The 576716-nt window shown below is 39.1% G+C and overlaps 4 protein-coding genes, 2 long non-coding RNA genes, 1 other non-coding gene and 3 pseudogenes across 23 annotated transcripts; 4 read left to right on the top strand and 6 right to left on the bottom strand.

Annotated features, from left to right (window-relative positions):
• Window positions 1-1356: 1356 nt before the first annotated feature.
• Window positions 1357-1424, bottom strand: LOC112921269 (U4 spliceosomal RNA; annotated as a pseudogene).
• A 35998-nt stretch (window positions 1425-37422) lies between these two features.
• Window positions 37423-72846, bottom strand: SINHCAF (SIN3-HDAC complex associated factor). 8 transcript variants are annotated; one of them, XM_072765641.1, is made up of 7 exons: window positions 71473-71753; window positions 65141-65282; window positions 56883-57030; window positions 54818-54917; window positions 52932-53058; window positions 43652-43802; window positions 37423-39542 (listed from the first exon to the last, which is right to left on the bottom strand). In XM_072765641.1, the coding sequence occupies exons 3-7, from the start codon at window positions 57008-57010 to the stop codon at window positions 39383-39385; spliced, it is 666 nt and encodes a 221-aa protein (XP_072621742.1). In that variant the 5' UTR covers window positions 57011-57030; window positions 65141-65282; window positions 71473-71753; the 3' UTR covers window positions 37423-39382. The 8 variants fall into 8 exon arrangements, with proteins under 8 accessions (XP_072621742.1, XP_025855860.1, XP_072621741.1 ...); XM_026000075.2 differs by lacking the exons at window positions 65141-65282; window positions 71473-71753 and adding an exon at window positions 72566-72846; XM_072765640.1 differs by lacking the exons at window positions 65141-65282; window positions 71473-71753 and adding an exon at window positions 72210-72431.
• A 15067-nt stretch (window positions 72847-87913) lies between these two features.
• LOC112921270 (U6 spliceosomal RNA) lies at window positions 87914-88020 on the top strand. The gene has a single exon (XR_003235210.2). It is a non-coding gene; the product is annotated as a U6 spliceosomal RNA (small nuclear RNA).
• A 21550-nt stretch (window positions 88021-109570) lies between these two features.
• Window positions 109571-111929, top strand: LOC140599894 (uncharacterized). Its single transcript, XR_012002912.1, has 2 exons — window positions 109571-109854; window positions 110166-111929. It is a non-coding gene; the product is annotated as an uncharacterized lncRNA (long non-coding RNA).
• Window positions 111930-128974: 17045 nt separating this feature from the next.
• DENND5B (DENN domain containing 5B) lies at window positions 128975-318511 on the bottom strand. 3 transcript variants are annotated; one of them, XM_072765635.1, is made up of 22 exons: window positions 318063-318511; window positions 240254-240319; window positions 236960-237069; window positions 226499-227165; window positions 203547-203734; window positions 197515-198051; window positions 194781-195012; window positions 189511-189661; window positions 181288-181381; window positions 177280-177411; window positions 174720-174872; window positions 173530-173608; window positions 166117-166198; window positions 153757-153885; window positions 151873-151994; window positions 148254-148399; window positions 146286-146404; window positions 144542-144729; window positions 138699-138781; window positions 138353-138479; window positions 136049-136223; window positions 128975-133536 (listed from the first exon to the last, which is right to left on the bottom strand). In XM_072765635.1, the coding sequence occupies exons 1-22, from the start codon at window positions 318199-318201 to the stop codon at window positions 133353-133355; spliced, it is 3903 nt and encodes a 1300-aa protein (XP_072621736.1). In that variant the 5' UTR covers window positions 318202-318511; the 3' UTR covers window positions 128975-133352. The 3 variants fall into 3 exon arrangements, with proteins under 3 accessions (XP_072621736.1, XP_072621735.1, XP_025855862.1); XM_072765634.1 differs by lacking the exon at window positions 240254-240319 and having other exon boundaries at window positions 318063-318382; XM_026000077.2 differs by lacking the exons at window positions 240254-240319; window positions 318063-318511 and adding an exon at window positions 238527-240123.
• Window positions 318512-341917: 23406 nt separating this feature from the next.
• LOC140599893 (uncharacterized) lies at window positions 341918-375364 on the bottom strand. The gene is made up of 2 exons (XR_012002911.1): window positions 374910-375364; window positions 341918-344053 (listed from the first exon to the last, which is right to left on the bottom strand). It is a non-coding gene; the product is annotated as an uncharacterized lncRNA (long non-coding RNA).
• Window positions 374942-383702, top strand: ETFBKMT (electron transfer flavoprotein subunit beta lysine methyltransferase). 5 transcript variants are annotated; one of them, XM_072765628.1, is made up of 6 exons: window positions 375449-375682; window positions 377290-377397; window positions 377959-378055; window positions 378267-378619; window positions 381130-381260; window positions 382401-383702. In XM_072765628.1, the coding sequence occupies exons 4-6, from the start codon at window positions 378294-378296 to the stop codon at window positions 382742-382744; spliced, it is 801 nt and encodes a 266-aa protein (XP_072621729.1). In that variant the 5' UTR covers window positions 375449-375682; window positions 377290-377397; window positions 377959-378055; window positions 378267-378293; the 3' UTR covers window positions 382745-383702. The 5 variants fall into 5 exon arrangements, with proteins under 5 accessions (XP_072621732.1, XP_072621728.1, XP_072621729.1 ...); XM_072765627.1 differs by lacking the exon at window positions 377290-377397 and having other exon boundaries at window positions 375442-375682; XM_072765629.1 differs by lacking the exon at window positions 377959-378055 and having other exon boundaries at window positions 375543-375682; window positions 378123-378619.
• Window positions 383703-387409: 3707 nt separating this feature from the next.
• On the bottom strand, window positions 387410-445655 carry AMN1 (antagonist of mitotic exit network 1 homolog). Of its 4 annotated transcripts, XM_026000083.2 has the most exons (8): window positions 445475-445585; window positions 426386-426432; window positions 419094-419226; window positions 413251-413395; window positions 410493-410710; window positions 410111-410167; window positions 402704-402815; window positions 387410-387619 (listed from the first exon to the last, which is right to left on the bottom strand). In XM_026000083.2, the coding sequence occupies exons 3-8, from the start codon at window positions 419208-419210 to the stop codon at window positions 387546-387548; spliced, it is 723 nt and encodes a 240-aa protein (XP_025855868.1). In that variant the 5' UTR covers window positions 419211-419226; window positions 426386-426432; window positions 445475-445585; the 3' UTR covers window positions 387410-387545. The 4 variants fall into 4 exon arrangements, with proteins under 4 accessions (XP_025855868.1, XP_025855867.1, XP_025855869.1 ...); XM_026000082.2 differs by lacking the exon at window positions 426386-426432 and having other exon boundaries at window positions 445475-445655; XM_026000084.2 differs by lacking the exon at window positions 426386-426432 and having other exon boundaries at window positions 445495-445619.
• Window positions 445656-476367: 30712 nt separating this feature from the next.
• LOC112921268 (U4 spliceosomal RNA) lies at window positions 476368-476450 on the top strand (annotated as a pseudogene).
• A 99831-nt stretch (window positions 476451-576281) lies between these two features.
• Window positions 576282-576716, bottom strand: part of LOC112920968 (elongation factor 1-alpha 1 pseudogene) — a 1578-nt pseudogene continuing 1143 nt past the window's right edge.

Below are 576716 nucleotides of genomic sequence, written 5' to 3'. Positions count from 1 at the left end.
GCTAAAAAATACATTCCCCAGGATCTAGTCCTTTCCCTGGCATGTAGTTGGCAGTCTGTAAGTATTTGTGGAAGGAAGAAAGGAAGGGAGGAAGAGAGGGGAGAAAGTGAGGAGAGAAGAAATAAATACCAGGGGAAAAGCTTTAAATCTCTTTTATCTCCTGGGCACCAGAGAAGTCTGGGTGCTAGAGAGAAACAATCTGGGAATCAACTGTGACTCTTATCCTAGAATTAATTAATTCCATCTTTCATATCCCTTTTCCTACCCCAATCCTCTCCCAAGACTCCAGACTTCAGCTCTTACTTGATACCTCCAGGTCAGGTATCAAAGCTGATATTATCTACAGAGGCTCAAATTATCTACAGAGAGTGTTGTTGAGCTCAGAGCCATCCTCAAGCCCTGGGCTACCCCAAAACATAGGGATCTAGCAGAAGGGGAGGGCAGGCAAAGGAGGCTGAGAAGTGGGACCAGAGAAACCAGAGGAGCGATGGTCAACCAGGGAACTCTGCAAAACTATCTTAATTTGAATAAACCCAGGGGATCCCTGGGTGGCGCAGTGGTTTAGCGCCTGCCTTTGGCCCAGGGTGCGGTCCTGGGGTGCCGGGATCAAATCCCACGTTGGGCTCCCCGCGCATGGAGCCTGTTTCTCCCTCTGCCTGTGTCTCTGCCCCTCTCTCTCTCTCTCTGTGTGACTATCATAAATAAATAAAAATTTAAAAAAAAATTTGAATAAACCCTAGGGGTTGGGGCCAGTAGAGAACCCTAGAAAGGACAGATTAGGCTTCATACCTGGGCTGAAGGAGAGCTTCAAGTCAGAAATTTTCCTGTTACAGAGAAATTTTTAAGCTATACTTTTTGCGTATCTGAGTTTAGGGAGTGAGATTCCCACTCACTACTAATAAACTGATTACATGCAATATTATATTTACATAATTAATTATTTATATGTGTCTATATAAATGTTACAAAATACTGGGCAGCCCGGGTGGCTCAGCGGTTTAGCGCCACCTTGGGTCCATGGCGTGATCCTGGATACTCGGGATCGAGTCCCGCATTGGGCTCCCTGCGTGGAGCCTGCTTCTCCCTCTGCCTGTGTCTCTGCCTCTCTCTGTATCTCTCATGAATAAATAAGTAAAATCTTTAAAAAAAAAAAAAATAAAATAAATGTTACAAAATACTTAGTGTCCCGAAGGCAAAGGAAGGTCTAGGAAAGAGGAGAGGAACTCCCTTGAGATAGCGCCTTCACTAAGAGAAAGCAATTCAAAAGCTTGAGTTCTAATGATCCCAAAGGGATGAGGAATTTGGGGCTGAAGGGTGAGAGAACAGACGTGAAAGCTATTGAAAGTTTGGCAGCCCAATTCAATTAGCAATAATTGCACCTTGGATAAGCCTCATTGGCTACCATACTGCCACTGCGCAAAGCTTAACAGCCCAATTCAAAGCTTGAGAAACACAGGTATGTTGAGAATGCCCCAAAAAGAATTTCTGCAAAGGCGGGAGTGGGGGGTGGGGGAGTTGTGTGTGCAGATGAGTCTTTTAGAGTAAAAAAGTCAATAACTCGCTGTTGGAAAACGTTAAGAGAAAGTTAAGGATATAGGTAGACTGCAGATTTTCTCAGTGGAAGTTCCTCATCTGAACCCCTAACACAATTGGAGCGACTTTTCCTGATTCTCACAAGAGTGGTAAGTCTAGAATCTGAGACAGGTGGCCCTCTTCTGACACAACAGGAAGAAGCTGCAGTTGAAGAACCTGATCCAGCAGATCCATAGGGCACTGGGGCTTAATTGTTGAGAAAGGCTCAAAAGCTAGTAAGAGTAACAGAAAACAAACGTTAGAGCCTAACACTTACAAATGGAAATCTCACCTCGTGGAGGTTCAAGCCTCACCGAGCCAAAGTGGTATGATTCTGGACGTGGGAGGAAGCCGTTCTCGACTCTGATATCCTGTGATTCTGTGTTCAGGGCCAGTGTGCTCTCAGCGGTTCATTACAGTGACTACACTCACTCACCTGAGCTGGGGCACCTGGCTGCCATTACTTCAGGATCCCACCACCCCGTTACTATCAGTGAGCCCAGTTCTGGAACAGCATCTCCTACCATCAACCCTGGCCCTCAGAGTTCTAGAGAGGAGCTACAAGAGATATTTGGTGAGGGAAAGGATGAGATTGCTGGTATTTAAGGGTACAAATGTGTAAGGAGTAGTGAAGAGGCCATAGGGATCTAAAGCACAGTATATGAATATAGGTAATAGGACCTAACTAGAATTACATCAATATGACAAATACTGCTACAACAGCAATCATATAACAACATATAAGTGCATCAGAGTAACATGCTGTACACCTTAAACTTACACAAGTTACATGTCAAATTTACTCAATAAAAAATAAAAATTTCAAAAATAAGTAAATAATTTTTTTAAACAATTTTATTTACTCATGAGAGAGCCAGAGGGAGAAGCAGGCTCCATGCAGGGAGTCCAATGCAGGATTTGATCCTGGGACTCCAGGATCACACCCTGGGTTGAAGGCAGGCACTAAACTTCTGAGCCACCCAGGGATACTCCTTTTTTTGTTTTGTTGTAAAGGAGTTTCTCAAGCAGCCCTGGTGGCTCAGCGGTTTAGCGCCTGCCTTTGGCTTAGGGCGTGATCCTGGAGACCCAGGATGGAATCCCACGTCGGGCTCCTGCTTCTCCCTCTGCCTGTGTCTCTGCCTCTCTCTCTCTCTCTCTCTCTCATGAATAAATAAATAAAATTTAAAAACTTTAAAAAGGAGTTTCTCAGTGATGCTGTTACCTTCTTACCAGGCCATGCTTTATCCCAGGGTAAATGGAGCATCCTCTGGACCCCACAGAACACAGTGACTGGATGGTTTTCTAGTCTATATAGTATATGCAATCTAGCAACCCCACTTCTCTGGGGGTGCTAGAACATTATGGTTCCATCTGCCATGGCAGTTCTAGTTCTACCTCACTGAATGTGGGCTAATACTCGCCCCCCCCCCCCCCCCCCCCGTTCTGAGGCAAACTTACAGTATATTAGCGCCATCTCCTGGAGTCCTTGTCAAAGTGTAAATCCTGTACCAGGAGAGCATGCTCTCCTATAAACCAACTCTCCCTCTTCCAAAGTTATATTCTCTGCACCCTCAGGATCCAGTCCCATACATATACTCCCACTTCTTTTTTTTTTTTTTTTAAGATTTTATTTATTTATTTATTCATGAGAGACACAGGGAGAGAGAGAGAGGCACAGACACAGGCAGAGGGAGAGGCAGGTTCCATGCAGGGAGCCCGATGTGGGACTCCAGGATCACGGCCTGAGCAGGAGGCGGCGCTAAACCGCTGAGCCACCCCAGGATCAAGAGTCAGACCCTTAATTTACTGAGCTACCCAGACATCCCGATACTAGTCTTTTTTTTTTTTTTTTTTTTTAAGATTTTATTTATTTATTTAAGAGAGTGCACAAGTAGGCGGAGAGGAGAGGGAGAAGCAGCCTCCCAGGGAACCTGATGTGGGGCTCAATCCCAGGATTCTGGGATCATCATGTAAGCTGAAGGCAGATGCCCAACCAACTAAGCCACCAGGAGCCACTAGTACCACTAGTACTAGCCCCTGGTACTAGTCTTTAAAGAAGAAGGAGTGCAGGGCATCTGGGTGGCTCAGTTGGTTAAGTGTGGGACTCTTGGTTTCAGCTCAGATCATGATCTAGGGTCATGGGATCCAGCAACATTGTTGGGCTCTGTGCTCAGCAGGGAGTCTGCTTGAGATTCTCTCTTTGCCCCTCCCCCCGGCACCCCACCCCCACTCACAAGTTCTCTTTCTCTCAAATAAATAAATGTTTAAAAAATAGAAGGAGAAAAAAGGAGGAAGGAATGGGTCCTGTCTGCAGGCCCAGAGGGTCCCAGGGAATCTTAGGATCCAAGATTTTGTAGTGCATCGACCCAGATGTCGCCATCCAATTTCTCACTTCTTCCGAACCAGGGCCTTGGCCTGGAAACAGCATTCTGTAGAATGCTGAGAATTCAACATTCTGTAGAACTTTGCTACTTTTATTTCTAAGTCTCCAGCTTTACTGCTCCCAGGCTGCAGGAGCTGGAATCTATTTGTATACAATCAAAGCAGCACTCTGGCTTCACATTTCTCATTATATTGGCGAGTAATCATCCTAGCCTTTCATTGTCCCTCTCCAACACATCGATGGCTCCAAGTAACCATCATCTAACTCCAAAATTCTTAATTTTCCTCTGAACCCCTCAAATCCCTGGGACATTGCACCTTTTGTGTCCCATCAAAAGCCTATCCCAGTTCTCACCCGTACAAGTTTTAACACCTGCCCTGGAACTGCATGTCTGTGTCGTCCCTACTACCAGTAAGGGAAACTATTACATTCAGCTGGGTCCTGAAACAAAATCCCATTTTAGAGACAGGTCCTTAGGATCAGCTGTCACAGGCTGGATTTTTTTCCGGGAAACAGACTCTAAGACACTGAGGTTTCCATGCAGAGGTTATCAGAGAGATCTTGCAGAAATAGCACCTATGAGCAGTAAAGGAAGAAAAACCCAGCAGACAAAAGAGTTAAACTGTAGCAAGGCTCAGGGGAGGTCTCAGCGGATCCCATGCGGAGCTGTGAAGCTGGCATAGCTCTAACAAGATACCCACACTGAGGCAGGGTGGACAAGTCGTTGTCGGCCCTGCCACACAAAGACTTGTCCGCCCATGAACCAATCATCAGATCTGCATGGTCCCAGGGTGGGGTTGGGGGGCAGTGGGCAGGTATCGCATAACCTTGGGTGAAGTGTCTTTCTTTGGCTGAGGACAATTCCAGAAAGCAATCCAGCTGATCAATCATCAGCCAATGACCAATGACCACACCCCGCCAAACCCTGGAACTGGAGGAGTGAGTACCTCAGTCCTAAAGGGAATCAGCATCCACAACGCTCTGCAACACTGGACATGTCACTTACTTTGCTGAGACTGCTCCCTGGCCTGCACAATAAGAGAATAATACCAACCTCACAAGATAACCTAAAGAGGGCAGCCCGGGGGGCTCAGTGGTTTAGCGACGCCTTCAGCCTAGGGTGTGATCCTGCAGACCCGGGATCAAATCCCATGTCAGGCTCCCTGCATGGCGCCTGCTTCTCCCTCTGCCTGTGTATCCGCCTCTCTCTCTCTCTCTCTCTGTGTCTCTCATGAATAATAATAAAAAAAAAGATATCCAAAAGAGCAAATGAAAAAAACAAGTGCAAGCAATTTGTAAACTGTTAAGGTTATGCTCCTAAGCCTGGATTGTGTGGCAATCTCATCAGCATCTTGCTGTTACACCCCACACTCAATTCTCATCACAAGACCAGTTGGAATTTTACTTTTGTGCCAAGATTTATCTTTCAAGTCAATTTTATTCTCTAAAAAGTTGCAGTTATGGTGTTGACATATAGCTAATTTATTACATGTGTCTTTAGATTGTTTTTCACTGTAAATTACTTCCAAAATAGGTCCTATAATAAGAAAAAAATTTATTAGTCTACTATCTGGGTCTCTATAAAGAATAAAATTCAAGAATTTGTAGTTGTTAAAAATTGAAAGCTACTCTTTAAAAACTTACCAGTTTTTAACTTACCCTCTGCCTTTGGCTCAGGGAGTGATCCTGGAGTCCCGGGATTGAATCCCACATCGAGCTCCCTGTGTAGAGCCTGCTTCTCCCTCTGCCTGTGCCTCTGCCTCTCTCTCTCTCTCTGTCTCTCATGAATAAATAGATAAAAGTAAATAAGTAAGTAAGTAAATAAATAAATAAATAAATAAATAAAATTTCAAAGAAGATTCAGAAACGAACCATTCAATTTTAAATAATTCTCACTAGAGGGAGCTAGTTACAAATAAATACTTTCACACATTGCCTCAATTTCTGAGCTTAAACATATTTCGGACATGTGTATCCTAATTTTAGACATGCATACACTAAATTTGCTCAATGTGAGCATATTTTTAAAATTCAAAGATTATTTCAATTGAAGATAGATTAGACCTTACACAAAATTCTAACTGAACTTAACAGATCTCCTTTTACCTTTTACTTCTTTCCTAACATTTTATTTTATTATTATTTTTTAAAACTTTTATTTATTTGTGAAAGACAGAAGCAGAGACACAGGCAGAGGGAGAAGCAGGCTCCATGCAGGGAGCCCGACGTGGGACTCAATCCCAGTACTCCAGGATCACACCCTGGGCCAAAGGCAGGTGCTAAACTGCTGAGCCACCTGGGGATTCCCTAATCTTTGAATTTTAAAAACATGCTCACATTGAGCACATTGGGATCCCCTGGATCCTGTTTTGAGATGGTTAACAACAAGGCCTTCAGGTCCATGTTAAATGTTTGCTTTGTAGAAAAAGCCAATTGACCCTAGCCTCTAACTCATTATGAAAAGTGGAAAGTACTTGCTGGGGTACAAGTAGATTCTGAAAATGACATGGCAAAGTGAAACAGGTCCTCCTCACCAACAACTGCCCGTGTTGGCCAAGACTGGTGTCCACACTACAGTGGCAATAATACTGAATTGGGCACAGCATGTGGGAAGCACTACAGAGGATGCACACTGACTATTAAGGATCCAGGTGATTCTGATCTCATTAGAAGCATGCCAGAACAGACCGGTGAAAAGTAAATCTCAGGGGATCCCTGGGTGGCGCAGCGGTTTGGCGCCTGCCTTTGGCCCAGGGCGCGATCCTGGAGACCCGGGATCGAATCCCACATCGGGCTCCCGGTGCATGGAGCCTGCTTCTCCCTCTGCCTATGTCTCTGCCTCTCTCTCTCTCTCTCTGTGACTATCATAAATAAATAAAGATTTAAAAAAAAAAAAGAAAAGTAAATCTCACAAAACTTTTTAATAAATTGACCAGAGCTTGTTTAAAAAAAAAAAAAAAAGTTCTCACAATCATCTGTCCACAAGACAGCCAGTGATAGATCCAAGGTCCTCACTCCTGGTTTCATTGCTCTGTCGGGGGCTCCAAGTCCATGACCCAAACCTCTACTAAGAGGGGGTAGGCTGGGGCTCAGAAATACACGGACCACCAGAAGAGGTGGGACTTTTCCCTGGAGACTGCAAAGAAGTTAGACACACTCTCCCGCTTGTGAATGAGGCTAGCCCATCACTCTTTTTTCCATGGTGATTTCTTTGGGACTCATCTCCCTTTGGATTTATATCAAGGACTCAGTGGGGTCAGGACTCAGGGGACATGATACAGGAACTAAGCATGTAAGGGTTGAGCTATTTTGTCGATTTTGCTAGCTTTTCCCTCAGTAGAACAGTAATCTTTCCCAGTCCTAAAACCATGATTCAGCCTTACAGAAAAAGAAGCAAAGCACAGATTAATGCCCTAGGCTGTGGCCTTAATCTCAAGGAGCCCAGTTCCTGTGATTCCCCCCTCGCTCCCCCCCCCTCACTCCCAACCCCACCCCCGCGACTTCACAGGTTGCTACAGTAACTGGCTGCAGTGGATCAAGAAGAAAAGCCCAGAGCAGCAATAAGCCCTGGATGTTCATCATCCAGGATGGCCACTGTGAAGGCCTGAGGGCTCAGCAACTGGGGTCATAGCTGCTTTTCTCCCAGATGATGATAATTATCTGGCTCCTCCTTCCCACCTGTATCTTTCTATCATTTGTGTGCCCTGGACAAATGAAACTGCTGTTTCAGTTACATTTCTGCCTTTGAGCCACAGATCCAAGATATTAGCTGTGGCACAAATTGGCTGATGTCAAAGATTCCTTTTCCTGAATCTTTTACTTTACACAATGTTTGGTTTTTTTTAAATTTTATTTATTTATTCATGAGAGACACACACAGAGAGAGGCAGAGACACAGGCAGACGTAGAAGCAGGCTGGCTCCGTGCCAGGGAGCCCGACGCGGGACTCGATCCCAGATTCCCAGGACCATACCCCAGACCAAAGGCGGCGCTAAAAGGCTTAGCCACCTGGGCTGCCCTGCCCAAAGTTAAATAGCATAAAACAGATATCCTCAAAATCATTTGGTTTAGTCTGGGACATACGGAAGTAGCATCAAATATGTGAACTAAACGACTCAAAAACAATGGCTTCTATTGGTTTTCCCAAAATTCTTCTCTGGCATAATTTTGAAACTATCTTTGAGAGAAGAATAGAACAAAAAGAGTTGTGCCACTTTTTAAAAGTGAAAAGAGAGAGAAGTGATTTGCTTAGTTGGGACTTCATTTTTTTTTTAAGTAAAATAATATTGAGTCAAAGAAAAGGATAAATATAATATTAAGCTATTTGCAAAATAATAAAAGTGAGAATAATACATAGAAAACTTAGTTTAGGAGTTGTAACTGAGCTATCCTCAGTGGTAAATGACCTTAAACTTGAAATGCTTTCTTTCTTAAAAAAAAAAAAAAAAATGTAAAACAAAACAAAACAAAACAAAAATGTATTCAACTCCTAAAATTAGAGTAGTTAATGTAAAGAAAATAGAATTAGGGGATCCCTGGGTGGCTCAGCAGTTTAGTGCCTGCCTTTGGCCCAGGGGGCGATCCTGGAGTCCCGGGATCAAGTCCCACGTCGGGCTCCCGGCGTGGAGCCTACTTCTCCCTCCTCCTATGTCTCTGCCTCTCTCTCTCTCTCTCTCTCTCTCTCTATGTCTATCATAAATGAATAAATAAATCTTTAAAAAAATAAAGAAAATAGAATTAAAAGAAAATAAAACCAGTAAAATGGACATATCCAGTAGGTTTTGGGGAGGAAAGAAAACAAACAAAATAAACATTTCCTGCCAAATTCAATATGCACACACAAAGGAGAGAAAAACATAAATAAATTAATAAATGAGCAATATACTAGAAATATTTAATTACGAAATAATGAACATCAGTATATGCAGATAAACATCAATCTCAGTATTGATCGAATACTGATGGAATGATTAATAGAAAAATTGCAACGCCCAGAATTGACTCAAAAGTTGACAACCTGAAACATAACTGAGATATTATTTAAGTTATCCGAGGAATGGCAACAGGAGCTTTCCAAGCTCAGTTAGTTTTGCAGTGGTATTTTACTTTCCATAGTTTGACAAACTGGCACAAAAATATGAAAGCTAATTTACTGGCCAAACTTTGTTTATGCAGCAGAAGTCATTTACATCCCTAGGTTTGAATCATATCATGACCCCTTTCTTCCATTTACTCATGGAAGTCTGGGACGCTTAACCAGGCTGCTAAAACACTTCATTGCACTTTTCATTTCTGTTACTCTTAGAATGTTAAAATGTTTTTTCTGGCCAGCTCCACAGACTTCTGATCTTTATGAAATTTTGCCTTCTTTCATTCTCTCAGGTGAGGGGCCACCCAACTCTTCAACATTTTTTTTTTTAAGATTTTATTTATTTATTCATGAGAAAGAGAGGCAGAGACACAGGCAGAGAGAAGCAGGCTCCATGCAGGGACTCCAGTTTCACGCCCTGGGCCGAAGGGAGGTGCTCAACCGGTGAGCCACCCAGATATCCTCAAGACAAGAAGAGTTTTTCACTTAAACAAAATAGTACAGAAACAGGCACTAGACTTTGATACAAAATTATAAATTTCAACGAATTGAAGATCCAAGTATAAAAAAAAACAAAAACTCGGGATGCCTGGATGGCTCAGCGGTTGATCATCTGCCCTTGGCTCAGGTCTTGATCCCGGAATCCGGGATTGAGTCCCCCATCAGGCCTGCTTCTCCATCTGCCTGTGTCTCTGCTTCTCTCTCTCTCTCTCTTTCTGTGTGTCTCTCATGAATAAATAAATTAAATCTTAAAAAAAAAAACCAAAACTATAACATGAACTCTTTTACTCTTTACTTTAAATAGGAAAGGACTTTCTAAACTTAAACACAAAAGAAAATATTACATTCCGTTTGACTGCATAATAATTTTAAACATCTGTGGATCATTTAATATAAAACCAAAGAGCAGGGCAGCCCGGGTGGCTCAGCGGTTTAGTGCCAACTTTAGCCAAGGGTGTGATCCTGGAGACCGGGGATCGAGTCCCACATCAGGCTCCCTGCATGGAGCCTGCTTCTCACTCTGCCTGTGTCTCTGCCTTTCTCTCTGTGTCTCTCATGAATAAATAAATAAAATATTTTTAAATAAAAATAAAACCAAAGAGCAACAGTTGAAAAATGTAACAATTTAAATGATTAATGTCCTGGGACACTTGAGTGGCTCAGCGGTTAAGTATCTGCCTTCGACTCAGGATGTGATCCCGGAGTCCTGGGATCAAGTCCTGTATCAGGTTCCTTGCATGGAGCCTGCTTCTCCCTCTGCCTGTGTCTCTCTGCCTCTCTCTCTCTCTCTGTGTGTCTCTTGTGAATAAATAAATAAAATATTTTTTAAAATGATTAATACCCTTTATATATAAAGAGTTCATACAAATTACTAAGAAAAACATTAAGATCCCAATAAGAGATTAAACAAATTATATATTAAAGAGAATTCCCAGAAAATACAAGTGGAAAAGAAATATGAAAAATTAACATAGCACACCACCAAGAGTGAATTCTAATGTAAACTATAGACTTTGAGTGATCATGATTTATCAATGTAGATTCACCAGTTGTAAAAAATGTACCACTCTGTTGAGAGATGCTGATAGTGGGGGAAGCTGTGTATTTGTGGGGATCTCTGTATCTCCCTCTGTTTTGCTGTGAACCTAAAACTGCTCCAAAAAATAGGCCAAAGAAAGACTATAAGAAAAAAATATTAACCTCACTAGAGATCAAATAAAAGCAAAAACTTTAAGTGGCAAAATGCCCACTTTTTCCTCTGAAATTACAAAGATTACAAAATTGAACAGTCAATGGTGATGAAGGTATAATAATACAAGCACCCTTACATAGTTCTTTTTTTTTTTTTTCCCTCATAGTTCTGATGAGAATTAATCAATATAACATTTCTGGAAAGCCATGTAACACTATTAAGCATGTTTAAATGTTCTACCTTTTAATCCAGTTTGTCTATATATTACTGCTGAATATATATATGTCTATATATCACTGCTGAATTATATGTCATTATATCACTGCTGAATAACAAAGTACCCCCAAATTTAGCATCTTATAGCACATTTTTATTGAGATATATTTGACATATAATATTGCATAAATTTAAGATGTACAACATGTAAATTTGATACATTTATACATTGTAATGTGATTACCATTGTAGTAATAATTAGCACCTGTATCACGTTCCATAATTATTTCTTTTTAGTGGTTGAAATAACTAAATTCTAGTCTCTTAGCAGGTTTGAGGATTCTAACATAGTATTGCTATCTATATTCACTATAGACAATAACGTTTATCTTACATAGTTTCTGCAGGTCAGGAATCTGGGAGTAACTTGGGCTAGATGGTTCTGGCTGAGGGTTTTCCAAGCTGTTGGTCAAGGCTTCAGTTACCTGAAGGCTTGACTGAGGCCGAAAGATCTTCCCCCAGGACACTTCATTCACATAGCAGTTGGCAAGTGCCTCAATTCCTTACCACATGGACCTCTCCATGGAGATACTAAAGCATTTTCACATGTCAGCTTTCTGCTTCCAGTGTGAGTGATCCCATAGAGAAAGAAAAAAGAATCCACAGTGATTTTTGTGACCGAGCCTCAGAAGTCACCTTTCACTCACTGTGTTTGCAGTATCCTATTGCTTAAACAAAAAAAACCCTCTATTTAGTATGGGGTTGGAGGTGGGGAAGATTTAGACAAGGGCAAGAATACCAGAAGGGGATTGTTGGGGGCCATATTGGAGGCTAGTCTACTTATAGAAATCTACTTAATTGACTTTAGTCAAATAATCTAAAATGCAGAAAAGACTTTAGACATCAAGATATTCATCAAAATAATATTGATAATAGTAACAATTTGAAGTCACAGGGCAGCCTGGGTGGCTCAGCGGTTTAGGACTGCCTTCAGCCCAAGGCCTGATCCTAGAGACCAAGGATGGAGTCCCATGTCAGGCTCCCTGCATGGAGCCTGCTTCTCCCTCTGCCTGTGTCTCTGCCTCTCTCTTTGTGTCTCTCATGATTAAATAAATAAAATATTTTTTTAAAAATTTGAAATCACAATATTCAAAGACAGAGCTGGTCAAGTAACTTATGGCATAGCTATCCAGTGGAATATGATATTCGGTCATATGTTCATTTAAATAAATGTTTTAAATTATTTTGGAAAATGCTTATGTCCTGGTGTTATGTGATAAAAATTATTTAACCTTAAATATAATACCAAGTATTGATAATGTGCTAGGAACTATTCTAAGTGTTAACATGAATTAATTAACTTAATCTTCACTATATAGCCTTACAAAATAGATCACTATTATTATTCCATATTGTAGCTAAGGAAACTTAGTTATAACTGATAATAAGCAAATTGTTTAGATTACCATAATCAGAAAGTGGACAAGCCAGAATTCAAACCTAAATTATCTCATAATGTTAACCACTATACTATACTGCCTTATATAAAGTATCATAGTATCATGTAATATATATAATTTTCATATTTCTATATATACTAACATGCATAGAGAAAGGACAAGAAAAACACACCAAAATATTAATGACTACGACCTCTGGATGATGGGATTGTGAGTGACTATTTGCTTTTTTTTTTTTTTTTAAGATTTTTTTTTATTTATTCATGAGAGGCAGAGACACAGGCAGAGGGAGAAGCAGGCTCCATGCAGGGAGCCCAACTTAGGACTCCATCCTGGGACTCCAGGATCATGCCCTGGGCCGAAGGCAGGCGCTCAACCACTGTCAGGTGTCCCTATTTGCTTTATTTTTTGTACTTTCCTTCATTTTTAAAATTTTGTAATGTGTGTATACAATGCAGGTAATCAAAATAATACTCCAAAACTGCTGGAACAGTTTGCCTAGATTTTAGAAGCAAGAAAGTACAATTTTTAAAAACTCATTGATCTTGGAAGGGCATTACCAAATGATTTCATTTTCAATCCAAACACTGCAAAATCATTTTGTGGAAGGTGGACTGTATTAGTCTATGTGCATGTATTTGTACACAAATACAAAAAGAATGACAACAAATATTTTTAGAGTGTTTTGTGGAGTTTACAAGCTCATTCTCATATTCACTTGATAAACCAGCTTACTTCTGCAGTTAACACCCTTCTCAACTGTTTATACCACTGTTGCGGTGTTTGAAAAATGCTCCTTGTTAATTGGAACTGAACACAGCCAAATCCTTCTAGGGCATGTGGTTGTACATCATTGAGGAAAGCAACCAACTCTATGTTGCACACCCCAGGTAGAATTTAAGAGAACTGAAATATATTTGAGTTGAATCTTTTCCTTGTCTGGCTTAGTGGTTATTTTAACTGTGTTCTTTTCAAAGTTTTATTACACAACCATGAAAATACTGAGCTTTTTAAGCCTGTTGATGGGAAGCAGGTAATCTCATTCTTTAAAGATGCATTCATTCGGGCAGCCCAGGTGGCTCAGTGGTTTAGCGCCGCCTTCAGTCCAGGTCATGATCCTGGAGACCTGGGATCGAGTCCCATGTCGGGCTTCCTGCGTGAAGCCTGCTTCTCCCTCTCTCTGTCTGTGTCTCTGCCTCTCTCTCCCTCTCTCTGTGTGTGTCTCTCATAAATAAATAAATAAAATCTTGAAAAAAAAAAAAGATGCATTCATTCTTTCAGGTCAATAGGGTCATATTGCAAGATCCTGATCATTAGTGCACAGTTGAATCAGAAAGTTTATGGCTGAATTTGCCTAGCTAAGAATCTTAACTACTACTACTCAGGTGTCCCCAACTACTACTACTCAGGTGTCCCCAGCGGAACTTTGTTGAAAGGTATATTTTCATTATTTCATGCCAAATTTTAAAGCATGGCATGTTTTATTGCAGAAACTAAGTAATTCTCCATGGGGCAGTGTGTGTGTGTGTGGGGGGGGGGGGGTTGGACTACTATAGCACATATTATATATCTTTCAGTTTACTTATATAAGAAAACATAAAAAGGTAGTGCCAGGTGAGTAGAATGTTTTACTCTGAATCTAAATAAAGCAATTTTTTTGAGGGTGTATAATCAAAGAAAAGAAGGAAATTTGGGTATTTTTCCAACAGTTAATGGAATAGTTACATGCATAGGGATAAAGGAAGAGGCAGTATTTAAATTGTAGATCTAAGATCTCAAAACAAGGGCACAGTTGACAAGGTGTCTGGTTAATGTAATGGGAAAACCAATAATTCCGGTTTCAAAGATTTTTTTTTTACTTGAATTAGTCGGTTTGTCTGATTTAACTACATAATCACCAGCTTTTCCCTTTATGTTTTTTTTTAAATATTATATTTCTTTATTCATAGAGACGCAGAGAGAGACAGAGAGGCAGAGACAGAAGCAGGCACCATGCAGAGAGCCTGACGTGGGACTCGATCCAGGGTCTCCAGGATCATGCTCTGGGCTGCAGGCGGCGCTAAACCGCTGCGCCACCGGGGCTGCCCCTCCCTTTATGTTAAAAAATGACCAGGTATCATAGAATGTCAAGGAAAGCCCATATAACTGGAATATGTCCAGTTGGTTTCCACTGGTGTGATCTGCTAACTGGCTGCAAACTGTTATATGCTGCACATTATGTTCAAAACTTTGTAGTATATGAGAAAAGAAACAAAAATAACTACAAATTCTCTGCAGCAACTTCTAAAAAGATGTTGATTCCATTTCCCCACCTCTTGAAATTGGACTGGCCTTAGAGTTGGGCAATGATGAGACATTAGCAACTCTGATGCAAGAAGTAGCTTGAAAAGTATTTATGCAATGAGGCTGGTCCTTTCTGGTTTTGGAAGTAAGCTGCTAAATTGGGCCAAATTTCTCTTTCTGTCTCTCTCCCTCTCTCTCTCTCTTTTAAGATTTATTCACTTGAGAGAGACAGAAAGTATGAGCATGTGCACACACATAGGGGAGAGGCAGAGGGAGGAGAGAGAATCTTAAGCAGACTCTGCACTGAGCATTGAAGCCCTAGGCAGGGCTTGATCCCAGGACCTTGAGGTCACAGTCTGAGCTGACCAAGAGTCCAACACTCAACCCCTCAATTGTGCCATCCAGGTGCTCCTGTTCTTTTTCATTTTTTTTTATTTATTTTTTTTATTATTATTTTTTTTGTTCACCATAGTAACTCAGTCATTGTATCCCCAGGATGCAACATGGTGCTAGCACTGAGTATCACTCAGATATATATTTTTTCATTTTTTTTTAAGGGGGGAGAGGGAGAGAGAGAATCTTTTTTTTTTTAATTATTTTTATTTTTATTTATTTATGATAGTCACAGAGAGAGAGAGAGAGAGGCAGAGACACAGGCAGAGGGAGAAGCAGGCTCCATGCACCGGGAGCCTGACGTGGGACTCCATCCCGGGTCTCCAGGATCACGCCCTGGGCCAAAGGCAGGCGCTAAACCGCTGCGCCACCCAGGGATCCCTCCTGTTCTTTTTCAATAACCATTGAGTTCAATCATTTTGGTGAAACCATTGATTTAACCTAAATATTGGTTTTATAAAAAATAAGGCAATAGCCCTAAAAATATACAATAGGGTCCTAACTAACAAATAGGTTGTATTCTAAGAGTCATTTATAAATCAGTTATCTGAACCTTAGAATATATATCCATGCATCATCACAGTGTCTGGTAAATGGCTGGTGCTCAAGATATAGTTCTTGACAAACTGAGAGTTGATGGAGGGAGGTGGGTAGGGGATGAGCTAAATGGGTGATGGGTATTAAGGAGGCACTTGTAATAATGAGCAATGGGTATTGTGAGTGCTGAATCACTGAACTATACTCCTGAAGCCAATGTTGCACTGTATGTTAACTAACTAGAATTTATTTTTATTTTTTTAAGATTTTATTTATCTATTCATGAGAGGCACACAGAGATAGGCAGAGACATAGGCAAAGGGAGAAGCAGGCTCCAAGCAGGGAGCCTGCGTAGGACTTGATCCCAGGACTCCAGGATCACACCCTGAGCTGAAGGCAGTGCTAAACCTCTGAGCCACCAGGGCTGCCCACTAACTAGAATTTAAATAAAACTTTGGGCTCCATGCAGGAAGCCCAATGTGGGACTCCATCCCGGCACCCCAGGATCATGCCCTGAGCCAAAGGCAGATGCCCAACCACTGAGTCACCCAGGTGTCTCCAGTTAGTTGATTTTAAGTTAAAGAGATTGTCCTGAGAATCTGGGTGGGCTTCATACAATTAGGTGAAAGGCCTTAAGAGCAAAGAAAAAGACGGATAAGAGAGAGGGAGAGAAATGGCAACATTTGGTGAATCTATGTGAAGTTAATTGCACTGTTACTGGAACTTTTTGAAGGTGTAAAATTTTTTCAGCATCAAAAATTTTTGTAAAGGAAGGAGGAAGGTGAGTAAAGTAAAAGTATTCAAAATCCTCACACTGCACTGGAAGTGGTAAAAGCACATATTTACCTTAAAGTTTTAGGGGCACCTGGGTGGCTCAGTCAGTTAAGTGTCCAACTCTTGGTTTCAGCTCAGGTCATAATCTCAGGATCATGAGATCAAGCTCTGCATTGGGCTCTGTGCTCAGTACAGAGTCTGCTAGAGATTATTTCTCCCTCCCTCTCTGCTCTTCCCCTTACTCGCATGCACACGTATGCTCTTTCTCTGTCCCTCTCAAATAAATAAATAAATTCTTTTAAAAAAATAAGTAATTAGGGGTGCCCGTGTGGCTCAGTTGGTTAAGTGCCTGCCTATGACTCAGGTCATGATCTCAGGGTTCTGAGATTGAGCCCTATGTCGGTCTCTCTGCTCAGTGGGGAGTCTGCTTCTCCCTCTCCCTCTGTGTTCTCCCTCTCTTTCTCTCTCAAATAACTAAATAAATTTTAAAAAATAATTAGTTAAGATTTAATCAATCAAGGATTTCATGTTATAATGTCTTAGGTAACCACTAAAACAAAGTAAAAAAAATAACAAACAAATTAATGGGAAAGGAGTGAGAGAATGGAAGAATAAAAGATAATGACTGCAAAAGAAAGCAAGATGTGAGGGAAAGGGGAACACAGAACACATTGAATAAAATAGAAAACAAACTGTAAGATATTTTTAAGTCTAACTATATTAGTAATTACATAAATTGTAAACAGACTAAGAATGGTTGTCAGACTGGATTAAAAAATGATTCTGTTTTTATAATAAAAGTAAGACATTAATTGCCTTTTTCACTCTGTTGACACTTGAACTGTTGGTGGAAACGCAGTGGTGGAAAAACGGCTGTCACCTTAGCCCAAGTCAAGGCAGTAACACCAAACTGTATTTACTAATAGCAGTTGTGCTCTTCACTGCCAGGCACTCGCCAAAACAAAAAGTCCATCTCACTTAAGAATGCCCTTGATGGGCAGTCCCCGTGGTGCAGCAGTTTAGCGCCGCCTGCAGCCTGGGGTGTGATCTTGGAGACAGGGGATAGAGTCCCACGTCGGGCTCCCTGCATGGAGCCTGCTTCTCCCTCTGCCTCGCTCTCTCTCTCTCTATGAATAAATAAAATCTTTTTAAAAAATTAAAAAAAAAGAATGCTCTTGATGAAGCATTATTAATTTTATGAATCCAATTCTCAAGTACAGTTCTTTTGAATACAGAAGGGATCTTAGCAGTCCTTTCCTCTGGTCCTATTCTGATATACAAATTACCTCTTCAGGATTCTGCTAAATGGTCGATTGGTTTTGGCTTAAATGCTGCAAGGATAGCAAATGTGTTCCCTATAATACAGTTTATTGAGCAATCATCTATTCCTACTGTCATACCCCTGACCAGCCTCTTAGTATCCCCAGGGACCAGGTGCTCACTTCTCTGCAAAATAAATGGTGCCATCTTTAATGATGCTAGTTGCCAAAGGCAACGTTCTAATAGCTTGGAAAACACTTGGTTAACAAGGCTGGAGATTTCATGAAAATTATGAACCACATAATACCAAAAGAGCCAAGAGTTTACCATGTCTAAGATCATGGAGGGGTGCCTGGGTTGCTCAAGTCAGCTGAGCGCCCAACTCTTGATTTTGGCTCAGGTGGTAATCTCAGGGTCATGGGATCGAGCCTTGCACCAAGCTCCGTGCTCCGTGGGGAGTCTCCTTGAGATTCTTTCTTTCTCCCTCATGCTCACATGTACACACTCTCAAATAAATAAATCTTCAACAAATTCACATTTTGTGGGTGTATACATTTTGTTTAACCTTATAATAAACACATACAAGTTAATAAGCTACTATGGCTCACCCCACGATTTACAAACACACATATATCTTAACACACTCCCTAAATTTGTTTTCAGAAATCTATTGTGCAGGGCACCTGTGTGGCTCAGTGGTTGACCGTCTGCCTTCAGCTCAGGTCATGATCTTGTGATCCTGGGATCGAGTCCCACATTAGGCTCCTCGCATGGAGCCTGCTTCTTTCTCCCTCTATGTCTCTGCCTTTCTCTGGGTCTGATGAATAAAAAATAAAATAGGAATCTAATGTGTATGTCACTAATGCTAAGAATCACAGGAAATACAATTAGACATACAACAACTACCTTACATTTATTTTTTTAAAAAGATTTTATTTATTCATGAGAGACACAGAGAGAGAGAGATAGGCAGAGACAGAGGCAGAGGGAGAAGTAGACTCCCCACTGGGAGTCCGATGTGGGACTTGATCCCCGGACTCCAGTATCACGCTCTGGGTGGCTCAACTGCCAAGCCACCCAGGCACGCCAACTAGCTTACATTTAAACTCAGAGTGCTGAGCCTTTCCTATAGACTCATAGTAACTTTCACTCTGCCCTGTTTGACTAAGAAGTAACCTGTTCGACTAAGAAGAAAACTGACAGTGCCTTTCTGACCAGTAAACATGGTGAAGAAGAAACAGCATCTTATAGAAAAAAAATAAACAAAAAAGAGCCAAGAATAAAACAGTCAACACTCTGTTTAGATTGACAAATAATGTGAGAATGCCAGCCATGTTTAGTATTGGTCACAAAGATTCAAGGAGCCAAAATTGTATCTGATGGTCTTTTCAGTTATAGTTTTGGAGGGAGTATTTCTAACAAAGGTACATTTCTTTCTTTCTTTTTTTTTTTCTTCAAAGGTACATTTCTGACATTCCAACTAATCACCAAGGATGTTCAGGGCAAAAACCTGCCTAACCAACTTCTACCAACTTCTGTGGTAGATCTTATTCATAAAGTATGTACTACTCTGATGCACACATTCATGGCAAACAAGCAGTGGGTATTTGCCTTGTTTAGATGTTAGATTTACATGTTGGATTTACCAAAAAGTACACAATATTTCTAAAATTTCTGATGACTAGCTCCATTCATCAGTATCTAGTAGGGGCTTCCAATATGGAAAGTGATGGAAATTATGTCACAGAAGATATCCTCAAATTGACTTCAGGGACACCTGTGTGGCTCAGCGGTTGGGCACCTGCCTTCAGCTCAGATGGTGATCCTGGAGTCCCAGGATCGAGTCCTACATTGGGCTCCCTGCATGGAGCCTGCTTCTTGCTCTGCCTGTGTTCCTGCCTCTCTCTCTCTCTGTCTGTCTCATGAATAAATAAATAAAATATTTTTTAAAAAATAAAATAAAAAATAAAAACGATTTCAAATAAATGGTCAATAAGCTTGGGAATGACATAGAAAAATCTAACCAATATAATCTACTAGAAAAGAATAAAAGCTGAGGAAGCCTGAATTTGAATTGGACAAACTAATGAAGGCAATAGTTCTGGAAAATCTCTTGGGAAATAAAAATGCCTAGCTTATCAAAAGCCTAGCTCAAACCCAAGAATCTTTTTAAAAGCAGAACTTTTAAATGATGACAAAGAATAATTCTTATGGAGAGCAGGGATCCCTGGGTGGCGCAGCGGTTTAGCGCCTGCCTTTGGCCCAGGGTGCGATCCTGGAGACCCGGGATTGAATCCCATGTCAGGCTCCCGGTGCATGGAGCCTGCTTCTCCCTCTGCCTCTCTCTGTGATGACTATCATAAATAAATAAATAAAAATTAAAAAAAAATTCTTATGGAGAGCAGAGGAAGCCAGGTGAGTGGTTAAGAGAATATAACATATAACATTTTAAAAATATTAAATAAAATGTTCTACCCTCACAGAATCTAATATGTTCACTTCATGCACAATTTATTCTCCTCTTTTTGTTCTATTATCTATAACTTCTTTGTCAAATGCTGGCCAGTATTAAAATTTTTTCCTTCATAGAAGGGAACCACAGTAAAATTGACATTTAAAAAAAAACCTAGGACACCTAGGTGGCTCAGTGGTTGAGCATCTGCCTTAGGCTCAGGTCATGATCCAGGAGTCCTGGGATCGAGTCCCACATTGGGCTCCCCGTGGGGAGCCTGGTTCTCCTTTTGCCCGTGTCTCTGCCTCTTTCTTTCTGTGTCTCTCATGAATAAATAAGTAAATAAAATCTTAGAAAAATATCAGTGTATAATGCAATCATATTTATGCGCCAGTAGAAAAGGATGGTGAAAACCAAATTGGGAATGAGAAAACAGTGGTGACCAAAATAAAAACTTTTTAAAAATCAGTAACATAGTGCCAGTAATATCAAACATTTACTGAGATGGCTTACTGTGTGCCAGGCATCATCTACCATTTGTCATGCACAATCCCACTTGAGGCTTACAACCATTCGAATTGTGTCAGCCGGAACCTCTGGGAAGCAGATGGAGCTTTACTGGGGGAATGCCTGTGAAAGAGAAAAGGTGGAAAAAGTAGAACTGGGCAGGTAGTCTTCAGACCACACTGCAGAGTTGACACTTATTAAACATCAGGCTGGATGGGGAGAGCCTCACTGAGATCTCGCTGCAGTCTGAGAAATCCTTGGCCATCAGGAACTCTGGAGCAACATTTGCCCACTGGAAGAGTCTCATCTTGGGCTGAAGTGACTATGCTCCTTCCCCACAGAGCTCAGTCACTGGTGCGGGGTGTTAGGGGGGTGGCTACCCAGGAAGATCATGATCTCCCCTCAAAATCCAAGTTAGCTCCAAAAGGTTCTAAGAGCTAAAGCACTCCTCAGAGCTGAACAGCAAGTTCCTTCCTGCAGGCAGATCTAAGCCGTGTACCTCAGGGCTGCCACAGTGAGGTAGGTTTTATTATGATCCGATTTTCGGAAAGTAAAATGAAGCATAGAGGTTATGTAAATTTCCTGAAGTTACACAACGAGCAAAGAGCTAATAAATCTCTCCTCTGTTCCTTGTGTGGTTGATAGTAAAAACTATCTTATGATTTATTGGAGTTTTTAGAAATGTTCAATGTTTATCAATGTCATTTAAATATGCCTTTTAAAAATATTAAGTGTTTTATTGCTAAGTATACAAAAAGACTATCATACAAAAAAAAAAGACTACGGTGTTAAAGTTTTCATTTTAAAAAAGCAAAAAGGATGTGAGATAATATATTCCAAGCTCTAGAGATGTTTAGTCCTATTTTTCTTTGCTCCCCAGCCAAAAGGTGGTGTTGTTTTTAACAATTAAATCTCTGGGCCTCAGTCAAAGGTGCTAAGTTTCAGTGTGGATGAAGAGTTTACAACATAGTTCTAAACATCTGAAAACTGGAATTGCAGGAAAGTGCTCAGAGACCCGTAATTACAGTAGCACTCCCAGGTGCTGCTATAACAATTTTATTGCCAACACACTGGTCTCTTTTACCTCCTACACTAGGGAGGTATGAAGGGCCAGAGGAAATAGTCAAGCAGCAGGCAGTCTAGTGGTTATAGGCATCATTTGCCTAATGACATTTTCTAAATCGATTTCTTTATTACCTAGAGACCCTACTCCTTCCCCTTTAATTGTCATGTTTTCCTGACTCTGAGGAAAACACTGCTTTGGGCAAGCTGGAGAGCCCAGGTGGCTGGGGCCTTCAGAATTCTAGACTCCTCCATCCTTGCCAATTCTTTCACCATAATCTGTCATGGGAAAGAAGTAGGGTAGAAGAAACCAAGGGGAGCTGGAGTTGGGATCACCTTTGTATGAAAAATAATCCTCTGGCTCTTTGGCTTTGCTTTTAACATAACTTTTAAAGAACACAGTCTAAGTTTATTGTGGAAAAATCAGAAAACAGGAGGGAAGGAAGGGAAGGAAGGGAAAGAAGGGAAGGAAGGAAGGAGGAAGGAAGGAAGTAAATCACCAGCTAGGGAGGAAGGAAGGAAGGAAGGAAGAAGGGAGGGACAGAGAGGAAAGGAAACCACCACCCAGAGCTATCTGATATGTCAGTTAGTGCATACCTTTCCAGTCTCTCACTCCTGCGTATTTGTTGTTATTCCTTAACTATTATTTTGTAACTAGTTCTTCTTTATTCAGTATCAGGAATGTCTTTTTACGTCAATAAATCAATTTCTACAAATTTGTACATATATCTGTAATACAAAGAATATCCCATTAGGGAACACTTAAATTTTTTTTTGTTCCTTTTTTATTTTTTATTTTTATTTTTTAAAGATTTTATTTATTTATTCCTGAGAGAGACAGAGAGAAGCAGAGACATAGACAGAGGGAGAAGCAGGCTCCATGCAGGGAGCCCAATGTGGGACTCAATCCCAGGACCCCAGGATCACGCCCTGAGCTGAAGGCAGACGCTCAATCGCTGAGCCACCCAGGCAACCTCATTCCTTTTTTATATTAAAAATGACAACTTAAGGGCACCTGGGTGGCTCAGTGGATTAAGTGTCTGACTTTTGGTTTCGGCTCCAGTCATGATCTCAGGATTGTGAAATCAGCTCCATGTTGGGCTCCTCATTCAGCAGGGAGTCTATGTGAAAGGTCCTCTCTCCCTGCCCCTCCCTTCACTCATGCATGCTTGCACATGCATGTGGCCCACTCTCTCTCTCTCTCTAAAAAATAAGTAAATAAATCTTTTTAAAATTTTTTAAAAAACCAAATTAGTGAACATTCCTGTAGCCAAATTTCTTGGTAAAGTTTTTGAGATAAAATTCTCAAAACAAAATTTAACATTTAACAATGTTAAAATGTACAATTCAGAGGTTGTTAGTATGTTCACAAGATTGGGCAATCATCACCAACCAGTCTGGTTCCAGAGCATTTCCATCACCCCCAAAAGAATCCCTATACTCTTAGCAATGACACTCTCAATACCCCTCTTCCCCCATCCCCTGGCAACCACTAATCTATTTTCTGTCCTATGGGTTTACCTATCCTGGACATGTCATATAAATAGGATTATACTACATGTAGCCTTTTGTGTCTGGCTTCTTAGCAACATGTTTCAAGATTCATCCATGTTGTGGCCCTTTAGTGCCATAGGAATCAGCGTTTCATTGCTTTTTATGGCTGAATATTTGGCTGACATTTGGGTTGTGCCAATAAAACTAGGGAAACGGAGATGCCTGGGTGGCCCAGTTGGTTAAGCATCTGCCTTTGCCTCAGGTCATGATCCCAGGGGTCCTGGGATTAAGCCCCTCATTGGGCTCCCTGTTCAGTGGGGAGTCTGCTTTTCCTACTTCCCCTGCTTGTGCTCTCTCTTTATCACTCTCTGTCTCAAATAAATAGATAAAATCTTTTTTTTTTTTTAAGATTTTATTTATTTATTCATGAGAGACACAGAGAGGCAGAGACACAGGCAGAGGGAGAAGCAGGCTCCATGCAGGGAACCCGACGTGGGACTTGATCCCTGGTCTCCAGGATCACATCCTGGGCTGAAGGTGGCGCTAAACTGCTGAGCCATCCGAGCTGCCCCAATAAATAAAATCTTAAACAAAAACAAAAACCCACTAGGGAACAGTCTCCATGACTCTTCTGCCATATGCTAATGTGGAAACGTGCTTATGTGGCAGTGGCACATGGACAGTCAACTGGGAAAGAGTAGGACAAGACACTGAGGTCCGCAGCCAAGGACAAAGACAAGACTATTATTAGTACACTAGGGTTGGGAATGGAAAGTTGGATTTACAAGTGATTTTTTTTAGTTTGTTCTTAAAAATATTCCATTATCTTAACAATGAGAATACATTTTTTTAAAGCCAGACAGCTTGGCTTCATGGCTATGGTTATTTGTTCTGGTCCAAGGCAGGTCATGTTTAATGCACCCATTGTACCCTACGTAACATGAGGATAACATCTGCAGCCAAGGAAAACTACGTGAACTTATTCACCTAATATAAACATACATATATATATAGTTTTTAATATTTTATTTATTTATTCATGAGAGATACAGAGAGAGGCAGAGACACAGGCAGAGGGAGAAGCAGGCTCCCTACAAGGAGCCCGGTGCAGGACTCGATCCCAAACCCTAGGATCACGCTCTGAGCCGAAGGCAGACGCTGAACCACTGAGCTACTCAGGCGTCCCTACATATGTATTTTTATTTTTAAGATTTTATTTATTTATGCATGAGAGACATATATAGGGAGAGGCAAACACAGGCAGAAGCAGGCTCCATGCAGGGAGCCTGATGTGGGACTCGATCCCTGGTCTCCAGGATCCCACCCTGGGCTGAAGGCGGCGCTAAACCACTGAGCCACCGGGGGCTGCCCCCTACATATGTATTTTTAAATCAATAAGAGAAAAGGCCTATATCCAACCAAGTAGTGAGTTCTCTCACAGTGTGGAAAAATAAATAACTAATATGTGGGCTTTAAACAAACTTTAAGGTCTAAAAGCTCTATCCCTCATATGAGTAAAAAATCAGGCAGCTTGGTTCTCTAAGCTGTCTGGCACAGCTGATACAGGGAATATATACCACAATAGGGATCAAGTTTGCAGTATTTTCTGTAGAGAGCACACTTTGCAGCTTCACTTCAGACCCTATAAATCCCAAGTAATGCTGCTTTTTGAGCTCCTTTGATTGGAGAGACCATTTCATATGATAATATTTTTCCTGTACTTCCTATCAATGGCAAGCCTCCTTTTCCATTACATATAAATCCATTTCATAGGATACCTTGTAGCTAAGATTTCTTAAAGAAGACATAAAAACATAACCAGGGGGGCACCTGGGTGGCTCAGTCAGTTAAGCTTCCAACTCTTGATTTGGTCTCATGTTCTGAGTCATGGGATTGAACCCTATGTTGGGCTCTGCGCTCTACTGCTTGTCCCTTTCCCTCTGCTCTCCCCCCCCCCCCATAAATAAATAAACAAACAAACAAATAAATAAATAAATAAATAAATAAATAAAATCTTAAAAAAAAAAAAACCAATGAAAGAAAAAGGTGATCAGTTTGTCTGCCGTAAAATGAAGACCATCAGGGATGCCTGGGTCGCTCGTTGGTTGAGTGTCTGCCTTTGGCTCAGGGTGTGATCCCAGGTCCGGGGATCAAGTCCCACATCAGGCTGAGAGGAGCCCACTTCTCTTTTTTGCTTATGTCTCTGCCTCTCTCTCTCTCTCTCTCTCATGAATAAATAAATCTTTAAAAACAAAAAATGAAAAGCATCAGGGGCATCCGGTTGGCTCAGTGGGTTGAGCATATGCCTTCAGCTCAGGTCACAATCCCAGGGTCCTGGGATAGAGCCCTGCATCAGGCTCCCTACTCAACAGGAATCTGCTTCTCCCTCTCCCTCTGCCCCTCTCCTGCTCTTACTCTCACACATGCGCTCTCTCTCTCAAATAAATACATTAAAATTAAAAATAATAAAATGAAAAGCATCCATGTTAATCAATTAGGGAATACTTTCACTATATATATGTGTGTATATACATATATAAAATAACATTGTTTACTTTAAAGATCTTACAATGTTACTTGTCAATTATACCTCAATAAAGCTGGAGGAAAAAACCCAATAATTCCCATTCTAGTTATCTATTTGAAAGTATTTGGAATTGCTATAAAAAACAGTTCTCCGAAAAAAAACAAAAAACAAAAAACAAAACAAAACAAAACAGTTCTCCGGCCTTAGTTCTTCCAAACCTGGAATTGACCAAACCAGACACACCTCCCTACACAAATTAAATTAAATTAAGAACATTAGAAAGAAACCATTAAGAGATCTAAAAGGCAACCTACAGTGTGGGAGAAGGTATTTGCAATACATATATGTACACACACACAAAAAAAATATATCCTTCAAAGGATTCATATCCAGAATGTTTAAAACTCTAACAACAACAACAACAAAAAACTCTTACAAATCAGTAAGAAAAAGTCAAATAGAAAAAGACAAAAGGCAGTGCAGATATTTCATAAAAGGATATATGAATGACAAACATCAGAAAATGTGCTCAACATCAGTCATCAAGGATATGTAGATTAAAGCAAAAATGTGACCAGAATGACTAAATTGAAAAGATGCTAAATACCAATTGTTGGCAAGGAGATGGAACAAATGGAACTCTCAAACACTGCTGGTAGAGTACAAAATGGTACGAACACTTAGGAAAATCATTTGCCAATATCTCTGAAGAGTGAACATATGCATATCCTAGGGTACAATAATTCCACTCCGACTATATACCCAACAAAAATGCATCCATATGTTCACCAGAAGACATGTACCACAGTGTTCATCAAAGTTACCAAAATATCTATGAAAAAACTATGGTTCATTCAAATGATGAAATATTACACTGTAAGGAAAATGAGTGATCTAAAACTATACACAATACAGATGAACCTTAAAGTTTAAGATAGAAAAGAATACGTGCTATCCAATTCCATTTCTATAAAGTAAAAACACAAGCAAAATTAATCTAATTGTCAGAAGTCAAGGGAAGGTAGTGACTGGAAAGGAGCATGGGCAGGGTGCGGGAGGGTTTCTGAAGAAACTGGTCATGTTTCGTTTCTTAAACTGGATGCAAGTTACATGGGTATGCTTGGTTAGCAAAAGTCCTTGAGCTATATACATTTATGATAGTGCCCTTTTCTTTATTTTTTTTTTTAAGATTTATTTATTTATTCACAACAGACAGAGAGAGAGAGGCAGAGACACAGGCAGAGGGAGAAGCAGACCTCATGCAGGGAGCCTGACGTGGGACTTGATCCTGGGTCTCCAGGATCATACCCTGGGCCAAAGGCAGCGCCAAACCACTGGGCCATCGGGGCTGCCCGTGCCCTTTTCTTTAAAGTAGGCTCCATGCCCAACGGGGTGCTTGAACTCATGACTCTGAGATCAAGAGTCACATCCTCTACAGACTGAGCCAGCCAAGTGCCCCAGTAGTGCCCTTCCTTATATATATATATTTCACTCTGATGAAGTTTGAAAATAAATGTACCCAGGGAAACCTAAATTTTTAGTGGCTAAAATGTTTATCTGCAAATACTTTTCAAATTATTTTTTAGTTTTTCGGATTTCTACTTACAGAATTTTTGGTATTGGCATCAAAATTGTTTCTTACCAGTTGGCCCTTCTGAACCTCTGTTTTCTTACCTGTAAAATGAGGATAGTAGAATTTAAAAGCCAGGGTGATTTTTAGGGGTGCCTAGCTGGCTCAGTCAGAAGAGGATACAATTCTTGATCTCAGGATTGTAAATACAAGCTGCACGTTGGATGTAGAGATTATTAAAGAAGATAAACTCTAAAAAGTAAATAAAAGCCGGTGTGATTTTTAAAGTGCTTAGCACAGTGCTTGGCACAAAATGTTCAATGGTTAACTTAATACTTTTCTCTAAACCAGTGGGACTTCCCAGGTGGCTAATATAGCATCCTGTACTAACCTCTGTTTTAGCATTTCTTAGTGTCTATTTTCCAAGACTGTGAGGCCCTTGAGAGCCAGGTATAGTGTGTAGCATACAATATTCCCAAAGCCTAGTTTAGCATCTGGCATAGAATTCAGTATTTATTAAATAAATGATTAAATACATTTCAGATACTTTGCAACATCTATTTTATTGCTAAATCATGACATCACATTCATATTCTCTGAAACAAGTTTTCTTGGTTTCTATCCTCCACTAATAATTTTTCCCAAAATATTCTGATTTGATTCTGTTCCAAGAGAACCTCTTCCTGCTATTCCCTCATATTCTTCATTACCTGTCATATTAGGGCAGCAGAATTTTGATCTGCTAAATCTAAATAACTTCATTGCTACCCTCCAAAATTTCTTTAAAAAGCCTTGCGAGTAATAATTTCTTCTGCTCTGGCCCAAATATACAGAGAGAGGCAGAGACACAGGCAGAGGGAGAAGCAGGCTCACGAGCCTGTGGGGAGCCTGATGTGGGACTCGATCCCGGAACTGCAGGATCATGCCCTGAGCCAAAGGCAGATGCTCAACCACTGAGCCACTCAGGCTTCCGTAGAGACTATCTTTGATGAATAAAACAGTGTGGTCATTCGCACTAATTTCTACATTTTAACATGATTAAGAAAAAATAATTTGGGACTAATTGTGGGTATCCAATCAAATGAGAGGCAAAGAAAGAAACTAGAAGTCCCCAGGTAAAGCCAGATTTTTGTTTCCTTTCCACTGATGACATGGTATGCTTAATAACTTTATTCCTGAGGGAGGATATCCCATTCTGAAAAACACACTACTCTAGGTGCTTCCATCAAAATAATCTCTTGGACTTGAAAATAAAGTCTTTACCCCCAACCTTCCATGGCTCTATAGTTTCCTTCAAATGCTTTTCATCTTATTGGCATGTAATACACAGACAGAAGTACACAGCTCTCCAAACCTTTCTCATCTCTACTTTTCATTAGTAAAAAAAAAAAACGAGTACATACTTAATGCACATATAGCACTGTGCTGATATTATACTATAAAACATTAAACAATACAAAAATAGATCTTAAAATTTATCATAAGAAAAAATAGGGGGGAGGACAATTGGGTGGCTCGGTGGTTGAGTGTCTGCCTTCAGCTCAGATCGTGATCCCAGGGTCCCGGGATAGAGTCCTGCATCGAGCTCGCTGAGGGAAACCTGCTTCTCCCTCTGCGTATGACTCTACCTCTCTCTGTATCTCATGACTAAATAAATGAAATCTTAAAAAAAAAATTTTTTTTAACTATGTATGGTGACAGATGTTACCTAGATGTTACTGTGGTGATCATTTTGCAATATATACAAATATCGAATCACTTTGTTGTACACCTGGAACTAATACATCACATGTCAATTATACCTCAATAAAAAAAAAAAAAAAGGAGAAAAAAGAATGAAAAAAATAGAAATAGCAGTCTTGTGGGACAAGGACATTTAGATAAGAACATTTTCTTTCTCCTTTGTAATAATTTCAAATTAATTGCAAAAAATACTAAGGGCTAGCTTTTAGCGGTTTTTTTCTTTCTTTCTTTCTTCTTTCTTTTAAATATTTTATTTATTTATTCATGAGAAACAGAGAGAGAGAGACAGAGGCAGAGACAGAAGCAGGCTCCATGCAGGGAGCCCGACGCGGGACTCGATCTGGGGTCTCCAGGATCACACCCTGGGCTGAAGGCGGCGCTAAACCGCTGAGCCACCCAGGCTGCCCAGTTGTTTTTCTTTTTTAAGATTTTGTTTATATCAGAGAAAGAGGGAGAGAGCACATGCATAAGCAGGGAGAGGGGCAGAGGGAGCAGCAGACTCCATGCTGAGTGGGGAGCCTGATGTGGCTTGATCCCCAAACCCTGGGATCATGACCTGAGCTGAAGGCAGACACTTAACTGAGCCACTCAGGTGCACCTGCTTTTAGTTCTTATTAAGGAGTATATATATATATATATATATATATATATATATATATATATATATATTTTTTTTAAAGATTTTATTTAAGGGCAGCCCTGGTGGCTCTGCGGTTTAGTGCCACCTTCGGTCTGGGGTGTGATCCTGGGGTCTCGGGATCGAGTCCCATGTCAGGCTCCCTGCATGGAGCCTGCTTCTCCCTCTGTGTGTCTCTCTCTTGAATAAATAAATAAATCTTTGAAAACTTTTTATTTAATTGTTCACGAGACACAGAGAAAGGCAGAGGGAGAATCAGGCTCCCTGTGAGGAGCCTGATGCAGGACTCGATCCCAGGGCTCTGGGATCATGACCTGAGCTAAAGGCAGATGCTCAACCACTGAGCTACTCAGGTGCACTGTAAAATTGTCTTTTTCAAAAGGAACTGGAAATAGATTCACCCAAACATTTTAAATATTTCTAAGGCTTACATTTAAGCTAAATGACTACTTAGCTATGGATGAAGCAATGGACTAGCTCCAATTTTAGTTCTACAACTACCTACCTAGGTGACCACTAGGTAAACTTCATTTGTAAAAGGAGCAGAGCTAAATTGGATGATCCTAAAATCTTCTGAGTATCATGTGGGACTAGCACCACCTCGTGGACATTCATATAGAAATACATGATAAGGTAAGTTACATGGCCAAGGTAGAAAAGCTGATGGTTAAAATAGCAGTAAAGGCCTTATTCTTCCTGGCAGCTTCCTCAATAATTTAGTTTACTGAGAATATATGAAACGGCTTTAATTCTTCAGAAAAAAAATTAAAATTGTAACTTTTAACTGACAGATTTCTTCTTAACAATTAATAGACTGACATCCCCAGGATGCTCAAAAACAAACATATGCCTACTGCACTCCTCCCTCATCACTGGCTTATGTGGAAAAGAAAAAAAAAGTACAAAGAAATCTGAAATCTAATGGAGAGTTTAAGAAGCGGAGTCTTAAGCCACATGAGCCAAAAGCACCCCTGAAATTCTGCACTCGAGTGCCGTGGTCTTTGGCACCAGCATAACTGGGAAAAGGGGGCAGCATTTCGGTTCCAATGTGAATGGTGCTTCCTTGGAGGTTTTCCAGGAGGCTAGGCTGGTGGAAACAGGCAACTGGCCTGGCTTAAACTGTTTAGATTTGGGCCTTGAGGCTAAAAGGTAATCTGTACTATTTCAGCATGTTTTATGAATTGGTTCCACTGTAACACAGCCAAAATTTGCCCTTCAAAAATCATCCCAAGAGCCTATCTTGGCCACTCCCTGCATTTCAGCACACTTTTGTACAGCTTAATTACTGTATATCTGGCACCACTTCATGCCCTTTATACACTTTCCCAATCCTGGGATTCATGTGCTGCCAAAGCATAATAATCTTGTAGTGAATACATTTTCTCCTTTAAGCACTGAAACTTAAAGCCTTTTTACAGCTTTTTTCTGAGGTGTTTTGATGTGCAATATTTAAGACCTTACCTGTGTTCACCATAATTGTAGATAATAAAAGTTTTCATCTCTTTTATCCACTTAGACCTCATAAAGACGAAAAGAACAAATGATGCCACACACCTTTCACTGTGCATCTATTTTAGGCCAGGACCTTTATGATGCAGTCTCTCAATTTATTCTTACTATAGCTCTGCTATATTTCCTCCCATTTACAGAGGAGGAAATGAGATCATAAAGCCAGAAAGTACCAAAACCAAGATTTGAATTCATGTCTTCTGATTCTAAATCCATTGTTTATTCATCTATGCCCTGGTGATACTAACAAGCTTGTGTGCTAAATATAATACCTACACCCTACCACATCTTTACTTGGGAATAAAAACCATAGAGAAATCAAGAAAGTAGGAGTCAAGTGCAATATAAGGACAAGAATAAGCACAACACCCTAAGTGAGCCAAGATCCTCAAAGGACTTAGGGATGACATGATTTCTCAAGTTTAAAGGACTACTCGGGACATTTAATAGGGTCTTGGATAATGAATACTTGAAAGTTTAAGAAGTCTCACAGTACTTATCATCCCACAGGTTGTTCATTTACAAAAGAAAAGTGCATTAAAATGGAAAAAAAAAAAAAAAGGAAAGGTCTGGCAGTCACCATCTTAACCAAATGATCAATCTTAGCATCCCCAGTGGAACAACTTGACACTGTGTGCAGCTTGATGTGATACAGTAAGAGATGAACCACAGAGCCTGTTACATTCTTACCAAAAAGTATAAAATCTACTAAGAAAAACAGAAAAAATCCAGAATATTGGACATTGTACAATGGACTTAAGACACCAAAAAGTTCAATGTCATGGGGGAAAGGCAGGGAGGGCTATTCCAGACTAAATGTATGCAAAAACCCTAATGAGGAAGTTTTAAAGATTTTTATTTATTTATTTGAGTACATGGGCGGTGGCAGGCAGAGGGAGGAGAGAAAATCTCAAGCAGACTCTGCAGTGAGCAGAGCCCAACCCTGAGATTGTGACCTGAGCTGAAATCAAGAGCGCTTAACCAACTGAGCCACAAGGAAAAGGTTTTAAAAGGCCCTTTGGGATAATAGGGGCAACTTATTTCATACAGATTATATTAGCTGTTAACTATCTCAGGTATGGCAATGGCATTGTGATTTTATGTAGGAAATCCTTATTCCAAGATGAATGCTTTTCAGGGACGAAGTGCCATTTTGTCACAACTTACTTTCAAATGATTCAGCAAAAACAATTAGATACAGTACATAACAATTAGATACAGTACATGTGGCAAAATGTTAACAGCTGGTGGATCTAAGAGGAAGTTATACTGTTGTACTGCCCTTTAAACTTTTATATTCCTTTCAACTTTTTTTTTCAACTTTTAAATTCTTGATATTCATCAAGACCATTAGCATAAGTTCAACTCTTCTATGAACTTCTGAAAATACAAAATTATAATCAATATATACTATGCTTCTATTCACATATCAGTAATCACTGTACCAGACTCTCGGCATCATAGTGGTGAGAAAAGACATTTCCAGCTTTTATGGAACCTACTCAGCATGTAATTGTGTAATGGAGGGTACAGTGGCTGCTCTGGAAGGCTTCCCCAAGTGGTACCTGAGAGGAAACCTGAAGGGTGAGTAGGGGATGTCTAGCTAGAAGATGGTGGGGAAATGGGTCAAAGGGGACCAAGAGTACATGTGAAGGTACTAATGATAGAGGTGGTCAATCTGGAAAGTGACAGGTATGTATTTCCTGCTGCTTCCCACAGTCTTCCACCCTTTCTACAGAGCTGGTCTCCTGGTTCCATTAACCACTCCCTATCAACCCTCAGATCTAAAGGTGGGAACAGCATCCTGTTACTAGTCCCAGTGTTACCAGGCCTGAGAAGTGCATTCTTTGTATATAGCTTAGTTTATTTCTGTTTTCCTTATTAGCCTTGGCCATAGATTGGAGTTTTTTATTGGTTGAGTGATTGAAGTCACTTATTCTGTTCTTTAAAAGTGTTCTAATTCTCATAGTTCTATCTTTATTCTTTCCTTAGTTCAATTTTGTTGTACTTTTCTTAGATTCTTATATTGAATCTTAAGTTATCAAAAAGATTTAGTTTCATTCTGTAATTGTTATCGACTTACACAGTTTAAAATTGTAGTTTTGTTTCCTCCACGCTAAATATTATAGTGATAAAGATGATGTGCATCCTGTGCACAGCTTTGTAAAATACCTTTAATCAACTTTCCTTGGGGATCCCTGGGTGGCTCAGCGGTTAAGCGCCTGCCTTTGGCCCAGGGCGTGATCCTGGAGTCCCAGTATTGAGTCCCACATCGGGCTCCCTGCATGGAGCCTGCTTCTTCCTCTGCCTGTGTCTCTGCCTCTCTCTCTCTCATGAATAAATAATCTTCAGTTATCTATTCCCTGCTAGCACCTTGTAGAAAACAGTTGAGCACCTTGATAAAAAGCTCTGTAGACTTGAAAGATGCCAGCATAATCTAGGTGGTATCTGGGCTGGTGGGAATCAGAGATGGTTGAGAAAGAGGACTGAAGAGGACTCTGGCCAGGGAGCATCTGAGGAAGGAAGCTTAGAAGCTGCAGTGTTATCAGACAAAAATTCTTGAAGAAAGATACTATCCATTTATATCAAGTGCTGTTGAAAGGCTGGATGAAAAAACTGAGGGCTTTGGAATTCCCCATGAGAAAGCCACCAGTGATCCCTGGAGTGGTGGGGACAGAATCAACAACACTGGAGTGGACTGTAAAGGTGGCTGGAGGCAAAGAATACACTTGCTACCTTAAAAACATGTTTGGGTACACATGTACCCAAACATGTGTGTATTGGGGGGGGGGAACATAATTATTCAAGTTCCTATTTTAATCCTGATAACTTACTGAATAATCTTGAGATTTTGGAGTCTTAATTGTTGAGATTTGAAACAATGACTCTTTACTATAATTACAAAAAAACCCAAACCCAAAAACCCCAGACCATGTTAAAGCTAATATAAGCTGAATATAGAGAACTGAAGTCCTAAAATGGAGCTAATTATTTTTCCCCCTTTCTAGCAAAGAAAGGACAGGCTTTGACAAAATCTTTTCAGTTCTCTAAACTGAAAGATTGAGCTCTTTTAACTGAAGCCTGAAACTAAGTATGTCCAAGACCCCCTAACTCAATATATAATAACGAACAGTTTCTAATCAGGGTGTTAAGATATCTGAAACCCAAAGCATTCTCATGATCACAATGAGTAACCAAACTCCACAGCTCGAGAGAAATTGTTAGAACCTTCAGATCCCTTTCTTTGAGAACATAAGCCTGTGAAACTATCTTTGATCCAATTTGGCTTTTTCCCTGCTTCCCAGTTCACTGAACATCACACAAGAATGGTTGCCAGAGTACCACAATGCTAAATCTGGAGCATTAGGAAACTGTTACAGGGACACTGAATTAGGAGACTCCCTGGGCATCTTCCATCCTTCACTGCAGAGCAGTGAGTCTGGCTCAGTGAGTCTGGCTACCTTTGTCTATTTTTAGAATATCCAGTTATTTCACTAACCCTCCTGAAGACTGTTTTCTACAAAAAAGACAGTATATTAGTAGGCACATCTAAATTAAGAAACAAAACTTGATAACTAATTTAGACAAAGTAACAGTCAACCTCTCAGCAAGGCTTTAACACTTGCCTCTCATTTTCAGCCTTCAAACCAGAGCAAGGTAACCATCTCCAAATGCAGGTGAAGACAACACCACTGCTATGGCAGGGACAGGGGCCAATTCAAAGAGCAAAGGCTTTTGAAAAATTGATTTCAAAGTTACAAATGACCTTGCACATCTACTTACCTGAGAACAGTTTTTTTTTCTTTTTTTGCAAAGTTGTTTAAACAATGTGTTTTTTTTTTTTTTTTTTAAATTTATGATAGTCACAGAGAGAGAGAGAGAGGCAGAGACACAGGCAGAGGGAGAAGCAGGCTCCATGCACCGGGAGCCTGATGTGGGACTCGATCCGGGGTCTCCAGGATCGCGCCCTGGGCCAAAGGCAGGCGCCAAACCGCTGCGCCACCCAGGGATCCCAACAATGTTTATTTATTTTTTTTATTATTTATGATAGTCATACAGAGAGAGAGAGAGAGGCAGAGACACAGGCAGAGGGAGAAGCAGGCTCCATGCACCGGGAGCCTGACGTGGGATTTGATCCCAGGTCTCCAGGATCGCGCCCTGGGCCAAAGGCAGGCGCCAAACCGCTGCGCCACCCAGGGAGCCCTTAAACAATGTTTAAAAGCGCCTGACCCACAGTAGGGTAATTTTTTTTTTTTTTGCTACAGAAAGCAAAAGCACTTGTAATGTAGGGCAAAGAGGCCCAATTTCAAGTGATTCAGTCAGAAAAAATGAGATGCTATGGCAGACAACACTCTTAAGATGTCCTTCATGAGCCCCACACCCCACCTCATGGTTTTTTCACTGTATAATCCTCTCCATTTGAATGTGGGCAGGACCTGAGAAGCTACATTTGAATGTGGGCAGGACTTGAAGCTTCAGAGTCCTACCTCGCAAACTGGCTCTGGAGACCTGTTGGCTTGATGCAGGAGGCAGCCACATCAGAAGTACCCACGTGGCAAGGAACCCAGGGGCCCTACAGCCAGTTAAGGAATCTGGGGTGTCCATGCTAAAGCCACAGGAAATGAGTTCTGCCAACAACCTGAGTTTAACTTCAGATTAACTTGATAACTTCACAGTAACTAGATTAGGTGTTGGCAAATCATCTGGACTATACCAAAACCAAATTTAAACCCAACATTAAGAAAGTCTGGCTTAGGGCAGCCCAGTGACTGAGCAGTTTAGCACCGCTTTCAGTCCAGGGCCTGATCCTGGAGACCCGGGATCAAGTCCCACGTCGACTCCCTGCATGGAGCCTCCATGGAAAAAAAAAAGAAAAAAAAGAAAGTTTGGCCTACAGGATCCACCTTTCCCACCTAATCATCTGTTTTTAAAACTTTGATATGAGGGGGTACCTGGGTGGTTTATTCTGTTAAGCCCGCCTTGGGCTCAGGTCATGATCCCAGGGTCTTGGGACAGAGTCCCACATTGGGCTCCCTCCTCAGTTTGCTTCTCCTTCTCTCTCTCTCTCCTCCCTGCTTGCGCCTGCTCGCTCTCTCTCTCAACTAAATAAAATCCTAAAAACAAACAAAAAACTTTGATATGGGAGCACCTGGGTGGCTCAGTCAGTTAAATGTCTGCCTTCAGCTCAGGTCATGACTTTAGGATCCTGGGATCCAGTCCCATGGTGGGATCCCTGTTCACAGGGAATCTCTGCTTCTCCCTCTGCCCCTACTCGCTTTTTTTCTCTATTAAAATCTTTTTTTTTTTTTTTTTAAGATTTATTTATTCATGGGAGACACAGAGAGAGACACAAGCAGGCTCCATCCAGGGAGCCTGATGTGGGCCTCGATCCCGGTTCTCCAGGATCATGCCCTGGGCTGAAGGCGGCGCTAAACCGCTAAGTCACCCAGAGATCCCTCTCAAAATCTTAAGAAATTTAAAAAAAAAAAAAATTGATACGGATTACATCCCTTTATAGATTCCTCATAATTTTAAGAAGTAAATAATTCGGTAAAGTATATCATTTTACATAAGTTTGGAGGCTCACAAAGGCCAAGCGACTCAAACGGCTAATAAAGGAGCAGAGCCAGATATCAGAGACCATGTGTGACTCCAATGCTGAAATCCACCTGTCCCTATAAACCAGTTTTTATAATTTCTTTAGAGTCTCAATTATGATTCCCACTATGCCGCCAATAGACAGTAATAATAAAACCGTGTCAGAGACATTAAAACCCTAGACTTTAAATAATAAAATAAAATTTAAAAAGCAGAAGAACAGAAAAGAAAAAAGGAAGAGAAAAAAGAAATCAACCAACTACTCGAGAATTTGTCCTTCAGTAATAAAATCATGTTATCTACTAGGTTAATTACTGGGTATTATCAGCTAAAATATCTTTTTTTTTTCATTCATGAGAGACACAGAAAGAGAGAGGCGAGACACAGGCAGAGGGAGAAGCAGGCTCCATGCAGGGAGCCTGACGTGGGACTCAATCCCAGGACTCCAGGATCACACCCGGAGCCGAAGGCAGACACTAAACTGCTGAGCCACCCAGGGATCCCCAAAATGTCTTTATTTTAAAGCATCTCTTGATAAAGAGGACTTTTTCCCTTCATGGCTTGTTATAACACTAAGGGCATTAAACTGAGTATCTGTGAAGCCAAAAACATTAGTCATTCTTACCTAGGAACACCTTTTAAACAAAGCCACAGAACAGCTTCTTTTATTTTCTAGTAAGACTAAATTTATTCAATACCCTAAGTAAAAGTTTTGATTATAAGTATCCAACAGTATAAAAAGTACAAAACAGATTTGTAGATTTCTAATATATTAATACAAAGTGCATGACTACATACAGTACATCCTACAGGCAAAGAGGTGGAAGGGGATGAAGAAGACTGTGGTTGAGGTCTAGCAATAAATAAATAAATACAGAAGTAGAGATGATCCATATTATAGTATATTCTACCACCAATACTGTAGCCAAAATGTACAAAAACAAAAAGCAAAAAAACAAAAAAACAAACCATTTCAAAATGACAGGAGGAAGATGATCATGGCCGGGACTCTTGTAACACACCTCAACGGCTGTGGGAGAGCCAACCCAACTCACTGTGTAGTCTGTGCATATATGGTGGCTTGTAGTTTTTGCCATAAAGAAGAAATATAAAATTTTAAGTTTAGATTAAGAACTATAAAACTATAGGGTTCCCATAAAAAGTGGCTCACTCCTTATTGTTATTTATACTATCCAATTTTAAAAATCCAGTTTTAAAAATAAGTACTGAGTCATGTTATTATAAGGTAGGCAAATGATCCTCCCTTATTATGAAAAGTCTGATCTGGTGATACGTTTTTTCTGAACGTTTAGAAAAGAGGCAATGAGAGTACTTTGGTTTGGGTTCAAGTAAAAGGCTTTCAAATGAAGATTTTAGAACTGAAGAGCTCCACGTTCAGGATGTATCATCTAATATCTCAAGGTTCACAAAGCCTGACTAGAAGAAACCAAACCTAAGCCAACCCACTCAGCATTAACACACACCTCTTTTCTTTTAGTAGAATTTTACTTTAATATGTGGGAAAAAAAAAACAAAAACAAAAAAAACCACCCAAAACCCTAATAGGTTAAAACAAGTCAAACAACCACTCTACACAGATAAAACCTTCACAAAGGTCAACTGAAGTAATCCAGAGCTAAAACTGAATTGTGCAGATTTTCGATGAAGTCACCAGTCATGTAACACAAACAAAAGTCAATTATTTACACACTAGGCAAGCCCTCTAAGAAATGTGCCCCAAGAAGCATTAACCTTTGTTTTTTTTGTGTGTGCCATCCTGAAGACTTGCACATTTTTTTTAAGATAATTTAGCCTTTTTAACAGAATGTGATCTCTACCAGGTGGTAATGCTTTGGTACTATTCATCTAGGACTGCTCATCCTAAAACTTGACATTTCCCCAAAGATTTGACTCTGCTTTAGAAGTTTCAATATAGATAAAAATCTTTTATCAAATATCAATATGGAGGTGACACAGGATGCAACATATACAGTCAGGTTACCTCTCTGTATATTTAGAGATTACTCCTTCAAGGTATTTGCACCAGAGCTTAGTCTGTCCTGCTTCATATTCAGTAGTACAGGTTTGAATCATCAGAACCTTGGCAAGACCTTATTTTTTCAGAATTATTAACAACTACCTCTAGGGGCAAGTCCATGTTACTGAGTTATGACAAATTTATTATCATGAAGGAAAACAAGGATAGCCGTCTTAAAAAATGCCCCAACCACTGCTTCTCAATATAGAAAGACTAAAACTACATACGTTTATCATACAACAAATCCCATCTCTGTCCCCTGAAATTCCCCTAATTTCATTCATTAGAAGGGGATTTAAAAAAAAAAAAAAAAGACTTAAAGAGCACTTTACAGCAGCATTCAGCTTTCCTATGAAATACTCAGCATCTTAAATATTATGTACACTTCTTTTTTTCTTTCAGTAAGCTAGACACTGGCTTCAGAGTTTGTGGAACTGGAGAAGAAATAACCCATTCAAAACTATTCTAGAAATTGTCTTTTGGCAGAATAGCATGTATCCAAGTTAAAAATAGAGGAGGGTTTTGTTGCTTTGTTTTCTTTCCAAAATTTAAATCATTTTTGTTCCCCTTCTACCTAAACCTCAGTCACCACTCCTGAGTGGAGATGGGCAGAGGCTCTGGCCCCTGCTCCTCCGGCTTCTCAGCAGCTGCTTTCTTGTTGCTGCAGCAAGGCTTGAATAGATGTGTGTCAATGAGGACTTCCCCAAAACGGCCTTTATAGATAATTCCACAACATATTTTCTGTCTAAAAGAAAAAAAAGGGGGTGGGGGAGAAATATATTAATAAGGTAGAAAACTAGTAATACAAGAAAACAAAAAAAGGGGGGAGAAATCTATAACACTGTAACAATACAACATGATCAAAGGGTTCACTTCTCTGGTCTCACCACATTTCAAATGAAAGGCTCCTAGAAAGGCCCCCAATTAGCCAAGTTATAGGAATTACCCAGGTCCCTTAAATCCCACACTGGAATCTTACCAAGTATTAAAGGGGACAGGGGTCATTCTGAGATAACAGTTTCAGAAACGGCTCCTAAAGTTATAAACTGTTTCCTCTAAAAATCAGTAACTCTTTTTTTTTAAAAAAAGATTTTATTTATTTATTCATGAGAATACACAGAGAGGAGAGAGAGAGGCAGAGACACAGGCAGAGGGAGAAGCAGGCTCCATGCACCGGGAGCCCGACGTGGGATTCGATCCCGGATCTCCAGGATCGCGCCCTGGGCCAAAGGCAGGCGCCAAACCGCTGCGCCACCCAGGGATCCCTCATTCTCTCCTCTTAATTTTAAGCCTATCATTACGTTTTTCTTTACACTTCATGGTTCTACCACGTCTGCATCTCTACATATATTGCTCGGTTACGTCCAATTAATTAAAAAAACAACACATATATGGAGTTACACTCTATCCGGCAATTTTTTTTGCTCAACATTAACTGAGGTTCATACCTATTGTTAGGGCTTTTATTTCATTTTATGTATCATATTCTATCAAGTGAATATACCATAATTTATTTATCCACTCTCCTTTGGATGGGACAACTTCTGCTATTATAAACATGCCATACACGTTAATGCATGCCTAAAGGTTTTTTATAGGTTCTGTTGCTGGGATATAAAACGGAAACATGTTTGTGTTTACCCAAAAATGCCAGTTATTTATCAATGTGGTTCCTTTCTATTCCTATTTACTAATAAGGGTTTTATCTTAAACCCTGATGAACATTCAGATTTGTCAAACATCTTTAAAGTACTGCTAAGATAGTAGGCATTTGGGGGCGTCTGGGTGGCTCAGTAGGTTAAGTGCCTTCAGCACAGGTCATGATCCCAAGGTCCTGGGTTCAAGTCCTAAATTGGGTTCCCTGCTCAGTGGGGAGCCTAACTTCTCCCTTTCCCTCTGCTGCTCCTGCTTGTGCTTTCTGTGTCAAATAAATAAAAATTAAATCCTAAAAAAAAAAAAAAAAAGATCATAGGCATTTCCCCCTTTCTTTACAAACTGTCAACATGGCAACTTTATTATCAGTTTATTTTTAATTAGTTTAATCCAATCTTACATCACTAGAATAAATCTAATCTGGTCATGATATACTCTTTTAGTATCAAAGTTATGTTAGCCTCATAGAATGCTTGGGGCCTCTGCTCTTTTACTCATAATCTGAAAAAGCCAATGCAAGATCAGAATCATTTGTTTCTGGAATGTTTGGCAGAACTTGCCTAAATGGGTTTTTAGAGGGAAGACTGACCAGTGAATAAACTTATTATAAGACTGCAGATTTTCTATTTTTTCTTGAGACAGTTTTGATAAAATATCTTTTTCTACTAATGTATCCATTCCACCTATATGTCCAGATCTGTTGGTATATGGTTGTTTATAATGTACTACTGTCTTTTAAATTTATTTAGAGCTAAATCTCCCTATTGTTATCTGAGATATTTTATGTGTACTATCTCTTGATTTCTGCTTCATCTCTAGTAGTCTTTTTGATCAGGTCTTTTTCAAGATCCAACTCTTATCTTTACTGATCGTATTCACTGCATACTGGTTTTCTACTCCATTGGTTTCTACTCAGATCCTTAAGATTTCCTTGCTTTTATTTTTCTTTGTATTAAGCTTCACTAATTTTTAAATTGGATACATATCACTTCATTTTTTAGTCTTTCTTTTCTAAGCATTAAAGGCATTAACTTTTCCTCCAACTCTTTTAAACTTCATACCATATGTTCTCTTTTTTAAGGGTTTATTTATTATTTATTTGAGAGTGAGCGAGCAAGAGAGAGCATGAGCTGGGAGCCTGACATGGGGCTTGATCCCAGGACTCTGGGATCACGACCCAGGCCAAAAGCAGAAGCTTAAATGACTGAGCCATCCAGGCACCCCTTGACTGTATGTTTTGTTCTTTTTTTTTTTCTTTAATTTTGATTTATTTATGATAGTCACACAGACAGAGAGGCAGAGACATAGGCAGAGGGAGAAGCAGCCTCCATGCACCAGGAGCCTGACGTGGGATTCAATCCCGGGTCTCCAGGATTACACCCTGGGCCAAAGGCAGGCGCTAAACCGCTGCGCCACCCAGGGATCCCCGACTGTATGTTTTGATTTGTGGTATTTTTCAGTTAGTTATAAAGATCTTCTCATTTATATTATACTTTCTTCTTAGACTCATGGTTTCTTAATTTATAAATGTATAGAGATTTTCTATTTTCATCTTGTTTTGCTAGATACATTTAGTACATTTAGGTATATTTAAACTTTTTCTGCCCTCCTCTTCTTGACTCTGGAGATTTTTCACTTTTTTAATCCTTTTAGTGGTGACATAGTTAATCAAGTCCCACCCAAAGTTATTCAATCTAGGGACGCCTGGGTGGCTCAGTGGTTGAGTGCCTGCCTTGGGCCCAGGGCATGATCCTGGAGTCCCAAGATCAAATTCCACATCGGGCTCCCTACATGGAGCCTGCTTCTCTCTCTCTCTCTGTGTCTCTCATGAATAAATAAAATCTTAAAAAAAAAAAAGTTATTCAATCTATTTATTCTTTTTTTTTTTTTTAATTTATGATAGTCACACACACACACACACACACAGAGGCAGAGACACAGGCAGAGGGAGAAGCAGGCTCCATGCACCGGGAGCCCGACATGGGATTCGATCCCGGGTCTCCAGGATCGCGCCCTGGGCCAAAGGCAGGCGCCAAACCGCTGCACCACCCACGGATCCCTCAATCTATTTATTCTTAATGCAAAGAATGTTAGGGTATCTTAACTCTCATCACTTTTATTGCTTTGACTTATATGTTATTGTCTTCTAATTCTTTTACTCCCATAACTATTGTTATCTCAAGCAGCGTTTGTTTAAATTTACCTAAATGTTTGCTACTTTATCTATTCTCAGAATTTTAAAGTAGGATCTCTTTTTCTGCCTGTAGAACTTTTTTATTTAGGGTCAAGTTGGCAACAAATTCTCAAAATTTTTCCTCGTCAAAATGCCCTTGTTCATAAAAGACAATTTTTAAAGGTTTATTTATTTTAAATAATCTCTACACCCAAAATGGGGCTCAAACTCACAACCTCAACATCGAGTCACATGCTCTTCCAACTGATTCAGCCAGGGGCCCCACACGAAGGATAATTCTGCTACATATATATAATTCTAGGTTGAACGTTATTATCTCTTGGCCCACTGAAGATATTAACCTATTGTACTTTGGCTTCCTTTGTTCATGCTGAGAAGTCAGCTTTGTATGTTTGTTGTTCCTTTGAAAAAACTGTATTTTCTCACTGCTTTATGATCTATGTTGTTTTTCATGTTCCACAGTTTCATTCTATAAGGAGTCATCTATGGGTGAATTTTCTCTACCATAAGATAAATGCTTATTATCTCGCTTTTGTTAGTCTTCCCAAGTCTGTCAAATAGAAGATCCTTAACCACTTTCTCTTTGAATATTATCCTTGCTAGTCTATTCTCTTTTTTGACATTGGGATCCTACATTTACTTACCATTTTGGCCTCTGATTATTCCTCCTTATTAATTTACTCACTGATTTAACAATGCTATTTTTTAAAGACTTAAAAATACATATTTCTAGCTTTTACTTTTTTTCAGCGCGAGAGTTGGTCAGAATAGTATAACTCTGTTACAGGAAAATTTAGGTTCCCTAACATGATTTTTATTTTAAACAAATTTTAATAGGAAAAGCACACAAAATCCCAACTCTCAGCTCAATTCTTGCTTAATCCACCTCCAACCATGTGTGCTACCAGCTGTTTGCCAAATGCCATTTAGTTGCTAAGGAAGTGGAAAACCATTGCCTGTAATTAAGAAGGTTTGCTGGTTAGAGAGAGATTTTTTGTTGCTTTTACCTTTTCCAGTATGTGAGATCTAAAAAGGAAAAAACCGGCGTTCTGTTAGAGCCAGAGGCCATCTCTGTGTCTGAGCCATCATCTGACTGGTTACTATAACAAGGAGATTGAGCTGGGGAGGCACTTGAGGTGGTACTATGAGCATCAGAATCTGCAAGAAAGAGGAAAAAAAAAAGTGTAATTTCATTATATACAACTAAGGCTCAGCATAAAAAAACTGTGAATGAATTAGTAAAAAGAAAAAAGAATGTATTTTCTATTTACTACTAGTATTTGAAGACATTTGTACTCCACCGTTCCTAAAAGAAAATGAGGACATAAGCTTTCAGGAACTTAAGAGTGGAAATACCTTTTCCCATTCCTCCTACTAATAAATAAGTACAACTAAAAACCCTGGCTATCACATATAAAACAAATCTGAAGACTCTGAAAGTTGGCAAAAGCCAGAGAGCTCGACCCAAAGAAAGACACAGTGGGTTCCCTAGTTTTTATGGGTTTTCTTTTTCTCATAAATCCTAGTCTTGGAGCTAGAGAAGCCAGCAACCCAGAAATGCCAATGGGTATAGACAAAAAAACAAAAGAAAGAAAAAGAAAAGGCAAGCCAATAGAACCTTGCTCTCTAAACAACAGGCCAGGAGGAAAGTGGCAGCCTAACAAGACAGGAAACTTTTTTTTTTTTTAAGATTTTTATTTATTTACTCATGAGAGACAGACAGAGGCAGAGACACATGCAGAGAGAAGCAAAGCAGGCTCCATGCAGGGAGCCTACACAAGACTTGGTCCCAGGTCTCCAGGATCACGCCTTCAGCCCACGTGATCAGGCATGTGATCCTGCCCTGGGCTGAAGGCGGTGCTAAACTGCTGAGCCACCCAGGCTGCCCGGAGACTTTTTTTATTAGACAATAATCACTCTATTCAAACACCAGAGGAAAAGAGGCCCCAACACCACTAACTACTCCAGCAAAGGTCAAGTGGGGAGCCTAAGGTTTCCATTCTCATAAGATTGGTAGGAAACCCCCAACAATCCACCAGGATATCAAGAGGAAGGCTATTGAAGAGTCGGGACTTTCACCATGGCCCACTAGAAATGAATAGTCCCACCTTGTGGGAGCTTTAACTCCCATCCCCATCCCACAGCAGTGAGGAGCTCCTCCCACGGTCAGAGGAAATGGATATTAGGGAATGGGGGAGGGCACCTGACTTAACACCACTGGACATTAACTTTTAACACTTCTGCTAGAGAGGTAGCTGAAACAGTCAGTAAAATCAAAGGTTTATTTTTTTTAAAGATTTATTTATTTATTTAAGACCAGAGAGAGAGAAAGAGAGAGGGGCAGAGACACTGGCAGAGGGAGAAGCAGGCTCCATGCAGAGAGCCCAACATGGGACTTGATCCCGAGTCTCCAGTATCACACCCTGGGCTGAAGGTGGTGCTAAACCGCTGAGCCACCTGGGCTGTCCCAAAGGTTTAAATAAGATCCACAACATAAAAAAATTAAAAAAATTAAAAAAAAGATCCATAACATAATTTTTAAATGTCCAGGTTTCAATTTATTTATTTAAATTTAGCCACTTACCATATATTTTTTTCACTTAACATATATTGTATTATTAATTTCAGAGCCAGAGTTTAGTGATTCATCAGTTGCACATAATACCCAGTGCTCATTACTTCAAGTATCCTCCTTAATGCCCATCACCCAGTTATCCCACCTCCCAGTAACCTCCCCTCCTATAAACCTTGATTTGTTTCCCATAGTTAAGAGTCTCTTGGGACACCTGGGTGGCTCAGCAGTTGGGTGGCTGCTTTCGGCTCAGGGAGTCCTGCATCCAGGGAGTCCCACATCGGGCTCTTTGCAAGGAGCCTGCTTCTCCAGACTCTGCCTATGTGTCTGCACCTCTCTCTATAAATAAATCTTTTTTTTTAAAGATTTATTATTTATTTATTTATTTAATTTATTTTAGACAGAGAGAGAGAGAGAGACAGAGAGAGAGGCAGAGACACAGGAGGAGGGAGAAGCAGGCTCCATGCTGGGAGCCTGCCATGGGACTTGATCCCGGGGCCTCCAGGATTGCACCCTGGGCCAAAGGCAGGCACTAAATCGCTGAGCTACCCAGGGATCCCCACCGAATAAATAAATCTTAAAAAAAAAAAAAAAAAAAAAAGAGGGGTACCAGGGTGGCTCAGTCAGTTAAGCATCTAAGTCTTGATGTCAACTCAGGTCATGATCGCAGCCCCATGTTGGGGCTCTGTGCTCAGCAGGGAGTCTGCATGAGGATTTTTCTCCCCTCCCCTTCCCTGTACCCTTTGCCTGCTTATGCTCTAAAATAAATAAATCTTTTTAAAAAAAAATCCCTCATGGGCTGCCTATGGTAGAGCTCAGTTGGTAGAGTGTTTGACTCTTGATCTTGGGGTCATGAGTTTGAGTCCCACACCCAGGGTAGAGTTTATGAAATGCTAAGTAGACATTAAGATGACAGATGTTAAAATAATCTGGCCAAGACTTTAACATAAGCATGACAAAAATGTTTTGGTGACCCATCATGAACATGACTAAAACAAATAAAAGAGGGGATCCCTGGGTGGCACAGCGGTTTGGCCCCTGCCTTTGGCCCAGGGTGCGATCCTGGAGACCCGGGATCGAATCCCACATCGGGCTCCCGGTGCATGGAGCCTGCTTCTCCCTCTGCCTGTGTCTCTGCCTCTCTCTCTCTCTCTGTGACTATCATTAAAAAAAAAAAAAAAAAAGCTAACAAATAAAAAGAATCTCCATGGATAGATCTCAGGTTATTTATTTTTATTTTTTTTTTGTTAAGATTTTATTTATTTATGCATGAGAGATACACAGAGAGAGGCAGAGACACAGGCAGAGGGAAGAGAAGCAGGCTCCATGCAGGAGCCCAATGTGGGACTCGATCCTGGAACTCTCGGATCACATCCTGAGCCGAAAGCAGACACTCAACTGCTGAGCCACCCAGGGATCCCCAGATCTCAGTTTAATAAATAACTAAAAGCTATAAAGAAGAACCAAGTGAGGGACATATGGGTGGCTCAGCAGCTGAGCAGCTGCCTTAGGTTCGGGGGGGGGGGGTCCCAGGGTCCTAGGATAGGGTCCCTGCATTGGACTCCCTGCAGGAGGCCTGCTTCTCCCTCTGTGTCTCTCATGAATAAATAAATAAAACCTTAAAAAAAAAAAACCCAAGTGGAAAAAAAGAAAAACAACCAAGTGGAACTGAAATTTGAACTGGAAAAAAAAATGAAATAAAAAGCTCATGCATGTGCTTAAGAGCAGAATGGAGGGGACAGAGGAGACAATCAATGAACTGGAAGAAAGAGTAAGAGAAATTACCCAATCTGAACAACACAAAGAAAACAACTGAATAGAGACGAAGAGACCTCTGGGACTGTAACAAAAATCTGCATTTGTGTCACTGCAGTCCTGGAAAGAGGGAGAGGGTGGAGATGAAAATGTACTCAAAGAAATATAATGGCTGAAAACTTGTCAAAATTGGCAAGAGACATAAACCTATAGACTCAACAAGCCGAGCAAACCCCAAACAGGATATACTCAAAAGAAATCACTACCATTATCATTAATTAAATTCTTAAAACTAAAGACAGGGGAAAAGCCTTAAAAGCAACCAAATAAAAACAATACTTTACCTACAAAGGGAAAATAGATCCAGACTTAAAAAGGATTAAAGGCAATTCATCAGATACAAGTTTTTTTGTTTTTTTCTAAGATTTTATTTTATTTATTCATGAGAGACACAGAGCGAGAGCGAAAGGCAGAGAGACACAGGCAGAGGAGAAGCAGGCTCCATGTAGAGAGCCCGACGTGGGACTCAACCCTGGGTCTCCAGGATCACGGCCTGGGCTGTAGGCGGAGCAAAACCGCTGAGCCACTGGGGCTGCCCCATCAGATACAAGTTAAATGTGACTTAGTATTTTTGCCCTTAAAAGACAAGTCAAATTTACAAGCCAGAAAATTAATCTTTTGGTTGATGATCACCATGCTCTAAGGCTTTCCTACTGCTATTCTATGGTGACAACATCACAAATAGAGGTTGAGCTTATCACACTCCTCCCTCCCAGGATAGGCAGATATAGCAATCCTCCAATTCAAAGAACCAATTAAGTATTTTTTTTAAAGATTTATTCCAAAAAAAGGGAGGGGGGGCAGCCCGGGGTGGCTCAGAAGTTTAGCGCTGCCTTCAGTCCAGGGTGTGATCCTGGAGACCCAAGGTCAAGTCCCATGACTGGCTCCCTGCATGGAGCCTGCTTCTCCCTCTGCCTGTGTCTCTGCCTTTTCTCTCTCTCTCTCTCTCTCTCTGTGTCTCTCATGAATAAATACAATCTTAAAAAAAAAAAAAAAAGGTTTATTCATTCATTTGAGAGAGCGTTCTCGAGTGGGGGGAGGGGAGCACAGGAAAGGGGAGAAAGGGTCTCAAGCAGATTCTATAATGAGCATGGAGCCCAAGTGGGGACTCCATCTCCTGACCCTGAGATCACAACCCAAGGGGGAAAACAGGAATCCAACATATAACCCACTGCACCATCCAGGTGCCCCTGGATATTTATTAAGGACATATATGTCATATCCTACATGACACTAAAGAAAACCTATGAATAGAGCTTATAGTGCTTTGTATTAACAAAAGTTTACCCACAAAATCCTCAAGAATAGCAGACTTTATGAAATAAGTCTATTGGAATGTTTAAAAGGCTTGCCCAACAATTAGTAGCAGCAGTAATCAGCTCTATGCTTGTGAAGAAAACTCACTATCCTAGGGAGTGCTTAATATCCAAGAAATATTTGAAGCTACAGTTTACTAGACCATTTTCTACTTATAAAATGGCAATTTCATATGGTTTAATCTAACACTTGGGACACTAAATACAAACCATATAAAAATGCAGTTAGGAAGAAGATTCTCTTCTAGAATGTGGGCCTGGAAATTCTTCAAAGAACTAGTTTTTAAAATCTTAAATATTGTGGGATTTGAAAAGGCATGAAGGAGTAATTAGCTAGCACATGGTAGATAGGAGATGAGGAGCAAAGTAGTGGAAGCAGAACACACTATGCATAGGAAAGAAACTGACTCAGCCCAAATATTCTTTACCTAAAATAGGACTTCCAAAAGACGCACTAGGGATTTGCAACTTTATTCCATAGCAACCAGAATTCACTGTAGATTTTTAAGAAAGATTACAAAAAGAATAACTAACATATATATAGGAATTTGTTTTGTTTTGCAAAACCCTTTTTACTTGATTATTCCCATTTCTCAGATCTGTCCCTCCCCTTCTCCCTCTGCCTCACCCCCAGCTTGTGCTTGCTTTCTCTCTCAAATAAACAATCTTTTTTTAAAAAATATTTTATTTATTTATTCATAAGAGACACAAAAAGAGGTAGAGACACAGGCAGAGGGAGTAGCAGGCTCCTTGCGGGGAGCCTGATGTGGGACTTGATCCTGGAACTCCAGGATCACGTCCTGAATGGAAGGCAGACACTCAACCATTGAGCCACTGAGGAATCCCTCAAATAAACAATCTTAAAAAAAAAAAAAAAAAAAGTATGGTTCAATGTTAAGTGGCACTAAGGCCACATTTCGTTGAGTTTCAAGAACTGTAACTCAAATCCAGATCTTCAGGCTGTAGGTCTAATGCCTTTCCAGTACACCACACAAAGGAAAGAATATCTCAGAAATAAAAGTAGGTACACACAGGACCCATGGAAGCAAATATATAATCAGACGTGAGGACACCATTTAGTGGGTGAGGTACAAAAATTCAAGTCATCTCAGAACTGTTGCGATGCACATAGGTGTTAGCAATTCACAATGCACATGGGAAAACCCGATTTCAGCCTAAGCCTACAAAGCCCACACACCTTTTTCAAAAGGACTTATTTTCACTCTCCAATCCCTCCCTCCACAACACAGCTTTATAATAAAAATCTAAAATTACACCAGACATATTCCCTTAGGTAAGGCAAAACTGAGTCAGGTATCACTTTCCCCATAATTAAAGGGAGGAGCTAAGAAGATACATATGAATAATCAATTCCTACAACCTTCAAGTAGTAGAAAATTACTATTTCCCAAATGTTCATTAAAACACTTGGTAAGAATGGAGGGTAGGGCCCTCTTTTTCTCTTCCCCTGGTAATAGCTAATCGGGAAGGGAACATGTATAAACAGATAATCCAGTTACAAAATGGGCAGAGGAACTTAATAGACATTCTTACAAAAAAAAGAAGAAAAAAAAGGACAAGAAATAACAAGTGTTGGCAAGGATGTGGAGAAAAAGGAATCCTTGTGCACTGTTGGGAATGCAAAGTGCTGCAAACCACTGTAGAAAACAGTATGGGAAAAACAAAAAAGAAAACAGTATGGAGGTCCCTTAAAAAATTAAAAATAGAAATATCATGTAATCCAGTAATTCCACTACTGAGTATTTACCCAAAGAAAATGAAAACACTAATTTGAAAAGATGTGTGCACCCTTATGTTTATTATTATTATTATTTAAAGATTTCGGGCAACCCAGGTGGCTCAGTGATTTGGCGCCGCCTTCGGCCTAGGGTGTGATCCTGGAGACCCAGGATCAAGTCCCACATTGGGCTCCCTGCATGGAGCCTGCTTCTCCCTCTGCCTGTGTCTCTGCCTCTGTGTCTCTCATGAATAAATAAATAAAATCTTTAAAAAAAAAAGGATTTCATTTATTTATTCATGAGAGACACAGAGAGAGGGGAGGGGGGCAGAGACACAGGCAGACGAAGAAGCAGGCTCCATGCACAGCTCAATGTGGGATTCAATTCTGGGACTCCAGGATCACGTTCTGAGCCAAAGGCTGACACTCAACCGCTGAGCCACCCAGGCATCCCACCCCCTATGTTTATTTTATTTTTTTTTAACTTTTATTTATTTATGATAGTCACACACACACAGAGAGAGAGAGAGAGAGAGAGAGAGAGGCAGAGACATAGGCAGAGGGAGAAGCAGGCTCCATGCACCGGGAGCCTGACGTGGGATTCGATCCAGGGTCTCCAGGATCGCGCCCTGGGCCAAAGGCAGGCACCAAACCGCTGCGCCACCCAGGGATCCCATCCCCTATGTTTATTAAAGCACTATTTACAATAGCCAAGATATGGAAGCAAGCCAAGTGTCCATCTACATAGATAAACGAATAAAGATGGGGGGTGAGGGGTATGCATGTGTGTTCATACACACATATGCAAGAATTCTATACAGCCATAAAGAAGAATGATTTTTTTTTTTTAAGATTTATTTGTTTGGAACAAAAAAAAAAGATTTGTTTGAGAGAGAGAGACAATTCGTGGTGGGGAGGGGCAGGAGGGAGGGGGTGAGAAGGAGGGAGAAAGAGGAGAGGGGGAGACAGAGAAAGAAGCAGACTCCCTGCTGAGCAGGAAGCTTGATTTGGAGCTTGATCCAGGGACCTAGAGATCAAGCCAAAGGCAGACACTTAACCAACTGAGCCACCCAGGCAGCCCAAGAACAAGATTTTATTTTATTTTTTTGTAAATTTATTTTTTATTGGTGTTCAATTTGCCAACATATAGAATAACATCCAGTGCTCATCCCATCAAGTGCCCCCCTCAGTGCCCGTCACCCAGTCAACCCCACCCCCACCCACCCACCTCCCCTTCCCCCACCCCTAGCTAGTTTCCCAGAGTTAGGAGTCTCTCATAAGAACAAGATTTTAAAAAGGTTTGCACTGATATGGATGGAGCTAGAAAGTATTCTGCTAAGTAAATAAACTCAGTCACAGCAAGACAAATATCGTATGATTTCACTCACATGTGGAACTTGAGAAATAAAAAAAAAATAAAAAAAAAAGAACATGGAAGGGGGTAGAGAAAGGCAAACCAGAAAAGACTCACCCACCTATGGAGATCTAAGGATGAAGAGGTAGGGGGAGAATGGGCTAAATGGGTGATAGGTATTAAGGTGGGCACTTGTGAGGAGCACTAGGTGTTTTATGTAACTGATGAAACACTAAATTCTTCTCCTGAAACTAAAGTTACACTGTACGTTAACTGAATTTAAATAAAAACTTGAAAAAAATACATTTCTTTAAATAAAAAAGAACCTGTATAATCAAAATACGCACATATTTGTTACCTAAATATTTTACTATAAAATATCACGATATTTTAGCAAAAGATTAAGTGTATCATCAGAATAACTATAGATTAGGAACACCTTAAAAGAATAGAAAGTTAGCAGGAGATATGCAAAGACTTCAGAGTTGTGGTTATTGTTCTTTTAATTCTGAAAACTCCATTACCGGTCCACAATTCATATCTATAATTTTGAAAAAACCCTGAAAACAGAAAGGTTATTCCTAACCCATTCAGCCACAAAATCTGGCCTGATATGAACTATAAAATTAGAGTAAATGAACCTAACCCATACAAGTTTTATTTATCCACCTATGTTAATACTCTTAAATTTTTGCTACAGAAATACTAATGTGTTTGATTCAGTAGTGCTGCCTTAGAAATCCTCCCCTCTTGGACTGCCTGGGTGGCTCAGCAGTTGAGCATCTGCCTTTAGCTCAGGGCGTGATCCCAGAGTCTCAGAATCGAATCCCACATTGGGCTTCTGCATGGAGCCTGCTTCTCTCTGCCTGTGTCTCTGCCTCTCTCTGTGTGTCTCTCATGAATAAATAAAATCTTGAAAAAAAAAAAAAGAGTATATGAACCCGATATTAATTTGTCATTCCTTCTTCCATTCCATCACTCCACACAACACACACTGCCCTAGAAACCTGAAAGTCCTGAGGTTAGCTTTACAGCAACATGTGAGTTATTATTTCTAAAGTTACTTTCAAGAAAACCTGGGCTTTGGTCTCAGATTGTCCACTAATTATTTAAATACCTTTTCTGCATATCTCAGACATCAATTTCCTTATGCATAAATATCAAGTAAACAAGCCTGATAAATACACCTTCTAGAAAATTTAAGATGATGATAGCCTGTGTCTCTGCCTCTCTCTCTGTGTTTGTCTCCCATGAATAAATAAATAAAATCTTAAAAAACAAAAGAAAAAAAAAGAAATGGCTAATCAGAGAACTTTGATGACATCAAAATTAATTTCAAGACCCCAAAGAACTATCTCTACTAACTCGACAATACCTTTGTACACTTTTTAAAAGAAATTTTAAAAATCTATACATACCATATGCCAGCCCCAGACAAAAATAAAGACCAAACAACTATTCTTGAGTACTCATATTTCACTATCAAACTTACTGTGACGTTTAAATTCCTTCTGTAGTTTACTGATCTGGTTGCTTTTTATCCTGTTTCCAGATAGAGTTTTCACTTTCTTTGGTTTCAAAGTAGTCTTCAGACTGGGTCCTGCCCTTGCATCTACCACCTGGAAGAAAATACTGAATATTTAATACCATTTAAAAAATGACACCTCTGGTATTCCTTTGGTTCAGACAAATGCCTATCTGAAGAAGCCAAAACTGAGAACCTGTTTTCGACTCAGGAGTGTTTGAGAGCACATGTGTACTTTTAATCATCACACAGTACTATTAAACAGTTCATCTACTATTTTTTTTCTTTGAAGCAGGCAATAGTAACAGTGTGCTGAACAAAAAAAATTAGATTTAGACTGGCCCAAGAGGTTAAAGAAAATCAAGCCTAACAACAACTAACATTTCTAAAAGACAGTATGGTTTACAAAAAGCTTTCATACACTTTGATTTTACCTTCACTAAGTAAGGGGACTATTTTTGTTACTCCAATTTAGGATGAAGGAAAACAAGAGAAATTATCTTTTGTCTTATTTCACTAAGCTAGTAAATGGGCAAGAATGGGTAGAGAAGAGTACAAGACTCAAATCAAGGTTTTCACACCTATGCTTTATGCTCTTTTCTCTACACTACACATTTTATTTATTTATTTTTTTTACACTACACATTTTAATCCCTGAAATCATTTACATGATGACAATGGTATGATCTCTCACATCTAGCTTTGCCATTGGTCCAGGCCTGCATGGTATCATTTCTCACGATTCTTTCACATTCATTATCTGCAGATTTCTATCCTTAAAAAAGGTTGCCCTCACCTTCAAAATCACAATTTGGATCTTCTCCAGCTAAGTTATTAAAGAAAATTCACTTTTTTGTAACTTTTTTTAGAAGTCGTAAGTAACATAGTCACCAAAGGACACTGAAAGGCTAGTGTTAGGAAAAGATAGCTAAAGAATAAATATCTGCCTGCTTAAATACAAATATTTTGTATAAATGCCAAAAAATGTTCTAAAAGCTAACATACAAAAGAATTAAATAAGGCTTAATAGTGTTATTCTGGTCCTTGAAAATAAGTGACAATGGCAAACAGAACATACATTTACATACACCAGTATGACCGCAACTAGATTTAAATAGAGAATAAGCATGGCTTCCATATACTTGAACACTGTGTTAGACTTTAACACATATAATCTCATTCGGTTCTTAAAAGAGCTGTGAGATAGCTATCATCCTTGCGCTTTGTAAGTAAACGTAAATTGCCCAAAGTTCACAACCAGTTAAGTGGTAACGACAGGATTCAAATTCAGTTAATTTTAAACCCTACATGCTCATGATAGTACTACCAAGAGTTAAGATAAATGTTATCCTAGAGATGAAAAAAGGATCCACGTCTAAATAACTCAAGGATTTTCTGTGTTAAATCTAAAAATAGGGACACCTGGGTGGCTCAGCAGTTGAGCATCTGCCTTTGGTTCAGGAAGTGATTCCGGAGTCCCGGGATCAAATCCCACATTGGGCTTCCAGCACGGAGACTGCTTCTCCCTCTGTCTATGTCTCTGCCACTCTCTGTGTCTCTCATAAATAAATTTAAAAAATCTTAAAAAAAAAAAAAAACTAAAAATATGTGAATGTACACTGTGGATCTCCAAAATGAGGATATTGGATACAGCCTTAGGGAAACGCTACACCAAGCTATTTTGCTTCTAAACATGCCAAAATGTTTAGTAATTATATACGAACAGTAACCAGTGTTTTACTTTATTCTTTCACTTTTCCATCTGAGAGACAACGACTTCTAAATTTTGGGGAAACTAATGTTACTTTAAATGTAATAGAGGTATAACTGAGAAAGACAAAAGGTGAACTAACATGATTCCAGTTTTTTTTTGATCCTGCTGGCAACTTCTTCCATCTTTTCACGAGCAGGACACAGGCATTACAGATGTCTCCTGAACGAGTTTCATGCAACCTGATAAGAAAACAACCAAACCTTTATTAGTCTCATTTACATTAAAGAATTCATGCAGGAGCACCTGGCTGGCTCAGTTGGTAGACCATGCAACTTTTGTTCTGAGGGTTTTAAGTTTAACGTCCACATTGGGTGTAGCGATTACTTAAAAACAAAATGTTAGGGGACGCCTGGGTGGCTCAGTGGTTGACCATCTGCCTTTGGCTCAGAAGTGATCCGGGAGTCCCGGGATCAAACCCTACATTGGGCTTCCTGATGGAGCCTGCTTCTCCCTCTGCCTGTGTCTCTGCCTCTTTCTCTTTCTCTGTGTCTCTCATGAATAAATAAATCTTTCAAAAAAAGGTAAAAAAAAAAAAAAAAAGGAGTTTTTTAGTTCATGCAAGCACATTTCTTTTAGAAAAAATATACCTGATTATAGTCTATAGATGCTATTTCTAATTGTCCTAGGTGATCCAGTTCCATGGTTTCTGTAGTACATTTTGTACATATAATAAACTCCTCGATCCAATGAACAAATTCTATGTACTGCAATGTGGTCATTCTAAAATAATGTTTTTAAAATTAAATAATAGTAAAATTTAACACCTAGAGGAGATCCTGGTCACCATGGTTTCAAACAATGTTGTTCAATTAATCTTTCAGAAGTATGCAGATACTTCCATAGGCAACAAAATGCCACCCTGTAAGTAAAAAAATGTTATCATGGGGCACCTGGGTGGCTCAGTGGTTGGTTGAGTGTCTGCCTTCCGCTCAGGATGTGATCCCAAGTCCGGGGATTGAGTCCCACATTGGGCTCCCTGTTTCTCCCTCTGCCTCTCATGAATAAATAAATAAAATCTTTATTTTTATTATTATTTTTTAATAAAATCTTTAAAACAAAAATGTTATCATAATATTCTAGTTTTATAAGACACATAACTGGAGAGGCACTGTAATTTTTTTTTACATGACTGGATCTGCATAGGGGGAAAATCTCTACCAAGCTCTTTTTAAATTATATCTTTGAAGAACTTTCATTTGATACATTTTCCCTGTATTATAAATACATAAAGAAAAATACTGGTAACTTTTATCATGTAAAACACTGGAAACATTAACAGAAAAATGTAATTTGAAATGGCAAGGTCAAAAGAAACTCTCTGACAACCTTCAAGACAACTATAAAATCCAAGACTAACAAATAAATAATCAACAAATATTTTTATCAAAAAAGAACAAAGTGGTAAAAAATAACTTCTACCCCGGGAAATGGTTCAACAGTAAATATTTATCCAAGTATTTGTTGGAAAGTAAAATCCATTTTACTAAGCAGAGGTTCACTGTCAAAAGATAAAGTGAGGGGCACCTGGATGGCACAGTCAGTTAAGCGTCCAGCCTAGATCATGATCTCAAGGTTCTGGGATGGAGCCCAGCATAAGGCCTGCAATCAGGAGAGAGTCTGCTTGAGAGATTCTCTCTTCCTCCCCCTGTCTCCCTCACCTTAATAAAGAAATCTTTAATTAATTAATTAATTAATTAACAAAATTATAAAATGAAATGCATGTACCCTGATAGATTTTGAGGCAGAACATTAAGTCTTGTTATTGTCCTCAGGAGGTGGAGTTAAACTTCCATAATGTGGAAAAACAATGCAAATAGACAACTATCAGAGGATAACTACTATTAAGAGAGAATGAGTATTTTTTTTTAAAGTTTCTATATATCTTTAAGTTAAAAACCAAAGAGTTTGTTTGGCATAATTAAGAGGCTTCCAAATTTGGTAGTTCCTTATAATTTGGAAAAGTGCAGGTTGTCAGTATTGTTTGATTCGTTTTCAAAGCGAGAGCCTTAAAATAGCCTAGATGAGACTGTAAATGATTTAAATTTATTAGCACATTACTCCAACTGCCTGCCTTGCTTGGAAATATTTCCGTAAGCTGTGATGTTTTTCACTCTAAGGACGGTAAAAACATCAGATGATCTTACCCAAAACAGCTCTGGAAGTCCTTTTCATAGCGTTTACTGTCAGTGAATCGAGAACTGGAGGACTTCGCTCTGCAAATACAGCAGCCCTCTATACTTCGGTACATCTTTGGCTTGTGAAAACCAAACATCTTTTCTTCTGGGCAATAGTCTGTAAAGCCAAGGGAAGTGACACAGCTTTGTTGAGGGTTGTAACAAGGAACCATTAAAAGAGAATTCTCTGTTCCACCCCACCCCCAGTAACTTGATATTACATGACCATGCCAGACAGGAGGGCTCCGGGGAAGACCTCCCGTATCTACCTCCATTCTTGGCACTAGCATGGCAAGTATATAAAACATACAGAATAGCTCAGTTATTTAAAAAGGCCTCTACCCTTCTGGCAACACTCATTCCAAAAATGAGGGGAGGCAGGCATATTTTAAAAATCAACTTAAGTAGAAAATCTAACAAACTCTCCCCACTATAAAATGATTCAATCATACACAATGAAGGATGCATCCTAAAATTTAAGGAAAGGCACCCCCCTTCTATTTTGCACCTTTGTATTGATGTGACTCCCCACTGGGGAAGTTCTGAGCATTTATCATGGCCACTATTTGATACTAAGAACATAACTAGCTCAATATACATCAACCCATAATACTTCGCCCTATGGGAAGTTAGAGGGGATTTCTTCTGTGATAATGTAAAGTTCAAAGCTGGCAAGTTGACTCTACTACTGAAAGGAGGATGTAAAATTCACAAAAATCCAAGGTCAGGATTTAACAATTTTATACATCATTAGGGACGCCTGGGTGGTTCAGTGGTTGAGTGTTTGCCTTCGGCTCAGGGCGTGATCCTGGGATCCAGGATCGAGTCCCCCAAGTCCGCCATCAGGCTTCCTTCATGGAGACTGCTTCTCTCTCTGCCTGTGTCTCTGCCTCTCTGTGTCTCTCGTGAATAAGTGAATAAAATCTTTAAAAAAAAAATTTTTTTATGCATCATTAAGATGAATTAAAAACCAGTTCATGGGGCACATAGGTGGCTCAACAAGGTAAGCGGCTGCCTCTGGCTTAGATCATGACCCCGAGGAGGTTCTGGGATTGAGCCCCACATGGGACTACCTGCTCCTACCTGCTCCATGGAGAGTCTGCTTCTCCCTCTCCCTCCCCTTACTCTCTCTCAAAATCTTTAAAAAAAGAAAAAACAAGTTCATATTTCCTAACCATTGGTCTGATTCAGTTTTATAGAAGTTTTTGGAGCTCTTCTTCTATGGAGTCCTGTGACTGCGAGCAGTAATAAATAGTGAGAAGCAGATGTCCAAGAAATACAAGGTATGATAAATTGTGAGTCTCATGATCAAAAAAACCCCTCAACATCAAGCAAGAAATGAAGAAGCAGCTCTAGAGCTAGATGTAGCAAAAATGTAGCTGGCAGTAAACACCCACCATAGAAGAAATTTAGAATTTCCAAACCAACGGCCAGTTTCACGAGAACATCTGAACTAAGAGAAGGAGTAAAAAGGCAATGAATATAGAAACTAAACCCCAAAGGAGGGTCGCCTGGGTGGCTCAGCAGCTGAGTGTCTGCCTTTGGCTCAGGGCCTGATCCCACCATATCAGAATCGAGTCCCGTATGGGGCTCTCTGCATGGAACCTGTTTCTCCCTCTGCCTGTGTGTCTCTGCCTCTCTCTCGGTCTCTCATGAATAAATAAATAAAATCCCTTAAAAAAGTTTCAAAAATAGGGGATCCCTGGGTGGCGCAGCGGTTTGGCGCCTGCCTTTGGCCCAGGGCGCGATCCTGGAGACCCGGGATCGAATCCCACGTCGGGCTCCCGGTGCATGGAGCCTGCTTCTCCCTCTGCCTGTGTCTCTGCCTCTCTCTCTCTCACTGTGTGCCTATCATAAATAAATAAAAAATTAAAAAAAAAAAGTTTCAAAAATAAATAAATAAACCCCAATGGACACTTGTGTGTAGGAGTCCAAATCTTACAAATCACCACAAAAGTATCATATACAGCATCAATAAGAAAAAATCATTAATACCAATTAGATTAGTACCTATAGTTTTAGGAGTTATAACCAAGAACATTATCTCTTTTAAAGTTCTTTTAGGGGATCCCTGGGTGGCGCAGCGGTTTGGCGCCTGCCTTTGGCCCAGGGCGCGATCCTGGAGACCCGGGATCGAATCCCACGTCAGGCTCCCGGTGCATGGAGCCTGCTTCTCCCTCTGCCTGTGTCTCTGCCTCTCTCTCTCTCTCTCTGTGACTATCATAAATAAATAAAAATTAAAAAATAAAAATTAAAAAATTAAAAAATTAAAAAATAAAAAAATAAAATAATAAAGTTCTTTTAGAGGGACACCTGGGTGGCTCAGCGGCTGAGTGCCCGCCTTTGGCCCAAGGCATGATCCTGGAGTCCTGGGATCAAGTCCCACATCGGGCTCCTTAAATGGAGCCTACTTCTCTCTCTGCCTCTCTCTGTGTGTCTCTCATGAATAAATAAATAAAGTATTTTTTTTAAAGATTTTATTTATTTATTAATAGAGACACACAGAGAGAGAGGGGGGGGCAGAGACACAGGCAGAGGGAGAACCAGGCTCCCCGCACAGAGACGGACATGGGACTTGATCCTGGTTCTCCAGGATCACACCTCAGGCTGCAGGCAGCACCAAACCACTGCGCCACGGGGGCTGCCCAGAGAAAGTTGTTGTTGTTTTTTTTTTGTTTTTTTTTTTTTAAAGAGATCTTATTGGGATCCCTGGGTGGCGCAGCGGTTTAGCACCTGTCTTTGGCCCAGGGCGCGATCCTAGAGACCCGGGATCGAATCCCACATCGGGCTCCCAGTGCATGGAGCCTGCTTCTCCCTCTGCCTATGTCTCTGCCTCTCTCTCTCTCTCTCTCTCTGTGTGTGACTATCATAAATTAAAAAAAGAGAGATCTTATTTATTCATGATAGACATAGAGAGAGGCACAAAGACACAGGCAGAGGGAGAAGCAGGCACCATACAGGGAGCCCGTCGTGGGACGCGATCCTGGGACTCCAAGATCAGGCCCAGGGCCGAGGGCAGGCGCTAAACCACTGAGCCACCCAGGGATCTCTTAAATAAAGTCTTTAAAAATTAAATAAAGTTCTTTTAGAGGGCACCTGGGTGGCTCAGCGGTTGAGTGCCTGCCTTTGGCCCAAGGCATGATCCTGGAGTCCTGGGATGGAGTCCCACATCGGGCTCCTTGCATGGAGCCTACTTCTCTCTCTGCCGGTGTCTCTGCCTCTCTCTGTGTGTCTCTCATGAATAAATAAATAAAGTCTTTAAAAAATAAATAAATAAAGTTATTTTAGAGGGCGCGCCTGGGTGGCTCAGTGGTTGAGCATCTGCCTTCAGGTCAGGTCGTGATCCCAGGGTCCTGGGGTTAAGTCCCACATCAGACCTCACGCAGGGAGCCTCTTCTCCCTCTGCCTCTGCCTCTGTCCACCCCCCCCAAGAATAAATAAAATCTTTAAATAAAATTATTTTAGAAATACACTGAAATATATGAGTAAAACAAAAAGTTTGGTATGTCTTTGGATGACCTATCTGATCCCATTCCATCTCAATTCTGGTTAGTATACCAGAGCAAGTATTTACAAAAGCAATTCACAGAAATAATCAAATATCCAGGCTGTGTGGGTAGGTCTGAGATTGAGGGATTCTGAAATATGGACAAAGGATTTATTATTTATTTCTAAGAAAATATTTTATTAGCAAGCAATTAACTAAACACTGAAGCTTTCCTTTTAAAGGGGCTATTGTTTATCAAGTGTTCTTTAATGTTTTTGTAGGTGAGGAGGGCAGGCAAAGAAGGGAGATAGGGCAGGGCAGAAGGCATTTCAATAATTAAGTCTAATAATAACTGACGCATTTCAATAATTGAGTCTAAACAATCACTTCAAGAACAGAAGTTGTTAAAACATGAAAACAAAATATGCTTAGTTGATTATTCTTGTTAAATGGAGTATTTAGGAATTTGATTTTTTTGAGGAAAAAAAAGAAGATACTCAAAGGTGTGATAAGGCCTGTGAAATGAGATATCGATTTTCCCCCCCAAACAAACCCAAATGATAAATGAAAAGAAAATGTCCTGAAGAAAATGATTGTGTATTCCCGTTAAAGCAAAAATGTTACAGCTCTTTCTATCCTCGAAACTAACCTGTGGGCTCTCCAAACTCCCCTAACATTCTCCATTACCATCAAGAAGGTCAAAAGTCCACACTTCCTCTTACAGTCGCCAACTTCATCAATAGCTCTAGGAAACTTCAGCCTCCCTTCTCAGCAAGGACAAAGGAAGTACAGCAAGAAAGGCCAGTTCATTCCATTAATACACAGACCAAATCCTATTACAACAGATAGATTCCTATCTCTCCCCTCACAATCCCCTTCCCTCTCCACAAATAAACATGCCATCAAAACCATACAGCATTCGGATCATCTCCCAAGACAGGAAACTACCTTCACTGAGGCTGGATTTGACCAAGAAACACAGGTTGCACCAGCTATTACACTGGCAAGCTTTTAAGGAATGCTAGGGTTATAGCTAAATGCTAAGGCCTTCCTTTTTATAAGCAGCTATTGTGAATCAAGTGTTCAATAGGATTTTTTTGTTGGTGGGGATCTCCACAAAACTTACCCAACAGTCCCCACAAGACATCCCATTCTTCAGATTAATATTCTTTTTTAAGTATCAGGGAAAATAAAATAGCCTGATATCTTCTAATTAACAACCCTTTATGCAGCTCTGAGACTTTATGTTCATCCTGATAAAATTTTGCTGCAATGTCTGAGAGGGGTCTAAACCCAGGGTCCACAGTCTTGTAGGCAGTGCTACAGGGAGTAAGATGCAAGGCACTTGCTCTGACACAACACACAAGTAGTGTATGAACCTTTTAATGGATGATTACTTAAACCTATTAAACCTTTTCTGAGCTTATTCCTGAACTTGAGAGGCACCTGGGAATCTGCAGCAAATACACAGGGGTTTCATTTTGGGCTTTGTTTACAGCAACCCAGTTGTTGGTGTTTAACCATTTTGAGCTTTGGGGAGCCCAGAAATTAATGAAATTATTTTCACAGAATCTACAGACTCGCTAATGTTTAAACAAGATAAAATAAAATAAAACAAACAAAAACAACCCTAAAAAACCTACCCACTATCCAGAGGAAAACTAAGGTCACAGCATGGCTCTGAAATCAGCTTACTTTTTATACTTGATAAGGTGGTAGGTAGGTTTGACACAACTAGATTTTAAACCTGGAATTTCTGGTATTTCAACAAACCTGGTGGTTCTTTAGAATACTTCTTTCCTAGTTCCATATTTGTGGAATATTAAACAATTCCTCCAGAACAATTTATTTGTTCAAATGACACTGTAAGCTCTTAAACTATTTGTGACTTTTGCATCTATTCTCACAGGTATCACATCATTCAGCACTGTTTTCACAGACGGAAGCTAGTATCATCTGCTTCCTAATTGATGAATAATTACAGAAGAGAGTGGACACCATACAATCTTGCTCTTAAGTGTGTGGGGGAAAGCAAAAGAAAATTAAGCTTTGAGATAAAGCCAAAAATCAGGAAGACTTAAAATGCTCATTAAAAAGTGCCATTTGTCTTCCAAAATTAGAACAGTGGTGATGGTTGCAAAACTCTGTAAATATACTAAAAACCACTGAATTGTATGCTTTAAAAGAGTGAATTTTATGGTGTGTGAATTCAAAAAGCTTGTTTTTAAAAATGAAAATAGACTAGGTTAGGAATTCTCCTGTCTTTATATATCTTTGTAACATCAGCAGCTAGAATAATCCCTATCACTTAGTAAGTACTCAATAAATGTGCTGATTAAACTCTTTTAAATAAGTTGGGTTTTTTTTTAAAAGTTATGTTTATATGGGCACCTGGGTGGCTCAGTCGGTTAAGCATCTGCTTTCGGCTCAGGTCATGATCCCAGGGTCCTTGGACTGAGCCCCATGCAGGGCTCCCTGCCTGCTTCTCCCTATCCAGCTCACGTTCCCCCTGCTTGTGCTCTGTCAAATAGAATCTTTTAAAAAGTTGTTTATATAGCATCTCATGTTTTAAGCCACTCTCGTTAACATTATTTCTTTGGCCACTATTAGCCAAATAGCCACAAATTTTTACTGTTCTGTCCAACTTAATCCAATCTCCCAAAGTTAAAAAGATTTTATAGTTAAGTCAGCAAAAACCATAAAAGAAATAACTGTGCTTATATGAGCAAAATATCATACACAGACAACAAAAAGTGATTTTTAAAAAACTGCAACAATTAATTCTAAACATTTGATTAATTTATTGGTTTTTCCTCCCACTTTAAAGCTGCACACTTCATATAAACCTCATGATCAAATTAATGAATAGACGGGGACTGCAACCTTAGTGTTAACACAAGGAAACAGTGGGGTCAATGCTGTATATCAAAGATACAAAAGGACCAATTCTATCCTTTATTTATTCATCAAGTACTCTCTGTGCCCTATGTGGGGCTCAAACTCACAACCCCGAGATCAAGAGTCCAATGCTCTACCAATTGTCTAAGCAAGTCAGGAACCCCATCAAAAGGACCAATTATAATCCTTTTTTTTTTTTTGGACGAATTCTAATCTAACCTAATGAGATTATGAAGCCAAACAGCAGAAATGGTATCTATTTTACACTTAATTCAACTTGCAGAAGGTTGGTTAAGTTTACTGAGTGCAATAAAATATAAATGGGAAAGAAAAGGAATCTTCACAATAGCTAATATGAAAGGATGCTATTTAAGAAAAGTTTTGTTAAATAATTCTAGCCTTAAAGAGGGTCTTTTAACAATACTAAATTCATTTTAAGCTTGACTTTAATCAGGAAACAGTATGAAGAACAGTGAAATGCAAACTCTAAAGCTTTTAGTACCCTTTTAATATGGGATTGGAGACAGTGAGGTAAAGAACTTAATTCCAGGGTATTCTTGTCTTTTAAATCTTACAAGGGTATTAATTTAACATTTAGGAAAATAGAGGTTTATCTTACTATGATAAATTCAAAATCTAATAGGATCGCCTTTTTGGGTGCACTTTGAAGAACACCAATAGTTCCTTCTAAATATAACTTCCCCAATTCCACTTTCTAGATTCCTTTCAGGAAGTAAAGGGTTTTTTGTTTTTTTTTTTTTTAATTTTCAAAAATACCTTTCAAAAAACTCAAAATGCCACTGGATGGACTGGATAGAAAAAAACTGAAAGAGAAGTATGTATGCCAAGGATGATAAATCAACTTTATAGTTAGTATTGCAATTTATCCATGCCACTTTGGGAAATGAAATTCTGATAACAAGTAAGAGTGTAACCTCCCCAAAAAAGTATTCTGAAAGTGGGTCTTTTTTTTTTTTTTTTTGGTCATTTTCAATATATCAAAATCCCACAGCTTCTAATCCTCAGTTTTTCTAAAAACCAACTGACACAGACCTTTAAAACAAACCAACAAACAAACCCACAATATACTGGAAGCATCCTAAATGTCCATGAATTCTTAGGCTGGTTAAATTATGATGCCTCCATACTAGAGAATACAGTTTCACACCCTAATTGCAGAGATCTGTGACATATATACAGCGTGGGAACTATCCAAGATATCTTGTTCTACTCCCGAGTAATAGCTATACAGTACAATCTCATAGTGTTTTTAAAATGGGACCTTAAATACATAAACTGGCTTTTTAAAAATAGGTTTTTAAAAACTAGTAACTAGTGGTTGCCTCTGAGGGGAGCAAGAATGAAGGAAGTTTACTTTCACTTTCCTCCTTTCTAGCACCACGCCCCCAAACCTTAGTTACCATCGCACACCTTGACTTAACTAAAGACGGATCTGAAAGAGCCCAGAGAGCTTAAACAAACTTCCTCAGACATACAGATGGAGAGATACACATTAGGAAATATACTCCACGGCAGAGAGAGTAGAGTGGACATCGAGCATGATGGGAAGGAAGCTGCAGAGAAGAGACATGCAAAAGATTTGTAAAGTGGGAAGGAAGCAGTGAACAGACAAAAGGAACCAAGCAACCAAAGACAACTCTGAAGTGAAAGAGATGGCATTTCTTTAGAGCTGAATTTTAAAGAACAAGATGATGGGAAAAGAAGAGATAGAAGCATCGAAAAACACCCATGATCAAAAGTTATGAGCAACCTTTAGTTGCTGTGATTGTTAAAAGTCACCCTTGACATCACTTTTAGTCAGTGGCATGCTATCTTTAATTACCTGTAAGCACAGGATCCAGTAAACGCTAACAGTGTAACTGGAGCAACACTTCACAAGGAGTCAAAGACGACTGTTTTGTGTTCTCATGCTGCTAGGCCACTTGGCTGCAATGTTCCCAATAATGAGACCGGTTTCATCAGAGCTTAAGGAAAGCCAAAGCGCAACTGAACATGATTATTCCCTCTTATATCCTTCAGACCAGTCCACATCCCAACATCAAAACTTCTGAATTTACTTTACTTGCTCACTTTTAAGGAACAAATTTTAACCTGCCTGGAGAAAAACTAAGAAAGGGTTGTGGACACCAACCCCACTCGTTTGCCAAAGGCTCTCCACACGTGCACCCAGTCTCTGAGAAATTACATGGTAAAGTATTAATTATGGCTGCCTATGGAATCCACACTCAGAAGAACCTAGAATTCATCCTACAGGAAAGAGGTCAAACTCAGAAATAAAGACTTCAACTGAAATAGCATAGGTTAAAAATAAAAATAAAAAATCCAGGTCTCTGAGTTTTAGACAGTGTAAAAATAAAATAAAATACTAGGTCTTCCCATTTTTAATAGAGTGAAAAAAAAAAAAAACAAACACTGGGTATCTCAATTCTAGATTAAAAGTGATTCCAGTGCATGAGAAAACTGTAAAGGTTGGGAAGATAGTATTTATTTACTTTGAATGGATGATTATTAAGAAATGTAACTACTGTTGAGTCTGGTGAAAAAGGCATTGTAATGAGTCAAGTTGAAGTCTATTTCTGCTTTCGTCTTTACAATTCAATAGGAAGTCACTTCTAATTTTATTTGCCCTCTCTGCAATATTAGGGTGAAATCTCACTTCTACTTTCCAGGGACGCTGTGAAGCAAGAGTATGAAAATACTAGAATCTGTATCCCACTTATTTCCTTAAATTATAAGACTTGTACATCATAGAAATAAAAACTATCTTTCCCAGGGCATCTCCAACAAATTAAACTGAGGTTGGAATCCTGATTACTGAAGGTTTTCTTTTAAGCCAGATTTGTGAGAAAAGGGAAACTTGTTTTTTTCAGGGAGATTTTAAGGTATGGAGCCATTCTGTTTCCGAACTTGAGGAAAATGTTAAGAAAGGAGATATGGTAGCATGTACCTGGTCTGACCCAAACCTCAGAAAAATTTAAGCACTCTGATTCTTCCATTTCTGAATAGTACCTATTAGGCATCAACACAAGGACTGGCCAAGTCCTAACCTTTAAATACTCTAAATTAATTACGTAATCTTCTCTCCAAAACATGTTGTTCTAGTGTTCACCTATCTTAGTTGTCACCTATACAGTCACACAAAAAAATCTGGAATTCAACTGGTCTCTCTCCCTTCTCATCCTCTGCATGGCCCCCAACATGTCCACTATGAAGTTCTTAAAGATTCTGCTCTTCCTTCACTTCTCTGGTTCATGTCCCTTCTGTCCCTATTGCCTACTGGTCCCCTCATCACGGTGCTGAAGCCTCATAACTGACATTCTCAGAACCTTCAAACAGGTGGTACCTTCCTAAAGCTCAAATATCAATCATCTCTTCCAAGGTGTCAATAAGTGTTTTAGAATAATATCTAAACTCCCTGGCAAGAAATGCAAAGCTTTTCAGGATCTGGTCCTGCCTACCAGCTGCTCCCAACTTGGAATCCTGATATTCCAGGAGTGTCAAACCAGCTTTAACAACTAGCCACATCTCTGCTCAAGTTATCTCTGTTTGGGATGGTTTTACCTCTATCCCCTTAACTCAGAAATTAGGATTTTTCTTTTTTAAACAAAAGCTGTCAATACCTGTATAATACCTAACAGGATTTTCACATACTTGTTTGATATATTATCTCCTTCCTCTCAATGGTAAAGTGTTGCAGGGCAGGAACTAAGTCTTATATTACAACCAGGTGTTGTCTGTACATGGTACACAGATACAGGCAGAATTTGCTAATACCTGAAGAGTGGGATGGGCAAAACAGATCTGAAGGGTATATTTAAGGGCACCAAATGGGAAATGGTGTTCACAATAAAGTGCATTAAAAAAACGAATATTTTGGAGTCATTTTTAAGAGTCAGTAAGTACACAGACTTTCGTAGGAAAAAAAATTTGTGAGGTTCAAAGATTTCCAGGAAATGTAAACCAAGTGAATTACTTTAATTACAGAAAATTAATAGTAAATAATTCAATGCTTTCATAACAATCGGCAGAAAAATATTTCTTGCTTATTTGAAGCAGGCATATGGGGAAGGGAAGATTAGAATAGTGTGGGGCAAAATGCATTTCAAAATGAGAGCTATTTAAACTCAGCATACATTAACACGAACCAAATTAAAATTACATTAAGACAAATCAAACTTCTAATAGGTGGAAACAACTCAATACAAAGCTAGAAATGAATTATTTGATTTTAGTTCAATTGCAACTTTCATACTTCTGGTGCAAAAAGAAAACCTTCCTTGAAAACAAAGTGCCTTCTTTTGGACTAAATGCATTTCCAGATCATTTCCATAATACAGAAAACCTTAGTTGCAGACTCAATTAAAAGAGAAACTGAAAAGCCAAAAGACAATGAAATGTTTTCAATTTGTAACCTCCCAGAGTCAAAACTAAGTGTGGGAAATCCAGGACTCTTGCGGACAAGAGAAACCAGGAACAAAGAAAACAGCATTTTCTCAATTTCCACAAGAGTCTGATGTAAAACGGTTCAATCAGAATTGGATAGGCAACCTGGTGTAGAAGACAATGTCTTCCCAGAACCAGTTTCTGGAGGTGGGAGAGTGGGCTAAAGACACTCATTCTTTCCACCCAATATTTACTGAATGTAACCGGCCCCAGGCCTCAGTTTTGTCTCCTGTAAAATGTCTATTTCCCAAAGTTGTGAGAACAGCCAGTATTTACTAAGCACATTACTTGCTTGCTTATTTACAACCTTATGAGGTAGGTATTATTACAGCGGTTCTGCAGAGGAGAAAACTGGACCACAGAGTGACTTATTTAACATGATCACAGCTTTGGAACCTAGGCATTTTAACCTGAGATTTCCAAACAACTAACCTAGTACCTCAACAAATGACTCCCCTTCTTTCTCAGCCAACTAAATTCCCCTTAATGGGGGAAAAAAGTCGTTCTTAAAGCAACCTACTATGTGTTAACATGGTAAATAATTTGTACTCATAACTGCTTATGAAATTGGTTCAGATTTCAAATAAGCTTAAGCTTTCTCCAGTGAAAAACTAATTTTACATGGAAACCATTCTCAAATCGCTTTTCTTACATAAATCTGCTGAGAGTCTGAGCTTCATGAGCCAGGTTTTTCCAGGGCCTGATTACAATTGGGAAAATAAACCGACCATCCAGGTTCCAGACCTACAGAGTAAAGAACACTGCGCAATAGCAGTCTTGAGGCCTGCTGCCCACCAAGGTTCTAGAATACACTAACTGTTGAACTCCTCATCTCCAAACTCCAGCAAAAAGTAACGCAAAAGGCAGGCAGCAGACTTTGTGGGGCTTTCCCACTCTGGATTCATTCATCTTGATAAAACAAATCTCTATTGCACATATTACGTGATATTTAAAACAAAAACTACTAAGCTCTATTGTATTTGAAATTTCCCAGAACATTGAAATTCTAGCTGTATCCCAGATATAAAATACTAATTAAGAAAAACAAATCAAAGAATTAACTTAATTAACAAGGCATCTCTTACGCATTTTAAATAGTAACTCAGAGAAATACTTGGCCCAAAGAAAGTCATAAAGTTAGTTTTTCAAAAAACAAAGTTTTTCATTTCATTTTCTTAACATGTTCCTTCTATCTACTTCAGAAATGTACTGTCACTAGTATTGGCTGCCTTAAGTATTTGTACTTTGGTCAGCCAAAACTTGAGAAAAATAGGTCTTTAATAACAGAACAATGAAAAGCAGAATTTGTACAGTTTTTTTGTTTGGGTGTGGCACCTACGGATATTATTTTTTGGTAACGATCACTTTTAGATTCTAAAACATGATCCAAATGCATCAGAAATCAGGAAAGAAGCAGCAGAGACGGTGCTGCTTATCGGTTGTCTAGACTGCAGGCAAACCCCAAATACCAAAGAAGCATCCATGTGTCAAACCAGCATAATTTTTGAGCTATGCCTGGGGCCACATAACAAAAAAAAAAAAAAGATTGGCTTGAAAAGAAAATCTAAGAGGGGTAACCAGAAGGTCAACCCCAGTTCACAGGAACTAGGAAGAAGCTAGCAGATAGCCGGCCTTTTACCGTGTCATCCCCCCTGAGCAGCTTCCTCCCCAACCCCCCATATAAAATCTCCAAGAAAGGCCCAACTCCCGGCGTGCTAGCTTCTTCAAGGTCATCCTAAGATAACGCTGTGAGCAATCACCAAACACTGAGCCAGGCATACCTTTAGGGTTAAGAGAGATTTCCCCCCCTTCCCAAATCATTATATAAATACTTTAAATGCCATCAGGCTTTTCTCCCAACTCCACCAGAAACAAACTCCCAGGCTTTCATTTAATTTAGGTCGACCAACTTAAATAAACGTGTTCGGTTTTGCGACATACATTATTAAGAGGCTTTTCGAGTCTGGCCAACTCCAGTTCAAAAAACAGGTGCTTTCAGTGTACTTTTAACGACAAGGTCAAATTCAGAATTTTAATTATTGAAAGAAAAAAAAGAAAAAAAAAAGTTTTTTGTTTTTTGCTTTTTAACCTTCCTCAGGACGACGTGATGGGTGGGGACTGGGGGGGGGGGGGGTTGTCGCCGGGGTGAAACCGTCTCGCACAGGGTCCCTATTGGTCTCATCAGTCGTTCCTGAGTCCGTCCAGCGCCAGTAAGTCACCCAAGGTTAGACGGAGAAAATAAAAACAAAGAAGCCCTACTGGGTCGAGTTCCCCGAACCAACCGCACCGCCCCGCCACCCCAAGAAACCAACCCCACCCGCAGCCTAAACAAACCTCCCGGATCCCCCTCCCACACGTAAACACACAAAGAAAACAGCGGCACGCACAACTCGCCACAGTCCTCACTTCCCTTTGTAGGACAACGGGGAGCCCCGAAACTTCCCCACGGTGAGTGGTGGTTGTTGTTTTTTCGGGTGTCGTCGGGGCTGCGTCCCCCCGACGCGCGGGCCACGGGCCGGGGGCGCTCGCCGCACGCACCGGCTTCCCCGAAAGCAGCCGAGATGCTCCCGGGTCCTCGCCCCCCCCCGCCCCACCCCCACCCCCATCCCTCAAACGCGCTTTCCCCTCAGGCACGCGGTGACGGCCGGGAGGGAGAGAGAGAGGGAGAGGGAGAGAGGGGCACGGCGGCAGCAAATAGAAACGCTCCCCGGTGGGTTTGTTGGTAAATACAACTTGGGTCGGGCAGAAAGTTCCTGTGGAAGCTGCTCGCCCGGGCGAGGGCGGCAGGAGGTGGCCCGCGTCCCTCGCCGCCGCCTCCCTCACCTGCGCCGGAACAACGGGCCCCCGCGCCCGCCCGCCCGCCCGCCCGGCGCCTCCCGCAGGCCGCGCCTCCCGCACGCCGCGCTGCCGGGGCTTGTTCCTCCTCATGGCTTTGCCCTGACGTAATTCAAACATGGCAACAGTTCGACTTCAAAGGCGAATCCACAGACCTCCCAGACGCAGGCTCCGGGCCGCGGGTAACGGGCCAAGGACTCGGGGCCACGCTCCTCCCGGCCCCTCGGCCGCCGGCGCCCGCGCCTCAGCGCCTCAGCGCCGGGGCCCGGAGCCCGCCGCCCGCCCGGAGCCCGCCGCCCGCCGCCCCGCCGCGCACCAGCATGGCACCTCACACGCGCGGCGCCGCCAAAGTTTCCCCGCGAGGGGCCGAGGGACAAAAGCCCCTCTCGAAAGTCGCCCGAAGTTCGGGGCGGGGGGGGGGGGGGGCCGGCCCGCACGGCCCCCGGCCCGGCGGCCGCCCCCGAGCGCCGGCGGGGCCCGCACGGGCACATGCAGCTCTTTGTTTTCTGTCCAGCCGGGCGCTGCCTACGTGCAGCATCAGGGACGTGGGGCTGTTTCTCCGGGGCCAGACGCCGGACGATCCCCCGAGGGGAGGGTCCGGGCCCCGCGCCCCGACCGCGCGGAGCCTGCGCCCCCCCGCCCGCCACCGTCCTTCCCTCAGCAGCCAACCCATTTAATCAAAGTTTCCCAGTGTCCTTGAGGAGAAACGCCCGCCGGCCCGCCCCGCACCGGCGGAGAGTTGGCGACTTTCACTCTGCTTTTTAAACTGGCAGGACGCCATCATCAGCAAACCACATTGTCCTGCCGGCCGGCGGCCCGACAGCCCCCGCAGCCCCCGCAGCCCCCGGCCGGCCCGAGCCCGGCGCCCGCGCGGACCTCCGGCGATCACCGGGGTCGCAGCCCCAAGCACGTGGTCTGTCATGTTCCGCACAAAAAAAGCGGTGCCCCGCGGAGTTCCCTCACTCCCTCGGCGCCGCCGCCGCCGCCGCCTCCATCCCCAAGTCAACTTGGCTCCGACTGGCCATCTTCCGCCGCACACGGCCGCCCCGGAAAGCCCTCGCCGGGGCGCCCCCGTCTACGCTACAGGTGACTAAATTGCGAGCACAACTTGAGGCTCCGCAGACGCCGCGGCCCCCCGCGCCGCCTGGGCGCGGTCCGGGGTGGGGGGGGCGGGGGAGCGGCGTCGGGGAGCCCGGCGGCTTCCGAGCGGCCGCGTGTTGCTCTCATTGTCGCCTCCGCATCCCTCCGGAGTTCGGCAAACAACGCCACGCCGCGTGCGCTGCGGCCACCCCGGCGCCGAGCCAGAGGCCGATTTAAAGCCCCTCACGCCCGCCAGCTCGCAGAGCGGACGGCCGCTTAAGTTTCCGAGAGCGATGGCGTTTATTGTCCACCCTCCTCCGACACGCGCGGGGGGGGGGGGGCGGCCCGCAACGAAACTAAACCACGCGGCTCAGCCGCGGCGCCCGGGCCACTCCGGGGCGCGCGCCCACGCGGATGCACCAGCCCCCGGGGGCCCCTCCGCAATTGCCAGCAAGTCGTTTTCCTCTCGGGCCTTCCCACCACCCAGCTCCTCTCCGCCCGAGAACGCTACGGCTGAGAAAAGTCATTGTCACCTTCAACGTGGATCCCTCAACTCCGGCGACTCCTCACGCGCCTGCAGCCTCCACTCACTTCCCCCACCCCGAGACTTTCGGTTTGCCTCCAGGTCCCTCCCCAATTAAAAAAGAGACGCTGCACATGTGTGTACAAAAGAACCCGGGGGTCTGTGCGGATCACGAGAACACCGCTCCCAGCAATGCCATCTCCAAGACAAAACTTCCTGTGCGTGCGTGTGTGTGTGGAAGGACTGGGGGAGGTGGGGGAGGTGAAAAGAGAAGGGGAAGAAGAAGAAGGAAAAAAAAAAGCCCCACTCTGAAATCAAAGCCTCGTGAGACAGTTTTGCACCAGAGTAATGGTCAGAGTCACTCACCTCCCCAAGGCAGCCGTTCCACGCGCAATAACGTCCCCGAGGTGCGGAGTGCACGCCAAGCCAACCCCCCCCTCCAATCGCTCCCTCCTCCTCAACTGCCTTGTCTAGAAAGATTGTCTCCTGCAGTTCTGCAGTTGCTACCGCTGGCCGGGAAGGTGTAGATTCCGCTTTCCCTCTGCGCACGCGCGTCTCCCGGTACAAAATTCTCCTGAATCGAACTTATTTGCATACGGGCGCGCGCGCGTCGAGGGCTGGGAGGGGAGAAGGCCCGGCGGCCGCGCGCGCTCCCGGGGCCTCTATTGTCCTTTTAAGGGGAGAAGCGCCGCGGCGCGGGAAACGAGGCGGCCGGAGGGAAACGGGGCGGGGCCTGCTTACTACGGCTGACGTCACGTAAACAAACGCCCCCTGGCTGGAGGCTGCGGCGGAGGGGGCGTGGCGTGGCGGGGCGGGCGAGGCGGAAAGGTTAGCGGCGGAGGGACGACGTGGGGCTGCGTGACGTGCTTTCCCTCCTGAGGTTCTCGGGGCGCCCCATTTCTCGTTGCAGGATGGTTTCGGAAGCTGGGTTTGCCGGATTGTCACACCTGTGCCCGGTTTCAGGCTTGAGGCGACAGGGGAGGTGGCGGTCCAAGCACCCACACTGAAGTTACGCCTCTTAGGTTTCTTAAATTTTAAAGTTGGGGTTTTTTGAAGCTTTTTTTTTTTTTTTTTTTTTTTTTTTTTGTCCTCCGGGACAAGGAGAGGTTCGTTTTTCGTGCAGTTTTAATGAGTCGTTTAATAAAGTCCCATTTTGACACTCTATCCAGTCACTCACCCCCCCCCCCCCCCGCCCTCCTCTTGCAGTAACCCAACCCGTAACGATCCAATTTTTACCACCACCACCAACCCCCACTTTGGCCTTAGGAGTTCAAGCCTGTCCGAGTTGAATGGTTGTTAATTTCCGTGGGAACAGCGTAGCTTTCCTAAAAGACCAGTCGGTGGAAAGCCAGTAATCTAGGAACATGCATACCCCCTCCAGCTGCTTGTAAAGAGTGTTCCACTCACCCAGAAATAATACCACTAACTGGTGGTCCTGGGAATGGAAAAAGTAGCCAGTCAAGTGCAAACTTTCCCTCATGGAATATATAATAAACCAACAACTTAAAAGCTTCCTGTCTCAGAAGGAAAGGGGGAAAAAGAAAAAAGAGAAAAGAAAAATCGAAGTAACTCTTCTCATGTTAAGTGAAAAATGAAAAAGAATAATCGTGATACACCTTTATTTGGAGAACACACCTAACAGCAACAAGGCTGAGCCCCTGATGAAATGATAGAGGGCGAGTGGGGAGAGAGAAAGGATGTTTTTCCCAGAAACTTGATATTGTTCCCAAGCTACAAAAGTGTGGACATCAACCATAAAACTTAATCATCTGCTGACAAGTTTCACTGCTTTCACTGTAATGTCAACAATATGGATTTAAATAGATACTTCTGAAACGCTAATTTAATTCAACAACCAATTCCTAGTACAGTCAAGACAAACCCACTTTCAACATCTTTCAAAACTAGTGCTTCCTTTTTTCTTTGGGTCCTGTTTCTGTAACTGTATGTGAAAACCACATATTAAATACCTGCAGAAAAGAGAGAGAGAGAAAAAAAAAAAAAGACACCTCTCACTAAACTGTAAACTCCTTTAGGGGAAGAATTTTATATTGTATTCATTTTTGTACTTCAGTGCCTAAAACAGTGCCTAACAGATAATGGACTCTGAATAATTGCTTGTAATATAGTAAATTAATGGGCATTTTCAAAGTTGTTTATTAGATTTATCTCAAGCCAAAACAGCTTTACTTTGGTGTAAAATTTTTTGTATTCAATCTAAAATTAGTTTGGAGGGGCTTCTGGGTGGCTCAGTAGGTTAAGCATCTGCCTTCTGCTCAGGTCATGATCTTGGGGTCCTGGGATGGAGCCCGCATCCGGCTCTTTGCTCAGTGGGGAATCTGCTTCTCTCTCTCCCTCTGCCCCTCCTCCCCCTCATGCTTGTACTCCTTCTGTCCTTCTTTCTCTCTCAAATAAATAAAATCTTTTAAAAAATAAAATGAGCTTGGAAGTTCACCTTGATTAATATGATGCCTATGATGCTGGAACTGTTCTTATCATAATAAATAAAATGGAGTAGCCTTACCCGCTCTTTCTGGGCTTTCACTGACAACAAATTGGACCCTGAGCATAAACACCTAACTTATTTTTGAAGAAAATTTTTATAAGTTGTCCTGGGTTGTCTCACGTACTTATTTGGTTGATAACAGATCTTCCAAAAATAATTTCAAATTAGTATATGCTTTTGCAAGTATGAAGTTGCAAGTGTGAGAATATTTTTCAAATGTCCATTATTTCTTACAGGATATATTGATATATATTATCTATGTATATAAAATATAAAAATGTACCTTGAATGCCTTTTCTCTTGAAAGTTTATGTAAGAATATATCCTGTATTCCAGGGATGGAATAGGCTCAAATGTGCAAGCAATGCAGGAATTACACACAGTATTTAGGAGATACTGTTCAAATAAAAAAAAGTACCTGTAAGCTTCAGAGCTACTGAGTTATCTAATATTGTACAGCAAGTCTTCCTGTGCTCTCAAAGTAGAGGTCAAAAAACAATCTGGGTAATTTTTGTAGGAAAGGTAGCAACAAAATCCTTAAAGACGAATTTGAGTTTCTTAGAGTCTTAAAAAAAAAAAAAAAAAAAAAAAGAATCTGCTATTTTTGAAAAACCAGATGCATTCCAAAGGTTCTTTTGTTCATTTTGTTGTTTGAACATGTTGTTATGGCTGTCTCTATCCAGAGCCAATAGCTCATTTATGGGCTGCTTCAAAATACTATTACCTAAATATCCCAAGTGAATTTTTTACCAAGAAGGAAGAAAAGGAAGGCAGAAAGGAAAGAAGGGAGGAAGGAAGAGAAAAAAATAAAAGTAGTTTATAATACATAAATTTGGATATTAGGAGATTGAATTACACAATGTTAAAAATATTTGAGTATTTGTAATGACTAGTGCTATGTTGAACTTATACTGAGTTCTCAAAAATAGTCAAATTAAAAATACAGTAAAAATTGAAATTGAAAATAAGGTACAATATATTTCGATTAATATGTTGTCTCCACTGTAGAATTATCTCTACTGCTTGAACATTTTTATTCATTTAGTAAACATCTAATAATCATAACTATGTGCCAGATAATAAAACCATTTCAGAAGTAGGGGAGCTCAAGTCCTCCTTACCTCTTCTAACTTATTTCTATATAATTCTGTTTTATTTGCTATTTTTTTTTTCTTCTGCAGCATTCATTGCCTTCTTTTGAGACTTAACTATTAAGCAACTTAACAATTTCTTTTTTTTTTTTAACTTTCCAATTTCTTATAATATTCTCGGCATGGATGATAAATTATACGTAAAGAACTGAAAAGGACAATTCTTGCCTGGTAATGAAGGATATTATCAGCAATTTAGTAATGTTTGTAATGCCAACTCAAACTAATGATCGTTTTTAAATGAAGGCTAATACCCTCATCAGAGGCTGGTACCAACCACATCAAAACATTTTGTTGAGCTCAGGAAAGAGCTGATTATTATTATTAAACATTGGGTTTGGTTCCTTAGCTGGTAACAGCCATAGGACTAAACTTTTTCCTCACACCAAAACAAGCACAGTATTTTGTTACTTATTTGTTTAAATCCTTTTGAAGTTCAGCTAGCAAGTGGTCAGAGCAAGTCAGATAATTTTAAACTATAAGGAATAGAATTGGTTATGTGATCTAAGCAATCCTCCAACAACGGTTTGACAGCTGCAGAAAAAAAAAAAGATATCTGTTACTTAATTAAAGTTACCTTTTCAAATTTTTGCACTTAAAGACTTAAGGATTTGTCACAAATTTAGTCTTAGGGGAACTTCTAAATTTATAGAAATTTTAAGTCTTATACTACTATCTTAATGACATTTGAATAGCATACTTTAAAAAAATAAAATTAAAAAAAATAAAAAAATAAAATTATTTTGTTTCCACTAATATATATCGATAAATATATATATATCGATATATCCTATAATTACTGGTAATAAAGTAATTTTATTTTAAGAAGGACATTGACAAACTAGAATGAGTTCGCAGGAAAATAAATCAGGGTGATGAAAGAGCTGAAAACCATAGCATAAAAGCAGTAATTGAAGGAGGGGCTGTGTTTTGATTGTGCAAGAGAGCAATCTCTGGCTATCTGGAGGACCATCATTAGAAGAACGAATGGGCTCGTTCTTTTATGCCTAAGAACCAAATTTGTTCTGAAAATCACAAGAATATAGATTTGTGCTAAACTTCAGAAAAATCTTGACACACACAAATAGTCCAGAGATTGTTCAAAATACTTCATAGGTCAACTCATTACTAACAAGGTATTTAAAAAAAAAAAAAAAAAAAAGCAAAAATTTTATTTCAATGAATTACATTCGTTATGTACAATATAGAGCTTGCTGCCACTAAAACTCCTATAGAATTCTATGGATCTACGATTCCATGGGATAAACGAGTGGTACCACCAATAAGTGCCTCACGTTCAGGAGAGGGATTTATCACTGGGGCTGAAGAAGTTAGAAATATCTTTTGGGGACGCCTGGGTGGCTCAGTGGTTGGGTGTGTCTGTCTTCGGTTCAGGGCATGATTCTGGAGTCCCGGGGTTGAGTCCCACATCAGACTCCCTGCATTGAGCTTGCTCCTCCCTCTCCCTCTGCCTATGTGTCTGCCCCTCTCTTTCTGTGTGTCTCATGAGTAAGTAAATAAAATCTTAAAAAAAAAAAAAAAAAGGGAATGTGTTTTGGGAAAGGATGGGATTTGAACTCCATTCATTCATTCATTCATTCATTCATAGATTCAACAAATACTGAGTTTCTACTAATTTCCAGTCTCTGACAATAAAATGATAAATGCAGAAATGGTCTCTCATGGAATGTGGGACACAGGCATTCCAGATAACCACCCAAATATAATGATGAACTGTGAGAAATAAAAGAAAAAAAGTTCCAGATAACCACCCAAATATAACCACCAGATATAAGATAACCACCCAAATATAATGATGAACTGTGAGAAATAAAAGAAAAAAAAGTACTGTGAACCTAATCATGTATGCCAAGGGAATCGGACCTAAACTGGAAGGAAGAAAAAGTATCTTTGAGGAAGTTAAGTTGAACTACTAGCAGGATTAAGATGGTGAATTGGAGTGGCAACATCAAGAACAAGTTCTTAGACACAGCAGTTGGGGTGGTGGGAAATACATGACTAGGAGAAGACTCGTGTTTTTGATTGAATAAAAGTCATTACATGAATTCTGTTTGAGGGAAAAGTAGGTGTTAGGTGTTAGAGACCAAGAGAAATCAGGATTTAAACCCTATGCATTCAGAAGTACCTACATTGAATCAGAAGTAGTTAACGAGTCAAAAGCATTCCAGAGACAAAACCTATATGATTGGATTACAATTAGTTTCATCAATATATTTCTCTTCTATGAAAATGTATTTTTCTAAATGTCAATAAGAAATTGATCAGTCCACTTCCCAGAAGAACCCCTGTTCTATTATTCAAATCATTACTGAAGGTAAGCATGCCACATCATCAGCAGATAAACAAGTGAACAAGCAGACACGGGTGCAGAAAGTCAAAGAAACATTCTGGGTTGCCATTTCTAATAGCTTTGGGAATAAAATATCTAGGAATCTAGGAGAATTTAATATTTCTATACCCAATTTTAAAACTTTTTAATAAGGCAGCCGCGGTGGCGCAGTGGTTTAGCGCTGCCTGCAGCCCGGGATGTGATCCTGGAAACTCGGGATCGGTTCCCACATCGGGCTCCCTGTGTGGAGCCTGCTTTTCTCCCTCTGCCTGTATCTCTGCCTCTGTGTGTGTGTGTGTGTGTGTGTGTGTCGTGAAAAAAATAAATAAAATCTTTAAAAATAAAATAAAACTTTTTAATATATATTTTTAAGAATTTGAATTCTTGGGATCCCTGGGTGATGCAGCGGTTTAGCGCCTGCCTTTGGCCCAGGGCGTGATCCTGGAGACCCAGGATCGAATCCCACGTCGGGCTCCTGGTGCGTGGAGCCTGCTTCTCCCTCTGCCTATGTTTCTGCCTCTCTCTCTCTCTCTCTCTGTGACTATCATAAATAAATAAAAATTTTTAAAAAAATTAAAAAAAAAGAATTTGAATTCTTATATATTAATTTTTAAAATATTTTTATTTATTTATTCACGAGAGACACAGAAAGAGAGGCAGAAACATAGGCAGAGGGAGGAGCAAGCTCCATGCAAGGAGCCGGAAGTGGGACTCGATCCCAGAACCCCAGGATCACCACCTGAGCCAAAGGCAGACACTCAACTGCTGAGCCACCCAGGCATTCCAAATGTTACAAACATTAATAATTTATCTAGAAGCTCCTGGTTGGCTTAGTGTGGGGAGCATGTGACTCTTGATCTCAGGGTTGTGAGTTTGAGCCCCATGTTGGGTATAGAGATTACAGAAAAAAAAAAAAACTTAAAAAATAGTTAATCTAGATATATTGTTAATTAAGCAATGTTGCAGTGTTCCAGAAATGGAAATACAACATAAAGCAGATGAAACAGAGGTAATTAATGTACCATACCGCATTTATGGCCGTGATTAAAGAAGATGGTATCATCAGAGGGTAAAACATATTGCATACTATCTTCTTAGCAGGCAAAATTTAGCATATGAATATAATTTAAATTTTTTTACAGGAATAGAATTAGGAGACAGCCTCGGATTTGTTGCAAATAGGGAAGGATATTGCCACTTGGTTTGTTAACTAAAATGCTAATGTAATGCCAATAATAAAATTTAAACTTAATAATTTGGGATGCCTGGTTGGCTCAGTGGTTGAGCTTCTGCCTTCGGCTCAGGTCCTGATCCTGAAATTTTAGGGTTGAGTCCCGCATCAGGCTTCTCAAGGGGAGCCTGCTTCTCTCTCTGCCTATGTCTCTGCCTCTCTCTGTGTCTGCCATGAATTAATTTTTTAAAAATTTTAACCAATAATTTATAAAATAAGATTTTGTGGAAGAGTATAGAGGAGTCCATAATCTTTAAAGGGCATCTGGATGGCTCAGTCAGTTAAGTGTACAACTTTTTTGTTTTTTTTTAAGATTCTATTTATTCATGAGAGACACAGAGAGAGAAAGAGAGAGGCAGAGACACAGGCAGAGGGAGAAGCACGCTCCATGCAGGGAGCCCGATGTGGGATTCAATCCCAGACTCCAAGACCATGCCCTGGGCTAAAGACAGGCACTAAACCACTGAGCCACCCAGTGTCCCTAAGTGTACTACTCTTAATCCCAGTCCAGGTCTTGATCTCGTGGTTGAGAGTTTGTTTTTTTTAAGATGTTATTTATTTTATTCGTAAGAGACACAGAGAGAGGGAGAGACATAAGCAGAGGGAGAAGCAGGCTCCATTCAGGAAGCCTGATGTGGGACTCGATCCTGGGACCACTGGATATGCCCTGAGCCAAAGGCAGGCGCTCAACCGCTGAGCCATCCTGGCATTCCTCGAGGTTGTAAGTTCAAGCCCAGTGTTGAGGGAGCCCACTTAAAAAAATTAGGGACGCCTGGGTGGCTCACTGGTTGAGCATCTGCCTTCGGCTCAGGGTGTGATCCTAGAGTACTGGGTTCGAGTCCCACATCGGGCTCGCAGCATGGAGGCTGCTTCTCCCTCTGCCTCTCTCTCTCATGAATAAATCTCATGTGTCTCTCGTGAATAAATACATAAAATCTTTTAAAAAGTATTTCTGAAAAGATGCTTTATTTAAAATTTTATTGTCTCTCATTTCTTCAAATAAGAACAATTGCCAGTCATGCTGGAATGAATTTCAGACACTAAGTAATTATTTTTTTGTCCAAATTCCTGATTTGGAAAACTGAATTATAAACAAAACATATTCCTATGAACTCTTTTTTTTTTAGTTTTTTATTTAAATTCCAGTGAGTTAACATGTAGTGTAATATTAATTTCAGTAGTAGAATTTTGTGATTCATCACTTACATAACACACTCAGGGCTCATCACAACTATTCCTATTAACTTTTACAGTAACTGATATAATATAATCAAAAGATAATTTATAAATATTTTCCTCTTTTTGGCATGTCATAAATATTACTTAAAGAGAATGTTGCAATTAAAAATGGAATTAAAAATTTATATCAAATAATTTTTTAAATTCTGGAGTGAGGGAACTCAAATGACTTAAAAGATTAATAAGTTTAGCTACATAAAATTAAAAATGTGTACATTAGGAAAAATACCATATAATCAAAGAAAAAAAGCCAAACTGAAAAGATCTTTTTTTTTCAAACTGAAAAGATCTTACAAAATAAAAGGATAATTTCTTTTTTTTAAGTTTCTTTTTTATTTTTAATATTTCATTATTTATTCATGAGAGACAGAGAGAGAGAGAGGCAGAGACACAGGCAGAGGGAGAAGCAGGCTCCATGCAGGGAGCCCAACGTGGGACTCCATCCCAGGTCTCCAGGATCACGCCCTGAGCCAAAGGCAGGCACCAAACCGCTGAGCCACTCAGGCATCCCTCTTTTTTTATTTTTAAGTAACCTCAACACCCAACATGTGGCTCAAACTCACAACCCTGAGATCAAGAGTTGAAAACTCTTCCAAATGAGCCAGCTACATTGCTCCTAAAAGGATAATTTCTTAATGTAAGTAAAGAATATGAAAAGCTAATTTACCCAAGAGCATATGAATTTTTTTAAAGATTTTATTTATTTATTTGAAAGAGCATGAGTGGAGTGAGGGTCAGAGGGAGAAGTTGACTCTTCGCTGAGCAGGGAGCACACTGGGGTACCCTATCCCAGGACTCCAAGATCATGACCTGAGCCAAAGGCAGATGCTTAACCAACTGAGTCACCCAGGCACCCCTACCTAAAATATGTAAATGGAAATAAGCGTATAGAAAGATCTGAGCTTTGAGGTGCTTGAGTGGCTCAGTTGGTTAAGCATCTGTCTTTGGCTCAGGTCATGATCCCACGGTGCTAGGATGCGCCCCGCAGCCTACTTCTCCCTCTCCCTCTGTCTGCTACTCCCCGCTGCTTGTGCTCCCTCTCTGTCAAATAAATAAATAAAATTATATATAAAAAAGAAAGATCTGAACTGTATTCCTACTTTATAATAAGATTATTTATACATTTTATATTAACTTTATTAATAATTTTTATGTAGGGGGTGTCTGGGTGGCTCAGTCAGTTTAAGTGTCTGCCTTTGGCTCAGATTATGATCCCAGGGTTCTGGAATCAAGCCCTGAGCCAAGCTCCCTGCTCAGAGGGGAGCTTGCTTTCCCTCTTCTTCTATTCATCCCCCTGCTCCTTCTGTCTCACTCACTTTTTCTCTCTCAAATAAAGTCTTAAAAAAAATTTAATGTAAATGGAATCAACATTTTTTTTTTTGAATCAACAATTTTTTATCTAGATTTGACTTAAATAAATTTGTTTGATAATATCTGGGGTTGATGACCACATAGGAAAAAGAGGAAGTTTCATACTCTATTATTGGGAGTATAAACTATTCATTCTATTAAGACACCAGTTTAACATTATCTATTGAAATGTAAAACCTTTTGTTTGGTTCTAGGAATTTTATAAGACATATTCACACAGGACACACAGGTATGTGTATAAGAATATTACTCAGCCATTAGAAACGACAAATACCCACCATTTGCTTCAACGTGGATGGAACTGGAGGGTATTATGCTGAGTGAAGTAAGTCAATCGGAGAAGGACAAACAGTGTATGTTCTCATTCATTTGGGGAATATAAATAATAGTGAAAGGGAATATAAGGGAAGGGAGAAGAAGTGTGTGGGAAATATCAGAAAGGGAGACAGAACATAAAGACTCCTAACTCTGGGAAACGAACTAGGGGTGGTGAAAGGGGAGGAGGGCAGGGGGTGGGGGTGGTGGAAGGGGAGGAGGGCAGGGGGTGGGGGTGAATGGGTGACAGGCCCTGAGGGAGGCACTTGACAGGATGAGCACTGGGTGTTATTCTGTATGTTGGCAAATTGAACACAAATAAAAAATAAATTTATTATTAAAAAAAAAGAATACTCATTCCAGCATTATTTGTGATGGAAATAATACAAATGCCCATCAATAGGGGACTAGTTAAATAAATGATGGAACATTCATAAAATGAAAAACCACGCTGCTATTACAAAGAATGAAATTGCCTTACGCATACTGACATAGAAAGATATTAACACTCTTTTCTGTGGATAAAAAGAAATTTCCAAAACAGTACATGTGCATGTTTTATATCTCTTCATTGTTTAAGATCTTGATGATAATCCTGTGGCATAGATGGGAGTCCTTCTCATTTATGTATGAAAAAAATGGGCCTTAACAATTATGAGGCTTAATCAGTGTTCCGTGTCATAATAAGTGGTGGAGGTGCAAGGAAATCAGGTCTCTTGAGTTCGAATTCCAGATTCATGCTCCTGTACTCCTCTATGGACTTTGCCCTGACTTCTCAAACAGAAAGTACTATTTTCCTCCTCTCAATCCTTCTAACATGTTGTCAGTGCATTGTAAGCCACACATCAGTTTCTGCTTTATTTCAACTTACTTGAGTCATTCATGTGCAGCCTTGTAACTCTATATGACAAGATCTAAATCTAATAGTTTCAATCCTTAGAGGGCATGAATATCTGTGAACTTTTTTCCCAATTTTTTTATTGTGGAAAATATAAATAACATAAATGTATCATCTTAATGATTTTAAGTGTACAACTTAGTGATTTTAAATACATTTATAATGTTATACAAATCATCACCATCTATCTCCATATCTCTTTCCATCTTGTAAAACTGAAACTCTACCCATTAAAAAATAACTTTCCATTCTCTCCTCCTCCCAGCCATTGGCAACCCTGTTTTCTATTTCATGATTTTGACTCCTCTAACTACCTCATGTAAGTGGAATCATACAGTATTTGTCTTTTTTTTTTTTTAATTTATTTATTCACAAGAGACACACACAGAGAGAGAGAGAGAGAGAGAGAGGCAGAGACACAAGCAGAGGGAGAAGCAGGCTCCACGCAGGGAGCCCCACACGCCCGGGACTCGATCCCAGGTCCCCAGAATCAGGCCCTGGGCAGAAGGCGGCGCTAAACCGCTGAGCCACCCGGGCTGCCCGACAGCATTTGTCTTTTCATGACTGGCTTATCTCACATGCATAAGGTCTGCAAGGTTCATTCACGTTGTAGAATACGTGAAATTTTTCTTCCTTTTCAAGGCTGAATAATATTCCATTGTATGTATATACCACATTTAGCTTATCAATAAACACTCAATTTACTTCCATGTTTTACCAATTATGAATAATGCTGCTATGAACAAGGTAAACGGATGTCTCTTCAAGACTGTTTTCAATTTTGGGAGGTATATACTCAGAAGTAGAATTGCTAAATCATATAATTCTATTTTTTAAGTTTTTTGAGGAACCACCATATTATTATCCATAGGAACTATATTATTTTAGATTTTCACCAACAGTGCACAAGGGTTCCAATTTCTCCACATCCTCACCAACATTTGTTATAACAAATAACAACATTTGTCTTTTTGATAGTAGCTGTAGTAATGAGTATGAATTGGTATCTCATTGTAGTCATTTCCCTAAAAATTATTGAGGCCGAGCATCTTTTCATGTGCTTATCATCCACCTGTATGTCTTCTTTGGAAAAATATCTATTTAAGTCCTATACCCATTTTTGAATCATGTTATTTGGTTTTTGTTACTGAGTTTCTTTATATATTAATCCTTTATCAGATATATGATTTGAAAATATTTTCTCCCATTCTTTTTTTTATACTCTTTTTTAAAGATTTTATTTATTTACTCATAAGACACACACACACACACACAGAGAGAGAGAGAGAGAGAGAGAGAGAGAGAGAAGCAGAGACACAGGAAGAGGGAGAAGCAGGCTACACGCAGGGAGCCTGATGCAGGACTTGATCCTGGAACTCCAGGATCACAGCCAGAGCTGAAGGCAGTGCTAAACTGCTGAGCCACCTGGGCTGCCCATTTTCTCCCATTCTTTAGGTTGCCTTTTACTGTTGATATTGCCTTTTGAAACAGAAAATTTTTTAATTTTTATGAACTCCAATTTGTCTGTCTTCTTTTTTGTTACCTATGCCTTTGTTATAACCAAGAAATCATTGTTAAACCCAATGTCATGAAGATTTGTCCTTGGTTTTATTTTTAGAGTTTTATAAGTTTAGGTCTTATATTTAAGTCCTTGATTCATTTTGAGTTAGTTTTTGCAGTTGGAAAATAAGGAGTACCCTTATTTCTAAAGATAAAGAGATAAAAAAATAAAAAATAAAAATAAAATAAAATAAAGATAAAGAGATGCTAAGAAGACTAAACAAGCAGACCTTGCTAAGTTTCCCTCAGTTTACTACACTTACCACGTACTCTTTGACCTACCATATTTCTTCATGACTGTCCACTCTTTTTAGCATAAAAATACTCAGACTTAATTGTTTATTCGAGCCTTCTTATGAAAGCTCTCATGTTACATAATAAATTTGTATGCTTTTCTTCTCTTAATTTTTGTCCTTTTAATTTTCAGATGCAGCTAGGGACCCTAAGAGGGCCAAGGGAAATCTTTTTCTCCCCTGTATCTGCAAATAGAGATAATTATACTTCTTCCTTTACAATTCGGATGCTTTTTATTTCCTTTTCTTTCCTATTTGCTCTGGCTAGACCTTCCAGTGCTATGTTAAATGGAAATGGCAAAGTAGCCATCCTTGCCTTGTTCCTGATCTTAAAGGAAAAACTTTGAGTCTTTCACCATTGAGTATGATGTTCACTGTGGGTTTTTCAGATATGGCTATTATGTTGAGGTAGTTTCCTTCTATTCCTAGTTTGTTGAGTGTTTTATCATTAAAAAAGTGTTGAATTTTATCAGAAACTTTTTTTTGCAGTAATTGAAATAATCATGTACTTTGTTTTGTTTTTTAAAAAAAAATTGAACCAGGGCACCTGGGTAGCTCAGTTGGTTAAGCATCTGCCTTCAGCTCAGGTCGTGAACCACCCTTGAATTCCAGGAATAAACCCCACTAGGTCATGGTATATAATACTTTTTAATATGCTGCTGAATGTGGTGTTCTAAAATTTGGTGAGGATTTTTGCATCAATGTTCATAAGGAATTTGGTCTGTAGTTTACTTATAGTATCTTTTTCTGACTTTGGTATCAACATACCTGTGAACTGTTAAAAAATGTTCATACCACAAACTGATGGAATCAGAATTTCTACAGTTGATGCCTGATTAACTACACATTTAAAAACCTGCATCAGCCATTCTGTTTCACACCAAGGGTTGAGCACTGCTCAGATTATCCACACCTGATTCATCTTTGAATGTTCATGGTGCCTTCTGTGAAAAACAGATGTCCAATAAATATTTGTCAAAGTACGAATAATCATCAATGATTTTTTAAACGCAAATGTAGAATCAGGGGTCACTTTACAGGAAGAAAAGTCCAAGAGGTTGGGTGATGGGGGGGGGACCCTGTAAGGATCAGCTGGGCATAAGCTCAAGGAAGTAGTGTATTTTGAGGATAACAGGTAGAACAATTGGGACAGAGGTGTGCTCAAACACATTTTAGATGTTAACATAAAAACAGCCAGAAGCAGTGAGGAGAACAGGCTTTTTAAATCATTCCCTCGGGTTATATATTGCCCTTTATGATGGTTCTGCTCTTCCTTTTCCTTTGAAAGACATCCCTAGTTTATGCATATCACACTTGAATAAGAATGATTGTGTTATAACGGAAAAATAAAGAGTTTGCCTTGGCTCCCCTAAATTCTCTTGAATTTGTAAGAATTTGTAGTGCTAGAAATGCTTTGAAAAAGGATGAATTTATCTGGGATGAGGAAGAGGACTAAAAGGGACTACAGCAGGAATGTGGTTGAACAGGACTGACTACATATGTCTCATAAAATATGGTGTTCCTTACCTGAGGAATTGCCTAGTAAAGGAAACTATTTTTGTTAATATATCTGCCTGTTAGTCAGATGCTTAACAATAACAACAACAACAAAAATTTGTGTGTATTATATTAACTATCAGTATAAGAATTTAGAAATCTCGTTGTAATTTGTTGTGATTAGATTTGATCAGAAATGAACTACTGTTATTACACAGGGGTGAGAGAGCTGACCCACGATTGATAAAGTATATGCTTGAGTTGTTCTTCATAATGTTCACAATAATAATTATTAATAAATATCTTTATATCAGCCATCAAAAAGGACGAATATCTACCATTTGCTTTGACGTGGTTGGAACTGGAGGGTATTATGCTGAATGAAATAACTCAATCAGAAGGACAATCATCATATGGTTTCACTCATATGCAGAATATAAGAAATAGTGAAAAGAACTATAAGGGAAAGGAGGGAAACTGAGGGGGGGAAAATTAGAGAGGAAGACGAACCCTGAGAGACTCCTAACTCCAGGAAACAAAGGGTTGCAGAAGTTTTAGGAGGGTGGGGGGGATGGGGTGACTGGGTGATGGGCAGTAAGGAGGGCACTTGATGGGATGAACACTTGGTGTTATACTATATGCTGGTAAATGGAATTTAAATTTTAAAAAAATCAAAAAAAAAAAAAAAGAAAGAAACAGAAATAGACCTAAACTGGAAAATAAAAACAAATTTGCTATTGATTCTCTGTAAAATAATAATAATAATAATAATAATAATAATAATAATAATAATAAGGATGCCTGGATGGCTCAGTGGTTGAGGGTCTGCCTTTTGCTCAGGGCATGATCCTGGAATCCCAGGATCGAGTCCCATATTGGGCTTTCTGCATGGAGCCTGCTTTTCCTCCTCTGTCTGTGTCTCTGCCTCTCTCTCTCTCTCTGTCTCTAATGAATAAATAAATAAAATCTTTAAAAATAATAGTAATAAATAAATATCTTTAAGTACATTATCTGCTATATGATAAGGATGTTGTTATAAAACATACTTCCTACTCTTTTTTTAAAGATTTTATTTATTTATTTGGGAGAGAGGGGAAAAAGCACAAGCAAGAGGAGTAGCAGAGGAGAAGCAGGCTTTCCATCCAGGACTCTGGGATCATGACCGGAGACAAAGGCAGACACTTAATCAACTGAGCCATGCAAGCACCCCTACTTCCTACCCCTTATGGGTTTCTAGCCCCATGAGGGGGACAAAACAGTGACATAAAAGTAAATACCCAAATACTCAAAAATAATGTAAATAGTGCTCAATTCGGCAGCACATATACTAAAATTGGAACGATACAGAGAAGATTAGCATGGCCCCTGCGCAAGGATGACACGCAAATTCGTGAAGCATTCCATACTTTAAAAAAAATAATAATGTAAATAAAACAAGCTCTGTATTAAATGAAATATATACACCATTATTACTAATATGAGTTCAGATGGTCTGTGCCCTTAAGTTAAGGACTTTGTAAGAAAACCAGATAGGTAAATAGATAATTTCAGCAGAAGATAATAAAATATATCCAAGGTACTAAGGGTACACAAAACTGTAGTATTTAGTCCAGTCTGGTGTTCAGAGAAGGTTTGGAGAAAATGTTGCTTGAGTGGATCTGGAAGGATGGATATGAGGTTGACAGGTGAGCAAACATGGGCAGGGCTTTGCATGCTGCAGAAATAGCACAAGCAAGAGCTCATAAGTGGAAAAAGCATGCCATGTTGAAGGGACATGCAGAATCATTACAGTGTCAAGTGCATGATTGGGATTTATAGGGAATAAGTCTGGTCAGGTTATGGAGGGCCTGTAAGCCATGTTAATAAAGAGTTTGAATTTAGGCTGTAGGCAATGGGAACCATTAAAAGCATTTAAACAGGGGAGTGACATGATTAGATTTATGCTTTTAAGTATCCAATTCTAGGTGTAGTGTGGAGAATGAATTAAAAGAAATAAGACTGAAGGCAGGCTGATTACTTCAGATTATGATGCTATAGTTTAGGCAAAATGTCAGTAAGGACCAAAATTGGACAAGAATGAACAAAAGAGGACAGACTGGGGAGATTTCAAGGAGGGAAAACAACAAGTACTTGGTTATTGACTGAATATAAATGAAAGAGAGGGCAAAGTCTAGAATAAGACCTCTGTTTCTAATTTGGATGGTGATCACAAGAATTGAGATTAAGAAAACTGGAAAGCAAACAGGTCTAGAGCAGAAGATAATCAGATCTAATCTGAGAAGGGGAAGGAGAAAGAGTAGAAGCTAGAGGGGGTGAAAGGTCGAGGGAAGTTTTTTTGTTTATATGTTTTGTTTTGTTTTCTTGTGTAAATAACTTGATCATGCTCATGGGCTAAGACTCAAGGATGAGTGAGTTAGGGAACCCCAGGTGCCTCAGTGGTTTATCACTGCCTTCAGCCCAGGGCGTGATCCTGGAGACCTGGAATCGAGACCCACATTGGGCTCCCTGCATGGAGCCTGCTTCTCCCTCTGCCTGTGTCTCTGCCTCTCTCTCTCTCTCTCTCTGTGTGTGTGTGTGTCTCTCATGAATAAATAAATAAAATCTTAAAAAAAAAAAAAAGGGATGAGTGAGTTGAGAAGAAGAAATTGGAGATAAAGAGAAAACATATCTGATAAAGTAAGGTCCTGGGGAAAACAATGCAGAAGAGAATCAGGAGCAAAGGTGGATGAGTGAGTCTGGAGCAGTAGAATGATTATCTCATCCTCTAAGACTTACGGGAAGGTTGGAACCATGGTGGAAAATAAAGCCACATTTTTAGGAATGGGAGAGATCAGATATCTGTTGCTTAATGACCTGGATTTTTCTCCATGAAGTGGAAGCCAGTTAGTCTGTTTAAGAGTCAAAGTCCCACGCTTGAGTAGATTGAGAATTGTGAGGGAACCATTACTTTTTTTTTTTTTTTTTGGAACCATTACTGAGTAGTGGGAGAGAGAGCTTTCAAAGGATTGTTGAGGAGGTTGAGGATTCAGCTGAGACTGGACATCATAAATTTGTAGTGGTGATCATCTGTAGTTGCCTAATTTTTCCTGCCTAGGAGGACTCAGCAGTTCTAGAAACAATAAGTTACTGGGCTAGGTGGGAGAGAAGATATGGATACAAAGAAGTGGGGAGGACTTTGGAGAGTGGTTTAAACAATCAACCATGCTGGTTGGAGTTAAGTAAGTAGAAAAAATCGACAATGTACTAAGCTGAATAATCGCCTTCAAAGATATCCTAACCCACAGAACCCATGAATGTTACCTTATATAGCAAAAGGGACTCTGTAGATGAGACTAAATTAAGGGCTTTAAGATGGGAGTTTAGGGATCCCTGGGGGGCTCAGCGGTTTGGCGCCTGCCTTTGGCCCAGGGCTCTATTCTGGAGTCCTGGGATCGAGTCCCGCATCGGGCTCCCTGCATGGAGCCTGCTTCTCCCTCTGCCTGTGTCTCTGTCTCTCTCTGTCTCTCTATGTCTATCATAAATAAATAAATAAATCTTTAAAAATAAAAAAAGATGGGAGTTTAGGAGTGCCTGACTGGCTCAGTCGGTACAGCGTGTGCCTCTTGATCTTGGAGGCGTGAGTTCAAAGTCCCATGTTGGGCATAGAACTTACTTTAAGAAAAAAAAAAAAGAGAGATTATTCTGATAATCTTGGTGGACCCACCTATCATCAAAAGTGTCCTTAGGAGCAGGAGGCAGAGGGAGATTTACCATAGGAGGGAGAAAGCCATTTGACAAAAACAGAAGCAGAGCATGGAGTGATGACTTTGAAGATGGAAGAAGGGGCTACAAGCCAAGGAATATAAGTGTTCATTAAAAGCTGAAAAAGACAAGTTAATAGATTTCCTTTCAGCATCCAGAAACAATAAGCCACGCTGACCAACAACTCAATCTAGCCCAGTGCAACTGATTTTTGACTTCTGACCTCCAGATTTGTAAGAGAATAAATTTGTGTTCTTTTAAGTCACTATGTTTGTGGTAATTTGTTACAGTAGCAATTGGAAACTCATATAAGGGATGAAAGAAGATTTGTCAGAAAATTTGGACCTTGGGAGAGTGGTAGGACATGTATAAGCAAAGATGAAGGCATGGGAAAACGGGTGATAAAAAAAAAAAGCAGCTAAGGAGAAGGTGACAATGTCCACAGCATACTTGAGAACCAGGAAACCAGCTTTCAAGAACAAAAAATGGTGCTTCTCCCTCTGCCTGTGTCTCTGCCTCTGTGTGTGTGTGTGTGTCTCATGAATAAATAAATCAATTCTTTAAAAAAAAAGATTGTATTTATTTATTCACGAGAGACACAGAAAGAGAGAGAGGCAGAGACACAGGCAGAGGGAGAAGCAGGCTCCATGCAGGGAACCCGACGTGGGACTCGATCCTGGGACTTCAGATTCACACCCTGGGCTGAAGGCAGGCACTAGACCACTAAGCCACCCAGGGATCCCATAAATAAATCAAATCTTAAAAAAAAAAAAAAAAGTACAAAAAATGGTGCTGGGAAATGAGGCTGGATTGGTAGGGTATGCCAAGTTGCTGAGGGCCTAGATTGCCTCCTTAAATGAGCTGGGCTGTGTCCTGTAGGCTTTGGTGGGGAGCCAAAGGAAGATGAACTTAAAATTGATTTAAATATTTGGAGCTGAGTCACACTTCAAATACAAAGACTAGTTAAGTTTCCAATGATCTTTGACTAGGCTAGTGGCAATGTGTATCTTTCAGGGTTCTCCATAGAAACAGAAGCAATAGGAGATGGAGATAGATGATAGCTAGCTAGCTAACTAGATGATAGATAAATAGATGATAGATAGATGATAGACAAGCTAGAGACCTATCGATCAATCAATCTATCTCTTACCTATGTAACTACAGAGACATGTATTTAGGAAACTGGCTCAGGCGCTTGTGGAGGCTGACAAGTCTAGAGTTTGTAGGATAGGCTGGAAACTCGGAACTGAAGCAAAAGTTGACACTGCAGTCTTGAGGGAGAATTACTTCTGCCATCAGTTTTTGCTCTTACAGTCTTTTTGGGGGACCCATTTGGACCCCCAGAGCTGGTGTAAAGACGATCATGAGCTGAAGATATTTGAGATTCAACAAATAGAGAAAAAGGCTTCCACAGAGTTCCCCTTATCTGACTAACAACAGCAACTTCTGGGAAACGCAGCTGCCAACAATTCCTCTTCAGGGCAGAGCTATTCCCAGAAGGGAGAAAGTGAATAAAAACCTACCCTAAACCCCTTGTACAGGGTTTTTTTTCTTTTTTATAGCCCTGAAGGAAACAGAAAGACTACTCATACCTGTGGAGACAAACATTATCACAAACTTTCTTATCTCTTGTTTTTTCTCCTGAAAACCCATTTACCTTTCCAAAAGTCTTTGGTTTCCCATAAATGCCTTTCTTCTCTTCCCCTTCACTCATTAAGATGGTATATAAGCCCCAAATTCTAACCACTGCTATGGTTACTCATCACTGAGGTCTCCTGCTATACACACAGTGTGTAATAAATAAGCACCATTTTCCCCCTTCCTGTTAATCTGCCTTTTGTCAGTTTAATTTGCAGCTCCCATGCCCTCGACCTAAGAGGATAGGGAAAAATTTTTTCCTCTCCTACACTCTAAATTGATTGGATGAGCTCCACCAACATTATCAAAGATAGCCTTCTTTACTTAAAGTCAACTGATTGTAGATGTTAACCACATCTACAAAATATCTTCATAGCAGTACACACTTAATCAAACACTAATTAATCTAACTGGGTACTATAGCCTAGCCAAGTTGACACATCAAACAAAGGAAGGATGGATAATGTAAAATAAGAATAATAATTAAGAAAATCTTAGCAGGATTTGGTGGTTGGCTAGGGTATGTGGGGAAAAGAGAAAAGGCTTGAAGTCAGTGGTTTACAACTATCCTTCTCACGTCTGTCCTACCCTTCACAATGGCACGTGGATTTCCAACAACTGGTTGAGGTTAGGGATGCAGCGTGTGGCAATGTAACAGAGGTTTACATAGGAATGGTCAATGGCCTTGGCCCCATAAGTGCTATGCTTTAGGTAAAAGTAATCCCAATAGAAATATTAACCTTTATAGAAAAAACAGCCTGTTACTTAAGAACTGAGTAATCATTTAGACAGAAGAAGAAAAAAGAGCAAGAAATGACATGAAAAAAATTTTCTGAAACATGAAAAAAACTGTCACTTTCCCCTGGGCATTGACATGCTGACTGGTTAATGCACTTGTTTCAAACCATTGAAATTTTAAACAATTGGTGTAACCTTGAGCACCAGTTTATGAGCTTTCTACATTTGACATAAGATTTATTCATCTGGGTTGGTGTTTTCCTGAGTTTCGTTTCTATTTTTAGGTTAGGGTTTCTTTCCCAGTGACACATGGGTACTACTTGTAAATTATAAGCTTGGCGTTTTGGCAACGGTAATAATGAAAACCTGAAGTATGAAGATTAAAAATCCTGCCTGGCCAGGTTTTCATGTGAGCCTGGATGCACTTCACTTACTCTGTTAGACTGGTAACTTGTTGCCAACAGAAACCTAAAGAAGCACTTTCTGCAATTAATATGTTAACTATCATTAATGGCTTTGTTTTCTCCAGACAAGTTAACAGCACAGGAATTAGTCTTCAGTCTCGATAAACTGGTTCTGAGAAATGAAAAGCACATGAGTTCAGGAAAGAGACTACAACCAAGCAGTGAATCTAGCTGCAAAATGCTTTGCCCTCCAAGGTGAATTAAAACCTTGAACTTAGAAGTCAATATGACAGACTTTATTTAATGTGCCAGAAATGATTGGTGGCACAAGCTTCATAGCTTCCGGTCCAAATCTTTCTACATCAGCATATGGCTTTCTACAGCCCCAAGGACACCAAGCCCCCAGTACGCAGCCCAGGACTCTCCAGTTCTCCATATCCGGCACTTCATTCACTCTCGGAAAAGCCATTTTCAACACCTCACTCGATTCCTCATACTTCTCAAGGTATCTAAATTGCACCTGCAGACCAATGGCTAAGCTAGGGGTGGAGGAGGGAGGAAATTAATATTTGATATTGTCCCCTGCAATGGAAGGCACCATGCACCTCTTATCTACATTATCCCTTTTATCTGCTTTATCTCTTTACCTATTCCTGTGAGTGAAGCATTATTATTCTCATAGCCTTTCTTATCACCGAGCAAAATAAACTTAAGAGAAATGAAGTAAAGTCTCACAGCTAGTAAATGATAGAAATGGGATTGTACCCCGGCCCTTTTGAATCCAAATACTGGTATTTTACTCAAACTGCATTATGAACTGTCATTTTTGCCTACTTAGTTTATCAGGACAATTTCCCAAGGAAGGGATACCTCTTCTCAGTTTGTCTATCACTGAGGGTATGTGGAGTCTTCCTACAGCTTACCTACACAGTCACATTTCCCAAAACATTTGTTTAGTTAGTACAAATAAGAACAAATCAACTTGGGTCTCTGAACTGTTTTTACAGCTTCCAAAGGACGCTGTCTTTGTCCATCTTCTGTCTGAATCTTGGTGTGATGGAAGAGCAATGGGCCATTCAGCAATTGGAGTGCTGCAGCTGGGTGACATGGGAGCCACGAGTTCTGCCCCCCCCCCCCACCGCTGTAGGGGGGTCCTGAGCTCTGAGATGATGCAGTGAGCTGCCACTGTTCTTCCAACACCACAGGAATACATCACGCAGCAACGGGGCAGTACTATTCTCAAGGGGGTTTCATATCCACTATCTCATCCCAACTTCGAACATCATTCTCAGAAAATTAAGTTGCGGGAAACTCTTATTCGACCCTCCACTCTCTGTGCTGGAACAAGAAGAGGAATAATATAACCTTTTTCCTGGTTAATTGTAGTTGATAAATGCATGATTTCAATCTGATTGTCCACAGGAACCAGGTTGTTTCGCAGTCTTATTTTGACTTGTGAGGACATGAGCTGAATTATGTGAAATGACAGTTGATCTATGAAAGATCCCCAAGTGATGAATTCAGGGCACTCAGAAGTGTCTTTCAGAATTGAACTTTTTTTTTTTTTTTTTAATATTTACTTGTTTAAGTAATCTCTATATCTAACATGGGGCTTTGACTCATGACCCCAAGATCAAGAGTTGTGTGCTCTTCCAGCTGAGCCAGCCAGACACCCCCAGAGCCGAACTTTATTTAGGTGCTTCTGTGCTTCCATTCTCCCTCCCTCTCCTGTTCCTAGGACTCACAGCTGAGGAGTGTGGTCAGAACGTCTGTGATTATCTCATCTTCTACATCAATCTCAAGGTCCATGAAACTATACATGAAAAGATCCAACTACAGCTTTGTTTGAGTTTTTCTTGAAACTACCCAAGATCTGCCATTTATTAACTATGAAACCTTGCAAATCAATTAACAGTTCCTGGTGTCACATTTTTTAAATATTTTATTTATTTATTCATGAGAGACACAGAGAGAGGAGGCAGAGACATAGGCAGAGGGAGAAGCAGGCTCCATGCAGGGAGCCTGATGTGGGACTTGATCCAGGGATTCCAGGATCACTCCCTGAGCCAAAAGCAGCAGCCCAACCATTGAGCCACCCAGGTGTCCCGTGGCGTCACTTTCTTCATTTCTAAGTGAAGATAATAACAAGGGGTGCCTGGGTTGAGCATCAGTAGGTTGAGAATCTGACTCTTGGTTTCTGCTCAGGGTCATGAGATCTGCCCTGCATCTTGCTGCAGCTCCCTACTTAGCTTGGGATTCTCTCTCCCTCTCCATCTGTCCCTCTTGCTCGTGTTCTCTCTCTCTCAAATAAATAAATTCTTTTTTAAAATAAATAAATTCTTTAAAAAATGTAGATAACAAAACCTACCTTACAGAACTCTTATGGAGGTTAAATGAGGTAATATCTGTGAAATTAAGATGCACATTAAAGGTAACTCCTATACTTTAGTTATTATTATTTCTTACTAAATGATACTTTGGGGCAAGGATAAATTTTACTAGGTTACTCCAATCATGCCACTTAGGCAGTCGCCTATGGAATAGAGTTGGTACATTCGGACAGAACATTTCTCATTGTAAGAAAGATGGACATACTTTCCAAAGAGCTAAACTGTAAAATCAAAATGCAGTGGAATGAAGAACGCAGAGGTACGCTATCCCCTTTAAAGATCCTGGCTCAGAGTTTAAATGAAGAAAATGAAAAATTTTAACATAAGTGAAGCATTCTTATGTCAATCTGAGGGAGTCCATGAGTAGAAAAGGCTGTGGATCAGCAAGAAAAGCTTCACAAAAGTGAAGCTGGAGGTGGATTTTGCCCACCTCAGCCCTGTCCAAGGGAGAGTGTTTCCTCCTTAGTCTCTCCTATCTTTATCCCCTTGCTTAGTTGAAATGATTCCCTTTTACAATCACACATGCATTGGCATCTCCCCTCTTTAAATTGTGCCATTGTTGGGACGCTGGCTCAGTGGTTGGGCATCTGCCTTTGGCTCAGGGCGTGGTTCTCGCATCCGGCTCCCTGTATGGAGCCTGCTTCTCCCTCTGCCTGTATCTCTGCCTCTCTCTGTGTGTGTCTCTCATGAATAAATAAATAAAATCTTTTTAAAAAATTAAAAAATTAAATTAAATCTTTAAAAATAAATAAATAAATAAAGCCCTTGTTGACCTCACATTCCCTTTGAGTTACTGTCCCATTGCTCTGCTCCCCATAGTAAATATAGATTTTGAAAGCCTTGTCCGTACATCCTTACTCCTTTGCCCACCTCCCACTCACTCTTCAACCCATCCAGTCTAGCTTATGCCCTCAAAGTTCCATTGGGGAAACTCTTGATGAGGTCCTCAAAAGCCCTTCTGTTTGCCAAATCCAGTAAACATTTCCATCCTCATCCTACTGGACTTCTCACCCACTGATATACATGATTAGTGGCTGCTTCTAACTCTCTTTTTGGAATCTGTGACACTGCACTCTTGGTTTTTCTGCCAATGCCTGGTAGCACCTTTTCAGTTTCCACTGTTAACACGTTTGGCTTATACCCAGCAACTAAGTGTAAGGAGTTCCTCTGATCTCGGTCCTCAAGTTCCTTTCTTAGGCAGTCTCATCCATTCCTATTGTTTTTGTCAGGTGGTTCACACATTTGTACTACCAGCTCAGATCTTTCATAGAGCATAGGAGACTTACATACCCAATAGGTATTTAATATCTCCACTTGGAAGGGCTACAGGCACCTTCTACCTAACGTGTTAAAACCAAAATCACTCTTTGATCCTCCTTGCCCTTCTCCTTGCAACATCTTTCTTCATTATTTCTCAATTCAGTTAATGGCAGTACCAACTGCCAGAAGCTCAAGCCAGGAACCTGAAAGTTATTCTTGATGGCCCCCTCTCCATCACCTACCTACCGTACCCACACCAGGGCTGGCGCCATCAGGTCTGCCTCCCACCTGTAGCTCAAAGCCAGGCTTCTCTGCCACCACCTAGTCCAAGCGGCCATACTCTCTCCTCTGAACTGTTGCAAATTACCTCCTAACAGGTCTCTTTTTGCTCTCTTGTCCATCCTCAATTAATTATTTTTCTTTTTAAGGTAATTTGGAACATTAATTAAAGTCCTTCAGTGGCTTTCTATTGTGGAAATTTCTATATGGCAATTAGGATAGAATCTGGAATCCTTACATAGGGCTGTTGTCTATCTCTCTAGGCTCCTTTCAAGCCTCTCTTTTCCCTCCTTTATTATAGTTCAGCCATGCTTTGCCTTCATTTCTAATCAAGCTCTTTCTAGCCTTAGGACCTTTGCATACACTATTTCCCTTGCATGGTATACTCTTTCCTTGTCTTGCCTTGCCTTTCATTTCTCCCCCTTACGTTTGTTGCCTGGGTAATTTCTACTCACCTGCAAGCCTCAATACTCCTTCCTCGGAGAGGCCTTTCTAAATCTTCTGATCTAAAGCAGATCTCTGGGGGCAGCTGGCTGGCTCAGTCAGTAGAGCATGTGACTCTTGATCTCAGGATTGTCAGTTTGAGCCACACTGGGTGTAGAGGTTACTGAAAAATAAAGTCTTAAAAAAATAAAGTAGATCTCTCATAATTTCTTCTCACAACCTTCCTTCATAATACTATAATTTGTAATCATACATTTACTAGTATATTTATTTGTTGATTATCTTTCCCCTCATGGACTGAAAGCTCCATGGGAGCAAAAATCACGTGTCTTTTGTGTACCACTGTATACACATCCTTACCAGTGTGCCCGAGACATAATAGGTCTTTAATAAATATTTGTTGAAAGATGAATAAATTAATATCCTCCTGATAGGCATATTACACTGTGAAAACAGACATCAGAGCCTGATACCAGTAAATATTTACATCATATAGCTTGTGTAGATCCAGACTCACCAACCTGTCTTTTGATAGTCCTTCTCATTTCTAATTCAAAAATCTTCAGGTCCCATGGGGGCACAATAAAGTCCAGCTGAGCTTTAACACCAAAATTCCTGATTCGGTGGCTCCCCTGTAGAGACATACGCCTCAGCCACACGAAGTGTCACCAAGTGTTTCTCAGAGTCCACCTCTCTTTTCCACTCAGCCCCTCTGTTCCTCTGGGAGGACGTCCTCCTCCTTGGGGGCTCTCCTCAGGAGGTTCCCTTATGGGAAAGCCTCAAGGGCTTAAAGCTCTGTCTCTTGTCTTTGTTCTGCTACTTGTATCTCCCAGGACTTCATTCCTTCCAAGTCATAGAACTGAACTTAAACTTGTTGGAACATAAAGGGGCTGGATTCATTCTGTGAGCCTGGAAGAGTCGGGGCTGAGCTATGGGGAGAGCTGGAAGCAGGAACCCCTAAGCTATCTGGCTCTGGCTCTCTGCCTCTGTCACAGCTCCTCTCCTGTCAGCTTCATTTTCTCTTTCTACAGACAAGTTCTCTCCATGTATTTGGGGACATAGCTGCAGCAGGTCTAGGGTTCTGTGCCCAAGCCCCACATCCCAGTGTGGGAGGGCTTTCCCCATTAGCTCTCTTCAGAAAAATCTGAGGGAAGGGTATTGGTTGACCAGCCACATGCCCTGCTTGAGTGACATCTCAGTCCTCTGTGGCCAGGGTTATGGAATCCTGGGTTTGGAGTGCTGGGGAATACTCTCTATAGAAGGAAAAGGAGGGATCCCTGGGTGGCGCAGCGGTTTGGCGCCTGCCTTTGGCCCAGGGCGCGATCCTGCGGACCCAGGATCGAATCCTACGTCGGGCTCCCGGTGCATGGAGCCTGCTTCTCCCTCTGCCTGTGTCTCTGCCTCTCTCTCTCTCTCTGTGTGTGACTATCATAAGTAAATAAAAATTAAAAAAAAAAAAAGAAGGAAAAGGAGGAACACTACTAGAAAAGGGGATAAAAGTGGATGAGGTGACATTAGAATGTCTACTACAGGGACACCTGGGTGGCTCAGTTGTTGAGCATCTGCCTTTGGCTCAGGTCGTGATCCTGGGGTCCTGGGATTGAGTCCTGCATTGGAGCTCCCTGGAGGGAGCCTTCTTCTGCCTGTGTCTCTGCCTCTCTGTGTGTGTCTCTCATGAATAAATTAAAAAAAAAAAAAAAAAGAATGTCTACTACACTATGTTTTATGTGCAGCAGTGAGCCTGACCTTTATGAGTTGAATTGAAAAAGAGATGTTGAGGTCTTCACCTCCCAGTACCTCAGAATGCAATCTTATTTGGGAATAAGGGCACTGTAGGTGTTATTCATTAAGATGGGGGTCACCGTGGAGTAGTATGAGCCATTCATCTAATATAACTTATCTTTTTAAAATTTTATTTTATTTATTCATGGGGGACACTGAGGGAGCCAGAGACATAGGCAGAGGGAGGACCAGGCTCCTCATGTGGAATCAGAATCTTAAATCCCAAGACCCCAGGATCACGACCTGAGCTAAAGGCAGATGCTCAACCGCTGAACCACCTAGGTGTCCCAGCTTTTTCCTATAAGAAAATATTATTCATGATACTTGTTAAACAATAGTAAGGCAGATTTTTAAGGGGTACTATTGCAATAGCTGTAGAGACCACTGCAATGGGATTTTTTTTTGGGGGGGGAGAGATAAACCTTGACCCCAAACACACAGTAAAGGAAATTGGGAATTTATAGCCAGGGAGCAGGGTGGGTGTCCGTAGATGGAAAATCAGTAAGAGGGAACATCAGAGGTAAGAGGGGATTTTTTTTGCCAAGCTAACCTAACGAGATCCTTGCCACAGGCAGGCCAGGGTGAGCAGACCTTACCTGGAGTTGGGGTTGGGGGTGGTGGAGGATGATGAACTCAATGATATATTAAGGGTAGGGAATTCTGGCTAAAATTGGGTGATGCATGGAAGGAGATGGAACTCAGAAAGTCTATGCCTAGTTGAGAAGAGAGTTCAGGCTTGACTAGTTGAGCCTGACTAGAGTGTGGGCAACAGGAAAATCCTTACCAGGGAGAACACCTTGTGAAGAAGGAGGCAGAGACTGATTAGAGTGACACATCTATAAGCCAAGGGATGCCAAGGATTGCCAGTTGTCACCAGCAGCGAGGAGAGAGGCAAGGAACAAGTTGTCCCCGCCCTGCTCTGGGAAGGAACCAACCCTGCTGATGCCTTGAGTTTGAACCTTTAGCCTCCAGAATAATGAAAGAAATATCTGGGGGGATCCCTAGGTGGCTCAGCGGTTTAGCGCCTGCCTTCAGCTCATGGCATGATCCTGGAGTCCCGGGATCAAGTCCCGCATCAGGTCCCCTGCATGGAGCCTGTTTCTCCCTGTGTCTCTGCCTCTCTCTGTGTGTCTCTCATGAATAAATAAATAAAATCTTAAAAAAAAAAGAAGAAGAAGAAATTTCTGTTATTTTAAGCCAACCAGTTGGGGGTACTCTGTTGCACCAGCCCCAGGAAAGTAGCACAGGGACCCTTATCCGAACTCTGCATGGCCTTTTGTCATAAAACCTCCCTAAACCTTTTGACCTGCTTCAGGCTATGGCTGACTCCCTGTGGGGTTTCAAAATCTAGTCCAGGACTTTGGAAGGAGAAAGCGATGCCACTGCACCTGCTCCGCTGTGCCCACTTCCCTGCTCTCTACCTGGCAAGCACAGTCCTCCACGGAACTTACCCAGTGTGGGCTTTGGCTCACACTGTGGGCCTCTCTTACTGGCGGGGGGGACAGTTCTTTGATTAGGCTGACTCAGTACCCTTGAAGTTGGGCAGTTCTGTTTTTCATGGGAAATGGATAATTTGGCATTCTATTTTTTTTTTTTTTTTTTTTTGGCATTCTATTTTTTTACATTCCCGTCTTTGAGCTTTGTTAGTGAGCTAGTATTTGAGTCCTGTTTGGGCTGCTGACTAATTTAAGATTCTGATTCTGCAAAGTTAAGACCCAAACTTCCTGGCCCCATTTGACAGAAGGCCAGGTGACACTGGTCCCCATGACATCGCATTGTTCCTTTCCATTGAAATGCCCTCATGGATAAAATGGGACTCGGGTTGTAGAACTCTTCCTTGCCCCTGGATGACGCCCCTCAGTTCTAATTGAGGATTAGAGCTAAATGGGGTTGTTTTTCTACTTTATCCTTGAAAGCGGCTCTGATTTTATTTTATCTCCAATTTATTTGTATCCTATGGAAAGCAATATACTCCCAACCGATCAACTCGACTATTACTTAGGGGTTGCTTCAAATCCCCAAGAATACTTGTCCTTGGGCATAATGTTTTTAGACCACTAAGTAGTTATGAGCGTCTGTGTGTGTGCATGGATGTTTGGCTTCAAATGAGTTGCTTTTACAACGTGATAACCTTGTGCCATATGTTGGGCAAATATCTTGGCCATAATTCACAGGCAACTGACACATTAATAGATCCTCTGCCGTTCTCATTGCGGAGACTTTGTGTTAGTGGCCTTTGTCTACCATGCATCTGACAGAGCGGCAGGATTAGCTCCCTGACGCTGGGAACACAGTTGACAAGGGATTTCGTGAAAACAAAGCCAAACAAATGAGGCAGCTTCCGTAGGCACCTGGCTGAAAAACTAAACCTGATTGAATCCTCTATTATGATGATGATAGGAAAGGAGGTAAAATATGCCTTTGCTAATGAGGCTCCTTAAAATCATTTACTATTTAAAACTTGCAAGTCCAGGAAAGCAGAAACTTAGCAAGACACCTTCAGCTGAACCTGGGCCCCCAGAGGTACTGTGCATACTTCCTGAGAGCACAGTCACTGGAAGTCTTTGCTTCAAAACCGGTGCAGCAAATGAACCCAACGCTCTCCCCTTGGCCTGCCCTGGCTTCCAAGTGGCCGCATGGGGATGGGCTCAACGGAAGAGAAATTAAATGTGCCCAGAAGGGAAAAGAATGAATTGAAGTAATAGTCTAAAAAGGACTTCAAAAATAGAGACAAAATAAGTCTAGATGCTACAAGAAAGAAGACAAAAAATAGCACCAAGGTTTACTAATAAACTGGGTGTAAATAAACACTGAACCATTGAATTTCACATTATCTATGGGTCTTTTATTTGCTACAAATTGACATTATCGGCCAGCATGAGGCCCCCAAATGCAAGGGTACAAAGGAAGAAACATTTTTCATTTTGTAAAAATGAACAGTTGCGTGATTACACAAGTGCCCTGTGAAAAGGTGAAAGTCTGCACAGTGTGATTTTAATAGAGTCACACCTGTCCAAATAGAAATTCCCATCAACCTGCCATTGTGCTCTCTTCCCAGAGAGAATGTCCACAAACAGAGACCCTCAACAAAAGACAACAATGTAGGTTCCAGAAGAACAGTGTTGCAATATACTGGGATTAAAATGTTACCAAGGAGCGGAAGGAGTCACTGAGGTGAGCTTTTACCCTTTGGTGAATTGTAGTTGGCCGGAGAATTAGCCATTCATCTTGGTAGATGTAAAACTGATGTTTGATTTCTGTGTGGGATTGGGGTGCACGCCCCAAACAGGAAGTGACCAAGGGTCATATAGAGTAGAATAAACAAAGCAAGAGAGGCAGTGTGTACGGAGAGATTACTCACTGAACCTGCTTCGGAGAACTGTTATTACTGCCACTTCCAAAACTATAGGATTTTCTGCAAGTTACCTAAATTTTATAGGCCTTGGTTTCCTCATCTGTAAAACTAGGACCATAATACCACTGTCATAGGACTGCTGCGGAAATTAAATAAGATATATGTAAACCTGAACATACGAGACACAGTCTGCACTTGAACATACAAACTTCATACCTGCTTTGCCACGGTCTAAGCTACAATTGTGAAGGTTAATGGTTAGGAGGGGCAATGGGGCGCCTAAGGAAGGTTCTGAGGGTGGCTAGAGTTGGAGACTGCTGTGTTAACCGATTAATAAATGGCTTTCTTCATATAACTATTATATCACTGCTGGGCCTCAACTGGCGCTTTTGGCAAACTTTTTCTGTCAAAGGTCAGAAAGTAAATATTTTAAGCTTTGTAGTTCATACCTTGTTGCAACTACTCATCACAGAAAAGCACAAAGGTATCCATGGGCAATGAGTACAAGCTTAATGAATGAGCTTGACTGTGTCTCAATAAAACTTTTTTTGGACACTTAGATTTGAATTTCATATAATTTTCAGATGTCATACAATATAATTCTTTCAAAAATTTTTAAAAATATTTCTATTTATTTATTTATTTATTTATTTATTTATGAGAGGTCACTTGTTGAGGGGGGAATGGAGGGGAAGAGGGAGGAAGGGGGAAAGAACCTCAAGCAGACTCTGAGGAGCTGAGTGCAGAACCCTACTTGGGCTCCATCCCATGACCCTGAGATCATGACTTGAGCCAAAAACCAAGAGTCTGACATTTACCAACTAAGCCACCCAGGTGTCCCTCCTTTCAAATTTTTTAGAACTATTTAAAAGTGTGAAAACATTTCTTAGCTCATGGGTCACACAAAAACAGGTGGCAGGGGAAGGCCGGTGTGAAACCAATAAAGGGGATTAAGAGTACACATACTGTGATGAGCACTGAGTAATGTATAGAATTGTTGAATCATGCTATTGTACACCTGAAATTAATATAACACTGAACGTTAATTATACTTCAATTAGGGATCCCTGGGTGGCTCAGCGGTTGAGCATCTGCCTTTGGCTCAGAGTGTGATCCTGAAATCTCCGGATCGAGTCCCACATCAGGCTCCCTACATGGAGCCTGCTTCTCCCTCTGCCTGTGTCTCTGCCCCCTCTGTGTGTGTGTGTGTGTGTGTCGTGAATAAATAAATATTTTTTAAAAAATCATACTTCAATTAAAAAAATAATTTAAAAAAAAAAAAAGGTCGCAGGGCTGGATTTGGCCTGGGGGCCAAATGGAAGTTTGCTGGCCTCTGTTCTGGACTCTAGATTTTTTTCTTTATATTCATTTTCTCCTTTAATTCACATATCAACCTGATGAGATAATGTCAGGAAGGGAACTCATTTTACAGAAAATGAAACTGACCTTGGATCCAGTCGTGTGACCTTGGGCGAGTTTTTTAAACGTTTCTCCACCTCAGGTTTCTCACCTATCATGCAGGCTCAGTACAAGATTAAGATAATTCAGACACAGAAAACACTTAGAATGGTGCTTCACACACAGTAGGCACCTCATAAATATTAACTGTTCTTTCCCTAAGCATTAAAAACTTTTGTATAACATAGTTTTAATGAGGGCATACCATTCCATATGGACTATCATGATTTATTTAACAAAGTTTCTAATAGAGGATATTTAATTCATCCTTTATTTTATTTCCTCAAAAGGAACTCGTAATTATTTTGTGGAAAATGTTAAAGTGGAAAAAAAAGAAAAAGAAAAATTGTCCATAACAGCATGCATGACCCAGAGATTATAACTGCTGGCATCATTATCATACATGCTTTTACCAGGTTTAATTTTATCTTTAAACAAAGCTGGGTTTTTACTGTACATACTGTTTTGTAACCTGAATTTTCACTTCATCACAATAATGAAGGGCTTCTCAACCTCTCAGATCCTGACCTCAGAAATCCTGGTCTCTGTGTTCCATTACCCTTGTTTACCTTGTGCTTCCCACCACTTCACAGCTATTGCCCTGAGGGAGACCATGCTGACCACCTGGTCTTGGCGTTATATTCTCACTGAAACACTACAGATTGGCAGCTGGCTATCACATCAGTCTTTTAGGAGTTTGGTTACCAGTAGCTCCCACCGTGAGTCTGAGCAATCACTCACAAAATAGCAAAACAGGGCCTGGGGATCTTCAAAACTGAGAACGTTGGACTTAATGACCTCAATAAATTATCACAGTCCTGTCTGAACAAGCAAACCCTGTCAGCCTCTTTCCTTAACGTCTTTATTTTTATTTTTATTTTTTAAGATTTTATTTATTTTTAAAAAAAGATTTTATTTATTTATTCATGAGAGAGAGAGAGAGAGAGGCAGAGACCCAAGCAGAGGAAGAAACAGGCTCCATGCAGGGAGCCTGACGTGGGACTTGATCCAGGGTCTCCAGGATCAGGCCCTGGGCTGAAGGCGGTGCTAAACCGCTGAGCCACCCAGGCTGCCCAACGTCTTTATTCTTCTTTCTTTCTTTTTCTTTCTTTCTTTCTTTCTTTCTTTCTTTCTTTCTTTCTTTCTTTCTTTCTTTCTTTCTTTCTTTCTTTCTTTCTTTCTTTCTTCTTTCTTTCTTTTTCTTTCTTCTTTCTTTCTTTCTTTCTTTCTTCTTTTCTTCTTTTTCTTCTTTTTCTTCTTCTTCCTTCCTTCCTTTCAATTTATTTAAGTAATCTCTACTCCCAATATGGAGCTCCAACTCATGACCCTGAGATCAAGAGTCACACACTCTTTGGACTGAGCCACCCAGGTGCCTCTGGGTGCCCCTATTTTTTTTTTTTAATTTTTATTTATTTATGATAGTCACAGAGAGAGAGAGAGAGAGAGAGAGAGGCAGAGACATAGGCAGAGGGAGAAGCAGGCTCCATGCACCGGGAGCCTGATGTGCGATTCGATCTCGGGTCTCCAGGATCGCGCCCTGGGCCAAAGGCAGGTGCTAAACCGCTGTGCCACCCAGGGATCCCTGGGCACCCCTATTTTTGCTTTCTTTAAGCCCCTTACCAAATTATTATACTTGATGAGTAGTATTTATCATTTAAAATAACAAACAGGGCAGCCCGGGTGGCTCAGTGGTTTAGTTCTGCCTTCAGCCCAGGGCATGATCCTGGAGACCCGGGATTGAGTCCCGCTTTGGGCTCCCTGCATGAAGCCTGCTTCTCCCTCTGCCTGTGTCTCTGCCTCTCTCTCTCTCTCTTACTCTCTCTCTCATGAATAAATAAATAAGATCTTAAAAAACAAAACAACAACAACAACAACAAAAAACAAGACACCTGGATGGCTCAGGGAATGATCCAGGGGTCCTGGGATCAAGCCCTGTGTTGTTGGGCTTCCTGCTCAGTGGGGAGTTTGCTTCTCCTTCTCCCTCTGTCTGCCACTCCCCCTGCATGTGCTCTCTCTCTGTCAAATAAATAAATAAAATATTTTAAAAAATAATTTTAAAAAATCAACAACTCTAAGTGGCTCTGGTGGAGGGCAAGTTCGGATATCTTTGCTAGAAGAAACAGGCTGAGGGGCGCCTGGACGGCTCAGTCGGTTAAGCCTTCAGCTTGGGTCGTGATCTCAGGGTCCTGGGATCCTGAGCCCCTCAGGCTTCCAGCTAAGTGGGGAGTTTACTTCTCCGTCTCTGTGCTTGCTCTCTCTCTCTCTCTCTCTCTGTCTCTCTCATCTTTCAAATAAATACATAAGATCTTTTTAAAAAAATATTTTATTTATTCATGAGGGGCAGAGACATAGGCAGAGGGAGAAGCAGGCTCCCTGTGGGGAGCCCAATGTGGGACTCAATACTGGGACCATGCCCTGAGCCTAAGGCAGACACTCAATCACTGAGCCATGCAGGTGTCCCAAGAAAATAAAATATTTAAAAAAAGAAAAAAGAAAGAAAAAGAAAGAAAGAAAGAAAGAAAAGAAACTGACTAAAAGTAAATGTCCCTTTGGAGTAGTATTTGAAGTGCTGACTTCAATTATAAAAAATGCTGAGTGGCAGACACTCAAACACTGAGCCACCCAGGTGCCCCTCAAACTACCTTTTTTTTTTTTTTTTAAGATTTTGTTTATTGGGGATTCCTGGGTGGCTCAGCAGTGTAGCAATTTGGGACTCGATCCCGGGACCCCAGGGTCATGCCCTGGGCCGAAGGGAGGCGCTCAACCTATGAGCCACTTAGGCGTCCCTCAAACTACCTTTTTATACTTCTTTTTCCTACTCATCTTATCAAGGAGATTATATGTAAACTTCAGAATTCAAATTTTGATTTGCTCTTGACTACCTTGGTTTACCAAATGATAGTAATTTTTCATTGTGAGAAAAAGTTGAAATGTTACAATAATGCATGTTCTGTGGGTATAGAAACTTCTATTATTGGGGCACCTGGCTGGCTCACTCTGTGGAGCATGTGACTCTTGATCTCAGGGTTATGAGTTTGAGCCCCATATTGAGTGTAGAGATTACTTAAAAATAAAATCTTGAAAAGAAAAAAAACTTCTAGGGACTCCTGGGTGGCTCAGCAGTTGGGCGCCTGCCTTTGGCTCAGGGCATTATCCTGGAGTCCCAGGATTGAGTCCCACATTGGGCTCCCCACAGGGAGCCTGCCTCTCTCTCTGCTTGTGTCTCTGCCTCTCTCTCTGTGTCTCTCATGAATAAATAAATAAATAAAATTAAAAAAAAACACACAAACTTCTACTGTTGACTTAAATATGTAAATATCTCAACACAATGTGGTTTTTAAAATTTTTTATTTATTTGAGAGAGGGAGAGCATGAGCAAGGGAGAGGAATAGAGTGAGAATTAAGACTCCCTGCTGAGCAGGGAGCCTGATGTGGGACACAATCCCAGGACCCTGGGATCATGACCTGAGCTGAAGGCAGATGCTTAGATGACACATAAGTATGCAAAGCTTCTTTCAGGTCTACAAAAAGTGACAAATAAATGCCCCATAAATGATAGTACAATTTAACTGTCAAAGTTTTATAATTTATTATGAGTGGTTGTTTTAATGTTTTCAATTAAAACTCAATAAGTCTAAAAAAAAAAAATGACTAAGCCACCCAGTGCCCCTCAACACAATGTGTTTGACTCCTTTTCTGATACCACATAAAGTCATGCAGTAGTGTGTAATCCATCATAAACTGGATTGATTTGAAAAGCTCACTGAGGGGATGCCTGGGTGGCTCAGCAGTTGAACATCTGCCTTCAGCTCAGGTCATGATCCCAGGGTTCCAGGATCAAGTCCCTCTGGGGAGCCTGCTTCTCCCTCTGCCCATGTCTCTGCCTCTTTCTCTGTGTCTCTCATGAATAAAGAAATAAAATATTAAAAAAAAAATGAAAAGAGCACTGAAATCCATTACTTGATATCCTAGCCACTGTGTCCCCTCTGGGCAGTGGAAAGAAAGTTGGATACATTTGATTTTTGGAGGCAAGTGCTTGTGGATCTGGAAATTGAATGGGATTGGTGGATCCTCAGAGTCTGTACACGTGCTAATACGGCAGCAAGTGTGCAGCGTGCCAGCCTCTGATTTGGTGTGCTCTCAGCGGCAGGGGCCCTTCCTCTCAACTGTGACAGGGTGAAGCCGAGGCACAGAGACTGGAACGCAAGCATGATAAACACCTTCCCACCTGGGAGGCTGTGGCAGGTTCAGGCACATCCATTCCCCGGGCATCTGAGCAGCTGGTTTCCACAGCATTATTCCAGAACAGCAGAAGTAAAAGAGTCAGATTAAAAACCAGTAAATCAGCAGTCCCCTAACATCACCCTCAACCTTCTCCTGCTCCATCTCTTGCCAAAAAAACAAAACTGATGGAGCACCTTTCTCAACTAGACATCAACAATCTTTTGCTTTCTGTGCTTCCAAGGAAAACTTACAAAGATTATTAAGGTCTTTTTAAAACACACAGGAACAATTATTGAATACTTACTACTACTACTACTAGTACTACATACTATGCATTGTCCTGTTTGTAGTTTATTTAATTTAATCTCAGAATGGGGGAAAAGGCTTATGAGCAGACCCGACCAGAGGACGAGGCCTAGGATGGCCAGGTAACACAACCAGGATCCAACCTGGTGAAAGGCAGATCTGCTGCCCCCCAACCCACGTCCGTCCCGTTATCACACGACTACAAGTCTAGAGCACAGCCGACGGGCATAACCTTCTTAGCAACAGCGCGCAGCTGAGCTGAAAGCAATCACAAAAGGAAGGCCAAGAGGAAGCCTGCCCCTGAGTGCTGGAGGAGGGCCGACAGGACAGAAGCACGCACCATAGGTGCAATGTTATTAGAAGCTTTTTTTTTTTTTTTTTAACCTAGACAGAGGCGTGTTCATAGCCAGGCATGCCTCTCAAACATTCATTCATCCTGCTTGGACACAATAGACATGTTGGCAGACTGGCCGAGGCGATGGGGGTGGTGGTGGAGGGAGGTAGGAAGTGTGTTGGGGTGGGGGTGGCGGGGAGACTGGGGAAGTTGCCGCCCTGGTAGTGTGGGGCCGTTGCAGGATGACAGAAGGGCCATCAGGAGGCCAAGGGCACTGCTCTCCGTCTGCCAAAGGGCAGGAGAGTGAACCTGAGTCTGAGGGCAGAGCTGCTGTCAGCCCTAAGTGGGGGGCCACCAAGCGATCTGGGATCTGAGGTGGCACCTCATTCAGATCTCAGGGTTAGGTCATAGTTAGTGAGTGGCCTGTGGGTTGAGACACCAGAAAATGAAAGCAGCAAGAAGTACTCGGCCACTTTTTCCTCCTTCTTTTTTTTTTTTTTTTGTCTCCGCAGGGGAGTCACAACCACGACCTCCTGGAACAGTTCAGTTGGCTGCAAATAAAGGTGGAGGAACCGGGCAGTTCAAAGGCAGAAGGCGGCTCTCCCTCCCACCTTTCATTCAGAAAACCCACAAAGTGTAGCCAGAGGGTGGGTGGAAGGAGCAGGCAGTGGCTCCACCCACTCTCCTCCTGACTAAAGGGCAATGCGCCCAAAGTGTGAGTGTGCATGCTTCTTTTTGCGGCGTGTGTGTGTGTGTGTGTGTGTGTGTGTGTGTGCGTGTGTCAGGGAGGTGAGGACAGCTGCCAGAGCCTCTGCCTCGGGTTGCAGCCGCACTTCGCGGAGATCACCGTGGACACTGCAGTTGGACAAAGGCATGGCCAAACCAGAGCAGGTATTCAGAGTCTTGAGAAGGCAAATGGTGACTTTCTTCCCTATCTTCCTCCTTTTCCTTATAGAGTCCATAACCTAGGGGTAGAGATACAGACACATCCTGGATTAATTAGTACTGGATTAATTAGTACTAAGGGCTAAGTACTGGGGGTGACAGGTGGAAAAATACCATGGGCTCTACCACTCAGAAGGGCACTGAATTTGGGGTGGAGGAGGGGCAGGGGTCCAGAGGTGGTATTTGTTATCTAGGTCTGTGTAACAAATTAACAAAACCTTAGCTGCTTAAAACAACAAACATTTATTATCTCACAGTTTCTTTGGGTCATGAATCCAGGCGTGGCTTAACCGGCTGCCTCAGGGCTGAAGGTCTTCCAGGAGGAGGCAGGAAACGCTGACCTGACTGCTGGGGCTGCCAACTCATCTGAAGGCTCAGCTGGGGGAGGATCCGATGCCAAGCTCACTGACATGGTTGCTGACAGGATTCAGTTCTTCACAGGCTTCTGGCTGGAGGCCTCCCTCTGTTCCTGGTCACACGGCCCTCATCGCAGGCCAGTTCAAAACATGGCTGCTTCTGCCACGTTCTGTTCTTCCAAATCCCAAGAGCATTAATGGTAGGAGGCAGGGTTCAGTGGGGGCCAGCTTAGAGGCTGCCTGTTGTAGTATCTGAGCCAAGATCTGCAAAGCGAACGGGAGTCAGCTAGGCAGGAGGGGAGGGAGAGAGTCGGGAGTGGCAGGTGGGGTGGCCTGCAGCTGGAATTCAGTGTGGCCGGGCGCAGAGTGGCCACGTGGGTGGAGATATGTGATGGAGAGGCCAGCAGGGCCCAGGAGCTGTAAAATTTAGAATTAGAAAGATTACATTGCTATGGGGAGAATGGACTAGAGGGAGTAAGAGAATGAAGGAGGCCATCAGGGGTTTGAAATAAGGTGATGCCTGGAGAGACAGAGTAGATGCTAGAGATATTAGAAGTTGGAGTCTGTTAGATTTGGGGACTGATTGTTTGCTGCCTGTCTTCCTCTTCTAGAATACAAGTTTTTGGAGGGCAGGGATTTTTGTAGTCTCTGGTAACCCCAGTGCCTAGAACAGTGGCTTTAAATGGATGAAAGGGATTACCTCCATGTTTCTGGCTAGACTGTCATAGTAGAGCCTTCCTCTGATATACAAAACAGAAGGAACAGGGGATCCTGGCTGGCTCAGTAGGAAGAGCATGCAACTCTTGGTCTTGGGGTCATGAGTTTGAGCCCCATGCTGGGTGTAGAGGTTGCTAAAAGTAAACAACAACAACAACAAAAAAAACCCCACAAAGAACAAAGATTGCTAGGAATGTAATGTTCGAGAAATACCGAGTCTGAGGTGCTTTGTGAAATACTGAAGAGTAAAGCTCGGTAGGCAGTCGAAATGTGGGCATCTGGAGATTGCCCAGAGAAACAGTGAGCATTGATGATCCGAGAATCACAGCACCCAATGCCACCTGTGGGAGTGGCCCTGGGGCCAGGACCTCAAGTTTCCAGGGCCCTAAACAGCATCAGGGCTTTGAAAGATAGGATAGGAAGAAAGCCCCAAACACCTGCCAATGGGAGAAAGCAGGAGTTTTGGGAAATGAGAGAGGGTGGTGACGGCAATGGCATCTTCCAGTGTCTGCAGAGAGTGTTGGGTAAGGAAGGACTGAAGAGTTCAGGAAGGTCAAGCCCTTGGACTTTGGGGTAGATGGAGAGGGAGGTGAAAATAACGGTTTCCAGATGTGCAAAGCCTTATTGAATGTTTTAGAAGTTAAAACTGCCATTTCCAAATTTCATTAAGACAAACAAAATAGATAAGCAGTTGGACATCAGTTCTCCAAAGCTAGTCTTTGCAGCAGCAACTCCAGAATCACCGAGGAGGCTTTTCAAAAATATCAGCTTCAGGGCATCTGGGTGGCTCAGTGGTTGAGCTTCTGCCTTCAGCTCAGGTCATGGTCCTAGGGTTTTGGGACTGAGTTCCGCATTGGGCTCCCCACATGGAGCCTGCATCTCCCTCTGCCTATGTCTCTGCCTCTCTCTCTTCAATTTTAAATAAAAAAAACCAACCAAACAAAAAAACCCCACAAAAAACAGCTTCAGGTATGTACCAGCCCTACACATTTAGTCTCCCTCTAAGAGGGAGGGAGTGAAAACTCATTTTTTTAAAGCTGCCAAGTGATTTTTGAAGTGTGACAAGGTTTGGAAATCATTCATTGAAACCTCTAAGAACTTCTGGTTTAGGGGATCCCGGGGTGGCTCAGTGGTTTAGCGCCTGCCTTCCACCCAGGGCTTGATCCTGGAGTTCCAGGATCAGGATCGAGTCCCACCTCAGGCTCCCTGCAAGGAGCTTGCTTCTCCCTCTGTGTCTCTGCCTCTCTTTCATTTTAATAGAAAATAAAGGGGGAGGGGCACCTGCGTGGCTCAGTTAAGCAACTGACTCTTTATTTTGGTCCAGGTCATGATCTCAGAGTCGTGAGTTCGAGCCCCACATCGGGCTCTGTACCGGGTGTGGAGCCTGCTTAAAATTCCTCTCTGTCCACCCCCTTACTTCTTAAAAAAAAAAAAGACTTTCATAGGAAATTTAAAGTAGTCAGGAAAAAAATCCCCCACAAAGTTAAAAAAAACAAAAAACAACCATAAAACACATCCTGTATGTTTATTATCAGGAAAATGCTGATGACTGTAATTAGAACTATAAATTTAGTTGAGAGTAAATGAGAGCTAGATTAGTAAATAAAATTGCCTGTAAACATTGGTAAATCAGTTATCCTCTTGGGTGTGGTTTGCAAAAGAACCCAGGGGATATCTGAAGGGCTGGGGGGCAGCCCCGGGCTCTGACCCGGCAAGAAGTCTCCATTGTTTCACAGCCCACAAAGCTCTGCAAACCACCATCAACTCTTCTTCTGAAAATGCCAGTTCCCTCTTCCCCCTTCCCCAGCACAGCCTGAGTTGCACCAGGGCCTCCGCTTCCTTACCCCTTCCTTTGTCCCTGGCAGTTTAAGTTTGAGCCTCAGAAGTCCAGTAAAAGCCAGTTCCGGGTCCCCAGGGATCCTAGGCCTTGTAAGTGCCACAAACACACAGCAGCAGCCTTTCCAGTAGGAAGTCTCCAGGGCCGTGGGAGGCCTCTTGCTCACTCCCTACAAGCCAGGCCGCCAGGGACTTTCAGAGACTTACCTCCCACCTCAGCCACAGCCTTCAAAGGGCCTTCCAACTTGACCTCTCACCCCTAGCTCTTGCCCACCAGATTAAGCTGAAATAGGTTTCCCATTTCTACTTTTCCTTGCCATTCTTTTTTTTTTTTTTTTTAAGATTTATTTATTTATTTGTGATAGACATAGAGAGAGAGAGGGAGGCAGAGACACAGGCAGAGGGAGAAGCAGGCTCCATGCAGGGAGCCCGATATGGGACTCGATCTCCGGTCTCCAGAATCATGCTCTGGGCCAAAGGCAGGCGCTAAACCATCGAGTCACCCAGGGATCCCCTTCCTTGCCATTCTTAAAGATCAGTGTACAGATTTTTCATCTGTTTTATAACATTCATTCCTCATCAGGAAATGAAAATAACAACCAACCTTAGGGAAGCTCGTGAGTCACAGCTCCCCCTCCCTTGCTCAGGGGAAGCCTCTGGAACCTGGCTCAAAGTTCACATTTTCAGGTCAAATAGTACCAGACAACCCTTTGGTTTTTCACCTTGTTGGGCACAACGTGCCTGGGGTCGATGGTCTCCTTTCCCACACAGGGTTTCTCCGGGCTTCTTAGCGTATTTCTTTAAAATTAGTCCAATCTCCACCTAATTAATCCGCAAAGAGATGCAAACAAAACGGGGTATCATTTTCACTCTATTAAGATGGCAAAAGAAAAAAAAAAAAAGGAAGCCTGATGATCCCGAGTTTGGCCAGCTTTCTGGCAAGCTGACTCATTGGGGCGCTGCTGCAGGGACTCTGAATCAAGAGACTTAACTATGCGCATACCCTCAACCCAGTAATCCCATTTCGAGGAAAATATCCTTAGGAAATAATCAGGAGATGCAGTGAAGGATTTACCCCCAGGGGATACTGGTTGCGGAGCCCTAATTGAGACATCCTGGCCAGGACTTAGGTGCCTCCCAGGTGGGGCTCGGCTCGCCCTCGGCATCCCTCCGAGGAACGGGGGCTCCTCTAGGGGCGCAGTCCCCCCGCCGGGGGCAGAGACCTACTGGGTACCTGCTGGGCATTGGGCGCTGGGGATGGGGTGCACACCGGGGTCGCCCCCGGAGCCCTGGAAGATGCACCCACGGAAACTGAGGATCTCGGAGAGCGATTTGAAACTGCAGGCACCGTGTTGGGGGGGGGGAGCCGGGTGCACGGCGCACCCCCCCCCCCCCCAGGCAGTCAGCTCTCCTCCGGGGCGCCCGGCCCACCCCTCTCCTGGCCTTTTCCAGAGCAGGCCCGCGGCGCCGGGCAGCCCTCGGAGCGGTAAGAGCCCCCGCGAGGTCCGCCTCGGCTTCCAGCTCCGGGAAGTGGGCGACTGCGGGCAAATGACGTCGCCGCGGGGGCTGTTTGAGGCAGAAGCGCGAAGGAAGGGGAGCGAGCGACCTGCCAGGCGCCCGGGGCCCTGGGCCCGCCTCGGTGGGGGGGGGGGGGGGCTGCGGACTCCCCAGGGTCCGTGTGGGTCCGTGGGGGGCGGTTCTAGGACACCCGGGGCAGGGCCTGGGGGGGGGGGGTCGGGGGGCCGCAGCTCGGGCCACCGGGGCTCCCGCCCGCCTCGCCCCGAGCTGCTCCTCCGCGGACACCGAACCGCCCGCGGGCACGCGCAGCACACGGGGCGGGCCGCCTGCCTTGGGCCCAGGGCGTGACCCTGCAGACCCGGGTTCGAGTCCCGCGTCGGGCTCCCGGCTTGGCGCCTGCTTCTCCCTCTGCTTCTCCCTCCTGTCTGTGTCTCTGCCTTTCTCTGTGTCTCTCAGGAATAAATAAATAAAATCTTTTATTAAAAAAAGGATTCTAGAAGAGGAGCTGAGCCCTTCCCCCCTCCCCCCGCTGCCCCCCGCCCCGCCCCCGCCGGTGAGGGCCCAGCCCTGCGGGGCGCAGGGGAAGGAACACGGACGCCCCAGCCCGACCACAGGAGAGCCCTTTGCATCTCAGAGGAGCTCGGAGGCGGCCTCGGGGTCTGGACTCCGGCCCTTTCGCTAAAGGTCTGCCTGGGAAGCTCCTGTGACCTGTTAGCGGGGGCTGCTCGGGAGCAGTCGGGAGTCTGGGCCCTCCACGGCCTGCGCGAGCTCCGTGGCGTTGCGCAGGGCAGGCCGCGTGCACAGCTGCATTCTCCCGAGGAGCGGGCTGCTGACTTTTCTTTGTATCTCAGAGGGGCTCACAGCTGCCCTAAGGGTTAAGGACTTCCAGGAGGGGCCCCCTGGGGGCTGAGCACCTGCCTTCGGCCCAGGGCCTGGCCCCCGGGTCCCCGATCAGTCCGGCTCCCTGCGTGGGGCCTGCTTCTCCCTCTGCCTCTGCCTCCGTGTCTCTCATTAATAAATAAAATCTTTTAAAAAGGGGATCCCCGGGTTGCTCAGTAGTTTAGCTCCTGCCTTCAGCCCGGGGTGTGATCCTGGAGTCCCCGGATCGAGTCCCACATCAGGCTCCCTGCATGGAGCCTGCTTCTCCCTCTGCCTGTGTCTCTGCCTCTCTCTCTCTCTGTGTCTCATGAATAAATAAAATCTTTAAAAAAAAAAATCTTAAAAAATGCCCTTCCATGACCAGTGAGCCACTCTGAAGGGGAAGGGGAGCAGGAAAGGGAAAGACTTAACTGAGGGGAGGTGGGGGGCAGGAGGGAAGACTTTAGGTGGAACTTCTCTGAGACCCAGGATTGGGGGTTGGGGGCAGAGGTAACCGGTCCTGTGCTCTACTGTGTGCCAGGCACTGTTCTAGACTAAAATTCATGAGGCTTAATGAATTCTTATAACAATCCCATGAGGTAAATAAGATTGTTCTGGTTTTGTAGATTCATCCATTTAATAAATATTTACTGAGTATTTATTATGTATCCGGTACAGTCCCCAGAGCTGGGGATACAGCAGTGAACAAAACAGCCAAAAATGCCTCCTTTCATGGAGCTTAGGGTCTTATGGGAGGCAGATGGGAACCTGGGTTCCCAGAGAGTTGCACAGAGGTCCTTAGCTAGTAGATTTTTTTTTTTTTTAAAGATTTTATTTATTCATTCATGAGAAAGAGAGAGGGGAAGGGGGGCAGGCAGAGACACAGGCAGAGGGAGAAGCAGGCTCCATGCAGGGAGCCCGATGTGGGACTCGATCCCAGGTCTCCAGGTCAGGCCCTGGGCTGAAGGCGGCGCTAAACCGCTGAGCCACTGGGGCTGCTCGGTTGTAGATATTTGAACCCAGGCAATATAGCACCAGAAGCTGTTTTATTTGTTGTTGTATAATGACTTTAAACATTTGAAAACTTAACATTTCCGTGCAACAACCACCAAAAAGAAGGAAAGTGAGAAGATATTTACATTAGATTGTGCAAGGATTGGCTTTAAAGGGTTTTCAAACTAGGGATCCCTGGTGGCTCAGCACCTGCCTTCAGCCCAGGGTGTGAATCTGAAGTCCCGGGATCGAGTCCCACATCGGGCTCCCTGCATGGAACCCACTTCTCCCTCTACCTGTCTCTGCCTCTCTCTCTCTCCATGTCTCTCATGAATGGATAAATAAAATCTTAAAAAAAAAAAAAAGTTTCAAACTACAAATCAAAACCAAAAATATACGTTCAAAATGAAGAAATGGGCAAAGTAATTTAGTAATTATTACTAAAATAATTCAGAAGAGAAAATATGATCAATAATATCGAATCCTGGCTTCCTGAATTATCAAAACAATCCGTTTATTTGCTTGCACAGCGAGGAAGAGTTTTACCTTGACAGCCTGAGCCACCTATCAGAAGGCAGAGGGTAGAGGGCAAAGTCTGCATATTGACTGAGCTTTTTTTTTTTTTTTTTTTTTGGACTGAGGTTTTTGAAAACCCGTCTAAGGTGGGTCTTTCAGGAGGGGTGTGGGATCATGATAAAATACATTAGGATTGTTGGACATAAATGGGCAAGAATATTAAGGGGAGGCGTTTAAAGAGTCATAACAGCTTGCTGTGTGGGGATCCTAAAAGCTAAAATGCCAGTGTCCTGGGCTCCTGGGTGGCTTGGTCCTTCGGTTAAGTGTCTGCCTTCAGCTCAGGTCAGGATCCCTGGGTCCTGGGGTCAAGCCCCCTGTTGGGCTCCCTGCTCAGCAGAAAGTCTCCTTCTCCCTCTTCCTCTGCTCCCCCCGCCCCCCATGCTCTCTCTCACATAAAATCTTTATTTAAAAAAATGCCAGCTGGCCTTCTTTGAAGGAGTGTGTAACTGTGATTGCAGTCATGTGTGTCTCTTCACACTGGGCACTTGTTGAGTTTGTCCAGATTTACCTGACCTGCTTCTGGCTTTTAGCATAGAGTGTACAACATCTTCAAGATGCCTGAAGGCTGTGGAGAACCAAATGATGTACTAAGAAGCCCATTGGATGAAGTAGAAGGGAATGATGGGTAAATCAAATTATAGTGATTCCCCCCTTTTTTTCCATTTTAATTTCAATGTCTGTATTTTCAACTTTTTTTCTCTTAAGATTTTATTTATTTATTTGACAGAGAAAGAGAGCACAAGCAAGGAGAGTGGCAGAGGGAGAGGCTGAAGCAGGCTCCCCAGGGAGCAGGGAGCCAGATGTGGGGCTCCATCCTCGGACCCCAGGATCATGACCTGAGCTGATGGCACACGTGTAACTGACTCAGGGATCCCTCAACTTTTCAATTAGATTAGAAAAGCCTTTATTGAGCTTTATTGAGGTATCATTGAAATTCAACAAATTTCACATACTGAAAGAGCGTACTTCTGTTAAGTTTTGATACATGTATATACCTGTGAAATCATCACGATCCAGATTATGAATGTTATCTGTCACCCCCAAAGTTTCCTTGTGTCTCTTTATCATCCCATCCACTCAGCAGCCCCTGTCCCCGAGCAACAACCCATTTGTCTTCTGTCACTGCAAATTCTTTGCTTTTTGTTTGATTTTATACAAATGTAATCCTGTAGTATGTATTCATTTTTTGCCTTTTTTAAAACTCAGAATAATTATTCTGAGATTCATCTGTGTAGTAGCATATATCTGTAGTATATTCCTTTTTATTGCTGGTAGTATTCCATTGTGTGGCTATATTACAAATTGTTCAATTGTTATCCACTCATTTGTTGATACAAATTGGGTTAATACCAGTTTTTGGCTATTACAAATGTGATGAACATTCATGTACAAGTATGTGTATAGGTATATGTTTTTACTTCTCTTTGGTAACTAATTAGGAATAGAATGGCTTAGTAATATAATAGGTGTATGTTAGGTTTGTTTTTAAAATATTTTATTTTTTAAATTAATTTTTATTAATTTTTATTTTTAAAAAGATTTTATTTATTTATTCATGAGAGACACACACAGAGAGAGAGAGAGAGGCAGAGACACAGGCAGAGAGAGAAGCAGGCTCCATGCAGGGAGCCCGACATGGGACTCGATCCCAGGTCTCTAGGATCACACCCTGGGCTGAGGGCAGCACTAAACCGCTGAGCCACCCAGGCTGCCCCAGATTTTTTAAGAAACTGCTAAACTGTTTTCCAAAGTGGTTGTCCCATTTTACAGTCCCATCAGCAGATGAGACTTCCATCTCACCAACATTTGTTATAATCAGTCCTTTCAATTTTAGCCATTCTCAGAGGTGTGTAGTAGTATCTCATTTTAGTTATAATTTGCATTTATGAGATAACTTAATGATGACAAGCATTTTTTTGTGTGCTTTTTAAAAAAATATTTTATTTATTTATTTATAAGAGACACAGAGAGAAATGCAGAGACATAGGCAGAGGGAGAAGCAGGCTCCCTGTGGGAAGCCTGATGCAGGACTTGATCCCCTGATCCTGGGATCACACCCTGAGCCAAAAGCAGATGCTCAACTACTGAGCCACCCAGGTGCCCCATATCTATATATCTTGTTTGTTATAAAGCGTCCACTCAAATTATTTGCCCCTTTTTGTTGTTGTTGGGCTGTTTATCTTTTTTTTTTTTTTTTTTAAGTTTTATTTATTTATTCATGAGAGACACACAGAAGAGAGGCAGAGAAAGAGGCAGGCTCCATGCAGAGAGCCCGACGCGGGACTCAATCCCAGGACTCCAGGATCACACGCTGTGCCGAAGACAGACACTCAACTGCTGAGCCACCCAGGTGTCCCTGGGCTGTTTATCTTATTGCTTTTTGAGTTTTATATATATACTGCATACAAGTTCTTTATCAGATATATGATTTGCTAATATTTTCTTCCAGTCTGTGGCTTATCTTGCATTCTCCTAATAGTATCTTTCTTTTGTTTGTTTTTTAAAAAAGATTTTATTCATTTATTCATGAGAAACACAGAGAGAGAGGCAGAGACATAGGCAGAAGGAGAAGCAGGCTCCTCATGGGGAGCCCAATGAGGGACTTGATCCCAGGACCCCATGATCATACCCTGAGTTGAAGGCAGATGCTCAACTGCTGAGCTACCCAGGAGCCCCCTAATAGTGTCCTTCAAAGAGTGTGCTTTTTGGCAGAGACTACTTAGTCCTAGGCCTGGCCTAGGGCCTAGGTCTCCTTTCCTTTTGCACCAGAGGACTTTGCCACAAATATGCTCCCCTAGGTCCTTGGTTAGACCACAAAAACATTCAAGCTTGATTTCTCTTTTCTTATTTATTGGAGCTGGAGGTACTGGAGCAGCAGTGTATGTCTTGTGTATGGCATTGTTCAATCCAGCTATCTATTGGGATGGAGAGAGTAACCCAGAACTCAGAATAAAGTGTGTCCTAATGATCAATGCAATAGATTACAGCAAACTGAAGAAAGAGAGTTCAGACTTCTAAATGAAGTGTTTCACTGTAAAACTGCTTAGGATGAAGGTTTTCCAGAAGTCATTTGTACAATTTTCTGCTTAGCCAAGAACTATTTCCCCTCTAAATGCTCAAAATCATATTTATGTATTATTTTAGAGTTTTACACTGATTAATAAATATCTCAAACTTGAAAAAAAAAAGAGGAGCATATATTCATAATTTTTCTGAAGTCCAGTTTATCAGTTTTGTCTTTTATGGACTATATCTTTTGTTGTCATATCTAAGAAATCTTTGCCTTCCCTAAGGCCATTTACCTTTATTTTCTTTTAAAGTTTTACAGTTTTAGGATTTTTTTTAAAGATTTAATTTATTTATTCATGAAAGACACAGAGAGAGAGAGACGGAGACATAGGCAGAGGGAGCACAGGCTCCCCACAGGGAGCCTGATGTAGGACTAGATCCCAGGACCCCAGGATCATGACTTGAGCCAAAGGCAGATGCTCAACCGCTGAGCCACTCAGGTGTCCCTATAGTTTTAGGATTTACATATATATCTATGATGCATTTTGAGTTAATTTTTGTATATGGTATAAGGTGTGGATTGAACATCATTTCTTTTGCATATGAACATTCACTGAAAAGTCTATTCTTTTTCCTTTTTTTTTTTTAAGATTTTATTTATTTATTCATGACATACACAGAGAGAGAGAGAGGCAGAGACAGAGGCAGAGGGAGAAGCAGGCTCCATGCAAGGAGCCTGATGTGGGACTCATCCCGGGTCTCCAGGATCACACCCCAGGCTGAAGGCAGTGCTAAACTGCTGAGCCACCTGGGCTGCCCAAGGCTATTCTTTTTGATGCTTAATTGCCCTTGCAACTTCATTGAAGCAATTGACCATGTATGCGTGGGTCTATTACCAGACTTTCTGCTCTGTTGAATTGATCTATTGTCCACCTCAGTTTTTGCCCACACTGAATTAATTACTGTAGTTTTATTATAACTATTGAAATCGGTTATATTGTCTTTCAAATTTGTCTTTTTTTTCTCAAAGTAATTTAGGCTCTTTTAGGTCCTTTGCATTTTCATTATAAATTTTATAAGTAGTTTGTTAATTTCTACAAAAAAAGACTTAGAATTTTGGGTGGGATTCCTTTGACTCTATAGATCAATTTGGGGAGAATTGACTTCTTCATAATATTGACTATTCTAACCTATGAACATACCATATCTTCTTTTTTCTCCACACCATATCTTTCCATGTATTTAAGGCCTCTTTTATTTCTCTTAGTAGTTTTCAGTGAGCAAGTCTTGCACATGTTTGGTCAGACTTATTCTCAAGTATTTCAGATTTGTAATGCTATTGGATACAGAAGTACAATTGATTTTTGTACATTGTGTCCTGTAACCTTGATGAACTCATTTAGTTTTAGTAACATTTTAGTAAATTCTATAGGATTTTCTACATGGATAATCATATCATCTGTAAACGGATAGTTTTACTTCTCCCCTTCCAATCTCAATGCCTTTACTTTTCTTTTTTAAATATTTTATTTATTGGGGCACCTCGGTATCTCAGTGGTTGAGTGTCTGCCTTTGGCTCAGGTTGTGGTCCTGGGGTCCTGGGATCAAGTCCTGCATTGGGCTCCCTGTGAGGAGCATGTTCCTCTCTCTGCCTATGTCTCTGCCCCTCTGTGTCTCTCATGAATAAATAAAATATTTTTAAAAATATATTTTGTTTATTTGACAGAAAGAGAGCAAGCACAAGCTCGTGGGGGAAGGGCAGTGGAAGGGAGGGAAAGGAGAAGCAGGGTCTCTGCTGAGCAGGAAGCCCAATGTGGGGCTTGATCCCAGGACCCTGGGATCATGACCTGAGCTGAAAGCAAATGCTTAACCCACTGAACCACCCAGGCCCTTCCTTGATGTCTTTTCTTTTTCTTGTCTTATTGCATTGGTTAGAAACTAGTACAATGTTGAATAGAAGTGTTAAGACTGGATACTTTTACCTAGTTTTTTATCCTCAGGGGAAAGTGTTTAGCCTCTCTCCATTAAAGTATAATATTTAGCTATAGGTCTTTTAGAGATGCCCATTAGCATTTTCTGACCTATGAACATAGCATATCTGATGTGAGGAAATTTGCTGAATTAATTTTTTCCCTAAATCATGAATAAATGCTAGAATTTGTCAATAAATTTTTCACATCTACTGAGATGAGCATAAAACTTGCTTTTATGTTTTGGGCTGTAAATGTGGTGAATTATATTGCTTGTTTTTTAATTTTTGAATATTAAATGCCTTACTTTCCCTGATAAGGCCCAATTAGTCATGCCGTATTTTTATCACCAGATTTGAATTGATTACATTTTGTTTAGAATTTTTACATCTATGTTCTTGATGGTTGTTGGTCTATATTTTTATTTTCTTTTAATTTCTTTGGTAATTGGTATCAGGATAATGCTGGCTTGTGGAATGAGTTGGGAAGTATTACCTTGTTATGGGCTGAATTGTGCCCTCTTAAATTTTACATATTGAAGCCCTGACCCCTAGTAACTAGGAATGTGACTATATTTGGATATAAGGTCTTTAAAGAGGTAATTAAGTTAAAATTTAGGTCCTTAGGGTGGTAATTCAATATGACTGGTATCTTAATAAGAGGAAATTAGGACATAGGCATGCACAGAGGAAAGACACAGAGAGAAGATGACCATCTACAAGCCAAGGAGAGAGGCCTCAGAAGAAACCACTGTTGACACTTTGATCTCAGACCTGTTGCCTCCAGAATTATGAGAAAATAAATTTCTGTTGTTTAAGCCACCTAGTCTGTGGTATTTTGTTATAGAAGCTTTAACAAATTAACACATACTTCAGAGTTTGTGTAGTATTTTCATTATTTTTTTCTTGAATTTTAAATAGAATTCACCTGTGAAGTTATCTAGGCCTAGAATTTTCTTTGTGAGAAAGTTAACTATTCAATTCAGATGGAATAACAAATTCAATTTGTTTAATAGACATAGGTGATTCCAGTTATCACTTCTTAAATGATCTTTGGTAGTTGATGTCTTTAAGAAACTTATCCATTTCATCCATTTCATATAAGTTAGAGACTTTATTGCCAAAAAGTTGCCCATGTTATTCCTGCATTATCCTTTTAATATCTGTAAGATCTGTATTTATGCCAATTCTAGCATTTCTGATATTGGTATTTTGTGTCTTTTTTTTTTTCTTTAATAGTCTGGCTACAGGTTTATCAACTTTATTGATTTCTCAAAGAATTACCTTCTGGTTTCATTGATTTTCTTTTTTTCTTTTTCTGTTTTCTAATTTATTGATATCTGCTCTAATCTTTAGTATTTTCTTTTTTGTTAGTTTTTTAGTTTTTTTTTAAGATTTTTTTAAAGATTTTATTTATTTATTCATGAGAGACACACACACACACACACACAGAGAGAGAGAGAGAGAGAGAGAGAGAGAGGCAGAGACACAGGCAGAGGGAGAAGCAGGCTTCTTGCTAACAGGCTGATGTGGGACTGGATCCTGGATCCCAGGACCATGCCTTTAGCTGAAGGCAGATGTTCAACTGCTGAGCCACTCAGGTGTCCCAGTTTTTTTAGTTTCTAAACAGAGTTTCAAATTACATATGTTAGTTAACATATATTGCATGGAACATAATAACATCTGTTACATATATAACATAGAAAAGCTTTTCTTTTGAGAGAGAGAGAGAGAAATGGAGAAGGAAGAGCCAGACAGAGAGGGAGAAAATCCCAAGCAGGCTCCAATGCCCAGTGCAGAGCCCAACTTGGGGCTCGATCTCATGAATCTCTAATCATGACCTGAGCTGAAATCAAGAGTCGGATGCTTAACCAACTGAGACACCCCAGTGCCCCCAAAATCTTTTTCTAATGTAAGTGTTCAGTGCTATTAATCTTTAAGAGCTGCTTCAGATGCTCATTTTGCTTTCACTTTTGATTTATTTTTTTGACCCTTGTCTCCAGAGAACATATTTTATACAACTTGAATCTTGTTAAATTTATTGATATATATTCTATAGCCTCAAATATAGTCTGTCTTGGTCAGTATTCTTTGTGTACTTGGAAAGAATTTGTATCTGCTGTTAGTGAAAATATTCTATAAATATCAATCTGGTCAAGTTGGTTGACAGTGTTGTCCAAGTCCTCTATGTTTCTACTGACTTCCTTATCTATTTACTCAGTTATTGAGAAAGGAGTGCTTTTCCTACTATACTTGAGTCTTTGTCTCTTTCTCATTGATTCCACCAGTTTTTATTTCATATGTTCTGAAGCTCTGCTATTTTTGATTAGGATGTTAATGAAAAATCCAGGAGAAGTTTTGGGGTCATTTAAGAACACAAGTTATGAGTAGGTAAATAATAGACCTAAGAATTATGTTTTACTGGAGTTTAGGAAACATGTGGCCCCACATGGTAGCTCTATCTAGAGTGATTTATTTTTAGGCTTTGCAGACCAGAGATTAATTGCTCCATCTAGGTTACAGTGTCTATTTTAATCAAATTATAACACATCAGGATAAAGAACCAAAAGAAGCAATCACAAATACTAGGTTGAACCATGTAAAGTCGTCATTTGCCTCTGACCTACAAAAATGGTAAGTTCTCACAAAGCAAGGATTTTTGTTCATTATTGTATTTTTCAGAATAGTGAAAGGATTGGGAGCTATGTAGATGTTTTTCATCATAGCATTTTTCAGAATGGTGAAAAAATTGAGAGGTAAATCTAATAAATGTTACACAAGTCTTGCCGTATCCATATCATGGAATTAAGATGAATGTTTTGGGAGATTACTTAATAACCTAGTCCCTTTATATTGTCATCCAATTTTAAGACATTAGATTCCATCTATACATGCTGGCAACTCCCAAATTTATATCTGAAGTCCAATTGCTCACAAAATCCAGACTTAGACATTCAATTTCCTGTTCACCATTTCCACTTGGATATCTAATTAATATTTGAAATTTAATATGTCCAAACTTGAACTTCTGGTCTGTCTCCAAAGCCAGTTCTCCCCACATCCTTTTTTTTTTTTTTTAAGATTTTATTTATATATTCATGAGACACAGAGAGAGGCAGAGACATAGGGAAAAACAGGCTCCCTGCGGGGAGACCAATGTGGGACTCCATCCAGGACCCCGGGGACCATGCCCTGAGCAAAAGGCAGATGCTCAACCGCTGAGCCACCCAAGGCATCCCTCTCCCCACATCCTTAACTCATCTCGGTTAACAGAAATTCTAGCTTCATCCTTCCAGTTGTTGAGGCCAGATCCTTAGTCATTCCTGACTTTTCTTTCGCTCATCTCCCACATTTAAACCATCAGGAAACCATCTTTGGCTTTAGTTTTAAAATATACGCAGTACCCAACACTTCTATCACCTTCATTGTTACCCATGTGGTCTTCTTTCTCTTAGTCTGCAAAAGCCTCCTACCTTAACGGCAGTTAATATTTTTAAATTAAAGTTAATATTTTATTTTTAAACATTTTAGTTATTCATGAGAGGGGGAGGGGAGAGAGAGAGAGAGAGAGAGGCAGAGACAGGCAGAGGGAGGAGCAGGCTCCACGTAGGGAACCCAACGTGGGACTCGATCCGGGTCTCCAGGATCACGCCCTGGGCTGAAGGCGGTGCTAAACCGCTGAGCCACCCGGGCTGCCCTAAAGTTATATATATATATATATATATATATATATATATATATATATATATATATATATATTAAAGATTTTATTTATTTATTCATGAGAGACAGAGATAGAGGCAGAGGGAGAAGCAGGCTCCATGCAGGGAGCCCTATGTGGGACTCAATCGCTGGTCTCCAGGATCACACCCTGGGCCGAAGGCAGGTGCTCAACCGCTAAGCCACCCAGGGATCCCCGAAAGTTAATATTTTAAAGGGTAGTTATGAAAACTGCGTAGATAGCTCTGGACCAAGTTCAAATGGACATGGAAGACAGGTCTGTAAAGCATTGCACCATAAAGTTTGGAGATATTTGCTTTAATCGTCTCATCTTTTCCTTCTGCATCTTCGTGCCCCCCTCCTTTGTTTCTTCTGTAACTGAATATCAGGAACTGGGGCAGTTATCAGTTTACTGCAGCTCAGCTCCAAATCTACCCTTTATTGCCTGTTCTGCAACAATGAAGCTAGGCCCTCTTTAAGCATTTCTCCTTTGCCAGATGGCCCAATGTGAACCTTTGCCAGTGGAATGCACTGGAGAGGCACTGAAGAGGGAACCCTCCCCCACCTTCTGCTGTGCTCCGCTCTGTGAGCTCCTGCGAGCTCCTGCGGCAGGAAGCTCCTGGCCCTTGTGGTGCTCAGCAGCCACCCTTGTTTGGCACTCCCTTGGGTGGCTCTCCAGTGAGTCTTACTGGCACAGTACCTTTCCATGGATGGCCTCCCAGCAAGTTCTGGGATATGGTACCTCCCTACGGATACCCTGCTGGCACCTCACGGCAGATTCACAAGTGCCACTAGTGCAGCATTTCAGTTAACTTTTTTGACATCTAATGGACCATGGTTTGGCCTAACAAAATCTGGCCCTCAGCCTGAGGGAAAGGGGGCATTTTAGGTTTGGGTTGGCCTCAGGCCTAGGGTTAGTAGCTACTCATATAGATACTATTCTTGTGTTTTTTGTTTTTTTTAATTCTTGTATTCTTGAGTTTTTTATTGCTTGGTAGCAAATCATTATTATTTCTTGTTATAGTTTGTGATGGTTAAAAGTTATGTATCCATTTGGCTGGACCATGGTGGTCAGATATTTAATCAAAATCATTCTGGGGATGGCTACGTGGCTCAGTTGGTTAAGCATCTGTCTTCAGCTTGGGTCATGATCCCAGGGACCTAGGATTGTGTCCCGCTTTGGGCTCCCTGCCCAGTGGGGAGTCTGCTTCTCCCTCTGCCTCTGCCCCTCCTGCTATTCATGCTCGCTCTCTTGCAAATAAATAAATAAAATATTAAAAAACAAATATTATTCTGAATGTTTCTATGAAAAAAAAATTTTTTTTTGGTGAAATTAATATTTACATTGGCGGCCTTCAAATAAAGCAGATTACCCTTCCATAGCTTGGGGGGGCCTGAACAAATCATTTGAGGGCCTAACAGAACACTGACCTCTGAGCAAGAAAGAATTCTGCTAGAGGACTGCCTTTGGACTTGAACTGCAAGTCTTCTCTGAATGCCCGACCTGCCAGCCTACCCTGCAGAGTTTGGATTTACCGAGTCTCTACAATTGCATGAGCCAATTCCTTAAAGTCTCTACATACACACACGATCTCTTGGTTCTGTTTCTGGGGAGAACTCTCATACATAGTTTTTTACATTATTATTATTATTATTATTATTATTATTATTATTATTATTATTATAAGGTTTTATTTATTCAAGAGAGACACACAAAGAGAGAGGCAGAGACACAGGCAGAGGGAGAAGCAGGCTCCATGCAGGGAGCCCAACGTGGGACTGATCCTAGGACCCCAGGATCACACCCTGAGCCGAAGGGAGGGGCCAAACTGCTGAGCCACCAGGGATCCCAGTTTTTACATTAAAACACCCCTTTTGGGGCACCTGGCTGGCTCAGCAGGTAGAGAATGCAACTTGATTTCAAGGTCATTAGTTCAAGCCCCACAGTGAGCATAGAGCTTACTTTAAGAAATAAAAATATAAAAATTTTAAAAACACCTCTCTTCAAATAGCTGTGTGGTTTCTGTCTCTTGATTGGACACTGACAAATCCTCATCCACATATGCAAATGCCTACTAAGCTTTTCTTTTTTTTTTTTTTCTACTAAGCTTTTCTACTGGGATATCTAACAGGTATTCTAAACTTAGGTCCAATAGTAAGCTTTTTTTTTTTTTTTTTTTTATCTTTTAAAGATTTATTTATGAGAGAGAGGGAGGAGAGAGAGACAGCACGTGGGGAGGTGGGGAGGAGCCAAGGTGAGGGAATGAAGTAGACTCCGTTAAGCGCTAAGCCCAGGGCCTGATTCGAGGCTTGATCTCACCACCTGAGATCATGATGTGAGCTCCTATCAGTAGTTGGATGCTTAATCAACTGAGCCACCAGGTGCCCCCAAAACGTAAGCTTTTGATATTGATACTAACTTGTTTCTCCTGCACCTTCCCAATTTCTGTAATGCCTGGAACCATTTTCAGTGAGGAGGCCTTCTCTGGCTAACCCACTTATAATTGCAGTCCCCCTCCAGGTAGCCCTAATCACACTTTCTTTTTATTTTATTTTATTTTTTTTTATTTACTTATGATAGTCACACACACAGAGAGAGAGAGAGGCAGAGACACAGGCAGAGGGAGAAGCAGGCTCCATGCACCGGGAACCCGACGTGGGATTCGATCCCGGGTCTCCAGGATCGCGCCCTGGGCCAAAGGCAGGCGCCAAACCGCTGCGCCACCCAGGGATCCCCCCTAATCACACTTTCAATCTCTTCTTTGCTTGTTACCTTATTGTTAACTACAATGTGTATTACTTCTCATGTTTATTGTGTAACTCTTCCATTAGAATATAAATTCCAAAAAAAAAAAAAAAATTCTGTAACAGCAGGAATTTGATGTTTAAAATGCCATGTGTGAAAATAAAAATAAAATGCCATGTGTCGGGATCCCTGGGTGGCGCAGCGGTTTGGCGCCTGCCTTTGGCCCAGGGCGCGATCCTGGAGATCCGGGATCGAATCCCACGTCGGGCTCCCGGTGCATGGAGCCTGCTTCTCCCTCTGCCTGTGTCTCTGCCTCTCTCTCTCTCTCTCTCTGTGACTATCATAAATAAATAAAAATTAAAAAAAAATTAAAAAAAAAATGCCATGTGTCCATAACTTAATGCAACGATTTAAGTAATGCTTACAGTGAGTAGCCAATGAATATTTGCTTTCTATTTTTATCGTAGACTATAATGGTAGTTTGAGTGTTTTGTTTAAGAAATCCTTCCCTTTTCCAGGTTCATAAATACATTCTGTATTTTCTTCTAAAACGTTTGTTTTTCCTTTTTAATTTAGGTTATTAGGTCAAGAATTGATTTTTCTGTATGGTGTGAAGTAGTTTCAAAAAAATTTTTTAAAACCATTTCTGGATAACCAGTTGCACAGCAAGCTGTATGCTTACTATATAATGGTTTCAGTTTATTTCTCTACTTTTGAAGTCCCTTGCCGCTCAGTATTAAGATTGTATAATAACAAAGCAAAACAAAGTATCAACCCCACAGTTTTATTTGTAAAGAACAAAGCATGAAAAGTCATATTTAAATGTACTCCAAAACCTGAAAAACCCACGTCAGTTTCTCTGATATGTATGTTAAAGTGCTTGATATCACAATACTCTTTAAATTTTATATTATGTTCAGATGAGGAAAAAAAAAAATCCAGTTCTGATGCATTGTTAACAATACAAAGAAACACAATATAATTTAAATGCAGAAATGTTCATTTTTTAAAAAGATACACAGGGTACATTTATACAGGGTTCAAGTGTAACACAGAGAGTTTTTTCTATGTTTAACACCCTCATTTGATGGACAACAGAACTCCTTACCGTACCTCTCTACTGTCAACAAGATTTGGTTTGGATTAGTCCAGAGCCACATACATATACATTCAGGAAAATGGATGAAGTGAGATTCTCTCCTACCATAACCCAAGGATGCCCTGGGTTCCTCAAATGAGGAGAATCTTTTTGATACATATTTTTTCTCACTCTGGTGTCAACTGCTCAATGTGATACATTCCTGGAGCTAAGCTTTACTCTGTCCTTGAGAGGATGATCAGTTCAAGGAAGATCTGGGAGTAGGAGTTTCTTGGATTCCTCTGATCACATCATCAGCACTCTCTTCGAAAAGGCTTGGAAATCCAAGAGATTTATCAATGTGTTTTAATAGGAATAAGGGACCTAGAAGCTTATTATTTGTTTCCATCTCCTTATAAGCTAAATGGTGGTGTAACAAACACTTATGTAAGGAACAGGGAGGGGCTTCAAAAGAAACTGATGACTTTGGGAACAGGATTCACTTTATAAAAGTAGAGAGGAGCTCGAGACCATTCTCAATGAAGGTGTGTTAATACTGAAATATAAATAGCTAAGGTTCAGATTGTCCTTTCAACATAGTGAAAAGGATAGCTTCTGCAAACTTCACAGAGAAAATACTCACAATTCTCAAAATGAAAATCTACTGAAAGATCATAAATCTTAGCAGAAAGAAGATATTTCAATTAAGCGCTATACTCTCAATGCTGCCAAATAAATACTTCCCTGGGGATCTGAGGTCCTCGTCTGTTGCCTCATGTTTCAAAATATCTTAGAGGTGTCAACATAGACTACACATAAACTGTTAAGTATAGTCTCTACCCCTCTTTCACTTAAATTTACATACCACAGTGCTTTATTTCAAAAAAAGGAAAAACAAACAATTCAGTATTTCCCCTGTATCATTCACGTAGTGTGACAGTTCATTACAATTCTTTTTTAAAAACGCAGGTTAAAGTAAATACCACAGAGTCACAAAGGTTCAAAAACGTGTGAGATGTTTAAAATAAATTTTAGAGGCAACTGCAAACTTTTGCACCTTTCAGGTTTCTTGTATCATATTCTTGATCCCAGTGGGAAAGAGGACGAACTTTTGTTCCCTGTAGGCCAACCAGAACCCCACTTTATGCCACTCCACACTGAGCCTCGGTCATCTTTAAGGTGCTCGTGAGCCCCAACCAGGGCACTGCTTTCCAGTGTCACACATAATATACCAACAACAGTGTTGTGCCACTGTCGGAAAGCTTCCCATCAGGAGGTTTGGGACATTTGGAAAACACTTAGAAATCAGATGTTTCAAGAGGTAACATTTTTGGCAATTATTTCATTTTATTTTATTATTATTATTTTTTAATCGGTTATTTCATTTTAAAACAATTTCCTCTCAAGCTATTATTATGTGAAAATACTAATTATGGTTCCAGGCATTACTTTACTCTGCATAAGCATTCTTTTTATTCATTAGCTTGGATCCTAAGGACTATTTGTTTCCAAATATGAAATTTCTTCTGAAAGACTGAGATTTACCATAACTGGCAATATTCAGAAGAATGGGCTGTAGGCCATTCAAGCAGCTCACAAGGAGGTCCCCACCTGTTTGGAGCCCTGGCTGTATCACTGGAATAAGTATATGGGCTTCCAAGGGGACCAATTTAAAGGGCCCAGCATTCTAGAGGATGTGTCAATTCTGGTGTGACTATTTCTTTTGAAATTGGTCATTTCCACTGTTATGGTCATACTACACAAAGTGGGATAAGGCTTTAGGTATAACTTTTTTTGGGGTACTACTTTTTAATGTAATGTTTTTATTCACAGGCCCCAAATCCAATTTTGCTCCCAGTTTTTATAACAGCTATAATTCTCAACCACTTGAGAACAATCTGTTAAAATGAATGTTAATTCTTATAAATGACTATTATAAATGAATATTAACACGTATTTACTAGCTGTTTGGGTGGATCCAGGGGTAGAAAGACTATTAACATGAATGCCTCTGAGCTTTGGTGTAATAAAAGACATGAGTTCTAGACTCTTGCGTTGTCACTGATCAGCTGTGGGGCTAAGTATTTAACCTCTCTGATCCTCAAGTGTACCCATCTATAAAATGATGACTCAATGCTAGCATGCTAACCTAGGTCATCTCTCAGCTGCCCAGAGTGTGCCAGAAATACGGCCTTATGAGAAAAGTAGTAAGAATAAAACTCTGCACTGATCATTCTATGGTTTCTGATGACTGCAACACAAGAACCCTGTGGGAAATAGGTCTGGATGCCTCCCATGACAGACTTTCCACGTCTCTGGAAGAGCTACACCAATGCAGATACCCTTTAGCCCCAGGAGAACAAATCTCCAGTCTACCCAGGTCACCCAGAATCATCTTCTTAAACCCTTTCCATGGGTTTCTAAATGCTGCCTTCAACTACCACACTGCTCTGCAAGTACTAAGTCACATATTAAAAGGGGATGCGCCTTGGTTACCCCGGCCGAATACAGTGTTTGATAAAGGGAGTGAGGCACTTGTTTCATTACCTTCTTCCTCAAGGAAATAAGGGAAACAACACTGCTGGCTAAAGCCCAGGACCCTCAAGTTTGTACAAAGGTCCTGAGAGGCCATGGCTTTGCTTCTCAGCCACAACTGGGAATAAAACCCAGAGCTCTGCTGAGGCAATTTCACTGCTAACAACGTGTGAATGCCTAATTAGTTACAGGACCTGCCATAAATGAAGACTTAAGGTAATGAGCTAACACCACATTTATTTAACTTCCTTATAAAATACCAAGCTGGAAAGGTACAATGTTTAGTCTTTCAAAACTGTTGCCTCTTGTTCTGCTTCCATTTTTGTCCATCTATGCTTTCCTAGCTGTTACCTTCTCTGGGCCAGTGGTTTTATATTATTACCCCTTCTTAAAAAGGAACACAAAACTTGCCCTGAAACACCCAGAAAGGGTTCATTCTTTCTCTTTCCCAGTTATTTGCATTATCATGGTCAACAAATACTTTCACAAAAACATTCCAAACTGCACAGAGCCCTCCTCCTTCTTAGACATTCCTTCCATTTCCTGAGAGGGGGATGGGCTCAGGAAGGGGGGCTGCTGGAGCCTAACAAAGACAGGGTTGGAGATTATCCTGGAGGTAGGGAACTGCTGCAGGGTTTAGATGGCCAAATTAGCAGTCCAGAATCAAACTGCCGATTGCAGTTCTTATAACTAGGAGATCAACACTTTGAAATTCACATCTCTTCAAAGTACCTCACATAACAAGAATAAAAATGCCAAGAATGAAGCTAGTCTAGGCTAATCTCTCCAAAGTGTAAAGAAGTTATAATCCTACAATTTAACATACTTCTTGGGGCTTTGTGTTCTCTTTCCAGTTCAGCCAAGCTCCTGGGGTCCAGTATTTAAAATATTTGAATTGTATCATTATCTTGTGCCGGTGGAAAATTTTTCCCAAAAGACTGGAAAAATGACTCAATTCAAATGTATGAAACCATGTGTAACTTAAAAATAGAAGTGAGGACTATCACATACAGTAGGTAAAGCTGTTTACATTCACAAAACAAAGGATTGGACTCGCCAGGATGGATGGCGATGACATAACAATGCATTCTGGGTTCCTTTGTGATACCTGGAGGGAAAAAAAAAGCCCAACTGGGTTGCACTGTAATTACATGTTTACTGGCTTCTTCCTGGCTAGCACCACTCTTCCCCTCCCCAACTCCCAATGCGGTTGAGCTACTTATTTTAAGTCACAGGAATATTCAATCTAAGAAAAGTATCTTATTAGAGTAATATAATTTCTTAAAGAAGATAGCATATTTACACACATCTAACACATGAAAATACTCTATTTTATACTAAATTCCAGGTTCAAATGAACTACAATACAGCATTTTGCCTTGTCTGCAGTGTGAGGATTATTCAGATTGGGGAATACTGCATGGATGCCCCTGCAGTGACTCACTACCTTGTCAGACAAGTCCAAATCAGTCCCCATAGTTGGGGAAGGTTCAGGAACAAGGGGTCTGGACTGAGAGTTTCTAGTCATTTGGGTTACACATCCACTCCTTTGATGAGTGATCCTTCCAAGACTATGGTGAAGTCCTGAATGGTCTGCAGAATGCGGATGAGAGAGTTGACAGTCATGCGGTCTCGCAGGAGGGCACTTTCCTCGTACATTCGGGTAATGGCAGGACACTCAGCCAAGAGTGGGATCCACTGTGGGAGCAGGCGATCCCTACAGATTCAAAGAAAAAGAAGTCCTGAGCCCTGCTGACCTTGCTGCAGAACAACACACATATGAAAGATTTCAATGGGAAGGAGTAGGACTGGAGGGAGCAAAATCTAGGCAAGTTCTGAGGTCAGCAGAGAGGAAACCAAAGTCAAGAATTTGGAAATTGCTGGTTAAATGTCATTTTGTGTTTCTTTTTTACTAGGGTGATACTCAGACATCTGTGACAAGGTATGCCAAAATATACTGACTCTTTGGGAAGAAAGACTGACTACATTAAACAGTTGGGATTAGCATTTTAAAAAAAAACTGACACAACGAACGTAACAAGGAACAAAATCAAAGCAGAAAAATACTAAGTGGATTTTACAAACCAAAATATGGGTTGCACTGGTCTAAGAAGTCAGATCAGTAAAGAGATAAAAGAAGATAAGGATCATGTTCAAAAGGAATTTTATTTTTAATTTTTAAAAAATGTTTTATTTATTTGAGAAAGTGCACAAGTGAGCATGAGTGGGCAGGTGGAAAGGGGGGAGAGGCAGAGGGAGAGGGAGCAGCAGATTCCCAGTTGAGCAGGGAGCCCAATGTGGGGATCCATCCTAGTACCCTGGGATCATGAGCCGAAGGCAGATGCTTAACCATCTGAGACACCCAGGCGTCCCTCCAAAGAAATATTTTTCTTTTCTTTTTTTCTTTCTTTCTTTCCTTCCTTCCTCTCTCTCTCTCTTTCCTTCCTTCCTTCCTTCTTCCTTCCTTTTTCTTTCTTTCTCTTTCTTTCTTTCTTTCTTTCTTTCTTTCTTTCTTTCTTTCTTTCTTTCTTTCTTTCATTCACTCACGAGAGACACACAGAGAGAAGCAGAGACATAGGCAGAGGGAGAAGCAGTTTCCCTGTGGGAAGCCTGATGTGGGACTTGATCCTGGACCCAGGATCACACCGAGTTGAAGGCAGACGCTCAACCACTGAGCTACCCAGGTGCCCCTCAAAAGGAATTTTAAAAGCATAGCTGAAATTGGCCCCTTTTATTATGAAGAAATACAGAACTTAGTTCTGTAAACCAGTTGTTCCAGGAGGATAACATCTCAACCTCTGGTGTGTCTTGATGTTAATTATCTGTCACTAAGTATCTAAGACATCTTTACTGAGCATCTCTCAATATGCCTTTCCCCATCCCCCTCCCCTTTTTAAAAGTTTGTTTTTTGTATAGTCTCTACACCCAACGTGGGGCTTGAACTCATGACCCTGAGTTTAAAAGTCACATACTCTTCTGACTAAGCCAGCCAGGCACCTTACAACATGCCTTTCATGACAAGAGCAGCCATAACCAGGCCATCCTGAATCTCTTGTTGGGGCGCTAGGGCTGCAGAAAGAAACAAACACGCAAAGATAACTTAAGAATCTTTTTCTTGGGGTGCCTGGGTGGCTCAGTCCGTTGAACGTCTGGCTCTTGATTTTGGCTCAGGTCGTGATCTCAGGGTTGAGATCGAGTCCTGTGTCAGGTTCCACACTCAGCTGCTAGTCTGCTTGAGATTCTCTTTCTCCCTTGCCTTCTGCCCCTCCCTTGTACTTTCTGTCTCCAAATAGATAAATCAATCTTAAAAAAAAAAATAAAACAAGCTTATTCTAAAGGTCTATGTGTTTCATTTCTTACAACTGTGATAGTTGTTTTAAAATGAATGGAATTTACAGCTCCTGTGCATCATTTAAAAAAAATAAATGGGTAGGAAATTGTCTTAAAGAGAAGACTTTATACAGTTAAGAATTATTTATACAGTACAAATTCTAGAATGTTACTAAATTTATTTATTTTTAATTTATTTATTTTTAAAAAGATTTTATTTATTTATTCATGAGAGAGAGAGAGAGAGAGAGAGAGAGAGAGAGGTAGAGGTAGAGAACCAAGCAGAGGAAGAAACAGGCTTCATGCAGGGAGCCTGACATGGGACTTGATCCTCGGTCTCCAGGATCAGGCCATGGGCTGAAGGTGGCGCTAAACAGCTGAGCCACCCGGGCTGCCCTAGAATGTTACTAAATTTAAAGCAACATGGTGGTATACTGTAAATATATATGTGTGTATCTGCTGGTGTGTCAAATTCCTTACCAAACTACCTATTGCCTATCTACCTACCTTTGGAGCTAGTGTAGTAGAATGGTTCAGAGCCTCAAATGAGACTGGGTATAAATCTTGGCCCTGCCTCTTTCTGGCTGTATAACCTTGGGAAAGTTTGTAACTTAGTTGTGCCACATCTATTTTCTGTGTTCTCATCTACACAATGAGGTTACCAGTTGCTACTTCAGGTAGTGTGGTAGTGAACTGATAGGAGGATTAAATGAGAGAATGAATGTAACATATTTAGCAAAGGGCCAGCATGTAGCAAGGACCCAATAAACAGTAGTGTCATAATAAAACTAGGAATGAAAGAAGCCCATGGGAGAGCTTTGGAAGGAGCATGATACACCCTTCTAGATTCTTGTCCAACACATAACAAAGATAGGGAAAGTCAAGAACTGGCTTCATACCGTGTTCCAAGGCAAACTAAAATCTGGAATTTGCCGTCCTTTCCAATGTTCCTGGGTGCAGTATTAATAGCATTTACATAGTGGCAGAAGGTCTTGCAGGATGATTTCTGAATAAGGACATCATCTTCATTGTCTAGAATCTGGTCAGTGGTTTCAAAATAAGCAACCGCTTTCTCTGGGGAAGGAAGTCAGAATGATATCACAATACACATTAGTACTTCATGTACAGAAAGAGTAATCACTTAGTTTATTTTGGAAATAGTAATGATGCTTTGCATTATAGTCCAGAAACCAAAATCATTACTTTATCATTGGTTTCACAAGGAATTATAGAGATCCATGTTTCCCAGTGGAACAATATGGTCCCAGAAGTTTATTTTCTAATCTAGACCACATTCCAAAAGGATAGAAAGTGGGGATCCCTGGGTGGCGCAGCGGTTTAGTGCCTGCCTTTGGCCCAGGGCGCGATCCTAGAGACCCAGGATCGAATCCCACGTCGGGCTCCCGGTGCATGGAGCCTGCTTCTCCCTCTGCCTGTGTCTCTGCCTCTCTTTCTCTCTCTCTGTGTGACTATCATAAATAAATAAAAATTAAAAAAAAAAATAAAAAACAAAAAAACAAAAGGATAGAAAGTTTACTCTCCTTAGAATACCTTCAAGCAATGGAAATTGCCAAAAAAGAAAAAAAATGGACTCCTCTATCAAGAATCTTCTAGGAGTAACCAGCCAATACACAGTAGCCATTAAGATGGTGCCCTCTGTTGTGGTTATAAAATGGCTAATACTTTGCAACAAAATCCTTGAAATGGAACTGATTATTGGGGGATGGGGGTGACTGTGTGACGGGCACTGAGGTGGGCACTTGACGGGATGAGCACTGGGTGTTATTCTATATGTTGGCAAATTGAACACCAATAAAAAAATAAATTTATAAAAAACAAAAAACAAAAAACAAAGAAATGGAATTGATTAGGAAATCTGAGGAAGAGATACGTATGCATATCAGAAACAGGAGCAGTAAGATTCTAGGCATTCCAAAAGAAAAAAAAAAATCACTCCTGGAGGCCTAGCTCTGTCAACCTTTTCTTTGTCTAAAAATTCTAAGTTGGATAAAATCAACTACTTCATCTAGACCATATTTACAAGACACAAAATGATTAATCACCCCTCTAAAAAAACTGGGAATTCTAGAAGAACTGCATACCAAAATAAAGATTACAAAGCTTATTTAGCATGCTGGAGCAGCACACTCCAACAGAACTTTGTGTGATGAATGAAATGTTCTATAACTGCAAGGTTCAATTTAATAGCTCCTAGGTAAGGCAGGTGTGACTAAAGAAGTGAATTTTAAATTTAATTTAAATTAAATCAGTTTAAATTTAAATAGCCACATGTAGCTAGTGGTTACCATACTGAACAGTATTAAGCTAGAATAATCCTTCTAAAACCTAAGTTATATTATGTCACTCACTCCTGACTCAAAGCCTTCTAATGATTTCCTATTTCAATCATGATAAAGACCAAAGTCCTTCCAACGGCCTAGAAATTCCTCAAGCACCTGGCTCTGGCAGTAAACAGCCTTCTCTCCCAATATCCTCTAACTCTGTCTCCCTCACTCTGCCCCAGTCACGCTAGTCTTGCTATTCCGTGAAAAGGCCAAGCACACTTTCACCTTGGGACCTCTGCCCTAGCAGTTCTCCCAGCCTGCAGTGCTCTTCTCTGATATCCACATGGCTTGATTCCTCAATTCCCTAAAAATCTGTGTTCAAATGTCACCTTGTCCACAAAGCATGTAACTGCCCCACTTAAGAGCACTCTCCACTCCATGTCCTGTCACTCTGCTCTATTTTTTTTCAGATCAACCATCGCCTTCTAACATACTAGATGAATCACATACTTGTGTCTTTGTGTATTGTCTGGGTTCCTGCCCCCACTAGAATATAAGTTTGTCAACCATAGGAATTTCTGTGTTTTACTTATCTCTAGATGTGTTATCTTTCTTTTTAAAGTAAGCTCTATACTCAATGGAGGGCTTGAACTCATGACCCCGAGATTAAGAGTCCCATGCTCTACCAACTGAGCCAGCCAGGTGCCCCCTGATGTATATCTCGAGCATCCAGAATAGTGTCTGGAATATTATGGACACTATAAATACTTGCTGACTGAATGAAAAGCTAATTTGATATTTATTTCAAAAAATGTACTCCATTGTCACTAACCTTTATTTGCTTTAACTCCTGGATCTTTGAGTTTTCTAAGAAACGTTTCAGTGACCTTATAACAACACACATCTGCTTTGATTTACCTATGAAGTCCCAGATGAAGACATTCTTGTGAAAGATGCGGGCAGATTTGAACCCATGATGGAAGACTTGTTCAAGTGCCACAACCAGTCCATTTTCTCCACACAGCAACACCGTGAGGCTTCCTCTCTGTAAAGCGAAATATGCAGTGCCAAAGAATAATCTGCTGCATTTATGTTTAAGAAGACACTAGAGAAACAGGTGCTGAGTGAGGGCAGCGATGAAGCATGTTTTGTAGCTATTACAAAGCTTACAAATAAAAATTAACATGCCCTCTCTACTGCCTTATGTATTATGTATAAAAATGGCTTTAAAATCCTTTATATTAAGTGTTATAGACTATCATACCTCTTTTTCAGGTTTGTGAAAATGTTTCACAATATTGTTCACAGCTTCTCCGATTCCCTCTTGGATCTGTCCAGCATTGGGTTCTGAAAAAATAATGAACAGTGGCTGAATTCTCATGCAAGGGAAATAAACCAAAGTACTATGGGGTATCACCCGTGTCCACCCATGCAGGAAACACTTCACCACAGCAAGCTGGCTTCTCAGGGGCTCTGTGAAACTTGCCTCAGGCCAGTTCGGCCAAGTGGGAGGCATCTTGGCACAAAGGAAAAGAATCCAAGAGACCCTTAGATTCAAATCCCAATCTTGCCACTTGCAATCTATAACTTTGGTTAAATGTCTAACTTCTTCTGAGTCTGAATTGCCTTAATATACATTATGTGTATATTAAAATAGGGAAATAGGGAAAATAGGGAAATATACATCTCATGTGTCACTGGATAAAGTGAATGAGATATGACAGATGTCGTCAATCCCTGGCATGGTACCTGTCACACAATGCTAGCAAGCCCCTGGATCTGAGGAGTGAGATGGGAAAGACACATAGCATCTTTCCTTAGGTATCTCCTTAGCCTATCTACCTGAGTCCCTTATTGGGCAAAGAAAGGTTTGTGAAGCTCTGAATGGCTAATCTGAAATCTGTGTGTGTGTGTGTTTTTTTAAAGATTTTATTAATTTATTCATGAGACACACAGAGAGTGAGAGACACAGACACAGGCAGAGGGAGAAGCAGGCTCCATGCAGGGAGCCTGATGCGAGACTCGATCCCAGGTCTCCAGGATCACACCCTGGGGTGAAGGCGGTGCTAAACCACTGAGCCACCCGGGCTACCCTGAAATCTGTGTTTTTGCTATTGTGCTTAAAGTAAAGGGAAGGGGTGCCTGGTTGGCTCAGTTGGTTAAGTGTCTGCCTTCAGGTCAGGTCATAATCCAAGAATCCCAGGATCGAGCTCCACATTGGGCTCCCTGCTTGGCAGGGGAGTCTGCTTCTCTCTCTACCCCACCCCCTGCTCATGTTCTCTCACTTTCTTTCTCTCTCAAATAAATAATTAAAATCTTTAAAAAATAATAAAATAAAGGGAAGAGGAAAGCCAGGTATACTGAGGAACCTAAAGCCCAGAACTGCTTCCCTTTCTGGCTACTCAGTCCATCTGGGCACTGCTTCATTTGCCCTGCCTGCACACTCTCAGGCCCTGTTCTTTTTTTTTTTTTAAGATTTATTTATTCATGAGAGACACAGACTGAGAGAGGGGCAGAGACATAGGCAGAGGGAGAAGCAGGCTCCCTGCAGGGAGCCCAGTGTGGGGCTCGATCCTGGATCCCGGGGTCACGAGCTGAGCAGAAGGCAGGTGCCCAACCGCTGAGCCACCTAGGCATCCCTCAGGCCCTGTTCTTGAGGGAGGTGTGCTGGGCTGCTTGAATGGGACCTAAATTGCCTTTGCCTCCCTAACCCCAAGAATGGTTAAGAAGAAAAAGGATTTTAGGGACAAAGTAGGTAACGAGAAAAATTAAATATTTGATAATTTCTTGTGGTGATTAACTACTAAATTTAATACATGTCATACCATAAAGGACAAGCTACACATTCTAGTGTTTAAGAATCTTTGTCATACTGCTGGAGGATTTCTCACATAAAACACTCTTCAGGTAAAGCTCAAGTTAAGTTTTTTCTATGCCAATAATGATTGAAGGACTGATACTGTGGCCTCTTCAGCTGCTAGTTATTTTTTTTTCCTTTTTCTGAATATATATATTTTTAATTTTTTAAAGTAATCTCTTTGCACAGGATGGAGCTTAAACTCATGGCTCCATGATCAAGAATCATATATGATCTGACTAAGCCAGTCAGGTGTCCCTGTTTCTCTTTTAAACATGCAAATTTATTTTGAAAACTTTTATTCATTCTAAAACAGCACTGTACTAATCAGTAGTATTTTATTTTATTTGTTTTTAAAGATTTTTTATTTTTTTATTTATTTTTATTTTTTTTAAATTTCATTTTTTAAATTAATCTCTACACCCAACATGGGGCTCAAACTTACAACCCCAAGATCAAGGTATTATGCTCTACTGATTGAGCCAGCCAGGTGCCTCTAATCAATAGTATTTTAAAACTCATTTATTTAAAATTTTCTACTCATTGGAGGCACCTGGGTGGCTCAGTGAGTTACACGTCTGCCTTCGACTTGGGTCATAATCTCTGGGTCCTAGGATCCGGCCCAGCATCGGGCTCCCTGCTTGGCCAGGAGTCTGTTTCTCTCTCTGCCCTCCCCCTGATAAATTCTATCTGCCCCCTCAGATAAATTAATAGAATCTTAAAAAAAAAAAAGAATTTTCTACTTATTGAGTAAGGAAAGGAAATATGACAAAAAGTGGGAGATAAGGCCTCTCAAAACAGTAATGTCCCACTTAAACTGGGACTGTTTTAGAAGTTGTAATAATTTGGATGGCCTGGGTTGAAATCTCTCAACTCACTCTTTTAAGTAAATTTAGGATTACATACAATAAATTCACCAATTTTAAGTGCAATTTGATGAACTTTGATGGATGTATAGTCATGCAAGCACCATAATCATAATGTAGAAAATTTTCACCAACCCCAAAAAACTCCCCATGCTCCTTTTTAGTCAATCCTCTTCCCTAACTCTCAACTCCTGGCAACTGCTGCTCATGCTTTCTATCATTATTATATTGCCTTTTCTAGAATTTAGTGTAAATGGAACTGTATAGCACCTTGTTCTTTGTGTCTGTTCTCTTTCACATACAGTAATGCTTCTGAGATTCACCCATGTGTTGTTAGATGTATCAACAGTTTGTTCATTTTTATATGTTGCAGAGTGGCATGCCACTGAGTAGATACAGCACACTCTGCTTATCCACCATTCCCCAGCTGGTGGATACTGGGTTGTTTCCATTTTTGACTAGTATGAATGAAGCTCCTATGAACATTGGACTACAAACCTTAGTGTAGCTACATGTATTAATTTCTCTTGAGTCAATGTTTAGGAGTGGGATTCTGTGTCAAGTGTATGCTACGGGTCCACATGTCTTTATAAGAAACTGCCAGACTATTTTTCCTCTTGCATTCCCACTAGCAATGTCTGAGCATTCTGCTGCTCTCCATCCTTACCAGTATTTGGTGTTACCAGTCTTTGTAATTTTAGTTTTTCTAATTAGTGTGTGGTGTCAAGTTTACTTTTGAAGGCAACAAGGAATTAGGAATCAGGGGAATAATTGGAGAAAGAAGAGGGGGGATTTTTAGACTCTATCATTCTAATAGTTAATATATCACCATATGCTAATATATGGATAGGGACGGAAAATACCCAAGGAAACCTCTTTGTTGGTAAACTAAGGAACTCTCAGGTACTGCTGTTGTTCTACCTATGGCTTTACTGTCCATGCCTGAAATAAAACCACTTCACTGATGAACTTCTATCATTTTTCACTAAATCCTACTTGCCTCTTTTAGTTTTCTGTGGCTCCTGTAATAGATTACCACCAATGTGTTGTCTTAAAACAACAAATCTATTCTGTCATAGTCCTGGAGTGCCACAAGTCGGAAATTATCACCAGGCAGAAATCAAGGCAGGGCCACACTCCCTCTGCAGGCTTCACAGAAGCACACGCTCCCCACCTCTTTAAGCTTCTGGTGGCTGCTGGCATTCCCTGGCTGGTGGTTGGATCACTCCAATTTCGGCCTCCCTAATAATATGCGTGACTGCATTTAGGGCCCACCTACACAATCCAGGATAATCTCCCCATCCCAAGGCCCTTAACTTAATCACATTTACAAAGATCTTTTTTCGAAATAAAGTAACATTTACTGATTTTGGGGATTAGGATCTAATACCCTTGGGAGACATTATTCACCCTACTAACGCCCACATAAGCATAAATTGGAAGTTTATGGTAGTATTAAAAATGGCATATGTGGGCAGCCCAGGTGGCTCAGTGGTTTAGTGCTGCTTTCTGCCCAGGGTGTGATCCTGGAGACCCAGGATCAAGTCCCACGTCGGGCTCCCTGCATAGAGCCTGCTTCTCCCTCTGCCTGCCTGTGTCTCTGCCTCTCTCTCTCTCTCTCATTAAAAAAAAAAAAAAAAAAAGGCATATGTGTACAGCATCTTATCTACAGAAGTCACTACATTATAGATTTTTTTTTTTAAATTTTTATTTATTTATGATAGTCACACAGAAAGAGAGAGAGAGAGAGAGGCAGAGACACAGGCAGAGGGAGAAGCAGGCTCCATGCACCAGGAGCCTGACATGGGATTCGATCCCGGGTCTCCAGGATCGCGCCCTGGGCCAAAGGCAGGCGCCAAACCGCTGCGCCACCCAGGGATCCCTAGATTTTTTTTTTAAAGATTTATTTATTTATTCATTCAGAGAGAGCGAGAGAGAGGCAGAGACACAGGCAGAGGGAAAAGCAGGCTCCATGCAGGAAGCCCGATGTGGGACTCGATCCCGGGTCTCCAGGATCACACCCCAGGCCGCAGGCGGCGCTAAACCGCTGCGCCACCAGGGCTACCCAAGTCACTCCTTTATAGTATTTTATTACTTCTGTAGGAAGATAGGGGTGGGGAGAGGAATTTTTAGGTTTTCGCTTAGAAAAAGGGGCTCTGAATAGCTAGATATGGCTCTTTGGGAGTATTGTAATATCAACTGTCTTTATTCCTTAAGGTTCTTGTTTTTAAAGTACAATCTACTGTACAAGGTGGGACTTGAACTTACAACCCCAAGATCAAGAGTTGAATGCTTTACTGCCAGGAGCCCTTCCTCCTTTAGGTTTCAGTCAAAATATTACTTATCCACATTTTCATAGCTTAATCAAAACAGCATACAGTTTTTATTTGATTTTATTTTTTATTTAAAAGTTATGATTTTTGGGCAGCCCCCGTGGCGCAGTGGTTTAGCGCCGCCTGCAGCCCCAGGGCGTGATCCTGGAGACCCCGGATCGAGTCCCACCTCAGGCTCTCTGTATGGTGCCTGCTTCTCCCTCTGCCTGTGTCTCTGCCTCTCTCTCTCCGTCTCTATGAATAAATAGATAATAAAATCTTAAAAAACAAAACAAAATAAAAGTTATGATTTTTTAAAAAATGTTATTTATTTATTCATGAGACACACACACAGAGAGAGGCAGAGACATGGGCAGATGGAAAAGCAGGCTCCACACAGGGAGCCCAATGTGGGATTGGATCCCAGGACCCTAGATCACACCCTGAGCCAAAGGCAGATGCTCAACCTCTGAGCCACCCAGGTATCCCTTATTTGATTTTAAAATCTAAATTCTTCAGGCTTTTTTTCGGAGAGGGGATTGTGAATCTTTTATTTTAAAAAATATTTTATTTAAATTCAATTTGCCAACATACAACACCTAATGCTCATCTCATCAAGTGCCCTCCTTAGAATTCTTCAGGCTTTCAATTATTTAATTCTTGCCCCATTTTTTCCCGTTCCTCTCTCCTCCCTTTTCTTTTAAAGATTTTATTTATTTATTCATGAGAGACAGAGAGAGAGAGAGAGAGAGAGAGAGAGAGAGAGTCAGAGACACAGGTAGAGGCAGAAGCAGGCTCCATGCAGGGAGCCCGACGTGGGACTGGATCCTGGAACGGGGATCACGCCTTGCGCCAAAGGAAGACGTTCAACCACTGAGCCATTCAGGAGTCCCTCTGGAGTCCTTCTCCCTCCCTTTCTCAAACTGTTTGCTCAAATTAATTTTCCTTAGCTTTCTTCTTTTTAATCTATCTTACTGCGATTCATTAATGCAACAGTTTCCTGTGAAATGGCTGCATGATGCCAGCAACATCTGAGGTACACTGAAAATTTAACAATTATGATGGTACTTACTAGTAGTTTTTCCTGTCAGTGAAGTGATGCTCAGTCTCCGAGCTGAGGTGGGGGATTTCTGCTGGGGTGGAGTCCGACACTGCTTTACCAGGTCCTCATCTGCCACTGAGGTCATCAGTTCCCCAATAAGGATCCTCTCCAGGCTTCCATCATCAACGCCTTTCCCCAGCCACCGCCCACATGGGAACCTTGTAGGTCAGAAAAACAACTCCTCCATCACCAACCAGTATTTTACTAGTTTTAGTCCCAATTTTAAAAATATTTTATTTATTTATTTATAAGAGAGAGAAAGAGAGAGAGAGAGAGAGAGAGGGGCAGAGACACAGGCAGAGGGAGAAGCAGGCTCCATGCAGGGAGCCAGACGTGGGACTTGATCCCGGGTCTCCAGGATCACGCCCTGGGCTGAAGGTGGCACTAAACCGCTGAGCCACCCAAGGTTGTCCTAGTCAGAATTTTTTAAATGACACCATGGATGAAGCCCATCATTTTAGTGCCTATGGGTTGTTTTCTAAATTTTAATTTTACAATTTCAGACACAGAAAAGTAGAGAGTATTGTATAAGACACTCATATTCTTATCACCTGACTTAATGTTTTGCCATATGCTTTGTTTTTATTTTGTGCTGAAGTATTTTATTTCTTTTTTAAAGACTTTACTTTTTGAGAGAGAGAGCACAAGCAGCCTGAGGGGCATAAGGGGAAGCAGGCTCTCTGCCAAGCAGGGAGCCCAATGCAGGGCTCGATCTTGGGACTCCTGGATCATGACACAACCTAAGGGCAGTGGCCCAACTGATGAGCTACCCAGGCATCCCATATGTTCAAACATTTAAAGTCCACTCCACACATCAGGGTATTTCACCCCTAAAGCCACTTCAGTATGAATCTCTGAAAAATACATTCTTATACAGCCAGAAATTGTTATTACATTCTGCCAAATTAAAATGACTCAGTATTTTCTATATCTAACCTATATTAAAATTCTGTGGTTAGTTCTTCTGACAAGAATATTTTCAAACTAGAAGTTAATGTGGGAGTTGAGTTACAGGAGAAAACAGAGTATTTGCAAAGAGGAGTGCCAGCTAGTAGAGTCCAAAAGACCCTTTCTTCTTACTTAAATTAGTAACCTCAAACTTCCCCCCTCCTCCCTTTTTAAATCAGAGTTATATCAATCTTTCTTTTCCAACACTTGTGGACTAGGCATTCAGAGCAAACACAATCGATTTTTTGAAAGTTTTTTTGGGGCAATTTTGTATTACATAAAAAGTAAAACTAAACAACCCCAAAACCTAAACTAAAATTATGAGGGCAGTGAGAAAGCTTTAGAAAGAAAACAATTCTTTTTTTAAAGTTTATTATTATTTTTTTTAGTAATCTTTTTTTCTTTTTTTAAGTTTTTAATTTATTTATGATAGTCACACAGAGAGAGAGAGAGAGAGAGGCAGAGACACAGGCAGAGGGAAAAGCAGGCTCCATGCACTGGGAGCCCGACGTGGGATTTGATCCCGGGTCTCCAGGATCGCGCCCTGGGCCAAAGGCAGGCGCCAAACCTCTGCACCACCCAGGGATCCCCTTTTTTAGTAATCTCTACACCCAACAGGGGGCTGAAACTCACGACTCTGAGATTGAGTCACACGTTCTTCTGACTGAACCAGCCAGGCACCACAGAAATAAAACAATTCTTCAACCTTTTCTTGTCTAAAGTGTCTAAAAGAAAGAATTCTGAGTTCTCAAGGACATTTACTTACCTGTATGTATGTCCTGTGATCTCATTTCTGACCATGACACAATCTACTAGCCATTTGGCTAACAGTCCTGAGTTATCGTGACCAATCTGAACGGTGGTCAGCTTCCCCAAGTTCTGGCACTGTAGGGACAGGACCAGAAGTTATTCAGAGCCTGATTCCACATCCACTACCATATAATTTCATAATTGCAGAGGACCATCCTGCATAATGTGCTCTTCTTTCCACTAGAGAGATATATTCACATCTAATATATCCCATCTAATGAGACAAGTAGGACACATAGGGACATTATCAAATGAGAAGACTGTACAAGGTGCTAGATTAGAGATGTAAATAAGTACTAGAAAAACAATGGAAAAGGAAAAATTATTTCTAACTGGGGAACCCAGACTATGTGCCTTTAGGATGAGAAGAATTCCAAGAAGTGGCAAAAGAATGCTATTTAGATTCAGTTACAGTGAGGTCAGGAAAACGACTACAGATATTAAAAAAAAAAATTACTGACATGGCTATTTTTCTGTTTCTAATAAAATGCCAAGGCAGAACTGACCTTAAACCTCATCTACAAGAAGTCTTGAAGCTATCATAAAAAAAAGTATAGTTATCAATGTTTCCTGGCTGTTGGTGGACAAGTACAAAAGAAAGCAATGATAATAGTTAAAAATAAATGTCAATTAAATTCTGACTTTATTTTTTAAAAAGATTTTACTTATTTATTCATGAGAGACACAAAGAGAGGCAGAGACACAGGCAGAGGGAGCAGCACGATGTAGGAGCCCGATGCAGGACTTGATCCTCAGACTCTGGGATCATGTCCTGTGCTGAAGGCAGATACTCAACCACTGAGCCAACCAGGAGTCCCAAATTCTGACTTTTATTTTTTTATTTTTTTAAAAATTTTATTTATTTATTCATGAGAGACACAGAGAGAGAGAGGCAGAGACATAGGCAGAGGGGAAAGCAGGCTCCATATAGGAAGCCGGATGTGGGACTCGATCTCAGGTCTCCAGGATCACACCCCAGGCTGCAGGCGGCGCTAAACCGCTGCGCCACTGGGGCTGCCCCCTGAATTCTGACTTTTAAATTCTGATAAAATATCACAAATCACCCAACTGACTATGTATGGTTGGGAACATCAGAGCTATGAGCTCTTAAAGCCCTTGACTTCTTCGTATCAAGGTGAGAAGACAGCTATCCAGGTGAGGGAGGATGGAAACAGAATGATGGGACTTACAGAGTTTATGTTCCATTCTTGCTAGTCAAAGAGAAGTCAAGGATTTTAATCTTTTATATGCTAAAAAAGGCTCCTGGATGTGTTATGACTGAGTGGAAACTGCTATTCCTAGACCCCCAAGGAACATGAGAACAGGACATTCAGTTAGTACTCCTTCCCTCGTGAAACAAGAGCAGGTATTTGTCTTCTTCCTGCATGCCAGGATCAACACACATGTGGGTTCAAAGACAGGAGAATACTTCGCCAGGTGGGACCTGAAAACTGACTATAATATTATATACCTAAAATGGAGGTATTTTTATAGAACCATGGGGTTTACAAGCCATAAGCATGGATGTCAGCTCTCCTGTCTTTTTGTCCTTTTGTGCAGGTTCAGGCAGGGAGCATTTTACAGTAAGGAAGAGAACCACTGTGGGAAAGGCATTTACTTGAATGTTCCCTAGCTTCCCACTTCTGTGCTAGGCACCAGCAATCATGAAATGGGACCTAGCAACGCCAAAAGTATTCCACTGCAAGTAGAAAAATAGAGCTTAATAATTAAAATTATAGCAATAAAAATACAAAACAAATTATTGTGTTTAAGACCACTTTAGTTGTATACTCACAAAAGTTATCCTGCATGCTTGAGTACTCCTTTATATTATTTGACGTGAGGAAAAATGAAAAAGCAAAACTGGAATCCTTGTGTAGAACTATGTATATTTTCTGCTAAGAAAAGTATTAGCTGAACCCACCTCAAAAGTCATTTCGAGGAGGTTTTTGGGAATCTGCATTACTCCTGTGTCTCCTAGCTCTCCTGATACACAGATCCAAGGGTTCGATGTGATGATCGCATTGCTCAGTTTTTTGATGGGGATGATCACTGACCTATATGGAATCACTGAAAGAACAATACTGAAGTTAATTAAATATTACAATAAAATACTCCTGATAATAAAGCAAGTATATATATTAATGACTTTGTTGCCTTTCACAGATAGTTTGCTCTTTATGATCTATCAATATGTACTTAAACAAAAAGCAGAGATCACCTCTTCCAGTCTAAAAAGATGAGGTCCAGTTTAAAAACCACAAATCCCAATACTTGTGTTGGTTTCTGTGCCATATATATATATCTCACCAGGTATGTATGGCATGCAGAGTATCACCATGGTGATATGCATAACCTATACATTTATAAAAAAAAATCTCAGGCACTAAAACCAGAACTGACGGCTATACAGAATTTTCATTAACATTTTAAATGTTGTTCTAAAATCAAGTATACAAATGAACATGGTTACTGATATGGTTCATATGTAAAAGGGGGTGAATGACTTCTTGGGACAGTATCCCCTTGTTGCTAATTTTCTTGCACAATGTTTCAGAACGTTCCCATTCCAATTTTACAGCACAATACGCAAAGCCAAGAGTAGTAAAAACAATGCCATTCTGGACAAAACATAAAGTCTATAAACCACAATTTGGAAGGCTATTAAGGCCACTAAGGTACAAGAGGAGTCCTGGGGAAAGAAAGATGTGTGAAACTTTTTCCTTAGGGTCTTCAAAAGGCACACCACTAGATGTCACTGTCCTATCACTGTCTTTTGCTCAAACAGAGTAGCAAGATAAAGTTAGAAACTGCACATTCCTTTCATCCTCTTTTAAAAATGGGGATGGCTCAAACACACTGGAGCATTTTTATCCCTCAGAGTCATACTTGTGTTTGTTTTTTTTTTAAAGCAGGGTAGAATCAATTTTTGTTGGTATCTTTGGGATTTCTGCTCATTTAGTCAGAAGAAGAGGTATTAGAAGCACTCCTTCAATGATCTACACATAGGATGATACATATCTATTGGACAAGGTGCCCAGATACAGCCTCAGAAAAATGAGATCATGGTTGAGTGCACTCTTAGATGAGGAAACTGAATGGGATAAATGGTTCATTTCCCTAATTTTACACAGACGACTTTCTTTATGTTGGGTGAATAAACTCCCTTTCGCCTTTTTATTTTGACCAAAGGAAAGGAAAATGTCAGAGGAAAGGCCGTACTTTCACGGTTTAGTAATCATCAGAATCAAATGGGTTTTGAAACTGAAAGAAGAAGAGGTTAGTACAAGACTTTATTTTAGGTGCCAGAGGCTTCTCTCATTCCTTTCACGGAGAGGATCAGAAAAGCTACGAAAAAAAAAAAAAAAAGGTTTAAGGTCAACAGTTCTGTGGCTGCAAAGGGACCACAGATGCACAACAGTGATTACATAAAGTATAAAAGGACTAATATTATTAAACTTAAAATATTTCTTTCATGAAGATCTTAATTCCTTGAAGAGTTACTTATATGAAATCTACAGATATGAGTAGGGTCTTAGGAGTCCTACCTACCTCTGCTATTTCTTCTGTTTTAAAACTGTACATAACATCTTAGCTTTTTTGTTTAAAGATGTATTATTTGGAAGGATTAGAGGGGGTAGAAGAAGAGAGAGAGAATCTCAAGCAGACTCCCCACTGAATGGGGAGCTGGACATGGGGCTCAATCTCACAACCCTGAGATCACAACCTGAGCTGAAATCAAGAGTCAGGTGCTTAACCAACTATGCCACGCAGGTGCTCCTAACATCTTAGCTTCTTATACCAGCAGTAATGTATTAAACTGATTGATGGTTTAGGTACTAATGGATAGTTGACAGATATTACTGGTTGGCCCAATACTCCAGTTCAGCTCCATTTTTCCTTGTCTGCCTCTATCAGAGACTAGAAAGCCAAAACCTACAAAGTTTTGGCCAGTGAAATGTTATATTTAGTGGGATCTCTTAGAAAATCCTGTTTTTCTAGCACAAGTGCTGCTTTTTCCTCCTTGACATTCCTTCCTTCTTCCTGCTAGAAGATGGATTGAGAATAGCCATCTTGTGGCCATGAGGTGATGAGCACTCACTGAGGACTGTGTAGGAAGAGAGGAACAAAGACCCTGGTTCCGTGAACATACTGCAGACTATCTTGAAACTTATTATATAAGAAATATGAAACTACCAATTTGTTTAAAGCACCATTTTCCAAGTTTCTGATTCTTGTAGCTAAACACAATTCCTAACTCATACAAGTAAAATTTCTCCAAAGTGGGGAAGGGGAGCCACTGAACATAATAATTAGTATTGGTGAACAGAATAAATGCCCTAATTTGATTTTCTTTTTTTTTTTTTAAAGATTTATTTATTTATGATAGACATAGAGAGAGAGAGAGGCAGAGACACAGGCAGAGGGAGAAACAGGCTCCATGCCGGGAGCCCAATGCGGGACTCGATCCAGGGACCCCAGGATCGCGCCCTGGGCCAAAGGCAGGCGTGAAACCGCTGACCCACCCAGGGATCCCCTGATTTTCTATTAAACACACATCTCCAGTCAGCATTTCCTCCCTCTACAGACCTACATTATTCAGTAAGGTCTTTCTGAATCATCCAAGTTTAATTATGTTCACAGTTCTATACATTTATTACTATATGCTGATTTAAAAAATTTTATGTGTTTTATGTAAGATATTGGACCATTTAATAAAATATTCCTTCTTCTTCTTTTCTTTTTTTAAAGTAAGCTTTAGGCCCAGCATGGGGCTTGAACTCATGACCTTGAGATCAAGAGTACCATGCTCCACTGACTGAACCAGTCAGGTATCCCTAATCAAACATTCCTTTTTAATATTCATCCCAGGGATCCCTGGGTGGCACAGCAGTTTGGCGCCTGCCTTTGGCCCAGGGCGCAATCCTGGAGACCCAGGATCGAATCCCATGTCGGGCTCCTGGTGCATGGAGCCTGCTTCTCCCTCTGCCTGTGTCTCTGCCTCTCTCTCTCTCTCTCTCTGTGTGACTATCATAAATAAATAAAAATTAAAAAAATAAAATCTTTAATATTCATTCTATTTCCTACTGGAGACTAGGCTTCCTGGGAAGCAGGGAGAGTCAGAAATCAGCATAAGGGATGTTGTTCCTGGGAAGACCATATGCCTGGGAGAGAAGTTGAGCTTGTTGCAGTCCCAGTGAAGTCCTCAGTTGATCCCAAGGTTAAGTTCTCAAAAGCGCTTGGCAGTCCTAGGATGCTGGCTCGCCTTGCTAGGAGGGATCATCTTGGGCAGGGGTTGGGGGTGGTGGATAGTTTGTTCTGGTGAGGCACTCCCCACAGGGGCTGACAGCTGATGGCTGCCTTCCCACAGCACTCCCAGCTGCTGGGGCACAACCTTCATTCCTAAATGGAGGTCTGGAGCCTGCCTCACTCACAGTGTCTATCTCACTGTATTATCATATATCTCACTTTTAAAAACATAAACTCTATTCCATTAGTCGTCTGAGCAACTCTTCACTTAGTAGCCAGTTCTCCAGACTTACTGATAGTGGTGAACACACTGGTGAAGCAGAAGTAGTCAACAGCATTGAGGGAAAGAAGATGGTAAAGAAACTGCTCTCTTTCTTCTTCACAACGTAGAAAAGCATAACGCTTATAAAGCTTCCTAGGAATGAGTACAAAATAATAGTATATTTTTCTTGCTTTTCATTATGTCTTGCACTAAAAACAAATACTTAGTAAAAGCCAAATACATTAATTTTACTTTTGGGACTCAGTCCTAAGAATATAATATGAAATATGGGCAAGGTTTACTCATAGATATCCACTAAAATGTTATTTATAAATGGAAAAATATATCATGATACACGCATACACTGGAATACTGTATGAGCATTAAAAATAAAGGTTAGGAAAAGTTTTAATAACAAAACTATTAAAAATAGTAATTTTTATTAAGCACTTACATTTAAGCACTTTCCAAGTGTTTTATAGTTATCCATACATTTAATTCTCATGATTACCCTATGAAGTATAAGTCTATTAGCATTTTCATTTTATAAATTAGGAAAACAGAGATACAAAAAAGTTAAGTATCTTGTCCAAAGTCATTCAAATAGTAAATAACAAAGGCAGTATTTGAACAAAGGCATTCAGTCTTCAGAGCTTGAACTCTTATGATATGATATAATGAAATGTTTATAATACACTAAGCTAAAAAAACGGATGATACTTGGGAGCCCAGCTGGCTCAGTCAGTGGAGCATGCAACTCTCAATCTCAGGGTTATGAGTTCAAGCCCCATGTTGGGTATAGAGATTACTTATAAATAAAATCTTAAAAAATAATAAAGTGTGATACTGAATTGTAAATACAATATAATCTTAACTAAGAGAGCATGCATAGAAGAAAGTACAGAAGAAAATATCTGAGATATTTACTATTTACCTTTATGTAACAGGATTTTTTTCTTATGCATATATATCTGTAAACTCTGTGCCACACATGGGGCTTGAACTCATGACTTCTAGATTAAGAGTCACATGGCTCTGCCTACGAAGCCAGCCAGGCACCTACAGGTGCCCAACAATTATGTAGAAGGATTTTAAGTGATTATTATAATTTTCTTCTACTTTGGCCACAGTGGCCATGAATGGCTTATAATAGGCAGGGATGGGTAAGGGGAGTAACCAGTTTCAGAGAACAAGATCAGGTTCATAGGCTATATTTCACTTTGCATTTTTTATCAAACTCTTTGGACATTAAAATGCTTTGGGGGTAAGCAACCCAATGTGTTATGATGATGAGGCTGCAACACACTGTCAAGTTTGAGATCTTTGCTCAATTTTTTGCATAGCTTTGCTCTAAAGACCTAAGTCTTCAGCCTTCAAACTAGCTCTTATATATTATGTAGATGATGCATTTCATCAAAGAGCATTTCTTGATGGAGTAGAGAGAAACCTATCAAACAGTTAACAATGAACTAACATGCACTTGGATTGCTTTCCTGGCTCTGACCTATTGAATGTAAACATTGATAAGACTCTCAGAAGAAACATATTAAGGCGGACTTTTTCTTTTCTTTTTTTTTCTACTTAAAGTTTTGTTGTGATCTTTACAATATTATATGAGGTTTACATATATTCAAACTATCTTTTGGATGTTACTGTCAGCCTGTGTTAGTTTTTTTTCTGGTTGAGAACAGAGCAATCTGGCCTTCGGATGTCAAGTTCGGTGTGTCCTCACAGGTAAAATCAAATACTATGTCAAACAACGGATGTTCCAAAGCACATGCCTGTTAGAAACGAAGAATGCACATGCACAGGAATCAGCAATTTGTGCTGAAGAAGCCAGTTTGCCAGCTTATGCAATTTACTTTGCAGACACACAAGTCACAGAAGAAAAAATTTCTAAGAGGCTATCTCTTACTTGGTGAGTAGCTGGTTGGAGAGCAACTGCTTGAGATGCTGTGACAAGAGCTTCTTTTCTAGAGATAGTCTTATCCATGCTCGAGCTCGTCCGACGTCAGTCTTGATCTCACTCATGTTCTGAATATGCCTACAGAACAGTAGCAACAGCAGAGATGTAGATCCTAAGATCTTGGGCTGGAAAAGAACTAAAGCATTACAGCACTTTGTGCAGAACACTTCTTTCATACTTAGCAGAAGTGTGAACGGGTGATTCACACTTTATGCTGATTAAACCCTTCAAAGGGTCCATCTGAATCATGAATTCAGTTCCACATCAGAATCACCATTATAACACAAGTACAGAGGCAACACCCTCAGATAAAGCATTTAACACTTGTTTCTTCTTTCAGATTTTATAATGGTCTTGTTTCAGCCTCATGGATACCTGAATCTGGCAGCTGGTTATTCCTGACCCTCAGGAAAATAAAAGTAACAAAACACCTAATATTTAAGTTTTTATTCACAATAATGGTCTAGGTTTGATTAAGTATCTGTCACAACTTTAATACACTATATTAGAGAGATAAGCTTTACTCCACTTATAAAATTCAAAATTCTTTTTTTTTTTTTTTTAAGATTTTATTTGACAGAGAAAGAGAGCACATGAGTGAGGGCACAAGTAGGAGGAGGGGCAGAGGAAGAAGGAGGTTCTCCACAGAGCAGGGGGATGCAGATGTGGTGCTCATCTCAGGACCCTGGGGCCATGACCTGAGCTGAAGGCAGATGCTTAATTGCCTGAGCCACATAGGTGCCCCAAATATTTTATTTTTAAGTAATTTCTACACCTAACATGGGACTCAAACTCATAACCCTGAGATCAAGAATTGCATGCTTGATCAACCAACCGAGCCAGCCAGGCATCCCTCTTTCTTTCTTTTATCCTTTCCCTTTTTCCTTCCCTTTTTTTCTCTTAATCCCTGGATCTGAAGATTTAGGTCCTTAAGCTTCAGGGCTGATACATGATCAAAGACTTGATAAAGAAGATATAAAGCATTATATCACATTACACAGACACATTGAAGAGGTGGCTTAAAAATAAGTCAGAATGACGAGTTAAAAGCCATTTTTGTAGGGCTTAGCTAACCTCACCTTATTCTAAGAATTTTTTCAGAATTTTTGACACACTTATTTTATCTTTAAAGGACTAATACCAGTATACATGGTCATGAATGGAGAAAGCTGTCAGGAGGCAAGCTCCCCCTCTTAGACTCTAGTTCTTACTGATGGTGCTGGCAGTGGTGGGACACTTGACAACCCAATCTGGCACCCCCAGTAGAGCCTATGAAGTAGCACTGGCTCTTCTGCTACCCTGTTAACATTTCCCAAATGACGACACAGTTGACTAAAAGCAACAAAGGGAAAATGGTCAGGCATTTACCACTTAGAGTTCAACAGTATTTAAAAGGTACCCTGTGAGTGCAGTGCCAAGTCAGAGCTCACATAATTGAGGAATACCAAATTGATTCAAAGTGTATTCACTGAAAATGAATCTATAATTGGTCTGATAAGCACTTATGTTGTATAATCTTTTCTTCAGTATTCTTTTACTCTAAAACAGTAAAATCAGGGTACCTGTGTGGCTTAGTTGGTTGAGCATCTGACTCTTTGGCTCGGGTTGTGATCTCAGAGTCCTGAGATCGAGCCCCAGGTCTGCTCTGCACTGGGTGTGGAGCCTGTTTAACAATCTATCTCTGCCACTACCTTCACCTCTCTTTCAAAAACAACAAAAACCCAGTAAAATCTACTGAAGTAAGTTTTATGTTTGCCTTAAACAACTATCTGGAGACATGACAGGTAAGAATGACAAAGTGAAAAATAATTATAATTTGAAGAAACAATCTGTCTATGGTTAAGGAAAATGAGAAAGACTGGAATACATAATGTACAGTCTATTTTAGATGGCAATCAGCATCCCCATCATAAAATTATTTGTGCTAGTTGTTTTTTTTTTTTTTTTTTGCAAAGAGGCATGAGAATTGGGAGATGAAGCCTCCAGACTCTTCTCCTCAAACCCATCTTATTTACTGGTACCAGGGAAGTAACTGTCTAAAATATTGTCTCCTCAATATAATTCCTTTGTTCCAGAACCTTCAAAAACTCACAAGATACACCACCTGCACTATGCAGGATCAACACTCAAGACTTACTACCCCTCAGCCTCAACATATCTCCCCCCCCCCCTTTTTTTTAAGATTTTATTTATTTATTCATGAGAGACACACAGAGAAGCAGGCTCCATGCAGGGAGCCTGACACGGGACTTGATCCTGGGATCCCAGGATCAAGTGCGGAGCCGAAGGTGGCCGTTCAACCCCTGAGCCACCCAGGCGTCCCTCAACAATCTTCCTATTCAAAAAAATTCCATTCCAGACAGCTGACTCATAAGATTGCATTCCACTACCTGAAGTATTTTCTTGTTTCCCTATTTGATTCTATTGGTGTTTCAGATCTGTTTCTTCTAGATACTTTTCCATGACCATGACAGAATTCAATGACCTCTTCAATTTATGAAATTCTGTAGTCTAATTTACATTTGCCATGTACTGTTTATTTCTTTTACTATTTTTCTCTTGGAATACACTTTTCTCATCTTGTAAAAGCTCCCTGGGAAAAGGAGCCCATTATTCCTTAGCAGCCTTGCAGCCTTATTTGTAAGAGGGCCTAGCACATAATAGGAGCTCAAAAACTGTAGCTTTGTAAATCTGTATCTAACTTTATGCTTTAAAACAATTTATATGTGTTATTAAATTGTAACCCAAATCTATTAAAAACTTGCTGTGCAGTTATACCATCTGAATCTGCCTTTAACTAGAATAATTTATTATAGATAACTATAATCGAGTTCAATATAATAGTATACAAGTATTAACTTCCTGTTAATTCACAGAAAAGCATATATGGTATGGCTTAAATAACTTATTTACTTGATTTATTTCTTTTTAAAAATTATTATTTTTTAAAGATTTTATTTATTTATTCATGAGACAGAGAGAGAGAGAAGCACAGACACAGGCAGAAGGAGAAGCAGGCTCCACATAGGAAGCCCGATGCGGAACTTGATCCCAGGACTCCAGGATCACGCCCTGGGCCAAAGGCAGGCACTTAACTGCTGAGCCACCCAGGGATCCCTACATGATTTATTTCTAACCCTGCTACAAAACTTTCTAATTAAAAATAGTTTCTAGGTACTTTGTCTTATCTGATTATCACAAAAACTAGTAAGAGGGAGATCATCATTATTTCACTTTAAGAATGAGAAAACAGAGTAATTGAGACTAAGTGATCCACTCAAGGTCACAGAAATAATACGTATTATTCTAGAGATGTCATCCATCTTCTACCAGTTACTTTTTCCTCACACTTACATTCTTGGAGAAGTTCCCCTTCCATACCCAGAAGACACAACTCTATTTACCACCATGACCTATGGCCCCATGATCTTAATCCTTTAGCTAGAATAGACTGAATAAGAGGATCTGATCTGAACTGAGCCCACTAGATTTTCTCTCAGAAACTAGGAATTAGTATACTGGAAGAAAACCAAGTTAGTTTTTGTTAAGTGCTAAAAATAAGAAATGATGTTAGAGCCAGGGCTTGGACAAGCATATGCACAATAAAACAGAAAGAAAGGGGAAGGGAGGGGAAGAACAGATGTGAAGGGATAAATAGTGACAATTTGCTTCCAGTGAGACAATGAGAGTAATCTGTGACAAGACTGTTAGGAGCTACAGTTCCTGTTCCTGGATTCTGGAAGACACGCCCATGTATCTTCAATAAATTCATCCTTTTTTACTGAAGTGGGTTTGAATGGGCTGTTCCCTAAAACCAAAAGGTTTCTAAGAGTTGTAGCACCTCTAAATTTGGAGTTACATTTCCTGAATCCAAAACCAATGCTTACCTCACTGTATCATTAACAAAACCCAATATTATTCATTCATTCATCCACTTAAACAAGTATTATTTATTAGAGAAATCTAGTAAATTAGATTAGCCAATTTTAGTTTAAGTTCATATTCTGTACAGACAAAAATTCCTCAAAATATTTCTTCCCAGGGTAACAAAATCAATCATAATAACTTAATTTTACTGTAGAATAAAGCCAGATGCTCATAAGCACAGGTGCACACATTATTAGTAAACAGGTAAAGGAACTAGCTACTTTACCCTTAGGTAATTGATTCCCATCTTTATAAAAGGAATTTTTCTAGGATTTACTTAGCATCCTGTTCATTTGTTTACATAGAATACCTAGACTTGGATTACAGTATTCAGTCTCCTTGGTCATGTGATGTTCTACTGTGCCCCTCAACCTGAATTACATTGCCATTAAGAATAAAAGTTCTGTTTGATGACATGTATGTACATGGCTACTCTGGAAAGAAACTGTAATATTGGCAACATCATGATAATCTCCTTTAAATGTAGATAATCTTTACAATTATTTACTATCCCCAGCCTTTCTCTATGGAACAAAAAATTATTCTATAACTGACAGTTTTGTGAGAGTTGGCATCTAAAAAGGTCTTGGGAAGTTGTCTAAGATTCTAATACAAAGGGGACAGCCTTTATGTATATCTGTCCTAGACTCAAAGCTAAGTGAGCAATCTGGTGCCGAGACTCTTGACAACTATGAGGACTCAAAGTGCCAGTGCATTTTTGCCTCAAGAGATAAACCTAGAAAGATAGGAGGTACCAACAGAGACATATGCTCAAAAGACAACACTGACTCAGAAAGGTACAATAATCTTGGAAAGTTTTTTCTTAAATTGTCTGGACTGAAAAAAATCGACGTTTAGGATATATCACTTGGGTGTTTTCTTGAAGGAAAAACATATATATCAGTATCCAGGTAACGATTAAGGACTAAAATGAAGCACATGTCAAAAACCTGGTAATAGGAAAATAATCCTGTCCACTGGGAGTTAAAACTCTGAAGTAAACAGATCCTGAATAAGAAAAACAATATATAAAATGTCATCTTAAATAGAATGGAAGCAGAGAAAAGGGAGAAACAACCACGGACAGTGTTTTCTTCACGGCTTCTTCAGGTTATCAGTCCCATGAACATGAGGATCACTAGTGCAGAGCTGGGTGATTAGGCTTTCACATCTCTGCTTCTGAAGATAGCAGTCTTCTGATTTTTATCTAGCTTCCAGGTAGAGAACATCCATATCAGTGAAAGAATATCAAGTCACCTGGTTAGGGAAATAATGTTTTGGTTTCATTGGCTTCCTGTGATTCTCTCTTACCTGGTCATAGATGTGACCAGAGTTGACAGATGACTGAACTCTAGCCCCTTACTTTTAAATCTCTTTTAGGTATTTGAAGGAAATGTCTTAGTAGGATTCAGTATCTTAGAGTCTGACTATTTTGACTTACTAATTATTTGGTTTCTGAGCTCAGAAAGCTGAAGAGACTCTACCATATGGTCTATGAAGACCTGGAAAGAGTGCTGCTATGTATACCAAAAGAAACTGGAAGTCACACCCATCAGAATGGCTACTGTCAAAAAAATCCAGAAAATAACAAGTGCAGGTGAGGAGGTGGAAAAATTGAACCCTTGTGCATTGCTGGTAGGAATGTAAAGTGGTACAGCTGCTGTGGAAAAGAGTATGGTGGTTCTTCAAAAAATTAAACATGGAATTACTACATGACCAGGTAATTCCACTTCTGGGTATTTACCCAAAAAAACTAAAAGCAGGGACTTGAACAGATACGTGTATACTCATATTCACAGTATTCACGATAGCCAAAAGATAGAAACAACCCAAATGTCTACTGATAGATAATGGATTACACACACACACACACACACACACACACACACACACACACACATATATATATATGATGGAATTCTTACCCAAAAAAGGAAATTCTGACACATACTACATCATGGATAAACATTACAAACATCTGATAACAAACATTTAAAAAAGTATGATACTAAGTGAAACAAACCAGATACAAAAAGCATGGCTCCACTTAAATGAGCTATCTAAAATAGTCAAATTCACAGAGACAGAAAACCAAACAGTAGGTACTAGTGGCTGGGGGAGAAGGGAGAAAGGGGAATTATTGTTTAATGGACACGGAATTTCAGTTTGGGATGACATAAGAGTTCTGGAGATGGGCAGCCCTGGTGGCTCAGTGGTTTAGCGCTGCTTCAGCCCAGGGCCTAATCCTGGAGACCCAGTATCAAGTCCCATGTCAGGCTCCCTGTGTGGAACCTGCTTCTCCTCCCTCTGCCTGTGTGTGTGTCTCTCTCTCTCTGTGTGTCTCTCATGAATAAATAAAATCTTAAAAAAAAAAACAAAAACAAAAAAAACCCAAAAGAGTTCTGGAGATGGACAGTGGTGATAGTTACACAATAATGTGAATGTACTTAATGGTAAGTTTTATTTTTATACATATATAATTATTATATATGTATTTTTTCTTACAATTCAAAGCTAATATACAGTGTTTTATCAGTTTCAGGTGTACCCTATGATGATTCAGCAATTCTATACATTTCTTAGTGCTCATCATGATCAGTGTCCTCTTAATCCCCTTCACCTGTTTCACCCATCCTCTCATCCATCTCCCTTTGTTAACCATCTGTTCTCCATAGTTGAGTCTAGTTTTTTTTGGCTTGTCTCTTTTTTCCCCTTTTGTTCATGTTTTGTTTCTTAAATTTAACATATGAGTGAAATCCTATGGTATTTTTGTCTTTCTCTGACTGCCTTATTTTGCTTAGCATTGTACTCTTCTCCCGTACTTGTTACAACTGGAAAAGTTTAATTCTTTTTTTTTTTTTTTTTTTTTACCATTACCACAGTTTTTAAAAAAGGAGTGCCTGGGTGGCTCAGTCGGTCAAGTGTCCGCCTCTTGATTTCGGCTCTTCTCACGATCTCTGGGTCCTAGGATGGAGGCCTGTATCAGGCTCCCCACTCAGCAAGGAGTCTGCTTGTCTCCCTCTCCCTCTGCCTCTCTCCTGCTCACATATGTGCTTGTTCTTACTCTCTCAAATAAATAAATCTTAAAAAAAAAAAAAAAGCCACAGAAAGACGGTAGAATCTAAGTGGTGGGTATACTGTATTCATTATAAAAATCTGTTCTTTGTTGGATGGTTAAAATTGTTTTTGATAAAACGTTAGGGAAAAACCACGAGAAGTCTTTTCTTGGCAATGTCTTTCACCTTACTAAACACTTTTTGAAAGCAAATCAAACAATTTTTTTCTTTTTATTTATTTATTTATTTATTTTTAATTTTTTTTTTTTTTTAATTTATTCATGATAGTCACAGAGAGAGAGAGAGAGGCAGAGACACAGGCGGAGGGAGAAGCAGGCTCCATGCACCGGGAGCCTGATGTGGGATTCGATCCCGGGTCTCCAGGATCGCACCCTGGGCCAAAGGCAGGCGCCAAACTGCTGCGCCACCCAGGGATCCCCAATTTTTTTCTTTTTAAAGTAAACTCTATGCCCAACATGGGGCTCAAAGTCAGGACTAAGATCAAGAGTTGAATGTTCTACTGAGTGAGCCACCCAGGTACCCTGCTAACCAATCAAGTTTTATTAAAAACATCTAACATTTAGTCAAAACATCACTTGAGGATACTCAGGGGTCTTCAGATTTTTTTTATAAGACAAAGACTGAAAACTGAAAGCCAAAGTAACCCTTAAGTGTTAAGTTCCACTGGACATCAATTTTTACATCTAGTTAGAAGGAGATCTGAGCTATGTTCAGGAAATCTTAGTTCTAGTTCCATTTCTGCTATAAATTGGCAATATGGTCTTAGACTTAACCTGCCTGGGCCTGAGCTTTATATCCGTAAAAATAAGCTAAGAAGCAATATGACTTCTTCTATATTCTAAAATTTTAATTGGTTAGTAAAATGTTTCTCAGCAATCAACCACCTTTCTAAAGCTTTGAAACTGTAACCAAAATAATTTAACAGCAATTTGGCCAGTTGAATCAGGTAAAGATATAAAGATATATGCAAAAATGTTAGATAAGTGCATGCGCAAGTGCACATGCACGCGTGTGCGTGCACCCACACCCACACCCGTCATGAACATTCACGGAGCTTAAAATAGGTGAATCCTTCATTTAACAATTAATGGAGCACCAATTATGTGTTGGACTCCATTAACACTAGCAATTCAACAGTTTTACATGTCTGATAAATTGCCCTTGCTCGTGAAATTTACAAATCATGTCAGAAAAGCAAACTCAGGGGATCCCTGGGTGGCTCAGTGGTTTAGTGCCTGCCTTTGGCCCAGGGCATCATCCTGGAGTCCCGGGATCGAGTCCCACGTCAGGCTCCCTTCATGGGGCCTGCGTCTCCCTCTGCTTGTATCTCTGCCTCTCTCTCTCTTTCTGTGTGTCTCCCATGAATAAATAAATAAAAAGTCTTAAAAAACAAAAAACCAAACTCAACTCAACTGTTATGGGGCGTGGGGCGATTAAAATAGTGGTGTGAAAGAGAGAGACTGGGTAGCTGCTTCATAACAAATGTTCTGGGCTGGCTTCTTGGAGGAAGCAACATTTCAACTAAGATGCAAATGCCAAGAAGGAGGTTTGGCCTGTGGAAATTCTTTTGGGGCAGGTATTAGAGGAAAGCTATCAGGTGAAGGGAACAAGTAGAAAAAGGCTCCAGGCCAGGAAGCAAGGAAGGCATGCTGGAGGAACCAAAGAAGTGGTAGGAGGTAGAAGAGTAGAAGATAACGCTGTGAGATCAAGTAGGCTCTGCCAAACAGAGCAAGGGATTTGGATTTTATTCTCTAAGATCACCATATTACCTATGGGGAGGGTGAATTACAGTAGGGCAAGCAATGAAAGATTGGAACCGTGATGTAATCCAGGTGAGAAATTATTGGGCTTAGACTAGAGAGGTGACAGTTCATTGATCAAACATTCAGTGGGAACAGGTGAGCAGCAGTGTACCAAGAATTGTACCCTCGAGGTACAATAAGCTATCTATGCCTGTCTGTTTGTGTAACAGTTCCTATACATTTCCTTTTTACCAGACCTGGTTTAAAACACACATTAAACACAGTATATGTTTTATTTTTAAATAATTAGCCTCACAAAAATATTGTAAAAGTATAGAGTGTTCCTGTATTCCCAGCTTCCCCTAATGTTAACATCGTACATAACCAAACTAGGATATGAATGTTTGTACAATACTATTAGCTGAACTACAGACTAATTCACCAGCTTTCCCTCTTACGTCCTTTTCTGTTCCAGAATCCAATCCAGGATCCCATATTGCATTTGCTTGTCATTTTAGTCTTCTCCAGTCTGTGATAGTTCCTTAGTCTTTCCCCATTTTTCATGATATTGACATTTTTTAAGAGTATTGGTCAATTATTTTGTAGAATGCCCCTTGGTTTGGATATTTCTGATGTAGTCTCATGGTTAGATTGAAGTTATGACTAGAATTTATGACAAGAATACTGCAGAAGTGATTTATTCTTTTTGGTGTATCATATCTGGGAGTACATGGTGTCATGTCTTATTACGTTAACTTTGATCACTTGGGTTTTTTTATTGTTGTTTTGTTTTGAAGATTTTATTTATTTATTCATGAGACACACACACACACACACACACACACACACACACACACACACACAGGCAGAGACACAGGCAGAAGGGGAGAAGCAGACTCTATGAAGGGAGCCCAATGTGGGACTCAATCCTGGAACTCCAGGATCATGCCCTGGGCCAAAGGCAGGTGCCAAACTGCTGAGCCACGCAGGTGTCCCTGATCACTTGGTTAAGGTGGTGTCTGCTGCTGGGTTTCTCTACTGTAAGATTATTTTTTCCCTTATAATTAATAAATTCTTGTGGGAAATATTTTGAGACCACACAAATGTCCTGGTTTCACTTTAAACCTTCATCCATAAATTTTTCTTTGTTCTACATTTATTAACTGGAAGGCTTCTGTACAAAAGAGCTATCCTGTTACTCCCATTTATTTACTTAGTTCTTTATATCATAACAGACTGATGGATATTTATTTTACTATATGCGATATACTCCAGTACTACTGTTATTCTGTTGTTCAAACTGCTTCAGCTTTGGCCACTGGGAGCTCTTTTAGGCTGGCTCTTGTGTCTTTATTGCATCATGTCCCTTTCTGAGTACTTCCTGACTTTTTTTGACACTAAAGATTCACTAGCTTCATCCTGTATTTTCCATTCCCCAGGCCTGGAATAAATCACTTCTCTAAGGATCTCCAATTTCTTTCACTGAAGGAAAGTATTTAGGAACCACTATGTGGGTGCTAGGTGAGCTCACTGCTATTTTGGGGTATTACTACTTTTAGGCCCTCTCAGTGGGAAGAGCTTGGAAATATATCAGTGAATGACAGGGGCAGGAAACTGGGGGAGAAGAAATGACTCAAAAGAAGTAGCACAAGGGAATTTTGGGGTGATGGAACTGTTCTGTATCATGAGTGTGTGTTTGTGAAAATGCAAAACTACTGGTTTCTAGAATTTAGAAGTATTCTTTTTTCCTTCACTCCCTTCAGTGTGGTTATATTATTCATTTGTAATACAGTTAGGTTCATTTATGTTAGTCTGTATTCCATTTTTGGCTCTCCTTATATTCTGGTTGTTTTGTTTTGTTTTTTGTTTTTAATATATATGCAATAAAATTCATACTTTCTTGGTTGTAGTTCTATCCATTTTCATTGGAGGAAGGTATTTAGTAACCAATATGCATAGAAATACACAAACACTGTGCCTATTTAGTAAACTTGCTTCTGTTTCTTATAGGGATATAGGTTAGTAATTCTGAAACTCTTATGGGTATACTAGGGTTGCACATATAAGTAAATATATTATAGATAATAAAAGCCAAGTTTTTTATGATTGAAGAGAGAAATTACAAATAAGAGAACAGATCCCTGTAGTATTGAATTGGAATCCTAAATATCCTTATGAATTCATGGTTTAAAAATAAATGCCTGTGTAGTATGTAAAAATATATATACACATATAAAGTCAGAAGCAGAAATAAATATATATGTATGCACGTGCTTGAGTAATAATACACATTTGTTTCTAGGCCTATTTTGGGTTCTTTTTACTTATTTATTCATGAGAGACACAGAGAGAGAGAGAGGAGAGAGAGAGAGAGAGAGAGAGAGAGAGGCAGAGACATAGGCAGAGGGAGAAACAGGCTGCATGCAGGGAGCCTGATGTGGGACTCGATCCCAGGTCTCCAGGATCAGGTCCTGGGCTGAAGGCGGCACTAAACCACTGAGACACCCGGGCTGCCCTATTTTAGGTTCTTTACATTACCTCATTTTATTTTTCAAAAGATTTATGTACTTGAAAGAGAGAGAAAGAAAAAGAGAGAGAGTGCATGTGCACAGATGGGGGAGGAAGAGAGGGGAGGGAGAGGGACAAGCAGACTCTGCACTGGGCCCCCACATGGGGCTCAATCTCATGACCCTGAGATCATGATCTGAGCTGAAACCAAGAGTCAGACGCTTAAACAACTGTGCCACCCAGGTGCCCCTCACTAAATATTTATACCAACATTTTGAAAGACTATTATTATCCCATTTTACAAGTGAGAAAACTGGGAGTATAAGTAATTGCCTGGGGCCATAGTTAGTGCATGGCAGAGCTGAAACAGCAACCTCTGTAGGCAGCTATACCAAGCTGCCACTCTTAAAAGCTATGCTTTTCAGTTGCAAGTATCTAACAAACCAAATAAACTTCGATAATTAATATTACAAAAGCAATAAACCATAAAAGGAAAGTTAAGAGTTCTGAGGTTTAACATTGACTTTAAATCTACGTATTTTAAGAGCTAAGTATTGTACCTAAAATATTTAAAAGACAGAAAGCCTGTCTTCCTCATTCAGTAAATCTATTTTATATATCTCGATGCTTTCTAATAATTTCTAAGACCAAAAATTGCAAATGGTAATTCTCAGATTTGCATTTGCTTAAAATTAAACCTACCTGACAGCAATCTTTCTGCCAAGTAACCTGTCATCATTTGCAGTTTTTTTTTTTTTTTTGGTCTGTGTCTGTGGGCAGCAGGTATTTAAGGAGGTTTTAAAAAACTGAACAAAAGAAATTATAAAATAATTTAGCTACTTTAAAACTCTTCTCAGTTCCATTTTCCCTTTGAATTTAATGTCAGGGAAAAAATAATAGTATAAAAACAAAATAAGCAAGATTACAAAAAATGTTTTCTTCAGAATATGTAAGCAAAAAATACACATAGCCATAATTAATTGAGCAATGTAAGTGAAAGCCATAAATATTTGACAATTATCTTCAAGTGCATATATATATATATATATATATACCTCATGTCTTGGATAAGAGAGACCCTGAGTGTTGGCAACATAACTCCTGAGTCAGATTTTCTTCTTTCTGGTCCAAGGGCAACTATGTAAAAAAATATCAGCAAAGTATTAGAAAAATAATAGCAAGGACAAAAAAAATATCTACATGGTTCACATTCTATAAATAAATACTTTAAAATTACCTTGAAAAGAACAAATTTTAAAGACAACAGAAAAGCTCAAACTTTTCCCCCTGAATGTTGTTACTTTATTAATACAGTAAAACAGCTATTTTCTTTCTACTTAATCAGGGGCTGCATTTGGAAATTTAAAATGAATCATAAAAGCCCATTTAGCAAATAAGGCAATGTGTGCAAATTTTGGCCATGAGGACCAGTCATTTTCTAAAGTTATTCATTCTAATAATCTCTGGGTAACTGCAAGAAAGCAATAATTTCCTTATATTGTGAAAGAGTGTTTAAAATGGAAAATCTGAGTCTGGGCTCTCCAGCCTGGTAAATTTCTACTCCAAAGTTCAGAATCCAAAGTATAGAATAAACATCATGCAAAGTGAGTAATCTAAGTGGACATTCAGAAGTATAATGTCTATGAGTCATTTTCTTTGGACCTTGAATGGTTAACATCTGTAAAAGGGAAGATTGTTCCCTTATATAGCAAAAACTAAGCAATCAATTGTTAGCTAACGTATAAAGTTGGAGTGCTCAATCTCATTTTAAATGAGATGCTGTGGAGTTCTGTATCTCTGTACTTTATCTCCATTTTCCTATCTGTAAATGAAAACTAAATTGCAACATCACACTTAACAAATACACTGATAGCATCAGAATTTAAGATGTAGGTTTTACTGTATATTAAACCCACATTTTCTCAGTTTTTATTTTTTTTAAAGATTTTATTTATTTATTCAAGAGAGACACACAGAGAGAATCAGAGGGAGAAGCAAAGCTCCCCACAAGGGGCCTGATGCAGGACTCAATCCTGGACCCCGGGATCACGCCAAAGGCAGACACTCAACTGCTGAGCCACCCAGGTATCCTACTTTCTCCCTCTACTTTAGAGGGGCTAGGGTATAGTGTGGAAACACACAGGTATGTGTAAAGCTGGCACTGTACATTCTGTTGTACTAGGATCTGCACGTTTCTGCAGCTGGTGAAAAAGGCTAGGCTAATACTTGGCAGGTATGAATGAGCATGGACAGGGCTGCCCAGACAAAGAGACTGTGGCCAGGCCAACCTAAAGGCAGATCTTTTGAGGGCCTTCCACACCAGGTGGGTGATAAATAGGCCATTTCTCATGGCAGTTTCAGATGGAGTTTTCAATGGGTCATTAAAAGCACTGCTTTATCTTGATACCTAGGAGGTAACAGGCACCAAGGAAACTGTTCCAGAGATTTGCAGGGAATATGCTAGATTAATCTTCCTGTCTGAGACTTTCACCATTTAAAAAAAATATTTTTATTAATGAGAGACACACACAGAGAGAGAAAGGCAGAGACATAGGCAGAGGGAGAAGCAAGCTCCTTGCAGGGAGACCGATGCAGGACTCGATCCCAGGACTCCAGGATCATGCCCTGGGCCAAGGCAGATGCTCAACTGCTGAGCCAGCCAGGTGTCCCAAGACTCTCACTATTTAAGTGTGTTGTTAATGAAAGTACATCTCTCTGTTTGGAGGAGAAAGTGAAATAGTTCAGAGAACACTTCTACACTCCAGATGATTAGATGGCATGAAAGAGGGCCATATCAGTGATAATAGGTTGAAAGAGGGAAAAGAGAAAAAAAGATTATGAGGCAGGAGAAAGGAAGTGAAACCATAATCAGCAACTTGGCTAGAGGGAGACAAAACAACGAGAAGGAGTCGTGCCTCTGGAAGCAGCAGAGAGCAGGCAAGACACTTAACTGATAAAAGAGGAGCCTGACATTTGAAGAGTGGCAGCATCCATAAGAAGAGCATTCATAGACCTAAGCATTTTCTGGGAATTCTTTTTTTTTTTTTTTTTAAGATTTTATTTATTTATTCATGAGAAAGAGAGAAGAGAGAGGAAGAGACACACACAGGCAGAGGGAGAAGCAGGCTCCATGCAGGGAGCCTGACATGGGACTTGATCCCAGGTCTCCAGGATCATGCCCTGGCCGAAGGTGGTGCTAAACCGCTGGGCCACCCAGGTTGCCCTGGGAATTTTATTTTGGAACCCTATTTCCCCCATTCTTCCCTGATCAATGTCTCTTAAACATGTGATGTACTTTTTTCATGTCTCCTGCAACCTGTTAAAGGTCTTTAGCTCACTCTTTAACACTCCTCTTTCTCCTTGTTTATAGCCTATTTATTAGCATTTTAGATTGGGAGCACTCTAGCCAGTAGTTAAGAACATGGCTTTCTCAAACTCTACAGATAACTTAGCAGCTCATTGACTTTGGTGAGCTGTTTAACCTCTTCATGGTCTATTTTCTCATCTGCAAATTGGAATCAGAATTAATACGTGCCTTATTCAAATAGATGCAAAAGCACTTAGAAAATAGTGCCTGGCACAAAGTTAAGTTCTCAGTAAATAAAATGAAACTCAGTTTGCTTGCTTGCTTTATTTATTTATTTAAGATTTTATTTATTTATTCATGAGAGAGAGAGAGAGAGAGAGAGAAACAGAGACACAGGCAGAGGGAAAAGCAGGCTCCATGCAAGGAGCCCGATGTGGGACTCGATCCTGGGACTCCAGGATCACGCCCTAGGCCAAAGGCAGGGTCCAAACCGCTGAGCCATCCAGGGATCCCCAAAACTCAGCTTTAATTTTGTCTCTTTGTGAAATCTTTCCTGAATATTCTCTCTTTCCAAGGTACACTGTTAGAGGTTATTCTAACAGGACCTGTGAAACTGAACATCTAATATAAACTTAGCATAATTTAACCTTTCTCCTGCTATTAAACTATATGCCTCTTGAGGCTCAGTCACATCCTTTTTTTAGAATACCCACAGGGCCTGGTGGAGGCTCCATACCACATATGTGTCAACAAATATTCATGGAGGAAGATGAGACTATTTAGGGCCAGATGGCGGCAGAGCCTCAAATGACAATTGAGAAATCTGTAGAATTCCTAGGAAGGGGGAGAGGATTCTGAAAAGAATGCTATGCTCCTGAGTGCTTTTTAGTTAAGTTATCAAACAGTGACAGTAAGATGGTATAAGAGAAATAAGGGAGATGAGCTAGAAGTTATTTCAAAAGGCCAGTTTATGGATGAACTAAGACTGTGCCAGCCAGGGAGAGCAAAGAGGATAAATATGTAGTGGCAAAAGACACAGAACTTCATGACTTGATTTAGAAAGTGAGCAAGACTCAAGAGTCAAAAAAATTAAGTATAAATATAAAATGATTTAATAAAAATAATCTCATTCAGTTATTACTTTCCTTTGGATTTGTTAATCTTAATGTTGCCAATGAAGAAAGTAAGGCTCAAAGAAGTCAAGAAACCTGTTCAATTGTATATACTCATCAAAAGGGGCAGAGTATTCTGATGTCATGTCCAGTGGGCTGTTAATATTATAAATGACTTTCTAGCTTCTAAACTTGAGAGAAGAGTCTGATGACATTAAATAACATGGAGAGAAGGGAGAAAGCCTAATAGGGACAGAGGGAGAGTTGTTGAGACAATTAGTTTGTTTTCAGATGTGCTGAATTTGAGGTCCCTCTGGGCCATTAGGATGGATGCATAGGAACTAGGGCCAGAGAAAGAGATTTGTGAATAATCTGCTAATCCAATACCTCGAGTTTGACAGGGGAGTAGGCAATAGTAGTTATTATGATTTGAATTATGTCCCCCAAGAAGATGTAGAAGTTCTATCTCCCAGGACCTGTAAAACTTGACCTTATTTGGAAATAGGATCTTTGTAGATGATCAAGTTAAGATGAGGTCATGAGGGTGTACCTTAATCCAAAGTGATTGATGACTGTGACTGATAAAAGGGAAATTTGGGTACAAAGATAGACATGAGTAGAGAAAAGATGATGTGAAGACATGTGGAATATGCCACTTAAAGCCCAAGACATTTCTGAGATGACCAGAAGCTAGGAGGGGGAGCAGAGGACAGGTTTTTCTTCACAACCCTCAGAAGAAATCACCCCTGCTGACACCTTGATTTTGGATTTCTAGCCTCCAGAACTGTGAAACAATAAATTTCTGTTGTGTAAGGCACCTAGTTTGTGGTACTTTAATACGATAGCCAGGAAAGCAATACAGTAGTTTATTAGTGACTTTGGAGGGAACAGTTCAGAAGCCTGTGAGCAGAAAGTATTAAATGTGTGAAGCCATACATTTCACCTAGAGATCTAAACTCTGAGAAGGTTTCCATGAAATCTACTCCAGAAGAGAAATTTATACACCACTTAAATGCAAGCATATATTACTATTTATTTCAACACACTCAAATATAATAGGCCACTTTCTCCTTCAACATAAACACTTGTAGACTTAATATTTAGCTGCAGAAACTCCTTTTGTGTATCTGCCTGAATCAAAGCTGCTACACAGCCAGTAAGTTTGCAGAGCAGAGACTGTATATATTGTTTTTATAGAATCATCTAGAGTCTACAGGCAAGTAAGTGATTAATAGAAAACTTTTTTTTTAAAGTGAGTTCTATACCCAATGTGGGGCTTCAACTCACAACCCTGAGATCAAGAGCTGCATACTCTCTACCAACTGCCTGGTGCCCCTAACAGAAAAAATGTTTTAAAGATTTATTTGAGATGGAGAGAGAGAGAGTGAGAGATAGTGCATGCATGTGTGTGCCTGAGCCTATGAACAGGGGAAGGGCAGAGTGTGAGGGAGAAGTAAATTCTCTGCTGAGGAAGGAGCCCAAAGCAAGACTCTATCCCAGGACCCTGGGACCAAGACCTGAGCTGATGGCAGATGCTTAACTGACTGAGCCACACAAGCACCTCTTTAATAGAAAAATCTTGATGAAGATCATTGAAGAGTATCTCAAAATTCTCGAGCTAGACCCAGAATAACCATTTAAAAGCAGTATTTCCACTCTCTCCTGCATCTTCCTCCACTCCTTGCCAACTGATTTAAAAATCCACTTAAAATTTAGTGGATTTAATTGAAGTTAAATAAAATATAAAAATAATAATAAAATAGATAAAGTCTATTTTAAAAAATTAAGATAATCTACCCTGCTATGGTCTTCTTGCTAAGAAAGACTTTTTCCATTTGTCTACAACCCTTAAAATGTCACTGACTCCTGTTTAGTGTTGCTTCTGAAGTAACAGTAATGATCTTATCATCGAGTCTCATCCTGGTTCAATGTTAGTAACAGCCGTGTGTTCAAACCTACTGTGAATTTCTAAGTACATAGAGGATCTCCCCTTAATATGAGAATACAGACTGTTTACTGTCATTAATTAGGATGCTTAACAGTTGGTAAACAAGAGTATTTTTTGGAAAAAAAAATCCACCCAGATTTAAAAGCAGAAAAGTCAGTAACTGCTAATTTCCATATAATTAGAACACACTGCTTCTCGATAATGAAATATTTTATTTTCAAGTTAGTGTTTTTATATATATTTCACACTGTCATATTTTAAAATCCTAACTTCGTGGGCTGAATCATCAGAAGTGTTGCAGCAATATTTATAATAAAACCCACCCTTCCTAACAGAGAGTAAATTTGATTCCAAAAGCTTCATGGCTTACATTAATCCTACTTAGGACCAGTAAAATATTTAGCCTGTGTTCATACTTTGTGTGTGTTCACTGTTTTGTCACTAGCCTTTCATCAACACTTGACAGTGCAGCATAAATAGTGACTACATGAGGCTCTAACACATTTGATACTTCTTAGCCTTGACTTCAGAGTTTTGCTGGTCCTACTACTGACCAATAAAAGGCCACTGCAAACAGCTGAGTCTCTGGTCGCTACCTCAACCACCCACCACTTGACCAGCCAAAGCCATGAAACTGCTGGTGTTGCCTGGCAGCTGCTCACTCTAACAGGTGGAGACATTCTCGCATGCTTCATTTGGCAAAAGAGCCAAATGCTTCCATCTCCCTGCCTTAACTAGGCTCAGTTTTCCAAAATTTCATCCTACAAATGGCTATTACTTCCTAGGACTTTATTTTTTCTAATTAGGGTAGGCTACCTTGGTTACGGTTTTATGATCAGAACAGCTAAATTTTCTATAAACGTAAGTAAATGACAGAGATAGGGCATACACCAATGCATTTTTACTTTTTGCAACAGAAAATGGGGCAAAGAGATGGATATTAGAAAAAGCTTTTAAACTTAATCTCAATCTTTACAAATATAATTATATCTTAGGACATTAGGACCTTGATATTCTCTTTAGTGGAGCTCCAGGATAATCTAGTATCAAATTCACATTCGTAGTTGTCTCAGCAAATACATTTAAAAACGAGGTTTCCAACAATAAATACCATATTTAGGGTAGTATTGCAATGAGGGGAATGGAAATAGGGTATGCTTCAATCATATTTGCAATACTTAAGCTGGTGGTTGGCTTATGAGTTTTTAAAAATATTTTAAAAAATATTTAAATATTTCTGAATATCTAAAATAACCCATTATTTTAGAAAAGGTTTCCAAATAGCTGATTCACTATAAAACATTTTATCTCTTATTAGCTTTCCACCATTACTACTGCTTTTTGTGAACTAGATGGTTATTTTATATACTTGATTTTATATACTAGATTTTATATACTTGAGAGAGTGAGTGAGCGATCAAGAGAGCACAAGCTATGGAAAGGGAGAAGCAGGCTGCTCATCAAGCAGGGAACCCAAGGTGGGGCTCGATCCCAGGTGCCAAAAGCAGTTGCTTAACCAACTGAGCCACCCAGGCAACCCTAGATAGTTATTTTATATAAAGAAAAATACATAGAAGGCAGCACATCTAGAAACTCTATGTAACTCTAATTAGTAAAAGTATACTAACACTTCTAACATGTGATGTCTTACGATAAACTGAAATCTGACTCCTGAAGACTTTTGAGACATATACATACATGTTTTTTTCTGTGAAAGATTATTAATGATGGTTATAAAACCTCTTTAAGAAAAAAAATCCAGTATATACTACACCTTAACACTGGTGAGAGTTAAGGTATACTTGTATGATCCTTTACAATTCATTATGGGTTTCCACATGTTATCTTAACATCATAGTTTTACATAGCTTAATATTATTTTCTCTATCCTGTGGATAAGGAAGCTGAAGATCAGAAAGGTCAAGAGACTTTCCCCTGGTCTCACAGCTAGTAAGTAATATTGCTTCTTCTACTTTATCCCACTACTGGCAAGATGGGTAAGTTTCAGCCTGAGAGAGAGGTAAAGACAAAGCCAAATGGTATTGATTCTTCATATGTTCTACTGCTGCCAGTTCTGTAGAAACAATCAATGAACTCTCACCTGGCGATTCTGCAAGGTGCTCTTGCTTCTCTTCTCTGTCCTGAAACTGAATTAAATGTGACCACAAAGCTGATTTCCCCTGAAATTATAAGGTATAAAAAGATTTTCATTTTATAATATATAATTAATCAAAAAATAATTTCTCATCAAAACCATTCACACTGAAATGGTCATTTTGAAGTCTGGAGATCCAAGCTCATCCATTCTTATCTGTGTGATATTCTGAGCAACTCACTTCATGTGAAATGGGTGTCATCCTTTGCCTCACTGGAAAGATTAGCAGCAGCCTAGGGAAAGGCAGCTAAACAAAAGGCCAGAGTACAGGCACGGAGCTTTCTGACTTCAGCTAAGCTGGTACTTAGTTGTATATAATTAGGACGATCTACACTGGCCACACTAGTAACCACAGAATGAAAAGGCTCTAGCAGCACAGAATTTAATTGTGTACATCCATATGCAAAATATATTTGGATGTACAGAATAGCAACTAGGGAAGAAAACTGGAGCCAGAGGAGAAGGAGCAAAGGGGAGGAAGAAAGAACATGCCCACAACAGAAGAAAAAAATCAGAATAGGAGATAAGAGAAACAAAAGCAAAGAAACTATCTGAATTTTTCTACCCTGAATAACTACATAACTTAAAATGGTAAAGAACTGTTAATTCTGGCTAACAGATTTTTTTCCTGAACAGTGACAAAGGCAGACACTTAATGGAATCAAGAGGATATAACCTCTGCAGTAAATGTGCTGTTTTATCCTTTCCTGTTTACCATGAAAGAGCCCCAAACCACCTCTTAATCATGGGTTTTATTTTCTTTTTCTGGAATTAAAAAGCCTGTGGTGCATTTCTAGTCATCCTGTGACAAAGAACCATAACCTTTAATTTTTATATCATTTTCTCCTTGTTCTTTTCCTTTTTTTTTTTTTTTTAAAGATTTACTTATTTATTTTAGAGAGAGAAAGAAAGAGCATGGGAGAGAGGGGCAGAGGCAGAGCGAGAGAAAAACTCAAGCAGACTATGTACTGAGTATGAAGCCCAACTTGGGGCTCAATCTCATGACCCTGAGATCATGACCTGAGCTGAAATCAAGTCGGAAGCTCAACCAACTGAGCTACCAAGTGCCTATCCTTGTACATTTCTTGGCAGCGTTCCTAATCAGCCATGTCACCAGGACCTCCTGAGATTATTACCTGCTTGATCTGTAAGCCGTGGCTCCATATTCTTTCCAGTAGGTCACAGAGGCTGGCAATTAAGGTGTTCTCTTCTAAGCCAGTTATGTTTGCTTCTCCATGGCCCAGTTCCACTGCTTCATGTCCCATTTTCTCCACCAACATGCGTTTTGTCTGAAAGCATCATGTGTGAGCACAAGTGTTAACCCAGCAGTGAAGCCAAAATCCAACAAGTCAACCAACCACTAGATCAGAGACCTGGATTCCCTTCATTATACTACTTTTTTAAACATTTTATTTTTTAAATTTTAAAATTTTTTTCTAAGATTTTATTTATTTGACAGAGAGAGAGAGCAAGAGAAAGTGAGAGAGCGAGTGAGCACAAGCAGGGGGAGTGGTAGGCAGGAAGAAGCAGGCTGCCCACAGAGCAGGGAGCCTGATGTCCATCCCAGGACCCTGGGGTCACAACCCGAGCTGAAGGCAGATGCCCAGCTGACTGAGCCACTCAGGTACCCTAAACATTTTATTTTTAAGTAATCTCTACACTCAACGTGGGGCTTGAACCTACAATCCCAAGACCAAGCACTGCATGCTCCATCAACTGAGCCAGCCAGGCATCCCTTTCATCATACTTCTAATTGTAGAATTTAATCACTCTGGGAAAAGTATCTTAATTTCCGTGGTCAACTAACTACAGTAATATCATATACTTTTAGTATTTTGTTAGATAAACAGGGGGTCCACCAGAGGGAGATTATGATACTATTTTTATCTATCTACCCATCTTTCTATCTATCCATCCATCATCTATCTATCTATCTATCTATCGATTGATCATCTATCTTTTTGCCTCCCACAATACTATTTTAAAGTATCCCATGTAAACCCTTAGGATCGATTATCTTCAGATTACTATCTACAGTAACACTGGGGAATTACACTAGACCCATAAAATGTACTGTCAGAATCTGAAACCCATCCTGTTACAACTAACCCTCCACTGCCCCTGCATCTTGGCATACTGAAGATATCTGCAGTTAGTTTTGATTGCACTTATGCAAAAACCATAACACATAGAGGCAGCTCCAAATTTTTTTTTAGAACTCCCTAATTGGTGAACCAGGACTCTTTTTCCTTCCTGTTTTCCTCTTTTATCTTGTCTCTGCTCATGAGTATGTACCAGAAAATGGAAGGGAAGTGGAAATCAGCTTCAAGTAAATAATTCACAGCAGTCTTAGATGTACTTATAAAATGTAAAGTGAGAAAGAATCTAGTTGCTTTAGGTGGGACCTTGTCTCTGATTCAACACTGTATGCTGATGTTGAAAATAGTGCATTTATTGAATATACACAGAAGGTACTCAAGAAATGACTCAAATAAAAGGATGGAATTGGGATCCCTGGGTGGCTCAGTGGTTTAGCGCCTGCCTTCAGCCCAGGGCATGGTCCTGGAGTCCCAGGATCGAGTCCCACATCGGGCTCCCTGCATGGAGCCTGCTTCTCCCTCTGCCTGTGTCTCTGCCTGTCTCTCTCTGTGTCTCTCATGAATAAATAAATAAATCTTAAAAAAAAAAAAGGGATGAAATTACTGGCTAAAATGATGTCCTGAATCTTGTTAATTTGTATTACTACCTTTGATAAACATGGTTATTTAAGAAGAGACTAGTGTGTAATATACACAAAACTAACAACACAGCTAAGGTCTTCTTCCTTATGGGTATACGTACGTGTATGGACATGGACAATGTCTATACAAAAAAATGTGTTGCCTTTCTATAAAATGACCACATTCCTGATGCAAGTTACTTTTTTTAAGGAGGCTCTACACACCCAATGTGAGGCTCAAACTCTTGAGATTAAGAGTCACATGTTCTGGGCACCTGGGTGGCTCAGTCAGTTAAGTGTCTGACTGTTGGGATCTCTGGGTGGCGCAGTGGTTTGGCGCCTGCCTTTGGCCCAGGGCGCGATCCTAGAGACCCGGGATCGAATCCCACGTCGGGCTCCCGGTGCATGGAGCCTGCTTCTCCCTCTGCCTGTGTCTCTGCCTCTCTCTCTCTCTCTCTCTCTGTGACTATCATAAATAAATAAAAAAAATTAAAAAAAAAATTGTAAAAGTGTCTGACTGTTGATTTCAGCTTAGGTCATGATCTCAGTGTAGTGAGATCTAGCCCCAAGTCAGGCTCTGTGTTCAGTGAGAAGTCAGCTTGAAGTTTCTCTCCACCTGTGCAGCATGCGCCCTCCATCCCCCCGCCCAAACTTTCTCTCTAAAAAACAAAATAAAATGAACAAAACCAGAGTCACATGCTCTACTGAATGAGCCAGCCAGGCATCCCACAGCTTCTGACTTACTTACTATCTATTCATGCTAAAGAGGAAGACAGCAATGAAAAGTCTGAAAAGGCGAGAAAAACTGCAGGGCTCCCATGTCACTGATTCTATGGGCAACATAGAACCTATAAAGGTTCATGAGCTCAGTAAAGAACTTATGAGGTTTATCCTCAGTTAAAGTTTTCCTCTAGGAAAGCTACAAGCTCAAATGGGAGTTGAGTGCACACTGTCTCACATCTGTGAGTAATACGTACCTTCATTCTACATTCTTTTAATAAGCCTTCTACAAATTTGCAGTTGGTTTGTGCAATCACTGCAGGCGAGAGGTCTGACAATTTGGGTTGCCTCAGGTTTTTTCCTAAACTTCGTGCCTCTTGCATATATTTCTAAAAATTAAAGAGTACTTTTAATACACAAATCTCAGATATTCTCCTGACTTTTAACATTACACAAACAAGTGAGAAAAAACAAGATGCAAAAAAGGCTGTAAGTGTATTCATGCGCTAGCAATTCAAGTTTTAGCACTACCAACAGGCAGAGGACAGTTTGTATTTCCCCCACTCCCCAGTTGTTAACTCCTGTGAAAATGAGGGCACTTGAAATCGTGTCAGGTTAAAACACATTCATAATAAGATGGAGCTCACCTCGTTTAATCTTTTTATTGGGAATACCCAAGGTTGTGATTAGTCAGGATCATGACAGGGATGAAAAAAATTTGGGTTTCTAAATTACGAATCAAAGGTTCTCCAAGAACTCAGATCACTGGTTTCTTCCTGTCCCACAGATCAAGATACTCAACATACTTCTACTCTTGGACAATGCTCTTCAAACCAACCCTTTGTTCTAATCAAGTCACAACAGTAAAATCAGGAGCTCTAGAATCTGGTTGCAACTAACTTTATAACCTCAGGCATATTTGCTTATTTGTAAAATAGGCATAAAACACACTCTCCCACCTCACAAGAAAGACTATGAACTCACTCTGAACATGTTTGCTACATTCCCTCCCTTGCCTTGTTCCATAATCAAGAGAAAGCAGAGACATTATATTACTTTCAGAGATAGTGATGGCTCAGAGAGAAACCCAGAAACTCAGAGACCCAGTCCACTGCTCTTGAGCTTTAGTTAGTGAATGTCCAGGGGGAAAAAAATCACTACAGGTTATTATCACCGTACATCTGTTGTCTCTCTTCTTCCTGTGCCACATGCAAAAGCTCATCTAGATACTTATGTTTGCATCAGGAACACAAAGCAGAATCTCCAAAATGTCCAAGTGTCTTAGGGCCATATTTAGAGAATGACTACTCTAAGTTATATAGTAAAACTAGCAGTTTGTTGAGGGGAGAGAGATTGTGAGCCAGCACATCCTCCCACACACACATATGTGAAATCTATCTTTACTATCTCAAGGGAAGAATTTTATATTATAAGGGAAAATGTGTAAACTCCTTTACATTCTCTAAATAAATGGGAGTTTGTACATTTACAGTATTTCCCCTTTGGAAGAAAACTGATCTGCTAAATCTTGTACAAATTTCTAAAAAATCCCCACTGATTAGGGATTCAACTAATGTTTCCTGCTGTTGCATAAACAAAATAATCCATTTCCTTTCCAGTGCAATCATTTTAAGGACAGATTTTTTAAAAATGAGTGCTGTAAGAATTTAATTCCTATAATACTTGTGTATGCATCTTTCTGCTTCAAATCTCTTTTGGGAGGGTCAAAGAAACAGGGAAAATTGAGAATGAAAGATAACTATCACCTCTGGTATAAACAAATATTAACTGCCATGTGTTAAAGGGGTTGTTTCTCCTCAGCCTCAATTCCTCTACTTTAGGACTTATGCAAAGGCAGAGAGAACTACTAGGACTTAGTTCTCAGGAAAAGGTAAGGATCAAATTTAGCTTAGAAAGAAACATACTGGCTAGAAGAAAAGGAGTAAGAAACACAGGCAAGAGGCTAGGAACAGGTCCTGGCATTTCTCTTTCTTCTGATATATATCAACAATTAGATTTTAAGTCCATATTAGATTAAGAATTTAAGCACTGTTAATTAAAGTTTACATTCTATTTTACAAATGAAAATAAGCTAGAATGGGGCTATCCTTCGGCCATATTTACCAAACACACAGCACATACGGGGCAGTAAAATTATTAGCTAACGGCAAACTCCATAGGGCCAAGTCTCCTCTTGAGCAGCTCTGCTGAAGCCACGGAATGAGCAACATCCCTTGGATGTGCACATAAAGGACACAGGGTGTGTGTGCATGTGCGTGTGGTGGGCATGAGGCCTTTCCTCACATCAAGAAGTGATGTTGCCTCTGCATATTGCAAAAATAGAGTACTTGCCTTAATGGTAAACAAGTGATGATAAAGATGTAATTTTCTTTGGGGCAGCTGGAGGAAAAGGTATACTTTAAGGTGAAAAATGGAGAAGAAAGAGAAACCTTTCACAAGGAATGTTTTTGTAAGAAAGCCTATCTCACTACTAAAAGGAAGTGACCCTAGATTTCTATTATGTCTTTTTTCATTTCTGTCAAAGCTTCAAACTACAAAATCAGGAGTCCTATGATACTCTTGCTCTCAGATAGCTGCTGATTGGAACCTGGTATACTGGGTTACTGGGAAGAGTATCAGTCAGTTTGGCTTTCAGCAGTCCTAGGCTATAGGCCCAGCTCTACCTTTGGGTGTTCATTTAACTTTTGGCAAGTCTCTTGGACTTCATGTCATGTTGGACAAGGTGACCTCAAAGGTTCCTTTTAGAACTAAGATTCTATATTGATGACCTGATTTTCTAACCACATAAAATACAATGAATAAAAGAAGTAAATTTCAAACTAAAAAAAACAGTAATAACCCCCCCCAAATACAACCACAAAAAACCCAAAAAACATATCAGGAAGGGTTCACTAAAATACTGTGGAGATAAAACCCAGCCAAAAAAGAAAAGCTGTTCAAAAACGAATTATTTCTGTATTTCTGCAGATGTGCAAATAAAAGGAAGTTTGAGCATTTATTTCTCCTTTGGAAGAACAACAACATGCTAGTCTGGCCCCTCTACAACTTCTCTCCCTTCATTTGCCAAAATACCACAAATTAAGAATTCAAATGATCAGTTTTACCTGTCAACAGTATAGAATTACTCATGTTAGCATACACCACCGTGAAAAGGTACCAAACACAGGAGGAAGTGGAGAGCAAAACAGAGAGGCTGACAGTTCACGTCACAAGGTGATGTGAGGCATTCTAGAGCTATGTGCGCACACACACGTGGATAATTCAAGGAACACCAAAGAGAACTCAGGAACATCTGCAAAGCACTTTCAGGCAAAGAACATACCAGGCAGCACTCAGAGAAGGATTTTTTAGGAAGTCGTGCAGGAGGAGGTGGACCCTGATCCCACTCCCAGAATGCCATGGAGTTCTGACAGACCAAAAGTTCCCCGGAAGGCTAAGAGGATGGAGAAGTGCCAATGACAGAAAAGCAAAAAAGAAAAGGACAGGGAGAAAGAGACAAGCAAAACATGCATGCACATGATAAAGTCACAGCAAAAGGGGAGAGAAGAAAATATGGTAGCACAAAGAAAAGCACTGGACAGATTACACTTCAGTTTTTAAGAAAATGCTTAAAATCATAAATGTATGAACATTTCAACAAAAAAGCAATATATATTTGGAATTATGTTTTCTGCTTTATTTCTACACATCTGAGTTTAGAAAACAGTTAACAGATGTTCTGACTGCAATTTTCTTTGATCACAATAATCAAACCTTATATAATTATTCAAATGTATAAATATGGTTTTATTTTCAAGTAGTACAAATAAAGCATAAGGATTTTAATTAAAAAATAATTTCTAACACTTTAAAAATGGGTGTCAGCAAGCTTAGGATAAAGCACAAGCAAATACATTTTTACTAAGTATAAATTATGTTTGAAACTTTAAAAAAATCTGTTTCTCGTATATATTTTTTTCCCATAGGAGACATATTGACCAAAACTTTATTGAAAACTTAACCTTTACTTGATGCACTATACAGGGAGATTTGCTTTAGAGCCTTATTTTAGGTATATTAAAATTACAAAAATGGGGAAAATGGTGTTTTCTGCTGTAAGTCAGTACAAAAATATTACTACTTTAAAATGAAACTGAACCATTTGTAAAAGAATGAGGAAGAACCTGCACAAGGACAACTGCTGGGCTGAGTTAGCTGAGTTGTGGCTCTTGTATGGAGGCATCCCAGAAAGGCAGCCCACATACCTCCCTCAGGTCGTTGTCCAATCCAATGTGCTCAGAATGTTGGCGAAGGCGGTCTTTCCTGCGCTGCGCCGTGGCACTCCGACTTACCCAGCGACTGGAAAGATAGCCATACCCAAGAAGGTGCAGGTTAAAACAAACAACTAAACCAAAAAAAAAAAAAAAAAAAAAAAGTGACAACTTATCTTTAAACTAGAAAAAATGTACTGTTTAAAACAAAAGACTAACAATACTTCCTTTTCAATCAATTCTTTAAATATAGAACAGCTTTACTGTGATATAATTAAATACCAAGCAATTCATCCACTTGAAGCATGTCAGTGGTTTTTATTATATTCAGACATGCAACCATCACTACAATCAATACTTTTTCAAAAATGAGGTTAAAAAAATACACAGTATCTCCTCATAATGATCACTTCTGGGACACCTGGGTGGCTCAGCGGTTGAGCGTCTGCCTTCGGCTCTGGGCATGATCCCGGGGTCCAGGATCAAGTCCCACATCAGGCTCCTTGCAGGGAGACTGCTCCTCTCTCTGCCTCTATCTTTCATGAATGAATAAAATCTTAAAAAAAATTATTTTCTTTCCACTTTAGTGTCCAACAGAGCCCCAAATCTGAATGAATACCATCCTCTTTTCTGTTCTATTTATGCAGATTAGTTATTTCTTTCAGGACTCCCCAAGAATCACTTTACCTGCCCTTGATCAACTCTCTCACATTCCCCTCAAAAAATGTTTCAAACCTTTCGCTTCATCAAGTGACTCCCCTCAACTGATGGCCCACCCTTGACTCCTTCCTGCCCTCTACTTAATGTATACAAATAGATACCTCTCATCTTTCTTTTAATCAATCACAAAGTATAAAATGTATTGGTCATGGCTCAAAACTAATTCTGCCACCTAGAAGAAACTCCGTGACGCATTCTCTCTTGACTTCTTCAACCTGCTGCATTAATCATCTTTTTCTGTATCTTCAATTTTTCTTTCTCATCTGAATATTTCTCTTCAGCTGATAAGCAGGTTGATCTCTCTCTTGGCTCTTGAAAGTTATACTTAGTTTCTTTCTTCACTCTTCTTATGAAAAAATTCTTAGCCTCAACTTTTTACCTTTGGATCTTCGGTTTATCCAAATCAGCTTCCCCTGCCAATGCTCTTGAAGCCATTTACACCTCTAGCTGCCATATTCAGAGCAATCACTCAATTCTTTGCCGACCCAAACTCTCTGCTATACTTAGCACTACCTTACACCTCCAGCTACTTTCAACTATGTCTGTATTTCCAATGGGGTCAGTTCGGTCACATGTGAGCCTTTGTCCTGGTTTCCTCCCACTTCTGTGCTTCTTTCAGATAGCTTCAATGCACAAGAAAGTGTTTATTCCTCCAAATCTAAACTGTCTACCCCTCTTACACTCCCCATTTGTATTAGCTTTGTGTTGTAAGTATTTATCTCTATTTCCCACAAAATCCTCTCTACTATAAACTCTTGAAGGGCTGGTATCATGTCTGTCAGCTGTTTTTTTTTTTTTTTTAAACAATTTATTTATTTTAGAGAGGCAGAGAGAGCATAAGCAGGAGGGGCAGAGAAGGAAAGGGAGACTCTCAAGCCAACTCCTCACTGAGCACAGAGCCCCATACAGGGCTAGATCATGAATCTAAGATTAGGACCTGAACTGAAATCAAGAGTCGGGTACATAACTGACCGCACCGTCCAGGTGCCCCTGTCAGCTGTTTCGCTGGCAGTCTGTAGATCATCTGGCCCTTCTATGAATATACTCTAAATAAATAATCAGAGATTTAGTTCAATATTTAGGTTTATAGATGTTCCTCACAGCATGAATATAACAAAATTTACTTCCTTTATTCCAAGACTCACATTTTGGCTTCTAAATGTTCCTGAATTAGGATGTGTCTCTTTTTCCATATGCATGTTTAATGTATAATAGTTCCAAAAAGTTTTTGAGTTCATAGCAGGTCTTACAACCAAGTTACTCAAAATCAAGTAATTGTGTTCAAAACAATCTATATGTTCAACAGTAGAGGGTGCTATATAATGAAAGATACAGTCACAAAAAAAATCAAATTGCTAGGAATATTAATATGGGAGACTGTTGATGGTATAATAATGAGTGAAAAATCAAGATAAGGCAGCCTGGGTGGCTCAGCGGTTTAGTGCCGCCTTCAGTCCAGGTCGTGATCCTGGAGACCAGGGATCGAGTCCCATGTCGGGCTTCCTGCATTAAGCCTGTTTCTCCCTCTGCCTGTGTCTCTGCCTCTCTCTCTCTCTCTGTGTCTCTCATGAATAAACAAATAAAATAAAAAATAAATAAAAATAATCAAATCAAATAATCAAAAATAAATAAAATAAAAAAAAAAGAAAAGAAGAACCAAGATAAAACACTGTATAAGTAATATGCTAATTTTGTTTTAAAAAGTGTGGACATGCACATCAGGATCCATGCAAAGGAAGAGCCTAATAGCAAATCTTAACATCTCGTGGTGATAGCATTATGGGTGTTTTAAAATTTACCCTATCACTTTCAATTTTCTAATAAGCATATGTTATTTTATACCAAACTATTTTAAAAATTCCTCAGATTTGACTTATTATCCTCATGATTACGTAGTCATCACACTTAGTTTTAAGAATATCTACTCTTGAATATATTCTTGCCAGCACAGAGCTGTACACAATGTAAAAAATGAATTTATACTTTTGCCATTCAGGAAAAGTCATATTGTATTACTGGCAGTTCATTACTTTTAATTTTTTATTTTTTTTTAATTTTTTATTTTTTTTTATTTATTTATGACAGTCACACACAGAGAGAGAGAGAGAAGCAGAGACACAGGCAGAGGGAGAAGCAGGCTCCATGCACCGGGAGCCCGACGTGGGATTCGATCCCGGGTCTCCAGGATCGCGCCCTGGGCCAAAGGCAGGTGCTAAACCGCTGCGCCACCCAGGGATCCCCTTAATTTTTTATTTAATAAAGTATGCAATTTACAAAAAGCTTAAAATGAGAATGCAGGTTCTTTCTTGCTTTTAAAATAATTTATGCATGCCTTTGGTTTCAAGTTTCTGAATCATCTCAGGCTGCTATTTAGAGAACACTGAATAATCAAATTATGATAAAAATGATAACGAGAAAGGTAGTCCCCTCTTTAAATAGTTAAGAAAAACAGGCTTATACTGGGACAACAAATACAAAGTCCTAGTGATAGATCTTTGAAGTGGAATCCTTGGAACTGTCCCTATAGCAAAGGATCAAAGTTAGACTATAAAACGATACAAAGAGAACTGTAGTGACTGAGAAAGATCCAGAAAAAAACATATTAATACACTGACAAAGATTCTTTACTTTTTTTAAAAAATATTTTATTTATTTATTCATGAGAGACATAAAGAGAGAGAGCAGAGACATGGGCAGAGGGAGGAGAAGGCTCCCTGTGGGGAGCCCGATGTGGGACTCATCCCCAGACCCAGGATCACACCCTGAGCTGAAGGCAGACGCTCAACTGTTGAGCCACCTAGGTGTCCCAAGATTCTTTGTTTGATCTAACTTTAGCTAGGCTCTTGAACTTTCTCCCAGGTCCATCTTTGCACTCCCTTATAAAATCCCGTTTAATGGCCTTGCTAAGTCCATCCCCCCTCCCCGCCCCAGTATATGATCATTCTCCATATCTGATCAGCTTCTACATCATTCATCACCTTCCACATGATGTCTGATCACTCAGGCCTACCTTCAGCAAGAATCCTGTTTGGGTGGTTTAGTCAAAATCCCCGCCCCTCCCCCTTACCTCTGATGTTTCCTCTTAGTAATTTTCTCTCTATTCTGCTACTTGTTTATAAATTCCTACTTATCCACATTATATTTGGAATAGAGTTCAATCTCAATCCCTTGCCCACTGCAATGGTCCCTACATGGCCTCCCTCGAATAAAGTCTGTGTTACCGTCTTCAACAAGTGTCATGAATATTTTTTTCTTTAACAACTTTGGGTTTTTTTTTTTCTTCTTTAATCACTTTGAAGTAGAATATAAACACAGGACGATAAATTTTCATGATAAACAAAGGGGAAATATAGGTTAACAAACAAAATGTCCTTTAGAAATAGCCCTGTAGAAAAACATCAGTGAAAGACAGCAAAATTTGTTCAAGAATTTAAAAAACTAGGGTTCAAATAAATAGTAAAAATAGGAAACAGACTATAAGCACCAGCTAATGAACTTAAATAATAATTAAAGAGAAGGAATAGAATATAAGTGGCAGAACAGTTCCCTTGGCAGGCAAAAGTGGAAAAGGCTTTAGGTAAAGAAAAGGATAAATATTAACTTACATGATAAAACTAGCATCTTACTATACACTCTGTGGCACAAAATGTCCTATTTTATTTTCAAAACAGGGATGTAATCATCTGCTTAAGAAAATTACTATGAGGGATCCCTGGGTGGCGCAGCGGTTTGGTGCCTGCCTTTGGCCCAGGGCGCGATCCTGGAGACCCGGGATCGAATCCCACGTCAGGCTCCCGGTGCATGGAGCCTGCTTCTCCCTCTGCCTGTGTCTCTGCCTCTCTCTCTCTCTCTCTGTGACTATCATAAATCAATAAAAATAAAAAAAAAAAAAAGAAAAAAAAAAGAAAATTACTATGAAATCTATACACTCTTGGTCTTATTAAGGAATTGCTTTTTTCATTATTAAGTCTCAATTACTAAGCATATTTTTACCAAAGATCATCACATTTGCTAAAATACTAATGACTGCTTATTTGCTCTTGTTTCATAAGCAGCATATGAAATTCTAAGACTTGATCAACCATTTGCAGAGGCATGATTATATATCTCTTTATCCTGCAATGAGTTCTTAGGTTTTTTCCCTTTCAGACTACAATCTACCTGAAAATGTAATACTTGGGACTTAGTCTGGAATTAAGAGACCTTTGGATTGTATAGAAGATTAAAAGCAAGATTAAAAGCCTGGGTGGCTCAGCAGTTTAGTGCCGCCTTCAGCCCAGGGCCTGATCCTGGAGACCCAGGATCGAGTCCCACGTCAGGCTCCCTGCATGGGGCCTGCTTCTCCCTCTGCCTGTGTCTCTGCCTCTCTCCCTATCTCATTAATAAATAAATAAAATCTTTAAAAAAAAATAAAAGCAAGAAAACACAGCAGTAAAAATTGAAGTTGGACTCTTCCCTCCTTAAAACTCCCTACTTCCCTTTTCTGCTTTATTTTTCTTCACAAATCTTATCAGTGATAGGTTACTTGTTTTACATATTAAGTTTCTTTGTTTGTTTCCTCTTCCTTAAAAGCAGGGATTTTTGTTGTTATGTTCATTGTTCAACTCCCAGTGAACAGGGCACTGCCTCACATACAGTAGAGGTTCTATCAATATTTGCCAAAATGAACAAACGTACAATCTAATGTTATTAAAAGGAAATAAAACTCAATTTAAATTAATAGTCTACTAATATGAAAGTAATTCAAACAATTAGGATATTTTACAAACAAAAAATAAGTAAATGGATGATTAGTTTGTTCTGATGGAAAATTCTCATTCATTTCTGAAAAACAGAACATTTTATATCTAGTACAATCATCTGGGAAGTTTGAACCTCCTAATGTTCAACATCTTTTAGCACACGTTTAAGGTCACAGTTTAAAAAAGCAGGAATAGGGGGTCCCTGGGTGGCTCAGCGGTTTAGGGCCTGCCTTCAGCCCAGGGTGTGTTCCTGGAGTCCCAGGATCGAGTCCTGCATCGGGCTCCCTGCATGGAGCCTGCTTCTTCCTCTGCCTGTGTACTCTGTCCCTCTCTGTGTCTCTCATGAATAAATAAATAAAATCTTAAAAAAAAAAGGCAAGTATCAAGAATTTGCAACACAGAAGTTAAATAGTTCATCTGAAAAACAAACATCACACTTTTAAACCATCTTTCGAGAATCTTCACATTACTTATTTAGTTTGGGCGATTTAGGTCAAAAGACATAATTCTACCTCTTTTTTATTCCCCTCACTGATTCTCTACTTAGCTTCTAAAAATTTAGGTGGCTCAATGCCATTTCCATCTTGTGTATCCAATCTTTACCTCAGTCTTCTCTCCCATTTCTTTGCCACAGCATGGCTTTTTCCATTCCTCCTCTAGCCACTTTGGTAAGATGATAGGTGTTGTAGAATGTTAAAAGAATACTTTCAGGTGAGGGACGCGTGGGTGGCTCAGTGGTTCAGCGTCTGCCTTTGGCTCAGGGTGTGAACCCTGGATCGGGGATCGAATCCCACATTAGGCTCCCTGTGGGGAGCCTGCTTCTTTCTCTTCCTGCCTATGTGTCTGTCTGCCTCTCTGTGTCTCTCACGAATAAATAAATAAAATCTTTAAAAAAATTCTTTTTCAGGTGAGAAAGGGGCAAATGATTCCAACTTGTCTAAGGTTCCTAAGCTGGTTAGTGGTTAAGAGTAAATTCCAGAATTACTTATTTCTGATTCCAAGTTCTTTCTTTGAAACTTACAGTATTTCTCCTTTAATACCTTTGTGACTTTACTTTTTCTTAAAGATATATATATTTATTTATTTTTGCGAGAGTGAGTGAGTGCAGGAGAGAGCACACAGACGGAGAAGAGGAAGGAGAAGCAGACTCCATGCTGATCAGGGAGCCCAACATGGGCTTTCATTCCAGTATCCTGGGATCATGACCTGAGCTGAAGGCAGATGCTTAACCAACTGAGCCACCCAGACACCCCTCTTTGTGTCCTTTCTTGGAAAACCCTCCTTTATTTCTATTTCTCACTTGCTAGTTTTTTTTTTTTAATGGTGAAAAAAAATATCTATATTTAGATTTAGCCAGCTGAACTCAGTTTAGATGATCCCAATTTTGTTGGCAACATCCAAAGCATCAGAGTCAGGAGCCAGTAGAACATATGCCTTCTCTTCTCCTGATCAGGGTGTTGATCTTGGCCTGTCAATGTTGTAGAGCTTCTTCACAGCCTGTTTGATCTGGTGCTGTTGGCCTCGACATCCACAATGAACACAAGTGTATAGCTGGCTTCTGTTTTCTTCACGGCTGACTCTGTAGTCAGGGGGAACTTGATGATGCCATGGTGATCAAGCTTGTTTCTCCCGGAGCACTCTTTAGAGGGTATTTGGGCTGCCTCTGGAGATGCAATGTCTTGGTCATAGGAATGTAAGTGACATACGGATCTTTTTGTAAATGTGGATGCCTTTCAGCATCACTTTCTTGGCCTTGAAAGCCTTAGCTTTGTTTTTGCTTTGGGAAGGGCAGGGCTTCCTTCTTCACCTTCAGCGCCATCTTTGCATAAAAATATTACTCACTTGTTAATTAAACACTATATTCACCTAAAGTTAAGAATTCCCCTAACCCAAATAATTCTTTCAATTCTAATCACATTTAGATATTTTCTAAATGGAATCATCTGCCATAAAAAATAACAGGGTTTATCTTTATTTTTTGGTAATTTTTGCACTTGATTCTTAAAAAAAGGTGGTGTTCTAGGTTGAACTATGCCTACCTCCCACTTCCCTCCATGACATGTTGAAGTCTTAAACTCAATACCTATGACCATGAGACCTTATTCGGTCTTTGGAAATGTCATCAAGTTAAGATGAGGTCATTAATATGGGGCCTAATCCAACAGGACTGGTGTCCTCATAAGAGGAGGAAACTTGGACTCAGACATAGAGGGACATGAAGACAGAGATAGAGACTAGAGTTAGCACTGTTAGAAGTCAAGAATGCCTGAGGCCAGCAGAAGTTGAAGAAGCAAAGAAGGCTTCTCCCTTAGAGTTCTTGGAGGGAGAACGGCCCTGCCAATACCTTGATTTTGAATTTCCAGTTTCCAGAACTGTGAAAGAATAAATTTCTGTTATTTTAAAAGCTACTAAATTTGTAGTACTTTGTTACAGCAGTTCCAGGAAACTAATACAACAATGAAAGTATACATTTTCTAATTCCATTAGACAGTATTAACATTATATTTAAAGTGAAACTATTCCCAAGTGCACATTACTTTAAAAAAGAAAAAAATCTCTAGTCTTTGGATTTTTCACATGATGGAATTAAAGTCAAATACTCACAGAATGCCAATCCATATTCCAAATGGATTGATTTGAAGAAAGTGATCCAGATCGATAAGATATTTAATGACTTCAGTGCCCCATTAGAGCTGCACAGCATTGCACCCTTCTTATCCCTTCAACTCACTGCTCAAATGGAGAACATGCTTACTTGTTATTAGTTGGTCCTGTTGCCAAGACATCAGACTGTAACTTTGGAAAAAACCCTTGCTCATATTTGCCTTGACCGATTTTCATATCAAGCAGATGTGGATGGATTGCAGTGTGATCCATTTTCATTAGTCGCTGCTCAATTGATTGGGCTAAAAATTAAATTTATAACAAATTAGAGACATTTCATTGGCTAAACCTTAAAACAATGTTTCCTCCACTCATGCACCAACAAAGAACTCAATCTTTCTTACATTCTAAGATAGATTTTCATAAAAGCTCTTGAGAAATCAGTGTGATGTAAGTATAAAGAGGTTAATTTCAAGTGAATAGTAGATGACTAATTTTCATGGTATTTTCTGCCTCTGTCAAAAGTATGGCAGCAGGGTTGAAAATCTACAGTACTGAAACAAGTTTCCCTTAAGTGGAATAATCAGTATTTTAATACTTCAATATTAAATATTTAAGAAAAATACTTTCTTAATGAAAATATGGTTCTAAGTACAACTTTTAAGAAAATGATGGCAAATAAAATATTGACTTTGAACTGAAAGACAGGGAAGGAAAAGCAAGCACAGCAGCCTTATATTACTTTATTTCTTCATATTGTACTAAGATTCATTAAATATTTCTAGTTCTCCATTTGTGAAAATAAGAAACTATAAAGTTTATTACTTCACTTTTAGCAACACATTCTCGTTAGTAGGAGTCACTTAGGAGTGTTTATTAGATCAAGAGGGGCAATGCAGAGAACAATAAAATAAGCAGGCATTTAGAAAATGTCCAGAGGATAAGCAACTGACCTTCTGAAGAATAAAATAAGTCAATGTTAAAAGATAGGAACCATTCAATATTTCTATTTAAAACAACTTAAAGTAAGGAGGATATCTCAAAGACCCAAAAAATAGCAAACTATTTCTCTGGTAGAAAAATCAGTTCTTAAATGTTTTTATGAACTGAATTTTCAAGAGAAAAATGTATTTGTGAAGCAAGACTAGGTCTTTAATCCTTTGCCTACAGATTATTAAAAGGAAAGAACAAGCAGTAATTGTGGTGGTATGATAAACAGAACGCACTCTGGGAACTGCTAATCTTGAGATTTAAGAGAAGTAAAAGGTATTTTTATAAGTATTTCATGGAATAGTTTATTTTGCCCATTTCAATTATCAGCAGATTGAGTACTGCTGGTTATTCCTCATACATAGTTTTACAAACTTTCTTTTTGAGCAGAGAGGGGTCTGTCCATGACATATTCCACCCTTGTCAAAATAACATGTTTAATACCATCTTGTGTGACATAAATGCTTCACCTAAGCCAGTTGCTTGTGCTTGATGACAGCATTTAGGGATGCTCTGCAGAAGTCCTTATTAGCTTCAATGACTTAAAATTCACAATATTAGATACCTACTTCAAATTTCCCTCATTTTTCCTTTATAATTCATATGAGCTTATCTAAAACTTCATGAATTTCATTTTATTTTTAATATGTAACTTGTAACTTTTCTTAAAACACAGTCCATATGTTCTATGTTGGGCGAAAGAATGCCATGTTTTAACGTGAAATGGTATTTAATTTACAATGATGCCCTCTGGCTCTCCACAACCCTATCTATACTCTGAGCGCTTCCTAATATTTATAAAACACTTAATTAACAGATGGCTTAGGCAAAATAAAGCTTACATTCATGGCATGGAATCCTCTGAAGTCCCTGCCAATTTTATGTTCCATGAAATACTACAAAATTCCATCTCTGCCAATGAATGGTTCTGTTCTCATGAAAGGAAGAAAAAAAGTAGCTTCAGTTTTTCCGCTGGATTTAAAATGACAGAGAAATCCATCTGATATGGAGTTATTCTCCTTTAGTAGGAAGATATTTAAAAACAAGAAACATGATTCACAATGAGTTATTTTGGGGTTTATACTGAAGATTGCCATAGGGAGCATAATGCAATGTTACTTTTCAGTAATTATACCACCAGTGAATACTGAACTTTCAGAAATTATTAAATGCCTGCTTTAAGAGGTCATGGGTCTGTTAGATCTTCAAGGGTTTGTGCCAATACTCATTTTCTGTGATTGGTAAGAGAAAAGAAAAACTCTGTATTACTATCAACTTGTCTTTCTGCACAGAAATCATGAGGTTCTGGTGCCACAATATCAACAGCAGATAGCCTCTGCCTAAAGTGTTCACCTGCAAATTAAAATTCTTTTTAGTTAGAGGCAAAACAAAAATAAAAGCAAAATAACAAAGGATGAACCCTCCCCCAAATCAATAAAAAACAACAAAAAGCCCATCTCTATAGTTTTTGTTGGGGGGTGGGAGGAGGATAATTTTATCTGATGAAAGAAGTAACTGCACCATTTATAGGGGATAGACACAGAGCCAGCTGTCTCCTTTTACTTAAAAAAAAAAAAAAAAGTCTTTGATAAATTAGGTTCCTGGGAGACTACTGCTTTTGCCTAATCTCATTTCCATACGTTAAACCTATAATGGTATATCTTCAAGAGTATTACATAATTTCTGTGATGACAGTGGGAATGTCAAACTTTTTGAGAAGCTGACAGAAAATATATTTTAATTGAAAAGATTTTCTGGAGGCACACAAATAAAGGAATCAGTGCTTAGCTCCATTAAAAAAATTCTGTCAGGAAGAGAGGAATGAAATTTTCTCAACAAGGCATTATATTATTCACATGGCTATTAAATCACTGAAAGTCATACAGTTCTCTGAACAGGCACAGACAATCTCATTCATTCCACTCCTTCAATTTCCAGAAACACAGAGGTAACTGCTACTTCCTGAAGGGGCTCCAAGGATCTACTCTACTAAGTGGGAATACACCAGAATGATGTTTCAGCTTATCAAAGAGACCTCTTAAGATTATATAAAGACATCATTTACATACTTCTTTCCTTAAATATGCTATAACTACAGCATCACTACTCCTGTGACTTTGATCTATTTAAATAAAGTAAGGAAGGCAAGCAAGGAGACAAAGCAAAGAAATTCTTTCTTGGGACGCCAGGGTGGCTCGGCGGTTGAGCGTCTGCCCTCGGCTCAGGGTGTGATCCTTGGAGTCCTGGGATAAAGCGCCACATTGGGCTCCCTGCATGGAGCCTGCTTCTCCCTCTGCCTGTGTGTCTCTGCCTCTCTCTCTCTCTCTGTGTCTTTCATGAATAAATAAATACAATCTTTAAAAAACAAAACAAAACTCTTTCTTGCCTCTTTTTGCACCAGAGGAAAGCTTGCTCTCTAATAGCTTCTATATTAGAAGGGGGAAAAAAGTTTAAAAAAGGGGGGTGGCACTCAGGTAATAGTTATCAGTTTATTTGGCAAAGACAGTGCTAGGAACAATGTACAAACGTCTAAAATTGTGTGGATTGGTACACTTCATATGTTTCTTTACTAAATAAAAATCTAATATAGTACTAATGCTTCAAGTGATAGAATTAGTCAAATCTGAGTTCAAATCATGCTCCACCAGCCTCTAGCTATGCAATCGTAAGCAAGTTACTTAATCTTTCAGCTTTCTCAACTGTAAAATAAGGATAGTAATAAAACAGAAGTAACTCTGTCCATGCACACCCCCACTGTTAAGATCAAATGCAAAAATGCATGTAAAACATGTGGTATGATGTTTGGCTCAGTAAATACTGGCTATTAATAGGCTTATTTATTTAACGGACTTTATTATTGCCAGAGAAGACTACTCAAGACTTTTGATTCTCTAAGGAGAAAACTGGTGTCAAGGTTGGGAAAGCTCTAATTTGAATACAAGAATCCAGAGATTGGGACACCTGGATGGCTCAGTGGTTAAGCATCTGCCTTCTGCTCAGAGCATGATCCTGGGGTCCCAGGATTGAGTCCCACATTGGGCTCCCTGCATGGAGCCTCCTTCTCCCTCTGCCTATGTCTCTGCCTCTCTCATGATTAATAAAAAAAAAAAAAAAAACCCACAAGAATCCAGAGATTTAATTTCAATAAATGAAACTATTACAATTATTGGCACCATTAAAAAATAAATATACTGTAATAGTTATATAAATTAGGCAGCATCTCAGATTTACTATTTTATTTATTTATTTATTTATTTATTTATTTTTAATTTTTTACTTATTTATGATAGTCACAGAGAGAGAGAGAGAGAGAGAGGCAGAGACACAGGCGGAGGGAGAAGCAGGCTCCATGCACCGGGAGCCTGATGTGGGATTCGATCCCGGGTCTCCAGGATCGCGCCCTGGGCCAAAGGCAGGCGCCAAACCGATGCGCCACCCAGGGATCCCCTTTATTTATTATTTTTTAAAATATTTTATTTTTATTTTGAGAGAGGGAGAGAGGGAGAAAGAGCACAGAGATAGAGGGAGAAGCAGACTCCTGTTGAGCAGGGAGCCCATAGCAGGGCTTGATCCCAGGACCCCAAGATCATGACCTGAACTGAAGGCAGATGCTTAACCGACTGAGCCACCCAGGCATCCTATCAGATTTATAATTTTAAATTAATACTTATCTTTTCTTTAATGAAGACAAAAGAAGTGAGAAATAAAAAGGCAACATGAGTAGCATGAAAGAAACGTACATTTTTCAATTAAGGCAATGAAAGAGAGTAAGACAAAAACCATAGCAACCTTATGGTTATATTCCATTCAATTTATTACTGTTTTTCCTCTTCTTACGCTTTCTTTCTTTTCTTTCTGGAGGGGGTGAGGGGCAAAGGGAGTAGGAGAGAGAGAAAATCTAAAGCAGGCTCCATGCCCAGCACAGAACTGGATGAGGGACTTGATTTCACAAACCTGAGATCATAACCTGAGCTAAAATCAAGAGTTGCTTAACAGAGCAACCCAGGTGCCCCTGTTTCTCCTCTTCTAAGGAAGGGAAATGTTAAGTAGGAATGGAATGGACATTAACTCATGGAAACAGAAAGAAACAAACCTAGAAAGCACTTGATACAGTACAAAGAATTAACCATTAAGTCTAAAACTGAAAGCTAACTTTTGGTTTATTTTATTTTTTAAATATTTTATTTATTTATTCATGAGAGACACAGAGAGAAAGAGGAAGAGACACAGCCAGAGGGAGAAGCAGGCTCCACGCAGGGAGCCCGACACGGGACTCAATCCCGGGACCCCAGGATCATGCCCTGAGCTGAAGGTGACGCTCAACCATTGGGCCACCGGGGCTGCCCTAATTTTTGGTTTATAAGGCCAACAATGTGTAAAGAGAAATGATCATGGATTTTAAGTTAATTTTAAAAGGCATGACAAATGTACCTGCTTCTTTTAAAGTGCTGCATTTCTGATAGATAGATGTCCTCAAGGTGGGTGCCCTTACATTATACAGTCTTATTTTCTCAATCCGAGAGTCAAAGACCCGAAGCAAAGAATCTTTCTCTTCCCACTGAGACATAATTTTATTATCAATGAAGGTGGCAAACATCTGTGTTTCAATGAAGCGTGAAAGAAATGGCAGGTAAGGTTCAGGCTGGTCAGACAGAAAGGAAGCCTGTAATGAGAATAATTAGAAATTATTAGTGCAAAGAGACCATCTTAGTACTACATAATAAATCTGAAAATTTGTTGGTGAGGTCACTTTTAAAAAATTGTATAACATGCAAATCTGATGCTTGAAATTAAAAAATCTCAAAAAAAATCACTTTTCCTTCTAAATTCATGGAATTTAGGACACTTAGGCCTTTAGCACTGTTTCTACCTTTCAAAATTGATTTACATTCTGGTACTCATGATCATTAGGTAGAAAAGAGGGCATCACTAATTAAAGAGGGTGGATGAGTTGCTGCAATACCATCAATCATCCTCTTTACTTACCAATAATTTTTGAGCCCTTTTCCAGTGAGCTGTGATTTTTTTTTTCCTGCTTGCTATTCCTAGCCTATGCAGTATACCTCTGAGTCATAAGGCACTGACGTGATCAATGGATACGATTGAGATATACGTAATAATCTTAAAAAAACTTTGTGCTTTGTGGTGGTCCAAACTTTGGACTTTGTGCTTATGGGTGAAATCTTTCTGTCTGTCAAGTGGATGTTTTGCTAGGCCCCAATACTGTTTGAGACTGACGAAGGAGTGTTACTTTGAGATCATACTTCTTTCTGATTTGTGCTGATTTAAAAAAGTCTAGGCCTTAACAACTAAAATATATATATATATATATTTTATATACACACACATATATATATATTGCCTGAAAAACCACCCGAATCAACCAAGCCTTTGGAAAACATGCATAACCTGCTGCATGTTCCTGTTACCAGTCTGTATGGTGCATGGAATGGTTCTGTAAATTGTAATCAGTTCCTAATACAAAGTGTTTCTTTTTTTGTGGTTCTTCAGGTTCATGAGTTTGCAGGAATTATAGTCAGAGTTTGATATTAGCTGACATTTGGAGGCGATTTACTATTTCAGCTGCTGAATTGGTTTTGCTTTTCATTCTACTGAGTAAGTGCAGTGTGGCAGAAGCTAGAAGGTGAAAGTTCTGACATAAGATTAGTCTCCTTAATTCTCATTGGCTTCTTCCTAGAATATTTATATTTCATTCTAAAATTTAGGAAACCTTTAAAAAAGTTCCATATAGAAAACCACTTACTCAAAAAAAAAAAGAAAGAAAGAAAGAAAGAAAGAAAGAAAGAAAGAGAAAATCACTTACTCAATTTAAGTGCCTCCATAGTTTAGATGCATTTACATAAATCCAGTTAGCTAGTAAAAGATTCACAGTAGTCTCTAAAAATCAATTCACCTCTTTAAAAGATATTTTATACATAAATATCAATTTTACTTTTTCTACAGCAAACAGCTTTTCTTCTCCCTCCTAACGAGCCAAATATTTGGCTTTTGGTATTCAGACCCTCATGGACTACATTTAAGTCAGCAAAGACTTGGCTTGGAGGACTAGCATGTGATAGTCCTGTACATTTTCCTAGTGAAAAATGAAATGATTACAGGCCTTCTGGAAGCTACATGAAACTTTCATTTCTCTAGTGGTTATATAAAAAGAATTCCATTTATAGTCTGAAGCTACATAAAGATTAAGAAGGAAGAAAGTACCAGTGCTCCATTTAGATAAGAATTTGAATTGCCCCAAGGATAAATCATGAGTGTACACAGATTACTTCCAAGTCAGATAGGAAAAAATGGTTAAGCTTAATAAGAAAGGAACCTAAAAGCAGGAATACATTTGGAGAAGTGAAGGCTTAATTTATTAAAGAAGTTTTCTCAAACAAAAAATGCATCAAAACTTACTGCTCAATGTAGTTTATAAGCTCCAACTGAAAAAAAAATGTCTGAAAATAATTTTTTATACTACCCACCACCTTAACAAAAAATGTTTATTAATATTTACTTGTCAGAGACTCCATGATTGTAGATTAGCCTCTTAGAATACATTAGCCCCTCTGAGAGGTCTTTCATGACACAAAGCTACCATTTAGCAAAAAGCCATAATGCATTCTATTAGCAGTATGATGCCTTGGCAATCAGAGGCAGAGGACTGCACTACACTCTAATGACCTGAAAGAGTTAATGCACACCCCCCTAAGTGCTTTTGTCTGGAAAATGAAAACAAAAGAAACACAAAAAGTGGTGGATGCGTCCAGAAAATCTGCCAGAAGAATACTTTCTAGGAAACCTGAGAAAGAAGCTTCGATTTCAGCAGGACAATTGAAAGTCAGTGTCATTTTCTGTCTTCCTTTCCTACAAACTTTGGAATGGAACTTTAGACTTACAGTCATAAAACCTAATTTATTCACTTTCTCTCTTTTGATCCTAAGATGAGGTAAAACTTTGTCTTCTGAAACTAAACTGTTATTTTTACATGGACAAGTTGAGATGTCATTATAGGATGAAGGCCAAATAGAAGAATAAGTTCTTAATGGGAAAGGAGAGAGGAAAAATCTGTGGTGAAAAAAGTTAACAAAATTAGTAAAACAGCCTACTAAGAGCCATAGAAAGGGAAACTCTTGGGGTTTTTTGTTTTGTTTTGTTTTTTTACTTTGTCAAAGTTCTGCATCTGTTCTCGGTTGGTCAGCCAGGATTCCATGTCCTGGGCAGTCTGAATCACAAATGCTTCATAATCTGCGAACATCTGTGTAAAGCGGTTAGCAAAGACCTCGCGGAGCTGCACGTTGAGCTGGTAGTCCCTTAGTTCTGCCTCTTCACACTGCAGTTTTAAATCCTTTTCTTTTTCACTCAATGTGGCAGAAAGGTCCATTTTTTCCACAGTCACACCGGTCCGCTTGGCCAGAGCTTGGAGGCGGGCTATGGTTTCGTTGCCCTTCAGCAACTCATACATGCTGATGTTGTTAGTGGAGACGTTGCCATTCTTCTTGTCATTAACCAAGTCCTTCAGGACCAGGTTCTTCAGTTTGGTGGCACTCTCACTGCCATGTAGGCTGCCCTCAGGAGGGATCCCAAATTGAAGAAGCACTTCAGAGAGTTCCTGGATAAAATCCACCTTATTGGGGAATTGTGGAAATTCTTCAGGCAATTCAATAAAATGGTTGTCAATGTCCACAAAACACAAATTAGCCTGCAAAAAAAAAGTAATACAAAGGGTTTGATAACAAAATTTTTATATTCTAAAATATTCTCACCAACTATTATAAATAAAACCATAGATTACAAATTGCCTTTTTAAAAACTGAGATATAACTGATATATAACATTTTGTTTTATGTGTGCGATTCGATATATATTATAAATGATTACCACAGTAAGTCTGGTTAAAATCCATCACCACACATAATTATAATTATTTTCTTGTGATGTGAACTTTGAAGACCTTACACTGCCTTTTATGTTAACCTTCTGAAGGTTAAGTATTTTTATTCTTTAAAATTTTTTTTCCCATACGTATTTTATACCGTTTTTAATATAAATGGATATTTTCTCTGGGTCTTGGCAATTTATTAGAATCTGGACATGATTCTGTAATATATGACATCTCTTAGGCATTCCAAAATGAGTAAAGGTGGACAGAGTTGTACCTTACAAATAGAAAGCACTGGGTAAAATGCTCACTGGATGAATTCAGTCTGAACTTTCTTTGCCATTCTACTGCTTTGACACTATTTGTAATTTAGAATTAACAATAATTGCTAAATTTTAGCAGCTGTAGTCCCTCCAAATGGGATGAAATTGGCAAAGAACAATCCAATTCACAGAAAACCCACAAATTTTCACTTTATCCAAAATTAGCTTCAACCTCTTAGCAAAACCATTTCAGGAGTTATTAGACAAACAGCAGGAGGCAGAGAGCAGTAGAGGCAAGTGCTTAGACAATTACAAATGATTATTCCTTGAATAATTAAGAGCTGATTCAGGAGATATTTTTGAGTTGAAAAAAGAGGAAATAGAGATCAGAGGAGAAAAATTTTTGAGTTTGCTTACACTATAGATTTTGAATTTATATTGAATAAAAAGACTTTTAAATATTTTCCAAGGAGTTATGGATAATTTGAGGGGCCAAGTACATGCATGAAATTCTCATTATCCCTCATGTATGTGATTACAGTAGACTCCATAACAGTATTTTACTTTTATTGTTCATACTCTCTTATTAATCAGAACGAGGTTGTCAGTGTAAAGGAAGATTATGCTCATGGACTGTGGAAGGGTGGGAAGCCAAAGATATAGCCCATTACATAAAACTGATCCTGACTATGTTAGTGGCTCAACATAGGGCATAGGCTGGAAGTCAATCAACAGAATAGAAAGTTTCATTTTGAGTTTCCCTCTCTCTCCTACAGCCCTCCACCCAGGTCAGCAAGGAGACAATTCGTACTGCCCTTTGATCCTATAGGGTGAAAGGTGCAAAGAAGAGAGCAAAGAGTTGGGTTTTTACTTTTCTCTTGATCCCTGCTCTATGTCAGGTGATGGTGCACAAAAAGCACAGCAAATTTCTATATTTAGCTCAATCAAAATTCAAGATTACCTTCCACCTAAAAACAGAGAATCAACAATCATTACTCTCAAGCCTGAAATGACCTGTGAATCCCTCTCTTTAATTCTGCAGATGCAGAAACTGAGGCCTAAGAAGTTAGGCAACATCCTGACACCTGTTCCAGATAAGCATCCTCAAACAGCCTGGTGGCTTTAAAGATTTTTTTTCCTCCAATTTTCCTTATCTCCAATATCAGTAGTTTCCTCTAAAGAAAATAAGAGATGAAGGCAAATCTTGAAGACAGTATTGCTGCCTACAGCTTTCTCCAAATCCACATCTTTATATACGTATCTATAGTCTCTAGAAAGCAGGATGTGTTGAAAGGCTTAGGGAGAGAAAGTAGGTCACTATAATTCAGATGGATGATTCAGAGTCTTTAAAAATGGAAGAAAAAAATTCACTAACATGCTAATCTAAATGTTAGCTAGCAACCTCCCACCTCTTACATTTTGTACTGTCTCCTTCATTAATGTCTTCCTGCTATCCTTTTCTATCCTTCTTCTATGAAAAGAGAAAATGATACATCTGGGAAATTTTAAAGCTTGTTATGCTCATACAATCACTGCTGAATTGAAAGGATAGGGCAAGGTGGCTGTTCCAGCACCACATTACTGGCCTATCTTCATGTTCCCATAAGTCTCTCATACCTTCCCTATGATTGCTTAGATGGGCCCAAGCTGGGGTTTTGATTATCACAAAATGAAAACAGGATTATTAACTTGTGTTAGGAAGACTTACTGGAGAAAAACTAAAAAGCCTTTTTTTCTAAAACAACTCCATACAATAGGGCATTCTGATGATCATTTTTTTTTCACTTTTAATACCATTAAACTAAAAAATTCTATCAGAAGAGCTCAAGAAATATATACACAATAAAAATACACTTGACATCTCAATTTAACATTGTTTTAGGACTAAATATTTCTGTATCTTTACTGACCAATGCTGCTCACACATTCATGGTAGGTTATCACTTTTAGTTAAAAATGAAAGACATTCCTTCAAAAGAAAGGGAACAAAGACTTGAAGTTTAATCATTTCTTCTGCCATGAAGCCATCTTACATCCCTACCCTAAAGGAGTTCTGATTTCTTCTGCATATATGCTTACTTAGTTCATTCATTCCTCTTACTTTTTTTTAACCTGTTTGTAATATTTGTAAATGACTCATTTTGAAAAGTAAAAGTTATATCTTACTTCTCTCAAGGTCTCCTAATCTAGCCTACACTGGTAGTGTATGAGACAACTGTTTGGTGAATGACTGAATAAAGCTCAAGGAGATAGTCATTTTGTGGTACTCCAAAAATGTACATAGGAGGAGGAAATATCCAGGAATGTAAAGTCAGGGCAGCTTTCTCTATTCTTAGTGAAGGATACAGTTTCTCAATGGCTGAAGTTAAGCTGGCATAGGGGTAAACCAGAGGAGAATATTTAAAATATTCCCATAGAAAATAAAATATTCCCATAGAACCTCAGGCAAGATACAATAAAAAAGTAATTCTAATTCTAATTTAGTTTTTTTTTTTTTGCCTACCATTTACTATAAAGATAAGCGAGAATGGGAGAAAGTGAGGTGCCATTCTCTGCAATTCATCCTCCTCAGTGCTATATCCTTCTACCAACACTCTCCTCACCCCAACCCCCAAAAAACAATATAACAAAATGGTTACCTGTGCCTATCATTTTAGAACTATGGGAAAAGTAAGTGGGTGGTTAATTATAAGTCTATGTAGTTACATTAGTTAGCTAACAACTAAAATCATACCTTCCTAAAATAATCATTTTGTAAACTTATCATTTTCATAACTATTCTAAGAAACCCCTCACTATTTTTTTCTTTCTCTCTCTCTCTCTCTCTCTCTCTTTTTTTTTTTTTTTTGCCCTGTCACTATTTTTAACTATTATTTTATTTTACAGTTTTCAGGGAAAAGAAGGAGGAGATGAATATTATGAGTGAGTGTATTTATTTTATTTTTTTAAAAGAATTTATTTACTTATTCATGAGAGACACAGAGAGAGAGAGGCAGAGACACAGGAGAAGCACGCTCCTTGCAGGGAGCCTGACATGGGACTCCACCCCAGGTCTCTAGGATCAGGTCCTGGGCTGAAGGCGGCACTAAACCGCTGAGCCACCCACGCTGCCCGAGTGAGTGTATTTAAATCACTCTTTAAAATGGCTTTTTTTTTTTTTTTACTTACTTCTCCAAAATTATGTAAAGTAGATTTTTTCATATCATCATAAAATGTTATAAACACAAAGTGATCTGTAGGTATTCTAAAGATAAACTTAAAAATTCTGAAAGTTCTTGCAGTAATATCTGTGATTTTCTAATTTTTTACTCATTAAATCAAGACTCTAATAAATGTACATGCCCATCCACTCAGAGAATATAACAACAGGAAATAACGTGGGTCAGTTATTAGCATATTCTTCTAAAATATGGGTATACTAACATACATTTTCTATACAGAAGCACTGCTATTTCCACAGCTGACCCAGGGTATTTCCTGTTATTCTACTCTCTGAATAGATGGGCATATATATTTATTAAAGAGTGTTGACTTAATGAGTAAAAAATTAGAAAATCACAGACACTGTTGCAAGAGCTTTCAGGATTTTTAAGTTTATCTTTAGAGCCAGAGAATACATGCAGATATGGAGACAGACAGATTTCCCCACTACAAAAATATTTAGGTGCCATTTAAAAACTCTCAACAATTATAACTCATGTAAAAATGGAAAGAATATTTATACACCTAAACATATTGCCTTATAAAATATAATTTAATTAATATACAAATAGACCAGATACTCAACAGGAAACTAAAAACATGTCACTATTAAAGTCTTCAAACTTAAACTGCATCTAAAATATGTTTGGTTAGTCTATTTCTTTTTCCTTGAAAATTTAAAGGATTACTTCTTTGAACCAACAAGATACTTAGATTAATCTAATAAAAGAGAAAACAAGAGAGTTCAGATAAAAGAGATATAATGTGAAGGCAAAAGCAGAACATGCATAAGCTCAAAAGAGCAAGAAAGCTCACATATACATTTTGTATGATCTGAATCAAGCTATTTTCCCCTGAAAAAAAAAAATGTTAATTTTGGTAGGGAAACATTCATTGGAATAAAGTGAGCAACAGATGATTACAGGAATCATTACTGGGTACAATGGCTGTGGCTTAGTGTGGTATTTTAAATTCACTTATTAAAATGAGAATCTCCATGGGAAATACTAACAAATAAAAGCAAAGCACAGCATGAAAGATTTTATTAAGAAAGGTGCTAATTAAATAGCTAATAATACAACGTAGTTAACTATTTAATGTTTTTAATAGGCCATGGCACTCTCATCAATATTTCATTTCAAAGGTTTTACATTCCAATTCTGAGTACCATTAATGATGGTCAAAAACTATATTCAAAATGCTTCCAGAATTCCTATCTTCTTCTTAAACAACATCTGAAAATACAATATTCAGAAAGCCTAAAAACCTTAAGGTGGTCTAAAGATGGGGTTAGAATTCTTATCTCAACCACCTAGTCAAGCTGACATTTAGAAAAACTTGGTAACTGGCTTTAGGTCTGAAAACAAAGAATACTAAAATATTTGGTATTTCCATTGTCTATAGCTTGCTGAGAGATGCTACTTTTCATTTGACGGAAGTCAAGAATCAAATTCACCTCAATTAATACAATGACTTTAAAGATTTTAATGATATGAAAACCTGGGCTATACTGTTTAAAAGCAGAATTTACAACATGAATGTGGAAAAAATAATTAAATGTTATTAGAATAACAAAGCAATTAGACCATGCTGTTGCTCTATCTTCACAAATTTATAGCTGTGAAAATTTGTCACTGTCCTGTTTGCACCATGCTTAATTATTAACTAGTCATGGTAACCATCAAAAGTCAGGATCTGCACTCTACGGCTCAGGCTCTACCCTAACCCTACTTGGGAGATTCAGGACAGTCATAGACACAGTTTGGACAAAGACCACACTGTCTAACAATAAAGTGGCCTTGACCTAAATCAACAAACAGCAAATGCTTCATCACTCATTAGAAGTTTTACCTCTTGAGGAAGTTCTAGTTTAGAACGGTCAGTTCCTTCTTTTGACTGAAGGCCCATCAGATAAGGGACAGGAGCATCAAGAAAATGTAGTAGAGAAGCAGGGAGGATGGGTACATAAACATGTTGCCACTGAAATGGGAACAAAAGTGTGGTGATGCCTTCCGCCACAGTCATCAAGCGCTGATAATCTGTACAGAACAAGGAAAAAAGGAGAGGAAGATTCCAAATAAAAACATAATCACTGCATTAAGCTTAAAAATATTACTTTCCAGAAAAAAATCTTGTTTTAATAAATAAAATGTTTATGATTATGTAGAAAATACATCAGTTCTACCCCAGGAGAGAATTAAATGATTTCACTTGAATGGTATTAAGGGGGTATGAGTAGGTGGGAAACATCATCTTATTCTTGCTTCTGAAATCACCAGTATGTAAGTTTACATTCCATTCCCTTAAAACGTGGAGGAAACAAGACCAATTAAATTGCTCTTGGCAGGTCCCCAATGAAAATGTACAAGGATATTGCTATTGATCACTTTTTGTATACAGGCATATCACTATAATCCCCAATTCAGAGGCTTTTTCTTGTATATATATATATGTATATATATATATATACGATCAGAATTATGACCTATGGTTATCCTGATTATATTTATTTTAGCCTTCATTTTGTGGGCAAAAGAAATCCAACACACACACACACACACAAACATATATATATATATACACACATTTATAATCATACTTCCTATATTTAACCCCCAACTATGTAACTACCAAATCCAGAAACAATGTGAAAGTTACCAGAAAATTAAAGGGTAATTTTTGCTTGTGTTTTCTCCTCATGAATTAATTTATCAAAACTAAAAACTGTTTGCAATATTAAAGTGCCCTCCCCATTTTATTGAGATATAATTGACATATAATACTGTATTAGTTTTAGGTGTTATGATATAATGATCTGACATATGTATGTACTGCAAAATGATTGCCACAGCTGTTAACATCCGTTACCTCACATAGCTACAAATAAAGAACTCTCTTAAACTACTATGCCATGGGGGTGATTTATACATCCATTGTCTATAATCCTCATTTAAATCTTTGGAGACAGATGTATTTAGAATTCCATTTTTTTAATAAAGGAGTATTATGCATATATCATATACATGAAATATCTAGGGCAGCACCCTGTAATAAAACACATTAATATTTCTGCAGCAAACTTTAGGAGTGTCCCTGTAGGACAGATAAATAACTTAAATAGGGTCACTTTGGTTCAGGTTTGCTTTTTCAGAATTAAGTTATAAAAAGAAACTTTGATTTTCTGAATTTTTTTGGATTTGAGAATTGAAGAGAAAGGATATTAATGGACTTGTAATTTTGCTCACAGAATTCACTGTTCCCAAAAACAGTAATATCTGGGGGGAGTAAGATCCTGGGGAAGTCTTTCAAAAAGGTTAAAGAAAATGATCATGAGCACTAGGTGTTATTCTGTATGTTGGTAAATTGAACACCAATAAAAATAAATTTATTAAAAAAAAAAAGAAAATGATCAGATGCTATTTGGTTCACATCAATTCAAAGAACACCTGACCAAGCATAAACAGGATGTTTTCTCCTTAAAAATCTTTCTTGTGCTGCTTTATAATTTGTATACGACTACCTTTAATAGACTACAGTGGGATTTTGGTAAATGAATCATCAGCTATCCACAGCCAAGTATACTTAGAAGTTTCCTTATGTGATTCATGATTAAGCCTTCAATTTTATGGGGCGCTTGGCTGGCTCAGTTGGTAGAACATGTGATTCTTGATCTTGGGTTTGTAGATTTGAGTCCCATGTTGGGTGTAGAGATTTAAAAAATTTCTTTAAAAAAAAAAAGACTTAGGGCAGCCCCGGTGGCTCAGCGGTTTAGCGCCACCTTCAGTCCGGGGAGTAATCCTGAAGATCCGGGATAGAGTCCCATGTCAGGCTCCCTGCATGGAGCCTGCTTCTCCCTCTGCCTATGTCTCTGCCTCTCTCCCTCTCATGAATAAATAAATAAAATCTTTAAAAAATATTAAAAAAATATTCCCATAAACAGGTTTTCACCTAAAATTTAAGTCTTTTTTTATTTTTTATTTTTTTAAGGATTTTATTTATTTATTCATGAGAGGCACAAACACAGGCAGAGGGAGAAGCAGGCTCCATGCAGGGACCGCCCGACGTGGGAGTTGATCCTGGGTCTCCAGCATCACACCCTGGGCTAAAGGCGGCACTAAACCTCTGAGCCACGTGGGCCACCCTATTTTTTTTATTTTTTAAAATATTTTATTTATTTGAGAGAGAGAGAGTACATAAGCAGGGGGAGTGGCAGAGGGAGAGGGAGAAGCAGGCTCCCCATTGAGCAGGGAGCCCAATGTCCCAGGACCCTGGGATCCTGACCTGAGCTGAAAGGCAGACACTTAACCGACAGAACCACCCAGGTGCCCCAATAGGAATACTTTTAAAACACAAACACCAGGTGGCCCAAGGGGCAGGGGGTCAGTTATATGAAAACGAATAGCTGACCCAATTACTCAGGTGGGACATGGACACATATGAACACACATACACGTGTGCGCACCAGCCAAGGCCCAGAGGAGCCAAGGCTGAGACTGCTGGTACTCTGTGGAGATGGGGTGGTCAAAGGAGATCAGGTAACAGCCACTGACCACTTTGCTCGTGATTGGGTAGATGTATGAGCTGTAGGACATGGGAGTCCTTCACAGGGGCAGGGGTTGGCAGGTGACCTGAACCCCCTGAAATCTGTTGAAAGTCCCTAGTAACTGTAGCTCTGAAGTATGACAGGACTCCATAATGGCACTTGCCCTATGGGCTTTTTTTCTCTGCTGTGGGCTCAGTAAGGGCAGAGAGGTACAAATGTTATCTTAGTCTGCCTATAAGGCACAGTGCCTAATTTATAGCACTGCTGATCAAATTTTACTGACCAAAAAACATTTATCTATCTATCTATCTATCTATCTATCTATCTATCTATCTAATCTATCTTAGAAAGAGAGAGTACATGCATGTGTGCACAGGGGGAGAGGTAGAGAGAATCTCAAGCAGACTCCACACTAAGCACAGATCCCAACCTGGAGCTTGATCTCATGATGATAAGCTCAAATCAAAAGTTGGATGCTAAACCAAATGAGCCACTCAAGTGCCCCTACTGACCAAATTTAATGATGCTATGGAATGTTAACAATTTTCTTCTCCTATTGCAAAAGTCCTAACAAAACACAAAATAAGGAGTAGGAAGGCATGCAGACAAACTATGAGACCAAATTCAGAGAAATATCTTTAAGATTCTCTTTTATTGGTCACCCATTTCAACCGAGGATTGGAGTCCTTAGAAAAAGGATCTCAGGAAGCCTCCACAGCTTTTTGGAAGTGACTAGGGAATGAAAGCACAATGTTGCTCAACCAGGAAGATTTATTCTACATGTCATTCCTGAGGTTTGAGAAAAACAGAGCTCATTTAAAAATTAAAAGAAAGGAGAAAGAAGAAGAAAAAGAAAAAATAGGGATCCCTGGGTGGCGCAGCGGTTTGGCGCCTGCCTTTGGCCCAGGGCGCGATCCTGGAGACCCGGGATCGAATCCCACATCAGGCTCCCGGTGCATGGAGCCTGCTTCTCCCTCTGCCTGTGTCTCTGCCTCTCTCTCTCTCTCTGTATGACTATCATAAATAAAAAAAAAAAAAAAAAAAAAAAAAAGGGAAGAAAAAGTTTATTTTATAGCTTCCTCTTTTATATATTTTATGATTTGACTGTATTCAAAACGTACATTATGTATTATGTAGATGGGCTATTAGAAAAATAACTTGATTGTTCTGGTGCATATCGGCTAACTTTTAAAAATTGCTATTATTTGGGGTGCCTGGCTGGCTTAGTCAGAAGAGCATGTGACTCTTGACCTTAGGGTCATGAGTCTGAGCCACATGTTGGGTATAGAGATTACTTAACAAAAACTTAAAAAAAAAACCAAATAAATAAAAATTGCTATCAGTTTTACTGTCTATAGAGTTTTATTGTCGAAAAAAGTATAGGGACGCCTGGGTGGCTCAGTGGTTTAGCACCTGCCTTCAGCCCAGGGTATGATCCTGCAGTCCTGGGATCAAGTCCCACATCGGGCTCCCTGCATGGAGCCTACTTCTCTCTCTGCCTACATTTCTGCATCTCTCTCTCTCTCTTTGTGTCTCTCATGAATAAAAAAAGAAAATCTTAAAAAAAGAAAAGTTATAAAATAAGCTATTACCAGGGTTTTTTGGTATTATTAAAGATTAGTTTTCTAAGACAATCAATTCCTTAAAAAAGTTCAATGTTTCTAATTTAGTCAGTTTCTTTAAAAAAGAAAAAGCAGTAACACAAAAATCTCGGTTTTAAAAAATTGCAGTTTTACACATTATATAGGAGAAAAAAACTACTTAAATGTCCTTAAGTAATTTAAAGTAGGAGGGATATTCTTCCTCTAATCCCTTACCCACTTCCAATTTACAAATACCTTACCTAAGAATAATGTTTGTTTTTAAAAGATTTTATCTATTTATTAGAAAGAGAGAGAAAGAGAGAGAGAGAGAGAGAGAGAGAGCAAGCACACAAATGGGGGGGTGGAGCAGAAGGAGAGGCAGACACCTCACTGAGTAGGAAGTCTAATCAGTGGCTCGGCTGGATCCCAGGACCTTGAGATCATGACCTGAGCTTAAAGTAGCCACTTAACCAAATGAGCCACCCAGGCACCCCTAAAAATAATGTCAGATTATTGGTTTTGGCTCAGGTCATGATCTCATGGCTGGGGGACAACTTGCTCAAAGGGAGTCTGCTTGAAATATTCTCTCCCTTTGCCCATTGCCCCCTGTCCGGTGCTCACATGCATGTGTGTACACATGTGCTCTCTCTCTAAAAATAAATCTTTAAAAAAAAAGAATAATGTTTTTAAGGAAAAGGAGGAGTGAGAAGATTCATTTGGTTATACAGAATACATCAACAAAAATTTGTCTAGCAATGGCTTATATGCAGACCCTTAGAGAGCCCTGCCTCTGCTATCTCAGCCCCTGTCTAATCAGCATCATTGTGAAGACCATGGTTGGACATTTGACAGGCCTGCAGCTAGACCTGAGGTAGGGGGCACAGGATGGGTAGTGGCACAGGCAACTCCAGCATTGGCTTCTGGCTCACTGTCCAAGGAGGCCACGTCTATTGGGATTTGTATACTGCAAAGTGCTGCCAATGGAGTCATGAGGCTGGTGGTGGCCAGCACACCTTCGGTGATCATGATACGGCTACAAGATTACACACCTACAATCCTGGGTGCAGAGATTGGTCACCACCTAATGCTGGCCTCTAGTGCATGCGTAATTTACCTCATTTCTCTGGCTCCAGAAATTCATCTCTGATACTGCCAACAATGCCTTACAGTACTTCAAAATGAAGGGCACAGCCTCTGGAAGCTCCCAGAGCAAGAGCTAGGATTACAAGTTTTCTAATGATATAACTTGACCCTTGACCTCCATGTATGGATGGCATTGATGTGAAGAAGCTGCACTACACTTCATTTGAGCTAACTAATATACTTTTTGTCCTTGTCCCCACACAGACCTGTTTTTATAAAACTATTTTAACAGCAACAAAAACTGCCTAAAACTCACAAAGACATCACAAAAGACAGAATACAAATCCAAATAACCATAAAAAATTTCAATGTGTGAATAATGAGTCACATTTTGCTTACCATGTTCACAAAGATTTAAAAAGAAAATCACAGCAAAGGTGTGGAGGAAAATGTATTTTCACAAGTTGCTAGAGCTATTTGGCAATAGTTATCAAAAGCTTAAAAATCCACAGATCATTTGATCCAGCAATTCCAATTCTAGGAATTTATCATATAAGTATCAAAAAACATATGTATGTGATGTTTTATGTATAAAGTGTCATTTATAACAGTAAATTATTTGTAATGCCCTAAATATCTAACAAGAAGGATCTGATTATAACAGTTGTGGTCAGTTATATAATGGGATATACTGGCGCAATTAAAAGCACATCTATACTATTAACATAGAAAACGAAAGTGTCCTTGGCAGCAGCTAAGTATTAAGAACTTGCTGAAATTTCACTTCTGGGTATAGGTCCAAAAGAACTGAAAGAAGAAACTTGAAAAGATATTTGAGCATCAATGTTTTTAGTAGCATTATTTACAGTAGCTAAGAGGTGAAAGCAACTCAAGTGTCCATCAATGGATGAATGGATAAACAAAATGTGGTATATACACATACTGGAATAATTTCAACCTTAAAAAGGAAGGAAATTCTGACACATGATATAACATGGATGAACCCTGAGGGTCACTTAAGTGAAGTAATAATAAGTCAGTCACAGAAAGACAAATATTGTGTTTCTATTTATATGAGGCACCTAAAGTAGTCAATTCACAGAAATCAAAAGTAGAATGGTAGTTACCAGGGCCTGGAAGGGGAGGGATGTGGGGAAGTGTCCAAAAGGTACAGTTTCAGTGTTATAAGATGAAAATTCTAGAGACTGCATAACAATGTGAATATACTTAATCCTACTGAATTGTTCACTAAGTAGTAAGATAATGAATGGTATATATATATATATATTTTTTAAGTTTTATTGATTTATTTTAGAGAGAGTACAGAAGGGGCAGAGGGAGAGAAAGAATCTCAAGCAGACTTCCTGCTGAGTGCAGAGCCTGACATGGGCTGAGCTGAAATTAAAAGTTGGATGCTTAGAGGCACCTGAGTGGCTTAGTTGGTTAACTGTCTGCCTTCAGCTCAGGTCATGATCCCAGGGTCCTGAGATGGAGCCCCACATTGGGCTCTCTGCTCTGCAGGGAGTCTGCTTCTCCCTCTCCCTCTGCCTGCAGCTCCCCCTGCTTGTACTCACTCTGTCAAATAAATAAAATCTTAAACAATAAATAAACAAGAATCAGATGCTCAACCAACTAAGCCACACAGGTGCTCCAGTATGTACCTCTTTAAACACAATTTTTTAAAAACTTGCTAAATCAGGGGTGCCTCAGCCAGTTAAGCATTCTGACTCTTGATTTCAGTTCAGGTCAGGATCCCAGGGTCTGTGATCAAGCCCCATGTGGGGCTCATCGGGGAGTGTCTGAGATTCTCTTTCTGCTTCTCCCTCCCACACATGCTTTCTCTCTCTCAAATAAACAAATCTTTATTATTTTTTAAAGATTTTATTTATTTATTAACGAGACACACAAAGAGAGAGACAGAGACACAGGCAGAGAGAGAAGCAGGCTCCTTATGGGGAGCCTGATGAGGAACTTGATCCCAGGACCCTGGGATGACCTGAGCCAAAGGCAGATGATCAACCACTGAGCCACCCAGGTGTCCCAATGAACAAATCTTTAAAAAACTTGCTAAACCTAATCTATATGAAAATAATCTGTGGGCAACAGAATCCACAAAAAATGGATAATTTATGAGAATAAATAATTTGAATTTAACTTGAAAAGAAGGTTTTATTTGATGTTAGATGACTTTTTAAAACATATATATATATATGTGTGTGTGTGTGTTTCAAAGTCAAACAGGGTTTGCAAAACAGGTAATGAACCAAATGTTGAGAATTATTTTTTTATTAAAAATTCTTATTTAATTCACAATTTTAAGTGTAAAAAGTACATTAATCACAAGTTACCCGTGACACTGTATAGTGCCTCTAAAATTCATTGGCAATGGATTGACATCAGGCATTTTTTTAAGCAAATTATTATTATAATTATTTAAAGATTTATTTATTTGACACAGAGAGAGTGCGCCCAAGCAAGGGAGCAGGCAGAGGGAGAAGCAGGCTCCCTCATGAGCAGGGCTCGATCCCAGGACCTTGGGATCATGACCTGAGCCGAAGGCAGATGTTCAACCAACTGAGCCACTGAGGCGCCTCTAAGGCAAATTATTTAAAATAAAAATGTGCCCCTCTATATCTCTTCATTCATAAGAATATAATTTTCTAGTACCCAGACTACCTGTATAAAGTGGTATCTCTTATTGTTTCATCAACAGACGTTAAGAGAAAAAATTTAAAAAAGAATTAAAAATAAATAAAGAGAAAAAATTAAGTATCTATGTATATAATTAAGTACTTACGTTGTTTAAAGTAGATTGAATATAATTGTTGGCAAGAGGGAAAACAGACATGGATTATTTTCCTATTTTATATTATTATTAGTTAGTTAAATTATGCCTAGCAGCTGTTAAATTCTGTAATAGCTGACACAATCAATATGTTCATTTTAAATTTAGTTCAGTAATCTTTTTCAAATACTTCTATTTATGATAGTATGATAGACTAGAGCTCCTGTTCTAAACTAAAAATGCTAAAGAAGGGATCCCTGGGTGGCTCAGCCGTTAAGTGCCTGCCTTCAGCCCAGGATGTGATCCTGGAGACCCTGGATCAAATCCCACGTCAGGCTCCCTGCATGGAGCCTGCTTCTCCCTCTGCCTGTGTCTCTGCCTCTCTCTCTCTCTCTCCCTCTCTCTCATAAAATATTACAAAAAATAATAAAAATGCTAAAGAAAATAATTTTAAAACACCAAATTCACGAATATATATGGATTTGCAAAAGTAAGGGAAGAAGTTATTAGAGGTCAGGAACAAAATGGGAACAAGGGTTCAGAGTGGCAAGGCTGAAGTGTCTCGCTTTCTTCAAGGCATTTACTGATCCAAAGTGGCCCAGAGCTTCAGTTTTATTTCTGTGCATGTTGAGGTACGAAGTCTAAGAAGGGCTGGGATTCACACAGTAGATCCTCTTGCATAAAAGCTAGGACCCAAAATGGTAGAAATCTCAGGGAAAAGGGATCCAGAAAGGAAAAGGAGGGCACCAGGGTAGGTGATGGGGTCACTGGGTGATGTAATGAGCACTAGGTATTATGTAAGTCTGTGGAATGAATCACTGAACTCTACCTCTGAAACGAATAATACACTTTATGTTAATTAATTGAATTTAAATTAAAATACTTAAAAACAAACAAAAAAAAGTAGGTCTTTGTTAAGCTCCACGCTGGGTGTGGAGCATACTTAAAAAGAAAAGAAAAAAAGTAGTCCTGTATTGCCAGTGAACTCAGATGCTTTGTGAAAGTAAATACAAATCATTCCTGCAGGAAGAAATCCTCAATCTTTAACCCATCAGATACTGAATTTATCTGATAAATAATATAAAATACATTTGTTTAATATGTTTAAGGAAATCAAAGAAAGAATTAAGGAGTAAACTGTTTTAGGGCCACTGAAAGCAAAATGTCAAAGGAAAGATTAACTACAGATTAAACACAGGTAAAAAGAGAATAAACTGGGAGACAGATGTGAAAAAATCACCCAAAATGCAACAAAAAGACAAAGAGATACAAAAAGAGGTTGAGAGATATGGAAGATGGAGCAAGACAGATTAACAGGTTTAATTAAAGTTTCAGGAGGAAAAATAGAAATCTTCCCAAAACTTGAAACACATTAACCCTAGATTTCACAACAAACCACAAGCAGAACAAATAAACTCTTACTGAGATAAATTACAGTCAAAATAAAGGTCATGAAAGGCAACCGAAAATCTCATATACAGCCAGAGTGAAAAGACAGATTTCTGGCCAAGGAATGACAATTAGGGTGACTTTGACAGACACTTCTCAACAGCTATTCTAGAAACCAGCAGACAGTAGAATCTTATTCTCAAAATGCTAAAAGAAAAGAAAAGAAAAACCAAAACCCAAAAAAACCCACAACTTTTTTTTAAACCCACAATTTTTAACCTAGAGTTTAATATCCAATAAAATCATCTTTCTTTTTTTTTAAAGATAGATTTATTTATTTATTTATTTATTTATTTATTTATTTATTTATTTATTTATTTATGATAGACACACAGAGAGAGAGAGAGAGACAGAGAGGCAGAGACACAGGCAGAGGGAGAAGTAGGCTCCATGCCAGGAGACCGACGTGGGACTCGACCCCGGGACTCCAGGATAGCGCCCTGGGCCAAAGGCAGGCGCTAAACTGCTGAGCCACCCAGGGATCCCCTAAAATCATCTTTCAAAAACACAGGCAAAAAGAAAACAGTTTCAGGGAATCCCTGGGTGGCTTAGTGGTTTAGCACCACCTTCAGCCCAGGGTGTGATCCTGGACACCAGGGATCCAGTCCCGTGTTGGGCTCCCTGCACGGAGCCTGCTTCTCCCTCTGTCTCGGCTCTCTCTCTCTCTCTCTCTCTCTCTCTCTCTCTCTGTGTCTCTCATGAATAAACAAAATCTTTAAGAAAAAAAAAAAAAAGAAATGAAAACAGTTTCAGATGAACAAAATCTCATTTAAAATGCCACCTCATTTGGGGAATGTCTAAGGATACACTTTAGGAAGGAGACAGATCCCAGAAGAACCACCTAAGATACAAAATGGAATGTAAAATTTTAAGAAATGGCAGTTGTGGTATTAAAAAGAAAATCACAGATCTAAAATGGGGTTACTTATACTAGGTAGGCCATGTCACCAACCTGGGGCTTACTATCTAATCTACTTACAGTTTCAACCTCCTCCAGAAATGCAGTCCTAACTGGTCAGTCTGGAATTTCCTAGTCAGCACTCGTGAGGTAATCCACCTAATAAGACCCTTTTGTCCCCATAGGAAGGTGGGGGGACCTCTCTTAAAATAATCCTTTTATCTTTTTATGACCTGCTTGTCCTGCCTTTAAAAACTTTTCCCTTTCTATAGACCTTTGGAGCACCCCTGTAGTTGCTAGATGGGATACTGCTCAATTCATGAATTGATTAATAAAGCCAATTATATCTTTATAATTTACTTGGTTTAATTTTTGTTATTTAACGGTGGGTAAATTTAAACAAAATCAAGTGTATAAAGTAAAAATGACTTACATGAAGGATTATCAAAATTCTGAACAACTATATCAAGTAAGCTATGATGGGGGTGGCTAGAATTAAAGCACTTTACAGTATTAGTATTTTATTTTATTATTATTTTTTAAAAGATTTTATTTATTTATTCATGAGGGAGACAGAAAGAGAGAGAGGGGCAGAGACACAGGTAGAGGGAGAAGCAGGCTCCACGCAGGGAGCCCGACGTGGGACTTGATCCCGGGACGCTAGGATCACGCCCTAGGCCGAAGGCAGGTGCCAAACCGCTGAGCCACCCAGGGATCCCCTCAGTATTAGTATTTAAAAGATTCTGATTGACACAAGACTAAGTGTTCATGTTAAAATTCCAAAATTAACCCATTAAGAGAGGGAAAGCGCTGGGACGCCTGGGTGGCTCAGTGGTTGAGCATCTGCCCCAGGATCAAGTCCCCCATTCGGCTCCCTGTGGGGAGCCTGCTCCTCCCTTTGCCTACGTCTGTGTCTCTCATGAGTAAATAAATAAAATCTTAAAATAGAAAGGGAGAGTTTATATATCTACATTAAAAAAATGGGAAAAAACTGCAACAAGAAAAAAAGGCATTCCAATTATTCCCCCCCCCCCCCAGAAAAAGGCAAAAAAGACGGAGAAAAGCAAGACAAATGGTCAAAATAAATAAGAACTAAAAAATTTTTGAATTAAATAATGGAAATGCCAGATACTAATACTTGTGGGATATAGCTAACACAAGACTCAACTGTTTACAATGACTTCAAAGACTCAAAATTTGGGGAGATTTAAGTAGATTTAAAGTAATTTTAAGGAGATTTAAAGTAATTAAGTCCAAAGGAAATAGTAGAAAGAAGAGAACAATTAACAAAACTAGAAATCAAATAGAAGAAAAGATATAAGAGAGAATATTAACAAAGGTAAAAGTTATTTAAAGACAGTAATATTTAGAGGTGCCTGGGTGGCTCAGTTGTTTAAGTGTCTGCCTTTGGCTCAGGTCATAATCTCAGGGTCCTGGGATAGAGCCCCACACTGGGCTCCCAGGTCAGCAGGGAGTCCCCTACTTCCCTCTCCCTCTGCCTCTCTCCCTGCTTGTGCTCTCTCTTTCTCTCTCTTAAATGAATACATAAAAAACCTGAAAAGAAAAGAAAGGAAAGGAAAATAAAAAGAAAAAAAGCTCTTGTTTAGTGTCAGGAAACACTATCATTTGGTATCAGAAAAATGTGAGATTGACTAGAATGGTCCAGATTCACAGAAGCTTGTGATTTGGGAAGATAAAGGATGGAAGTGTGGGGGATGAGGAAACTGATTCCTGTGTGGCCACATGGCCAAAGGTACATGGAACAGCAGATGAGGTAAGTTATTGAAGGTAAAAGTTACCAATGGAATTTATAGATGGATTTGACTTCCTGGGAGCTGATTCATGGGATGCCTGAGGAAATGCAAATCACTAAAAAAAAAAAAAAAAAAAAGTGAATTATATAATCCCTTCATTATTGTTATCTATAATAACGAAAATAAAATTAAGAGTGCTGGGTCACTTTTGACATGACACCAAGCTGAGCTTCTGCCAAGTGGCTTCAAGGCTATTCCAAAAGAGAAAAATTATGTGAGGACAACAAAAGGTACTTCTAAGACCTCTGGCCACCCAAGGCTATATTGTAGGGCAGGTCAAAACCAAGAAACTAGTGGGATGTCTGGGTGGCTCGGTGGTTGGGCATCTGCCTTCAGCTCAGGGCATGATTCTGGAGTCCCAGGATCGAGTCCCGCATCGGGCTCCCTGCATGGAGCCTGCTTCTTCCTCTGCCTTTGTTTCTGTCTCTGTCTCTATCTCTCTCTCTCATAAATAAATAAATAAAATCTTAAAAAAAAAAAAAAAAAAAGAAACTACTGAAACTGGGGGGTAAGGGTGGAATTTGGTGGGAAGGAGCCATCTCATTTTGTAGATCAGTATCAACTTCTTCAAGAATCCTTTCTAAAATGGATTGAGAGTAATTCATAAGCAGTATCTTTGTTTTGAAATACTGTAGAGTAGAAAAGCATGTGTAGGTTGATACAAGACCCACAGCTAACTATGAGACGATCACAGGTGGCTATTCACGATCCACACACACACACACAGCAAGTTATTCCTAAGGGAACAGTCTGGTAGACTGGACAAAAGTCACTGTAAATTCGGTTTATCTTGAGGAATGGAGACTGCCTAACTCCTTCTATAAATGCCAAGTGGAACATTCCAGATGAAGTAGTTAATATGCTTCATATGCAAGCCATGTAGGACTGGCTTTATAGTAACTGGGATATTCATCCACTGAATATGCCCATTACCTAGTTCATAGTAAATGCAGGGGGCTCCTTTTGCCCAAGTACCTGCTGTAACCTTACTGTCATAAAATCCATCAGAGAAGCCTTATCAAATTCGCTATCTCAGCTGCTCCTCATGGATCGTATAGATGCTAATAAAAACATTAAATTAATTAAAAAGAATATGTGGAAAGGCAGAGGGGGAGAGCCATGGGACTTTTCCTAGCAGGGTGGAAAATTTTTTAAGTTATTAAGAGATAGGGTCAATAAAGCAAATATTGATAGGAATGAAACAAAGAGGAAAAGGAAAAGGAGTGTTAAGGGACTCATTCCAGCAGGGTAGAATTCTTTAGATGGTTATTGAAAAATGGGATAAAAGACACTGATGAGGCTGAAACAAGGTCTTAATAACAGCACTCTAAGGCTAGATAGACCAAAGGAACCCCTTCTTGGTACTCCTACATTAAAAGACGCCAAACAAGTTGGGTCTATTTACCCCAGTTTCGAGAAATTTAAAATGTGGGAAAGGCAAAGATTATAAGGAGAAATCAGACCTGGGATCCTCTAGGGCAACAGTCGGGCAGAATAATCAAGATAAATATTAACAGGGGTGCTTGAGTGGCTTAGTTACTTGAGTGGCTGACTCTTGGTTGTGGCTCAGGTCATGATCTCAAGGGTCCTGGCACCAGGACCTCCCTGCACTCAGCTGGGGAGTCTGCTTATGGGTTCTCTCTCATTCTTCCTCTGCCCCTCCCCACACTCGCATGTACATTCTTGATCTCATTCTCTATTGCTAAAATAAACAAACAAATCTTTAAAGAAAACATAAATATTGACAAAAGGACCAAGGTCTGGCTCACGCCCTTGTGGAGACCCAAAATCTATAAGTAAGGTACAAGAGTGGGGAAAATGGTCAGTGGGTGAAGAGAAGTTTCTGAGACTCCTTTACATAGAAGTCTCACGTACTGTAGTATTGAAACCTTTTAGTGAAGTCTTAATGTGGGCTACAAATTAGATAGAATATAAAAAAGTTTGAAGGTTGAAAGCATTAAGGTTGAAGTTTGGGTAAAAATTACAGTGTTTAAATATGCTTTACCTCAAACTACATATTCAATGCAATCACTATCAAACACCAACGACATTTTTCACAGAGCTAGAACAAATAATCCTAAAATTTTTATGGAACCACAAAAGACCCCAAATAGCCAAAGCAATTTTTAAAAAAAGCAATATTTTTAAAAAGCAATATTAAAAAAATTTTTAATAAATTTTATTTATTTATTCATGAGCGACAGAGAGAGAGAGAGAGAGAGAGAGAGAGAGAGAGAGAGAGGCAGAGACTACAGACAGAAAGAGAAGCAGGCTCCACGCAGGGAGCCCAATGTGGGACTCGATCCCGGGACTCCAGGACCACGCCCTAGCAGGCGCTAAACTGCTGAGCCATCCAGGGATCCCTGCCAAAGCAATTTAGAAAAAGAAAACTGGAGGCATCATGATTCCAGATTTTAAGCTCTATTACAAAGCTGGAGTCATCAAGGCAGTATGGTACTGGCACAAAAACAGACACACAGATCAATGGAACAGAACAGAAAACCCAGAGGTGAGCCCACAACTATTTGGCCAACGAATCTTCGATACAGTAGGAAAGAATATCCAAAGGAAAAAAGTCTCTTCAACAAATGGTGTTGGGAAAACCGGACAACAACATGCAGAAGACTGAAACTGGACCACTTTTTTTTGCACCATACACAAAAATAAATTCAAAATGAATGAAACACCTAAATGAAAGACAGGAATCCATCAAAAATCCTAGAAAAGAACACAGGCAGCAACCTCTCTGACCTCGGCCATAGCAACTTCACCAGACATGTATGTCACTGGAAGCAAGGGAAATAAGTAAAAATGAACTACTGGGATTTTATCAAGATAAAAAGCAATGAGAGAAGATATTTGCAAATGACACATCTTATAGAAAGTTACTATCCAAAATCTATAAAGAACTCAACCACCAAAAACAAAACAAAACAAAACAAAACCAAAAGAAAAACAAAACAAAAGCAAAAGCAAAAACAAAAACAAAAATCAATCCACACCAAAACAAAACCCAGTTAAGAAATGGGCAGAAGACATGAATAGACACTTTCCAAAGACGACCTCCAGATGGCTCACAGAAACATGAAAAGATGTTCGACTTCACTCATCATCAGCGAAATACAAATCAAAACCACGAGGAGATACCACCTCGCACCTGTCAGAATAGCTCAAATTAACAACAAAAAAACAACAGGTGTTGGTGAGGATGTGGAGAAATGGGAACCCTCCTGCACTGTTGGTGGGACTACAAACTGGTGCAGCCACCCTGGAGAAGTGTGGAGGTGCTTCAAAAAGTTAAAAATAAAACTACCCTACAACCCAGCAATTGCACTACTAGGTATTTACCCAAAGGATAAAAAAATACAGATTTGAAGTGGTACATACATACACCACGATGTTTAGAGCATCATTATCAACAACAGCCAAACTATGGAGAGACCCCAAATGTCCATTTTAAAGAAGATGGAATACACACACACACACACACACACACACATAATGGAATATTAGTCAGCCATCAAAAACACTGAAATTTGCCATTTGCAACAACATGGAGCTAGAGTGTATTATGCCAACTGAACTAAGTCAGTCAGAGAAATACAAATACCATATAATCTCTCTCATATGCAGAACTTAAGAAAGAAAACAGATAAACATATGGCAAGGAGGGGAAAAACAAAGACGGAAACAAACCCTATGAGATTCTTAACAACAGAGAACACACTGAGGGGTGATGGAGGGAGTTGGGTGGGGATGGGCTGAATGGGTGATGGGGATTAAAGAGGGCATTTGTGATGAGCACTGGATGTTGTATGTAAGCAATGAATCACTGAATTCTACTCCAGAAGCCAATATTGCACTGTATGTTACCTAACTAAAAATTTAAATGAAAAATAATAAACAGGCTTACCTGAATGTTTTATGGCAACAGATACTAGTATGACTGCAGAACACTTTCCCCAAAAGTAAAAGAGAAAGCCTATAAATTGCCCTTCAAGCAATATTAACTGGACAAGCTACATGGGAATAAAACTGTCTGAGCCTACAGAGTAAAGCAACAGGAATCCTGGTATGGACAAAGTCTGCACCACAGCCCTATGTGCAAAGCACAGACTGGGGTATGGCAAAAATCTGTGAGCATGTCCCAGTATTGAGTATTGGGATGCTGGACTAGAGAATTTCCATGAGAAGCAATTACCAGCTTGCTACTGAACATTAATTTAAACTGTTCCTGTGCATGAAAGACATAAAATAGGGCAGCCCGGGTGGCTGAGCGGTTCAGTGCCTGCCTTTGGCCCAGGGGGTGATCCTGGAGACTGGGGATCGAGTCCTGCATCCGGCTCCCTGCATGGAGCCTGCTTCTCCCTCTGCTTGTGTCTCTGCCTCTCTCTCTCATGAATAAATAAATAACATCTTTAAAAAAGAAAAAAAAGGAAAGACATAATCTTGAAACCTGAAATACTAATGATGTCTTAGGTAATGCTGGAAAAACACTCTAATGGAGAAGGCAATGTTTGATGAATTCCAAAATAAAATGGAAACTATTTATACAGGATCTTGTTACAAAGAGAATGCAAGGAGGAGATAAACAACCAGGAGCCTCTTTTCCTACAGGACTGACTCTGGAAATGTACAAAGAGTTGCCGGATTCTGTCACTTGTAGAAGCCGGAAATCTACTTGTATGTAGCTGAACCTAAACTGGAACCTAAGGCATGCTATTCCAAAGGTAGAAGCATCTGGGTTTAAATAAAAAGGAGGAATAGCAGCTGAGGGTAAAGGAAAGAATAAATGAATTATGTAGTAAAGGAAATCCAATATACATTAACACCTCAAAAGAGGCGTAGAGCAAGAGATAATATTATCTCTATCTACAATTATCTACTATTGAATTCATTAGTTCAATTATACCACATGCCTTGAAAGGGTGAAACGTGTATTGTTTAGACCACTACTGCTTCTGGAACCTGACAAGAATGAATGGAAGTCTGCAAACCTGAGCAACCTCAGCCTGTGAGACATTTCATACAATAAAGATGATGGACTGAACTGTTAATGAGTGAACGGGACTAGTAAGAACTAGTAATCTGCCAGCATCTTTTAACTATCAGGATTCTTTTGCTATATGGGATCCTTGGTCAAATACCAGCGGGTAGCCTGTGGTATTATAAAACATATTTGGTGTTTGTTCATAGTTGATGATGATGATGGTGATGATGAAGGAGGAGGAGGAGAAAGGCAGAAGGAGGGGGCAGGAAGAGGAGAAATAAAAAAAAAAACTAAGTAAACTATTAGACTGATCTGGTAACTTACATCTTCCCAACAAGAACAAACAGATTGTAGACAAGTTCTCTCAGTCATGGAACAAATAATTACAACCTTAAATAAAGTCTTCTCTATCTTCCAGAAAAAAATAGAACACTTTCCAACTCAATCTATAAAGCTAGAATAGCCTTAATACAAAAAACTAGACAAGATAGTACATGAAATGAACACTAGAGTGAAGACATAGATGCAAAAATTCTAATAAAAATATGAACCAACTAAATCAAACCATATTTAAAAAGTAATGATACATCATCATAACCAAGTACGGTGGGGATCCCTGGGTGGCTCAGCGGTTTGGCGCCACCTTCGGCCCATGGTGTGGTCCTGGAGACCCAGGATCAAGTCCCGCATCGGGCTCCCTGCATGGAGCCTGCTTCTCCCTCTGCCTGTGTCTCTGCCTCTCTCTCTCTCTCTCTATCATAAATAAATAAAATCTTAAAAAAAAAAAAAAACAAGTAAGGTGTATCTCAGGAATAGAGGGATGGATTTTTCACCTTATTAAGTGATTAAAAGGAGAAAAATATGATCATCTTATTTGATGTAGAAGGAGCATTCAATAAAATACTACATGAATTCATGATTTTTAAAAACTTGAACTAGGAATAAAGGGAACTTCTTTAACCTGGTACAAGGCAGTCACCAAAAAAAACACTACAGCAAAATATTATACTTTATAATAAGTGAAACAGTAAGTGTTCTTTTTTTTTTTTAGTAGCGCCTGGGTGGTTCAGTTGGTTAAGCATCCAACTCTTGGTTTCAGCTCAAGTCATGATATCAGGGTTGTGAGATGGAGTCCCACCACCTTGTGTTCCACACTGGGTGTGTGGAGCCAAATAGAGATTCTTTCTCCCTCTTCCTCTGCCCCACCCCCACTCATTCTCTCATAAATAAATAAAGAAATAAATGTGTATTTTAAAAAAATAAATAAATGTGTAATAAAAAGACAAAGATGCCTGCTACTATCAATTCTATTCTATATTATACTGGAGAGCTAATGTAGTAAGGCAAGAAAAAGAAATAAAGGTGAGAAATACGGGAATAGAAGAAACACAATTGTCATTATTTGCAATTGTTTACTATTGTAAAACTTCACTGAGAGACATTAAACAAGACCCTTAGAAGTGGAGAGCTATAGCATTTTCGTGGAAGGGGAAACTCAAAATTTTAAATATGTCAATTGTCCTCAAATCAGATTCAATGCAATTCCAATAAAAAAGAAGGTGTAGTATTGTCTGTAACATAGCATTATCTTTGTTACAAAGTGCTAATGATGGTATGGCTTCAAAGGATTAATGATTTTGAAAGCTCTTTCAGCTTTACGTGTTAAAATGATGCCATTATTTTATATTGTAATGTACCTATAGACACATGTGAAAAATGCATATTGAATAAATTAGTCTATTTCTTGGGGAAAAAAAAAATAAAGTAGTGAGGGAAGCTCCCTACCAGATACCAAGACTTACTTTAAAGCTATAGTAAAAATTTAGTACAGCAACAGAAAGATTGGCAGAATAAACTGAAATATAGGAACTTACCTAAGACAGAATAGGCTCCCTGCATGGGGCCTGCTTTTCCCTCTGCCTGTGTCTCTGCCTCTCTCTCTCTCATGAATAAGTAAATAAAACCTTAAAAAAAAAAATCCTATGACCAAATCAGCTATGGTGTTCAGCTGAGCACAACTAGCAGTTTGTGATTAGAAGGCTTCCAACTTTTTCAAGAGAACTTTAAGTAGCTTCTACTTTTTGACCGGGTTACTTCATGCACAATTTACAAGAGGAAAGAGAAGAAAGGTGGGGAGGAGGCATTGTGAAGGAATCACAGGCTGGGATGGCAGTTCAGTGTGAGCTGTGGGTAACTGCTTATCTCCATTGTAAAGAGTCAAAGAAGGTAAGCAAGGCTCCAAAGTGTTCCTGCGACTTTAATTATGGACATGAAAACCAGACACTAGTGTTTAAGCTCTCCTTTTATTCCTCCCTCCATTATTCCTCTGAAAAGAGGATCATATTCCAGTCTTCCCAGTGTCTTGTTCCAGGTATTTCCAGGGTGCAGAAGAAAGTTACCTTTTCTGATTTGAGGTCCTGGAAAAGAGCCTCTATCTCTTGGGTGCATTCTCTACTTAAAACTTCTAGCTAGTTACCATCATAAAGTGTAATAATACACACTTTGGGAGTGTAATATACACACTCTGTAAATGGCAGATTGAATCTGTTTAAATGGGCTGTGGACCAGAATTTCAAATCAGTCTAGAAGGACAGTTTCATCATTAAAATCCATCTACTTTGATTCATTTTGGGTTTTCATGGTTATTGTTTAGCCCTTGCAATGTTTTTAAATTTTATGGCATAGCTTTATTAGTGAATAAAACAAGAAGTATTAGATGTTATTAAGATCCCCTTAACACAGGAAGAATGAAGGAGGGCACCAGAGTACAAATCAACATAATCACTTTTATTGCATTCATTTAAATTGAATCTCTTTCTCTAATGGGAGAGACATTGTCAATATTAAAATGTGCATTTATGCAGAGCTTTCATTTTATACTCTACAGTTATTTAGCATGATATCATTAAAACAGATTAGCAGAGTGAGCTAATAATTTAAAAATAAATATTAAGACAGATAAGGAAAGGTTAAGTGTAGTGCCTGATACAGTTAATATGGTGGTTAAGTACTCTGGAGAAAGACAGATCCAAGTCCCATTCTTAGCCTCTACAACATTACCTAATCGCTGTGTGATCTCAGGAAGGTTACTTAGCTTCCCTGAGCCTCAACTTTCTTTTGATAAAACATGGATAAGAGCAGTAGCTCATTGTTGAACAGAAAAGTAACCCCAAAACGTACAAGGCATTTTTATAGTATAATTCCTAACATAGAGTGATTTCGGTGAATGGTTATAAAATTAACATATGAGACTTTCTGGGGATCCCTGGGTGGCTCAGCGGTTTGGGGCCTGCCTTTGGCCCAGGGCACGATCCTGGAGTCCCGGGATCAAGTCCCACGTCAGGCTCCTGGCATATGGAGCCTGCTTCTCCCTCTGCCTCTGTCTCTGCTTCTCTCTCTCTCTCTCTATATATATATCTATCGTGAATAAATAAATAAAATCTTAAAAAAAAAACAACATATGAGACTTTCTTTTGTAGGACACTTAAAGTGTGTGTGTGTAGAGGGAAAGAAGAGGGAGACAGAGAGAGTGAGGAGAGTATGTGGGTCCTATAATCTCAGGATTCATAAAACCAAATTACCACAAAACCTTACAAAAAAAACCAAAAAATAAATCTCATTTATGCTCATAAACACTCATGTTTCTTCATCTGAAACTGAATTGGCAGATATTAATCAATTATAACTTTTCAACAGCTTCCATGAACCAGCTGGGATAAGCTAATCAAACAGCGGAAAGATGACAGCTCAGGACAGACCACACACGGTGAGACATACAGTGCCTTTTAATAGAGAAAGTGTGATAATGAAAGGTTTTTTTTGTTTTGTTTTGTTTTTGGCTTAAAAAAAAAAAAGTCCTAACATTCAATATAAGAGAACATTTATTAGGTCCTCAACCCTGAAACAAATGCCTTGACTATTTAATTTAACAAAGCTATACTTTAAATGCAATAATATGTTGGACCCATGCAACTTAAAATATACATAATTTATAGGGGATTATGTTGGACTGATAAATCAATAATAATTACAATAATATCAGCTATCATTTAGCGTCAAGTATCATGTACAGGTTTTCTTATTTAGCCTTCACAATAAATCAGTGAGAGAGAAGGGAAAAAAACCCTGTTATCTTCATAAAGATGAATTAATTGACACGAAGATTATGTAACTTGTCTGTGGTTACAGTTAGTATGTGACAGAGCAGAGATCCGAACCTAGGATTGTTATGTCTTCAAAAACCAATATTCTTTCTGGCCCAAAGCTGAACCAAGTCAGAACTAAAGCTGAACCAAACGACCTTCAAGATCTCTTGTCAATCCAGGATCTAAATTATCCAGTTCCAAGCCCCTGCTCTCTCCCAGCAACTCTCTAACCCCTACCCTGGCTTCAGGGAAAAAAGCAAGAAGGGAAGAAATTGAAAGAGAAAATTACTTAAAGTTACATGTTTTAGATACAAACACGTGATCTGCAGGTAATGATCAGCCCTAAGAAAGTGAGAGCAAGAGGAAAGGAAAGAATTTAGATTGGTCATTAGAGAACTTCCTGACAACAAAAATTGAGACATCAGAACACATTATCAAAGAACATTATGTAGGATAAACTGAAGAAAACACAACCTCGTGAAGGGCTGTCAACACACAAATAGTGTCAACATACACACAAGATGGGGAAGTACAAATATAGCCTACTTGGCTCAGCTTCACTTATAATTTAAAATAGAAAAGAAAAAAAAGGAAAGTGGTAAAATAAGCTTGACGGCAGCAGTCAGGAGATTGCACTACAATCCTGCTAGCCTAAATACAAGTTAGCAAAAAGCTAACCCAAATATTTGTGCCACATTTTTCAAAGGACACATCGATGTAGCAACCATTTTGTATTTTCCTTCAACTCACTATTCATTAAGACAGAGCATCTTTATTTCCTCTGCAAAATCATGTTCAGATTGGAACAAGTACTCTAGTTTAGACTCAACATTAGTCATCATAAATGCACTCATAATATAAAACTCAAATTTTGTTAGGTTTCTTAAGTATATGCTGGGAGAACTTTGAATGGAAAACATCACAAAGGTAACTTCCTTTTGGGAATAAAAGCAAAATAAAACAAAAGCACTCCATACAACTCCAGTAGAACCGTTAACCCAGGAGAGTCACAGCTAGTGAGATCTCCCATAGGCAAAGTTCCAAAGATGAATGCCTTAGGAAACTTCAGAGTCAACAATCTCATTTATCCCTGTCCAATGTCAACAGAGTTTTGATGTGAACCTTTACTGATCTGCAAAAAATGAGATGGCTGGCTACATGTTCTTGGTACTAACATCATTCTCACTTTCAATATGAAAAGAAATGTATTTCTTTTATGATGATTATGTACTATCTAGAAAAAAGGGCCTATTTCTATTAAAAAATAAATATATTCAAGTCAATCAGATTAATGCTTCTGTAGGCTTTCCTGTTTTTGTCCACAGCCACTGATGCCTCAAAGAGATGTAATATCTTAGCCTCTGGTCCCACCTAAAATAGGTGCTCCTTTTACACAAAACAGAAGGCTTCTGACCATTAATAATTTGGTTTTAATAAATACCCCATGGAGGTGCAGCAGTTTGGATTTATAAGTACTTTTTGGGGGAAGTTTTAGAACCCAAGGAAGACTTACCTTGCGAGTAGAGAAGGATCTGCATCTCTAAAAGAACACAGGTAAACACCTGTACCAGGTTCTCCAACCCCAGAAGCTCGAAGGCCTCTCGAAGAGGATAATCGGAGAGGGGGAGTTCATTGGGCCCAGGTCTCTGGCAGATGACAGGTTCATAAACACCATAAAATTTCAGTGATCTCCCTGGAGGTGGGAGGGGTACCTCATAAAGAATGTTATGGATGTAGCTCTCCAGCGGCAAGGGCGGTGGCTGCTGTGAGGTAACCGCCCTGTAAAGCTGGATAAGGAATTTCTTGCAGGCCTGCATGAATGGCAGTGGTGTGATCAAACATATACTTTTTGAAACATACAGGGTGTCTCTGCTGATGTCATAGGAGTTGTATCGCTGGAGTTTCAAAAGGGAAGTTGTATCTCCCTCATCAATACTGCTTGCCAGAGAGTCCATGCTGCAGGAGGATGAAGCATACACGCTGCTATAATGCTCTGCATTGTGCATCTGGTAGAGCGTCTGCATTGCTGTGCAGATCTGCTTACTTGTAACTTCTTCATAAAAAGTGAGAACAAAACCATAGGTACGAGAGCCATCTTCCCGGGTAATTATAAATGAGTGAAACTGAGGGTCTTTATTGTCAGTCTGAGTTCTGAAAGACAGCCCTTTAGGCATGCACAACTGTGGAGGAAAGGGGAAAAAGTATGAGAATGCTATACACAAATAACTTCAAACTAGAGAAAATGTTAGTTGTTTATAACCTAACAAGACTCAAAAGGACACAAGTTTTATCCATATTTAATATTATTAGTAGTAGCCTTAGAGATACACTGTAAGTTCATTTACACATTGATAAAATTATTTTTAAAAGAAATCTATATATACATACATATATATACATACAAACATACATACATACATATATATAAATATATAGAGATGGAAAAAACATCTTTACTGTATATTACGTGCAGGAGGTTTGACTAAGAATGAGATCTTTGACTTGCTCCCAGTAAACTTCTTATCCAAGCCTGTGACCTTCAACACTGCATGTGACTTCTCCAAGTCTCACTTTCTTTATCTACATTTGCTAGTCAATGACTTGAAGGCAAAATATTCAATGGTACTTTACAAACATTTAATATTTAAGTATTAATCACTATTTCTGAAGTGATGATGGTAATGTTTCAGAGGACTAGAGAAGTAGGTGAAGGCTCATTTGATAAATTGAAAAAAAAATAAAAACAATAGTATCACTTTGTTACTATTTTGAACAATATGATACTTGATCTTAGAAACAGAAACTATAAAAATGGAAGGTTTTTTTTTATTTACTGAAGCAGAAGAGTAGAAACAATGACATCTTAGATCCGTTCCAGTAAGTATTATGCTTTAGGTCTTGGTAACTACCCAGGATTGAGTCAAATTTGGGAACAAAACGACCTGAAAGTTAAAGATGCCTAATTTAAAATTCTTAAAATGCAATTTGAATTCATTCTTTAAAACATTTTAAACAAAATAAAAATTACAAAAAATTTGAAAAGAACTTTGTAATTTAACTACCTTAACATAATGATCATTCTTATGTATTTCTGTTTTTGTATTGCAATATGCTTTCTGCATATAAATAATTTTACCATAGCTATTATATTTTTCTTTTTTCAGACTTAACAATTGATCTGATGTGAAATTTGGAAGTTCTCCCCATGTTACTTAAGAAAATGCAATTCACCTTAAAAGTTACGTGTCCTTCATTCAAATTATCAACAAACACTTATTAAGTGTCTTTATGAGCCAGGCCCTGTGGGGGTGATTCAGCTGAAAAAGACATAAGACATGCTCCTGCTCCTATGGAACTTCCAGTCCAGTAAGGATGACAAATGACTAAAAAATAAATGGTAAAGTATGGGAAGTACTGTGATGGAGTAAATACAGATTGCCATGGAAAAAACATAGCAGGAGGACCTAAATTAGAAAAGAAGGAGCTAGCAAAACAAAAACAAAAACAGGAAGTCTAAGTGGGAGCCTAAAGATGAGCATAGCTGTTAGTGAGATGGAGAGAAGGCAGAGAGGACACATGTGCAAAAGCCCAGAAGACAGAATATGCGGGTTTGAGGAAGTGACATGTGTTTTTTGTGGGTGGGAAACAGAAAGCAAGATAGGGGGAAGTTAAAAAGAACCCAAGAAAAAAAGAAAAGAAAAAAAAAGAAAAAAAAAAAAGAACCCAAGAGAAATAATTAGAAGCTACATTGCAAAGGTGTTTGGTGAGTCATGTTAGAAATCTGAAGAGGACAATGGGAAGAAGCCTCTGCAGGGTTTTAGCAGGAGGGGTATGGAACTGTTTGTGCCACCTAGCATGTCAATCTTCCTGTACTGAAACGCAGTGTTTTTCAGAGGGGGTCCAAGGAGGTAGCAAGAATGCCTCAGGGCTTTGGAGTCATCTTGACTTCTTTCTCTCTCACTCCATTAATCCAATCCATCGATAAAGACCATCAGTTCTACCTTCAAAACTATATTCAGAAACAAATTCCTCCATCTTTACTCTTACTACTCTAATTAGCCATCTTCCTTTCTTAGCTAGAAGACTATTTAATATTCTGCTCAACAGTCTTCCTGCCTTTGTCCTTATCCCCATACTGTAGTCCCTACAGAGTAGCCACAGTGATCCTTAGAAAATATAAGCTAGATCTTGTTCCTCTTCTTGAAACCTGCAATGGCCTCTTACCTCACTAAACCTGAACTCTTTACAATATAAGGCCCTTATAAGGCCCCACACGAACTTGGCCCTGGCAACTTCTCTGCCTTCATCTCCTACTACTCACCTACTCTGTTCCAGCAACACTAGCCATACTGTTGTTCTGTGAAAACACCTCGCAGGCACTTGCCAAAATTTGTTGTTCCCTCTGGCTAGAACGATCTTCCTTTAAGTTTCCATGTGGTTCATTCCCTATGGCAGACTGTACTTTCTAAAAATGACTCCAACGGTATTTCTAGTTCTACAATGCTGTTCTAGAACCTTGTCATTCTCCCATCAAGGTCATGGGTGGCTCACTGAGAGTGCCTACACCCAGGAACTGAAAACCTGTTCTGTAAAAAGCCAGATAGCTCTACAATGCTGTTCTAGAACCTTGCCATTCTCCCATCAAGGTCATGGGTGGCTCACTGAGAGTGCCTACACCCAGGAACTGAAAGCCTGTTCTGTAAAAAGCCAGATAATAAATATTTTAGGCTCTGCAGCCCTTATAAACTTTGTCACAACTACTCAGCACTAACATTGTAGTGTAGTCCAAAAGCAGCCACTGACAACACATAAGGAATGGTTATGACTTTATTTATAAATAGGAAGCCAGTTGGATTTGCCCAGAGGGCCGGTCTGCCTACCCCTCACCCAGTCAAGTAAAATGTAACGGAGGTGAGAAGTGACAAATTAATGACTTTTCAGGGTAGGCTTAAAAATGCAATACAACTTCCATATCTCCGGTCATATACACTCCAACATATAAAAAATTTGACCAATGTGAAGTTGCCATGCTAGAGATCACACAAAGAGATGGCACAGAGATTGAGGATTCCCCAGCAATGTTTCCAGCCCAGGAGATATCACCTGTGAGTGGGTGAACCTTCAGATGATTCTAGTCTTTAGCCTTCGAAACAATCTAACTGACACCCCGTAGTGCAGAGAGGTTACCTTGCTAATAAACCATACCCAAATTGCAGATTTGTAAGCAAAGTAACAGTTTTGTTGTTTTAAATCAAGAGTCAACAAACCATAGTCCTTAGGTCAAATCCAATCTGCCACCTGTTTTTGTAAATGAAATTTTATTAGAACACAATACCACTCATCCATTTAAGCATTGTCTATGTCTACTTTTGCACTACAACAGCAGAAATGAATAACTGACAGAAACTAAACGGCCTATAATGCTTCAACTATTTACTATCTAGCCCTATATAAAAACAAAAACAAAAACAAAAAAACGGCCAGATTATGAAAAACCCACAATCCATGTTTTAAGCCACTTAAGTAGTATACTGGGGTGGTCTGTTATACAGCAGTAGCTAATGGAAACACTCCCTTAACTTTCTTTAAGTCTCTACATAAATACTATCTTAAAGAACTTTCCTTTATCATTCCATAAAAAATACTGCTTTCATCCTATAAATGCCATTAAAATGTCACTTTTCCTCTAGAAAGTCTTTAGTGAATGGGGAAGTATACTGCTGTATACACATGTACATTGTATACTGACACATTACTAGTTTCTCTATTTTGTTTGGCTCTCTAGATTGCAAGTGACTCTAGGAATGGTGCTATATTTTTACAACTGTAAACATACAAGAGTACCATGCACAGAACAATATACTATTTGGGGCCATAAATGGTAATTGATAATAAATACTAAAAGCAAAATCATGAAGCTTAGTATTATTAGGTCAGTGAAAATGTCTTTATCTTTATATTTCAAAACACTGAATATGAGACCTAGAAATAACTAAGGTAGCTTTATGTAATTATTTTTATAAATGTTGGTAAGAATTAAATTACTATGTATATTTGGGAAGAATAAGACAATTAGGTAAAACACAAATACCTGAATTTGTTAGACGAAAATTGGTTTATTCCCAATCTTGGGAATAGCTGTGTAAGGAAAGGCCATGACAAGGCCTTTTTATAGTTATGTCTTCACATTAAAATTGCTTTCATCTTTATAAGAAGAGGAGATTCTCTGCTGTTTTATGAATAAAAACCCATGTGACACATCTATTATTATCCGTAAAGATTATGGGAAGGAAGATTTGAATCCCTCTTTTTCCAGGTTATGTTCAAACTTATTTGGGATAGTGCATGCCATGTATGTATTTGTTGAAAGAATAAAACAAGTGAATAAGAAAACAAAACAACAGCTAGGGGCACAGGATCAGATTTAGTTCCTCTCTTGATTAAGTCTATAGTTCTCTTTTTACATGTAGTAGACAATACAGAAACACAGGTGACCTCCAAAGTCGAAATAAAGATTTAGTTTGATAGGCTTTCCTGACATCATAAACCACAAAATTACAGCTCTAACTGTTTTTGAACAGCTGCCAAATATTCCCCTAAGGTTTTGTAGCTTTCTGGAGCATGCATCAAACATTTACAGGAAAAGCTTGCCAAAAGTTGTGCTCAAAGTAAAGAATGACTTTCTACACTACAGATAACAGATGTAAGAACTCTCAAATTCTCTTCCTACGAATCAAAAAAAGTAAGAATTATATTTCTAATTTGGGAACCATGACTTGGAAAATGCTACTGCCTTTTCATTTTTTTAAAAAGTGAGAATTCTTGTAGGAATTATGAGGTTCAGTTTTCAGAAAACCTGAGACATAAATCAAGATTTGTTCACTAGGGCATTCAACAATCTCTTTTTCCCTAATACTGCTCCTTACTAACAGTATCCCCTTTCCAACCCACACTCCCACAATAAAACAACTAAACATTTAGGGTTGTCAATGTTTACCGGATTACCATTGGTAATCAGATTACTTTAGTCAAAAGTGGGCTCACAATGCTGTGTATCGCTCCTGGTTTGAGCTGACTACATGTCCTTATTATCTCTCTGGGCTATTTCAGGCAGTCTGGCTAGAATTTTAACAATTTCTTTTTCCATTTTCTATAGTTCTATGACTTCTATGCCCTCTCTTATTACACAAAAATAAATTATTCAAAGTTGGTCTGTTTGCCTTTCCTTTCTCTGATGTTCATTCCCTCTCTCCCACCTTTTTCCTTTAATAAATATTAATTTTATGTCATGTATTACATTAGATCTTGGTAATTCAAAAGACAAATATGAAAATAATCTCTTCAGGGAGTTCACAGTCTGGTAAAAAAGGCAAGCACACAAACCAATGGTTATAAAATAATAGGATCAGTGCTGTTGCAGAGTATGTTCAAGACATTATAGAAACAGAGAAGAGAGAGCACCTAAATACTCCTGCTTAAGATGATTTTGCAGGGGAGGTAACAATACTTCTCTGTAAGGGAAGGGAAGTATTATAAGTATGCAAACATTCCTTCATTTAGTCAATTATTTCAGCCTCTACTGTATGTAAAACTAGGGATACAGCAATGAATAAGGGAGAGTATGCCTGTCTTCGTGGTGCTTACATTATGACAAGAGACACAGAGCTGATAACTAGCTACATAATCAATTATTTAATTACAATTGTGATAGGTACTACAAAAGGATACAAGGTGCTAAAACGTCCTAAGAGAACCTGAAGGGACCTGACTGAATGGTGGAAGGGTGGTCAGGGATGGCTTCTCTGAAAAATTGTTTAAAATGAAACCTGCAGGGTCACTAAGAATTCACCAGGGGAAGGAGAAGCGGAAGAGCCTTCCCGAGAAAAGCAGAAGCAGAAGTTTTAGTGTAAAGAATAAAAAGGATAGGAACAGAAGTCCACATAAGTTTGGGGGTTTGGATTAAGGTGAGTGTGTAGAAACAGAGAGAAGTAGATAGATATCTGATTGCACATGGGAGAGGGTAAGAAAGTGGGAACCTTCAAGGATAATGCCAGATTTTCAGCTAAGACAACCAGGTGGATGGTTGTACCATTACTGACCAAAGCTAGTGGGAAGATCATAAATCCAGTTTTGGACATGTTAAATTTGAGACACCAGTGAATATTCCAGCTGCAAAGTTAAGAAAACAAGTGGCTCCTCCAGTAACAGCTGGATTAAAGCCCCATTCCTAGAATTTTATTGTGAGACATGAACTTAAACCTGGATGAAAATGAGGGCTTAGTTTCATTCTAATGTCAACCCTATTAATCTAACTAAGGGTTCTCCATCTCAAATTCAAGCACTTGCTGAGTCTCTAAAAAGTATATATAGTTCTTTATCCTTTGAATCTTATAAGATAGGCATCTGAAATAGATTTTTCTCAGTCAGCCCTTTATCCTTTACTCTTTGCTCATCATTCCACGCTACCTTTCTTTGTGATCAAAGTAAAAAAGAAATTGTAAACTTAGAGCTTTATAGATTATAAAAAGCTTTATAAGTTATGACTCTTTTAGTTACTTAAAATATATATATCAGATGTTTCATTTAGAACAGTTATACAAAACAGAATCTTCATACTTCATATAAGTTGCTTAAAAAGGTACTGATCATATTTTCTTAACAATCCCTAGGTTCTCTACATTCTTAAGGGTAAGTTCTACTGACCAGAATATTATATAGTCATGGATGCCAATATGCAGAGATCTGAAACAGGGGTAGGGGGAGGCAGGGGAACTTCAGTTCCATTTGCAATGCTTTGCTTCATTTAAAAGAAAAAGTACAAATCTGAAGTAAATTTGTCAATGTTGAAATATGTTAGTTCTAAGGTATATGACTGTTGGTATTGTTTTGTTTTCTGATACTTCCCTTTTGCCTTTTTTTCATGAAAATCTCTCAATCAGCAACCGAGACATAGAAAGCAATTAATTCAGAAATAATTTCACCTGTCCCTTACATTCATTTTCTATTTCATTTGCATGGCACTCATGGAATTTTTTTTATTTAAAAACGTTCACTGCTTTGGAGTATTTAATTTCTGTATGAAATTAATCATCCTTCTTCAAAGCACTACTGTTGCTTGTTAAAGAAATGACTGATATTACAGAAGGTGATGACTCATTGGAGTGAGATTTTGCTAAAGGCAAGAAGAAAGCTTTATACCTCTAGGTGGGAATAAATTATAGCTTCATACAAATGCACTTACTAATAAATCAGAGGAAATTAAGGGCAGTAAATCTATGACCCAAATGCAGACTAGTTTAATGGGATGCTTTTCAGAGATTTTCAAGGAATGCCAGCAAATCCTTTTAGATTTGCAGCAATAAACAAATGCTATGTGGTGTTTAACCATCAAAACACAAGCCTATGTGTTTATTTTTCATAGAAGACTTTGGTTGCTTACATAAAATAACCCCAGAGGCAAGGGTAAAGAAAATATCAAAAACAGATTAAGGAAGCTGATCGCTGCTTTAAAGATGAATGCTTTACAGACCAAGGCTAAAGTTATCATGGATATCTCATTATTAATGCATTCAAATGACTAACAGAAAGAAAAAGTGGCATTTTGTTCCAAATGACTATGGATTCATATTGTAGTAAGAACCATTCTAATTTCTCACAGATAAATTTATACTTTGAAATATCTTACTAATTTAAGAAGTCAAGTGTTGTAGTCTATTTACATTCTTATCTAGGTTTCCATTGCTTCATTTAGACACTCTTTTCTTTAATACTTTTCTATTAATTTGCTGGCACAGCAGCTGATAAATTATTTTTTGTCATTGTTGTTTGTTGGCTATTTTAGTTAGAAGCTTGCCTGTGCTCCCTCCAAATATCATAAATATAACAAACAGTTGTGTTCTACTTAATATCTATGATGCTGTCTTCACCAAAGATGAGGCTAGGCCTCACAGTATTAACTTGCAGCAAAATGGCATCTCTGGTTAGAGAAATAACTATACTGTGTTCTGTGAAGAATCAAAGTCAAAGTGCCAAGTGCCTTAGGCATTTGTACTTAGAAAAAGTACCATGTTACTCCCTCTTTGCAGCAAACTGAGACTGGAATGAATTTACTGTGATACAGAAATATCACAAAAGGTCCAATGTGACCCACATCATTTTAAGGTGCAGCTCAAAACTAAGTGACATCATTTTTCTTTGGAGGAGGCAGCATGTAGATAGGGAAAAAGTCAGCTAGAGAGTAAGAATGATCTGGATTTAACCGTTGAGACTCTTTGCATAACTATGGGTTAGTAACCTCTATAAAATATGAATAAGAACTCTCAATGGGCACATGTAAGCATGTATGCAAAAGTAACTTACATAACTATTTAGCAGGTATCTACTGTATATTAATTTCTTTCCCTTATAGTATCATAGCATAATGGGATCTGTTGGCTCTACCTTTAAAATACTCAAAACACTCTACAGCTATCAATGTCTCAGTCCACTGTTAATTATTTCTGTGCCTATGATGCCTGATATCTGATTTGCTCACTTTAGGGCACTCTGATTTTTATAATCAAAGAATTCCATTCATGGAATCCCAAAATATTACCCAGGCTTTTAATTAGGACCCTTCCTAAATAATCTGAAAACTATGACTATTTCTAAGACCCTCTAAAGGTACTTATAATCACCAATGGTAGTTCACTGCATTAATTCAGAGTCCTTATAAATAAATTTCTACTAATGTGTAAATGACGAATTGAAGTTCCTTTTCCTCTTTACTTTGTGAATATGATAAATTACAGGCCCATCATACAACATTCCTTGAAATATGAAAACTGTAATCACGCTTCTTCTATCAGGCTCCTTTCCAGGCAAACAAATATTACTGTTTATCAAAGCATCTATGTATAATTAATACAAACCCACAACACAGCTTAATAGTAGGAAAAGAAAATGGGCTTTGAAGAATACATGCATTCCAATGTTCACAGCAGCATTATCTAGAATAGCCAAATTATGGAAATAGCCCAAGTGTTCATCAACTGATGAATGGATAAAGAAGAGGTAGTAATCACACAATGGAATATTATTCAGCCATTAAAAAGAATGAGATCTTGGGCAGCCCTGGTGGCGCAGCGGTTTAGCGCCGCCTGCAGCCCAGGGCATGATCCTGGAGACCCTGGATCGAGTCCCACGTCAGGCTCTCTGTATGATGCCTGCTTCTCCCTCTGCCTGTGTCTCTGCCTCTCTCTCTCTCTCCCTGAATAAATAAATAAAATCTTAAAAAAAAAAAAAAAAAAAAAGAATGAGATCTTGCCATTTGCAACAACATGGATGGAGCTAGAGAGTATTATGTTATTAAGTGAAAAAAGTCAGAGAAAGATAAATATCATATGATTTCACTCATATGTGGTCTTTAAGAAACAAAATAAATGAGCATAGGGGAAAAAAAAGAGAGAGACAAACAAACAAAAAAAAAGACTCTTAACTATAGAGAACAAACCAATGGTTACCAGACGGTAGATGGGTGGGATATTGGGGAAATAGGTGATGGGGAGTAAGGAGGGCACTTGCTGTGATGAGCACCAGATGATGTATGTAAGTATTGAATCACTATATATACACCTGAAACTAATACCACACTGTATGTTAATTAACCGGAATTTAAATAAAAACTTAAAAAAAAAAAAAAAAGAAAATGAACTTTGAGAGTCTGTTGTATACACTTATTAGCTGTGGAAACTATAGGGAAGTAACTTAACTTCTCAGAGCTTCATTTTCCATGTCTATAAAATGAGAACAATATTATCCACCTTACAGAACTGTTTATTTAAAACATTCAATTAAATAAAATAATGTAAAAAAAATAATAAAATAAATAAATAAATAATGTAGACATTCAAAATATACTTACTATTGTCATTTTTTTTTTACTATTGTCATCTTAATGAAACAAAAAGGCTCAAGATGGAAAAAACATACATACCATGTTCACTGCATCTTGATCAAAAGGGTTCCATTCTATATTCTCAGGATAGTGTGCCAGCACTTTAGATTTGAATGTTCTTCTCAAAGGACTCTGGTCAAAATTTTCACCTATAATAAATAATTAATAATTAGTTAATATCTAAATTTTTTTCAAACATGTCATAGTTTTATTTTTTATTTTATAGATATATTGACTAATAATGTTGAAATCTGATTCAATTTCTACCTCTAATAGTCTGAACTGTAAAATCCTCAATGGACAACTGAAAGGAACTGTTAATAAAAGGATCTGCATTTAAAACTTCAGAATCTGGGATCCCTGGGTGGCGCAGCGGTTTGGCGCCTGCCTTTGGCCCAGGGCGCGATCCTGGAGACCCGGGATCGAATCCCACGTCGGGCTCCCGGTGCATGGAGCCTGCTTCGCTCTCTGCCTCTCTCTCTCTCTCTCTCTCTCTCTCTCTCTGTGACTATCATTAAATAAATAAAAAATTAAAAAAAAAAAAAAAAACAAAAAAAAAACTTCAGAATCTGAATTTCAGCATCCTGGCCAGATAACAATACTAAAAATCAAGATCTACCAAAATGATCTTTGCTGTAACCTAATTATTGTTCTTATTTCAATATATAGTGATAAAATATCTACTTGGAAACATCTAATTTATTAAAGAAACATCCCAAATTGAGCATCCTGAATCATACTTCTTCTGATCCTGAGATTTTGTACATGGATATACAATGCTGCCATGCTCAAAGGAGGCAATCTTGCTTGTGCTTCCACAGAAATCTGACAAAGGTGACTGTACCCAGGCTTTTACAAGTAACAGAATGAACAGAATTAGAAACATCATTACTAAGTTGTCTAGTTTAGTAGACAGAACATTTTAAACACCCTAAACCTATGAAAAGAAACCAGCTATTCTAAGCCAAATTTATTACCTGCCAAAATTCTGGAAAAAATTAAGGGAGGCTATACTTTGATTATTACATATTTTTAAAAAACTTCAATTATAGCTGTCACCTCAGTTCTTTATCTCCTTGACCAAATTAATTCCCGGGAGACCGGTTTCTCCCAAATGCCTTAGTTCCATAAAGAGCACTGGGTGTTATACTATATGTTGGCAAATCGAACTCCAATAAAAAAATATACAAAAAAAAAAAAAGTTAGGATGGATGGCTCTTCAATTCTCAATGTCAAAAAGTTGAGAATGAAGAATTAGAAGACCTTGGAATATCATTCTGTCTCCTGGGTTTTTTCCACTTAAGTTTTAATTAAGCGTAAAACACAAACTGTCATATCAAAAGATAAATGCCACTTACCAGTATTTGTATGAGTAAAGATATCAAAGTAATTTATAAATCATAATTGGGCATTTAGACTCAGTTTTCATTTTTGGTAAAAGTATGAAAAGATGGATACCAAAACATCTTTTAGTGCAAAACTTAACAGATCACAAAGGAGGGAAATGTCACACTCTAAAATCTTGTTGGAAACTGTGATATAAAATACACAGAAGCTTTTCTGAATAAAGGCACATAGTTTAAACAGATATGCTGCAGCAACTAACCTACTGTTTGTAATTTCAGCCCTTGGCCAATGATTATTTTCCTTTGGATTCTTCTTACTTATCTAGGCAAATGCTTCATCTCTATCTTTCTACTCCACATTTCCATCTTCTAAGAGATAGATAGCTTTCACAGCTAGAAGAAAAACTGTTAAAAGCATCCCTGAGGATAGTTTATGAGTTTTTGCAACATGCCTCTAGAGCATGCTTATAAAATCAATGGAAAAATGTGGAAGTGTCCACAAGTTAGCGTGCCTGAAGAAGAGTTAGGGTTCAGAATGTCTGATTTCAGGAAGGGTAAATGACATCTTTAAGCTGATACTAGATTTTCATGCAAACACTAAGAATTTTTAGATTACTTCTTCATGAAAAAAAAGAAGAAAAATACTACTTTCCCTTCACTTTAAATCACAGAAAACACAAAACAAAAATTCTCTTTTGGTCCTAAAGGTCTATGCTTCTGACTCTGCTATCGACTCAGGAACAGGATATCCTCAGATAATATACAGCAACCAAGAATTCCTCTCCTTCACCCACCCACAGAAATGTTTATTTTTATCATAAGAGTCAATAAAATGTGAAACACTTTGTGAACAGAATAAGCGGCACATAATGTAAGATATAACTCCTTGCAACACTTACCTTTTAATGAATTCCTGCCTGAGTCTGGTAAAATACTAACATTATCTTCACTCATATATCAAGTTATTAATGGGCAGAGGATAACTCAGAAAAGTCATGAGAGTGCCATTTTCAATATAATTGTTCTATTAACTAAGGAACACCACACCCTCTTGAAGCACAATGGAATCACCAGAAGAGAGAGAAGGAAAATCACCTTTTTCAGAGAGAAAAAATTTCACAAAAGCAAAAAAAATGGAAACACTCACTAAAAAGAAACACAAATCTAAGAAAAGAAAAAATAGAACCACCACCACCATTGCCACCACCACCACTTACTAGACGGCCAGGAAAAAGGGGGCAATAGGAAAGATCGTTGCTGTATATATATAGCTGTCTTGGCAAATATCATCTTGAAGTAAATTAAGGGAAGAACCAACTATGTAGAAATTCTGATAACACTGTTCAGGATTTAGACATGAGTGGATGTAGTTATCATTACTATTAATAGGCAAAGAAGAGAATCTTCAAGAAGCCTTCTGAAGATGGGAGATGGGTAAACAACCTAGTCTTTTCATTTTGAACCCATATTAAAAATGAATTTCTAATTTAGAATTTACTTCTAAGACTTAGCAGGAGAAATGAATCAGTCTAAGAATTTGGGTTCCCAGGCAATTGAAATTATACACAAACATCCTTAACTTAAAATCTACCTTTTTTTTTTTTAACACTATCCTGAAATGATCAAGGATTGTAAATTTGTGCAAATATTAATATCCCCCACTACAAACACATATAAACTTAATTCCAAGTAATACTGTTAAGTAACTTGCTACTAAATTTAAGCTGCAATTCATTCAGCCTTTCCTCCTCAGAAAATAGTATATATCTGCCAAGAGAGCTTAAGACTAGTGAATAATTTTTTCAAGGCATGAAGCAAATGAGGTCTTTATAAAAATTAAGATGCAGATGAGAGAACAAAAATACAAAATAATACCTATTTTTTACCCAAGCAATAATGAAAACAAAAAACCAATTATTATGGGCTTGGGGTGAATTAAAATAAGGATTTCTAACACCTCAATTTTTATTTTTACTTTTATTTTTACCTGAAGTCGTATTTGCAGCATCTTGGCTCTTGCCATGACGATCTGCTTCTAGCCATTGGTACAAAACTACATAATGTAACAGAAACAAAAAACTTTATAAACAAAGAAACACAAACACAAAAGCAAAATGACTCTGAAGAATGGAAAATGAGAATAACAGATTAAACAAAAGCAATTAAACATGAGACATTAACATCAATGGAATGTAGCTTAACACTAATAGTATGTAGCTTATAAGCTACTTTTAATAAGAAAGCACAAAGAATAGGTAATTTTATCTTAATGTATTATGCGAAATACTATTTAAACATCTGTTAACAATTATTCATATGGGAAAAAAGCACATATATTCTTCTCAATGCTGATTTGAAGAGAAATATCAGGAGAAAGCTAAGGCTTCCAAAGTCAGATAAAATATGATAGCAAGACTAAATGACCAACCTTAAAAATTACATCTCAACTTCTGCACAACCTATCAGAATGGCTGAAGTCCAAAAAAATGACTATACCAAATCCTGACAAACACATGAAGTGACAGTAACTCTCATTCATTGCTCGGTGGGAATGCAAAAATGATACAGCCACTTTGGAAGACAGCATGGCCATTTCTTACAAAGCTAAACAGTCTTACCAAAGGATTTCACAGCTCTAGTCTAATCAGGAGAAAAACATCAGATAAATCCCAAGAGAAGCAATCGACAATATATACCTGATGATTACTTGCGCCAAACTACCAAGGACATCAAAATGCAAAGTCAGAGAAGCAGTCACACCCACGAGGAGTGTAGGGAGACAAGATAACTGAATATAATGTGATATATATGATGAGATCCCCCAAGAGAAAAAAGGGCTTTAAGTAAACACTAAAGAAATCTGAATAGAGTACATACGACTTTAGTTAATAATCATATATCAATTGACTTGTTAATTGTAACAAATATACTACTGTAAGATGTTAATGATAGGGAAAAATGTGTGTGATTGGGGTGATATGGGCTATATGGGAACTCTATTATCATCTCAATTTTTCTAAAACCTGAAACTGCTCTAAAAATCAAGTCTGTTTTAAAAAAGCATTCCATTATGTAAGGACAAAATCATACAGTATGCAATCTTATAAGTAACCTACCTTTTGGAAATCACTCTATGCAAAAAAGAATTGAAGTATGCTCTGTACTGAGGTTCCATTTAATCAATCATCCCTTTATGTGCTATTAACCGCAAGTGTCAACTCTTGGAGGAAAATTACTACAGTAAGGACATAGGCAGTTAAGAAACTCACATTAGACCTCTGTAACTTGGCAGCTTTGAAGAGTGTAAAAACTTCTGAATAGGTTATCCAGATGTCTACAAATTTTAGATCTCCAGTCCTCCCTTTAAAGAGCTAAATAATAATAATGTAGGGTCCTAATTGCCAGGGAATCTTTCTATCTATACCTTAAAGGTCTGAATGGTCTTAGGACAAAGGCTACACTTCTACTCTGGGAGGGTATTTGCCCACATATATTGTGAGAGTGGATACAGAAATATCCCAATCAAGGTTTGCAGAAACTCTGTGCACTCTCCCTTCACAAAACAACAACAAAAACAAAGAACTAGGGAAGGAAGCCTTTGGAACTCATGAACTGAAGGAATAAAGGAACTGATCCATTATAAAAGGCCAAAGACACCCTGAAATCACCAAGGAGGTTATCTGCATCTTTCCAGTCAGATGGCATGTTGACATTTATCATCAGGGAAAGATGGCCCAAAACAGACCTCTGAATAGCCCCCACACATACACCCAGGCAGTGTACAAGGTCACTGGCTGAGGGTGCCCCAGTGGGCGCACAAGTCAGTATACTCCCTCCAGGATACTGCACACTTCTGGGAGACAAACAATTCTTTTGATTGGGACTAGCAAGGAAGAATTCAAGAAGCAGGCCTCACTTATTAAATACATACAATAGGGTTTTTTGTTTTTCCTTTCTGGTTTACAAGAACTACTACTCATTAATGAGTACAGATGTAGCAGAGTAGGGAAGTATTAGGCCATGACACAAAAATCTCCCCACTTGGAAGAAAGCGAGTATGAACTTTACAACTGAAAATATTACTCTCACAAAAATGAGATGCAAAGTAGGGAGACTAATCCATTAACTGGTCTCACAATTCTGGCCTATCTCATCTAAAGGCTATTCTGTCCTAATTAAGACAGAAACTCTTGGGTGCTGAGAATATCACTAGGAATATTTACCAATAGTTCAATTACTTCATATAGCTCCTGTTTCTGGTTTTACCAAAGGGGAAAAAAAAGGAAAAATATGAAAGTTATTCTAGGTCAACTTAGAGAATTATATATAAGCAAAAATCTTTTTAGTAGATTTAGATATTCAATTATTTTATCCTCACCTCCAGATTACTAAAATCCAATAAACCATGGTCTAAATATTTTAGAAAATTTCCAATGAAATAAGTGCATCTGCTTCATGCAAAGCTATAATGTGAATCACTGTTAGATCAAATTTGGACTTGAAAGCTTACTTTATAGTACATATATGTAAAAAGATAATGTATAACTAAAAAAAGAGGTCCCTAGGTGGCTCAGTCACTTAAGCATCTGTCTTCGACTCAGGTCATAGTCTCAGGGTCCTAGGGTCAAGCCCCGCACTGGGTTCCCTGCTCAGTGGGGAGTCTGCCTCCCTTTCCCTCTGCTCCTCCCCGCCTAGTTCATGCTCACTCTCTCCCTCTCTGTAAAATAAAATAAAAAATAAAATAAAATCGAAATGTGACAAATATACTAGAGTGTAAATGTGTAGTTCTAGAAGGACTGAGCTCCAAAAATTTAACTTCCATAAAGCATCTCAAATATGTCATAATATAAAGAGCCTGCTACTATGTTTGTAGATGATGTTAGAATACCGAGAACACACCTCTTCTCACTGTGGCTGGGAGCATTAGATCTAGATTTTCAGTGGCTTCATACTTCCTCTCAGTGCACTGAAAGTAGGTACTCCCAGTTCCAAGCCACTGGGTAAGAATTTCTACCACTTGTATATAGGGTTGCAAGTGGAGAAGGGTTTGTGATATGCGTCAACCTTGGAGCCTTCTCAGCCTGAGTGGTCCCATTACCCTCTTTCTCTAAACCTACCTGCTTCGAGGGCCCCAGTGAATTCCCTCCCTCATTATCCATTTCCATTGTAGCCTGTCATCTCAGATGACTGAGTATTTTCTCCACAAAACAAGGGCAAGCCTCACAATACTTCCCTATCCTCTTGTCCCTGAAGGATACCACAGAAGTCTAGATGTTTTAAAGAAAGCTTGCTGATAAGAACAATGAGAACAAATAGGAAGTTAAAAGGTCATCTCTTTTGCCCTTTTCCTTTTGTTCCTTTTCACTCTAAAGGGAAAGTTTAAACACACACACACACAAGCATGCACCCACACAGGTAATAGTAGATACAATATTTAAAGTCAATAAATTTTTCCCAATATTTTGATAAAGGTGAGAGGAGAAAATGGAGAGCTATGGATGCTGCCTATGAAATCCATACTGAGGCAAAAAGGAAGGGAGGATGTAGTGGTGAGGTAATTCTCTCTCTTATGTCTATCACTACAGGTCCCCCCAACTGTCTGTCTCCAAAGATCCCTGCCTGAATTGACATGATCTGGAGTTGTAGAGGGAATACTGGACAGCAGTAGATCCTACAAGAGAGACTGACTAGGGAAAGGAAAGCAGGGGCAAGGGGATCCCACGTGTTGGTTTAAAAAAAAAAAAAGCAACAACGAAGGGATACTCCTGTGACATTCACAAAGAGACATTTCCTACACATGGGTTGTCTCTACATCACAGTGAGCTGTCCTCTTCGAAATAGATCCCCTAGAAGGCTGCATATTCATTATCCATTCTAATGATTCTACCACGATTTAAATAATCTCTGAGCAGGTGACATTTAAGGTGAGACCTAGTGAAGTAATAATAATTATCATAGTTAACACATAGTGCTTACTATAGAGCAGGTGTTATTCTAAGTGTTCTATGTATATTAAATCATTTCATCATCATAATTAGTCTATAAAGTAGCTCCTATTTTATCATTTTATAGATGTTGGAACTGAAGCAAAAAAAAGGTTAAATAACTTGGCCAAGGTCAGACAACTCTAAAATTCAAACTTACACAGCCTAGCTCCAAGTATGCTCTCAATTCTACGTAGGAGGTCATCTCAGGAAAGAGTATTTCAGGCAGAGGAAACAGCAAGTGCGGAATCCCTAAGGTATCCATGAGCTTGTCACAGCTGAGATGCAGCAAGGAGGCCAGTGCAATGTATTTAAGTGAGATGGTAGACAAAGTCAGAGAGGTAACCAGGGCCCGATAAGACAGGGCCTTTGAGGCCATGGTAAGCTATTTATGGGGAGTAACTGGAGTTTTTAATTTTTTTAAAGGATATTTATTTATTTATTCATTCATGAGAGACAGAGAGAGAGAGAGAGAGAGAGAGAGAGGCAGAGACCAGGCAGAGGGAGAAGCAGGTCCCATGCAGGGAGCCTGATGTGGGACTCGATTCCGGATCCCAGGATTATGCCCTGGGCTGAAGGCAGACGCTCAACCGCTGAGCCACCCAGGGATCCCAACTGGAGTATTTTATTTTTTAATTTTATTTTTTAGGGAAAAAAGAAAGTTTTATTTTTATTTTTTGTATGTTTTTTTATCGGAGTTCGATTTGCCAACATATAGCATAACACCCAGTGCTCATCCCGTCAAGTGCCCCCCTCAGTGCCTGTCACCCAGTCACCCCGACCCCCCGCCCACCTCCCCTTCCACCACCCCTTGTTCGTTTCCCAGAGTTAGGAGTCTCTCATGTTCTGTCTCCCTCACTGATATTTCCCACTCATTTTCTCTCCTTTCTCCTATAATCCCTTTCACTATTTTTTATATTCCCCAAATGAATGAGACCATATAATGTTTGTCATTCTCTGATTGACTTACTTCACTCAGCATAATATTTTAAAGAGAGAAGTGACTTGGCTTGAATAAGCTCACGCTGAGAGCTGTGAGAACAGAATGTAGAGGATAAGAGTGGAAATGGAAAGAACTTAGGAGGCTTCTGCAATAATCTAGGCAGAAGATGATACAATAATCTAGGCAGAAGATGATGGATCAGGGAAATAGCATCAGGGTAGGGAGAAGCAGTAAGATCCTAAATATATTTTGAAGACATAAAAGATATGATTTGCTAACAAATTAGATGTGAGAAAAAGGGGTAGTCAAGAAGGATATCACGATACCACGGTTTCTAGTCTGAGCACCTGGATGAAGATGGTAGTTCTTTACTAAGATGAGGAACAATGCAGAAGGAGAGGGTTTTTACCAGAGGGCTGGGAGGCTGGAATAAAGAATTCAGTTTTAGATATGTTAAGTCTGTGATGCCTATTAGATATACAAATGAAGTTTTTCATCAAGCATTTAGAAATGTGAGTTTAAAATTCAGGGAGAAGTTAGAAAATTCAGCATCAAACAGATGGTATTTAACATTACAGGGCTGGATAAGATCACCAAGGAAATGAATGTAGGTGAAGAGAGAAAGGCTGGGGTCAGGTTCTTGGGAGGCTCAAGAATAAACATTAAGAGGTTAAGAAGAGAAAGAGGAATAGGCAAACAGGTAAATGAAAAAATGCAACCAGTAAGGAAAGAGAAAGGCCAGAAACATGGGCATCATGAAAGCCAAGTAAAGAAAATATTTAACAAAGAAAGAGTTAACAACGTGGAAGTCACTGGTGACCCTGAAGAGAAGTCTGTGGAGAGGTGGATGTGAAAGGTTGGGGTGTTCCAAGAAAGAATGCAAAGAGAGGAAGTAGAGGCAGAGAGTATAAGTAACTCTTCTGCAGAGTTTTGCTGGAAAGATGAGAAATGGATAATATTGGAGAATATGTGGAAGGGAAAGGCTTTTGTTATTTTTTTTTTTTTTAAAGATAAAAGGTGTCTACACTGTGCCTGGCACAGTGACTGATGCTCTGGATTGGATTAGTACAGTACAGTCCCTCTGAGGATCTCTCATTCTCCTATCTTGTCTTCCCAGAGAGCTGACTTTGCCCATTCCATATGCCATCATGGCTAAAACAGGTTATACTCCCCCAGGTAACCATTCTTCCTATCCCCTGCAAATTTATCTACTTTATCCTTGTAAGGCTGTATAACATGACACGGAACCCCTAGAAATTGCATTCACTCCATTACATTTTTCCCCACCTTGTACTCATAGAAATGGTCCCACACTATTCTCACTTGGATAAGGCACGCCAGTTACCTTAGCACCAGAGTACAACTACCACTGATTCTGGATCTGTGACGGACTACAGGTGCTCACTAACAACCATGTTCTCTCCTTCCCAATATTCTTGCATCTGGGTGAGGGCCAAATCACTAGTTCTTGCCAACGAAAAATAACCAGAAGTGACATGTGTCACCTCCAGGCTGAGGCACATACCTGTCCGTCCTCTGCCATCTATCAGCTAAATGCAAATAGAAATAGGACCTGAAAGAGATAGGAAGGTCACTCAATGGAAGAAAACTTGGGTCACTTAATGTCTCTGCAAAATAGAGCCCCTCCCACCCTGGCCTACATTAGATTAAACATTAAATGAGAAATAAACTTTTATTGTCTCAAGCCACTGATAGTTTGGGTTATTGTTAGAGCAGTTAGCTATTTATGTGTTTCTGGATTACCCTGGCTTTTTATTTGCGTTAGCACTGACCTTCTTACTATGTTACCAGTTCCTGACTATATTATGCCTTCTATTTCTTGATAACTCTCTAGACTGCTTTTTATTGTACAAAATAAATGCAGCTCTTTAAATACGGGACAGAGTTTGCCAATTTTTTTTAATGAATGCTCTCTACTCTTCAATAGAAGAAGCCACACATCCACTACTAAGCTACTAATCAAGACTACAGGTTTTAACCCATGATGGACTTGTTAAACTTTCTAAAAATACAACTTCTAAATCCAGTCAGCAATCTTGCAGGTCTAAGTGGCTGATCATAAAGCCAATCAAGCAAAAGCTGAAGGATCTCTGAAAATTTATAGACCTTACTGAGGAATAATCATCAATAAAAAACCATTAATCATGGTAATCTTAAAAGTTTCAGATATTAATAAAAGCACATCAATATCAATCTAGTAAATTTTGAATTTCTAAGAAATTCACAACACATTTCATTCTTGATCACATCAAAATTAAAGAGCCACACTGTACTTAGCTAACACTAAATACACTTCAATTACTGAAGTTTATTCACTGGAAATCTAGAGTACACAACACATGTATTCTGTTTCAACCCCAACTGGAAGTACCTCAATTTAATTCTGTCACTAATCACCTGGTGTTGGTGGAGAGGTCACCTGTTAAAGGGCATGGACCCCTAAAAGACTGCCCTGACTTCAGAGATCCCTAGCCCACCTGCCCTTCTCACACGCTGGCTATACATTTGGAAGTTCCCATGACTATCAGGTTTGATAATTCACTAGAACAACTCATGAAACTCAGGAAAGCACTATTACTTGTGATTGCAGTTTTATTACAAGAGATGCAAATCAGAAGGATCACACAAATGGAGACATACACACACAGAGTGAGGTCTGGGAGGGAATGCTGTGCTTTCATGCTCTATCCTGTGGAATTGGGGGTATATCACATGCCACCACTACACACACAATGTGTTTATCAACAAAAAGCTCCACTAACCTTTGGTATTTAGAGGGGGTTTTTTTTGTTTTTTTTTTTAAGATTTATTTTATTTATTTGGGGGGCGGGGCAGGGGGAGAGGAGGAGAAAGAGAGTCCCAAGCAGTCAGCACAGAGCCCGACTCAGGCCTCAATCTCATGAACTCGAGATCATGACCTGAGCCTAAACCAAGTCAGTTGTTTAACTGACTATGCCACCCAGGTGCCTGCAGTATCTAGGCTTCTTAATGGGCTTCACTACATACACAGGACTGATATGATCATTGGCCATGTGATGACTGAAATCCCTAACTTCCTCCCTTCCCCAGAAGCCCAGTTGACTCAAGTCCTCTGATAACCAGCCCCTATCCTGAGGCTATCTAGGGGCCCATCATTACTTCATTAGGATCACACTCCTATTACTTAGGAAATTACCAGGGTTCTAGAAGTTGTGTGCTAGGAACCTGGACAGAGACCAGACAAATTCTTATTAGGCACTGTGCATTATATTGCCAAGCACAGAATACAGTAGCAGATTATTTACTTGCAAAAATAAACTTAGCAATGAATTCAAGATCTATAGTCCTCTGATAATGAGGAATAAACAAAGCACTCTGCTTCTAAGCCATATTTTTCATACTATCCCTTTTCTGATAAAATGTGAAATAAGAAAAAAAAATTTTTTAAAGTCACTGAAGTATGCTAACATATGAAAAAACTCCCTAAGAGGAAAGGGTCCATAATTTTTAGGTTAATCAAATAAGTACCATGTGTTTACCAGTGCTTAGTAAATGATTTTATTATTCTGAAAAATATAATAGTGACTTTCAAGTAATAAGTATAGCCAAGAAAACAAGGTTCTAGTTCTAGCTGACTATCTTGGGTTCTAATAGTTTAGGACAAATCATAAGTTATTTGAGCAAAGGTTTCCTCATATATAAAATACAGATTACATAATAACAACACATTAGTATTAGTAGAGACCTATCTTGTGTGAAGATCTTTTATGCAATATATTTCTGGGAAAGCGTATTAATGTTATTATTTGATGCTGTATGTTATACAGTATAAACAAATTCTTCCTATTGCTAAAGAACTTATTTTCTGCTAAAAGGATACCAAGGGAGCCACCCCTTTGCCTTCAGGAACAAAAGAAAGGCATCTAGCATTAAAATATTTATAGCTGACAAGTAACACGATAGGGCTACAGTTCTAAGATGATTCAACCTGAAACAATTCTGATGTATGACTCAAGGAAGCAGTTATTTGCTCAGAGCTAACACAGGCTTTTCCCTTCATTTCCATTCATTACTTTTTGCTGCCAAAACTCTCATTAAAAAAAAAAAAAAAAAAAAAAAAAAAACAACTATAAGGAGTCAGAAACAAGTAACTCCGTTTAGTTTGCACAGCAATACCAAGGAACATATACAAGAATACCACTTTCTTCCTCTTATCCTCTTCAACAAAACACAACAAAACACCTGCAAAAGAAATCAACTAGTTCTTTAAAGAAAAGATACAGGGTTGCTTGGGTGGCTCTGTGGTTGAGTGTCTGCCTTTGGCTCAGGTCATGATCCTGGAGTCCTGAGATTGAGTTCCGCATCAGGCTCTCTGCAGGGAGCCTGCTTCTCCCTCTGACTATGCCTCTGCCTCTCTCTGTGTCTCTCTTGTGAATAAATAAGTAAAATTTTAAAAAAGAAAGAAAAAAAAAAGATATAAATTACAAGCTAGGAAAAAGGGTTCACCTGTTTTACTAATGCCCCCTGATTCAAGGTCTATGAAATGGTTATATGAGCAAAACAGGCCAAAAAATGTTACTAAGATTCACAGAGAAAGAAAATCTTCCTATAAGAATCAAACAGAAGCATTATTATTCCAACAATTACCTGAAGTTTTTTGCAGCTAGAATGGCTCCATTGATGTAATTGTTGCTAAGTGAAAGTGGCCTCTAAGTCTCTCCATCAAGATGCACTTTTATCCAAAGGTCCTCAAGGCCCTCCCCTAAAATGCTAGAACATTCAGGCTTTAAAATGAACTGCTGCAGGGATTCCAGTTCTTAAAATGGTATTGGGGGATAGCACAAACCTATGAAATCATGGTCCACATATCTTAGGAAGAAGACAATTTGACCTGTTGAGGAACTTCCTAGATCCCAAAGCTACTGCCTAGCATACTTTAAAAAGTTAAGAAAAAAGTCAAGTCACCTACGGTAGGGTGAAAAAAAAACCATTTTAACCACTTTCTCAAATTTTTAAAATTAGCAAAAAACAAAACAACCCTGGAAAAAAACAGGAGGGGAGAGTAGAATTTTTCTCTTCCTTATAGGAAAAACAAAGCCTTCCTTTCTGTCTCCATCAGACATAGAAGAAAACCCTCAAGATGATCTCAAGCCCTGAATTTCAAATCACAATTCCTACTACCCACCAAGAACCTGTACTCAGCTGTTTCAGTAACCAGCAGCTTTGTTCAATGCTTGCAAAACTGAACTCATCATCTCCCGCAATGCTTTTCCTCTATTACTGATGCCACAATTCATGTAGTTGATAAGTACTGCTATCTCCTTACTCATCCCTGAAGAAGGGTTAACACTAAAAGGGATTCATATTCACTATTTTACTGTAGCACTCAGAGTACTATCTGGTACTTAGCCAGATTTGACTTCCTGATTAAAAGTCATTCTAGGGCAGCCCCGGTGGCTCAGCGGTTTTAGTGCCACCTTCATCCCCGTGTGTGATCCTGGAGACCTGGGATCAAGTCTCACGTCAGGCTCCCTGCATGGAGCCTGCTTCTCCCTCTGCCTGTGTCTCTGCCTCTGTGTGTGTGTGTTTCTCATGAATAAATAAATAAAATCTTAAAAAAACAAAGAGGATTCAATATCCTCATAACATAGAAAATCTTAGCTGTTCTGTTTCTAGAGCATAAATATCGAATATAAATACTTAGTTTACAAAATATAAACTAAACTATATGTGACCTTAGGTAAACTACTTAGTCTGTTTTCTGGAAAGGAAAATGGCAATAATGAATGAAGTTATCTTATAAAAACAGGAACTACCATAAAGGTCCTTTTCTTTTTTAAAGAAAATAATTTTAAGCATAAAATCCAAACCCTTCAGTAACATGAATCTACCATTAAATACTGATTTGTAGTTGGAAGAAATGTCCTATAGTGACTAATATAAAAGATATAAGCAGCATTTCCAACAAATACTGTAGATGCCAGGAAAAAAAATTTGCGTGTGTCTGAGTAAAAGGTAATCCTAAATAAATGAAGATCCATGCATCATCACCCAAAGTCCACAATTTATACAAGGGTTCACTCTTGGTAATATATATTTTCAAGGTTTTAACAAATTTGCAATGGCATGTATCTATCATTTACAGTATGGGACAGAAGAGTTTTACTATCCTAAAAAATCCTCTGAGTTCTCTGCCCCCAACCCAAGGCAACTACATACCTATACCTTTTTTGCTGCCTCCAGCCTTCTGCCTTTACCATAAAGTCAAAGAGCTGGAATCATTATATATATATAATGGATATATAGATATAGATATAGATATAGATATAGATATAGATATCCTTTCCAGATTGGTTTCTTTCACTTAGTAATATGCAATTAAAGTTCCTCCATGTCTTTTCATGTCTTGGTAGCTCATTTTTCTTTGGCACTGCACAGTATTCCACTGTATGGATATATCATAGACTATTTATCCATTCACCTACCAAAGGGTATCTTGGAAGCAACACTTCCAAGCTTCCAAGTTTGGGTCATTATGAATACAGCTGCTATAAACATGTGTGTATCAGTTTTCAACTCCTTTGGGCAAATACCAAGGAATAGTTCTATATCATATGGTAAAGTGTATTTACTTTTATAAGAAACTGTCAAACTGTCTTTTTCAAAGTGACTGTACCATTTTGTATTCCCATTGGCAATAAGTTAAAGAGTTAAATATTTTCTTTAACATGTATTAATTTAGTTAAATATTGTATTTATGTTGTCATCTTGATAACAATGGCTCTGTCATCATTATAGCTATTTAACACAAGACTATATTGACTATAAAGGGTTATATATAACTAAGTTATATACGTAACTAGACAAAATTATACACTGCCTATAGAAAACAGGATTCTCTCTAACAAATAAACCAATGAACTCTAACAAATCTTAACTATTATTTTGAAGTCTTTGAGTAGTCAGAGATATGGACATCTTGGGAATGACATGTTTACTTCCTTCCCACTTTTAAGTAAGTGGCAGTAAAAATAGTCTAATCTGCAGGATGTAAAATAAGCTTTCTTAGTCAAGAATCACAAATGATTGGACTCAGAAGAGTTCTTATAGACCAAAGAGAGAATCACTTCCAAAGCCCTACCTGGTAATTTCTTTACATCAATGAGTAGTAACCACCACTGACCCAGTGGCTCAAGCCAGACAGCTGGTCATCCTTGACTCCTCTTTCTCTCTCATTCCCCACATCTAATCACATACTTCATCCTACTGATTTAACCTATTTTTCTTAAATCTAATTCTCCCCACCCCCACTGCTATAGTCTGATCCAGTACCATCTCTCATCCTGAATTATTACATGTCATCACTGTTCCTAGTGCCCCCAAGCTTACTTCCCACCAACTCTTACTCCATAATGCCACCAACATATCTTTCTAAATACAAATGTGATGTTACACTCTTTCAAAATTTTTCAATAGTGCTTCATCATCCTAAGGATAAATCTCAAATTCCTTAACACAGCTTCAACATTTTTCACAACCTGACTGCTTATGTCTTAACCCTTCCCACAGGATTTTCTATATCCTTTGTATTCTGCACTCTAGTCACTCAGAAATTACTAGCTGTTCACCATATGTACAATATCCTCTCAAATTAGCCAACTTTTACTTATGCTGTTTGGTCGCAAATATTTCCTCTAGCATTGTCCCCACCAATCTACCCCTATATTCCACCAATTCTTAGCCATTCTTCAGTTCTACGTTTATAGGCATTTCTTCTGGAAAAGCCTTTAGTTCTATGAGGATAAGGTTGTATCTTGTTCACCTCTGAATCTCCAGGCCTACACAGTGCCTAGCATAATACAAATTCAAGGACCATTTACTAAGTAAATGAATAATTAAGAATATGGGATAGTTAAATGAACATGAGATTGCTCCTGACTTTGTGTGAAGATTTTTACCTTGTTTGTACAAATTCTAGAATAATAGTTTCATGGAGGAATAAAAGTCATTTAATAAGAATTTCAGATTTGTGATTATAATTGTACTGAAATTATATGTTAAAATGATCATTACTGGAAGACAGTAGAGCAGGAGGACCCTCAGCTCACCTCGTCCCATGGTACGTAGATAACATTCTTATCAGGGATCCCTGGGTGGTGCAGCGGTTTAGCGCTTGCCTTTGGCCCAGGGCACGCTCCTGGAGACCCAGGATCGAATCCCACATCAGGCTCCTGGTGCATGGAGCCTGCTTCTCTCTCTGCCTCTCTCTCTCTCTCTCTCTATCATAAATAATAAATTAAAAAATAAAAATAAATAAAAAAGACTGTATTTATTAAAAAAAAAAAAAAACATTCTTATCAGAGTAAATAAGCCAGAAAATGACCTGAAGACTGCATAACAGACTCCACAACTAAATGCAGAGAAGAGGCCATACTGAAGAGGGTAGGTAGGGTGGAAATGCAGTCAGTTAGGAACTAAAGGAACCTGTGAGGCTATCTGCAGTAGGGAAGGAACCAAGAGCATGGAGAAGGGAGCAGACCCGCACATAGGGGATCCTGTATGGGGAAAATAAACCGCACAGTGATTTGAAAAGCAGAGAGCCTGAATTTTATGAGTTCTTATAACCAGTGGGACTTAAAACCTGGAATTTTAGAAATTGGCAGGTTCGGCTCTGGAAGAGCCTAGACCCTGCCTTAAAGACAAAGAACAACAAACAGCCCCTAAGGATCTAGCATAGAAGCAGCAGTTTGAAAAATCTCTGAGGCAAACAAGAGTAGTTTACTAATTTAAAAGGGGTCCTGGAGGGGCAGAGATCCTTGGGAGACTCCTCCAAGAAAAGAGGAGCTGGTGGGTGCCATTTCCTCCTCACATTCCCTATATAAACGTATAGCCCCCTGTGGGAAACAGCTCAGAGCTACTCGCTACATAATCTGCTTACACCAAACCCTGCTACCCTCCCGCTCTGTACCTTACAGGTCTTCCCCCTCTACTTGGCCAGAGCCAATCCAGGGCAGTGCCACAGGCCTGGCAGTGTACAAGCAGCCAGGACAGGGGCCAGTGACACTCCAAAGTGACTCCTGCCCCAGAGAGATTAAATGATAACCACAGATTGCAGCTCCAGCAGTGGACTGGGGGCAGACATCTGGTCTGACTGCAGGCCGTGCCCACCAACATAAGCTTCTCAGGGAAAACACTGGGAAAAGTGCCCTCCAGTTGGTGCTACTGCCATCTCTGGCAAACACCTGGTCTGACTCAACTCAAGCTCATGGCAGCTCCACACTTGCTCACTAACAGCACAAGGACCAAACACTGCCTACAACAGGCAAAGAGAGCCACTGTAAGAAAAAGTGGTTCAGCCACAGTAGCAGCACTCATGCAACACACATAGGAGATACTCTTAAGCACCAGGTTCTGGTAAACAGGGGACACTACACTATAGGGCTACAGGACTACTTCATTACTTTCAAGAGCAGGGGGGAAGCTGACTTTCCTAACACACAGAAACAGACACAAAGAGGCAGAGAAAATGAGGACACAGAGGAATATATCCCAAATGAAAGAACAGGACAAAATCACAGCAAGAGACCTTAGCAAAATGGAGATACATAATATGACTGATAGAAAACTTCAAGTAATGGTCAGAAAGATACTCATTGGATTTGAGAAGAGTGGAGGACATAGTGAGACCCTTAAAAAAGAGATAAAAAGAAAGAGATGAAGAAAACAATAAATGTAATTAAAAATACACTAGATAGAATAAATAGTAGGCTAGAAGAAACAGAAGAATAGATCAGTGACCTGGAGGACAGAGTAATGAAAAGTAATCAAGCTGAGTATGTAAGAGAAAAAAAAAATTATGCAAAATAAAAATAGACTTAGGGAACTCAGTGACTCCATCAAGCATAGTAACCAGTTACACTACAGGGATCCTAGAAGGTGAAGAGACATAAAAGGGGGCAGAAAATTTATTTTAAAAAATAATAGCTGAGAGGCCCTTGAATGTCTGAGTTGGTTAAGCATTTGCCTTCAGATCAGGTCATGATCCTAGGGTCCTGGGATTGAGCCCTCTCTCCCTTTCCCTCTCCCCCCCCCCCAAATAAATAAATAAAATCTTAGAGAAAGAAAAGAAAAGAAAAGAAAAGAAAAGAAAAGAAAAGAAAAGAAAAGAAAAGAAAAGAAAAGAAAAAGAAAGAGAAAGAAAGAAAAGAAAAGAAAGGAAAGAAAGGAAAGAAAGAAAGAAAGAAAGAAAGAAAGAAAGAAAGAAAGAAAGAAAGAAATAGCTGAAAACTTAGTGAATCTGGTTAAGGAAACAGAAATCCAGATCCAGGAGGCACAGAGATCCCTCAACAAAATCAACTCATCAGATCCACACCCAGACACATAATAATTAAAATGGCAAAAAGTAATGATAGAGAATTTAAAAACCAACAAGAGAAAAGAAAGCAATTATATACAAGGGAAACCCCATAAGGCTACTAGCTGATTTTTCAGCAGAAACTCTGCAGACCCGAAGATAAGGGCATGATATATTCAAAGTACTATAAGGGAAAAATCTGCAGTCCAGAATCCTCTATCCAGCAAGGCTATCACTCAGAATAGGAGATATAAAGAGCTTCCCAGACAAACAAAAGCTATTCATGACCAGTAAACCAGTCCAATAAGAAATGTTAAAGGGGACTCTTGAGCGGAAAGGAAAGACGAAAAGTAAGAATAAAACAAGTAGGAAGCAAAAAGCTGTAACAAGTATTATCTATAAAAATCAGTCAAGGGACTCACAAAGGATGTAAAATATGACACCATAAACCTAAAATGTGGGGAGAGAAGAGTACAGAATAGGTTCAAACTTAAACGGCCATCAACTTACTATGAACTACTATAAGCAGAACATGTTATATACAAACCTAATGCTAAACATAAATCAAAAACAAGTAATAGATATCCAAAAAACAAAGAGAAAGCAATCCAAACATATCACTAAAGACAGCCAACTAACCGTGGGAGAAGACAATAGGGAAGAAAGGAACAGGGAAGAACTACAAGAACAACCATAAAACAAGTAACAAAATGGCAATAAATCAATAATTATTTTGAATATAATGGACTAAATGCTTCAACAAAAGTCACAGATTGACAGAGTGAATATAAAAAAAAACAAAAAACAGAAAAAAAAAAAAAAGACCCTTCTCTATGCTGCCTACAAGAGACTCATTTCAGACCTAAAGACACATGCAGATTAAAAGTGAAGGGATGGAGAAGCATTTATCACGCAAAGAGAAGTGAAAAGAAAGCTGGGTAGCAAAACTTATTTTGGACAAAACAGACTTTAAAACAAAGACTGAAAAAAAACAAAAAAAAAACAAAAAACAAAACAAAACAAAAAAAAAAAAACCACAAAGACTGTAGCAAGAGATAAAGAAGGACACTATACAATCATAAACAGAACAATCCAACAAGAAGATATAACTGTAAATACTTATGGCCCAACATGGGAGCCTTCAAATACATAAAGCAGTTAATAACAAACATAAAGGAAGTAATAGAGTAATACAATAATAATAGGGGACTTTAACACCCTACTTACATCAATGGACAGATAATTCAAACAGAAGATCAAGGTAACAATGGCTTTGAATGACACACTGGATCAGATGGATTTATCAGATATATTCAGAACATTCCATCCTAAAACCGTGAAGTACACATTCTTTTCAAGTGCACATGGAGCAGTCTCCACAACAGATCACATATTTGGTCACAAAACAAATCTCAACAAATTCAAAAAGACTGAAGTCATACCATGCATCTTTTCTGACTACAATGCTATGAAACCAGAAATTAATAACCATGAGAAGAAATCTGGACAGGGCACAAATACATGGAGATTAAATAATATGTTACTAAACAATAAATGGATCAGCTAGGAATCAAAGGGGAAATAAAAAACTACATGGAGATAAATGAAAATGAAAATACAACAGTCCAAAATCTTTGGGGTGCTGCAAAGGCTGTTCTAAAAGAGAAGTTTATAGCAATATAAGCTTACTAAGAAGAAAAATCTTAAATAAACAACATAACCTTACGCCAGTAAAAGAGCCAGTAAAAGAACAAACAAAACCCAAAACCAGTGGAGGGAAGGAAATAATAAAGTTCAGAGCAAAAACAAAAACAAAAACAAAAACTTAAAAAACAATAGAACAGATCAATGAAACCAGGAGCTGGTTGTTTGAAAAGATCAACAAAATTGATAAATCTCTAGCCAGACCCATCAAAAGGATGAGAGAGAAGAGAGAAAAAAATAGGACTAAAACAAAATCAAATGAAAGAGAGGTAATAACAACAAACACCACAGAAATATAAATAATTATAAAAGAATTTTTTTATTATAAAAGAATATTATGAAAAACTATATGCCAACAAATTGGACAACTTAAAAGAAATGGATAAATTCTTAGAAACATATAACCAACCAAAACTAAAACAGGAAGAAACAGAAAATTTGAACAGATCCATTATCAGCAGTGAAACTGAATCAGTAATCAGAAAAGTAACAACAACAACAACAAAAAGTAATCAAAAAAGTCCCAAAAGTCCCAACAAAGTCCAGGGCCAGATAGCTTCACAGGCAAATTCTACCAAGCATTTAAAGAAGAGTTAATAACTGTTCTCAAACTATTCCAAAAAGGACACCTGGGTGGCTGAGTCAGGCATCTGCCTTCAGTTCAGGTCATGATCCTGGAGTCCTAAGATCAAGTCCCGCACAAGGCTCCCTGCTCAGCAGGTAGTCTGCCTCTCTCTCTGTCCCTCCTCCTGCTTGTGCTCTCGCTCTCTCTCATGCTCACTCTAATAAATAAATAAAACCTTAAAAGAAAATTCCAAAAAAAAACAATGGAGAAGGAAAACTTCCAAATTCAATCTATGAGGCCAGCATTATCCCAATACCAAAACCAAATAAAGATTACAAGTCAAAGTCTCTGATGAATACAGATGCAAAAAATATCAATATAATACTAGCAAACTGAATTCAACATACATTAAAAAAAAATGGTTCACCACAATCAAATGGAATTTATTCCCAGGAGTGGTTCAATATGCACAAATCAATCACTGGCATCAATAAGAGAAACGATAAAACACCATAGAATCGTCTCAACTGATGCAGAAAAAGCATGTGACAAAATACAACATCCACTCATGATAAAAAACCCTCAATACAGTAAGTTTAGAAGGAATATACCTCAACACAGTAAAAAACCACCTATGAAAAACTCACAGCTGAATACAAGCTGGTGCAAACTGGATAAGTGTGGAGGTTCTTCAAGAAGTTAAAAATAGAGCTATCCTATGACCTAGCAACTGCACTACTGGGTATTTACCCCCAAAGATACAGATGTAGTGAAATGACAGGACACCTGCACCCCAATGTTCATAGCAGCAATGTCCACAATAGTCAAATTATGGAAGAAGCCACGATGTCCTTCAACAGATGAACGGATAAAGAAGATGTGTATACATACACACACACACAAAACAAAAAACAAACCAAACCAAAAAAAAAAAACAATTTTACTGAGCCATCAGAAAGGATGAATACCTACCATTTACTTCAACATGGATGGAACTGAAGGGCATTATGCTGAGTGAAATAAGTCCGTTGGAGAAAGACAATTATCATATGGTTTCACTCATATGTGGAATATGAGAAATAGTGAAAGGACCATAAGGGGAAGGAGGGAAACTGAGTGGGGAAAAATTAGAGAGGAAGACAAACCATAGAGATTCCTAACTCAAAAAAAAAAAAAAAAAGAGAGAGAGAGAGAGAGACTCCTAACTCTGGGAAACAAAGGGTTGCAGAAAGAGAGGTGGGAGGAGATGGGGTAACAGGATGATGAACATTAAGAAGGGCATATGATGAGATGAGCACTGGGTGTTATACTATATGTTGGAAAATTGAATTTAAATAAAGCATTAAAAAAAGAAAAAGAAAAAGAAAGAAAAAAACCCCACAGCTAACATCATACTCAATGGTGAAAAACTGAAAGCTTTTTTCCCTAACATCAGGAAGAAGATAAGGATGTACACTCTCACCACTTTTATTCAACAGAGTACTGGAAGTCTTAGCTACAGCAATCAGAAAAGAAAAAGGAATAAAAGGCATCTAAATTGTCAAGGAAGAAGTAAAACTTTTACTGTTTGCAGATGACATGTCACTATATAGAGAAAACTCAAAAGATTGCACCAAAAACCACTAGAACTAATAAATGAATTTGGTAAGGTTGCAGGATACAAAGCCAATGTACAGAAATCCATTGCATTTCTAGATGCTAATAATGAAGCAGCAGAAAGAGAAATTGAGAAAACAATTCCATTGTTACAATTGCACCAAAAATAATAAAATACCTAGGAATAAACTTAACTGAGGAGGTGAAAGACCTATACTCTGAAAATCATAAAACTATGATGAAAGAAAGAGAAGATTATATAAACAAATAGAAAGATATTCCACACTCATGGATTGGACGAACAAATACTGTTAAAATGTGCATATGAATTAAAGCAATCTACAGACTTAATTAATCTCTATCAAAACACCAACTAGAACTAGAGAACTAGAACAAATAATCCTAAAATTCATATGGAACCATAAAAGCCCCAGGCAGCCAAGTAATCTTGAAAAATAAAGCTGGAGATATCATAATTCCAGATTTCAAGTTATACTACAAAGCTGTAATAATTAAAATAGCATGGTACCAGGATTTTTTTAAAAAAGACACACAGATCAACAGAACAGGACAGAAAGCCCCAAAACAATACCATAATTACATGGTTAACTAACCTTTGACAAAGGAGACATGAATATGCAATGTGTCTTTTCAACAAATGGTGTAGGGAAAACTGGAGAGCCACATGCAAAAGAATAAACCTGGATCATCTTCTTATACCAAACACAAAAATTAACTCAGAGTGGATTAAGGACCTAAATATGAGGCCTGAAACCATAAAAATCCTAAAACAGAGCACAGGGAGTAATTTCTCTGACATCATCCATAAAAGTATTTTTCTAGAAATGTCTCCTGAGGTAAGGAAAACAAAAGCAAAGAAAAAAAAAACTATTGGGACTCCATCAAAATAAAAAGTGTCTCCACAGTAAAAGAAATCATCAACAAAACTAGAAGACAACCTACTGAATGGCAGAAGTTATTTGTAAGTGACATAATTATTGAAGGGTTAGTATCCAAAATATATAAAGAAATACAACTCAGCACCATAAAAACCCCAAGTACTCCTATCAAAAAAGGGCACAAGACATAAACAGACATTTCTCCAAAGACAATATACAGGTGGCCCACAGACACACGAAAAGATGCTCGATATCACTCGTCATCAGGGAAATGCAAATCAAAACTACAATGAGGTATCAACCTACACCTGTCAAAATGGCTAAAATCAAAAACAAAAGAAACAACAAGTGTTGGGCAAGGATGTGGGGAAAAAAGGAACCCTCACGCACTACTGGTGGAATACAAAATATAGTCACTGTGGAAAACAGTATGGAGGTTCCTCAAAAAATTAAAACTAGAATTACCCTATGATGCAGTGTTTGCAGGACTGGGTACTTATTCAAAGAATACAAAACCACTAATTCAAAAAGATACATGCACCCACCCCTATGTTTACTGTACCATTATTTACAACAGCCAAATTATGGAAGCAGCCCAAGTGTCCATCAATACATGAATGGATAAAGAAAATATAGTACAATGGAATACCATTCAGCCATAAAAAAGAATAAAAACTTGCCATTTGCAAGAACATGGATGGAGCTAGAGAGCATAGTGCTAAGCAAAATATATCAGTCAAAGAAAGACAAATACCATACGATTTCACTCATATGTGGAATTTAGAAAGCAAACAATGGGAGAAAGAGAGACAAACCAAAAAACACTCTTAAATACAGAAAACAAAAACAACAACAAGAAAACAGAACAAAGTGATGGTTACCAGAGGGCAAGAAGGTGGGGGATAGGTGAAAGAAGTGAAGGGAATTTAAAAAAAAAAAAAAGAAAAAGTGAAGGGAATTAAAAGTACACTTACCATGATGAGAACTGAATAATATTTAGAATTGTTGAATCACTATACTGTACACCTAAAACTAATATAATACTATATGTTAACTATACTGGAATAAAGTTTTTAAAATTATCATTACTATTTTTGATAAAATAGTTTTCTTTTTGACAATATGATGTAGAAATAGCTGAGAAATAACAGGAAAACTGCACTATGGATTTTTGTGCATTCCAGATACTTATAATTTTGCAGATATACTTACATGGTAGATAAATGTTACTGCCAAAAGTTTGTTAAATTATACTTCTGTGAGAGACTATAGTAAGTCAAGTTCTTTTAGGATGGCCTTTCCTTTTTTTATGAATGAATGAACAAAAACCCAACAAACTAGAACTTCAATAACATATAAATAATTAATAGACTGTGATTTAGAAAAACTACATTACATAGAAATACTTTTTACAGTAAGATTAAATTTATTCACTAGGAACACAATTTTGCTAGGGGTGAATAGACTGTTCAAAATTATATATTGCCAATCAACATATATATTCAGTTTTTGTTATAAGCTTAACCAAGCATTCTAGGAATACAAAAAATTATTAATAATGGTTCTTCCCTTAGTCCTTATTAGAAGAAGTTCTTGAGAAAGCAATAATTCAAGCTGGTGAACACAATTATATCAAAACAGAGGCTATAACTGCATATTTTATAAGAACTTAAATATATGCATTAAAGCTACTCTTTCAGAGAAGTGCTTACATTTCTTTTTTTTTCATGTAGATACAGGGGTGTGAAAACCAGGTGTACAGATTACCCTTATTTCTTGTGCAGTATTCCTGAGCTTGCTCCTTTTGGTGATAATAATTAAAATAAGTTATTTATTTATATTAAATTCTTCTAGTGATGCACAACATGAATTCTATATTAGTATATTTCACACCTAAACGAGGTTAAGCCCAAGCCATGAAAAAGTTTTGATCTGTTAATTACTTTTTACACTTTTCCATTAATTTGTTCCTTCACTATGTATGATTTTAGTCACTTTTCAGTTCTTTAGTTGCATAAAAATATACCATCTTTGTGTTCCTTCAAGGCCTCCTTCAAGGACGCCTGGGTGGCTCAGTGGTTGATCGTCTGCTTTTGGCTCAGGGTGTGATCCTGGACTGCCAGGATCAAGTCTCACACTGGGCTTCTTTGCATGGAGCCTGCTTTACCCTCTGCCTGTATCTCTGCCTCTCTCTGTGTGTCTCTCAGGAATAAATAAATAAAATCTTAAAAAAATAAAAAAAAGACCCAGATAAAATAAGTGACTACCCATTACCATTTGTCTACTTAAGAGCTGGCTACCAATTTGCATATTATTTAAATTCTTTCCTTTTTCTCTTGTACTGCTCAGCTTTAAGGCTATTTTTCATGTTTGTAATTAAAAAAATATTTCAAGCATACAGAAAAGTAGAACAGAAATAATGAATATCTGCACATAAGTATCTTCCACCCAAATTCAACTAGTGTTAACATGCTATATTTGCTTCACAATTTTTTTTAAGATTTTATTTATTTATTCATGAGAGACACAGAGCAAGAGAAAGAGGCAGAGACACAGGCAGAGAGAGAAGCAGGCTCCATGCAGGGAGCCCGACATGGGACTCGATCCCAGGTTTTCAGGATCACAACCTGGGCCAAAGGCGGCGCTAAACCACTGAGCCACCCGGGCTGCCCGCTTCACAATTTTTTAAAATAGAAATAAAACTTTAGAGATATAATAAAACCCTCTTTGTGCTCCTCAGTGAACCCTTTAGGCTTGGAGATCAGAAGACCACTATCCTTCAGGGCTCAGCTGAAATCCTACTTGTATAAATAATCCCACCATTCCACCATCCACTATGACTCCTCTGTTCTATCTTTCTACCTAATAGAGGCAAGTCTTTATTTTTCCTGTGATACTTTCCTCCAACCTGAGCTTAACATGGCCTGTGAATTCTTCACACCCTGACCACACTGCTGTGTCCTGACTTGGTCCCATTGCTGCTGCCTTGGTCTTGAGGCAAAAGGTAAAACCACATCAGCAGAGGTGAAGGGCAATGAGAAGTACAGCACGAAGCTGAATAGCACAACAAGCTGAAAGAGAAGTACACGGTGGGAAAAAGGAAGGATGCTCTCTAACTACGCAGATTGCAGTTTAAGCTAATAACCTTAGTTTTCCTGGTGGTAGTACTCAGGGGTTGGTCTGTAAGAGAATTCATTCCCCCATAATCTACTGCCCCAGCCCTATAGTAGGGATCTGAGAGTCAGAGGGACAGAGGTGAGGGTCTGGAGAGCTGTGATGGGCTGGGAGTCTGATGAAACTGCAGACCAGCACCTTTGTGTCTCTCTTCTCTGTATTTGCCTTTTCTTTTCCTCTCACCCTTCCTATGCCTCCCCTTTATAACCTAAGCTATTTGCTCTGCCCTGGCAGGCTCCAAGGGGGCTCTTCTTTCCTCCTCCGCCTTGCACTGGAGGGGCAAGAAGCGTGGGCTCCCTGTGGGCCAGCTCTGCAATGAGAACAGTGCAGAGAGATGAAAGGCCGGGAAACAGGGCTGGGTAAACCAATGGGTAAAGTCAAAAGCCTCTTAGGTTTGGTCTCTCTTCTTACATGGTTCATCTTACCTTCCCATCCAGATTGGAAGTCCCTCTACTAAAGATGGCTCTACAGACATGTACATGCTAATTCAAATATTTTAGAAAATAATACCGCATAAATGAATAATTCATAACATGCCAGACTCGAATAATCTCTAAGAGATTATGCAGTCCACCTACCCCCTCCCCCATTTAGAGCAAGCAAATCCTTCAAGCAGCTTTTCATCAAACTCTTAGTGCTGTATACTACCTTCTCTTCTCAAACACATTTAAAATTACCTGAATTCCATACTCACTGCATCATATTTAACTAGCATAGCTAGCTGTTTTTTTTTTTTTTAATCCCTCTGCTTCATGCTGTGCTAATTTAACCTCATCTTGGTAAACAAGAAAATGGTCCGCATTTGACAGACTCGAGCTGCAGCAACTGCAGCTGGCCTGTGTGCAAACCAATTTTGTTCATTCTTTATCCTGGCAGGGAGCCTTGCCCTAGAATTGTGTGGGGACTAATCAGCATTAAACCTGTGTCAGAAAGGTTACCGAAAGCAGCCCCAGAGCAAGGCGGCAGTAACAAGACTGTTCAGAAAAGGGATGAGGACAAATGCAGCAGCTGTGTACAAATCTATGTGAAGAGTTTTGCTCACGACATAAAATTGGGGCCCAGCTTCCTTTCCACACTTTGGCACTTCTGTGGAAATGACTTGGAAAGAGGATACATGGGAAAAAAGAGATCCACCAAATTTGCTTTCTTTTTTTCTTTCTTTCTGGGATGATGAGTGCTTGGTGGCTAGCCAGGAAATGTTCCTTACTTCAGATGGTAGCGAAAGGAAAAGAAATGCATCCTTTGCCACTCTATAGCTGGAAACACTGCATTGCTTTTCTTTGGAAATCTAGTGAGTTTAACGGTGTGGTTTTTTAGAGGATGAACCTGAGGTACAAGAAACTGGAGACATGCCTAGTAAGATCCAGAGTAGATACAAACGAATATAAATTTGACTAAAAAAATTATTAAGGAATAAATACATCAACATTAAGTGATAAAATACTGGAGTATTTTTTTTCTACTCACTTGCAGGATTCAGCCTACACTTTCAGAGTATCACATTCATTTTGTACTAGAACTTAAATGAGAATGAAGTATATTCATTCAGCCTTTCAATCCTGTTATCTACACATATATTTTTTAATAGGACACTAAGCTTTCCCAAATATTTACCACCAGCTTTGTGGGGCTGGTGAGGAGCCAAAAAAGGGCAGACTGTTTTTATCTGATCATAGTAGTTCTTGAACATATGGTTGCTTTTTTGTTCATCTGTGCATATAATTCTCATTAAATGGCTGATAAGTCAGTAACTTCCAGAGATTTTTTTATGACAGCTTTACTGAGATATATTTTATATACCCTAAAATTCACCCTCTGAAAGTACACAATTCAGCTTTTCTGTCCGTGGACACCACTGAGTAAGCATCATTAAAGTCTCCTCTCACACCAGTGCCATGTCTAAGTCTGAGTCTCCCAAAAAGCTCGAACAGCAGCAGAAGCTCTTCATTGAAGTTTGAGCTTTGAAACCCAATGACAGTCTGAGGAGCCATTCTGAGCAACAGGGAATGCTCATGGACTGTGTGGTAATGAGAAATCCAAACACCAAGTATTCCAGAGACTTTGGGTTTGTCACATATGCCACTGTGGAGGAGGAGCGTGCAGCCATGAATATAAGGCCACACAAGCTGGATGAAGAGTTGTGGAACCGAAGAGGGTGGTCTCAGGAGAAGATTCTCAAAAACCTGGTGCCCACTTAATTGTGAAAAAGGTTTTTGTGCATTAAAGATGACACTGAAGAACATCATCTAAGGGATTATTTTGAACAGTAAGGGAAAACTAAAGCGACTGAAACCATGATTGACCAAGGCAGTGGCCAGAAGAAAGGCCTTGCTTTTGTAACAACTGATGACTAAGACAGCATAGGTAAAACTGTCATTCAAAAATATCATACTGTGAAGTAAGGAAAGCCCCACCTAAGCAAGAGATGGCTAGGACTTCATCCAGACACAGAGGTCAAAGTGGTTCTGGAAACTTTGGTGGTGGTTGTGGAGGCGGTTTTGGTGGGAATGACAACTTTGGTCATGAAGGAAACTTCAGTGGCCAAGGTGGCTTTGGTGTCAGTTGAGGTGGTGGTACATATGGTAGCAGTGGGAATGGCTATAACAGATATGGTAATGATAGAAGCAATTTTGGAGAAGGTAGAAACTATGATGATTTTGGCAATTATGACAATCAATCTTCCAATTTTGGACCCATGAAAGGAGGAAATTCTGGAGGCAGAGCTCCAGAATATATGCCAAACCATGAAACAAGGTGGCTATGGCAGTTCCAGCGGCAGTGGTAGCTATGGCAATGGCAGTAGGTTTCCATTACCTCCAAGAAACAAAGCTTAGCAGGAGAGGAGAGCCAGAGAAATGAAAGAGAAGCTACAGGTTACAACAGATTTGTGAACTCAGCCAAGTACATTGTGGGAAGGCCTAACTGCTACAAAGGAGACATGTTTTAGACAATATTCACATGCGTGGGCAAAAAACTTGAGGACTGTATTTGTGACTAATTGTATAACAGGTTATTTTAGTTTCTTTTATGTGGAAAGTGTAAAGCATTCCAACAAAGGGTTTTAACATAGATTTTTTTGCACTCTTGCTCTTGATAGCTAAATGTAATAGTCTGATCATGACACTGAATACATGTTTTGTTTTTCTTTAAATGTGCTATGTAGGGACCCCTGGGTGGCTCAATGGTTGAGCGTCTGCCTTCAGCTCAGGGCATAATCCTGGAGTCCTGGGATCGAGTCCCACATCAAGCTCCCTCCATGGAGCCTGCCTCTCCCTCTGCCGATGTTGCTGCCTCTCTATTTCTCATGAATAAATAAATAAAATCTTTTAAAAAATAAAAATAAATAAATGTGCTGTGTAAAGTTAGTCTACTCTGAAGCCATCTCAGTGAATTACCCCAACAATGTGCAGTTAGAATTCCTTCAGGGTGGGGGGCACGCCTGTGTGGCTCAGTTGATTAGGCATCTGCCTTGGGTTCAGGTCATGACCCTAGGGTCCTAGGTTTGAGTCCCATGTCAGCTCCTGATAAGCATAAAATTTATTTATTTTCCCTCTCCCTTGCCTGCCATGCTCTGTCAAATAAATAAATAAGATCTTAAAAAAAAAAAGAATTCCTAGAGGGGGATACCAGATTCCATTTGAAATTTATTTGCAACCTGCTTGGTCAGAGTAGCCATTGTCTCCACAAACCCTGGTGTGGATGAACTGACAGCTAATGTGTTATGACCTAGAATTCACCATTAAAATGGTCACCCAAGACAAATCATGGAATTTATTTGGTTATTAATATGATTGCTGGCATATCCTATACAATATTATCTAAACTGAATTATGGTATCAGATAAAATTATAGATGGGGTTAAAGCTTGTGTATTGGGGATCCCTGGGTGGCTCAGCGATTCAGCGCCCGCCGTTGGCCCAGGGCATGATCCTGGAGTCCTGGGATGGAGTCCCATGTCGGGTTCCTGGCATGGAGCCTGCTTCTCCCTCTGCCTGTTTCTCTGTCTCTCTCTTTCTCTCTCTATCATGAATAAATAAATAAAATCTTAAAAAAAAAAAAAAAAAGCTTGTGTATCATCCATTATCAGATATAATCAACAAACGATTTACATCCTCTTGAAAAGATACACAGCTCAGTGGTTTGTAGTATACCCAGAGTTGTGTATCATTACCACCACCACTAATTTTAGACATTTCATCATCCCCAAAAGAAACTCTGTGCCCATTAGTAGATAGTTTTTGATAATGCAGCCATCCCTAACTGCTAGTAGTATTTGTTACCTGTACAGCATTTCTTGACCTTTGTCAACTCGAACATGGCAAAAACAACAACAACGAAAACTTTTAAGAGTATTAGACAACACATAAAAAAGTCTCAAAAAATGTTTTTCACATAAACCTTTTCTCTAGTCCAGTTTATCCATGCACCAATTTAGGAACTGTCTTTGCAAAAACAATTTATTTGTAGGAATAGTGAATAAATATTATTCAACTTACGGATTTCAAAATGCATTTTCAACCTCACCTGCAAAAGCCAGTTGCCTACAGATAACTCTGTGTTGAGGCTCTTATTAATAAAATTAGCTATAAAGTCCTACAGAATTTTCAACCTTGTTTCTCAAATATATGAAAATCGTTTGCATTATCACTATTGCCAGATACTTATTATGAATTAAAATGAAACACTTTCGGGATCCCTGGGTGGCGCAGCGGTTTAGCGCCTGCCTTTGGCCCAGGGCGCAATCCTGGAGGCCCGGGATCGAATCCCACGTCGGGCTCCATGCACAGAGCCTGCTTTTCCCTCTGCCTGTGTCTCTGCCTCTCTCTCTCTCTCCCTCTCTCTGAATAAATAAATAAATAAATCTTTAAAAAAAATGAAACACTTTCTAATCAAACAACATAAAGGTTAAGCAGGTAACTGAACTGAAATGCAGTTAGTCAGCAATGAAAAAATAGAAATATAATGTGAGCCATATATACAATTTAAAATTTTCTATGAAAAAAAAAAATAAATAAAATTTTCTATGAGCCACATTTTTAGAATAGTAAAAAGAAATAGAAAATAAAAATAGCTGTAATGATATGAACCCAATGTATCCAAAACACTGCTTCAACTTGTAATCAATATACAAAAATTTTATTTTATTTTAGTTTTTTTTTTTATATACAAAAACTTAAGTGGGATACTAAGTCTTTAAAACCTGGTTGAGGGATCCCTGGGTGGCGCAGCGGTTTGGCGCCTGCCTTTGGCCCAGGGCGCGATCCTGGAGACCCGGGATCGAATCCCACATCAGGCTCCCGGTGCATGGAGCCTGCTTCTCCCTCTGCCTGTGTCTCTGCCTCTCTCTCTCTCTCTGTGACTATCATAAATAAATAAAAAATTAAAAAAAAAAAAACCTGGTTGAATATTTTGCATTTACAGCATATCTCATTTTGGAGTTGTCAAGTTTTAAATGCTTGACAGTCACATGTGGTTAAGTGGCTCCCATACTGAGCAGCATAGCCTTAGATTATTGAAATTAGCTTCTGTTTGAATTCATCGAAGGGGACTGCCTTAGCTTAAGTATTCATCATCTTTTGCCCAGATTATTCCAGTAGACTCCTAACAGTTCTCCTTGTCAATCTAGCCTCTATACTGCTGCCAAAAAATGATCTTCTTAATATGTTAATATGATAGTCTATCATTATAATCCCCTGCATAAAATCCTTCAGTGGCTCTTTATGGCTGGATAAAAATCCAAATTCCTTAGATTGTAATATAAACCTTGTATTTGGCCCTGATTCTCTCTCCAGTTCTACTTACTACTCTTCCTCTTCTCTCCCATGTTGGCTATAGTAAATTTCTTGCTGTCATATTCTCCTTCCTGCCTTTAAATGTTTTCCCTATATTTAAGACATCCTCCCCTCAATCCTTGCACATTTAACAAACATCTGTTCCTAGTTCAGTGTTACATTCTCAGTAAAACTCTCCCCATTTCCTGCCAGGGAAAGTTAGAGATGTACTGCTCTAAACTCCCTTCTACAGCATCTGTCACAATTGCAACAGAGTCAGATTTTATGAGGGTCTGGCTCTAAAAGGACCCTAGAAAACTAAAATCAGAGTCAAATTACCTTTGGAAATTTTTAGAAAAGCACAGCCATAGTGGAAGCTGAAATTTGCTATACTCTGCAGTCCTAAAAGCACCTTCCTCTGGGAATTGGACAGATCTCCACTTCACAGATGAGGAAATATCAAAAAGATTATGGCTCGTGTGACATTTCAAATAGTAAGGTTGCTAACAATATCCTTGGTATGCCCATAATCATCAACACTGCTCTTCCAACTTTTTTTTTTAAGATTTATTTATTTATTCATGAGACACAGGAAGAGAGAGGCAGAGACATAGGCAGAGGCAGAAGCAGGCTCCCCACAAGGAGCTCGATGTGGGACTCGATCCTGGATCCCAGGATCATGCCCTGAGCCAAAGGCAGAGGCTCAACAGCTGAGCTACCCAGGCATCCCCGAACAACTGGTTTAAAAAAAAAAAAAAAGCTGGGATACTACGATTTAAGGAGGTTATTCTTCAGTTTCATCTTCTTGCTTCTATTCTACCCTATTCTAATCATTAAGATGAAAGTTGGAATGATCATTTCTCTAGGCAGACTATTTTTTCTTCACAGATGTCTCCTTCCTCCTCCTATTCTTCCATTCCTTTTTAGGTCAAGAAAGATGGTATTTAATTCTTAAGACTGTAGGTATGTGAGGGAGACTATAGCAAAAATTTTAAAAACATCTTTCAAAAACACCTTTAAATATCTGTCAAATTCTTACCTGATCCTAGTAAAGCATCAATGACAAAAATATCTAAATACTTTTCCATTTTTAAAGGGGAGGGAGCAGGGCTTGCAGGCACCCTGCAACTTCCAGTTTACTGAGGGTGGCCTGAGACCTCAGAACAACTTGTGTGTCAGTCATTCTAAAAGAGACATTATGGAATGCCCGAAATTCCCTACTCCCAAGGAAAGGGCTGTTCTCAGGTTCAGAATGTGTCTGCGAAACTCCCAAAGCCTTAGGGTATAGGTGACCAATTTGGTGGATTCCCTAAACATGCTCACCATCCCTACAAGAAGAGAGAAAGATAAAAGTGATCTATTCCTGCAATTTTGGAGGATTTAGAAAGCTGACACCAGGAGAGAAGACGACTGACTGCTTAGGCTATCCTGTTGCTGACCAGATACTGTCACTTTAGTGGGAACGTGATGGCCCCAGTGTAAGGTGGTAGATTTCTTACATCATTTTACCACAGGGACATTATTTTTGAGTTAATGTTAGGACATCTTATTAGTCTGTTTTGCCATAATTTTTTTTAGTTTTTATTTAAACTCAATTTGCCAGCATACAGCATACCCCAGTGCTCATCTCATCATGTGCCCTTTAATGCCCATCAACCAGTTACCCCATCCCCCTCACCTCCCCTTGTGCAGCCCTTTGTTTCCCAGGGTTAGGAGTCTCTCATAGTTTGTCTTCCTTTCTTTTTCCCAACTCAGTTTCCCTCCTTACCCTTATAGTCCTTTTCATCATTATATTCGATGTATGAGTGAAACCATATAATTGTCCTTCTCTAACTGACTTATTTCACTCAGCATAATGCCCACCAGTTCCATCCATGTCAATGTAAATGGTAGGTATTCATCCTTTCTGATGGCTGAGTGATATTCCATTGTGTGTGTGTGTGTGTGTGTGTGTGTGTGTATGTGTGTGTGTCGCGCATAAAATGGTCAATGGTTGGGGCACCTGGGTGGCTCAGTTGGTTAAGTGGTTAAGCATCTGCTTTCAGCTCAGGTCATGATCCCAGGGTTCTGGAATCAAGCCCCACATCGCATCCGGCTCCCTGCTGAACAGGGAGCCTACCTCTCCCTCTCCCCCTGTTTGTGCTCTCTGTCAAATAAATAAAATCTTTAAAAAAAATAATGGTCAATGGTTAACATGTTACACAAATTTTTACATCAATTTTTAAAAATGAAAAAGTATATGAGAAAAATACTGCACGATTACCAAAACTATCATAAATTCCTTCAATGTGCATATATGAGACATTTGTTTCTATAAGGTTGTCCAGAATAGCTCTTGAATCCTAAGACTGATGGGATGTGCTCTGAGAGAAGAGATTAATGTCGGAATACTTAGCTCTTAGGATGTGATTAAGCTCATTTTGTTCATCAGTAAAGTGGCATCAGAACATTCTTTCTAGCATATTAAAGGAAATGAATCCTAATTAACATCTCTAATAGCTCAGTGAGCCTCCTTGTCTTTTAAGTAAAAACTAGTGAGCTTTTTTTTTTTTTTAAATCATGAGTAATTTTGAATCATGTCTTAGAAACATCAGTGGAAGAATGTATATGGTAAGGGATAAACAAATGCATGGAGTAAAAAAAGAGTTGGAAGGACCCTTAGCAATAAGCATAGGAATAACATTTTATTTTTTAAAGATTTTATTTATTCATGAGAAACACAGGGAGAGAGGCACAGACACAGGCAGAGGGAGAAGCAGGCTCCATGCAGGGAGCCCGATGTGGGACTCGATCCCAGGACTCCAGGGTCACGCCCTGGGCCAAAGGCAGGCGCTAAACCGCTGAGCCGCCAGGGCTGCCCCCCTCTCCCTCTCTCTTAAAAAAAAAAAAAATTGGAGGGTAAATGTATAAGACATAATTAATTAAGATTTTTTTCATATAACAGTAAATTAACAAGGTAATTTAATGATATCTGAACCAAAACACTTCTGTTTTATCAACTTTTTGTATAATAAAAAATAATTCCTCATAAGGGTGATTGGTTTTTTTAAGGACTCAAGAGATTTTTCAGCCCTTTAATGAATAGCTTCTATGAATAAAACACTCTGCAAGGAGAACACAGGCAACACCCTTTTTGAACTTGGCCACAGTAATTTCTTGCAAGATACATCCACAAAGGCAAAAGAAACAAAAGCAAAAATGAACTATTGGGACTTCATCAAGATAAGAAGCTTTTGCACAGCAAAGGATACAGTCAACAAAACTAAAAGACAACCTACAGAATGGGAGAAGATATTTGCAAATGACATATCAGATAAAGGGCTAGTTTCCAAAATCTATAAAGAACTTATTAAACTCAACACCAAAGAAACAAACAATCCAATCATGAAATGGGCAAAAGACATGAAGAGAAATCTCACAGAGGAAGACATGGACATGGCCAACAAGCACATGAGAAAATGCTCTGCATCACTTGCCATCAGGGAAATACAAATCAAAACCACAATGAGATACCACCTCACACCAGTGAGAATGGGGAAAATTAACAAGGCAGGAAACCACAAATGTTGGAGAGGATGCGGAGAAAAGGGAAGCCTCTTACACTGTTGGTGGGAATGTGAACTGGTGCAGCCACTCTGGAAAACTGTGTGGAGATTCCTCAAAGAGTTAAAAATAGACCTGCCCTACGACCCAGCAATTGCACTGTTGGGGATTTACCCCAAAGATTCAGATGCAATGAAACGTCGGGACACCTGCACCCCGATGTTTCTATCAGCAATGGCCACAATAGCCAAACTGTGGAAGGAGCCTCGGTGTCCATCGAAAGATGAATGGATAAAGAAGATGTGGTTTATGTATACAATGGAATATTACTCAGCCATTAGAAACGACAAATACCCACCATTTGCTTCAACGTGGATGGAACTGGAGGGTATTATGCTGAGTGAAATAAGTCAATTGGAGAAGGACAAACAGTGTATGTTCCCATTCATTTGGGGAATATGAATAATAGTGAAAGGGAATATAAAGGAAGGGAAAAGAAATGTTGGGAAATATCAGGAAGGGAGACAGAACATAAAGACTCCTAACTCGGGGAAACGAACTAGGGGTGGTGGAAGGGGAGGAGGGCGGGTGTTGGAGGGGAATGGGTGACGGGCACTGAGGTGGACACTTGACGGGATGAGCACTGGGTGTTTTTCTGTATGTTGGTAAATTGAACACCAATAAAAATTAATTAAAAAAAAAAAACACTCTGCAAAGTGCTATGATATGAGGCAGCAAAGATTTAAAGATCCAGAATTCTACAGTACCATCTCATAGTAATATCTCATAGAACTTATTCATTACTATACTCAGGTTCATCATATATCATTGCAGAAATATAATGACTACTGTGCTCAGCAAATTTAACAAATGTTATTGTACTATCAGCAATCTGATGCCAGATTAATTTACACAACCAAGTGTACAACTAATGAATGAAGCAGACTACTGAGACTTTTCAAAATCTGATTTATCAAATGCCAATCCATCTAGATTTCTAAACCATAAGAATACCATTAAAAAGTTTTTTTGTACTGTAATAATATACAATATCTGCTCTCTATCAAAGAAAAATGAAATGGAGATAAGAAATCATTTTTATTTCTCCTTAATGCCTAACTTATGTGACAAAAATAATATTCTGATAAAGAATATTAACAACAGAAGACTGAAGCAAGAGATTACTGTTCACAGGGCCTAAAATAAGATTAATTTAGAATTTATCTAGACCAATCTGACATCTCACACAAAAAATTTTTTACATCCCTGATGTAAGTCATTAAACTTCTGTTCAAGTGAACTCATAAAGTAATATATTCTGTTTTAAAAAACAGTCTTAAAAATTAGAAAAAAAAATCTAAGATGCAATCTGCTGTCCTACAGCTTTCCTATAATTCTCTAGTCCCAGTTTGGCTCTCCAGACCTACTGAGGTCCACATTTTATTCTCTAAGACCAGGCCTCAAATTTTCAAAATTGACTGATATATTCACTAATGTCCTCTTCTAAGAAAGCATACTCTGTAATCAATTTACCATTTCTGAAAAAATAGTAAAGAACCTACATCATCCTATTCTCTTCTCCCTGTGTTTCTTTTTTAACGCTCCAAGCACGTATCTTCTGTGAGGCATTAATATTATAGGTATCGGAGATACAGCAGTTACTAATATAGACATAGGCCCTATCTCATAAAATTAACAATTTAGGGATATGCTCCAGTTAATCAACATGTATCTTAAAATCTACCATCCCAGTTCAACACAATTTGAATATAGTGGAATTATCCCAAACAGTACATATAACAATGCAACTAAGGAGTCATATTAAACTTATTTTTTAATAGCCTAGTCATTTTTTGAGTTACACTGAGCCTGTAGTTAATTTATTTTTTTAAATAAATATATAGGAATGCCTGGGTGGCTCAGTAGTTGAGCATCTGCCTTTGGCTTAGGTAATGATCCCAGAGTTCTGGGATCGAGTCCCACATCAGACTTCCTATGGGGAGCCTGCTTCTCTCTCTACCTATGTCTCTCTCTGTGTCTCTCACGAATAAGTAAGTAAAATCATAAAAAAAAATTAAAATAAATAATTATATGCCAAGTATATACTAGGAACTATGAACGTAACAAGAGAGTATACTCTTGCCCTCAGAGAGTATGATACCCCATAAGGAAGATAAACAAGTAGACAGCTATAAAGCAGTGAGATGAGTATAATAAGGGGTATCTACAGTGTGCTAGGAGAACATAGTGGAAGATTATGTAACTTGGAATATACCACAGCTTTCCTAACCAATAGCCTGGAGTGAACTGGTTGTGTCTCCAGTAGACCAAAAATGCTCATGGCAAGTAGCACTTCTGCTTCCTCTATTTGAGTCTGCTTATCACACCCATTTCCAAACTCTTTATGTAGGTATAACATGACAGTGAATTCAAAATTTGGTTGTTTTTTTTTTTAACATTTTATTTATTCATGAGAGAGACAGAGACAGAGAGAGAGAGGCAGAGACACAGAGACACAGGATCACACCCTGGGCTGAAGGCGGCGCTAAACGGCTGAACCACCCAGGCTGCCCTCAAAATTCGATTATTAAGCAAACCTATAAAATATGACTGAAAAAAATGATAATTTCTATGAAAATAAAGCTGAATGTATACATTTGGCCAAGTTGTTAAACACGAAACTGCTGTCTAATTAGATTAGGAAGACTAAAGATTAGGGTAGAAAATTGTAAAACTCTAGAAGGATTTTGCTTTCAGATTTCTTTGAAATGGCTTTAAATTCTCATTCCACTTTAAAGATACATGATTCATTATGTGTGAAGTTTATATTAAGAAACATCACAAAAAAATTATAGTTAGCAGATCCTTCTTCAAAGGAAAAAAGCCTTGGTCCTAAAACATATTGATGAAACATACATATGCAGGTTTTAAGAGAAAACGTTTAAAATATACATATGACCTTTCTTTATAGTTTACCAGACTTTTTGATTAATTAGTACCAATTACAGTGGGAAGAAAGGACTTCAGCTGCAACAGTCCCCCCAAAAAGAAACAAAGATGCCAAAAGGAATTTCAGGATGCTGCTGTGTAAAGGTGATTAAAGATTAAAACCAGAATCTGAAAAGGTAAAAGCTGAAAGGAGCTGGGACCCAAGTTAATAAAATCAGCAACACAGCATGAATAAAGCAGATCTGGATTTGTTTACCAAACTCTGAAATGCTGGGATAAAAGCAGTCTCTAAAAAAGAGGATTTCATTGGTGCAAAATCATTCCCACTAGAAAATAAACTCCATGAAAACCAAGGATCTTGTTTATTTTCACTCACTGATTTACCCCCTCACCCTGAGTGGGCTTTAGAACACCTGGAATGAGGTAGGCCTTCAATAATTCTTTATTTAGGGTTGAATGAATCAACTGCATGAACTAGCCACAACATTTTTTGACATTTATAAAAAAAAGGAATACCCTTGAAATTTGAGCAATGTAAACTTAAGATAAGCAGAGGACAGTGTGACTTGACCCATCAAAAAACAAACTTAAGAGCCCAAACAATTTCCCAGCATCTTCTCTCACTCCTTTCCTATGGAACCTTACTCTAGTTTTACTGACTGTCTCACCATTTCTCAGGACTTTGTCCCTATTCTCTTGGCTGAAGTGCTTCCCTAGCTTCCCCTTTCTCCACCTATTAAAATTGATGCCTCAAAAGAATATATACAAATGGCCAATAAACACATGAAAAGATGCTCAACATCATTAGTCATCAGGAAAATACAAATCAAAACCACAATGAGATGTCATTTCATACTAGGATTGGGCTAAATTTTATTTTTTATTTTTTAAAGATTTTATTCATTTATTCATGAGAGACAGAGAGACAAGCAGAGAGAGAGAGAGAGAGGCAGAGACGCAGGCAGAGGGAGAAGCAGGCTCCATGCAGGGAGCCTGACATGGGAGACGTGGGACTCAATCCCGGGTCTCCAGGATCATGCCCTGGGCCGAAGGTGGCGATAAACCGCTGAGCCACCTGGGCTGCCCAGGATTAAGCTAAAATTTAAAACATAACAACAACACATGTTGACTAAATTGTGGAAAAACTGGAACCCTCATGCACTGCTGGTAGGAATATAATATGGTATAGCTGCCTTGGGAAACAGTCTATTTCTAGCAATTCCACTCATAATTTCAATACCCAAGATTCCTAAAAATATATGTCCACACAAAAACTTGTATATGAATGTTCACAGCAGCATTATTCATAATAATAGTCAAAAAGTAGGAACTCAAATGTCCATCAACTGATAAATGGAAAAATGAAATGTAGCATGTCCATATAGTGGAATATTTGTCAGCAGAAAGGAATCAAGTACTGATATGTGCTACAATATGAAAATTTTATACTTGAAAATATTATACTAAGTGAAAGAAGTTAGACACATACTATAGGATTCCATTTGATATGAAATGTCCACAAATAGGGAAATCTACACAGATAGAAAGTAGATTTGTAAATGCCAGAGTCTGAGTGAAGGGAAGAATAAAGGAATCAACATAGGTATGGGGTTTCTTTTGGGGGTGAAAAAATGTTCTAAAGTGGATTGTGGTGATAGTTTCATAACTTTGCAAATATATTAAAAGCCACTGAATTTTTTTTAAACAAATATATTTTTTTTCAAGATTTTATTTATTTATTTGACAGAGAGAGAGCACAAGTAGAGGGACCGGCAGGCAGAGAGAGAAGCAGGCTCCCAGGTGAGCAGGGAGCCCAATGCAGGCAGGACTCAATTCCAGGACCCTGGGATCATAACCTGAGCCAAAGGCAAATGCTTAACTGTCTGAGCCACCTAGGTGCCCAATGAATTGTTTATTTCTTTGTAAGGTTTTATGTATTTTGTTTGAGAGAGAGAGAGAGCATGTGCAAGCACAAGCACACAGGAGCAGAGGGAGGGGCAGAAGGAGAGAATCTCAAGCACAATCGTGCTGAGGGCAGAGCCTAATTTACCATCAGTACAGTGCTGATATTGAATCATATTAAAGCTATGACATTGGACTAGATCACCAAGGTGACAGCAACCTGTAACATCACAAGGTAGTAGACATCAGAGCACAAAAGAACTAGAAAAAATTTTGTAACAATCAGTCATCCTAAAACTGGATGGACCTAGCATTTCTTGAAGAAAACTGCATTGCATGAAAGAAGCTCAAATTACTTATGCCTTGGAAGATTTTCTGATTTTCCTCAATTTAAAAATATATGCAGGGCAGCCCGGGTGGCTCAGAGGTTTAGCGTCACCTTCAGCCCAGGGCGTGATCCCAGAGACCTGGGATCAAGTCCCAGGTCAGGCTCCCTGCATGGAGCCTGCTTCTCCCTCTGTCTGTGTCTCTGCCCGCCCCCCCGCCCCGCCCGTGTGTCCGTGTGTCTCTATGAATGAATGAATGAACGAATATAATAAATAAATATATATATGCAGCATATATATATGTGTATACACACACACACACACACACATATGTGTATATATATATATATATATATATATGCAGCTAGTCAAAGGAGAGGTCCAGCATCCGTGGGATATGGGACTTAAGACCAAGACCCAATTAAGCATTCCACAAGAGCATTCCAAGTCTCAGAAAAAGAATTAAACAACCATTGCTCAAGAAAATACCCTCTGAAAAATGCCCAACACAAAATTATGCCAATTTTTATTAGAAATCTCCCATATTACATTTTAAAAAGACAAAATAATAAAAACAGATATGTTTGCCATATCAGTAGCCACTGCCTTGAGTTCTGCACCCTCCATAAAATTATTGCTCTCAAACACATAATCCAGAACTTTTGTGCTATGCAAATTAAACACCAGCGACTGTGGTTCAATTTTAATGAAACTGAATACAGTAGAACACAGCAGTTCTATATCTATGGAGGATCAACAGTTTTTAAAAACAGTATATAGAAGAAAACAAAGGCAGTAATCTCTTTGACATCAGCCTTGGCAAAATTTTTCTAGATATGTCTCCTCAGGCAAGGGAAACAAAGCAAAAATAAACTACTAGGACTAAATCAAAATAAAAAGCTTTTGCACTGCTAAGGAAAATACCAACAAAATGAAAAGGCAACCCACTGAATGGGAAAAGAGATTTGCAAATCATGTATCTGATAAAGGGTTTTAATATCCAAAATATACAAAGAACTTATATAACCCAACACCAAAAAATCCCACAAATAATACAATTAAAAATGGACAGAGGGGATCCCTGGGTGGCGCAGCAGTTTAGCGCCTGCCTTTGGCCCAGGGCGCGATCCTGGAGACCCTGGATCGAATCCCACGTCGGGCTCCCGGTGCATGGAGCCTGCTTCTCCCTCTGCCTGTGTCTCTGCCTCTCTCTCTCTCTCTGTGTGACTATCATAAATAAATAAATAAAATTTTAAAAAAATTTAAAAAATTAAAAAATAAAAATGGACAGAGGACCTGAACAGATATTTCTCCAGAGATGACATACAGATGGCCAACAGACACACAAAAAAAAATGTGTCTTAACATCATCTGTCATCAGGGAAATGCAAATCAAAACCACAACAAGATATCAACTTACACCTGTCAACATGTCTAAAATAAAAAAAAATAAAAAAATAAAAAAAAAAAAACAAGAAATAACAGTGTTGGCAAGGATGTGGAGAGAAAGGAACCTTTATGCACTTTTGGTGGGAATATAAATTGGTCCAGCCACTGTGGAAAATATGGAGGTTCCTACAAAAAAAATTGTAAGTAAAAATACTACATGATCCAGTAATTTCATAAGTGGGCATTTACCCAAAAAAAAAAACAAAAACCCTAATTCAAAAAGATATATGCACCTCTATGTTTACTGCAGCATTATTCACAATAGCCAAGATACAGAAGCAATCTAAGTGTCTATGGATTGATGAATGGATAAAGAAGATGTGGTGTGTGTGTGTGTGTGTGTGTGTGTATAAAATGGAGTATTAGTCATAAAAAATAATGAGATCTTGACAAGTGCAGCAACATGGACAGACCTAGTGGGTATTATGCTAAGTGAAATAAGTCAGAGAAAGATAAATACTGTATCCCTTATATGTGGAATCTAAAAAAACAAACAAACAAACAGTTTCATAAATACAAAGAATTTAAGATTGCCAGAGATTGAAGAGCGAGGGGGTGGACAAGTAAATGGTACAGGGGATTGGTAGGTATAGGCTTCCAGTTATGGGATGAATAAGTTCCAGGGATGAAAGGTACAGCACGGGAATTACAGCAGGTACTGCAACTGCATTGTATGGTGACAGATGGTAGCTACACTTGTAGTGAACACAGTATAACACAGAGTTGTCAAATCACTATGTTGTGAGGGGGCCTGAATGGCTCAGTTGGTTAAGCAACTTGCCTTCGGCTCAGGTCATGATCCCAGAGACCTGGAATAGAGTCCCACACCTATTCAGGGAAAGCCTGCTTATTATTCTTCTCCCCCCTCCCTGCTCATGCTCTTTCTCTCTCTCAAATAAATAAAATCTTTATTTAAAAAAAAACAATTTCATACACCTGAAATTAATGTAACATTGTATGTCAACTATACCTCTATTTAAAAAATATGTGGCCAAATTTTGAGATTTCTGTGCAAAGTCTGAAATTTTATATAACATTTTGAACATACATTTTTCTAGAAAGCCAGTTCAAACATTTTATTACATTCTCAATGGAATCCATAATATCCACATAGTTTAAAAGTTTTAGGCTTGGGGGCGACGCCTGGGTGGCTCAGTCAGTTAAGCATCTACCTTCAGCTCAGGTCATGATCCAGGGTCCTGGGATCGAGCCCCATGTCCAGCTCCCTGCTCAGTGGAGAGTCTGCTTCTCCCTCTCCACACCATCCCCCCAGCCATGCTCTCTCTCAAATAGTAGGTAAAATCTTTTTAAAGATTTTAGGTTTGAAAATTAACATTGCTAGAGACCTGGAAATCAAAATAAACCACAAACTGAATGTGTCAGAAATGAAAAATTACTAAATTTCAAAAGTAGAATACACAACTTTCACATCTTTCAAAGCAATTATCATCAATTGATGATAAGAAATTTGTCCAGTTCAAACTACATTCAGACATGATGAAAATTCTCTGAGAACACGCTCCAATTTCCTTAAAAGAACAAGTACATTGATACTTCTGTAAGCTTTTTTTTTTTTTCCTTTTTTTTTCTTTTTTTCTGTAAGCTTTAAACTTTAGAGGGACACAGACCTAGGACCTTATATTCAAGTTGCAGCTGTCAGTTACCAATGAGGTTATTAGCTAGTTCTCCTGCTTCTAATAACCAGTCACCATTTATCTCCTATTTTACTCCAGCATCTGAAAAAAAAGGCTTTTAAATTGGAGAAATGGATAAAACCAAGAAAGGTTCTTGGTTAAATGGCTAAAATGGGAAACGGAAGGAGAGGCAGAAACAAGTTTAATTACTATTTTCAATTTGGTTCAATTTATCCAGTATTCAAAGAAATTCACACTTTCCTGATTCAAAAGCTTCTGATATATTTAACATTAGACATAAAAGTTGACTTAAAGTCTCTTCAGTTCTGGGGTCCTGAGTGGCTCAGATGATTAAGCATCTGCCTTCAGCTCATGTCATGATCTCCAGGTCCTGGGGTCAAACCCCCTCCCCCACTGGGCTCCCTGTTCAGCAGGAATCTGCTTCTCCCTCTACCCCTGCTTGTGCTTCTCTCTCTCAAATGAATAAAACATCTTTAAAAAAGAAAAAGTCACTTCAGCTCTATACATCATACCAAACATTTACATTCTTATTATGTGGTAAGAACTGTTTTTAGCACTTTTTTTGTATTAGCTCATTTAATCCATGTGCACGTATATAAATGTATTTGTTTTGTTGTGTCCTTAAGGCCAATGGCAAACTGACTTTTGCGGAGTCTTAAATTCCCTGGACTGATAAGAATTACCAGTATAAAATCCCAAATAGCCCTGTAAGTTCACATTGGGATTTGATTCAGAAGTAGGATTTTTCGTAAGAAGAATCTTTGAAGTCCTGAATCCTGGCATCAGAGTTATCACAGGCCTGGACTAACGGTCCTACTGTGGCTCTGTTCAACCTAGGATTACATTCTTTTCACAATGCATATAAGAATCTTAGTTCAAAACTCACTCAAATATCAGATGAACCCTGTAATTGCCTTGGTCTCTCCAGCAGAAAATGACTTCCTATATCCATTCTACTCACCATAATAGACAAACTGTACCTAGCCTAAAAATAAAGCAAAGTAGAAAGATATTTCTAGACTTCCCACTTGGGGACCATGAAGGTCTTCACCCAGACTTGACAGATAATTATCTCACTCAGGGAATGTTTACAAAAGAATGAGTAATGAAAAGTGAATATTTTATAATGTTCAGTGGAAAAAATATGGTAAAAGGATATATAAGGTAGGAGAAAAACTATATAAGATCACACCCAAAAACAAAAGGAAATATAGTAAAACAGTAACAGTGGTTGTGGCTGGGGTTTACATTTCTAAAACATTTTTTTATTTTCTAGTTGTCTTTAATAACCTGTGTTAATTCATGCTCTTTAAATATTGTCAAATTACAAACTATATATATGACCTATATAATAACTAATCTAGGTAAGTTAGCTTTATATTAGGTATTTATTTATCTCATACCAAAATGTTATTTCCTACACAGGTGTCATTCTACAGAACCATTTTCTGATCATTTCCTCAAATCTGTATCAAAAAACTTAACTTACATTCTTCCTCCATTTTATTTGTTCTCCACTCCTCCCTGAAAAATACCTACTTAGTAGCAATCATCAAGACTTTATTGCAGAGTGTAAAATTACTCTGGATTTAAAAGCAACATTATAACCCAACATCTAACAGGCCATTGGAATAAAAGTAAACATTTGCTTAAATGTGCACTTCCTGTATTCCATTTTAAGTATCTTTGTCCTATAAAAATATAGTAATATTTGATTGAAATATTCAACAGCAACCAAAATCTATGTTGAGTTTACAGTTCTCAAAGTGAATTTCCAAAAATATCACACTAACACATTCAAATTTAGTTGGCATAGACATGTTTGCAAAGTTTAACAGAAACAAACAGCCCAAGACTTGCACATGGAGAACTGCAGCTCTGAGTTTCTCTCTTTGCAGCAAATGTTCTTCATTAGCTGTTATTCTTTTCTCCTTCAAAGAGTTTTTCTCTCAGGTCACTGCCACATTGTTTCCTATTAGAAGTTAGTACTGGGTGCCTGAGGCTATACATACACACATATGTGTATACATATACATATATACGTGTATGTGTGTGTGTATATATAGGATATGTATATATATAAAACTTCAGTCTATATTCCTGGTAGATTCAAATTTATATTTGTTTGTATTTTACCTTTACTTTTTTGTGTTGAACACATTTTCAAACATACCTAAGGACAGAGAATAAGGAAAAGTATAATGAAACTCCATGTACTTGTCATTCAGCTTCAACAATATTAGTAATTGGTCATTCTTGTTTTATTCCTCTCCCAACTTTTTAAGGGGAGGAAGTGAGTGCTGGAGTATTTTAAAACAAATCTTAGACATGATTAGAAAAAATTCTCCCTAGCAAACTTGAAGGTGTAAAAACATTTGTCTTCTTTCACTTAAACCTTACCATATTAAAAATATCTAAAGTATTAAGGTACTAAACTTAATGTCTACGATAGCTTATGTTAGAATGAGACTTTTAGAACTAAAAGGAAACATAGAAATCATAATTTCTTGCTATTCAAATTGTGATAAGCAAGCCAGCAGCACTGGCATACCCAGGAGCTTCTTAGAAATGCAGAGCCTCAGGCCCAGCCCAAACCTACTGAACCAGACTCAACATTTAAACAAGATCTGTAGGTGACTGGCATGCTCATTAAACTTTCTGAAGGGCAGCTGAATCTACTCCACTCAGTTGAGAAAACAGAAGCCTGGAGAGGTTAAGTGACTCTTCCTACAAGAGTAAAAACCAAACTATCTGATTCTGAGACCAGGTTTTTTTCCTCACATGACATACTGCCTCTCAACAAACCTGATTCCCACCACATCCTTCTGGAAATGAATTCAACAACTGAATTTTCCATACATATATATTTTTTAATTCATGAGAACCTGACATTTTCCCAAGTCTACCATATGTAAATTAATCAAACTTCCTTCTTTGGGTAAAAGGACAGATCTTTTCAGCAAGAGTGCCTTCAAGGAGACCAATTTAATTAATTAATGGTTATGTATTTTTTTTAAAGGTCAGTGCTACAGTCTCCTTATGTAGAGAATATATTATTGAGTGCAGCTGAAAACTCAGACCTTTGATCAATAAACACAATACTGAAAGCCAGGCTCATTTTCTAATTGTGGCTTCAGTAGGCAAGTTCAGAAATGCATTAAAATGTACCACTTGCTCCCATAGCAATGATAATCAAGTCTTCTTGTTACACTAAAAAGGCACTGCCTTTTTTTCCCCTTAATTCTAAGAAATTATGATTTTATTAATAAAAATGTAAATAAAACCTCAGATTAAAATTATTTTAAAAGGCAAATATTAATTATGGTATCTAAGTATTATTTTAAAAATTATTTTTTCGGCCATATGGGCTTTCATAAGAGGCCATTCTTAATTTTCAGAACAGAAGTTTATGACACGTAGGAATTCCAGAGGCTTCTGAAGAACAATATTAAGAAACCTATTATTTATAGATAAAAAGCTTTTGAATGTTTCAGTGGTGTGTGTTTTCTTAACAAAATACACAGTGGAGGGTAAAAAAAAGTCAAAAACAATACTATTCCTTCAAGAATACTGGTAGAAGAGTAAACTGGTACAGCCTTTACAGAAGGCAGTTTGATAATACACAATAAAAAAATAAATTATGCATGCCGCTTGACCCAGTAGTTACCCTCAGAAATGTGACCTCAAGAAATAAAAATGTGTGCAAAGATCTTCCTACCAGAAATTCTGTGCAATACTGTTTATAATTTTAAAAATGTGAAACAACCTAAGAACCTATAGGAAGGCAATATATAAATAAAACTGCATTATTAAGTATATGGTGTTTTACCATTAAAAGAATAATGGAGGGATCCCCGGGTGGCTCAGCGGTTTAGCGCCTGCCTTCGGCCCAGGGCGTGATCCTGGACACCCAGGATCGAGTCCCACATTGGGCTCCGTGCATGGAGCCTGCTTCTCCCTCTGCCTGTGTTTCTGCCTCTCTCTTTCTCTCTCTCTGTGTGACTATCATAAATAAATAAAAATTTAAAAAAAAAAAAAAAAGAAAAGAAAAGAGTCCAACACTTGATTTTGGCTCAGGTCATATCTCAGGTTCCTGAGATCCAGCCCTATGTCAGACTCCACACTTGGTCTGGAGCTGCTGGAGACTTTCCCTCTCCTTCTGCTCTGCCCACTGCACACTCTGAAATAATAAATAAATTGTTACAAATGAAAATAAAATAAAATGGAATCATCTCTAAAACATAGTATTGAGTTTTAAAAGGTTAAGAAGGTTAAGGTTGTATACTGTGAAATTATACAATTAATAAAACATATGAAACAAAAATATTTAAATCATGTTATATACTAATATTACCTATAACATATTAAATACATACAAACTACTTACGTTGCATCTTCATGCATAGAATAGGTACAACTATGATGTCCACTAAAATGTATCAGTAGCGATCTCTCCACAGTTCGATTGCTATTTTTCTTTACTTTTTCCATGTCATGTATAGCCCAAATTTTCTAAAAAATCGTGTATGATATATTCACAATGTTTTAAAATTACAATTACAGGGAATCCCTGGGTGGCTCAGAGGTTTCACGCCTGCCTTTAGCCCAGGGCATGATCCTGGAGTCCCAGGACTGAGTCCCACATCAGGCTCCTTGCCTGGATCCTGCCTCTCCCTCTGCCTGTGTCTCCACCTCTCTTTCTCTCTCTGTCTCTCGTGAATAAATAAATAAAATCTTAAAAAAAAAAAAATTACAATTACATTAAAAAAAAAAAAAAAGCAGAAAGCAGAAGTACAAATTCAAGGCCTGGGATGAATAAGGAAGTTTAGCAATGGAAAAAAAAAAACAAAAGCAAAAACCTCACCCACCTAACTACTAACAAACACTTCAGGTTTTTTGGAGAGTAGGAAAAAGGCAGAAATGAGAAAAAGAAGAAGGAACAATCTGAACCTGCTAAAACCAGAGATGCTCACCACTTTTGCCACATCAAAAATAGTGCAAGGAAAAGCTGCTCTTAAGTCTGCTAACCCCTAAACAAAATCAATCACACACTCTAGCCTTAGGAGCTCACTATGATGATCATTTAGCTCTAACTATACTCCAAGAGCCCTGTGTAAAGTAATATGGAAGTATATCAATCACCACAAAGTTTTATTCTTTTCAGTAATTCCACATAGAGAGCAATTGTGAATCTCCTTCTTTGTGATGTACCAATATGGATCAGAGCTTTACTGCCCCTCCTTTTCCTCTTTTTCTGGGGCTTGGAGCAAAAGGCAATTGCATTGGTGACACTTCCTAAGAACATGAGTTTTCAGTTTTCCCATCAAAGATTATTCCAGTGAAATCAAAAGAATGGTAAAATAAGAAAAGTCAGCCACAGTTCTTTGATCTGTGGAAACTTGTAGGTTTTCTGGGTCTAACTTCAAGTTTTTTTTAGAACTCCTAAAATTTAGATGCAAGATCCAAATAACTTGATTCCTAGTCTTTTAGTACCCAAGGGTCGCAAGCTTTTATTTAGGGCAGCCCGAGTGGCTCAGCAGTTCAGCGCCACCTTCGGTCCAGGGCGTGATCCTTGTGTCCCAAGATCGAGTCCCAAGTCGGGCTCCCTGCATGGAGCCTGCTTCTCCCTCTGCCTGTGTCTCTGCCCCACTCTCTCTCTCTCTGTTTCTCTCATGAATAAATAAATAAAAATCTTAAAAAAGAAAAAAACAAGCTTTTATTTACAAGGCTTATCTGACCTTGTAAATAAAACTGGATATTATATTAACAATTATTTGAACCCATACTTCATGAACAAAACAAAAAAAATACACTGATGGATAAAAACACATTTCACACAATGCTCTAAATCAACTCCTGTTTATTACTTCCCTCTTAAAAGGACTGGATTAATTGCAGAGTAAAACCAAACATAAATCAATCTAATGAATAAGAATTGACTATATGTCCATTTAGCAATTGAAAGTTTCTTTTAGTATTTAAAACTCCATGGTTCTTCAAACTAGAAACCTCATGAATATAGTCTGATATTGATTTTTATTAACAAATGCAACTAACCATTTCATCCCTCATTAGGATTGACTGCAAATTCTTCTGGCCGCCACTTATTCAGCATTGTTAAAGCATTATCTATATGTAGGGAAAAAAGTATAGTTGTTCCTTCAAAGATCAATTCACCAAATATGCTTTAATTCAAATGGTAAATACATCATTTGGAACAAACATTTTAGCCACAGGTGAAAAGCAAAAAGCAAACTTTCTACCATTCTAGTACTGAAGATACTCCTTATTAGAGAGGAGAGGGAAAATAATCAGTTTCCGACCTGTTTTACTCGCACCTTTCCATTAGTGGAGGAAATGAACTAATAATGGCAAGTCAAGCTACTCTCCATAAGATACTTTTCCTCAGCAAATCAAATTCAAAGGCAAGCTTAAAGAACAGGGAACACAGAATGGAAGAGAGGAGGAGGACAGGTTCTCCTAAGCAATATTATAGTTCAGAATCTGCTCCATTAATCTAATTGAAAGTATTGGCAAGAATTTCCCAGCTAGATCAGCTAGATTGGGTGCCATTGGGTGCCTTCTATCATTCATTATGATGTGCTGCTCAAGCACATAAAGTTGCCAAAACACAAATATTTTAGAATTATGTCAGGCAAGGAGTAAAAATACAAGAAAAAAAATTTAAACCTACTATGTCCAACAGCTGGTCATTTTCAGAATTTATAGATAAATTTTTGTTAACAGTAAGGATACTCTGCCTGTATTTTGTTTCATTGTCCAACTTAAAGTGTAACAGAAATAGAAGAATCTGACAGCATTCATTAATATCTGTTAAGCAATTAAATACCTGATGCTTAATAAAAAATTTAAGAATACCAATGAAGTAGTGAAAGGAACAAAATCACACGATGTTAATCTACCAAGAAAAGAGTCGGTTGCTTACTGTGACCTTGAGCTTACTACTAAATAAAAAAATGTTTAACAATTTTGTAAGAGAAGGAAAGGGGGGAAGAAAAAGACACTCCAGGGGCTGTTGCCATCTTCTTTACTATTCTACCCATTAAAAAATACTCACAATTTTGTACCTAAAATGTTTTAAGTGTGCTTACTGATAGTCTTAATGTTGGTGTCTGCATGCTATCTTTGGCCCTTTTGTTCTTCTCTAGCTACAATCTCTCTCTTGGTGATTTTATCTAATCTCAAAGACTTAAATACATGCATAATTTAGAATTCCATTCTTTTCTAACTCCAAACTTACAAATCTTACTGCATACTTGACCAAGATATCTAACAGGCATCTCAAACTCAGCACATTTAAAACTGAATCCCTAATTTGCACCACCCCTTCTCTAACCCATGCCACCCACAGTCTTCCCCAATTAAATTGATGGCAACTCCATCTTTCAAGTTCCTCAAGTCAAAATCTTTGGAGTCGCCCTGGACTGCTGCTCCCTTTCTCTCACACCCCACCACTTGGTAATGAAATCCTACTGCTTCAATCCTTCCAAATATATCCAGAACCCAATCATATACCACCATCTGTTCTGAGCTGCCATTATATCTTACCTAGATTACTGCAAGCTTCCTAACAAATCTCCCTGTCCCCCTAAATTAAGTCTTTATATATGACTGCCAGATTTATGTTTTTAAAACTAAGTCAGGAGTCTCTATTGTGCAAATCCTGCAATGGCTCCAAATCTCTCTTTGAGTTAAAAACCAATACCCTGGACAGCCCCGGTGGCTCAGCGGTTCAGCGCCTGCCTTCAGCCCGGGGGTGTGATCCTGGAGATCCGGGATCGAGTCCCACGTCAGGCTCCCCACATGGAGCCTGCTTCTCCCTCTGCCTGTGTCTCTACTTCTCTCTCTGTGTCTGTCATGAATAAATAAAACCCTTTGAATAATACAAGGTCTTTCTGGCCTCCTGCGACCCTTCTGCCCTGTTATTCTACCCCATTTGTTCGTTTTCACGGACTCCTAAAGATTCTGTAAAGTCACGAGACAACCAACATGGCCTCACTGAAGGCCTTTGCTCTTCTTGTTCTCTCAGCCTGAAAGGGATTTATCTCAAATATCTTTCTTGGCTAACTCCCTTATTTCCCTCAAGTATTTGCTCAAAGATCACTTCTCAGTGAGGCTTACCCCATCCACACTATTTAAATTGCTCTCAGTCCCCTCCATACCAAAAAACAAAGGGGGGGGTGTCTTACCCTTGATGAACGCATCTCACCTAGCAAAGACTAGAGAAAAAATACTAGAATTACAAAAGTATTTGCATGAGAAAATGGAATGAGAGATTAGCTAGAACAGTTTTGTCAAGACTCCACTCATGTTTAGGGACTTGAAAAGATAACTCCATATACAAAGAATGAAGAAAAAAGGTCAACTAACAAAAAGAAGCTATATATTCTCAGAGCCCCTCTCTGAGTCATAAACATACAGCTGCTACACACTAATGTAAGAGAATCATGGAGGGGAAAACAAAACACAATTTAAAGCACAGCAAAGTATTTCCTTACCCACACATGGCAATATAGAAACAGCAATAAGATATACTCTAATTCCAGGCATATGCAAATAAAAAATAAATTCTGCTCCATATAACTATGTTTGTCTCTAAGAGGCTTACCTGAGGCTTGATGCTTAGTTTCAAAAAGAAAAAAAAGAATATCATCATTTAAATCTGATTAACCAACATGTGACTTCCTTAATTCATAGTTTTGGTTTTCAAAAAAGACAACTAACACTCCAATCAGTTTAGCTTAAAATAAAATGACAAACAGAAAAAACTGCATTTCAATAAAGAAATGAAAAAGCAATAATTTATTCAAACATGTACTGTGCACCTGTTAGGACTGATATGGCCTCAAGTACAGTGACTATAGTCGAAATGAGGTATAAATACCAGATGCATGAGCACTTTTTCCCTTTTCAATAAATTTATCAAATATATTGACCATATTGGCTACATATTCTGGAAGTTTTCCATTTCAACAAATGTGCAGTGAGCATCTATTATGTGCATGGCACTGTACCAGACGAAAAGAGGTTTTAAAGATGAATAATAGGTTATTATACTTGTTTCCTATGTATCCCAGATACCGTACACAATCTTACTAATCAACCCACCAACTTTATGAGTTAAATACATCCCTGTTATATAGATAATAAAATGTAACACCTAGAAAATTTAAGAGGCAAAACTAGCAAATAACAAAACTGGGATTCAATCTCAGCTTAAACTCAGATTAAACACCTGGGTTGCCCAGTGGTTAAGCGTCTGCTTTTGGCTCAGGGCATGATCCTGGAGTCCCAGGATGGAGTCCCAGGATGGCTCCCTGCCGGGGAGCCTGCTTCTCCCTCTCCGTATGTCTCTACCTCTACCTGTGTGTGTCTCTCATGAACAAAATCTTTTAAAAATATTAATAAACTCCAGAACCCATGCTCTTAACTACCATGCTAACCTGTTTCCCTCAAGAAGCTTCAAGTCTAGAGGGCAGAAAGGTATGCTTAGAAATAATGCTAATTAATACACCTAACCAGTTCTACCTCATTAGTGCCCAAAGTCTACCTGACAAAAAAAAAAAAAAAAAAAAAGCAAATGAAGTACTCATAGGTAAAGAGCGAATACATTTTACACTACAGAATTACTCCCCAAAAAATAAAATTTTAAATAAATGGCTTGTAGTAGTATATAATCCAGGAAATGAGAGCTTTACAAGAAAAATAAAATGAATAATAGGTGACAAAAAGCAACTAATTTTCAGCTTCTTTCTACTCTAAAAAAGCTGCTGTATAATAGCTTCAATTTCTTCAGTGATAAGAATTCTAATTCTGCCCAACTCCTCTCTTCCTAAACGTTGAGGACAAAATCAGATGATTTGTAATACAGCACAAAACTACAAGTATTTACCTAAAAACTGTTTTTTACAAATTCTAAATACTTCTGTAGAAAGGCTTCCTTCTGCCAAGCAAAACTACTTTTTGCACACGGGCTGCACAAAGCTTCCCAAGACAGATGGGCAGCCTGCAAGGCCTTCAAATCCTTTGTTTAAAAGGTGGCAAATGGGTCCTATTGACCATTAAAGTAAGCCAGGTTTCTGGGAAGCACTGACCCCAATAAAGACATTATGTTTCTTCATCTTGCAAAGCCAGAGCAGACAAAAGAACCAAACTAAAACAAGAGAAACCAAAGTAAGATTAGACTCAAACATTAAAATCCGTATCATACTAATTTGACACAAGCAGCCCCTATTTTTCAACAGCTGTCACAAAGCTAACCTACAAAAATGAGAAGATCAACCCCACTCTGTTTTAAAAATCGTAATCTATCATTCAACTAGGTAAAATCTCAGCAGTCGGTATGAACAAACTGCCAACCTCCTTTAAAGGAAAAAAAAGGGGCTCTCTTCTCATGTAAACCAGGGAGCTAATGGAAGAAAATCATATTTGAACATCTAAGACATTCCTAAATAGTGGCAAAGCTTCTCCCTAAAAAAGAAGTAGAAATAACCAGGTGAATCTCAAGTTACTATTGAATAAAAAAGCAGTCTCATAAGCTTTGAGACGAATTTATCGGACGAGTTTCCAGAACTTTTAATGCTAAATAATATTCTTAGTATCAATGACTGTAAGTAAAATAAGTTAATTTTAAAAATATAAATGATCTCCCTTGATCTGCATCCTAAATGATTTCAAGAGATCTACAGGATATTGATAAGAAACCTGCAAATATCTTTTACCAAGAAAACAAAGTTTACTACTCACATGCACTCTAAATCAAAATAAAATTTCTTTAAAAAAGAGTACTGCTTAATAATCAGAAGAGATTCATAATTTAGAGATGTTTAAAGTATTATAGATACTTTAAAGCATAATGAACTGTAGTGACTGATTCCTTTAGCCAGTCTGTTCTCAAATCCTACATTACTTCATTTGCCTCACAGCTTATTTTGTAAGAGATTCGAGTATATATGAACCTTTCCTTGAGTGTCTATTTTTTTATTGATTACATCCACAGCAACAAGGAAACAAAACAAGGGCAACTCACTCCAACTCCAGATTGGCTACCGGAAGAGGAGAATATGTGACGATCTAAGGGAAACAAGGCAGGGACTGTTGGAGTCCATGAATATTTCAGAAGAATAATGAAAAAGTGTGCCAGATGGGTTTGCTTGCAGCTGGCTAACAACTAAATTTCTGACCAAAGCCAAATGCTTCCTTACATAATTTATCAAGCACTTTTCAGTTCCCCTCCACTACAACCCTTTTCATTCTTTTATTTTATTTTACTTTTCTGTTTTTAAAAAGCAATACCACCATCACTTCTCTTTGAAACGAAGATTATATAACATTTTTAAAAGAGAAAAGAAAAGAACACCTGTGTGCCATGTACTGCTGAGTCTGAAGAATAAATCCAGGTGTTACTATCAAAGCAAAAATTGACAAAGAAGTGCTACAGAAGCTAACCACTTTCTTAAAGTACTTTAAAATAAACACTATTTGCCAAGGGTTAGCAACAGTTTCAAACACAAATCAATTCTGCATAGCCTCAGTGGTGAAGGTTCATCCTTCTTGGAGCACACTGTCCCTGCACATCTCTCCAGACTCAACTTCCCAACATTCCACCATATATTCCAGATACAGATGCAGCTGAGTTCACTTGTATTCTCAAGGTCTTTTAACAATAAAAATAAAAACTTATAAGCACCTCCTATGTGCTTGGCACTGTTCTAAGCATTTGACCAGCATATCCCAAGAGGAGTTGAGAGTACTATTATTATTAGGTAAAGAGAATTTACATAACTTGCCCAAAGCAGTCTGACTTCAGAGCCCAGGCTCAAACTCTGCAACAGTGCTTCTCTAAAATAGTAGATCTAGGGATGCCTGGGTGGCTCAGCGGTTGAGCATCTGCCTTTGGCTCAGGGCATGATCCCAGAGTCCCGGGATCTAGACCTGCATCGGGCTCCCTGCGTGGAGCCTGCTTCTCCCTCTGCCTGTGTCTCTGCCTCTCTCTCGCTCTCTCTCTCATGAATAAATAAATAAAACCTTAAAAAATATATAAAATAGATATGTATTATTTCTTTCAAATACAGATTGCTTTAAAATCCTGCACACTACTATAGCTTTAGTATGCTCTTTTTAAAATCATTCCTGGGCAGCCCAGGGGGCTCAGTGACTTAGGGTCGCCTTCAGCCCAGGGCGTGATCCTGGAGACCTGGGATTGAGTCCCATGTTGGGCTCTCTGCATGGAGCCTGTTTCTCCCTCTGCCTGCGTCTCTGCCTTTCTCTCTCTCTCTCTCTCTCTCTTATGAATAAATAAAATCTTTTAAAAAATAAAATAAAATAAAATCGTTCCTGAAGTTTATAAGTCCCAAATGAGAGCTTTAAAAGCTTTAACACTGCCAAATCAGTGTGGTAGCTAGCCTCCAAGATGGCTCAATGACCTTGCCTCCAATACTTACAACCTTGTGGAGTTCCACCTCACAGTGTACCAGGCAGGCTAGTGTGACCAATAGCATAAGGCAAAAATGATGATATGTCACTTCTGAAATTAGGCTGTAAAAATTTTTGACTTCTCTCATGGACCTCTCTCTCTCTCTCTCCCTGTCCCTCCCTCTCTCTGATCATTTGCTCTGAGAAAAACCAGCAGCCACATCATTAGAACACACAGGCAGCCTACTGGAGAGGCCCAAGTGGTGAGGAACAGAGAGGGAGGTCTACTAACAACCAATCATAAGAATGAGTTTAGAAGCGGATTCTTCAGCTACAGTTGGGCAAGGCCCTGAGATGGCTACAGCTCCTGCCTACAGCTTGACTGCAACCTTGTAAGAGAAACTCTGAGCCCGAAGCACCCAGCTAAGCTGCTCCCAGATTCCTGACCTTCACAAAGTATGCAAGATAATAAACATTTGTTTTGAGCACTGTATTTTATTATTTTTTTAAGATTTTATTTATTTATTCATGAGAGACACAGAGAGAGAGACACAGAGAGAGGGAGAAGCAGGCTTCCTGCAAGGAGCCCGACATGGGACTCGATCCAGGGACTCCAGGATTACACCCCAGGCCAAAGGCAGGCACTAAACCACTGAGCCACCCAGGAATCCCCGAGCACTGTATTCTAGGATAATCTTGTCCCACAGCAAGAGTTAACTAATATAATGAAACAGCCACATTGACAAGCTTATTTATAAAGTGTTAAAAGAAAGAGACTTTTTAAGATTTCTAAATTTCTAAGCTGGGATATGAATAATTTTTAATAAATTACTTCCTCAAAACCTCTGACAATATTACTTTAAAAATGTTAAAAGCAGGGATCCCTGGGTGGCGCAGCGGTTTGGTGCCCGCCTTTGGCCCAGGGCGCGATCCTGGAGATCCGGGATCGAATCCCACATCGGGCTCCCGGTGCATGGAGCCTGCTTCTCCCTCTGCCTATGTCTCTGACTCTCTCTCTCTCTCTCTCTCTCTGTGTGTGACTATCATAAATAAAATAAAAATTTAAAAAAAAGAAAAATGTTAAAAGCACACATAAAATGTATTTCTTGATTTAATTACTGCATTTGGTTAATGAGACTATGGCATTTCATAGTATTTATTCAATACATAAATTGTAACTGAAATCTAAAGATTAATAGAAAATCAAAATTCACTATATTAAAGTGGACATAAAAGAGCCTTTATCTTTAGAGACACATTCTAAAGTATTATGGATGAAATGACATAAAATCTGGAATTTATTACAAAATAATACTGTACCAACTCACAGGCATAATAAGGAGGTAGGACAGTGAAGATGAAATAATACTGGCGATCAGGTGATAATTAGTTGACAGGCACTTGAGAGTTAACTAAACTATTCTCTTTTGTACAGAGAAAATAGTATAGCAAACATGAGCTTTGAGAGGAACACAGAGAGTATCTTTAGAAGCATACACAGAGAAGTGGTAACTATTTCTAACATATTTTATGTTTCAAATTTTCCACGCTAAAAAGTTTTTTTTTTAATTTTCTAAACAAAAAATATTCTATACTGTATAATTTCCTGCTCTACTACTATAATCCACTGAAACTTCCCTTCAGCACAAGACTCTATAAAGTCAAGGTGATATCATATAATTTATAGAAAAGTATCTATAGTTCAGATAATAAAGGTTTTAAGTAAAACTTTTATTAATTCAACATGTGTATTTACACTTGTGGATGACTTTCAACTACCTTCTAAAAAGAAAAGATTCTACCTATTGAGTCCTTTTACATCTATGTTGTTGAGCCCTCTTGCCTAACTTGTATGTCTTGCTTATATAGGTGCATTTAATTACATGTAGATAATCTACTCCTAAAATAGATGAGCAGCCAACCAAATCTGTAATTCTCAAGTGTAAAATGGCCCAAAAGCTATTTGTGTTTTCATTTACAATGTCATTTTGGTCAACATATATGGGTTTATTATCATTCTTTTTAGGTATAAGCGCACTGTTGTCCATCAAATTAGGGAGGTGGGCTCTTTGACACAAGAGAATGGCTAAGTTCCTCTGTAGTGAAAGGAGCCTGGATTTGGACTGAGAAGAATGTTCCTTCTGGTTCTAATTCTGCCACTAGCAAAATAATAATAATAATAATTATTATTATGACACTAGCAATGTAAACTTAGGCAATTCATTTAGCATCTCTGAACATGACTGCCAATTGCAAATTAGGGACTGTATCTGACCTGCTTTAAACAATAGAAAATAGGGATCCCTGGGTGGCGCAGCAGTTTGGCGCCTGCCTTTGGCCCGGGGCGCGATCCTGGAGACCCAGGATCAAATCCCACATCGGGCTCCCTGCATGGAGCCTGCTTGTCCCTCTGCCTGTGTCTCTGCCTTTCTGTTTCTCTCTGTGTGATTATCATGAATAAATAAAATCTTTAAAAATAAATAAATAAATAAATAAACAAACAATAGAAAATATAATTTGAACAATACCTTTATTATTGTTACAAAAAAAAGTGAGGTAAAAGGCAGTAACATGCATAAGAGAAATACATCAAAGTTCAAAGAGTATAATCTAAAATTAACTTTAAAAACATGCCATGGAACACAGAAAATACCTCTAGAAGTACACACAAGAACATGGTAACATGATTGTGTCTGAGGAAAGGACCTGAAAGGAAAAAGGATGAGATATATGTTTTTAAACATTCTGAAAATGATACCACATGAATGTATTACCTATTTTTTTTTAATATGAATAAACTTATCCCTCAGGAAAAAAAGGACACAACCTCTGAGGGATTGTCTTGAAATTGAAGGAGAGTTCTATCAACACCTTAAATCTCATCAGAGTGTCTGAGGCTTCCTCCAACCAATTATGTTAATAAGGATAATAGCTAATGTTTACCAAGCAATTACTTCCCGTCAGGCTCTAAAGTAAGCACCATTTATGCAAGATCAGCTAAACAATACACACAGTTCTAGAGTATTACCAGATGACCTCAACAGTTTAGGTAGGGACACCTAGAACGGCAAGCACCCGCAGACATTCCAACTGGTTAGACAGTTGCTTGCTGTACAAACAGCAAAGGATATATGGTTCACTGCTGAAGAATACAGATGCATTTTAAATGCACTACTAAAATCTATCACAAAAACAACTCTGTGTTTTAGCTACAAACTGACGCACTGCAGAAAATCGGTAAATTACTTACTAATTAATGCCCAGCAAACCATCCTAATTCAAAACTAGTCTCAGCTTGTATCTGGCTAGTTCTACATTTTTCTTAATTAGAGAATTTTTATATTTTGTGTTTAAAAGTACAGATTTAAATTAACATGCACCCATTCCTGGTTCCTCAATGGAAGGAAGGAAGGAAGGAAGGAAGGGAGGGAGGGAGGGAGGGAGGAAAGAATTCATGAGTTGTCTACAAACGGAGGTAAGTGTGACATTAGGGAAAGAACACAGAACTCTGCATCTGAAGCCATGAATTCAAGTTCTAGCTCCACCACTTATTTGTACACACACCCTTTAACATAAATACTTCTATCATAATAAGATGTAAAGAAAGTAGGTTTTTTTTTTTAAGATTTTATTTATTTATTCATGAGAGACAAAGAGGCAGAGACACAGTCAGAAAGAGAAGCAGGCTCAATGCAGGGAGCTCAGTGTGGGACTCAATCCTGGGACTCCAGGATCATGCCCTGGGCTGAAGGCAGGCGCTCATCCACTGAGCAACCCAGGTGTCCCAAGAAAGTAGTTTTAGTCCTCCCTGATGTAAAGGAAAATAGTTATATGTACTATCACTACCACAAATTCAAAATGGACCTAAATGTTCTCTAAAACTTATTTCCTCCTGTGTTCCTTCCTTCTCTGAATAACACCATCATATATCCCTGTTGCCTGGGCCCAAAATCTCAGTTCTATGTATCTCATCCCTCCTTCAATCTCTTATACAATAAAGTTGTCCAATCAATTTATCTAATGTCTGTCCTCTCTCTTATATCCATCCTCTTTTCTTTACTCCCACTGCCACTATCCTAATTCAGGCCCTTCTCTAGTTTGTAAAACAGTCTTCTACATTTGACAAAATTCCACATCTATTCATGACAGAAACTCAACAAAGTGCATTTAGCGGGAACATATCTCAACATAATAAAGCCTTCCATAAATGAAAAACCCACAGCAAACATCACACTCAATGGTGAAAAACAAAAGAGCTTTTCCTCGAAGGTCAGGAATAAGACAAGGACACCAACCCTCATTACTTCTATTTAGCATAATACTGAAAGTCCTAGCTACAGCAATTCGAAAGGAAAAAAAAAAAGAAAAAAGGCAACCAAGTCAGGAAGGAAGAAATTTAACTGTCACTATTTGCAGATGATATGATATTATACATAGAAAACACTAAAGAGTCCAACAAAAAACTACCAGAATAAATGAATCTGGTAAAGTTGCAGAACAACAATTTCCTAATTGGTTTAGTTTCTTCTTAGTTTAATTCCATTCTACACCCTTCGTCCAGAGTAATATTCCTAAAGCACAGCTTTGAGCTGACATTCTCTTGCTCCAAACCTTTGAGGGGCTCTTTTCTGTCTCTCAAAGGACCTTCTTCATAGTCTGGCATTAAGTTAGGTTGCTTACCAACAGCCACTTCCTTTCCCCTTCCATGGTGAAGCAGCACTAGTTTTCATCCCGAACTGTCTTTAGACAGCTTTTTTTTTTTAAGATTTTTATCTATTCATTTGTTTTAGAGATAAAGCAGGAGGAGGAGGAGAGGGAGAAGGACAAGCAGACTGCACTGAGTATGGAGCCAGATGCAGGGCTCAGCCACATAACTGCAAGATCAGGACCTGAGCCCAAATCAAGAGTCAGACACTCCACTGACCACGCTGCCCAAGCGCCCTGGTCTCTACTTTAATCCCATCTTCCTTGTCACACTATTGTATTAAAAATTGGCCTCAGGGAAGTGCGACCTAAAGTGGTCTAATCACAGCAAAGACCTAGATTTGTATTTCATAATGTGAGTGGGGAGTGAAGGAGGAAAGTTAAATCTCTTCTAGGGAGGATGTGATATGCAAATATGAAGCCTGAACTCCTACCACCATTTTATTACCTTGAAAGAAAAAAGCCACACTGAAAAGGAAGTCATCAACACTGGGGACAAACAGAGCATAAAGAACTGCAATGCCAGAACTCTGCTCAAATTATACCTGAACATCCCACCCCTAAAAAAACTTGTTATTTGAAGCAGCTAAATTTCTTTAGTTCTTGGGTTCCTCTCTGACTTAGCACTGTGACAGAAAAATCATCCAAAAGTTAGATTCAACCTCTCTTACGAAATCATCTCCCACTCCATGAAATACTTAAAAGCAAGCTAGTCTACATATCTTTTAAGTATGGAACATGTACATTTGATTCTAGAAACAAAATAGGGGAGCATAGATGTGGGGAAAAATAAGCTCCTTTTCCCCCATAGTTTGCTCCTCTACTTTTTTGTGTTATATGCTCCAAAAAAAAAATTTTAAGAACCAGTGCCGGTCACAGTATTTAGAGCAACCAAAATTCACCTTAATTCTGCCCATCCTAAAAAATAGCTAAACAGAAACAAAAATGCAAATAATCTCTCTCCAGACAAAAACTAACTAGGGTTTTTTTTTTCTCTCTCTCTCTCCCCCTCTTTTGTGCTTTCTTTTTTAAGTATTTTTTTTTCTTTTTTGGAAGGTTTCATTTACTCAAAAAAAATTTTAGAAAGCACTGTCATTACAACAAAAATCCCATTCATGCTATGCTAATAAACTGATTTAAAGAAAACGAGATAAGCACATCTACCCCTGTATAAGTTTTTTCAATTACTATGACAAATATCCCTTCTTTGCTTTCTTAAGGTCTTAATTTGTTTTAAACATATGAAACTCATAACAAGTGTGTTTTAGGAGTAAAGTAATTTAAAGCCAAAACACTGCAAAACAATAAAAGACTGTCCTTGTTCTTACTACTCCACTACATGAAAAGAAAAACAGACATTCTCTGTATTCTCTACAGCTAGTGCCAGCACTGACCATGAAATGTTTACACAGTCCCTACAAAGGGAGACAGGAAAGGAGTTGTGAGGGACAAGTGTCAAATCTACTGCTGCTTCCCGATTCAGTCTCCCTAAAATATTATTCTCTTCCAGCAACCTGAACAAAGACAATCAGATTTTCTGTCAGAAGTATCTTATACCATCTAAATAAATTTCCATCCTGCTATGTGACTACAAACAAATCAGATTCCCACTAAGAGATCAAAAGTTTACCTTATTTGTCACTGAACTGCCTCTTGCTCACTAGCTTCTCTCCTGTCTTCCCATCTCATTTGTCACCAGTGCTTTCTTTCCCCTTTCTTTTCCATAGTGGGAAAAAAAAAAAAATTGTGATAGATTATTGTAACATTAAACTCCTCATTTCAAAGCTATTCTTTCTTTCCCATTTCACTTTAATTACTGGTAGTATAAAGAATTTTGGTTTTTAAAAAAGTTGCAAAGTACTAAGAATTTAATTGTTATCCCTCAAATTAAATACCTGAAAAAGACAACTCCATTTCATTTATTTATTCACTCTTTCAATCAACAATTATTTACAGAGGTCTTTAAAGATGCCACATGCTAAATCAGTGGCAATGACTTTGACATAAAAAATGTTACTGTGTTTCTCAGATTATTGTTCAGCTCATTTAACCACACCACTTCAGTAAAATGGTCACTCTGGCTTCTAATTAGTGACCAGAAATCAGAACTTCTATTTTTATTTTAAATTCTACCCCTCTGGGATTACAGGTAATCATTGTTTTCTTTAATGCAATCCTGTATTCTCCATTTTTTAAAATGAGCATACATTATTTTTATAATTTAAAAGCCACGATTTTTTAAAAAGCACTTACTGCCTTTTATTATTTCACAACAATTATTTTATTTATCCTCACTCCTGGTGGAATATTTCAGTGTATAAAACAGACATTCCTCAGAAAGTCCTACTAAAATGTCTGGGGGGAAAAAAAAAACACAAACAACCTCATATGTACTACCAACAAGTAGCAAAACCATATGAGTTCATCTCCTTTTGTCTATCCCTGATTCTCTTTCTACTCTATTTTAAGCAACTGATAAAGTTTCTAAAAAGCCTTTATTATAAGAAAAGCAGATTAATGCACTGATTTTTCTCCAAAAACATTCATTTTGTTGCTATTGTAGGACACTCCCTACATCCAAATTTTAACTTTTCATACCTAATAGACAACAAATGGAGAGTAAACAGCTGGGTCTCTCTTGGGTTCCCTTATCCTGGAAAGCTCTAATTTTAGTTTCTCCCTAAATAATCAACACTACTTTACAAAATTTTACTCCAAAGAAAAAACACATTGGCATACAAATACAAATACCCACAAATTAAAGTTCCTATTAGAAAATACATAGGTACTATGGAAAGTCAAAAAAAAAAAAAAAAGACTTTTTAAAGAAAAAAATATTTACAAAACTCATGTCCACAATTAAATTTGAATGTTCTTCTGAATTCTAAGAACATCCTTTAAGGAAGCATAAAGTTTTATGTTGCTGTGTAAGGAAACCTCGGGTATATGGGGAAAAGCTCAGGGGCCCATAATCTCATCACAAAGCAGCAGGGTCAAAAGGCAGAGGTCAGGGAATCAGGGGAACATGGAATAAAACAGTTCCCACACTTGAGAGAAGACTATATCTCATTTCAGAAGACATTCAAAAACTCTTCAGTTGTATTTACTAGAATAATACAACCATTTACACTGTCAGTCCCAAAGCAAATCTGAATTTTACAAAACAATTTCTTATTTTTAAAAGCAAAGGATTTAAGAAGTTACTTCTCCTATATTAAAAAAAAAACAACACCAATCTCTCTCCCTCACACACATACACCAAGGCTTCAGCTGTCTCTCAAAGACTGACTTTCAGATAGATAAAAGCTGTCACCTGATCTATTCAACAGAGTTCAGTGGGGCACAGAAATAAATACTAAACATGCATACATGTCAACAGACATTTCACATCGAGCCCTCTGCCCCCTAATGATTCAGCCAAGTATGCCTACTTCTTGGCCTTATGGCTACCTTCAGAAAAAAGCTAAATTTTTACTCCTGCTTTGAGGAGATTTCATTCCAGGGAAGAGTGAATGTGATTTTGTTAAACTTGAGTAGGTGCAACATTTGTGCAGGAGACTGTAATGACTCCCCCAGCCCCGAATTAAACCTGTGGGGGCTCCAGGGCCTAGGACACTAATCTGGATACCTCTGTACAATTTCTCACACTCTTAACCATAAAAATCTGTGTTCCAAGTAGAAGAGGGGGTGAGAGAAAAATTAGTAAGATCAAGAAAAGAGGATTTTTGACTTGACGTGTGATTTTCTACTGCCTTCCACCCTCCATACACCTGTATTTTACACTCTTCCCGCTGGCCCCTTCCACCAGGGACAAGACAGTTTACGTGTGGTTCACAGTAAATGAGGTCTGTTCACCCTTCACTGTGAGGAGTACACAAAATTTTACATTTGAGCACATACACCGTTCACATATTTAAAATCAAATGGTGGCTACAGCTGCCAATGGAAAAATAAGCACTGCTGGCCAGGAGTGAGAACAGCTAAACAAAATAACCTATTTTGGCACGATCACCTCAAGAAACTGTGAAATCACAGTCATTGTTCTCATGAACAATGGCACAAAGCAAATGAAGTCAAGGTGGAAAGCTCATTTCCCTGGAGCTGAGCCAGAATATCTTGAAATCCAGACAAAAGTTTATTTATTAAGAAATAGAATACACTTGAGACAGGAGATGGGAAACATTCTGAAACAATCTGTTATCTTATTACCCCAGCCTTTTAAATTTCCTTAAAGGTTAGGGTTAAATGAAGTGAAGAGAAATTAACCTAGAAAATAAAATAAAACACTGTGGTCCTGGAAGTGAATCATCCATAATCTTTAAACCTATAACCATTTCTAAATTTCTACTGCTCAAATTATTCCTATGCAAGTCTATAGATGATTCTCATGGAATTCCATTCGATAGGCTGATGCCGATTCTGATAATCAAGAAATCATACAAGAGTCCAAGGGGATACCTGAGTGGCTCAGTGGTTGGGCATCTACCTTTGGCTCAGGGTGTGATCCTACGGTACCTGTACTGGGATCGGGATAGAGTCCCATTATCGGGCTCCCTGCATGGGGCTTGCTTCTCCCTCTGCTTATGTGCCTCTCTCTCTCTCTCTCTCTCTTGCTCTCGCTCTCACTCTGTCTCTGTCTCTCATGAGTAAATAAATAAAATATTAAAAAAAAAAAGAGTCCAAGATGCTCACTCTCCTTCACAATTCCTGTCTCACCTGTCTCAAGGGAAACAATCCTTCCTTATTTTAGTCCCAATTTACAGCAAAAAGAAAGAAAAAAGGATGTAAATTTATTATACAGAAAAAATATTGTTGATCTACCAGATTGTCCCTGTTTTCTCAAATAACTATGAGAAAAGAAAAAGAAACTAAAGGTATACTAGGAACACAAAGTATTATGCCTGAAAAGCCATGGAAAATAAGAAACTCTGCCCAGTTCCTGCTGGAGATGAAGGTAACTGAAGGATTTATTTTTTTAAAGATATTATTTACTTATGAGAGACAGAGAGAGAGAGGCAGAGGCAGAGGGAGAAGCAGGCTCCATGCAAGGAGGCCGACACAGGCCCAAGTCTCCAGGATCAGGCCCTGGGCTGAAGCAGGGGCCAAACCGCTGAGCCACTGGGACTGCCCCCCAAAAGAGCAATTTTAAGCAGTTTCATGAGGACTAAGGTGAAAGTAAGGGTGATCTCTAAAGAAAGGATTAGGGAAAAAAATGTACAAAAAGTCTGGTCTGAGCAAATTTGTGCCAAACTGTACAGAAGAATTAAGACTATCAAAAACTGTACACCTGGGTGGCTCAATCAGTTAACCGTCTGTCTTCAGCTCACATCATGAACCCGGAGTCCTGGGATCAAGCACCACGTCGGGCTCCCTGCTGGGGGTGGGGGGGCTGCTTCTCCCTCTCCCTCTTCCTCTATCCCTCCCCCATCTTGTGCACTCTCAACTTGTCAAATAAATAAAATCTTTAAAAAAAAAATAGACTATCAAAAACTTAATTTATGTATCACTTCTACACTGTTTCCTTGAACTACAGAGTAAGTCCCTGTGTTAAATAAATGACTGTAAGAACGTGCTATACTGGAAAAGAAGACAAGAAGTAAGGGCAAGAAAACTTGGTCTTCAAAGCAGGTACCTGGATTCTCCAGGCTTGGGTAGGAGAAAATTATGTAAAACAGGTGGATTTACATCACACAAGGCCTTTGTGATGTAGAAAATAGACTACTTTAAATTATCTTAAAACTGTGTTTCACAGTTAATTTTATTTTTATTGTTTTTAAGATTTTATTTATTTATTCATGAGAGACACAGAAAGAGAGACAGAGACACAGGCAGAGGGAGGAGAAGCAGGCTCCATGCAGGAGCCCAATGCGGGACTCGATCCCAGAACTCTAAGATCACATCCCGAGCCTAAGGCAGACGCTCAACTGCTGAGCCACCCAGGCATCCCGGGTTTCAGGCTTCAGAACCTGCATCTAAGCATTCAGCATGCTGGTCCTCACAGCAGAGTTGGAACTTAAAAGACTCTACAACTCTTTAAAATTATAATTTCACCTCCTATTTTTATTTCACTCTGTGGTTTAAAGCTCTTCCCAAGAAACCGTCACATTTTATAACTGAGCAAAGTATCTAAAAAGTATCTAATTGTCTAGATCAGCATAGTATTGAAAAACCTACTCCCATGTGTGTCCTCAGATTATGAACAATTTTTTTTTTTTTACTGCAGTGGTGCCTATGATTCCACCTCTTTCTCTTCCATCCAATAAAAGCACATGAGAATGGAACTGAGTGAGAATGGCATCATTAGAGAGAAAACCTTGATTCTACTCACTTATTTTAAAACCCGTATCATTTACAACCTCAGTATCTCAACTACTGTTAATAATTACTGTGACTCAGCTCGGAACCAGCAGGCCCACCAATGTGTCACCACTCACTAGTCGAGGACAGCTGGTCTAGAGGATCCAAAGGGGTGGTGAGCACAGTGGAAGAGGGCTATGTTGCAGTCAGACAGCTTGGGAGATAATCCCAGCTTTCAGTCTCTGAGAGTTTGGGGAACACCTCACATAACATGAGGAAAATAACACCTTCAAGTTAGTGTGAAGACCAAAAGTAATGTTTATAAATCACCAATCACAATTCATGACTCTATAAATGTCAGCTCTTTTCATAGCTTCATTGTATTAAGGTGACTTCTGACTTAATAGTGCTAGTACATGTCTTTGAAAGTCATTTAAAGAAAAGATTAATTAAAAAATAGCTTTGTACCAGTGATATAAGTTTATAAAAGAAAAATGAAAGGTATTAACTCAAAAAGTTCATGTTAATTAAAAGTTATAATATTTAATTTAGAATAAAATTAGTAAAAGATTCTTTGAAAAGGCACAGGGATGTCTGGGAAAGCAACTTATCTTCATGATGTGCTATCTCAGGAGCATCTAATATACCTCCATTTTTTTCCCTAGAATTCACACTTCTTAGCTCCTTATACTCATTTTGTTTGAAAAGTAACGTGGAAAAAACAGTCTCATTAAAAATTTTTAGAATCTCTGGCTAAAAGGTCATTAGATGGTACCATTTTAGTACTGTACAATACAGACAAAATGGGGCACCTGGGTGGCTCAATACTTGAGCATCTACCTTTGGCTCAGGTCCTGATCCTGGGGTCCTGGGATCAAATCCCACATCAGGCTCCTTGCAGGAAGCCTGCTTCTCCCTCTGCCAATGTCTCCACCTCCCTGTGTCTCTCAATAAATAAATAAATTTAAAAAAAAATACAGACAAAATATGGGGGAAAATATAGAGAATTAAACTTCATAGAAATAAAGGAACTGTCCTGCTGACTATGTCTAAAACTGATGTGACATGGCCAAGAAGGAGGAAACTATGAAGGCATTTTCCTAAGATATTCCTCTAAAGTCACAGTTGAAGCTACAAGTAATCTTTAGTACAACATTTTCTGACATTTTATAAATACTACTCACCATTTATATGTCACCTAGCATTAGTTTATTAATAAATGTCATACGCTTACAAAACAAAAACAAATTTGCTGTTACCTATACACTTGCTTGCATAAAGCTGATTTTTAAAAAGATTATTAATTTTTCATAGTGTATTTCAAGAGCAAATAGGCTAAGAAATTTTAGGAGCTCACCACAAAGCTGACATATATTTTTTACTAAACTATTTCTTAAGATTTTATTTATTTATTCATGAGACCCAGAGAGAGAGAGAGGCAGAGACACAGGCAGAGGGAGAAGCCCAATGTGGGACTTGATCCCGGATCCCAGGATCATGCCCTGAGCTGAAGGCAGACGCCCAACCGCTGAGCCACCAAGGCATCCCAAGTTTCTCATTTTTAAAAAAACTCTAGTTTCCATTTTAGAGGATAAAAAACCCCACACATAAATCAAATACGCTAATTTTAATTTCAGTAATAAAAAGGAAAAGGTCTATTTTTGTCCATCTCAAATTATCTCGAAATTATTTTATTCTAACAATCTATGTGTGTCACTATTTTGGTCACTGTGTATGTTATAATAAACAAGAATGAAAAAGGTCTTGCCCTCTAGGAGCCAAAAATCTAATAGGGAAAACTGACTTTAAAAAGTAAAAGTAAACAAATACATTTATAGTAAACTGTCAGATGCCAATAAGTGCTACAAGGAAAATAAAGTAGGGCTCCTGGCAAGAGTGGGGCAGGCAGAGAAAGGAAGAACACCATTTTATACAGGATGGTCTGAGGCCAATCTCAGGAGGTAACACTTGTGCAGAGACCTAAATGATGAGAAGAAGCCAATATTGTAAAGATATGGGGCTGCTGGGATCCCTGGGTGGCGCAGCGGTTTGGCGCCTGCCTTTGGCCCAGGGCACGATCCTGGAGACCGGGATCGAATCCCACGTCGGGCTCCCGGTGCATGGAGCCTGCTTCTCCCTCTGCCTATATCTCTGCCTCTCTCTCTCTCTCTCTCTCTCTCTGTATGACTATCATAAATAAATAATAAAAAAAAATTTTTTTTAAATTAAGAAGTACCAAAATACTTAAAAAAAAAAAAAAAAAGATATGGGGCTGCTCTGTCATGTGGTTATTAAACACTTGAATCGTTACTTGTCCAAATTGAGATGTGAGGTAAGTGTAAAATACACACTGGATTTTGAAGATTAGTAAGAAAAACAGAATGTTAAGTATCTCATTAATAATTTTCATATTGATTATATGCTGAAATAATATCCTACGTACATAAATAAAATACATCATCAAAATTAATATCTATTTCTTTTTAGACTATTAGAAAACTTAAAACTACATATGTGTCTCATATTATATTTATAATGGACAATGCTGTCTAAAAAGAGGATTTCAGGGAGACAAGAGAAGATGAACACAATATGAGACTAGAAACAGCTTCCGGTTTTTAAGGACCTTCAAGAAAATCAACATAGCCATGAAGGAGTGATCCAATCAGAAAAGGCTGGAAAAGTAGACAAAGACCAGATCACGAAGAGCTTTCCAAATCAGGTTGCTATAAACTAAATATGTGTCCCTCTCAAAATGCGTTATGTTGAAATTTAATATCCAATGTCATGGTATTTGGAGGCGGGGCCCCTTGGGAAGTGGTCATGAGGGTAAAACCCTCATGAATAGGATTCATGCCCTTATAAAAGAGAACCGAGAGAGCTGTCAGCCCTTCCACACGAGAGCCATCTGTAAACCAGGAAGAGGGTCCTCCCTAGACAAGGTGCTTGGATCTGCCAGCACCTTGAACTTGACTCCCAGCCTTCAGAACTGTGAGAAATAAATTTGTTATTTATAAGCAGCCTGAACAAAATAAGATACAGGGTAGAGTCTGATTCCTAAGAAAGCTAATGAAGAATTTTAGGTGGAAAAAAAATATTCTAAGATCCTACAGTGGGATAGTTGGCAGTATCATACTGCTAGTATAGACTTCTAGAGATTATCTAATACAGGGATTTCAAACAGAGGTCCCTGGCTCCCTAAGGGCCAATGTAAATAATAACTGAGAGTCCATGAACTGATATTAATATTTCAAAAAACTTATTAAAAACTGCACCTTTCCTGTAAAGGGAACTGCAAAGACTAATTGATTTTTTTTTCCTTTCCTTGTGGCTGAAATTATAATTACTCAATTGGTCCTCATGTGGCATATGTGGTGTATATATATACACACATATATACATATATATACCCTTGTACTCTATCATTTAGGATTAATTTTTTCAAAAACAGATACATTTAGTTTTTTCACTCAAAACAAGTTCAGGCTCATGGAAGAGAGGAGTGGTATGTTCAGAAATCAGTCACTTCACTTAACCCCTTTGAAATAGATGAAAACATTGAGCCCACAGATGTCCTAACTCACAGGCCAGGATTGGACTCCTGGCTCCTGACTGTGCATCCAGCTCTAATTATGGTTTCACAAGTAAACATACATTCCTTTTAAAAACTATAAACCAGGGCAGCCCTGGTGGCTTAGCAGTTTGGCGCCGCCTTCAGCCCAGGGCATGATCCTGGAGTCCCAGGATCGAGTCCCGTGTCAGGCTCCCTGCATGGAGCCTGCTTCTCCCTCTGCCTGTGTCTCTGCCTCTCTCTCTCTCTCTCTGTGTCTCTCATGAAAAAATAAGTAAACTCTTAAAAAAAACTATAAACTAAGGACAAGTAATAATTTATGCTAAGAAAAAACATGATAAAACCCAGTAAAAAGAGCAAAGATATTTTTAAAAAGATGAAAGAGGGCAGCCCCGGTGGTTCAGTGATTTGGCACCGCATTCTGCCCAGGGCATGGTCCTGGAGACCCAGGATCGAGTCCCTCGTAGGGCTCCCTGCATGGAGCCTCCTTCTCCCTCTGCCTGTGTCTGTGCCTCTCTCTGTGTGTCTCTCATGAATAAATAAAATCTTTTAAAAATAAATAAGTAAATAAAATCTTCTAAAAATAAATAATAAAAATAAATTTAAAAAATAAAAAGATGAAAGATTTATGGAGTCAGTTTATATGCTTTATATTTATATAATAAAATCTTTATAAACATTCATCAATAAAAACAAAAATAACATCATATATATACTCTTCTCAATTTTTAATGAATGAATAAGGGAATTCATTCACACAAGAGACATTATCAGTGCTGACCATAAAAGAGACAAACCAGGCCAGACCATAAAGTCATAAAGACCAGTAGTCTCCCTCTTAATATTTTTCCTATAAGAAGCAAAAAGATAATCTCATTTGATTATAAAGTTCTCCATGTGGTCCCTACACTGGTAGATTTTCCAATCTGCATTATAATAGTGCATGTCATTAAGGAGATGGCAAATGTAGTGGTTATGGACATGAATGGATCATGCCAGACAGACTTTCAATCCGGAGTTCAGGTTTCTGCTTCATTTGTTAATACAGCACATACCGTATAGGAAGTTCAGAATATGAGAAGACACTTATGTCCATCCCTCCTTCCATATAATCAATTACTGTAAGAACCTGGGAGTACTTAAAAACTTCCTAGTCTCCGTTTCCTCACCTGCAAAACAGAGAAGATAATGCCACCTTCTAAGGTGGCTGTCAGGATTAAATGAAGCAATAATTATGAAGCATTTACCACCGAGCCTGCTTGCTTGCCATGTGGAAAGCAGTGAACAAATGTTAGTTATTATGCTATTTTGTCACAGATTCTTACAGAATGGTTACTGTCACTTATATACTACACAACTGGCACACTGTAAACATTTAATATTGAACAATTAGGGGATCCCTGGGTGGCTCAGCGGTTTGGTGCCTGCCTTCAGCCCGGGGCATGATCCTGGAGTCCCAGGATCGAATCCCACATCAGGCTCCCTGCATGGAGCCTGCTTCTCCTCTGTCTTTGTTTCTGCCTCTCTCTCTCTCTCATGAATAAATAAATAAAATCTTAAAAAAACAAAAACAATCCAAAGTGTACTGGCTAATTATGGCTTCCTTAAAACCAAAATTTAGGTTGTAATCAATCAAAAATATTAAGGGTTTGGACATAATAGCACTCGTTTTCTAAAGTATTTTACATAGGAAAACTGTCTCTACCCACCATTAAGTTTCAGAAGAGGAAAAAGTTTTCCTCTCTATGGAGCCTCATGAAAATCATAACTAATAATGCACTGTATTTTAGACACTTTTATTACTCCAAGCAAATCTGTGACCAGTAGTGGAATTAGTACAAGCAAATTTCAGAATACCTGAAATTCCTGTCTTAACACCTCAGATGTTACCTGCACTCCTCCAGCCTCCTTTGTCTCTCTCCCTATCCCGTTTTTCTTTCCCTTTTTATTATTTTCTTCTCCAAAGACATTTCTGTCCTCCTCTTGTCCCCTTTCCCTTCCTGCTTCATCTTCTCTCATATTGAGCTCCTTATGCAGATATGCCCTGCGTTAACCAATTGAAAAGAAGCCTGAGCCTTGGGGTTATCACTGGGAATTTAGCTGCGCTGACTGCTAGGCCAATTTCACTATAAAAAGTTTTATTCCCAGTGAATTTTAAAAATCAAGCTAACACTATCTCATAGTAACTAGACCTTGAATCTTCTTTGGCCTTATTAGAACAGAGGCTGATCCTTGTATTTCTCCTTCCCCAGCCTCCCAGTTTCCAGGCCAAACCTTTTAAACTCCCAAATATAATCCATTGTGAGCCAAGGATGGTGTGAAATGTATGAAGGGAAACCTCATTAAGTAGGAAGCCACAGGCCAGAAGGGGGAGCTCTCATGCCCCACCACACTTCAATCGCGGAACCAACAGAGACAGACCTTGCAAACACAAATGACTACCTGGGGAGGAAGAAAGGATTTCTTCTTACCTGGCAACAGCCCATCCAATATGAGACTGTCACAATTCAGTGACACTGAAAAGCTGCTACATTCTGAATTCCCAGTTTATTCCAATGGACTTTTTGTTTATAAGAGTGCCTCCTGGGGACACCTGGGTGGCTCCGTGGTTGAGTGTCTGCCTTTCGCTCAGGTGGTAATCCCGGGGTCCTGGGATTGAGTCCCACATCGGGCTCCCTGCATGGAGCCTGCTTCTCCCTCTGCCTGTGTCTCTACCTCTCTCTCTGTGTCTCTCATGAATAAATAAATAATTTTTTTAATAAATAAATAATAAACCCACTTTTCCAGGTAAAATAACTTAACAGTTTTAAGACTAACAATGTCAAGATAACAACCAAGATACTACCAATGGTGGTCAGATCAGGGCAGCTCTAACCCATAAAGCCTATGCAGCAGCAGGCCAGTTTTCAAAAGGCATACTTTAACAGTCTTGACTATGACATGCAGTCTGGAATAAAGTCAAGCCTGAAATGCTTGCTAAACTCAAGTCAAGCTCATCTCTTTTCTAAGCTTAAATAAAATAACTATGGAGCACAGTGTACTGGAATAACCAGGCTCTAGTCTGCTGTCTGCTGCAAGTCAAATATATTCTCTGAGGGATCCCTGGGTGGTTCAGCGGTTTGGCGCCTGCCTTCGGCTCAGGGCATGATCCTTGGAGTCCAGGGATCAAATCCCACATCAGGCTCCTGGCATGGAGCCTGCTTCTCCCTCTCCCTGTGACTCTTCCTCTCTCTCTCTCTCTCTCTCTTTCATGAATAAATAAATAAAATCTTTAAAAAAAAAAAAAAAAGTTCTCAGGGCCCCTAATCTCTTAGCCTTGGTTTCTTCACTGTAAATGATAGTCTAAGGCTCCTTTCAGAACTATCATGGCATGATACTGTCAGTATCATCTACATGTTTTACTGTTGACCTTTGAACAACACAGATTTGAACTATGCAAATCCACTTACATGCAGATTTTAAAAATTAAATACAGTACATTAGTAAATGTATTTTTTCTTCCTTACGATTTTTTTTTTTTTTTTTTTTTTTTTTTAGATTTTATTCATTTATTCATGAGAGACACAGAGAGAAGGCAGAGACATAGGCAGAGGAAAAAGCAGGCTCCTCACAGCGAGCCTGATGCGGGACTCAATCCCAGAACTCCAGGATCATGCCCTGAGCCAAAGGCAGACACTCAACTGCTGAGCCACCGAGACATCCCGATGACTTTCTTTTTTTTTTTTAAATTTTTTATTTATTTATGATAGTCACACAGAGAGAGAGAGAGAGAGAGGCAGAGACACAGGCAGAGGGAGAAGCAGGCTCCATGCACCAGGAGCCCGATGTGGGATTCAATCCCGGGTCTCCAGGATCACGCCCTGGGCCAAAGGCAGGCGCTAAACCACTGCACCACCCAGGGATCCCCCGATGACTTTCTTAATAACATTTTCTTTTCCAGGTGCCTGGGTGCCTCAGTTGGTTAAGTCTCTGGCTCTTGGTTTCTACTCAGGTCATGATTTCACAGTGGTGAGATCCTTGGGCTCCCTGATCAGCAGGGAATCTGCTTGAGATTCTGTCCCTTTGCTCCACATGCATACGCATTCTCCCCCTCTCTCTAAAATAAATAAATACATCTAAAAAAAACTTTTTTCTGGGGCACCTGGGTGGCTCAGCTGGTTAAGTGTCAGACTCCTGATTTTGGCTCAAGTCATGATCCCAGGGTCCTGGAATAGAGCCCTCATCGGGCTCCCTCCTTAGCAGGGAGGTTGCTTGTCTCCCTCTCTCTCTGCCCTTCCTCCCCACTTGTGTGCACACACTCTCTCTCTCTCTAAAATAAATAAATCTTCAAAAAATTTTCCTTAGCTTACTCTATTATAAGAATGTAATAGAGTAATATACGCAGTGTGTATTATTTGACTGTTTATGTTTTCAGTAAGGCTTCCAGTCAACCGGAGACTATTAGTAAAATTTGGGGGGAGTCAAAAGTTACATGCAGACTTTCAACTGTATGGGGGAAGTCATTCCGCCCCCAACCTCCCTTTGTTCGAGGGTTAATTATATTTGAATTTAAACCACATTCACTGCCTCAAAACTCTTCTGGAAACGATACCCGAGAAAACCAAAGTTAAAATAAATAGAGGCAGCAAGGAAGAGCTCTAAACAAAGGCTTGTGGCAGTGACTACACCCATCATACTTCAGTATTCCTCAGCAGAACTGAATCCAAACTACCACCGGAGTGCTTTAAGAATATTCTGGCCACCACACAACTTGTGGACTCATATGTAAACTTTACACTCCTTCATTTATTAAACACCGTATATAAGGTACTATGGAAGAGAGAGGCAAAAACCATAAGCCCCCTCCTGGGAGTTTGCATATTTATGTTACTTAAATAAAGGTCCTTCATTTCTCTATTGCCTAAAAGATCTGCTGCTGTAAATCAAGCCATGTAAATTCCTACAGCTAGGTCTCAGAGGAAATGAGAGGCATAAAAGAAAATTCAAAATGTCTTGCCTTTCTACATCTCAACTAATTCCAACAACTTCTATTTACACCTTCTTTATTCTTCTTTTTTTTTAAGATTTTATTTATTTATTCATGATAGACATAGAGAGAGAGGCAGAGACACAGGCAGAGGGAGAAGCAGGTTCCATGCCAGGAGCCTGACACGGGACTCGATCCCGGGACTCCCGGATCATGCCCTGGGCCAAAGGCAGGGGCTAAACTGCTGAGCCACCCAGGGATCCCCTATCTTTCTTCTTCATGCAACAATCAATTTGAAATGTTTTTCATATATTTAACATTTTAAAAAACGTAAATATTTCTACTTTAATATCTAAAGGACATTTGTTTATGGATAAAGTCCATTTTAAAAATATACATATTTAAAAATATGTGTAAAAGAAGCATAATAGCTAAGATGAACTAAAGAAAGGACAATAGGAAATACCAGCATACCTGGGTGTGTGTGTGTGTGTGTGTGTATACACACACACACACACATATTTCATATGTATATATATATAATTCAGATGTAAATATTTCGTATGTATATGTGCATACACATATATTTTGTATATATACACATATTTATATATGTGTATGCATATATACATTAAATATAAAAGAAGTCTTTTCCACTGTTGGTAAAGCTAGGCTTTACCACAAGGAGTATCTAAGAAAAAATCTAAAGCTCTAATAGGGCAGCCCTGGTGGCTCAGGGGTTTAGGGCCACCTTCAACCCAGGGTGTGATCCTGGAGACCCAGGATCGAGTCCCCCTTTGGGCTCCCTGTATGGAGCCTGCTTCTCCCTCTGCCTGTGTCTCTGCCTCTCTCTCTGTGTCTCTCAAGAATAAATAAATAAAATCTTAAAAAAAAAAAAAAAAAAGATTTTCTAAAGAATAAAGCCCTAATAACTTTATCATAAAGTTTTAGTCCATTTAATTGTCACTTCATCATATGGCTTGCGTCCTTAATTTTATTTCAATGCCCCACCACCTGCAGAGTTTAAATTCCAGGAACATACATACGTTAAGAAAAAGCCTATAGGACGCCTGGGTGGCTCAGCAGTCTAGCGCCTGCCTCCGGCCCAGAGCATGATCCTGGGGACCCGGGATCGAGTTCTGCATCGGGCTCCCCGCATGGAGCCTGCTTTTCCCTCTGCCTGTGTCTCTGCCTCTCTCCCTGTGTCTCTCATGAATAAATCAATAAAATCTTAAAAAAAAAAAAAAAAAAAAAGTCTATAAAGCAATCAGTAGAACTCATGTTTAATAGAAGTCAACTTAGACCTTCTACAGGCTAGGTGACAACTTGCTAAGAAACAGTGTGATAAAAATAGATCAGTTCCATAAAAGTAAAATAGAAACTTAACTATATTTAACATTGAAATTAATGCAGCAAAACAGAAACAACCTCCTGACAAATTTGCCTAACTCACTGGCCTTGTTTCCACATCCCCAAATGAAGCTCTGTGGAAACAGTCAAGAAGACTGTTAGTTGGGAACGTGGTACTACATTCTCTTGTTTTCCTCTCATCTTACTGGCCATGCTTCTTAATTTCTTAAATTTCCTCTTCATCCTCACCCCTGAATGTTGGATTATCTCTAGGATTCAACTCTTGAGCCTTTTCTCTTTTCTATCTATACTCACTCCCTGGGTAATGCCATCCAATTTCATGGCTTTCAATTTATGTCTACATGTAAATTTTGACCCCTGAGAGAGGTCTTGCCCACCTGACACCTCCATTTGAATGTCTAATGGATATCTCAAATGTAACATGTCCAAAACTGAACTAATGTTTTCCAGCCTGCTTCACTATCAGTCTTATCTCAGTAAATAGAGATGCTTATAATTGTTTAGGCCAAAAATCTTAAGATCATCTTTGATCACTTTCTTTGAATATGAATATCTTATCCAATTCATCAGCAAGTCCTGCTGGCTCTACCTCCAAAATACATCCAGTTTCTCACTACTTCACTGCTATCGCCTTGGTCTAAGCCACCAACACCTCCTACATCACAAAGCAAAAAAGAGCCTCCTAGCTAGTCTGCTTCTAACCTTCTAACAGTCTAATCAACAGCTTCTAACTGCTTCTAACAGTCTAATCAACAAGCCAGTCCAGCAAGCCTTTTATAGAGTACATCAAGTATCATTATTGCACTGCTCACAACATCCCAGTTGCTTCCTGTCTCAGAGTAGAAGTTCAACAACTGTCTATTAGGCAAGAAGCCTAATGTCTATTAGGCCCTACACAACCTCCCTTACCCTTTCTCTATGATCATATCTACTACTCTCTCCTCCTTCAGCTCTACCTTGGCCTCCTTACTGTTACCTGCACAAATGAGGCGCTCTCCTACCTCATTTCTGAATGCACCGTTTCCCCTGCCTGCAGTACTGTTCCCCAAGACAATCCACACAAGTTGCTTCATCTCCGTCAAGGTTCTTTTCTAAGGTCACCTTTTCTGTGAGGCCTTCCCTAACCATCTCATTTAAAATCTGCAACCCGGCGCAGACTGGGTGGCTCAGCGGTTTAGTGCCGCCTTGAGCCCGGGGCCTGATCCTGGAGACCCGGGATTGAGTCCCACATCGGGCTCCCTGCATGCAGCCTGCTTCTCCCTCTGCCCGTGTCTCTGCCTCTCTCTCTCTCTCATGAATAAATAAAATCTTTAAAAAAAATAAAATAAAAATAAAATAAATAAATAAATAAATAATCTGCAACCCGACAATCTCACCATTCTGCTGGTACATCTCATTTCCCTGCTTTATTTTTCCTCATAGCATTTATTGATATCTAGCAAACTATATATTTTCATTATTTGTTTACATTAGAACGTAAGCACTATGATGGCAGGGATGATTTTAAAGATTTTATTTATTTATTCATGAGAGACACAGAGAGAGGCAGAGACACATACAGAGGAAGAAGCAGGCTCCCCACAAGGAGCCTGATGCGGGACACAATCCCTGGACCCCAGGATCATGCCCTGAGCCGAAGACAGACGCTCAACCGCAGAGCTACGCAGGTGTCCCGATGGCAGGGATTTTTTTACTGCTTTGTTCACTGCTGTCCTCAATGCCTAGAACACAATCTATACCTTAAGGCTTTCAAAATTTTTTGTTAAATGAATCACTGATACTAAAATATTATTAGACAAAAATTACTATTATTTCAAAATACCAAATATCATGAGTGTAAATCTCAAACAAGCATTCACAGTTATGCATAGTATTCCAAGCGGAGAAGCCAGTGTCCAAAAAAATGAATTAAAAATTAATTCTTTACTGCTTAATTTTGTTAAAGCCATCTGCACTACACCTACAGGTGTTGTTTTAGCTTTCCTAGGCATATAGACTTGAGATAGAAAAGAAAAAAATACAGGCTTTTTCCTTTCTTCAGTCACTACTGACAAAACGCCTCCAAGTGACCCGGTACTACAAATGATTAGGATGTTTCAGGGAGAAAGGGCTCTAGAAAAATAAAACAATCCCTTCAATCTCAAAAGAGGAATCTCCGAATTTCTCTGCAGACATGTTTTCTAACTTCATATCCCTTAACAAAGCCATTCTTCATGTGCACATGAAATCTCAGTTCAAGAAACAATATGGCCATATAATTACACATACAGAAAATCCTGGTACTTAATCCCTCTTTTCCAAAAATCTTTAAAACTAGACACGTAGTTTTTGCTGAAAATGTTTTGCTGTGAGCCTGGCTTAAAAAGGTACTTGCTCGGCTAAGACACAGGTTGATCAGCACTGTCACTTTATCTTAGAGCTGAACACATTTGTTTACTATTATTATTTAATACAGTCTCTCCAGTCCCCTCTGTTACCCCCCAAAAAAGCAAAGGGGAAGACAAAAATACACATTGGTGCGAGCAATAAGGCATGCCACGTCCAAAGCGAGCTGTTCTGAAAGACTATGACCTAAGTGTTTTAACACTGACACAGATAAAGTTCAGGCGATAGGTGTCACTTGTCTCGCCCATTAACAACAGCAACCAAAAATCAAGATTCAGATCCCAAGAAGGCCAGCAGAAGGAAAAGAGGCGTGAAAAATGAAATGGGCTGTTCCTCCTCGGCCTCCTGCCGGCACTGCGCACTCGTTACCCGCCACCCCTCCCCGTCATCCCCGAACGGCCCCTTTCCCCAGCATCGGCTCCCAGCTCAGCCCCGCACTGCGCCATCAGATGGGTACAGAGGAGGGCCCGGCCGGTGCCCCTGCGGGAAGAGCCGAGCAGCAGTCACGCACACGGCGCACCCCACGGAGGGGGGGACGGCCAACTCCTAAAGTCAGCAACGGTGGAGGTGGTGTCAACAAAGCGTCGTGCGGAGTCTCAAGCGTTCAAAGGTCCTCCCCAGCTCCCGTGACGCCGCCAGATGGACGGGATTCCGAAAGGCCGCTTGACCGTCACGGCGGAGCGCGAGGCGGGAAGCGGCGCCCCGGGGACGGTCAGGGATGCAGTCCAGGCAGCCTCCCGCCCGCACTCGCCCCGCAGCCCCCGCAGCCCCCGCAGCCCCGGCCTCGGGCGCCTCTCCCCCGACGGAGCCCGAGCGCCGCGTCACGTGCCGGGGCCGAAACTTCGCAGCCGGGCGGAGAGGCTGTGAGGGGGGGGGGCGGGCGGGGGGATGCACCGGCTCGCGGCGAGGCCCGGGAGGCAGCGCGCGCCGGGCCTCCCCCACCGGCCGCCTCCGCGAGCAGCTGCGGCCGCGGGGGCCGTGCCCGGAGCCGCCCCCGCCCCCGCCCCCGTTATTAATAACCCCGCGCCCGCGAGGCGGAAGCCTCGGGCCGGCTCCCTCAGCGGCGCGACGCCCGGCGGCTCGGCAGCGCACCCTGCACGCGGCATAAATAACAATGTCATTAAATCGCCGCCCGGGCGCCGGTCCGGAGCGAGACGGGCGCCGCCGGGAGCCGACTTTGTCTGGAACCCGCCTCCCGCGCGTCCCCGCGGCGTCCCTGAGGGGACCCCCGCGCCGCCGGCGCCCGGCCTTACCCGCCAGCTCGTCGGGCTCCAGCCCGCTGTCGGCGTCGATCCCGCACAGCACGAAGTAGTGCGCGAAGCGGCAGGCGGCCGGGGAGGAGCCCGAGCCCGGGCCGGGCGCCGCGCCGCTCCCGCTCCCGCTCCCGCTCATCCCGGCCGCTGCTCCGGCCGCCGCCGCCGCCGCCTCTCGGGAGGGCTCGCCGCCCTGGCTGCGGTCTCCGCGCGCCTGTCCTAGGGCGACACCGGCGCGCCCATGGCCGCGCAGCCGCCGCTCGTCACCGCAGCCTCGCTCCTCGCTCCTCGCCCGGCGCCGGAGACGCGGCCGCGAGCTCGCGCCCAGTCGGTCCCGCTCCCGCTCCCGCTCCCGCTCCCGGCTGGGGGAGGGGCGCGCAGGGGGAGTGTCGGCGTGAGAGGCTCGCGCCGCCGCAGCTGCGCTCGCGCACTGGAAGCCGCGGCGTCTGGCGCCCGCCGGTCAGCTGAGCGGCGCTCGGGCTGTGGGAGCGCGGCAAGGGCGGGGGCGCCGAGGACCGGCGCGCGGGGCGGAGGGGGCGGGAGGCGGCGGGAGGCGGCGGGAGGGGGCGGGGGGAGCGCGCGCTCGCGGCGGGCGGGAGCGCGCCCTTCCGTCGTGCGCGCGCGCCCCCTCCGGCGGGCTCCGCGGGGGCGCGCGGCGCGGGCGGGATGGAGCGCGCCCGCCGGGGCCGCGGCGCAGGGGGCGGCCGCGCACACGCCTGCTGGCCTCGGCGGCCCGCGAGGACGTTAGCCGCGGCGTGGGGAGACGCTGCCTGGCCTTAAAAATAAAATAAATAAATAAAAAATAAAAAACGCATCTTTGGGGAAGCTTCACAGCCGGTCTGAGACCATTTCCCACCACCGCCTGGACCATCAGCATCTTTTAAACTGTGACGTGGGTGAATGCCTCGTTTAAGAGCTCAGTCCTTGGATCTCTTCCTCAGCCCTCACCCCCATCTCCGAGCCATCCTTACTCAGTGAATTGGTGACACCCCCAATATCCACAAATATCCACAAAGCGTGAGACTTCGAAAAGGACAATTGCCTGTTCCACCCCCACCCCCCGCCAGCCTTTCTGTACTTTATCCTGACGTTTTGCAGGTCAGGGCCCCCCAGTTCCCTAGCTCTGGACTCCGTGGATAATCTTCGCTCCTCCTGCAGGTATAACTGGAGGCTGATAAGGCAACAGGAATTAGACCCTGAACTCTGCTCCTCATGAACTCTGCTCCTCACAAGGCCGTGGCTTTTTTTTTTTTTTTTAATTTTTTATTTATTTATTTTTTATTTATTTATGATAGTCACACAGAGAGGGAGAGGCAGAGACACAGGCAGAGGGAGAAGCAGGCTCCATGCACTGGGAACCCGATGTGGGATTCGATCCCAGGTCTCCAGGATCGCGCCCTGGGCCAAAGGCAGGCGCCAAACCGCTGCGCCACCCAGGGATCCCCGGCCGTGGCTTTCTTACCCTGCTCTTGCTTCTGATACTCCAGCCTACAGAAGCAGAAGCAGTTCGCCAACCAGTTTTATTCCCCTGAGACATGAAAAACCGAATCGATCCATGTCCACGTTGCCATCCCTTCCGCGCCCCTCCTTACTCTTTAAGGATTTGAGAAGGAGATGGGGGGGGGGGGGCGCATCACGAATACCTGGTAGGCACACAAACCTTCCAGGCAGGTGAACTGAGAGAACGAACAATTATTTGACTGAATAATGCTCTTCCTGGAGGATACGTACGCATGCATACCATCATTTACTGTAGCTTGCCTCCTCGCTTGCTTTCTTCAATTTTGAAATGAAAGAAGAATCAAGAAATCCTGGTGAACCACAGCCTAGGTAATTGACCTTTTGCTCCTTTGGCACCCTGCATTCTTTCTTCAAAGCACCCTGTAATGACTTTTTCTGTTTGTCTTAGCTGGATTGTGAGCTCCAGGGAGCAGAAGTCGTGCTCTGTGTTTTATCATATTTCTAGTATCTAGCAGAACCCTGGTCCCCCTAAGCCCTTCAATTTATTTTTATTGAATGAATGAAAGAAAGGTTATCCAGGTAGTAAGAAGTTGTTGGTGCTACTAGGGAATATACAAACTTTAATATCGGTAATATTTATGAACGTGTGCTAACTTGGTGCTATAAAATTATTGTTTTTCCTCCTATAGAGATAAGTACTGAAATACATAAAACAATTTCACTAATAAGGAGGAGAGGGAGTGACTGGAATGTATATGTGTTTCTCCTAACAATTGTTGGTGATCGCTTCTTACAGAATGCTTGTTAGATTCTAGACTGATCAAAGCACAATAGAAAATGAATTTACCATCTGCACTAGCCACAAGAATGTCATTTTTTTGTTCACTTGAAAAGCAACTGATTTATGAGTTTGTGAGCCTTGCATTAATGTTAAGATTTAAAAAAACTGAAAGAAACGCAAACAGAATGCATTCAATTATGAGATATAAATCTCATCAAAATAGACATCAAAAAAATAAAATAAAAATAAAATAAAATAAAATAAAAAATAGATGACATCTCCAAGATCTTTCCCAAAGCTTTGCAGAGAATTGTCACAAATTACAAAATTAATCTTTAATTTGAAAATACCTGGGTACATTCTTAATTATCACTTCAGAATGACACTGTGTAGGTATATTCCGCATTAAATTGCAATGAAATAAAAGGATAAGCAAGAATTAACTATATATCATGAGCATACATGTTTTCCTCTAAACTAATGACATAATTAATTTAGCTAAGCAAACAAAAAATGACTTGAAATAAATCATCCAAATATTTAAATTGTGTTGAGGAAAAGAGAGATTCATGTCTCTTCCCATGCTAAGACAATTCTTGTCAATACCATTTTTCACCTCCATCAGGCCATCCACACATACATAAAACCAAGACAGCAGAAATTGCTAAAGTAATTTCAGGCCCCACACATTCATTGAGCCACACTTCACTAACAGTCACAATCACTACATGCCACCAAGTTAGCAGTGCTCAGTCAATGGCTCACTCTTCAACTTCCTGCAGACCACAGACCCTAGCAGAGGCTCAGCTCCTCCAAGCATAAATCATGCCCTCCATTTGAGGATTTACCAGAATCCTTCAGAGGTAGCAAATCATTGCTCAGATACTTAGAGCATTGCCTTTCATTCTGCTGTTGTTCCTTGTATATTTGCCTGACTTGAGAACCTGCAGTGGAGGCAATAATCCAACTTTAGGGGCACCTAGGTGATTATCAATTAAACATCTGCCTTCAGCTCAAGTCATTATCCCAGGGTCCTGGGATGGAGCCCTGCATTTAGCTCCCTGCTTGGCTTCTCCCTCTGCCTCTGCTTGCCATTCTCCCTGCTTGTGCTCTCTCCTTTTCAAATAAATACATAAAATCAAAATAAATAAATACATACATACATAAAATCTTAAAAAAAATAGTAATCTCAGGATGCCTGGGTAGCTCAGCGGTTAAGCACCTGCCTTCAGTTCAGGGTGTGATCCTGGAGTCAAGTCCCTGGACCGAGTCCCACGTCAGGCTCCCTGCATGGAGCCTGCTTCTCCCTCTGCCTATGTCCCTGCCTCTCCCTCTGTGTGTCTCTCATGAATAAATAAATAAAATCTAAAAAAAAAAAAAAAAAAAAAGTGATCCCAAACCTCTAGATAGCACGAAACATGCCAAATAATCACAATTCCAACAAAAGGAAATCTTGACTGACATTTTCTTCCGGGTTTTAGCTTTCTGGGAAATCTTATCACAACAAAAGTTTATTTGAAAAATTGCTAATCATATTCTCTCCTCATAGTTTCAGAAACAGGGTTAGTTTATGCCAGTAAGAGTTTGGTAGCAAAAAGCTGACTCACGGTTTTGCGTACATTTTTCTCTACCTTTTACAATGAATCGAGTATTATTAAGAATCTCCTTTATGTAAGTTATTGTGCTAATGCTTTGAGAATATGGAATTTTAAAAGACATGATTCCTCCTCTTCAGGAGTTAATAATGTAGTAGAAAAGAAAATATTTTTCAAAGATAATTAAAAGACCAAAAAGATAATAAAAAGTAAAATCTGGTGTATTCCACATGACAAGTTCAAAAAGCAATATAGGATCTAGTGAGCAGGGATGTCAAATCTTATTAAGGAATTCAGTAAGATATTATGAAAGTGGCAATATTTGAGATGGGCCTTACAAGAGCAAAAGGATTTCATGAGTTAGAGACAGGAGGGGAGACATTCCCACAGAAGAAATGACTGGGGTAAAAAGTGTGTAGAGGGAGGAAAAAAATGTGTAGAGGGCAGTAGTTCAGCTGGAGCCAGAGCTGAAGAGTCTTGAATGCCAGGAAAGTGGGGTTGACTTACTTTTTTACACTCTTTTCTCACCTGCGGGATTTGACACCTGAATGCTAGTTTTGAGTGAGTTTGACACAACTCACAAACTTCTGAAATCAGTTAAACCAGTCTTCTCATTTTACAAATAAAAATATCTAAGTCTCACAGAATTTTGGTGATTTATCCAAACATACACTGTTAGTGGCAGAACCAGGAGCAAAGTATAAAAGACTGCATTGTAGCATTGTAGAATCTTAAAGGCCTTTTCATTTCTAATATCTATTAACTCTGTGAAATCTCTTTATCTGAGTTGACTAATTTTTTGCCTGTTTACTTCTTTTTAGTGATCCACTTTGGAATTTGATTATTTTTTTCATTTTATAATGAAAAATTTTCAAATATAAAGACTAGAATAATGAACCTCAATATACCCATCACTGAGATTTAATAGTAACATTGTGCCATTTTTATCTATTTGTTTTTTACTGAAGTATTTGAAAGTAAGTTAGGCACAATATTGGTTGACATTTTGATTATGTCTGTTTATCTAAAGTCTCACATAAATGTCTCCTTACTTTTTCAATGGAATGCCCAAACTTTCTTTTCTCCCTTTACCTCACGTAAAACATCCAACATTAGTTCCTATTCATCATCTAGTCCTATTCCAATACTTTTTTTCCCCCAATAATACTATAGTAGATTCAATTCTTTTCTCAGGACTGCCTCCTCCTTCTGAGAACCCCTTTCCTTCATCCCATCAAGTTGTTCTCTCAAGACCTACAATGATATGATACTTCACACACACATCTCTCCCTCCTCTCTACACAGTTGACTGATCTAGAAGAAGCCTTGTGGCCCAAGCTGAGTCAATGAACCATTTCCCATTGGTCTTGGACTTGGGGCCCAGAGAGTTGAGATGGTCTCTCTGCAGGCAGACTGTTGTAAGCTGAAAAGGTCAGGAAGTATCAGTAGTCACGCTTCTATTATATGAAGAAAAATAGTGAGAGGGAAGAATGAGGCTGACAGAACAGAGAAGACAAACAGAGCAAGCATCCTGTACTGCTATCATGAATTTAACCTTTTTTGCCTAAGCTAATTTAAATTGGAATTCTGGCACTTGCAGCCAAAAGAGCATTTATGTAAGTGTGATTTGGGGAGTTATCAAAAGGAAGAATCAGGGCAGCCCCGGTGGCTCAGCGGTTTAGTGCCGCCTGCAGCCTGGGGTGTGATCCTGGAGACCCAGAATCGAGTCCCACGTCAAGCTCCCTGCGTGGAGCCTGCTTCTCCCTCTGCCTGTGTCTCTGCCTCTCTCTCTCTCTCTCTCTGAATAAATAAATTAAAAAAAAAAAAAAGAGTAAAAGGAAGAATCAGGCAAAATCTTCAGGCTTCTCCCAGCTAAAAGGTATAAAGACCATTCTAAACATTTACCCCACTCAAATTCAAAAGATTTAAGGAGAAGCTATAATTCTGTAGTATGTTTTCAAGGTCTCTCTATGAATATAAATACATATACCTATAAAAACTAATGGTACTTATCTGTCTGCTTATTGAAACAATAGCAAGCCTACATTAAAAATACTATAAGCTTTGGACACCTGGATGTCTCAGTGATTGAACGTCTGTCTTTGGCTCAGGGCGTGATCCGAGAGTCCTGAAATCAAGTCCCGTATAGTCCCATATCGGTTCCCTGCAGGGAGCTGCTTTTCCCTCTGCCTGTGTCTCTGCCTCTTTTTCTGTGTCTCATGAATAAATAAGTAAAATATAAAAAAATATAAAAAATAAAAAATACTACAAGCTTATTTTTTCTCTTTTGGGTAGATTGTATTTTGTGATTAAAAAAAAAATCTAAATGTTACAATGTTTGCAGTACATTTATCTGACAAAGAACTTTTATCCAAAATGTTTAAAGAACTCTTACAACTCAAATGTAAATGCAATTTTTAAAAGATTTTATTTATTTATTCATAAGAGACACAGAGAGGCAGAGACATAGACAGAGGGATCAGCAGGCTTCCTGAAGGGAATGCGATGTGGGACTCGATCCCGGGACACTGGGGTCATGACCTGAGCCAAAGGCAGACGCTCAACCACTGAGCCACACTGGTGCCCCAACACAATGCTATTCTTTAAGTTGGCAAAATATTTGAACAAACATTTCACAAAAGAAAATATGCTTATTTTCCATAAGCATAGGATAAAGAGCCCAACATCACTATTTCAACATGTGGAGATGAAAAACGTGACTAAATTACATCAGGGATGATAAAACCACAAAAAGATGCTACTTCATATGCACAAGAACGGCTAAAAATTTTTTTTAAGATTTTTATTTATTCATGACAGACACCAAGAGAAGGCAGAGACATAGGCAGGTGAAAAAGCAGGCTCCTTGCAGGGAGCCTGATGTGGGACTCGATACTGGATCCTGGGATCATGCCCTGAGCCAAAGGCAGATGCTCAACCACTGAGCCACCCAGGCATCCCCAGAATGGCTAAAATGTAAAGGACAGACAATACCAAGTGTTGGGAAAGATGTAGGCATTGCTAGTGGGAGTGCAAAATGCTACAATTTGGAAAACCATGTGGTAGCTTCTTATCAAGTTAAATAAACACTTAGGAAAAATCCATTCCTATGTACTTCCCAAAAGAAATAGAAACATATGATCACAAAAAGGTTTGTTCTTACAAAAGTTCATAACAGCTTTATTCATAATAGTCCCAAACTAGGAAAAAAAAAAAACCTATGCTAACAATTTATTGTCTCTCAGGTTTGAATCTATCTTTCTTCACTCCGCTTTGTAATATTAGAGCAGGAGCCTGTAAGCATCTGCCCTCTGCCAACTGGTACAATGTTAGCCTTTGTCAAATTGAGGGCACTGGAGGAACTCTACAGGAAATACATCAGCAGGAAGGCACCTACCTTCTGGGTTCTGGTTCTTTTTCCATATTTTTATTCAGAACAGGTGCTAACACTTGGTAGCACTCAACTCTGAGTCACCTCACTGAGTAGGTCTAGCTACAATCTCAGGTCCTGCTCTTCCCACTCTCAGACTGCTATTATAGATCAGACCCTGGCCACCCATCACCTAGTAATTGCAGGCCACCTATGGGGCAGCTCTGGCCCATGTCCTTTGGCAAGTTTCTTCACAACTAACAAGCGGGCTGTGCATTCCTATGAATAGCCAACTCTTTTCAAAGAGGTCAGAATCAAAGCCTTGTGGGGGACAGAGCATCTTCTTCTAAGTCCTAGTTTCCCCGAGTCTGCTCTCCTTCACCCTGCTTACTACTTCTAGTTCCTCTTGTACCTCTTAACTGTAAACAGTTAAGTTATTAACTGTTTATTACTAGTTAACAATTATATTAGATTTTCCTGTTCAAATGACTGGTTTCTGCCTTATGACAAATGTACCATCCAGATGGCCATCATCAGATGAATGGATAAGTAGATTGATATACCATGAGCTACTACTCATTAGTAAAAAGAATGAACTACTGATCTATGCAACCAGGTGATGACTGTCAAAAATATGCTGAACCAAAGGTGCCAGATGCAGAAGAGTCCATAGCATATTAATGGATTTACATGGAGTTCTAAAATGAGCAGAAAGCAGATCAATGGCGGCCTGAGGCCAGGGGTTGGGTGGGATAGGGAACCAACCACAAAAAAGCACAAGGGAAGTTTCTAGAGTATGGAAAAATCTTATATCTTGATTATGGTAGTCATTTCACAAATACATACATTTGTCAAAACCCATTGAATTATCCTCTCAAAATGGTACATTTTAATATTCATAAATTGGACTTTAATAAAATCCATTTAAAAAGAAAAAAGCCAAAAGATAAATGACAATTTTTAATTGCATTCTATATTTCAAAACTTTACAGTTTCAAAGTTCCTGCCATTTTTGTTGATTGACAAGAATTGATTTAAATTCTTACAAAAATCCTGTTCAATTTCCATTCTCACCTGGCATTTTTTGAGGTAGTTAGGTTTTCTGGCAAAGGTGACCCCCTCCACAGTCACACTACCTATGACTGTTTTCACGTCTTCCTTCTTCCTTCCTTACCTATAAGACAATTGGCTTAAGGTTATTAAACTAATTTCCTTATTTGTACGATAGGGATCAAAATAGGGTTGTTATGAAGTTCAAAGGGATAATATGTATAGAGTGCTTAGCCCAGTGCCTGGTACACAGAAAGCATAGAATACATAGAAGGTATTGTATTTACGTACTAGGCATTGAGCTAAATATTTTAACATACAATATCTCATTATTTGTTAACAGAAGTTATGGCATCAGAAAACTAGTGCTTGGATATTATTGTAAATATTTGAAATTCTTTTCTTTCTTTCTTTTTTTTTTTTTTTAAAGAGGAGAAGGGGGGGCAGAGGGAGAGGCAGATGGAGAGTCTTTTTTTTTTTTTAGAGATTTATTTATTCATGAGAGACAGAGAGAGGCAGAGACATAGGCAGAGGGAGAAGCAGGCTCCATGCAGGGAGCCCGACATGGGACTCGATCCCAGGATTCCAGGATCATGCCCTGGGCCAAAGGCAGACGCTCAACTGCTGAGCTACCCAGGCGTCCCCAGACGGAGAGTCTTAAGTAGCCTTCACACGCCTGGCATGGAGCCTGACACAGGCTCCATCTCACAGCCCTGAGATCATGACCTGAACCAAAATCAAGAGTCAGGTATTCAACCGACTAAACCACCTAGGCATCCATAAATATTTGCAATTCCTAATGAAACTTCTAAGAAGTCCAGTACTTCTTAGGTAGCACCTCAGAATATAGCAGAACATGACCATTTATAATCATATGCAGCCAATGGAGATACCAGACCATAGCCCCGGCCCACTCAATGATGTATGATAAACAATAGAGGGTGATGGTGTTGGGTGGACATGCATCTGTACTCCGATAACAACATAGGAGGAGTTTGGCCGTCAGTCTTGGCATCCAAGATGGGCCATATCTCTAGATGGTGTCTAGACAATAAAAAGTGTCATAAGATTTAGTTGTTGAAAAGGGGGCAGAAGGGAGGCTCCAATGCAGGTAACATTCAGAAGTCTGGGCAAGCAGCAAGCCTCAGGAAGTCACAAGAATCACAGTTTCTGCAGTTGGACTAAGAAATGAAGAGTATATATGGGTCGAATTGTGTCTTCCCAAAAGATATCTCCAAGTCCTGTTCCCTGTTACTTGTGAATATAACCTTATTTGAGATAGGGTCTTTGCTGATATAATTAAGTTAAAGATCTCAAGATGAGGGCCTCTGAATTTAAGCTGGGCCCTAAATCTAATTTTAATGTCCTTGTAAGAGAAAGAGAGAGGGAAAATCACATGAAGACAGAGGCAGAGATTGGGGTGATGTCGCCTCAATCCAAGGAATGCTGAAATTTGCCTGGAGACCCCTGAAGCTAGGAGAGGGCCATGGGATGGATTCCCCCTCACACTGCCAGTACCAACACTGGAACCAACACTGCCAGTACCTTAATATGGACCTTCTGGCCTCCAGAACTGAGGAAATCTATTTCTGTCCTTTTAGGCACCCACGTTTGTGGTAGTTTGTTGCAGCAGCCCTAGAAAACTAACATAGAGGAGAACTGGCAAAGGCCCAGTCTAAGAAAGGGACTGGGGACTGAGGTTACCAAAGTCAGATCCAAGATACCAATGTACTATCAGCACATCAAGGGAGAGTGACTGAATGTAAGATAGGAGACTAATTCCTTTTTTTTTTTTTTTTTAAGATTTTATTTATTTATTCATGAGAGACACAGAGAGAGAGGCAGAGACATAGGCAGAGGGAGAAGCAGGCTCCATGCAGGGAGCCTGATGCAGGACTCAATCCCCGACCCAGGATCACTCCCTGAGCCAAAGGCAGACACTCAACACTGAGCCATCCAGGCTTCCCAGGAGCCTAATTCCAATAACATAAGCACAATGACAAATTCTAAATAGAAAATGCAGGTACTAGATTGGGTAGAAGGTCTCAATTTGAAGCAGAAAATGGGTCAAGGATAGGCCTGGAAAATCACATTCAGGTGTTTCCATCTATGGGTAGGAAAAGCTCCAAAGTAGCCAGAATGTGGAATAGCATAGTATTGGGTTTTAAAAGGGCAAAAAGTGGGGATCCCTGGGTGGCTCAGCAGTTTGGCGCCTGCCTTTGGCCCAGGGCGCAATCCTGGAGTCCCGGGATCGAGTCCCACGTCGGGCTCCCGGCATGGAGCCTGCTTCTCCCTCCTCCTGTCTCTGCCTCTCTCTCTCTCTCTCTCTCTCTATGTCTATCATAAATAAATTAATTAATTTTTAAAAAGGGGGGGATCCCTGGGTGGCACAGCAGTTTAGCGCCTACCTTTGGCCCAGGGCGCGATCCTGGAGACCCAGGATCGAATCCCACGTCAGGCTCCCGGTGCATGGAGCCTGTTTCTCCCTCTGCCTATGTCTCTGCCTCTCTCTCTCTCTCTCTGTGTGTGACTATCATAAATAAATAAAAATTTTTTTAAAAAAGGGGGCAAAAAGCAACTTTAACTTTCTGTCCCAAGATCAGAACCGGTTGAGAAGACATAGGACACCAAGAGATGGAGAACAAAATATAGACTCTATTACCAATAAAACTGATTAGAAGAGAGAAATTTAGGGCAGCCCGGGTGGCTCAGCAGTTTAGCGTCGCCTTCAGTCCAAGGGCGTGATCCTGGAGACCCGGGATTGAGTCCCATGTCGGGTTCCCTGCATGGAGCCTGCTTCTCCCTCTGCCTGTGTCTCTACCTCTCTTTCTCTCTCTGTCTCTCATGAATAAATAAAATCTTAAAAAAAAAAAATAAAAGAGAGAAGTTTAGATCTGTGGGCAAAAAAACTTGCTGTACGGACACCTGGGTGGTTCAGTAGGTTGGGTATCTGCCTTCGGCTTAGGTGGTAATCCCAGATTCCTGGGATCAAGCTCTGTGTTGGGCTCCATGCTCAACATGGAGTCTGCTTCTCCTTCTCCCTCTGCTCTTCCCTCTCCCCACCCCCGCTTGTGCTCTCGTGCTCTCTCTCAAATAAATAAATAAAATCTTAAAAAAAAAAAAAAAAAAGACTTGCTGTATTATTCCCTGTCTCTCCAACCTACTCTTCCCTTAAGCCAGACCCTGGCACAGCAAATAGTAGGGGATATTTGAGCCTGCAGAGCATCTACCTTTATGGTAGTAATTGCTGTCCCATTTAAACTCCAGGCAGAGGGCAGCCTGGGTGGCTCAGCAGCCTTCTGCTCACTCAGGGCTTGATCCTGGAGACCTGGGATCAAGTCCCACGTCAGGCATCATGCTTCTCCCTCTGCCTGTGTCTCTGCCTCTCTCTCTCTGTGTCTCTCATGAATAAATAAATAAATAAAATCTTTAAAAAAACAAAACAGGGATCCCTGGGTGGCGCAGCAGTTTGGCGCCTGCCTTTGGCCCAGGGCGCGATCCTGGAGATGCGGGATCGAATCCCACGTCGGGCTCCCGGTGCATGGAGCCTGCTTCTCCCTCTGCCTGTGTCTCTGCCTCTCTCTCTCTCTCTGTGACTATCATAAATAAATAAAAATTAAAAACAAAACAAAACAAAACAAAACAAAAAACTCCAGGCAGAAAGAAAATAGCTAAATCTTCAGTGCTTGCAACCTTTAATTAGATTAGCTCCATCCAGTGGAGAAATGAGCATGAATGTCAGAATTTGGTATCTACCAGTCAGAGGAGGAGAAAGTAAGGGGTTACTTTTTAGAAGTATCTCTCCGGAAACATGAGGCCAGAGGAAAGGTTTCTCCCTAAGAGGTGGTTATTTACTCAGAATCTGTTCCCCATCTCCCTCATTGTGGAGCATTCATATTGTTTGGGTGGGATTGGCCTTATTCTTAGTTCTAGGCTAAGACTTTGTGATACTATGTCCCTTGTAAGAGTACTTGATTCAGGGATGGACACTTATCCTAAGTTGGTCTAATTAGTTTGAGGTTCCAGAATTTTGTTTGATAGTTGGAGGAAGGAACACCCTGTTTTTGCCTTGTATATAAATAAAGAAGTATGTGACACCGGGGTAGCTTAGCTGTTGAGTGTCTGCCTTCAACTCAGGGCGTGATCCTGGGCACAGGGATTGATTTCTGCATCAGACTCCCTATGAGGGGCCTGCTTCTCCCTTTGTCTGTGTCTCTGCCTCTCTCTCTCTCATGAGTAAATAAATAAAATCATAAATAAATAAATAAATAAATAAACAAACAAATAAAATAAAGTATTCAGTCCCTAGAATTGCTGGTAGCTCTATAAGGAAAGCCAGGCTAAGAAGGAAGCCAACATACAGAACAGGGCAGAGCCAAGAGAAACTCTAAAAAAACAGAGTATATGGGGTGCTTGGGTCACTAAGTCAGTTAAGTGTCTGCCTTAGGCTATGATCTTGGGGTCCTTGGAGCCCCACATCCTGCTCCCTGCTCAAGGGGGAGTCTGCTTCTGCCTCTCCCCACTGTGCATGCTCTCTGTCAAATAAATAAATAAAATATTTTAAAAACTAAAAATAAATAAATAAACAAATATCAGAGTATATCATGAACTCTGGATCAGATCATACAGGAAGCCTGCCCAATATCTGTCATTTGTCAGTTGTCAGTAAGCCAATACATTCCTTCTATTGTTTCAGCCAGTGTGACTTAGTTCTTTTCCTTGCAAGTAAAAGTATATCCCCCCCAAACAAAGGGGTTGATCTCTAAATTTCCTTTCACTTAAAAAATTTATATCCTGGGATGCCTGGGTGGCTCAGAGGTTTAGTGCCTGCCTTCTGCCCAGGGCGTGATCCTGGAGTCCCAGGATCCGGTCCCGCATCGGGCTTCCTGCATGGAACCTGCTTTTCCCTCTGTCTGTGTCTCTGCCATTCTCTCTCTCTCTGCCTCTCATGAATAAATAAATAAATCTTTAAAAAAATATCCTAAATTTAATAGAAAAGAAATATATAACTCCATATTCTCGAAAAAAATCCCAGGGCCATCTCTTCTTACAGAGGTGACAATGTTATGCCACTAGAGCCTCAGGCAGCTAAGGCAGGCTGTCCTCTAGAATCAGAGGCCATAGAATGAGTAAGATATTTTAACAGTCTTCTATAGAAAACATTTTCCTTGGTTGGCTGTGTTCCCTCTTACCAAACCAAGGTTGAGAGTACAAGAATAGCAATTAAAATGTGTACCTTCTTTCACAATTTAGAACATTCAAACACTTTGTTTCATCAATTCTGCTTCTCAGAATCTCTCCTATAAAAAAAAAAGAATATATGTGCAGTGATGTTCCCTGGAACATTGTTCATGATATTAAAAAGGGGGAAACAATCTTACTTCTACCAGGAGGAAATGGTTGTATAATTTCTGGTATATCTATACAATGCAATGCTAAGAATGTGGTTGTGCTGATAGAAGAAAATTATCTAATATATAACTTCATGGAAAAATCAGGAAATAAAAATATATGACATGACCCTTATGTTCAAAATAAACTGTACACGTTTGTGCTTAAAAAACATGAAAGACTTCTACCTTTTATTTTTCATATTTCTGTACTGTTAAAAATGTTTACAACAAGCATCTATTGGGGATCCCTGGGTGGTGCAGCGGTTTAGCGCCTGCCTTTGGCCCAGGGCGCGATCCTGGAGACCCGGGATCGAATCCCACATCGGGCTCCCGGTGTATGGAGTCTGCTTCTCCCTCTGCCTGTGTCTCTGCCTCTCTCTCTCTCTCTCTGTGACTATCATAAATAAATTAATTAAAAAAAAAACAAGCATCTATTGCTTTTGTAATTCAAAACTTTTTAAGTGTGTGTGTGTGTGTGTATCTTTGTGAGAAAGGATTATCAACATTGTGAATCATGGGTATGATTATGTAAATACTCAAATGTAACTATTTTTTTGACTTACTGAGGCTAATTCAAATGACTATACACATATTCATTCATATGTGTATATGTACATGTATTCATGGCTGTTCTTCATTATTCAATAATTCTTATTGTGTGCTTATTATAAATCAGGCAGTGTTCTAGGGATATGTCAATGAGTAAAAGTCCACTGGACATATCGTACTGCTCATATATAGATACAAAATAGCCTCAAGAATGTAAGTAATTTTTTTGAGAGAGTGTGAGAGCCTATGGGAGCAGGTTGGCGGGGTGGGGGTCACAGTCAGGGAGAGGAAATAAGAGAATCTTTTTTTTTTTTTAAGATTTTATTTATTTATTCATGAGAGACACAGAGAGACAGCGAGGCAGAGACACAGGCAGAGAGAGAGAAGCAGGCTCCATGTAGGGAGCCCAACATGGGATTTGATCCCAGGTCTCCAGGATCAGGCCCTGGACTAAAGGCGGCGCTAAACCACTGAGCCGCCCGGAAGTGAGAGAATCTTAAGCAGGCTCCACGCCAGTTTCAGAGCCCAGTGTGGGGCTCCATCTCACGACCCTGAGATCATGACCTGAGCCAAAATCAAGAGTCAGACACTAAGAATGTAAGTGAATCTGGAAATGAAGCAAACTGTATATGTTATTATATATAATTTTCAATCATCAAAACATTTAATTTGGTTAATCAGTGATGAACTCGACTTCATGTTATAAATTGGTAACCTTTCCCAATTTCATCTATAAACTTCATAGTTGAAAGCACTGAACTGGATAGCTGAATAAGTATATTTTTGACGCAACATCTTAAGACCCTTACCAGATGCCAGAATTTGAACCTGAGTTCTCAGTTCCAGACTTGTTGTATAATTTCTTTTAAGTAGGTTCCATGCTGGGCTCGGGGCTTGAATTCACAACCCTAGGATCAAGACCTGAGCTGAGATCAAGAGTCAGATGCTTAACTAACTGAGCCACCCAGGTGCTCCTAGTATTGCAATATTAATTAATTTAGATATACAAATCTTTTCTTTCCAACTTGTGGAGCTGAGAGGTTCTGGAGGTCAGGAATTGTTTTTTCTTTCCTCGCAATCATACATCACAGTTTACTCTTTCAGGAATTTGACCAAATGCATACCTCAGCTTCCTCAACAAAGAATGTACACTTAAACTAAAAATAGAAGGCAGATCCTCTGTGCTTTTCAGTCATAATCAATATGACTATTCATGAAGTAATTATTTAAAGCTTAGCAGTTTAGACATAATCCCATCATTGAATTAGGCTTCATATCGTAGAGAGAAATTTCAGGATGTTTATTCACCTCAGCTCGCTTCTAAGCAACTGTTATCCTTCAAACTTATAGCCCCCTTGATAAGCATCATTTCTAGGGAGCAATTTTAGCTTATATAATAGTTTTTTGGAATACACTGTGGAATGTACCTATTCTGTTTTAGGAAAACTATGGTCTCTCTCTCTCTTTTTAAAAGAATTCTTCTCTGATGATTTCCTTGAACTGCAGACTCAAACAATAATTAAAGGTAGCAAGAAAGATGCTGGGAGAAAAGCCAATTTAATTGTACTAGCCTGAATAATTGTTTCTGACTTCCAGCTTGCCCATTGTGATTTTTTTTTGGCAGGAAAAAAAATTAATATCAGACTCCAACAATCTTCAAACAAGTAAAAATTATAATCTGGTCGGTGTCTATTTAAAGTAACAGAATCCAAGGCAACACAAGAGGCTTAATTTTAGACATGCATGTTATTAACTAAGAGTAGGAAAGAGCATTATCTAGTAGTGAAGAGCCAGGAGATTGAAACAACCCTTTTAAAATTTATACTCTAGTTTCTTCAAGGTTTAAGTCGGATTAAACAACTTCAACTCCTTGTATTTAGCTGCTCTGTCCTTAAATTTGGATAAATTTGCTTACCCCTTTATCACTATGCAAAGTTGTTGACTAGCAAGACGACCAGAAAGCAAACTCTTTGTCTTAATTCAGGCTGCTACAACAAATTACCATAGACGGGGTGGCTTAACCAATAGAAATTTATTTCTCACAGTTCTGAAGTCTGGGAAGCCTAAGATTAAGGTGTCAGCAGATTGGGTGTCCAGAAAGAGCCCTCTTCCTGGTTTGCCGACAGCCATTTTTGCATTTTGTCCTCACAAGTGGGTAGAGAAGCAGTGAAAAGGGTTCAGAATCTCTTAGTGATACATGTGTATATTATATGGTTGACAGCTAGAAATGTTAAAATATTGTGGAGTGACCTCTTCAGCATTGTTGGGTAAAAGAGTGAGTTTTGGAGACTCCTCTAAGGCAAAAATATGGTTGGGTTATTATAAAGAACTAAGTCAATAACAGAATTAAAAAATTCTAACCTAAAAAAATTACTGAAAAATGAAAAGCTTGCTAACTTAGCATCTGAATTTAGACACTAAAATGTCTGTCTTGTCTAGTGATGTATTTTAAAATGTTATCACTGGCTACAGGCAGGCAGTAGCTCCACAAAAGTAGCAATTAATGTGACAGCAGTTAAATGTTAAGACCAAATTAGGGGGAGTTATTTACTCTCATTGCTATTATTGGAAGCATATAGGAGGTACCCAGAAGCTACTATAAAGGAGGTTATGGATAAATACACACTACTTTTTATACTCATCTTGAAATGTACAATTGCTCAAAATCCTCTCAAGAAAAAAAAAACCTAAAGTGAATAAAATATAGAACAATTTACAGTCTTGGATCTTGTGTGTTCTTTTTTAAACAGCAGTCACAGTCTCCAAACATTGGATAAATATTGAACTCTTTTCTTAAACTTTTTGTTATGGAAATTTCCAAACATACACAAAGTAGAAAGAATAGAATGAGTCCTCATGTTTCTATTACCTGAATTCAACATTTACCAACATATGACCAGTCTTGTTTAATACCCTCCTGTCCCCTGACCCCAACCACACTAAATTACTTAAAATCAACTGTCAGTCCTGAAGGTAATGTAACACTGTGTGCCAAGTATATTTCAATTTAAAAAAAAAATCCTCTCAGCAATGGGGTCTAACTTCAAATATTTCTTAAATCCAACCACTCTGTACCACCTATATTGCTATTATCTTAGTTTTAGTAATCCTCAAACTTTTCTGTCTCAGAATCCCTTTCCTCTCTTGGAAACTATTGTGGACTCCAAAGACCTTTCTTTGTTTATGTGGTTATGTTAATATCTGTCATCATTATTAGAACTGAGGGCTGCAACAAATGTAAAACATTTATTCATTAAAAAATATTAAGTCCAGGGGATCCCTGGGTGGCGCAGCAGTTTGGCGCCTGCCTTTGGCCCAGGGCGCCGTCCTGGAGACCCGGGATTGAATCCCACATCGGGCTCCTGGTGCATGGAGCCTGCTTCTCCCTCTGCCTGTGTCTCTGCCTCTCTCTCTCTCTCTGTGACTATCATAAATAATAAAAAATAAAAAAATTTTAAAAAAAATTTAAAAAAAAATTAAGTCCAGAGATGCCTGGTGAGAGACACACAGAGAAAAGCAGAGACACAGGCAGAGGGAAGAAGGAGGAGCAAGGAGCAAGGAGCCGGATGTGGGACTCGAACCTGGGACTCCAGGATCACGCCCTGAGCCGAAGGCAGATGCTCAACCGCTGAGCCACCCGGGCTGCCCAAAGTGTGGCTTTTCATATCTACTTCTGGATTCAATAACTTCTGCTTGAATGTATCACATGTCATGTAACCTCTGGAAAACTCTATATTCATGAAAGAATGAGAATAGGAAAGGCAAATAATGTCTTAGTATTATGAAAATAGTTTTGACCTTGCAGATCCACTAGTATGTCTTAGGGATTCCTAGGGGTCCTCAGGCCACACTTTTTAATGTTCTTTTTAACATTAAAGTTACATACCATAAACTTCACCCTCATAAATTATACAGTTTAATAGTTTTCAAGATATTAACAAAGATATGCAACAATCACTTATCTAATTCCAGAACATTTTCATCATTCCATTAGCAAGCATTACCCACTCCCCCTCATACCATCACCTGGTATCACCGGTGATAACCACTTATCTTTTTTCTTTTTCTATGAATTTGCTAATTCTAGATACTTCATAAAAGTTGAATCCAGGGATCCCTGGGTGGTGCAGCGGTTCGGCGCCTGCCTTTGGCCCAGGGCGGGATCCTGGAGACCCGGGATCGAATCCCACGTCGGGCTCCCGGTGCATGGAGCCTGCTTCTCCCTCTGCCTGTGTCTCTGCCTCTCTCCCTCTCTGTGTGTGTGAGACTATCATAAATAAAAAAAAAAAAAAAAAAAAAAGTTGAATCCATACAGTATGTGATCTTTTCTTTTTGGCTTCTTTTACTTAGCATGTTTTCAAAGTTCATTCATGTTGTAGCATGTATCATACTTCATTTCTTTTGGAGGCTGAATAATACTCCCTTCTATGAATATATCACATTTTAATCACTCATCAGTTGATGGACATTTGGTTTGCTTCTCCTTTTTGGCTATTACTGGTAATGTTGCTATGAACAGTAGTGTACAATTGTTTTTGTGGGCAGGTTTTCAGTTCTCTTGGGTACATACCTGGGAACAGAGCTGCTAGGTCATATAGCAACTCTAAACTTAACTTTTGAGGAACTACCAGAATGGTGAGAGCACATTTTGAGAACCACGTCCCTAGTGTGAGCCACTCTCACTTACTGTCTGGACTATTCCAAGACTTGCCTAACTAATTTCCCTGATCCCACCCTGGTGCCCTTGAAGTTTTTTTTCCCACACAACTGCCATTGCCATCTTTCTAAGAACTCACATTAGAACACATCCCTCTACTATATAAAACACTCTGCTGGTCTTCCATCACAGGTAGAATAAAATCCAAACTCTACCAGGGTTCAAACATGATCTAGTCCCTCCTTACCTCTTTGACTTACCTCCTCACTTGCTGTGGGCTAGCCCAGGGACTTCTGCTTTTCAAACATGCCAAGCTCCTCCTCACACCTCAGTGCCTTTAATTCATCCCCTTCATCTGGAGCTTGCTTCCCACTAATCTTTGTTGTGATTGGTCCTTCTAATTTACATTCAGATCTGTGCTTGAAAGTAATGTTCTGAGAAGAGCCTTCCTTGGCTTCCCCGTCTAAAATAACCACTCCCACCAATCACTCTAATCACTTTATCTAACTACATTTTATTTAGAGTACTTACATTGTTTACCTATGTTTAATTGTTAATTTCCATCATTATATCTAGTTCCTAGAGATTCAATAAATATTTTGGCATGAGTGCAATAAAAGCCAAAGGCGGGTGTTCCAGTTATTTATCACTGCATTACAAACTATCCCAAAACGTAGTGATTTATTTAGGCTAGGCTCAGCTGGGTGATTTTTCTGTTGGTCTTGCCAGTAGTTACTTGTGTAGTTGCCAGGGACAGCTGAGGCTGGGCTCAGCTGGACTTCCCTTCCCTCACCACATGGCCTCTGCTTAGGATCTCCACAGCAAAGTAGTCGGATTTCTTACATAGCAGTTCAGGGTTTCCAAGAGGGAAATGGTGGAAGCTACTGTCCTTTCAAGACTTAGGAACTAGCACAGCATCATTTCTGCCATAGTGTGTTGTTAATAGAGTCAAAAAGGCCAGCCCAGATTCAAGGGACTATTCAGGGACATGAACACCGGGTGTGTATCATGGGGATGGTGGTGGGGGTGGGGGGCGACCAGTGAAATTGGCAAGCGCGCCATGCAAAGGCTCAGTGTATTTTGCTTATTGTTATTACAACTATCTGATAGCTGGAGGAGGAGATTCCTTAGAGAGTTGGCTGTCTTGCAAATTAGAGCATCTTTTCTAATGCAGAGGTATATGAATCAGAATAAAGAAAAAGCTTGGGATCCCTGGGTGGCTCAGTGGTTTAGTGCCTGCCTTCCACCTAGGGCGTGATCCTGGAGGCCCGGGATTGATTCCCGCATCCAGGGAATCTGCCTGTGTCTCTGCCTCTTTTCTGTGTCTCTCATGTATAAATAAATAAAATCTTTAAAAAAAAAAAAAGAAAGAAAAAGCTTATTAATTATTGTGAATATAGGAGTCATTGCTGCAGGGGCTCCTGGGTGGCTCAGTTAAGTGTTTGCCTGCTGCTCAGGTCACGGGAATCTCTGCTCAGTGGGGAGCCTGCTTCTCCCTATCTCTCAGTTCCCAACCCCCCCCCCCCCCCAGCTTGTGTGCTCTGTTAAATAAATAAATAAATAAATAAATAAATAATAAAGTCAGTCTTTGCTGCAACTTGATCAGAAACCATACACCTGGAGATGGACACGTTTTATTATAGACTCTGTAGCTGTATTTTTAAAATGGGATTCTAATGGAATCCTTATCCAGGCAGCATAGCACAGTAGTTAAGTACAGGACTCTGGAGCCTGACAGCCTGAGTTTGAGTCCTGGCGAGACAGCTTACTAGCTGGTGATCTTTTTTTTTTTTAATTTTATTTATTTAAGACACAGAGAGAGCGAGAGGCAGAGACACAGGCAGAGGGAGAAGCAGGCTCCATACAGGGAGCCTGATGCAGGACTCGATCCCGGGACTCCAGAATCACGCTCTGGGCCACTGAGCTCTAAACCAGGCTCTAAACCACTGAGCCACCCAGGGATCCCCACTAAGCTGGTGATCTTGAACAAGCTGCTTAACCCGTTCATACTTCAGTCTCCTCATCTGTAAAATGAGAAGAGCAAGAATGATAACTACATAATGGGTTTTGAGAATTAAGTTGGTTAGTATCTGTAAAGTACAGGATAATGCCATACAGTAACTGGTACGTAAGCATTTGTTAAATGAAACACAAATTTCAAGAAAAAAAATACTGAAATGTTAATTCTAACAACATCAGTAGTTACATTTATCAAACAGTAGATAACCACCCCTTTTTTTTTAACTTGCCAAAAGGCAATTGAACTAAATCAAAATAATTTACCAGGATGTAATCTAAACCCTTCTCTCCTCCAAGTTTTCTCCAATCATTAACTATATAAACACAACTAGTGGTCATGCCAACTAGTCAGATAGGTTTTGTTTTTTTTTTTAATTCATTTTTGCAATTACTTAACCTGACTTTAAGACTTTGACCTTTATTGCATTTTCTTCCACCTTCCTTAATAACCCCTTTTAAAAGCCTTCAGAAAAAAGACACAATAATGACTAGCAAGTTAAAGTAATATTAAAAAGCAATGCTTGTTCAAAGGTTGGGTTTGATTGTGGAGGGTTGGAGGTCACACACAGCTATGAGTGTCATAGTCCCAAGAGGGCTGGTCCATGGTCTCTGACACCCAAGTTAATTCAGGGCCACTCCAGAAAGTTCACTTGCAGCTTCATGAGCATAGACTATTCCAGACTCCACAGTCTCTTCCTCTATAAAACACGGAATCCTAGGCAAGCAAAAGCTGTAAAAAGGGAGACTAAAGTTAAAGTAGCTTTCAATGGAGCATTCAAGGGTAAATTTGCAGGCCATATGACCACTGGCGATTTTAGAAAGCCTGGGTAAAATGGATTCCTTATAAAAAAAATGTAACTATCATCTTATGTTTATATGTCATAGTAGCTTTTCAAAGTGTTTTCAGCCTTTTTTTTTTAAAAAAGATTATTTATTTGAAATAGAGTGGGGGGAGGGGAGAGGGAGAAGGAAGATCTCAAGCAGACATCCCCCCCACTGAGCACAGAGTTGGATGTGAGGCTTGATCTCAAGACCCTGAGATCAAGACCTGAGTCAAAACCAAGAGTAGGATTCTCAACTGACAAGGGTACCCAGGTGCCCCTAGAGTGTTTTCAGCCTTACCTCATGAACAGCTTCAGGAACACAGCAAGACTAATATAATAATTACTGCTTCCGTGACAATCAGCATTCCAAAGATGAGGAGTCAAGGCAGAAGGTTAATTATAAACAAGAAGAGGTGTGGATCCACTGGCCTGGCAGTTTGTCCAAATCTGAATGAATTATAGGGAGACTGTGGGTTCTCTTTGTCTTCTCTGCACCTCTTCAATACCTGCCAAATGTTGAGCATGGACAATTAAGACTTCTATTCTCGTTTCTTCTAATTTCACTTTTCGTGAAGCTATAACAATAAAGGGGAAAATGGAAGGCATGTATAATCTTACCACTTCAATACAATTCATTCCTACATATTTTCTTCCAGAATTCGCCCAGTTGCACGCAGGCTTTTATATAATTAGTGTCACAGTGCACGTGCTTTTCAATTTTACTTTTTCTCCTCTTATAGCAATATTTGTTCATGTTATTTCATAATCTTAATTATTATGACTTCATATTCCTATTAGTTGTTATGTAATAACTAGTCATTTGTCTATTAGTAGACATGTAGGTTGTTTCCACTTTTTTTTTTTTTTTTGCTATAAAAGTTGTAATGAACATCTCTGTTTTTATGCCTTGTTTGACATAATTTCCATGTGATGAATTCCTAAGATTATGAATTGTGGCAGACTCTATGTTCTAAAGATGGCCACAACAATATCTTCCCATCCCATTGCTCTTCTGCAATGTGACCGTGACACTCCCCTTTGAACATGGGGAGTTCTGTGACTGTTTTGACTTATAATGTGGCAAGGTGACACTATGCCCGTTTCGCGTGTAGCCCTTAATGGGCCTGATAACACCTATTTCCTGCTTCTAGAAAGCATAACTATCCTGAGATTACATGATGTGCAAGACCTAAGCCACATGAAGAAGCCCCGGGGTCTGAGATGCCACATGGACGGTAGGAATAGCACAAAAGCAGTGAGACACAAGACATATGAACAAAGATGCCACGTTGGAAATGTATCATTTAGACCTCGCAACCCCACATGAAGCCAGGCGAACTGCCCAGCAGAGCCCTTCCTACAGAACTGCATGAAAAATAAATGGTTATATTAAGCCACTAAGTTTTGCGATAGTTACCTGGTCATAGGTATTTGAAACATGAGTGTAGGGGCCAAGGGCAGACTGTCCTAAGATGGACCACTTTGGTGTGATTGAGTTACAAAGCAATCAAACCCAGCAGATTCTGGAAAAGCTCTTTACCTCCCCCCCCCACCCCCCAGCTGCCTAAAAAGATAGGCAATCTGTTCTAGGAAGAGAGCTATCACCATAGATAACTACATTTGAAGAGGAACTAGGTATGGTAGACAGGGAGGAACCTAGCAAGGAGGGCCTGACCAAAGTCCCCTACATCCCAATGTGTCTGAGGGGCCCACCAAACATTTGTTCATCAAACACTCACTTTGTTTCATCTTCCTGTGAATTGTAGTCCTTCCTTTTGAAGTCCCAGACCGCTACCCACTTCTCCTTAGTTCAGAATGACACGCATACCTCATTTTGCCTGTCTTCTGTGTGGATTCCTCCTACACATGAAATTAAATTTGATTTTTTCCCATTAATCTGTCTCATGTCAATTTAAATCTCAGTCCAGCTAGAAGGATCTTGAAGGGCAGAGGAAATTCTTTCTCCCTGACGTGGGTCAAAAGATTAAAAGAAAAAAAAATCCCAAATGCTGGCAAAAGCATTTCTAACAGAACTGAACCAGTTTGTACAATTTGCAGTGCCTTAAAAAGTCTACACTTCTCAAGATGCAAGCCTAAGAAGGATTGTATTGTCTGTGCTGTTTCTGAATTACTTCATTTAAAGAGCATCCAACTCCTTTTTTTTTTTTTAAAGATTTTATTAATTTATCCATGAGACACACACACACACACACACACACACACACACACACACACACACAGGCAGAGAGAGAAGCAGGCTCCATGCAGGGAGCCCGATATGGGACTCGATCTGAGGACTCCAGGATCATGCCCTGAGCCAAAGGCAGGCGCTAAACCACCAAGCCATCCAGGGATCCTCCAGAGCATCCAACTCTTAATTTTGCTTCTATTCTGAGAAGGTAAGTGCTCACTTTGGAGACCTCTGATTTTCTTACCCTCGCCATCTCTGGTATATGTCCTTCCTTCTTGCCCCATTCACCTCACCCCCATCCCCCATTTTAGGTTCTGCTTATCCTCAAACAAAAATAATATCTGCTGCTCGCCTACTTTGAATTGAAACATACAAAGCAATTTGAAATTCCTTCAAGAAAGGAACGGAGAAGGGCTGAAGTGTGTATGGATACCTCTAAGGTACATCAAAGATAAACATACACTTGATTTATCAATTCATTCCAAAACCTTCTGGAGCACCTCCTATGTGTTAAGCATATTGATTTGCTCAGATACTCAGATATCTAAGTGGTAGACACTAAATCGAATCAGATTAAGGCTAAGGGGAATTTACTGGCACATGGAATCGAGGATTGGTTTCAGGTGAAGCCCGACCCAGGGCCAAACAAGACAAAGGAGGAACAGATTTCTCGTTTCTTGGGCTGACTCTTGGTTGAGCGCTGGTTCTTTTCTCAGGCTCTGCATAGTTAGTTGAGGCAGTAGCTCCAGCCCTGTGGTCTCTTGAGTTCCAGTTCAATGAAAGAGAGAAATTCTTTCACGGGGCCAGGCACAAGCCCTGGCATTCAAGGACTGTAACCTCCTCCATCTTGCACCCATTTCTGAACCACTCCTGTGGCCTGGGCAGGGGTGGGGTGGGAAGGGTGAGGATGCACCGATGGACTGAGGCTGGGCCACGCGGTCCATCTTGGTGGTGAGTCAGCCTCTGAACCAGTCACGTGGCCTGGGGTGGGGGTGGGGGTGTGTTTGGGGAAAGGATGAGGATGCAGGGATGGGCTGAGGCCGGGCCCCGCGTTCCATCCTGGCTCTGAGTCAGCCTCTTCTAGAGGTTAGACCCTGAGATCCGGGGAGGGGAAGTAGGAGGACAGTGTCCTGAATGCAGCTGCCAAACACCACATCTGGCTGTCTCCTGTTCCCATGCAGGAATTCTCCTACCATGCTATGGTGTTTGACTAAATACTGGCCTCCCCCCCCCCCCCCCCCCCCATATAATCAGAGTCTGAGGGTTGTCTCAGACACCTGCGGTTCACACTGCCTCGGCTTTGTTTCAGTGCTCTGGATGCAAGGATATTTCTAAACGTTTAGTCACTTCTCCTTTGAGGTGCCACCACACATCCATCTTTCTCAGGAGAATCAGCCTCCAGGGGAAGGAAGGCAGCCAGCAGATGAAAAGCTACTTCTTTCCTTCAGCTCCTAGGAAAATGCATAATTAGAATCTTCCAAGATGTGAAGGAAGAGGATAGAGCTAGATTTCCAAATGTGGGGTGACAAGTATTTTACAGAAGGACGTAGTTGGGTTAGACACCACCACAGTTCTTGCTCAGTATAGAAGTCTGTGGTCGACAGTGTCTTTCAGGACAGGCAGTTTGGGTGCTGTTTTTAAGAAGGGGAGAGGGCATTGGCTCCTGAAGTGGCTGGTGGGGAGGGAGGAGTCTCTTCAGGAGAGAGGGAAGGGTGAGTGGAGACAGGAAGACATGCTTCAGCCAGGTTCCAGTTGTAGTTGTCAGGCGGCTGCTGCTCCTGACTGTGGATTTTGAGCATTTCCACAAATCCTCAGAATTAGTTCAAATCATCAGCTGGCACTTGACAGCTTTATTCCCTTGGCTCTTGAAAGGGAAAGTAAATCAGAGCTTGACTGCTCAGAACCTGGCAGGAACACTTTAATAAAGATGTTCATGGGGAGTGGGAGCAGGCTTGAGGATCCTCTGTCATCTCTCAGGGTCCACTTCGATCCAGGCTGGCTTCCAGAAAAATAACAGCCAAGTTGTGAAAATTGCAGGATGGCCCAGCTCTACTGCAGAATGCATTATCAGCCCTCGAGCTATGTCACTGCAAACAGAAGCCTATGAAAAGAGGAGAATGAGAGGGGAGATGTTATAGGGGCAAATTGGTTGAGAAAGCCCTGGTTCACAAGGGCAATGTTTACATTCCCAAGGGAAGCGAAGTAAGCAGCACAGGAAAACAGGCAGCTACCTAGGAGAGGCAGGGGGAGCTCTGCAGGGGAAGTCACTGCCCTGCCGGTGAGCAGCATTTCGATGCTGAGCTAAAGGCAGAGGCGAGGCCGAAGTGTCAGGGGGAGAGAGCTGTTCTCTCAGTATGGGTTGAACTGAAGTGCATATTAACATTTGGGCTGATGTTGCCTCATTTTAAGTTTTATTTCTCATCGATCGTCTTGTGGATCACAAGAGCCACATGAGCTGTGCAACAAGCGAGTAGATTCCAGTTTGCCAAGGGCATTACAAATAATTGAGCCCTCTCACCTACCCTGTTGCCTTACAGACCTGTGTCTCTGTGTAAGGATCTAGAATGTCTTAGATCATACTAAAGCCCAAATTTTGTCTTTTATCTGAACTAGAACAATTGAGCAATAGGAAACATGTTGAATTTGACCTGAGCCCTGTTTTCCTGGAAAAGAGTAACGGGAATTAAGAAATCCCCAACCCTTTCTGTTCTGGAACAGGGCTTACTGCAAAGAGCCACCCTTCCCCATAGGATTTAGATAAGACTCACTGATGTCCCCTTGTTTACCTGTGAAAAGCCTGGGCACAAACTCAAAATTCCCTTTGTTGCCTCATAAATGATTAGCTGAATTGCTTGTCTCCATTGACCAATTGCAACAAAATGCTGTTAACCAAATTTTGCTTAAGCTTCTCTACCTCCAGGTCTGTGAACTTTGGCCCACCCTTGAGGCTTGCATTCAGCCCGTGGTGATAATGGACAGGCCTGGAGTGAAACGTTCTCTGACCTACCATCCAGTCATGCAGTTTTTCATCTCCTTCACCAGGGGTTCTTCTTTGCCAGGTTCACTCTTCTCTATAACAGAAAAACTCTTTTTACCTGACCCTCAAACTGCTTGCACACCTTATGGTCACAGCATTCTCCTATTGCAATAATTCCTTCCCCCATCCCTCTTGCCATAATCCTTTTGAAGCAAGTCTCTTACTAAGTCTGGAATTTTGTGTGTGTGTGTGTGTCAAACCAGAAATGGACGACAACTCATTAGCTCCTTTTCTGAACTCCTTCTATCTATAGATGTTTATAGAAATCAAAAATTCTTTTATTCTTCTACTGCTTGAATGGGTTTCCAGCATGACTGCAGCTTACCAAGAAAAGACGATCTCTGACAAATGGTGAAAAGGGTAAATAATCTAAGTTAAATGCTTATCATATGCTGGGTACTGTTTTAAGTGCTTCTGTGTGTTATCTCATTTAATTTTCCCAAATTCCTTACAAGTTAGGTATTATTTTTAGTTCTGCTTTACAAAAATGGAAACTGAAGCAAAGAGAAGTTAAATAACTTAGTCAAGGTCAGATAGCCAATGAGTGACAGAGTTGGGACACGAAGTCAGGTTGGTCCAGGGCCACAGCTTGGAATTTAACCACCATGCCATGGGCTTTCCTTGGGGATGGCTTCGTGGGGATGCTCCTTCTATGGATAGGAAGCATGTGAAAAGAAAAAAGAAATCCTGGCAAGTGTAAGCTAGGCACTGACCTGGCATCAACAGCTGGGAACTGGTTTACCACTTAGCAAACATAAACCATTTCCCACAGTAGCATGTCTAGTAAGGTCCCTCTGTGACTGACCTGGAGTGATGTGAAAAAGAGCCCATACCACAGTGGTACCTTTTGCACAAAAACAAGATCCTTGTATGAACCACAGCAAGGACCAAACATCTCCCTCTCCTAGCTAACATGAGCAACTGGTAGTTCTTTATCAATGACAATATTAACCTGATCCCACTCCTGCCACCTCCTTGATAAAAATCAAGATTCTTAATCACTAAAATACCCCCACTTTCTGACAGAACCCAATCCAGAGCAATCTTCACTTTATCGAACCATCCCCCAAATCATCTAACAGAAACCCCAATCCTAATGTAAGCCCCTTCTAATTCCCTCTTACTAGATACTGCCAAGTTCCCAAGGTTTATAGTTATCTTTGCTACAGCAAGTAATGAACCCTACTTTTTATGATTCCAAGTGTGAGCCTAGTGGGCTGGTGGGCTTTAGCACAAGCCTATAGTTCCCTAAGGCATGGATTTGATGCTTCCTGAGGCCTCACCTGGTAGTTCTATCTTGTAATGGCAGGAGCTTCTACTGGGTCTTGCTTCTGCCTTTCCAGAAGCAAATTGCTTGCTTCTGTCTGCTTAGAACTTCCCCCTCCTTTTTCTCTTCTTCTTAACCATCCTTCCACCCCTACTCCTACCTTCTTCCCCTTCAAATTCCTCCGGAAAAGGCTTTATTTCCTTTAGGATACTGTAAATGGTTTACCATACTGAAGATAACTAACTTGGTTATCTTCAACTCAGATGTGCCAGCTCGGGAATCCAAAGTCTCCCTGCAGTTTCTTGACACACCGAAAAATGGAGGAAACATGTCAACAGAGACTTCTGTTGGTATACTCAGATTCTATCTGTTGAATAAGAGACTCCAGAAGCATTTCTTCCCAGTCTACTTCTTATGTTACATTTGGGCCCTTGGGATGAAGGAGAAAACTGTTCAAACAGCTAAATTATCATTCTTACTATTATGCCCAAACACTAATCACAGAAATCACAAAAAAATTTTGTTTAATGGTCAGAACGTTGGCTCCAAATTTAAAAGTTTTACTTTTGTTGTTTTTGTTGTTGTTTACTTTTGTTTTTACTTTTCCTTTATTATCTGTAGACAATTTCCTATATAACAACTCATAGCTGTGGCCCCAATGACATAATGACATGTCTAGAACACTTTGTGTCACATGCATATAAATTTATGATGTGGAAATTCAAATATATATGGCGTGACCATGGCAAAATAAAGACAATAACCACTGTATTCAGCAACGTGGTAGTGAAAATGGATAACATTGTCATGTGCTTGACTTCCGTTATGATTATGCTACATGAGATTTTTGAAGTGATTGAGCATATTAATGCAGGTCTCTATGACACTGCTTTAGGTATTTCCTAAAGCTATAATCCCTTATGGTAAAAATAATCCCTTATGGTAAAATCAATATGATTTTTATTTATTTATTTTTTTTTAATTTTTATTTATTTATGATAGGAACACAGTGAGAGAGAGAGAGAGAGGCAGAGACACAGGCAGAGGGAGAAGCAGGCTCCATGCACCGGGAGCCTGATGTGGGATTCGATCCCGAGTCTCCAGGATCGCGCCCTGGGCCAAAGGCAGGCGCCAAACCGCTGCGCCACCCAGGGATCCCCAATATGATTTTTAATCACATTTATATTTTTTCTAGATATTTTCAGTTTATTTTCGAAAATACAAAACATGTATTATGTACTGAAATGATGGATATTTTTAGTGTATGATGTGATGTTTTCTAACAGTGCTTTAATGACCACTCATAACCTGCATATCACTTTTTTTAAAGATAGATTTATTTATTTATTTATTTATTTATTTATTTATTTATTTATGATAGACATAGACAGAGAGAGAGAGGCAGAGACACAGGAGGAGGGAGAAGCAAGCTCCATGCTGGGAGCCCAACGCTGGACTCGATCCCGGACTCCAGGATTGCGCCCTGGGCCAAAGGCAGGTGCTAAACCGCTGAGCCACCTAGGGATCCCCCTGCATATCACTTTTAAAGTTCCACAAATAGTTCATTGATAAATAAATTCTCATTGTAAAAAACTAAAATTCAGAAATATACAGAGTAAACATACAGAGTAAATTTAAAAAGTAACCCATAATTCTGGACTCCTCCCCGCAAAATCTCACTTCCTTAAAATAACCACTATTTCCAGTTGTGTGTGCTTCCTTCCAGATCATTTGCTTTGCATTTATATCCTTGTATATAGACATATGGTAGATAATAGTAAACATTTATTCTGTACTGAAATGTTTCAGATACATTGTTATCTTATTTAATCCACGCAGGGGAGGCAAAAACTTACCTCTCTCCTCTAAGACTTTTCATCTGGGCTTGAAAATTAATTTGACAAAGACAGATTAGCAGGAGAAAAGCATACATTTATTTAACATAAGATTTATGTGACATGGGAGTCCTTACAAGGAAATGAAGATCCAAAGAAGTGGCAAAATCTAAATATGCCTTTAAACCAAGTTCTTTTGAACAAAAAGAAGCAATTGTAGAAAAGCAACTAAATATATGAGGAGGCTAAATGAAGATAAGAATTATTTGAATGAGGTCTGTTTGTACTGAATTCTCATGCCTCCAACTTCCTGCCCTTGATGATAAAAAAGTTGCTTTCATTTTGCTATAGGGAGAACATCTTCTTCTTTGTTTTTTTTTTTTTTTTAAAGATTTATTTATTTACTCGTGAGAGACGCACAGAGAGAGAGGCAGAGACACAGGCAAAGGGAGAAACAGGCTCCATGCAGGGAGCCCGATGTGGGACTTGATCCCAAATCCTGGGATCACGACCTGAACCGAAGGCAGCCACCCAACCGCTGAGCCACCCAGGCGTCCTGGGAGAACATCTTCTTATGGGGGTTTTATCTTCTGCCATTAGGAAGAAAAAGGAGAGAGAATGCTATTCTTGACCCTACCTTGTTTTTAAGTGTCTTTAGCTCAAAGTAATCCTTATGCCAAAGCACCTATTTTGGGGTGGCATATATGCCACCCTTCATCTTCATAACACCCTCCATCTTCACAACAACCTTGAGGCTGGTGCCATTATCCATTTACTGGTGAGGAGCTGGAATCACAGGGGCAGTAGCTACATTGTTTAAATCATACCACTGTAAATAATGAAATCAGATTTTGAACCCAAGCTGTCAGTTCAGTGTCACAAACTCTCAACCACTACACTGTGCTGCCCCCCAATGGCAAGTCAGTATCACCCCAGGTGCTTTTTGGCTTTGCTAGCCACAGAAGTTAACTACCTGCATGTTCTGTGTAGATAATCACAACTGATTACTGGGCAACTCTGGGCAGCTGAACCAGAACTATTGGGATGCTTCCCTGTAGTAATAAATACAAAAGAAACACAGTTAAAAGTGCTACTAGCTAAAATTGCATCAAAAATAATAACATTCTTTTTTTTTTTTTATTTATGATAGTCACAGAGAGAGAGAGAGAGAGAGAGAGAGGCAGAGACATAGGCAGAGGGAGAAGCAGGCTCCATGCACCGGGAGCCCGATGTGGGATTCGATCCCGGGTCTCCAGGATCGCGCCCTAGGCCAAAGGCAGGCGCCAAACCGCTGCGCCACCCAGGGATCCCCTAACATTCTTTTTTTAAAAAATAATAACATTCTTAGGAATAAACTTTAAGGTGAAAGATTTGTACTCTGAAAATGATAAAAACTTTGATGAAAGAATTGAAGAAGACAAATGGAAAGACATTCCATGCTCATGGATTGGTAGGAGAAATACTGTTAAAATGTCTATGCTACCCAAAGCACTCTATACATTTAATGCAATCCCTGTCAAAATCCCAACTGCATTTTTCACAGAGCTAGAACAAACCCAAAATTCATATGGAACCACAAAATACCTCAAATAGCCAAAGCAGTCCTGAAAAAGTAAAACAAAACTGGAGGCATTACAATCCCAAGGCTTTAAGTTATATTACAAAGTTGTAGCAATCAAAACAATATGGTACCGGCACAAAAATAAACACATAGATCAGTAGAACATAATAGAAAGTTCAGAAATAAACTCACAACTATATGGTCAATTAATCTTTGACAAAGGAGGCGAGAATATGCAATGGGAAAAAGAAATCTCTTCAAAAATGGTGTTGGGCAAACTGGACAGCTACATGCAAAAGAATGAAACCAGATCACTTTCTTATATTATACACAAAAATAAACTCAGCATGGATTAAGAACTTAGATGTGAGACCTGAAACCATAAAAACCCCAGAAGAGAGTACAAGCGGTAATTTCTCTGACATTGGCCATAGCAATAGTTTTCTAGATCTGTCTCCTGAAGTAAGGGAAACAAAAGCAAAAGTAAACTATTGGGACTACATAAAAATTTAAAAATTTGCACAGCAAAATAAACAACCAGTAAAACTAAAAGACAACCTATGGAATGGGAGAAAATATTTGCAAATGACATATCTGATGAAAGGTTAGTATCCAAAATATATGGAGAACTCATAGAACTCAACAGCAAAAAAACAAATAATCCAATTAAAGATAGGCAGAAGACATGAACAGACATTTCTCCAAAGACCTCCAGATGGCCAACAGACACATGAAAAGATGCTCAATATCACTATTCATCAGGGAAATGCAAATCAAAACCACAATGAGATACCACTTCATGCATGTCAGAATGTCTAAAACAGAAAAGAAACAAAGGTTAGTGAAGATGTAGAGAAAAGGAACCTTCATGCACTGTTGGTGGGAATGCAAACTGGTGCAGTTGCCATAAAAGGCAGTAGGAAGTTGGTAAAAAAAAAAAAAAAAATAGAACTAGAACTACCCAATGATCCAGTAATCACATACTGGGTATTCACCAAAGAATACAAAACACTAATTCTATGAGATAGATACACTCCTATGTTTATAGCAGCATTATTTATAATAGCCAAATTAGGGAAGCAGCTCAACTACTTATCAATAAAGAAGGTGAATATTATTCATTCATTAAAAAAAAGAATGAAATGTTTCCATTTGCAATGATGTGGATGGAGCTAGAGAATATTTTTTATGTTAAGAGAAATAAGTCAGTCAAGACAAATCCATATGATTTCACTCATATGTAGAATTTAAGAAACAAAACAAATTAGCAGAGGAGAAAAAAAAAAAGACAAACCAAAAATAAACTTTAACTATAGAGAACAAACAGAGGGTTATTTGAGGGGAGGTGGGTGGAGGGATGGGTGAAATAGGTGATGGAGAGTGGGAGTATACGTGTCTTTTTTTTTTTTTCTGATTCTATTTATTTACTTGACAAAGAGGAGAAGCAGAGGGAGAGGGAGAAGCAGGCTCCTTGAGGATCAGAGAGTCCAATATAGGGCTCGATCCCAGAATCCTGAGATCATGACCTGAGCCTAAGGCAGACACTTAACTGACTGAGCCACCCAAGTGCCTTGGAAGTATACTTGTCTTGATATATGAAATTGTTGAATTGCTATACTGTACACCTAAAACTAATATAACACTGTATGTTTACTGGAATTAAAATACTACTATTACTATTACTACTACTAAAGTGCTGCTAGCTTGAAGCCACAAATGCAACCAGTCTAAACCTGTATGTATTGTCAAAAACTGAGGTGAGCTTCTCAATGAAACTGCAAGGTTTATTTAGCTGTTATAGTTCGTTGGTTGAATAAAATTAAATTTGGGGATATTTCATCACAACCCCTTTCTTGCCACATTCCTGACTCCCAGCTGGGTTCTTCAGATACTATTCCAATCTATTAAGAGCCAAAGAGTAGATTTATTCTTGAATCCCATTTTATATTCCCATCTTGGTTTCATCCATTTAATGAGGATAATCCTGGCCCTGTTCCTTCAGAAAATTGTGAGGATAATATTAGAGGACATTTAACTGAAGGCATTTTACCAACTGGAAAGATCTCCAAGTCACTATATCTAACTCGTGCCCCATGAATCCCTCTCTGGGTTGTGAAGATGGGTGAATTAGCTCTGTGCTTCTATTATTAAGAAACAATGAATGAAAGTCATCAGACATGATTAGTGTCGTTTTTTTAAAGATTTTATTTATTCATAAGAGACACACAGAGAGAGAGAGGCAGAGACATAGGCAGAGGGAGAAGCAGGCTCCCTGCAGGGGGCCTGATGTGGGTCTCAATCCCAGGACTCTGAGATCAGGACCTGAGCTGAAGGCAGATGCCACCCAGGTGCCCTCATGATTAGTGCTTTCTACAGAACATTCAAACAACACAGTCTACCTCTGTAACTTCTTGTTAAAAATATGTGGTTCAGGGTTAATATGTGGCTCAGTTGGTTAAGCGTCTGCCTTCAGCTCAGGTTCTAATCCTGGAGTCCTGGGATCGAGCCCCATGTCAAGCTCCCTGCTCAGTGGAGAGTCTGCTTCTTCTGCTTCTCCCTCTCCCTCTACTCTTCCTCTCCTTTTCCTCCACTCATGCTCACATGCTTTGTCTCTCTCTCAATAAATAAATAAAACCTTTAAAAAAATTTAAGAAAATATGGTTGAAATATGGTAATGATAGAATGCTACTCTTTTCTGCTACTATAAGTGCATCCCCTCCTAGGGAGTACAGAGCAACGGGGGAAAAAAGTTGCATTAAGTGCCTAGCACACAGTAGGCATTCAAATATCTGTTCAAAGAATAAAAATGAAACATTAGTCCGAGTCCAGCCCTATTATATGTTGAGACATTTAATTTTTAAAATATTTTATTTATTTATACATGACACACACACACACACACACACACACAGAGAGATTGGCAGAGACATGGGTAGAGGGAGAAGCAGGCTCCATGCAGGGAGCCTGACGTGGGATTCGATCCTGGGACTCTGGGATCACACCCTGGGCCGAAGGCAGGCAGTCCTGAGACATTCAAATTCATCACACTTTCCATATGCATCAGTTTTTCTCATCTTAAGAAAGAGAAGAAATAACATCTGCCGTTTTCTTAGCCTCTCAGAGACATCATGAGATGAAGATGACATATAAAGTATTTTATCTCAGTGTGCAGATTTAAGTAAGATATGTATGCATGTATTGCCCATGAAGGCCCCCACAGGTGAGGTGAGTTATCACCATGAGTGTGTCACCTGGACATCAGTAAGCGCTAGCAGTCCTCAGATCTAATTGTTAAGCAGGGGGACAAGGCTCCCTAGCAGTGTGTAGGCAGGAAAACGTGAATGGGGACTGTGAGAAGGAAGGGTCCTGATGGGGATGAGTATTCAGATTTGGGAGGACTAAAAAAGTGAATAGGAACTAGTCAATAAATACTGGGAAGAGGATAAGAGGCAAAAGACTCTTCCAAAGGTCAGCCCCGGGACGCCCCGGTGGCTCAGCGGTTGAGCGTCTGCCTTCAGCCTAGGGCGTGATCCTGGAGTCCCGGGATGGAGTCCCACATCGGGCTTCCTGCATGGAGCCTGCTTCTCCCTCTGCCTGTGTCTCTGCCTCTCTCTCTGTCTCTCATGAATAAATAAATAAAATCTTAAAAAAAAAAAAAAGGTCAACCTCAGAGTAGGAGCCTGGCAGTCAATGGGAGCAAGCTGGCAAACAGGTGACTGCAGTGAGCCCTGATGCAAGAGCTTGTCCTGATTCACTGCATCTGAGTCAGAATTGCTTTCCAGCTTTTCTTGGGAAGGTTTTGCTGACGTATGGAGCTGAGGGTTGACGTCAGCACTTAGAGGTGGTCACGGTTTAATGGTCAACATTGCTTGTAGTTGTTGCTATGTTATGGTGTGTATTCACGGCCCTATCTGCTGCTAATGGGAAGTCATCCGTGCAAATAAAGTAAATATTGACGTGTTTATGTACATGGTATACATTATTCGAATCCTATGAATGGTGTCATAGAGATAACACATTTGGGAAGCAAAATGAATGCTTAAGTTGGCAATTTCCAATGTGATTTGGGTAGTGCTATTAGAGATCTCAATGTTACATTATTCAAATACTAATGTGTTCACTTGTGGTTCTTCAGTGTTTGACTACTGCCTATAGGCTACAGTTTTTTGAAATACTACTAAACTCAATGTCAATTGGTTATTAAATTTATGTCAGATATAGGGGTGCCTGGGTAGCTCAGTTGGTTAGGCAGCCGACTCTTCATTTCTCCGCTCAGGTTATGATCTCAGGGTCCCGGGATGTAGCCTGAATTGCAAGGCTCCACGCTCAACAGGGAGTCTGCTTCAGGATTCTCTGCCCCTTTCCACCTCTCTCTTTCTCTCAAATAAATAAATGTAAAGAATTTATATCAGATATCCATCACAATGAATAAAGAGTAGGACCGATGTTGGGAGGGTTTTAAAAACTAAAGATTTCTGAATTCCTGGGAACTTTGATTTCTCATGCCTAAATCCCAAAGACAAGATCTGTAGGGAATTTGGAAACATTATTCTAGTTTTTTTTTAAGATTTTATTTATTTATTCATGAGAGAGGCAGAGACACAGGCAGAGGGAGAAGCAGGCTCCCTGCGGGGGAACCTGATGTGGGACTCCATCTTGGGACTGGATCTTGGGACTGGATCTTGGGACTCCAGGATCACGCCCTGGGCCAAAGGCCAAGGCTCAACCGCTGAGCCACCCGGGTGTCCCCATTATTGTAGTTAATGTTCCTTGTTATGTATAGGAGGGTTAAGGCTTTGCAACTGTGGAGAAGAACCTACATGTGATTTTTAGGTTCTAACCATAACATGGTCTAAAGTCTAAGGGAGAGAATGGCGGGGTGAGAGGAAGTAGGGTCAATGTTCTTCATCTATGGTCAGTGGTTTATTTCTTCCAGGTTAAGTAAAATCTTACACAGATTAAAATGCTTATGCACGTTAAAATGTTTTTGATAATGTCACAAGGTGGCAAAAGTTCTACTTAACTCCTCTGTTATTAGAAATTTTAGGGCAGCCTGGGTGGCTCAGCGGTTGAGCGTTTGCCTTCAGCCCAGGGCATGATTCTGGAGTCCCGGGATCGAGTCCCACGTCGGGCTCCCTGCATGGAGCCTGCTTCTCCCTCTGCCTGTGTCTCTGCCTCTCTCTCTCTCTCTCTCTCTCTCTGTGTGTGTCTCATGAATAAAAAAATTAAATCTTAAAAAAAAATTTACAGAATTGGAGGGAATGCCTGGATGGCTCAATTAGAAGATCATGTGACTCTTGATGTGGGGGGTCATGAGTTCAAGCCCCACATTGGGTATATAGAGATTATAAATAAATAAACAAACTAATTAAGAAAAGAGAAAAAAAAAAAAGAGAAAAAAGCCCTAGAAATTTTACAGAATCTGAAAGGTAAAATTGAAACAAAAAGCTGAAATTGATATTTACAGAAAGTTCCTTTGGTGAGAAATAATGATTAATAATTGTGGCAAAGCCAGTTTCATGTGTTCCATTTCATTTTCCTTTTGAGCTCTGAAGAAGACTACAGTTCCCAGCACACTTGCATAAAATACCTCTCACCATCTTTCAGGCTGGCTTGTTATCCATGTGCATGGCTGGAAAGTAAGGTTCCAGGATGACAGAAGCACATAGAAGAAGGAGCACCCATCCCTAATTTGCTGCTTAGAGAACTACCTGCTGAACCCTCTGACCAGGAATACATGAGAAAGGAACCTTTATCGTATTAAGACCCTGAGAGTTCAGGAATATACAGTATGGTAAGTAGGTACAAAGTAAGGCACACTCATATTGTAATATATGGGATATTACAGGAAAAGGTATTCCCCATACCTGGAAATAATGTACCCACTGGGAAATCACCCAACAAAACTCACACTTAATAGATTAGGGTGCCATCTGTTTTTTTTTTTTTAATATATTTTTTTATTTATTCATTCCTGAAAGACAGAGAGAGAGGCAGGCAGAGACACAGGCAGAGGGAGAAGCAGGCTCCACGCTGGGAGCCCGATGTGGGACTCGATCCTGGGTCTCCAGGATCATGCCCTGAGCCAAAGGCAGGCGCCAAACTGCTGAGCCACCCCGGGATCCCCTGCCATCTGTTAAAATAACTTCAGTAACCCAACTTTAATAACTCCAGAGCTCTTTCCATTGAACAGTGTGCCTCCACCATTACTTCTATGCCCTAGTTGTTCATTATGATTTAATAAAATGAAAAACATTTCATGCAACAACAGCTTGGGAATGTGGTAGTATAAGACTCAACCATCATGCCCTGCCACAGTTGGTTTTTGGACTGTGTGGCAAGAAGGACCAGACTCTGGAATGTGAGGTCCCCGCCTGCTTTCTGCTCCAAGGAAGCCCTACCTTAGTGGCCACCTAAGCTTACCAGCCACAATTTCTCACGCAGCCCAGCTGTCCTTTAAGTGGTTTAAAGTAACTGAGGCCTTAAAAAAGCAGATCGTCAGCAAGAGGAAATAGCTGAAAGGGAAAAGCAAACTACTGAACAGTACAAATGCAAGAGAAAGGGGCCCTGTACCCATCATGCAGCAACAGTACATGCCTTCACGACAGGCAGAGCCATGGAAACTGAGTGGGGTTGGATGACTGCCATTTCCTTGACTGGGGGTTTGGTTTGGTCTAGAATCTGAGTCTTGTCTTGACATAAATAGCACTACTTATGCAAATAAATGTAAGTGCAAACCGTTTATTTATTTTAAAGATTTAATTACTTATTTGACAGAGAGCATGCAGGAGCAGGGGGCAGAGGCAGAGGCAGAGGGAGAAGCAGACTTCCCTGAGCAAGGATCCCCCCGTGGGGCTTGATCCCAGGATGCCAGCATCATGACCTGAGCGGAAGGCAAACGCTTAGCCAACTGAGCCACTGGCGTCTCCCATTTATCTCATTTAAAGAGATAAAAATCTAAGGTCAGATTCTTAGATTTGGTGTTTCAGAGTTCAAAGAGATAAGATTATCTACTCGGGCAGATAAAAGTTACAGGGCCAAGCCAGAACTGGAATAATTCTACAGGCTCTTAAGAGAATGGAGAAGTCAACTACTCCCAAGACTACATTTTAAAAACACATAAACAAGGTATCTTAGTGACACAGTGAACCCCTAATCACACCCTGAATCTCTGGCAGTCTCTAGGTTACAAATACTAGTTTGTAAAAATCTCAGCTGAATGAATGCATGAAACAGCAGGTTGGTGGTTTTTCCTACTGCAACTGCCCTGGAAACGGCCCTTCCCCACTTGCAGCGCCGCTTGCCAGGCAGTTATGGGCCGAGGGCGCCCCCTGGTGGCCACCCGGGCGACCACCAGGCGCGCGTGCTGCTCGCTTTGGGCTTGCCCATCTCTTTCCACTTGTACCTACCTATGTACAGCATTTCTTTTTTTTTTTTTTTAAAGATTTTATGCATGTATGTATGTATTTACGTATTTATTGAGAAAGAGAGCGAGCAGAGGGAGGGGATCTCAAGCCGACTCCGTGGGGCTGGGTGGAGCGCAGGGCACCAGGCTCCCTCCAAGGATCCTGAGATCCTGAACCAAAGAAATCAAGAGTGAGTCATTCAACCCACTGAGCCACCCAGGCGCCCCGCTTTTTTTTTTCTTCACATTTTTAAAATTAAAATAATGGAAAACAAAACAGGGTATTAAATCACATGGCAAACAGCACCAAGCAAAGATGGCATACTGTACTGCTGGCTGTTAGAAACCTCTGCAGAGGGGCTCAACTTCCTCATTCGGTGGGTCCCAATATTTTCTGTGTAGCAGTGCAGGTTTGAAACGTGCAGGGGTTGAAATTATGAAAGTCAAGAACTGCTGCAATATTTTTTTTTTCTTTTTGGGGGCCTCTACTTGCCCTTATTTCTTAATGAAGAACTTAGTTCCATTCCAGTTTTTTCCTCCTACATGTATACACATAGCTTTAAGAAAAATATAGCTTCTTTTGGTCCTCTTCTGTCCCTAATTCCGTGTACAGGTGCAAAACCACTTTTTTTTTTTTTTAAAGATTTATGTATTTGAGAGAGACAAGACATGGGGGGAGGGGCAGAGGGAGAGAGAATCCCAAGTGGGCTCCCCGCTGAGCCCCTAGGCTGAGGGTGGGGTGGGGTGGGGAGGGGCTCCATCTCACCACCCTGAGATCCTGACCTGAGCTGAAACCAAGAGTGCAATGCCTAACTGTGCCCCCCAGGCACCCTGCAAAACTACTTCTAATAGTGGCTGAAAACAAAAGCCATATAAGTAGTGAATAAAATAAGAGTTTCTAAAAAAACTGAAGTGTCAACCCCTAAAAACTTTTAAGTACCTAGATGCTTCTCTTCCTCTTGTCACACTTTTCCACATTCCTTTTCATCCTTTTATTTTTTATTTTTAAAATATTTATTTATTTTCCTTTAGATCCTTTTATTTTATTATTTTTTTACAAAGTCACTTTTTTAAATAACTTTTTTTTAAAGATTTTATTTGTTTATTCATGAGAGACACACACACACAGAGAGAGAGAGGCAGAGACACAGGCAGAGGGAGAAGCAGGCTTCATGCAGGGAGCCCGATGTGGGACTCGATCCTGGGACACCAGGGTCACGTTCTGAGCGAAGGCAGAGGCTCAACCACTAAGCCACCCAGGCGTCCCCCTTTAGATCCTTTTAAAACTCTACTCTTTTTCTTCAGGTGCCAACTTTCAAGATAAATAAAAAGCTACTGATTATATTTTTAATCATTGTTCCATTTATTTTCTGTTATTACAATAGAATAGTCTTAAATTTGTTTTTAAACTAGCATGGCATAATGAGCCTTTTGTTTGAGGGCCTGGGAACTAAGAATCATTTATTACAATGTTATTGTGTAAAGATACACTCCAGCTCCTGAAATAACAAACAGACAAGGACTTCAGGTGGTGAGTTTATAAAAATTTTAGCTGATTGATTCATGTAGGGATATAATACTCATTGGTAGTTTACATAATTATTATTACTATAAACACTTATTGAATATTTCTTATGGTCAGGCTTTAAGAAGCTTGTATGCATTGACTCATATAATATTTTTTAGATTATTTATTTATTTGAGAGAGAGACAGAGAAAGCACAAGCAGGGAGGGGCAGAGGGAGAGGGAGAAGCAGGGCAGTCCTGGACTCAGGACTCCATCCCAGGACCCCAAAATCATGATGTGAGCTGAAGTCAGAGGCTTAACTGACTCAGCCAGCCAGGCGTCCCCGCATTGGTTCATTTAATCCTCACCACAGCCCTATGATGCAGGTACCTCTCACTGTCTCATTTTATGGGCATGAACAGAACTTTGAAGCAAAGAGAGGCTAAGTTACTTAATCAAGGTCACTGTTAAAGGCAAGGACCAAGTCTTACCCATTTTCATTTCTCCTACAGTGTCTACCCCTAGCAGATTCTCAGCAGAGTGTTGTTGACGAGTGAGCTGGTTGGGGCGATCTCTCTAATGGTTATCATTAGCCATCATACATGAGGTTTCTATGAGGTTTCGCAGTAGGCCCCTGAGGGACATGCACTAGCAAATTCAAAAAACGTCAGTGCCATATGTGTTGATTTCATCAAAGGAGCATTGGCGCTGTCCCCAACGTTCAGCTCCCAAGGATCACTGTGGGCTGAGGGTTGGGAACAGACTGTGAGATGCTGCTACAGAGGCAGACATGGCTCAATAGGCAGGGCACTAGAGTCTAGTGACTCCAGTCATCTTCAGATGTTGTAGAAAAAAATTGACATATGTGGGTGACATGAAAGTTTCTTTTCTGTTATTATAACAGCCTAAGATTCTAGAACTGAGCATCATGTTCTGCATAGATTAAACGAAATACTTTATGTAAAGGACATGAAATGAAGGACATGGGTGATACTAGGTCATGATTGTATCATCACTGCTAACAATAATTGTTGACTTGTACATCTGTCTTTTGCAGACAGGGAAAGTTGGTGAGGATACCTGGCTGTCTTACCATCTTTTTACAACGCATAATTAAAACACAGTAGTTTGAGCTTGGTGATGAGAAAGCTTTTCCTTTATCTTTCCCAATGGTCCTTATTTTGTGTACTTTATTTTCAGAGGCCATTAACACGTTGACAGGAACTAAATTGCCATCTTCATTTTGTTACTCCTCTGATCACCCACCTGCCATGATTGATTCCCCATTAAAATTACTAATGGAATCTAAGCTTCTAAGCCAGGCCATTGAGGCCCTCTACCAACTGGCCCCCACCTTATCCTAATTTCATCTCCCACTCCCTGGCGTCCATGAATGCTCTTTATTCTCTCCAGAAAAAAACATGTAAATTCTTGCCTTTCACTCTGTGCTTGAAATATCTTTCTCCTTTCTCATTACCAAGTCTAAATCCTGGAAGACTAAGGGAATAGAGCCTGGTGCACAGCTTATAAGGGAACAGCTCCAGAACCAGACTTTGCCATCCCAGCTCCCCTGCAAATCATTTATGAGCCCTTGAGCATGTTATCTAACCTCCCTGGGCCTCCATTTCATTGCCTGTAAAACAGAAGTCATAATAGTTCCTACATTCTAGACTTATCTTGAAGCTTGAAAGAGACGATTTAAGTAAAGGACTGAGAACATTATCTGGTGGGTAGTGTGACCACAGCATGTCCGCTCAGCTGTTACCGTTCGTGTTGTCTTCTCTGGCCTGAACCTTTTCACAATAACAGCTCCTTTTTCTAAATTCATACACTGTCTCTGTTACTTCTTTGCTACATATTCACTCATTCCATAAATATTTGTTGGGTGCCTGTGATGTGCCATTCAACGTTCTCAGTGTTGTAAGCAAAACAAAGTCCCTGTCTTTGTGGAGCTTATATTTTAGCGGGGACACAAGCAGTTGGAAAATTAGATAAGGAAGCCATATGGTTTGTCAGATGGTAATAAAAATGTTGGGGGAAAAATAGGGGAGGGTTGGGGAATGCTGGGGTGGGCGTGGCAGTATCATCTTATATGGGGTCGTCGAAGAGACCCTAGGACAAGGTGACCCAGAGCAGAGCTCTGATGGAAGCAAGAGGGAATCTTGGCTGTCTGGGTGGGGAGCAAAAGGGCAGTGGGAATGCTAGCTTAGCTCACGGGAGGAGCAGGAGGAAGGCCAGGGTGACTAAATCCTCAACAGGGCCAGGGGAGGAGAGTTGGGGGTGATCTCAGAGGTGCAGTGGTGGCCTTAAAACTCATTGTAAGGACTTTGGCTCTGTTCTGAGGAGAAAAGCAATTTGTACATACATTTCTTTTTCTCCCAGGTAACTATTTTTTTTTAAATTTTTAAAGACTTTATTTATTTATTCATGAGAGACAGACAGATAGAGAGAGGCAGAGACACAGGCAGAGAGAGAAGCAGGCTCCACGCAGGGAGCCTGTGGGACTCGATCCCGGAACTCCAGGATCATACCCTGGGCTGAAAGCAGGCACTCAACTACTGAGCCACCCAGACATCCCCCATCCTGTGTAACTTATGAAACATTTGTTCTGACATCTTTTTACTTCCTTGACCCTTCCTATGAAACGTTATTGCGGAACGCCTGGGTGGCTCAGTGGTTGGGTGCCTGCCTTCTGCTCAGGTTGTGATCCTGGGATCTGGGATAGAGTCCTGCATCAGGCTCCCTGCGAGGAGCCTGCTTCTCCATCTGCCTATGTCTCTGCCTCTCTCTCTCAGTCTGTGTCTCTCATGAATAAATAAATAAATCTTTAAAAAAAAGGAAACATTATTGCATATTGCACTTTAACACATTTTTCTCTAATCCTTTTATTCTGCTTTTTTCTTAGAAAATTTTTTTAGAGGTACTTGGGTGGCTCAACTGGTAGAGTAGCTGCCTTTGGCTCAGGTCATGATGCCAGGGTCCTGGGATGGAGCCCTGCATCGGGCTTTCTTCCTGGTGGGGAGTCTGCTTCTCCCTTTCCCTATGCCTGCCTCTCCCCCTTTGTGCCACCTCCCCTCTGTCAAATGAATAAATAAAAATCTTAAAAAAAAAAGAAAAAAAGAAAAATTTAAAGATCTTATTTATTTGAGAGAGAGAGAGAGTGGACAGAGAGAACAAGCATGAGTGGAGAGAAGGGCAGAGGGAGAGGGAGAAGCAGGCTCCCCATTGAACAAGAAGCCCAACAAAGGGCTCCATCCCAGGACTTGAGCTGAAGGCAGATGCTTAATTGAGCCACCTAGGCATCCTTTTTTTCTTAGAAACTATCAATAGTTGACATATGTCTTTATGTCTTCATTACCTGTCTCCTCCATGAGAAAGAGGACTCCATTAGGACAAGGATTTTGTTTTCAAAACATGTGCCAAGGTACGCCTGGGTGGCTCAGTGGTTGATCATCTGCCTTTGGCTCAGGGCCTGATCCTGAAGTCCTGGGATCAAGTCCCACATCGGGCTCCCTGCATGGAACCTGCTTCTCCCTCTGCCTGTGTCTCTGCCTCCCTCTCCCTGTCTCTTGTGAATAAATAAATAAAATCTTAAAAAGCCACAGCAATAAAAAACAATAACAATAAAAAACATGTGCCAAGATTGACCACAGGTAACTGAAACCATGGAAAATGAAATCCTGGATAAGAGGGGGACTACTGTTACTCAAAAAATATATATTACAACAAATAACAAGGGAATTAAAATGGTACACAAGAAAATATTTACACAAAGGAAGGCAGTGATAGAAGGATGAAAGAACAAAAGAGACACGAGACAGAACACAAGTAGCAAATTGGGAGAAGTCCTTCCTTATCAGTATATGCACAATATAAATGGATTAAAACTCCAATTAGAAGGCAGAGATGAGCAGAGTGAACTAAAAAAAACCCACATGATCTAAGTATATCCTGTCTCCACGAGACTCACTTTAGATTCAAAGACATAAATCACTTGAAAGTAAAGAATGGAAAACTATATTCCATGAAAAGAGTAAACAGAAGATAGCTGGAGTGGCTAAAACAATATTAGACAAAACAGACAATCAAGACAAAAATAGTTATGAGAAACAAAGGACATTATATGACAAAAGGGCCAATCCATCAAGAATGTATTACAATTATATACACACTTAATAATGAAGCCACAAAATACATCAAGCAAAAACCGACAGAACTGAAAGGAGGTGTAGAAAATTTAATAAGTGGAGACTTTGGGACACCTGGGTGGCTCAGAAGTTAAGTGTCTGCCTTTGGCTCAGGGTGTCCTGGGATCAAGTCCCACATTGGCTCCCTGCATGGAGCCTGCTTCCCCCTCTGCCTATGTCTCTGCCTTTCTCTGTCTCTGTGTCTCTCATGAATAGATAAATAAAATCTTTAAAAAAAAGTGGAGACTTTAATGTCCCTCTTTCAATAATTAGAACAACTAGGTGGAAGATCAACAAGGAAACAGAAGAGAAACTACAAATCAACTAGATTTAACAGACATTGATAGAACCCTACATCCAATGAGAGCAGAATACATGTGCTTCTCAAGTACACAGGAACATTCTCCAGGATAGATGATATATTAAGGGAAAAAACAAGTCTCAATAGGTTTAAAAGTATTAAAATCATACAAAGTATGTTCTCCAATCAAATCCAAAAGATAAGCTGGGGCACCTGGGGGCTAAGTTGGTTGAGTGCCCAGCTCTTGATTTCGGCTCAGGTTGTAATCTCAGGGTCAGGAGGTTGGGCCCTAGGTTGGGCTCTACACTCATCAGGGATTCTACTGGAGATTCTCTCTCCTCCCTCTGCCCCTCTCCCACTCATGCTCTCAAGCTCTCTCTCTCTCTAAATAAATAAATAAATCAAACCTTAAAAAAAAAAAAAAATAAACCACAAGAATCCCTTCATAACCTTCATCTTAGAGACTTGGCATACTGAAAATCATATCAATGTAAGACTGTTCTCCAACAGTATCAAGAAGAACTCTATCAGAAAGAGAAGACATTGGGATGCCCGGGTGGCTCAGTGGTAGAGCATCTGCCTTTAGCTCAGGGTGTGATCCCGGGGTCCTGGGATGGAGTCTCGCATTGGGCTCCCTGCAGGGAGCCTGCTTCTCCCTCTGCCTATGTCTCTGTGTCTCTCTCTGTGTCTCTCATGAGTAAATAAATAAAATCTTAAAAAAAAAAAAAAAAAAAAGAAAGAAACAGAAGACATTGTGAAGATCATTTTTTCAAGGGCCTCAATGTACCCAGTAGGTGGCTAGCCATGAATAGCTTCTACCCAAGACCTTGGAAACAATGCCCAGCTCCATGCCTAGCATGGAGCCCAACCTAGACTTGAATTCACAACCCTGAGGCCGAGACTGAGCTGAGGTCAAGAGTCAGATGCTTAACTGACTGAGCCACTCAGTTGCCCCTAGTTTAAGCTTTTATTGCTAAAAATAAATACTTAAAGTTTCCTTCTCTAATATTTGATACTTTGGGCAACGAAGGAGGATGAACAAAGAAAATGTTACACAAAACCGTTAATATCAAATTTCATTTCTCTATAGGTTTAGGATGAGGATGAGATTGGTTTTCCCTCCTAACCCCAGGTGGTCCAGTTCAGAATTAATAAAATACCATAGGCTGGGTGGCTTAAATAGCAAACACATGTTTCTCACATTTCTGGAGAGCGGAAGTCTAAGATTAGGGTGCCACACGGTTAGGCTCTTGGTCAAGTTCCTCTTCCTGTTTTACACATGGCCATGGTAACCATGGTGGTGTAAACATGGTGGTGAGCAGAAAGAGAAGCAAATTCTCTTCTGTCTCTTCTTATAAGGGCACAAATCCCATCATGAGGGCTCCACACTGATGCCATAATTGATTCCCAAAGGCCTCATCTCCAAATACCATCAACACAGGGAATTAGGGTTCCAACATATGGATTTGGAGGGGGGTATAAACACACAGACCCTAAGAGCCGTTATTAACAGGACTTAGAGGCACTGTTCAAGACCTTCAGATAAATCTCATGCTAATACTTGTCTCCATAGTCATTCCCTATTGTCCCCTTTGTGCTACCACTCACTTGACAAATGACTGGAATTTAACCACAAAGGTAAAAGGCACGGAGAGCCTTGATGCTCATTCCTACCAGAGTCTGGGATAGCAATCTTCAGGAGTCATGTAGATCTCGTGAACTAAACAAGCTAAGATGGTTAAACCAAGATATGAAATTAGAGATCCCTGTTGACCAAGATGAGAGATTTCAAGACCCTGAAAGGCTGGACATTTTCCTCCGAGGACCTGGCAGGTGTCTGTCCAGTAGCTTTCTGCCCCATCCCTCCTGCACAGGACTTTAGCCCCATCTGATCCTGCCCATCATCACTCTAGGTAAAATCCAGATTGCTCAAGGTATGGCTGCTGAGCCTGCAGAACAATTCCTCTCTATTTCCAAAGCCACCTGAATTTTGGCAGACTCCTCTTGCTAACGTCCTATAAAGCATTCCACTCTTCTTCTAAACTGACTGCTCCTCTTGAGAGTTCTCATGCCAGGCATTCTCTAATAAAAGGTCATGCTAAAATTCTTGGGTTATTTTTTTTTCCTATGTAAACAATAATTAAACTTTCTAAACTGCCCTCTGGGGGGAATGCTTGAGTTCCTTTTAGAAACACCACTGGAAAGTCTGATTAAGGTCAAGATAAAGAAACAGAGCAGCTTATCAAGACCTGGAGGAGATCATTCAGAAGTTAACAGGGATTTCACATGAATGAAAGAATGAAGAAATCTGAGAGCTGGAACGCAGAATAGAGTGGCTTTGAAATTATGTTTGAAGTCCACTGTCTGTCAAACTTTTGGCCTCCTACGCAGCTGTGTCTCTTATAAAATAAACAGATTCCTGGGTTCCATCCCACACCATTTTAGGTCGGCATCTCTAGGCCAGAGTCTGGGAACTGGAATATTTAATCAAGTGTCTCAGATGGGTCTTATCACCAAGGGAGTTTGGAACACATGGTTCTGGAATTGTGTTTGTAAATAGAACTGGCGTTGGGAGCTTTAAAAATTATAGCTCCCAGATTCCATTCTGAGGATTCTGTACCTAAATATGTGTTGAGGAGAGTGCATGTATAATTTAAAACTCTTTTTCGGTGATACCCACTGATGGCACTGCCTTCCTGGAGGACCTGTGAGAAATGCAGACTTTCAGGGGCACCTGGGTGGCTCAGTGATTGAGAGTCTGCCTTCAGTTGAGGTCATGATTTTGGGGTTCTGGGATTGAGCCCCGCATTGAGCAATTTGCTCGGTGGAGAGTTTGCTTCTCTCTCTCCTTCTGCCCCTCCCATCCCACTTGTTCTCTCTCTCTCTCTCTCTCTCTCTCTCTCTCTCAAATAAAATCTTGAAAGAAAGTTGAGCAAAGAAAGAAACAGGTACCTCCTTGACCTGAACCAGAATCGGATGTTTAACAAGATTCCTAGGTTAGTTGGTATGCATGTCCTGGTTTGAGAAGCACTGCCATGGGGTACTTGGAACTGCAAGTATTTTGATTCCCAATTTTATGTGGGACAAGCACAGGTCTCCTTCCAGGGGGGAGACACCAAGTCAGCTGGGAGAAGGGGCCCACCACACCTTTTTAGGTTCTGGGGTATATTTCATTTGAAAAAAGATTTTGCTGATGAGAAAATTGGCAAAGGCTCAGTGCTGCTGCAGGGCCATTTTTGTTTTAAACAAATGAAACATTAAAAATTAGCTTGGGGGCAACCTGGGTGGCTCAGCAGTTTAAGCGCCTGCCTTCCACCCAGGGTGTGATCCTGGGGTCCCGGGATCGAGTCCCACGTCGGGCTCCCTGCATGGAGCCTGCTTCTCCCTCTGCCTGTGTCTCTGCCTCTCTCTCTCTCTGTCTCTCAGGAATAAATAAATAAAATCTTAAAAAAAAAAAAAAAAGAAACTTTCTTTTTTTGTTGTTGTTTTTGTTTTTAGAAACTTTCTTTAAAAAAAAAATAAAAAATAAAAATCAGCTTGGTTTAGGGGCACCTGCATGGCTCAGTCAGTTAAGCATCTACTTTAAGCTTAGGTCATGACTGGCCTTAGAATTCAATACTTGTTTGCTGTCCTAAAACTTTTCTGTATGATTTCTTATCAGTCTGGGGTCTAGGGTTTCAAGGGGAAGGAAGACAATTCACAGGGAGATGGGAAGAGCAAATGTTTGATAAATAAATGTTTGCCATGCTATGCAGATAAGTCTTTCTTTCTTTCCTTTTTTTTTTTTTTTTTTTAAGATTTCATTTATTTATTCATGAGAGACAGAGAGGCAGAGATATAGGAGAGGGAGAAGCAGGCTCCCTGTGGGGAGCCCAATGTGGGACTGGATCCCAGGATCCTGAGATCATGACCTGAGCAAAAGGTAGATGCTTAACCACTGAGCAACCCAGGTGCCCCAGCAGATAAGTCTTTCTTTTTTTTTTTTAAATTTTTATTTATTTATGATAGTCACACACAGAGAGAGAGAGAGAGAGAGGTAGAGACATAGGCAGAGGGAGAAGCAGGCTCCATGCACCGGGAGCCCGATGTGGGATTCGATCCCGGGTCTCCAGTATCGCGCCCTGGGCCAAAGGCAGGCGCCAAACTGCTGCGCCACCCAGGGATCCCCAGATAAGTCTTTCTGATGTAAAAATTTCTCTCTGGGAATAGCTCTCTTTCTGGTACAGGGTCCTTATCTAAATTCTTTTAGTCAGTTAAGGGGGAGGTCAGAAACTCTTTTTGAGTCTGTTGGGCTTTGTTGTCTTCAGCTGGAAATAATCTACATGCCAAAGTAGAATGTCCTGGGGCAGTTTGCCCTGAACCCCATCACCTACCCTATAGTCCAGCAATTCCACTCCTAGGTATTTACATGAGAAATGAAAACATATAATCACAAGAAAAGTCCTACAAGAATGTTTAAGCTGCTTCAGGGCTTTATCTGTAATGACCCCAAACTGGAAACAACAGAAATGTTAATAAGCAGAAAAAGAGGTAAACTAAAGTCTGTTCACACAATGGAAGGCTACGGAAAGACAGCAAAGAGTAAGGTACCACTATCAGCAATAACATGGTGAATCTCCAAAACATAATGCTAAGTAAAAGAAGCCAGATACAAAAGAGTACACACTGTGTAATTCCATTTATGAGAAACTCTAGAACAAGTAATACTAACCAATGGTGAACAGACATCCAAACAGTGGTCCTGAGAGGTGGGTGGGTAGATGGATGAGATTAGCTGAGAAGGGGCAGGAGGGACTTTCTGGGGGCAAAGGGAATGTTCTGCATTTTGACAGTTGTGGGTACATGCGTGCATGCATTTGTCAAAACTCTATCAGAGGCACCTGACTGGCTCAGTTGGTAGAGCATTTGAATCTTGATCTCGGGCTTGTAAGTTCCAGGCCCATGTTGGGTGTGGAGATTCCTTAAAAATTAAATTTTTTTTTTTTTTTTTTTTTTTTTTTTTAGATGGGAAGAGAGAAAATGTTTACAAATTGTTTGTTTTTAGGAAGTTTTTGACCACAAGGAAATAAAACCAAACTTCCGGTGGCTTTAAAAAACAAAGGAAAGTAAAAACTAAACAAGAAAAGCAAATGCGCCATTCAGTCCTTTTTTCAAATGTTTTGTGTGCAGCTTCCAACTGGGGCTTCCAGGAGGCCGGGCTGTCCTCCCTGCAGAATGGAATACAGAGGCTCGGAGGGCTTGCTCCGAACCACACATGGGCACCGGCAGGTTCACCAGCCGAGCAGGAATTTCATTCCAAGTGCCTGGTAGATGGCAGGGACTCCACCAAAGTTGGTTGTCTTCCTTCTCTGGGAATACACAGTGTCTAATTTTTCTTCTGAATCTGCTTATCCAGTGTTCTCTGGACCTTGAACTTTCAAGCATCAATAGTTTCTTCTTGGTTTGTGTATTAGTTTCCCAAGGCTGCCATAGCAAAGTGCCATAAACTGTGTATGACATATCTGGTATCTCTTGTCTCACAGTTCTGGAAGCAAGAAATCTGCAATTAAGGTATTGACTGGTTCTTCGGAGGACTTGGTGGGAAATCTCAAAAATTAAATCTTAAAAAAAAAAAAAAACCCACGCCCAAACCCAACACCTCTCATCAGACTGTTTGCTTGAGATTTGTGCATTTCAGTGCATGTGAATTAGGCCTCAATTAGTGGGAAAAAGAGAAGGAGACAAATCCCTGTCCTCATGGAGAGTCCTTCTGCTCATTTTAGTTCAGTAAGCAAAATAAGTGATGAATGCCTGTGGAGAAAAGCAGAGCGGGGAAAGAAAGCATTGCAATTTCAAGTACGGTGGTCAGACCTTGTGGAGATGTTAGCATCTGAGCAGACTTAGAAGAGAGGAGGGGTAAAAGTCTGCAACAAAATACCAGAGAACCGAATTCAGCAGCCTAGTAAAAGGATTACACATGATGACTAAGTGGGATTGACCCCTGGAATGCAGGGATGATTCAACATACAAAAATTGATCACTGTCATATACCAGATTAACAGAATGAAGCAGGAAAACCACTTGATCTTCTTAATTGATGCAGAAAAAGCATTTGACAAAATCAAGCGAAATGAGGGGTTTAGTGGTATTCATTTTCTGAGGGAAGACCACTCCAGGCTGGTGGTATAGCAAGCTGGGAAACAGCAAATGTGTTTGAAAAATGCAAGATGGCAGCAACACGGTGAGTCCAGTGCATTGGAAAAGGTATTATTGAAGGGAGAAAGTAGCAGGAATGGAAGCCAGGGAAGGTGCCAGGCATGTGATCGGAAGGCATGGTGGGTGGAGGTGCTACTGGAGGGTATTCGGTGGGGCAGTGACATGACCTGACTTCCTTTTCAAAGGATGGATCTGGCTCTCTGTTGAGAACAGACCTCAAGGAGCAAGGATGGACCTGGAGGAGTTAATTAGGATGCTGATGTAATGATCCAGGCTACAGGTGATGGTGTCTTGGGCTAGAGTAACAGTGCAGGTGGTAAGAAGTGGTTAGATTCTGGGTATATTTTGAAGCTATCACTTAGAGGATGGGCAGGTAGATTAATTGTGGAGTGTGTGTGTGTGTGTGTGTGTGTGTGTGTGTGTGTGAGAGAGGCCGAGAATGTGTCATGGATTGTGTCACCAATTTTTTTTTTAAGTAGGCTCCAGGGGTGCCCGGCTGGCTCAGCGGCTGAACGTCTGCCTTTGGCTCAGGTTGTGAGTCCCGCATCTGGCTCCCTGCATGGAGCCTGCTTCTCCCTCTGCTTGTGTCTCTACCTCTGTGTGTGTGTGTGTCTCATGAATAAATAAATACAGTCTTTAAAAAAAAAAAATAAAGTTGGCTCCATACCCAGTGTGGAACCCCACATGAGGCTTGAACTCAAGATCCTAAGATCAAGAGTCCAATGCTTAACCAACTGAGCCACCCAGGCACCCCAACACAGTCTTTCTTTAAACTTTAGGCTTTAACTATTACCAGTGAGAAGTATTTCCACTATATTTTACAACTGAACAAGTGTACCAATGTGGTAACATTGTGGGTGAGAATCTGCTCTTTATACAGAATTAAGTCTATTTCACAGTTCAGTTTTGCTGTTTTTGTTTTTTTTTTTTTAGTTTTTTGCTTTCACCATTTTAACTGACACACCTGGCAGATGTTAAACTAAATTTTCACTAGATGGCACTCTAGCTTTAGTTGGCTGAAGACTGAGCAGCTCTGCAACTTCTCAATCCCTTTTATAGCAAACAGGTCTTAAAGGACCCACAGTCAGGATTTTTAGGTGTGACTTAACTCTCTGGATTTACAAGTGTGCCTCCTGAAGGAGCAGCAAGTGCAAACCTCAGATGAGGAACTGAAAAGAGGAAACTTGCATATTCACACAGACATGGTGTTACAGAACGGTTGCAAGGATAGTTTTGTGGAGAGAAGTTAGGAGGAAGTTTAAGCTCTTAGAAAACCCCAAACTTCACACTTGACAAGTCTGGGGAGAAACCCATTCTGAGATGGCAGAGGCAAATTCACACTTCCTTGCGTGTGTGTATTTTTTTTTAAGGTAAGCTTTACACTCAGTCAAGGGCTTGAACTCAAGACTCCAATATCAAGAGTTGCATGTTCTACAGACAGCCAACCAGGCACCCCTCCTTGGGGGCAATTTATGTTTTCTGCATCTCAAGGCTGTTTTTATTTTAAGATTTTTAAAAATTTACTTATTCATGAGAGACAGAGAGAGGCAGAGACACAGGCAGAGGGAGAAGGAGGCTCCATGCAGGGAGCCTGAGGTGGGACTTGATCCCGCGTCTCCAGGATCCGGCCCTGGGCTGAAGGCAGCGCTAAACCGCTGAGCCACCCCGGCTGCCCTCAGGGCTGATTTGAAAACAAAACTGAAGTGTCAATATTTTACTAGAAATATATTTACCAAAAAAATAAATGAATATATTTATAAGTTTGTCATTTATATTTATAAACAGTTAAAAATTATATTTATAAACACTAGTCTCCCAAAGTGGCAAAAGAAGTTATGTTTTTCTCATCATTCCAGATAATTCCATTAGCTTTGTTGAACTGTTCTTCCAGCATTGAGGAAAAACAAAAATACAAAGCACTTATTTTTAATGTACCTGAATTATGTAAGAACAGAAAAACAATGCAAAAATTTGGACTTAAAATGAGACACAATTTGAATAGAAGATGAATGATGGCAAAGAAGCACATAGAAAGATGCTCAAACAACATGGATGAATCTCACAATAAGCATGTTGAGTGAAAACAAAGACAAAAAAGAGTACATATTGTATGATTGCATTTATATAAAAATCTAGAAAATGCGAACTAATCCACAGTGACAGAAAGCAGATCAGTGACTGCCTGGGGATGGGATGGGGGGATGTGGGCAAAGACAGGGGGGCACTGAATATGCTCACTATCTTGATTTTGGTGATGGTTTTATATGTATATCGAAACATCAGACTGTATACACTTTACGTGAAATTTATTGCCTGTCAGTTATACAATAAAACTGTTAAAAATAAAATTTATTTTTATTTTTTAAAATTTTTATTTCTTTATGATAGTCACACAGGGAGAGAGAGAGAGAGAGAGAGGCAGAGACACAGGCAGAGAGAGAAGCAGGCTCCATGCACTGGGAGCCCGACGTGGGATTTGATCCCAGGTCTCCAGGATCGCGCCCTGGGCCAAAGGCAGGCGCCAAACCGCTGCGCCACCCAGGGATCCCTAAAAATAAAATTTAATAATGAGACACTGATATGTAATGTTTACTAATTTATTCATTTGTTTGTCTTTCATTTAACAGAATTGTCTTAACTGTGCCAGAAGATAAAAGAGGAAAGACATAGACTTTCTCTAAGTCTAGTAGAGAAGCCAGGCAATGGTAGTTCTGCTTGATATTCTCATTGGATGTACCCATAGGAAGCTAAGAAAATGTCGAGATTAGTGTGTGTGTGTTGCAGAAGGCTTTTCAGAGGGCCTTGATCCGGACCTGAGCTCTGAAGGTTGAGAAGGTGGATGGAACAGTGAAGATCGGTTGTTTATGGGGCAGTGTCCACAGCTTGCTGTCTTAACCAAGGAGAGAGAGCCTACAGAGAGAACAAGGCCCTGCGCCAAAAATCATAAAGCCACATGATAGCTCAGTTGTTATCAGTTGACAAGTCTGCTTGGTAGCACTTGGGTCCATTTTAATAAAAGCATGACAGCTCTTTCTTTTAATTAAACAACAATACATCAATACCACACAACAATAGAAAAGAAAATCTAGGTCTATTTTTCATGGCTTATCTGGTTTATCTTATAGGAATATAAGGGCTTTTCTGAACTATAGAATAGTCCAGAAAAAAAAAAAAAAAAAACCCCAAAGCAAAAACATTTAAGTTGTACTGTAGAGAATGAGAGAGAGAGGAAGGTAGGATTGGAAAGAGACCAGTTCTAGGAATTCAGGCAAGGGATCATAAGACTGAACTAAGGCAATAGCAAAAGGAAAAGAAAGTGGATCAATTTTAAAATTACTGAAGTGGGGAAAGGACATTTAGCAGTCCCTTTAGCCTAGTTCCAAGTTTTAGTTAAGGTGTCTTCACTTTTTTTTTTCCTTCACATTATTAAATGCATCTTCAATGATGAGCACTTAAGATTTTTACTGGAAACCCTCTTTTGTAGAAATGTTAGGTCTGTCTCCTCTCCCTGGTGTCTTGGGGAATAATTGGGATATCCTTGCTATTCACAGGGATAGAATACAGAATCAAGTTAAAAACAATTCTTTAACCAATTGATCTTGAACATGTATTAAGGTTTATTGCTAGTAAGATAATCGGAGTGTGGAAATGAGAAATTCTGGTTGAGAAAACAAAGGTATACATCAGCAGCTGTTTTTTTTTTTTTAATTTTTAATTTTTATTTTTTTTTAAATTTTTTTAAATTTATTTATGATAGTCACAGAGAGAGAGAGAGGCAGAGACATAGGCAGAGGGAGAAGCAGGCTCCATGCACCGGGAGCCTGACGTGGGATTCGATCCAGGGTCTCCAGGATCACGCCCTGGGCCAAAGGCAGGCGCCAAACCGCTGCGCCACCCAGGGATCCTTTTTTTTTTTTTAAATAGCTAGTTAATAAATACAATTTTATTCACAGTCATGAGTTAGGGGCAGACGGGGCTAGGCAGGGAAAGATAAAGGAAAGGCCCAAGAGTCAGGCTCTTACTGATCTCAAGAAAAGGGACACAAGACAGTAAAAACAGAAAAAAATAAACCTGGCTCCCTAGCTCCAACATGTTAGGAGTATCCCCCTTTAATGGCTACTGAGTAATCGCAGGAACTCACCAGACTACAAAGAAATGTCATTAAGGTGTTATCGATAGTCCCTGCTCAAACCAAGATGGCAATAAGATGGCATCTCAAGGCCAAGGGCTACCTGACTAGGCTCAGAGAAATCCCAGATGTAGAGAAATGTTATGCAGGAGATACTAATCAGAGAGAAGGGAACACCTTGTTTGGGCTCATGATATTTATAAGAACATCTTGTTTGTCATTGTGATAGTTACAAATTCACCATGTTGTGTCTAAATATAGACATGATATTTACAAATCCACCCCGATATTGATGAGAAATCTACCAAGTTCCCTGGTCAGTTTCCTACAAAAGACCATAAAAGGCCTCAGGGGGCCACCCTCTCAGGACCCCTTTCACCTTTAAGAGCTTTCTCTGTACCTCTGCTTAATAAACTTCTACCTCTTCGCTCACTTTGTTGTCCATGAGATTCAGTCTTCGACTCTGTGAGACAAGAACGAAGCTCTCCCTTATCAATATTAGTTTTTATAGAGGAAATGTAGGGCAGAGGGACTCAGAGAGGCTAGGTGCCTCTCCTTCCTTCTGAAATAAGCACAGCCCTTCCTGCAAAAGCAAATGAGAAGGATGCCTCTGGGGTTGTTACCTGGAACAAGGTTTCATCTCCTTCTAAGTAGTTCCTAGAGGTTCCAGTTTGTAGGCAAAGTGGGAAACCCCTCGAACAGAGGGCCGAGATGGAGAACAGAAGCAACAGGCTCTAATTTTGAACAGGTGGCTGCCAATCACTCCCCTAATTGCAGAATCAGGTGCAGAAACCCGATTTGCCTGTTCCTTAGTGGAGGTCAATTTTCTTTCTCCTTTGACACCCCAGAGAGGGTTTTCATGGTCAGGTGCGGAGGCGAGTGGAGTTTGGAGTATGTGGAGGGTTGCAAGGTGGACACGTGGGTCCAGAACTTGAGTGATAAAGGTTGCAAACAGATTTATAGTGAATATCTATGAAAATTAGGAAAGAGAGGACGTCCTTCGGGATTTAAGCTGTCGAAGGTAAGGGTCACGGAGGGCTTATGCTGCGTCTGGGTTGCTCGGCGCTGCATACCTGGTGCCCAGGTGTGCGTAGGGGCTGTGGAGGAATTGCCCCGAGGGGTGCCACTTTGGCTTGTGGATTTTTTTTTTTTTTTTTTTTTTTTTTGTGGATTATTTGGCTTGTGGATCGTTTCATTTCTTCTTTCTTTTCTTTTCTTTTCTTTTCTTTTTTTTTTTTTTGGATTATTTCTGAGCTGAAAACCATCAAGGTATAAAAGACTCAGGGAGAAACTGACCTCCCCCAACTGCTTAAAAGAATTTAAACATGGGACGCCCGGGTGGCTCAGCGGATGAGCACCTGCCCTCGGCCCAGGGCGTGATCCTGGGGTCTCGGGATCGAGTCCCACGTCGGGCTCCCTGCATGGAGCCTGCTTCTCCCTCTGCCTGTGTCTCTGCCTCTCTCTGTGTCTCTTAATAAAAAAAAATAAAATAAAAAATTCAACAGAGGACCTGCTCCAGAGGAGATCTCTCACCGTAGGTAACTGCAGTACCGCGGGACGTAGGTGTGACAGGTAGGAGTGGAGCAAAGTCTGACGATCGCTCTCGCCATCCCCTTGCTTCTGTGCGGCCCAGCACTCACTTACCCCTGGTCGTCTTCTGTGAATGACTCTCCTTCCCTTTGAAGTGCCCAACTCCCTTCTCCTTCGTTCAGGATGACGTCTAGAGCTCCTCGTCCCCCCAGGCACAACATGCAACTCGGGGTTGTTCTGTGGATGTGTTTAAGGTCAATGTAATTCTACGAGCAGCTGGAAGAAGCTTTGTAGGGTGGAGGAAGGGAAGAGCAACACTGCCCCGTCTCCGAGGCGTGACTGGCACAGAGCAGACGCTCCACAGTTTGACCGGATTTCGCAGGAACCCGAGCTCAGGGTCCCACCCTTGCTGAGCGACCTCAGGTGCCCCGCTCCTCCTCGGGAGGCCCGGCCCCTTTAAGAAAGGTAGGCAAAGGCGGAGAGGCTGCTGGGAAGGGGGGCGGGACCCGCGCTCCGCGCTCCGCACCGGGAGCCCTGCGTCCGCCTCCCCGCGGGGCCGCCGCGCGCCGGGTGCGGCTCTAAAGCATGCCGGGAAAGACGCTCAAAGGCGAGGGCTTAGCTTCCCCGCGCGCTCATAGCCCAGCCTGGGAAGGACAAAAGGACTGCGCCTGCGCCTTTAAGACGGACTCCCGTTCTCGGAGGGAAATAACGTGGTCACGGACGCGTATGGAGCTTCCCCCTTTTAACCCGTCCTCTTTCCTCAACAACGAACACAGGTACCGAGTGCCCCGCGCCCAGTCCCGGGTTCCCAGAGGATGCTTCACGGGGGCGGGAGGCGCCGCGCTAGCCCGCGTGGTGTCCCGAACCACAATCCTGTTTGCTGTGTTTTAAAAAAACTTTTCAGTTAATTATTTATTTTTACTTATTCATGAGAGAGAGAGAGAGAGAGAGGCAGAGGGAGAAGCAGGCTCCGTGCGGGGAGCCCGACGCGGGACTCGATCCCGCGACCCGGGATCACGCCCTGGGCCACCGGGGTGTCCCTGCTGTGGTTTTGGTTTTGGTTTTACAGATTTTATTTATGCCTGTGTCTCTCATGAATAAATACATACAATCTTAAAAAAAATAAGGGTTTTATTTGAGAGCGAGCTCTGTGTGGGGAGGGGCAGAGATGGAGGGAGCAGCCGAGTCCCCACTGCATAGGGAGCCCCTATGGGACTTGATCCCGGGACCCCGGGGTCCTAACCTGAGCCAGACGCAGATGCTCCACAGCCTGCGCCGCCCAGGCACCAGCTCCGCCGCGTTTTTAAGCTTAGGCTTCTGGGCAGACCCAGCACTTCCTAACGGGATCGGGCCAGTGAGAGAGAAGCGAGGCTGTCAGAGACCCTGGGGTCCCGGGGCCTGAAAATCTAGCCTGAGCTCACACAGGTGGCCTGACGGGCATTTAGCCTGCCTTGTGTTCTGATATATTTATATGTATGAATTAAATATATTAATATACTAAATACATAATGCATAATCTTTAAATATGTCACATTTAATTTAAATATATATCAAATATTAAATATATATTAACATGTAACTTAACCATATATATACTATATTAATACATCAAATGTATATTAATTTAAATATATATTGTACAATATACTATAATACATATAATGTATTATAATGTATATATTATATAATTATATAATTTAATTATATATTTATATAATTATATAATATACATACTATATCAATACATCAAATGTATATTAATTTAAATATATATTGTATAATATACTATAATACATATAATGTATTATAATGTATATATTATATAATTATATAATTTAATTATATATTTATATAATTATAATTTAATTATATATAGTTTAGTTATGTAATAATATAATAATATATAATATACATTTACATAATATATAATTATAATATATATTTAAATATATTATCTATTTATTCATGAGAGACACACAGAGACACAGGCAGAGGGAGAAGCAGGCTCCATGCAGGGAGCCCAACGCGGGACTCGATCTCGGGTCTCCAGGATCACGCCCTGGGTTGAAGGCAGATGCTCAAGCACTGAGCCACCCGGGCTGCCCTATTCTTACTCTTATCAAGGTGTTTTTCCTATTGGAACAAGTCTTTTTGGCCCAGGCTTGGTTAACATGAATCAGGAGATATTTACGGAAAGATGTTTGTGAATTGATATTCTGTAATAACAAATCTGTAAAAATTTCTTTAGAGAAAAAAATTTGAATCTTGATTACCATGATGTTTTATGCTACAACAACCGTTATTGAAATAGAGGGTACTGAGGATAATTTGTATTATCTTTGTCCACAATTATGGTTTGGTAACCTCCACAACTCTTGGCAAGACTTCATACAGGCAAGAAGCGTGTTTGCCCTGGTAATAGCTCTACCTCACCGCTAGTCTAAGGTTCCTGAAGTCGGAGACTTCTTTTATTCACAGTGCCTGCTTAAAAGTAAGTGGTTTATTAAATGTATCTTGTGTGTATGTGAGAAAGGATTTTAAAGGTAAACCTTATTTTATGTAACAGGCATATTTCCGAGGATTTCTCTCAAAATCAAATGCTTGTATATTTGTTCTAAAGTATTAAAAGGCTTTTGTTGTGAAAAAGGCTTGTGTGTGTGTGTGTGTGTGTGTGTGTGGTTTTTTTTTTTTAAGATTTTATTTATTTGAGAGAGGGGAAGAGCGAGCGAGCACACATGAGTAGGGGGAGAGGGAGAAGCACACTTTCCACTGAGCAGGGAGCCTGATGCCAGGGCTCCATCCCAGGACCCTGAGACCATGACCTGAGCTGAAGGCAGCCACTTCACTGACTGAGCCACCCAGGCACCCCAAAAGGCTTCCTTTAAAACGGTTGGATTTTCCTGAGTTGATGTACCAACACTTCCATCTGAAATGGACTTGCACTTGTGAATCCTCTGCTACAGATTTTACACTGCACTATTTTCTTACTACACAATGGGAATGTGGAAGTGTGCATGAGCCTTGGGATTTTCAGTATTCTTTCTGTTTTTAGAGACCCACCAATTCCAGTTGAGATCACCGTGGCAGCCAGACCTTTCCTTCCTCACAAGGAGCAGCAGCTCTTATCAACAGCAACATTGACAGAACCTGTGGTTTGTTTGTTTTTTTTTTTTTTTAATCTTTTTATTTTATTTTTTAATTTTTTATTTATGATAGTCACAGAGAGAGAGAGAGAGGCAGAGACACAGGCAGAGGGAGAAGCAGGCTCCATGCACCGGGAGCCCGACGTGGGATTCGATCCCGGGTCTCCAGGATCGCGCCCTGGGCCAAAGGCAGGCGCCAAACCGCTGCGCCACCCAGGGATCCCTGTGGTTTGGAAAAGGACTCATGGCTTTGAGCCTGGGCTGGAGAACATTTGCACCATTTGCCATGAATCACTGTAGTATCTTTCTGAAAGCAGTGAGGAGTAGTGGTCTTTCCTTGTTTCCCTGGGGCCACTGCCCTTGGAGACGAACTGGAAGCTTTTTGGACCCTGAGATGAAAGCTTTCCTGGAGGAGAACACTGAAGTCACCAGCAGTGGCAGCCTCACCCCTGAAATCCAGTTGCGGCTTTTGACACCCAGATGCAAGTTCTGGTGGCAGAGAGCTGACCTGTGGCCCTATAGTGAACCATACTGGGCAATCTACTGGCCAGGAGGCCAAGCCCTGTCTAGGTACTCTCCTGACTGAAATGGGAAGCCTTAAGGCCCTTCCAGATCCTTTCTGTTTTCTGCAGATTCTTTTTTTAGCCCCTTCCAACTCTATATTCTCCTTTCTCCTCACAAAAAACAAACAGTAAAACCTCAAAGTCTTGTCACATTTGGAGCAGTTTAAGCATACTCCAGGTTTATCAAGCTATTTCCTCAAATACAGTTCTTTAAGAGAAACCCTCGGATTAACTGCAAGACCCTAGATAGCTGTAAGTGATCTAAATTTCACAGTATTGTCTGGTTCATGGTTCATAAGATAGGGCCAGTGCAGTTTCAAGATGGACCCCAAAGCCCCAACCCTTTAGCTCTCCTAGTTTATTTATTTATTTTTAAATTTTTATTTATGCTAGTCACACACACACACACAGAGAGGCAGAGACACAGGCAGAGGGAGAAGCAGGCTCCATGCACCGGGAGCCCGACGCGGGACTCGATCCTGGGTCTCCAGGATCGCGCCCTGGGCCAAAAGCAGGCGCTAAACTGCTGCACCACCCAGGGATCCCTAGCTCTCCTAGTTTAATCTCATAAATGTTGCTCCTTGAGTCTTATACTCCCACCCTTGAGCCTCTGCTCAATCCCAACGAACAGGGGATGCGAGTGGGCCCTGCAAGGATTCCCTCTTTAGTGGCTTACTGACATCTCAGGTGAACTCTGGACTTGAATCTGCATTTAAAAATAATTTTTTTTTTAAGATTTTATTTATTGGGATCCCTGGGTGGCGCAGCGGTTTGGCGCCTGCCTTTGGCCCAGGGCGCGATCCTGGAGACCCGGGTCGAATCCCACATCAGGCTCCCGGTGCATGGAGCCTGCTTCTCCCTCCGCCTGTGTCTCTGCCTCTCTCTCTCTCTCTCCCTGTGTGACTATCATAAATAAATAAAAAATTAAAAAAAAATGAAAAAAAAAAGATTTTATTTATTTATTCATAGAGACACAGAGAGAGAGAGAGAGGCAGAGACACAGGCAGAGGGAGAAGCAGGCTCCATGCAGAGAGCCTGACGTGGGACTCGGTCCAGGGTCTCCAGGATCACGCCCTGGGCTACAGGTGGCGCTAAACCGCTGCGCCACCGGGGCTGCCCTAAAAAAATTTTTTTAAAGTAAGCTTTATGCCCATCATGGGGCTTTAGGACATTCTCTCACACATTGCACTATGCTTTTTATTAAAACACAGCTGCTGAGACAAAGGCAAGAGTTTTCAGCATTTCAATCTGGTTTTTTGCTCTTAGATTGGTAAATGATTAAATGTGCTTATACCTTGAGGTTATAGAGCTTTGAAAAGGATAAGGAGTTGCAGCAAGGGTATGGCCTAACGAAATTTATGTAGTTTTAAATGCAAAATAAATAAATGCATATATATAGTTTTTTGGGGAACCCTGGAGATGGGAGCTTTCTAGGTATTTTCAAACAATTCTGATTTTCTGGTTGTTGTTGCCAAAGTATCAAGCTTTATTACTTACATCATACCTCAAAAATACTGACATTTTCAGTGACATCTATTAAAGTGATTGTTTATCAACTTCAAATATAAATACAATCAAACTCCTTAACAGACTGAATCAGAGGTCACAAGTTGGTGCACCCACGGATGTGTTTTGTTTGGCTTTTACTTGTAAACTTAAAACAAAAAATCAGTTTCTAGCATTTAAAACTTCCCAAATCTCTGATTTGAGGAACAGGAGTATCTGTTAACATAGAATTTCTATATGGTAGTAGTGAGGTGAAGATGGGTAGCAGCTTTCCCTTTAGACAGGCCACTACACCCCTACTTTGCCATAATCCCAGATATTCTTTCCTTTCCCGTAGTTTGCTCAAGTGTCAGTTGACACATTATTTCAGGGTTTTTCATCCATCTGCATTGTTTTTTTTTTTTTTAAAATTTTTATTTATTTATGATAGTCACAGAGAAAGAGAGAGAGAGAGAGAGGCAGAGGGAGAAGCAAGCTCCATGCACCGAGAGCCCGACGTGGGATTCGATCCCGGGTCTCCAGGATCACGCCCTGGGCCAAAGGCAGGCGCCAAACCGCTGCGCCACCCAGGGATCCCTATCTGTATTGTTTGATAACTATTTTGCCCTTGTCCAAATTCTTTGGTGAACTGGACTTTGTGCCTTACCAGAGAGGTTATTGTAACACAAAATAAGCAGTAGAAAAAACACTCTATGATGAATAATCAAAAGGACAGTGAATTTTGGATCTAGCTTACTGAGTCCGTATTATAGCAGCATTCTGTTAGTCTGTATTCTTGGGGCTTGACAGTTTGTGGATCATAGGAAGTGCTCAATATTTTAAAAAGAAATTTTTGAAAAAAAGACATTTTTGGGGGGAGGGTGCTGGCTTAGTCATTAGAGCTTACAGACTTTTGATCTCAGGGTCAGGAGTTCAACCTCCATGTTGGGTGTAGAGCTTAAAAAAGACTTTTTTTAAACCTCTTACTGACCTTCTCCCATCTCGGTGTTTTTTGCTTTCTTTCCAAATTAGGTATCTTTTGGATAATCCTGATGTTGTTAGAGGAAAGTCTGTGTTAGATCTTGGGAGTGGATGTGGAGCTACAGCTATTGCTGCTAAGATGAGTGGGGCATCAAGGATCTTGGCCAACGACATAGACCCTAGTAAGGATTTCATATTTAAAAAAATATTTTTTAAAGGTTTTATTTATTTACTTGAGATAGAGAGCAAGGGGGCATGAGCGATGGGACTAAGAGGAAGAGGGAGAAGCAGGCTCCCTGCTGAGCAAGGAGCTCGACCTGGGGCTCAACATGGGGCTCAATCCCAGGACCCCAGGATCATGGCAGACACTTAACCAACTGAATCACCTGGGTGCCCCACAACTTAAAAATATTTAAAGCTTATCTTTATTCTCTTTTGGGATAATTATCTATAGATGCCTCAACGTGATAGCTTATTTCCATGTGTATTTTGTAATCTGATACTGTGAACTTATTATGTTCAGTGGGACTTTATCTCTGAGGCTCCTATGAAGCCTGAATTGAAGTGCATATTTCTTAAGAGGATTTGTATTTATGTGTGTACCAACCTGGGAGTGCTTACTGTGAATTTCTGGGCTAGAGATTTCTTGAAATATGTAGGTTGTGTGTATTTGACCCAAAACCCAAGTAAGGATAGGCCTTGTGTTTTGAGGGAGATTTTATTCTATTAAATCCCAAGTTGAGACAGGTCAGTTTTAATCTTATCTGATTTTCTTTTACTTTACAGTTTTACTGAGGATCTAGCTCTTGATTATACTTATTTTATTTTTTTAAAGGGGTTGGAGAGGGGGAGAGACAGAATCTTGAGCAGGCTCCACGCCCAAGTGCATGAGCTTGACACAGGGCTTGATCTCACAACTCTGAGATCATGATCTGCGCCGATATCAAGAGTCTGATGGTTGATGCTTAATAGACTGAGCCACCCAGGGGTCTCAGTTCTAACTTGCCACGTTGCTCAAGCTCAAGGCTTGATTCCCTGTCTCCTGGACAGCTATAACAAACCAAACCTCTTGGTTATTAGATCAGCAAATGTTCCTGAAAGCCTTGACATTTCTAGGTGTTTTGTATTGTTTGTTTTGTTTTCAGGATGTCCACTCATGCATCTGAAAATTGTAGTAAATAGTTTGTATTGGTAGAAACTTCTTTATCTAAAAAACCACTTTGAACAAAAGGGAAAAAAATATTATTAGGATATTTTCTAAATTACTTAATAGGGGATTAAAACTGCCTAGCATATACCAATTCATTATGTGCTTTTTAAAGTTGCAGGAATGGCTATCAGACTGAATTGTGAATTGAACCAACTGAATCCTTTTCCCATTTTAACCAAAAACATTTTGGATTTGGAACAAGATAAGTGGGACCTTGTTGTGCTTGGAGATATGTTTTATGATGAGGACCTTGCAGACAGTCTTCATCAATGGCTGAAGAATTGCTTTTGGACCCACAGAACTCGAGTACTGATTGGTGACCCTGGACGACCCCAATTCAGTGGACATAGCATTCAACATCAGCTACACAAACTGATAGAATATTCACTTCCAGAGCCCACTAGGAGGGAAAACAATGGATTGACAACAAGCACAGTATGGGATTTTCAGCCTTGAGTTATCCAAGTGCTTCCAAGTATGAATATATTATGTTTGGGTTTAACCCTAAAAGATTCTCCAGTTTAAAGCATGTAGTTCTTGTTAAATGGCAAATCTTGTTTCTAAAATATGAAGTCTTAAAGTTTTGTCAGCCTTTGTCATGTAATTTTGTTCTGCATTACATCAAATATACAAATCTCTGCCTGCAGTTTTCTAGTTTTACTGCTGTAGGAATAGAATCCTAGAGGACAATACCAAAATGGTAGCAAAATGTAATTCAAGTAGTGGAGAGGAACGAGAAAGTGTAGTGAAGTCTGTTTCAGTAGTTGAGGACAACTGTAGGTTGTATCTTTGAATTATATACAATAAAAAATATAGAAGAATACTGTATTTCAAAAAAGTTACCTGTAAAGATCAATGAGGCATCAAAGTGCCTCATACAGTATTTAGTAAGTAATAGGACCTCAACTGGCAGTCCTGGATAAAAATAAAGATTTTAGAATATGCTATATACTGTTACCTTATGATTCATGCCTCTTTATGGCTCACCAAGGTTAGCTAGAAATTGGTTATGCTATCTTGACATGTACCAACTTGTCAGGATCTTCTTTATCAATAAAAACTCTATGACATAAATGGGAATGTGAAGAAGAATAGGTATAGGACCCTGCTATTTGTATAGGAAAGATATACATATATAGCTACATATGAATATACATATAAAATACAGGAGTTGCTTGCAACATACATAGAATGTCCCTGAAAAGATAAATATGTAACTGAACAGTGGTTGCCTTTTGGGAGGGTACCGGGTAGCTGGTAGACTGGGGTGAGAGAGAGACTTAGGTTTTACCTTTGGGTCTTACTTAAGATTTTGTACTAATTATATGTACTGTAAATTTTCTAATCTCTAATTTAAAACTGAACATGAGCATTATATGTGTTGGAAAAAAAATATAAAATGCAGCCTTGCTAATGTCCTCTCATGTTCTTGCACACTGCATAGGAATGGTTTACAACATGTGCATCATATATAAACTTTCTAATAATGCACGCACACCACTGGGATTTGGGTACCAGGGAGATGTGATCACAGTTTCAGATATAGCAGAAATGTGAAGGGCAAGTTGTTGCTTAGATAGGAAAAGAGGATAATTAGATGGGAGTTTTAGAGCTGAGGCTGCAGAGGATCTTGTGATTCTTGAACTTGGAAGCCAGAGTTTATTCCAGTCCAGGGAAACAACTCTTGTGCATCTAATTCCCATTCGTCTACTGGGTCTTAAACATTATCAGCTCTGAATTTTGATTCAGCCTTGGGTTAAAATTAATAGAAATTACAGACTACACTGGCATTAGGTGATATTTGAGAGGAAAGGGTTTTGTTGACCACGTCCTTTGAAAATTCAGAGTACTCTGTTGGTTATTGCCCTTCTCAGCAAGATAAAGAGAAAATTATATTCTGGAGCACTGTGGAAATCAACTTGATGAAAGAAAGAGAAGATTTAAGTTTAAATATCCATTTCTGTTAACTTAATGATTTTTCAGGAGGGCACAAGAAGGTTTTTGAGATAATCCAAGTGTTACTTATTTTAAAATTTCCCATGGATATAATGGTGAGCCTTGAATGACTTCATAGTTTAACAACCAGGTTTGTATTAAGACCATTCATGTTTAATTTTTTTTTTTTAATTATTTATTTATGATAGTCACAGAGAGAGAGAGAGAGGCAGAGACACAGGCAGAGGGAGAAGCAGGCTCCATGCACCGGGAGCCCGATGTGGGATTCGATCCCGGGTCTCCAGGATCGCGCCCTGGGCCAAAGGCAGGCGCCGAACCGCTGCGCCACCCAGGGATCCCCAAGACCATTCATGTTTAAAGTGGTTATTGATATAGCTGGATTAATTTCTACCATATTTATAACTGTTTCCTATTTGTTGCCCTAGTTCCTTATTTGTTTTTTGGTGTTCCACTCTTTTCTTTCCTTCTCTGTTATTTATTTATTTGTTTGTTTATTTATTTACTCAGAAACACAGGGAGAGAGGCAGAGACCCAGGCAGAGGGAGAAGCAGGCTCCCAAAGGGAGCCTGATGCAGGACCAATCCCAGGACCCCGGGCTTATGCTCTGAGCCAAAGGCAGATGCTCAACCAAGGAGCCATCCAGGCGTCCCTTACTTACTTACTTACTTACTTATTTATTTATGACACAGAGAGAGAGGCAGAGACATAGGCAGAGGGAGAAACAGGCTCCTCACAGGGAGCCCAATGTGGGACTCAATTCTGGGACTCCCGGCTCGAGCCCTGGGCTGAAGGCAGATGCTCAACCCAGGCATCCTCCTTGTCTGGTTTTAATTGAGCATTTTGTGATTCTATTTTCCCTCCTCCCTTAGGATATCAGCTATACATATTTAAAAAATTATGTTTAGTGATTGCTTTAGTATACATTTACTACTAGTCCAAACCCATTTTCAAGTAATACTGTACCACTTCATGATTTTCAGTTCAGCTTTTATATTATGAGAACTGGAGTGATGACTTCTAATCACTTTATAATATCTGACCGAAAATTGGGAGTACGGATATTATTTTTATTTTTCTCCTCTATTTCTTTTGTGTGTTCATTCATTCAACAAATATTGGGTGCTTATTATGTACCAGATACTGTTCTAAGCACTGGGGATATAGCAGTGGGTAAAAAGACAAAAATTTCTGTCTTCATAAACCTTGTATTCTAGGGTAGAGAGATAATTATTATTATTTTTTTATTTTTATTTATTTATGATAGTCACAGAGAGAGAGAGAGGCAGAGACACAGGCAGAGGGAGAAGCAGGCTCCATGCACCAGGAGCCCGATGTGGGATTCGATCCCGGGTCTCCAGGATCGCGCCCTGGGCCAAAGGCAGGCGCCAAACCGCTGCGCCACCCAGGGATCCCTGGTAGAGAGATAATTAAAACAGACAAGATGCCAGGTGGTGATAGATGGTAAGGAGAAAAATAAAGAGATCAAAGTGATAGGTGAGGATGATTAGTGATAGGTAGGACTGGGGTACTGAAATTTTCTTTTCTTTTTATTCATTTACTTCTTGGGGGAGGGTACTGACATTTTAAACAGAAATAGCTAATACAACCAGCAATATAAAAGGGTAAGAATATCAAACTGCAAAGTGCTTTTAGGAAGATACTCCTTTACAGACCCTAAAAAGCTGACACTTTAGGTCTTGAAAAACTTGTTTCCCAAAAAGGGGGAAAAGCTACTGACTTTGATGTTTACTATTATGTTTTATTGAATTTGTCTTTAGAAAATTTTCATAGGTGGAACAGGTCTTACCATTTTACACATATGTACATATGTACCACCTTGGGGCAATATATATATATCCATACCATACATACCACATTTATAAAGTAATTAATAGTAAGGTCAAGAAAGAGAGTTGAATGTATAAACCCTCCTAAACAGGTAGAAGAAATTTACTATATCATACTTAACTTCCTTTGTATTGCATCACAGTTAGAATAGGAAATCTTTAAGAAGGTCCCACTGAGACAGGCTTATGGTACAGGGAATATACTGAATTTGGGGTGGTTTAAGCATAGTATACTTGAGAATTTTGTGATTATAAAAGAGTAATACAGTTCATTTGAAAACTAAGATCTATGTTGTTTATTTCACAATATGAAACCAACCAAGCTTTAGGAAGTAGCCTCTATAATGATATTTTGTATTTTTTTTCTTTTTTTTAAAGATTTTATTCATTTATTCATGACAGAGAGAGAGAGAGGCAGAGACAGGGGCAGAGGGAGAAGCAGGCTCCATGCAGGGAGCCCAATGTGGGACTCCATCCCCGGTCTCCAGGATCAGGCCCTGGGCCAAAGGTGGCGCTAAACCACTGAGCCACTAGGGCTGCCCCATGTATTTTTCTTTTTAAATTTTATTTATTTATTTATTCATGAGAGAGACAGAGAGGCAGAGACACAGGCAGAGGGAAAAGCAGGTTCCATGAAAGGAACCCGATGTGGGACTCGATGTGGGACTCAATTCTGGGTCTCCAGGATCATGCCCTGGGCTAAAGGTGGCGCCAAACTGCTGAGCCACCCGGACTGTCCAATGATATTTTGTATTTACTCATTCTTACATGTTCCTGAATGCAGTATTTAAGGAAGAAATTTCATAGATGAATAGCAACTATTTGGGAAAAGTAGCCATAGGAATCAAATAAGTGTCTGGGCAAAGGCCTCTCAGAACGGTTAAGGTGGATGATGTGGGTTTATGACATTAAACTATTATATTTTATTTTATTATTATTATTATTTTTTATTATTATTTTTTAATTGAAATAATAAATTCTGTGAGGATTTACGGGCCTGATGTTCAGCTTTGCTTTTGGCCAATGAACATTTAAATGCTTATGGAAGGTAGGGGCCAGAAAATAGCAAGGAAGATAATTATGCTTTTAGAGATACTTAGAATTTGCCTAATGGTTATTCATAACGGTAAATTTATCTTACAACAGCTCAAATATGTAGGTAGGAGAAGGAAATCTTCAGGGAAAACCGGTAATTTAAAAGTTTGTTACTTAAGGAGCAAACACAATAGTCCCTGCCCAACCCCCGCCCCCCCCCCATACATTAGAGGGCATGCTAGGCTTACCACGTCAAAAACAATGACTCCGCAAACAAACAGGATAATGCACTATTAAAATGTTTAAGAGTCTGTTAACTTCAAAGCAAAAACCACATTATTGGAAAGCCAATGTCTTAAAACCATTGTTTCCTGGGAATGTAGTATGAAGATCATTGCTTTGATAAGCTTCAATAAGCATCAATAAACAGTCCACGTCACTTGCTTTAGTTTGTTTGGGCCTACTAATTGCTCCAGGACTTCTCGTGAATGATCTACAGAAAAAAACAATGACAATCTGTTAATCCGCAATAATCAAAGATACTTACTACGTCTTCAGGTATAAAGTAGGAATGACGATTACTATATCTCATAGAGTTGTTGAAAAGATTAAAGGGGATGATATATAAAGAATCACATACAACTAAAAACAATTAGTGGTAACCCTCCTTATTAGCTGCAGTGCACATACCATAGTAATACTTGTAAAAAAATAGGCATTCATTGTTTTCTCTGTAATTTTGTCTTAATTTCATCAACCAGAGAGTAAAGGTATAATTTCGCCATTAACCTGTAAATAAACTTTCTCAGGGTTCTGGGAAGCAACAGACACACTAACATGAAGAGCTTGAACAGAGTTTAACAAAGCAATTATTTACAAAGGAGTGAGCAGGATTAAAGAAAGCCTATAGGGGTGGTAAGATACAACTTGCCCAAAATGGTTAGGGGAAGGAGCAGTTACTAGAAGAGGGTAATCTGACCTGTAGGTAAACGTCTTCCACATCGTGCAATAGTATTATAAAGCATGATTTTTTAATAGATAACTTAAATGAATTCAATATACTTTAATCTTTAGGGCATTTAGATTCTCTGTTATTCACAATGTATAGTAGTGATTTTAATATGGTTTACATTTCTTTTTTTTTAATTCTTTTTTTAAAAAAGATTTTATTTATTTATTCATGAGAGATGAGAGAGAGAGAGAGAGAGAGAGAGGCAGAGACACAGGCAGAGGGAGAAGCAGGCTCCATGCAGGGAGCCCCACATGGGACTCGATCCCAGGTCTCCAGGATCATAACCTGGGCTGAAGGTGGCGCTAAACCACTGAGCCACCGGGGCTGCCCTGGTTTACATTTCTTTTGCAAAGTCAATTTTATAATGTCTTTTAAGAACATGAATTAAAGCAAAAATACCAATAAAATGTTACTACTTTACAAATTATTCATAAGTTTACCAAGTTTGTTTAATAGATACAGCCTATGTTGCATAGACATCAGAGCTCCAAACCAGTCTTGGAAATTTTCTAGTTTAATGGTTGTTAGTTATGGATTTCACAAACCAATAGAAAAAAAAGTGGGCCCTACATAAGGTTCCTAAATTTTATTTTAAACTAAACAAAAATAAGCCAAAATACCAAGACGCAGTGCAAGCAAGAGAAACAGAATGTATGGAAATGAGAAGTAATTACAATTAAAAAAACAAAGGTTTACATCAATAACTAATTTTCAAAAACAGCTCATAAGAGAACAAATGCAGTTTTGTGATAATATATCCTTTATTATAGAAGAAATCCATTATATAGGATTTCAATTTTTTTTTTGATTTCTAAATCAAAGAGAGGTTTCAATTAGGTTGCAAGTAAAAGCACAAAGATATATCATGAAAACCGTAACTATAACAAAGCTAGAATGGCTTTACTAATAGCAGATATGGGGAGTACTTCCTAACTCATTCTATGAGACCAGTATAACCCTGATGCTAAAGCCAAATAAAGACGTCATACACATACAAAGCAACAGACCAGTATCTCTTAGGAATATGTACTCAAAAATCCTCAACAATACACTAGCAAGTCAAATCTAGCAACATATAGAAAAGCTCCTATGCCATGATCAACGGAGATTTATCCCAGGAATGAAAGGTTGGTTTAACATCTGAAAATCAATTAATGTAATACACTGTATTTCTTTCCCATTGCTACTTTAATAAATTACTACAGCCTTGTTGGCTTAAAGCAACACAAATTTATTATTATATAGTTTGGAGGTCAGAATTCCAAATTAGGTCTCATTGGGCTAAAATAAATCAGCATTCCTTTTTGGAGGCTCAAGGAAGAGAATTCACCTCCTTGACTTTTCCAGCTTCTAGAGACTACCACATTCCTGGCATTCCTCCACGTTCAAAATGAACAACAGTAGCTAGAGTCCTTCTCAGACTGCCTTCTCTAGGATTTTCCTTTTGCCTGCCTCCTTCCCTTATAAAGACCCTCATGGGGATGCCTGGGTGGCTCAGTGGTTAAGCGTCTGCCTTTGGCTCAGGGCCTGATCCCGAATTCCCAAGATGGAGTCCCACATCCGGCTCCTTGCATGGAGCCTACTTCTCCTCCCTCTGCCTGTGTCTCTGCCTCTCTTCCTGTGTCTCTCATGAATAAATAAATAAAATCTTAAAAAAAAAAAAAGACCCTTATGATTACCCTGGGCCCACCTGGATAATTCAGGATAATCTCCCTGTTTTAAGGTCAACTGATTAGCAACTTTAGTTCCATATGCAACCCTATATAACATATTCAGGTTCTAAACATTTTTGGGTGGGGGCATTATTCTGCCTATGACATATACCATATCAATATAGGACAAAAACCACATAATCATCTCAACAGACACAGAAAAAGCATTTGAGGGCATCTGGGTGGCTCAGTGGTTGAGCGTCTGCCTTTGGCTCAGGTCTTGATCCCATTGTCCCGGGATCAAGCCCCACATCGGGCTCCCTGCAGGGAGCCTGCTTCTCCCTCTGCCTGTGTCTCTGCCTCTCTCTCTGTCTCTCCTTAATAAATAAATAAAATCTTTAAAAGAAAAAAAAAGAAAAAGCATTTGACAACACTGATGATTAAAACATTCAGCAAACGAGGAGTAGAAGGGAAGTTCCTCAACTTAATAAAGAGTATCTATGAAAGAACTAAAGTTTTAAGATTATACTTAATATTGAAAGATTAATGTTTTCCCCCTAGGATGAGAAATAAGGCAAGAATGTCTGCTCTTTCCACTTCATCTTTTTTTTTCTTTTTAAAGATTTATTTATTTATTTATTTATTTATTTATTTATTTATTTATTGGAGAAAGAGCAAGTGTGAGAGCACTAGTAGCCAGGAGGGTCAGAGGGGTAAGGAGAAAGAGATTCCACCCTGAGCAGAAAGTCTGACTCAGGGCTCAAACCCAGGACCCTGGGATCATAACCCAAGCCAATGGCAGCCGCTAAACTTGCTGAGCCACTCAGGCCCCCCTGCTTTTTCCCCTCTATTCAACATTGCATTGGAGGTTCCAGCCAAGGAAATTAGGGAAGGAAAAGAGATAAAAGGCATTCATGTTAGAAAGAAGTAAAACTATCTGTATTTGTACATACATATAAAATGTCTGTATATATAATGTTCCAACAGATCCACTAGAAGATTGGAATAAATGAGTTTCAACAAGGCTTCACAGTACACGATCAATATACAAAAGTCAAACGTATTTATACACTAGCAATGAAAAATCCAAAAATGAAATTAAGAAAAGAATTATGTTTATGTTACCATCAAAAATAATAAAATACTTAGGGATATATTTAATAAAAGAACTGGAAAACTTAGCCTGAGAACTATTTTTTTTTTTAAAGATTTTATTTACTTATTAATGAGAGACACACAGAGTGAGAGAGGCAGAGGGAGAAGCAGGCTCCATGCAGGGAGCCCGATGCGGGACCTGATCCTGGGCCTCCAGGATCAGGCCCCGGGCGGAAGGCAGGCACTAAACCACTGAGCCACCCAGGGTTCCCGCCTGAGAACTATTAAGCATTGTTGAAAGAAATTCAAGATCTAAAGAAATGGAAAGACATCTGTGTTCATAGGTCAGAAGATAATATTAATATAGCAATATTCCCTAAATTGATTGCAGATGCAATTCAATCTCTCTCAGAATCCCAGTTGTCTCTCTCTTTTTTTCAGAAATTGACAAGATGATCCTAATATGTATGTGGGATTCTAGGGATCCAGAACTAATACAATTTTAAAAAGAAGAATACAATCGGAAATTTATACTTCCCAATTTCATTTTAATTTTTTTATTTTTTAAATATTTTATTTATTTATTCATGAGAGAGAGAGGAAGAGACAAAGGCAGAGGGAGAAGCAGGCTCCATGCAGGGAGCCCGATGTGGGACTCGATCCCAGGTCTCCAGGATCACGCCCTGGGCCGAAGGTGGTGCTAAACCCCTGAGCCACCCGGGCTGCCCCCAATTTCATTTTAATTGGTGTTTTCAGGATTATTTTGACATTTTTACTAATTATGAACATGTTATCAAACATTACAAATACATATTTGTTTCCAACTTTACTTGTGTCATCCTTTTGTAGAAATCTATTATTGCACATGAATAGGATGATATTTTCCCCTCCAATAAACCATACAGTATATATATATATTTTTCCATACAGTATATTTTTATGTAATTTTAAAATTCTGTAATGTAATACTGCTAGGTGGCAGTATTACATTACTGAAAGTCTGGTCAGGCACCCTTTTCCTGAGAAAATGCTGAGTAGTTAGGACTGAGTTTGAGTAGTAGGAATAATCAATGCTCCAAAGAGAAACTGTGGGTTCTCTAAGGATTTGGTGATCCCTTGCCAGAACAGTGTAGAAACTGTAGGAGAAGAAAAATAATTTTCCTTCTATATTTCTGAGTTCTTGGCTGAGACCACCCTGTAATAAAAGATAGATTAATCAGAGAAAAACAAACACCTTATCAATATGTATACCTCATATATGCATGAGAGATACCCAGGGAAAATAAGAAACACTCAGAGATGGCCCTAGCTACAACCTTAAGTACCATCTACGGCTAAAGACAAAAGAAAGATATTGGGGTGGGTAGGGGTGGGAAGGCCAATTACAGGAGGTTACTAGACATAGCACAGTAAAAAGTAAAAGGTAAGGTTTACTATATAGATTTATGTTGGTGTCTTTGCCATTGATAAGATTCTCTTGTGATTTAGAGGCACCCATTTATTCCTAGTATATAGAGGGAGATACTTACAAATGGAGATTTTTCTTTATAAATGCAAATTTCTCTTAAAAAGAACTTCTCCATATTCAGAACTCCTCTAGTGTCTGCTGTTTCTCAAAAATAATCAGGTCAAAAAAGTCCTTATCCTGAAGAAAGCATATTTTGGGGTGGCATATTGTGGCACCCTTCCAAACACAGATTCTCAAGATTGAAAAAGACTCAAAACATCATCAATACCAATCACACCGCTGTTGCTTGCTGTCACACTCCTTTTTCCCTCCCTTTTCTAGTAATAGTTAAGCCACTTGACATCAATGGCTCAGGAAATTGTTCCACTAGGGAAAGAATTAGAGATTTTAATAAGGTCACTTAAGGTTTTTATTTCCAGTTCTACTATCAAGTATTTCCACTTAAGTTCATTCTCTGTTCCCTTATCCTTAAAACAAGGGTGTTGTGTAGATGAAGTCTCTACATCTACAGGGAGATTTTACTATCTCTCAAAATATATGATTAAAATAGATGGAGACCACCTTTTGAAAGAGATGTATGGCAGGAGATTTAGAGCACCAAGAAAAAGAAGAAACTGTGGGAAATATAAATTAGATTTTTCAAATGATCAAGGAAAATGTAATTTAGATATTTTTGTAGAATATACAATGGAAAAGGTAAGGCTGGCAGATTTTTACAAATAATGGTCAAGGCTATAATGCTTCATTACAGTGTCTGGAATAATGAAATTCTGTGGCACAGTATCGGTAATGGATAAATAATGATGAGGAAACAATAATACAGGATTTAGAAAAAATTAAAATATGAAATAATGAAAGAGTTGTCCTTTAAGCAAGGAATCAACTTTACTTAAAGGAAACTGAAGGAAACCACTAGGGTCTTAAAATACTTTTTGTTTTGGGCTTTATGTGGTAAATCTTGACATATTTGCGATCTAGGAATCTAAGTAAAAAACTTCCTTGTATAGTAATCAGGGTGAAACAAATCCTCACATATTACTAAAATTTGGGTCAGTTCAATCACAAGTGGCAGATTTCCTGTTGATTTTTCCTGCCTTTCAGTGTAAGACATAAATTAATTTAGTGCTGTCTTATTGCTTTATTGTCCTCCTAAAATCTAAACCTCCATGCCTGCAAACACTGTGGAACATGTTTAGAGAATTATGAGAAACTGAAATGCATGTCTGTTGTAGTAGATTAGTAAAGGTGAGTGGGTTGAACTTACTGATTACCACTGCAGACATAATTGAATTAAAAAGAATTTAATAACTTGTAAGATTATTTTCCTGCTTCCATAACATCTATAAAAAGTACATTATGTTAAAGAACAAGTGAATTACTGGTTTTATTTTATTTTTTTTTTTTTTTAAAAGATGTTATTTCTTTATTCATGAGAGACACAGAGAGAGAGAGAGGCAGAGACACAGGCAGAGGGAGAAGCAGGCTCCATGCAGGGAGCCTGACATGGGACTCGATCCCAGGTCTCCAGGATCACACCCCAGGCTGCAGGCATCACTAAACCACTGCGCCACCAGGGCTGCCCGAATTACTGGTTTTATTAAACAACTCATGAATCAGTCAGCATCCCATCTAGCAAGTAGAGAGTAGCTCTCTCTACTGTTGTACAAAATAGAGGGTTTTTATAGGAAGGAGAGTAGGGCAAGAAGTTGTTATCAAAAGAAAAATAGGGATTGGCTTAGGTGAGCTCACCTTCTCACAGGAGGAGAGACAAAGGGTCCTATGAAGTGGATTACCTCACCTTTCTTTGAGGGGGATGAAGTGGGCTCACGTGACAGATTATCTCATTGGTGCTGACCAGAAAGTTTTACATTGACTGGCTTAAAATTTTACTTCTGGAAAAGCTGAAACTGTAATTAAGTCTTAGTTTGCTGTACTGTGGCAAATGAATCTACCTTGGGCCTGGGGTTTTCTTTCTAAAAATTATAATTTATAGTATTTTATTTTATTTATTTATTTTAAAGATTGTATTTATTTATTCATGAGAGACACAGAGAGAGAGGCAGAGACACAGGCAGAGAGAGAGAAGCAGGCTCCACACAGGGAGCCCAACGCATGACTTGATCCCAGGTCTCCAGGATCATGCCCTGGGCCCAAGGCAGGCGCCAAATCTCTGAGCCACCCAGGCTGCCCCAAGTCAGAGTGTTTCTAACAGTTTAAGACCTGATTTATAATGTCGAGTTTTGTTTATAGTCTAACTTTTAAGGTTAAGAAACTTAAAAAAGTACACAGAATTATAGCAGAGAAGATAAATCTATTAATTTAAGGAATTTGAGGAGAAATGATGGTGACACTGTCAATTTGGGGGTCAGATTGCTTTGAGGATAACATTATAATTGAACATACTTATATACATATATTTTCACGGATAATAAATCATATTGTTTTACATAGTCATATACAAACAACCACAAAACTATATAAGCATGAGGAAAAATGTCATATAAGTTATCAAGAAAGAAGAAAAAACTTTCATTTACCAGCCTAGGTAAGGGGAGTCCCCCTCCCCTAAAAAACCATTTATTTTCTTTGGAAAAAAATAAATAAAAATTAAAATAAAAGGTGAATATATTACCCCATTTTATTTTCATTCAATAATGGTAGCAATAATATACAAGGGAAGAGTAGAAATGATCTGGGTAGTTGAAAAACTTGAACTGCTTTTCTCTTTATGAGCCTTTATTAATAAAGCCATGGTGTATGAATTCTTTTGCATTATTATCAGATTTCCCAATTTTATAATTGACAATTATACATAAGGGCAAATTGAGGTCCATGAAAGTGTTCTATGCTAAAAAAATTTTGGGAAATGCTTGCATAAAGACAGTTAAACAAGTTTCTTAGCTATAATTTCTCAGAGCCTTTGATAAATTAACATTTAAGTTAGGGACAAATAGGGCTAGGCTAGGGCTAGGTAGGGGGCCATGGAATCAGGTTCACAGAAATACCCAAAATGTTGGCAAGCCAGACCACCCTGCCCTAGGTGTGGATGGGGAGGGTGTCTTTTTATGATGGTCATATATGGCTAACAAAGAATAATCAGACCCCAAAGAAGAAGTAAGCCATTAAGGATGTTATCACCTGTTCTAACTCAAACCAAAACAGCACAAGAATCTCAAGGCCACAAGTTTCCCAGTCAGTTCTCATAAAAGGCCAATCAAAAAGCCCTCAGTGTCATCCCTGTCAGGACCCCTCACTTCTGAGAGCTTTCTCTGTATCTCTGTTTAATAAACTTCTATCTCTTTACTCACTCTCTGTTGTCCACGAGATTCATTCTTTGACTCTGTGAGACAAAAACCAAACTTCCCTGTATCACATTCATTATAGTAGTATGTTGCATTTCTCAAACTTTTTTGGATGCATGAACACTTCTAGGTCTGGGGTGTCTGGGTGGCTCAGTTGGATAAGCATCTGACTCATGGTTTCAGCCAAGGTCATAATCTCAGGGTCATGAGATCAAGCCCTACATTGGGCTCTGCATTCAGTATGGAGTAGGCTTGAGATTCTCTCCGTCTCCTCCCACTGCCCCTCCCTCTGGTCTTGCATGCTCTCTCTCTAAAATAAATAAATAAATAAAATATAACCCCCCCCCCACCAAAAACCACTTTTAGTTCTATGCTATTGTTGTGGAAGAAAAATTTTTCTCTACCCTTCAAGATTCTTCTGGCTGGTCACTGAATTAAATTAACAGGAGACAGATTAAGAGGAGAAAATTAAATTAAATTTGCATGTATGCAGTTCTCAAAGATATGGGACAAGACAGACAGCTTTATACTTCTTTTTTTTTTTTTTTAAGATTTCATTTTAAAAAAAAAAGATTTCATTTATTTATTCATGAGAGACACACAGAGAGAGGCAGAAACATAGGTAGAGGGAGAAGCAGGCTCCTCACAGGGACGTGATATGGGACTCGATCCCTGGACTGGGATCATGACCTGGGCTTAAGGCAGGTGCTCAACCACTGAGCCACTCAGGAGTCTCAAGCTTTTATACTTCTTAGACAGAGAAACAATAACTTTGTGAGGAACTGACAGGACAAAGAAAACTTATGTTTGAGAGCTTCGAACAGAAATCTAAACAGAATTGAGGCTGGGATAATAAATTATTAAAAGTAACAAGGTTTGTTTATATAGACGTCTTAGGCCCTGAATTCCCCATCTCTGACGATAAGGATGTCTTTCTAGCTCCTGGTGCAGGGATGGTACCTTTCACATGTGAGATTTGTTTCCTGGTTTTTGGAGACAAAAGGAGGTCAGAGTGTTCTTCTTGCACTGGCTGTTTCTTCAGTAACTTTAATTCAAAATAATATACTCCATGGCATATTTTGGGGTGGTCTGCCCTAAGCCCTAGCATTATGCCTATGGTATTTTCTAGAACATCATACCATGTCACTGTAGTTAAAGGATTTCAGGGCAGATCAAGGAAAAAGATATGACCACAAGGTGGCAGTAGGACACAACAAGTTGTATTTGGGCCGCACTTTGACAGATTTCCTTTCAGAAGTCCCTCACAACATGAGATTTTCCTAAGACAACAATGTGTGTGTGTATGTGTGGGGGCACTACTGAGAAAGGAAGGAGGGTAAACGAACTCCCAGAGGACTGGAGAGAAGGTTTATGTGTCATAATGTCACTCAGCATCAAGATAAGGAGTCTCTGGGTCAGAGAGTTCCAAAAACTGGCCTGAGTGCAGTTTTTCAGGGTATGCAGAGCAGGAAGGCTATAGATGACTAAAAATCTGCTTCTTTAGGTTGTGTTTAGAATCACTGAATGGGGCACCTGGGTGGCTCAGTAGAAGCGTCTGCCTTCAGCTCAGGTCATGACCTAGGGTCCTGGGATTGAGCTCTGCTTTAGGCTCCCTGTTCAGCAAGGTGTCTGCTTTTCTCTATCTCTCTGTTCCTCTCTCCTTTCCCCCACCCTGTTCATGTTCTTTCTCTGTCTCTCTCAAATAAATCAAATCAAATCACTGGGTGAATAGATATTTGGTGCCAGTGGGCTTTTGAACTAATAGTCCCAATCTGCTGTGATGAAACAACTACATAAGACCATCTTTGTTGGTAAATGCTGGCCTAGATAACCTTCTAGGTTAAAACTACTGTTACCCTATTCCAAGTTTTTTGAACTGTTGTCATTTTAATATCTACTTTCACTTCCAGTATAGCCACATGGAAAATATAAGAAGTGATTTGGAAGGGATATTGTATTCCTGCTCCAACTGCTAAAGGTAACTGATTATTGTTTTTTACTGTAAAGCAGTGGTTCTCAGAGTATGGTCTGTAGCTCTTACAGTCTGAGAGTCTTTTAGGGTTATGAATTAAGACAGTCACTTTATTCATGGAACATCTTTTTTACTTGAAAGAACAGCTGACAACCCAAAGTCATTCAGACTCATCAGGCTATTTCTTTTTTTTTTTTTTTAATTTATTTTTTATTTTTATTAAAGATTTTTTTTTCTTTTTTTAAATTTAAAATCAATTAGGGGTACCTGGGTGGCTCAGTGGTTGAGCATCTGCCTTTGGCTTACGTTGTGATCCCAGAGTCCTGGGATCGAGTCCTGCATCAGGCTCCCCACCACAGGGAGCCTGCTTCTCCCTCTGCCTATGCCTCTGCCTCTCTCTGTGTCTCTCATGAGTAAATAAATAAAATCTTTTTTTTTTTTTAAAGATTTTATTTATTTATTCATAGAGACACAGAGAGAGAGAATGAGAGGCAGAGACACAGGCAGAGGGAGAAGCAGGCCCCATGCAGAGAGCCCAACGTGGGACTCGATCCAGGGTCTCCAGGATCACGCCCCGGGCTGTAGGCAGCACTAAACCACTGCGCCACCGGGGCTGCCCAATAAAATCTTAAAAAAATTTTTTTAAATCAATTAATTAACATATAAGATATTATTAGTTTCAGAGGTAGAGTTTAGTGATTTCTCACTTGCATATAATGTCCAATTCTCATTGCATCAGATGCTCTCCTTAATGTCATCATTCAGTTACCCTATGGCTCCAGCACAGATTATTTCTTGGAAAAGAGAAAAATGAGCTTATCACTTCAAATAAAACAAATTTCAGAGTTTGTGGCCAATGATAAAATTTTAGCTTTCAAATGAATTTTAGAAAATTTGTAGCTGCCATTATGATCTTGACAACTACCTAATACTGATATTAACAAATGTGATTTTTTTTTGCTATAATAAAATGTCAACATTGGAGGATCCATATTACTAAGAGAATCAATATTTTCCAAACTGCCAATGCATGACATTACAAAATCATGTATGGGTAAAAGATTCAATCAAAATACAAGATAGACCAATGGATTATAATGTGAGTGTATAAAAATTTCATTGATATATTTTCACTTTCCACACTGAAACTAACCTTTAAGGAATGACCACTTATTGAGTTTGGGGGTAATATCAAAGAAGAGTGTCCACAGGGTAACCAGAAAGATAATGAAAGTAAAATTAGCAAAGATTGATTTTATATGTTGCCTAGCCAAGTTATTCTGAGATGAATATAACAGAACATTAAAATAGAACTATTTCAGGGATCCCTGGGTGGCGCAGCGGTTTGGTGCCTGCCTTTGGCCCAGGGCGCGATCCTGGAGACCTGGGATCAAATCCCACGTCGGGCCTCTGGTGCATGGAGCCTGCTTCTCCTTCTGCCTGTGTCTCTTCCTCTCTCTCTCTCTCTCTCTCTCTCTGTGCGACTATCATAAATAAATAAAAAAATTTTATATAAAAAAATAGAACTATTTCAGCTAAGGTTCCAGGACTAAAGGTACCAGTTACTCTCTCACTCCAGTGAGATTCCAGATCACTTACACATGACTTGCAAATGCTTGGTTGACATCTGATTTTGGAATCCATGGCACTTCATCCATTCAAAGATACAAAAGTATTAAAGTGACAAGGGATGGAGAATTGGAAATTGAAGAAAGAATTTCTTTGAAGACAGCTGTGATTGGAGTTTTCAAAAGAGGGCTGGAGATGCTTGCTTTTCCATTTAAGCTTAGTGAAAAGAAACTCTGAGAAGATCATTTGGAGAGTCTGACATGTCCCTTGGAGCTTGGGGAAACACAGGGCACTAATATCTGACCCACCCCTGAGAAAACTAAAGAGCAAAAGGCTATGGTGAGAGTCTCTGCAGCTAAAGAGAAGATGGAGGTTGGGATGTACCTGTACTCTCATTGCCTAAAGTATGGGTTTCCTGTGGACAGATGGGGTTGCCTTATATTTTGCTCATGAAAGCAACCTAGCTAAGTTAGGAAACCGGAACAGAAAGAGACTGAAGGTATATTGCTGGATGCCTGGGGACAGAGGAAGAAAATAGTAGCTACTAGCCAGAAGAGACATGCTGGCTTGAATGAAAAAGAACAGCAGATAGGGGATGTGTCCTGAAGAACCCCCAAGTGCCCCACTTTTGAGAGAATATGGATCAGCTCACCCATAGGGCTTGGAGTGCTGACACTTGATCACAGTAGCACTGGTCAGGTAAGATTTTTCCTTCTCTTCCCTCTGTTCCTGCTTATCTCCATCCCACCCTGTACTAACACTGGTGGGATCAGAATTGGGGAAAGAAGAGAAGTGAGGGGGATGGTAAAATGCAGAAACAACAATGTTCCCTTATCCACTGCAGCCAAATATGAACTGACTGGAGGAGCAAAATCTTTAATTTGAACTTGCTTGGAGTACTGCATGTACCTAAGACATTCTAATTACTGAAATGAGCAGTTTCAGTGATATGAAATGGCAAGACATTTTAACTATCTGAGAATGATAAGAAAAGTCAATCACACCTGAGATTTCATCTGGCAGTAGGGAAAAATCAGCCTCTTTAGAGCAGATTTGTAATAAAGTAATGTGAAGAAAATAGAGTCACTTTACGAGTACCCCTTGCTTGATATTGATCAAATGCACATATAATTCAGTGGACAGATTTACACACTTTGGTTGGTATTCAGGAAAGATTATCAAAGATTGCTGTTATCACATTCCATGTACTATGGTCTCCTCTATCTTAAAATAAGATCCTACTTGTTAGAATACATTTTTTTTGCCTCCTTTGATGATCAGAGAACCTCTGCCTTCTCACAATCCTCAGGATAACGTTCACAGGTACCAGTCCCCTGCACTCAGTCCTATGAGCTTTTCTTGTTCTAAGTAATTTTCTTTAAATTATTATTACTAATTTTAATAGATAAAACTATCCACATGATATAACATTCAAGAGGTACAAAGGTTATATAGTGCAAGCTTTTTCTTACACTTGTCCCTCCATAATTTTCCCTGGAGGTAAGCACTGTTAACAGTTTCTTTCTTTCTTTTTTAATTTTATCCATCCACTCATGAGAGACACACACAGAGAGAGAGAGAGAGAGAGAGAGAGGCAGAGACACAGGCAGAGGGAGAAGCAGGCTCCATGCAGGGAGCCTGACACGGGACTGGATCCTGGGACTCCAGGATCATACCCTGAGTCAAATGCTGAGTCACCCAGGCGTCCCTGCCCAAAAGATTTAGTCTTTTTATTACTATTATTATTTTGTATTTAGTCTAAATTATAGATGTCACTGATACCAAATACAACTTGTGGTAGGCTTGGTTTACACTGACAGTCCAAACATAAGAAAGAACAGAGGTTAAAAAAAAAAAAAGAACAGAGGTTAAAAGGACTTCTAGGATCATAACTCAACCTGGAGAGTAACTGTTTAGACTGTAATTAGAGAAACAAGCTGGAAGGACTGGGCATCAGTGCTGACTCACAAGTGAGGTACAGGGCAGCTCCAGTGGCGCAGCGGTTTGGCACCGCCTGCAGCCTGGGTTGTGAACCTGGGGACCTGGGATCGAGTCCCATGTCGGGCTCCCTGCATGGAGCCTGCTTCTCCCTCTGCCTGTGTCTCTGTCTCTCAGTCTCTCTCTCTTTCTCTCTGAATAAAATAAATAAATCTTAAAAAAAAAAAAACCACACAAGTAAGGTACAGGTTATATACTGTGGTACGTGGCCCACTGCAGGTATAATGCAAAAGGGCTGACGTGGTGTAGTTTCAGGACATGGTCATATATAGTATCGTGGCTCTTTTTTTCACCACAATAATATTGTAGTTTATTAATTATTTTATGTAAATTATGACACCAAAATGATATTTTTGCAATTTTAAAATTTATGTTCTTATATATCACTATTAGCTCAACTAGATTTTATAAATAATAAAATCTATTATTACTTATAGATTACTTAAAATCTATTATTACTTATAGATATAATAGATTGACTCAGGGCAGAATCTTAAAGGTAGAATCTTTATATTTTACTATCTTTAGTAGTCCTTTCTTTTTCTTTTTTAAGTAGGCTCTACACCCAGCGTGGGGGCCCAACAGAGGGCTTAAACTCAATACCCTGAGATCAAGAGTCAGACACTTAGCCAACCAAAGAGGGCCAACCAAAGAGGTACCCCTCTTTTCTCTTTTAAAAAAGTTTTTTTTTTTTTTAATTTGAGTAGAGTTGACACACAATATCATATTAGTTTCAGGTATACAACACAGTGATTCAGCATCTCTATATGTTATGCTGTGCTCACCACAAATGTAGCTACCATCTGTCACCATATAAAAATATCACTGGTTATGTTCCCTATGCTGTACCTTTTATTTCCAGTATCATGGCTCTTACACAGACCAAATGGGCTGTGACTAATTTAGTCTCCTTCAGTGAAGGATCACATTAGCCTAAGCATCCAAACTGCTCTATGTTATGCTATGTTCACCACAAATGTAGCTACCATCTGTTACCATACAACATTATTGGCTATATTCCCTATGCTGTACCTTTTATTTCTGGTATCATGGCTCTTATACAGGCCAAAATGGGCTGTGACTATTTTGTTCTCCTTCAGTAAGTTATCTATCACATTAGTCTAAGAGTCCCAATTGGTTTGAATCGCAATGGCTATAGTTTGATGAGATTTAGAATCAACAGGTCATTTGGCACATTTTATAGATGTAATACAATAAGCTTGATTTTTTTTTTTTTGGTCTACATAAAACATCATGTTTAATATCAAGACCACTACCATCATCATCATCATCATCGTCATCACTAACAGTTATTGAACCTTCACTATGTGCCAGCCACTATATAGAGGATAATTATCATGACTAAGCCTATGAGGTAGGTACAACTATTATATCCATCTTACGGATGAGGAAACCGAATAACGAAATGGGTTGAGTAGTTTACTTAAGGTCATGCAGTTATTAAAAGATGAATCCAGAACTTGAGCCCAACCAGTCTATCATACTAACCTGTTATTAGGGGGCATCCATGGAAGAGTAATATACGTATCTGAGGACAGCAAGTAAGGACAGCTTCTACAGCCTCATCAGTCAGATTCACACAATGTCCCATATGAATCTCCTATTTAAAAATAAAGAAAGGATAGTCAAAAGAAAAAACAGATTTATGATTACAACATGAAAAACTTAGGAAATACTCTGATACAAAAAGAACCAGGGGCTCCTGGCTGGCTCAGTTGGAGGAGGATGAGACTCTTGATCTCAGGGTCATGTTTAAGCATCATATTGGGTGTAGAGATTACTCAAATAAATAAAACTTAATAAACAACAAACAAGGGTGCCTGGATGGCTCAGTCCATTAAGAGTCTGCCTTTGGCTCAGGTCATGATCTCAGGGTTCTGGGATCAAGCCCCACATTGTCAGGCTCTCTGCTCAGCAGGGAGTTTGCTCCTCCCTCTCCCTCTGTCTTCATGTGCTTTCTCTCTCAAATAAATAAATAAATAATCCTTAAAAAATAACAGCAACAAACAAGACAAACAAAAAGAACCAAATCTCTACTTGCAAGAAAAATTTTAGAGAAAGGACTAATGTAAGTATGCAGTAATTTGGAAAGTATAATTTAAAAGTTAAGTGCGCAACCATTTTATAAAGCAATATGGCAAAATCTATTAAAGCTGAAGGTGAGTATACCCCAGAACCTAGCAGTTCCAATTGCAAATGTCCACTATACAGAGTAGCTCCTGTATATGTGGACAAGGAAACAATTTATAAATGTGTTCATTTAAAAAAATGTTTAAAGGGATCCCTGGGTGGCGCAGCGGTTTGGCGCCTGCCTTTGGCCCAGGGCGCGATCCTGGAGACCCGGGATCGAATCCCACATCAGGCTTCCGGTGCATGGAGCCTGCTTCTCCCTCTGCCTGTGTCTCTGCCTCTCTCTCTCTCTCTGTGTGTGACTATCATAAATAAATAAAAATTAAAAAAAAATGTTTAAAGATTTTATTTATTCATGGGAGACACAGAGAGTGAGAGGCAGAGACATAGGTAGAGGGAGAAGCAGGCTCCATGCAGGGATCCTGATGTGGGACTCGATCCTGGTACTCTGGGATCATACCCTGAGTCGAAGGCAAACACTTAACCACTGAGCCATGCAGGCATCCCTAAATGTGTTCATTTTAATATTATTTGTAATAGTAAAGAGGTGGAAAATGAGTAAACACATGGTGGTTTGTTAATGGAACAGATGAAACAGTTAAAATGAAAAATATCTACTTGTATTCATAGCCATAAATCTCAAACATAATGTTAGTTGAGACACTTTGGAAAATAGTACGGTCGTATCTTTTATTTTTTTTTATTTTTAAAAAGATTTTATTTATTTATGAGAGACAGAGAGAGAGAGAGACAGAGAGAGACAGAGAGAGACAGAGAGAGACAAAGACACAGGCAGAGGAAGAAGCAGGCTCTATGCAGGGAGCCCAATGTGCGACTCGATTCTGGGACCCCAGGATCACACCCTGGGCCAAAGGCAGGTGCTAAACTGCTGAGCCGCTGAGCCACCCAGGGATTCCCCCCTGGTCGTATCTTTTAAAGCTAAATGTGTACTTATTATATGGCCTAGTAATTCCATTCCTAGGTGTTTACAAGAAAAATGAACATGTATGTCTATTATAAAGACTTGTGTGCAAATTTCCATAGTAGTATTCATAATACTCCAAAATTTGAACAACCCAAATGTCCATCAAATGGTGAATGTCTAAACAACTGTGTCATATCCCCACTATGGAATATTACTCAGCAAAATAAATAAGTAAGTAAAAGGAATGAAATATTAACAATGCAACAACATAGATGAATCTCAAAAACATTATGCTAGGTTAAAGAGGTAAAAGAAAAAAGTGAAAAAACAAACTGTGTTACATGATTCCATTTATATAAAATTCTAGAAATTTTAAAAGCATAATGACAAAGTAAATCACTGGTTGCCTAGGGATGGAGGCATGGGAGAGAACTGATTGGAAAGGGATGGAAAAAATGTTTTAGGGTGGTGGAAATATTTTATACCTAATTGGGTGGTCAAAGGCTGTACAACAATTACCAAAATTCATCAAATTGTACACTTAAAACGGGTAACTTTCTAATGCAAATTATACCTTAATAAAGCATGAAAAATTAAACACAGTTTTGAATGAAAAGCAAACTGTAATATAACACATACATTATAAAACTATCATGTGAAAGTTTAAAACATAAGTCAATACTATATCTTGTTTATCGATCTATATTTGTCTATCCATATACATGGAAGTATATAAACACGCAAGGTAACATACACAGGTGTCTTTAGAATAGTGGTTATTTTGAAGGAAGAAAGGGAGAATAAATGTGGGGGGAGCTTTATACATGATATATTATTTTTAACAAGGAACTGAAATAAATACAGAAAATGTTGAAATTTAAGTGGTTGGTCCACAGGTTTGTGTTATATTACTTTCTGTCCTTTTCATATGTTTGAAATATCATATACCCCTTGTTTGATGTTCTAATTTGGAATCCTTCTGCACTGCTGGTGGGGATGTAAAATGGTACAGCCACTGTGATAACAGTATGACAGTGTCTTAAAAAATTAAACATGGCATTACCATATAATCCAACTATTTCATTTCTAGGTATAAATCCAAAGGATTGAAAGCCAGGAACTAGAACAGGGATTTGAAAGCCAGGGATTTGTACACTTATGCTCATAGCAGTAGTAGTCACAATGGTGAAAAGGTGGAAACAAATATTGATAGATGGATAAACAAGACGTTTACATATATACATGACACACATAAGCATGTATATAAACATATACAATATAAACATATATACATGTATGCATATATATGAATATGTCATATATATACAATGAAATATTATGCAGCCTTTAAAGGAATGAAATTCTGATACATGTAGCAACACAGAAAAACCTTGAAAACATGCTAAGTGACATGTCAGACAAAAGGACAAATATTGTATGATCTACTTATGAGTTATCTAGAATAGGCAAATTCATAGAGAACAACTGGAACAGAGGTAGTTAGAGGCTGAGTGGAAGGGGTAATGGGGAGATATTGATTAATGGGTAACAAGTTTCAGTGCAGGATGAGGAAAAAGTTCTGGAGGTGGATTGTGGCAATGGCTACACAACAATGTGAATGTACTTAATTCCACTGAATTGTACCCCCCAAATAGGTAAAGTGGTAAGTTTTGTGTTGTGTATATCTGACCTCAATAAAAAAACATTTTAAGAATTCTGGAAATAAGATTTATCTAATAGTTGACACATATATTTATGATGTTAGTATTTTTTCCTCCTGAAAAGTTATGAAGTTGGTGTACATATTATAATCAGTCATATCTTATAAATAAAGGAAATGTGAGTATATTGAAAACTCATAAAAATTGAGGAAGAAAGGGGTGCCTAGATGGCTCAGTTGGTTAAGCATCTGCCTTCCTCTCAGGTCAGGATCCCAGGGTCCTGGATCAAGCCTCACATGGGGCTCTCTGCTCAGTGGGAAGTCTGCTTTTCCCTCTCCCTCTGCTAATCTCTCCTTCTCCCCAACCTGTTTGTGATCTTTCTCTGTCTCTCTCAAATAAATAAACAAAATCTTTAAAAACATTTGAGGAAAAAAGCATCTTGCTATAAATTGGCAAAGTCTACAAAGAAATACAATTTGAGAACAGATGGAAGGAATAGTGTTCAACATTTAAAATATATCAAGGCACAAAAAAAAAATGCTGCAAACTGGAGTCTTGGCAAAATTGTGAATTCACAATGTAACCTTCACAGGAACCAATTTTACAATATGAATTAGGACCATAAAGTATCCATATCTACTGATCCACTTTTTCTGGATTTTGGAGTTCATTACAGAAATGGAAGAAAAAAAGTATAAACCCCAACATATAATTATCTCTAATAGCTAAAAAGTAGAAATAACCTGAATTGCCAACAACAACAAAAGGAAAGAATGATACATCCTATGAATAGATTTTGTTCTCTGATATATCAATGCCTAGAACATAGCAGGTACTTAATAAATACTTGTTGAATAAGTGCCTAGAATTGCAGTAAAACATGAGGATAAAAAGAGGATAAAATGATGAACAAAATGGTCTCTGCTCACTGGAGCTCAAATCAACAGAAATTTCAGAAATAATCATGACACTCAATATATGTTGTAACATGTTTGTGTGTTTGTCAATCTTTAGAAGAGGTCTTTAGGTTTTTTTTTTAATTTTTATTTATTTATGATAGTCACACAGAGAGAGAGAGAGGCAGAGACATAGGCAGAGGGAGAAGCAGGCTCCATGCACCGGGAGCCCGACGTGGGATTCGATCCTGGGTCTCCAAGATCGCGCCCTGGGCCAAAGGCAGGCGCCAAACCGCTGCGCCACCCAGAGATCCCCATTTTTTAAAAAATTATTATTAAGTAAACTCTACCCCCAACGTGGGGCTTGAACTCATAACCCTGAGATCAAGAGTCACATGCTCTGCTGACTGAGCCAGCTGGGGTGCCCTGAGGTCCTTAGACTTTAAATCAAATTGATTTTCAAGTTATAAGCAATTAAGCAAGATTGATAATATAATTTCCAGGAATAGAATATATGAAAAGAGAGAGATTAAAACAGAGCATGTGATAAAAAGCAGGAATCCATATTATATTGTCCATTAAAGAAAAGTCAGTAAAAAAGATGAAAAAATTTGTATTTCAATTTGAGTCAGAAATTGTGGTCACAAAAATACTGGATGCTATGAAACAAAGATTAAAGTATATTCACCTTGTTTAAGGAAGGAATTAAGTTCTAATAAAGTTTAGAAAGATTTCCACTGAAATGTCTTGGCACTTAGAGAAATAAGATTTGGAAAATTGAAAAAAAAAAAAAAAACCCTTAATGATATGGCAGTATAACTGCCAACACTTATTGGTAACTGAATCTTTTTTTAAGTCTGCTTAGGTTGGTGCTCCTAATTTTATTTTACTTTATTTTTTTTTTAAGATTTAATTTATTTATTCATGAGAGACAGAGAGAGAGGCAGAAACATAGGCAGAGGGAGAAGCAGACTCTCCACAGGGGACTTGATCCCAGGACCCTGGGGATCATGCCTTGAGCTGAAGGCAGACACTCAATCACTAAGCCACCCAGGTATCCTGGTGCTCCTAATTTTATAATGCTGAAGTAAATATGTAGGTGTGTTTTCTATCATTGCATGACCACTAATCTGGTGGCTTTATTAGGGAATGATAAACTAGGTTAACTGGGAATTTTATTAAAAATGATTATAAGATAATGTTATTGTAAGAATTAAAAACCTAATGAATATAAGGCAATAGTATGGAGGCTGGAATATAGTTAGTATTCAATAAATGTTAGTATTTAATTAATTAATTAATTAATTTATTCATTCATTCATGATAGACATAGAGAGAGAAAGGCAGAGACACAGGCAGAAGGAGAAGCAGGCCCCATGCCGGAAGCCCGATGCGGGACTCCAGGATCGCGCCCTAGGCCAAAGGCAGGCACTAAACCGCTGAGCCACCCAGGGATCTCCCCAAATGTTAGTATTTTAAACAGTAAACATTATGGCAGAGTTTACTGCTCCTACAGTTAGGATCAATTTGGAATCTGGAACTTGGTATAAGAAAATATGGTAATTTCTTAATCAAATGATTTGTAAAAATATATGTGCTATAAATATATGCTATATATATGCTCTATATACATACTCATGCACACACATACATAAAAGCAGGATGTAGATATAAAAACAAAAAAATTGTCTCTAGGCAATAACTCAAGGAGAAATATTTTGGCAAAAACATGGTATTGCTATTCTTTCATGATAGTTAATGGTAACATTTATAATTCATGTATAGCCTGTTTACTTCCATAAAGAATTTGATGTGGCTTATCATTGAAAAGCATATCTATATTAAATAAGACTAAAAACCTCACTATAAATTGGGAAAGGAGGAAACCTAAAAACCTAAAAACTCATGTAGGTGCCACATGAGTCACTGAATAGAAGGGCTGAACACTAATTTAGGATCTTCTTTTTTTTTTTTTTCTTTTTAGTTTATTTATTCATGACAGACACAGAGATAGAGAGAGGCAGAGACATAGGCAGAGAGAGAAGCAGGCTTTCTGCTAGGAGCCCAGTGTGGGACTGGATCAGGCCCTGAGCTTGAAGGCACAAGCTCAACCACTGAGCCACCCACGCATCCCCTAATTTAGGATCTTTTTTTAAAAAATTTTTGAAGGATTTTATTTATTCATTCATAAGAGACACAGAAAGAGAGGCAGACACACAGGCTGAGGGAGGAGAAGCAGGTTCCGTGCAAGGAGCCTGATGTGGGACTCAATCTCCAGAACCTGGGACCACACCCTGAGCCAAAGGCAAATGCTCAACCGCTGAGCCAACCAGGCATTCCTAATTTAGAATCTTCTTAAAGAGCTGTAAAATATGTTTGTTGGAGAAGAAAACCCTTTTCCTCTTAGTTTCTCTTAGGTTTTATCTTTGGGAGCCTGTGGATTAAAATGACAAAGACTAGCAAGAGAAAAGGCAAATTTGGTCACACACAAGCTCACAAAGAAAGTGGCTCAAAGAAATGGCTACAATATAGAGTTTATATATCATCTTCATAGGAGAAAGGGAGGGGGAGAAACGACACTTAGAGAAAAACAAATGACTTTTAGGCAAAACAAAGTGCGCCTTTAGAGAGTAGATGGGAGTATGATAGTCTTCTGACAATGTTTATGTAATTTCTCATTTGACTCCTGCAGTGAGAGGAGTAATCTTTCTGGTATTGGGTAGTCTTCCTTGAAGGGGGTTTGATGGCAGTTGAAGTCTTTTGACTCTGTTTTTAGGTAGATGGAAGGAAAGTATTTCAGACAAAGCCTCTTTTAAAAGCATCTGTTGATTCTGAAACATCTAGCTCAAAATAATTTTTATGTGACAGGTATATTCTGGATCCCTTCATGTATATTAAGAAAATAGGATGGCAAGACACTAAGTAGTCCTGGTAATGAAAATTCTAAATAATATCTCTTTACATTGATAAACTTTCATAATCTTCACTGTAATAAGATTATCCTTAGATGTGTTGGAAGCTAAAACTTCTGGAAAACGAGAATTTTCATTTGAACTAAAATGGGTTTTTATTTAAAGTGTGCTTTACCTCCTAACTTTAACAGTTTTTCCTCACTCTGGAAATAAAGAGATGGAGGCAAAAACCAAACCAAACCACCAAACAGATGGCATGGGAACCCCTAATTGATATTAAGGGGCTGGTTGTTTGCTATATTCAAAAAGCAATTTCTGAGGATAATATAAAAATTTAGTTAGCATCAACTTTATAGATATTTTTAAATTACCTCTAATTTCTTGGCACAAGGTCCATTAACAAGAGCAACCACACCGTCATCAGATACCTAAGCAAAGAGAACATGCAACATGGCACATAAATGGGAAAGCTGAAAGTAAAATTTTCTAAATATTATTAATCATTTATATATGGTTTTATTGCCTTCCCATTCAGCAAACATGTGTTTTAGCCACACTTACCTTTTTTGCCTTTACTTAAAGTAATTGAGGGGACTGTGCCAAATTATATTGCAATTGTATAACCACTGAAGCATGAGGTGGTCAACAATTTCAACAAAAACCAAAAAATTAATTATGTTCTTCTGATGAGTCACTGAAATTCACTGGGCAAACACATGCAGTCTTTATATTTCAAGTCTGTATTTCACTTACCTGAGTAGCTGAAAAATCAACACACTGCAAAAATGGGCAGTTTTCTCCCAATGCGTGTAAGGACACATCAGTAATTCCTAAACAGCCACCTAAATCAATGATCTTTAACAGCCGGCAGTTGAGTGCAAGAGCAAGGACTCCTTCGTCAGTAAGATTGCAGCATCTTTTCAAAGAAGCTTCATGGAGGTATGAACAAGAGGAAGCCACAGCTTTTATTCCTGGGGGAAAGCACATACATATGTATATATAGGAGAAATGCGACTGGTTTTCCTTTTAGCAATCACCTGTATTGACATGCCCAACTATATGTTAGCTTTTTGCTAAGGAGTCCATCTCTGAGGTTATACTTACTTTCTAGTGATGCTGTGATTATTAAAACTTTTTTGGAATATTTCAGGAATTCTCTACATAGTCTGTAATATATCATTCAGAATATCCACAAAGAATGGCCAGACTTTGTTGTTGACCAGTAAATCTGCCCTTAGGAGATAGCCAAAAGTCATTCAGAATCAAATTAGCTAATTAAATAATTGATGGATCTTCTTTTTGTTAAAACAAAAGTTTTAGGGGCACCTGGATGGCTCAGTCAGTTAAGCATCTGCCTTCAGCTCAGGTCATGATCCCAGGATCCTGGAATTGAGCCCCATGTCAGGCTCCCTGCTCAGCTTGGAGTCTGCTTCTCCTTCTCCCTCTGACCTCTTTCCTACTTGTGCTCTGTCTCTCTCTCAAATACATAAAAAAATTTTTTTTACACCTTAAAAAAAGTTTTAAAGTAATAAGGTTAGTGAAAGGGAAAGGAGAGAAAATCAGTGGGAAATATCAGAGAGGAAGACAGAACATGAGAGACTCCTAACTCTGGGAAATGAACAAGGGGTGGTGGAAAGGGAGGTGGGTGGGGGGTGGGGGTGACTGGGTGATGGTCACTGAGGGGGGCACTTGATGGGATGAGCACTGGGTGTTATAGTATATGTTGGCAAATTAAACTCCAATAAAAAAAAATAAACTGAAAAAATAAAGTAATAAGGTTAGTTTTCTTGTGCACTCTGAAGGGAAATTGCCCAATGTCTTAGGTAACAGTTTTCATGCTTATCCTTAAGAATCATATTTATGTCTCTCCATTCTCTCTTCCCCTTTTGACTTTTATTTATTTATTTATTTATTTATTTATTTATTTATTTATTTTTTAATTTATTTATGATAGTCACAGAGAGAGAGAGAGAGAGAGAGAGAGAGGCAGAGGGAGAAGCAGGCTCCATGCACTGGGACCCCAATGTGGGATTCGATCCCGGGTCTCCAGGATCACGCCCTGGGCCAAAGGCAGGCGCCAAACCGCTGCGCCACCCAGGGATCCCCCCTTTTGACTTTTAATTCCAATTAAATTGATGTAAATGCACATTGGAGACTGGTACATAATGTATCACAAAAATAAAAGAGTACTTTGGGGATCCTGGGCCCTTCAATCATGCATACACATTAAAACAATGTTAAGAGATGCCTTTATGAGCAAAATACACAAAAAACAAGGTGATGAATTCATGTGTAGGTAATTTTTACTGTTTTCCATATCTTAAGACAGGGCTTTTAATTAATCAATGAATTAATTTTTATGCCCCTGAAAGAACTTTTGTTTTATTCATCAATGTCCAGCATGAAAGTTCTTTTTAGTGAGCTATCATTTGTGTAAATACTTAAAAATGTATGTTTCTTTGTAGTATTATGAGTAGCCTAACTTGCTAACCAAGATGATTGCAAAATATAGCAAACTACTCACAAAACTTTCTAGAAAGAGTTAAAATCCTTTCTTGATCAAAAAAGAATAAAAATCCTCTAATTTATGTAATAGTTTCACTAAAAAAAGTGGTTTGACTGGTTATAAAAAAACTATGTGTTATAGAGGATAAAAGGTACAGCATAGGGAATACAGTCAATGGTATTGTAATAGTGTTGTATGGTGACAGATGGTAGTGACACTTGGGGTGAGCACAGTATAATGAAATACAGTTTGTCTAATCATGAAGTTGTATATCTGAAACTAATGTAACATTGTACGTCAACTCTAATAAAATTTCTTTTCAATAAAAAAAAGCTATCATTGTACAGACTGATAGAAGAGTGTTAGTAAATTTAATCTGATGATGATTTAACTTTCTCTTGTAATTTTGCATCAAGAAAGCCCTAACAAAGTATGAACTGGTCAATGGCAAATCAATTTCAAAGTGTTCTGAGCTCTCTTACACAGATGTCCATCCACGTTTACTTTAAATTTGTTTCTCTCTTACTCTCTCTCTTTTTTTTTTTTTAAGATTTACTTATTTATTTGAGAGAGAGAGAGAGCATGCACAAGAGAGCATAGAGACTGGGGAGGAGGGTCAGAGGGAGATTGGAACTCTAAGCAGATGCCTCACTGAGCATGGAGCTGGATGTGGGGCTTAATCTCATGACCCTGAGATCATGATCCTGAGCCAAAACTAAGAGTTGGATGCTTAACTGACTGCACCACCCAGGTGCCCCTATATCAGATACATTTAAATTACTAGTAGTGACTTATCCAGTGTATTTCTTAACTTTTAGCAATGGTTATAAGCAGGAATTCTAATTTGGAGTCTTTATCTTAGTTTGAATATTTTTATTGATACAGTTTTTATTTCTTTAACATCTTCATACTCACTTTTGACATATTTACTACTCCTTCTTTGTTCCAAATTATACTAGATGGTGAATAGTAATCTACTGATTTATTCAGGGTGAATAAACATACCTTTTGAAGTTATGGAAATTCTGTTTTCTTTTGAGGAACTTATATTTAATTTCTTTAATTTTCTGCAGTTGCACAGGTGTAGGAGAGCAGTATCTGAAATGTCACAGCTTCGTAGATCTAGTGTTTGGACTTCAGGATGTAAAATCTGTAAAAAAAAAAATGTGATTTTGAAAAATTAATTTTTCTTATAAATATACATGTATATTACATATTCAGTGTTTTGGTGGTCATGACAGATGGTAGATGGAAAATATAACAAAGAATACAAAAACCTATCTGAGTGGAGACACATACATTAAGCAGGAAAAAAAAAAGCCTACTTTCAACTGGAGGTGCAGTTTCTAGCGCCCCCAAAGTCTTTACTGGAACACATGGCATTGTTGAGATGCCTGGTACAGAGTAAGGATCCACTAGACCTGTGAAGCAGAATCAAGGTGGTGGCATGTACTTATCTTTTTCTAGTAGTTCCTGACTCTTATTAGAGATTTGTGCTATGTGCCTCTGCTCAGCAAGTATGAGTCTTTAATTGCTACGTATTGATGGTTATAGTATGTCAGTATTGTTTATCTAGAACATTTACCTCCTTCATTCTTATTGTGAGTACAAACAAATTCAGTATTACTGAATGCTTACTTGAGGGCAACAAATAGCAAATTTATTTCAAAGTGTTCTGAGCTCTTTTCCTTGGCTTCCTTCCTTCCTTCCTTCCTTCCTTCCTTCCTTCCTTCCTTCCTTCCTTCCTTCCTTCCTTCCTTCCTTCCTCTCTTCCTCCCTACCTCCTTCCCTCCCTCCCTCCCTTCCTTCCCTCCTTTCTGAGAATGAGGGGGTAGGGAGGGGCAGAGGAAGAGGGAGAGAATCTTAATCAGGCTGCACATCCAGCCTGGAGCCAGATGTGGGGCTCCATCTCACAGTCCTGAGATCATGACTTGAGCTGAAATCAAGAGTTGGTTTACTGGCTGCCACCAAGGTACCTCTCTTTCTTTTTTCTTTTCTTTTTCTTTTTTTTTTAATATTTTATTTATTTATTCATGAGAGAGAGGGAGAGACACAGGCAGAGGGAGAAGCAGGCTCCATGCAGGGAGCCCGATGTGGGACTTGATCCGGGACTCCAGGATCACGCCCTGGGCCTAAGGCAGGTGCCAAACCGCTGAGCCACCCAGGGATCCCTTTTTATTTTTTTCTAAAGTAGAAATAGCTTTGCTTGGATAAAAGTAATGTGTTATTGTTGTAAAAGATTCAGACAACAGAGAAAAGTTATAAAAATGATAAGAATATTTCTACTTATTGAGCACTTACCAAGAAGAGTACTGAGTTATATACATTATGTCATTTAATATTCTCTTTCTCAAACACATACCAATATATCGCTGAAAGATTGGTCATTATATAAATGACCCATTTATATATCCCATTTTATAAATCAGGGAACTGGGATCCCTGGGTGGTGCAGCAGTTTAGCGCCTGTCTTTGGCCCAGGGCGCGATCCTGGAGACCCGGGATCGAGTCCCACATCGGGCTCCGGGTGCATGGAGCCTGCTTCTCCCTCTGCCTGTGTCTCTGCCTCTCTCTCTCTCTCTGTGTGACTATCATAAATAAATAAAAATTAAAAAAAAAAATCAGGGAACTGAGGCACCTGGAGCTTAAGTAGTAACACAAGGTACACATAGTCAAAAAAACAGCAGAGCTAGGATTGAAAACCAGGTCTTTCTAATTCTAGAGGGCATGATTTTATATACTATAACTAAAATTACTCATAATATTACCCAGAGAAAAACATAGTATTAGTTGATATTTTTGGAGTTTAAAAAAAAAAAACACTTGGAAGAAAAATGGGATCAGATGAAGTATACTTGTAAGATGAGCACATTTTACAAAAACAGTTTATTGTGGTTGCATTCTGTTCCATTTTATGCATGCACCATAACATGTTAAATGCATTCTACACTGACAAACACTTCATTTTTATTTTTATTTATTTTATTTTTTAAAAAGATTTTATTTATTTATTCATGAGAGACACAGAGAAAGGCAGAGACACAGGCAGAGGGAGAAGCAGGCTCCACGCAGGGAGCCTGATGTGGAACTCGATCCTGGGATTCCAGGATCATGCCTTGGGCCGAAGGCAGGCGCCAAACTGCTGAGCCACCCAGGGATCCCAACACTTCATTTAAAAGAAATAATTTTTAAAAGTTTATTTAAATTCAATTAGCATAATGTATTATTGGTTTCAGAGGTAGAGGTCAGTGATTCATCAGTCTTATATATAACACCCAATGCTCACTACATTAAGTGCCCTCCTTAAAGCCCATTACCCAGCTACCCCCATCCCCCCACCCACATCCCTTTCAGTGAACCTCAGTTTGCTTCCTCTAATTAAGAGTCTCTTATGGTTTGTTTCCCTCTCTGATTTCACCTTATTTTATATTTTCCTCTCTTCTTCTATGATCTTCTGTTTTGACAAACACTTCAACTGAACATTCAGGCTGATTTAGAAGCCAATATAGTATAGTGTTAAGAACATGTCTTCTGGAGGCAGACTGCCTGATATTGAACCCTATAAGTATGATCAAGCTCTGGTTTTTGTGTGTGTGTGTGCCTCAATATCCTCATTCTTAAAATGGGCATAATATTTTGTGAGAAATAAAGGTGCCTTGCTTACAATATATGCTATATATAACTGTCAACTATTATTATAAATGATATTTTGGTAGGCATACTTGTGTGCTTTCCCAATTATTTTCTGGGGATTAATCTCAGAAGTAAATGGTAATTATATAGAGTGATGGAGATGTTAAATAACCCTATTGTAATCATTTTGCAATGTATAAATGCATCAAGGGGTGCCTGGGTGGCTTAGTTAAGCATCTGCCTTCAGTTTAGGTCATGATCTCAAGGTCCTGGGATTGAGGCCCCATCAGGCCCCCTGCTCAGTGAGGATTCTGCTTCTTCTCCCCCGACTCTCCTCCCTGCTTGTGCTTTCTTTCTTTCTCTGTCTCAAATAAAACAACAACAACAAACACTTAAAAAAATAAGCATGTCAGATCATCACATTATATTGCATGCTTTAAACTTTTACAATGTTACATGTTAATTATATTTCAATAAAACTGGAAAAATACTGGAACTAAAATTGTTGAGTCACAATAGTAAGCACATTTTTAGGACTTCTGTTAATGGCAAGCTGTCCTCCTTTTAGCTAAAAGTTTTTTTTTAAATTTTTTAAAAAATTTTTTTCTAAAAGGTTTTTTAAATCAATTTACACTCTCACCAACAGGAGATAAAAGTGACCATTGCCCACACTATTATCAACACTGGATATTATTATTTTTTAAGTCTGCCAAACTGAAAGGCAAACTGTGACTGTTATGACTAATAAGGTTTTTTTCCTTTGAGTCCTTCCTGATTCTTTTTAGTATTTTTTTTTAAAGATTTGTTTATTTATTTATGATAGACATAGAGAGAGAGAGGGGGAGGCAGAGACACAGGAGGAGGGAGAAGCAGGCTCCATGCCGGGAGCCCGACGTGGGACTCGATCCCGGGACTCCAGGATCGCGCCCTGGGCCAAAGGCAGGCGCTAAACCGCTGAGCCACCCAGGGATCCCCTAGTATTTTTCCTTTGAGTACTTCCTGATTCTTTTTAGTATTTGTTTTGATTTTTCTTATCAATTTGTAGGGATTCTTTAAATTGTCAAGATAACAAACTTATGGAGTTGCATGTGTGTGGCAAATATTTTTCCAAGTTTGTTACTTGACTGCTTCTTTTTTCTTCTTGCTATAAGAAGTTCATATTGTTATGTAATCAAGTCCATCAACTTTTTTCTTCTTGGTTTCTAACTTTGGTGTCATGTTTAGAAAGGCCTCCTCCATCCACTATAAAAAGAGTTAGGAAATATTTCAAAGAGAGCCATCCAATGATGCATGCAACTTTGCAACAGATGTTCAATCCGGCTTTTTGAATAATTTCATAAGCAGGACTCATACAGATAGAGATTTGAGGGAGAACACCAAAGAAATCATACTTCTGGGCTTTTAAAAAATATTTTATTTATTTATTTGAGATAGAGTGTGAGAGAGAGCATAGCTTGCTGGGGGAGAAGCAGACTCCCTGCTGAGCAGAGAACCTGACAAGGGGCTTGGTCTCAGGACTCTGGGATCATGACTGAGCTGAAGGCAACAGCCAACTGAGCTACCCAGGCACCCCAAGGTTTTTTTTTCTATCTCATTCACTCCTTAGCTATTTTCTATTTAGATTAAAATTAGGTTTAAATGAATATTAAAGATTGCCATAAAACAAAAATTTAAACCACTGGAATATAGACTAAAGGGTGAGAACAAAATGGAGATGATGGGAAAATGAAGAAAACCACCAGTTTTTGGTAGTGTCATAATATTTCTTCTTTGGGCCACACACAAACTATATACATCCACAGAACCATCAACAGTAAGAACCTAGGGATATTATTCTATCTTTACAGAGCTAAGCAGACTACAACACTAAAATGTCTATGTTCCAATGCAAGCTGTCATGAAGAAAACAAAGCATTAGAGGTACATTGGGTTAATGTTAAAAGAAACAGTAATGGCACATCTAAGTGCATTTACAATATGAGGTTACAGGGACAGTCATGTACTGGAGTGCTATAATCAGAGTTTGTTCTCTTTTGATCATAGGCTTTGGTCATTAGAACCAGAGTTTCTGTAGTAGACTAGTCTAGTGCAGAGTCTCAGCAGACAGTGATGATGGCTGCAAACCCATTTTACAGTTAAGAGAACTGAGACACAATGTCAGAAAGAGTGGCAGAACCAGGATTTTAATTCAGGCTGGAGGGCCTTACTATACTTACTGCCTTATAGAATAGCCAATTTTAGCTATTTTAACTTTAGGGAAGTTTAGAAGAGTGGCTTTTAACTGCTGATTGTTTTTCTTTTTAAAGAAAAAAAATTTTTAAAGGATTGTATTTATTTATCCATGAGAGACACAGAGAGAGAGAGGGAGAGAGAGGCAGAGACATAGACAGAGGGAGAAGCATGCTCCACCACGGAGCCCGATGTGGGACCCGATCCCTGGACTCCAGGATCATGTCCTGGGCCAAAGGCAGATGCTAAACCACTGAGCCACCCAGGTGTCCCTAACTGCTGATTGATAAAATCAATTTAGTAGACTCTGATCAACACTTCTGTAAATTGAAAAAAGATAGAATAAAGTAGAAAATATCCAAGTGTGCTATACATAGTATGGTTATATGTAAATGTGGTTTGTGGACCAGAGACATAATATAGCATGTATTTCTTACTGCAGGTTTTTTTTTTCTTTTTGTCATTTGTGTATTCATTTTGCATTTTTATTTTTACTTTTTCCAGATTTATTGAGGTAAAGGTGATCAAAAAGCTGAAAACTTTTTGAAAATGTAGAGATCCAGGGTGCTGGTAGGATGAAGACAAGGGGAGCAGCTAAAAGAATGGTGAGAGAAGATATTTTTAGTAACTATTACACATGAACATTTTGGTTATCTGGAGAAAAAAAAGAACCCCAATGTTTTATTATATTTTAAAATTATTACTAATCCCACCATATGTCATTGCTCCAAAAGTCTGAAACCATATCTTTTTTTTTTTCAAGATTTTATTTATTTATTCATGAGAGACACAGAGAGAGAGGCAAACACGGGCAGAGGGAGAAGCAGGCTCCACGCAGGGAGCCTGACCTGGGATTCAATCCTGGGTCTCCAGGATCACACCCTGGGCCAAAGGTGGCACCAAACTGCTGAGCCACCTGGGCTGCCCTGAAACCATATCTAAACAGTAAAATATAATATGCTTGCTTTGCAATTGTACACTCTTACCTCACTTATATTTGAATCTGTTATCTGCCCCTGGGTACTCATTATTTTAATCAGTCTATCTTTTATGTTGGGAGGCAAAGGCTTAATGTCTGTGATATATCTGGAAATATTCTTCATGAAGCACCACAGGCATCTGAAATACAAATACAATATAATAAATTACATGGTACTGGTACCGATTCCTAATAACTTATGCTGTTTGCTTGACTAAGTGCCTTTTCATAAACAGGGTGTACATGGTTTATTAATATTTGCAACTAAAGCTTGCTAAGATTCAAAAGCCTTGGACATGCCTGGTTAGGCTCTGAGGCTTTTCCCTTTACATTTTTTTTCTAAGCAAACCTCATTTACTAAAATGCATTCTAAGTTACAAAAAAACAAACAAAAAACACTTTTACTAAGGCAGCCTCTCTAATTTCTAAGATACAGTTACTATCAAGATTTCAGTTACATATTCCTAAATAAATATTGAGCTAGGGCCTACGAACTGACAAGTTTTATCTATTAATGCAGCAAAATTTTCTCTATTTTTCTTAAAAGTTATGTGTATAATGAAATCATGAGAGAACTACAACCACAAAGATTGCATAAATTGTACAAGTCATAGAGATAACAAACTTGGTGTCAGGAATGTACATGCATAAAGCAGAGTTATCAGAGGAGGCAATAACCAAGGCCCATATGACCAACATATCTCATATGTAGTCTGAAATTCCAACTCTCTGAGAAACTCATACTATAAACAAACAAACAAAAAACAAACATATATCTTACTTAAACCTCTGATGACAAATACTTCCACATATATATAATTTTACATTCATGAATTTCCCTGTCCTATCCCTTCCCCTTCTGTTAGATTAGTTCCTCCCACTAATATCTAGTGTATATTCTTTTTTTTTATATGTGTACGTGTGCACACATGTGCATTTTGAGGGTGGATCACTGTTTCCTAAAATAGCCTCACCTGTAGACTCAGTTTTCTGTACCCTTTTTCATTCAATAATATCTTACAAAATTCTTCAAATCATCAGGTATAGTTCTAATGCTTCTTTACTGGCTTTAAAATATTTTACAGCATGGAGGATTTATTTAGTCATTCTCCTACTTACGAACATTCCACTGTTTCTGGGACATGTTAATATACATTGTCAGATTGTTTTCTAGAAAGTCTGTAATACTTCATATTTTTATCAGCAGTACTAGAGTACTGTATTCCTCTACATCTCTCAAGCAACAAGTTCATTTTATTTTTCCATTTATTTCAGTTTTCTCCGTTTCCCAATCTCATCTCCCACCACTCGAGGAATCCATTCTAATGTCTAATGTGTGTCCTTTCATTGTATGTATCCTTTTAACATGCTTGTTGTATTTCTGATTTACATATCTGGTATTTGTCATAGATTTGTTTAGTTTTTCACTTACCAATGTTTTTAAGATCTACCTATCCTTAAATGTTGGACAGTCTCATGTGTGAAAAGTGGTATCTCATTATTACCTTAATTTTTATTTCTCTCATTACTAGTAAATTTGATATCTTTCCATGAACTTGCTGGCCATCTGGATATGCTTTTCTCTAAATTGTCTATTAATTTCCTTTGCCTATTTTGCTATTTTTTTTAAGATTATTTATTTATTTATTCATGAGAGACCCAGAGAGAGAGAGAGAGAGAGAGAGAGAGAGAGGCAGAGACACAGGCAGAGAGAGCAGCAGGCTCCATGTAGGGAGCCTGACATGGGACTCGATCCTAGGTCTCCAGGATCACACCCTGGGCTGAAGGCGGCGCTATACCGCTGAGCCACTCGGGCTGCCCCTATTTTGCTATTTTTTGACTTAAATTCCTAAGAGGTTTTTTTTTTTTTTTTTTTTTTGCCAAATAAATGACTAAATTTGTATTTGTTTTATGAGTATTCAGAGAATGTATATTCTCTAAGAGATGTAATGTTGTATTATACATGTATGCCTAAATATATCTCTCCATGTATGTATATGTATATGCACACAGATATATTATGTGAATATGATAGTATTATTTAATTCTTCTGTTATTTTTTCTACAGTATTTATAGAACTCTTTTTTAAAAAAGATCTTATTTATTTATTTTAGGGAGACAGAACTAGTGTGAGTGGAGGGGAAGAGCAGATTGCACTGAATATGGATCTGGACACAGGGCTTGATCTCACAACCCTGAGATCATGACCTGACCTGAAATCAAGAACTGGATGCTTAACCAACTGTGCCACCCAGGCGCCCCTAAATTTTTAGAATTTCTAATTTACAATACTTGTACTTTTAAAAAAGATTTTATTTATTTGAGATAGACCATGCATGGGGCGGGGGGCATGCAGAGGGAGAAGGAGAAACAGGTTCTCCACTGGGAAGTGAGCCTGATGTGGACTCAATCCCAGTACCCCAGAATCATGACCTGAGCCAAAGGCAGATGCTTAACTGACTGAGCCACCCAAGTGCCCTGACAATACTTATATTTTGAAATCAAATTTTACTTTCCTTTCTACTGGTTTTTGTTTTTTGTACATTACTGTTTTATAATGAAAAAATTTAAAATACATAAAAATAAACTAGGATGACATAAAATCTATGCAGCATAAATCTAGAATTTTAAATTTTTAATAATTCTAAATAATTTTTAATAAATTCAAAATTTATTCTTTATCATAGTGTGTCAGACATCTTTCTTAAGACATAAAATATTTCAGGTATAAATAAAGCCTCCTGTGTACACCCACATAGGTTTATTCTTTATCTCCCTTTGCAGAGGTAACCACTACCATGACATTTTTAAAAAGTTTGTATCCATGATTTTATTATCATTTTACTACTATAATATATATGCATAAATAATATTGTTTTCTATACTTGTTTTTTTATTTTTTAAGATTTTATTTATTTATTCATAAGAGACAGAGAGAGAGGCAGAGACACAGGCAGAGGGAGAAGCAGGCTCCATGCATGGAGCCCATCGTGGGACTTGATCCCAGGTCTCCAGGATCATGCCCTGGGCTGAAGGTGGTGCTAAACCGCTGAGCCACCGGGGATGCCACTGTTTTCTATACTTGTAAAATGTAGAGAAGTATATTAAGTTTCCTACCATGGCTGAACTTGTCAGCTGTCCTTGTATGTGACAATTTTCCTGTTTTATAAGACTTGGGTGTTAATGGCAAATTCATGAGCATTACATCTTCTTGTGGAATAGTCCCTTTATTGTTAAGTAATATCTCTCTATCCATATTATTTTTCACATCAGATTGTATTCAGTCTGTTTTTAATATTGTTCTACCATCTTTGTTTGCTGACATGATTATAAGACCCATCTTGTAATTGTTGCAGGTAGCTGTAGTTTGTCCATTTTAATTTTCAGTTTATGTCCATTTTCAATGCTGCATAATATTCCATTGTTTGAACTGCTGATGTACAATTGGGTGGTTTATAATTTACTATTATGAATAATATTCATATGAATACTCTTGGACAGGTCTTTTGGTGCATGTGTTCCTGTGTTTTGATCGAGTATATGCCTAGGAGTGGAATTGCTGGCTCATAAGGTATGCAAATGTTTAGCTTAATGCCAAACGTTTTCTGAAATGACTGTACTGATCCTACTTTCATTCAATGGGAGTTTCTGGAATCCATATCCTTGCCAACACTCAGCATTATCAGTCTTTTTAATTTTAGCCAATTTATGAATATAATGGTGGCAACACAATGTGACTTTGAATTGCAGTCCCTTATTTATTCATTAATTTGAGCATGTTTTCATTTTTTTATTGTTATTTGGATAGTCTCTTGAGGAGTATCTGTTCAAGTATCCTGACCAGTTTTTGGGGGGTCTATGTTTTACTTAGTGGTATGTAGAGTTCCTTTTATATTTTGGACGTGAGCTTTCTGTTGGTTATATATGTTGCAAATATATTTCCCATTTTGTGGATTGTCTTTTCATTTTCTTAATTATGTCTTATGTTGAAGAGAAGTATAATCTAATGCAGCCTAATATATTATTTTCTTTATGATAAATTTCTTTTGTGTTCTGTTTATGAACTCTTTCAATGTCCTAAGTTCATGAAGATATTCTGCTATGCTTTCTTCTAAAAAAATTCATTACATGAATTGTTTTACCTTTCACTTAAAAAACAAAATTTTTAATTAAGTGATCTCTATGCCCAATGTGGGGCTCAAACTCACAATCCTGAGGTCAAGAGTTGCATACTCTACTGATTGAGCCAGCCAGGCACCCCTACTTTTTGACTTAAAAACTACCTGGAGGGGACGGCTAGGTGGCTCAGTGGTTGAGCGTCTACCTTTCACCCAGGGCATGATCTTGGAGTCCTGGGATCGACTCCCACATTAGGCTCCCTACATGGAGCCTGCTTCTCCCTCTGCCTGTGTTTCTTTTTTTTTTTTTTTTAATTTTTATTTATTTATGATAGGCACACAGTGAAAGAGAGAGAGGCAGACACAGGCAGAGGGAGAAGCAGGCCCCATGCACCGGGAGCCTGACGTGGGATTCGATCCCGGGTCTCCAGGATCGTGCCCTGGGCCAAAGGCAGGCGCCAAACCACTGCACCACCCAGGGATCCCTCTGCCTGTGTTTCTGCCTCTCTCTCTCTCTCTCTCTGTGTTCTCATGAATAAATAAATAAAATCTTAAAAAAATAAAAGAAATAAAAAAATAAAAACTACCTGGAATTGATTATTGCAAGTGTAAAAAACTATGCAGTGTCTGAGTTTTACCCCACTTACAAACTTACAAGTGAGCCTATTATCAATTTATGAATGCTGGCAGAAAACAAGAAATTCTTGGGTCAAAGAAAAAGGGCTTTATTACTCATGACAAGAGCAGTAGCCAGAGCTTCACATTTATGTTAGTTTCCCATGCCCACCTTTTTTTAAAAAATAGAATTTATTTCTTCCCCCTATGCAGTCTTAAGTCCTACAGTATAATGTAGATAGAGCTCAGATGAATGCTTGCTCACACAGCAGGTTATATTGTAGAAGACGACACTAAGCTTGGGTGATTCACAACTTTTATAAGTAAACTGAAGCAAGTCTGCTTTTTTGGGGGGAAGGAGACAATATTTGCTGCACAAACAACCTTCAGCAATGCCCCAGCTAAAGAGTAGTCAAGATCCTACATTCTTGGGACGCCTGGGTGGCTTAGCAGTTGAGTGTTTGCTTTGGCTCAGGGCATGATCCCGGAGTCCCAGGATTAAGTCCCACATCAGGCTCCCTGCATGGAGCCTGCTTCTCCCTCTGCCTGTGTCTCTGCCTCTGTCTCTCTGTTTCTCATGAATAAATAAATAAAATCTTAAAAAAAAAAAAGATCCTACATTCTTGGCATACCCATAAGGTTCATGGCAGATTGCTTCTCCCAACATCTACCCCAAGATGTTCTTGGCTGAACTCAAATATTTGTATACCACTCTGTCAGCAACTCTAATTAATTTGACCAACAAAGGCAGAAGCCAAATCTGTTCAATTTGTCTCTTAAAGCATTTAATTAAGGCTACTATCAATAGTATTCCAAGTAGCAGGATAAAGCCCATCTTTAGTAATGACCTTGACAGCACCCCCAGGGTCCCAGACTCAGGTAACTGTGAATAAGTATGCAAGAGGGGGAAGGAACAGTAAGTCTATTTTAGACAAGATGTTGTCCAATCTATCATCCACTATGAAACATGCAAAGGAATTTCAATTGTTGTTTCAATGACTACATTTTTCTTTTGTAGGGATTCTATTTTTTTTTTAGGGATTCTAATTAAAAGAAAAAAATTGGGGTACTTGGGTGACTCAGTCATTTAAGTGTCTACCTTTGGCTTGGGTTGTGATCCCATGGTCCCGGGAGTCAATCCCTACATCAAGCTCCCTGTTCAGTAAGGAGTCAGCTTATCCTTCTCCTTCTGCCTTTCCTCCCTGCTTGTGCTCTCTTGCTCTCTCAAATAAATAAAATCTTTAAAAAAAATCCTATTATTTGTATTCTCTTAAGGATAACTGTTCCTTTGTTTTTAAATACTTTCAATACATTTGTTTTAAAATACCTTTCAAATTATTCTATTATTTGTAGTTCTTCAAGTGTCAGTTCTATATTTTCTGCTGAGTCTCTTTCGTGCTATTTTTTTGTAGATTTTTTTTTTTAAATTCTTTAATCTCAGGAAGACTCCCTGCTGAGTCTGGAGCCTGATGTGAGGCTGGACACAGGGATCTAGGCAGGGCTCAGCCTCACAACCCTGAGATCATGATTTGAGCCAAAATCAAGAGTTGGTCCCTTAACCAACTGAGCTACTCTACTCAGGTGCCCACCCACCCTTCTTTTTTTAAAAAAAGTTTTTATTGTTAAAGTTTTTTACTCAAGTAGTTTTGCACGAGAGACCTATATGTTGTGTTGTGAAGCCATTCCCATAGTGAAGGTCTGAGTTTTCTCTGATTAAGGATCTTGTGTTTGTCTGGTTGGGCTTTAATCACAAAATACCACAGACTGGCAGACTCATAAACAATACAAATTTAATCCTCACAGCACTGGATGCTTTAATTCTGAGATCACAGTGCTAGCTAGCATGGTTGAATAAGGGCCCTCTTTCTGGTTCATAGTCAGTGCCATCTCTCTGTCCTCACATGGTAGAAGGGTTTGGAGATTTCTCTGGAAATTTTTAAAGGGCACTAATTCCAATCATGAGGGCTCTACTCTCATGATTTAAACACCTCCAAAAAGCCCACACCTACTAATACCATCACCTTTGGGGGGTTAGGATTTTATTTTATTTTTATTTTTTATTATTTTTAAAAGATTTTATTTATTTATTCAGGAGAGACAGAGAGAGGCAGAGACACAGGCAGAGGGAGAAGCAGGCTCCATGCAGGGAGCCTGACCTGGGACTCCAGGATTACTTTCAGCCCTGGGCTGAAAGCAGGTGCTAAAACGCTGAGCCACCCAGGGATCTGGGGGGGAGGGTGTGTGTGTTAGGATTTTAACATATGAATTTGGGACTTACAAAAACATTTAGCCCATAGCAGATCCCAGGAGTATTCACAAATTCCAAAGCAAAGTTTTTTTTTTTTTAATTTTTTTTTAAATTTTATTTATTTATAATAGTCACACAGAGAGAGAGAGAGATAGAGGCAGAGACATAGGCAGAGGGAGAAGCAGGCTCCATGCACCGGGAGCCCGACATGGGATTCGATCCCGGGTCTCCAGGATCGCGCCCTGGGCCAAAGGCAGGCACTAAACCGCTGCGCCACCCAGGGATCCCCCAAAGCAAAGTTAATGTCATTTATTCACCTTGAGCATTCTGCAACATATTCATGGTGAAAATTCAAACCATACACCTGTGCATAATAAACATGAAAGATCAATTTTTCAACAGGAATTTCACTTTTGGCTGGGACTTTACATCCTTGTTAGGGGATATGGGTTTCTCTTGGCAGGTGGGGCATTAACCTCAAGCTAGGTGGTTCTGCAGCAGGGGTATATTCTGAAGGAGCTGAGTAATGCAAACTATCTGTTGACTATTCTCTCCACGGGTGAGCAGCAAGTCCTTCCCAGAAGAGTGATCTGAGTAGCACATCTCCATGTGTATCACTCTCATTTTCCAAAACTACCTTTCATTTAGGTGTTTGTACATTTTAAGTAATTCATACTGAATGGGTAGTAAGTTCCTATTTCCCAATTCTCATTCTCCTTGACTTTGTTATATTGAAATCAGATACTCCATCATCAACAGAAATTTCTATCATTTATTCTAAAAGTTAAAAGCTTAATGAAAACATTCCCAGATTTTGTAATGGCTCTAAGATCTAACTGACATAACATTAGTGTTTTTTAGCATATCCAGAGTTGTGCATTTGTCATCACTAATTCCAGAACATTTTCATTACTCTAAAAATAAATCTTTGGGCAGCCCGGGTGGCACAGCGGTTTAGCACCGCCTGCAGCCAGGGGTGTGATCCTGGAGACCCAGGACCGAGTCCCACATAAGGCTTCCTGCATGGAGCCTGCTTCTCCCTCTGCCTGTGTCTCTGCCTCTCGCTCTGTGTCTCTCATAATAAATAAATAGATCTTAAAAAAATAAATCTTGTACCCATTAGCAGTCAGCTGCCAATCTCTCCCATCTCCCACCAATCTATTTTGTCTCCCTAGGTTAGCCTATACTGTACATCCACATAAATTGAATCATATATGGTTTTTTATTACTGGGTTCTTTTACTTAGCATAACATTTTTTAAATTCTTCCATTTCAATTACTGTACTTTTTCAATTCCAGAATTTCCATTAGGTTCTTTCGAATATACAATTGCTATTTCCTTACTGATATTGTCTATTTGATGAGATACTGTCATCATCTTTCCTGAAATCAAGGTGAAATTCATAAAATATAATTAAAGTGTACCATTCGGTGGCATTTTGTACATTCACAAATGTACAAAATGTTGTGCAACTGCCACCTTTATCTAGTTATAAAACATCTGCACTAGTTCGAAAGAAAATGTGTACCTATTAAGGATTCAGTCTCCATTCCTCTCTCCACTAGATATTTGACAACTACCAACTAGCTCTCCATTGCTATGGATTTATCTATTTCAGATATTTCACATAAATGAATTCATATAATATGTGGCCTTTTGTTTCTGGCTTCATCCACTCAGCATAGTTTCCAAGGTGCATCCATGTTGTTGCATGTATCAGTACTTCATTTCTTTTTATTTCTTTTTTATTTTTTTAATTTATTTTTTACTTCATTTCTTTTTAATGGCTGAATGGTATTTCATTAATGGGTATACCACATTAAAAAAATTATTTTTAAGTAATCTCTACCCCCAACATGGGACTTGAACTCAAAATCCTCCTGAGATCAAGAGTAGCATGCTTTACTGGTTGAGCCAGCCAGACACCCCCCACATTTTATTTATTGATCATTGGTGATGGACATTTTGGTTGTTTCCACTTTTTGGCTATTGTGAATACTATTGCTATGAACATATATATACAAGTATTTGAGTATCTAGTTTCAGTTCTTTTGGATATATATCTGGGAGTAGAATTGCTGGGTAATATGATAATTCTATGTTTAACTTCTTAAGGAATGGCCAAGCAGTTTTCTCCTTTATGTCTTAATATATGGCTTCCTTTAGTTCTTTGAATACATTTATAATAGTTTCTCTGAAGTCTTGCTAACTCCAACATCTGGTTCCTCTCTAAGGCAGTTTCTACTGCCCATTTTTTCCCTATGTATGGGTCAGTTTCTGTTTGTCTCAAAAAAGTGTTTTTTGAAAACAGGACAGTTTAGATAGCATAATGTAGTAACTCTGGATACTGATCCCACACATTTCCGATTATTTACTTCAGTGACATGGTTGGAATATTTTAGTGAAGGCCATTTCCCTGTCTGCAACCTCTGATTTGCTTCTTAGTGGGCCCAGCTTGGACATAAGCCTTATTCCCCTAGGATGTCAGTGGTTTCAGTAGGGCTCTCTGCAACTATCTCTTTTTCTGATTATTCTGTTAAGTCTGTATAAGTATCACACAGCTGTCAACCTTAGCTCATTACAGATTAATTGCTCTAATGTTTTCAATAATGTGTGGAGTGTAAATTGCTCCACAATGTCATCCACTTCATTTTGGACTCCTGTGTAGTATTCATTTCTGAGATCAGTGTTTAAGGTTTGCTCTGACTGTAGGGCAGGCTCTTGTTGGATGTCCCTTTCCATGGTTCTCTCTGGTGAATTTCCTGGTCTATGGTTCAGCTTGCATTTCACATGAAGCTATCAGACTGTTAATACTTATTTAGATTTGAATTTCCTCCACTCTCTGTTTCAAATAAAATCTTCTTGACAGCTTTAGAATTGTTTTGCAGCATACCTTTGTTCCTGAGACAAATCTCAAAGCTACAATTTCAGAGCTGGAAACAAGGACGACTGATTTCTTTTCTTCTTTCTTTCTTTTTCTTTCTTTCTTTCTTTCTTTCTTTCTTTCTTTCTTTCTTTCTTTCTTTCTTTCTTCTTCCTTCCTTCTTTTCTTTTCTTTTTTTTCTTTTTCTCTCCTTCCTTCCTTCCTTCCTTCCTTCCTTCCTTCCTTCCTTCCTTCCTTCCTTCTTTTATTTATTTATTCATGAGACACACACAGAGGCAGAGACATATGCAGAGTGAGAAGAAGGCTCCCTGTGGGGAGAGCCTGATGTGGAAATGGATCCTAGGACCCCAGGATCACGACCTGAGCGAAAGGCAGATGGTCAACCAGTGAGACACCCAGGTGCCCCAAGGATGATCTGAGTGAACCCTACTTTAGGATCAGAGTGCTGGGAAGTGTCTCTGGTCTCCCTAGCTTGCCTCTCCTAAGATGGAACCTCTACCCATGAATGAGCTGGGATAAGGGAGATCAGCATCCCAGTATTCTCAACATGCCATGCTGAAATAGAGCCTCTGCCCTAGAAGCAGGGGTTAGGTGAAGGTAGCAATCCCCCAACTGTTGATCATACTCACCCATAATTTAGCCTGTGAACAAGTATGGGGGGAGAAATGTGACAAGAAATGCTGGCATTCTGTTCTTCTCAGGAAAATGCTGAAGTCTTTGACTAGGAGCTGGGAGGGGGGGTAGCCCCATCACCTTAGCCATATCCATCTGGAGTGGCATAGACTCTCGCTGTTCTTATTGAGTTTTATTTTATTTTTCTTATTGAGTTTTAAAAGATTATACTGAATGAATGTTTTTTCATTTGCTGTATGCCCTTAGGAAGATTTCCAGAGACTTTAAGCAGTTTGTTGTCTTTTATAATTTTCAACTTTTATTCTTACTTAATGAGGGAGCAAATGTGGAGCTCCTCATGTTGTCTTTTTGTAAGTCTTCCAAATATCATCAATCTTCTCATCCATGTAACACCTGTATCCTATTAATAAGAAACATGGTAACTCCTTTTCTTTCAAAGATGTACTTGGACTCTTTAAATAAAGTGGTCATTTTAGGTTTGATTACTTTTCAGTATGAGGTCTTTCTATCCCAATTGATTCTAGAATTCTTGGAAAGAAATGGTGAGAAACATTTCACCAAAAGACAGACCTACTCATGTATTTTAAAAAATCCATAAAACTGGTAAATTGTTTAAAAAATTGAGGTGAGACAGTTTTCCAACTTCTGGCTGGGGGGTCACAGTTAGGTCTTTTACATCCATTGGTATGCACAGAAGGTAAGGTCCTGACTGCTCTTTATTTGGGCCATTTCTCAGGTAGATTGTGTTTGCAGCAAACAGTTCTGAGAGATAAGGCATTGTCTCCCTCCAAGAAAGGACAGGTTTGCTTATTTCTAGTTAAGAAACTGTTATCACTCAAGCTCAATGTTTTTTTCCTGTAAGATACCCACTGTGCAGGCATCCATTTGAGCCCTCTGTTGTCACCCTTATAGGATGTGGGGGAGAAGGGCAACTGAGGCAAATTGCTCTTGTGGCTTGCTGTGCCTTAACAAAGTCCTTTGTCTCTAGCCCAGAAATCTTGTGTCTTCTGCTAGCATCCACGAAACAGTAACAGTCTCAAGTAAAATCAAATCGTAGATCTAATGATTTTGTGATGAGAACTGGATGCTAATGGAAACAGAGCTTTATGGAAGAGGGAAAAGAAAGGTTCTGTGGGCCAGGTCTGGGGATATGTGATTCTTTGAGACCTGGTAGCAAATGCTCTCCTCATTTATAGCAATTTGTGCTCCAACCCAAAATGGTATTTAAAAAAAAAAAAACCACCTCTAGTCAATGTCCTCTGGCAAGACAATTTTATGATGCACCTGAGGCAAGCAGCAGCTGCAGCTGTCAATCTGACTTGATGTGGGGTTTCTCATCCCTGTCCAGAAAAATTTGCATGGATATGGATGGCTCTGAACTTCTTTGTATTTCAATTAAGGCTGCAATTAAGCAGTGACATTGCCCACGTGGCATAAGCAAAACGATGTCAAAGTGATCCAAATCAAGCTTAACGATAAATTCAAACTAGAGTGACTTGTGTCTCTTTAGTCTATATGGATATATGTAGAGAAGAATAGGCCATGGAATACTTCTCAGTTGGGTTGAGGATTTCTCTTTGTCCCTTGTAATTACTGATGATATCGTCAAAGATTAACGGGTGAGCTTAAATTTCATTGTGCAGGTCATAATGGGTACTATTCTGGGCTTATTCTACCTCTTGGCTGTCTGAAATAAGATCTATTGGTCTCCCTTGGGATTTATTCAGTTAGCCGAGTCTGGGATCTTGGGGGCAGAACTGAGGTCAATACTGCAGATTGGCCTCATCCTGCTTCTTGAAACTCTATTAATAGCCTTTGTTAAATGCTGTATGATACAAATTAAATACATTTGGTCCTAGCCTTTGCTGATAAAGTTAATCAGTGAGGTTGAAAAAGTGTCATGCTCATGTGATAATTTGTCAGGAGCCAAGATGGTAGGACCAAAAGGTGGGATGTTGGGAAAGGCAGTTCTTTCTGGATTTTTCATCATCATGCCAGTCTTGCTGTGAATGACAAGAATACATGGTCCTAATATGTTTTATCTGGTCCACTCTCAGGGTTGTGTTTATAATGATCAACCCTGTCCAATAAAGTAACATCTTCCTCCAGGACAAAGAGGTTGCTTACTGCTTACTATACAATGGCAAGTCCCCAAATTTCGTTCCTGTAACGCACCTCATGGCTTGATTAGACATTCATTTGGGCTGTGTTTCTCTCCTAGAATGCTACCCACTGCTTGTGTTGGCATCCATCTGAGCCATCTGTGTTGCTTCTGTGTGTCTTGGAGGTCAAGAGGAAGTGACATAAACATGCTAATGCTCATGCTGCTTGTTGTGCAATAAATAATAAAGTCCATTGTGCCTTTGACCCAAGAGACTTTGTTCTACCAGCGTCCATGAAACAAGACCAGGCTAAAAAATGTATTAGCTTATAAGAAGGGTAAAATCAAATTCTATACTGATATTCACTCCCCTTATATTTTCCTTTATGCAGATTTCAGCTATGTTTTAAATGTTTCCTTTTTCCCCACAATGCCATCCTTTTTTTCTGCCCCATCTCTCTTCCTAAGTCTTTTTCATCTGAGTCCTTTAGGGTCCTCTTTGAGCTCAGCTGTCTAGCCTGTGTCATGTATTCCCACAGTCAATGGTTTCCTCTTTCTGCTCCAGTTCCCTCCAGCAGCAACATCAGTGAACTGGGACACAAATAAATTCAGCATTTTGAAAAATGCTGCCCTGAGAAGTGTTACATAGCTCATGAAGACTATCTAAAAAGTCTGTTGCTCAAACAAAGAAAGTTTATTAAATTTACCGCAGCACAGATTTGACAGGATTTTGGTAGTGTCTCAATAGGGAAGAGCTACATAAAGAGTACATCAGGATTCTCCCTCCAAGATGGAGAATGGGTTAATATTAGGCATAATCTGTGACTTAGTAGTGTAAGACTGACGGACACAGGGTCTCAAAGCAGGTGAACAATCTATCCTGATAAACATAATGTTTGCTTTAACAACCAGATGTTTGTTTAGATAAAATGATTGCAAAAATTTTCTGGAGCAAGTTATATTGACATAAGCGATCTCAGTTTTCAGGCCTAACAGTTGACACAGGTGGTCTATGTTCTCAAGACAAAATGAAAACTGGCCAGCTAAAACTTAGCAAAATCTTCAAAAGCTGTAAAAAAAAAAAAAAAAAAAAGGGTGGGGTGGGGAGAGATAGATATCCAATATGAACTGCTCCAAATTTTGTAGTTAAAAGAAACAACTTATTTATATTTAACCCATTAGTTATACGGTGAATTAATATAACAAGAAATGATTTTTGGCAAAATGGCCTACTTTTATTATGAATATTGCATAAAATTTAGTCTTGGTCTTCTTTTCTCCTCCCCATATTCTCTCCCTTAAACTTAAAAAATGGCTTCATCTATTACCTATTAGATTTTACTTCTAATTTTAGACTCAATCCTTGATCTTGCTTTCAGATTATAAATTATAGTATCTTTATCTGCTTGTATGATATTTCTACTGGATGTTCTGATTCATTTTCCTCATAAGACACTTAACTTCTCCATGATTATCTAATGACATCACAATTCTCCTGGTCAACAAAGCTAAAAACTTTAGAATATGTTTTGCCTTTTCCCTTTCTTTCATCCTTCTATTCAAAACTATTGACCACATCCCGGATCCAAAGGAATCTCTAAGGCAGTGCTGATTCAAAGTGCTAGTAAGTGAGGAGACTGGGATCTCATGCAAGGATGTAAACCAAGCAGTTTCCTTCACAGAGAAGTTCCATTCTCTGGACTAAACAGTACACTCAGTAAGAGTTGACTGTTATCCTGGATCAAGCTCCTTACCTTGTTACAATCTAGAAATAGCTTGCTGACCAACCACCAGCCTGAACATCCATTTCCCCAAAAGGATTAGGAAATATGATTCTCAAGGCAAATATGGACTCTCATATGGAGAACAACACTTTAGTATGACAATAAAGGTCATATGGTCATTTTTTGCTTTATTTCCAAGGTCTAGATAATTTTCTTAATGTGTTATTGTTTCCTCTTTTTCACTAAGTACTGTTTTATTTATTTATTAATTATAGGTTAGTTATTCATCAAGAGAAACTATTCCATAATCCAATGTTCAGGTTTCATAGTTCAGAAATACAGGTGAGTGACAAACTCCCATGGAATTCAACCCAAAGAAATTCTTTATGTTTCAAAATCACTTTGCATTCTGAAAGATACCAGCCTTCTTCACCTCCTCAAAATCTTTCAAGGAATCATAATTTCTGTATAAATCTGCATACTCCTTCTTTATTGATTAGACCACAGCAAAATTACAGAAAGATGCAACCTCAGGGATACAGTGAATGTTCCAACAATATGAAATCACAGATGCTTGGCCAGAAAGCCTCACATCTGAGGTATTGTCAAAGCATTGGAAGTCATGGTCGTTATTCTGAACACCAACCTCAAACCTAACATCCTTCCTAACTCACCAAGCACGATGTTTGATTCTTTAAAAACTTATTTATTTATTTATGAGAGAGAGAGAGAGAGAGAGCGTGCACGCGTACATGTATCTGGATACGGGGCTTGATCCCACCACCCATGAGATCATGCCTGAGCTGAAACCAAGAGTCTGACACTTAACCAACTGAGCCACCCAGGTGCCCCAGCACTATGTTTTGAAGTTCCATCCATATACATCTACTCTTCGTTTTCCTAACAGCTGCATAATATTCGATGGCACCTCTCCCAGTGATGGGCAAATTCTTTGTCACCACAGTGGAATTCTACAATGAACATCTTCATACATATGTCTCCAGTTTAGGCTCTCCTTACCTCTTTCCAAGATTTTGCAACAGTTTCCTAAGTATCTCTTTATTCCCAATTTCTCCCTAATTCAAATCTCTCTCTACTCCAGTATAGTTCCAAAACCTTTTATAGCTCCCATGGCTACATACAGAATTAAACACTGTTATAGCATTCTGGTCCCCAAAGTTCTACTCCTAATTATATGGCTTTATGTCTCAATACTCTGCTATTCATATTGTATTCCCCAGACAAATTGAAATGCTACTTTCTGGCCTTCTCCCATATTTCTATCTTTCCTGCTTGTCAAGGCTTTGCCCTTATTATTCCACTCCTTCTTGGATGTATTTCTTTCCATTTCCAACTGTCAGATGCTACCAATCTTCAGCTACAACCCCCTTTACAAAACCTTCTCCTAGTCTTTATATTCTTTTCCTCATCAGAAATTTCAAAACTTTGTTAATCCCTTTTTTGTGCTATTATTCTAACTATATTATAGTTATTTATATATTTGCTTTATGCTGGTTCCACAAAACTGTACCTTTTTAATGCTAGTTACTTCCCACAATCATCAGCATAGTGCTTCATATGCCAAATATGCACTTTAAATACATGCTTAATTAAATATTGAGCATCTCCTAAAAATAAGGAACTGTGGCTATGAAGAGATAAAAGACTTCTGGCCATAGAAGTTCAGAGGATCATTGGTATGAATGTGTCAGGGAAGTGTCAGGATAAAGACAGGAATTTTTTTTTTTTAAAGATATTTATTTATTTATTTATTTATTTATTCATTCATTCATTCATTCATTCATTCAGAGAGAGCAAAGAGAGAGGCAGAGACACAGGCAGAGGGAGAAGCAGGCTCCATGCAGGAAGCCCGATGTAGGACTCGATCCTGGGTCTCCAGGATCACACCCCGGGCTGCAGGCGGCACTAAACCGCTGCGTCCCCGGGGCTGCCCAAAGACAGGAATTAAAAGCCAGGTATTCAGCGAGGCTTTAGTCTGTCTTTCTAACTTGCACTCTTAACTATTTCTCCAACAGTTTGTATTGACAGAAAGGAATTCCAATTTGGATTAGGTATAAAATGTAAGCCAAGAATGAAAGCAAGATACTTTTCTCAGGACTAAAACAAGCCTGAGTTATATAAAAAAATCAACAAATTTCTCTTATAAAAAATGACTGTGGGGATGCCTGGGTGACTCAGTCGGTTAAGTGTCTGCCTTTGGCTGAGATCACAATCCCTGGGTCCTGGGATCAAGCCCCATGTGGGGCTGCCTACTCAGAAGGGAGTCTGCTTCTCTTTCCGTTTGCTCTTCCCCCTGCTTGTGCTCTCTCACTCTAACAAATAAAATCTTAAAAAAACCCAAACAAACACATGACTGTGGACTGAGGGCCAGAAGTTTATGAGATATAATGTAAATGTTACATCTCAGTGATTTCAAAAGCACTCAGTAGATTACGATAACTGTTCTCCTCAGCCTTAATTTTTACATGGCAATATTTTTAATGTAATATTAACAAATTGAAAGCTCCTGGAGAGAAGCAATTGCCATTGTAACTGCAAGTTCCAGCACAAAAATCTCATGTGAAATAATTAATAACAGTAACTAACACTTAGTGCTAATTACTTGCTAGCATTAAAATAAAATAACATGGAGATCAGCCTGAAAATTCCTCAACCAGACAAAACCAGTTAGGTCACATAAGTGAAACTTAATCTAGCTTATATCATGAATGCAAGAGAAACTTATAGGTTATTTCTTGTAAATATCTCTGATAATGATAACACTTAAATCATCTTCCTAAAATGGTATGAGAATCACTTTTAAATAATCCCCTGCCATCTATAAACTCCCATTTAAAAAAAATTTTTAATTCCAGTATACTTAACATATGTTGTTTTTTTAAAAAAATTTTTTTTAAATTTATGATAGTCACACAGAAAGAGAGAGAGAGGCAGAGACATAGGCAGAGGGAGAAGCAGGCTCCATGCACCGGGAGCCCAATGTGGGATTCGATCCCGGGTCTCCAGGATCACGCCCTGGGCCAAAGGCAGGCGCCAAACTGCTGCGCCACCCAGGGATCCCTTAACATATGTTGTTACATTAGTTTCAAGTCTACAATATAGTGATTCAACAATTCTTTTTTTTTTTAAGATTTTTATTTATTTATTTTAACTTTTTCATTTTTAAAGGTTTTATTTATTTGACAGAGAGAGGGAGAGTGTACAACCAGGGGGAGTAGCAGGCAGAGGGAGAGGGAGAAGCAGGGAGAGCCCAATGTGGGGCTTGATTCCAGGACCCTGGGATCATGATCTGAGCCAATGGCAGATGCTTAACTGATTGAGTCACCCAGGTGCCCCTATTTATTGATTTTAGAGACAGAGAGAGTGCAAGCAGGGAGACTGGAACAAAGAGAGGGAGAGAGAGAATCTCAGGCAGACTCCACAGTAAGCATGGAGCCCAATGTGGGACTCAATCTCACAACTCTGATATCATGACTTGAGCTGATATTAAGAGACAGATGCTTAACTGACTGAGACACCCAGGTGCTCTGTGATTCAACAATTCTATACATTACTCAATGCTTATCATGATTGGTGTACTCTTTAATCCCCCTCACTTATTTCACCCCTCCCCCTGCCCACCACCCCTCTGGTAACCATCAATCTATTCTCTGTATTTAAGAATCTGAGACTTGGCTTGTCTTTTTTCCTTTGCTCACTTGTTTTGTTTCTTAAATTCCACATATGAGTGAAATATTATGGTATTTGTCTCTGACTGACTTATTTCACTTAGCATTATATTCTCTAGCTCTATCTATGTTGTTGCAAATGGCGGGATTTCATTTTATATGGCTGGATAATATTCCAGTATCTGTGTGCGTGTTTGTGTGTGTTCATATTTTCTTTATGCATTAATCTATCAGTGGATACTTGGGTTGCTTCCATAATTTGGCTATTGAAAACAATGCTGCAATAAACATAGGGGCATGCATATATATATATATATATATATATATCTTTTTGAATTAGTGTTTTTGTATTCTTTAGGTAAATACTCAATAGTGATATTACTATCCTAAATAGGATCATACAAGGATCCTATTTTTAACTTTCTGAGGACCCTCTATACTGTGTAAATTCCTCTTGTAATAACCAATCATTGTCAAGGTTAAACAATTTTCTTGTTCTCACTTTATAAGCCATCCTCTAATGACATACCTCTGAGATTCTAACCACTTTTCATTTGAAGTCTCTCTGTTTGCTAACAATTTGTTTCTCACTCAGTAAAATATTCATATCAAGTAAAACTCTGAATTTTCTTTTGATAGTTTCTGGTGTCAGAAGTGGGATCCAAAGATGACCCCTGTTCAGTCCCAAAGCCAGCTGGTGCCAACACCCATGAAACCCATTGCACACTGCTTTCTTATTAACCATGGAATTCCAGGGTAAATCTTTCTCAGATCCAAACTCTGCTCCCTTTGTGTTGACCTCTCTGGTTTTTACTGAGCAAACTTTGTTGAAGTTTTTCAGTAAGTCATGCTATTCTGTTCAAAAGAGGGGGAAATGTGTGATTCCCTCTGTTTTGGAACAGCTGTTGAAAAACAGAACCCCTGATAATTAAGATTTTTTAGGGAATATAAGACAAAGATGGTTTCTACTTGGTCTAAAACTCAGACCAGGATCTTATGCCTTTCTGGGGGATCCCTGGGTGGCGCAGCAGTTTAGCGCCTGCCTTTGGCCCAGGGCGCGATCCTGGGGACCCCGGATCGAATCCCACGTGGGGCTCCTGGTGCATGGAGCCTGCTTCTCCCTCTGTGTCTCTGCCTCTCTCTCTGTGTGACTATTATCAATAAATAAAAATAAAAAAAAAATAAAAAAAATTATGCCTTTCTGGAAAATCGGCAAACTTTACAAAGAATAACTAGAACTGCAGTGATCACTTTGGGAAAATCCTTAACTTAGATAAAATAACCCACCTTAGGCACCTTTTTTCCCCCCTTAGGCACCTTTTTTAAAAAAAGGAGACCACATATTTCCTAAAGACAATAAATGTATTCTTTAGTTGGTATGCCAAGTGTCTACAAGACAAAATGACTCCAAAAACAGGTTCTCTAAAGAATTCTTACAGCACACAAATTATTCTTAAAACTCTCAGAAATATAGAAACTAACCCAAATGCTTTTCAAGTTCATAAGATCTGGGATAATCTTTAATGCATAAAAGCTTTGCAAACAATTTAAATGTGTTGACTTAATAAAAACAGGATGTCTTCACAGTAGTCAACATTAAATATAGTGCAAACATACAATCTTTCCTTCTTGGGTTTACTAGTCAAATAAGCTGATGCTATCTAGCTCTGTTACAAAATTTGTAAGCAAGAAAAACTTAAGATGTTAGTTAGGTATTTCATGTTTAATCCAAGCATAAATATTAAAAACAAATAAATAAACTCGATTAGATTAGATAATGGATATTCATCTAATGTAGAGAAATGAAATGTACATGATTTCCAAATTAGGTAATATATTAAAACACGTTTATTTTTTTTTGGCTGCTTAAACTTTATAAAGAGATAAAAGATACTTCAATTTATTTTTTTTTCTTTTTATTTGTATACATGTCTTTTGCTGCATTAAAAATAAACTATGAATGGGGATCCCTGGGTGGAGCAGCGGTTTAGCGCCTGCCTTTGGCCGGGGGCACAATCCTGGAGACCCGGGATCGAATCCCACGTCGGGCTCCTGGTGCATGGAGCCTGCTTCTCCCTCTGCCTATGTCTCTGCCTCTCTCTCTCTCTATGTCTATCACAAATAAATAAATAAATAAATAAATCTTAAAAAAAATACTATGAAGATGCAGATGTCTCTAAAAAATATAATTTTAAAAAATGTGTTCATAAATTTGCTAATCTACTACAAGATGCTGATATATTCCAGACAGTTCACAACTTTCTGCTTCCTAGTTTTCACTGGAAAATAAAAGTTTCTAAAGGTTAAAATTTATAATCCATATATAAAAATAAGCCTATTAGAAACAAGAATGAAAGAAAACAACTTTGTATACAAAGTATGAGAGGAGAATGGGATGCGTTTTTTTTTTTGGGGGGGGGGGGGATGCGTTTTTTATATGAAGAGAATGCAAAGAATGTAGGATGTGTTTTTATTAAGGAAAAAAAAAAGGAGTAAAATGACTGGTTATCCCAGAATGAGAAAGAAAAAAGGAATAAAAAATAATCTAAATAGATACAGAAAGTTGTAGAAGACTTGTGAAGAAATTTCATGTTGGATGGCCAAAGTTAGCTAAAATTAAATGGATTTATAAATTATAAATATATAATATGTAATGATTGTAATTTATATTTTATATAAATATATTTATTATATATAATTTATATTCATATATAGTTACAAAGTTTTCCAAAACTGAGTTGAATAATATAACACAAACCACACTTTTTTTCTCTGTTAAAAGAACAAGGTTTCTGAGAGTGTTAGTCTGCTTTTAATAAGAGATTATGAAAGGTTTTTCTTTACCTTATATATATTTTGTCTAGGAAACAAAGATTCCATATCTTATTAAAATAACTTCTTGTGTTTCACTTTGTTTTTATCAGATTTTTGATTGCTTAGGAAAGCAATCTTTTTAATATTTAAAGAGTTAAGGTATTTTTTTAAACAACTATGTGCTTTCTATATTTGCTTTTGAAATCTTTTTGTCACTTTGGTTGAATAGATGACTAAATATTATTTCACAATGATTTGTGATCCTATTTAATCAAATGAGGTTTTTGTTGTTTTTTTTGAGAGAGGAAAAGAGAGAGAGAGACAGAGGCAAAGAGTGGGGGAGGGGGACAGGGAGAGAGAATTTTTTTTTTTGGAGGCCTTCAAATTATTTATTGGTGTTCAATTTGCCAACATATAGAATAACACCCAGTGCTCATCCCATTAAGTGCCCCCCTCAGTGCCTGTCACCCAGGGTAGAGAGAATCTTAAGCAGGCTCCATGCCCAGCCCAGAGCTCGATATTGGGCTGGATCTCACAATCCTGAGTTCATGACCTGAGCTGAAATCAGGAGTCAGACACTTAACTCACTGTGCAACTCAGGAACCCCTAATTAAGTGATTTAAACCTTTTGACAGTTTTTATAGACTTTGTGAAATCAAATTCTAAATGAAGTCTTTTTGACCTTGAACTAACTTTGGGATATTTCCAAGGCTCCCTGGAAGATCCCTGGATGATCTCAAAGTTCTTTTTCTCTTTTTATAAAAAGGGAGACATTAAGCTATAGATTTTTCAAATGTTAAATTGCATGGGAAACATTATCAAGTGAAGAGGATGCTTAATCTTCTTAGGTTGTATTTGAATGGATATATTATTAATATAAATGTTCCAGAAATTGCGTAGAACTCCTAGGAATCTGATATGCCCTGATATAATGTTACCAATTATTTTTAAATGTTGTATGCCACAAGAATAGCCAAACTTACCTGTCAAGCACATCATTTTTTAAAATAGTGAACTCTTTAACCATGGCTATTTTTAAGTCTTTTGTCATTCACAGACAGTTACTGTTTTACAGTGAATTCTTCTATGAAAACATTTACAATCAACTACAAGCCAAAATGCTTTGTTTTCAAGGAGGTTCATGGAAAAGACACTGACAAGTAGTCTAGAATACAAGTTTCTGCTAACTTTAAGATCATACCACTTAACTAGGTAAGAATTCCTGGCATGCTATGTAGAAACTGATGGATTCATAAAACTGCTAAACCAAGAGCAAGAAAACAAGAATTGATTACATGGGACTAAATCAACTAATGGAGATGATTACAATTTTTATGACATTATTTGCAACATTTTTGGTTCTAGAATGTTTTGCTTTCCAAATTTAAAGTACCCCTTCTCTCCTTTCTTTTAAGACACTATATATAGATAGGTAGGTAGGTAGATAGACAGATAGATAGATAGGTTCCTGAGGTGCACAGTGAATTAAGTGTCCAGCTCTTGATTTCAGTTCAGGTCACAATCTCAGGGTTATGAGATCCAGCCTGATACCGAGCTCTGTGTTGGGCATGGAGCCTGCTTAAGATTCTCTCTCTCCCTCCCACCTTTCTTCTGTCTCTCTCACTCTCTCTCTCTCTCAAAAAAACATATCTATATATCTATATCTATACATATGTATGTGTGTATATTTATATATGTATGTATATATATAGAGAGAGGCATATATATATATATATATATATATATATGCTTTTCACAATTTGGTAACCTTTTGTAAACTAAAATTAAACATTTATCATTTTCTTTCTGCTGATCCTTTCAGAATTAAAGACAAAACAAAACAACAACAAAATCCCTTATTGAGTATACTCATTTTTATGGCAGTGTAGGTATTTGCATAAATTCAATAAAAATTTATTCTCTTCGTAACAGGATGCAATTGGATAAATCCTTGGCTTGGCTTCTTGCCCTGAAGGGGTGTTTAAAGATCTAATCTGAGATTTATTACCAGACAGTTTTTAGGAAACTAAGGTTTGATTTGTAGAGCCAATAAAACCGTTTGAAGTACCAAAGCTTAGACTGGAATATCATATTTGAAAATGTGCATAAAATCACTATTCTGCTGCACTTCTATAAATAACAAGCTAAATGTAATGAGACTAGACTTATTTTACAAACAGTCTTATTGTGATCATCTTTGGTAAAAATGAAGTGACTATGAAGAGAAAAATTATGTTTCAATAGAAAACTACAGCATACCTGTAGCAGATTCTAGTCCTGTTCATTATCTTTGAGATTTTGTTATCTATCTGTAAACTGTAATGGATCCTGAATTCTTCTAGTTTCCTCCAACATCTGGCTACAACTTTCCAAACTAACATTTCCAATTGTCTCTTACCCTTCTGTATAAAAACTAACATTGCCCTTTAACCCAAGCCCTACAACCTAAAGCCAGGCAACTTGATATAAACTTCAGAGAGATCACCATGACAGATCATGTACAGACAATCTTCCTGCCTATTTCTATACAGGCCACTCATAGCGTTCACCCGAACACCTAATGACATCATCAAAGTCATTCAAACTGCAAACCAGGAAAATCTAACAGATTGAAACTGCCATCCTCCCTCTACTATCTATAGGTATTTTGAGCTCAAATCTAGGAATTTTCTTTACTGGCTGCTCTCTAGACTCAGAAACTGAGTTTGTAATTTGCTCCAATGATTAATTTTTATATTTCTTGTGTTTCCATAGAAATGCCTGATTGCTCATACCTTATAGAGGCCTAACTTAGGTGGAAGCTCATATGTAATACTCATGAAATAAGACATTCTCACGTTCATCCTAAGTAATCATAACATGATCCAATAGTGTAAGGCACAAACGCAATATTAAAAATTATTTTCCACCAGGTCTAATAACCTTTCTGTGATCATTCCAAAGAAGACATTAAAACTTAAAGACTTAACTTAATGGAAAAGACACCAACAAAAGATCGCTTTTAAATCTTTTTAGGATTTTGCAGATCTCTTCTGCAAAATCCCTACAATTACAGCAAAAATCTAGAAATTCTCTAGCCAGAGTTATATTAGACAATTGCACAGCCTTAGATACCCTAACTGCTTAACAAGGAGATGCATATGCTCTGTTTTTTTTTTAATTACCATGTTAATAAATTAGGAGTTATTACCCCAGTTTAAAAGATCTTAAAGATCAGGGGCGCCTGGGTGGCTCAGGGTGTGATTCCGGAGTTTTGGGATTGAGTCCCACATCGGGCTCCCCATGGGGAGCCGGTTTCACCCCCTGCTTCTCCTTCTGCCTCTGTCTCTGCCTTCTCTCTGTGTCTCTCATGAATAAATAAAGTCTTAAAAAAAAACGATCTTAAAGATCAGATGTCAATTTTTCATCAAATGGGTTATGCTTCTTCCACTGGTTCATTTATTTAAAAGATTTTTATTCATTTAAAAAAAAATTACTTATTTATTAATTCATGAGAGACACAGAGAGAGGCAGAGACACAGACAGAGGGAGAGGCAGGCTCCTTGCACAGAGCCCGACATGGGACTCGATCCCGATGTGAGATCATGCCCTGAGCCAAAGGCAGAAGCCCAACCGCTGAGCCACCCAGACGTCCCAGATTTTATTTATTCATGAGAGACACGGGGGGGGGGGGGGGGCAGAGACACAGGTAGAGGCAGGGAGCCTGATGCAGGACTCAATCCGGGGACCAGGATCACCCCCAAGCCAAAGGCAGGCGCTAAACTGCTGAGCCACCCAGGGATCCCCGCCACTGGTTTACTTGGATGGTTAAATCTTAGCTCCTGGGAATCTCTGCTCCCAATAATTTTCCAATCCTTGTCTGTTATTTTCCTCTTAGACATCATATTAACCTCACTAGTTGTAGGAGTGCTGACAACACTGACTCCATCTTTGGCCCTCCGTTTTGTTTATGCTGATGCAATGACCTCCTCAGGGCTACATGTTCCAGGCCTCTTGGACGTTAATGTGTGCCCTGACCAGAACACAGGAAGGCTTGTGCTGATCTTCCCTCAAGTGGCACACAGAAGGCGCACTTTAGATAACTAGTAGGCCAGACTGATGCACAAAAGGCACCACTTTAGATAAGTAGGATAGATGACTGGTGCATAGATGGAGCCTCTTTAGATAACCACCCTTTGACCTCACCACAATGCCCCTTGCACTATAAAAGCTATAGCCTAAGGTTTGGATTGGGTGGAGAACAGGTGCATAGCACCTGGATCATCTATCCACTGGCTCCCCCTTGTCAATAGTTACCCTGAATAAAAGGTCTGTGTAAACAGTATGGAGTGGCTTTATTTTTCAGCTTCAAAGCGCCTACTCGGTCTGGAGGGTACTTTACCTCTCCCACCTTCTAACACTGGTGCGTGGTATCCTCTTGAGAATTTTAAATGCCTTTCAGCAGCCACTCACGCACTACATGACATCCGTCAGGACTGCACAACTCAAGGAACTCCCTAATCCCACTGCCCATGTCTACGATGACTATGCAACTACACGACCGTGCAACCCAGTGACTACATCACTAGTGGGAGTGAAGGTAACAGTACACTGGCTCCCACTTTCAGCTTGCTGAGGGAATGACCAAAAGGGGGGGGGTGGTGTCTTTTTTTTTTTTTTTTTTTTGGTGAAAATAAAATGGGAGATCATGCTTGAAAATTCCCCCAACCCGTTAGGTGACATTTTATTTCATGAACATGAGCGAATTTAACAGGTTGTATTTCTCGCTAAGTTCCTCTGATAATCATCATGATCGTAATCATAATCTGATAATAGTCATAAGACTTAAATCGTCTCCCTGTTAAAACAGTGTAAGACAATCCCTTTTAACCAACCCCTTGCAGGTCTTTTAAGCTGTAGTAACCAGGCCTTGTGACAACCAATCACTGTGAAGGTTGAACCACCTGGTCGTTGTTTGTAAGTCATCCTTCAACGACATGAACTCTGAGATTCTCGTTTCTACCTCATTCTCATAGTTTTATCAGGTGAAGCTTCCTTGAAATTTCCTTTGACACCAGGCATCCCTCTAAGGGCTCTGCCCCTATTAAATGCGTTCCTCACTGCAGCTCTACGGGAGAGGCTCTGGCGCTGCGCGGATGCGGTGGGTCCGGCTACTGTCTCCATGGTTACCCAGCGGGCGGAGGGCCAGCCATCGCCGCCCCGCGAGCAGGGTGGGGCGCTGCCTCGGGAAATCGCTACCTATCCCAGTTACACGAACCGGTGAACCTTGCGAGAGCCACGTGTAGGGTTTTGTTTTGTTCCAAGGCGTTCAAGCTCCCGTCGGAAACAGGCCGCTGCCAGAACTGCTGGGCGCGGAGCTGCCGAGACCGACCTGCCCAGCAGCGCACCTGGCGCAACGGGCCTCTACGAAAAGACAACCGACACATCGGGACCCCAGGAACAGAGACACCAGCCGGGCCTTTCTCAGAGGTGCGGGGGTGGGGGAGCGGGCGGGGAGGGAGGGCGAGCCCAGAGCTCGGCTGGCGGGGCGGAGGGGAGGGCGGGGACCGGGTGGACTCACAGATCCAGGAGCTGACTGACCCGCCGCGAGCTAGGCATCGCGGCCGCCCCGGGGAGCCTCTTCCGCGGTCCCCGGGCCGCCCCAAAGCAGCCAGAGACCGTCCGTCAACTCCGGCCCCCGGCGCGACGCGTAGGCCCTCGTGACGTCACACGGCTTCTTCCGGCGACCGCGGCGCAGCCTCGCTCGTGACTACGGAGGGCAAGGAGAGAAGGGAAGGTGATAAAATGCAGAGCAGCCCTAACCTCGGTGAGGCACGCCGGGAGTTGTAGTTCTCCCGCCTCGCGGCTCCGCTTAGGGGCGGAGCCCAGCGCGCAGCCTAGGCGGGGCCACCTGCGGCGGCGTTCTGCTGGGAGGTCGCAGCTCGCTCTGCAGGGGTGGCGTTGCTGCCGCTCCGTGCGTTTGGGGGCGCGCACCGGAGACCCCCCCCTTGCATCGTGGACTCCATTAACGTGAAACGGAGACTTTTAGAGCAAACAGAACTGACCGCGGCTTCCCGAGTACTTTCTCTGAGGCATGTTCTGAGCTACGTGCTCTCAGTTCTTACCTACATTCATTTAATCCTGCGGAGTCGGAATTATTTAGCTTTATGTTACAGATGAGGACACTGCATGCCAGCAAAAAAGGCTCAGTAAGGATGTCATCGTGGGGGGCGGGGAGAGGGAATCTGTTCAAATCAGAAAGGATTCTGAAGAAGGGGCGCTATTCCCCAGGTGGAATTACTTCTCTTTGGTTAGTGATGCTGCAGAGTACCGGCTACTTTGTAGTGTTTTGCATTCTTCCTGGTGGATTATTTTTTTGTTTATGTGTCTGTCTGCCTTTTGTAAGCTCCTGGAAGTTGGAACCCGGTTTTGTTCCTCTTTTCAGGATGCTACTCCTTCGGTCTATACACATTTATCAAGCACTGAAGGAGGGTAGAGATAGTGCTGGTGCTGAGGGGTCAGTGGTGAACACATGCAGCAGACCAATAGAAGGGCAATGAGAATAACTGTTAAATGCTAAGATAAAGTTAGTTCTGTGCAAACACCCATGCATGAGTAAGGGGGGGCAGTTCAGAGAAAACTGTGGTCTCAGGGACTACAGACAGTTTAAGGTGGTGGCTACAATGGGGAGTGCTGGGAGATGAATCTGAAGCAGAGGCTGCCAAACTTTTTCTATAAAGGGCCAGAGAGTAAAGATTATAGGGTTTTGTGGATCATACTGTCTTGGTCACAGCTACTCAACTTGAAGCTCAAAAGAAGCCATAGTATGAACGGGTGGAGCTGTGTTCCATAAATTTTTTTTTTTTTTTTTTTTTTTTTTTTTTTTGTGGACATTGAGGTTTGGATTTCATGTAGTGTTCACTGTCATGAAATATTATTCATGTTTTGGTTTTGCAACCATTTAAAAACGTAAAAGCTTTACATTGCAAACTACATTAAAACAGGCAGTAGGCAGGATTTGGCTGGCTGGTGGTGTGTCCTCTTCTGATCAGAAAGCCAAAACGGGGCCTGATGACCTGTGTTATGTTAAACAATTTAGGCTTTGTCTGGAGGACTTTGGGTGGAGTCATAGGTAGGTTTTAAGCAAGGATAGGGCATGCATGGGAAAAATGAGTTTTAGAAAAGAACTCTAGCTGTTACATGTTAAAAGAACTGTAGATGTCACAGGTGAAGACCAGAGAGGAGTCTTTTGATGATAGCTTAAGCTAAAGTAATCGCAGTGCAATGGACAAATTCAAGAGGTAATGGAAGTAGAACTGATAGGATTCAGAGGTTGGTGGGGGTGAGGGAAAGTGAATGGTCAAGACTAACTTCTAGGCTTTGGGTTCAGAGAATTAGGTGGCATATGGTGGTGCCATTTATTGCACTAAGAGGATTGCAGGATTTTTTTTTCAAGAGGAAAGTATTTAAGTGTCAGCCCTTGTGGCTTTTGAAGTATCTATGGAAAATGTAGGCCTGGAACTATAGATCTGCTAATTGTGCTGGTTTGCTCTGAAAGAAGAGATTGAGTAGCCGTGATGATACATACATTTACTTATTAATACAGTAACATTTTTGGGAAGAGTCATCTGCTGTTCTGGGAGCCTGTTAGACCTTGGAAGACCATAGGAGGAGAGCTCGACAGAACAGATAAGGGTAGGACTTCATGGTCTTTCCTACTGTTGAGTGCTGCACAGCTGTACCTTGGGGGTCTTCCCACTGATCACTTGATTCTTCAAGACTAGGAAAATACAGATCATTGCCCTGTTATTATGAGATGTTCAGCTTTAGGTGCCAGAATTCTTCTCAGTAGTCAAAGGAAATCATAGCTTTTGTTTTTAAGAAAATAATTATATAATGAAGTAAGATGACAAAGCCCTATTTATTTCTAGCCAATTATTTTAAAGGTCAAAGATGGGTGCATCATATCACAATTCCTAGAACTATTTTTTCCTTCAAAGATTGATTTACGTATGTTAGAGAGAGGGAGCAAGGGTGTGACAGCAAGAGTGGGTGGGGCATAGGGCGAGGGAGAGTCCCGAGCAGACTCCGTACTGACCATGGAGCCGGACTAAGGGCTCAATCTCACAATCCTGAGATTAGGACCCTGAGGTCATGAGTGGAAACCACGAGTCAAATGCTCAGCTGATTGTGCCATGCAGGCACCCGTCTTATAACTGTTTTGATTATGATTTCCTGGAGATTTTAGGACCTGTAGTATCTACAAACTAGCCTCTCAGGTATTTAGCATAACTGTATCAAAAATTTATTTTGAGTTTGTTTCTACTGAATAAAATCTGATGTATGCTGTGGTTGCCTTGACATTCTTATTTCATCCCTCTCTTTTTAATTTATTTTTTAAAGATTTTATTTATTTATTTATTCACGAGAGACATAGAGAAAGAAGCAGAGCTAGAAGCAGGCTCCCTCTGGGGACCCTAATTTGGGACTTGATCCCAGGATCTGAGCTGAAAGCAGATACTCAACCACTGAGCCACCCAGGTGCCCTATCATCTGTACCTTTTTTTTTTTATTTATTTTTTTTAATTTTTATTTATTTATGATAGTCACAGAGAGAGAGAGAGAGAGAGGCAGAGATACAGACAGAGGGAGAAGCAGGCTCCATGCACTGGGAGCCCGACGTGGGATTCGATCCCGGGTCTCCAGGATCGCGCCCTGGGCCAAAGGCAGGCGCCAAACCGCTGCGCCACCCAGGGATCCCCTCATCTGTACCTTTTTTTTTTTTTTTTTTTTATCTGTACCTTTTTTAATAGCAGCCATCTAGTTTGGAGAACTGACCCTCTCTTCAGAGGTCTAGTTTAAGGCTAATTGGTGATTACTGCAGTGATTGATTTAAGGGTTAGCAGGCTTTAACCAATCAAGAAGTCACCATATGCCCTCAGCCACCGGGATGATGAGTTCAAGAATGGGCATATGGGCATGTGACCCATTCAAGACCAGTAAAAAGCAGGAAAAATTTTGCTGCAGGCTTTTGGGAAAGAAGTTTTCTCAAATATATGACAATGCTTTGTGAATCAGTATTCTACGAATTGTCAAGTTAAAGGACGTTATATAGAGGAAGAGAATCACAGAAGAACAACTAGGTTCCTGATGAACCATGCCTGAACACCACCCCTCTTCACTATTGTTAAAAGACAAAAACAAAACAATTTAGCAACGAGTTTGATGTTCTTTATTTGGAAAACATCCATGGATTGGGGAAATGCCATGCCCCACAGCAGTGGAGTACTCTTCCTGAGGGATGTTTGGGCAAGAGCAAGTTTTATAGTGTTTGAAGCAACAATGAGAAAAAAAGGAATGATTGGCTAGGGGGTCAGGGATTTCCTTATAAGGCTAGCAGGTTAATCGGGGAATAAAGGGAGAATATTAGGCTTAAATTGATTGGCTAGAGTTGCATATCTGAAAACAAGTAAATCATTACAGATTCTTGGCAGTTGGGGATTGGCTGGCTGGATATACTGCACTCTGGTGAAGCAGAGCATTTATAGAAAAGTGAAAGTTATCTTTTTTTTTTTTAAGATTTTATTTATTTATTCATGAGAGTCCTGGAGAGAGAGAGAGAGAGAGAGAGGCAGAGGGAGAAGCAGGCTCCATGCAGGGAGCCTGACAAGGGACTCGATCCCAGGTCTTCAGGATCAGGCCCTGGGCTGAAGGCAGCGCTAAACCCTTGAGCCACCTGGGCTGCCCTGAAAATTATCTTAGTTCTGGTTTGCTGATGTGGCAACCTGGGCAGGAGTGGCTTCATCTTTCACTGTCACACAATTTAGTTAATTCCCTTTGTTATTGATAAAATCAGTGGTGAATTTTCTGTTTCTTGCTGCTAAAACATCCTAACAATTATATATTCATAGCAGGAGTCACCAGCATACAAATGGAAATTGGGGGGGCCTGGCTGGCTCAGTCAATAGAGCATATGGCTCTTGATCTCAGGGTTATGGGTTCAAGCCCCATGTTGGGTGTAGAAATTACTTAAATAAATAAATAAATCTTAAAAAAATATATCAATGAAAATTGAAGGTATGAGAAATGATGAGCTCACCCGTCAGATGTATGTAGAATGAGAACAACAAGTCCTTGGAAAGGTAGCTGGGAACAGCAATTGACTGGCAATTGACACTGAGAAGGAACAGCCAAAGAGGTAGGGGAAAAAATGGTGGGTGCTACAGAAGATACACATGACCAGAATCGTCATATGCTGAAGAGATGTCAACTAATATAATACTTGAAGATGGTTTAGCCGCAAGAAGATCATCAAGGGTCCTTGAGGGGGTGGTGGAGGATACAGTGTGATTATAATGGGAGAAATGAATGGTAAGTAAGGAAATGAACACACAAGTAGCCCAACTCTCATTTACAATAGATACTTGTTCAAATGAATTGCTGCTTCTATTAAGACTCATGCTGAGAAGAAAAGGAGACTGTATAAAGATATAGCTCTAAACAAGGTAAAATGGGATAATTCAGAACTATTATTTATGGACCTTCTAGGTATGAATCATGGTAAACACCTGATCTCATGTAGTTGTCAATCAAGTCTGAGATAGCATGCTATCTTATAGATGAAGTTGAGGCTCATTTAAATAAACGAGTCTGTCAGACTCCAAAGATCATGCTGTTTCTACTTTATTTGGGTGCTAGGAGAGAGGCTTATGGTATGTTCAAGATCATCAGAACTTGCAAAGCACCTTTTCAAAAAATTATTAGGTTTTTCAAGGTGGTGATAGTAGAGCATTAAACCAAGGCAGGACCTGTACGACTGCACCATTGGTCCACCCATGAAGTTGGCCTTGGTATATCCAGGACTTCCCAAGAAAATCAGTTTCAACTACTGACTCTGTAACTCTTTGTCAAAATAAGATTGAGACAAATGTGAACACAGGGAAACCTAAAAAAAAAAAAATTTGAAGTAGAATTGATGTATATTAGTTTCAGGTGTACAACCTGGTGATTGGACAGTTATATACATTACGAATGCTCATCATGGTAAGTATAGTTACCATCTATCACCATACCAAGCTATTACGATATTATCGACTATATTCTCTGTGCAATACTTTTCATCTCATGGCTTACTTCTTTTGTAACTGCAGGTTTGTACCTCTTCATCCCCTTTTACCTATTTGCCATTTAGGAAAACATTTTCACTAGCAGTTCAGAAATAGTGGCTCATCCCATAGAAGAGGAGGAATTTATAGCACTGACGATATAGCAGATATTTATAGCTCAGATATGGCAGTTGACAATTCAGATTGGATAAGAACAAGATGTTTCTGTCTTTTTGTAAGGAAAACAGGATGTTCTTATTTTTGTGGCTTATCTCAAGAGGCAAAGCTTTCAGGATTTCCTGTTAGTGCTTTTAGGAGGTTCCTGTTATTCATGGTTTATCTTGGAATGCAAGGTTATTAAAAATAAAAGTTTTCTGGTGCATAGTAAGTGATTTGTGGACAGCACTAGGCTAAGGGCAAGATGTTATGTTCCCATTCTCCCCTCTTTGCTTGCTGTGCCCACTTCATTATTGTGGTTTCCTCTAGCTGGGGACCTCTTCCATTTCCTACCCTAGCTATCATCTAAAGAAGACTTACAGTGTGATTTTCTAGGCAGCTTATATAAGAATAATAAGCAACATTACTTACCTTAAATCATGCTATTTATTCCTAGTTATATGTGTAGAAAAATATCTAATAAATGTATACATATAAAATGATTAAGCATATTACTGTATACGTATGTGTATATACATATACACACAGTTGACGTTGGACAACGTGGGTTTAAACTGCACAGGTCTACTTATATGTGGATTTTTTTTAGTACAGTACTGCAAATGTATTTTCTCTTACGATTGTCTTAATATTTTCTTCTCTCTAGCTTACTTTGTTGTAAGAATATAGTATATAATATATACAACATACAAAATATGTGTTGACTTTATATTTTGGTAAGGTTCCTTAATAGTAGAATATTAGTAATTAAGTTTCAGAGGAGTCAAAAGTTACACATGGATTTTTGACTGTTGGTGTGAGGCGTCTTGGGGCCCCTAACCCTTACACTGTTTAAAGGTCAACTGTGTGTGTGTATATGTATGTATGTGTGTATACATATGTATATGTATGTATGTAATAAGTTAGGTTCTTCACTTTTAAACCTTACTGCTCATATTTAGATTCAAAATAGCAATTGCTCTTCCTCTTCCTTTTTTTTTTTTTTTTTTTAGATTTAATTATTTGAGAGAGAGCGCGAGAGCACATGTCAGGGGGGCATTGGGGGAGCAGAGGAAGAGGAGAGAGAGAATTCCAAGCAGACTCCCTGCTGAGCGTAGAGCCCAACACAGAGTTCAATCTGAGAGCTTGGAGCATGATCCAAGATCATGACCTGAGCTGAAATCAAGAGTCGGATGGTTAACCAACTGAGCCACCCAGGCACCCTAGCAATTGCTCTTGTAATATTAATTTTCAGTTCAATGTAACTTATACATTATCATTTACTACTAACCCTGGATCATTTCAGTTGGGTATTGTTAGTGTTCAGACTAGGTGCAAGATGGAACCACTTATGCTAAGCCCACATCAGCAAACTAGAATTGAAAGAAATTTCTATGCTTGGCTCTCCCAGAGAAAGAGAGCCAACCAATCAGTGCTTGGCCTCAGCCAACCAATCAGTGCTTGCCTGCCCAGCACAAGTCATCTGACCTTGCTCCCAGACTCTCCTTTGCTCCATATAAGGGAAATAATCCTGCGTTAACCAATCAGCAAATGCCAAGTATAACTTCTTTGTTCCTTCTCACTTTGGTCTGTAAACATTTCTTGCCTTGCATGGTTCATTAGTGCTCCTTTCTATCTGCTAGACTGGATGTTGCCCCATTATGAATTGCTGAATAAAACCTCCTAGATCAGTAAATTGTGGGAAATTTTCTGTTAACAGTATCAAGGATAATTGTGAACACTTACTGCGTGGTTAGAATAATCCTTGCACACAGTGAGTATTTTACAAGTTCTAGCTCATTTCACCCTTTAAAAAAACCCCTCTTTGATAGGTATTTTTACTGTTATCATACCCATTTTCCAGACAAGGAAACAGGCCCAAAGAGATTAAGAAACATGACGAAGTTCATGTGTTTAGTTAGTGGTAGAGCTGGGATTTGAAGCCAAACAATTAGGCTGCAGAGCTGGGTTCTTAATACTATATGGTTGTCCCTACACCTTTAAAATAAAAACTCTTGATAGTTCTTGGTAATCCTAAAATATAGTTATCAGGGATGTAAAACTAAAGGATATCTTAGCTACATCTTAATTTTGCAGTTTAGGCAACTGTTTCAGAAGAGTTGATTTCTCAAGATTTCTGAGCAAAGATGGGACTAGAGTATATTTGCCAATCCCTTGTCCAGTACATTTCCTAAACTTGATCTTTAGGTTATAACTCTGAAGGGGGCTGAAAACAAACAGAATAAAGAGAAGCCAAACGAGTGACTTCTTTATTATTCTACTAGTGCAGGTTATTTCCAAGTGGGAGTGTCCTTAATCCATGACAAAGTGAAAATAATGTATATTCTTTTTATTTAATTTCTTTTTATATCTCATGTCTTACTCCAAATTGGAAACAACAATGCCATGCTCATGAATTTTTGTGCATTGTTAAAATTTTCCATTAAGTAAACCCTTGATTTAATTTGAGGCATAAAATGTATGACTCAGGATCCTTGCAGGAAACAGCTGGGCAAGTTCAAGCAGGTTAGGCAAGGAGACATTAATAAAGAGGCTGTTTATAAGGGTGTGGACAGGATTAAGGGAAAGTAGGGATAAGGGTGGTTTAATACCCTTAGACTAGCAATAGCAGGAAGCCCTTACCTCTCTTAGTCCTGAAAGCAGGGAACGAACAGTTACCAAAACCTGAAGAGAGTGGCTATATGTAAGGCCACCTACAAGGAGCTATGGCTTTTGGGAACCAAAAAGGGAAGGGGTGCCCAGCTGGGAAGGATCCTGGAAGAATAGATACTCTAACCCCATTCTCCATCCCCCTTTTGATCTCCCAGTGCTTCTGCTTATAGTTTCAACCCACCTATAAGTTAGAGGTCAAGAAATCCCAGTTTGTCTGTCTATAAAAATCAGTCTCTTAAAGCCCTGAGTAGAGAAGGATAGACTGGAAAATAACCAATTTATAAGCTACTGGTTTTTAGATAAAAAATATCACAACAGTTTGAAAATTAGAGTAAGAGCTCAGTCTGAGCCAAAGTAATAATTGTTAGTGTTTAATAACAATGAGGGGGATGGCAATCTCTCATCAAGATGCTGAGAGCCGGGACAATGACAGATTAAGCCCTGTCTTTTTCTCGTTAGCTTCATTGGTTATTTTTATTTTTATAAAGTTATGCAATTCCTAACTCAAATTTATTGGTCATTTGCAAATGGAATCAAATGCCTATCATTTCTATTGGATAGACTTTAAGAAAATCCATTAATGACATTTATTTAAATATTCGATCCTTATTATGTGCCAGGCAGAATATATCAGTAAACAAACATGTCCTCTTGGAGTTTACTTTTAAGTGTGAGAGCAAGAAAGCAAGCACATGAAGAAAACAATGTGTAGAGATAAGGACTATAAAGAACAAGTTAGGATGGGGGCAAAAGGTTACTGGGGAGAAAGGGAGAAGGAAGGGGAGAGACAGGGGGATTAGTTTTGCTTTGGTTGTCAAAGGAAGGCATCTTGAAGGCTGTAACATTTTTGCTGAGACCTGTTAAAAGATAAACTAAGGGATATTAAAAGGTTTATCAGAGCAAAAATTGATTGGAATTAGGCAGTGCCAAACCAAACATAGTTATGAGTGCCGAGCCAACAGAATTCAGGGGAAAGACTTATTTAGACAAAGTACAGAAGTGAAGAAAGGAAATTATTTGGCTATTTATTAGTCTAGTTGGCTTTTAGTGATTAATTATCCTTAGTGTTTTGATATTGGAACATTGAGGCATTTATAGGCTTAGATTTGGGTTTGCACATGTAGGCCAGTGTGGCATTAGAGCCACCTCAGTCTAATGGACTACTTGTTTAATTAATATAACAGATTTGAAGGATAAAAGGAGCTAACCACTCTGAGATCCAGAGATGGAAGAGAAAGGCTCTGATGCAAGAATTGTGCTTGGTAAAGTTGGAAAGATGAAAGGAGCAGGTGGAGGGTGTCCCCAAGGAAAGAGAAGAACTATGGTGTAGTAAGTAGCGTGTGTATCCATAGGCCCTTCAAGCCTGGGACTCTGAAGGTTTCAATTCCGGGTTGCCATGGTGGTAATGAGAGCACTCAGAATCTGAGATTCTTAAATCTCAGAACCATGGAACCTGCGGGTGGCTAAGTGCTTAGGCTCTAACCTCAGAATCTGAACCCTTATTTTTGCCTAAGGTGAATTTAAGTTGTGATTTATAATATATATGTGTATATATATATATATTTGTGATTTATAATAATAATACAAAATTTATACATATTTGGCCTTCATGTTGTTCCTGGTACAGAACTCTTAAAATTCTTGGGGTTTCCTAAGAGCAATGGAAGTATCTTTTGCTTATAGTATTTGGTCTTTTGTCCTTGGTTCCTAAAATAGCTCCAAAGCCTTAAAGGTGAAAGGAATAGGGGATCCCTGGGTGGCTCAGCGGTTTAGTGCCTGCCTTTGGCCCAGGATGCGATCCTGGAGTCCCGGGATTGAGTCCCATGTCGGGCTCCCAGCATGGAGCCTGCTTCTCCCTCCTCCTGTGTCTCTGCCTCTCTCTCTCTCTCTCTCTCTCTCTATGTCTATCAAAAATAAATAAATAAATCTTAAAAAAAATTTCTCTTTCCAGAAAAAAAAAAGTGAAAGGAATATGTCCTGTTATTCATAACAACCCCCTTTCAACCACACTTGAATTTATGTTAATGCAGTGACTTTTGGAAAGCCCCCTAAGGATGCAGGCTTGGTGTCAGGGGAACCAACCTGATTAGAAGGTTGGAACTTTCAGTACCATCCTTCATCTCTGGAGAGGGGAGAAGGGCTGAAGGTTAAACCAGTCACCAATGACCAATGATTTAGTCAATCATACCTGTTTATGCAGCCTCCATAAAAACTCAAAAGAACAGGTTTGAAGAGCTTCTGCATTGGTGAACACATGGAGATTTGGGGAGGGTGGTGCACCCAGAGAGAACATGGAAGCTCCCTAAAACTTGCCCCGTGTATTCCTTATATCTGGCTGTTCTGAGTTATATTCTTTTGCAATAAATTGGTAATCTAGTAAGTAAAATGTTTTCCTAAGTTCTGTGAGCTGCTCTACCAAAGTATTTGAACCCAAGAAGGGATTCATAGGAATCTCCGGTTTATAGCCCGTAGGTCTGAAACATAGGTGATAACTTGTACTTGTGATTGGCATCAGGTGTGAGTCTGGGGAGGGATTTGTGAGTCTTTAACCTGTGGGATCTGGCACTATCTCCAGGTAGATAGTGTCAGAATTGAATTAAATTGTAGGACACTCAGCTGGTACTGCAGAATTGCTTGATGTGTAGAAAACCCACACATCTGGTGGCAGAAATGAAGTAGTGTACAGATGGTCCCCAATTTATAATGGTTCAATTTATGATTTTTCAACTTTATGGTGGTGTGAAAGCAATATGCGTTCAGTAGGAACTGTACTTCATGTTTTGAATTTTGTTCTTTTCCCAAGCTCATGGTATGTGGCATCATTTTCTTTTGCTGGGCAAGGGTGAAAGGCCATAGTTCCCAGTCAACCACGATTACGATTACGAAGGTAGACAACTAACCCTTTAATATTCAATAAATTACATGGATATTCAACACTTTATTATAGAATAGGGTTTGTGTTAGATGATTTTCCCCTACTGTAGGCTAATGTAAGTGATCTGAGCATTTTTAAAGCAGGGTAGGCTAAGCTATAATGTTTGGTAAATTAGGTGTATTAAATGCATTTTCAACTTAGGACATTTTCAATTCATGTTTGTCAGGATGTAACCCCATCATAAGTTGAGGAAGATATATAGTAGTGGAATAAATATTGAGAGTGGAAGAGAACCACATGGAAGTGCATTTTCCTTAGACTGAATTTCTTAACTCCTTGGTAATTCAATTTCCTCACTTGTAAAATAAAGATAGTAATATTATATCTTATCCAAAATCCATGAGGACAATATGTCTGAGAATTTCTAAATTGTAGGATTTTAGAGTGTTATCATGGTGCATATATCAGGCATTATGAGATACCCCCATGGGGCTCTAGGGCAAATCAAACATGAATTTTTCTGCATTGAAAGGTATTCTGTTGTTTTTCAAGCAACAGAATAGCTTTTAATAGATGACATAAATGTTCAGCCATGTCATCGATGAATAGACATTTACATGTTCAATTGAATAAACTGGCTGCTTTGCTTTGATTAGTCCTACTTGAGTTAATTTAAATATTTCCATTTCTTCTGGTATTCATAGCTCTCTATACATTTTACAGAAGCTGGAGATGGATTTTTAATACTGTTTACCAACTGTACGGTTTTGATGGACACTTTAATCATGCAATACAACTGCAAAATCTACCACTGGGAACTATACAAGTCTTGAACCAAATTGAGAAAAGAAATTACATGAACACAGCCATTTTATGTTGATGTTAACTTGAGAAGAAAAAGAACCAAAAAAGTTCATAACACAATCATTTTTTCAAATAATTTTTCAAGTGTCATAATCTTCCTTAAATTAATACCCCATGTGGTAATTAATGTTTTTTGATCCTCTGTTGTTTTTGTTTTGCTACAAAATAACATTGCTAATTAGTAAACTAACAACTACATCTAAACCTTCTAAAATGATAAAGGACCAACATTCCTCCAAGCTTGCAAACCCTAAATTCCACTGGCAGCTGCCTTGTAGAATTTCATAGGCTTTTCAACATCTAAAGTATCAGAATGGATTATGAGCTATTATTATGTGAGAAAGCTCCTGGGACGTGGGATGGATTCAGTTCTCCTTTAGGCTGGACGACCACCCATCCAGAATGCTAGAAAACAAATTCAAGCACTGAACACAACATTTCTAAATAAACTTAGTCTGGGCAGACTCTTAGAGTGACCCCACAGTCCCCATTTCCTGGTGTTCACTCCCTTGTGGATCCCATCCCTTCAAGTGTGGGCAAGACCTGTGTTTGCTTCTAACTGAAAAATTTGGTAAAGGTAAGTGGATGTCTGTGATTGTATGCACATGATTATGTGCTTATGTTACATAAGATTGTAGTTTCCATCTTGCTGGAGGCTCAGTCTTTTTTACCCCTACCTCTTATCCTTGCTGGCTTTGAGGAAGTAAATGACCATGGTAGGGGATGCCATGCAGCAATGAATATGGGCAGCCTGTAGGAGCTGAGGGCAGCCTCTGGTTGACAGGCAGCAAACAAAGCACACATACACATGTACACACACACACACACACACACACACACTAAGCTAAAGCCCCCAATCCTACCACCTCAAGGAACTGAATTCTACCAATAACATGAGTGAGCTTGGAAGTGGATCTTTCCCCATTTGAACCTAGGGGAGACTGCAGCACCAGCTAACCCCTTGATTGAAGCCTTGTGAGACCCTAAGCAGAAGACTGAGCTTGGACTTCTGACCAATAGAAACTTAGAGATAGTAAATGTGTGTTGGTTTAAGTCACTAAGTTTGTAGTCCTATTGTTACATAGCAATAAAATTAATAAATGTATGGATATTCATACCTTTTTACCTCCTGATTTTTAAAAGTTATAAATAAAAAGCATTATAAGTAATCTAAATAGCCTCACATCTATTCAAGAGAAATTTTGCCACCAGAAGAATTTGGGCAGCAAATAGAGGAAAAGTCTGTTGGTTTTCGGTCTTTTGGGTTTCCAAATTAAGATAAGGGATTGTAGACTTGTACCGTATAACCTTATGAGGTTCCTGGGGGATGGAAGAAAATACTATGTGTTAAGGAGTTTGGAAAAGGATTTAGCGCATCGTAAGTACTCCATAAATATTGGCTATTATTATTATTATTAGAATCAGAGCTCCCGGGGCAGCAACCACTAGCAGGTAAGATCTTATCTGAAGGGCTTCTCCTGTGACTTACAGGGAGACGTTCCATTCTCCTTATGTGTAACATCTGGTCTACTTATTAAGCTGGTAATTTTCCATTGGATACAGCTTTAACAATAGATACTACCCTACTTAGTTTCTGTCTTTCTCTTTTGTGGCTGAGATTTACTATTTTGGGATTGGTTTGTTTGTTTGTTTTGGTCTTACCACAATTACAAGAAAGCATTTTAAAAAATCACTTTAAATTTATTGAATTGGGATCCCTGGGTGGCGCGGCGGTTTGGCACCTGCCTTTGGCCCGGGGCGCGATCCTGGAGACCCGGGATCGAATCCCACATCAGGCTCCCGGTGCATGGAGCCTGCTTCTCCCTCTGCCTGTGTCTCTGCCTCTCTCTCTCTCTCTCTGTGACTATCATAAATAAATAAATAAATAAATAAATAAAATTAAAAAAAATAAAGTTATTGAATTATAATTAATATACAATGTTATATTAGTTTCAGGTGTAAAACATACTGATTGAACAATTCTATGTATCACAAGAAAGCATTTTTATCAGAGCTAGTGCTATGCACCTTGCAGCTGGGCCTTTCTAACACTCTCCAGAGGTGCAAATGAGCATTTGTCAAGAACTGGCACTTGTCCAAAGCTGTGCAAGGGAGGGAGCCCAAGTCTATTTCATACACATAACTGAGGAACAAAAAGAAGGCCAGTGTTGCTGAAGTTTAAGGAAGGAGATCGGACAAAGAGGTAGGCAGAGACTAGATCACTTAGGGCCTTGATGATCATGAGGCATTAGATTTTACAGCTAACTGCATTTGGGAGCCCCTGGAAGTCTTTAAATAAGGACATGACAGTATGATAGGCATTGTTAACAGATCAATTTGGAACCATATATTTGGGGAAAATATCTGCAACACAAAGTAAAGAAGACTAGTATCTATAGTATAAAAAGTACTCCTACAGATCTATATGATAAAAGACAAAAAATGCAATTGGAAAATCAGCAAAATACTTGAATTAGCAGTTCCCCCAAAGAGGAAATCCAAATGGTCAGTAAATGTGTGAAAAATGTTCAATGTCATTAATCAACCAGGGAAATATGTGCTAAAACCACAATAAAATATAAGCCACTAGATTGGTAAAAGTAGAAAAAACCCAAAGAACTTTGACAATAGTAATGCAAATTCATCCTCTTGTGGTCAATGTTAAATCGATGTAACCATTTTGGAAAATAGAAGTTGTACATCTTCATGTTTAATTAATTGGAGTGGGGGGAATGGGAAAGGCATTAGAGGGAAGGGTAGGACAGAGGGAGAGGAGAGAGAGAGACTCTCAAGTAGATTCCATGCTCAGCGTGGACTGTAAGATCATGACCTGACCCCAAACCAAGAGTTGAACACTTAGCCGACTGACCATGTTTATTAAGACAGTCCAATATATACGTACATATGTATATGTATATATTGTGTATATATATATATAAAGATATAGATAAGAGAAAGAGAAATAGATCTTAGAGAAAGTCTTGCACTTTAGCATTAGGAGACACATATCAGAATGTTCATTGTAGCACTAGTAATAACCGAAAATAATCCAAAGTCCAAAAATAGTGTAATCTAATGATACTAGTTACAGTGTATTATATTATGAATTTTATTTTATTTTTTTTATTTATTTCTTTTTTTTAATTTATGATAATCACACAGAGAGAGAGAGAGAGGCAGAGACACAGGCAGAGGGAGAAGCAGGCTCCATGCACCGGGAGCCCGACGTGGGATTCGATCCCGGGTCTCCAGGATCGCGCCCTGGGCCAAAGGCAGGCGCCAAACCGCTGCGCCACCCAGGGATCCCTATTATGAATTTTATACAGAGCTCCAGCTATATCCATCAGGATTCAGCTCATGAACATAATATTGAACAAAACAAAGCAAGTCACAAAATAATACATACAGTGGGATTCCATTTATATAATTTCAAATTGATAAAATGAAACTATATTATTTAGGCATGTATATATCATGTGGTAAAACAGAAGTTAGGCAAGAGAGTGATTTTTTAAAAAAAGGATTGTGTTTATCTCAACAGGAAGGGACATGTGAGCAGGAAGCAGCCTTATATGGTACTAAAAGTGTCCCATTTCTATGAAGCACAAAAGTTTCTAATTTTGATGAAGCTCGATTTATCTATTTCTTTTTCTTTGGTTGCTTGTGCTTTTGGTGTTATACTTAAAAAAATCTTTCCTGGGGCACCTGGATGGCTCAGTCGGTTAAGTGTTCCATTCTTGATTTTGGCTCAGGCCATGATCTCACAGTCCTGAGATGAAGCCTCACATTGGGCTACGCTCAGTGGGGAAACTGGTTCTGATTCTCTCTCTTCTGCCCCTCCACACTCTTGCTCACTCACTCATGCTCTCTCTCAATAAATAAATAAACAAATAAACAAAATTTTAAAATCTTAAAAAAGAGAAATCCTTCCTAGGTCCACAGACACAAGTATTTATAACTTATGTTTTCTTCAAATAGTTTTATAGTTTAAGTTCTTACATTTAGATCTTTAGTCCATTCTGGGCTAATTTTTTGTATATAGTATGAGATAGTCCAACATCATTCTTTTGCAGATAATGTCCTATTTCTAAACCAGTGTTTAGATACATGGAAATTTACTTTACAATATATTGTATATACTCTTCTATGTGTAAAATATGTTTTATAGATTTAGAAATATAAATAGGAAAGAATTACTGGGATACTGTGTGGAGTACCTGTTTGTGGAGAATACATTATAGTGAAATGAAAGACAAATCAGGAACACTAGTTGGAATGTCTTATGGATTTTTGGCCGAAGTAACAGGGTAGATGTGCCATTTACTGAGGCAACAATGAATGCAGAAGGAGCAAGGTTTTGGGGGGAGAAACAAAATTATCTTAAGGATATGTTCAATTTGAGGAACTTTTCAACATCTAAGTGGAGAAGTCAAAAGGCAATCTGATATATGAATCTGGAGTTTAGAGAGAAAAGAGGGTCTACAGGTATATATCTGTGAGTCTCTGGCATACAGCTGTCATAAAGCTATGGAACTGGTTGATATTACATAGAGAGACAGTATAGATACAGGAGGGAAGAGCATCAAGGACTCAGCAGCATAGAGTGGTGGGCAGAGGAAGTGGTGGGTCCTTCCAAGGAGACTGAGAAGGAGCGGCCAGTAAGGAAGCAGAGGTATGTGGTTTCAGGAAATCTTAGAAAAGTGTTTCAAAGAGAAAAGAGTTGTCAAATACTGCTCAGAGATCAACTGTGATTTAGAGAACTAATTATTAGATTTGGCAAAGTGAAGATAGATGGTCAGCAAGTTTGATAAGAGATACTTGTGGAGGAAGCAGGCAAAAGCCTGATTGGCTTTACATAGTGCACTTGGGGAATTGAATACTCAGTGGCCACCATTTAGTTTGTTCACTTTCTTCTTTTCTACATTTTCTTTCAAAAAATAACAGGTGGCACAAATCTTTCCTTATAAAACAGTGTATGGGGGCATCTGGGTGGCTCACTCGGTTAAGCATCTGCCTTTGACTCAGGTCATGATCTCAGAATCCTGGTATCGAGCCTCACATAAGACTCCCTGCTCAGTGGGGAGCCTGCTTCTCCTTTTCCCTCTGCCTCTCCCCCTGCTTGTCCACTCTCTCTCTAATAAATAAATAAAATCTTAAAAAAAAATAAAGCAATGCATGTATTCCTTACTATGTGTAGCTAGCCAGTATCAGAACTGAATCCATTGTACCCTTTCCAGTTCATGTTATGGCTTATAAGTGATTGTCTAAATAAAAAATTTATTCTGAAACACTGGATTTTAGTAATAAAAAGTCCTCTAGTACTTCTCCTTATACCACACATATGCAAGAACTGATTGATTTTCTAGATATTAGCGATCAGTGGCTTCATGCAACTCTAAATAAAATATTTGCTAGCATGAGCACAGAACAGTAATTCCTCTTTCACATTAAATGCCATTGATGTTATACAATGTTAAATAAGTTGACAATGGAATTTTGCCAGTAGCTTGTTTTGCTTTCTCTGAGCATATTTTCTTTCTTTTTTTCTGAGAATATTTTCAATGACTTTCCAGCTAGTTTTTATAAACTGTTTGACAGGGATCCCTGGGTGGCGCAGCGGTTTGGCGCCTGCCTTTGGCCCGGGGCGCGATCCTGGAGACCCGGGATCGAATCCCACGTCGGGCTCCCGGTGCATGGAGCCTGCTTCTCCCTCTGCCTGTGTCTCTGCTTCTCTCTCTCTCACTGTGTGCCTATCATAAATAAATAAAAAATTAAAAAAAAAAAAAAAAATTAAACTGTTTGACAGCAGTGAGAACTACCTCATTTGGTATATAAGGAATACAACTCTGAATAAAATACTGGTAGTTTTGGAGGCACCTGGGTGGCTTAGTGGTTGAGCATCTACCTTTGGCTTGGGTCGTAATCCCAGGGTCCTTGGATCCAGTCCTGCATCAGGCTCCCCAAAGGGAGCCTGCTTTTTCCTCTGCCTCTGTCTCTGCCTCTCTCTCTGTGTTTCTCAGGAATAAAGAAATGAAATCTTAAAAAAAATATATTGGTAGTTTTGGTCTCATTCTGACTTTAGCAAAAATAATTATTTAATTATGTACTATATTGTTTTGTTTTAGTAATGAAAATTTTAACTGGTTTACTGGAGTCCACAGTGTTATGTTAGAAATTGAAATCAAAGCATCAATTTTTTGCCAAAACTTGACAGTTTCTTAGAAGATAGCACAGTGTGAAAAAAGATAACTACATTGCTAATTTTCAGATATTTACCATACACTTCTATATATATATATTTTTTACTTGTTTCTCTGAAATTACCACATTTGCCTCTTATATAAAAGTGGGGGTCCTGTTCATTTTTTATATTTATGACATTTTGAATTTTAATATTTACATTACAATTTTCATCATTATATTTTTGCCTGAGTCCTTCCAAAATTCTTGATAGCATTTCTTTAAACATTGGAGATATAAGACCACACAATAGGAATGACACAAAGTATTGTGAAACTATTTGAAGTCAGGATGAACTATACCTGGTAATTGAATATTAGTGGAGACAGATTTCCAAATACAGTTTTTATAGTTCATGTGATATTTTCAAAAATGATATTATCACAGGGAATGTAGCAGGACTTACTGTTTGAAGACAGTAAAGTTAGCATTTTTCCTACTATTTATTTATTTATTTACATTTTGTTTATTTATTTTGAGAGAGAGAGTGCACAAGCATGAGCAGGGGGGAGGGGCAGAGGTAGAAGCAGACTCCCCACTGAGCAGGGAGCCCGATGAGGACTCAATCCCAAGACCCCTGAGATCATGACCTGAGCTGAAGGCAGTTGCTTACCTGACTGAGCCACCCAGATGCTTGTGTTTTTCATTTTAAAGGCTAAATCACCCAAAAGTAAAGAGCAAAGTAAGAAAAGCCAGGAGACAAATCCTTAAGTTACAAAATAAGGGGATGGTAGTGAGAGAATGAGAGGATGTTGAGAGTGAAGATTTTAGAAAGATCTCAGTGGATTTAGAGTTTCAGATTGGATTGGGGTCAGGGTTAGGGTTAAACAGCAAAATATATTGCTTAAAAGTTAGGGACATAGCTTAAATCTCTTGCATGAGCCTAAATATCTCATTTCAAAGGCAGGAATGCAATTCACAGGTAGGCTGCAAGAATTTCCCTACATCCAAGAAGCAGAGAAAGTGTAGCAACATATGTATCACAGGGAGGAGTTGTAGTTGCAAAAAACAGTCTGCATCTGTAACAGTGGGGGAGAACAGAGACTGCATTGTCAACATCCCTGTGATGGCCTATCTCCATTGGCTGGGGGAAAAATCAAACTGACATACAGAATAGTGGGTCATAAGCAAGATTCCTGTTGGCTTGGAAAACAGTAGATAGCCAGAGTAACAGGAAGCCGTCTTGCTGCAAGAAGCCAGGAAGAGCAGTGTTGGTCTGAGGAAGTATTCCTATAGCAACAAAATTATTGTGAACACCAACCCTTGGAAGGGCAGCTATCTGGACAAGCTGAACCTGGGACACTCAAAACGAAAGCCACAAAGAAAACAAAGGGGTCTTAGTTACTGACAGAAATAGAAACAAACATTGTCCAGAGGAGAGCTCTCCAAGTTTGGTTCAGAAGACTACCGACCTATTATGATTAAGCAAGAAGGCTATGATTAAGCAATGAACTCAGAAACAAGATTGCCAAACACACAAGAAGGCGATGACCATGAGTGAGAGTCAGCAGAAACAAACAACAGATTTAGGTTCCCTAAAAATTTAAATTATTGGAATCATAATTATATACATACAACGTAAAACAGCTGTGTATGAACTGTTTAAATAAAGCCTGCAATGCAACGTGACCATTCTAATAGAAACATCTAGGAATTTTCAGAGACATTTTGAGAACAATCTAAAAGAAACCAGAAATAAAAAATAACAATTGCTGTAGCAAAACCAAACAAACAGACAAACAACTGTGAAGGGATTAACTAGATTAGATAACTCAATTGAGAATTTGCAAACCAGAAGATATAGCTGGAGAACTGATCTAGAATGTAGTAAAGAAAAGCAAGAAAATGAAAAATAAGAAAAAAAAGGTTAAAAAATATGGAAGACAGAATGACAAGATCTAACAGAGTTCCACATAAAAAGAATAATGAGAAAGGAGAAGCAATATATACAGAGATAATGGCTGTGAATTTTCTAGAACTGATGAAAAAGCATAAATCCATAGATCTTAAAAGAAGAAAAAAATAATGGGACAGGGAAAAATTTAAAAATTATAATTCAAGAAAAAAATCATAGAAATAAAGAGACTCAAATCTGAAAATATAAAAAGGCAAATATGATTTATTTTTTAAAGATTTATTTATTTATTTATTTATTTATTTGTCATAGAGAGAGAGGCAGAGACACAGGCGGAGGGAGAAGCAGGCTCTGTGCCAAGAGCCCGACGTGGGACTCGATCGTGGGACTCCAGGATCGCGCCCTGGGCCAAAGACAGGCGCCAAACCGCTGAGCCACCCAGGGATCCCCAAAGCAAAATTATTTTACAAAATAGTTGCCACATGGTCAACACCAATGTATGTCCTCATAAAATTACTAAACTGCAAAAATTGGCATTCTTTGGAAGTTAAAGAAAATAAATCACTTATAATGAGAAAAAGAGGCTGATTTCAGATTTCTTCACAATATTCATTCCTGTAAGACATTGTAGTTAGAGGAGTACAAAGTCAAGGAAAGAGGTGTGACCTGTAATTGCATAGCCAAAGTGTTGGGTAAGTAAAAAGGCAAAGATTTCTGAAAACACAAGATCCTAGGGATAATATTTCCATTAACTTATTTGATGATTCTGCCAGTGGACAAATTTTATCAAACAATAGAGGACTTGAAAGCATAAGGTAGATAGCTTTATTTATTTATTTTTATTTATTTATTTTTAAAAATATTTTATTTATTCATGAGAGACAGAGAGAGAGAGAGAGAGAGAGAGGCAGAGACAGAGGCAGAGGGAGAAGCAGGCTCCATGCAGGGAGCCCAACGTGGAAGTCGATCCCGGGTCTCCAGGATCACACCCTGGCCTAAAGGCGCTAAACCACTAAGCCACCCAGGCTGCCCGGTAGATAGCTTTAAGGACTGCTGACAAATAGGATTAAAATGAAAACAAATATGGGCATTATTTTTACTAAACAGAAAGCTAAATATTAAGAGATAATATAATTAACTAAAATGAGGAAGTTGTGAAGAGAAAGGGGAGTTAGAAGGATGAAGCAAGCTACTAATTTAATTATTGCGTAGAATAGGGCACTTATAATCCTATTTTTGTAGTTTCTGGAAAATCCATTTTATCTAGAATTTCCAAATTATTGCATCAAGTATATTTGTGCTTTTTTTCTAAATTAACTTAAAACTTTTAAAAAATATTTTTTATATTTTGCTTATTTAATAAGCAAAAATCACCAGCAACAAAATTATAATCCAAATATCAATAAAGTTTTAGAAATCAAAGTGTCTTTCAAATTCTTCTGGTGTCAAAACAAAAATGTGAGTCTGGACATTCGCAAGGTAAGAGTTTATTAAGGGGAACTACTGCAATAGGGAAATACTCAAAACCTAAGCCAGAAACAACTCTGAGAAGAAATGGGCAAGTAAAACTTTTATATGCAGACACCATGGGACAGATGGCTGTGCAAAGAGGAAGGGGTATACTAGAATTGCAAGGCCGGGGGGAGGGGGTCTTGAACTTAATGAACTGTGTCAAATATTGTAAAAGCAGGAAGATCAAGGCATGAAATTTTAGTTGGTGGTTAGGCATATGGGCGGAGTTGGGGTTTGAGATGGAACAAACAAGTTACAGCACAGCAAGTTTGCACAAAGTTCAGGGTCAAGCCGTCCCTTAGCAAACTAAAGTTATGTCAAACATTAAGTTTGACCAGTTTTGTCATTGGCTATCAGTGCCTACTTGAATGATTTGGTTTTTAAGCAGATATAAATTGCATGCATTTCAGGGCATGCTGACACAAACATATCCTGGGATAATGTTCTATAAATATTGCAAATTAGGACTTACCTACAGGTGAATAAATTACAAAGCAGCTAGAAAATTTCACATTAACTAGTAAAAAAGAATGAAAACAAATGAAGTAAAAATCCAAATGAAATTAAACAAAGATCAAAATACATCTAAGGAAACAGAAGAGATTAAAAAGATAAAAGTAGGGCAGCCCAGGTGGCTCAGTGGTTTAGCACCTGCCTTCGGCCCAGGGAGACCTGGGATGGATTCCCACGTCGAGCTCCTTATATGGAGCCTGCTTCTCTTCTCTCTATGCCTGTGTCTCTGCCTCTCTCTCTCTCTCTCTCTCTCTCTGTGTGTCTCTCATGAATAAATAAATAAAAGTTTTAGAAAAAAAAGATAAAAGTAGAGAGTACTTAATTATAAAATTAAAAATGGCAGAATTAACCCAAAAGCTGGTTGCTTAGGAAAGAAAAAGTTTTAAGTAAGTTAATTAAGAAAAAAAGCACAAATATACTTGATGCAATAATTTGGAAATTCTAGATAAAATGGATTTTCAGAAGCTACAATATACCAAAACTGATCTGAAAAGAAACTGAAAGTCTAAACAAATCAATTACTGTAAAAGAAAATATAAAGAGCTATCCCACACATAAAAAAGCAATTTTTATAGGTTGTTATGTTGTGACTTAAGGAACAGATAATTCCAAAATTATTCAAGCTATTTCAGCACATAAAGAAAGAAACCTTCTAAATTCTTTATACAAAGCAAGAATAATTTTGATACTAAATCTGACAAAGAGTGTAGGGGAAAGAAATGCCCATTAATTTCACTTATAAATATTGATGAAATAATACTAAATAAAATATTAGGAAAAGGAAGCTGGCAATATCTTAAAAGAATAACATGACAAAATGGGATTTATTTCAGGAATATAAAGGTGATTAAATATTAGGACATATATTTTATGGATAGATATGAAGAAGATCAACTCTACAGACTTTGAAACAGAATTTGATGGAAATTTAAAATCTATTTTTGAGTCAAAGATGTTTATAAAAGAATAAGAATAGAATATGCTACCTTAAATAAATCTATTTTAACTCCCAAGCCAGCTTATGTTCAAAAAGAAAATATTAGAAGCATTCTCATTAACAAAAGTTAAAAAAAAATGATCACTACTGTTTTCACTAACATTTTCTTAGCTAATGCAGTTATCTTATAATTTGGGGATAAATTAGAAGTTAAAAAATACTGGATATAAATATGTTTGCTTCCATTACTTCCATTCAACATTGTACTAGAGGTTCCAGCCAAGGCAATTAGGCAAGAAAATGAAATACAAGGCATCTAGATTAAAAAGGAAGTAAAACTATTTCTCTTTGCAGATGACATAATTCCAAAATCTCCAGGATTTTCTATATATATAAGCCCACAAATCAATTAGGGCTAATAAGCCAGTTTAGCAATATTGCAAATATTTACAGGATCAATATACAAAAATAGTTGTATTTCCACACATTAGTAATTATAATCCAAAACTGAAGAAAACAATTCCATTTACAATAGTAGTAGAAAGAATAAAATACTTAAATTTAACAAAAGAAGTGGATGACTCCTAGTGAAAAAATAAAACACCATTAAAAGGAATTAAAGAAGACTGGAATTGAAAGATACCCATGCTTATAGATTGGAATACCTAATATTGTTAAGATGACAATACTCCTTCAAATTAATCTGCCGATTCCATAAAATCTTGTCAAAATTCTAATTGCCTTTTTGTAGAAATGGAAAAGCTGGCCCTCAAGTTAACAGAGAATTGCAAGGGTCCCTGAAGAGCTAAAACAATCTTTAAAAAAAAAAAAAGCACAATATTCCAGTTATAAAATATATAGATTCAAGGATATAATATACAGCACAGAGAATATAGTTGATAATACTGTTACAATTTTGTATGGTGACAGACTTATTGAGACTATTTCACAATGCATATAAATATCAAGTCATTATGTTATATACTTGAAACTAATACAATATTTTATGTCAATTATGTTTTAATAAAGACTATGTCAGATGTACATCAACAGGAAAAACCCCCAAAAGTTTAAAGTTAGAACACACAATTCCTCATTTCCAAGTTACTTCAAAGCTAGAGTATTCAAGACTATGTGGTACTGGCATAGGATAGACATGTAGATGAATGGAATGAACTGAGAGTCCAGAAAAAAAAACCATATACTTATGATAAAATGATTTTCAGTAAGGCTGTCGAGACAATTCAACGTGGGGGGAGGGTGGGAGTAATAGTCTCTAATGAATAGTTCTGGGGAAATTGGAATTTACAAACAAATTTATTTTTTTATTTTTTAAAGATTTTATTTATTTATTCATGAGAAACAGAGAGGAAGAGGCAGAGACACAGGCAGAGGGAGAAGCCGGCTCTCCACAGGAGCCAGATGGGGGACTTGATGCCATGACTTGATGGTATGCTAAAATACCAAACTAAACCATGTAAAATATGTTTCAAAGATCCCAGCAACCCCATGGTAACAGGTTAAAATAGGCTTATTATAACACCTCTATGCCTAAGTTTACATCTGAAAAGATATACATAAAATTGTTATTAGCAATTACCCCTGTTGGGTGAGATTGGTAGGAAGGAGATCAAGGACTTGTATTTTAAAAAATATTTTATTTTATTTAATTTTTAAAATTTTTTTATTTATTTATGATAGTCACAGAGAGAGAGAGGCAGAGACACAGGCAGAAGGAGAAGCAGGCTCCATGCACTGGGAGCCCGATTTGGGATTTGATCCCGGGTCTCCAGGATCACGCCCTGGGCCAAAGGCAGGCGCCAAACCACTGCGCCACCCAGGGATCCCTTAAAAAATATTTAAAAAATGAAGATGGTGGAATCATGAGTGATTTTTATTTAGTTTTAGAGTTTTTGTTTTTCAAATATAAATATAGGAACAAATCAAGAATTTTAAGGAACCATATAAATTTATTTCTTTACATAATCAAAAAACTCTCATATACTGCTTTCCCAACTCCTTTACTTAACAGTTGGTAGGAAAACCTGGCACTTTGTGTCTTCCTTGACCCTTGTAAAATTAAGAACGAGTTTCTTCTAAGAAGAACGTACAGTGTATCAAAGGATGAGGTCATCGTCCAAAATGTGAAACCTAGAAATTTATTGCTTACTTAGGTAAGGGAAAGCTATACTGATCAGACACAGTCTCACTGAGCAGAACAAATAGAAGTTCTATGGAAAGTATTATTTGGGGACATATTGGCTACTGAGGCAGGAGTAGTTGAAAAATCAGCCTTAGAAACACGGGTTATAGAAGTGTGTTTTCTGTTCCTGAGGCATGTTTACTGGAATAAGTTGTCACTGATCAGTTAAATGGGTTTAATAAAACCAGATTGAAAATATCATGGCTATAAAAACATCAATCTTTTCATAGTATCCTTGGTTTTTTTTTTCTTCTTAAAAAAATAAGTTATACCTCTTTTTTGCTTGCCCTTGATTTGAAAACTAGAGGTTTAAAAGGTGTAAAAGTAAAAATGCTTGCCCTTGATTTGAAAACTAGAGGTGTCTTGCACTGAAAGGAAACCATTTCCTTGCTTGCCCTTGATTTGAAAACTAGAGGTGTCTTGCACTGAAAGGAAACCATTTCCTTGCTTGCCCTTGATTTGAAAACTAGAGGTGTCTTGCACTGAATTTTTTTTTTGCTTGCCCTTGATTTGAAAACTAGAGGTGTCTTGCACTGAAAGGAAACCATTTCCTTAGACTAATCATAATTTGTTATTAAAAGGTCTTAGTGTATTGTATTCATTTTCTATTGCTGCTGTTAAAGATTACTACAAATTTAGTGGTTTAAACAACACCAATGTATTGTTTTATATTTGGGTAGGTTAGAGTCTGACAGGGGGTGCCTGGGTGGCTCAGTTGGTTAAGCATTGGCCTTTCACTCAGGTCATGATCCCAGGGTTCTGCTGGGCAGGGAGTCTGCTTCTCCCTCTCCCTACTCCCTCCCCCTGCTTGTGCTTCTCTCTCAAATAAATAAATAAATAAATAAATAAATAAACTTAAAAAAAAAAAGAAAAAGGAGAAGAAGCCTGACACAGGCCTCACTAGGCTAAAATTAAGGTGTTGGAAGGGCTGCATTCCTTCTGGAGGCTCTGGAGAAGAATCTGTTTCTTTTTCCAGCTTCTAGGGGTTGCCTACATTCCTTGCCTCGTAGCCTCCTTCTTCCTCCTTCAAAGCCAGCCACACAGCATTCTTCTGACTCTGGTTCTGTTGTCACATCTTTCTCTGATCCTTCTCTCTGCCTCCCTCTTTCCCTTATAAGGACTTTTATGATCATGTTGGGTGCAGCTGGATAATCCAGGACACTCCACAGATCTGGTGATAGGAGGTCCAAGACTTGTATGCTAGATCAACAGTGCCATCAACTGACCCCTTCTGTCTTGCTGTATGCATCCTTAGCAATGACTAAGCCTTGAGCATTGTGCACGTGTTCCAGGCAAGAAAAATGAAGTAGAAGAGGCAGTACCGGAAAAATTCAGTTGGCATTTCATTTGCCAGAACTGAGTCTTGGGGGCCGGGCCGCCTCTAACTGCAGGGTAGTCTGAGAAGTTTAAGTTAGCTTCCCTGCATCTCTGAAAAGGGAAGGAAAAGGGAAATAAGTGTGGAAATGAGTGATAGATATGCTAACCTACAGAAAGACAAGAGCTAAGTGATCTTAACAAAGAACTTTGTCTAGTTGCTGAAGAGCAGGAACCAGGTGCTGGAATTCTAGTGGACCACTTGCTACGCACGTTATATGACACCTGGTGACAGGTGAGGTGCAGCTTCTCTCCTCCACTCAACAGGGCTCAGTCACAAGAGATGAGGTTGAACCCGGGACAGACAACTTCATGCTGGGGCAGCCCCCCCTTCTATTCCCTACCTGTGTATAATCCCATGCTTGCTCTTCAGGAGTAAATGCCAAGTCGCATGCTTCCCGGTGCAGCTGTAACTCATTAGTCAGAGATTTCACAATGAATGCTTCTGTAAGCCAGGTGCAATCTGACCTGCCAACATTCCACATTTATCTTACTTTGCTACATTCTGGAGAGCAGAGTGGCACGAAGGCAAATCTAAGATCATATCCCCAGGGTCCCCCCGTCTGATGTATGAGGTCATGCCCTCTGAAAACCCTTTTCTTGTAGGAAACGGGTACCTAAGAAGTATTGTCCCTTTCTTCCTCTTGAGGTCAGAACCAGTTGAAAGAGATACAGTATCAGACAAATGAAGGTCAAACTGTCCTTAGTAACACTGACTAGAAGACATGGCCAAGTGGGCGCTGTCATACTTTCCTGAGATTTGTCCAGGAGTTACTGGTACTGTTGAACAACACAGCTTCCCTGTAGAATACAGGCCTGTGAGGGGAAAGCTGATGCACTCTCTGCAAAACACAGATCTAGAAATGGTGGGGGAAGGGTGAGCTGTTTATTCTCCTCAACTCACCTGTCCAGCTAGGCTCCCCTATTCCCCTGGGGAGGAGTAAATGAAGGGCAGAGAGAGACTTAGTGATTCTCAGCTTTCCAGGAAGTTTGAGGTCACCCAGGGAACAAATGAACAATCAGGTTAGAGAATCATTTTGGTCCAGCTTAAATTACTGCATATGGAAACACAAGGGGTAGGGGTGACGTTTTCCCCCAAAGCTGTACCTTGACTGTATCAGTGTCAGTACCTTGGTTGTGATATTGTACTATAGTTTTGCAAAATGTTATCACAGGAGAAAGCCAGATAAAGGCTACGTGGGATTTCTCTGTATTATTTCTTACAATTGTGTGTATATCTATCATTACCTCAAAATAAAGTTTAATTAAGAAGAAAAGCAGCACAAACAAAATGCACTTTCCTAGCTTTGGGGACAGGTGAGTTCAATATAAAGCAAACAAAGACACCTGCTTTCAATTTCTTTTTATCAGTAGGACTATCTTTAGGTACCTAAAAGCTATTGCCTCTAGGCTTGTGTTTAACACTGTGTTTGAGAGAATTACCTGGAGTCATAAAACAGTTCTTTGGGGAAAGGTGTGGTTAGAAAAATAAATTCATTCATAAGATATTCTTCAGACATTCTTTACTTAGCTTGTAAATACCATTGGCCAATATAGTTTTCATTGTTCCTTTGTTCAACACAAAGCCATAAAGTCTCTGGAGCAGATTTTATATTTAAGATGGCTATGGCAATCAACGGTCTTCCTCCTTAAGTTTTCAATAATCACATAATTAGCGTGCTTCTGGCTCTCTCAGAAACTAAAACACAACTGAACTTTATTTGTTCTTTCATGACCCTCATGACATACCTCAGCTTCTCAGGACATGTCTCTCACTTGGTTTACATCACAAAATTTCTGGCATCATCTCAGAAGACTCCCAGAAATGCCTGTTTTACCACTCTGTCCCTCCAGTTCTCCTAGTTTTGAAGGCCTCTTCTGGTTTCACTTTCATCCCTAGCTTGGAGGCCCCACTGTCCATTGTTATTTGCAGCCTGCAAAACTCTCTCATATTCTTACTCTTCTGTTCCACTTTTACTGTAACCCTTTGACCAACAGCATACCTTCTCCATTCTTATTAGGAGGCAACTTGACAAAGAACGTACCATATTAGGTTTTACTTGGGACAAATATAGATTCGGATCTCAATTCTGCTCCTTTATCTTCAGTGGACCTTTATTAATTTTTGCTCACCATCATTCAACCCCTTTTCTTTTGACAACAGCACTACAGTTCTCCTTTAGTGAATTACCTGTCCAACCCTCCAGGCTTGTTGGCAGCTCTCCTAAACTAAACATATGACCCTTGCTAAGGCAAACAGTTTCTCTCTAGAACTGGACTCTGGAATGGAGTGACTCGAAGACATTAAGTGATTTACATAGGCATCTATCTCTTTCTACAACTGAGATCTGTGAAAATGTTTTGTCCTTCAGATACTGGTTGATTAGCCCTCCCTTTGTTCTAATAGCTTTCACCTATCCTTCCAATGAAATTCCCTTTATCTTTTATTAGCCAGAGCAATTTTCTGTTGTTTGCAACCACAAGACCCTAACGAACTAGCTGTGAAGGTTATATTAGTGACTTAAATTCTGTATAATCAAGAAAAATTACATTTACATATATAGATGTCATGCATTAAATATGAAAATAAACTTAGTGATTCTGGCCTGCAAAAGCGACAATAAATCCATGACCTCGAAACTAGGTGACCCTACCACAAAGCTTGACAATCTTTTTATTTGTTCTGGGCCATCTGCTTCTACAAAATTCCCTCAGCAGATTTTACAAACATTTACAATTTTCTTCAAGCTGCCCATTTAACCTCTCCCTCAATCTCAACAGCTTGTCTTAAGCATAACAGGAAAATGTCAAGGAAACAGAGGTACCAGGTTTGCAGAACCTTGGAAAGTTTTATTGATCTTGTGATTCATGCCGGTGTCATGATATCTCAAACCTAGCTCAAGAGAATAAACTTTTGAAAAAAACATATATAATCAAAGCCATCCTAAATTTGCAACATTGATTACAACAATGGTAAGAGTCTCTTTATACCATTACCTACATCCTATAATAAGTGTTTATAATAGTCAGAATAATTCAATTGATTCTTCTTGCATATATGTACCAGTATAATATGCAGTTAGACTGGGCAGATGGATGGAGTGAGGTTGTATTCTTTTCTGCTGCTGAAATTCTTCCTCCTAATTTGATGATGTTGGACTTGAAGGTCATATATGGTAACTTCTCTTCTTACTGCAGGCTTCTGGTATGATGTGAAGTCAGTACTATTTGCTCTTTGAACAACTGTCAGGATCAGAATGCTTCTGGTTTGTCCCAGTACTAGAGATGCTATTTGAAATTTTGTGTGCCTTCTTCCTAGTCAATCATCAGAACATCAAGATTACATGTGGCTACAAATAATTAATGTGGTAAAGGATGCAAATTATGTCTTTTTTTGTTGAAGTATAATTACCATACAGTGCTATATGAGCTTCAGGTATACAATATAATGGCTCAACAATTCCATACATTTGTTAGTGCTCATCAAGCTAAGTGGTACTTGCAATCCCCTTTGTCTATTTCACCTTGAATTATGTCTTAATTATGAGTCTATAAAGCATTCTCAAAATGACAAAAATACAAGCATATCCGTATAAACACCAGCCATAAATGTATGCAATCCCAATGAATAGAAAGCACTATGAGATGAAGAAAACTTGACTAATTTGCAAAGGTGGTTTCAGGGTATCTAGAACCAAACCTTGTGCCTTTCTCATTGGTTTCTAAAAAGACTCTTTTTATATATTTTTTTCTTTCCCTACCTCCCCCCTCACTTTGCCCTTCCCTTCTCTTCCTTTTCCTTCCTTCCTTCCTTTCTTCTTCTCTGCCTTTTCTCCATTAATAATCTAGGACTAGCATTAAATTTGTTAGACATAACATTTTCTGGGAACATATGTTTCAGATTTTCTCTCCTTTTAACATTTCATTTTATTTTACAATTTCCTCCCCACACTACTGATGTTTAGATATTTTTCCCTAGATGAAACATGAGTTTTTCTTGTGATCCCTAATCAGTTTTATATGTTAGAAGAGCAGTAGCTATTTCTGGCAGTCTCTGACTAAATGGGCTTGAAGTACAGAGATGGTTTCATTAGCCTTAGAATGAGGCTCTGGAGACTCCAAGATGTGGAGAAATTCTGGGTGCTCAGTCTCAATGCCAGTGATTTCAGCTTTGCATAGTGGCAGTATCGTAACCAATGAGGTTAATCTGAGGCATGATTATTGCTAATTGAAAACTTTTCTCAAAAAAAAAAAAAAAAAAAAGAAAAAGAAAACTTTTCTCAATGCCAGTGATTTCATTGGCAAAATAAGGTTTGTGGCTTGAATACAAGGAAACACCTGCCTACCTGACTTCTAGCTTTGCTCCTGAGAAGGGGAACATACCAACAAGGAAATGTTAAAAGTTTCTGATCGAGTAGGTATATGAACAGCAGGCTGCTGCCCAGTGCCCTTTACTGGGCATCACGATGTTACTGATCATAAGCTCTTGTTCATAGTACATAGTATGGTGGAAGTGCGAAGACAGCAGGACTAGCTGTAGTAGCAATAGCCGTGTCTGTGCTAAGAACACACTGTGGGGTATGACTCAGAACGTGGTCTCATGACAATAATTTAGGAGATGTGTAGGTCTGAAACCCTGAGCATTCCAGGGAGAGGTTGGTTGAACAATTTGTCTAGGAGAACAGAATGTGGCACGATTCTGGGAGTCTTGGCACAGCCACCATGAAGTATCTGAAAGAGGTGCTGACAGATAGGAGGTGACTATGAGGCTGGGTGTAGCTCTTGCTTTTAGTAATCTCTGCATAAACTGATGATGAGAGTAGGCAGTCTGCTCTTCTTAATGTTGAACTAAAATGGTGAATATTGACTTGGTGGATATATTGGTGGATTCTTCTAGGAAGAGAGGGAAGCCTTCTTCTGAGATCACACTTCATTATGCCTTTGCACAAGAGTTTGTTACCAAATGGATAAAACTCTTTTTGGAGATAAAGTTTCCTTTAGAGTATCTTTTTTTTTTTTTTTAATTTCCCCTCCCAATTAGAAATTCTGGAATAGAAAAAAATACAAGGACAGTGTTCAGAATAATAAGAAAAAAGAAGTGAGGGTTGAATTGTGAAGAATACCAATACTTACTTAAAGGAAGAAGATCAACAATGGAAGCTGAGAAATAGTCATAAAAAGGTTAGGACAAAAGCCAAGGAAGAATGGTGTCACAGTGGCCCAGGGATATGAGATTCATGAAAAGAAACGCTGCAGAGATTAAGTAAGTGCTGAAAATGTATTGGAATTTTACACCAAGAGCTCCTTGCAATGTTCCAGTGACCTGGGGATCACAGTTCCACTGGAAAAGTTTGGGTGCAGGTCAAATTGCTGTGGGACAAAGAAATAGAAGGTGAAGAAGCAGAAGTGTGCATGGACTTCTCTTTTAGGAGTTCAACCGTGGAGACAGAGTGGGTAACTAGAGCCAAAGTAGGAAGAGCAGTTCAGGAAGGGTTTTGTGTTTTCTTTTTCCCCCAAGATGATTAGAAGTGAAGCTTCAGAGTATAATTTCAGAGTGCCTGGAACCAAGATAGGGGGGGATCTAGCAAGGAGGAAGTAGTTTAAGTTGACAGAGCAAAAGGGTGATGGGCGCGGAAGAAGATAGTAAAGGATACAAGGGAAGGATGACAGCCAGGCTCCAAGATGTCCCCTAGTGAGCCCTGCTTCCGGGTATTCACACCCTTGGGACATCTCCCATGTCATACCAGGGTGGTCTTCGTGATTGACTGAATACAATAAAAGTGATGCTATGTCGCTTCTGAGAAGAGGTCATAAAAGACACTGTAGCTTTCATCTTGGTGTCTTCTCTCTCTCTCTCTCTCTCTCTCTCTCTCTCTCTCATCATTGATTCTGGGGGAAACCAGCTGTCACTTCATAAGCAATCTTATGGAGAGGCACATCTGGTGAGAGGCTGAGACTTCTTGCCAACAACCAGGTGACGAACTGGCAAGGGGATCCTCTAGCTCAGGTAAGCCTTCATATGACTGCAGCCTGGCTGACATCTTGGCTGTAACCTCAGGAGACAGTCTAAGGCAGAAACACTCAGCTAAGCTGCTCCCAGATTCCTCACCATTTGGAATGGTGTGAGATAATAAATGTTTATCGTTTGAAACTGCCAAGTCTCAAGTAATTTGCTATGTAGTGTAAGGGAGGGAAAAGTGTTCCTCAAACCTGTGAAGGTTCCTGGCTTAGTCTGAAAATTAAACCGACAAAGACAGATTAGTAAAAGAGAAACATACAAATTTAATACAAGTTTTATGGGACACAGGAACCTTCATAGGGTAATGAAGACCCAAAGAAACAGTTAGACCTGAATACTTTTATGCTAGGTTTGAAGAGAGGATTGTTATGGAGGAGTATGAGAGATTATGAGGTAATTATAGTAACAAACTCAACAAGGCAGTTTGTTTGGATTCTTCTTGATGTCCTTTTGTCATGGAGATAATGATGCTCTTTCCACCATGTATAGGGAGGGCACCTCGTCCATGAGAGTTTTATGACCCGATTCAAGGCAGAAGTGTAGGAGGAAGGTCAGAGTGATCTTCCTGCTTCTACTTGTTTTCTCAAACTCCTTCAGTTAAAATATTCATATTTTGGGATAGCGTGTTCTGAACCCCATCAGCATAAATAGATAAATAATACAGGAGGGAGTACCTTTGGGCAGGAGGGATATTCTGTTTCCTTTGAGAAGTTATCAAGTCATCATTTTTACAAGTTCTTGTTCTTTAAGTTTATTCTTTATTATTAAAAAATTTCAAATATTAATTTACAACCAGGCTTTAATCATCTTTATTGCTCAGTAAAACCCCCATGAATCTACTTTTTGTAACATCCCACTCGAAGTTATCTATAATACCTCTTAGCTGATATCCATTTAATGATTCATTTGATAACTACTTATTATGTGACAATAAACTTTAGAAAAAGCAGTGTGCTTTTAAAGTGATTAGTACAGTGACAGATGAGCTATTTGCTAGTATATCCAAATTATCCACCCATATTGAACAAAGCAGTGTGGGTGTTAAGCATAAAAGCATGAACAAATGTCCAAATAGTATATGTGAGAAGTTAATAATCCAGGTAGAAAAAAAATGACACAAAGAACCCATGCATGCATGAAGAACAATTTGAGAATGTATCAAATCAAAGTGGTGTTCAAAGCAAAAATCATGTAATCATGTTTGCATGACGAACAGTAGAGTATCAGTTAAGACAAGTGATACTCTTGATCACAGAACAATGAGAAATTCTTCCAGCAAGTAGGTGTAACTGCCAAATGGTATCATATAAAAGACGTATGAAGGGAAAGCTAATTTGGGGGATATAACCAGGTGGAACTGAAGCTGATTCTTGCAGTTATGCCTCAGGTCATCCAAGAGAGTTGTACCCCCTTTCTAACCGTTTATGATAAGTACAAGATTCATGCATAAAAAATTATTCTTTTGGTGGGTGTGACTTACTGCGTAATAAACTTGTGAATTTTCAATCATTTCCATTATTTATCTCAGAACTTTACTCTTGTATTCATTTAGGAAGGACTTATATGCAAACCATTGTGCAACGTTTAAAATGCCAAATATGTCTCAAAGAAATGAAAGACAGTGTTTTTCTTTTTCCTTAACAAGTTTTGTTTTTAGGGTGGTGGTGGTGGTGGTGTGTGTGTGTGTGTGTGTGTGTGTGTGTGTTTAATCACTATCTCATCTCCTTTGCTGTATTTTGGGTTTCATTAGGTTAGAGTAGGCTGGACCATAGTGAGAGGTCATGGGCCTGGGCAAAGGTGCAAGATTAATAGGCCCCACTGTCAGTACAGAGAAGGGTCTAAGGAGATGGACATAATTTTCATGGTTTCCCATTAATACTCTGTAGGAAAAATTACAGTACTTAGAAATGGAAGACTTTGAATTCTGATTTTACCAATTTAGTAGCTGTGTGTGATACTGAGCAAAAGACTCACCTCTCTGAGTCTCAATGTCTCCTCCACAAAGTAGAGCTAAAAAAACCCTCTGCCATTATTACATTCTATTTTTTTCTTAAAAGTCAAATGAGCCTTGTATCAAATATATGTGAAACTATTTTTAAAGCTATAAACATTTTTATTGCCGTTTCTATTATCATTTCGTCTTACCTTGAACTTTTATGTTCTTGGCAAAAGCTCAGATGGTCTTTAAGTCTTGAGGGCAATGTGAGAAAGACTCATGGCTAATGCTGAAAAAAGAAAACAAACCCATTGTTTTTTAAACAAAATTATTAACACATTTGAAATTAATTTTTGAGTCAAAAATAATGCCTAAAAAAAAATAATGCCTAAAACAAGTCTATATTACTGGAAAATATCAAATATATCTTTGGGATTGCAAAGACTTTATATTTCACACCCTAGAACAAGATCTTTTTTCCCAACACCAGGAAGCTAAAGTAGGGGTTTCTGGCTGGCTCAGTCAGTTATGCATCAGACTTCTGATCTCAGGATCCTGAGTTCAAGCCCTGCATTTGGCTCCACCATGGATGAAGCCTACTTAAAAAACAAACAAACAAACAAACAAACAAACAAACAAACAACTAACCTATTAGCATTTGCTTTTGCAAATAGTTGAAACAAACAAACAAGAAAACCAATGGAGACTTAATATATTGATTATGTAGGGATGCCTGGGTGGGTCAGTGGTTGAGTGTCTGCCTTTGGCTCAGGGCATGATCCTGAGGTCCTGGGATTGAGTCCCACTTTGAGTTCCTCCTGGGGAGACTGCTTTTTCCTCTGCCTAGGTCTCTGTCTCTCTCTCTATGTCTCTCATGAATAAATAAAATCTTTAAAAATATATATACATATAGATATATAGATTATATGAAAGGTAAGTACCTTGGGATATTAAAACACTTGATTTTTCTAATTATAAACATAACACATTTATTGTGGAAAATTTGGAAACTGCATGTAAATATAAAGAAGAGAATTATTAGAACTCATAATCACATTACTCAAAAACAGTCACTGTTAACATTTTTGCATAGTTTTTCCAATTCCCTTCTCCCTCTTTTTTGGCTTTTTCCCCCACGTATTTTGAATCATAGTACTATAGCATTAAATAATCTTTCAAAATATGATTTTTACTATCATAGTCTAAAATTGTTTTTTTTTTTTGCATGTAAAATTTAAGTTGTTTTTTAGATCTAAAATCTAAAAATCTCTTTTAAAAAAAAAACATCTGGGGATGCCAGGGTAGCTCAGTGGTTGAGCGTCTGCCTTCTGCTCAGTGTGTGAACCCCACATCAGGCTTCCCGCAGGAAGCCTGCTTCTCCCTCTGCCTATGTCTCAGTCTCTTTGTGTCTCTCATGAATAAATTTAAAAAAATTAAAAAAAAATCTGAATTTATTTCAAAGGTAAATCTTTTCTTCTCCAAGTATTTTCGTAAGGACCTATGTTCCAAATCTTGTATTACTCTGAACTCCTTTGCTTCTTTTTCTTCTGGGAAGGCCTCTGAATTGACTTGATTCTGAATCAGATCTGAATTTTGTCACTGAATCTGAAGAATTCTTCCTTTTTTATCCAATTACCATAAGCCTAGGACAGGCCTTTGTTTCTCCCACTTTAGGCTACTGAAGTAGTTTTCTTACTGGTTTCCTTCTTTCTAGTCTTTTTTCTCTCTAATTCATTTTACAGACCTCTTTAATATATCATTACACTGCTCAAAAATATTGACTGTTTCTAGGTTCTATAGGCAGAGGCTGCAAAGTGGAGCTCCAAGGCTGGACATAGACTGCAAATTTGTTTTATTGCTCCACTGTGTTTTGAACTTTTTTTTTTTTTATTGGTTGGAATCCTTTAGGTGGATTTTATGTTTCACTGATTTATGTTACTTGGCTGGCTTCTAGGTTTCCAAGTAAAGCTGAGCAGATTTGGCATTGTAGGTCTCCAGAGGGCACTGTGTACATAGCACCCCCTACAGTTGTGCCATGCACAACCAGTATGATCACAGCTCTACCCCATGGTCTGGTTGAAACCTCTGGACGTTTGAAGCTCTATACTCTAGTTTATGCAATATGTCAAAGAAAACTGATGTCTTGTCTAGCTCTGTCCACAATAACTACTAATCAAGCCCATTCTGTACCAAAGCCTAGAAAAGACTGACATTTCTAAAACTTTGCACTCTAAGATAACTTTTAAAAAACAGGAACCATTCTAAAAGCCTTGAACTCTAAGATAAGCCAGAAAGTTGTTTTTTATTCAAAAGACAGAAATATGTTTTCTTTTGTATCAAAATGGACCCAAAAGTTATCCAGTTAGAATTACTCACTACCATAGAACAGAGTTATCTCCTGACCTTGTGATTTTTAATTCAAAGGCTTCTATTTTCTTGATTAAGTGAGTCAATTCTGCACTAACTTGTCTCTTTTGCAAATGCAAGTTAAAACTACTCAGTTCTTGAATTTGTGTCTGAGTTTTGCAGAATAAAGTTCCTTTAATCCTAATTCTAGACTCTTTACAATGTGGGTCCTATATCCCCCAATTTTTCTCTTTTGCATAAAAATTCAAATAAACTAATAAAGGAACTGACTAATTTCCCCCTAAAGCATAAACTTCACAATGCTTTGTTGTTTTCTTCCTTCCCCTGATCCTTTGTTCCCCCCTTCCTCTCCTCTTAACCTATGTCACTTCTCTTCAAGGCCATTTTTTTTTTAGATTTTATTTATTTATTCATGAGACACACACACACACACACAGAGAGAGAGAGAGAGAGAGAGAGAGAGAGAGAGAGAGAAAGAGAGAGAGGCAGAGGGAGAATTGATCCCAGGTCTCCAGGATAAGGCCCTGGGCTGAAGGCGGCACTAAACCACCTGGGCTGCCCATCTTCAAGGCTATTTTAATCCCACTGCCCTCCCAGCTGTGCCACCTTAGTGTCCATCTGTTTTTCTTGGAACTCTTCTGCCCTTATTGCCTATCTGGTCATTTATTTGACACAATGTGAATACTGTATGTGTGCGTTTTTAAATTTTATTTTTTTCTTTTTTCTTATGATAAAAGTAAGACTTGTTCAATTTAAAATATAGAAAACATAAAGGAGCAAAATGAAATGAAACACTTGTCATAAAACAATAAACACAGAAGAGAAAAAAAAAACCCTAGTCAAACATTTGTGTAATCTTGTGATGGGGATGGACCATCTAGTCTGGTGCCAGAAATATAAAACTTGAATTTAGAAACAATAATTTGCCTTTATAAAAGTGTTACCCCTCTCTACATGATACTTGTTTCATGGAGTAAAACATCAAGTTCCTTTTTTGTTAGGTGAGTTTTGATTTCAGAGGACACTGATCTCCTTGAACAGAAGAAAAAATGGACAGCCTCTCCAGACCTTGATTCATAGAATCATGTATCTCTATAAAGCACTTGTGCCATTGCACAGAGTAAAAGTGTGTAAATGTGTTGACACTTAGAATAGAAACTGTTAGTATCATCAGGGCCTTTGGTTCTAAATAGAGTTTAGACAGTTCCAGCAAGAAAATAACGGAAAATTTGTGATTTATGGAACGAAACTACTAAGTAGCAGAGTTAATCACTATTCTTTTAGTCTTAGAGTTAAAGAGAAGCTATTGAACTAGTCATTGATACTTTTGACATCTGATGAAATCTACCTTATTTTCAAAAAGCCAAAAGAAGGAGGTTTTTTCTTCCAAGAAAAATATAGTAAAATCTTTAAGTAATGAATAACATATAAAACACCTTCAAACTACCATGGATCGCCAGTCTGTGTTTCAATCTGTTGAGTGGATGAAGTCTGAGTACCACTTGGAAAGTTCCCTGCCTTCATAATCTCTATGCATGCTGTCTATTCCTCACTTCAGATGCCTTTTGGAGTTTTCGTCTTTTATTATAAAGAACTGATTTTTTTTCTCAAACTTATGGAAAGTGTAAATCAAGCTTCTTTAGTAAATTGTGTTTTATTATTTAGTAAATTGTGCTTATTTCTGTAAATGATTATATATTTATCTAAAATATGTAATCTAAATAGAGAATGGTGAACTTATTATGCAAATGCAAGAAAGACTTGAGAAAGTCCCTTAGCTGTTCCATACAGATCCAGAACATTGGGGTTTACGGATGGCAGCTTGGTTGGGTTGAGAAGGATGGCGAATGGTATACGGTATCACAGGGATTAGTGTTGGGCTAGTTCTTTGAGAAAAAGTCATTTTCCACATCAAAGGGCACATGTGGGAGAGTTTATTAAAATTATGGAGGCACTAATGCCAATCCAAGCCTCCTTTTGTTACTGTCCCCTTCCAAAAGAATTGTGAGCGCTAAGCCCAAACTCATAAAAATTCTGGAGATGATACTGCCTTAAACCTTTCTGGAAAATATAGATTCACCCTTATTCCCATTCTACCCTCTTTCAGAAGGCAGAGGGAAGTAAAGAAAGAAAATAATAATAATATTTATTAAGTCCTTAATATTTTGCCTGCCTTATATTTAATAACATATGTAGTCCTCTCAACAACTTAAAAGGTAGTACTATACATCCTCTTATTTTGCAGACGAGGAAATTGAGCTTTTGCAGATGAGGAAGTTAATTTATGTGAGAGTCCCTGACATCCTGAAAGTTTTCCACGTGGCCCCTGTGTGTCTACTTGGCCTAAATTATTCCTCCCATTCCTTCTTGCACAGGATTTTTTTTTTTTAAGATTTTATTTATTTATTCATGAGAGATACAGAGAGAGAGAGAGAGGCAGAGACACAGACAGAGGGAGAAGCAGGCTCCATGCAGGGAGCCCCATGTGGGACTTGATCCTGGGACTCCAGGATCAGGCCCTGGGCTGAAGGCAGGCACTAAACCGCTGAGCCACCTGGGCTGCCCCTTGCACAGGATTTTCTTCCTGATCTGTCGCTCCCATCCATTCTGATTAATTTAAATTGCCCAAACAATGGCTACTAATTTGCAATAACAATTTCCTCCTATTCTTAGATGCTTTTCTGACCAGCTATTCCCAGAACTGACTGAATTTTGGCCCACAGTCCCCTTCTTGATCCCAGCTAAAATCCTATAAGTTCCTGACCCTTCCTTCCTAAAGACAAACTGTTTTCTAGTTCCTTCAGGAGCCTTCTCAGGACAAACATTTTATTTTTTTAATATTTATTTATTTAAATTTTAACTAGTTAACATACAGTGCATATTGGTTTCTGGAGTAGAACTCAGTGACTCATCACAAAAAGTGCCCTCCTTAATTCCCTTCACCCATCTATTCCATCTCCCCCCACCACCTCCCTCAGTTTGTTCTCTGTTAAGAGTCTCTGTGGTTTGTTTCCCTCTCTCCCTTCCCATATGTTCATCTTTTTTCTTTCTTAAATTTCACATATGACTAAGATCATATATCTGTCTTTCTCTGACTTATTTCATCCACGTCATTGCAAATGGCAAGATTTCATTCTTTTTGATGGCTGAGTGATACTCCATTATATATATTTATATCTTCTTTATTCATTCATATATATATATGTATATATAGATATAGATATACCACATCTTCTTTATCCATTCAGTAGTCGACGGATATTTGGGCTCTCTCCACAGTTTGGCTATTGTTGGTAATGCTGCTATAAAAATCAGGGTGCATGTACCTCTTTGAATTAGTATTTTTGTATGCTTTGGATAAATACTTAGTACTGTAATTTCTGGGTCATAGGATAGTTCTATTTTTAAGTTTCAGAGGAACCTCTATACTGTTTGTTCTCCAGAGTGGCTACACCAGTTTGCATTCCCACCAACAGTGCAAGAGGCTCCTCTTTCTCCACATCCTCACTAACACCTGTTTCTTGTGTTGTTAATTTTAGCCATTCTGACAGGTGTGAGGTGATATCTCATTGTGGTTTTGATTTGTATTTCCCTGATGATGAGTGATGTTGAGCATCTTCTCAGGTGTCTGTTGGCCATCTGGATGTTTTCTTCTTTCTTTCTTTTTTTTTTTTTAATTTTTTTCATCTGGATGTTTTCTTTGGAAAATTGTCTGACATGAAATGTCAGGACCAACATTTAATTTTATCTTAAAGATTTTATTTATTTATTGGAGAGAGAGAGCACAAGCAAGTGAGAAAGAGAGAGAGAGAGAGAGCAGGAGCATTGGGGAGGGGCAGAGGGAGAGGGAGAAGCAGGCTCCCCCTTAGCAGGGAGCCAGATGCAGGGCTCTGATCCAAGGACCCTGGGATCATGATGGGAGCTGAAGGCAGATGCTTAACCAACTGAACCGCTCAGGCACCCAGGACCAACATTTTAAAATAAAGTTTTTTAAAAAAAATTTTTATTTTTTATTTTTTCATGAGAGACACAGAGAAAGAGGCAGAGACATAGGCAGATCCAATGTGGCATCTATCTCAGCACCCCGGGATCACGCCCTGAGCTGAAGGCAGATGCTCAACCACTGAGCCACCCTGGTGCCCCTAAAATAAAGTCTTATGCTAATGGTGCTCTGGCTGATTTTTTTCCACATTAATTTCCCCAAAGCCACATGGCTAGGAAGTAGTAGAGCTAAGATGAGACCCTGATCATTTAACTGCTATACTATATTGATAATTTTCCATTTTACGGGATCCCTGGGTGGCGCAGCGGTTTGGCGCCTGCCTTTGGCCCAGGGCGCGATCCTGGAGACCCGGGATCGAATCCCACGTCGGGCTCCCGGTGCATGGAGCCTGCTTCTCCCTCTGCCTGTGTCTCTGCCTCTCTCTCTATCTCTCTGTGACTATCATAAATAAAAATTAAAAAAAAAAAATTTTAAAAGTTACTGGCTGAGTTTGTTTGCAAACTAAAATGCCCTTTCTTAGAGAAGTGATTTCATGGTCTGAAGACAGCTCTTTAGGCTGTTATAACCACCATGAGCTGCTATAAATGGAAGAAACAAAGTGATAATGAAATTGTGTGAATGAAAGAAATAGGCTTTTGGTAGAGTGACCATAAAATTTATTTCCGACTGGGAGACTTTGGAAAAAGAGTGCTCTTAATAATTATTCTAGGACAATAGGCATAAATAGGACTATCTCCATTCTAGGTGTAGGTCACAGCTGAATGACGAAGTTCTCTTAACTGCTTGAACTGTAAATGGGAGTGTTAACACCTAACTGAAGGGGGCAGTAGTGAGAATGAAATGAGAGTATAATGCACACTTGAATGTAAAGTACCATATAAATATAACATTTTAATAATGATTATCACTAATTATTACTAATATTGCTGACCTGCACCATGAAAACTGTGTGTGAATACATATGTGTATGAATATATAATTTTTGTAGAGGTATAATTGACATATAACATTATATTAGTTTCAAGTGTACAACAGAATGATTTGATATTTATGTATGTTGGGAAACAATCACCACAAGAAGCCTAGTTCACTCCACTGTATATTAAATATTGATTTATGTTGCTCTTCTCTTTGATACTCTCTTCGCCTAGTTTATTTGCTCTTACTATAGTAAGAGGCAGTGAAAGCAAACAAAGCAGTAAGAGTCCATAGGCATTCCTTCCTTGCCAGGGTACATAAACTACCTAGAGAGGGAGTTCTGTTTCACCACAGAAAAAAACCCAAAAACAAAAAACAACTCTGTTTTTATTGAAGTATACAATGAATCAATGTTGTTGAATCACACATCAAATTTATAAACACAAACCCTAATCACTAATCCAATCACAGAAAGGTTCACAGATATTCAATACCCATGGAGTTCTTAAACCCAAGTCTTGGCTTATATTTTATTTACAATCTAAAATCTGTGCTCAGGTTATCTCATCTTTAATCGACTGTTACATCTCCCCCAGATCTTCCTCCAAGGTGGCACTATTTAGACCAACCTCTTATTGACGATTTACTTTATTTCTCATTATAATATTATCCTCAGGAGGTGGCGCATCTGCTTGGTAACCAGTGCATGCCTGGGGAGTCCTGTGTTGTGGAGCCCTTTACTCATTTCCTTGGCCAGTTTCCAATGTGCTCTTGACTTACTTGGTAAGTAAGGTCTGGTAGTCTCAAGTCTGAAGCACAATTTGGTCTTCATTCTCTTATCTCTTATCTGAGAGCCAGCTATGCAACTTCATTCCTCTTTATTGACGACCAGAATAATTTTCCTATAGAACTGAAAATCCTCAAAATACCCGTATCTATAGGACCCTGTTCACCATTTTCCAAGGCTTTTAACCAAATGTAATTATTTTTTATAATTCTATGGAGATTCTGTGCTTGCTTCGGCAGGACATATAATAATTCTATGGAGATTCTATGTGTATTTCTTACATTCTATTATGATTCATTCATTCATGTTTTTAATAAAGGTTTATTAAGCACCTAGTATATGACAGGTATTGGTTTAGGTATAGAGATAATACAGGGTGAAAACTAAGTTTTTGCTCTCAGGGAGTTTACATTTAATTGGGGAACACAAAAAACCCAACAAATAAATAGATAATATATCAAATAGTAATAGGTGTTGTGGAGAAAAATAAGAGCAAGGTGGGTGAGGCAGTCCTGGGGAAGGGTGGCAGAAATACAAAATAGTGTATAGGGTGGTCAGGGAAAGCTTCACCATGAAAGTGACATCTAAATAGAGACCTGAAGGAAGTAAGGGAGGAAGCCATATGGTTATGTGATGAGAGAGTATTCCAAACAGAAGGAAAAGCAAGTGCATTGTTATGCTGAGCACTTGGTGTTGTGTGTAAGTGATAAATCACTGAATTCCACTCCTGAAACCAATAACTGCCCTGTATATTCACTACCTAGAATTTAAATAAAAATTTGAGAAAAAAAAAAAAAGAAAAGGAAGTACAAAGGTCCTGAGGTAGAAGCATGCTTCCATTCAGGAAAAAAAAGGAAGCCAGTGTAGCTGGAGTTGAGGGACCAATGGGAAGAATAAAAGGAGATGAGGCCAGGGAGGCTAGAGTTAGGTGTTGGTTGTAAAATCATAAGTGAGTTAGGACTTCATTGCAGGCTTTGAGCCAAAATCTGACATGATCCGGGTTGCATTTTTAATAGTATGAAGAACAGATACAGAGAAGTGTAGAGATTAACTAGAAAGTTATTGCAATAATCTGGGCAAGAAATGATGATGGTTTGAAACACAGTGGTAGCAGTGATGTACTATGAGATGGTCAGTTATGGATATATTACATTTAGAATTTAAAGCCAAAATAATTTGTTAAAGGATTCATGTAGAGTTTGAGAGAAAGACATTAAACATGACTCCAAGATGTTTGCTCTAGGCATAGAATAGAATTTTTTCTTTACTAAGCTGGGTAATGCTATAGGGAGGGTGGATTTTTTTTTTCCAGTTGAGTGCTATTTGGGTTGTTTCCAGGTTTTGATGATTATGAATAAAGCTGCTTTAAACATTCACATACAGTTTTTTTGTGTGAACATAGATTTTCATTACCTTTAGATAAATATGCTAAGTATATGTTTAACTTTAAAAGAAACTGCCAAAGAGTTCCCCAAATTGGTTGTCCTACTCTGCATTCTCACCAGCAATGTATAAGAATTCCAGTTACTGGGATGCCTGGGTGGCTCTTCCGTTGAGCGCCTGCCTTTGGCTCAGGGTGTGATCCTGGAGTCCCACGATTGAGTCCCACACTGGGCTCCCTGCAAGGAGCCTGCTTCTCCCTCTGCCTGTGTCTTTGCCTCTCTCTGTGTGTCTCTCATGAATAAATAAATAAATAATCTTAAAAAAAAAAAAAAAAAAGAATTCCAGTTACTGTGAGTCCTCACCAGCACTTGGTATTGTCAATTGTGTGTGTGTTGCGAAGAGGTATGTAGCATTTCATTTTCATTGTAGTTTTGCATTTCCTTATGACTAGTGATGTTGAACATCACTTCATATGCTTATTTGCCATCTGTACATCTTTTTTGGTGAAGTGATTATTTAAATCTTTTAACATTTAAAAAATAAGACTGTTCTTTATAAACCTCACTGGTTTATGTTTATGGTAATAAGGCATTTTGGGAGTTCTTTCCATATGCTGGAGTCAAGTCCTTTTTTTTTTTTTTTTTTAAAGATTTTACAATATTTAGGGAGAAGGAGAAGCAGGCTCTATGCGGGGAGTCCAACATGGGACTTGATCCCAGCCCCCCAGGATCACACCCTGGGCTGAATGTGGCGCTTAACCACTGAGCCACCCAGGCTGACCCTGGAGTCAAGTCCTTTGTCAGATATATAATTTGAAAATATTTTCCCAGAAGGGTAAGGTTGAAAGGAAATTAGGAGTTTGTTTTTAGAGAAGTTGAGTTTTTGATCACTATTTGACATCCAGGTGGGAATGTGGAATAGGCAGGAGTTTGGAGGAGAGGCTGAGGCTGGATATATATATATATTGGCTCAGGTCATGATCCCAGGGTCCTAGGACTGTCCTGCATTGGGCTCCCCAAAGGGAGCCTGCTTCTGCCTCTGCCTCTGCCTAAGTCTCTGCCTCTCTCTTTGTGTCTCTCATGAATAAGTAAATATATCTTAAAAAAAAAAATTTGGTCCTGCCACCTTGCTGAATTGCTGTATGAGTTCTAGCAATCTTGGGGTGGAGTCTTTTGGGTTTTCTATGTACAGTATCATGTCATCTGCGAAGAGGGAGAGTTTGACTTCTTCTTTGCCAATCTGAATGCCTTTTATTTCTTTTTGTTGTCTGATTGCTGAGGCTAGGACTTCTAGTACTATGTTGAATAGCAGTGGTGAGAGTGGACATCCCTGTAATGTTCCTGATCTTAGGGGAAAGGCTCCTAGTGTTTCCCCATTGAGAATATTTGCTGTGGGCTTTTCATTGATGGCTTTTAAGATGCTGAGGAATGTTCTCTCTATCTCTACACTCTGAAGAGTTTTGACCAGGAATGGATGCTGTATTTTGTCAAATGCTTTCTCTGCATCTATTGAGAGGATCATATGGTCCTTGTTTTTTCTCTTATTGAAGTGATCTATCACATTGATTGTTTACGAGTGTTGAACCACCTTTGCATCCTGGGGAAAAATCCCAGTTGGTCATGGTGAATAATATTCTTAATGTACTGTTGGATTCTATTGGCTAGTATCTTCGTGAGAATTTTTGCATCTGTGTTCATCAGGGAGTTTGGTCTATAAATCTTTTTGGTGGGGTCTTTGTCTGGGTTTGAGATCAAGGTAATGCAGGCCTCAAAAAATGAGTTTGGAAGTATTCCATCCCTTTCTATCCTTCAAAACAGCTTTAGTAGAATAGGTATTGTTTCTTCTTTAAACATTTGGTGGAATTTCCCCTGGGAAGCCATCTGGCCCTGGACTTTTGTGTCCTGGGAGGTTTTTGATTGATTCAATTTCCTCACTGGTTATTGTTCTCTTCAGGCTTTTTATTTCTTCCTTTCCAGTTTTGGTAATATGTGAGTTTCCACAAATGCATCCATTTCTTCTTGATTGCCTAATTTGTTGGCACATAGTTGCTCATAATATATTTTTAAAATCATTTGTATTTCCTTGATATTGGTTGTGGTCTCTTCTCTTTCGTCCGTGATTTTATGAATTTGAGTCTTTTTCTTTTCTTTTTAATAAAGCTGTCTAAGGGTTTATCTATCTTATTAATTGTTTCAAAGAACCAGTTCCTGGTTTTGTTGATCTGTTCTACAGTTCATCTGGTCTCTATTTCATTGAGTTCTGCTCTGAAACACCGGGACACCTGCACCCCAATGTTCATAGCAGCAATGTCCATAATAACCAAGCTGCGGAAGGAGCCATGATGTCCTTTGACAGATGAATGGATAAAGAAGATGTGGCATTTATATACAATGGATTATTAGCCATCAGAAGACACAAATACCCACCATTTGCTTTGACATGGTTGGAACTGGAGGATATTATGCTGAGTGAAATAAGTCAATCAGAAAACGACAATCATCATATGGTTTCTCTCATACGTGGAATATAAGAAATAGTGAAAGGGATTATAAGGGAAAGGAGGGGAACTGAGTGGGAAAAATTAGAGAGGGAGACAAACCATGAGAGACTCCTAACTCTGGGAAACAGAGTTGTGGAAGGGGAGGTGGGGGAAGGGATAGGGTAACTGGGGGATGGGCAATGAGGACACCTGATGGCATGAGGTGCCATATAGTATAACTGGGTGTTATACTATATGTTGGCAAATTGAATTTAAATTGAAAAATGTAGGGCAGCCCCAGTGGCGCAGCGGTTTAGCACTGCCTGCAGCCCAGGGCGTGATCCTGGGGACTCTGGATCGAGTCCCATGTCGGGCTCCCTGCGTGGAGCCTGCTTCTCCCTCTGCCTGTGTGTCTGCCTTTCTCTCTCTCTCTCTCTCTCTCTCTCTGTCTCTATGAATAAATAAATAAATAAATAAATAAGTAAATAAATTTTAAAAAATGTAAAAAAACCATTGGGGAGTTATCAGCTTCTATCTTTAAAGCCATACAATTAATTAAGTCCACCTGAGGGGCAAGGGTAGCCAGAGAAGGGAAGAAGTCCAAAGAGTGAGTTCTGTGAGATGTAAAGGAATTAGCAGAGGATACTGAGAAGCAGTAGCCAGTGTGACAAGAGGGGGACTCAAGAAAGATGGGTGTTACATAAGTCATGTGAAGAAATAGTCATAAGCATACATAAACATAAACAATATGCTTTTTAATTTTATCACATGAGATTAATTTCCTTGTTTATCTCCTTCACTAGAAGCTGCCAGATTTTTGAGGCCTGGGAATATATCACATCCATTACTCTATTTCTGGGGCTATATAGGTTGGGTTAGAGCCTGCCACATATTAGACTCTCTTGTCAGGACTATATTTCCTCTTACCTATTTCAAAAACAAAATTTTAAATTAAAGAAAAGTTATAAGAATAGTACCATGAACTCTGGAACTCCCTTCACCTAGATTAAAAATGTTCAGTAAACATTTTTCCAGATTTGAATTTTTTTTCCCCTTTCTCTCTTTGAAACTAAGTTATAGATATCATGACTTATCACACCTAAATAATTCAGGATCTATCCTTAAGAAAAAGGAGCACCTGAGTGGCTCAGTGGTTGAGAGTCTGCCTTCGGCTCAGGTCATGGTCCCAGGGTCCTGGGATGGAGTCCTGTATCAGGCTCCTCTCAGGGAACCTGCTTCTCCCTCTGCCTGTGTCTCTGCCTCTCTCTCTGTGTCTCTCATGCATAAATAAATAAAATCTTAAGAAAAGAAAAGAAAAGAAAAGAAAAGAAAAGAAAAGAAAAGAAAAGAAAAGAAAAGAAAAGGAAAGAAAAGGTAATGACGTATGAAACCACAGTATAGTTACCAAATTCAGGAACATTAATATTGATACACTATTATTATTAATATACAGTCCATGTGCAAATGTTGCCAATTGTTCCAATAATGCCCTCTGTAACACTCCTCTTCCTTCATACTTTTCATTCTGTTCCTATGTCCCTTTAGCCTCCTTTAATCTGGACCAGTTCCTCAGACTTTGTCTTCTTTGACATTGACCTTTTTTTTTTTTTTTTTTTGATATTGACATTTTTGAAGCACACAGGCCAATATGATTTTAGAATGCTCACCATTTAAGATTTTTTTCCCAATGTTTAGATTTCCCCCATTTTAGGCAGGAAAATGCATAAGTGATATTGTATACATATTAGAAACTCAGTGTTGATTGAATCATTGTTAAAGAGAGTAATTCACTAATTACTTAAAGGAAGATTATGCCAAGATAGAAATTGAGATGGGGGATCCCTGGGTGGCGCAGCGGTTTGGCGCCTGCCTTTGGCCCAGGGCGCGATCCTGGAGAACCGGGATCGAATCCCACGTCGGGCTCCCGGTGCATGGAGCCTGCTTCTCCCTCTGCCTGTGTCTCTGCCTGTTTCTCTCTCTCTGTATGACTATCATAAATAAATAAAAATTAAAAAAAAAAAACAAACAGAAATTGAGATGGGTCTTAGATGCTACCTTGCTTGCATAGAGATAGGTAGGTAGGGGGGAGGAAGGTTGGTACTAGCAAAAACACCTGGTCTGGATGAGAGATCAGAGCTTTATTTACTCACAGCAATAACACCCGGTGGTCTAACACAGTTGTGCTGTCTCTCAGGCGTCAAGCCCCACACAGGGAGACTCAATGGGAATAAGGTGGGGAGGCCTTCATGTAGGGAGGGATCACCCTACCGGAGAGGGCCTTTGGGAGTTGACATAGGGAGGAATAACCATTCTTCTTTCCCTTTCTTGAAGGAGGGAGAAAAGTGTGCCTCTAATGTAAACTAATTCTTCTTAGGAACAGAAAGGGAAGAATCTTGGATTGTTACCCTTTGGAAGCTCAACTATCTAAATTATCTCTGAGGGAAGATAAAACCAGCCTCTTTGAAATCAGAACCTGGATTTTCTGTTCTTTTGATGTGTAAACACACAGTCAGATAGTTCCCCAAATCCTTCCTTAGGCATCTCTAGGGAAGGAGGGAAAGTTCCTTGTCCTGGAATGTAACGCTTTGACTCCAGGTAAGATAAGTTTTATAAGCAAGGCAGTAAACAAACATTCTCATCTTCATAGTAGATCACTGTCCTGCAGGAACACAGGAATACAGGGAAAATTAATTTTCCCACAGACTACACTGCAAAATTTCAGAATGGGCAAAATTTGTGTTGTGTAATGTATGGGCATGCTTTCTGCACTCTTTCTCTCCCATTTAGCACATCTTTCCTTTGATCTTTGGTGCTCTTGTGGGACTCCACTCTATCACTTTTGGGGTATGGGATGCTTTTCAAAATACTCTATGCCACAAGATTACTTTTGTCCTATGTCTCCAAATTAAAAAGTTCCATACTTCTAGGTGCTAGAAGGAGAGCAAACTAACTCAAAATTAGCCATTGGTGAGTTATGTGCTCTTAATATTGTAGGAGATACCTGGAGTACCCCCGGGGTAGTGATACCTATCACACAGAGGCGGAAGCATTGAAAGAAAGAATGAGGGTGAGGTGAATTTTGTGAAAGCACACTTATGACTTGGAAAATACCATATAAATGAATGTCAGTTTGTATAATGATTATTACTAATGCTACTACACTAGGGCCTGGGTACAGGAAGACATTATTATTATTCATGGCTCGTATTGACTTCCCCCACTTTCATGCGTAGGCCTCATGGTCACAAGAGGGTTGCTGCAGCATCTATAGACACATTTCTGTACATTCCTAGCAGAAAGAAGGATGTGAAGTAAAGGGCGAAGAGGACAAAATAAGCTTTGTCATTTTATTCAGAAAAGAGTGAGTTCTGTGAGATGACTCACAGTGAGTTCTGTAAGGGACACTTTCTCAGAAACTACTACATTCATCTTATTTCAAAAACTGTCACGACCAGCCCCAATGCCAAGGAGGATGGGGAAGTATTTTTTGAATTGGGCACAGAGCTACTTCGAATGAAATCAGTGCTCTATTAGGGAGAAGAGTTGGGCAGGGTTAGGGTGGATCTTGTTTGAGTAGGCAACTAGCAATGTTAGCCCCATACAGTCATTTTACCTCTAGGAATTTACCCTACAGTTATACTGTAGAATCTGTCGTGCCCCCAGGCTTCCCTGCTACCATTTTGGGCCTGTTTCCTCCACCACTCCTCCCTGGCAGCAGTGGTTGCTGCTGGGAATGGCTCCCACCTACAACCCCAGAGGATTCCCTTTGGATGATTAGAACCACGTGAACTTTAAAGAGTTTCTCTCATATCTCCCCACCCTCACACCCATCCTGGAGTAGCCAGTGACTATTTGGGTGTTAGAAGGTAGAGGGAAGGACACTAATGTATTCTCCAGACAGAGAAGGTACTTTGAGACTGAAAAACAAAGCAAGCCACTCCATGCTATGTATAGAGTATATTATTCACAGTGACTTACTGATGGAGGAGATCAGGCCTGCAAGGATCCAGGCACTACACAGCTATTCTCTGCCCAGTTTGGACCTTAACCTGTGGGTTTTTTTTTAGAGTGAAGGGATCATTGTGGTGAGGTCAAAGGGTAGTTATCTAAAGTGGTGCCTTCTATTGGGCCAGTCATCTCTAGTAGTTATCTAAAGTGGCATCTTCTACGCACCTATTTAGGGAAGATCAGAGCACACTTTCCTGTGTTCTCATCAGGACATACACGTTAACCTCCAGGGGGCCTGAAACACAGCCCTGAGGGAGGTCATCATGAAGACATGAACAAGATGAACGGCCAAAGATGGAGTCAGTGTTGTCAGCACTCCTACAGTGAGGGTGCAAATGTTTTGGTCCCTAGCCTGAGGGCAGGTAAAAGTTGCTTGCAATTTATGCTTTCCAGCTTCCTATAGGAATAGACTTAGTCCAGTCTTCCTCTGAAACCACATTCTTGCTTAACTTCTGTTTCCTTGTCCTGCTTCTCTCACTTTTCTAGGTTTACTCCTGAGAATGTTCTCCTAATAAAACACTTGCACGAGAGCCTCCACCAGAATCTCTGCTTCTAGAGAGACAGACCTAAGATACTTACACATATGTGAAATTACACATACAAGATTATCCATTGTTTTATTGTTTGTAATAGGAAAAGACTTTAAACAAGCTAAGTATCCGTTGCTAGCATACTGGTTGAATAAAGTACGGTAACATATATAATTAGGTACTTACCATACAGTTGTTAAAAAGAATGAGACAGCTAAACTCATAACATTGGTTCCTCTGGGAAAGAAATTGGGGTTGAAGAACAGGATGAGAAGTAAACATTTCACTGTACAGTTTGTTCCTTTTGAATTTGGAACCATTTGGATGTATTGCGTATTTTAAAAGGCAAAATTAAAAATTAATGTGGGCTAAGCAAGCAAATTGGATACTCAAGTGAAAGCTCTCAATTATCTACAGCATTTATTAAATGACAATAAAATAGTAGTAACAAAAACTATTATTTACTGAGAGATTAGTCTGTGGCCTATGTCTATTCCTTTTATGTCTACATTTCTCAAAGTCGTCTACACTGCCTGTCACCACTGTGATCTGGCTCTGTCCTCTCTGATAAAATAGCTCTTACCAAGGTTATTGGTGACCTCCTTGTCTTTAAATCCAGTGGCTGTTTTTCACTTCTCATTTTTGTTCTCTCAGCAGCATTCTGTGACAGTATGCTTCCTGGTTTTTCACCTACGCTACATTCAGTTCTTCCTAGCCTCCTTGATCAGTTTGTCCCCTTCTACCATCTTTAAATGTCCAAGTTCTCAAGACTCAGTCTTAGGCTGGCTTCCCTTCTTACTTCATGCTTTCTTCCCAAGTGTTACTATCTACATCTGTGGCTTCAGTGACCATCAGTGGACAAGTGCATCCCCAGTTTCATAAAATCTCTTCTGAGCTCCTGTTTTCAACTACATATTTACCAAAATTTCCACTGGGATGTCCCAGTGAATGGCACCACTGTTCACCCAACATCTCCTTTCAGAAGCTTAGGGATCATCTTCCTCATTTAATGCTCAGATCCAATCAACCAATCAATTTTGACTTTTAAATATTTCTCTAATCTGTTCATTTCCTTCCATCTATACTATTGCCACCCTCTCATAGCTGCTTTGTAGGCTCTCACCTTGATTAGTGCAAATAGCATCTAACTTGCCTTTCTGCTTATTGATCTTGGTTTTCTCTATTGCATTCACCACACTACCACCCAGAAAAATTGTTTCAAAGTATAAATGTAATGTAACTCCCTTCAATAACACTTTGCAATGGATTTTCAATGCATTTCAAATAAAGTCTAAAATTTTCACCAAAGACTTCAAGGCTACATGGTCTGAGCCATGCCTACCTCTTCAATCTTATTTTAAAGCATTTTCACTTTGGCTCCCTTAGGGTTCTATCCTCAATACTGGCTCTTTATTGTCTCATCTATTTTTGTTGTTTTCACACTTTTAACATTATTCTTCCTGCTTTTCTGTGTTTGGCCTTTTTTCAGTGTTCAAATCTCAAATCAGGTGTCACTTCCTCAAAAAGTCTCCTCCAACCATGAATCTAAAGTGCCCTTATCCTGTTTTATATCACAGAAGAAAATATTTACTTTCTTCTTAACACTTAACAAAATATATTACTACACTCATTTATACATGCATATACATACATACAGTTACATATTAAATATGTAACTATTTATTTGTGAGTGTATTATCCACCTCTATCCCAAATGTCAGTCTTAATTACCAATATATTCCTTTTAGCTAGAACAATGCATGGTATGTAGTAAGAAATTAATAAACATTTGTTAAAGGCTTTCACATTACTTATGTTTTTGCCCTCTGGTCACATTGGCTTTATTTGAGCTCTTAAAAAATACATTGCAACTTTATTCCTTAGTACCTTAGCATATCCTATTTGCTTTGCCTGGAAATCTCCCTACCACAGTATATTTAGTTACCGGCTATCTATTTTCCAGGTCTTAGCATACATGTTATTTCCTCAGCATTATTCTCCCTGACATTCTAGACAAGATGAGGTCAGTGTTATATAATCTTGTAATATCTGAATTTTTCCTTCATAACACTTACCAAAACTTGTAATTCTATTTATTTGTTGATCTGTTTCCTATAGAATAGAGATCAGCAATCAATGGCCCATGGGCCAAGTCTAGCCTACAGCATATCTTGTAAGTAAAGTTTATTAGAACACAGCAACACCCATTCATTTATGTATTTCTTGTATGGCTCCTAAAATATTTATATTCTGGTCCTTTATAGAAAAAGTTTGCTAACATCTGTTGTAGATTAGACTATAATCTCTTTTAAGGCAAAGATATTGTTTTACTTATGTATTTCTAGAACACTAATAAAAATTATAGAACTCCAGTAAAAATTAGTTAAAATAAATAAATGATAATCACTCTAAGTACATATGTTATTTTAATCTTCACAACTTTATGAAATAATTGGTATTATCTACAATAATAATTTCTATAAAGGACATCATTGGGATTACTGATGAATTTATGTTAGAAATAGTAGAGGATGACATATAGTACAGATTTACTTGTAGCTTCCCCTGAAAAGAGGTGGAGACTGTTCCCCCATTGTATAAGTCAGAGATCTCCAGAAAAACAGAACCAGTAGGACAGATATAGAAATAGATCTAGATATTTAGATAAGAGAAATTGACTTATGTGATCACAGAGGCCAACGAGTCCCATGGTCTGCCATCTGTAACCTGAAGAACTAAGAAAGCCAGTGGTATAAGTTAGTCCAAGTCTGAATTTCTGAGACCCAGGGGACCAATGGTATGAGTCTTGAACTGAGTCTGAACCTCTGAGAACCAGGACTGCCAGTGTCTGAGAGCAGGAAAAAATGGATGTCTCACCTCAAGCAGACAGAGTGAATTTGTCCCTCCTTTTTGTTCTATTCAGGCCCTTGAAGAACTGGAAGATGCCCACTCACACTGGTGAGAGTGATTTTCTTTATTCAGTTTACTGATTCAAATGTTAATAATGTTTTACCAGCTATGCCTGTTGAGTGGATGCATGAAATTAGCCATCATGCCTACCTCTTGAATCTAGGACTGGACTAATGACTTACTTTGCTCTATAAAATGTAGAAGCAGTATTACAGATTTTTGAATTTTAACCTCCAAAGGTCTTGTGCTTTTGCTCTTGCTCTCTTAGAACGCTGCCCTGAGACTACCATGTAAATAAATTCAATCTAAGCTCTGGAACATAAGGCCATAAACTAGGAATGCCAGTTGACAGCCAGCACTTGTGCCAGGTGTATGAATGAGACTCTCTTGGAGAGATTACTGTAGTCACATGAGTGATTCCAGGAAAAGTCAGCAGAAGAACCACCCAGATGACAAACTGCAATCCACAGAAATTATGAAAAATAAAATTTAGGTTTTAGGTTACTAATTTTGGGGGTGATTTGTAATGCAAGAAAAGCTACCTGAGGGCAGCCCTGTTGGCCCAGCGGTTTAGCGCTGCCTTCAGTCCAGGGAGTGATCCTGGAGACCTGGGAGTGAGTCCCATGTAGGGCTCCCTCATGGAGCCTGCTCCTCCCTCTGCCTTTCTCTCTCTCTCTCTCTCTCTCTCTCTTTCTCTCTCTGTGTGTCTCTCATGACTAAATAAATAAAATCTTAAAAAAAAAAAAAAAGCCATCAATGTGCAGTCTGGTTCTCAGCTCACAGATGTGAAATTTAAAATTGTTAATAAACCCAGAACTGATCAGATTCTGATCAATACTCTGATAACTAAACTCAGAAGAAACTTTCTATTTATAAGCCAGGACATCTATCAGAAAAATTTATAGTGGAAATTATGTATTTTTTCATGGCCTCTGTTTAGGTGACTGGGAAGCATTTATACAATCAGTTTCTTTAGGGGAGAATAGAAGTAGAGCAATGGGAAATATATTGTTTATCCAAACTGTGAAATTCTTGATCCAAACTATGATGAGTAGAGTAAACCAACTTTATCCTTCAGGAGTCAGAGCTATCGCACAATCAGAGTATATGTGTCCACTATAGTCAATTTCTTAGGACTCAAAATAGTAATTCGGTAATCAGTGCCAAAACCTTGCTCTCTTAGTATCATTTCATTATCTCCTCTAACATTTGCTTTTACTACAAAATTTCTTTGGGTAGTGTAAAGTTGATATTTTAGCAATGTTGGGTACAATTGCATTCTAGTCCTTTCTCAATGATATTACATCCCAATCACTGTAATGATCTTATGTGTTTCCAGGGATTCTTACTGGATAGGTATTTCTCATTTGTCTTTTGACTTTGTTAATAAATTCTTGACTTATGCCATGAATAGTTTTTTTTTTTTGAATAGTTTTTTTTTAGTAATAAAGTTTATCATTTAAGAAGATCTCTTCTGGATTTTGTTTCATACTTAGAAGGCCAAGCTCCTCAGAGATCTACCTCTGACTGTTGGACAAGAGAAACAAAAACGACTTTCATCCCAGGATCACTAGGAGTGGGCTAGTTGACCTGGTGATATAAATAGTAAGAACCCAGGTCAATTATATCTCAGTAAACCTGGAATATAGATAGATGGATAGATAGACAGATGGATGAACAGATAGATAGGGAGGACTCTTGAAGACAATAAAAAACAAGAACTTGAAGAAAAACAATCTTCCTCATTCCTGGTCTGTGAAACAATTTTCTGATTCATAATAGAGGATTGTCTCACTAGTTTTTGTTTTGTTTACTTTCATAAAGTCAGGGAATTGTTACTCTGATCTGTGTGATAAGGTTTCAGATATATACCTGGTATACTTACAAGAGAGAGATTATTGTCAGAAAGGTTTATTTTTACACATAAAGCAAAAGAAAACAACACAGGAATCTTCTTATTTTACTTATCTGCCACTTATTTTAATTCATTATTATTCATTTGTGTTTAAACAGGAAATAATTTCTTGGAAAATAAATAATTTCTATTTTTGAAGAGCAAATAATTTTTATCTCAGAAATAATTTACATAACTGTGCATTCTGGGTAACAACCTCAAGTTTTTGTCTTGTTAGAAGTATACACAAATCGGGGATCCCTGGGTGGCTCAGTGGTTTAGTGCTTGCCTTCCACCCAGGGCGTGATCCTGGAGACCCCGGATCGAGTTCCATGTTGGGCTCCCTGCATGGAGCCTACTTCTCCCTCTGCCTGTGTCTGTGCCTCTCTCTCTGCGTCTCTCATGAATAAATAAATAAAATCTTAAAAAAAAAAAAAAAGAAGTATACACAAATCAACTTAAGTTTATATTCCTTGGCCGTGACCCAAATCTATTGTCTTAACCTAATGATCCATTATTTCTTGTAAAATTCCAAGTAAAATTTGTCTGACCTGACAGAAAAGCCTATGTAAATAAACAATTGCACAAAAAAGCATAAAGCAGCATTTAGGATATATTTGCTCCTATTGCCATAAATTTGTAGAGAGTAGCATTCTAGTGATATTTCCTTTATTGTCACATTTATAAATATGTGACCAAACAGTGTGGAAAAGTAGTGCTATGTACTCCTTATTTAATTGTTACTGTAAGATCTTTTTCATTTTTAACTGTATTTATTCCAGTAAAATTGGTCTCCATAGGTATGCTTTTAGCTTATAATGCTAACTAACGAAAATCCAGAGCTTGGCTTTATCAATGCAAGCCTTTCCAATTAACAAAAGATATTTCAGAAAGAGATAAAGGATATGCTTCTCTTCCCTATAGCACAGAGGAAGAGATATCTCTCTGTGACGTAAAATTTGTTTGAAATATTTGATTTTATAAAATGTTAAATGGTGGATAGTCACAAAAATATTGATTTTTTCTGTGCAAAATGGAGATAGTGTAACTTTATTTTAAGCATGTTCTATTTCCTGTTGTTATAAATCTTCCCTTGAAAGTATAATTTTTTTCTGTTTCCTGAAATTCTATTTTTTATTGAAGTATAGTTGACATACGTTACATTAGTTTCAAGTATACAACATAGTGACTCAAATTTATACATTCTGCTATGCTTACCACAAGTACAGCAACTATCTGTCACGATACAACACTATTACAGTATCACTGACTATATTCCCTAGGCTGTACCTGTACCTTTTATCCCTGTGGCTTATTCATTCTATAACTGGAAACCTCCCACTTTCTTTCACCCACTTTGCCTATTCCAGCACCCCACTTCCCTTTGGAAACCATCAGTTTGTTTTCTGTATTTATGGATCTATTTCTGCTTTTTTGTTTATTTATGTTTGATTTGTTTTTTAGATTCCGTGGAAGTAGAATTATATGAGTGAAATCATATGGTGTTTGTCTTTCTCTGTCTGCCTTATTTCACTTAGCATAATATTCTCTGGGTCCACCCATATTGTGACAAATGGTAAGATCTCATTCGTCTTTATGGCTGAGCAATATTCCATTACACACCCCCTCAACATCTTCCCTATCCATTCATCTATGGATGGACATTTGGGTTGCTTCCCTATCTTGGCTATTATAAATAATGCTGCAATAAACATGAGGGTACACATATCTTTTCAAATTAGTGTTTTCATTTCTAGTGGGTAAATGCCCGTTAGGTGGTATTACTTAGTCATATAGTATTTCTATTTCTGATGTTATTTTTTAAATTTATTTATTTTTAAGATTTTATTTATTTATTCATGAGAGACACACAGAGAGAGGCAGGGACACAAGCAGAGAGAGAAGCAGGCTCTATGCAGGGAGCCCGACGGGGGACTCGATCCCGGGTCCCCAGGACCACACCCCAGGCTGAAGGTGGCGCTAAACCACTGAGCCACTGAGGCTACCCTACTTTCCATGTTCTGAGGAATCTTCATACTGTTTTCCACAGTTACTATACCAATTTACATTTCCACCAGCAGTGTATAGGTTTCCTTTTTCTCCACATCCTCACCAACACTTGTGGTTTCTTGTGTTTTTAATTTTAGCCATTCTGACAGGTGAAAGGTGATATCTCCTGGGGGTTTTGATTTGCATTTCCTGATGATGAACATATTTTCAAGTGTTTGTTGACCATCTGGATGTCTTCTCTGAAGAAATGTATATTCAGGGCCTCTGCCCATTTTTAACCAGATTAATTTTTTTTTTTTTTTGGTGTTGAATTTGTATAAATTTAGTCCCAGAGTTTGGTCAAGGGTTGGTACCATGACTCCAGATACTTCCAGAAATAAGTAAATGTTCTGTGTGAACTCCTTCCTTGTTCCTTTTTTTTTCATGCATGGGGGGTGGGGAGGGCTGGGATTTTGCTAGATTTCTTATTTCACCAAAGTGTCTGTGAGGCTTATCTAGTTAAAATTTACAATTAACAATACTTTGGATATGAACCCCTTATTAAATATATAATTTGCAAATATCTTCCTGGGAAGTGTAATTTTTTTAGGGTTTATTTAAGAGAGAGAGAGGGCACAAGTGAGAGGGGCAGAAGGAGAGAGACTCCCAAGTAGACAATGTGCTGAGCATGGAGCCAGATGCAGGGGTTAAGTTCACAACCCTAAGATTACCACCTGAAACAAAACCAAGAGTTAGACTCTTATCTGACTGCACAACCCAGACTCCCCAGACCTATAATTTTTAAAAAAGAGTCTTGTAAAACTATTAAAACTTAGATGTTTAGTTGCTATGTCCTTAAAAATAAACTTTAGAGAAATTCTTGTGCTTTGAGAGTCCTAAAAAAATAATAGATTGAAGATTTAGTAGGACTCATTTAACTAAATAATAGGTTACAATCGTGGCTTAAATTTATACAACAGAAGATACAATATAGGATCAGCAGAAAAAATATATGTATAGGGGAAGACCAGATATTAGATGCAGACTTCCAGGTCTTCACTGCATGTTGGTCACACTGCAGTGCTTTCAGTCTAAGAGGAAATTATAGGAATGTGTATAAGATATCTCTGCTGAGGTAAACCCACTTAGGTCTCAGGGCCCAGAAATTCTTATGGGAATCTGGTCATATAGGCACATTCCTTCCATGTGACCACTCATGGTGCAGACCTCACACTAGGAAGCAGATGCACATGATAAATTTTGTTATGTATGTCAAACAAGACTGAAAGTCTGATATCATCTTGTCTTAATGCTTTCCGAAGACAAGTAACTATGTTAACTCCAAGGATTTAGCTCCCAGAGGTTGGTCAAGGGATTGGTATCTTTATTCTAGACTCTCCCAGAAATAAGCAGACATGCTGTGTGAACTTCTTCCTTGAAGTTTATAATTCTGACTGATTGCTTTACTTGATAATTCGTTGCCCTGCTAGTAATGTTGCAACTGACATCTCTGAATGTGTCAATAGTATAAATTCTAATAAGATTGCTCTGCAAATCAGAAAATCATTTGTTCCTCTTTTCTTTCCCCCATGTATGATGGGGGGGGGGAAAAGCCCTGTGACTTAGCTAGATTTTTTTCCTTAAAAAACTGTGAGTCTATCTATTAAAATTAACAAGTTAAAAAAAAATTAACAGGTAGCAAGGTATTTTAGCAGTGTATAATTTTAAAATATTTTATTATGAAAGTAATATATGTGTGTAAACTATTCATAATACATAATGCAGTATAATAATAGCATGTTTTTGTTAGTCTAGAAATAATGAATTGAAGGTTCCAATAATTGCCATAGAACTTGCCCATTTAAAGTATACAATTCAGGGCAACCCGGGTGGCTCAGTGGTTTAGCGCCACCTTTAGCCCAGGGCCTGATCCTGGAGACCCGGGATCGAGTCCCACGTCAGGCTCCCTGCATGGAGCCTGTTCCTCCGTCTGCCTGTGTCTCTGCCTCTCTCGTGGATAAATAAATAAAATCTTTAAAAAAAAGTATACAATTCAGTGATTTTGGTGTATTCATAAAATTGTGCAAACATCACTAAAATTAATCTTAGAACATTTTCATCACCTCGTCATTCCCATTTCTACTCAAATCATAAACCCTAGGCAACCACCAACTCCTTTTTGTCTATATGGATTTACCTATTTCAGACATTTGATATAATTCATATATAATATAATTATATAATATGCAGTCTTTTGTTACTAGCTTCTTTCACTTACCATGCTTTCAAGGTTCATCCAGGTCATAACATTCACCAGTACTTTATTATTTTTTTTTATTGCTGGATAATACTCCATTTAGTTTATCCATTTATCAGTTGATGGATATTTGTTTCTTCATTTTGGCTATGATGAATAGTGCTGCTCTGAACATTCATGTACAAGTTTTTGTTTGTTTTGAAGATTTTATTTGTTTGAGAAAGAGATAGTGAGAAAAAGCACAAGCAGGAGGGAGGAACAGGCCCCCCACTGAGCTGGGAGCTCAATGCGGGGCTCCATCCCAGGACCCTGGGATTATGACCTTAGCCGAAGGCAGACACTTAACCGTCTGAGTCACCCAGGCATCCCTACAGGTTTTTGTTTGAACATGTTTTAATTTCTCTTGGGTATAGCTACAAGTGATTTGCTGGGTCATATGATAGCTCCACGTTTAACATTTGAGGAACTTCTAAACTCTTCCTCCCAGCATTGTATAAGGGTTCCTGTTTTTTCACATCCTCCCCAACACTTGATATTATTTGTCTTTTCATGATTGCTGTAAAGGTGGATTTTTTTCTTCCATACTTCCAGATATAATCTCTGATGAAAAATCAATAATTACCATCTTGAGGCTCTCCTAGATTCTGAAAAAGGATAGTGCTCTGACAAAACAGTTTCTTACTTATCACTCAATTTTTCTGTTCAGTTTTTAGTTGGGGATACTGCATTTTATGATTATTAAATTCAAATGATTTCTAAATTTATGTGCTACCAAGAAGTGATGAATTCACCATTACCGAACATATTTAAACAGAAATGGGATGACTGGTTAGCACAGACATTTCAAGGGATATATATATATATATATTTGGTGATTTTTACAAGACTCAATAGCAAGTTGAACTTGCAGCTATAGTACAACATAGGCTTCAGAGCAAAAGCAATAGAAAAAACGACCTACATGAGGTGGTGTTTAGAGAAATCTAAGACATATTACAAGTCCTTCCTAATCTGAAGACACACAGGATATGCTTTCTCTTTAGAAGCAAACTATAGGAACATAGGTGGAATGTATTTGCTCAGAGAAGCTCATTCAGGATTCAGAGTATGAGGCTCTAATGGAGGACTAGTCACATAGGCATAGCCTACTGTACTACCAATGGTAGCAACCAAAACTCAGGACCTCAGCAATGAAACCAGGTGTACACCATCAATCTGGATTTTGTGCAAAGCAAATTGACAAGCTGCTATGGCCCTGTCCATTGCTCTGGATGTACACAATAAAATCATCAGTTGACGTTGTAAAGAACACTCAGAGACCACATTGCTTCGGGCTGGCCAAGGGTCAACTATAGTTCAAGGCTGCCTTGGAGATGTGAGGACCCAGTGACTAGACCTGGTATGTTGGTTTACCTCATGGATGGTCTCTTAAAGGGAATTTCTGTCATTCTTGAATCTTTATTAGCAAGATTCTCACACTAAAATTCAATAGCCAAAAGAATGGAGAACAGATTTATTGAGGAGAAAACAGATTGCAAAGAAAATAATAAGGAAGTGACTGGAATCAATCACATAAATATTAAAGGTTACAAATCGGTTTTAACCTGTTTGCTTAGGAAAAACAGTGGTAAGTAGAACTTGGATATTAATATTGTGGTATATATTTATTTTTTTAAGTTTATATTTTTAATTCCAGTTAGTTAACATACAGTGTCATATTTGTTTCAGGTATACGTATGGTATTTAAAAAAATTTTTTTTAAAGATTTTATTTATTTATTCATGAGAAATACAGAGAGCAAGGAAGAGACATAGGCAGAGGGAGAAGCAGGCTCCCTGCCAGAAGCCTGTGAAACTTGATCCCAGGACTCAAGGATCATGACATGAGCCAAAGGCAGTTGCTAAACCACCGAGCTACCCAGATGCCCTGTGATATTTATTTTTAATTGGGAGGACATATCAAGTCTATTTTATCTTCTACAGCAGGAAGCCTAACTTCTATCTTGGGATGAGCTGAATGTTGACCCAGTAGGAGCCCAGCACATAGGCACGCAGGAATAAGAGAAAAGAATTTATAATCAATGTCAGAAGGGGGAAAGCAAAATTATAGGTATTAGAAGGTTAAGTTTGGACCAGATAGCTAGGTCACACTGGCCCTTTTAGGAAGGGGAAGTTTATACAGCTAAGAGGGGAACTGTGGTGTAGATGAGGAAGTGAAAATGCTTAGTAGAGGAAGAGAAGAAACAGAAAGGGAAATGGGCCCACAAAGTGTTGCTTTTTATTTCTCTTCTTTTTTCTTCCTTCTTCTTCTGTCTCATCAGACTTACAGAGTTCCTATAAAACAGATGCTGAGAGCACTTAAAATGTGTCCTAAACGAGTGATTTCCAAATCAGCCTGAGTCTTCTGTGTCTAGATGTTTTCCTAATGTGCTTTTAACCCCTCAGTTTGTTGAATTTGCACAAAGAGCTCTTAAAGGAAGGTCCATTTACTGGGGAAGCATGGATAGACAATAGGTTGATTTATAGCTTTGGGGAAGCCTGGATGTTTGGATTTTGACTCTTTGTTAACATAAGGGCATTGGAATTTATGATGTGCTGTTTAAAATTTGAATCTCCTCTGGCAAACCCCGGGGTCATTTTCTTTACTGAAGAAAATGGTTTTCAACCAGCCTAGCCAGTTAGATAACCTGGCTTTATTATGTCACCAGAGGGAAAGAAACCCTGCTGGAAACTTCTACTTTAGCCTCTCCTGAGGCCAGGATCCCTTGTATATATCTTGAGGGTTCAAACTGGCGATAAAGGCAATCCCCCCATGAGTTTAAGGACTCAGGGGAGCTTGTGTTTATTGTTTTAAACTACTAAATTTTTGAGGTAATTCTGAGATAAATAGCTACTTGGTCAAGGCATGAGTTGGTCATTTGGGTATCCAGATGAAATAAAGCTGAATATGGTGAATAGTCCCTTTATTTTGTGCTTCAGAGAGCATTTTTACATCTTTCCACCTCAACATTCTATACACTATATACATTTTGGGATAGATGAGAGGTATGCCTTGTTTTATGTGTTGGGAGAAGGGTGATTGGAATACCAGCAGACCCCAGACACATTCCCAGGTAGGTCGGTTCCATAAGAGAACAAATAGAAGCTGAGAGACAGAAAAATTTTTTTAAAGCTTTTCATCATGCACATCATGGAATTCTTTAAGTTTCCTCAAGGGAAAATACCCCAATATGAAGACCACTGGAGAGGAGGCACTGTGCTGTGTTGCGAAATACTCTGTACCAGGAAACAGTGAATGTGATATAATAAACACTTTTGAGAAGAATTTCAGTGGGTCCTGGTTGCTGACTCTCAAGCTATAGTCAACCTAGAATGGCATCATAAACCAGGGTCTGGGGTCAGTTGGGTCTTCTGGGATGATAGAACACATCTCTCTATGGGCTCTATCTCCTTGCCTTTGATGCTCCTTTCTCTGAGAGATGGAAGATGTATATTAGCTTGCTTGATTGTTTCTGACTTTTTTTTCCTGGAATTCCTTTGTTTTATTATGCTTGTTAGTGTAGATCTTCTAATTGTTTCTTTCTTCCTCATACACATTTACCCAACATAGGGCCTCTTACCCTTCATGATACGTATTTTGCATGGCAACTCTGGATATAATGCAGCCAACACAAGACATTTCAAGATGTGACTCTACAGTGGCTACTTAATGTTTTACTATCACTACCAATGCATAATAACATTTTAACATCTTTTTTTTAAGTTTTATTGAGATATAACTGATGTATAGCAGTATAATAAGTTAACACTCATCATCTCATAGATACCAAAAAAAGAAAGAAAAAGGAAAAAATTATTTTTTCCCATGATGAGAACTCCTAGGATTTATTAACAACTCTGAAATATACTATACCATTTTTAAAAATCTTATCAATCCAATTGAGAGCTGACTCTTAATAACGGACACAGTAGAACTTCTCTGTTATCTTTAGAGTTTCTGAGGTTTTGGTCAACTTTCATGGCATTTTACAGACAGTCACCATTTAGGGGTTAGATTTCACCCCTTGGCTTACCAACAGACAGCAGGATGGGCTTTATTCAAACCAACTTTCACCCTATCCCAACTCTCATCTATAGAAGAGGGCTGGGGAGTGGTAAGGAAAGGGATATGGAGTAAGAGTTGCCCACAGCCACATGGTTCTTGCTTCCTTCACAGAACTGAGAAAGAAGACTCCCATAGAAACACCGAGAGAGCTTGGTATGCTTATAACAAGGAGATTAGCATGTCTTCTTCAGATGAACCTTAGAGTTGTGACAGTGAGTCAGTATGACAATGAGAGGTAGACTTGGAGTGGTCAAAATTCTCACTATTTGGCATGGCAGGGATACACGTGTTTTCTTGGGCCTTTAGCTGGCCCAAAACACTTTTGGTCAAGTGAGGGGATTCTAGCAGTAAAAAGCTGGAGGAAAATGGGTGGGGGTAGCTTGAAGAAGAAAAGATCAAGTGAAAGCCAGATCTTATGTCAGTACGGTGGAGGAAATAATGGAACTGACTCTTACTGACCCAACCCCCCACCAGCCACTACTTTCAGTTTCTAGCCAAAACTCTAGTAAGAAATGAAAGGTTGGGAAGTTTTGAATTAGACATGTGATTGTATTTTTTAACTGGACTGGAATGAGTCTTCATAACTGAAAGTGAGGAACCCAAATGGAGATCATGGACTCTATCCATAGATGTTGTTATAGGACATGAAAATGGAATTCAGCAAAGCATGATCGAAAGCACTGATTTGAGGGGAAATTGTCTTCATATATGCACCTCCTTGAATTAAGATTCATGTAACTTAGTTACTAGCTGATGACTCTAAAATTTACATCTCTGGCTCCTTTTCCATATTCTCTTTTTAAAAATATTTTATTTATTTATTCAGAGAGAGAGAGAGAGAGAGAGAGAGAGGCAGAGACACAGGCAGAGGGAGAAGCAGGCATCATACAGAGAGCCTGACATGGGACTCGATCTAGGGTCTCCAGGATCACGCCCTGGGCTGCAGGCGGTGCTAAACTGCTGCACCACCCGGGCTGCCCCTTTTCCATATTCTCAATGGTGTCCTGGGTATCTCCACTGGGATACCTCACCAGATTCTATACAAAGACCATATATGGTAGTTCATTAGTAGGGGCTTAGGAGCCAGACTGACTGGATTCATTCCTGGCTCTATACATAGCAAATTACTTAACTTCTCTGTGCCTCAGTTTCTTTATTTGTGAAATATGGTTAATAATATATTCCTCATATGTTTGTTATAAGGACTAAATTATTTATTTTGGCTGACACTTGATAGAACAAAACAAATAGTAGAGCAAGGATTTCAACCCACCTTTATTAGATTCCAGAGTCCATGCTGTAATCACTGAGATAAAATTATAATTACATGTTGAAATGGCAATATTTTGATATATGACAGTAAAATATATTACTAAAATTAATTTCAATAATTTGTCTCTTCTTGTTTTTTAACATGTTTACTAGAAAATGGAAAATTGCATGTGAGGCTCACATTCTATTTCTGCTGGACAGTGCTGTTCATTCAGTATCTTATCATTATCTGAAATTTTCTTGCCTTCAAATCTCAAACATTTCACTCACCAAATATAATCTCTTTCTTTGCATTTTGCCTAAAATAGTCTTACTTAGCTCTTCAACTTATGCACAGAGACACCCAGTCCATCAGTTCACTTAATAAACTCTCTCTTAGGGATCCCTGGGTGGCTCAGTGGTTTGGCGCCTGCCTTTGGCCCAGGGCGCGATCCTGGAGACCTGGGATCGAATCCCACATCGGGGTCCCGGTGCATGGAGCCTGCTTCTCCCTCTGCCTGTGTCTCTGCCTCTCTCTCTCTGTGTGACTATCATAAATAAATAAAAAATTAAAAAAAAACAAACTCTCTCTTATTAATTGTTTAGGGGCAAATCAGTTATCACTTCCTCAGAGAAGCCTTCCTTAACTTCTTTGATAGGTCACAGGCCCTATTGTAGCATTCCTTAAACATCATCACTCAGTCCTTTCTGTCTTATTTCTTATTATAGTTGCAATTTTCTGTTTATTTGTGCAACTATTTTATTACTCTCTGGGTCATCCACTAAAATGTAACATGCCTAAGGGAGCAAACTATTATCTGTTTTGACTCAACAGCAATTTCTCAGGGTCTACAATAGTACTTAGACCATAGTAAAAATTCAAACAGATAAATATTCAGCTCATAAATATTCTCACTCAATCATTTTCGACTCACAGGGCCTCAGACTCTACTGACACTGATATTCTATATTCTGTCCCTATTCATCCATCCTCTCCTAACTCTTTGACCCCTGTCCAGATTAAACGCTATGATTAATTACTGCAATGGTTTCTTGGAAGAATCAAATTCCTCATCCCTCTGTCCTCTTACCGCATCTCACTGGCTCTAACTCTAGGTAACCCCAATGCTCTGCTTTCTCTTTTTTGACACTTGTGTAGCCTTTTTCCAAACCCCTGTGGAGAAAATGAACGAGGTATATTGGTACCACACTAAATTCATAAACTCTAAACTTGACTGGCAAACCCAGATGACCTTCATACTTCTTGCCTTTGTTCCCTTTGCCTTTGGAGACATGTCTAGTAGGAAATTGCTGTGGCCGAGGTCATAAAGGTTTTTTATGTGTTGTTTAAGAAACACTTGCCTACTTTAAAGTCTTAAAACATTTTCTTATTTTGTCTTCCAAAAGTTTTATAATTTTGTCTTTCATATATTTAAGACTATAATTTGCCTAGAACTGTTTTTTGTCTCAGCACCCTCTACTCAGGAGCCATACTTTCTTTGCTGATTTGCAGTGCTCTTCTGTCAATAAGTCATGATTCTGTATATGCAAGGGACTTTTTTCTAGACTCTCATTTTTAATCCACTGATTCATTTTTTAAAAAAATATCATAATTAATATATATTTTAAAGCAGCATTTGACTGTGATTGGTCCTTTGTTCTTCAGTAGTAACTTTAGAATCAGTTTGTTATAAATTAATCTTACAGGTTTTAGAGATATTGATCCTTCTTGTACAAAAGCATGGTATATCACTACTTTTTAGGCTTTCTTTACTGTATCTCACTAAGTTTTATAATTTTCTCCCAAAAGACTTTGCACATTGTTAGATTTATTCCCAAGCACTTGAAATTTTTATAAAATTAATCTTTTTTGGCTGTTTTTCCCCCCAATTTTTTATTGTGAAAAACTTTTAAACACACAAGAAAATTGAAATAATGCATATCTATATATCTTTCACCTAGATTCAGTCACTGTTAATTTTGTCATATTTAATATCGGCAATGTATAATTTTTTGTTGTGCCATTTCCATAAAATTTGCAAGGGTGGAGTCATCATTTAAAACTAGGAAATCTCTTCAAAAAACAAAACAAAACAAAACACTGGGAAATCTAATTTTACGGTTATATCAAGACACTGTAAGCTAATTTTGTGTTTTCTAAGTATTCACAATTGCCTATTTCTTTCCCTCTGTTTTGTTTTGACCAAACTGTAGTCAAGTTTCTATTTTCCCTGTAGGCCCCTGAGCTCTGCTCTCCCCAAGACTCAGCAAGCACATATGTGAAAAAAGTGGAACATGCACCCCCTTATTAGCTTTTCCTAAAGTTGACTGACTGTAGTGAGACCCTTTTCTTGTCAGATCCCACTAGTCCTTCTCCTTGCTTATCCAGTTTCTTCATAAAAGATTCTACACAACTCTGCTTTTCTTCTTTTGCCCTATAAAAGAAAAATCATTTTCTGTCTGACTTTTAGATGTTTGTGGATTTCTGTTATGAGTGTTCTCACTACTACAATAGTCTTTCTTTCTAATTAAAGTCTCTCCTTACCTAAGTCTGAGTTTGTTTTTATTTGACATTTTCCTGCCTCAGACCTGGAGTCAGCCATTTTTCCATTTAAAAGGAAATTATTCCTTTTAGTGTAAACTTTTTTATTGTCTGTGTGTGTATTTAGGCTTTTTTATCTAACCATTTGAAAGTAAGTTGCAGATATTATGATGCTTCACCCATTAATATCTCAGCAAACATCTTTCAGGAATAAGGAGAGTCTCCCTCATAATCACAATCTGTTACCCACACAAGAAAATTAAGTATAATTCTACAATGCCATCTGATATCTAATCCATATTCAGATTTCCCCAGTGTCAACATGGCCTCTTTTATTGCTGTTTTTTTTATTTATATTTTTTATTTTTTAAAGATTTTATTTATTTATTCATAGACACAGAGAGAGAGGCAGAGACACAGGCAGAGGGAGAAGCAGGCTCCACGCAAGGACCCCGACGTGGGACTTGATCCCCGGTCTCCAGGACCACACCCCAGGCTGCAGGCGGCGCCAAACCGCACCACCGGGGCTGCCCTTATTGCTGGTTTTTGTTTGTTTGTTTTTCTGTTCTACCTAGAATCCAATCAAGGTTCATGCATTATATTTGGTTGTCTGGTCTTTTGGATCACTTTTAATTTAGAACATTTGCCCCTTTCTTTCTTTCTTTCTTTCTTTCTTTCTTTCTTTCTTTCTTTCTTTCTTTTTCTTCTTTCTTTTTCTTTCTTTCTTTCTTTCTTTCTTTCTTTCTTTCTTTCTTTCTTTCTTCTTCTTTTCTTCATGACATTGGCTTTGGAAAATGATATATAACTATTTTACATATATCATAGAATAAAGCAATTAAGAAAAGGTCAAGAGTCAAGTGTAAGACAAATAAAATACAAAAGGATAAGAAATAAGGTACAAAAATAAAATGAGAGAAAACAGTAATGTTAAATTCGATCTGGCAATGTCAATATCAACTCATGATTTTAAAACTGTATCACTTGGGCTCCCTGCATGAAGCCTGCTTCTCTCTCTGCCTACATCTCTGCCTCTTTCTCTCTGTGTCTCTCATGAATAAATAAATAAAACTGTATCACTTCCTATTTTTGTTCACTAAAGTGGCCCAGAAGCAATGACACTCCAGTAGCAGTGAGCACACTAGCTGTCCAGATTATAGTTTCTAAATACTCTTCCCCCCAAAAGGAATCATTGACTTTTAATTGAAAAAAATGGGTGATTTCAGGACTAAGGCAGCAAAATACATTGTAAGCATAGAACATCTTGTTATGACCCTGAGCCTAGACTTCCTTATTTTATTTTATTTATTTATTTTTTAAATTTTTATTTATTTATTATAGTCACAGACACACACACACACACACAGAGAGAGAGAGAGAGAGAGAGAAAGAGAGAGAGGCAGAGACATAGGCAGAGGGAGAAGCAGGCTCCATGCACCGGGAGCCCGACATGGGATTCGATCCCGGGTCTCCAGTATCGCACCCTGGGCCAAAGGCAGGCGCCAAACCACTGCGCCACCCAGGGATCCCGACCTCCTAATTTTAAATTATGGCTCTACCAGTTGCAAATTTTTGTAGCAAGTAGGCAAAAAAACCCACATTAACTTCTCTGTGTTTCAGTATCTCAGTCTGTAAGTTAAGAGATAATCATAATACTTAGTTCATAGAGTTTTTACAGAGGATTGAATGACAATACTTGTGAAGTTGTCAGAATGGTAAATGGAACATAGTAAGTCCTCAAGAAATATTAAGTATTATTGTAATTATTTTCATTAACACCATTCAGACTTCCTATTATTCTTATCATAAAAACCAAAATTGTTAATAAGGCCTGTAAGATCCTGCTTTATCTCTCCATTTCTACTTTATTATGTTCACTGCATACCATTCTTCCCTTTGCTTTCAAAATATAAACCACATTTATGAATATGCCACATTTTTATCCACTTCAGAGCCTTGGCACATATGTTCTCTCTTTTTGAAATGTTTTTCCTTGTCTTTTTCATGGATTCTGCAGCTCAGCTCAAATACAACTTCCCTGAGGAATCCTTTCACACCAGCCTCATTGTTATATAAACCCCACAGCATGCTATAGTTCTTACTAGCACTTTATTAGTTATCGTAGACTAGATTGTTGCAGAAAAACAAAAACCCAAAATCTCAATAGCATAAAACAACAAAGGTTTTTGCTAATTACATGTCCCCAAGTGTCTTCAAGATATGTTGTTCATCTTAGACACTTAGTCATTCACTCAGGCTGACAAAGTAGTTTCCATCTTTAACCGTGGCAACTCTCACATTGGGCACTTAAATGCTCATCCTGGCTATGACATGTGTCACTTTTCTCAAAAATTGAGGTGAAATTCGCATAAATAAAATTAACCATTTCAGAGTGAATAATTCAGTGACATTGAACACATTTGCAATGTTGTATAACCACAAACTCTATCTAGTTCCAAAACGTTTTCATCACCCTAAAATACTTGTACCAATTAAGCAGTTACTCTGCATTCCTCTTATCTTCTAGTCTTTGGCAACCACCAATCTGCTTCCTGTCTTTATGGATTTACCTATGCTGGATATTTCACAGAAATGGAGTCATGCAGTAGGTCACATTTTGTGTCTGGCTACTTACACTTAGTGTGATGTTTTCAGATTCATTAGAGTGTAGCATGCCACTTAAAAAAAAATCTATTTATCTGTTGATGTATATTTGGATTGGATATTTTGGCTATTGTAAGTAGTACGTACAATAGTAATGAACATTAGTATCCAAGTATTTGTTTGAATCTGTCTTCAATTCTGTTGAGTATATATCTGGAATTTCTGGATCAAATGATAATCCTATGTTCAACTGTTCAGGAACTACTAAACTGTTTTCCACATGGTTGAACTATTTTTCATTCTCACCAATAATATACACAGGTTGTTATTTCTCCACATCTTCACCAACACTTATTTTTCTTCCCTCAATCTCTCTCTTTTTAAATTATAGCCAACATAGGGCAGCCCCCGTGGCACAGCGGTTTGGCGCCGCCTGCAGCCCGGGGTGTGATCCTGGAGACCCGGGATCGAGTCCCACGTCGGCTCCCCATATGGAGCCTGCTTCTCCCTCTGCCTGTGTCTCTGCCTCTCTCTCTCTCATGAATACATAAATAAATAATCTTTAAAAATAAATAAATAAATAAATAAATAAATAAATAAATAAATGCCAACATAGTGGGTATCTTTGTAGCTTTGATTTTCATTTCTCTAATGACTAATGATGCTGAACGTCTTCAACTGTGGTTGCTGGCCATTTGATATATCTTATTAGGAGAAATATCTATTCTATTCCTTTGTCCATTTTTAAAGTAGGTTGTTTGTCTTCTTATAATTGAGTTGTAATAGTTATTTATATATTCCGGGAATAAGACCTTTATGATTTGCAAACATTTTCTCTCATTCTGTGGGTTGTCTTTTCACTTTCTTCATAATGTCCTTTGCTGCACAAAAGCTTTTTACTTTTGATGAAATCCAATCTATTTTTTTCTTTTGTTATTTATGCTTTTTGTGTCTTATCCAAGAATGCCTTGACAAATTTGAGATCATGAAGATTTATCCCTATAATTTGTTCTAAATTTTATAGTTTTAGCTCTTATATTTAGGTCATTGATCCATTTTTAAAAAGATTTTATTTATTGGAGAGATAGCACATGCGGAGAGGAAGGGGCAGAGGAAGAGGAAGAGAGAGAATCTCAAGCAGACTCCCTGCTGAGTGCAGAGCCTGACACAAGACCAATCTCACGACCCTGGGATCATGATCTGAGTGAAAATCAAGAGTCAGATGCTCAACCAATTGAGCTACCAGGGGGCCCCTGTCATCAATCCATTGTAAGTTAAGTCACTAATGTGGTATGAAGTAGGGGTACAACTTCATTCTTCATTTTGCAAGCGGATATCCAGTTGTCCCAGCAACATTTGTTGAAAAAACTATTCTTTTCCCATTGAATGCCTTTGGCACCCTTACAAATCAATTGGCTATAAATGCATGGGTTATCTTTGGATTCTCAATTCTATTCCATTGGTCAATACATCTATTTTTATGACAGTATCACACATTTTTTATTACTATATATTTGTGTAGTAAGTTTTTAAATGCAGAAACATGAGTCCCCAACTTTGTTCTTTTTAAATACTGTTTTTAACTCTTCACAGCCCTTTGAAATTCCACCTAAATTTTAGGATTGGCTTTTACACATCTGCAAAAAAGGGACATGTGTCACTTTTGTTCATAATTCATTGGCCAGAACTATTAACTTGGTCCAACCCAATGTGTAATCCTATGTGTCAGAAAGATGGGGGGAGAATAATATATTAGTGAGCAGCACCAATAACCATGAATCTTATTATTTTTAAATCCTATTACTGTAGGAGGGGACCAACACCCCATTTATTTAAATGACACTCATATATTCACTCCTTTCTGATTCATTTTTTCCTAACCTCTTCTTGCTAAATCAGAAACTAGGAAGGGTATGAGATTTTAAGCTGCTTGCAAGCTAACACATTATGCTGCTTTAGGGTTTTATATATATCCTGGCAGAAAACAGGAAACGTCTGTGTTAGAGACAAAAACTGTGTACTCATAATGAACGCAGCAGCCAAGGTAACATCATAGCTCCTGTTTCCTGAACCCCAGTCCTCACAGGGCAACACAATGAGGGCCAGATGGTACCTATGCATGCTTTTGGAATTCAATAAAGAAGATGAAGTCCAAGTTTCAGAGACTCTGATCTTAATAGTATTGCTAGCTACCTTATCCTACTTTCTAGAAAAAGACATTATTTTATTATCCTGGAATTTAAATAAAAGTTCCTGGGGAAAGATATCTGTAAATTTCATAGAAGGAGTCACCATTTTGATCTTTATTTATCTGGAAATGCAAATACATCTGATCCAGGGGGAGTCCCTGTCTCTGTCTTTCCTAGGACTGTCTGCCTATACAAGCATTCCTGGACAGATAGTTCTGGGTCACGTGGGTTAAACATGTAGGAGTGCTACACATTACAGAAAATTGTCTTTTAACGTCTCTTAAATTGTCTCCTTCAAAGTTCTGGTTTTGAACATTCCACCATACTTGCCTTAAAGAAAAAAGACTTTTTTTTTTTTCTTTTGAATATTTTATTTCTTTCTTTGAGAGAGAGAGAGAAAGCATGGACAGGGGGAGGGGCAGAGGGAGAAGCAGGCTCTATTTCAGGAACCTGAGATCATGACCTGAGCCGAAGGCCTATGTTTAACCAACTAAGCCACCCAGGTGCCCCCCAAATCTTATTTTTTACAACTATTTCAATTTTGAGGAGTCCCAAATTAAGTCTTGTTAATTTCCTCAATACCAAAACACTGTGGGTGACAAACTTAAAGTGTTCAATCACAATATTTTGGCAAAAAGCACAATGATAGGTGGTATACAGGACAATAATCTTGACCCAAATGAAAGGATAGGAAAGCTCCAAATCTCTCACAAAAATCATTTAGTTTTGTTTTAAAAATTATTTTTAAATTTTAAATTCTAATTTTTTTTTATAGATTTTATTTATTTGACCGAGAGAGAGAGTGCATGAGCAGGGGGAGGAGCAAGCAGAGGGAGAAGGAGAAGCAGGCTCCCCACTGAGCAGAGAGCCTGATGTGGGGCTTGATTCCAGGACCCCAGGATCATCACCTGAGCCAAAGGGAGATGCTAAACCAACTGAGCCACCCAGGACGCTCCTCACAATTTATTGTAATGAGCTTATTATATTAGATATCAGGAATTGTGTTGAATATTATAATTTGTATAAGAAAGGGAATAAAGAATACATATGCAATTTCTTGTAGATAGGTATTAATGTAATTTTTGCATTTTGTATCACATGAATAGACTTAATTTTTTTTTTAATATATCCTGTCAACCACATATGCTAAAATGATTCAGACAGAGATAGGGTATTCTTCATATTGTTGAATATTTCTTTGTATTCATGTCCTTCCATTTCCTTTTCTTGGACCCAAGATGATGGTAGTGAGGGAAGTGTGAAAAGGATTTTTTTTTTTAAAGAAAAAGATATTTTTGAAGGATCCTGGCAATATTTCAAAATTCTGAGGGACTTTAATTTCCAACATAAAATTTGGTACTTAGCTGAATGATCAATCCAGTGTGAAGGTAGAAAATCAGTTTCATTAATTGTACCCATTAATGATACACATGAGTTTAAAACTATATTTTTGGATTCAAAATGACATTCAGGACTTTACACTTGCTAGAATGGCTGTGAGTAAACAAACAAACAAACAAACAAACCTGAAAATAACAAGTGTTGGTGAAAATGTGGAGAAATTGCTATACAATTTTTATGCTGATGGGCATATAAAATAGTGCAGCCAACACAAAAGCAGTCTGGCAGTTTCTGTAAAGGCTAAATGCAGAATTATGACTTAACAATTTCACTAATATACCTATTCTTAAAGGAACTGAAAGTAGGAACTTAACAAGATACTTGGAAGCTGATTCTCACTGCAGCATTATTCACATTAGCCAAAAGGTGGAAATAATCCAAATGTCCACCAACAGATGAACAGACCAACAAATACGGCATATACATACAAGGGGATATTATTCAACCATTAAAAAGGAATGGTGTCCTGACACATGCTACATGGATGAGCCTTGAAAACATTATCTAAATGAAATAAGCCAGCACAAAAAGATAAATATTATATGATTCCAGTTATATGAAATACCTAGAATGGGTAAATTCATAGATTAAAAAAAACTTATTTATTTATTCATGAGAGACACAGAAGAGCGGCAGAGACATAGGCAAAGGGGGAAACATGGTGCCTGAGGGGAGCCCAATGCGGTACTTGATCTCAGAACCCCGGGATCACACCCTGAGCTGAAGGCAGATGCTCAACCACTGAGCCATCCAGGAGTCCCATTTCATAGAAAATAGATTAGAAGTTACCAGAGGCTGAAGGGAGGGGATGAGGAGTTATTAATTAATGGTTACAATTTCTGTTTGAAGTGATTAAAAAGTTCTGGAAAATAGTGATAATAGAAGCACTGTATTCTGAATGTGATTGATGCCATGGACTGTATACTTAAAGTGGTTAAAATAGCAAATTTTATGTTATAGGTATAATAAGAGTTTTAAAAAATTAATAATATAGTATTCCTAAAGCCATTGAATTGTATAAATAGGTGAATTGTATGGCACGTGAATTATAAGCAGATAGCTGCTTTAAACAAAGGACATTTACGGTTTCAACCTTGCTGAAAAAGAGACAACTCTGCATGTATTAGTAAGAATGGTTTGCGCATAAGATAAGGTTGATGTATAATTATTTAATAAATGCATGAAAGCTAGCCTATCTTGAAATCCAAAAAAATAACTAGGAGATACAAAACCAGTAATTGAGGATAGAGCTGCTATTCCTCAGATGAGTTGTCAACTCTTCCAAAACACGACTAGAAAAACCTATTAATCAGACAAAACTTTGTTAGAATAACTGCCATAAGGAAGAATACCACCTTGATAGAGTCTAAGTAATACTTTAGAAGAATGAAGTCAGAGGAAGATATTCTTAGGGTTTTAGAGCCCTGAGTTCAAGAGGCTTAGATGGGTCTTTCAAGAAAGGAAATTGGGAGATTGGAGAAAGTTTGTGATATAGTAGTTTAGGATTGGTGGATTTAGTGAGATGAGGATCTTGAAGTGAGTCATGATAAGTAAATAGTTACTTGTTAAGTAAGTTTTATGTCCAGGTGGTTGATCCTTTGTCTTAATAGAAAAAGCTGTTTGCCTAGATGAGCAAACTGCTTACGTAGATAAAATTAGATATGTAAAAATATCTCCAAGTGGATAGTGAAGTTATTGATTTATCATCTTATCTTTCTGGATAAGATTTCCTGAGGCAAATATTTAAGTTCTCTGTTCCAATAGTTAAGCTATGTTGATGCAGGTGGTCTCAATTATTCAGGAAGAGTGAACAATCATTACAGAGGGAAGCCTAGACTTCACTCTACCCTATTTCTTTCTTAGTCTAGATCAGCGATTGGCAAACCACAGACTGTGAACCAAATCTGGCCCATTGCCTATTTTTGTACAATCCAAAAGCTAATAATGGTCTTTACATTTTTAAATAGTTGAAAAAAACTTAAAGAATACTACTTTGTGACACATTAAAATTAAAAGAAAAATTTCAATGTCCATAAAGAGTTTATTGGGATACTACTACACTAATTCATATTGTCTATGGCTACTTTTGTGCTACAAGCCCGGGGCTGAATAATTGCAACAGAGACTATATGGCTTGCCATGCCTAAATATTTACTAGCTGGCTCTTTATAAAAAAAGAAAGCTTGCTGACTCCTTTCCTGCATGGGAGAACATATTACCAAAGGGTGACCAAGCTATTTAAGAACAAAAAGAAGAGGTTGAAACAAAGAAAATGAGATAAATTCTTCTGAATCTGACTGGGCAACCAAATCAAAGGAAATCAGATCAAAGATATTTTTTCTTATATATTTAAAAAAAATTTTTAAAAAGTATTTTGTTCATTTATTCATGAGAGACAGAGACAGAGAGAGAGAGAGAGAACTGCAGAGACACAGGCAGAGGGAGAAGCAGGCTCCATGCCGGGAGCCTGACGTGGGACTCTATCCCAGGTCTCCAGGATCACACCCTGGGCTGAAGGCAGTGCTAAACCACTGAGCCACCCGGGCTGCCCAGACCAAAGATATTCTATTCACATATGGCCCAAAGCTGATAGCAAGATACCTTAAAGAAGAATAGTTTTCTCAAATACAAAAATTAACAGAACAAACTAAAACTAAATCTTGAATCTCTTCATGTTTGAAACATAAGGCACTTACTTTTCAGTAATTGTCTACATTGTTAGGCAAAAACATAATAAATGTGAACATGTGTTTCTGCTGGGGAAGGAGGACAATTGAAAGAAATATTTTCTAATCCATTCTTCACTGCATACACGCACATACCCACTTGCACAAACTCACAATAACCAAAAATATGCTCACTCCCCAAATAAAATTAAAATAATAATGACAAGGATAGCCATGTGGGAATGGAAAAAAAAGAAAAAATAATAATCATGCAAACCACATTTATAGTTTGTATTTAAACAAATAAATGAAGATCCTGGGAGTAAATGCAAATGTAAAGTTAATTGAAAGAAAAATGATGAACAAACAACATTATTAATATACACAATTCTCCTATTACATAAGTATTAGTAGATGAAGCGTTGTGCCCAAGATTGCAAACCCGAGAAACCACCAAGGAGCCCTCACTGATGCGAGCACATGAGGGTTTATCAGCAAGCTTGAGCTTGGGTCCAAGTGTACCCGACACAGTGGAGCAGGGACTTAGACCCCGAGGTGGGTTACAGCTGGGTTTTTATGGGCTGGTCTAGCTGATTTCCAGAAGGGGTGGAGGAATTTCTTCATTCCGATATGGGGGAAAGGGTGGGGGAGTTTCTTAAGCTCTGTTTTCATTCCGATATGGGACTTTCTGTCAAGGGCCTTAAGCTCTGTTCTCATCCTGATATGGGACTTTCTGTCAAGGGCATTCTGCGGTTTTTCCTGTAACTGAAGTAGGGTAAAGTTCAGCTCTTGTTCACAGGGGCCTGAGATGGCTGTACTTGTGCTAACGCTAAACTTGAGGTGGAATGGCCTTAATTTTCTCGGCCTCCACAGAAGTTCTCTGCTTCTCTACAACTTTGGAACTACAGAGTTGAATTGTTAAATATACTCCATGTGAGCACCAAGAATCAGAAAGACTTTACTGTCATTCTTTGATGTCACATCAAAAATGTCCAGAGTATTTGGACTGAGAGGCTGAATATACAAACAGACAATAGCCAGACTACACATAAAAACAGAACTCTGGCCCACAATCTGTATTAACTAGCATAGGAAATTAACCCATTATCTACAGTAACCAGCCCAGGAAGTCACCTTACTATCTGCAAAGTCAGACTTGTAGAAGTCAGATCACCATCTCTAGGAAACAGTCCTGGAAGCCAAACAATAATACAATAACCCCTGTAACAATCATCCCGAAATGGCTAAGACTTGATAACACTGGAAAACTTTTGCTGCTCCTACCCAATGTAGGACTAAATAGAGAAAGCCAAATCACATAACAATCACATAGGATATTCTACTTGTAGTTAGTCCACCTATAGCTTCCCCACATCAACCCTTCCAATCAAGCCACACCCAGTCTTCCCCTTTTTCCACTATGAAGCTTCCCTACCTCTTTTCCTGCCTTTGAGTTTCTGCCAAACACAAGTGATGGTGATTTTCTTGCTACAACAAGCTCAGAATAAATAGCCTTAGCTTGTTGGCATTTTTAATTCTGCAATACCATTAATTTGTTTCTGCAAGACTGTTACTATCTTCATCAGAAATATCTTCTAAAAAAAAAAAAAGAAATATCTTCTAGTTTTCAACCTTTGCTACTCAACACTTGATCTGGGAAAGACTATTTGGCTGACATCCTAGAACATGTAATATTGTCAGTGCCCAGCTGCCTTCGTATTCTAGGGAGCAATTCTGAAACTGCTTTGGTTTTTGCATGACGAGTAATTATATAAATATTTTAGAGAGGAAAAGCTGGGTCCTGGGATTCCCCTTCGTCTTTAATTGGGTTTATCTTTTCCACTCCAGTAATATTATTTATAGCCTTTTTTTTTTTTTTTTGAGAGAGAGAGAGAGAGAGAGAGTGAGAGCATGGATGGGGGTAGGCAGAAGGAGAGAAAATCTCAAGCAGGCTCTGTGCCCAGTGCAGAGCTTGGCTCAGGGTTCAGTCTCACGACCTGAGCTGAAATCAAGAGTCAGTTGCTTAACTGACTGAGCCACCCAGGCACTCCTATTCATAGCTATTTTTAAAAAGAAATTTCTGAGGCTTTTTGTCCTCAGCTGTTACTATTCTATACCTTTCTGCCAGGTAAGGTGTATTCTGTCTCCATTCCAGATCTGACCTTGAAGTCTGATTATTGATTCATGTTATTGTTCAATCTGAAGCAAGAGGCAATGTCAGCCAAAGCAGGTAGCAATAGCAAAATGACTACTTTAGTGAAGATAGAGAATGGAGACAATTAGTTTTAAAGCTTCCAGATCTTCAACATCTGTGGATACTTTTTCTAAAACCCAGTCTGCCTATGAACTTGGATGTCTAGTGAAGACATCATGCTGGTTTTGGGATTTTATACAAGTCCTACCTTTCGAGCCCCCCTTATATAAACTTAGGGTAGTGTACTGCTTGGAGGAGAGGAAGTTTCCAGGGCACTAGACTTGGATACACTTTGAAACACAATGTCAGCTATTGAGGAAGTGAATGATTCAAATGATGAAGTAACATATCCTTTGCAACTCAAATGTTTTCAGTTCTTTGCTTTCAACAAAGTTGAAGGAAGATCTAAAGAAGATGATAGCCAAAATTACATTAAAAATAAGCATTTGATGATTGATAACTATGCAATTTTGGGCATGTAGCTGAGAAAAAGTTCAAATAATTGAAAATATCACTATAGTAAAACCCCTTCCCACCTAGTTATTTATGCTGTCAGTTGTCAAATAAAAACAAATCTAGACAGGAAAGGAGAGATTTTTTTTTTTCCTCAAAAAGACTATTTTGAAGTGAGGGGGTGTGGTAAGGAAGATACTGCAAAGGAGAGAACAGGTCACTGTAGTAAACAAGGTCAGGAGGAACAGGGCATAGAGGAATGGGACTGAGCAGATGGCATGATTGGATAGTTCTTCTTTGTGGTCAGCCAATTCTGCGAGGGCCATTAATGAGGCTGTTCCACATTGCAATGCTTGTTGAAGCTCAAGGGTAGGCCTAAGTTCAGGGTCCTGGGGGAAGGAGAGAAGGAAAGTTTGATTAAGACAGATTAGTGGCATTTTGTTCAGATTGGTCAGTGTAAACAATTCAGCTAATCATTTGTGAGACCAAGAATGAGAGTTTGGAGGGTCTGTCTGGCTTTTTCATAGATAACAAGGCTCATCAATGAGTCTTTCTAAGTCATATGGAGAAGGATGGCTTTTGGCAGTATGCCACTGCTTGAAACCCAAAAGAGTGGCGGGGTTGGGGGGGTGGTGGAGTTTTTTAAAGATAGCTGCTTTCTAGGACAAGACTTAGGTAAAGTTCAACATTGCCAAAGGTTCACACAGAATTGATGCTGAACCCTAAACCATTTTCTTACTAAGTCATAATCACCCATGGAAGCATGAACTAAAAAAATAAAACAGCATTCATCATTCATCTCGCTAATATACATATATACACCCAATAAAATTTTATTTCTGTGCTAGAGTGACCACCATCTCAGCTATTGGTGAATGTCAGGTTCAGGACTGATAGACTTTCTAGATACAACAAATGTTGGCATCCTGATAGTCTATCTAAGGATCCAAGATAGCAGGTGCTGGTATTTTTTTTTTAAACAAAATACCCCAATTTCTTCACACTGTAATGCTGGACTTTTGTAGTGAATTGGACACCTCCACTGGGACCTTGGATTAATGAGGGATCTCAGTGAGGTGGCAAAGCAAATAGTGATGGTATCCTTCCATGCCCTCAACAAGGCATTAGGGAAGCTATGAGAATCAACTTTGTTTCAAATAGTGGTGTTTGAGTTCTTGGCTCTTCCGTTTCTTTCTGTCAGTGGTTTTCTATCAAACAATGCTGTAAGCAGCAAACATGGGATGGTATTTTTAGTCTTTCCCCCTCAGCTGCTTTTCTTCATGAACACTAGCAGGTGGCATTTCATCATTCTTAGTGGTTCAGGTTAATATTTTTAAAATTGCACTGATCGTGGGCAGCCTGGGTGGCTCAGTGGTTTAGTGCTGCCTTAACCCAGGGCATGATCCTGGAGATCGGGGATTGAGTCCCGTGTCAGGCTCCTGCATGGAGCCTGCTTCTCCCTCTGCCTGTGTCTCTGCCTCTCTCTCTCTCTCATCAATCAATCAATCAATCAATCAATCTTTTAAAAAATAAAATTGCACTGATCAGATCAATTCCTGGACAGAATTATAAAATGGTAATTGGATGGTATCCATATCCATGTTGTTTGATATGGGTCAACAAATTTCAGGCATCAGAAGTCTCTTTTTTTCTTTTTATTACCCTTTAATACTTGCCTGTTCCCCTTCCTCTTCCGCCTGGCAACCACCATTCCACTCTTTGCTAACATGAGTTTGACTATTTTAGATTCCTCATGTAAGTAGACCATATGGTATTTGTCTTTCCATGTCTGGCTTATTCTATTTAGCATAATGTGTTCCAGGGTCACTTATGTTGCTGCAAATGGCAGGACTTCCTTCTTTTGTAAAGCTTAATAATATTCCATTGCGTGTATATACCACATTTTCTTTATCTGTTCATCATTTAATAGGCATTTAGTTTGCTTCCATGTCTTTGCTATCATGAATAATAATGCAGTAAATATGGCAATACAGACATTTCTTTTGAGATCCTGATTTAAATTCCTTTGCCCATACCCAGGCATGGGATTCCTGGATCATTTGGTAATTCTATTTTTAGTTTTAGTTTTTTGAGGACCCTCCCTACTGTTTCCCTAGTGGCTGCAGCAATTTACATTTCCACCAACAGTGCAGTCTGGATTCTACCTTCTGTATATCTTCTCCAACATTGCCTTTTTTAAAAAATGAAGCCATCCTAAGAGTTGTGCCATGATATCTCGTTGTGGTTTTAATTTGCATATTCTGAGATTAATGATGTGTGCTCCTTTTCATATATCTGTTGGCTATTTGTATGTCTTCTTTGGAGAAGGGTCTATTTAATTCTTTTGCCTATTTTTAAAACTATTAAGCTGTAGGAATATAAATGATTATATTTTGGATATAAAGAATTGCATTTTGGATATTTACCCTTTATCAGATACATGGTTTGCAAATATTTTCTCCCCCTTCTGTAGGTGGCCTTTACATTTTGTTGATTATTTCCTTTGCTGTATAGAAGCATTTTAGTCTGACATAACCAAAATTCTTCATTCCTTGTCTGCTTTTTAAAAAAAATATTTTACTTATTTATTCATGAGAGACACACAGAAAGAGGCAGAGACATAGGCAGAGGGAGAAGCAGGCTCCCTGCAGGGAGCCTGATGTAGGACTCAATCCCAGGACCTGGTGATCACAACCTGAGCCAAAGGCAGATGCTCAACCACTGAGCCACCCAGATGCACCCCCCCCCTTGTCTATTTCTTACATAAAAGTTTGCGATATGGCAGCATTAGGGATGGTCACCTTAATTTTCACTTTAGATACAAATATGGACTAAAGAAAGATTAACAAAACATAATGTGTTTCTGATACCAGTTTATTTATCTTATTCAAAGGAAATAGGACAGGTATTTCAGCAGACAATCAAGCACCACTTTTAGCAAAAGGTTTTGCAATATCCCAGACACAACCTCCAAGACCTTCCATTTCATTGGTGATACTCAATTGTATGAGATGAAGGTAAAGCAGGATGGACAACTGATTTGGGGAAGCTATTCCACTGTCTGCTCGTTGACTTTTTATACTCTTTGTCTTATTGTTCCTCAGGGTGTATGTAACTTACTAACATTCTTCAGGGCAGCTGAAACATATCAATGTTAGGTTGTACAATAAATAATCTGGACAACCAGATATATCTCATGCGGAAAGGCCAGTCTGTACCCCATTCTGCGTTTATCTTAACATTCCTGGAATTAGAGTTGTAAAAAGGTAAATTCAGGGTCAGTTTCCCAGGTGTCCCTGGGCCTGGAACAAGTTCTAATTTACTGAAATCTTTTTTCTTACAATGTTTAATAATTATTTCTTAAAAAGCATAACACAGGGCAGCCCAGGTGGCTCAGCAGTTTTAGCGCCGCCTTCAGCCTAGGGCATGATCCTGGAGTCCTGGGATCAAGTCCCGCGTTGGGCTCCCTGCATGGAGCCTGCTTCTCCTTCTGCCTGTGTCTCTGCCTCTTTCTCCTCTCTCTCTCTCTCTGTCTCTCATGAATAAATAAATAAAATCTTAAAAAAAAGCATAACACATTTATTTTTATGATCAGTTATTTACTACTAATAATTATAATAATAATTTAACTCAGAAGAAGCATTTGACACTTAGGACTCTAAGATCATAGGAAATAAAAAGTTAAAATAATTTCATTTTATGTAATTTCTCTTTCCTCCTTGAACACATATTTCTATTCCTTTACCCCACAAAATTTTATTCTAATGTAATATATGTTTAAAAGTAATTTATTCATCATCCTATGACATTTTTCTGAGCAAAAAAATATAAATTGAAATGTATTTTATCAATGTTGATTTCCTGGATTTGATTATTGTACTGTAGTTATATATGGAAAATATATATGGGAAATGAATAAAAATAAAATAAACAATATATGGGAACTCTGCAATTTTAGCTTTGTGGTATATCTCAAGTTACTTCAAAATACATTTTTTAAAAAGAATCAGGAATGTGGCCAACTATCTTCAGTGACACATTTTAAGAAAGACAAGATTTCCATTATGATAATATTTGCCAGATCCCATACCACTTAAATAAGAATCTCTGTGGTAGGAACTAGGTATCAGTGTCTTCTATCTATCATCTATCTATCTATCATCTATCTATCTGTCTATCTATCTATCTATCTATCATCTATCTATCTATCATCTACTTATTTTAGAAGGGGAGGAGGGGCAGAAGGAGAGGGAGAGAGAGAGATAATCTCAAGCAGGCTCCATGCCCAGCATGGGGCTGGATCTCACAACCCCAAGATCATGACCTCAGCTGAAATCAAGAGTCAGATGCTTGGGGCTCCTGGGTGGGTCAGTTGTTTGAGTATCTGACTCTTGATTTTGGCTCAGGTCATGATCTCAGGATTTTGAGATTGAGCTCCACAATGGGCTCCACACTCATGGGAAGTCTGCTTGAGATTCTCTTCCTCTCCTGCTGCTCTTCCTCCCCACCTCTTGCTCTCTCTCTCTCCAAAATAAATAAATAAAAAATCTTTAAAAAAAAAAGAGTTGAACATTTAATTGAGCCACCCACATGCCATATCAGTGTCTTTTAAAAGCTCATTGTTGATACCGATGTGCACCTGAGTTTCAGAGCCAGTATTATAGAGAATTAATAGTCAAATGAACATCAATGCACCCACCACCTACTTTAAAAAATACTCAGTGCTAAGAAATACAGAGTGAGCTCCTTCCTGATCATATCACATTTTGCCTAAAAGTATTTCTATCATGATTTTGCTTTTTCTCATTCCTTGATTTTCTTCATAGTCAACCAAATATGCATGTATCCTTAAAACATATTGTTTTATTTTTGCATTTTAACTTACTGTAAGGGGAATCAATACCATATATATTTTTTGTTGGCTTGTTTTTTCACTTAACATTATGTCTATGAAACATATGGATTGTTTTCACTCACGTAGCTATAGCTTATTTTTAATAATGTCAGTATTTGATTATATTATATCATACTTTATTTTTCATTCTATTTGAGGACATATGGGCAGTTTTCAATGTTTTGCTATTATAAGCAATCCAGCTATGAACATTCTTACAGCCTTCTTGCACCCACATGCAGGAGTTTTTCCAGGGAACATGACCAGGAAGTAAAATTGCTGAGTCATAGGGCACATTCATCACAGCTTTTCCAGATAACGCCTAATTGATTCAGACTCCCATCGACAATTCAGACTCCCATCGACAATGTGTAAGATTGCCTAGTGCTCCACATCCTTGGCAACCTTACTTTCTTTTTGGGGGGAATAGGGTGGGTATAAAATTATATCACATCATGGTTTTAATTTACCTTGCTCAGATTACTAGTGAGGTTGTACTTATTTTCATTTTCTCATTAGTTGTGAATTCATGACATGCCTTTATATGCCTTCAAAAATGTTCAGGATATGCCACCCTAAAATATGCCACTTGGCATAAGAGATATTTTGAGCTAAAGGCAATTGAAAATCAGTTCTCTGCCCTCCCCTTGACTACCTAAAAGTATGGCCTAAATTTCCCTTTGTGAAAGTGTCCTCCCTTCTCCTGTACCAGGAAGAGGAAAGTAACTCTTATCAATGGAGATGGAGAGCCTGCACCAAGATGAGGTTACATAAACAAACCTTACTAAAATAAGATAACCCTTATCTTTCACTGGTTTTCCCCGTAAATCTCCTAGCCACTTCTCCACAATTTATTGGCCCTTGAAGTCAAAACCTGCCCCAACAACTTTCCCCCATTTTTTTCATGAGTTGTTTGTGATTTCTTACTTACCTGTAAAAGTTATTTACATATTCTGGGTTCCTCCTAGTCCTTTGACAGGGTTATATATGTGCACCAGGTATTTTCTTCCAGTGTGTAGCTTGGATTTTCATTTTCTTTATGGGATCTGTTGATGAACAGAGTTTTTAAATTGTAATGTAATGAAGTTGATCTTTTCCTTTAAATTATTTCCATCTTTTTCCTGTTTTAAATGGTAAAATGTTAAAACTTGGAACTAGATGGGGTGCCATCTATCACTGTAAGTTTTATTATTATCTTAAATCTTCTAATAAATTCAGTAAGATTTTTAATAAGTGAAAAAAAAAACCCTGGCATATATGCTGGAAAAGAAAAGATAAAAGGATCCCTTTTGGCTGATTATAAGATTATGCCTGGAGAAATCCCAAAGATTCTAGTAAATAGCAAATAAACAAAAAACTTACTAGAATCAATAAAAGTATTAATATGGTAGTTGCTTTCAAGATAAATATACAAAAGGTATACAAATCGATGTTTTCACAATTCTAGAAATAGGTATCTATAAATTAAAATGGGCAAATAAATAGTCCAGTCACAATAGTTGACAAAAACTATAAAATACTTAAGGATAAATTTAGTAATTAGTAGCATTATTTGAGTACTAACTTTGGGTCAGTCACTGTTCCAGATTGATGCATTGCTATTTTAAGTGCTAGAGCCCAAGATTAGCCATCTGGCTCCCAGCTCTCTTACTTCCTCCTCATCCCTGCTACCATGATCTCATCTTCCTCACTTATTTCCACCTCTTTCCCATTTGTCCCCTGTAACCACAGAGCAGATATGAATGTGTTTTCATACATACCCTTCTTTCTCACATTAAGGGTTACATACTATAGATGTTCTTTTGGACTTTTTGTCACTTAACTACATGTTTTGGAAATCACTCTGTTCTGGTTTATAGAGATCTTCTTCATTCTTTGGTAATTACATAGTCCTCCATTGTGTGGATGTGCCATAGCTGATTCAACCACTCCAATGTACGGGATTTCATAATCAAACCTACAATAATGTTATGTATATATATATATATATATTTGTATACTTTATTTAGTTGTGTTACAAGAAGAAGAGGAATATAATTTTATGTGCTTTTTATATGTTACTTTTATACAGGCATACCTCATTTTATTGCACTTTGCATTATTATGCTTTGCAGATATTGCATTTTTTACAAATGGAAGGATTGCATCAACCCTGAGTTGATCTATTGGTACCATTTTTCTAATAGCATTTGCTTATGTTGTATCTCTGTGTCACAGTTTGGTAATTCTTACAATGTTTCAAACTTTTTCATTATTATTCTAAGTGTTTTTTTTTTAAATTTTTTTTTAATTTTTTATTTATGATAGTCACAGAGAGAGAGAGAGAGGCAGAGACACAGGCGGAGGGAGAAGCAGGCTCCATGCACCGGGAGCCTGATGTGGGATTCGATCCCGGGTCTCCAGGATCGCGCCCTGGGCCAAAGGCAGGCGCCAAACCGCTGCGCCACCCAGGGATCCCAATTATTCTAATTGTTATGATTATTGGTGAAAGTGATTATGGTTAGCTGAAAGCTTAGTGATGCTTAGCTTTCTTTTAGCAATATTTTTTTATTTAAGGTATGTACATTTTTTTTAGACATAATGCTATTACATACTTGAAAGACTACATCATGGTATAAACATAACTTTATATGCATTAGGAAACCAAAAAATTCATTTGGCTCACTTTATTGTGGTGGTCTGAAACTAAAGCTGCAATATTTCTGAGGTATGTCTGTACAGTGAGGTTTTTGTCTATATACTTGTTTATTTTATTTTATTTTATTTTATTTTTTTATTTTATTTTATTTTATTTTATTATTTTTTTATTTCTTGTCTATAAGTAAATGATCTTCCAGGCTGCCACCAGACTGGCATATTTTTAAATGCAAATTTGAAAATGTTTATTCTCTGCTTATCTTTTGATGACTTCCTACTCCCTGCAGTACTTAATTTAGTCTTTTGAGTATACAGGATACTCATCTTATACGGTATCCCACATTTTGTTTGTTTGATTGTATTACTTTATTGTTTAAGTTGTTTTTTCAACGTACATGTGTGCCTAAAAGATGCTGTTTAACTTTCATAATTCCCAAATTTTATCAGGTATATATCACATTATCTGTAATATTATTAGTTTTGGCTTTTTCATTCAAATGTAACATTACTAGGATGCTTCCATATTGATGTTTGCAATTTTATTTATTCATTTTTATCACTATACAATATTTTATATCTAGTCACCCTCTTCTTGAAGAACTTAGGTGTTTTGTGTGTGTGTTTGTTTTTACTCTTATAGGGAGTATAAGCATTCCTGTGTTTGGGTCCTAGTGTATATAAACTAGTTTCATGTAGGCAGGAGAAGAGTTACTTCTTAGCTGGGAATAGAGTCACTGCTCTCAAAAACTGATTTACACCCTCTCCACTGATGTTTAAGACATATGTTGACCCACATCCTCTCCAATACTTGACATTATGTTTGCCAATTAGATGAGTAGAAAATGGCATGTCATTGTCGTCTTGATTGAAGTCCTGATTACTGCTGAAATTGAATATCTCTTCATCTTTATTGAATTTAGTATTTCTTCAAGTATAAACCTGCTCATGATCTTTGTCCATTTTATTTCCAATGAGTTGGTCCTTTTCTCATTCATTTATAGTTGTTCTTTTTATAGTCTTGACACTAATCCTTAATCAGTTATGTGTATTGAATATATCTTCAAGTTTGTGTCTTGACTATTCATTTTCATTAAGGTGTTTTTGATGAATACACATTCTTGATTTTATATGGGCAGACTTTTCATATACTCTAGGTTTAGTACTTTCTATGTCTTAAGAATTCCTTCACTAGCCAAAAACCAGAAACGTATATCTCCATATTTTTCTACTAAAAGTTTTAAAATTTTACTTTTGATTTTCAAGTCCTTAATCTGTCTGTGGTTGATTTTTATAATGGTGTGAACTAGGAATCCAATTTCATCTTCTTATATGGACAATTATTTTTTCAACTCAATTTATTGAATAGTCCCTCTTTTTCTTCATTGATCTACCATGGTTCACTTTCATACAACAAAATTCTCCCCCTCCCACAGCACATGATGTTTTTAATTATTATACCTCTATAATAAATAAAGTTGCGTGAATTTCCTTTTTATTCTTTTTGCATGTCTGATTATTAGTAAGAATACAATATCACTATATAAAAGCAGAAGTGATTGTATTTATAGGCATAAATCCACTAGTTGAAAATGGTAAGATTGCTGTGACTATCTGTCATGTCTTATAACTGGGGTGAAGGGGTACAAAAGCACCTGGCTCCAGGGGCCCCACACAAACCAGGTTTGGGTCTCAGTACTCATCACTCACCACTGACAAAATCCAAAGGCAGAGAGAGAGAGTGGTAGTAAAATAAGCTTACTTATTTTAAGTAAGGTTTCAGGTTGATGTTCCTTGTCAACCACAAGAGGTATTGCTGGCTTGGGGCAGTTATTGCTTTAGAGGTAGTTTTCTTTTTTGGCCTGAGTTTAGAGATGAGCTGGAAAGAAGAACTTAAAGAATTAGGAAGTGCAGACTGAGGTCCAAATGGAGGTAGTTGAAGTCTTCTTTTAGTCTTGCTAAAGGAACCATGAGCATCAGTTAATCCACTGAATAGGTTAAGAAAAGGTCACTTAAGGGAGCTTCTATTGTGCACATTTATATTATAACATGTATCACATTTTATTTCAATAATTTATTTATATGTCTTTCTTTTTTGCTAGGCTGAGATTCATAGAAACCCATATATGTGATATTCTTTTTTGTGTTTCCAAAAGTCTGGAACATGCTTAGCAAATAATAAATGCTTAACTCATATTTGGTGAGTGAATACATAGATTTGGATCTACTGAAAGGAATTGTGGGAAAGTCACTGGGACTTTGAGAGCTCAGGGCAAATCAGAACAGAAACTGTGCCTTGATGAAGCTATGGGCTTAATCTAAATCACCGAGTTTTGGCACATTTGATTGCTAAATAAAAACATCATATTGTGAGAGTAGGTTGGTGGTGTTCTTCTATACACAACCAAATAATCAGATTGCCCCAGTATCCAAGACTGGAAAATGTCATGGTATTGAGATCCAGAACAAACTCACAAAATATAAGAGTAGAAATTATAGCTCTAAACATTATGGCAGCCACAATGGAGGAAAAATGGAATACTCAACAATCTCACACAATATAGGTACTTCTAATATATCCCCAGGATATCAAGTTGCTCATTGTTCTCATGTTCTAGGGATTACAGGTGACAAGTTTGAATGATATTAAGTGTTTGGTTCCCTACTGAATTATATACTTACTACACATTGTAGAGTAGGAAATTCAATAGTTTAGAAGTCATTATTCCATATGCTCTGTGTTTCTTAAATTCTTGAACCACTGACTTTAATATTCAGAGTTCAGCAGCCTTTTTCATAGAAACTTGCAGTATAATTATCACTATTTTTCATTATTATTTTCTAAAAAATAAGCTTTAATGTGATCCCATGGAATTTTATATGTATATAGAAATTTGTTAAATTTCTGGAATTTCCTTTGAAGTGACTTTCTTTACCTTTGTATCAGACAGTTCTCTGTGGAGACTCACTTAGATCCCCAGAGTTGGTATGAAGATTAAGTTGAAGACATTTTTTGAGATATAGCAGATGCAGAAAGAAGCCTTTTCAGAGCTTCTCTTATCTGACTAATAGGCAGAGAGTGAAGCTGCCATAAATTCCCACTCCAAGAAAGCCTCACTCCTAGGAAGAAGACTGACCATTCACACAGGGATGAGAAATTGCATAAACAAACATTATCTCAAACTGTCATACCTTCCATTTGTTTCCCTAAAAGCCCCTTTGCTCTTCCCATGGAAGCCCTTTCTCCCTCCTCTCATTCCCCTATTAAATTGGTATATAAACCCTTATCGCTAGCTGTTCAAGGAACTTCTTCATCTGAATGCTCCTATATGTGTGTGAATAAAATGTGTTTTCTTCTGTTAATTTATCTGTTGTTAATTAATTTGCAGGCCCCTGGCTATAAGACCCAGTCAGTAGAGGAAACGTTTTCCTCAGTATGTCCAAATTTGGTTAAAGCCAGTTTGTTTTTATTTCCTGGCTTGATTTTGAAAGAGGAATTCTATTTGTGCTATATATCAGAAGACAAAGAAGTAAATGTTCATAAAAACATAGAGTCTTGGTTAGAAACTCATTAAACTTTGGTTGATTTTCAATCTGTTCCAAAGTGAAGCCAAAGAGGAAGGAGAAGGGAAGAGAGATGGGAAATGGATTATCAGAGCGAAGTGTTAGGTGAGGTAGTTGAGAGGTAAACAGGGACCTTGGCTGCTCGGGCTTTTTCAAGTCAGATAGCTTTCCCATTCCTGGGCACCTGATCTTCCTGACAGTTATTTCCGTAGAGGAAAAAAACCTTTCCTCTACCCTCTTAAGTTCTGTACCTGGTACCTGCAAATTAAATTGGCAAAAGACAGAAAACAGAAGGAAAAGCATATAAATGCTTATTGATGCTAATATTTTCTTTTTTTTAATATTTATTTATTTATTCGTGAGAGAGACACACACACACACACAGAGGCAGATACACAGACATAGGCTCCCATGCGGGGAGCCTGATGTGGGACTTGATCCCAGGACCCCAGGATCACACCCTGGGCTGTAGGCAGAACTAAACCACTGAGCCACTCAGGAATCCCATAATATTTTCAATTTTATATACATGAGAGTTCACAGTAAAGAAGCAAAAGCTTGAAAAGGTAGTTAGGCTTGATGGCTTATACATCATTTTAACAAAGGGCGATAAAGTGTAGAAAGTACTGAAAAAGGAAAGGGGGCTTTTAGAGAAGGTAAAAATGTGGGGAAACTAATGGAGCTAAAGATTATTTTAGTAAGATTTGTTTATGTAGACTCACCTCAGTGCCAACTTTCCATCTTCATGGTCATAGAACTCCGCTGGAAAGGGGATTTACAGCTGTCATCATTTTTCAGAAGTGTCCACTTTTTAATCAGATAAAGGAATCTCCAAGAAGACTTATTTTTGCATCTGTTAATTCTCAGTTGCTTTCAGCTTGCAATAATACATATTTTGGCATATTTTGGGGTAGCATATTCTCCTTCATTTCTCAGGGCCCTTCCACTACCATCCTTTTCAGTTTTCTATGACATTAAAGGAATTAATATGTCCATAAGAGTTTCCTAGCCTGAAAAGAAAAATACTGGACTATTTGCAGCTCTAAATTTCTATAATTCTATGAACTGGTTAATATAGGACACTTCAAATTCTTCCAGTCATAACTTTTCCCAGAGTTACTAACATATATATTTGAACTTTACATTGTCTGAAGTCAAGGCCCTTCTGAAGATGGTACTCAGAGAGTGACTCAGAGTTTTTAGCTTCGCAATACCCTTCAGGGCCTGCCCTTCCACACTACTTCAATTTCATAGTAATTAATAACAATAATAATCGGCAATATTATTAATATTTACTCTGTGCCATAGTGCTAAGTACCTTACATACATTTTCTCAGTTAATCTTCACAATAATTCCATAAAGGGTAGTATTAACATATTCCTTTTTGTAGTCTAAGAAACTGACTTACAGAGGCTAAGTACCTTGTTCAAGATGAAACAGCTATTAGGTGGTGAATCGGGGATTCAAACTCAGTCACTGATTACAGAGCGGAGTGTTTGTCTTTTAAATTGTGCAGCACTCAATTCAAGTCAACTTTTAAATGTTTGCCTTTTTTTGGAACAGACTTTACATGAAGACATTTTTATAAAAAAGCCCCATTTTGCACAACTGTCTAAAGAAAACACAGAACACTTCCCTACCTTTGGCAGGGCAAAGATGCTTGTTGTGCATCCTTCTAAGACATTGCATTTAGGGAAAGATTTGCTTCCCTGGAAAACCCCATTGTCTATAGCACACTTTGTTTGGTTATCTGATTCTAAGCTTAAGAGAGGTATTTTATACCTCTGTAAGTTTGTTCACAGTGCAAAATAATTGATTGCTACATCAATGAATTGAAAACAATGCAAAATTATTCTTGCTTATGGATATGTAAATAGTGTCTGTTCAAATGGAGGACAACTCACTTGCCCCACCCCAAGCCAGTTTTGCTTTCATTTGCACATTAATTCCAACATTCCTTTATTCCACATAAATTTGTTCTTCTTTGACTTCTTTGAATAGGTTATAACAGCTTTCCTGGTTTTTCTCTTTTAATTAATGAGATTAGGTAAAATCTTTAGCATTAACAACATTGATCTATAACAGAGATGTGATTTAGACTTTATGACTCTCTTACATCACTTCCCATTAGTCTCCTCCAGTCACCAGAACTATTTGTGGTTTTGCTCTCTTCGATTTTGTGTTTTTTTAAGGCACCTATCTTTTAGGAACCCCACACAGATTGTCCCCCCCACCCTACCCCACACGTTCTCAAGGTCACAGTGAGACAAGTCCCTGGCATGTTGATTTGGCCATTCACCAGGAGCAGCTGGTAGGAATAATAAAACCTTGTGGTATTCCAGCACTCAAATTTCTGCTCTCAGGCTATGATCTCTGATTTTATTGTCTGTTTCTCCTTTACATAAGATTGTCAAACCTCTCCAAGATACAGAATGTGCTTTATTGACCATCCTACCACAGCCCTGACCTCTCTTATTTTTTTTTTTTCTGACCTCTCTTAAATACTACAGTCTCTGGTAGTATTTTGCTTAAAAGGTGGTGGTGTAGCAAGTCTATTGCAAAGGGCACTTGGTGCTAGGTTTTTGCAGTTTGTCTCCTATCACATACACTGAGGTACATATGCTATCAGAAAAAGAAACCATTTACCAAGAGCCTCTGATCTCCAGTTCCCACATTGCTGGGCATACTTCTGTTCACTTAATGGAACAATGCAATGGAAATGGGAGGGATGGAATGGAGCAAAACTACAATGAGTTATGATCTCATACCTGTCAGAATGGTTAAAATCAATAATACAAGAAATAATAGGTGTTGGTGATATGGAGAAAGGGGAGCCTCTTGCACTGTTGGTGGGAACGCAAACTGGTGCAGCCACTCTGGAAAAATAGTAAGGAGCTTCATCAAAAAGTTGAAAATAGAGCTACCTTATGATCCAGTAATTCCACTGCTAGGTGTTTACCTAAAGAATACGAAAATACCAATTCAAAAGGATACATGCACCCTGATGTTTACAGCAGCATTATCTACAATAGCCAAATTGTGGAAACAGCCCAAGTATCCATCAATTGATGAATGGATAAAGAAGAGGTTACACACACACACACACACACACACACACACAATGGAATATTACTCTGTCATAAAAAATAATGAAATCTTGCCATTTACAACAACATAGATGGATCTAGAGTATATTATGCTAAATAAAATGAGTCAATCAGAAAAAGACAAATACCATATGATTTCACTCATATGTGGAATTTGAGAAACAAAACAAACAAGTAAAGGGATAAAAAAAAGAGAGAGAGAGAAAGTGGCAAACCAGAATCTTAGCTACAGAGAACAAATTGAGGGTCATTAGAGAGGTTGAGGGTGGGAGATGGGTTAAAATAGGTAATGGAGACTAAGGAGTGAACACCCAGTGTTGCATGAAATTGTTGAATTACTGTATTGTACACCTGAAACTAATATTATGCCATATGTTAGCTAACTGGAATTTAAATAAAACTTAGAGGTACCTGCTTGGCTCAGTCAGTAGAGCACGCAACTCTTTTTTTTTTTTTTTTTTTTTTTTTTGAGCATGCAACTCTTGATCTAGGGTCATGAGTTCAAGCCCTATGTAGGGCATAGAGCTTTACTTAAAAAATAAATAAATAATAAAAAAATTAAACTTAAAAAAAATCTAAGTATGTTTTTAGGCAAGTGCGGGGATGCAGAGAACTTTTTTGGTATCTGACGTTTCTCAATTTTCTTCAGCTTATAATAATTCTTATGCCAAAGTGGCATATTTGGGAGTGACATATTTTGATCCCCTATACCACCCAAGGAGATAGGGTTTAGAATACTAGGGAAGCCAGGAAGAGATAATGTGTCAAGTAGGGAGTGATTCATAGTGAGATGACACATGAGGGCAAAGTAAGAAATGGGAACAAACTTTTGGATTTGTTCATTACAATGTCATTGGGACATTTAATGAATTTCAGTGGCTAGTGAGTGGGATGCCAGATTGCAGAGGGTTATGGGGCAAGTGGGTGGGGAGAAAGAGAACAATATTTTATACTGCTCTTGAGAAGTTTATCAAAGAAAAAAGGAAATAGTAGAAGAGCAATGAAAAGGGTAGGCCCCAGAAGTAAAGTATTTCTCACTGCTCTTTGTTTATGTGTGACATAGAACTTAAAAGTATTCTCTTCATTAAACCCCAGGGCCTTAGGATCCCAGGATAAATGAAAAAGCAGACCAGACTGATTCCCACAATCTAAAAAAAAAACAATCGTTAGTGTGTTAACATCACAGAAGCAGAAATTCAACATCTCAATCTGAACTTTATTTTTTTTAATTTTTTTTTTAATTTTTCAATCTGAACTTTAAAAACTTTCTGTTCTAATGAGGAATTAACTGTTATGATTGCCAAGTACACAACCCAACAAGCTAACTCAGAGGCTATGGTACAGAAAGGCTCACAGACAACTTAAGGTACACAAATCTCATGGTTCAGTGAATAAATCTGAAATAAACCACAAGTGGTAAAGGAAAAGAGAGTGAGATTAACACAATTAAGATAGAATGCAAGTGAAAAATAAAAATGAAAAAGATAGGGTGCAAGTGGGATATAATGGCCTTATCACCTGAAACCTGAATCCTGGGATACATGATGTTCATATGTTCTACCTCTTTCTCTGCTACAGCAGGTCTTCCCTGCTACTCACATGGTTTCAGGGACCAGACTTGAAGTTTGAACAAGAGGGTTCAATTAGAGGAAAGGTATTTGGGCCCAATGATACCTTTTCATATCAGAGAGACCCAGAGGTAAGTATACCTGGCCACAGGTGTAACCTGCTAGTTAGCCTACTGAATTTTATCTGCATGGCAATGGCTCTGTTACCCATCTATCAGAGCCACTAACTTATGAAATGAAACCATAAGCTCTGGTACACGGCCACAGCCTCCTGTTCCATTCCAGGGAATCCTGAGGAGCTGGACAAATTGAAAGCAAGGCTCCCAGCTGGGTTTGCCAACACACTCAGATAAACTCTTTGCAGGAGAAGCCAATAGCTTAAGAGATGGGTTTTGGAGAAGAGGAAGGGAGAAATTTATTTCAGGAGGTAGCAGCCTGGGGAGGTAGCAGGCTCTAGGCTCACAACTGACCTGTCTGGAAAATGGGCACCGGAAGCTCTATAAGTAGAGGCTGCAGGAGTGGGGTGGTGCATGCAAGCGAGGAAACAGGGATCACGTGATCAAGGGTGGAAGTTGGTGTGTGCTCAGCATGTGATCATGGGCAGAGAAGGGAATGTATGGGATGTGGTCTTCTAGGCATTCTGTCTGCTATCAGGGCCTTTCTGGCTTGGTGGTTGGAACATTCTGGTCACTGTAAAATATCTTCATCAATCCCTCAAGAAAGTGTGATAAGAAATAAGAACAATGAGTTTTAGTTCAAGCATGAGTTAGGCGGTCTTGTCTATTTCTGGTTTTAACTGTTGCACTGTATAGTTGAGCAAGAGGGATCACTGACAGCCCTGCTATACTTCACAAACACTGAGCACTTGTATTTCTTGTATGTATTTAATGCATTGCATTAAATTTTTTATTGCTTTATAAACTCCATGTATATTCAATGTTGATGAAAGTTCATGAAAACATCTTATGGGTTCTACCTGTCTCACAAACTACTTGCCTCTAAACAACTCAGCTCAGTGTAGCCACTCGTTTATTTCTCAAGTTTTCTATAGAAGTGAATAACAGCTTAAATAATATCACACATACCTATTACACTTTCAAAAAGATTTTTCTGATGAATCTCTGCCCATTATTCTTGGATCCTCTCCAGTTCTGTTTCATGCTGCCTCTATCATCAGAACAGTCCACATTCCGAGATAAACTGATTCATTAACAAGAGCCAGAGGTGAGACTTCTGATTTGGGGTTTGTGAGAGTCTTGGGCTTCTTTATGATATATCTGGAGTAGCTGGTGGGGTTGGGTGGCACCTGAAGGACACTGGAAGCAGACATTTTACTTGCCTGGGAACTTCCTTTTTCTGTCTAATGCAAAAAATGGTCCCTGGAGCATTATAAGGAAAGCCTAGACAAGAGTCTCCTTTTGAATCCTTTAATTTCAACTTCTGTGGCAGATTGTCCTTAAAGATGACCACCATTGGTTCCTTCCTCCCTCCATGCATGTCTGCTCCAGCCACTAAGAGGTAGAGATTATAAAATCCAAAAGAAAAAAAAAAAAGAGGTAGAGATTATTGAGGTGCTTGGGTGGCTCAGTCAGTTAAGTGTCTGATGCTTGATCTCAGGGTCATGAGTTTAAGCCCAGTGTTGGGCTTCCCACTGGGTTGGGCTTCTTTTCTTTTAAAAGAAAAAAAAAAAAAAGAGGTTGAGATTATTTCTTTTTTGTGCATCTGGTCTGACCTGTAACTTGCCTTGACTAGTAGAATGAGGTGGAAGTTGAAGAGACTTACAACCCACTAAGATGGTATAAAGATTGTTTTAAAATGAAGATATTTGAGATACAGCAGATGCAAAAAGAAGCCTTCTCTGAGCTTCCCTTACCTGACTTCATAGAGATTTCCAGGATGAGAAATTGCATAAAGAAACATGATTACAGATTGTGCTACCTTCCATTTGCTCTGCTATTTCTTTCTCATAGAAGTCCTATATCTATAATATCCCCTCCTCATTCTCCTGTTAATATAGAAATCTTTATCCCTAACTGTCCAGTGAGTCTCTTCTTTTGGATATTCCTGCATCCATATGAATAAAACTTGTTTGTTTTTTTCCTGTTTATCTATTGCTAATTAATTTCCAGGCTCCCAATGAACAGACCTAAGTTGGTAGAGGAAAAGTTTCCCTTCCAACAAAGTGATGCTGTGCCAGCTCTAGGCTTAGCTTTTCAGGAGTCTGGAAGTTCCCATTTTTGTTTCAAGAAGCTAGATTCCATGGTGTTGTCGAAGAGGAAGAATTTCCCGTCCTCTTCAAGATCTCTCTAGCTGGACTGCAAGTCACTTTGACATGAGACAGATTGTCAGGAGAAAATCAGATTTAATTTCATTGATACAGGAAATCCACACAGACGTGGAAATTCCAAAGACAGGCAAAATGAGGTATATATACCATCTTGAACTAAGTAGAAGGGAGTAGGGTTCTGGGATTTCAAAGGGAAGAAATCCAATTCACAGGGCAATAAGAAGAGGAGATGCTTGGTAATTAGATGCTTGCCCTGCTGTACAGGTAGGTCACTCAGATAATATTTATCTCCGGCAATTAACCTTATTCTGGGAAAGGTCTCCAATTTAGGTTCTCCTGTGTATTTAAGGGAGGGGCCAAAGTTGATCTCGAGCTCACAGCATCTCTACTCCTTCAGCTCAAAATAGTCCACACGTCAAAGTGGCACATTTTGGGGGTCTCTCCCGAACCCCTTCAGTGTAAAGAAGCCCAGGCAAGACTACTGAAGCGAGAGACCATGTGGAGAAAGGAAGACCATATAGAGGAGTGCTGAGGCACAAGAAATGTGAGTGATATCTTTTTGGGCCTTCCAGCCTAGCCAAACCCATAGCTAAAATCAGCCTAGTGAGTGACCACGGCTGTTGCCACATGGAGTAGAAGAACCATGTAGTCAAACCCTGCCTGGAGTTTAGACTACAGAACCACGAGTACTTTGGAATAGTTTATTATCTAGCAATATGTAACTAAAATAGCTACAGAGAGGAGTTTAGCATGATTTCCAGGCAAGGCTCTTTTCCCATAATTTGTAGCATTCTTTTAAAGAACATCAATCTATAGAGCTATACATATCCCATCCAAACAAATGGGAGAAAAGAGAAAACTCTTGATGAGTTTCTGTGGAAAACTGCCGATTCATGTTTTCTGAGTCTTCCCATGGACTTACAAATGAACCAGCCCTCAAATGTAGCTCTGGTTTTGGCAAACCCTCCCAGGGAGGCCTCTGTATGTCCCCAAGAGCTTTGTATCTTTCTCAACTACTTATATGAAGACATCTACACTTGTTTTTTAAATAAATTTATTTTTTATTGGTGTTCAATTTACCAACATACAGAATAACACCCAGTGCTCATCCCGTCAAGTGCCCCCCTCAGTGCCCGTCATCCATTCACCCCCACCCCCCGCCCTCCTCCCCTTCCACCACCCCTAGTTCGTTTCCCAGAGTTAGGAGTCTTTATGTTCTGTCTCCCTTTCTGATATTTCCCACACATTTCTTCTCCCTTCCCTTATATTCCCTTTCACTATTATTTATATTCCCCAAATGAATGAGAACATATAATGTTTGTCCTTCTCCGATTGACTTACTTCACTCAGCAACATCTACACTTTAGTATTGTAATGCACACTAGTGTTTATCACATGCTGAAGCCCAGAGACTCCAACAATCTTCCCTATTTTGACATGAAAAGAACATTACAATAGACCCTTGAATAATATGGGTTTGAACTGTGTGGGTTCACTTACACATGGATTTTAAATATATATATATATATATATATATATATATATATATATATATATATATAGTGCAGTGCTGTAAATATATTTTCTCTTCCTTATGATTTTCTTAACATTTTCTTTTTTCTAGCTTATTTTATTGTAAGAATATAGAATATAATACATATAATATATAAAAATGTGTTTTTTGACTTTACTGGTAAGGTTTCTGCTAACAATAGATTATTAGTAGATTATTAGCTGTCTAGACACATTATTTCATTGAACTCTAATATTAATATAAGGCAGTTATTATCATGCCCATTTTGCAGCTGGGCTGTAATATGATTCAGGCAGGGCTCAGCAAAATTTTTCTGTGAAGGCCAAATAGTGTTTTAGGCTTTCTGGATCATTTGGTCTCTGTTGCAACTACTCAACTCTTTTGTTGTACTATGAAAGCAGTTATAGAGAATATCTATCTATCATCAATAGATTTTTATCATTGTCGAGTTTTTATTTAAATTCCAGATTACTAACAAGCAGTGTAATATTAGTTTAAAGTGTACAATTTAGTGATTCATCACTTACATGCAATACCTACTGTTTATCACAAAAGCCTGCTTAATACCCATCACCCATTTAACTCATTCCCCCCACCCCCAACCTCCCCTCCAGTTACCTCAGTTTGTTCTCTATAGTTAAAAGTCTGTTTTCTGGTTTGCTTCTTTCTTTCTTTCAACCTTTCTTTCTTTCTTTCTTTCTTTCTTTCTTTCTTTCTTTCTTTCTTCTTTCTTTTTCTTTCTTTCTTTCTTTCAACTTTTCTTTCTTTCTTCTTTCTTTTTTTACCTGTTCAACTGTTTTGTTTCTTAAATTCCATATATGAGTGAAATCATATGGTATCTGTCTTTCTCTAACTTATTTCACTCAGGATAATACTCTCTGGCTCCATCCATGTCATTATGAATGGCAAAGTATACATCAGTCCATGTATACTTTGGCTCTTTACATAATTTGGCTATTGTTGATGCTTCTGCTATAAACATTGGGGTGCATGTATTTCTTTGAATCAGTATTTTTATATCCTTTGGGTAAATACCTAGTAGTGTATGACTGGATTGTCAGGCAGTTCTATTTTTAACTTTTTGAGGAACCTCCATACTGTTGCCTAGAGTGGCTGCACAGTTGACATTCCCACCAATGGTGGAAAAGGAACCTTCTTTCTCTGCATCCTCACCAACAGCTGTTGTTTCTTGTGTTGTTAATTTTAGCTAATCTGATTGGTGTGAGATGAACCTCATTGTGGTTTTGATTTGTATTTCACTGATGATGAGTGATGTTGAGCATCTTTCCATGTGTCTGTTAGCCATCTGAATGTCTTCTTTGAAAAAATGTCTATTTGTGTCTTATGCTCATTTCTTAACTGGATTATTTGGGGTTTGTGTATGGAGTTTGATAAGCTCTTTATAGATTTTAGATACTAAACCTTTATCGAATATGTAGTTTGCAAATATCTTCTCCCATTCCAAAAGTTGTCTTTAGATTTATTGATTGTTTCCTTCACTGGTACAGAAGCTTTTTATCTTGATGTACTCCCAATAGTTTATTTTGCTTTTCTTTCCTTGCCTCAGGAGAAATACCTAATAAAAAGTTGCTACTGTCAAAGCCAGAGAGGTTACTGCCTGTGTTCTCCTCTAGGATTTTGATGGTTTCCTTTCTCAAATTTAGGCCTCTCATCCATTTTTAATTTACTTTTGTATGTGGTTTAAGAAACTGGTCCAGTTCCATTCTGCATGTATCTGTCCAGTTTCCCCAAAACCATTTGTTGAAGAGACTGTCTTTTTTCCATTGGATATTCTTTCCTGCTTTGTCAAAGATTAGTTGACCATATAGTTGTGGGCCCATTTTGGGTCTTCTAATCTGTTCCATTGATCTATGTGTCTGTTTTTGTGCCAGTACCATACTGGCTTGCTGACTACAGCTTTGTAATATAGCTTGAAGGATGGAATTGTGATGCCTCTAGCTTTGCCTTTCTTTTTCAAGATTGCTTTGACTACTCAGGGTCTTTTGTGGTTCCATACAAATTTAAGGATTGTTTGTGGGAGCTCTGTGAATAATGCTGGTGTCATTTTGATAGGGATCGCATTAAATGTTTAGATGGATTTGAGCAGTATAGACATTTTAACAATTTTGGTTCTTTTGATTCCTGAGCATGGAATCATGTTTTTTCATTTCTTTATGTCCTCTTCAATTTCTTTTGTAAGTGTTTTATAGTTTTCAGAGTATAGATCTTTTACCTCTTTGATTGGGTTTATTCCTAGATATTTTATGGTTTTTGGTGCAATTGTAAATGAGATTGATTCCTTGATTTCTCTTTTGCTGCCTCATTATTAGTGTATAGGAATGCAACAGATTTCTGTACATTGATTTTGTATCCTGTGACTTTACTGAATTTGTGTATCAGCTCTAGCAATTTTTTGGTTGAGTCTTTTGGGTTTTCTATATAGAGAATCATGTCATATGCAAATAGTGAGAAGTTTGACTTCTTCCTTGAGTTTGGATGCTTTTTATTTCTTTTTGTTGTCTAATTGCTGAGGCTAGGATTTCCACTACTATGTTGAACAATTGTGGGGAGAATGAACATCCCTGTCTTGTTCCTGACCTTAGGGGAAATCTCTCAGTTTGTTCCCATTGAGGACAATATTAACTATGGGTTTTTCATACCTGGCCTTTATGATGTTGAGATATGTGCCATCTGTCCCTACTTTGTTGAGGGTTTTTATCATGAATGTGTGTTGTACTTTTCAGATGCTTTTTCTTTATCTATTGAGAGGATCATATGGTTCTTATCCTTTCTTCTTTAATGTGGTGGATCATCACCTTGATTGATTTGTGAATGTTGAACCACCTGCGCAGCCCAGGGAAAGAAATCCCACTTGATCGTGGCAAATAATGTTCTTCATACACTGTTGGATTTGATTTGTTAGTGTCTTGAGAATTTCTTTGCATCCGTGTTCATCAGGGATATTGGCCTGTAATTCTTCTTCTTAATGGGGCCTTTGTCTAGTTTTGGAATCAAGGTAATTCTGGCCTGGTAGAATGAGTTTGAAGTTTTTCTTCCATTTCTAGTTTTTGGAACAGTTTGAGAAGAAGAGGTATTAACTCTTCTTTAAATGTCTGGTAGGATTCCCTTGGGAAGCCCTGGACTTTTGTTTGTGGGAAGATTTTTGATTACTGATTCAATTTCTTTGCTGGTTATCAGTTTGTTCAAGTTTTCTATTTCTTCCTGTTTCAGTTTCAGTAGATTGTAGGTTTCTAGGAATTTGTCTATTTCTTCCAGATTGCCCAGTTTGTTGGCATGTAATTTTTCATAAGTTTTTCTTATAATTGCTTATATTTCTGTAGTGTTGCCTGTTATTTCTCCTCTCTCATTTGTGATTTAATTTATTTGGGTCCTTTCTCTTCTTTTTGATAAGTCTAGCCAGGGGTTTATCAATATTATTACTTTTTTCAAAGAACCAACTTCTGGTTTTTTGGTCTGTTCTACTGCTTTTTTGTTTCTATATTATTGATTTCTGTTCTAATCTTTATTATTTCCCCTCTTCTGCTGGCTTTAGGTATGATTTGTTGTTCTTATTCTGGCTTCTTTAGATGTAAGATTAGATTATTTATTTGAGATTGTTCTTGCCTCTTGAGTTTAAGCCTGTATTGTCATATACTCCCCTCTTATGACCACTTTTGCTGCATCTCAAAGTTTTGGACCATCATGTTTTCATTTTCATTTGTTTCCATGTAATTTAAATTTTTTTCTTTAATTTTCTGGTTGATGTATTTGTTCTTTATTAGCGCTTTTTTTCTTTTAAGATTTTATTTATTTGAGAGAGAGAGAAATTGAGCACAAGTGATGTGGGTGCAGTCAGCAGAGGGAGAGGGAGAAGCAGACTCCTTGCTGAGCAGGAAGACTCATGCAGGGCTTGGTCCCAGAACCCAGAGATCACAAACAGAGCAGAAGGCGGGTGCTTAACTGACTGAGCCACCCAGGCACCTCTTTAGTAGCACATTCTTTAACCTCCAAGTATTTGTTTTCTTTTCAAAATTTTTCCTGTGGTTGATTCCAAGTTTCATAGCATTGTGGTCAGAAATTATGCATGGTATGATCTCAGTCTTGTATTTGTGGAGGCCTGATTTGTGACCTAGTATGTGATCTATTCTGGAGAATGTCTCATGTACACTTGAAAAGAATGTGTATTATGCTAATTTAGGATGAAATGTTCTGAATTTATCTATTAAGTCTATCTGGCCCAATATGTCATTCAAAGCCATTGTTTTCTTGCTGATTATCTGCTTAGATGATCTGTTCATTGCTGGAGGTGGGGTGTTAAAGTCTCCCACTGTAATTGTATTTTTATTAATGCATTCCTTTAAGTTTGTTTTTAATTGTTTTATACACTTGGGTGCTCCCAAGTTGGGTGCACAAATATTTATAATTGTTAGAACGTCTTATTAGATAGACATCCTTATTTTGATATAGTACCCTTCTTTGTCTCCTGTTACAGTTTAAAATCTACTTTGTCTGATATAAGTATTGCTACTCTGGCTTTCTTTTGACATCCATTAGCATAAGTGGTTCTCTATCCTCTTACTTTCAATCTGCAGGTATCTTTAGATCTAAAATGAATGGTTGTAGGCAGCATATAGATGGATCTTGGTTTTTGTTTTTTGTTTTTTAATCCATTCTGATACCCTATGTCTTCTGATTGGAGTATTTAGTCCATTGATAGATATATATTTAGTGCCATTTCATTACTTGTTTCTGGAGATTTTCTTTGTTCCTTTTTAGTCTTTGTAGCTTTTGGTCTTTCCTTCCACTCAAAGAGTCCCCTTTAATATTTTTTGCAGGGCTCAGTGGTTATGAACTTTAGTTTTTGTTTGTCTGGGAAACTCTTTATCTCTCCTTCTATTCTGAATGGCAACCTTGCTGCATGTTTTTCTCATTGAGGATGTTGAATATATCATACCATTTTCTTCTGGCTTGCCAAGTTTCTGTGGAGAGAACTGTAGCTAAACTTATGGGTCTTCCCTTGTAGGTTAGGGACTTCCTTTGTCTTGCTGCTTTTAGGATTTTTTCTTTATCAGTGTATTTTGCAAATTTAATCACAATATGTCTTGGTGTTGGCCTATTTTTTGTTAGTATTGAATGGAGTTCTCTGTGCCTCCTGAATCTGGATGTCTGTTTCCTTCCCCAGATTAGGGAAGTTTTCAGTCCTTATTTCCTCAAATAAACCTTCTTCCCCCTTTTCTATCTCTTTTTCTTCTTCTGGAACTCCTATAATATGAATGTTATTACATTTGATGGAACCACTGAGTTTCTGAAGTCTATTCACCCGATCCATAGTTCTTTATTTTATTCCCCAACTTTATTATCTTCCATTATTCTCTCCCTTATATTACTTATTCTGCTTCTTCCATCCTTGTGGTCATTACATTCAGACAGTTTTTAATCTGAATTATTGCATTTTTCCCTGATTGTTTTTTAGCTCTTTGATCCCCCTGGTAAGGGTCTTCCTGATGTCTTCCATGTTTTTCTTGAGGCCAGCAAGTATCTGTATCTGTGCTTTAAATTCTTCATCAGGCATGTTACTTATATCTGTTTTGATTAGATCTCTGGCTGTGATTTTCTTACTCTTTATTTTGGGATGAATTCCTCTGTCTTGGCATTTGGTCTAGGTCTCTGTCTTCTTTTCTGTGTTAGAAAATTCTGTTTTGTTTCCTGTTCCTGTGAGTAATGCTTTTATGAAGAAACAATTATATAATATCCAGGGCCTACTGCTTTAGGAAGTGCCTCTGTTAAGTGCTGCATGTGCTCTGCTGCTATGTTTTGGCTGCTCTGTCCCTCAGGTCAGTCATCTGCAAAGGGTCTCCTTGCCTACAGTGAGGAGGTGTTTGGACCTTGTCCAGAGTGTGGCAAGTTTTAACTAGGCGTGCTCTGGTCTGATTGTTAAATGAGACCCGATACTATTTTCACTAGAACTGAAGCTTTGCAGAACTCTGTGGTCAATAGATGTGGTGTGGGGGGTGGAATTGTACTGGTCTTCTTTTCAAGAGGTCTGCTGCACTAGTTCTAAGGCACACTTGCTGGAGAAAAGCAGTACCAGCAGAGTGGGGGGGGGGGGGGGTTGCGGGTGTGTGTGTGTGTGGGGTGGGACCTGATGTAATCAGGTTAGGCAGCCAGTATTGCCCTGTGCTGTTTACTGAAGTTGTTTTATGATGAGGGATGGGGAATGGAAATGATTCTTTGTCCCAATAGATGGGAGTCTGTGCTTGATCCTCTTAGGCAAGCCCTCCTGAAGAGGAAATAATTTCCCCTTGTGCATCCTAGGCATTTTTCAAATTGCTGTTTTCACACTGTCCATCTCTGGGTTGCTTACCTGCCTGAAGTAATGCAGTGCACTTGGGCTCTATCACAGACAAACCTGCTGACTCCAAACTTTAGGAACCTGGTGTGGTGGGCACCCACACTGGTCTTCTATGTGAGAGTCTCACTGGGCTAAGATCAATGAAGGTTTGACCCAGAAAGGCAGTCACACTAAAGCACAGGGGGTTGGAATTTGGAGCAAAGCAGGCTAAACAGTCAATGTCCGTTAGTCACTCTCAGTACGTATTTCTGTGCTGATGCTGAGGGGCAGGGGAGTGAAATGGCCTCCATTGGCCGGCCCTCTTATCCCTGGAGAGGCAATGGCAACTCTCATAGTTGCACTGCAAGTAGAGGGAATAGTCTTCCCTCTATCCCCTCTGCCCCCATGCACTGTAGGTGATCCTCAGATCATGTCATCTGCCCTGAGGTTGCTTTCATGTCTTCTTTCCAGGAGTAGGGCAGCACACTCAGGTCTCTATCCCAGCCAAATCCCCATACCTCTAAGACTCCAGTCTTTGAGCCCCACTGATTGCAAAAACTCATGGAAATCAGCCCCATTTGTTTTCTCAGCTAATGGCTTTGGGGAACTATTCTTTTGTGTATTTCTATGCACTCCACTCTCTCTCGCCTTTCTGGTATCTAGGATTCTCTCCCCTCAGTAGCACCTGTGATCTGCTTCTCTCCCAAACCATTTTTTTTTTTTTTGGTAACCTTGGGCAAGTTTATTAACCTCACTTTTCTAATCTAAACATTCACACAGATATAAAATGGTTATCCTAATGCCAGGTTCACAGCACAGTATAAGGGGCTAGCTAGCTCTCTAGCTCAATGATTGTAGAAAGAGGACATTGGGGACTCTTGTGAAGCCAATCTTGAAACTCCTCACCAGGATTTGAGATCACTATTATCAATCTGGATTTCAGAAATAAATGCCTGCAATATTCTTGAACGGTCAGATTTCAGGGATGTCAAACAGGAAAGAATTAGGAGACGAACAAAGTCACTGCCCCTCCTGAGCAATGAAGAGCTCTTCTTTATCCCAAGCAAAAGCTTTGGCATCAATGTCTCTTTTGGTGGGCTCCATCTGCCTGCATGGGCTTGGAATTCCTCTGAAAGAGGAAGAACCACTTCCACTGAGGTAAGAGTCCAGGGCCTGAGATTGTAGTTGGTGGAGCAACTCTTTATGGCACTTGTGCCTGGGCTAGCATAGCATTCTGGACTTCTCCCGGGCGTAGCCCACCCAACATTGTCAGTTTGTTGGTGAAGGGGTGCCACTGGCCCTGGATGCTAGGACTGTCAGTGTGGAAAGGCTTGCAGATGCGGATCACATCCAGGCCCGACTGGTTAGCCAGCTTCTTCTGCACCAGCGTCGCAATCTCCTCGACTGACTTGCAGTGGATGCTTTCCTGCACACTGCCCCATTAAGGCATTCGGCCACTACTCTGGGCACACAGCACCGCCTCGAGTCCACATATATTACAACCCCCAGGTTCCATCTTGCTTAAGTTGGCCACACTTCCTACCTTCCTCAATGTGGCCTCTTCCCTCCTTTTAGTTGTGCAGTTTCTTCTGTAAGTCCTCAGGTCAATTTTTTTGGGTATTCAGAATGATTTTATAGTTATCTAGCTGTGTTCAAGGGATGAAGCAAGCCTAGGGTCCTCCTACTATGCCATCATCTTAGGTCTACCCTCCCCCCCACCCCACTCCCAAGGATGCCAGTTATAGAGAGTATATAACAAATGTGACTATGTTCTAATAAAACCTTATTTATAAAAACAGGCAACAGCCAGATTTGGCCTATGGGCTATAGTTTTCCAACTCTTGCATTAGTTCATTTAATTTTTTTAAAAAAAGATTTTATTTATCTATTCATGAGAGACTGAGAAAGAGAGAGAGAGAGAGGCAGAGACATAGGCAGAGGGAGAAGCAGGCTCCATGCAGGGAGCCTGACGTGGGACTCCATCCCGGAACTCCAGGACCACGTCCCAGGCCGAAGGCAGGCACTAAACCACTGAGCCACCCAGGGATCCCATAGTTCATTTAATTTAAAAAAATGAGAATTATTATCTCCATTTTATAGATAAAGAAACAGGGACAGATAAGTAAGAGAAAGCTCAAGGAAATTGCCCAAGTTCACACTGTGTTCAAGTTCTGGAATGAGATCCCAGGCAGTCTGTCTCTAGAGAACTCTTCTTCAGCCATGATTTTTAAAAAGCCATGTGTGTATACACACATGTGTGTATTTTTTTAAACTTTGTACTACATACTGTTTTGCATCATGCTATTTTTTCTTAATATCTTGGCTATCTTTCCACATCAACACATTTATAAATCTACCTCATACCTTTAAGTAGTTGTATAATATTCCATTGTTTGGATTACCTATCTATCAGTAAATATCTAGCTTATATTTGTGCATTTTCTTTTAAAACAATGCTTTGCTGAATACCCTCATATTGAAGGGTTTGCACACAGATACTCCATATCTAAGAATATAGGGAAAATTACTACAAGTGCAAGTCAAAGAGTCTATCAGTTAGAATAATTTTAAGAACAAAAACAAGCAAAATTGCAAAATCCCACTCCACGTTACTTTTAATAGAGGGGATTCAATATGGGGAGCCAGTTTCAAAGAGGTTAAATGTAGCCTGAAAGGGCAAATAGGCGACTTAAATATTGGTAACAGCATAAAGCTATTAGAGGCTGCAGAGACTAACAAGTGGTAGTATGACCAGAGGCTGGAGCTGGAAGCACTTTTGGGGAGCTGGGACCATAGAGGGAAGGATTGTCCTGCCTGGTGAGAACTGGGTCATGCATGAGTCAGATGCAGCCACTGTTGGGAATGCCCTGGAAACAGAAAGGGAAAATAAATATACTAGCTTCTTCTATACTTTTGCTCTTCTATCTCCTGCTATTACTTCCCATTGACTGAATCTATCTGGAAACTAGCAGGGAAAGGAGCCTGGGGACTGTAGTTTGCAGGGTTCAGCCTCTGTGAGACAGAGCTGAGCAAAAGAGTAGGAAATAGAGCAGAAAGCAAACAGGTCATGGCTGATGCAGAGTATTGTGCTTTCAATTTTGATATATGTTTCCAATATTTGCCTACCAAAGAAGCTGGAAAGATTTATAGTTTCAATTAGTATATGTATTTTCCAATAAGTTCTCTAGCACCATGAATTTTTCCATCTAAGTTAAAATGGTATTTTGGTGTTTTAATTTGCATTTGCTTAATTATGAATGCAGCTGAACATCTTTTTATTTGCTTATATACCATTAATATTTATTTTTTCTGTTAATAGTAGGTTCACATCCTTTGCCAATTTCTCTATTGAATTGTTGTACTTTTCGTTGTAAGAGCTCTCTCCCTCCCTCCCGTTCCTTCTTTTTCTCTCTCTCTCACTCTGTTTCTCTATATGTATATAAAACATAAGTGTTTTTAATATTTTGATCGTGTGTTTTAATTTTCATGTAGTTAAACATGAATCTTTTTCTTCTTCATGTCCTCTGGATTAAAGATTTTGTCTCCTACATAAGAAGCTTTTCTTCCTGCAAGATTATAAATATATTGGGATAGAAGAACACTAAAAATTTTTTCTTCCTTTTTTTTTTTTTTTTTTTTTTTTTTTTGCTGCTGTAGCTGGAGACCATCATGATGGCTAACACTTTGGGTCTCTACTAGGTTAGAATTGAGAATATCCTCTTGTACATCCTATTCCTTCCCCATTAATCTCCAAAGGAATTTCTTTTTTAAGATTATTTATTTATTTATTCACGAGAGACACACAGAGAGAGAGAGGGGCAGAGACACAGGCAGAGGGAGAAGCAGGCTCCATGCAGAGAGCCCGACGTGGGACTCCATCCCAGGTCTCCAGAATCAGGCCCTATGCTGAAGGCAGGCGCCAAACCACTAAGCCACCTGGGCTGCCCTCCAAAGGAATTTCTTAATGAGAGAAACTCTTCTCTTCCTATCTAAGATATGAAATGTGATTAAATTGGAATTTAAAACAATATTTTATTTATTTATTCATGAGAGACACAGAAAGAGAGGCAGAGACATAGGCAGAGGGACAAGCAGACTCCCCATGGGGAGCCCAGTGTGGGACTCAATCCCGGGACGAGGATCATGCCCTGAGCAGAGGAAGACACTCAACTGCTGAGACACTCAGGCATCCCAAATTGGAATCTTTGATTGGCCTCCCATTTTATATCTAGACCTGTACTATGCCTTGTCTACTCTTGAGTCTAAATTTTTATTGTGGGATGTGGGTTGTAATGAAGAAGGCCTTGAATTAAAAGGGAGTTGGAGATAGTATTGGAATAGGAGTAAAGTGTCATTTCTCTAATATATGCAAAAGTTTTCTCAGCAAAAGACTAGATAAGATCCCACACTGAAACTATCCCATGAAATTAATAAAAATATGCTCCTCAAAAGCAGGAACTGTGTGAGTTTTGTGTTTAATCAATTTACCCTAGCACTTGGCAAGGTACATGGCAAGGTACATAGCACATGGCATGGTACAAGACTCTTAAATACATATTTATTGATTTGAAGATTCTTTAAGTCAAAAGGTTCTCTTACTTGTCTAACATATCTAGGCCCTAAGGAGTGATGACTACAAGGGTCTTAGGAATGGTGTTTCTGCTACTGTGATGTACCATAATATTAATTTATTTATTTTCAATGTATACCACCTTGCTCTCTTAATGATATCTTAAAAGCTACTTTTACCTCTTCTTTAGGCCACAATGTCACAGAAAGAGGAGTCCAAAAATTTGCTAACTTATGAAGAGTTGAAAAGATTAAGATGCATATGTCCAAAGCCATTTAATTCTTAAAACCAGTTCTTTACTTCATACAAACTAGATGGAATTATAGATGGGAATTGGGAGAAGGAGACAGAAGAGCAGGTTGCTTGCATGGAGAAGTAAAGGGAAATGGAGTCTAGGAGGAGGAAGGATGGAGAAGAGGGCCTGCCATCATGAGGACCAGGAAGGATGGGGGAAGTCTACTCCCATCCCATCCAGCCCAAATAAACACATAATCTGAGGGCAATCCGCCATTCAACAATTGTGGATGGTTATAGTCATTGTAATTTGATGATGAGGAACTTTGGTGTTTTAGGTGGATAAATGAAGGTGCAAGGGAAATCTCACCACCTCTAAATAAAGGGCAAGTGAACAGCAGGAGTTAGGACTTTGCCAGTGAGTGAGTACATGTGTACATTGTCCAATTGTTTCCACTTTTTGGTTATAATGAATACAACCACTATGAACATTTGGTACAACTTTTTGTGAGGATGTTTCCATTTGTTTTCCATTTCTTTTAGGTACATATCTATAGGAATGAAAATATATCCCAGGAATGAAATTGTTGGGTCCTGTGGTAACTATGTATAACCTTTTGAGGAACTGCCAGACTATTATCCAAAGCAGATGTACCATTTTATATTCTCAACAGCGATGTATCAGATTTCCAGTTTGTCTGCATCTTCACCACACTTGTCTATCTTTTTGATTAAAGCCATCACAATGAGCATGAAGCGGTATTTCATTGTGGTTTTGATTTACATTCCTTGATGGTTAATGACATTCACCATCAATGATATTCATGTGCATATTGGCCCTTTATATATTTCTTTGGAGAAATGTCTATTTGGATCCTTTGTCCATTTTTAAATGGGCTATCTATCTTTTTATTATTGGGTTGTAAGAGTTTTTTATACATTCTTAGCATTAGTCCCTGGATATGATTTGCAAGTGTTTTCTCATATTCTGTGGGTTGTCTTTTCACTTCCTTTATAAGTTTTTTTTTCTTTATAAGTATTTTGAAAGGAAAAAATAGTTTTTGAAGATCTAATTAGTTTTATTAAGAGATTCATGAATTGAGCAGCGTCCCATCTAGCAAGTAGAGGGGAGCCCCCAAAGTACAAAATTTTTAATTTTTATGAAGTCAAAATTTCTTCTGTTGCTTGCACTTTTAGCATCATAACTAAAAAACCATTGCCTGACTCAAGGAGGAAGATTTATGCTTGAGTCTAGTTCTAAGAGTTTTAGCTCTAACAAAGACCTAAGGTCTTCAGTCCATTTTCAGTCAATTTTGTATGAAGGAAATAGAGTGCTGAAAGAGGAAGGAGGAAGTAAGGGTCCAAACACGATTCTTTTGCATGTCTATTGAATGATCCCAACACCATTTATTGAAAACACTGTTCTTTCCCCCATTGAATTGTCTTAGCACTCTTGTCAAAATCAATTGACCTATATTTTTCTTAAACTCTTCAATGTTTCTATTTAAATGTGCATCCTTATAAACTCTGTGGTGGCTGTTCTTTGCCAGCTGAAGATGTCAGTGAAGAATATTGTCAAGAACCCTCATCTCAAATGGAATGAAAAAATCCAGAAGTGGAAGAGACGTGGCATTCCTTAAGCTTCAGTAATAAGGTGAACACAATTAGCAAAAGAACACACAGAGATGAAGCAATAATCAGTGTATAACCTATAGGGATATGTGACAATGTATAATTGGTCACAAGACCTTGGGAATTAAATACAAGAACAGCCTACCAACATGCCTCTTGCATATTCAGACAGTGATTCTAGGTATAGTAGGTAAAAACCTAACTTATGTTATTACATTGTAATATAAACTTAACCAGTTTGTAGAACTAAACTAGTTCACACACTGGGAGCCCAAAGGACTCTGCAATGTGATCACAGTTGTGTTTTGTGAGGCTTTAGTAAAACTTTTCCCAAGGACAAGTGGCCACTTGCCAGTGCGAATAAACTAGAAAAAGGTAAATATCTTTTGGGGTTATTTGGTATTGGTTTTGAACTGAAGCTAATCCTCAGAGACAAAAAAATAAGCAAAATAAGATAAAGCAAAACAAAACAAAAGCCAACAAACAAAATCCACCAAGTCCACTAGTCAGGGTTTGACCTTATGAAGCCAGATGACAAACAGAATCTTGACCAGAGTCAGTTTCACAGTGGGTCCAATGCCATAATGGAGCCATTCTACGGTTGCTTCCCTACTCTCAGAATTGAGAATTGAGAATATTGACGGAATGGAATATGACGGAAAAGGAATATTTAGTAATTGTTCTTTGATTGATAGAGTGAGGGCCATTACAGTAAGGAGGTTCAAGTAGAAGCCTACTAAGATAGTGTTCCAAAAGTTATTTTGCTTCCTTGGGAAAATTCTAAAGGTTTGTATTATCAACATACACTTGAAAGATGCAAAGTGTTGCATCTTTGAGGGGACTTTCTGCCACAGCCTCACTTAATTCTCTACTGGTGCAAAAGCCACATGTGTTTTAGAAAATGACTAGGTGGCCGGAAATTTAATCAAAGAGTGATGCCAATCACAGCTATGATCCTGGGTGTGGTATATTTATGGAGCAAATCAACATAGCCTCTGAAATTTGGTATGAGCTAATGACCTAGTACATAATCCCTCTCTGTCTCTCTTTCTAATTCTTTCTAGCAAGATAATCAAAAGCAGCTTGCCTTCATGTGTCAGGGGTAGAAATAAACATCCACCATCTTACTTCTGGGCTATGTCTCTTTTTCTCCTCCATATGTAGTTTTCATTTTAAGATTTATTTGTTTATTTTGAGAGGGAGAGAGAGCACATGTGAGCGAGGGGAGGGGCAGAGAGAGGGAGAGGGAGAGAGAGAGAATCTCAGGCAGACTCCCCACTGAGTAAGAGCCTGATACAAAGCTCAATCTGATGACCTGAGATAATGACCCAAGCAGAAATCAAGAGTTGGACATTTAACAAACTGAGCCACATGGATTCCCCTTCCATATAGAGTTTTTATTCTTCTCTATCTTGCTCTTTCCTGGAAGAGTGACCTTTATGGACATAATCTTGCCAGAGAATGGTAGATAAACTGCACACAATTCAAGACCTGCCTCTTTGGTGGATTTCTAGGGGTCCAGTGGCTTGAGGATATGTTGGGATTGCCCTCTGAAATGTAAGAAATTGCTGCACATGGCATTGCCACCACAAGGAGAAAGATGCATCATGCTTGGAGGACCTCTTTAAACTGATATATTGCCCCTTCTCATTTATCAGGTAACCCATAAGGCTTCCAGTTTTAAGTAAAGCCCAGAGTTAGAAGTTATCCTAGCAAGTCTAAGGTACAGTGCAAGCTTTCCTGTTACTTGTACAGGTAATGGCAGTCCCAAAGATATTGGAAGTACCTTTGAGAGGCAGAGATGCTGCATTTAGCCTCCAGGAGGCCTGAATAGAAGAGTCGTAGTAGAGACCCCCAGGGTTTTGGAAGAAGGCCACACCTTCTTCTTCTGACAACTATTCTTCATCTGAAAAGTAGCTCTTCACTTGCTCCTAGGACCTGGTAGAGACTGACCCCTTAAATGTGGAACACCCACGTATTTAGCTCACCCAAACTGCCAATCACAAACTAAGCATTACATGATGATCAAATCGGAACTTTACATGGGTACAACATTTTATTTTTGCTATAACATTTTATTATTTATAATGGCAATATTATAAATAAAACTAAGCCCAAGTAGATTCAAGAAGTACAATTAAACTGCACAGGTGGATGAGCCAGAGCTGCTTGGTAACTACATTTACTATTTTGCTGCCTTTTCTTCATCTCACATTTAAGGTTTTATATGGAATGTTCTATGCCAAGAAAGAGGAATAGGAAAAAATGCAGGCCTGATTTGTGGATGAGATTCATGATATGCTGATATCAGCCAAAAATGGAAGACCACTGCACTATATCCTCACTTAAGGGTAATTCTGAGAGTGGATGAGAAACCTTCCCTAGGGCAGATATCTGGATCATATATTTGGTGGTGTACTTAATAAGAGAGGTAACCTGAGATCTGTATCTACACTAATTCATGGCTAATGATTGATTAGTTACACAGAGACTTGATAGCAAGAAGATTGGAAGATTGACAACAAAATAAAAAGGTGTGGGGATAGACTTTGGAGAATGGACATAGAATGGGGAGATATTATTGTCACATTAAGTGCCACCAGAGGGCATCCATTCTGGAGGAAGAGTCAGTAATGTAGACAAGATGGCCTATACTCTGACTATGTATAACCCTCTTTCCCCAGTCATCGTAGTGTTTGCTTAATGGTCCCATGTACAATTGTTCATGGTGGCAGGAAAAGTAGCTATGCATGGTGTTATGGGTTGAATTGTGCCTGCACCTGAAAAACTCAAATGTTGAAGCCCAAACCAAGTACCTTAGAATATTATTGCATTTATAGATATAGGGCCTTCAGAGCACAGCTACTGTCCAGGGCCTCTAGATGATACTGTGCCCTCATGACCCAGAAGATAGGGGCACTACTTTGGTGGGACCAGAGGACTAAGGCAGGTTATTCTTCAGCCTTAAAATCTAATGGGATATACTCTTCTACATTTATGGAATTGCTTGGGACTTGTGATTCCTTTCTTCTTTCTGACTTTTCCCTTTTGGAATGGGAATTTCTGCCCATGCCTGTCCCATCAGAAATAGCTAGCTTGTCTGGCTTTACAGCTTCAGGCAATGGAGAGGAATTTTCATCTCAAAGTGAATCATGGCTTGAATCTCACCTACAATTGACTTAGATAATATATAGATTAGATCTGGGATGTAGGGGTAGTGCTAAAATGGGTTAAGACTTTTGAGCTATTGGGATAGCATTTTACATATGAGAAAGATATTAATTTGGGGGATCCATGAGGTGGAATGTTATGGACTGAATGGAATACCAAAATTCATATGTTGAAACTCTAATCCTCATAGCCTCAGAATGTGACTGTATTTAGAGATAAGGCCGTTAAAAAGGTAATTAAGTTAAAATAAATCCAGAAGAGTAGGCCCTAATCCGATCTGACTGGTGTCCTTATGAGAAAGGGAGATCAGGGACACCTGAGCGGCTCAGTCAGTTAAGCGTCTGATTCGTGGTTTCAGCTCAGGTCATGATCTCATGGGTCATGAAATCAAGCCCGTGTTGGGCTCTGTGCTCAGCGGAGAGTCTGCTGGAAGATTCTCTCCCTCTGCCCTTCCCCTTACTCATGCACAGTCTCTCTCATAAATCAATCAGTCAATCAATCTTTAAAAAACAGAAGAGGCAATCAAGACATGCAGAGATATTAAGGATGAGTGCCCACGAAGAGGCCTTGTGAAGACACCATGAGAAAGTAGCCATCTGCAAGCTAAGGACGAGACCTCAGGAGAAACCAAATTTGCCAACCCCTTGATCTTAAAAGACATTTAGCCTCCAGAACTGTGAGAAAATATTTGTATTGTTTAAGCTACCCAATCTATGGTATATTGTTATGGCAGCTCTAGCAAACTAATACACATGGATTTAACAACATCATCTTCTCCTCACCAGATTGAGGTTGTGGCTACTACTACTAACAACAAGAAAGGACTGTGATGGGCCTGAATATGGCATCATTCCCTGAATTCAGGCAGTCCTGTGGCAGATTGATTACACTGAATCCCTTCCATCATGGAGATGGAGCAACTTATCACAGGGATAGAGACATACATTTCATTCAGGTCTAATCTTACTTGCCCTGACAAAAGTACTTCTGTCAGTTTGTGTGTATGGTATCCACACACAGACTCAAATCAGAGCATTAACTTTACAGCAAACAAATTGACAATGTACTCATGCCCATAATATTCACCTGTCTTAACATGTGTCCCATCACCTAGAGCTGCTGAAGTTACCCACCAGGAGAGGATACCTTGTGAGGTTGGCACACCATCCTATAGTATGCACTTTATGCCTTCAGCCAGTAACTAATAAATGTTTCTGAGAAGAAAAGAGTTAATATCAGGCCTGTGACTCATTTCCTCCCTAGCAGGGACATGAGAGGAAATGGTTGACATTAACCATCCTGCCCTATAAACACACTAATGGCATTTGCTAGTGGAAATGTATTGGGAGTTCATTATCTAAAAATGGCATTTTAACAGGCTATACCTGTCTGTCTTGATATCTTACTGTTAATAAACCTGGAATTTATGGATTGGTGTACATGACTAACTGGTTTATGAGAATTACTTATGCAAACCTTTCTATCTACCAAATGACTTTCTCTGAGAATACACTGTTAAGTGCTCATCTATTACTCAAAAACCAAAATGCATTCCAGGGTGGAAGAAAGGGGGGAAATTAGGAAGATGTGTGCCTCCAGGAATAAATTGTACACTTGTGTATATATCCTGTATTTATCAGTTGAATCACTGGCAAAATTTGGTGTTGGTAAGATCTATGATTCATGAGAGTCTGTTTTGACAATCTAATTATTTGTGGCAATTCAGGTCCATCTTTTCTATAACTGTGACATAGAAGTCTGGGAGCCAATGGGATAAAGTGTGAGTAAACTTTTTCACTATTACACATAAACACCCAATACCAGAGGTAAGATTATGGAATGAGTGGTAGAAGAAAGAAGATATAATTATTATCATAACTTTATAACTAAATACAGCACTTGAAAAATTAGTAAACACATTTTGTGTTAATGACTTTTTTCGTTTTCCCCAGACAACTTATACAAAGAGCTGTAGAAATTGCATAATGTTTTTGGTTTCAGGTTGAAAGTATGACTAAAGTAAAATCATCCCAAGATAATCTGATGATTGATTAGATTTTGTGTGTCTCTTGTTGTTGTTGTTGTTGCCTTAAAGATTGATTTGAGAGAGAGAGAGAGAGCAGGAGGAGAGGCAGAGGGACAGGGAGAGAGAGAATCTCAAGCAGACTCCCTCCTGAGTGCAGAGCCCATCTCGGGGCTCCATTTCATGACCCTGAGATTGTGGCTGAGCCAAAATCAAGAGTCAGACATTTAACTGACTGGGCCACTCAGGCACCCCGTGTGTTTCCTGTTTTGAAGAACAAATTTCTCATTTTGTCCAAGGACAAAAAGGTAATGTGCTGTAGTTTCTATTTGCCCGTGACTTAAGTCCCTGTCCCTTTCCACCCTGTTGTGTGTCCATGGGATTGGATCATTATGGACTACACCAAGAGGCTTCCTTGCCCTTGTTTCTGTATTGGTCTTCTATAACTGCTATAAAAAATTACCACAAATTTAGTGAATTAAAACAACACGCATTTGTTATTTTACAGTTCTGGAAATCAGAAGTCTAATGAGTTTCACTGGGATAAAATCAAGGCGTTAGCATAGCTGCATTCCTTCTGGAGGCTTTAGAAGAAAATCTCTTTCTTTGCCTCATCCAGCTTCTAAAGCTCATAGTTTATGGCCCCTTCCTCTATCTTCATAGTCAGCAACACAGCATTTTCAAATCCCTCTCTCTGATTCCTCTTTCACTTTCACTTCTCCCTCTTTCATTTTTTTTAAAGATTTTTTATTTATTTATTCATTCAGAGAGAGAGAGAGAGAGAGAGAGGCGTGGAGACACATAACATTTTACAGGAAGCTTTTTTCTATAAATTCATAGGTTCTGGGTTTGGTTACCATAGCATTCCTGGACAACTAGATACATTCTGCTAAAAGCATTCTATACCTAAGGACTCCTAGCAAGTACCACTAGCTTCTTTGCCAGGAGATCTATTTCTTAGAGTGCTCACAAGAAAATTAGATCAGATCTCCTCCCTTTCTTCTTTCCCTGAAGGGCCTCCCAGTAACAACAACAAAAAAATTGCTAATCTGCTACACAACAGTCCTTCTTTTCCCCATATATCATTTACATACGAATAAGAATTGGGTGGTTCTGAGAATATAAAAACTGGTGCTGGCTTATATTAAGCTTAATGGTCTTTAAAATCCTAAAAGACATTTGTATGTCCTAGGATACAATTAAATTTAAGGGTCTTTAGACTTAGAAGGAAATACCTTGAACATATTTTAAAATATACATAGAGTTTAAATGCAATCCAAATTTTAAAGAACTATAAACTACTGTGTATATACAGAAAGTCTTCTGTTCCTTCACCCTCCAAAGTACATCAAACAACTTTTCTTTCAGTATATTTGTAGACGTCTTCTGAAACGTTACTTCGCTCCCCAACATACCCTGATAAAAGGAGCTTCTCTCTCTTTCTTCTTTCTTTCTTTCTTTCTTCTTTCTTTCTTTCTTTCTTTCTTTCTTTCTTTCTTTCTTTCTTTCTTCTTTCTTTCTTTCTCTCTCTCTCTTATTTCTTTCTTTCTTTCTTTCTTTCTTTCTTTCTTTCTTTCTCTCTCTCTCTCTCTCTCTCTTTCTTTCTCTTTCCTCCTCTCTTTTTTAGAGAGGGAGAGAGCTTGTACAAGGTGAGGGGGAGGGGCAGAGGGCAAGGGAGAGAGAGAATCTCAAGCAGGTCCCATGCCCAGCATGAACCAGGATTTGGGGCTCAATCTCATGAAACTGAGACCATCACTCCAGCCAAAATCAAGAGATGGACACTCATCCAACTAGGCCACTCAGGCGCCAAAAGGAACATGTTTTAATATTAAGTTGAACCATACAAAATTCTGAATTCTTGATTGTGTCAGCCTGCAAGAATAATAGTCTCATACAATTAGACCAAATGCTATATGGGCACTACCCTATTTTGTCTCTAAATCTAAGTTGGACAAAATATGTAAAGAGCCAAATGAAAAATATCATAGTGATACAATAAAGCAAGATTGTGAAGAAGAAAAAGCTCTGATTCAAGTTAGGAGACCCTGACTCTAGTTTCTCCTTCACCACCTACTAACTGTATTTGAGTAAGTCTATTTATTTCTCCTAAGTTTATTTGCCTTGCCTCTCAAATGAGACTCTAAACGTAGACAATTAAACCACGAGATAGATACCACTTCATACCCACTAGGATAGATATTACAACAAAAAACAAAAGAGAAAATAACAAGTATTGGCAGGGATGGAGAGAAATTGAAACCCTCGTGCATTGCCGGTAGCAATATAAAATGATTTAATGCTGTGGAACCAGTTCAGTGGTTCTCAAAGAGGTAAACATAGAATTGCCATATGAACTTCTACTAGGTGTACAACCAAAAGAATTGAAAACAATTACTCAAACAGATACTTGCACACCAGTGTTCATGGAAGCATTATTCATATTAGCTAGGAAGTGAAAACAATCTAAATATTCATCAATAAATGAACAGATAAAATGTGATGTATATCCAGGGAATGTTATTTGGTCCAAAAAGGTATGAAATTTTGATCTATGCTACAATGCAGATAAATCTTGAAAACGTTGTGCTAAGTGAAATAAACTGGACACAAAAAGACAAATATTGTCTGATTCCACTTATATGAAGCACCTAGAATAGGCAAATTCATCAAGATAGAAAGTAGAATAGAGGTTACCAAGGGCTGGGGGAGAGTAGAATGGGGAACTATTGTTACATGAATACAGTTTCTGTTTGTGATGATGAAAAAATTCTGGAGATGGACAGTGGTGATGGTTGTACAGCACTGAGAATGCACTTAATGCCACTGAATTTTGCACTTAAAAATAGCTAAAATGATAAAGTTTGCATTATGTATTCTTATCATAATAAAAATGTAGATAATTAATCATTATAGAGCTATTATTTTAACATATATTTCTATTTTACAATAGAAAAAGTAGATAATTAAAATCAAATAATTTCAATTATTTTTTATTGTCATTAAATTCACCAAAAAAGAAACCCCACAAACTTTTAAAAATGAGTAATAAAGTATATTCCATTAACATGTATTGTTTTCTCTTGTTTTAAAATTTTATACATATGAATATATATGCAATAAAAATTTTAAAATATATATTTAATTAATTTTGGAAATGATGTATATAATGAGGAAAAAGACAAATTATGTGACAAGAAATGACAAAAAGTAACTTTTGAGGAAGATTGCAAATTATCTTAAGCAATTTAGAAAATTTGCAATTTCCTGAACTTAACAGAACTAACGGGGAGCATTTTGAAGAAGGATGTGGTGAGAAGGTGTCTATTGGTTTGTCAAAAAATGTAACTCCGAAACAGCTGATATTAAAAGATAGATAGCAGGTGTCTTGTAATTCTTCATATTGTTGCTTCATAGATGACTTGAAATAGTTCAAAAGGGGGATGATTACAAAATTCTAAATGTGTTCAACAAGTATTGAGTTGTTGTTGTTGTTTTGAGATTTTTAAATTTTATAATGCTCCTCTCACTCCAGGATTCAAGCAAATGTCATATGGCAGTTGGGCTAGTAGTCAGATGTAAGAAGAAGAGAGGAACCTCTGGAAGCCTCTCCTAAAGGAAGAGAAAGTTAAAAAGGCCATGTTTCTTTCAAAGAAAAGGTGCTAGAGTAAGAAATGAGAATAACAATGCCTGATGCTCAAAATATTCTACTAGCCACAGCCTCTGACTTTAATGCAATTAAATTAAAAATTAATAAAAAGATCACATACATTTTATTTGCTAATTTAAAACTGTAACATTAAACAACCTAAGGAAGGAAGCAGAAATCATGACAGAAATTAAGAAATCCTAAACTGAGTGATAAATATCAATACTTCTGGAATGCATCTGAAGCAGCTTATACAGAAAATTTTTTAGTTTTAGATATTTTTAGGAAACAAGAAAGGCTGGAAATTAAGAGCTTAAGAGGTTCAACAAAAGAACAATTGAATAAACAGAAGAAAGTTAAAAAGGAAAGAGGAAAAAAAAAAAAAAAGGAAAGAGCAGAAAATAAGAAGCTAGAAAGCAAAAACACAATAAGGATCTGAAGAGCCAGCCAAAAATTGGTTATTTGAAAAGACTGACAAAACAAACTTCTGTTAAGACTTAAAAAAAAAAAAAAAAAAAAAAATAGAGGAAGGCCGCACATAATTAATGTTAGGATCAGGGCAACCCCGGTGGCTCAGCGATTTAGCGCCGCCTACAGCTCAGGGCGTGATCCTGGAGACCGAGGATCGAGTCCCATGTCAGGCTCCCTGCATGGAGCCTGCTTCTCACTCTGCCTGTGTCTCTGCCTCTCTCTCTTTCCTCTCTGTGTATTCTCATGAATAAATAAATAAAATCTTTAAAAAAAAAACAACGGTAGGATCAGAAAAAAGGAAAATGTAATAGCAGATTCAGCAAATATTTAAATAATGCATAAAAAAGAAAATGATTTAAATAATACATAAATAGCAATTATACGAATTTATGCCAATATATTAGAAAATTTATTTATTTATTTTTTTAAATTTTTATTTATTTTTGATAGTCACACAGAGAGAGAGAGAGAGAGAGAGAGAGAGGCAGAGACACAGGCAGAGGGAGAAGCAGGCTCCATGCACCGGGAGCCCGATGTGGGATTCGATCCCGGGTCTCCAGGATCGCGCCCTGGGCCAAAGGCAGGAGCTAAACCGCTGCGCCACCCAAGGATCCCTATATTAGAAAATTTAGATTAAAAGTTCTTTTTTTTGTGGGGGAGGGAATATAACTTAGCAAGACTTACTCAAGAAGACATAAAAAGCCTAAGTGTTCTATCACCAGCAAAGTACTTCTAATCATGAATTTAAAATATTCCCATGATAAAGAATTAGATCCTAAGATTTTAGGTGTGAATTATATTAAACCTTTAAAGAAGAGATTATTGGGGGAGCCTGGGTAACTCAGTAGTTTAGTGCCGTCTTCAGCCCAGGTTGTGATCTTGGAGACCCAGGATCAAGTCCCACATCGGGCTCCCTGCATGGAGCCTGCTTCTCCCTCTGCCTGTGTCTCTGCCTGTGTCTCTGCCTCTTTCTCTCAAGCTCTGAGTCTCTCATGAAATAAATAAATAAACAAATAAATAAATAAATAATTTTTTAAAATAAGTAAAAAAAAAAAAAAAGAAGAAGAAGAGATTATTGTAACTATACAAACTCTTCCAAATAATAGAAAAAGAGGGAAAGCTACCTGTGGTAAATCTGTCAAATGTACATTTAAAAATTCTTCCCCCTTAAAAAAAAAAAAAGAGGCTCCTCGCTGGCTCACTGGAGCATGAAATTCTTGGTCTCGGGGTCATGAATTTGAGCCCCACATTGCATATGGAGTCTACTTAAAAATACATACATACATACATACATACATGATACATACCTAAGTAAGTAAATAAATAAATGAGTCAATAAATAAATAAAATATTTTCCCCCTTTTTTCAAAAGGGAAGACAACATGTGGTTGCCTATCTAAGAGGGAAACTATGTTTTTCCCTCTTTTGTAGTTAGAAACAAAGTCCTGAAAAATGGCTTAGATGCAAATTGCAGGAAACCTGGGTTCCTGAATGACCTCAAGCATTAGAGCCACTTGGCAAGTTGGAACATGCATCCTTGACTTTTACATATTAAGTGGAAAACTGTATTACAACGAACACTTCTGTGCATGGAGTCACTTAAAAAAAAAGGAGTGTGCCTGGGTGGCTCAGTGGTTGGCCATCCACCTTTGGCTCAGGTCACGATCCCCAGAATCTGGGGATTGAGTCCCGCATCAGGATCCAGGTGGCAAGCCTGCCTCCTCCTCTGCCTATGTCTCTGCCAATCTCTCTGTGTGTCTCTCATGAATGAATAAATAAAATCTTTTTTAAAAATGTAAAAAACAATTAAAAAAAAGATTTTATTTATTCATTCATGAGAAACACAGAGAGAGAGAGAGGTAGAGACACAGGCAGAGGGAGAAGCAGGCTCCATGCAAGGAGTCCGACATGGGACTTGATCCCGGGTCTCCAGGATCAGGACCTGGGCCAAAGGCGGTGGTAAACCACTGAGCCACCTGTGCTGCCCAAAATGTAAAAAAAATTTAAAAAATGGAAAAGGCAAGGCATAAGTTGAAAGAAGATATGTGGTACACATGTAACCCACAAAAGGTTGGTATTCAAGACATGTTAAAATATCTAACAAATCATTAAGAAAAAGACAATTTTTAGAAATGTATGCTATATACATAAATACATACTCATTTGTGCTGATGAGGTTTAGAACACGCTATCCCAAAATATAGCAATTTGGCATATTGAATATTTTAAGTTGAAGGAATTTGACCCAGAGGAAAGAAGCATTCTTATTTCCAAAGGCAAATGGATGCCAAGAAAAATGCTAAATAACGGGGCCTGCTAAGTGTCCCCCAGTTTATTGCAGTTACCTCATACTCCTTAACCTGTCATATTCATCCACAACCTATTATGTTCTTCCATTGTCCATTCTTCAATCAAACCTAGAGTAAAAGTACTCAGCTCTAACTGCTTCTTCAGGTCTTCATTTTCTTACCAAGGCTCTCATGTCACGTAAAACTTACATTAAGTAAGTTTGTATGCTTTATTCCTGTTAATCTTTTTTTTGTCAGGTTAATTTTCAGACACAGAGAGAGTAAGAGGTTCAAGGAAAACTTTTTCCTTCCCTACAATATTCAATCAATTTACATATTCTTGCTGACAAATATTCAAAATATATACACTGAATATCTGCAATATATTAGGCATTACTCATGGTGCTAAGGATATAAATTCTATACTCATGAAACTTATATTCTTGCAGATATGCAACTCACAAAAGTGGAGAATGCAAATAGCCAATAGACACATGAAAAGATTTTCATTTATTATCAAGGAGATACAAGTCAGAGCAGCAATCAGATTCACTTTTAAACCCATTGTCACAAAAACTTTTAAAGTTAGACAATATCAAATGTGGAGTAAGTTTTGAAGTGACAGGAACTCATATACTACAGGGTGGTGGGGCGATGGGGATTGCTAATTGCTAAAGTAATTTGAAGAGAATTTTGAAAATATACAGTAAATTTGAAGATGTGCTTGCAGTCTATCAGAATTTTCATCTCTAGGTATATAATATTCATCCAAAATAATAAGCTATAATGGAATAAGTATAGTATGATATCACTGCATAAAGTAAAAACCACACAAAACAATTGTATGTTTTGCTTAAGGATACATATGTATACTATGAAATTATACATATGCTTAATGGAGTGATAGCACTGCCTTAGAGGTAGTGCTTCATTTTGGAGGGAAAAGTGGGAAGGCGTATGAACAAAGGATTTAAAAACATTGGCAACTATTTCTTTCAGCTAGATAGTGATATTCTTGTGCCTGCTGAGATAGTCTTTATATAGTTTTGCTTGTCTTAAATATTGAAAAAACAAATGGGAATGCCTCAATTCCAATCAAGACCAGCAAGAGGTAATCCCAGAAAGACATGATTGGAATGTTATTTTAACTAGAGCAGAGGTCTAATGAATGCTATTTCATTATCTCTATTTAAGGCATATTTTGACAGTCTTTTTTGTAGGGCACTGAACTGTTTTGTAGGGCACCAGTAAAGGGGAAGCTAAAGAACAAGAAATGCTCATTGAATCTGGAAGAAATGCAAAGGAGAGGATTTTATACCTGTTTGACTGGACTGAGAATCAGACAATGTGCTTTCAAAATAACATCTGGTGAGGCTGATGTTAATATTATCACTACAAAATAACAAATATAAAAGCAGATATCTCTACATATAAATCATATGCACCATAAGAACTAGGATATTTAAAAAAAAAAAAAAAAAGGGTGGGATCCCTGGGTGGCTCAGCGGTTTAGCGCCTGCCTTTAGCCCAGGGCACGATCCTGGAGTCCTGGGATCGAGTCCCGCGTCGGGCTCCCGGCATGGAGCCTGCTTCTCCCTCCTCCTGTGTCTCTGCCTCTCTCTCTCTCTCTATGTCTATCATAAATAAATAAATATTAAAAAAAAAAAAAGAACTAGGATAATGTCTTTTTTATCACCTTTGTATCATTAACACATGGCTTGAAGGTTGACACATAATATTAATTCCTTAACCTCTTGAGTTTGTGATTCGATCAACTTTCGGTATATTTACCATTTTAATTTCCTTTTTTTTCCAAGTTTTTATTTAACTTCTACTTAGTTAACATATACTGTGATAGTGGTTACAGGAGGAGAATTTAGTAACTTATCACTCATATATAACACCCCATACTCATTACAAGTGCCCATCACCCATTTAGCCCATACCCTGCCCACCCACCTTCCAACAACCCTTAGTGTGTCCTCTCTTAGTGTGTTAAGAATCTCTTATGGATTGCCTCCTTTTTTTTTTCTTCCTTTCCCTATGTTCGTCTGTTTTTTTTTTTAAATTAAATTTCACATAAATTCCAAATCATATGGTATTTTTCTTTCTCTAACTTCTTTCACTCAATATAACACACTCTAGTTCCATCTACATTGTTGCAAATGGCAAGATTTCATTCTTTTAAATGGTTGGTTGGTAATATTCAATTGTTTATACATACTATCTCTTCTTTATGCATTCATTAGCTGATAAGCATTTGGGCTCTTTCCATAATTTGGCTATTGTGGATGCTGCTGCTATAAACATCAGGGTGCATGTGTCTCTTTAAATCAGTGTTTTTGTGTCCATTGGGTAAATACCTAGCAGTGTAATTGCTGGGTCATAGTGTAGTTCTATTTGTAACTTTTCGGGGGAACCTCCCTACTGTTTTCAGAGTGGCTGTACGAGTTAGTATTCCCACCAACAGTGGGAGGAGGGTTCCCCTCTCTCCACATCCTTGCCAACATCTGTTGTTTCCTGTGTCGTTAATTTTAGCTGTTCTGATAGGTGTGAAGTGACATGTCATCATGGTTTTGATTTGTATTTCACTGGTGATGAGTGATGTTGAGCATCTTTTCATGTGTCTGTTGGCCATTTGTATATCTTCTTTGGAAAAATGTCTATTCTGTCTTCTGCCCATTTCTTAACTGAATTATTTGGTTTTGGGGTGTTAGGTTTCATAAGTTCTTTTTCTTTTTTTTCTTTTCTTTTCTTTTTCTTTTTTCTTTTTTTTTTTTTGTAGGTTCCAGATTGGGTGTAAGGCCCAAAAGTGGGCTTGAACTCATGACCCTGAGATCAAGCCCTGGGCTGAGATCAAGAGTCAGACACCTAACTGACTGAGCCACCCAGGTACCTCTTGATAAGTTCTTTATAGATATTGTTTATTAACCCTTTGTCACATATGTCATGGGAAAACATCTTCTCCCATTCCACAGGTTGCTTTTAGATTTGCTGATTGTTTTGCTCACTGTGCAGAAGCTTGTTATCATGATGAAGTCTCAATAGTTCATTTTCACTTTTGTTTCTCTTGCCTGCAGTGACAGGTCTAGTAGCACGTTGCTACAGCTGAGGCCAAAATGTTACTGCCTGTGTTCTCTAGGATTTTGATGGTTTCCTATCTCACATTTAGGCCTTTCAACCATTTTGAATTTACTTTTTGTATGTGGTTTAAGAAACTGGTCCAGTTTCAATTCTTCTGCATGTGGCTGTCCAGGTTTCCCAAAACCATTTGTTGAAGAGACTTTTTTCCATAGGATATTCTTTCCTGCTTTGTCAAAGATTAGTTGGCTATATAGTTGTAGGCCCATTTTGGGTCTTCTAATCTGTTCCATTGATCTATATGTCTGTTTTTGTGCTAGTACCATAATGGCTTGCTGACTACAGCTTTGTAATATAGCTTGAAGTTGGAATTGTGGTGCCTCCAGATTTGCCTTTCTTTTTCAAGATTGCTTTGGATACTCAGGGTCTTTTGCGATTCCACAAATTTTAGGATTGTTTGTGTGAGCTCTGTGAATAATGCTGGTGTCATTTTGATAGGGATTGCATTAAATGTGTAGATAAATTTGGGCAATATAGACATTTTAACAATTTTGGTTCTTTTGATCCCTGAGCATGGGATGTTTTTTCATTTCTTTATGTCCTCTTCAATTTCTTTGGTGTTTTATAGTTTTCAGAGTATGATATTTTACCTCTTTGGTTAGGTTTATTCCCAGGTATCTTATGGTTTTTGGTACAATTGTAAATGGGATAGATTCCTTGATTTCTCTCTCTGCTGCTTTGTTATTGGTGTACAGAAATGCAACAGATTTATGTATACTGATTTTATATCCTGAAAGTTTGCTGAATTCATATATCAGTTCTAGGAATATTTTGGTGGAGTCTTCCAGGTTTCCTACCAAGAGTATCATGTCATTTAGGAACAGTGAAACATTTGACTTCTTCCTTGCTGATTTGGATGGCCTTTATTTCTTTCTGTTGTCTGACTGCTGAGGCTGGGACTTCAAGTGCTAGGTTGAACAACCGGGGAGAGTGAACATCCCTGTCTTGTTCCTGACCTTAGGGGAAAGGCTCTATTTTTCCCCATTCCGGATGAACTTAGCTGTGGGTCTTTCAGACATGGCCTTTATGATGTTAAGGTATGTGCCATCTATCCCTACTTTGTTGAGAGTTTTTATCAAGAATGGATGCTGTACTTTGTCAAATGCTTTTTCTGCATCTATTGAGAGGATCAGATGGTTCTTATCTTTTCTTTTATTAACATGGTGGATTATCACCTTGATTGATTTGTGAATACTGAACCACCTGCACAGCCCAGGAAAAAATCCACTTGATCGTGGCAAATAATGTTCTTTGTACACTGTTGGATTTGATTTGTTAGTGTCTTCTTGAGAATTTCTCTGCATACCTGTTCATCAGGGATATTGGTCTGTAATTCTTCTTTTTAATGGGTTCTTTGTCTAGTTTTGGAATCAAGGTAATGCTGGCCTGGTAGAATGAGTTTGAAGTTTTCCTTCCATTTCTAGTTTTTGGAACAGTTTGAGAAGTAGAGGTATTAACTCTTTCTTAAATGTCTGGTAGGATTCCCCTGGGAAGCCATGTGGTCTTGAACTTTTGCTTGTGGGGAGATTTTTGATTACTGATTCAATTTCTTTGCTGGTTATCAGTTTGTTCAAGTTTCCTATTTCTTCCTGTTTCAGTTTCAGTAGATTGTAGGTTTCTAGGAATTTGTCTATTTCTTCTAGATTGCCCAGTTTGTTGGCATGTAATTTTTCGTAATATTCTCTTATAATTGTTTATATTTCTGTGGTGTTGGTTGTGACCTCTCCTTCTTCATTCATGATTTTGTTCAAAGAACCAACTTTGAAAAAATCATTTTCGTTTATCTCTTCTACTGTTTTTTGTTTGTTTTTTTTTCTATATTATTTTTTTCTGCTCTAATTATTTCCTTTCTTCTGCTGACTTTAGGCCTTATTTGTTATTCCTTCAGGTGTAGGGGGTAGGTTGAATATGTGAGACTTTTCTTCCTTTTTGAGGTAGGCCTGATTATATATTTCTCTCTTATGACTGCTTTTGCTGCACCCCAAAGGTTTTGGACCATTATGTTTTTATTTCATCTGCTTCCATACCCTTTTTCATTTCCTTTTTAATTTTATGGTAACCCATTCATTTTTTTTTATAGTATGCTCTTTAACCTCCATGTATTTGAGGTCTTTCCAAATTTTTTCTTGTGGTTGACTTCAAGTTTCATAGTATTGTGGTCTGAAACTATTCATGGCATGATCTCAGTCTTTTTGTATTTATTGAGGCCTGATATATGACCCAGTATGTGATCTATTCTGGAGAATGTCCAGCATGTACCCAAAAAGAATGTGTATTCTGTTGCTTTAGGATGAAATATTCTAAATACATCTGTTAAGTCCATTTGGTCCAATATGTCATTCAAAGCCATTGTTTCCTTGTTGATTTTCTGCTGAGATGATCTGTTCATTGCTGTGAGTGGAGTGTTAAAGTTCCCTTCTATTATTGTATTATTGTCAGTGAATTTTTTTTTATGTTATTAGTTGATTTATATGTTTAGGTGCTCTCAATTTAGGGGCACAAATATTTACAATTGTTAGATCTTCTTAATGGCTAAATCATTTAATTATGATATAATGCCCTTCTTCATCTCTTGTTATAGTTTTTGGTTTAAAATCTAGTTTGTCTGGGAAGCCTGAGTGGCTCAGCAGTTGAGGATTTGCGTTCAGCTCAGGGCATGGTCCCAGAGTCCTGGTATCAAGTCCCACATGGGGCTCCTCTCAAGGAGCCTGTTTCTCCCTCTGTCTATGTCTCTGCCTTTCTCTGTGTCTCTCATGAATAAATAAATAAAATCTTTTTTTTAAAAAAAAATGAGTTTGTCTGATACAAGTATGGCTACTCCTGCTTTCCTTTGACATTTTTTTTTTTAGCATGATAGATGGCCTTTCAGCCCCTCACTTTCAATCTGAAGATGTTTTTAGGTCTAAAATGAGTCTCTTCTAGGCAGCATATATATGGGTCCTTATTAAAAAGTCCATTCTGATACCCTATGTGTGTTTTTTTATCTGTTTTTGTTTTGCAAGACAGAATGAGTGTGATGTTGGGGGGCAGAGGGAAAAGCAGAGGGAATATCATGCTGGCTCCATAATCAGTGCAGTGCCCAATATGGGGCTCAATCTCATAACCCTGAGATCATGGTCTGAGCCAAAACCAAGAGTCAGATGCTTTACCAACCAAGCCACCCAGGTCCCTCTCCCCATATGTTTTGATTTGAACATTTTCTATTTATATTCAGAATGATTATTGATAGACGTAAATTCAGTGCCATTGTATTACCTGTAATGTTGGTGTTTCTCATGGTGTTTTGTGCTCCTTTCTAGTCTTTATTGCTTTTGTTCTTTTTTTTTCTTTTCTTTTCTTTTTTTTTTTTTTGTTCTTTTTTGTTGTTGTTCTTTTTTTTTGTTGTTGTTGTTGTTCTTTTTTTTCCATTCAGAATCCCCTCTAATATTTCTTGCAGGCTGGTTTAGTGAAAAACTTTAGTTTTTGTTTATTTGGGAATCTCTTTCCCTCCCATTTTGTATGACAGCCTTGCTGGGTACAGTATTCTTGGCTGCAGATTTTTCCCATTTAGCACATTGAATATATCATGGCACTCTCTTTTGGCCTACCAAGTTTCTGTGGACAGATCTGCTGCAAACATTATCGGCTTCCCTTGTAGGTTTCTTTCCCTTGCTGCTTTCAGGATTCTTTCCTTGTCTGTGTATTTTGTTAATTTGACTATGATATGTCTTGGTGATGCCTAGCTTTTATTGGATTTATTTATTTATTTTTCTTTTATTGGATTTAATGGGATTTCTATGTCCTTGGATTTCAAAATCTATTTCCTTCCCCAGATTAGGGAAGCTTTTAGTTATAATTTGCTCTGCTCCTTCTTCTTTCTCTTCTTCTGGGACTCCTGTGATATGAATGTTATTACACTTTAAGGAGTCACTGAGTTCCCTAAGTCTACATTCATGAAAGATTTATTTATTTATTTATTTATTTGTCATTAAACTCTTGTTTTAATGGGTCTCAAAATTCTGTGACAGATTTCTGATCAAGCTGTTTCCATTAAAAAGTACTGATTTTAAAAACTAATAACTTAAAACTGTCACATACGCACACACACAAAAAAATGGTCCACAAAACATTCTCCTTTCCTTCTGAAGGTTTTATGATGCATTGTTATCATTAACCAGTCTTTTACTATTAAACTTAAATGGCCAATTAACACGAACAGTTCTGACCATTCTTCCACCACTGATTAAGACTGGGGTGGCAGGTATTGGGGATAATATTCATTTAGCCTTCTGAGCTTTCTGGGCAGGCTTGGTGACTTTGCCAGCTCCAGCTGCCTTCTTGTCCACTGCTTTGATGACACCCACAGCAACTGTCTGTCTCATGTCACGAACAGCAAAACGGCCCAAAGGAGGATAGTCAGAGAAGCTCTCAACACACATAGGTTTGCCAGGAACCATATCAACAGTGGCAGCATCCCCAGATTTCAAGAACTTGGGACCATCTTCCAGCTTTTTTCCAGAACGATGATCTATCTTCTCCTTCAGCTCAGCAAACTTGCCA

This window comes from Vulpes vulpes, chromosome 8 (genome assembly GCF_048418805.1).
Source record: "Vulpes vulpes isolate BD-2025 chromosome 8, VulVul3, whole genome shotgun sequence".
Lineage (NCBI taxonomy): Eukaryota > Metazoa > Chordata > Mammalia > Carnivora > Canidae > Vulpes > Vulpes vulpes.
Note: the sequence above shows the minus strand (reverse complement) of the source record. Positions and strands in the feature narration are given on the sequence as shown.

Coding starts and splice junctions, on each gene's coding strand:
- SINHCAF (XM_026000074.2), bottom strand. CDS start 57,220: ATGTTTTATATACTTGCCATGCTAGTGCCAAGAATGGAGGTAGATACG. Junction 53,059..54,817: donor CAAAAAAAAACTGGAATCAT/GTTAGTTCACCT, acceptor ATTTTCTTCCAG/GTGGTAGATGCAAGGGCAGG. Junction 43,803..52,931: donor GAAGGAATTTAAACGTCACA/GTAAGTTTGATA, acceptor TCTTTCTTGCAG/ATTCTGATGCTCATAGTACC.
- DENND5B (XM_072765635.1), bottom strand. CDS start 318,201: ATGAGCGGGAGCGGGAGCGGGAGCGGCGCGGCGCCCGGCCCGGGCTCG. Junction 181,382..189,510: donor ACAGGACCAACTAATAACAA/GTAAGCATGTTC, acceptor CTATCTTTCCAG/TCGCTGGGTAAGTCGGAGTG. Junction 177,412..181,287: donor TGGACAACGACCTGAGGGAG/GTATGTGGGCTG, acceptor TTTAATTTTTAG/AAATATATGCAAGAGGCACG.
- ETFBKMT (XM_072765627.1), top strand. CDS start 375,492: ATGCCGGGAAAGACGCTCAAAGGCGAGGGCTTAGCTTCCCCGCGCGCT. Junction 375,683..377,958: donor TTCCTCAACAACGAACACAG/GTACCGAGTGCC, acceptor TTCTGTTTTTAG/AGACCCACCAATTCCAGTTG. Junction 378,056..378,266: donor CAGCAACATTGACAGAACCT/GTGGTTTGTTTG, acceptor TGCGCCACCCAG/GGATCCCTGTGGTTTGGAAA.
- AMN1 (XM_026000082.2), bottom strand. CDS start 445,512: ATGCCTAGCTCGCGGCGGGTCAGTCAGCTCCTGGATCT. Junction 419,227..445,474: donor GTCAGTCAGCTCCTGGATCT/GTGAGTCCACCC, acceptor TTTGTATTTCAG/ATGCCTGTGGTGCTTCATGA. Junction 413,396..419,093: donor CAGATTCAAATATAAGTGAG/GTAAGAGTGTAC, acceptor TTTTTTTTACAG/ATTTTACATCCTGAAGTCCA.